This window comes from Pan paniscus, chromosome 1 (genome assembly GCF_029289425.2).
Source record: "Pan paniscus chromosome 1, NHGRI_mPanPan1-v2.0_pri, whole genome shotgun sequence".
In the NCBI taxonomy this organism is placed as follows: domain Eukaryota; kingdom Metazoa; phylum Chordata; class Mammalia; order Primates; family Hominidae; genus Pan; species Pan paniscus.
The window spans coordinates 125,840,416-126,417,131 of NC_073249.2; the positions used below are offsets into that span (position 1 = coordinate 125,840,416).

The following is a 576,716-nucleotide window of genomic DNA, read 5'->3' on the forward strand; positions in this document are numbered from 1 at the left end:
GGAGTTCAAGACCAGTCTGGGCAACAGGGTGAGACCTCATCTCTAGCAAAAATAAAAATAAATTAGCTGGGTGTGGTGGTGCACACCTGTGGTCCCAGCTACTTGGAAGGCTGAGGTAGGAGGATCACTTGAGCCCTGAAGTCGAGGCTGCAGTGAACTATGCTCAGTGTCACTGAACTCCAGCCTATCTCCAAAAAAAAAAAAACGTGGTTTGTTGTTGTGGAATGTACATTTAACTTAGAGCGAAAACACTGATAGACACAAGGCAATAGCAAGCTTCTCAGTGGTGCTGAGTATTTAAAGCCCATTAGAAATTTAAAAATTGTAACAGGTGTTGTTGTATTATAAATTTACATAACACTTAATGAAAGAAATTAATTTATATTTTATGCAATTCATAAAGGATCCAGTTTATGGATTGAGTTTCTAGATTAGGAATCTATATGAATATGAATGAGTATCAGTTTCTTATTAAAACGTAGCAGAAGATGACCCATTTTACCAGCCTGACCAATATGGTGAAACCTCATCTCTAATAAAAATACAAAAATTAGCCGGGAGTGGTGGTGGGCACCTGTAGTCCCTGCTACTCAGGAGGCTGAGACAAGAGAATTGCTAGAACCCAGGAGGTGGAGGTTGCAGTGAGCCAAGATTGTGCCACTGCACTCCAGCCTGGGGGACAGAGTGAGACTCCATCTCAAAAAAAAAAAAAAATAGATGAACCATTTTAGAGATTATGGCTATTAGAATAACATAGTCTCTATTGCATTTTTAAAAAAAAAACCCATATATCTGTGTTTTACCTAACTACCAGCATCTTTTCAAGTTGATCTGCTTTTCTAAGAACTAATAGGGAAGAACATTTTTTTAAAAATCATTCTTTAAAGGGCCCACAGGAAGCTGCCTGCTTAGTCACTCCTCAGAGTAAGCCTCACCCTTCCACATTTTGTTTACTCTTTCTGCTTTCCCTATTTATTGTTTTAAATTGAATTTCCATTCCTCTAGTGAGCACCATGTTCCAAGAAAAGCTGGGAAATTCAGTTTATATACACAGTACTGACTTAGCAGTAGAAATATAAAAATTTAATTTATTATTCAAATTAATAATATGGCATATGATACAATGAAAAAGAATTCAATGGGAGAACTAAAGAGCTAGGCATGTAGACTTAGGGGACAACCCTGAAAGGGTGCTGGTGCTCTTCTGTAGCGCATCTGTACGGTGTGGTGGAATGAAAAGAGCCAACAATTTGTCTTAGGACTTTTGCAGGGGGTGGTATGAAGAAAAGAGTCAGATAGAGCTGGGTGTGGTGGCTCATACATGTAATCCCAGCACTTTGTGAGGCCAAGGCAGGAGGATCACTTGAGGCCAGTAGTTGGAGATCAGCCTTGGCAATATAGTAAGATCCTATCTCTACAAAAAAAAAAAAATGCTGCATGCAGTGGCATGTGCCTGTAGTCCCAGCTACTCGGGGGGCTGAGATGGGAGGATCTCTTGAGCCCAGGAGTTTGAGGTTGCAGTGAGCTATGCTTGTACCACTGCATTTCCAGCCTGGGTACAGAGCAAGACCTTTTCCAAAAAGAAAGAGAAAGAGAGAGAGGAAGGAAGGAAAGAAGGGAGGAAGGAAGGAAGGAAGGAGAAAAAGAGGAGGGAGGGAGGGATGGGGAGAAAGAGAAAGAAGAAAGAAAGAAAAGATCAAAGAAAAGAAGAAAGAAAGAAAGAAAGAATGTATTAGTTCATTCTCACATTGCTGTAAAGAACTGCTTGATACTGAGAAGTTTATTAAGAAAAGAGGTGTAATTGACTTGCAGTTCCATGTGGCTGGGGGACACCTCGGGAAACTTACAGTCATGAAGGAAGGAGAAGCAGGCACATCTTACATGGTGGCAGGTGAGAGAGATGGTGTGTAAGCACAGGAAAAACTACCATATATGAAACCATCAGATCTTGTGAGAATTTACTCACTATCATGAGAACAGACCCCATATGGGGGAGAAACTACCCCCACAATCCAATCACTTCCCACCACGTCTCCCCCTCAACACCTGGGGATTAAAATTCAAGATGAGATTTGTGTGAGGACACAAAGCCAAATCATATTAGAAAGAAGAGAGAGAGAAAGGAGAGAAAGAAAGAATCAGACAGAATTCCTTTCTGAGATATATTTTGTTAAAACTGACATGACCTATGTCATTATCTTGGTTTAACTGACATTTAAAAATTATACTGTGCTATTACTATTTCTATTTCTTGCAGCTAAGCTCTATTGTTTCTTAGCTACAAACTATGAGGAAAACATACGAGGAAATCCCAGGAAGAATTAAGCTTTCAATTTTCTTTTAATTTCTTTGCTCACAAATAAAATCAGCGTTAAAGCCTCTAGAAGAAAATCAGTCCTGGTCATATCCTACTTAGGTAAGTCAAATGATATACATATTTATCTAGAAACCAAAAGTTCATTTTACTATTTTCCACACTAGAGTTTCAAAGGATCTTAGAATATTTTTCAAATAGATGCAAATTTAGGTAGGTGCATACACTCAGGGGTAAAACATCAATGAGGTTGTCTGGTTACTGAACTGAAGAATTACATTTTTAAAAAAATTCTTTGAAAAATTAACAGATCCAAGTTAAAATATACAAAAAGGATCTCTAAAAACACTGTCAGAAGTAAGAAAACTAGACAAAACATTTGGCAAGTAAAAAAAAACTTGAGCTATAACCCATACAAACCTCCCTGCTGCCATAATATTCCCAGCTAGCACAAGATAACAGGATTCCATTCTTGTGATGTATCGGAGTTAATACATATCAAAGAAAACAATGGTTTCTGGTTAGTGAAGGTGCAATGTAAAAATTTACAGATCATATCATTCCGAACTGGCAAATAATATACATCAGGTTTAATCCACTGTGAACTTACAAAGAATATGGTACTGGCCCTATGGGACCGTAAAAGGCATCCTTTCTTAGGCTGTGTCAGTTGATGTGCAAAATAGTAAGTCAGAAACTAAGAAATAGAAAATAGTCACCCATGCTTTCTCCAAAACAGTATAAAAAGGCCTAAGCTACATGAAATAGAATAAAAAGATTAAAATATAAAGGCACACACATTAAAAAACAAAAACATATTAATGAACTTTACAAAAATTTCAATCAGATAAAGAACACGCTCTCTTGAAGGAAGTTTTAACATTGGCTTCTCAGGTATACCAAAGTAAGGAGACATGGTATCAGAGAAAAAGCAGTCAAAGAGCAGAAAGCTTTGTTTCATTCATTTGACAAATATACACTGAGTGCCTCTTCTGTATATATCTTATGTATATATCTCAAATATACATATATTTGAGACGGAGTCTCGCTCTGTTGCCCAGGCTGGAATGCAGTGGCGTGATCTTGGCTCACTGCAACCTCCGCCTCCCAGGTTCAAGCGATTCTCCTGCCTCAGCCTCCTGAGTAGCTGGGATTACAGGTGCGTGCCACCATGCCCAGCTAATTTTTGTATTTTTAGTAGAGATGAGGTTTCACCATGTTGGTCAGGCTGGTCTCAAACTCCTGACCTTGTGATCTGCCCACCTCGGCCTCCCAAGGTGCTGGGATTATAGACATAAGCCACTGTGCCTGGCTGAAAAAATATTTTTAAAAAGTTAAAAGAGGTTATTTCATGACCTATTCTAAGTTTTGCATTTTACAGGTAGAATCAAATAGTGTCAAGGTTTGGATATAATGATACTTTTAAAACTATCTTTAATTTTTATCCTTTTTAGAGATATAACAAAATTAAAATGGTAATGTAAAACAATTGCTGAACTAAGCTGAGCTAAAAGCAATTTATGGAAGAAAAAAGTGTAGTATTGTTTATATATGCATATGTGTGAGTATTTGTGTGTGTGCATATGTGTATTTGTGTTGAGGGAGCAGCCTCCAGTTTAACTATCTTAAAGAAATACAGAAGATCACCCTGTGTCCTCTAATTTCCATATCTCATAACAGCTGCTCTTTAGCTTCCAATTTTCTAGGTTATTTGGCCACATTTTTCTGTGAAAGGAGAGTCTTTTATCAAATGTCTTATTAGTGTTCCCTCAAATATAGACTTCTCAGGGAACATCACAGATCACGTGTTTTGGTTTATAAGTTCGAAGAAAAATTGCTTTGATTACTAGATCAACATTTTCTATCTGAGGCACAATGAATAATTATACTTAAAAAGTTGAGCATCACTTCCATTGTTGGTATGTATAATGCGTACAATGTTGTGTAAATAAATCCAAAGTTTCTTATGTGTAACAAGTCTGATGACTTATATAGAATATAATTTAGTTAAACATTTTACATCTAATTTTCAGAGTAATTTTGCTCAATGGAAGAAGCCAGGCAAAAAAGAATAGATGTTGCATGATTACACTTACATGAAATTAAAGACAATGAAAGTAATTATAGTGAGAGAAAGTACATCAGTGGTTGCCAGGGGGAGAAGGAAAGGAAGAGAGAAAGAGAGAGAGAGAAAAGAAAAGAGAGAGATGAAAAAAAGATACAATGAAACTTTTGGGGTGCTGGAAATATTTGTTATCCTGATTGTTAATGATGGGTTCACAAATGTGTGTGTGTATGTTATATATTGTACACTTTATGTATATGTAGTTATAGTATGCCAATTGTATTGCAACAAAGCTTTAAAAAAAATCTAATCTTGACTGCCAAGTTATTCCTGTCCAAATGAACTGTGCTAATATAACTACTATATATCACACATATCTGTGAATTAAGGTGAAGAATAAAAATAAGAAAGCAAAACCAGAGGCAGGAGGACAGGTCTTTCTTTTGATGTTGTATCTGGAGGTCATGTCTCTAGTGACTTATCACCTTAAGCTTTTCCAGCAACACCGAACAGTCTGCTTTCATCACCATAGAAGAGATAGCTTGCCAAATCTGCACGTAACACTATTTCCTATGGTCTCTCAAGAAGCTAATGCTGGATGATACCCTACACGAATGTACTGCATAAACCATGGAGCAGATTTAGTATCTTTTACTGATAAAGTGAAAGGGAATGAAAAGCAATGATTCATGGACAGGAAAGACAGTTTGTTATTTTTATTTTACCATTAATATCTAGAAGAAGGAAAATGATTTCTGAAAGAACCCCATCACTACAGCCAAATTGATATTTCTTCTTTCTTCTTTTCTTTCCTTCCCTCTCCCTTCCCTCCCTTCTTTCCCCTTCCCATCCTCTTTCTTTCTTTCTTTCTTTCTCTTCTTTTCTTTTCCCTCCCTCCCTCATTTCTTTCTTTCTTTTTTTCTTTCTTTTTCTCTTTCCCTTCCTCCCTCCCTCCTTCCTTCCTTTCTTTCTCTTTCTTTCTCCCTCCCTCCCCTCCTTCCATCCCTCCCTCTCCCTCCCTCCCTCCCTTCTTTCTTTCTTTCTTTCACAAGGTCTTCCACAAGAAAGAAAGAAAGAATTAGTTCATTCTCACATTTCTATAAAGAACTGCTTGATACTGAGAAGTTTATAAAGAAAAGAGGTGTAATTGACTTGCAGTTGCATGTGGCTGGGGACACCTCTGGAACACTCTGTTGCCCAGGCTAAAGTGCAGTTGCACAAACATGGCTTACTGCAGCCTCAACCTTCCAGGGTTGACCTCCAGATACAACATCAAAAGAAAGACCTGTCCTCCTGCCAATCATACATCTCTGGTTTTGCTTTCTTATTTTTATTCTTCACCTTAATTCACAGATATGTGTGATATATAGTAGTTATTTTAGCACAGTTCATTTGGACAGGGTTCAGGTGATTCTCCCACCTCAACTTCCCAAGTAATTGGGACTACAGGCATGTGCCACCACCCAGCTAATTTTTAGATTTTTTTGTAGAGGGGTTTTGCCATGTTGCCCAGGCTGGTCTCGAACTCCTGGGCTTAAGCGATCTGCTTGCCTCAACCTCCCAAACTGCTGAGACTACATGTGTGAGCTACCGCACTGGCCCCAAAGTGATATTTCAAAACTGCAAATCTGATTATGTCATTCCTGCTTAAAATTCAACAATGGCTTCCTACTAGCCACTGTTTTTAGGGAAATCCTCAACATGGTTTACCAGATACTTCATGACTTGACCCACGTCTTCGTTTTTGGCCTGGGTTCATCTCACTATTTCCCACACAATCTACAGCCATTCTGAATGCTTCTTAGCATCTTACTCATCAAGGCTTTTCATGCCGTAATGCACATTGAGTTCTCCAGGAAGCACACTCTAAGGCAGAGTTTAGAGTTCAGGATGTTTATTAGAGAGTGCTCTTGAGTCAACACCCAGGGAAGGGAGGAGGCGGAAGCAGAATTGGGAAGAGGGAGAAATCAAGCTGAGACGCAAGTCTGACAGCCTTAGCCAACAGCACACAGTGCTCTGTAACTGAAGTGGCTCATCAGAAGTGGCACACAAATGGGTGGAAGGGTGTGATCTTGGATGAGGTGTCTCCCTGTAGCTGGGGCAATGCCTGAAAGGGCTGGCACTGCTAGCTCCAGGGGCATCAAGTCCTTCCTTAAAAGGGGATCTGAGCTTGGCCTTTGTATATTACCTCAGCTTGGTATTTACCATGCATGAAACTCTCCAGTTCACTTAGGTCATTTTAACTCATCCTTCAGATCTCAATACAATCCTCATTTCTTCAGAGAGGGCTTCCCAAATTCCCAAACTCCGTTGGCACTTCCTTGTAACAATAACTCCATGAGGTATGGATCACTTATGTAATATTCACTCTGTATCTTCAATGCCTACCACAGTGCGGACAGATATAGGTACTCTATTAATACTAACTGAATAAATGAACAAATCTGAGGATTAAGGAGCACTGCAAAGAGCAAAGACCCTTCCCAACACATCTAATTTGGCATATTCTAAGATTTTGTGGCAGTATGATGTTGAGGAAAGGACTTCAGGCCCCATCATCAGTCAGTGCCCAGTTAGTCAATCCCAGCTCAATCACACTTCAGCTGTGTGAGCATGGATACATTAATTAAACTCTCTAAGTTCTAATATTTAAAGTCAATAATGACAATGGCAATGTTAGTAGTAGTAAGAGTATCTTTCCTATAGGCTGTCCGGAGGGTTCAATGAAATAGTCTATATAAAGGATTTATCATAGAGCCTGGAATATAGTGAGGCATCAGTAAGTTACTAGATATAGATGCTATTAATATTTGACCTTTTGCTGGTATTTAAGTTCTTTAAATTTAAGGTAAATTTAAGTTCTAAAATTTAAGGTATTTAAGTTCTTAAAATACCTTTAAAAAGAGAAGAATGTTAGAAAAAGACTTTTTTATATTTGCTCTTAAAAATGCATCAAAATAGTAATCTTAGAAAAAATTAGAAACTTGTTGGATTTCCCTACACTTACTTTACAGTTTAGAATTGATTTTTATTTTGCATTATATATGGGAGATGGAGGACAGTGTTATCTTCTCTTTACTTATGATCTTCTAAATTTTTTATTTATTTGTTTGTGTAGATATGTATGTATGTATGTGTGTATTTATTTATTTATTTTGAGACAGAGTCATGCCCTGTCACCCAGGCTGGAGAGCAGTGGTGGGATCTCGGCTCACTGCAACCTCCACCTACAAGGTTTAAGTGATTCTTGCACCTCAGTCTCCTGAGTGGCGGGATTACAGGCACATACCACAAGGCCTGGCTAATTTTTTGTAGTTTTAGTAGAGACAGGGCTTCACCATATTGGCCAGGCTGGTTTCGAACTCCTTGCCTCAAGAGATTCACCCACCTCGGCCTCCCAAAGTGTTGGGATTACAGGCGTGAGCCACCGCACCCAGCCTGATCTTCTAATGATTTCTTTATATACTTATTTATTTTATTTGTTATATATTTTTTTTGAGACAGGGTCTCGCTCTGTCACTGAGGCTGGAGGGCAGTGGTGTGATCATGGCTCACTGCAGTCTCGACCTTCTGGGTTCAAGCGGTCCTCCTGCCATAGCCTCCCAAGTAGCAGGAGAACAGGTGTGAACCACTACGCCTGGCTAGTTTTTTAATTTTTTTGTAGAGGCAGGGTCTCACTTTGTTGCCCAGGCTAGTTTCAAACTCCTGGGCTCAAGTGATCCTCCCAAAGTGCTGGGATTACAGGTGTGAGCCACTGCACTTGGCTTTCTAATGTTTTAAATAAGGTCTGCTTCTGAACTCTCCACTCATACCACCGAGAAGTGTACAACTTGGCAATACTGATCTACGTGTAACTTACAAATAGTGTGGTGATGCTTTTGCCTATGTATGAAATGCCTTTTCCTACATTAGGAAATTTCTACTTCAGTATGAACTGGATAATTGGCTCAAAAGTCACCTCCTGAACAAAACCTTCTCTTACTTCTTCCATGCTACTCCTGAATTCCCATTTTTACTATGACACCATTTACATGCCCAGGCTGTTGTTCTAACCCCGTTGCATTATATTTCCCCATTAGACTGTGAGCTTCTTGAGCAGTTTTTCACCTTTTGTATCTTGCACATTTGGCCACTCGATAAATGTTTGTTGAGTTGATTTGAATTAGAAGAAAATCACCAGATCTCTTCAGAAAGACACAAATAATGACTGGTTTAGGTAATCTAATAGTCTCAAAGAACACAGTACAAAATTGAATAAGTTGGAAGCCAAATATTTATTATTTGCTACTCTTTCATTTTTAATTGAAATATAACTCTCACACAGAAAAGTGCCCCAAATTAGTGTATTACTCAATGAATCATCCCAAAATGCATAATTGATCATTAACAAAGTCAAGAAATAGAACATTGTCAGAAGCTCCTCCCATGTACATTTAAGCATCAATTTTTGTAGGTATTTTCCTTTACACCAGAGACCTTATCTGAGCCTTTCAAAGTTATTCATTTCAAAGTATTCATACTTGTCCACCCGGCTTTCATTATGGTCTATCGTGGTAGTTGATTGCCAGCCACTGTCACTGACGTGTATTTTCAAATCTTGTCATCTTTGTGAAGAAATATAGGCATTTGGCACTCCACTTCTATGTCTTTATGACTCTTGTTTCCACGGGGCCCTACTTCTTCCTTTGTCTCCTTTTATTGTGTGTTCTTTAACCCCACACTCTTCCTCAATGAAACACTTTACCCACTTCCTGTCAACCATCTGACCTCGCTTCTCCTTATAACTCCTCCACTATTGAAAGCTTTTGAAAAACTCCAAAAGGAATTGAATTTTTGATGAGGACTTAAAATAAGATACAAATGTGATTTCTTCATTTGTTCAGACTGCAAAAGTTAAGGGAAATTAAAATACGAAGACGGGTCTATAACAGAGTAGAAAAGATGACAAATTTAGAGAAAATGATTTACTTTTCTGGGTGACAGGCAGAAGAATATAAAGAAACTGAAACCACTGGCAACCTCAAAAGGGTTAATTTTAAGAGTTGTACTCAGGAGACTTATGTCACAGTGATGGAAACAATGCTGCTACAGAAAGCTTCAAAGGTGCAAGTAACTGAAAATGCTATTTATTAGTCAGTTTAGAAGGAAGAAAATTAATAATCACAAGAACTGACGACTTCTCTGGAAATGTCTCATTTCTTTCTATGTCACTGTAAGTTAGCTTTCTCTTTTTTATTATTCTTAACGGTTCTTTCCATTTCTTGTCAGTGTCATGTCATTTGAAGAACTGATATTTGCTGAGATTTGTGAGTATAAGCCATTGCATGCAGGGAGTAAAAGTCTTCTCTTAAATCTTAATGAGGGCTGGGCACAGTGATTCATACATATAATACCAGCACTTTGGAGGCCAAGTGCTCCCAAAGCACTTGGCAGGAGGATCACCAGAGTCCAGGAGTTTGAGGCCGGCCTGGGCAACATAGGGAGAGCCTGTCTGTACCAAAATAATAAAAAACATTAGCTGGGTGTGGTGATGCACCTGTGGTCCTAGCTACTCAGGAGGCTGAGGAGCTACTCAGGAGGCTGAGACAGGTGATGCACCTGTGGTCCTAGCTACTCAGGGAGGATCACTTGACCCCAAGAGGTCAAGGCTGCAGTGAGCCTTGAAAAGATTAGGATCTTTCCATGGCACTCCAGCCTAGGGGAAGAGAGTGAGGCCATCTAAAAAAAAAAAAAAATCCAAAAAAAAAATCTTAGGCCAGGAGTGGTGGCTCACGCCTGTAATCCCAGCACTTTGGGAGGCCGAGGCAGGAGGATCATGAGGTCAGGAGATCGAGGCCATCCTGGCCAACATGGTGAAACCCCATCTGTAATAAAACTACAAAAAATTAGCTGGGCATGGTGGCACATGCCTGTAGTCCCAGCCACTCAGGAGGCTGAAGCAGGAGAATCACTTGAACCCGAGAAGCGGAGGTTGCAGTGAGCTGAGATTGCACCACTGCATTCCAGCCTGGGGACAGAGGGAGCCTCTGTCACAAACAAACAAACAAATCTTAATGAGATGCCTCTAATTATATTTTGAACTTAAAAAAATGTCCTGGTATATACGCTTCAGCTATTATATATAATGGCAATGCCCAACCTTTTTGGCACCAGGGACTGGTTTTGTAGAAGACAATTTTTCCACAGAGTGGGTTGGGGGAATGGTTTCAGGATGAAACCGTTCCACCTCAGATGATCAGGCATTAGATTCTCATAAGGAGTGCACAAACTAGATCTCTCGCATGCGCAGTTCACAATAGGGTTCCTGCTGCTATGAAAATCTAATGTCGCCCCTGATCTGACAGGAGGCAGAGCTCAGGCAATAATGCTGTCTCTCCCACCACTCACCTCCCACTGTGCTGCACGGTTCCTAACAGGCACTGACTGGTACCCATCTGTGGCCTGGGGGTTGGAGACCCCTGCTCGAGACTGTATTAATAAAAAGCCATTAAAAACCAGATGACAAAAAGAGGAGATCTTTTCAGAAAGATTAAATTTCCCCATTTCTGTTTTAATATTTAGGGGAAAGATTTAAATCAGAAAGATCTTATGCACAAATAACCAGTAATGTTATTAAGACTAAGCTACATCATTAAAAAGTCCATAATACTATGCAGCCATAAAAAGGAACAAGATCATGTTGTTTGCAGGGACATGGATGGAGCTGGAAGCTGTTATTCTCAGCAAACTAATGCAGGAACAGAAAACCAAACATCGCATGTTCTCACTTATAAGTGGGAGCTGAAGGATGGGAACACATGAATATATGGTGCGGGGGAACAATACACGCAGGGGCCTGTGTTGGGGTAAAGGTTGGGGGAGAGCATCAGGGAAGAATAGCTAATGGGTGACAGACTTAATACCTAGGGGATGGGTTGATCTGTGCAGCCAACAAACATGACACACATTTACCTATGTAACAAACCTGCATATCCTGCATATGTACCCTGGGACATAAAATAAAAGTTGATGGAAAAAAAAATAAAAGAAAGTCTATAATGTTTCTATGGTGTATGGTTAAGGAAGGCAAGTAAGACTCAAATTACAAGAATTAAATGGAAAGAATACAACATAAACACCCTTTTATCAAGGGAGCATCTACATATTATTTGTCTAGAACTATGGTACGAGCTTTAAGGCTGGACGTGGTGGCTCACGCCTGTAATCCCAGCACTTTGGGAGGCCAAGGCAGGCAGATCACCTGAGGTCAGGAGTTCAGGACCAGCCTGGCCAACATGGTGAAAACCCATCTCTACCAAAATACAAAAATTAGCCGGGTGTGGTGTCACATGCCTGTCGTCCCTGCTACTCAGGAGGCAGAGGCAGGAGAATCACTTGAACCCAGGAGGTGGAGGCTGCAGTAAGCCGAGAACGTGCCACTGCACTCCAGCCTGGGTGACAGAGCAAGACTCTCTCCCAAAAAAAAAAAAAAAAAAAAAAGAACTATGGTACTTTAGGAATACAGAAGAACCGTAATAAATGTTTCCTGTCCTGAGAAACAAACACTGATGTAAAAGATGTGTCTTCCCAAGTAACTATAGATAATAAAATCTTTAATTACATAGTACAGGCAATAAATGCAAGTCTGGAACACTATATATGTTAAATAGTCAGGTTATTTATTTTTGAAAATAATTTTGAAAATTGAACTGGGAATTCTTTTTCTCAAATGCTTACAGAATTATCCTCCCAGCAAGAGAAGTTTTATAAAATAAAACTGCTATTACTATAAAATTCCATAGAAATTAAGCTAAAGAAACAACAAACAAAACTGAAATACAAAGTTCTACACTGAATTCTGATTAAAAAAAAAAAAACACAATAAATGAGCAAGCTCTGTTTCATGGTATGACTAAAATGGAATAGCATTAGGAAAACTGCCTCAGGAAGTCAGAACACAATATAAATCAGTAAGACTTTCCATACCTTTCTAGTTGCAGGAAATCTTAAAATATTACTCCATTCTGCCTGTGTGCAGCAAAGACAAGTTTCTAAAGCATTCAAAATATTTTATAAGGTAGACGTTCGTTATGTGCTTTATTAAAGTAATAACTTGTGTGTTAACCTTATTTTTAGATGTCATTTTCAAAGAAAGAAGTCTTATCAAAATTGAATGAAAGAAGAAAACTACAAGAAAATGACCTAAAGGAAAGGGAATAAAAGAAAACACGATCTTTTCTGGACGTTCAGTATTAAAAGTTTTCATGCTCGTTGAAATGAAAATTACAAAATCAGAACTACATAGTAGATTTTGCAAGCAAGCAGCCAGAAGTGTAAGGGCTGGTGGACTTTAGGGGCCTATGACTAGGAGACAGACTGGAAAACCAGAGACAGTATTGCGAACATAAGCTACCTTTGCCAAATATATTCTGGAACTTACTTCTTGAACTGAGAAGTTCAGAGATGTTTTGGGACAGGACGCCAGACAGTTTGGAATGACTTACTTGATCTTACTGAAAAAAAAAAAAAATGTCTTTGATTACTCCTCTCAGAGTTAGTCTTATTTCCTACTTTAATTTTTAAGGTTTTACCTTTGCATATTATTGTATACTTGAACATTCATAATAATTCTTAATTTTTTCATAACAATGTATTTATCTGCGTGTGTGTATGTGTGTACGTGTGTGCTGTTTGTGCATCTGTGTCTATGTTTTTATAAATATCCCCTAAATAGATTGTGGTAGCTTGTTTCTTGTTTTCAGGTTGGCTACTATCAATTTCTCTCCTCCCTGTATCTATCTATTGCTCTACTCCCTTGAATCTGGGCTCATTTGTGACAGATTTGCCGAACAGAATATAGTGGAAGTGACGCTTCATGACTTCCAACACTTCCCACACTTTGAAGCTTCTACCTGGGTCTCCTGGAATTCTTTGTCTTGAAATGCCACGCTGTTTGAAACCCAAGCCACACTATGGCTATGTGGAGAGACAAAAGAGGGAGAAATCCCTGACCAGCCCATAGGTATTCTAGCTATCCTAGCCTAGGAGCCAGGCATGTGAGTAAAGAAGCTTTCAGATAATTCCAGCCTCATCTGTCATATTTCTGCAACCATTTGAAGGACACAAAGGTGAGTAATGCTCAGCTTCGTCAACCCCCAGAAAAATGAAACATAACAATAAATGACGTTTTAAGCTACTAAGTTTTGGTGTGGTGTGTTACACACAGCAATAAATAACTGGAACATACAATAGACATCTGAAGAGAGATCTAACATTTCTTACTTACATCATAATACTATAAAATTCATCACCACTCTGTCATTCCAGAAATGTAACTAAATTCTTATATCTATCATATATTTAGCTGAACAATATCACTTTACTCCACTTATTTCATTGGTCACAAAAATACATTTTTACATTTTGTTGAAATTTTTAAGGGCTATAAAATGATACAATAAAAGCAATACATACATGTATGTAACACAGAAGTTTATATTAATAAAAATGGTTATACATTCTTTTAAAATTGACTTCATTTTATTTATTTATTTATTTAGAGATGAAGTCTCACTCTATTGCCAGGCTGGAGTGCAATGGCGTGATCTCGGCTCACTCAACCTCTGCTTCCCGGGTTCAAGTGATTCTCTGCCTCAGCCTCCCAAGTAGCTGGGATTACAGGCGCCTGCCACCATGCTGGGCTAATTTTTGTATTTTTAGTAGAGACAGGGTTTCACCATCTTGGCCAGGCTGCTCTTGAACTCCTGACCTCGTGATCCACCCTCCTCGGCCTCCCAAAATTCTGGGATTACAGGCGTGAGCCACCATGCCCGGCCAACATCTACTATTAACGTCTCCCACCAGAGTACATTTGTTCCAACCAATGAACTACACTGACACATCATAATCACTCAGTCCATAATGTACATTAGAGTTGACTTTTGGTGTACATTTTACAGGTTTTGACAAATGCATGATGACATGTACCCACCATTATAGTATAATACAGACTAGTTTCCCTGCCCTAAAAGTTTGATGTGCTCTGCCTGTTTATCCTTTCCTCCCTGCAATCCCTGGCAGCCGTTGATCTTTTCATTGTCTCCATGGCTTGCCCTTTCCAGAATGCCATGTAGCTCGAATCATACAGTCATGCAGCCTTTTCAAACTGGCTTCTTTTACTTAGTGGCATGCATTTGAGGTTCCTCCATGTTTCATTGCTTGATTATTCATTTTGAAAAAATACTGTCACATTTTCTTATACTTCACTCATTCCTTAATCCTTTCAAATTTCGTTTCTGTCCTCACCCTTCTATGGAACCCTGTGCTCTTAAAGGTCACGAGACTTCCTACTCATAAAATCTAGAGCCTTTTGTGCGGCACTGAATATTGCTGCCCACTACTTCTTTAAATCCATGTTTTTGTGAAATTGTTCTTTTGCTTCTCCTTAGCTCTCTCTGCTGATTCCTTCCTTTCTACACTCTTCAAGTATAAGTATTTCCCAACTTCAGGAAATACAAGTATTTCCTTGGCCTTCTCTCTACTACCTACTACCATCTTGGCATCTCTTTCTCTCATGCCCACATTATCCTCTATCTGAAATATCTAACAATTATGATAGTCTGTCTTGCTTCTTATATTCAACCAGTTATCCAAATGCGTCAATTCTCCCTTCATTACATTTTAAAACTGTCCCTTCTTTCCATTTCTTCTATTTCATTCCCAGTTAGGAAACTCATTAATTCTTGTTTAGATAATGGCAATGGAGTCCTAGCCAATATGTTTCTGCTTTAAGCCTACTTTCTTCAAGTCCATTTTATTCAGTCCTGCCAGATTAATTTTCCTGAACTGCTTTGCTGATTAATGCCTACTTTTCTGTCATTTGAAGTATAAATGTATATTTATCATATTAATAGTATAAGGATGGAACAATTGACATTATAATGATGATGAGACAGCTGTTGTTTTTATACATAAAGCAATTATTAATAATTTACAAATAGATAAAAATAGTGAAATACAGTTGACCCATGAATCCTTTGAATAACATGGGTGTTAGGTGTGCCGACTTCTACATGGTCAATTACCCATGTATAACTTTTAGATCCCCCCAAAATTAACTACTAGTAGCCTACTGTTGACCAGAAGCCTTACCAATGACATAAACAGTTAATTAACACATATTTTATATATTGCATGTATTATATACTGTATTCTTACAATAAAGTAAGCTAGAGAAAGTAAAATATTATGAAAATCATAAGAAAAAATATATTTACTATTCATTAAGTGGAAGTGGATAATAATAAAGTCTTAATCTCATTGTCTTCATGTTGAGTAGGCTGAAGAGGAAGAGGAAGAGAAGGGGTTGGTTTTGCCGACTCAATTATTTCATGGCAGTAAATGATAAAATAGACTAGTGGCTACACATATTTATGTATTTATGCACTCATGACATACCCAACTTCTTCTATTCCTATTTTCTTCTTTTCTTTTCTTTTCTTTCTTTTTTTTTTTTTTTTTTTGAGACAGGGTCTCATTCTGTCACCCAGGCTAGAGTACAGTGTTTGCGATCAAGGATCACTGCAGCCTCAACCTTCCAGGCTCAAGTGATCCTCCCACTCCTGAGGAGCTGGGACTTCAGGAGTGCCACCACAGCTTGCTAACTTTTTACTTTTTTTTTTTTTTTTTGTAGCAATGGGGTACCACTATGTTGCTCAGGTTGGTCTCAAACTCCTGGTCTCAAACTCCTGGGCTCAAACTCCTGGGCTCAAATGATCCTTCCGCTTCAGCCTCCCAAAGTGCTGGGATTGTAAGTGTGAAGCACCGTGCCTGGCCCTAACTTTAATATTTATTTATTTATTTATTTTTTGAGACGGAATCTGGCTGTGTCACCCAGGCTGGAGTGCAGTGGTGCTATCTCGGCTCACTGCAACCTCCACCTCCTGGGTTCAAGTGATTCTCGTGCCTCAGCCTCCCGAGTAGGTGGAACTACAGGCGCCCACCACCATGCCCGGTAAATTTTTGTATTTTTAGTAGAGACGGGATTTCACCATGTTGGCCAGGCTTGTCTCAAACTAACTCCCGAGCTCAGGTGATCTGCCCGCCTCGACCTCCCAAAGTGCTGGGATTACAGGCCTGAGCCACCGCGCTCGGCCAAAAAAAAATTTTCGAAAGTATTTCTATGCTATGCAGTTTGTCTGCAAGTTTTTTCAAGTTGTTGCAAATCTCCAAAAAATTTTTCAATATATTTACTAAAAAAAACTTCAAGTATAAATAGACCCATGCGGTTCAAATCCATGTTGTTTAAGGGTGAACTGTAAATGGACATCAGATGAAAATTCATCGGAGGAAATAGAATGGCATCCTATTCAATAAATTGGATATTAGAAGGAAGTAAGTTAGATGGCTCAAAGAGAAATTTATTCCTTTATGACCCAACAAATATTTACAAAATTTAGAATGATAATGCAAGGCAGAATAATAGATGTTATGGTATATCATAATTCTAATATTTGATAACAGTACTTGTGTCCTGACATTTGTAACTTCAATAAAACTTTTATGTTTTTCAATTTAGGTCATGAGTGTTTTATGAAAAAGATTCTACTTGGCAATTATTGATGTCATGAGTGGATGTTTCATAAAGCAGAAGTTTGCTTCCTCAAAATTTCCTCAAAATGTAGAAAAAAATACAAACTTGTATACAATATACATAATTTTTATATATGTGAACCCACATAAAAGCATGTATAAAGAAAAGGTGAAAGAATCTGGAGAAGCATCAAATATTCAAAATACATTTACAAGTTCTCCTACCTAAGTTCGTATGTAAGTTGCTATGTCATTCTTGATCTATCTGCCCTACCTTCTTATTTCTGATTTTTTAGTGGTATAATATATGTATAAGTAAATATATACATATGTAGATATTGATTCATATTTTTCCCCAATGGGGACCCCTTAAGTGTTTTCAGGCACAGGAGTAAAATAACATTATTTTCATCATTTTCACTCATAACATTTTAATAGATTTTAAAGAAAGTTGTTTTTCTTGGCCTTGGAATTATCTGGCATTCATAATACTAGTCTTATCTAGGTAAGAAAATACTAATCTAAAACACAGGAAACACTATATTATTCTTGGTTCCATCATTGATTTTTCAATCTGACCAAATGTTTATATTTTCAGTTTAAAAATAAATTGTTGAAAAGCACTTATTAGCCCTAACTCCTGTTTTCTCAAAGTTTTAACATTTAAAAAATAAGAACAGAGGCCAGGCGCAGTGGCTCATGTCTGTAATCCCAACACTTAGGGAGGCTGAGGTGGGTGGTTCCCTTGAGCCAAGTTCAAAACCAGCCTGGCCAACATGGCGAAACCCCATCTCTACAAAAAAACACAAAAATTAGCTGAGTGTGGTGGTGTGTGCCTGTAGTCTCAGCTACTCAAGAGGCTGAGGCAGGAGATTGTTGGAGCCTGGGAGTCTGAGGCTGCGGTGAGCTATGGTCATGCCATTGCACTTCAACCTGGGTGACAGAGTGAGATTCTGTCTCAAAAAACAAATAAGAACAACAGAGGAAGACTAATAAATTCAAATATATTAAATTGATAGAAAATATTCATTTGCTTATTCCAAATATTTGATATTTGTTGAGATTCACTAGATACCAGGCAGACAGGAGGAATCAAGACTGCCTCCATAAAGCTTACCATCTAGTGGGGCATATCAGCTAGCAAGCCTCATGTCTGTTCAAGCCAGGTTTTGCGCAAAATAAATTTTGGTACCAATCATAAAACAAACTTCTGGTTTTCAGAGCTTTATGGATTTGTGGTTGCAGATAAGAGACAGTTGACTTGTATTATGGTGTTATACATACATATTCTAGGATAGATGTAAGAAAAGAATACTATGTATGTGAATACATAGATATGGCCCCAACACAGACTGGTGAAGAGTAGGAGGGTTGGTTGAGAAACGATAGAAATTGGCTCTTAGGTGTCAATTGAATAAAAAGGTTATACTGTATTATTATTCCAGGGAGCTGTGAGTGATATTCAGGAAGAAATTATTCCCTGATGGGGAAATTTGAGAATACTTTTGAGCTTTCTTACTTTATTGTTGTGTTACAGTTTATCAGAAACTTATTGTTACAAAGTTAACAATGAAAACTTTATTTACCTATTCAATTCTCCCACTGATAGACTTTTAAAAATTGCAAACAGCACATTAAACAGCAGCATTTTCATTTATTTCTTGCGTATCTATGCTATAGTTCAAGACTTTTACACTTTCTTACACTGTTCTGTTGTCTCTCTGGCCACAGCCATACTCTACCCTATTCCGCCACACAGAGGGATAGGGTGGTTATCTTACTCCCATGCCTGAAAACCTTAAAGATCTACCCATGGGAAAATAAATTATATATCTATTTCTATCAATCAATCATCAGTCAATCTGTCTATCTACCTACTTACATACTAAAAGATAGGAAATAAAAACATAGGGAACATAGACCAGGAATGAGACAGCAACTCACACACAAACTCAGGGAGGGGCACATGCACAAGGAGACCTTATGAGGATTGAGGGGCAAACAGGACAAACTCCAAAGCTCAAGAAAGGATGCACGAAGCGTTAGCCAGGCCCGTCAGGAGCTATGCTGAAGATGTCCCTTGGAATTGAAGAATATGGAAAGCAGATCTAGAACTAGAATCCCTTTATCATGGGCCTTGAAAATCTTATATATTAACAGCCACTTCTAAAGTTTGTTTTGTTTAGTATTTTTATGATTTCTTTCTCCCTATCTGACCTGAATAAATTATTTGCACTATTTTTCAAGGTGGGCCTTACTAAGCAAATGCAAATTCAGTACCTGATCAAGTTATACATTAATCAATCAAAAGTGTTCACTGGGAATCATTTGATAAGTGACCAGCATATAAGAGAAATATCGAGGTATTCATCAGAAAATAAATCAGGGGAATTTGAACAAATATGACTTTAGTAGGTAGTCATCATTATATTGAACATAAAAAATATGTTCAGGCTGGACGCAGTGGCTCATGCCTGTAATCCCAGCCCTTTGGGAGGCTGAGGTGGACGGGTCACTTGAGGTCAGGAGTTCGAGACCAGACTGGCCAACATAGAGAAACCGTATCTCTACTAAAAATACAAAAAAAAATTAGTCAGGCATGGTGGCACAGGACTGTAGTCCCAGCTACTTGGGAGGCTGAGGCATGAGAATCGCTTGAACCTGGGCAGCAGAGGTTGCAGTGAGCTGAGATCACACCACTGCACTCTAGCCTGGGCAACAGAGCAAGACCCTGTCTCAATAAAAAATAAAAATAAAAAATATTTTCAAAAATCCCAGAAACTTATAAAAGAGTTCACTTGCTATACCTCTAAAATATTTAAAAAGCTTTATAGCATTACTCAGTTTTCATACGACAATTTGGAAAAACAAAGCATCAGATATTCATTTCTCCTAGCAGAGAAAAAGAGCACTAAAAATCAAAACTCCAAAAATGGTCATTTGAATTATATTATGACTATGCAAACCAGAGGAGCTTGGCTAAAGATGAAAAATGCAAAGTCTGTTTTGGTATTTATTTGGTTTAATTTGGTATTTATTTCAGTGGCAATTTAAAAAAAATCTGCTCATACAGAACTTAATTTTCCTGAGGCGAGGTTTACATAAACCATTGATTGTGGGTACATGGAAGGTATGTAGAAATTAACTTCTTTCATTGTGCAAGCATGAGACTGCACTCCATAAGATAATCTATATTTGAACACTGTACAGCTCTGGAGGGTAGATTTTAAATATTAGAAAAATGAGGCTCAGAGAGGTGAAATGACTTGTCTACATAACCTTGTACATAGGATGCTGAGTCAAAACTAGTTTCTAGATTCCTAATTCTCTGCATCATATGCTTTTATATTATAGTACCATATAAGGTAGTAAATGTCATTCACTCATTTATTAATTTACACAAACATTAACTGAGTGTCTACCCAAAGCCAGGCTCAGGCCCAGGGGATAGAGAAGTGAACAAATGAAACAACAATCCCTTCCCTTATGGACTACATTTGAGGGGGTAAAACAGAAAATCAACAAGAAAGGCAAGCAAATATAAGTCAGATGGTGGTAATTACTATGAAGAAAAGTAAAGCAGGAAGGAAGACAAGGCTTTAGACAAGGGGAGACTGTAAGTTTAAATAGGCTGGTTAGAAAACCCTCATTGAGAAAGTGGCATTTGAACTAAAATTTGAAGGAGATAAGGGGCTGGATATGTGCGTATCCACGAGGAGAGCATTCTGGGAAGGGAAACAAGTGCAAAAGCCCAAACGTGAGAGTGTGTCTAGCATGTTCATGGAAAAGCAAGAAGAGCAGTGTGGCTGGGCTGAATGAGCAAGGAGGAAAGCACTAGGAGGTGAAGCCAGATTGTGCAGGGCCCATTTGGTTTTACCCTAAGTGAGGTAGGAAGCCATTTGCAGGTTTTGAGCAGAAGTGCAGCACGATCTCATTGGTTGCCATTTGAGAATAGTCTGGATGTACAATGGCGAAAGCAATAAGACTGGTTAGGAGTTTCTAAGGATGGTCAAGATGAAATCTAGGAGGACAGACTGACAGAGGAGAAGGGGTTGATTAGTGGTTAAATCCTGGATAGATTTTGAAGGTTGAGGCAACAAGATTTCTTAATGGTTTGTATATGGGTGTGAGAAAAGAGGACAGGGTCAAGGATAACTCCAAAGTGTCTTTAAAAAAAAAAAAACTTCATATATATTTATTTATATGAGGTTTTTGTTCATGGAAGACATGAAAATAGTTGAATAGATGTGGATATGCTTTGGAGAATATGAATTAAAATACAGATTACATGTATGAAAAAGTCACTTTCAGGGAAGGAGGGCCTATCTTGGAAGATAGGCAACAGTTTAGTCAGGGTGAGATAAACTGCTATAACAGAACAAAATCTGTAATGTTCGAACATAATAGAAGTTGATTTCTTATTCATCTGTAGACTAGGCTGGGTATTCCATGTCAGTGGGCTTCTCTCTTCCTTGTGGTGACTCAGGTCTGAGGTATTTTGCATCTTGTGGCTACCTCAAAACCCAGGGCCTTATTTTCATCTGTATCCCACCAGAACAAGGGGAAAGAGAGCAAGGGAAGGCTGCCCTGCTTCTTCAAAGCCTCCAATTGAAGGTGGTGCACTTTGTTGCTATTTACACTTAATTGGTGAAAACTGGTCACATGGCCACACTTAGCTGTAGGTGCAAGACATGGGGCTGAGAAATTGTATTCCTGGTTGGTAACTGCATTGCAGCTACAAGTCAATTACTGTGGAAGATAGGAAGCACAGCATGAGGACAACTCCTACGTCTGCCACAGGCAGCCATTCTCCAGAGCAGGTAAACAGGTTCCACAATTTTAGAGAGATGCAGCATGCATATTAAGGTGCTTTGTGTGTTTCTGGGGTCTTGTGTCCCTTCTCCTCTGATTCTTCCCTTGGGGTGGGCTGTCCATATGTCTAACTCCAAAGTTTTTAGCTGAGCAGCTAAATGATAGAGAAACAGATTTTTAGGAAAATCAAGGTGTTCAGTTTTTCACATGCCAAGTTTGAGAAACTACCTAAGACATTCAAGTAGAAATTGAACAGGCATCTGGATAAACAAGTCTGGAACTCACAGGAGAGATATGAACTGGAAATATATATTTGAGAAGTCAGTAGCATCTACATGATAGTAAATCTCCAAGATTAGATTAGGTCACCAGGGGAGGGGTTATGGATAGAGAAGAGGCCAGAGGATGGAGCCCTGGAGCCCTCCAATGTTTAGAGATTAGGAAAACAAAAAAGGGCAGGCAGTGGAATGCAAGATTAACTTTTCCAAAGGCTGCTGAGTGCTCAACTCTGATGAAGACTGAGAACTGGCCACTGCATTTAGCAGTGTAAATGTCATTGGTGACCTTGTCAAGTGTAGTATCAGTGGAATGGCAGATTGCCTGACTGGAGTGGGCTTAGGAATGAATGGTGGGGAGTGGAGTGGGGGATAGCATAGTCAATAGTCAGTTTTTATGCATTTGCCATGACATTTTGTATGTAGTTATTATAATCATATACAAAAAGTTTTAGTAATTATATAAACCATATAAAACTATAGGCCCTCTACTATACACTTAATTCATTTTGAAAAAAAATCATTCCAACAAGATTTATCTTAGAAATGAGGAACTGATGGTTAAAGAAGTGAAGTAACTTGCCCATGTTCCCATGTGTGGTAAAGGGTGGAGCTGGAATTTGAATTCAAGTCTGTTTGACTCCTAGCCTTCACCCTTGACCACTGTGCTACTTTACCTTTAAATATTACAATGAATAGCCACCCACATGCGATTGATTCTTTCTTGGGGTTAAATACTAAATTGGAAGAAATAATGCAGAACGGCTAACAAAGATCCACCCTCCTTATTGGTCAAGTTATTCTTAGTCTCTGGCAGGCATGATGGGCAGAACTAAACAGTATTGTTCATCATTTCAGCTGTCAGCCAACTCACAGCAGGTCACTGTCCATGAAGCCCTTTTCAATATAAAACGGTTTGATGAGCCAATTTTATCAATGTTGCTAAACTCAGATAACAACTTCTATTGCAAAGAAATTCAGCTCCATAGCCATTAATACAATAGGAAAACTAGGTCTGCCTACAAGTCCAGTAAGCCAAGCAGAAGGAAAAGGAGTGGATTTTTTTCTGACCTGGTCTTCTATTTGCATGAAAAGCCATCCTACTTACCCTTCAGCAGAGAAGGGGTTGTATTAAACTGGGCAGGACAAATCTCATAATAACCTGTAGGCTCACTCCTGTTTCACACAGTCCATTTAATTTTGACTGGTATTTTAATTTACCCTCAGACTCAGCTATTGAATTCTCCAACACCCTGGCTTGAGTTCAGTGGATAAGACAAAGGTAACATCCAACAGAATCATGATGGAACTTCACATGGTCATATGGCCATCAGGATAAAAACACGAGTAACAGAAGGCTCTGTTCTGAAAGCATGAGTCATATAATTCCATTACAGCTTGGTCCAATACTTATGAAAGAAAAGTACTAAACTATTAAAAACTTACATTAAGAATTGCTGAAGAAAATTACAACTGCTGGTTTCCTGTTTTGTGTGTGTGACTTGATGGAAAAAAAAAAACACTGCAGTTTAATATGATAATCACGTATTAAGACAAGAAAACCAGAAAAGCTAATGTAATAGTTTTGTAATCTTACAAATTAGGTAATGTATGTAAAATCGTTTTGGGAGTTCCAAAGGATTTACAAACATGAGCTAGTGTTACCAGGTAAACAAATTCAAGGGATATCATAGCTATATAACAGGATCTATTGACCACACACTTAATTATAGTTTTATGGAAATAAAAACTTACAGTAAAAATAGTTGCACTTTTACAGCATTTCTCATTCTTTTTAAAAAAGTTATACATGTACAAGAAAAAATTCAAATACTGCAATAGTACAAGCTGCGCAAAGTATTCTTGAAACAGGTCCTCAACTCTTATCCTCAGAGGCAACCAGACTTCCTAGTTTTTAGTATATCCATATGTTTTATGAATTTTATGTCAATATATCTGTTCACATTTTTTTTTTGAGATAGAGTCTTGTCTGTTGCCCAGGCTGGAGTCCAATGGTGCAATCTTGGCTCACTGCAACTTCTGCCTCCTGGGTTCAAGTGATTCTCCTGCCTCAGCCTCCCAATCTGTTCACATTTTTACCTAGATCTTTGAAATAAAAATAATCGAGTCTCACCTGAGAGTTTTCCTTTATACTTTCACATTCTGTGGATTTTTGATATAGTAATTACACTTCATTCTGAAAAATAAATAACATTAATTTTTTTCTCTAAAGTTATTCAAACAATAAATGTAGAAGTAAGTTATGTTTTCATCTTTAACAATTGACCTGTACAATCTACCAAGGCAATACATCTGACATTACTAGAGATCAGAACTTTAAGTCGGTATTCTGTCAGACAAATCCTTAAATGTTTGGTGTTCAATGTTCTTCTAATCAAAACATGGTGAGAAACTGATACCGATTAACACTGGGCCTTTGATAGATCCTGATTTCCTAGTTTCATCTAACAGAAGTTGTGTTGGGTGAATCTTGCCTTCTATTCCAAAGTCTTTCTTCTTTATGTAGTCCCTAAGTATTTTATGAATCCAGAGAACATTTCAGTACAAAACTGAAATACACAACTGGGGAAGAAGAAGAAAAATGAAGTCCCTTTAGCCTTTGAATATGAAGTTTCAACATGAGGCACAGAAATACATTGCATTATAGTTTTACCTTTCGTTTCTTCACTGGGTGTCATTAATATGATGCTCCAACTTACGTAGATGCTTAGCACATGCAGATCTGGGCAAGATTTTTACCACACTTCTTTACTAGATGGAAAACCTTTGAATGATTCAGGCTCTTTCTTCTGGCTAATAGGCATTATCAGCAGCCTTCAAAAACAGTGTTTCTCCTTTCACAATAATCTGGTAGCTTTTGAAGTCTTTGGAAACAAAATTCAATCTGTTAGTGTTACAGAAGGGAGAGGCATCCTGAAAAATAAACTTTTACCCTATTTATAAGTTATCAATTTTATAATTTAATATGAGAAAAGGCAAAATGCAACCATTATGATTGGTTAAAATAACAGATTACATTTAAGCATAGCTGAGGTACTTCAGGAAAATGTGCACAGAGCCCTCTGACATAGGACTTCCTTTCACTCCAATGTCCACACCATCCCCCTCTTCCTAAAACAAGATGCTCACTGACCTCACTTGTTTCTGAAATGGCTATTAAAAATAGTTTCTCATTCAAAACTTTTCACCATAGAGCTATATAATGAAAATTCAACTATTAATGTACATGATAAATATACCCGATAATTCAATGAGAAAAAATTTTCCCAAAATATAGAAATAGGTTGTTCAAAGCCACAAAGATAAACAACAGACTAATTAATTTTTTTTTCCTTCTCACTTGACTTGTTTTTGGTCATGGAAAGACATAGGCAAAGCTTGGCTGAATACCAATCATTCATTTTTTATAGATGCACTTAACAATTCATTCTGCACAAAGTATGCTAGAATAAAAAGGTTTAAATTGGCATTAGAAATATTACTACTAGTGATAGCATTTTAACAGAAGAAAAGGATTTCCGGGATTCTGTAAAACTATATAGTAAAAAAGGACAACTTAAAAAATGGATGAAATGGAGTCTGTCAGATACAGAAGATATAGGATTAAAAACAGATCATGGATTCAAACAAATATAAAACAAGAATTAAAGTTACTCATTATAATGAAAGAGAAAAAGGACCTGAATTATGCCTGAATATCTAGTTCCTGATGCTCATATAAATCAAATATCACACTTAAATGTGCGAGTGAACTAAATAACTAATTGGCTTCTGCTAGTTCTGAACCAGAGGTGTACAGTGGTTGGGGAAAAGCTCGTCAGCACCATTTCCTTTCTTTCACAGAGTATAGCCTGTTGCTTTTCACTTCCAAAGGAGAAAAAAAGCACCAGGTTTGTAAGGGTTTTTTCCCTCCTCACTTCATCCCTAGACCCCGTTTAAGATTTAATCCTTATCCCTTCAATGAGTACAGCATTTCCATTCATTTCAAAGTATAATATTGGTGCTGATAAGAATAGGGCCAAATTTTAAAAAGAGATTAATTATGCTGAGAAATGTCCATTGTAAGTACTGCAAGAACACTGAACAAACAGCCAGTGTATACTGAAGTTGTTTGCTGCTGTTTATAGGAAATTACATAAAACACAATACTGGAACAGAAGGAAGTAAGTTATGTGGTCATAGCTTTGTGGAAAAAGGAAAATTTTTCTATGTAAAATAAATAAGGACCTTCCAAAAGAAGTAAAGGTTAAGACATAGAAATATATATGTTACATTTCACACACACAAATAAACCAAGCAAATAAAAAGAACTCCTAAAACCTAATTAGAAAATAATATAAAACCTGATTGCAGCAATTACAGTGCTCTATTCCTCTAAACGGGAGATGATAAGCCATATGCTATGCCTGTGACAGCAAAGACAATTGTTCTAAGGATCTACCACTTTAAAAAATAAAAATAATTCTTAAAATAATTACATCAGCATATGAACTCTGGAAAATTTCTTCTACCGTAATAAGGTCAGATGGACATTTCCTGTCTCACATTTGTAGTACACGTTGTCTTTTAGACAATAATAGTGAGAAACAATAGTTTGGCATGAGTTCAATGCATACTAAGAAATGCCTGGCTCTGCATATGGCTAGCCAGTTTTCCCAACACCATGTATTAAATAGGGAATCCTTTCCCCATTGCTTGTTTTTGTCAGATTAGTCAAAGATCAGATGGTTGTAGACATGTGGCGTTATTTCTGAGGCCTCTGTTCTGTTCCATTGGTCTGTCTCTCTGTTTTGGTACCAGTACCATGCTGTTTTGATTACTGTAGACTTGTAGTATAGTTTGAAGTCAGGTAGTGTGATGCCTCCAGATTTGGTCTTTTTGCTTAGGATTGTCTTGGCTATATAGGCTCTTTTTTGGTCTGGTCCCATATGAAATTTAAAGTAGTTTTTTCTAATTCTGTGAAGAAAGTCAATGGTAGCTTGTTGAGGATAGCATTGATCTATAAATTACTTTGGGCACTCTGGCCATTTTCACTATATTGATTCTTCCTATCCATGAGCATGGAATGTTTTTCCATTTATTTGTGTCCTTTCTTATTTCTTTGAGCAGTGGTTTGCAGTTCTCCTTAAAGAGGTTCTTCACATCCCTTGTAAGTTGTATTCCTAGATATTTTATTCTCTTTGTAGCAATTGTGAATGGGAGTTCATTCATGATTTGTCTCTCTGTTTGTCTGTTATTGGTGTATAGGAATGTTTGTGATGTTTGCATGTTGATTTTGTATCCTGAGACTTTGCTGAAGTTGCTTATCAGCTTAAGGAGATTTTGGGCTGAGACGATGGGGTTTTCTATATATACATGTCATCTGCAAACAGAGACAATTTAAATTCCTCTCTTCCTATTTGAATACCCTTTATTTCTTTCTCTTGTCTGATTGCCCTGGCCAGAACTTCCAATACTATGTTGAATAGGAATGGTGAGAGATGGCATCCTTGTCTTGTGCCAGTTTTCAAAGGGAATGCTTCCAGCTTTTGCCCATTTAGTATGATATTGGCTGTGGGTTTGTCATAAATAGCTCTTATTAGTTTGAGATACATTCCATCAAAACCTAGTTTATTGAGAGTTTTCAGCATGAAGTGGTGTTGAATTTTGTTGAAGGCCTTTTCTGCATGTATTGAGATAATCATGTGTCTTTTTTTCATTCATTCTGTTTATGTAATGGATTATGTTTATTGATTTGCACATGTTGAACCAGCCTTGCATCCCAGAGATGAAGCCGAGTTAATTATGGTGGATAAGCTTTTGGATGTGCTGCTGGATTCAGTTTGCCAGTATTTTATTGAGGATTTTCACATAGATGTTCATCAGGGATATTGGCTTGAAGTTTTCTTTTTTGTTGTTGTTGTGTCGCTGGCAGGTTTTGGTATAAGGATCATGTTGGCCTCATTAAACGAGTTAGGGAGGAGTCCCTCTTTCTCTATTGTTTGGAATAATTTCATAAGAAATTGTACCAGCTCCTCTTTGTACCTCTGGTAGAATTTGGCCGTGAATCCTTCTGGTCCTGGACTTTTTTTTTGGTTGGTAGGCTATTAATTACTGCCTTAATTTCAGAACTTGTTATTGGTCTATTCAGGGATTTGACTTCTTATTGGAAACTGGACCCCTTCCTTACAACTTATACAAAAATTAACTCAAGATGGATTAAAGACTTAAGTGTAAGACCTAAAATCATAAAAAACCCTTGAAGGAAACCTAGGCAATACCATTCAGGACAAATGCATGGGCAAAGGCTTCATGACTAAAACACCAAAAGCAGTGGCAACAAAAGCCAAAATTGACAAATGGGATCTAATTAAACTAAAGAGCTTCTGCGTAGCAAAAGAAACTATCATCAGAGTGAACAAGCAACCTATAGAATGGGAGAAAATTTTGGCAATCTATCTATCTGACAATCGCTATTATCCAGAATCTACAAGGAACTTAAACACATTTACGAGAAAAAAACCAAACAACCCTATCAAAAAGTGGGCAAAGGATACGAACAGACATTTCTCAAAAGCAGACATTTATGTTAGCAAACATAAGAAAAAAAGCTCATTATCACTGGTCATTAGAGAAATACAAATCAAAACCACAGTGAAATACGATCTCATGCCAGTGAGAATGGCGATCATTACAAAGTCAGGAAAGTATGTGGAGAAATAGGGATGCTTTTACACTGCTAGTGGGAGTGTAAATTAGTTAAACTATTGTGAAAGACAGTGTGGCAATTCCTCAAGGACCTAGAACCAGAAATACCATTTGGCCCAGCAATTCCATTACTTGGTCTATACCGAAAGGATTATAAACCATTCTACTATAAAGACACATGCACACGTATGTTTATTGCACCACTATGCACACATAGCAAAGACTTGGAACCAACCCAAATGCCCATCAATGATAGACTGGATAAAGAAAATGTGGCACATATACACCATCTAATACTATGCAGTCATAAAGACATGAGTTCATGTCCTTTGCAGGGACATGGATGAAGCTGGAAGCCATCATTCTCAGCAAACTAACACGAGAACAGAAAACCAAACACCGCATAGTCTCACTCATAAGTGGGAGTTGAACAATGAGAATACATGGACACAGGGAGGGGAACATCACACACCAGGGTCTGTTGGGGGTTGGGGGATAGGGGAGGGATAGCATTAGGAGAAATACCTAATGTAGATGACAGGTTGATGGGTGCAGCAAACCACCATGGCACGTGTATATCTATGTAACAAACCTGCACATTCTGTACATGTATCCCAGAACTTAAAGTATGGTAAGAAGAAGAAGAGGAAGAGGAAGAAGAAGAAGAAGGAGAAGAAGAAGAAGAAATGCATGGCTCTTGATCACTGGGATGAGTTAGCCTCGAATGGCAAAGATCTCAATGATGACAAAAATACAAAGATAGTGTCTGGGGACTGGTGGCCCTAAAAAGTAAGATTCAAGAAGTGGACATATCTCTGACATCAATCTTTAATGTCTCTTGATCATTGAAAAGCTTTTGTGTTTAGTATTTACACTTACACAGATGGCATTTATGCTTGTATACGAATAGGTTGGATTTTTGCTTGTTGGTTTGCAAAGCAAACTGTGATAAAGAAAAATAACGAGTTGGCAGTTCCTCTTAGATTGTTAACTAGGATTGGCCATTACTTTCACTATCGTGCCTCCTCTCCTGCCCTGAACAATCAGGTCAGACAAGTATGAGGGCTGCCTTGCTCCTTACCAGACTTTGCAATCTGTTGGCAATCTTTACCCCATCCCTGGACCTCCCAGCTACTTTGAACACCCTGAGACAGGTCCACTTGGTACTGTGTCCCTCATAAATTTGTTCATCTCCCATCTTCTCTGATGCTAGGTTGGAAGCCTCATTATAGGATGCTGCCATCAAAACAACCTGTACTGGTATAAGAATATTGTGTCAGTCATTTCCAGCACCATGTCTCATCTCTAATCCTCTGCCATTCAGTTAGGGAAAACATATGGAGAAAGCATTCTGAAATAAGGTAACGGATGCAGAGGGGCTGTTAGCATTGGAACAAGCATTTCAGAGAGTCTAGGGACAGTCTTAGGAGGAGACGAATCTGGATGAGAAGTTGCAAAGCAAAAAGAATGACAACAGGGTAAAGGGATAGGAGAGAGGATAACTGTCTTTCATTCAGTGCCAGTGAATTATTACAAGGAATGAGAGAATTGAAAGTCATCCTTGCCCAGTCCTTCTCATTTGCTCTCTATAATCAATCAATCACCAAGTCCTTGTTATTTTTTACACCCTTGGAGTAAAAAATACCTACTAGGTTTTGTTTTTCCCCCAAATAATAAGGCTTTGTTTACTTAAAAATTACATAAATAGTGCATGGTGTCTATTTTTAAATTCCAAAATGATGTGGAAAAATACAGAGAAAAAGGAAAAGCTATCTGCAATTCTACCATCCAGAAATAAGCGTGTTTTAATATTTTATTGAAAGTCTTCTAGGTATCCCTACATATGCAGATATATGTTTTGCACACACACACACACACACACAAAGAATTTTACATAAAGTTGGCATGTTATACTCGAAGTTTGATAACCAGTTTTTACTTAATAATAGGTCACAGGCATTGTGATGCACAAACAACTTTCTATTTCAATATTATAGATCTATGCAATAATTTTTAATTATTACCTAATATTCAAATAGGGGGATCTATAATAATTTATTAACAAACCTTTCGTTGAAAGAATTATTTTCTCGATTTTCATTGTTATTAACAGTTCCAAGATGAATACTTTGTACATATATCTGTGCTGTATTCTGTGACTATCTTCACTAATATGATAATGAAGATTGTATTTTTATTTCCAGTATTTTTTTATCTTTGGTCAGGTTTTAACATTTTGGAGGTCATGTTTATTCTTTGATAAATTGCTGAGTTCATTTTTATATTAGAATGCTTTTCTCTTATTGTTAAGAGCTCTTAATATATCCAGGATGCCAACCTTTCCCATCTTTCTTATCATTCATATCTCACAAGTGTTTTTTACAGTTTGTCCCTTACTTTTTAAACTTAATTTTATGATGTTTTGAAGAAGCAAAACCTTTAGTGTTTACACAGTCAAATTTATCAATAATTCTTTTTTGGTTTAGCTCTACTGATTTAATCTCCAAACATTCCTACTATCACCAACCTAGATCAGATCCTCTATCGTCTTTTATCCAGATACCTATAACAGTCTGGATTGGTCTCCCTGCTCCCAGTCTCTGTCTTTTGGAATCTGCACTCCATGCAGCTGTCAGAATGTCCTATTTAAAATGAAAATCTGGCCAGGTCATTCTTCTACCTGACTGTTTGCTCAGTGCTGTGTGTTCCAAGTTGGATATTCATACAGCCAATGCTATATGAGGTGGCTCTTCATAAAAATGAAATAAAACTAAAATAAAAACTAATTTCACTAATAAAACTAATAAAAACTATTTTTAAATTCCAAAATGATGTGGAAAAATGCAAAGAAAAAGGAAACGTCATCTCCAACTCTACCATCAGAAATAAACATATTTTAATATTTTATTGAAAGTCTGCTGGATATCTCTATATATGCAGATACCTGATTTGCACACACCTGCAAAGAATTTCTCCCACAAAGAATGGAAAATATTCCTGGAGCATTACTTATTTGTATAGATTTTTGAAGAAAGAAAGTACATTATTTTATTTTAAGAAAAACATACATATATGGAGCAGGATGCATGATCCCTATGAATTTGCAAAATATACTGGAAGACTTCGAAGAAATATTCGTATTTAGGTGAGCATGTTCAAAAGGCAATGGATATGGAGAATAAAGTTTTAAACCTCTTGACATGTGCAACAGAAAGTGCCTTGCATTCGACAATATCCATTGCCTTCCCTCTTGATCACATAGGATTTCCAGCATCCCTTGAAGTTAGGTGTGACCATGTGATTGAACTCTCACCCATAGAATATGGGAGAAATTAATGTGATCATGTAATTTATTGTCCAAACCGAGACACTGTTAAGAGTGAAAGAGGGCACTATTAATCATTGTGCTGAGAATTCAGGCATAAACTGGGTCATATGATCACCATGGGAAGAATTGATGTGTGCCACTCCAGGGTGGACTCAGGCCTAACTCCTCCCTCTCTTCTCCAGGATGTAGGCAGATGCAGGAGGTATAGCAGAAGACTCAATACTCTAGGTAGAGCCACATTCTGGAAGGCTTGTGCTAAACTGTCAGAGAGTATGAACTCCATTTCTGTTATTTCAAACCATTGTTCATTACAGCATCTTTGCTGGACTGATTTTCCACAGTGTGGCCTCTCCCTACATCTCCAGCCTCTCCTTTCATCAGTCTTGAGCTTGAATTTAAACTCTAGCAAACTGAATGCTCATACATTTTTAAATGCCTGTTTATATGTCAGTTTTTCTCATTAGTCAAGGAGCTCCTTGATGGTAAAAGCTTAATTATCTTCGCAGCACTTACTACCTGGCATAGAATAGACTTCATAAATATCTGTTGAATGAAGAAATGTCTAGCCAAATGAGGAGTAAATCTTTCAATAGAGGTTATTTCATGCCTGGAACTAAAAATACCAGAACTATACACCTAATGGAAGATATTATATCTGCAGACAAGTATTCAGATTCAAGATTTTATAAAAACGAGCTACACATTTTAGTAGTCCTAAAATACGAATGCAAAAATATTCTTCCTCTTTGCCTTCAGTGTTTCTTTATTTTCACCCCCTTCCCACCCCATGTACAAGAACCCACACATTCACTCATTTCCTAGGGGAATATTTGACTTAATTAACAATAGAAGAATAAGTTAGAAAGAAAATAAAGAATTAAGATTTTAAGTTCAGATCCTAATGCTGGCCAATAATCCTTACATGAGGTGCTTTGGCTCAGCAGCGGGATTTACCTCTCCTCCCTCCCAAAGTGATTAAGAGTGTATGTATAATTGACAATGATGCACACTAGTGCATGTTATCAACTCAAAAAGGGGCTTTGTCGCCTGATTTCCATTAACCTTAATAGTAGTTAAGCTGCACACACCAAGCATAATGTCCTCATGCTTTAAAAAAGGAGGGGCTTTCATCACCTAATTTATGAAATATTGATTAATTCATGTATGCTCAGACATCCATCTAAAAATCGAATCATTCAATCTGTCATCCTTCTCCCTCATCCACATATAAAAACAAAATGCAATTCTGAGAAGAACAAAAGGAGTGATGGGAGGGTGGGAATGAGGAAGAAGGATAAGAGCAGAGAAAGAAACAGGCTGCAAATAAAACATGTCAAACTATGCCTACAGACAGACACGCCACATCCACACACAATCACATACACACAACAACCACTCCACTAATTAATACAGCTTGCTTTCATGCCAGATATTAGGGGCACATTAATTAGAGAGAAATCTCATTCATCCATTTTTCAGTTCATTAATTATGCATCAATGCCAAATTCGTATTGGCCTGCTATAAGACAGTCTGTTCCAACAAAGATCTGATGCTGCACATGACACAGCAGTTATGGGGCTTTCCTGCCTCTTTGGATGGTATTTGGGATCTACTCAATTCCTATGTGATGTGTATTTGTGTCCCCTACTGAGTATTCTGTGATTATGGAATGTCCTTTAAGCTGACTACAGTTGTTTCTTAGCTAATACTTCATTCATCTCTGTCACAGGCACATTAAGAATCCCATTCAGCTAGACAAAAAGCAATGCAATATTGTGAATGTGCTTAATCCCACTGAATTATATACTTAAAAATGGTTAAAATGGTAAATTTTATATGATGTATATTTACCGCCATAAAGAAAGAAATAAAAAAAATTTAAACCAAATGAACATGTCTATAAACTTTTAGAAAAGTTAAATTATATGGGGACTATAAAAGTGAAAAAAGAATTTGAAAGTTCTCGAACAGTCTCAGACCTCCGAATGTATTTCATTTTATGCAGAGAATATTATAAGATGAACTTCAGAGCCCAGACAACCTCCAATGTGCTGCCTGCAAAGGGATTTGGGGAAAGAAAGGATGTATGCATATGAATGGCCTCATCAGTAAATATTAACTGAGCATTCAGAAGAGTCTTAGCACTGTACTAGTTAATTTGGAGCTACCTATATTTAATTACATCTGTTCTCCTACCATACCATTCCTTATGTCCCTGGCTTATTTCTTTATCACTGCCTTGATGTCACAGCTCCCTCTGACCCAAGTACAAATAAAGGTGAAAAAATTCACCAGAGTTTGAGTAGTAAGCATATAAAAGTTTCTTTTTCATTGAATAAGTCTCACTTTCGAGGAGTCCTTCAGATCCATGAAGTGCCTCATACTTAATACTTACTACATAATAATACTTACTACAGAGTCACACTCTCAGTGGGCACACAGCAAATGTCAACTGACTCAATGACCTTTTCCCAACCCTTTGTATCAAGAGAGTCAGTATTAAATGTCATCAAATCCTATTTCACAGTGAAAGTTGATTGAACATGCAGTTTAGAGGGGAATTTTTAACTTAACACGTAACTAAAATTACTTCAGCAGTTGCTGTGTAGCATTGATTTGAAGCAAACTTCTGATTAATAAATTGAAACCTTTCAAAATGAAATCTTAAGAAAGAAAAATAGAAAAAATACAATAAAGCTTTTGTTAAATATTTTGCTCTTTGTCTAATTTTTCACTATATAAATACTGCTAATAGATATTTTTATAAAAATAAAAATAAACCATTAATACCCCAAAGAAAGCTGCATACCTTGTTAAAATCTGTTTTGTCACTTTCCCTTAAGCTTTCTTATTGTAAGTATTTATTTTTATCTAGATTTATTTAGTGAACAGGCTGAGTTATTTAAATTCTCTTCATCATTGTATCTCCAGTTGTGTCCATATTTATCCAATTCCCCATCTCCAGTGAAGGCTTGTCTGGGTTTAGTTCAGCCTGAAAGAGGCCAAGAAAGAAGACAGGAGTGTCTCTTGCCCCATACTATATAATGTGTGGAAAAAGAGGGAAAGCATCAAAGGTTACCTGAAGAAAACACTGCTGAGGTAAGAACATCTCAGGGTCCAAATGCTCATCTAAACAAGGCGGACCTAGGTGGTTAATGAGATCCTTGCTCATTAACTGGGAAACCAAGTGGCTAGAGAATAAAATGCAGGTCCAAATGGCTGGGCCACATTTTTGCATGTGTCTTAGCATCATGTTCTATGAGCAGACCCGGTTTATATAATGAGGAGATCAACAAGATTGGGGCAGATCATGTTCAAACATCCTCAACTTGGGGCTACTAACATTTGTGTAACATTTTAAAGTTTTACGTATAGCAACTCAATGGAACATTGAGTTAACCCTAAGAGGTTGCTATTAATAGTAATACATATTTAACAGATGAGGATAGCGCAGAGGAATGTGATGCCATTGTAGGACAGCATCTGGGGCTTGGCTTCCACTCATCTAGTTACTGAGAAGCACCCATGGCTCTGTCTCAGGGCAGGATCCCCTCTCCAGTTAGAGGAGCCAGTCTGTGAATGTGTTGCTTGCTGACCACCTGCCGACTGGCGCTACTCAGAGAAGAAGCAGTGAAACGAACTGCATTCAGGCTGAGAGGAGCTTGGGGCCTGGGAGGTCTTGGTGAAACTTTTAAGATCTGTTTCTCACTTAAGAGGTTCTAGAAGAAAGGCAGTAGGAAGTAGTAGCCAAGTGTGAGACTTCATGAAGTTGTGCACTGATAGATCTCCAAATTGTTATTATTTTAAGACAGAGTCTCACTCTGTCATCCAGGCTGGAGTGTAGTGGCACGATCTCGGCTCACGGCAACCTCTGCCTCCCAGGTTCAAGGGATTCTCCTGCCTCAGCCTCCCAAGTAGCTGGGACTACAGGTGCCCGCCACCACACTCAGCTAATTTTTTGTATTTTTAGTAGAGTCGGGGTTTCATCCTGTTAGCCAGGATGGTCTTGATCTCCTGACCTCGTGATCCACCCGCCTCGGCCTCCCAAAGTGCTGGGATTACAGGTGTGAGCCACCATGCCTGGCCTCCAAATTATTTTTTAATATAAGATTGCTGAGTGACTTTGGATATATAGCTCAGAAGCAATTCAAAGAGTTTAAGTAAAATTTCATCTCCTAAATAAACACACAAAAAAAGCCTTTCTTCAGTGCCATCTACTTATGTATATGGTAAGACTTCTCAGGACATGCATGTATAAGAATAAAAAATACAGACTGTATCAATGCTGAAATTATCTCATTCCAGCAATAAGCAATAACTATTCATCAATAAATACACACAAACCGATTGCCAGGCAAAACAAGCCCTAAAATAACAGAAAATAAAAGAAGCAGAATTTTAAAAAATGAAAAAGCCCAATTCCCTGCACATTTATCTCATTAACAGATGTATTTCTAGTAAAATTACATTTACTTCTTAGTAAACATTTACTTACATTAACTCTTTTTGTCAATGTTTAAAATCATTTGGATCAATTATATACTGCTAATAATTGTAATGTGAGCCCTCTAGAAGTTTGGGTGTTATGATTACAGGGAAGTAAATTTACACAAATTTTTATTTATATAAATATTTTTGTTGAAGTGAAACATAGGGTCATCAATTTGTTCAAGCATAAACATGTATTGGAACAAAATTCCTTGGCAAAGTGGAATGGAAACATGAGTTTAAGGAAAAAAATGATGTAAATATCTATTAAAGAAAGCTTAATAATATGTATAATGTGTTTTTAAATGGATAGTAGGGGTATTGAATTGCCATAACATTTAGATTACATTAGTTATTACTTAAAAAGTGATGTAACAGTTATATTTTTAAGGAGAATATTTACAACACCAGGGAAATCACATCCTCTGTGACTATTTGAACGTATAAGAAAAGTTTTCAGCTGTTAACAATGTGCAAGGGGGACACACCATATTTTTCAAAATTCTATTAGGCTGTATGTGAGCAGGAAAAATTAAAGCCCACTATGCTACAGGAACACATCACTATCTCTAGTATTTTCACAAGAAATGCAGACATTTCTGAAAGTATCTCCAAAACCTACTGAAGAAAGCAGAAGACAATACCTTGAGAGCACAAAATCATGGCAATTCATCCCCAAAGCGAATATGACCAACCTAAAAATTCCTATCTCAGCTAAAATCTCCACAGTTTTCTGTTGGATTCTTCTGCTACTACATCTTAAAACCCACTGGTCAGCTCACCATACATATCATTCAAAAGATAAGAATGTGGGAAGTTGATGTAAAGTTATCACGCAGTGATAAGCCAGAGTATAACTTATATGACAAAGAAACACACATACATACGATCACATAATCTTTGATCCCAACGTAACTCACCTGGCTGATATGTGGGATTGCATCACAGTTTCCCAGGAGTTGCTCGTAATGACTAGTTAGAAAGTTATTTACCCTGATGGAATGGCATAGGCCTAAATAAAAAAGACTGACATTGTACACAGGAATGAGACTTCAAACAGGAAATGACAATCTCTCTGTGTGTCTTAATTTATCTTTGGGGAAAATTGACAAAGTTAAAATGGAATTAAATTTTAATGAAAATTCGTAGAGAAAAAGTATTAAAAACAACTTTGCTGGGGCTATTAGAACATGGAGTTCTGCTACAAAAATGCTCGGAAAAAGTTTTACAATTTAAACACATTGGAACTCCCCAGTGTAAAACACTCTAAGCTAAATTATGGGAAAAGTCAATGTTGTATCAGCACCAAACAATCACCCTGCATAAGAATGAAAAGAAGGAAATGTTGTTCTGAATAGCTTGCCAAGGCTAAAGAAAAGTAGAACAGTTGTCGCAGACGAAGTGGTTGTGAGTAATAGCCCAAAAGGATGTATCCTAATTTGTGTTTGCCACTTAAATTATGAAATAGGTCATTATCTTCAAACTTAAGGTAAATAGCACTGGATTAGAGAAAAATAGAGACAGGGGAAGAGAGGGAAACAGGAAAAAGGGCATAACAGGTAATTGTGATAAATGCATATTAATTTTTAGGCTTTTCTCAGTCAATATATCTTATAATCCATTGTGGGTACACAAATGCTATGTTTTTTCTTTCCAATATTTGATGTGAGATAAAAATTAGATTAAGTGTAAAAACTAGATCTGGGCACCCCTGTAGTAAGAATATTGAATTGTATCTCTTATGTAGCATTCAGTAACTCACTTTAATCTTTGCTTTAACAACTTGACTACTCTCATATTTGTCATCAATTGTGTACCCAGTGCAAGAATTTTTAAGCAAAATTACTTGATAGTTTAGTATAAAAGCAGTGGTCTCCAACCTTTCTAAGCACAATATTTTTAAGCTTATTATTTTGGAAAATTAAAAAAAAATCCTGTTAGAGACTGTTTAACAAACCTCCATGTAACCATCACCCAGCTTTAACAATTATCATCTCATGACCCACCTTATTTTATCTGTGCTTTACTTACTCATCCCACTTCAGATTATTCTGAAGCAAATCTAAGATATGAGATGATTTATTTTTGTTCTTAATAGAAAATATTTGAGGGCCCTTCCATATCACATTACGGTGGTTGCATTTTTAATAACACTCAGTTAAAACTCCACATGAACATGAGGATTATTGCCCCCTCCTCCCTTCTTTACTACGACTCTGTGCCGCCTTCCCCATCTCAAAGGTATGTAGCCCATGACTGGGGAATCCCTGGCACAATGAAAGTAGCTGCTAGCATCACTCACATTTGTGCTTGTTTAATAGCACATAAACATAAACTCACAACACAAACACTGCTTCTACTGCTTTATTTCTCAGGAATATATTTGTCATTACAGGTTTACAAGCAGAGTAGAAAATATAGCATTAGAATTCTCAACAGAACTTTTTCTCTTTATCCACCAGACTGATGTTTCTCTGCTAAAAATAAGTAACACAGGCTACTACTTTCTAAAAGTTGTTGCTCTCCAACATGTGTTTAGACAGCTTTATGACGTTGACATTTTTACCTGTGGAAAAAAAATCCAACTCCTGTGAGCTAGAAATCTTTGCACAATACAGCTTGAGAGCTGGCCTGCTTGTTGGCAGTCTCCCCGAGGAGCTAAGGAACAAATGAGCAAAGACTGTGTTCACACACTTGGAAATGACACAGGCCTGAGAAAGCTCCTTGTCTCACTACACCCTGTGCACTTCCTTTAGATGAAAAACGAATATTCAGTGTTATTAAACCAGGACTTCAGTTACATATAGAATTCACTTTTGTATGAGAAAAGCAACAAAAAAAGACCTGTTTTTTTTCCATATGAAACAGATAGTTTCTTTTGTTTTCTTGGTAAGGGGCACTAAACAAAATTCTTTCTCGATTTCTGTTCAGTGCACACATAGAGCACTGATTAATGCTAATGGGATTCAGACATTTTAAAAAGCGTGCACTCAATCTCAGGATTATAAATATCATCCAGAAAGTTTGTGATTGGAATTTATTGGCATGCATTTAATCTAGATCAATTTTAAGCCCTTAAACTTTTATGTTTAAATGAACAGAATTATCTCCATTAAATCATATTCGGTACTGCTTGTGGCTATATAAAGAGAAAAATTATAGTAGTGCTATGTTTGTACTTTATTAGAGAAAAAGCAATCATCTCTAAATGAAATTATTCTTTTTCTAGTTTCATGGAATATCTTATTTTTTAATTTTAAATTTCCGAAACAAGATGTCATCATTTGAAGATTCCAGTTTGGGCTTTATTTTTCTAAACATGTCCATTATGGGGCTGAGTAAACAGAATATATAAGATAATGAAATCTTTCTTACATAATACAATGTTTTTCTAAACCACATTTCAAACATGAAATTAGACAATCTAGTTTTCCACCAGGGAAATTATTATCTGCTTTATATGTACCGTATTAATTAGATTAGGCCCAAATCCTAGTAGTTTGCATAATTATATTTAATTTGCCAGAAGGGGTCAAATTGTAGCATTGGATCTTAACTAAGAGGTAATGCTGTTTAGTCAGAAAAAGTATATCACATTCTAGAAATCAAAAGTATTTGTAATTTTAGAACAATAAAATGTAGTGTTGTTCTCTTCAGAGGCCCAACTGTTTATATTTGAATAGTAAAAACCCCAGAAATGCACCTGGCTTAATATTTATAATCATGAAATATGGTTAAAAGTTAGTTAGAAGCTCATTTATTTCATCTCCTTCCAATTTAGTGTCATTTCCTTAAATCTATTTTCTGATCATTTAGCCAATCTGTCATTAAGATATAAAATTTCAGACACTAAACTTTTGCCATTACTTCTTTCTCAGTATAATTCCTTCTCCTGGAGTTGATATGCTTTCTCTCTATTAAGTTACTTTTTTGACTCCTTATCTCCACATCTCAGAAATAAGATACTCTATTAACTTGCCATATAAAAAATCAACTGAAGAAGAACTTTGGGAACTCATTTACAATGGAGCAAAAAGGATCACCAAAATTATGCAAAAAGGAAAAAGCTCGCTCAACAGGAATCTCAAGATGTTCCGGTAAAACAATATTCTTCCAGATTTTATTGGACACTGCTTTACTCCTGGGGAAAAAAAGTGCCCAAGCCAACTTTGTGATGTTTGGTATTCAGTGACTTTGGTATTCCACTAGCCACCCTGAAAATCCTGTCAGTTATAAAGAGCCATGTCCGCCCAGGAATTCTGGATTTCAACATGTTTGACCTAGTTCTGGGTTAGTTCTTGGCCAGCCCAACCCATTTCTGGAGCAGTAACAGCCAAACATGCATTATCACAAGAATGACTGGGGGCACCTTTGATAAAATACAAATTTCCAGAGAATCAGCCAGATTTATTGAATTGGAAACTCAGAGGTAGGAGTTGAGATGGAGGTGTGGGTGGGGTGAGGCAAAGTCAGGAATCAGCATTTTTTAAAAATCTCCAGATAATTTCTTAAAAACAATTGTGTTGAGATATAATTCATATCCCATGTAACTCATCCATTTAAAGCATACCATTCAATGGTGTTTAGTATATTCCCAGATATGTGTCACCATCAGCACTGTTAATTTTAGAATATTTTTATCACCTCAGAAAGAAATCCCATCCTCTTTAGCTATTAATGCATTGTCCCCCGCCCCACCCCCACCACCTCCATCTCTAAACAACCATCTTAGTCTCTATAGATTTCCCTGTTCTGGACCTCTATATGAATGGAACCATACATTACATGGTATTTTTTGATTGGCTTCTTTCACTTGGCGTAATGTTTTCAAGGTCCATTCAAGCTGTAGCATGTATTAGCGTAGTACTTTATTCCTTTTTATGGCCAAAAAATATCCCATTGTGTGGATATGCTACATTCTGTTTATTCTTTCATCTGTTGAAGGACATTTGGGCACCCAGAGAATTTAGATCATTAGCCATTTTTGGTAACTACTGATAGAACAGGACCAAGTGTTGATCTCAGGGCAGCTCCCGGCTCTCCTCAGAAAGCAGCTTGGGTCCCGCACTGCAGGTGGGAAAGCCAAACGTGACTGGCAAGGCGGGACTTGGGACAGAATTCTGGCTGTGCAATTCTTAGTCACATGACCTGGGCAGAATCTTTAATCCTCTTCGCCTCTATTTGCTCATTTGTAAAATGGGAATACGAATCTTTATTTCATAAAATTCTTGTGAAGATACATGAGATTATCTGAGTAAAGTGTCTAAAATTGCCTGACACACATGTATTGTAAACATGAGAGCTATTATCCTTATTTTTCTTGTTGAATTAAACCAAAACAGACATTTAAATATGGAGTTTTAGAAGCTGGATAGATTATTTCTATCTAGAAAATAAACTATAATAAAGAAAATAAGTCTTTCTAAGTTATAAGAGACCAAAAGGACAGATAAGAAGATGCAATTCCTTCACTTTTTTGACCTAAGGCTAAAGCAATAAGTAAAAGTCCACTTTTTTGAGTAAATAGTAGAGCAGGGGATACTAGAGTCTGGGAATGTAGGAGAAAGGGAAGAACAGGGAGAGATTAGTTAAAGGATACAAAATTACAGCTAGATAGGAGGAATAAGTCTTAGTGTTCTATATCACTGTGGGATGACTATAATTAACAAAAATGTAGTTTTGAATAGCTAGAAGGAGGATATTGAATGTTCCCAACACAAAGAAATGATAAATGTTTGAGGTGATGGATGTGCTAATTACCCTCATCTGATCACTATACATTATATGGATCCAAACATTGCTATGTATCCTCTGAATACGTACAATCATTATTTGTCCATTAAAAAAATAAATTAAACATTTTTTAAAAAAGAAAAGTCCAGTTTTTCATGTTGGAAGCAATTCCTTCTAGTTAAGATTACAAAGATACTTTTCTTGTTTTATTGCATTTTCGAAGTCTACATATTCTGTATACCCTGTGAATCTTTTGAAATTTCTACCCATGTAGATGTACATATGTATTATGTGCACACACACATAATTATAGTTAACACTTATTAAGCCCTTGGTATATACCAGGCAATGTACTTTACGTGCATTAACATACTTTTCCCAAAAACCTTATATAGTCAACTAGGGTAATTCAAGCATAGTGTAGTTAAGAACCTTGCTCTGAATCATAAAGCAAGGGAGGAGCAGAACCCAAGCTCTTACTCATGACACTTGTAATAGTTTTTCTTCTACCTTTGCAGATAAGATAGCAGAAAAGAAATTGCACATGATCTACAAAATGATGTTTCTATGGCTTGAAGGAGCTTTTATTGGTCCCTAGTGAAATCCTCAGAATTCATACATGAAAGAAGAACAAGGCACTGAAGTAACTAATCCAGTATGTCTAGTTCCAGTCCCCTGTCTTCCAGCTTAGTCTCTTATCACCACACTACACTGTCCAGGCACCAAGTTTCCATTTTTGTTTTTAAAGGCAATGAAATATGAGAATGCCAAATGTGGTCAGGGTATTTATGTTGCTGTGGCTGCCTTAAGAGTTCATACTTCATTCTCCTGTTGGAAAACCCCTACCCGTTCTTAAGACGCAGGTCAAATGTAACCTTCTCTGTGGAAATTACTTTTCTTTTATAAAATTTAGTTCTGGTTCCTCCTTTTTTTTTAGTTCCCAAAATGCATTGCACACGCTACACTATTTACACTATTGCACTTTGTACGTTATTAAAAGGCCAAACCAAAGAAAAGCAGCATTGTGAAGTGCGTGGTTTCCAAATTGAGCTCTGTGGTGTCCTGTCAGAGACCTGGGGATGGAGGTAGGTAGGGGTTCTGGGCTGGGTTTCACATCTGATTAATCAGAGTTCTGCTGTTATCTATTCGGCTTATTTCCACTTCAATAATAAGTTTCTTGACAGGAAAGAAAAATTTTAAAAACCTCTGGTGTTATGGAAAAACCATGAGCTTTGGAGATAGGCCAGAGTCTGAATCCCAGTTGTACCACTGCCATCCCAGCTGTAAGGGGTAAATACATGCAACAGCACAGTGCCTGACACATAAAGCCTCAATAAATGAATCCCCTTCTCTGTTTATGATCATTATTTCTTTGTTTCTCTGCTGTACTTTGTAGGGTCTTTATACCCTTTCTACCTAGATCAAAATACCCAATCCATGTTTACTAAATGGAAGCAAATGTGATGGGATACTAGAATGAAATCATTAAGGTCAGTTTTGAGGTTAGATATGGATAATAAAGAGTCTTGAATGCTATGCTAAAATCTTTAGGCCAGGCACGGTGGCTCATGCCTGTAATCCCAGCACTCTGGGAGGCTGAGGCAGGCAGATCACCTGTGGTCAGCTTGACCAACATGGTGAAACCCCATCTCTACTAAAAATACAAAAATTAGCCAGGCGTGGTGGTGCGTGCCTGTAATCCCAGCTACTCGGGAGGCTGAGTCAAGAGAATCACTTGAACCCTGAAGGCGGAGGTTGCAGTGAGTCAAGATTGCACCAATGCACTCCAGCCTGGGCGACAGAGTGAGACTAAGTCTCAAAATAAATAAAATAAGATAAAAATAAGTAAATAAAATCTTTAACAGAAAGTTTGGAAAAGTAGGGGTATGATAATATTTATGTTTTAGCAAATAAATAATCCTAGATTCTTAACAGAAGGTGCCGGGTTACAGTTTGGCTTAGTGGTTGAGAGTATAGAATCTGAGTTTATATCACAGGTCACTCACTTACTAATTTAATTATATGACTGTGGGCAAGTCACTTAACTTCATTTCCCTCATCTGTAACATTGGTTTAATAAGAGCACTTACACAGATTAAAGTAATTAACATATATAAAGCACCTAGAACAATATCTGGCACATGGTAAGAAGCACGTAAGTGTTATTGTAATGACAATAAAAAGGTTATTTTTGTTACTTTTTAAGAGACAGGGTCTTACTCTGTTGCATGATTATGACTCACTGCAGCCTCAGACTCCTGGGCTCAAGTGATCCTCCCACCTGTGCCTCCCAAGTCACTGGGATTACAGGCAAAAAGTTTTATTATGATGATGATCCCATGCACCTTTAAAGTATATAAAAAGGAGCTTGCAGAACTATTTGGGGATGAGTAATGGGGGCTCAGAATCATCTAGGATTCTTTTGTAAACCTAACAGACTTTGCGTTGAGAAGTACCACCATTATGAAGCACTGTTACTAATGGAAGTATAGTGGATTCCTCAGGGATGTTAAACACTAAAAAGTTGAGAATTCCCATTGTTCTGATAACATAAAGGATAAGATATCGTGGAGAGAGACTGGAAGCAGGGAGATGAATTAGAAGGCTACTGCAATAGTCTAGTAACTTAAATCGATGGTCCAGACCCACATAAAAAAATGACCACCAGAAAAGTCTGCTGGTCAGACTATTAGAAATAACTGGATTAAATCTGACCCTCATTGGAGTCCACCTAAAAGTAACTTTGATCCCCTAGAGAGACCCACAATTAGCATGTCCTATTGTTTGGAGTAGAGTCTCCTGAAAGGCTATATACTTCTGGAGAACTGCCATAGTTCACCTTGAACATTTAGAGCAGTTTGTAAGATCCAGATATCAGACCATGAGGTCAGAAAGCCAGGAGACTCTTGATGCTCGTTGGCATAATACCCTAAATAGGAGAGGCCAACAGACCTTCTAACAAAAGAAAACAATGCCAGTGTGTCATGCTTCATAATGGATGTCTTCTTCAACTGCACTGTAAACCATTAAGTTATGCACTGTAAACCAGTAAGCATGTCATTTCAAGAGTTAGAAACCACTTACAGGGACAATGTTTGGGAGACACGTTGCAGAAAAAAAAATGGTAAAACATAGTTCTTTCTTAGATAATTTTTCTTCCCTCCACCACCCATGTGCTTCTTCATGTGTGGTAGATAAAATAATGGCCCCCAAAGATGTCCATGTCCAAATCTCTGGAACTTGTGAATATGTCATCTTACATGGCAAAAGGGAATTTACAGATGCAATTAAGGTTATGGACCTTCAGGTTATCTGTCCTGAATATCCTGGACAACCCAGGTGAGTCCAATCAAACTACATGCATTTTTAAAAGCAGAGAACTTTTTCTTGCTGTGGTCAGAAAGAGATGCAATAAAGACTCAACCCAACATGGCTGGCTTTTAAGACAGAGGAAGGGGGCCATGAACCAGGGACTACAGTCGCCTCTAAATGGCCACTGTAATGGCCCTCAGTTCACTATCAGAAGGAAAATGAGGACCTCAGTCCTTCAGCCACATGGAACTGGATTCTGTTAACAACTGAATGAGCAAGGAAGTGATTTTCTTCTAGAGCCAACAGGAAGGAACCCATACTGGACTTCTGGCCTGTAGAACTGTGAGATAAGACAGTCGCATTATTTTAAGCCACTAAATTTGTGATAATTTTTATTTATTTATTTATTTTAGAGACAGGGTCTGGCTGTGTCACCCAGGCTGGAGTGCAGTAGCACAATGATAGCTTACTGCAGCTTCAAACTCCTGGGCTCAAGTGAAGTTTCTGCCTCAGCCTCCTGAGAAGCTAGGACTACAGATGTACACCTCCACATCTGGTTAATTTTTTAATTTTTTTGTAGAAACAGGGTCTTGCTATTGTTACTCAGGCTGCAACTCGAATTCCTGGCCTCAAGTGATCCTAGATTACAGGTGTGAGCCACTGAATCCGGCCTGTGAATTTTTTTTTTTTCCTTTTGAGATAGAGGCTCACTCCATCACCCAGGATGGAGTGCAGTGGTGCAATCTTGGCTCACTGCAACCTCTACTTCCCAGGTTCAAGCAATTCTCAAGCCTCAGCCTCTCGAGTAGCTGGGATTAAGGTGTGCACCACCATGCCCGGCTAATTTTTGTACTTTTAGTAGAGAAAGGGTTTTGCCATGTTGTGAACTCCTGATCTCAAGTGATTGACCCACCTCAGCCTCCCAAAGTGCTGGGATTACAGGCATGAGACCCTGCACCTGACCCAGTTCATGATAATTATTTTACAGCAGAAATAGAAAAGCTAACATTTTATGTCACTCAAATTTGATATAAAAAATGATTCTAATGAACTGTGGAAAACACACAAAAATGTAATTTAAAACTAGTTATTTTAAATTAAATATTAATTTTCTGTTGCTATTAAGCACGACTCTAATTTACTTTAATTAGCTTGTGGGACCATGGGGAGCTTTTAACCATCATGAAATAGATTTCTCTTGTCTCATGAAAGATAGTCATACAGTGCAGGCGTGTGCTCTTCCCCAGACTGTTTGGTTAACTAAAGTTAACTAAATTTAGCCAAACAAATATCCAAATGTTTGCAAAATAGGATGTAATTAAAAGGATTCGTTAGCATGGGGATCCTTACGGTATTGAACAACTACAAAATGCACAAGCTTAGGTAACAACACTAATAAGTTGCTGTTCTTGTTCAAAATGGTGATATGACTAGGAACATCAAACACACAGGGACACGAAGCAAAGTTGAGGAAAATTAAAAAAATAATAATATATATGATGCTATGGTCTGAATGTCTGTATCCCTTCAAAATTCATATGTTGAAACCTAACCATCTAGGGGATGGTATTAAGAGGCGGGGCCTTAGAGGAGACTCACCCTTGTGAATGGGATTAGTACCCCTATAAAGGGCTTGAGGCAGCCTGTTTACTCCCTCTGTCTCCTCTGCCACGTGAGGACACAACAAGGTGTCATCCGTAAAGCCCTCACCAGACACTGAATCTGCTGGTGCCTTGATTTTGAACTTCACAGTTTTCAGAACCATGAGCAATAAATTTCTTTTGTTTATAAATTACCCTGTTTAAGGCATTTTGTTATAGTAGTCTAAATAGACTAAGACACATGGGAAATGTTATTTTAAAAGCTATGCTTGGGCATTTCAAAGGACTGTAATTTTTTACTTCAAATATTGCCATTTCCTATTATCTTCCTCACTAGCATCTCACACACATATGGGGTATGCCTTATAAAATGAACTCTATAATCATTTCCATTATTGACTGATAAAATATAACAAATATGATTTTTAAAAAATTGACTATCATTCCGAGATTAAGCTTAGAAATGATGTCTTTCTATAGAGGAGTTTCTTGTAATAACATTTGTTGAAACTAAATTTGAACCATAACAGTCCTTAAGTTTCATAATACCCAGCATCTGATTACAATTCCCATGTTTAAAACAGTTGACATTCCAAAGAGAATTCTGTCCATTTTTTATAAATATCCTACCATGGATTAGATCTCTGCTTATGTTTATTATCTGATCATTGTTTCCATGATGATTTGTCAAAGCATGGCCCCACAAGACAGCTATGCCTAGCTCTTTCTTGCTTGTTCTCAGATGAAGATGAAACATGAAGAACCATGAATAAATTGTATAATTAGTAAGGCCATCTTTCCTGCCTCCAGATTGCTCTGTCCCCTTCCAGGGACCCAGGGCTTTCTTGCCTTCTAACTGTCCTCCTCCATCAAAACAGGAAAGAGTTTGATAACATCATTTTTAGCTAAAACGAAGTCTGATATTTGCTTTCAGAAGGTCCTTATCTCTAATTGTGGAATGAGAGGATTTATCTACAAAGTGTAAGGTTTTTTTCCTTTTAGGCAAACAGAGTTAGTGGGAGGGAAATGTGGGGTTACATGCTAACCCTGAAGACAAAACTGTTCAGTTATATTAGTGTGCTGCGTGTTGGAGAAGGGGAAAGTTGTGGTGAGAGATGTCTGTGTGAAGAGGAATGATCATAAAGAACACCAGGCTACATAAGGATCTCTTCTTATTCCATATCTTCTCTTATCTTAAGCCTAATGTCTCTCCTATCATTCTTTGGCTCAACAGTCTCAACTTTTGGAGCTCCAGAGTCCATTTGACTTGATCCTCTTCCCTCACTGCATTTTTTTTTTTTAACTTTTTAAATAGAGACTGGGTTTCACCATGTTTCCTAGGCTGGTCTTAAACTCCTAGACCCAAGGGATCGGTCCACTTCAGCCTCCTGAAGTGCTGGGATTATAGGCGTGAGCCACCAAGCCCGGCCCCTCACTGCATTTTGCATAACATTTTCAAAGATTAGCAATTAAGAGCATTGGCTTTATGGTAAAATTTGAATCCTAACTTCTACTAGTAGGCTGTATGACTTGGAGTAAGTTATTTAACTTTGCTATGCTTTGGTTTACTCATATGTAAAATGAGGAAAATCATAATACATGCGAAGCTCATTAGATAGCGACTGGCATTTAGCAAGTGGTAAATATTAACCATTCTTCGTATTAAAATCCAGCTAAATTAATCTTCTCTTCCTCCTCCAGGTTCCCAAAGTGCTTCTAGAAACCCTATTAGGGAGGTTATCAGAATGTGCCTAATAGTTCTACTCTTGTTTTTCTTAGCCTGAGTTCCCTAGGAAACAGACCCTGAGGCATGGATTAAATGATTAAACTTTGTATGGAAGGTGCAATTCCAGGGCAGTGAGAGTGAGGGAAAAGGAAGTGAGTTTGGGAAGGATGAGAAGGAATAGAAGGTTATCATGCTAGCCACTGCTTCAAAATAAGCCATAGAGAGACTGAATCACTTGCTATGCATATTGCTCAGCCACTCTGGAAAACTGTGGTTGGAAGGAAGAGAGGAGAGAGAATTATTATTTGCTTCCCTTCTTTGGCTCAAATTGATCCCACAGGGAGTTAATTTTCCTGTACTTCCAGATGTAATATCTGGCTGATCAGGAAGCCAAAAACCATGCCCTGTGGTGAAATGTTTCATCTGAACCCATAAATGGCGGAAGCAGCCAGAGACTCTGAGCATATGGCTGGCTACCTGGTTGCACAGTGGCAACCACCGCGGAGGGCTGATATTCTTGGAGAAGTAATTAGTTGGCTCCATTCAGCAGAACTACATGAGTAATAGAGTAAGTGTACCGCAGAGGCTTCCAAGGAGAAGCTAACGGCCTGAGAGGCAGGCCGGGCAAGGCCACTGGGATCCAAGGAGATGTATAAGTTATGTCTGATATGATATTTTCTATTTTTTAAAGATTATAAGTTGTTTTAGGACAGGACTATTTCTTTTCACCTTTGAATCCTCTGTAGCTATAATGATGCATGCCCTACCTTAGGTGAGATGTTAGGCAGAAGTGGGTGATGTGCAGCAACCCAGCCAGAGGCTGAGCAGCGGTTAGGGACAAGATCCAGTCCCCTGGAATAAAACAGAGGGCTAACAATCCAGACAATTGGACTGGGGATCAAAATAGGGTTTCAGACAGGGAACTGAAATTTAAAAAAAATAGTTATAAAAAATAAGCCAAGGTAAAATTCTTCATAGCTGGACAGTATGAACACGGCAGGGATTTTACCAATGGATGAAACTATTAATAGTATTTTTATTAATAGTGATGACAACTTATAGCTAATATTTATCAGGTATGCTAGCCATTTCTTTAAATTACATTATGTATTTTTCTCCAAACTTCTCTTAGATATTTTTATTATTTTCATTTTTACAAGTGAGGAAATCAAAAGTCCAGAAAGTTAAACAACTTGCCCATGGCCACACGGCTAACGAATAAAGAGGCTAGCACCTAACCCCAGAAAAGTCTATTTCCAGCGCATGCATCTCCAACTACTACTGAAAGTGTTACATGAAATAAGGCTTACAAAATCCTTAGCAATCACTTCTTGGGCTTTTGGCTAAGATCAAGTGCAAAATTCTTTTCAGAATTCCATCCATACAGTAAGTACTCAATGAATTTTATCAATTCTCATTGTTAGTAACAGTAACATTATAATAGAACTAGTGCTATTAACTGTAGCAATAGTAGTTGTAGTAGCAGCAACACAGGTATATGGAACTTAGGGTCAATGAGTAAGACCTGTTGAATGTCTTGGTTCATAGAAGAGGACTGAGGAAAGGGAAACTGTATAGGGGAAGACTGATCCAGGTGTTATGGGGGGAGTCCAGATAGAGGAACATATAATGCAGAACCTTGCCCTTTTAACAAATGTAATTGAGCGCTAACATAGAATAGAGGTTAAAAACATGGACTTTAGAATTACAAAGGCCTATGTTCTGTTATTTATTAGCAATGAGACCTTGGGGGAAATTACTCAACACTTGTGAGCTTTAAGTAACTCACAACTGTACCTAGCATAGTGTCCCACATACAGTAATCATTCCTTAAATGCTTGTAGAATTGACATACTGCTTCATTTCCATACTTTTCCACCCCTCTGCAAAACAAAACAAAACACTATCCTCAGTACCCAGTTGCTGAGTAAATGTAAATACCTAGGCAAATTCATCCCACTGAGTGTAGCTACTTTTTCAACCAATATAATTTGTCACCCATATCTACCTAACATTTCAGCAGCTTCCTGATCTGTACTAAAAAGCTGCGTTGCACAACTAAAGAAAAATGTATGATTTGCTATTTCTGGCATCCTGATTCTATGTGGCTACAGTGAGTATTCTTGTGGTCTTCACTGATCTGAAGCAATTTTAATTTGACCAGGAGGAGGCCATTTCTAAGGGAGTGCCTATTTTTTCCCCAAAGCAGGTCAATTTAAAAGGACAAAGTTCTCATTTTAACTATGGTGCAATATGCATGAAAATAAACAGATATTAAAAGGAACAGGTCATCTCTTTCATTGGCAAATTTCACTGTAATATTGAATTCTATTTGTGGGGGCACAAAGAAAATAATGGTTTAATTTACAATTGAGAGAGAGAGGGAGGGAGGGGGAGACAAAGAGAGAGAGAGAAAGACCATTACTGCCACCTCTCGCTCACTTCTTCAGAACTGAGAAAATGTTGAAGAAAGTTGGCATTTGCTTGCCAAAGTTTCACACAGAGAGTCTGACTTTTGTTTTTACTTCCATGACCTTTAATGGCTTTCAGTGCAGTCAGACCAACTCTGCATATATATTGACACTATGAAAACCACACAGATAAGCAGTTTTGGGTTTTCATGCTTTATTTACTTTGGAGCTTAACAATCATACACATATTTCCCTGTTAGAGCTCCCAAAAGCTTTGTTCTGATCTTGAGTTGCTTTTGTCTGTTATTCAGCGTTTGGATTGCTTTATAATTACTCTACAAATGTATGTATTTTAAATATATTTTTTTGCTAGGGATAGTTCTATTTTGTTATTGGGTGCACTATATTCATGTTTCCTTTAACAGAAGTACGAAGAGTCCAGTTCAAGCTGAGAAACTCACACTCCACTGCCATACATCTGGGGAGATGCAAACAGAAAAGGAAGGAAGGAATTTCTGCAATCACTAGAGGGACAGGTTTTGCAGCAGATCACCCTCACATCTACAGATGCTCTCTATTTCTTTTCACCCAGAGGTTTCAAATTGCGCATTGACATCTCTGATTTTGCCAAGAGATCACGTGCTTCAGTTAGTTCCCATTCCCTTGTATCATTTAGGACACAGTAAATTCTTCCAGAACGCTAAAGAAATGAAAGTTTTGAAAAATTCGATATATATTTTTTTAATGTTTTTAATTGTAGGAAAAGGTACATAACATAAAATTTACCATGTTAACCATTTTTATGTGTACAATTCAACAGCGTTACATACATTCATGTTGTTGTGCAAATATCACCAGTATTCATCTCCAAGACATTTGTTATCATCCCAAATAGAAACTTTGTATTCAGTAAAAAATAGCTCCTTGTTATCCCTTCCCCACACCTCCCGGAAGCCACTATTCTACTTTCTGTTTCTGTGAATTTGACTATTCCAGGTACCTCAGATAAGTGGAATCACATTTGTCCTTTGTGTCTGGCTTATTTCACTTAGCATAATGTCCTCAAGGTTCATCCATGTTGTAGTAGGTATCAGAATTTTAATTTTTTGAAAGCCAAAAATATTGCATTGTATGTATGTATATATGACATTTTGCTGATTCATTTATCCATTGATTGTTCTTTGGGTCATTTCCATTTTTGGCTATTATGAATGATACTCTTATAAACATTGGTGTACAAATATCTGTTCAGTCTTTACTTTTAATTTTTTTGTGTATAGACATACAAGTGGAATCGCTGAATCGTATGAGAATTCCATGTTAAATTTTTTGAGGAATCGCCATTTTGCATTCCACAATGGCGGCACCATTTTACATTTCCAATGGCAGTGCACAAGAGTTCCTATGTCTCCACATCCTTGTCAACACTTGTTATTTTCTTTGTTTTTTAGTAGCCTTCCTAATAGATGTGAAATGCTATTTCATTGCTATATTTTAATTATTAATAAATCAAATTTCTGGCCTAAATTTCCAGATGTTCTTAAAAAAGATTTGGAAGTTACTACAGACAGTTTTATAGTAAATAAAGAATATTTTATAAGATTCTTAACGTGGTGCCATCTTATTTGAGGAAGTGAATAGTTAAAGAACTATTAGCTAAATAGCTAAAGAGCCATGCAGGATACACAAATAAGGGAAATAGTCTTAAAGACATACTTTATTGAAATGCACGCAACACACAATCCTAATTGGATTAGGTATTTAGAAAAGGAAGACAATAGAATCTTTTCCATGTTTCTACATGGGCACTTGATAGCCAAGTACCAAGCTATGGAAAGCACGGGTTGGGGGGTAGCTCAGGGGAAAGGGAATTATACTGCACATCCAGGTGGCCATGTTCAGTTTGCAACTGAGTTTAGAAAATGGGAGAATGCTGAGGCTGAGGGAGACATTTTGGAGTTATTAGCCTATGGTGATGCCATTGGCCTGGAATTGTCCCTCTGTGCAGGCTGAGAAGGGACTCCAAAGGGCAAAATAGGATGCACAATAGTTGAGGGTAGACAGAGGAAATGGGAGAAGGAACAATTATAGAATTAAGAGAAGTGGTTCCTTGGAATCCAGGGAAAGAAAGATTTTAAAAACCAACTTGTCAAAACTGCAGACAGATTGGATAAATAAATAATGAAAACTGCCTACTGGATGTGGCACCTAAGCAGCCATGGGTAACATTCATAGAGCACTTTCAGTTGAGGGGTGGCAGGAGCCTGTAGGAGTGGGAAGAAAGTGGAGAAAGTGAACAGACCTCAATCTTTCAAGAGGTTTAAGAATGAGTAGAAGGAGAAATTCAGGATGGTGAGAAAAGCACTGTTTGTTTTGCAAACTGCAAAAGACTGGAGCTTGTTTATAGGCTAGAGGGAAGGAGCTGAAAGAGAGGAAGAAGCTAAAGACACAGGAAAGAAAAGAGACAGCTGATAGCTGTAGGTCTTGGAGAAGGTGGGAGGGAATGAAAGCTGGAGCACAGGTGGCTGGATTAGCCTTAGCTAGGAACTAGGAGTGTGAAACTCTCCTTCTGGAACAGGGAAAGCAGGCAAGGTCACAGCATGCAGAGATGTTTATAGAAGTATCTAGAAGTAGGGGAAGGGCAGGAAGTTAAGAGCACCCATGCTTGATATAACCTTTGTGAAATCGGAAATAAAGTCATCTATTAGGAAAAGGTTATGTTTCAGAAAATCAATATGGTTGAATAGTGCAGTATACATTGAATGAGCTAAGTGTTAAAAGTAGAACACTAATATAATTGTCCAGGCATGAAGTTATATGAGACTTAAGTGGAGTGATTAGAAATGAGGTTGGAGAAAGAGAGGTGGACATCATGCTTTTTTCTCATATTCTTCTGAAAGTCAGAAGCAGTACTTCCGATAAACAAATCCCAATAGACAATATCCATGCAATGGGAATTGCCACATGACATCAGTATTTAAAGCTGTCTAAAACTAGGCCAGCTGCAGTGGCTCACGCCTGTAATCCCAGCACTTAGGGAGGCCCAAACAGGCAAATCACCTGAGGCCAGGAGTTCGAGACCAGCCTGGGCAACATGGTGAAACCCTGTCTCTACTAAAAACACAAAAAGTAGCCAGATGTGGTGGTACATGCCTGTAATCGCAGCTACTCGGGAGGCTGAAGCATGAGAATCGCTTGAACCCAGTAGGCAGAGGCTGCAGTGAGCAGAGATAGAGCCACTGCACTCCAGCCTGGGCAACAGAACAAGACTCTGTCTCAAAAAACAAACAAAAAAAAGCAAAAAATAAATAAAAAAAAATAATGAACTAGAACGAAGCATATTTGGAGAAATAAGACTCTCTAAAGACCAAGTTGTGAAATTGCAAAGAGATTAATGTATACTTTTCCTACCTATTTCAGTCTCTGGATTATCTAAGTGCCTACACACACACACACACACACCATTTTTATGTGTGTACAAATATACAGGGGATATACAAATTAATTTGGGTGGAAGTAGGGTAAAGGCAAAAGGAGCCTGACCAAAAACCCCATATAAACCAGAAATGCAGATCACAATTATGAATAATTCACTTCTTTATTATGGCAAAATATACATTACATACAATTTACCATATTAACCATTTTATTTATTGTTTGTTTGTTTGTTTATTTTTGTCCTGTTTGCAGTTTCATACATGATCATCAAACTGCTGCTAGGATGCGCACACCTATTACTGCAAATTCACAACCTAGGAAAGACTTTTCCTGGGAATTTACTTTAGGTCAGGGTTGGGCTGCCTGGTACAAGGCTGCACCCACAACTGAGTAGGTTCAACAACACAGGAGCCTTTCCCAAGACCATCATTTTCACCACTTTTAAGTGTAAAATTCAGTAGGATTAAGTATATTCACATTTGTGTTCATGCATCACCACTATCCATCACTAGACAGTTCTCATCTTCCCAAACTGAAACTCTACCCATTAAACAACTCCCCGTTACCGACACTCCCACCCCCTGGTAATTGCCATTCTATTTTTTGTTTCTATAAATGTGGTTATTCTAGGTACTTTATGTAAGTGATATCATACAATATTTGTCCTTCTGTGTTTGATTTATTTCACTTAGCATAATGTCTTCACTATACCTGGTAAGGCCCTTTTGATTAGGGAAAATTTTCACAGAAAAAAAGACTGAACTCTTTTCCAAAAATTTCCATAAATATAGAACAATATATTTGTTCATTCATTCATTCATGCATTCAACAAGTATTTATTGAGCCCATATTGTGCCAGGCTCTTCTTCTAATAAGCCATTGGCAGGAGATAATAAAGGAATCATACTAATCTCCTTACTAGATCACAGTTATTCTTCAATCAACATAACTCAAATTATCTGTCTCAGATTACTAATGCCACCAGTGGCTCACTTCCTGGATCTTCTTACATTGGCATATCATCGGCTGAAGAGAACAGTGGCAGAGTATCAAAAGAATCAAGCTGGTTTCTATCATGATAACTCCTGTGCATGGAATTTTTGCTGTTGTCCCTTCTTTCCAGAAATACTGACACTCAGCTAGCACTAAAAATCACAGAGAGACAACTGGCCTATATGTTATACCCTTGTTAATATCTGACTTAACCACATGTTAATCTGCTTTATCCTGTACAGGTGCACTGGACGTGAACCATGCTTCTTCCAGCCAAAATATCAAAAAATTCACAGAAAAATCTGAGTGTTCAGTTTTTCTTGAAAAGGTAGAAAATCTGGTATTCCTGGGCCCATGTTCTCATGTGTCGAGAAATGACTAGGGCCAAGAAATACCTGTCTCCTATAAACAAGGTTTTCACCACAGTTCTCATTACTTCATATATATATATATATATATACACACACATATATATGTGTGTGTGTGTATATTTCATATATATAGTTCATATATATGCTTATATATATAAATACATATGTACGCTTATATAAAAATACATATATACTTCATATATATATATACACATATGTGTATATATATGAATATATATTTTTAAACATCCAGTTCTATATATACACAACTGGATGTTCATTTGTCCATTCACTCATGTTAAGTATCTACTATGATAAATCATTGTGTTAAGCATTATGGATTGTTAAACACTGTGACTGTACAATTAGCTCCAGGCACTTTGGGGGGGGAACAAAGCAGAAAACAGACATAGCTGACCTTGGTCAGAAAAACTACCCTGGCTGTAAGGTCATTCTTCCTTAACATAGTGATAAGCAGTTCAGTCTGCAATATTAGGCAATATCTGGTTGAGCACTGATTTCTAAGGTGGGGTAGAAATACTAAGAGCAGAAAGATAGAATGTAATGATTCCTGCAAAATCCTCTCATATGGAATAGGCCTCCCAGATAAGGGCTATACAGTTTCAGTTTCTAGAGAGAGAAGGCTGGCAGGTAAAGATACGAGAGCTCTAAAAAAATGAAGGAGTTGTTATTGGTGGTGGTGGTGGTGTTGAGGGGGGTATGGTAAGACACTCACTGGTGGGTCTGAAATCACTGCTGCAATTGCTTCCTTTGTCAGGATTAAGCCAAGGCACTGAGCAGGGCTGAGCCTGCAAACTGAAGTCCCTCAGTTCTACGCCTGAGCAAGGTAAGAAACTGGGTATAACTGATGCAGTAGACTTGTGTGTGAACCACTGTGTTATAGAGGAGAGAGTAGCCCCTGACCTGGGGGAGTCAAGAGATTTTTCAGAAGTGGCATTTTACCCAGATCTTCAAAGAAAGTCCAAGTTTCACATATGGAAGTGGAGATAGACGAACAACCATCTAACAAATGTATATTGTCAACTAAAAACAATATGCTAGGCATATAAAGATGAATAAATTAGAGATCTTACTTTCAAGCAGCATAAAGTCTAGTGGGGAGAAACATATTAAGTTCATTAGAATGAGTAGAAATTAGTGAAATTAATGTTGAATGAAGTGGCAACATGAAAACTAGAGCAATGAATTCTTCTGGGAGGAGTAAGAGGAGGTTTTATAGAGAAGCGGAGTTTAAGGTGGGTGCTGACCGATATGGAGGAGTTCACCAGGCAGATTGTAAGAGCATTCCAAGCTGATGATAGCATATGACAGGGCATTGACCCTTGAAAATGATTTCAGAGAACTGGCAACGATTCATCACTGCTGAAGCTTGAGGTAAGAAATAGGACGCTATGGAGATAACGCTGCAGAAGGATAAGGGCTGAAGAACCTCTGTAAGTTGAAAAGAATGCCAAGTAGTCTGCAGTGACTGGAATGTAAGATGCATGGGGAAAAAAATGGTTATTGCTGAGGTTGTGCAGATAGTATAGAACCGCTTAAAACCAACGTGTACTGTGGATCTGTTTTTAACTTTTTAACAGGTATAGTCCCCTCAAGAATAGATAATTTCTATGGATCCACTCCCCAGAAAGCTATGGAGTATCTCAAATATCTTAACGCCCATACATTGCTCTCCTGGGGGTTCTCAGGTCTCAGTTAAGAGCTGTTGCTTTACAGCAGTGCTTTTGGAGCTTTTATGTAGTGACCTAAATAAAAATAGTAATATTTGGATAATATGCTGGGTTACCGACAGAAGCTGCTTCAGGTCGGAGGCAATTAACTGGGGTTCTAGCTGCTTTCTGTCACCCAGGTGCCTCAGAGGCTAAAGTGATTAAATATCATGTCACTCTTGTAACCTATTTTGTTTTCACTCTTCTGAAGATTCTTAAGAAGAAGAGTGAAACTATCAGTGCCACTTTTAAAAGGACGATTCCATCATCAATGTAAAGAGTAGACAGGAGGCAATCAGATCAGTTAGAAGCTTTCCTAGAAGTGACTTCAAAGGCTTGTCATATGTCATTAGTGGTGAGGATAAAAAAGAGGGTATTCTAGAGCTTTTTAAGGCTAGAATCAAAAGATCTGATGACAGTGGTAGCTTCCAAATTTCTATATACTAGGAGTTTAAGGGCTTCAGTTGGGTTAGAAAAAGGACTTTGGTTTATAGCAGCAAAATTCACAATTGCAAATACATGAAATCAGTCTAAAAGCCCATCAAATGAGTGGATAAAGAAAATGTGACACACACACACAAACACACACACACACACACACACACACACACACACACCATGGAATGCTACTCAGCCATAAAAAGGAATGAAATAATGGCATTTGCAGCAATCTGGATGGAATTGGAGATCATCATTCTAAGTGAAGTAACTCAGGATTGGAAAACCAAACACCAAACATCATATGTTCTCAATTATAAGTGGGAGCTAAGCTATGAGGATACAAAGACGTAAGAATGATACAATGGACTTTGGGGACTGAGGGGGAAGGGTGGGAGGGGATGAGGGATAAAAGAATACACATTGGGTACAGTGTACACTGCTCAAGTGATAGGTGTACTAAAATCTCAGAAATCACCACTAAAGAACTTTTCCATGCAACCAAACACCACCCGTTCCCAAAAAACTATGGAAATAAAAAAGTTTTTTTTAAAGAAAAGAAAAAGGACTTTGGGAATTTGGAGGACCATCAAATATGTTAATGTAGATTGTTCACTGCACAAGTGAAGTTTTACTGGTGTATGCAAAATAACTGTCAAAGTAATTTACCTGAAGAGGTGGTGTTTTAAAAACTCAAATGTAAGCATGAATCAGTGAAGACTTCTTTCAGCTTAGATGCTGCAGGAGGTTTTAGCCCAATAAAAGGTGACTTGATAAGCAATATTATTGTTTAAAGTGTTGCCACAAACTTAATGAAAAGTCTAACAAATAGATTTTCATCTCAGATATCTGATGTCTTGTATATTTTTATAAGCACTGGCTAATGAACATAGGGCTTTTTCTCCCCTCATCATCACATTTTAGTTTTATCTGATGAAAAAGGTGTGGTTCATGATCCACAATAACCACTAAGCTGCCTGAGAAGGAGCAGCACAGTGTGTGAAATTCTTTTAAGTATGCAGTAATGAGTATAAATCAAGTAGACTATGTCCAATTCTCTTGTACCTGATCCTGTGAACATCAGTGATCTAATTAAAAATGTGTTCACCAAGTCCTTCTTCTGCATTATTTTTGTCAGCATGGAGGTGGCATAGACATAATTTTATTTTTTCTAAATAAAACTGTTGAGGGGATTTCCTTCCTGCTTCTTTCCCTCTTTAAACTCTCTGAAACAGACTTTTAAAGGTTTCTTTTTTTCATAAATGATTACATTAATACTCTGAATTTTAAACTGATTTTTTTCTCTCTCTCCTGGAATCAAACCATGATCAGATTTTCTTGAACTCTGGCAGTTGAGAATTCAGGCAATCCTCAAAGAAGCAGACTGCAGCTTAGGAAGGGGCGGCTGACCACACTGGTCTATGACCTGGGTGCTTTGCTGTTATCTGTTAAAGACAGCTGCTCTGTTTCATACAAAGTTCATTTGAAGACTATGAAAAACATTGAAGTCAGATGCATGAGAAGGCAAAGCTGAGCATGTCAACAAAGAGAATGAGCTTGATCTAGTGCATAGCTCACAGGGAGGTAAAAAACAAGGCAGGGAAATAGAGTGGTTTCAGAGAGATTCCCACCCCACTTTACAGCAGGAAGGAAGCCCAACCCTCAGAGACTCAGGGAGGAAAGCAACGCTAGATGGATTCTCCTGCATAAAGTGCCCCCACACAGAGTCATGTGAATTTGCATAGATGCACAATGCATGCAGCACTTCCTCCTCTTCTGAAACCTGTTGTGAAGATGTGTTTCTACACCAGGCTTACTGTGGCTATTCTTTATGTGATTCAAGAATCAGAGAAGGTTCCCCAAACAAAAAATAGTGTGACTTTGTGCTTCCCCAGCCAGATAGATATGCAAACAGTTGTAATCACAGTCTCCAGAAGCCCAAGTCTTGTCAAAAAGGGGTTCTGAAAAATCTATAATCTTTAATATTAACCTAATTGTTAACCCACCCCAGGATTTTTCAAATTTTTCAGTATTATGCCATGGTTGAAAACAACTTTGTATTAAATGTATCAAAACTTCTAGTACTAAAATAATCTCATCCATGTCTCAGGATGCGATTCATTTCCATCAGAAACCCTTGAGATTGCTAATAAATATAAATTTCCCATACGGATTCCTTTAGAAGCAGTGGGATATTAGACCTACATTCATAAACAGTGAGGATGTAACTAAACATGATACAAACTGGACTGGGCACAGTGGCTCACACCTGTAATCCCAGCACTTTGTGAGGCTGAGGCATGCGGATCACGAGGTCAGGAGTTCGAGACAAGCCTGGCCAGCATAGTGAAACCCCATCTCTACTAAAAATACAAAAATTAGCCAGGTGTGGTGGCATGCACCTGTAGTCCCAGCTACTCTGGAGGCTGAGGCAGGAGAATCGCTTGAACCTGGGAGGCGGTGGTTGCAGTGAGCTAAGACCATGCCATTGCACTCCAGCCTGGGTGAAAGAGGAAAAAAAAAAACAGATGACACAAATTGTCAGTGTATCATAACCAAATCATAATTTCATTGCAATGGAAACTCAAGCCTGATTTCCAGCCCCCCCCCCAACATTTTCTGGCCCTGTTTACAGCATGGCCCAAAAGCAGATCAGACATTATAACCAGTAATACAAATAATGATTTGATTTTTTTGAAGGAGAGGTAAGATTTAATTTCCTTCAGTTGTGCATCTTTAAATTCTTCATATTAGAGCTTTATTTATTAAAATATTGAAAACAATATTAGAAATGTAATTTTTATTATGAAAATAAAGACCTAGAAGTATAGGATGCGATCTATACAATTCCAGTGGTACCTTTTCCCTGAGTAAAAATGTACATTTCACTCCAAAAATGAGTATTCTACTTTTGTTTTGATATAACAAATATGATAATAAATTAAACTTGATTAAAATTATGATATGTTAGGTAACTCCACAGTATATTACTGTGAAGAGGGTTAAGAAAAAGATGACCCAGAGGGAATCTGAAATCTTTTTGTTATTGTTGTTAAGACAGAGTCTCGCTCTGTTACCTGGGCTGGAGTGCAGTGGTACAATCTCAGCTCACTGCAACCTCTGCCTCCTGGGTTCAAGCGATTCTCTTGCCTCAGCCTCCTGAGTAGCTGGGACTACAGGTGTGTGCCACTACACCCAGCTAAATTTTTGTATTTTTAGTAGAGACGGGGTTTCACCACGTTGGTTGGCCAGGATGGTCTCGATCTCCTGACCTCGTGATCCGCCTGCCTCGGCCTCCCAAAGTGCTGGGATTACAGATGTGAGCCACCGCGCTGGGCCGGGAATCTGAAATCTTAATGTAGACTGGGATAATTCTAATATTTATAATTTACAAATAAGCTCAAAACTTCCATTTCAACCAACTTTGTCGATCTTCTTTCTCAATGTGGCCAAATCTATAGTTAAATATAAATACAAGTATATGTTAAACTTCAATAGAAACTTTAAAAACTAGGCTAATATGCACATTTTACCAGTATATTTGGGAAATAAGTTGTTTTGATTGAATGAATTTTCTAGTTTAGCAAGGATAAGAACACTCTTCTTTTGTTGTTTTGACCTACATAGTGAAAAACCTAGCTAAAATATATTCATTTACTATCTTCCCTTCATAGGAAGAATATGACAACCATAAATAAGAAAATTATCCTGGATCTTAAATTGCTGAGGCTTTTGCTTTTCTCATTCCTTAATTTACTCATTTATTCACATATTTACTGAGCATCTACTATGTGCCAGGCACTATTCTGATACAAGCTCTATTTAATATTATTATACATGCCATAGAAGACAATATAAACCATGGAGCTCAATGTGTAAAAATTCAAAGTTATACCTTGGAAACATCTCTTAAAAATCCTTTGTGGGCTGGGTATGGTGGGTCATGCCTGTAATCCCAGCATTTTTGCGAGGCTGAGTCAGGAAGATGGCTTGAGGCTAGGAGTTTGAGACCAGCCTGGGCAACATGGTGAGACCCCATCTCTACAAAAAATTTAAAAATTAGCCAGGTGTGGTGGTACATGCCTGTAGTTCCAGCTACTCAGGAGACTGAGACAGGAGGTTTGCTTGAGCCTGGGAAGTCAAGGCTGCAGTGAGCTGTGTTTGTACCATTGTGCTCCAGCCTGGGCAACAGAGCGAGACCTTGTCTCAAAAAAAAAAAAAAATCCCATCAGCTTGTGTTTGGTGGTAATATGGCTATTTTGCCTTAAACTTTGCAATGTCTTTCCTCCGAATGCTCTTAAAACAAACTCTGCTTAATTGAAGATTCTGGTTAATTACAGTTTTGCTGCAGTGCAAGATAATTTTGTAAAGCAATCGCTACAACATTATTGGAATCAGAGATTATTTACTTCTGCATGACTGACAGAAATCCACTATGCAATCAGCAGTCTTTCTTCACCGTCTGCATGAAAAGGCCATCTTTGAATAGAAAAGACAGGCAGTGTGACATAGAAAGGGTACAGCTTCAGAAGTCAGACAAACCTGGTCATTTGACTGTGGGGTAAATTCTTAAAGCTCTTTTAGCCTTAGTGCCCTTACCTGAAAAATGGAATAATGTCCAACCTTAAAGTTATTCTGATGATTTGAAAAGATAAATGTTGATCATTCACTCTGCAAATATTCGCCAACTGCTTTATCCTGAGGGTAATAGGCCATCACTGTAGGTCTTACACAGGAGTAGTAACGTAATTGAACTTTGGAAATATCACCCTGGCTGCAGTATGGCGAATGAATGAGGGTGAGGTAAGATTGAAGGGAAACCAGTTAGGACCTGTTATTGTTAGGACCTGTTACAGTTAGGACCTGTTATTGCTCAGAGACAAGTGTAGCTTTCACGTAAAAGTAGAGGCAGTGAGGATGAAGAGAAGTAAATGGATTTGAGAAATTTTAAAAGTCACGTCAAGAGGAGAGGGTAAAATGTTGGATGCAGATGGTAAGATGGAAGGTATAATGAATATCTCGGTTTCTTGCTTGGTTGTTTGTGGATGGTGGCGCCATAACTAGGAGAGGGAAAATAGGAAAAGGTCTTGTGGCAAAGATGACAAATTCTGTTCTACACAGGTTGTTTTTGAGGTGCTTGTGGGACCCCCCCCCCCACCCAAGAAGTACTATGCAACATGCAACCCATGACTAGAAATACAGGTCTGGAGATAACGCAGGGGAACATGACAGAGTAGAAGCTAAGCATTGGGGGCTATTACTGTGCAGACTTCCTAGTTGGTTAAGAATACCTCTGCTCCTTCCACTGGTCTGGGAACATCCCCAGCTCAGTGAACATGAGCAAGTTATTATGGTGTAGTATAAGCAATCCATTATTTGGAATTGTTTTGCAACTATTAGCACTACCTGAAAAACCTGTCTACGTTCTGGCTCAGCCCCTTAGTTTTCTCAATGCTACCGAAAAAAGAGTCTCTCTATTGTCTCATTTCTAGTAGTCTGTTTATTAGTTCTCCACTACAGTTTCTTAGAAGTTCAAATTTTTTGCAAATCAAAACCACAATGAGATACCATCTCACACCAGTTAGAATGGTGATCATTAAAAAGTCAGGAAACAACAAGTGCTGGAGAGGATGTGGAGAAATAGGAACACTTTTACACTGTTGGTGGGACTGTAAACTAGTTCAACCATTGTGGAAGTCAGTGTGGCGATTCCTCAGGGATCTAGAACTAGAAGTACCATTTGACCCAGCAATCCCATTACTGGGTATATATCCAAAGGATTATAAAACATGCTACTATAAAGACACATGCACATGTATGTTTATTGTGGCACTATTCACAATAGCAAAGACTTGGAACCAACCCAAATGTCCATCAATGATAGACTGGATTAAGAAAATGTGGCACATATACACCATGGAATACTATGCAGCCATAAAAAAGGATGAGTTCATGTCCTTTGTAGGGACATGGATGAAGCTGGAAACCATCATTCTCAGCAAACTATTGCAAGGACAAAAAACCAAATACCAAACACCACATGTTCTCACTCATAGGTGGGAATTGAACAAAGAGAACACATGGACACTAGAAGGGGAACATCACACACCGGGGCCTGTTGTGGGGTGGGGGGAGGGGGGAGGGATAGGAGATATTCTTAATGTAAATGACGAGTTAATGGGTGCAGCACACCAACATGGCACATGTATACATATGTAACAAACCTGCACGTTGTGCACATGTACCCTTAAACTTAAAGTATAATAAAAAAAGTTGAAAAATTTTAATCTGTTTTCAGGATAGGATTAAAGTGTATGTTCTTCCTCATTTAGGTTTTTCCATACAGCTGTTGAGAGTAACATGTTGGAGTCAGCATGTTATATGTTATACTATATGTTATACAACGTGTTATACTATATGAAGTATAGCTATACTCCATAACTGGGGTTGGGGGGTGGGGCATTTGAGTCAGAGAAGATACAATTAGCCCCAAGACAGAACACATCTAATGCATTCAGGACCTATGTGGAGTGATGCTCCAGTGAGGAGATGCTGAGATGACGCTGGGGAGGCAAGAGGGAAATGTGCAAAAACTCAGAGGTAAGAACATCACTTATTCAAGGAATTGAAGTTTCAGTAAATAAGAGGGTAAACGAGTGAGTCTGGTGTGGTATTTGTTGAGGGAGGTTGAGATCTTGGAGGGCCTTATAAGCCACATAAGGAAGAATGGACTTCATGACAGCAGCTGCAAATTATTGAAGAGTTTTACATGAGGGAGATTTGCAGTTTAGAAAAATCACTTTGCCACAAGGAGAATGAACCGGATGAGGCCAGAGTGGCTGCGGTCAGGAGGCTATTACAAAATTTCAGGTGAGATGCAATGGTGGCCTAATTTATGTTAGAGAGGCAGGGAGAAAGAAAAGTGGATACACTCAAGAGATACTGAATAGGCATCATTTGCAGAGCGGTGAATATCTGGATGTGGGGAGTGAAGGAGAAGAGAAAGGTAAAGCATTACTGTTATCCATGTTTTCGGGTGTGGGTGACATATGGTGTCAGGGTTCTACTCTGTCGCCTCCTTGATAATAATGGTCCCTGTGTCGTCTTACTTTTAGGGAAATAACACCAAGAGACGCAAACCTTGTTCAATGTAAGTTCCCTATTGCTTCTGCCAAAGTATAAAGCATAGATTCATAATTTTGTTAAAGTTATCAGAAAGTACACTCCTTTTAACACAAACTGTAATATTCTATAAATTGAGTTAACATGTACAGAAAAATACCTGTGATCGCCAATTCTGAGATTTGATTCTTGAAACCCTAAGCATTTTGAATTTCTCACACACTGACCACTAGTATGAGCCACTCTTTCTGTTTAACAGGTATTTAAAAACGACTGTGGCTTACCACAGCCCTCAAAGGGTTTTTTTCTATTATTACACCAAAGACTTTCCTCTGGTATGTTCAGAGCTACCTTTTAAAATGTAATATATTTTTTAATCCAGTTACCCTGAAGTGCTTGCTTTTAGTGTGTTAGTAATTCTGCTTCAGACAGGATGTACTTCATTTGAAAAGAAAAAGATAGTAAAGGAACTTTCAAGAGTTTCTCTGAAACCATTTTAAGAAGCAATAAAGCTTCATTACTTTTTTCCTAAAAACACAGAATTGTTTTTAGTAAATACTATAAAGAAAATGTGCATAATTTTAAGAAAACAGTATTTTAGGATGTATTTGGTAATAACTGATTGTATTTGAAATTTTTTGTAGAGGAAGGAAAATAAGAGAATTGTATGTGAGTCTTTTGTTTGCCAATTTAGTTGTGGGAGACAGACAATGAAAATTCATTACAGTTAAATATGCTGCTTATTTATCGTAGGAGGAATGATGATAGTGATGTTGAAAACAGAAAAAGGAAGTTTTTCTACAGCTTTACCTATGTATGTCATGCTTTCCAGTTTTTATTCAATTGTTTTTATAATGAAAATAGTATATGTTCCGTGCTCTCATTTAACTGATAGAAGTGGTTGATAGATAATAGATTAGCTGGGCCATTATTAACGTTTCTGTTACTTTAAGCACTTTTTTTGTGATTACTTTAAATGTGGCTTTGTTTTGTTTTTTCACTTTGGGAATACAAAGCAAAAACTTCAGCACATTTTACTTACACTGATAGCAAATATTTTGCTTTCAGAATCTTACTACATTTTATATTTACTGAGTTACACTGGAGTAGAAAATGTTACATTTGTTAAACCTAACCCATAATTATCCCAAATTTTAAATATTAATACATCAAAGCTCTTTCTTTTTGTGGAAATGAAAGCCTTCTAAGTGTACAGTGGATAGAACCAGGTTTACATCTATTATGTTACTTATATTTTCCATATCACTTGGCATTGTCTCCAGACAGTCTTACATGAGATAATTCCATGCACCCTTAGAATATTTTTTATAAAGAAATACTGATACTCAAGATGATTTTCCTCATTTTAGCCCTTGCCTCTAGAGGATATGTTAAAGTGATTTATATTAATAACCATCCTTTTTTTAGATAGAAGACTTTATAACCTTTGATTTCTGTAATACACAAGGAGAGCCCTGCTATCTGTCTACTTGTTAGGGAGACAACAGATGGGATTCTTTGCACTGAAAAGAAGGCTTAACTAGGTGACCTTTCCTAGGATTCATCAATAACAAGGAGATCATAAGGTCTTCATGTATTATTTTATTTATTCTTTTAACATTCCTCAGCAGTAGAGGAGCAAGTACTTACTATTCACTTAATCTCATCTTATAGCTAAAGAAAAGAGCTATAACTTCTTCCAAATCACCTAACTATTCCCTATAGATCTGGATCCTAAATCTTAGTTTTCTGACTTTCTTTTCTTACAGAATAACCATAGTAGCTTATAATCAGCTTCCTGCACACTTTTTTTTTCTCAGTAATTTTACTAGTTCTATAATATTCTGACAGAGGTATGAAGATGAGCTAATCTGACTTTAGATGACTCATCAAAGCAAGCCAATGGAAAAATATAAAAAATAAATTTTAATCTTCAACTTCAAATCTGCTTGGTTAACCATGCAAGTAAAGGATTTAACACATTTATTTGGGATCACTGGTTTAAATCTTCATGACAGTTAACACCATATATTCTTTTGGTAAGACAACCTTACATTTTGAAGTTCCTTACCGCGATGTAAAATTGAAACATGTAAAAATAGGTTTCTAAGATCAAAAGAGTGATAGGGACATCAAAACACATTGCAAGATAATGGTTCAATGTCATTTTGGCATATTTTTATAAATACAAACTATTAGAAAAACTGTAAGTTCTCTGTTATCTAATGTTTTGTCTTTCAAAACTTACCATCATAATAACAAAGGACCAGTGCTATTTTAAGTAGAACTTTATTTGTTAGGAGTTAGTTGTTTTTCTCTTCCAAGAGATATATCTAGAACAGGGTCTAGTACACAGCCAGGGCCCAGTGAATATTTTTTGGAGGAATAATAAAAGAATACATGAGTCACAAGTTCTGGAGAGAAGTCTGGAATGCAAAATAGGTTTGAGGATCACAGCTTAAAAGAAGGATTCATAACAAATGGAAGAAGAGTGTGTAGAAAGAGAAGTACTCAAGAATGCATATAGATAAGAGATACGAACTTGGAAGGAGGATATATCATGTCATCTGTAAGTAGAGTTCAATAAGGCAATTAGTACAAAAGAAATATATAAAAATCAATGACTCTCAGACACAAAATTAGTTTGAAAATGTGAAATAAAATGTGTCATTGATAATAGCATGCATATATAAATAAGTAGAAATAAATTTCACAAAAATATTCAGGACTTACTGGAAAAAACTACAAATCTCCACTAAAAGACATAAAAGAAGATTTGGATAATGGACAGCTAATCTCAAATTAGATGATAACTTTTGAAATCAAGATTTCAATGGCCCATTACACATCTTATTAGAATAGCCAGAACCCAAAACACTGACACCACCAATGCTGGCAAGAATGTGGAGTAACAGGAACTCTCATTCATACAAAATGGCACAGCCACTTTGGAAGACAGTTTGGCAGTTTCTTACAAAATTAAACATACCCTTAACCATACAATCCAGCAATCATGGTCCTCAAATGAATGAATTGAAAACTTATATCCACACAAAAACCCACACACAGATATTTATAACAGCTTTATTAATAATTGCCAAGGCTTGCAAGCAACCGAGATGTCCTTCATTAGGTTAATAGATAAATAAATTGTGGTACATCCAGACCATGGAATATTTCAGTATTAAAAAGAAATGAGTGATCAAGAAAAGGAAATAGAGGAAACTTAAATGCATATTACCAAGTGAAAGAAGTCAGTCTGAAAAGATTCCTCAGTGTCTAATTCCAACTATGTGATATTCTAGAAAAGGCAAAACTGTGGAGACAGTAAAAAGATCAGTAGCTGCCAGGGATTCGAGGTCAGGGAGAAATGAATAGGCAGAGCACAGATAATTTTTAGGGCTGTTAAACTGTTTCATGTGATAAGACAATGCCGGATACATGTCATTCTACATTTGTCCAAATCCACAGAATGTACAGCACCAAAAGTGAGCCCTAACGTAACATAAACAATAAATACCTGGTGATAATGATGTGTCAATGTAGGTTCATTGATTGTAAGAAATGTGTCACTGTGGTGCTGGCTGTTGATAATGGAGGAAACCGTACATGTGCAGGGCAGGGGATATATGGGAAATCTCTGTACCTTCTGCTCAGTTTTGCTATGAACCTAAAACTACTCTAAAAAATAAAGTCTGTGTAAAAAAAAAACAGCCTTAACAAGGAACTTGAATAAGAGATTATAATATTTATCTTGTATAATAAACATAGAAGACTTTCCAGGAAAATTCTGGAGAGGTAGAGTTCTGGGAGTGAAGAATTGATCAGGGAAACTGGCCCTACAAAATGTCAAAGTATGATATAAACCTACCTTGCATAAAATGGTATGGTGTTGGAATATGATGTTGGAATAGGGAGAGGCAGATGGAACTCTGGGCTAGAAAAGAATGTCTAGAGAAAGATTCAAGTGTATATAAGAACATATAATATGATTAAAAGAGACATTTCAAATAAGTAGGTCAAAACAGGTTAATCATTTAGACACTGGGGTGATAGAATAGTCAGCTGGTAAAAAAAAAAACAGCTGAAAGCTCATTCCTACCTGATTCCTTCAACTAATTGTAAATGGACCAAGGATTCTTTATACAGTGTGATTAAGTAGACATAACATAATACTTAGCATTTTAAGGTATACAGTTTACTGTGTTGTATAATCATCACAACCAGAAACTTTTCATCATCCCAAAGAGAAACTCCATACCGAATAAGCAGTCACTCCCCTCCCAACAGACCCTGGCAATGACTTATCTGCTTTCTGTCTGTATGGATTTACCTATTCTGTATATGTCATATAAATGGAATCACATAATATGTGCCCTATATATATTTGTATACATATTATACAAATGTATAAATGTATGTGTGTATACATATGGGAAGAGGGAAAGCTAGCTAATGTTTTACAGAATAGTCACTGTATTCTTTGTATTGTTATAACAGAGACTCATTACTTGTGTGTTTCTTTTGCCTTTTTTCACTTAGCATAACGTTTTCAGTGTTCACCCATGTTACAGTACGTATCAGTACCTCATTCCTTTTTGTGGCTGAATAATATTCTTTTATACAAAGATACCGCATTTTGTTTATTGATCATCAGTTAATGAATCAAAGATCTTTCAAAATGCACTATTACAAGAACTAGAAAAAAATTTTGAATATTTTTATAATCTAGGAGTAGATAAGATCTTTGAGGCATGAAATTTACATCTGTGAAATAAAACATGTAAATGAGGCACATTCTATGAAAGGGTGGAGGGAAGTTATATTCTTCAAAAATATTAATGTTTTGAAAGACAAAACCGTAGAAAAGCTCTAGATTACAAGAGACTAAAGAAACATGACAATTAAATACAATTTTATGACCTTAGGCTGGAATCTGTGCTGGAGAGGAAAAAGTGCTATAAAGAACATTATTGGATCAATTGACAAAACTGGAATACAGACCGGGTGCAGTGGCTCATGCCTGTAATCCCAGCCCTTTGAGAGGCCAAGGCAGGAGGATCTCTTGAGTCCAGGAGTTCAAGACTAACTAGGCAACGTAGTGAGACCTAGTCTTTACAAAATAAAAAAATTGGAATACAAATGGTAGATTAAAGTATTACATGAAGATCAAATTTACCGAAGCATATAACTGCCATGTTCGTGTAAGAGAACATCCCAATTTCTAAGAATATATGCATTCAAGAATATAAGAGCTAGAGGCAACTTACTCTCAAATAAAATTTATATGTATATAACATATAGAAAGAGAAAAGGAGTGCTGCCAAGAATTGTGCTAGATGCTTTACATATTTTATCTGATTTAATCCTCACAAAAATCCTTTAAAGATTTATAAATGAAGAAGCTGAAGTAAAGTGAATATAAGTACCTTGCCCAAAGCCACATTTGATTATCTGACTCTAAAATCCATGCTCCTTTTCCTACAACAGCCAAATTGCGTCTCAATAAAATGTAGAAATAAAATATTTTAATAAAATATGTATCTTATAAGAAAATTTAATTCTAACACTAAGAAATATAGTGTATTCAGATAAATACTATTTAATTTTAACTGTAATATACATGGAAAACTAATCTCTATTATGCAGTTCTTCCGTGGATGCCCATGTTTCTGCTTGCATTTCACCACAGCTCTTTCCAGTAATCTGCCCTCCAGCCCAATGTATCAAATAAAGATCTAAAAGCAACATAAAATCACTTTTGCATCAGTAAAGGGCTCTCAACTGGGGAGAAAAAAAAATTATCCTACCTTGCATGCGTATGCAAAGATTACATATTTGGACTCCTCATTCTTCCATAAGAGCAAATTCAAGTTTCCTTACTTTATTGTCAAGCTTCTGAACATTGACATAAATGATAGGTTTGTTATCACTTATTACTGGATTCAGCAGATTATATGCAAAATGTGCAAAGACCTGATTAAAAAGTCTTTGATCTTTTAATCAAAAGGGTAAGCAGTATTAATTCATTTGGCGAGTATAATATATATACCAATTGTAACACTACTTTGCATTTGAGATTACCACAGTAAAATAATTACTCTTCATTAATGAAGGCTCGTTGCTATGTAATTCCACTGTGGCTCTAGGCAATAAAATCCTTTCTAAAGAATTAAGTTATATTTGGTGTGAAGTTATTTTGTAAAATAATCATATTCTTTATAAATAAAATAAATTTTACCATCATGGTGTTTGATTGTATAAAGCTCATAGACAGAAATGTCATTGAGAACTATATAATATAAAAATAGAATAACCTTTACATGGAATAACATATAAGCTTCAAATTCAAAGCCCCCTATATTTCTGTTAGTACTCATTTTGTGATGTCAAAAAAAAACTCTCTCAAATCCTTTTCTTGTCCCAATTTATAATGAAGATAGATACATACATAAATAATTATAACAAAAGCAGGATGCACATTAATGTTGTAACAAAAGAAGTGACATGCTTATTATTCCTAGAAGGATCCTGGAAGACTTCATGAAAAAGGTATTATCTTAATTAATCTTTGACAAATGGGCAAGAAATCAGGGAGTAGAAGAGGAAGGGAAAGCAGAGAAATAGGATATAAAAGGCATAGAGTCCTGACTGCCAGTCTAAGTGGTGAGTTTTTTCCTGCAATAAATAGGAAGCTATAGGATTTGGGGCAAAAAAAAAAAAAATCTGATCACATGAAGATTACTCTCTGAGGGAAGCTAGGCATAGAGGCACATGCCTGTAATCCCAGCTATTCAAAAGGCTGAGGCGGGAGGATCATGCAAGCCCAGGAGTTTAAGACCAGCTTGGGCAACATGCTAAGACCCTTGTCTAAGCGTGCTGTGAAGGAGACCTAAGATTAGGGGAAAACCATGGGATGGAAAATCAGTGAAGTTACTTGAATGATTGTTTATCTATCTGTCCCCTCAGTGAATCATCATGGGCTTCTCCAGGCCAGGTGACATGTTTCCCACAACTTTATATCCCCCAAATCACACATATTTGACAAATACCACTGGATGCATGAATAAAAGAGAATAAGCTCTTGTATTATGCTAACAGTGGTGGAGATGAAAAGAAATAAAAGAGAAATACTACTATTGAGGAGGTAGCATTGTAAAGAGATGTTAGCTGGTTGGATATAGCTGCTGAGGAAGACAAAGGAATAAAAATGCTATGCAATTTATCACAATAAAAATTTATGGAGCACTTACTTTGTGCCAGAAGTTTGGTAGGTGCTAAATATCAAAAGATGAATTAATATCTGACCCTATCAAACAGCTAGGGGTGACAGTTAAGTAAAGATATGTAATAACATATATATATATATATAATACGCAATAATACGGCATGCATAGGCAATAATGTGCATACAATGTTCACAAGAAGTAAAGAAATAAGTAATGTATTTTGTCTGGGAAGAGTGAGGGAAGACTTCATTGAAGAAGGGATGGTTCTGTAGGACTTTGAAAAATAAATAAGAATTTTCCAGATAAGGAGGTACAGGTGGCCGTCTCACACAGAGAAATTAATATTTGTAAGTATGTAGAGATTACCCCAAAAGTTGTTCGTGGGTGTGTGTATGTTCATGTGTGTATGTGTAGGCATTTTGATATTGCAAAAACATAAAATGCAAAAGGGAACTGGAAACTAATGGGAAATGAAATTGGAGAGCTGAGTAGGGGATAAAAAGTCCTTGTGTTGCAAGCTAAAGAGCATGAATTTTATTCTGTGGGTTAATGGGAGTCAGTGAAGGTTTTTAAACTGCCTGGCAGTTGGCAAATTTGCCCTTTAGGGCAGATGAGAAACTCATTGATGAAAGCTTGGTGAATGGATGGAGGGTGGGATTGAGAGGAGAACGGTAAAAAGACTGCTGCAACAGGTCAGATGAATAATAATGAAATCCCTATTTAAGACAGTAATAACAGAGTGGATAGAACAAAATCAAGAGATAGGTGGCAAAATTGGATACACTCAGGGACATGGAATGTGAAACAGCTGATTTCCAGATTTTTGGCTTGAACTACTAGGCTGAGAGTGGTGCCACCAAATGAAGGCCCAATTTGGGAAATGCAGAGCCTGAAGCGTCTGTGGCACACCCAAGGGAACATTTCTAATAGAGAAATTCATGCTCATGACTTAGGGAAAATTTTAGTGCTCATTTTCAAGTTACATACATCAAAGGATAGTGATACTATTAACTAAATATGTAACACAGTTTAGAGATATGCAACAGTTTAGAATGAAAATTATAACTTGGGGTTTTGTTTGTTGAGTTTGATTAGCTAGTGGAATAACCATGCAGAGATGTGCATAAAGAATTTAGAAGTATAGTACTACGCAGCCTTTTAAAGAATTAGGTGTCTTCATATGCATTGATTAGGAAAGATATTCATGATTTTCTCTAAAGGAAAAAATAAGTTGTAAAACAGTGTTTAGTATGACCCAACTTTTGTAACAAAATATACATGTATATACATATATGTAAATACAAATATACAAATGTGTGTGTGTATACATATAGGAAGAAGGAAAGATAGCTAATTTTGTACTGGATAGTTCACTGTACTCTTTATATTGTTACAACAGACATTCATTACTTTTGTGTGTTTTTTTTCTTAATAACAATGGTATTTATTTTTATTTTTATTTATTTTATTTTTTTTAATTATACTTTAAGTCCCAGGGCACATGTGCACAATGTGCTGGTTGGTTACATATGTATACATGTGCCATGTTGGTGTGCTACACCCATTAACTTGTCATTTACATTAGGTATTTCTCTTAATGCTGTCCCTCCTCCCTCCTCCTTCCCCCCACCCCACAACAGGCCCCGGTGTGTGATGTTCCCTGCCCTGTGTCCAGGTGTTCTCATTGTTCAATTCCCACCTATGAGTGAGAACATACGGTGTTTGGTTCTCTGTTCTTGTTATAGTTTGCTCAGAATGATGGTTTGCAGCTTCATCCATGTCCCTACAAAGGACATTAACTCATCCTTTTTAGGGCTGCATAGTATTCAATGGTGTATATGTGCCATATTTTCTTAATCCAGTCTATCATTGATGGACATTTGGGTTGGTTCCAAGTCTTTGCTATTGTGAATAGTGCCGCAATAAACATACATGTGCATGTGTCTTTATAGTAGCATGATTTATAATTCTTTGGGTATATACCCAGTAATGGTATCCCTAGGTCAAATGGTATTTCTAGTTCTAGATCCTTGAGGAATTGCTACACTGTCTTCCACAATGGTTGAACTAGTTTACACTCCCACCAACAGTGCAAAAGTGTTCCTGTTTCTCCACATCCTCTCCAGCACCTGTTGTTTCCTGACTTTTTAATGATCGCCATTCTAACTTGTGTGAGATGATATCTCATTGTGGTTGTGATTTGCATTTCTCTGATGACCAGTGATGATAAGCATTTGTTCATGTGTCTGGTGGCTGCATAAATGTCTTCTTTTGAGAAGTGTCTGTTCATATCCTTCGCCCACTTTTTGATGGGGTTATTTGATTTTTTTTTTCTTGTAAATTTGTTTAAGTTCTTTGTAGATTCTGGATATTAGCCCTTTGTCAGATGGGTAGATTGCAAAAATTTTGTCCCATTCTGTAGGTTGCCTATTCACTCTGATGGTAGTTTCTTTTGCTGTGCAGAAGGTCTTTAGTTTAATTAGATCCCATTTGTCTATTTTGGCTTTTGTTGCCATTGCTTTTGGTGTTTTAGTCATGAAGTCCTTGCCCATGCCTATGTCCTGAATGGTATTGCCTAGGTTTTCTTCTAGGGTTTTTATGGTTTTAGGTCTGACATTGAAGTCTTTAATCCATCTTGAATTAATTTTTGTTTAAGGTGTAAGGAAGGGATGCAATTTCAGCTTTCTACATATAGCTAGCCAGTTTTCCCAGCACCATTTATTAAATAGGGAATCCTTTCCCCATTTCTTGTTTTTGTCAGGTTTGTCAAAGATCAGATAGTTGTAGATGTGTGGTGTTATTTCTGAGGCCTCCACTCTGTTCCATTGGTCTATATCTCTGTTTTGGTACCAGTACCATGCTGTTTTGGTTACTGTAGCCTTGTAGTGTAGTTTGAAGTCAGGTAGCATGATGCCTCCAGCTTTGTTCTTTTTGCCTAGGATTGTCTTGGCAATGTGAGCTCTTTTTTGGTTCCATATGAACTTTAAAGTAGTTTTTTTCCAATTCTGTGAAGAATTCATTGATAAATATATATATGTATGAATATATGATACACATATATGTAAATACAAATATGTAAATGTATGTGTGTATACATATGGGAAGAAGGAAAGACAGCTAATTTGTTACTGGATAGTTCACTGTACTCTTTGTATTGTTACAACAGACATTCATTACTTTTGTGTTTTTAAGTTCATTTTAGCATTTAAAAAAAAAAAAGCTGTGGAAGAAAATAAGTGAGAGAGGAAAGAAAAGGGCCAAAGACATTCAGCACAAATCTAAGAGTTAGAGTGGAAAAGAGGACTGAAAGATATTTGCGAGTTAACAACAGTAAAGAGAAGAGTGCATAGATAGTTGGTGTTGAAGACTTTAAAAAAGACTGATAAAATGATTACCTGAAAGTGGCCAATGAGGTTGGGAGATGGGCAAGCTTTGATTAAGCAGTTTGTTGAGAGCAGGGCCAGATTGCATTTGCTGAAGCATGAAATCAAAATGAGGCCACAGGAGCAGCAGTGCAGTTAGTTACCAAGGAAAGAGTTTGAGGCAAAGGGAAACAGAGCACACTTGTAATCTAAATCTGGAGAGCTAGTGTTCTGATAAAGATTAAAAATGCAGAAGGAAAAGGGTGTAACTGTGCTGCTTCATCAGATATATTTAAATTTATTTTAAAAAGGAATCAATACTGTATGCACATTTATATTTGATTTCAAAAACAAATGTGCTTTTGCCAACAATTACATTTGATTACAAAGAATTACATTTGGGGGCTCTTACAACTAATTTTTAATTCCCAACTTTGCCATTTTCAGACAAAAACAGGAACCGGAAAGAAGTGGCTGGGCAGGCTGTCTGTGGTGTGACGCACGCTGCTGGCCCAGACAGCTGTAGTAGATGTTGTCTTGGTTCTCATGAAATGCAGTCTTCTAACGTTGGATCAAACACCCTTGATTGTTCAAAGTGACCGAAAGTGTTAGAATAAACCACAACAACTAAATCCGTTGGCAGTAGTGTAACTCCACCCAAAGGTGGGTTCTGACATACTACAAGTGAACACTATAGTTACATGTATTGTACACCTCTTCGGTACAGAAGTTAGACTATTTTTATGCAAGTTGTTTGCACACACACACACAAGAGAAAAATGTGTCATTTTAACATATATCTGATTATGCATTTAGGGATAATGCAAGACAATGTTTAGTCGTTAAACAGTTTCCTTCCTCATTATCCATCAGAAACATATCAACAGTGGCATGTGGTTAGAAAATGTTTGTTAACATTAAATTGTAATTGTTGACATTAGCCTAAAAAGGGCAAAACTATGGGATATCCTTCCTAGGAGAGATGGCAGAGCAGGAAGGCAGAAAATACATTGTAAATCTGCACGTGACTTTAGATTATCTGTGAAACTACATTTAGATTATTTGTCATTATACATAACGCTAGCAGAAGGTTGACTATATTTAGCACAAAGTTACCCTATCAAAATACCTTCCCAAAATAGATCAACCTTACTTTGCCATGTTGAATTACAAGACTATAGAAATTACAAGCTGTTGCCATAGCCCTTTTGGTATTCATGGAACTATAAGAAAATGTATCCCCAAAATAAACTGTCTAAATTTCATAATGGGCATCTTCTATGGTAGTCTTACATTTGGTTGGAATTTAGAGTATGTAACAGTATAAAGAAATAAGGTTGGAAAAGATAGGATAGGGCAGGTTACGGAGAGCCTCGGATGAAGTATTTAATATTCTTGGTTTGTCAGGCACTCGGTGTTACCTTTATGACTGCATTTCCCTTTGCTTTGTTACTATTGGGCCTGTGTTCAACTGACATATTTATTTTATTATCCTGTAATTATCACTCATGGAACTATCTCTCCTTCCCAGATTATAAGCAATCGGAAGAGCAGGGGAAACTTCTTTATTCTGAAATATTTTATTCTAGAGGCTAGCATAGTGATTGGTGATCAGAAAGAGCTCAATAAAGGCCAAAAGAAATAAATGAAAGGAAGAAGGCATGCATGTGTGGACTCATGTGGTATGTGTATACTAGGCTATGAAAAGCGGCATTAAAACAAAGAGATGTTTTCAGATAAAATTGTCAGGGTGGTACTCTGGACTCTCTCCCGTGACTCTTTTATTTCTCTCGTGAAATTAGGCTGATATTTATCATGGCACTGCCTTATACATCTCTCCCTACCTTTAGGCTTGACCCCTCAAAGCAGTGTGGGACATAAGAACCAACACTGAAGCATAGTCTGGGGGGTCAAAGGCTCGCTCAGAATGTAGTCACTTGAGATAAAATGGCAAGAAGAAGACGGAATAAACTGTGTGTAAGGAGGAACACTGAGGCTCACAGGTGAATGGACCAAATCCACGGTAAGGTGTTTCTGAGGCAAGTTCTAGGCTAGAAATGGGAGCAGAAGGCAGAGTTTGTAGTCTAGGTATGTAATGAGGAAATAATAATTGGGGAAAACAAGGGAGAAGAGGTTTTAGAATCTGGGATTGATAAGGGCTGCTTTCCTGAAGTTCCTCCATTTTGATTGCAGCTTGGGTAAAAGGCAGGACACAGTCAGGGTACAAAGGCACTCCCTCAGCTTGACTTCTGGAGTTTTCTACAGTCTCATCTTTGTCTACATGCTCTATTCAATGATGCATGCTTCATTCATTTATTAAACAATCATGTTTCATTGCCTATGGTGAACCAGGCACTAAATGCATGTGTTAAGGGGAGAAAACACAACTGTAAACGAGCAACAGTCCCAGCACTCAAGAAGCTTCCAGTCCAAAAGGAAAAACAGACATATAAACAAATAATGAGTATGGAAGCGATCTAGGGAAGTATGTACAGGTGCTATGGGAGCTCAGAGGAAACTTTTGCCTGAGTGTACTTGGGAAGGTGGTGGTTGATATAGGACGGTCTTCAGGGAAAATTCAGTAAAACTGAAACTGGAAGTTTGGAGTAGAAGTTTACCAAGCAAACAAGGACAGGAGTAATTGAAGCAGGTAGAAAGATTAACTAAACAACAGCATATTAAAATCTAAGTTACATGAAAATGGAGGATATATTCAGAATTTAGGTAGCCCAGGTAAAATGGGAATAAGTCATGAGATATATGGCTGACACTGTAATTAATGGCCTACACTTGATATCCTATGGTGAGGCAGGGTGAGGGTAGAAGGCCATACAGATTTGTCCCCTTTTGTGAAGCCTAGCAGGCACCTTTCGCCAGTGGGTCCTTTTCACCTGCACCTTTGTGCATCAGCACCTAACTCTTTTGCAAGATAGGTGATCCTACATTATATGAGCAGACCACCAGATGGTTACAAGTTTCTGATACCCCGGATGGCCCGGGAAAGAGAACAGAAGCCCCATATTCCTGATGTAGCTTCCCCCATCTCCAGCCAATCAGCACCAAAAGCCCAAGAAGCTATTAGCTACAAATTCCTGCCTGGAGGTTGGGGGGCAGGGACTTCTCCAGGATCCCACATATGCAGCAAGTGTCAAGTTTTAGCTTATATTAATAGTAACATTTTCCTCATTTTAATAGTAAAAAAGACAGCCCTAGGTGGATATTTTATTTGCTAATGTTACATGTGATACCTGTTAAAGCATGAAGATACTGAGTACATGTGCCAGCTGCAGGTCTACCTTTACATACTTGACCTCACCAGTATTTTATGAATATGTATGTACTACTCCCATAAAAGAAATTCCTCCTAAGGCACTAACTGCTGTCTCTCCCTCGGAGTAACCCATTCTGCCTCTCAAAGTGCACTTTTGCTTTGCAATAAACTTCTTTGCTTACTCTTACTTTGGACTCATTCTCAAATTATTTTGTGAAGCAAAAACAAGAACCTGAACTGGCTTACTGGCAACAATGGGACCTACTAAAATTAAGCTAAACTGGAAGACAAGTTGGGTGGTGAGAAATACAGATACCATGAATTTGAACCAAGATACTAGCAAAAGGGAAAGGAGGAAGGCACACATTCAAAAAGCAAGATGGAGGAAGAATTGACAGAATGTAGTGGTATGACAGCATGTGCAGGGTGAGATATGGAATGATCATCTATGAATCCTGAGTTTCTGGATTATGTGACTAGATTGGATAGTGGTGCATTTATCAATATTGGGAAAACAGGAGAAGTAGCAGGTGTGGAAGAGATGAGTTCAGTTTTATACATATTGAGCTTGAGCTCAAACTCAGAACGCCCCAAACTGAATGCATTGATGTGGGAAACCATGTGAAGAGGCTAGTTAGGTAATTGAAAATACGGCAGGGTCATGACCTGAATGCAACACTCTTCTCTAGTTCTGCAAAGAATGTGGAATGCACTCTTACCTTTTGATTCCGACAAGGCTGTTTCACACATGACTTATTCACAAAGGTTCATCATATATTAATATTTCACTCTTCAATGCCAATACTCACTTTTATTTCTTGTTTAATGCCTAATTCAACGTAAGAGTTTTGGCTAAAGGAAGAGTAAAGTCCCTTCTAATGTTGTGATCTGTATGCTTGGGTAAAACCTATGCCATTAACAAAATTCAAAATTATTTTTAAAAGAGAAAAACATATGTTTCTGCTTCTCGCTATGTAAAAGACACTTAGCCAGTTTCTTCTTGGGGAATTAACTGTGTAGTCTTAAAGTGAGAACTAAGACTTTGGCAGCCCAGCACATGAGTGAGGTGAGTCAGATGGTTGCTCATGGCACTTCGTAGGTATGAGTGATGCCAGGACTGGAGGACGGTGGCAGCAGTGGTGGTGGCACCCTGATCAGACCATCCAGCGAGGATGCAATAACTCCCGGTTGCTTCATGCTTTTTGGCTCTGGTGACCTTTTGGTTCCTGCCTATTTCCAAGCCTCCCATGCCCCAGTCTCCTCTAAGTTCTGTGACCCTGAAGCCTTCTCTAGAAACTCCCTTCACTTCAGTTAGCCAATTAGTTTCTGCCACTTTTGATAAGAAACCTGGCTGAACATCAGAATAAATTAAGTCATTCAATCAATAAGAAAATACTATTTATTTCCTAAGTAAATCTACAATTGAAATAAAGTAATGATTACTACTAAACCCATGGAACATAGCCATAATCAGAAAAGACCTTAACAGTGAGTTAGTTCTTTTTAAAAGATAATTTTATTCGCTTATCTTTAATTCACTGCAAGACACATTGCTTCTTGTCTGGTTTATACTCTCTACAGTGAGTCAGGAGTAGGTAGGATGTTTCTAGTAAAACCTGTTAAGCTGATTGAGGAGTAATTTCAATAGCATTTTTAATTTTGTTTTAAATTATAAAAGATTTATTTTTCTGCAGGTCAATATCTGAATAGGAAAGGGATATCACTCTTATAAATTTAGTGTGTGTTAGAACATGTGACCTATGAGTGAGAACAGCATGTTCTCACTCATAGGTGGGAACTGAGCAATGAGAACACACGGACACAGGAAGGGGAACATCACACACCAGGGCCGGTTGTGGGGTGGGGGGAGTGGGGAGGGATAGCATTAGGAAATATACCTAATGTTAAGTGACGAGTTAATGGGTGCAGCACACCAACATGTCACATATGTAACAAACCTGCACGTTGTGCACATGTACCTTAAAACTTAAAGTATAATAAAAAAAATTTTTTTACTGTATGTTTTTTTCACCCTACTGCACTTGCTCAGGCCTCTAGAACAAGGCTGAATATAAGTGGTGATAGTGATTATCCTTGCCTTCCTCCAGATATTAAAGATAAAGCTTTTGGCATATCTCCAGTAGGTATTATATTTGCTAATTGTTTCTTTGTAGAGACCCTTATCAGATTAATGAAGTTCCTTTATATTCCTAGTTACAATTTTTCAGTTTATCAAAAAAGGATGTTATATTTTATCAAATGTTTTTTCTGCATCACTGAGATAATAAAATGTTTCCCTCATAATTTTCTCTTCTCATAATGTCCTTGAATTTGGGTGACAAGGTTATGCTCGTCTTCTGAAACAGAAAGAAAGTTGCTTACTTTCTATTTTATGGAAGAGTTTGTGTTAGAACAGATCCTAATCTATCAGAATAGATTCTAACAGAAGAGATTCATCTTTTCCTTAAATTTTTGATGCAATTCACAAAGTTATCTGGACCCGGACTTTTCTTTGTGGAAAGGATTTTGAACATGAATTCATTTTCTGTAACAGTTATTAGAATGGTTACTATTCAGTTTTTTTGTCTTTTTTCTTTGCCTTTAGTATAGTATGTTTTCCTAGGAACTTGTCCATTTGAAATTTTCATCTAAATTTTCAAATTTATTGACAAAGTTGTTTATGATAATACAATAAAAATATTCTCTTATTATCTCTTTCAAGTCTGCATTTGTTATTTGTGTTTTTTCTCTTATTTTCTTGGTCAGTCTAGTCAGTGGCTTATCAATTTTGCCAATTATTCCAAAGAACCACCTTTGGGGAGTAACTGCTAATGGCATAGGGCTTGTTTTTGGATTGATAAAAATATTCCGAAATTAAATAGTGATGATGGTTGTATAACTCTGTAAATATACTAAAAACCACTGAATTGTACATGTTAAAAGGATGAATTTTATGTATGTGACTGAAACTGTTATTTAAATATGTATCTATCAACAATGTAACGCGATCTGTGTAACCTACATAGGTAGCAGTGAAGTTTATAATACTTGATTACATCAAGTCTTCCAGTAACATTGCTCGTCTTTATTTTTGTACATTATAATGTTCTTTACATCATATAGTTCAAACAAATTAACCACATCGATAATATTGCTGCATAGGCTAGAATAATTAATATGACTTCTTTAAAACCTTTAAATTTTGAATAATAACTGTTAATAGTCTCCAGAGAATACTGCTGCATGTTCTATCCATAGAGAGCAAACTGATCTAAGGAAAGTAGGTCACAGAACACAATCCCATTCAAACTTGGCACTAGATAACCCAATGTTTCTTTCTTCACATAATCATGATGTCCTAATCAGTCTGTGGTTCTGACCTTTGAGGCAGTGGGTAGTCTATTATTACTTAGTGGCTGCTAAATCCAGAGTCAACATTTTGGAAGCTAAAGAATGCCCGTCTTCTTTCAAAATTTTTTGGCTTACTAAAAGCTGAGCCCAGCTAAAAGCTCTTGCCAGCATTCAGTTACTTCATGCATATGAACTAAACAACAAGCGGGGTACAATTAGCAGAGAATGAAAAAATAGAATATATTTATTTGCTAACATACTAAAAACACATTAAATGTACTAAACATATTTAGAGAGAAATTTATGTCATGAAGATTGTTACAGTCTTTAGAAAGTATAGATCAGATGTTCCTGTTTCTCAAAATAGGTTATTCTTTCATTTTTTTCTATAGATACTAAACCCAAAAATTTTAAATCAAATTAGAAAACAGCAAATTTTAAAAATTCAAGTGACAGAATATCTATGCTATTTACAGGCTGTCAATAAGACACATTCCTTACTTCTCAGAGGTATATAACCCATTAAAAATTGGCTATGATTTTTAATTTAATAACTTTTGAAAAAGTGTGTTCTTTTTCTTGTACAAATAATGTTAAGCATAGTTTTCTCTATATAGAGAGCAATTATTCTTTTATATTAGCAATATATAAAGTATCCAAGCTATTATTTAATAGATTATCAGTTTTTCTAGGATTTTCTCACCTTTCTATCAATCACATTCAAAGTTTCTTTCATAACAAATTCTAGAAATAAAACAAATACTAGAAACAAAAAACTTCTAGAAATATGCCAAGAGACACACTAGAGGTACGTATAAGATTCTTTGTTAATGCCGGGCATGGTGGCTCACGCCTGTAACCCCAGCACTTTGGGAGGCCAAGGCAGGCAGGTCACCTGAGGTCGGGAGTTAAGACCAGCCTGGCCAACATGGTGAAACCCCATCTCTACTAAAAATACAAAAAAAAAAAAAAAAATTAGCCAGGTGTGGTGGCACTCTCCTGTAATCCTACCTACTCAGGAGGCTGAGGCACAAGAATCGCTTGAACCCAGAAGGTGGAGGTTGCAGCGAACCAAGATCGCGCCACTGCACTCCCGCCTGGGCGATAGAGTGAGACACTGTCTCAAAAACAAACAAACGAAAAAAAAAGTTTGTTAAGAAAGGTGATTTGAAGTCTTGAGAATTAATTTAACTCTAAACTAGTGTAATTGCACTTTTACTGAAGAATAGATAGCTTTTATATAACGATTCATTTGATATAGAAATAAATTGCCTCTTTGGAAAACTAGATACACACCTCTAAAATGGTCCTCTAAGACTACAGGGTTCTTAGCAATTTAACACCCTCTGTCCATGAGAATGAAAAAAATTAAGCACAAATTAGTTGATTTGTAGGTGCATATCCACGAATGGAAACCAAAATGGCAAATGCAATTTTACATTCAGTAATCCAACCACTTTAAATAACCTTTCTGTAAGAGGTTAAAATACTGTGAGGAAATATGTGTGAAAAAAATAGCTTATTAAATATTAATTCTTGAACCTTACAGTATCTGTACCTTCATGCATTCAGTGATACATAAAAAACTTTAAAATAATACCCGGAAGAAAATCCATGTGACATATAACAAAGGACTTATATATCTGTTTTATAAAGAATTACTACAAATTAGTAAGGAAGCATAAACAAATCCAATAGTATCAATGGGTTTCGTACATGAAAGGGCAATTCTCCAAAGAAATACAAGTACATAATAAATATAAAAAATTCTGCTAAACTTCACCAGCTAAGAAATAGAAATTAAAATAAATATAAATTTTTTCTAATCAGATTAGAAAAATTAAAAATATTGAAAACAACAACTGTTGGATATGTGCTGGGTCTGGGGAAATGAACTCTATTATACTGTTGGTAGAAGTACAAATTTACACAAACTTTTGGAGGATAATTTAGTTTTTTCTGTTCAAATATGAAAAGTATACATCCTATTACCTACGAATCTCACTTCTAAGAATTCATCATGTAGGCACAGCTACATGAGAATGTAAAAGTAAAATAGAGGATGTTCATTACAGCATTATTAGTAACTGCAAAATATTAGGGGCAACTTAAATATCTATTGATAAGTGAATGTGAAATGAATTAAGATATAGACATAAACTGGAACACTATTGTAGCTATTAGATAGAGTTTCTGATATACTGGCAATGTTCTTCTTAACCTGAGTAATGGATGTATGGATGTTCACTATATAGCTACATATAACATTGTACATATGTTTTTACATGCTTCTGAATTTTTAAAAGAAATTAGAAAAGAATAAGGTGATGTCTATATGTATTAATCAAGTAAGAAGTACGTGATATGAAAAAACACAGTAGAAGATCATTATGCATGGCAAATCCCAATTTTATGAGAAAAAGCATCCTGTGTATGCTTATATATAAACACATAGCTATGCTTACATGGCATATAAAAAACTAGGGGGAATATGAAGCAAACCTCTGGAAAATGGGATTATAAGGATACTTATCAGAGGAATAGAGTAGCATTGGAGAGATTTATAGTCTTTATAAAATATGTTTTTTGTCATATATAGAAGACTAAAGAAGATATATATATGTGTGTGTATTATATATATATATATAACTTCTGTGTGTATATTTCAATTATCCAAAAAAGCCTGCCACTTAAGCAAGCAAAATAAATTTAAAGAGACTAAATTTTAACACTTATCCAGCAATAGAAAGTCAGCTATGCAGTTAATTGACAACAAGCAGGTATTTATTGAGCACATAATAATGAATTGTCTGATGTACTTGGTGGAGCATAGCTTACAGGAAAGTTTAACACACTCTGGTTATACCTATGTTTCTTGCATCACAATTAGAGAAATAAAACTATTTTATCAACTCCAGTAGATCCATTTTTATATTATATTTTAGATAATAAATCTGAATACAACAAAAAATCATGATACATTGAAAATTTTCCCCAAATAATAATATAAGCAGAAACTTACCCAGTGCTAATTAAGTTCCAGGCCTGATTTTAAATGCATGATATGTATTAATATATTACAAGCAATTATTGTAATCATTCCTGTTTTACAGATGAAGAAAATGAGACACAAAGAGGTTAAGTAACTTGACAAAGTTCACACAGCTTGCAAGTGATGGGGTCAAGATTCAAACTTAGGCATTCTGATTCTAATATTTCCACCATGCCTTATTGTTTCTCAAATAACTCCAAGTAAAACCTAATATTCGTTATTAAACGATGTTATAACATTAAAATGTGTTTTGTTTTTACCTTCAAAAGGCACATAAAAACATTTTTGTAAAACATAGAACACAGTAAAATGTAAAATATGCTTATTGCAAAACTTTAGTTATTGCTTCCCTTTCCATAACACAAAGATTTTTGTTTTGATACTACAGTGGATTACAGTGAATGTTACACATGTCAAAACAAAGTTCTTTTCTTGAAGGAAATAGTATATAAGTTTGAGAAATTGATCATAATTAACTGTTTCTTGTTTACTTAAGTAGACTAATATGAATTGAGCCTACAGTAATGTTTATACATTCCAATGCAAAAGAACTGCAGACAAAGCTAAATCTTGAATAATTTCTTAAGACTTATTCTGCATTAGTAGATAAAACTTTGAGAGTAAATGAGACTATGCAATCATTTTTTTCGAGTAAATTAAAATTCAGTTTAGAAGATGGAGGACATTTCTTAAAATTCTAGAGAATAACAATAACATTGTGTAAAAGAAAGTATTAGAATAAATGTAATAAGTTATATGAAATATATAAAGAACAGTTCAGAGGTAGAAACTGTTGGGATATGAAATAATTACAGGAATTTTTATGCCTAATATGGAACTTGGAACAAGAGAAGGAATGAACTGAGGAGTCATAAAAGAGAGTACTTTACTTTTTAAAAAAAACAAAACATATAATATTATTTTACTTACACTCAGGACTGCTGAAAAATTACTATTATTATTGAGGTATATTTTGAAAAAATATCTTACACTATTCAGCAGGAAGGTCTTTTTAAGCTAATCATGTTATAATGTTTGAAAAAACTGTTTTTTCTTTAATTCAAGCCAATTAAATAACAAGAATCCCTTTCTTTGCAATTCTTTTATGCGCTATTTACCCAGCACTGTTTCTCTAACTTTACTCACACTTATTTATCAAAGCAAATGTATAGATCAGTTGATTTCTAGTTATTATACATGTGTTTCACCAATAAGAAGTAAAGAGGTTATTGACTAATAAAAGTCAATCTAGTAACATTCAGAACTTCTAACTTGCATTTCAAAGCTTCACCATACTCAGAATATTATGGCATGAGAATATGAAAGTGCAAACTCTAAGAATTAGGATCCTTAAATGAATAGTGGGATGTAGAAAAGAGAGAAGAGTCTACCGTGAGCTGCATCTTCCAACTCCTTAAAATACAAATGTTTATACTAGGAAAACTCATGTGAATAAAATGCTTCATGCTGTCAAAGGGAAAAAGGAAGTTGCATAAGAATTGACTATTAAGGAAAGTTTCAAGATAGAAGCAAATTTAATGATAGAATGGCTCAGAAGTGGTTTAAGAATATTTTATTAAAAAAAAGTAAAGCAACTAATTTTATTATCCTTAATCAACTCCCTAGGCCTTATCTATGTCTACCCAGAAATTTTCTATAAATACTTAAGTTTATAGAGATTATCAAAAGAACTCCCACTCTTCCCAGTACATAAGGGAGAAGGGTAGATGTATGTCAGTCATACTGTGGGGAGGAGAGGGCAGGACGGGGGTGGCAGGTAGGTATTTGTGCCAAGAGACTGAGAACTTGTCCCAAAATAAATGCCTGGAAAAGATCCAAACTTCCAGTCATCAACATTCAGTCCCTTTGCCACACAAGCAAAAAGGAATAAAATACACAAGAAAAGCAGACAAATTAAAAAGAGAATCCATCAGAGACCCACCAAAAATTGTTTATTTTTAAAGTTGGTTGAAGAAGATGTCAAGGTCAGCTCATTACATATACCGATTATCCTTTTGATGGTCTCAGGCTACAGCAAAAGCAATATAGAACAATAACCTTAAACGCTCATATAGGAAGTGGAGGAAAATATTGTTTATTAAGGTTGTTCATATTTGGGATCCTCAAGAAACTGAATAATACTGAAATTTGAGTGCACTGGTGCGTGAAAGCAAATGCAAACCACATATTAAAAATTTCAGCTTGAACTAACTAGAGCATGCAAAGCAGCCATTGGGATTTTTTGCGTGTGGATTTTTCAGTCAGGCTTTATTATTTTAGTCAATGAATAGACTGCTTGATTTTTTACAGGATCGAAATGATATATTATTTATCTATGTCCAACAGTATCAGTAACAATTAAAAGAATTGTTTCCTTGAACTCAGAGAGTGTTTTAAGTCATATATATTCCTTGTCTATTCTTCCTTTCAAAATCTCCTCCCTCCCAGATGTGGAAGTAAACATTACCTTATTGAATAAACAATAACATCTTCTTGATTCTCATGCTCTTCTCTCAGTTTTACAGATTTAAGTGTGAAAAGGACAGCCTGTAGTCTACAATGGGGGTGGAAAATATTATTGATCAAACTTGGTGAATAAAATGTTAAATAATATACTTTATGACAGATGAGGCTTTAAAAGATTGGTGAAGAATATGACACAAATCATAAAAAAACTGGAAACCAGGAAACTAGTTCACTGTCCGGTTGTGTTACCTGGTACAGATGACACTTTCTGGGCCTCAGTTTTGTCATTTAAGAACCTGCTTTAAGGGTGGTTGTGAGTAACTAGATGAGGTTAATATCTTGAAACAAATACAGAACTGTATACAAAAGGCTGACATTGACTCTGTATTCTAATTTATTATTCATTAGTTAGCATGCAAAACAGTTTCTTATGAAGAGCATTAGATTCAGAATCTGAATGGAAACTTCTCTGGCCCTTATTTTCTTTATCTATAAATAAGGGATAATGCCACATATGGTTTTTTTTTAGTAGAATGCTACTGGTAGAGGCCAGTTATTTGTGGCAAGCAACAGGTTTACAGGGATTTTCCTGGGAATTTCAGATTCAATGTCTGTATTAGTTAAGATTAGGTTTTGCAGCAAATAACAGAAAACCCTCCAAAATGATAAATTAAAGAACATGGAAGTGTATTTTTTCTCATAGGGATGTCTCGGAAGTGGTTCATGGCTGGCATGATGCTCCATGTTGTCAGGAACTCAGACTCCATTCATCTTGGTATTCTTTCCTGAAGGCTTCAACCTCACAGTCTCAACATGGCAGCATCACATTCCAGAGGAGCAGAACAGGGAAAGCGTCAGAAGACAAGAGAGGAGAGGAACACACCTCGCTCTCTCCTGCTATTTTCTGTGCCTGGCTGCAAGCTAGAAATGCCGTGTCCGTTGCAAATGGCCACACATCTGAGGCCCTACCACCATGGGAACAGCCACTGGGAGATAACTAGCAGGTTTTACCATTTGTCATTTAATTATTTTAAAGTTAGAAACTTTTTCTTTTTGAATGTCTGAAAGAGAATGGCCTGAGAAATATTTTGGAAAAGCTAAATAAAGCTGCTTTGTGACTGTTTATCACTGTGTTTTTAATTTTGAAAAAGTAAGCTCCAAGACTTCCAGTTTCCAATTTCACATGTAAGGAGCTGGGAATTTGCCACTCTGTTCTAACAAGTAAAAGCTGAGCTAACTGAGAAATCAACAACTCTTCTTGAGTCCATAAGAGAAGTGAGGTCACACGGCAAACCGTTGCCCCCAAAATTAGCAAGATGGACAGGCAGATATAGAGAATCACAATATACTGGAGCAGAAACCTCCATGGGAGCCACTGCTGGGGTAGGAAAACCTAAACTGTAATTGGTGAATTGCTGGAGGCTATGTGTACACAAGTCTGAGAGATAAAAACTCTGGAAGACCTAGTCACAAGGGGGCCACCATGCTTTTGTAAGTTTTACCATCAGCAGCATGACCAGATTATCAGACTAACTATTGAAGAAAACTACATTGTGCTTCTGGCAGTAGGAAGGAAAGAAAAATCATTTTGATATATGCCAGAGTGCTCTGTTCTTAACAAGGTCTGCTCTTAGGAGAAACTGTTTAACCAAAGCCTAACCTGCTGGGGTTTTATCAGAGCCTAACTCACCTAAGGGAATTGAAATAAACAACCCCAGCCTATTCTAGCTGTCCTATTCCACTTAGAAAGGGAAGGCCTAAGAAACAATTGTGATGTTCAGAGTCCAGAGGAATAGGCTTGCTAAAAGATGGAGACCTAATCATAGGACTATAGAAAGTTTCCCCTCTTCCAACACCTTATCACCATATTAGTAAAGGCCTATTTACAGCACTTCCTTTTACCCAGTACACCATGTTCAGCTATCAAGAAAAAATTACAAGGCATACTGTTTCAGCCCATTTTGTATTGCTATAACAGAATACCTGAGACTAGGTAATTTACAATGAATAGGTATTTATTCAGCTTGTGGTTTTAGGGGCTGGGCAGTCCAAGGTTGATGGGCAAATCTAACAAAGGACTTCTTGCTGTGTCAGCCCATGGAAGAATGGCAGAAATGCAAAAAAGCATGCAGGAGTGGGAAGGAGGCCAACCTGATCCTTTTATCAGAAACCCACTCCTGCGATAACAGCATTAAGTCATTCATGAGGGGAGAGCCCTCATGAACTAATCACTTCTTAAAAATCCGAAATCTCAACACTGTTGCAGTGGGGATTGCCTTTGTTTTGTGTTGCCATGAAGGAATACCTGAGACTGGGTGCTTTAAAAGGAAAAGACGTTGATTTAGCTCATGGTTCTGTAGGCTGAGAAGTTTAAGGGCTTGGCCCTGACTCTGGTGAGGACTTTCATGCTGTATCACAACATGGCAGAGAAGGTCAAAGGGGAAATGAACGTGTACAAAAAGAAGGAAACCTGAGGGGCGTCCTGGCTTTATAACAACCCACTCTCTCAGGAACTAAATCCATTCCCATGAGAACAGCACCATATCGTTTGTGAGGAATCCATCTCCATAACCCAACTACCTCCCGCTAAGCCCTACTTCCCAGTATTATCACACTCGGGGTCAAATTTCAACATAAGTTTTGGTGGGGACAAACAAACCATATCTAAGTCACAGCAATGATTAAGTTTCCAACACATGAACCTTGGGAAACATATTCAAACCATAGCATATACTAAAAGGCAAAAGCAAAGTTTGAAGAGAAAGCAAGCATCAGAGCTTGGATGCTGCCACTCTGTTCTAACAAGTAAAGAGCCAGACATGGCAGGGATGTTAGAATTATCAGACAAATAATTTAAAACAACTGTGATTCACACCGAGGCCTGTTTGGGGAGTTGGGGGCTAGGGGAAGGATAGCATTAGGAGAAATACGTAACGTAGATGACGGGTTGATGGGTGCAGCAAACCACCATGGCACGTGTATACCTATGTAACAAACCTGCACGTTCTGCACATGTATCCCAGAACTTAAAGTATAAAGAAAAGAAGAAAAAAAAACTGTGATTAAGATGCTAAGGGCTCTAAGGGATAAATGACACATGCAAGAGCAGATGGGCAATGTAAACAGAGAGATGGAAATTCAAAGAAATAGCCAAAAAGAAATGCTATAGATAAAAAATGCTTTAAGAGAAATTAAGAATACCTTTGATAAGTTTATTAGTAGATTGGACATGGCTGAGGCAAGAATCTCTGGACTTGAGGATATATATCAAGAGAAACTTCCAAAACTGGGAAGAGAAGAAAACAGACTGAAAAAAATTAAAGCAGAACAAAATATCTAAGAGCTGTGGAACAATTACAAAGATAGAAGATATGTATAATAAAAAATACAAGAAGAAGAAGAAAGAAGAGACAAAACTACTATATACTGAATGTTTATATCTCCCCCAAATTCATATGTTGAAAGTTAATTGCCAATGTGATGGTATATGGAGGTGGAGCTTTGGGGAGTTGTTTAGGTCATAAGGATAAAGCCCTCATTAATGGTATTAGTGTCCTTACAAAGGAGACCCCAGGTGGCTCTCTTGCCCCTTCCTTCATGTGAGGACGCAGCAAACAGAAGGTTGTTAATGAACCAGGAAGTGGTCCCTCCTTAGATACCAGATCTACCCATGCCTTCATTATGGATCTTTTAGACTCCAGAACTGTGAGAAACAAATGTCATTTAAAAGCCGCCCAGGCTGTGGAACTCTTTTCTAGCAACCTGAATGAACTAAGACATAAATTGGTACCTGGAAGTGGGGTGCTGCTGTAATTAATACCTAAAAACATGGAAGCAACTTTTGAACTGGGGAATGGGTTGAGGCTGGAAAAGCTTGGAATGCATGCTAGAAAAAGCCTACATTACTGAGAACAGAACTTTAAAGGTGATTCTGGTAAGGTCCTGGAAAAAAAAAAAAAGAGAGAGCGGTAGAGAAAGTCTCAATCTTCTTAGAGCATGCCTAAGAAATTCTGAACAGAATATTGGTAGGAATACAGACTGTGAAGGTCATTCTGATGAGGTGTCAGAAGGAAATGAGGAAGATGCTTTTGGAAACTGGAGGAGAGACTATCCTTGTTAGAAAGTGGTTAAAAAAAAAGTTAGCTGAATTGTGTTTGTGTTCTAGTGTTTTGTGGAAGGTAGAACTTGTGACCAATAAAATTGGATATATTCAGCTGAGAAAATTTCTAAGCAAAGTCTTAAAGGTGCGGCTTGGCTTCTCTTTAGTGCTCTTAGTAAAATTTAAGAAATAAAGAAATGACTGACTTAAAGACAGAATTATTAAGTGAAAAGGAAGCAGAACTCAAAGATTTGGAAAATTCTCAGCATATCCCTACCCTAAAAACAGAGAAATCATGGTCAGAAGAAAACACTAAGGGTGTAGCCAGGCAACTATTTGAAAAGGATGTTAGTATTGATTAGCCATCTCAATAGAAGCCAGAAGCTATTCCCTAAGATGATGGAATAATAACAGTTCAGATGTTATCAGGACTTTACCTCCCATCACAGACCCAGAGTGCAAGGGTCTGGGTCAGAATAGTTTCAAAAGGGCAGGGCCACGTTTCCAGTCCAGATGGGCCAGGATACCCCTGTCCAGTGGCTCAGGGGTGGGGCCCACACAGAGACCTGTGAAATGGGGTGCACCCAGCAAAGCCAGGGGGGCCTTGCTACCTCCACCTATATTTCAAAGGCAGGACTTCTCAGCAGAGCCATGGGCACAGGACTCCAACCAGGACAGCCAAGAGGCCCAGGAAGAGAGCAGCAGCATGGGTAGGGCCATGGCAAAAGGTTCCCACTAGGGCAATGCCCAGTGGAGACAAGGGGGTGAGGCTGCCTCCATGACATCAGACCAGCAGAGCCACCAGTGTATGATTCCAGCCTGGGGAAGGTGCAAGCCTGGAACCCCAGTGAGCCAGAATTGCTGCCTACAAGAGTCACAAACATACAACTCTCACCCATGAGAGATGTGGATTTGGGACCACAAAAATAGTAGGTCTGGAAGGCAAAGCATTGAGCCATAAAGGATTATTCTCAAGCTTTAATGTTTCATGTTGCCTGCCCCATTAGGTTTTACATTTACCTTAGACCTGTCACTTCTTTTTTCTTTTCTATTTGTCCCTTTTAGAATGACAATGTCCATCCTATGCCTGTCTCAACATTGTATATAATGCACAGGACATGTTTGATTTCACAGGTTCTTCATAGCTGGAGAGCAATTTACCTCAAGATAAATTATACCTCAAGTGTCACCAATACTTGACCTATTTAAATGACTTAAATTCCAGCATTGACTTAAAGTTAATGCTGGAATGAGTTAAAACTTTAGGGCTATTGGGATGGAATGGGGACATTTTGCATATGAGAAAAACGTAAACTTTAAGGGACCAGGGATAGAATGCTATAAATTGCATGTTTGTGTCCCCCCAAAATTTTTATGTTGAAACTGAATCCCTAGTGTGGTGGTATTTGGAGTTGGAGGTTTGGGGAGGTAATTACATCATGAGGGTGGAGCCCTCATGAATCAGATTAGTCCTTTATGAAAAAGACCCCAGAGAACTCCCTCACTCCTTTTGCCATGTGAGAGCACAGTCAAGAGACAGCCAAATACGAACCAAGAAGCAAGCCCTCACCAGACTCCAAATCTGCTAACTTCTTGATCTTAGGCTTCCCAGCCATCAGAACTACGGGAGAAAAATGTTTGTTTTATATATAGGCCAACTAGTCTATGGTGTTCTGTTAGACCAGCTTGAATGGACTAAAACTCAGACAGAACAAATATTCAAAATGGTAATGACCGAAAATGTCTCAAAATGAATGCCAGACACCAAAGTTCAGATCCAGAAAGCTCAGAGAACATCAAGCAGGATAAATGCTAGAATATCTACACATACACATATCATTTTCAAATTACAGAAAGTCAAAGATAAAGAAAAAATTACTGAAAGAAGCCGGTGGGGGGAGGGGGAGAAAATATGTTACATATAGAGCAGTAGAGATAAAAATTACATTTGACTTCTCCTCAGAAACCACGCAGCAAGAAGAGAGTGGAGTGAAATAGTTAAGGTGGTAGAGAAAAAACCACCAACCAAGAATTCTATGTCTTGCAAAATTTTCCTTCACATATGCATCATTATAAATTTGTCCAAACTCATAGCAGGTACGATGCGAAGTGTGAACATTAAACTACAGACTTTGGGTGACAACCATGGGTCAATGTCAATTCATCAGTTGTAGTAAATCTAACACTCTGATGAGGGATGTTGATAATGGGGAAAGCCATGTATTCGGAGAGGCAGAGGGTATATGGAAAATATCTATACCTTCTGCTCACTCTCGCTATAAATCTAAAACTGCTCCATAAGAATAAAGTCTTTAAAAAGGTTTTAAAATGTACCACTCTCTGGAAGAGAAAGATCGACTTCTACAAGATTTTAAAGTCACATTTGAAAATAAAAATATTTGGTATAAATTTTGCGCTGTGCTATAAAAAAAATTCATGAGATATTACTTTTTTCCTGCTATAAAATCAAGAAATTAAGCATTAGATTAAAAAATAAAATCCTTAGCCTGTGTCATGTAAACCTTGACAAAATTGATAAGATCTAACAACTTAAAAATTTTAAAACCTCTGTTATTTTTGTCATTACAGGCATACTTCATTTTATTGTGCTTCACAGATAGTGATTTTTATAAATTGAAGGTTTTTGGCAATCCTGTGTTAAGTTCATTGGCATCATTTTTCCAACAGCACATGCTTACTTCTTATCTGAATCATATTTTGGTACAGTTTGCAATATTTCTAATTTTTTATTATTATATCTGTTATGATGCTATGTGATCAGTGATCTTTCATGTTACTATTGTAATTAGTCTGGGGGCACCATGAATCGTGCCTATATACTACAGTGAACTTAACCCATAAATGTGTGTGCTCCGACTGACTGACCAAAACGACTGTTTCCCTGTCTCTCACCCTGTCTTTGGACCTCCCTATTCCCTGAGACACAGCAATTTTGAACCTAGGCCAACTAATAACCCTACAATGGCCTCTGGGTGTTCAAATGAAAGGAAGAGTCACATCTCTTGTCTCTTACTTTAAATTAAAAGCAAGAAATAATTAATCTAGTGAGATATTCATGTCAAAAGCCAAAATAGTCAAAAGCCAGGCCCCTTGAGCCAAACAGCTAAATTGTGAATGCAAAGAAAAAGTTATTAAAGGAAATTAAAAGTGCTACTCCAGTGAACACATGAATGATAAGAAAGCAAAATAGCCTTATTGCTGATATGAAGAAAGTTTCATTGGACTGGATAGAAGATCATACCAGCCAAAAGCTAATCCAGAGCAAGTTCATAACTCAATTCTATTCCATGAAGGCTGAGAGAGGTGAGGAAGCAGTAGAAGAGCTTGCAGCTAGCAGAGCTTGGTTCATGAGATCAAGAAGCCGTCTTCATAACATAAAAGCTCAAGGTGAAGCAGCAAGTACTGATGTAGAAGCTGCAGCAAGTTATCCAGAAGATCTAGGTAAGACTATAAATGAAGGTGGCTACATTAAACAACGAATTTTCAGCACAGATAAAATAATCTTATATTGGAAGAAGATGCTATCTAGGACTTTCATAGCTAGAGAGAAGAAGTCAATGGCTGGCTTCAAACCTTCAAAAGAGAGGCTGACTCTCGTGAGAGGCAAATGGAGCTGGTGACCTAAGTTGAAGGCAACGCTAATTTACCATTGTGAAAACCCTAGGGCCCTTAAGAATTATGCGAAGTCTATTCTGCCTGTGCTCTATAAATAAAACAACAAAGCCTGCATGACAGCACATCTGTCTATAGCATGGTTTACTGAATATTTTTAGCCCACTGTTGAGAACTGCTGGTCAGAAAAAAAGATTCCTTTTAAAATATGACTGCTCATTGATAATGCTCCTACTCACCCAGGAGCTCTGATGGAGATGTACAAGGAAGTTAGTGTTGTTTTCATGTCTGCTAACACAACATCCATTCTGCATCCTGTGGACCAAGAAGTAATTTTGACTTTTGAGTCTTATTATTTAAGAAATACATTTCATAAGGCTATAGCTGCCATAGATAGTGATTCATCTGATGGATCTGGGCAAAGTAAATTGAAAACCTTCTGGAAAGGACTCACCATTCTAGCTGCCATTAAGATCATTCGTGATTCATGGGAGGAGGTCAGAATATCCACATTGATATGTGTTTGGAAGAGGTTGATTCCAACCCTCATGAATGACTTTGAGGGGTTCAAGGCTTCAGTGGAGGAAGTAACTGTAGATATGGTAGAAATAGCAAGAGAATAAGAATATGAAGTGAAGCCTGAATATGGGACTGAATTGTTGCAATCTCATTATAAAACTTGGATGAGCAGTTGCTTCTTATGAATGGGCAAAGAAAGTCATTTCTTGAGATGAAATCTAATCCTGGTGAAGATGCTGTGAACATTGTTGAAATGACAAAGGATTTGGAATATTATATAAACTTAGTTCAAAAAGCAGTGACAAGATTTGAGAGAATTGACTCAAATTTTGAAAGAAGTTCTACTGTGGGTAAAATGGTATCAAAAAAAACACTGCATACTACAGAGAAATCTTTTGTGAAAGAAGTCAACTGATACGGTAAACTTCATTGTCTTATTTTAAGAAATTGCCGCAGCCACCCCAGTCTTGACCACTCTGATCAGTCAGCAACCATCAGTATGAAGCCAAGACCCCCCATCAGCAAAAAGATTCACTCACTGAAGGCTCAGATGACCGTTAGCAATTTTTAGCAATAAAGTATTTTTAATTAAGTTACGTGCTTTTTTAGACAATGCTATTGCACATGTAATAGGCTATAGTACAGTGTAAACATAACTTTCGTATGTACTGAGAAACCAAGAAATATGTGTGACTTGCTTTATGGCAATATTCACTTTATTGCACTTGTCTGGAACCAAATCCACAATATCTTCAAGGTATGTCTGTATATAATTATTATTCCTATATTTCTGAATTTCTAAATTGCTTAGTTCTGTCTTCACAATTGACCTAAACATATGTAATAAAACTCAAAATAATGTAACCATTAATAATGATATCATGAACATTCCCATAGTATATAAAGGAACCACTAAGAGGAGGAAGTGTGGCATTGTGGAAAGAGCACAGGCTTTGTAAAGAAAGTTCTGGGATGAATACCACCATTTACTAGTTCATTCATTCATAGCACCTATTGCCATTATATGTATCTGTTTCATGCAGCATGGGTTAGGCATGGAATTTATAATCTATTTAGGGATACAGATATGAAACCTACAATTATATAAATAATTTAATTACAAATTTAAATTTGTAAGTAACTTAAAGTAGGAGTATAGGGTACTGTAAACATCTAAAAGTAGGCTCCAGCAATTAAACAGAATAAGGTAGATTTATATTTGCTAGTCTTGAAAATCTTATGCACTTAAAAGTTTAAATACACTATTAAAAAACTGCAAAATAGTATGTGCAGTATGATTCAATTTCACTTAAATAATTACATCAAAATTTCCAACAATATTATTATATTAAATTCATAGAAAAAATTGTAGTAATACATTGAATTATTAACAGAAGTTATCTCTGGTATTCCTGTTAAATATATTTATAATGACCTAATTGTTTACACTGAGCATATATTACTTTCATGCTCAAAAAATAAATAAAAATGCAGTTTTGAAATAAAATCTAGGAACATACAACTGCAACATCAGTCTGGCCCCTGAACATCTAGAAATGCCCAGCAAAAGCTTTTATTAAAATGGTAAAAAAGAAATACATTAACAAAGAAATCTAATATTCTTCAAAAAAACAAAGAATGTTTTAAGATATTTTGTCAATAAATTATTTCTTGTATAGTACAAATTCAAGATTTGGTATCCATCATTAAGGATAATTATATTTTTCCATATAGAAAAGAGAGAGAATATATCCTACCTGTTAGTTTTCAGAAACATTGAAAGAATTAAAAATGATTTAGGCTCTCACAAAATAAAAATACATTCAGTATTTATTATGAACAAACTCTGTACTGTGCTATTGGGAAAATTTTGCTAAGAAAGAGTTTATTAACTCGACAAATATGAATTGGGTACCTACTATGTACCAGGTCTTGGGGGTTCAGATGCAATGCTCTGGGGATTCAAAAATGAAAAGGACATAGTCCCTGCCTTCAAAATACTTTTGATTTAGTAATACAGGCAGACACATAAATAATTTTCTAAATATATTACTGAAAAAACTCAAATAACCATAGAAAATTTTTAGATCTAGACAAATCTAAAGCGCTAGCACATACACATTCTTCTATGGAGTTGTCACAGAGCCATACACTTTACAATCACAGAAACCAAAGAGCTTGCATAGCTTCCCAAGAAAACAGAATGAGCTTGAATGGCAAAACCATCAAAACAGAGAAAAGCCTATTTAGGCTATGGAACAAGAAAAAGGAGAAAGATACATTTTGCTCAAATGACTGTCATACTTATAAAGTTTGGTAGCTCTTTTGAAAATAGTCACTTTCTCGGCTTTATGTAATAATCCTGAATACTGAAACAGTTTAGCTGCTGACAATATAAACCATTCTAAGAAAAGTTCATCTTATATCTCAGAATAGTTCTGCTTTTCTCTTTTTGTCAGTTTTTCTAGTGGTGACTGTGGTAACAAAAAAAGCCTTAGATCCATAGTGATAAGATAAAGTGGTTATTTTTCTTTCTTGGCAGTCAACATGAGCATTTACATTAAGAGTCCACTAATAAGCATTCTCATTAGCAGTGTAATGCAACTCCTTTGTAATGGTGTTTGGGAACAGAACTAGCTCTCACTGAGACATTCACCAATTCATCTGAACAACAGTTTTCTCTCACCTACAATATACCAAACAATTATTGGGCACTGGTGGTAAGAAATTAGGAAGGCATAGTCCAGGCCCTTGAATTTACACAGAAGCCTGTTGTATAGGCAACAAATTTCCTATAATCTGGCATTTTATGGTTGGTTAATGTTATTAATCATATTTCATTGATCATATAAACTTCATTTCTGAATCATTTAATAAATATGTATGTTCTTTTTTTTCTTTTTTGAGATGGAGTCTTGCTCTGTCACCCAGGCTGAAGTGCAGTGGCATGATCTCAGCTCACTGCAACCTCCGCCTCCCAGGTTCAAGCAATTCTCCTGCCTCAGCCTCCCAAGTAGTTGGGACTATAGGTGTGCACCATCACACCTGACTAATTTTTGTATTTTTTAGTAGAGATGATATTTTGCAATGTTGGTCAGGCTGGTCTTGAACTCCTGACCTCAAGGGATCTGCCCACCTCAGCCTCCCAAAGTGCTGGGATTACAGGCTTGAGCCACCGTACCAAGCCTCTATGTTCTTTGAAATACCCAGAACTATGCCACAGAAAAGTGTGTAAAAACAGACATAGCCTCTCTTCTTAAAGATCATGTAGTTTAGCTGGAATAGAAGGAGGCAGAAATAGTCAGTTTCCTAAATATTTTCCATTCTTCTTTCTTCCCCTCTAAAAAACTAATTCTTGTCTAGGGAGCAATATGTCCAGCCCAGAAAATAAACGATGATTAGTCTAAGCCCATGGTTCCCAAACTGTGTGCCCAGCCCTCAAGGGTGCTAAAGTAAAGTCACTGGGGGAGCTATAATATATTCAAATTTTCAAGGGAAATAGGGACTTAACCTCTGGCAGATAGCATGCCCACTATTAGCTTGGGGTGATTCACAGTTTCCACATTAGACCATGCTACATTTCTTTAGAATATTATGTCATTGATGTCATTGCAAAGCTGGGTTTTCAGTGGTTGCTGTAATGAAAAGCAAGCACTGTCTGGCAAGACATAGGGTGGCACCATCCAATCTGAGTCCAAGGTTTGAGAAGTTGTAGAGTGCCCAACAGGTATATATAGCCCAGTAGTAACTGTGGTTATCTAAGAATGAACAAGGTATTACTTCTCTTTCAATTTATGTGTCATAGTTCAAATGCTTATTAAATTGTATATGAAACTTTTATGTATTTCTTTTGGTACCACGAAAAAAATTAAGAACCCAAGGGAGCTGTGCACCAAGAAAGTCTGTGAAACTTTGGTCAAAGCCAATCATGTCAATCCTGTTTCCTGCTTCCCCAGCTTTTTTAAATCTAGGGGTAACTATATGCTCAATTATGGCCTAAGTAGAAATCTGCTGCATACAGATTTCATAAGGGTCTATCTGCCATAGATGGTGATTCATCTGATGGAATCACTCAGTGGGGCAGGGGAGGAGGGTCTGAAAGAACATTTGCTTTCCTGTTAAGAGAGCAATGGCAAAGACTATTACTTGTCTTTCAATAGTCCAATTCCTTTAGAATCCTCGAAGTTTCAGCTAAAGGCCACATATTCCAGCCTCCTTTCCTACTACCTGGGACAAACTGATTAAGCTCTGGCCAAAGGTACATGAGCAGAAATGATACACGGAAATTCTGGGTCATATTCTTAAAAGGAATGGGCATGCCTCTACTTCTTTTCCCTTTTTAAATAAAGCCTATTTAAATAATTAGCTTTAAATACACATAGCGAGTATCAGCAGAACTGAGATAAGCAACGTCAGATTGCCTTATTTCTAATCCACTGCTCTTTTTATATACCACACTCATTCAGGTCTTGAAACTAGCTGCACTGTAATTTTATATTCAATATGCTAATATGATAAGTTCTCTTTGATATGATGGCATATGTTGATTCAAAATGATAATGTGAGAAATTGACATTGTTATGATGATAGACCATAGTGTTTTTGTTAAGAATCAAGATTCAGTTAGTGGGTCATTTGAGTTTGTTAACCTGTATAGCTAAGAACTAACTCGTGATAGGTTTCTTCTTCAAGATGCAGGTCATGTGAGACTTGGACAGTTCTATGACTAGGAATTGCAGAAAGGTAGAGCATTAGCCATCACTCTGTGAATGAGAGTTTCTATTAGGGTAAGAATATGAAAAACATTGCTTTTTATGCTATAAGATGCAGGGAGTTCTTGTTTTACTTTACATTAAACAGCTCAAACATGACATACAGAGACATAAAAACAAATGAACACTTAAGGACAGACACAAATAATAAGATTATAAAATAGCAAAAGATTTTATAAATAGATTAGCAAGGACTGAAAAATCATATCTGAGATAGTTTACTTGGTAACTAAGTTGTTGGGAGTTTTGTAAGAAAAACAGTTAAAGGAATTTTAAAACATAATACATTTTTATTTCTTTAAAAACATATGACAAAATTTCTTCTGCCATCTGCCATGCTCAGATTTATACATTATAAAATGATTTAATTCCCTAAAGTACAAAAAAGAATGGCTGAATCTCCAAAGAGTTGATAAAGACTGAAGATGTTTATAAGGCATGCTTATGTATACTATTTCAAGCCATCTACAGGACTTGAGATAGGAATGTTTAGTGTTAGCAAAGCCATAGTCACTGAGCCAGACTTTGTGGTGATCCAGAGATCCTTTCATTTCACAGAACTGTCCTTGACAGCTTCTCCCAATAAAGATTTACAGCCTTATCTGTTGGCTGTGGCAGTATGAGAGGATCTTCTTTCAGTACATATACTAAAGCTTCATTGGAGTAGCCACGCTTAGGAAGTACCTAGGAGAAAAAATAAAGGAAGATGATGATCACTAACATTTTCTAGGAGTTACATTTTTAATATTATTTCCTATTAAAATTAGGTCTCTTATGTCATGTGGATGACTACTTCATGTAACTAATTTGTTTTTAAACACAAGGTTGAAAGCGAATGTATGGTGAATTTATCTAACAGCTAACTGAAAAAACAGGGACATCCTGCCTATATCTGTATAAGGTAACATACAAAGAAAATACAAATGAGATTCAATGAACTCGATGTAGCAGAAAAACAAATGTGTGTTTAAAACAGACACTTTAAGGGAAAAGTACCTAGTATCATTTGTTTACATCATAATATTAGTGATTCCCTTCTGAAAATGGCTTTGTATAAGTACATTAATTCTCATAAGTGTGAAGCAATCCCACTGGAATGAAAAGAAGTTCTGAGTGAAGAATTGAAGAGAAATTCAATAACTGGACTAAATATCAAAGGTACTAAGAAGCTGGAGATCTGATCTACTGAATCCTACCACTAATTTTCTGCTCTGTCTTCTATCCCCATTCTCCTTCCAAACCTGTGAATAGACCTAGACATACTAACACTTCCTACATTTTAATTTTTTTTAAGTCTCACTCTGTTGCCCAGGCTGGAGTGCAGTGGTGCTATCTCAGCTCACTGCAACCTCCGCCTCCCAGGCTCAAGTGATTTTCCTGCCTCAGCCTCCCAATTTGCTGGGATTACAGGCACGTGCCACCATGCCTGGCTAATTTTTGTATTTTTAGTGGACACAGGGTTTCCCCACGTTGGCCAGACTGGTCTCAAACTCTTGATCTCAGGTGATCTGCCCACTTCGGCCTCCCAAAGGGCTGGGATTACAGGCATGAGCCACCATGCCTGGCCATACTAACACTTCTTACATTTTAAAAGAGAGAGAGGACTCCAGAAAATTAGCCTCATTCATTAATTCCAAAAATTGTTGTTTTGTAGCATGTAGTTTGCTGCTTGGTTTTGGTGCCTTTCTTTATGCTGCTAAAGTGTCATGTACTCTGTGGCATTCAGCATTCAGTGTTTGTCAAGTGACATATAAGATGAATTCATAAATAAAAACCCCTGATCAAAGATTAAAGAAATAAAATAAGAATAGCAAAAAAGACTTCTTTCTTTGTAAACATTCACCCATATTATTAATAATAATATAATTGTTAACCCATAATAAGCACCCAGGGAAACTACAATTGGTATAAAGAATAAGATAATTATATAAACAACTATAAAATATGACAGAATATAGGAAGTGAGAAAGTGTTACAAGAATTAATGAGAAATGGGATGGAGGGCTCACTGACTAAAAAGTACTACTCTTCTAGCTGGCTAGGTCAACTCTATCACCATCCTTTTCCTCAAATTCATCAGGACTTCCAAGCACTCTGTTTCTCCAATTTCTCCCTCTTTTTATTTATCCTCGCCCCTTACTTTAGTTCCAGTACATCTTCAAGCCTATGGGTCATCAATCTCTCTTTTGCTAATATCTCAATTTCCTGTGTCCCATTATTCATGTCACACAGCATCTGGCTTTCCACAGTGGCCTTCTCTCAGTTCTTCTCTCAGTTCCTTGTTCACTCCCACCTCAGGGCCTTTGTATATGTTGTTCCCTCTGCCTAGGACACTCTTTCATGTCCTTGCATTCCCTTAATCCGCTCCCACTTAACTTAGCTGGACTCTTCATTCTTCAGATCTCTGTGTAAACCTCACATCAGGGAAGACATTCTTGACCCCCAGCCTAAGGTGTAGCCTTCTAAACGCCATGCACAGACCCTTGGAAAATGCGTGAAACTTGAAATTAGTTATCAATGCCACTTTTGTGTTGTATTATAACCTCCATTAGAGTGGGTAATAATTCTGTCCTAGTTATTGCTAAATCCCCATCATTAGTTTATCACTTGATATACATTAGGCATTTGATAAATATCTGTTCCATAAATGAAACAATGAAAGGAGAGGGAGACCCCACACATTCAGCTGGGATGATCAAGGAAGGATTTATGGAGGAGGAGGAGGCCTGTGAGACAGGCTTTGGGCAATGTACACAGTAGTGATAAGCAGTGGGGATAATTGGTGCTGAGGCCTGGAGACAAGTGAGTCAGTGGATGCTCAGGGAAGAGTGGAAGGTTAATTTTGGCTATAAAGGATGGACCATTAAGGCGAGTAACGGAAAAGATTGGGCTGGAAAAGAAGGTAAGCATAATATGGGGAAGGCAGGCCTGTTTTGGAAATCAATACTTAACTTTGTAGTTGATGCAGAGACAATAAAGGAATACGGTTCATAGGCTAAGCAAAAGAGGAAAGAGAATGTATATAGAAAACTTATTCTTGAACTCACAGTGATACTACAGACAAGAAAAAATGGCAAAAGCCTAAAATGGACTGCTGACTGCATGAAATAAACAGAAAAGAAGTGATAGAAAGAATTACATGTTTAAGATGGATTGTATAAAGAGTAAAATATTTAACTAAAATATCTGGGGGGAGGCAGGAAAAGAGATAAACCAGCATGCCTCTTGAGGTTCCTGTGAGAGTAAGTAGAAAGAATGGAATAATCTAGATGTATATATGGTGAGGGGAAGGAAATAATCAGTTTATTTTGTAACACTATTGAGCTAGATTTTTAACATTTTATCTAGAATATAGTAATATTGAGGTAAACACTGTAAATCGGTGGCTGAAGATCAATGCAGAATTTCTGCTCTAATGAGATATTATATTTACATTTCTGGTAATTTCCTTAGTCTGTTCACATGCTTGTATACTATAAAAGTATGTTTAAAAAAAAAGACTGCTTCAAGCCATGAATAAACAGTGTGTGTTTTCCTGGAGAAATAATTGTATAGAAAATTTGAGGCAATAATCACCAACCCACTTAACACCCTCCTCCAACTTAAAAGTATTTTTATATTAAAACAAACAGAAATGTATTATGGAAGAGAATACAAGATTCACATGGATTTTTAGATAACACTCTCAAATTCCAAGAGATTTTGTATTTGGCAAACTGCTTTAGGGTCTACCTTCCTTGCCTCAACCTCCTACCCTTCAGTTCAAGTTTATTTTGCTAAGTAAATTATCTAAATAGCCTGTCCACATCTATATTGCTAGCAAGTGGCAGAGCAAAACTTTTAAATCAGATCTCTCTAGAGCCTGTACTCTAAACCACTATAGTAGACACTATCCAATAATCTAATGGTCTTTTAATTTTAGTTAATATTATATTTAGCTTTACTTACCAAGTAAATGACAACATAAGGCCAAATGCAGGCAGCAGGTATTTTTCAATAATGAATTAGCAGGGGCTCCAAGAATACAACAAGAGAAAGTGATTTTTCACAGTGCTTGAGAGGCTGAAGATGGGATTATCGCAGAGAGAAAAAGGTTAGAGTGGTGTTTCCTTAGTCCACTACTCACAAATTAGATGGTTATGTTACATATTCTTTTAAGACACAAGCCATCCTCCAAACTTACAAAAAACAGAAAGTCTACATCATTTTCCTGTTCAAAACCTTGAAAGCACAGTTTAGAAAGTCCTTCACAATCTGGCTCTAAACTACCCTCCAGCAACTAATCCCCATAGAATCTCAGCTCCAAATACCTCAGACTATTAATTAATTAATTAGCTAATACAATTAAAAGTCTTCCTGAAAAGGCAACCTTAACATAAAGACTTCAGGATAAGAAAGAGTTGTACAGATTAAAGGAATGAAACAGGGTTGGGAGGAAGAGAATTCCATGCAAGAACATGCAGAAACAACATCTCATAGGTAGAAAGAGCGAGGCCACTGACAAAAGTTCATTCAGGGAAGATGGCAGAGATGAAGCTGAAAAGGCAGGCAGGCAGAAGCCAGAAAGAGGACTTTGCAAGGCCCATGCTCCAGTGGGCCTTCCTTTTAGGGAAATGGAAAATCAACAAAAGATTTTAAGAAAGGAGTGGCATGCTCAGATCAGATCTGTGATTAAGAAAGTTTACTCTAGATACCCCTTGGAAATCATATTAACACACATTGTGTGCCGCCACTACTACTTCCAGATGTATGCCCTCCACTGACTTTTACAGGTAAATGTGGAAACTGATTACGGGGTTTACCTAAGAAAACTAGTTTTGCACTCTCAGATTTCAAAATACAGTAATGAAAAACACAAAGCCTTTCCTCTTAAAATCTTGGAGTGCATGTTAGGGTATTCTTTAAACTTTGGTAACCATAAGAAGCAAATTACTTTGGAGTACTCCACTTCAAAAATGTTGTATAATACATGAAATGTGATATTACAGCATTACTGATCCACTTTATGATGTTTTAAAAAATGTACTTATTTAAATACAGAAATATGATCAATGAATACAGCATTATATAATCACCAAGAGAACTTACTAGAGTTTTCATAATGGTCTCTTGGCTCTTCTTCTGCTGATATTGGCACCAAAGAAATTAGGTTATAACTATTGTTTCTTTTTGTGGCTGAAGAGACATTTCCAAGTACAGAATGAATGGAGTTCATTCAGAAGCCTTGCAAATGGGCTGTGGCCCCTTTTTTTATGCATAATAGGCCCAGCAAGGATATTTAGGACAAAACCAAGTTTTACTTTTAACCAGTTGACAAGGTCTTCACATTTTAAAGGAGCTCCACACGCTAGATTTACTTAGGCTTATCTGTTCTTTCATCACAATTTCTATAGAAGAATATTAAGGATGCCAGAGAGTTGCCCACTTAGGGAAGGCAGATCGTTTTTTTAAAATAACAAGATAAATCATATGTTGCTTAAAACCTAAATTACAGAGGACATAGGAATTTCCAGTAGACTAAACTTGTCACAGTGACATGAAACAATAATATTTGAGGAAAAAAAAAAAAAGAAAAAAAGAGCTTAGTGGAGAAGCAAGTCACTGGGAAAGGGAAAAAGCTTAAAAGTCACGCATATTTAAAGAAAACTAATGTTTTGTCATTGTTTCAGCCACATCTGAGTACATTAGAATTTAACGTACTTAAAAAAATTTTTAAAGGCAAAACATACAACAGTTGGGAGACAAAGTGGTTGTAACCCACTTCCTCCACACCCTCTTGATACTTAACATTGATACTTCGTGTGGTCTTTGGCTTATGCAGTATCCTGTCTCATTATGACTGGACTATTAAGAATCAAGTAACTGTCCCTGGGCATGGTGGCGGGTGCCTGCAGTCCCAGCTACTCAGGAGGCTGGGGCTGGAGAATCCTTTGAGCTCAGGGGCTCGAATCTAGTCTGGACAACATAGTGAGACCCCCTGTCTCTAGAAAACAAACAAACAACAACCAAAAACACCCAAACACAAACACACAAAAGAATCCAGAATCAAATAATGGTCATCAACAATACAATATCCAACTGTAGTTCCTTTTTTTTTTTTTTTTTAACGCACAGAACAACCTTTTGAAGGTGCCAAATTTAAAGATGGTAAAGTAACAGAGAAGTAAACTGTAACCTAATTGCTATGGCTTCAGAATAACCCAGTCAAAAGACTTTCAACATGAAAGGAAAGGAATTTAAATTAGTTGCCCTTGAGTTCAATATTTAAAGGTTCTGTATTTTTTTTCCTACTTTAGCAAGGGAACAAATATAGTCCTAGATTGGTCCAGGGGTGTATCTCCCCTTCTCAAAGTAATTTGCAGGTTGGACTACAAAGGAGATACAGCAACCCAGTGAAAACAGTAGAAGCAAGACAGGTTCTTGGCATCTGCTTATGCTGCCGCCTGTATTTCTGCCCATGTTGGCTCAGGCCAAACAATGCAGCATCCAGTGGATGGCTGAGGGACCTGTGTCCTCCACACTTCGCTCACCAGCAGGGGAGTCATTATTACTCCTTCACATTGGGTACTTTTGAAGCACTTGATAGAAGCTCTTCTTAAAGGAAATACTGAGGATTAAAGAACAATTCTGAGACTCAATCATTCTGTAGGGAAAAAAACACAATTGTCTAAGTCAGGGGAAACCATCTCTGACAGATGTTCTGCTAAAAGAGAAGACAGCTCCTCTTTTCTACATGATTCTCGAGGGCTAAAGGCTGCAGAGAGATACTGCTAATTAATTCCTTCATGTTTTCATGAAGGAAATATTTATCAAACATATCTAGAGCCATATTTTATAAGTATTGTTTAGTTACTGTGTGTATATTCTAAGCATTTTATTATATAATAATATATACTGTGGAAGTAATAGTATTTACCTCACTGGGTTGTGGAGAGTATCTAACTCAGTGAGTTGTGAGATAATAAACATAAAGTGCTCATAAACCATAATCCTGGTGCACTGCAATTGCTCAGTAGATGGTCATTCATGTTATTGGTGTTATGGAGGCTGCTAATGTAAAGCTTTATTTCTGGGTCCAGAAAGAAGTTGCCTTTAATGGAGATATCAAAGGCTAAATAGTAACACTGACGTTTGAATAGGATCTGGAAAAACAGAGAAATTTTTGACTCAAAGGGATTTATAAGGTTTTGAACCACCCTAAAACTTAAGATTTCTGGTATGCTGTGGAATTCCTGAAGTTTGTGAGAGACTTGCACTTTCAGGAATTTAGGCTTTGATGTTGAATTAGGAAATTTGAATCCTGGCTCCATTACTTATTCTTTGTATACTTTAGCTCTCTTATGTGTAAAATGAGGCTAATAATTCTACCTACACGTCAGAGTTTTTGAGAGAACAATATATGTAAATACTTAAAACAGTGCTTGGTACTTAGCTAGACATATCTCAAATCACTACCATCATGATCACCAAATGGCAGAATTGACAAATGGGATTTGTGTCTTGCTGCCTCAGATTATCTTTGATTTTCCATACTCTTTGATGTCTAAAATAATTTTGATTCCTATTATTCTATAGCTAAATATTCTAACATGAGGCAATTACTATCCTTTCTGTTTCTAAATTGGAAGGATATCTTACAACACAATATTGCAAGGAAAATAACCACACATTGGTAGGTTCAAAGAAAAGAAGAGGAGAAACCATTAGGAAATGAAGCCACCTTGTCCATCTTAGGGGATGCTCACTCTTATCCTTCATTTTGCTTCTATCAGCTCTCAGTTTTCCCTCCTTCTCCATTGCGCCTCCAGTCTTAGTCTACATGACATTTAAGCCAAAAGTCATTCATAACATTTGTTTGTTTGTTTGTTTGTTCTTGAGAGACTCCTGGTGGCTTAGTTTGCCCTCTAATAGATTGCTATGGTAACACTTGTTTCCGTTTGTCTACCACTCTCCCTGCATCCTCTTAACTCCAATTTCTGATTAAAAAAAAAAAAAAAAAAAAGGAGCCACCTGTTTCCTGAGCACAGAATTAGATTATTGAATCAAGTTGGCTTACACAGATCCTTCGAATTTGAGTCTTAAGTGGAGGTGCCTTGGGGTGCTCTAGGTCAAAGAGTTCATGAGTTCTCAATGCTCAAGTCCTCAGAATTGTCCTGGTTTCTAACCTCCTGAAGCTTGCTTGTTCAGTGATACCTTTCTGTGAGCTACTCTAATAATTCTCGTGTTTAAGATGGTCTCTGTTGCATATGCACCTTTCTGCTTTTTGCAACCAAAAAAGAAAAAAAACCTATGTGGCTGTGTGGCTGAGTTCCCTTGGGGGAATTTAATCAGCCATCGGCTTTGGTCAACTAGGGGCTTACACAAGACAAATTAATCTGGAGGAGATGTTAAGGGTGGTAAGTAATTTGATATATCCATAACAGGGGAAAATGGTAGTTATAAGAAAAGAATCAGACTTGTGTCTACATATACTATAGTCTTAGCAGAATATAACAAACCCCATTTAATTAAATTCCATTTAAGTCAATAGGCATTACAATTAGGCATTCACTAGATAAGCACTTGGGGGATATTTAGACGGATAAGGCTAAAATTTTGCTCTCAAGTAATGGCTAGTCTGGGGGAAGACTACATGTACACATATAAGTATAATACAAGGCAAAATATGCTGACTACTGTGATAAGATCAAATAAAAACACTTTGGGAGGCCGAAGCAGGCGGATCACGAGGTTAGGAGATCGAGACCATCCTGGCTAACATGGTGAAACCCCGTCTCTACTAAAAATACAAAAAATTAGCCAGGCGTGGTGGCGGGTGCCTGTAGTCCCAGCTACTCGGGAGGCTGAGGCAGGAGAATGGCGTGAACCCGGGAGGCAGAGCTTGCAGTGAGCCGAGATCGTGCCACTGCACTCCAGCCTGGGCAACAGAGCGAGACTCTGTCTCAAAAAAATAAATAAATAAATAAAAACATAGAGGAAAGAACAATTAATTTGGGTTATAGCATTAGCCAAACAGGTCAGCCTGCTGAAAGATTCAAATAGCATGTTGCAAGCCACCAATACAAAGGAGAGAAGGAGCCCTTTTAAAGAGCTGTGGCATTTTGAGATCTTGAGTAACATACAAATGGAAAAAGACTCCTCAAGTTTGTAGGCACTTGAGAAATATTGCTTTCTCACTTCTTACCTCATTTAAGTACAGGTCTAAGTAAAGGTCTGTAGAGGCAAAAATCCTTTCTTACCAATAAGTGAGTCCTTCCCTAACCCTAGTCTTGGGCTGGTAGGAAGTATCCCTAGTCAGTGTCCCATTTCCTCACCAAGAGTGTTTTCCATTCCTGAGTTAGTTCAACAAGGGTAAAATCTGGATTAATGGCCCCCACGTCTTTGAAGTCAAGAAGTGTACATTATTTTTTCCCAGATCTTAAATCTGGTGACTCAGCACAAATTCTAGCCTTGCATGTATCCCTCAACCAGACTGAGTATCCATTGCATGAACAATGACCCACGGACACCAGTGTAACCCCTGCCTCCTCACCTCCTGCACTGGCCCTGCAGAACTGAGATTCTGCCTTTTACGTAGCCTTTTTGCCTGAGAACAAGTTAGCCTAATTCTTGGCAATCTTCTCTCTGGTTATGGCAGTGGAGTCTCTACCATGTGTTTTAAACCCTAGTTCAACAAGCAATTCTGTTAGAACCCGACTAATATCCTCCTTACAATGGAGCAGGTGTTGGCAAACTTCTTTAAAGAGCCAGATAGTGTATATTCTAGGCTTTGAGGGCCAGAAGGTTTCTGTCACAAGTATTCTGGCATTTTAAGTCCTAAAGCAGCCATAGACCACATTTAAATGAATGGGTGGAGCAGTATTCTAATAAAACTTCACTTATAAAAAGAGGCAATGATTTGGCCCTTGAGTATAGTTTGAAGACCCCCTGCTTTTCAGCATCACTGTTCATGCATTCAGAATTCCTTATTCCCATGACCCATCTGTTTGCAAGAAAGCTTACCTTAATCTTTCCCAATCCTCCTTTATTTGCAAAGGTGTAGGCTTGCCCATCTCAGTTACAATATTCAAGACGTCCATGTACCTTACTTCAGTTCCTGGTATACTCCAGAGCCCACATGAACATTTATGCATACCCTATCATTCCATCTAGAGCCAAAGTAAAAAAAGAGAAGCGAGAAGTAGTGGTATGTATATAGTTATTAGCAGTTTGAGGGAAAACAAAACAAAACAAAACAAAAACAGAAAATAGCCTAAAAGAAGTAACTGTTGCTTCTGGAACAAGAGAAAAGGAGAAAAGTTATAAGACAACAATCTGTTATATTCTGCAGGGAGCAGAGATACCTTGGCCAAAAGTAAAGAAAATTGGGTAACTCTCTAGACAATGGGAAGAAAACTGAGGCTCATAAAAGTTAAATGAGAGTTCCACATAGGCCTGTTAAGGAATTCCTGCTAATTATATTCATCTTGAAGCAAAGGTAGAAGATGTATCGCAATATCCCAAATTGGAAATCTAAATATATTTTCTGAATAAAGTTGTTAAATAGAGTGATTTTTTAAAATGTAGTAGTAGGTTTAATAGGAATTTGTAAGTGGCACAAAACACAATAATAACTGCTATTTAGTTAAGTGACAGTGTAGTGGACATTTTTTTCTGATTTTACCATCTAACATTCACTCCCCTTTCTTTTGGTAACACTATCAACAATTTTCTTTGGACAACCGTGCTTCCTGTGCCTTCGGTCCCCCTGCTTCGGATTGAGCTGAAACTATCCGATTTCAGGGACAGGCATGTGATCTAGGTTTGGATAATCAAAATATTGAACCCCCCTGGATCTACAGTTGTTTTAGGAATAGAAACATGCAAGTTTGTCTCATCAAAGTGAGGCCAAGACTTCTATAGGTATTTCAGGGAGAGTTGCTCTTTTTTATGTTATATTAGAAAATGGCAAGATGTTAAGTTTAGAGTTGCTAAAGGATGACATTAGGAAATAACTCCTTTGACAGTTAAAGCAAGTATTAAGAAAAATAGGCTGTAGAAATGCAGATACCAAGTCCTGAGAATACTGTTTGAACCCTTAATATTTTAGTAATGAGTTAATTTTTTTAGCCTATTTTCTTTTATACTTCCTTTCCTCCTTCCATTATTCTCTCCTTCCATCCCTCCCTTCTTTCCTTCCCTTTTATCCCTGCAACTGAGAGTTGTAAAAGAAAGTAAAATAATACAGCTTATTTTATGTGAGTATATATAGCTTTCCTTTAACTCACAAAACAATCCTATGGGTGGGAATTGCATAGTATGCCGCTGGTCATGCTATGCATAGTATGCAATTCCTCAGTTGACTTCAAAGCTACGATTCAACCTCAGGCCAGTATGACTCAAGGCAGGTGATCCTCACTATACCCCCTGCCCTCAGGTAAAACGTCTTCTAAGGGAACTAAGCTTTTAGGTCTCAACAATTCATATCTGCTTCTAATTTAGGGGCCATCTCTATACTAGGGGCCTAATGTGATGATAATAGATCAACTTTGGCCAGTGATGTGAAAATAAATGTACTTTTGAAAATGCAGTGACTCCTTGACAGGTGCCCTTTAGAATACTGGTGAATGGCTGTTGTAGAAAAGTCATTTCTGAAAGGTATTTTTATGAGGCAAACTGCATTTTCCACTTTTATCCCACACCTAATGTCAGGGATATGTTCTAAGAGAATACTTTTATTCTCATTCATTCTGCAACAAACATTTAGAGATATTTAGAGCTTACCAGGCATTGGAGAAATGTACTGGGCTGCCTAGAACAACAATTTGGACCAACGTTTGCACGTTCCCATCCCAGAAACACTTGTAGGTCCAGGGTGGTTCAATATTTCGATTGTCCAAACCTGGATCATCTACCTATCCCTGGAATCAGGGATGGTTTCAGTTCAATCCGAAGGACAGGAAGGCCATCTTAGATTGATAAGCCATCTTATGTTCCCAGCATCTGTCTGAAATAATTATATCCTGAGAGCTCTCGTAGTGTGAAGCTGTCTTCTACATGTAAAATTTTACAGGGAACCATGTTTTTCAAACAAAGGCATAAGAACCTGAAAGACAGTACAGAATAGTGATTAACAGGGCTGGCACTGGAGTTCAAGTCTCATCTCTTCTCAGCTGCATGACCTTGAGAGAGTTATTTAACGTCTCTGCGCTTCATTTTCCTTGTCTGTAAAAAAGGAATGATAATAATAGTACCATTATTGTTAGTTGCCCATCCTCCCCTAAGTTTCTCAACTAAATGAACTACTGACTTGCTATCTAGTTTTTAATTTGAATATTAATAGATTATATTCACTTATATTGTGAATAAGTGAACGTTTCACTTATTTCTCTTATCTCTGTCACAATCTTTTATGCACACACATGCAAATATGCTACATAAATTAGCTCTAAAAATGAGCAACTTGTAATACATGCCCAGCACCGTAATGTAAGTTAAGTGATATTTTATTAGGGAGCAACCAATGATTTTTATCATATAAAATAAACAAGGAAATTTATCAAGATAGTTTTCATCATAAAATATATTTTTAAATATCTTTCTTCCCAAATTTTCTATTAAATTTGACCTAGCCATATGACTTACATAAATTATATTAGCAAAACTGAAGCCAATTATCTGAAACCATTTAAAGTACGGCTATTTCAGAACAATAATATGAGTATCATTTAAACAATGTTATAGTGTGTACACACATATCTGTCTTTCTATGTACCTTAGGGGTGGGAGGACAGACTGAGGCAATAGGAAAATCTCTCAAGTTAGTTTAGAAGTCAGAGAAATTTCCCTTTACCTTTTTCATCAGAACAAATTAGAACAGATCATTGGAATCTATTTCAAACAAATAACAACTTTCCTAGTGTTTTTGGAATGCAAAGACTAAAATGTCTAGATTGTCACACAGAAAACCATACAACTCAGATTCCTAACACAGTTTTATGAATGAAGAGCTGAATCACTTTGTTATGCACAAAGGACTAGATAAATGCCACAGAAATGCTATAATCCTGGGGATTAATTCTTTTATTACTATTTAACTAAGTTGTCCTAGTGATTTACCAGTTCAAATGTGATATTAAATGCTATATTGTATGTTGCTCCATACTTGATTTTAAATGAATCAAATGCTTATAATTACAGTATTTGGAATTTTTTGTTATTTTTAAAGGCTTTTTAAAGTTTTTATATACTTGATAGTAAGCTGAACACTTAGGTTAGCTTCAGTTACACAATTGTAAGATTTTTTATTGTACAATTATTCTTTTAGAATTGAAATTTCTACCAACTTTTGCATGTTTCCTTCCCTTAAACAATTGTAGGTCCAGGGAAGGAGGGTTCAATATTTTTATTGTCCAAACCTAGATCACATACACACCCCTGAAATCAGAGTACAGACAGCTGATGTTCAGTGTAGACAGCTGTCTAAACAATAAGAACTCTATGTATCAGGACAGGTGCTGTTATTATCCTCCAAGTGTTGATTTATAAAAGATTTGGAGGGATAAGGCTTAAACATTAAAACAACAAGCAAATATCCCAGTAAAACAAAGCTGCAAATTTCAATCTATTCCTTACACAAGAGTCAACTATTCAATGAAAAATTTCAAGAAAAGTATAGGGGTTTTCCACTGCTTTGAAAGTGTTTTGATAACACATAATAATATCCAACTTTGGAAATTTATCACAGCTATCTAAGAAGCTCAAGGTACCACTTCAAAGAATTACCAAGAATCACCTAGCATATTTCCAAAACCTGAAAAATCAACTTAGTTTACAAATTGTTAGACTATGAGTTTCTTCAAGACATGGACCACCTTTCTCCTCATGGTTTGCTGCTACCTTGCACAAATTAGGCACTGAGTATATGAAGGAGCATGGCAGACTGAAGTCCTACACCTACCAGAAGAAAGGCCACACACCCTTGTAGTCACATAGCTCCATCCTATTTGCCAAAAATCAATGGCCAGATGATCAAAAGCAGTGGTTGCCAATTGGGGATGATTTTACCCCCCAGGGATATTTGGCAATGTCTAGAGTCATTTTTGGATGTCAGAGATGTGCAGGGATGCTGTCATCTAGTAGGTAGAGGCCAGGGATACTGCCAAACATCCTACAGCACACAGGACAGCCCGCACAACAAAGAATTATCTGGCTGGAAATGTCAGCAGAGCTGAGGTTCAGAAACGCTGATCTAAGAGTTAATTGAATATTTGGCTGGGCACAGTGGCTCACGCCCGTAATCCCAGCACTTTGGTAGGCCAAGGCAGGTGGATCACTTGAGGTTAGCAGTTTGAGACCAGACTGGCCAACATGGTAAAACCCCATCTCTATTAAAAATACAAAAATTAGCTAGGCATGGTGGTACATGCCTGTAGTCCCACCTACTCAGGATGCTGAGGCATGAGAATCACTTGAACACAGGAGGCAGAGGTTGCAGTGAGCCGAGATCATGCCACTGCACTCCAGCCTGGGCGACAGAGTGGGACTCCATCTCAAAAATAAATAAATAAATAAAATAAAATAAAAATAAAATAAAAGTTAATTGAATATTCATGACGGCATCAGACAGTCATCCATAGTGGAACACACTAAAATATACCTTGTTTAAGTTAAAAAAATTTCATTGCAAGATTCAGTACTCACCTTCCAAAACAGAAAAGCTGCTGGAATGAAAATGTGGAAGTAGAATGAAAAGCCTTCCATTTTCTCTCAACGAACACAATTTTTCATACATCTTCATGTTTATCACATGTGATATATTCAGGAACTGTGGAAGAACAGAAGTGATAATGATATGCTGATACATAAGGAGTCTCATGTCTCCTAGAAAGTAGACTGACTTTTGTTAATGAGACATTTAAAGAGGTCAAATATGGAAGGGCTAGATTTGTATTCAATATCTGGCATAAGAACAGTGAAACAGGAAAGGTAAAGGTAATAATGGTAAAGGAGGTAGTTAACATCTTTTATGTCCTCTCAATCTGCCAGATACAATGCTACAACACCTTATGTGTATACTCATTTAACTGGTAAGATCTATCAATCTCAGAAGTTAAGTGTTTCAGAAAGAATATGATTTGATCATTTCTATAACAATTGTACTATAACTTCCATTTTACAAGTCTCACTCCTCCACTAGACTGGGACCTTCTGGAACCTGCCCTCCAGAAGGTCCCAGTCTAGTGGAGTGGGACTCGTAAAACAGACTGAAAAAGTAGAAGTCCTAATGATGTCTTACTTATCATTAGGACTCATTCATCATTAGGACTCATACTATACCACCAAATAGGCCTTTCATTAGAGATTAAGAGAATAAGAGTAACACTGTGCAAAAAAACAAAAATCTAGGGGAAACCATCTAAAGTCCTCCAAATTCTAAGGAGAAGAGAGGTTATCATAAGTCTAGTCTGTGAGTTCTTCCATGAGCAAGATACTTCATTATCTCTGTATTCACAGTTACTAGTGAAGAGTCTAACACAGAGTAGACACTTAATAAGAATATTTTAAATTGAACTTGAGACTGTAAATATTTTCAAGTGTTTCCAAGAAAGGGAAATGTGATCCTCTCCTTTACATGGATCTTGACTCAGCAAATACAGTTACTTCTTTTTCTCACATGTACTTGTTTACAACTCTTGTGTGGTTCCTGCCATTTACTGTTCAGCTCTGATAACAATGAATGGCACTCAGACAAGGTCAAAGGGAGGCAACATTTTGCTTGAGCGATTTCTTCATTCAGCTATATATGTCAGTGTGGATGCAGAGTGGGTTACATAAGTAATGACAAATACTCCTTTCTGAATTCTAACACAGAGATCTACAGCTGCCCCATTAGATTGTTGCCTTATCTGGGGAGCTATCCTGTGGTGCTGCAGTGGATACTGTGGAAAAAGGAGGAAGCAAAGAAGTGGAAACAAGATAGATGTGCCAAGGCAGAAACTACATTCTAATTTTGAGTATATTATTTAGATACCACCATCAATCAATCCTCCTGATGTTTTATCAACGAAGACAAGACTTACATCTCTTCCCTTTGTTAGCCACTCAAAAAAGATCTCACTAAACTTCAAACTCAAGCATATTGGCATAATAACAGCAACTATTAAGAATTTGCTTGCTATTTTTTGACTTAGAAAAGATGTTTTCTTCATTATCTCCATGAACTAATATTTATGAAGTACTCTCATGTATTGTACATGCATATCTATCATATACTACTCTGAGAAAGTTAGAGAAGTTCCTGCCCTGTGGGGTTTTTTGTGTGTATTGTAGGGAATGAAGGAGAGTTAAAAAAAAAAAAAGGCCATATTCTCTCCCTCTCAAATGTCTTCATCAAAAATGTTATAACCGGGCACAGTGGCAAGCGCCTGTAGTCCCAGCTACTTGGGAGGCTGAGGCTGGAGGATCGTTTGAGCCCAGGAGTTCAAGGCCAGCCTGGGCAACAGAGTGAGACCCTGTCTCTAAAATATTATATATACATCATATAGTCATATATATATATATATATATATATATATATATAACTGTAACTTGACAATATCATAGATCTGACCAAACCAAATGATAAATATATACCTCAGAATATGGAGTGGGTGAGTAAACATAAAATATCACTTTCACAGTTCTTTTAACACAAATGATTTATAAATTTATTGATTCTAAGATGACAAAAAAAAAGTGTCCCTTAGATAAGCTCTGGTCACCTAGGGTCAGTTTCCAACAACAGATTCCTTCTCAGTATACTACCCAATGGTGAGAAGACCCCAAAGTGGACAGCCGGAGAGCTGCAACACATGCAAAACACTTGCAACCCTTCTTGTTTTCTTATTTTTCCTGTTTTCATTGGCAGAATTTTTTCCTTGCTCAAAGCAGAGCTGCAAATGAAAGCAGCTGCCCAAAGTGGAGGAAGTTCAAAGACCAGAGAAGAAAGAGAAAGGAGGTGGGGGTCAAATGAGGAAAACAACGGAAAACAACGGAAGACAACATGAAGACTATTGGCAACTCTGCCTTGTATGAAAGTCTAAAGCAGAAAACACTTGTGGACAGATGGACTGATGGCAGCTTTCGGCAAAGCGATGTACCAATATGCTTTCAAGTGACTTCACAACTGAGTGTTATATTTTTAAACAGACTTGAAAACTTATAACAATCCCAAAGCAAGAAATATTTCTAAATATTTTCCTCTGAACTTTTCTGATGGTCACTTTTTTTGGTTCCTGTCATATATTCATTCATGTTTCTGAATCATGCTACAGATGAAAATCTATTTAAAGTTATTGCATGAGTTTCCTTGGCTTTCACTACTTAAAGATTATCAGGAAAATACAAGTGTAGTTATTTTGGAATCTGGCTTCAATAGGTACATTTAGAAGAATTTGTATATATTTAGCATTTATTTTTTAACTACAAGGTTTAGTGCTTCATTAGATATTAAAATTTAATCTTGAAATTCTTATAAAAGGATTATAGTTAAAATATTCATTGCAATTAATTATTTTATTTTTATGCAGAAATTAAAGAAGTAAAATAAATACAACTTATGGGACATTTCAGAATACATTTTTAAAATGTTTTAAAAATATATAAATACCCTACTGTATTTTAGGATTTTTAGAAATATTTTATGCAAAATTAATTTACTTATATTTTAATGCTAACATATAAATTCTAGAATGTTGCAATTCCAAAACTGAAAAATTCACCGGAGTGCACAGATTCTGGAAGACAACTTGTTTGAATATATTTTTGCAAGTTCAAGTATCTAAACTTTTAGACAAAAACTTTTCTATTGCCCTAGCTTCTTTAAAAAATATATTTACAAGCGAGAATGACTGCAAAATGGGACCTAAAAATGTTTGCTCTATGTAGAAATTTCATAAACGTTTACTGTAGAGCGGTAAACACTTTTCACAGACTGACCGCTAACTCCAGAAGCCTTTTCTTTCAGTCAACACTTTCCCACCGTGAGAACCATTTCTCATTAACAACTAAATTGTTTTCCAATGCTGTGCTATAAGGGGTTTCCTTAGAAACCATTTGGTAAAAGACTGTGGCTTTCTTCCACAGAAATCTCAAGCAGTGAAAAGGCAGATTTTCTGGCATAAATCAAACCCAATTTCTAGGGTTCACTAAACCCTTTCTCCTCAAAATAATGTTTTGTGACTTGATCTTAGCAGTTAATAGTACACGCAGGAGAGCTGGTGTGAACCAGTTTTAAATGAATTTTATTCCATCCCTTTTGTCATTCAATTGAAATCACTTTGAGGGCTTGTTATACCTTGATAAAGGTTTAACTGCACAACTAATGGACAAGATAATACTCTTTACTATGTGGCAAAATGTATAATTTTTTTCCCATCAAATGTGCTCTGTGAATTAATCTTTGTATTATTAGGACAATGTTATCTGTTCTGATTTCAGAGTTGTTCTTGCTTATAAATATACTATTTAAAATAAGTTGTGGCAACACAAGTTTCTGTGCTAAAAACATAAATATTTCATCTGGCATACATATATATATATATATATATATATACACATCTACCAATAGCATCGTAGAAAATTTCTAGATGCAAGTAGATTCATACGAAATACACAAAAAGAAGCATGTGTACCAACAATTATGTCTCTAGTGTATACGTGACAGAGTACTTTAAATGAAAATCCAAAATTATTACTGGAATGGAATAATACATTTCCACATCTCTGTGCCTGCTGTATACATTGCTCCCTTTACAAGCAATGTGCACCTGCCTCCCAGATTTTATTCCTGCCTTAGACATTGTTCAATCATCCCCTCATTCACTCATCCATTTATTCATTCCATACATTTTTACTGGGCACTGATTATTTGCTGGATTCTATGCTAGATGCTGGAGTGAACAAGATAATGCCCTTTCCCCATTTTCCCACGGAGCTAATGGTCAAAAGTGATTCCTTCCCCCTTCTCTGACTTCCTCGGACAAAGATAATCATTTCATTTTTGGTCCTACCATAATTCATCCATTAAACAAGTATCTAATGAGCAACTACTATATAGTAGGCACTTGCCATATCATCTTGCAATTATTTACTTACGAATCTGTTTTGAGGAAAAAGCCTTTCTATATCTTTGTATTTTGAGGACCTAATACAATTCTGGAATATAATAAATGCAAAGTAAATGTTTATTGAATAAATAATTGAAGTAAATGAAACTATTCTAGCTAATAGACTAGATTTTCTGTTATTTGAAAATTATCAATAATATACCATAAGTTTACAAAAATATCAGCTCTGCTTCACTAAAAACTTGCACTGAACATTTTAGAGATGTGAAAGATGGAAAACCTGAGAAATAGTCAAGCTGTTCTAAGACTTTTTGACAACTAGAGCTTCTGCCATATTACCAGGCAAGTCTTTCCCAAGATTGAATTAATATGCTTATAGGATGATCCATCTAAGTTTGAAAAATAATTTAAAGTAGAAATTAGTCTTCATAACCCATTTATGCCTGAGGTTGCAATTTTTTGAATTTTTGCATAAAATTCATATATGTAACCTGCAAAAATTTAAGGAACAAGAATTTGAAGAGAAAAAGTTTTTATTGTGTTTCATTGTTATGTGGCAATCAAAAAATGGAACACCGGGCATAAATGGCTTGGTTAAGGCCAGTATTGTGACAATTTGGTTTGAGGACATTTTAGTTAAGAAATGCAATCCTCACCTACAGAATGGGAGAACATTTTTGCAATCTATCCATCTGACAAACATCTAATATCCAGAGTTTACAAGCATCTTAAACAAATTTACAAGAAAAAACAATCCCATTAAAAAGTGGGCAAAGGACATGAACAGACACTTCTCAAAAGAAGATATTCATGTGGCCAACGAACATATGAAAAACAGCTCAACATCACTGATCATTAGAGAAATGCAAATCAAAACCACAATGAGATACCATCTCATGCCAGTCAGAATGGCGATTATTAAAACGTCAAGAAACAACAGATGCTGGCGAGCATGTGGAGAAATAGGAATACTTTTACACTGTTGGTGGGAGTGTAAATTAGTTCAACCATTGTGGAAGACAGTGTGGCAACTCCTCAAAGATCTAGAAGCAGAAATACCATTAGACCCAGCAATCCCATTACTGGGTATACACCTAAAGGAATATAAATCATTCTATTATAAAGATACATGCACACATATGTTTATTGCAGCACCATTCACAATAGCAAAGACATGGAATCAACCCAAATGCCCATCAGTGACTGATAGACTAGATACAGAAAATGTAATATTCCATGTATCCACCATGGAATATTATGCAGCCATAAAAAGGAATGAGATCACATCCTTTGCAGGACATGGATGGAGGTGTAAGCCATTATACTCAGCAAACTAATGCAGGAGCAGAAAACCAAACACTGCATATTTTCACTTATAAGTGGGAGATGAACGATGAGAACACACAGAAACATTGAGGGGAACAGCACACACTGGAGCCTGTTCAGGGGGTGGAGGGAGGGAGAGCATCAGTAAAAATAGCTAATATATGCTGGGCTTAATACCTGGGCAATGGGATGATCTGTGCAGGAAACCACCATAGCACATATTTACCTATGTAACAAACCTGCACATCCTGTATATGTACCCCAGAACTCAAAATAAAAATTGAAGAAAAAAAATGCAACTTTCTACTTCTAAAGGCATCTCCCTGGGACTGAATGCCCAAAATATCTTCTGTAAACTGTAAACCTGACAAGATCTGCCATCCTACCCCCACCTCTCTAATCTCATTTCCTGCCACTCTCTCCCTTCTCATCCTGCTCCTACCAAACTAACCTCCTTGCTATTCCTTGAATATGCCCAGCAATTCTGCCTCAGGATATTGGCACTTGCTGTTACCTCATCTGCTCTTCCTCAGATACCTTCAAGGCTCACTCCCTCACTCCTTCAATTCCTTCAGGTCTCTGCTCAAATCACCTTTTCAGAGAGGCCTTCCTTGACACCATATCTCAAGCAGCATACCTGCCCCATCCACTCTGGATCACTCCCTAACCTTCTCAGGCTGCTTTAATTTTTCATAGCATGTATCACCATCTGACATACTATTTACTTTTGGGTTTTTTGTCTGTCTGCCCTATTAGAATTTAAATTCTACAAGGCTAGAGATTTTTGTAAATTCTACTAGCCATTTTGTAAACTCTACAGGGCTAATATTTTGACAATATTCCTAGTGATTAGAAATGTTTCTTAAACATAGAAAGTACCCCATAAATATTTATTGAGTGAATGAATTTGATCAATTTATCTGTAACTGTATACTCAGTATGAATTGTCTCTATTGTGGTATATTAACAGCTAAGGACTAATATGGTAATAGAAACCCCCTGAACTTATACATTCAGAATTTACTTTTTTGAATATCTGATATGCCCTTTGTTACTGACTTAGAAGCCCAAATTTACTTAGTAAAACTGTAGTTTTGTCTCCCCAAATCATCTTGCCTCAAAATCATTGCATTAGAAAAGGCAGTTCTGTGAACACCAACAGATTTAAACATTTAAAAGCCTATATGAAACATATAGCCTATATGTGAACATTTAAAAGCCTATATGAAAATGGGGATGGTAGAGGGGACATGATCCTTCCCATAGATAGTTTTATTCTAGTGGAGAGCCTCAAAGTGAAAGTACTGTTTCCTCTGTAGAGAAATTCTTGTGAGAAAGTCTTAAGCATAGCTAATTAGTTCTGAGTGGAAAAAAAGCGCTCTAAGTTAGGAAACTCATTTCATTGACTATTTAAGGGAACTTTTTATAAAATCAGTTATGGAAATAAATCTGTGGTTGTAATATGTTTATTTTATTTTATTTAAATAAATAAAATTTATTTAAACATTTTGTAATATGTTTATTTATTAATGTTTAGTTAAAGTCATCAAATGCAAGACCAATTATAAAGTTGTGAAGAAAAAGAATATCAAAAGTTTCTAAAACATTTTAATTTAAAAATATCAATTGCACAAATGTTCTAAATAAATGCTTCTACTATCCTTTTTTTTTTTTTTTAAACAAAGACAGGGTCTCACTATGTTGTACAAGTTGGTATTGAACTCCTGGGGTCAAGTGAGCCTCCCACCTCACCCTCCCAAAGTGCTGGGATTACAGGCATGAGCCACTGCACCCGGCCCACTCATCTTTCTTTCCCTATTTCTGACAATTATTTGATGCCTCTCAGACTTGCCTGTGAAATACTGATATATTAAGTTAGAAATAACCAATCACCTGCTTTGGATTTATATCAGGTATTCTCTTATACTAGATTATCATAGAAATGTAATAAAAGGAACCAAGGGCTTACTTAAATTTATGATAAAAATAAATTTGAGAATAATTTATTAATTAATCCATTTTCCTAGTTAAGTTGCTCTTCCCTGCTATATCCAGTTACTATCTTAGTTCTACAATCTGATTTTTCCAAAATTTGTTCATAGCATTTAACTTTCTCCCTCATATTCATGTACACACACGTGCATGCCCATCTGCACATGTGTACACACACAGAAAAGGGATCCTGGTCAAACCCACTTATCAGCTTTATCTATGACATCATATAAACCTTTCACCCCAGCCATCTGGCTGCCGTTCCAAGTCCTTAATTTTTTTTGAGCACCAAGAAGTTTTAATTTGCAACCTGCTATTGTTTTTAGTTTTAAACTGGCTTGGCATTCTCAGTACTAACTAATACATTTTGGGAATCAGCTGTCATATGAATGTCTTTTGACCTTCAAAATATTAAGAAGGTAGCTGGGTGCAGTGATGTGCGCCTGTAGTCCTAGCTACTCAGGTGGTTGAAGTGGGAGGATAACTTGAACTCAGGAGTTCAAGGCTGGCCTGGGCAACATAGTGAGACCCCATCCCACCTCCCCGTCCCCACCAAAAAATTGAGAAGACTGCCAAACTTGGATTAGGTTAAGCAGCAGATATGTCGACACTTCAGAAACAAGGGCTAGAGGCCCGAAGCAGGCTAGTGTTAGGATGACTAACTCATCCTGTTTCACCTGGGATTCTCCCAGTTTTAGCCCTGAAATTCCCAAGTTCCAGGAATCCCCTGAGTCCTGGGCAAAAGGAGACAGTTACCTCGTGAGTGAGAGGTGGAAGAAAACTGAAATGATAGCATCCTGATATTTTGGAGTAGTCCAATGAGCTACTTTGAAAAGAATGGTAAGTGTAGATGTGGTTTTGAGAAGAGTCAGGGCCAGTTAATTTAGCTGGTGAGGCAGGATGGCAATGACTATAGACAGACATCAGGAACTGGAGCCCAGGAATCTGGACTGGGTTAATGTAGCCTTGGTAAGGAGCAACGTGATACAAAGCCTATGGTGGGAAAGACAGCCCAGGTTCCATTTACTTGATAGTACAGCTGGCAGTGAAATTCTCTCTGACCTGGTGGGAATGAGTTTGCTGATGAAGAGCTTCAGGTTGCATCTGTGAAATACAGTGGAAGATAGACACAGATAAAAGTAAACTCAAAGGGGCTGAAGGTTACATAGCTAAGAAGAGGCAGTGCTAAATTTTAAGCCCAGATCTTTCTGACCCAAAGTGTGTTGCTCAGGCAACCTTTAAATAAAAGGTTATGATATAAATTCTATTCATAGAAATCCTCTGTCTAGTAGTAGTTTTGTCAATGTCATTTCCCATTTCCTAGATTATTAAATTCTTAGAGGGTAAAGACTATTCCATATTTATTTTTGTATCTTTAATTAGAAAAATACTTGGAAGACAATAAGCTTTTGATATATGTTGTTGAATTAAACAAAATTAAATGAGACCTGCACATTCCTACCTCTTTGCCTTTACTCTTATTAGGTGTCTCTGCTTGCACCATGGAATGTCCTTCTTCAAATTCTGTTCAACCTTAAAGCCCAGCTTGAGTTCTAGAATCTTTAGGTCATAGAGATCTCTCCCTTGTCTGAAATCGGCCTCAGCATTGTATCTTTTAATGTATTTAAATCTTATTATTCTGAAGGGTATTACTAGTGGCTTTATATCCATCACTATTATGCTTACAGCAGACAGTCAATCAACACTGATACTTGAAATCAAAAGCAGAAGGCTGTCAATAAATCTGTTCTCTTAATCAACAATTCAAAGCAGGAATGAACATTCAAAACAGGAAAAGGATTCTAAACCTCCTATCAGCAGCCAGACATGACTATAGTCTAGGTGCTGCTATTAAGTGTGCAAAAGAATTCCATTTGTCCTTATTTTATTTTATTTTAATTTTGTGAGATGGAGTCTTGCTCTGTCACCCAGGCTGGAGTGCAGTGGTGTGATCTCGGCTCACTGCAACCTCCACCTCCCAGGTTCAAGCGACTCTCCTGCTTCAGCCTCCTGAGTAGCTGGGATTACAGGCACACACCACTACGCCTGGCTAATTTTTGTATTTTTAGTAGAGATGGGATTTCATCATGTTGGTCAGGCTGGTCTCAAACTCCTGACCTTGTGACCTGCCCGCCTCAGCTTCCCAAAGTGCTGGGATTACAGGTGTGAGCCACCACGCCCGACCCCATTCGTTCTTTATAAGCACCACATCTGAAACTTAGAGACTGTTGCCATGTTGATAAAGTTATCTTTAAAAAAAACACTTGTTTATGAAAAGGGATTCTCAGCATTTTTATAAGAGAAAAAATTAAGATATAGTTGCTATCAAAGCTGTTAAAACTGGAATACTTGCAATAAAAACTAATAAAAGCCCAATTACTTTGGGGGGCTATATTGCAGCAAACCAAGTTGTGAAAATCAAGTTTACATATTCATTATTTATAAGTGACAGACTGAGGGAACAAATGAAACAACAAACAAGTGAGAACTATACCACTTATTAAGTACAAAAGTGAAATGAAATATACACTTTCTACTTTTGAATCAAAATTTTTGCTTAACTTATTTTTGTTTTGTAATCATTAACACCTCTACTTTTTCTTCTTCTTCTTTTTTTTTTTTTTTTTTTTTTTTTTTTTTTTTTTTTTTTGAGACGGAGCCTCACTCTGTCCCCCAGGCTGGAGTGCAGTAACGCGATCTCCACTCACTGCAAGCTCCGCCTCCCAGGTTCACCCCATTCTCCTGCCTCAGCCTCTCCAGTAACTGGGAGTACAGGCATGCGCCACCACACCTGGCTATTTTTTGTACTTTTAGTAGAGACAGGGTTTCACCGTGTTAGCGAGGATGGTCTCGATCTCCTGACCTTGTGATCTGCCTGCCTCGATTTCCCAAAGTGCTGGGATTACAGGCGTGACCCACCGTGCCCGGCCCCAATCATTAAGACCTCTAAACTGCAAAAGGGATTTCTTTTTCTTTAACCCAAATCTCTACTAAACTCAATTTTTTTTTTCCACTAGGCTGGGGAAACAGTATATAACTGAGTACTGACTTGGATTTTGTCAGAATCAGATAGCTGAAGTAAGAGACACATTAACAGCACGTTTCCTCATTCCTGTTTTCAGTGCTGAACAACAATTTCTATTACAGCCCAAGATTATACTAGTGTGTGACACAGAATGATCCTGCTTTTAAAACACCAATGGTAAAGTCAGAGCAGAATTAGTGTAAAGTGAATGAAACATAAGTGACAGGGTGTCTCTGCACAAGCCCCTCCCAAGGCCCAGAGAGAAACACCAGCATTATATTTAGTGATCATACACTTTTGTACAATTTGTAACAGTAAGATATATTAACTGCAATCAATTAATACCAGCGTCTCTTTTCATTATGTCTTCTCCATTACTTCTCCTCATGGTAGGTATGTTGGAGTGGCTACATGAATGTTAATATCCACCTGGCTTGGCATGGTGGCTCATGCCTGTAATCCCAGTGCTTTGGGAGGCCTAGGCAGGAGGACTGCTTGAGGCCAGGAGTTTGAGACCAGTCGAGGCAACATAGTGTTACCCCTTCTCTACAAGAAAATTTAAAAAATTAACCAGGTGTAGCGGCACACATCTGTAGTCCTAGCTACTTGAGAGACTGGGGCAGGATGATTGCTTGAACCGAGGGATTTGGGGTTACATTAAGCTATTATTGAGCTACTGCACTCTGGTCTGGATGACAGAGTGAGACCCCATTTCTAAGATAAAAAAAAAAAAAACTACAACAAAGATCCAGCTAAATGGAGATTGAGTTAGGTATATATTTAGCTTGGATTTAATGGGATAGGCTTATGTGGCCTGCAGAGTCTTGTATATGGTTATATTATAACTAGCCAAGCAAATTCAAGACTGGCTTCTAGCAATACTTCTATCACCCTGAGTACTGACTCATCTAGAATCATGACACAAAGATGCAGGGCCAGAGGTGGTCATGGTATATGAACAGGTCCTTTGGTGTTGGGCACTGAAAGTATGTGGTTAAGTCAAGAAAAAATGAGAGAAGTTTTCTCAAATTTGACAACAAAATCTGAAAATTTTGGAAGACATAGTTAATAACAAGTTTATGACTTATAAGTGAAAAAGCCATCTTCTACCAATAATAACAAAATAAGACTTCTGATTCCACACACGAAATATTACCTGCTGTTATCATCTGAATGTTCATGTTTCCCCCAAATTAATATGTTGAAACCTCATCATCCATGTTATGGTATTAGAAAGTGGGTCTTTGGTAGGTAGATTAAATCATGAAGGCTCTGCCCTCATGAATGGAACTAGTGTCCTTATAAAAGAAGTCCCGGAGAGTTGCCTCATGCCTTCCACTATGTAAGGACACAGTGAGAAGGCACCATCTATGAATTAGAAAGCAGATCTCACCAGACACCAAATCTGCTAGCACTTTGATTGTGAACTTCCCAGCCTTCAGAACTGTAGAAATACATTTGTGTCGTTTATAAACCAATCAGTTCATGGCATTTTGTTATAGCAGCCCAAACAGACTAAGACATCTGCCATGGGCATTGCACTTTCACTGTAAACAGCTAGTAAACCAGAAAAAAAATACGTAAATCAAGTTTTCAGATATATCCAAGAATCTCAATGACTCCAAGCAGAAGAAACAATGAAAACCACTCTAAGGCAAATCATAATCAAATTGCTGAAAATCAGTGATAAAGAGAACATCTTAAATGCCCAGAGGAAAAAAGACACATTATATTCAGGGGGACAAAGACAAAACCGACAGCCAATTTCTTATCAGAAGCCATGCAGACCAGAAGATAATGAAAAGACCTCTTTAAAGTGCTGAAAGGAAACAGAACAAAATAAAACTGTCAACCTACAATTCTGACCCAGTAAAAATATCTTTCAAATACATAGGGAAAACATTGACTTTTTCAGATGAATTCTTTCAAGAGAATTTATCACCAGCAGTCCAGCACACACGTTCACATGAACACACACACAAGTACACATGCACGGGTACACATGTGCGAGTGCACGCACACACACCCACCCAACTGTAAAAAGAAGTTCTGCAGCCAAAGAAGAATGATACCAGATAGAAATATGGACCTACAGCAAGCAATGACAAGCAACAGAAATGGTAAATATGTGAACATATATAAAAAATAATTTTTCTCATTTTTAATTTCTTAAAAAGATATTTATGTCTGTTTAAAGCAAATAATAATGTATTATGAGGTTGATACTACATATATAGCCTTAAAATGTGTGACATAATAAGAGCATAAAGGATAGGAGGAGTATTATAATTTAAATGTCGACTATGACAAGTTAAAGATATGTACTAAAAATAAATCAGCAACTAAAAAAAATCGTCAAATAGTAGAAATTAAATACCCAATTAATAAGTTTTTTAAAAGAGAAAAAAGGGAAAGACCAGATGAGATAAATATAAAACAAATAGATGGTAGACATAAAACAAATGGTATCAATAATTACATTAATTCTAAATGCTCTAGACACTATAATTTTAAAGTATGTCAGACTGGATTTCTGAAAAAGCAGGATCCAACTATATGCTGTTTACAAGGAATCCACCTTAAATATAGAGACAGAGATTGGTTAAAAAGAAAAGAATATAAAAAGATATACCTTGTAAATATTACTCAAAAGAAAGGCAGAGTAGCTATATTATTATCAGCTAAAATAGACTTCAGAACAAGGGATATAGTAGATATAGAGAGACATTTCGCAATGATAAAGAAGTCAATTAATCAAGAAAATATAACAATCTTAAAGTACATGCATCTAATAACAGAGCTGAAAAATACATAAAGCTAAAACTAACAGAACTTGAAAGAAAAATATATAAACCTACAGTTATAGTTCGATATTCTAACACTTCCCTCTAGTAAATGAAAAAAATCATTAAGCATGTAGATGACCTAAACAACACTATCAATCAACTTGGCCTAATTGATATATATAGAACACTCTAACTAATACAGAATATCCATTCTTTTCAAGTGCCAATGGAACATTCACCAAGAAAAAATAGATTTTGGGTCACAAAAGAAGTCTCAATGAATTTTTTAAAAGTAAATCAAATAGATTATTTCTCTTACCAAAATTGCATTAAACTAAAAATTAATAACAGAAAGATATCTGAAAAAATCTCTAAATATTTAGAAACTTAAAAAAACCCTTCTAAACAATCATGGGCTGTAGAAGAAATCATAAATAATTTAAAATATATTTCAAAAATAGCCAGGCATGGTGGCATGCACCTGTAGTCTCAGCTACTCAGGAGGCTGAGGGGGGAGGATCACCGGAGCCTTTGAAGGTTGATGCCACAGTGAGCCATAATTGCAACAGTGCACTCCAGCATGGGTATCAGAGTGAGACTCTGTCTCAAAAATTTTTTTTTGAATCAAATGAAAATGAAAACATCAAAACCTCATTAACCATAGCTAAAGCAGTTCTTAGGGGGAAATTTATAGCATTTAATAATTATATTAAAAAAGAAGAAAGTTCTAAAATTAATGACTTAAGCATATACCTGAAGAAATGAGAAAAAGAAGAACAAATGAAACCTAAAATAAGCAGAAGGAAGGATATGACAAAATTTATGGTATTGTTCAATGCATACAAAATGAACAAACAAGACAAGATATCTTCTTTCAGCCCAACTTTGAAAAGATTAATCAAATTAATAAATTTTGTGATAGACTGAACTGGTCATATAGTTGTTTTGATTTCTCTGTCACTCACAGCAATCACCAACTCCAATCTTTGCAATGTTTTTCTCATCTGTTCAATGTTTTCCCTTAACAAAATCACTTCACCACTTGACTTTTGTATTACCTCCCAAAGAGAGATCACTGTCCATCTGACTTGTTTCCTTACCTCTAGACTCACCTTCCTAAAAATCCTTCATATATAAATTGGCTCATTTATTTATCCAAAAGTATTATGCAGCACCTACTATGTACCAAGTAATGAACTCTTCACTGAGGTGAATACAACATGGTTCCTGCTATCGAAGATCTATCAAACATCTCAGTCCAGTGAAAGAGATTGGCATTTACATAAATAAATGTAATTCAATAAAATCAGTATATTACACTTAACATATGTGAGTGTGTGTAGTAGTAGTAGTAATAGTAGTAGTAGTCCGTTCTCATACTGCTATAAAGAAATACCTGAGACTGGGTAATTTATAATAGAAAGAGACTTGACTCACAGTTCCACATGGCTAGGAAGTCCTCAGCAAACTTAGAATCATGGCAGAATGCAAAGAGGAAGCAAGGACCTTCTTCACATAGTGGCAGGAGACAGAAGAGCATGAGCAGGGGAAATACCAGATGCTTTAAAACCATCAGATCTCATAAGAACTCACTCACTATCACAAGAAGAGCATAGGAGAAACCACTCCCATGATCCAATCACCTCCCACCAGGTCTCTCCCTAGATAAGTGGGGATTATGAGGATTACAATTCAAGATGAGATTTGGGTGGGGACACAAAGCCTAACCATATCAGAAGGTTAAATGGTTTCAGGGTCTCAACACTGCCCTTTGTAGAAACTGGGAGCATAGTTAAGTGCACTGACTGAAAGGAAGAATACCTGGGTTCAAATCCCAGGGCCATCACTTACTAGGTGAGGGTTCTTGGGTGACTTCACCTCTGAATGTTTATTTTTTCGTCTGTAAAATGGTGAATTTAAGAATTAATAAGTTAATACATAAAATGTATGTAAACTGTTTAGAACATAGCTTGGCATATAGAATCCACTATATAATTATTCTTGGCTCTGGGTAACCTACTGCTCTGAACTGTCATTTCTTGATCTGAAAAAGGACACAAATTGATAACCTCTATGGTCCCTCACAACTGTAAATGTCAATGTTTTGAATCCTAATATTATAAAATCAAGCCATATAGTATCTCAAGAAACATATTCTAGTATATTGAAGTTTTATTTAAATCTATTGTTATTTAACAAAGCCTAACCATGTGAGAACAGCCTATTTTCTCCAGCTGAGAAGGCAGAGTTTAATTACATTCTAGTGATTTAAAGTAAGTTGAACAAATCTGTAAAATAAAAAGTTGGAAAGAAAGGTTTTAAATATAAACGTATAATCTGAATATATTGTCTCCATGGATGTATATTTATTCATTGATTTGCATAAGCAAATAAAACTAAATCAAGACCCACAGAAACAAAGCCATTTCAATACCAGGAGACTTCACTTATTTAAGCTGTATTTACCCTCATGAAGACTCCCACAAAGGGTGATATCATGCTGAATTTAACCATGCTAAGGAAGAGCATCAAGTTGCATTTTAACATTCAAAGCTTTGAAATACACATGCCATCACAGAAATACACATTTTGTAATTGACTAGGATTTAATCACTTGCACACTTTTATTAAAAGAACTATTTTTTAGTAGGCTTACTCTGAAAGAGTGTGAAATTATAGGTTCTAACTACACTAGACTAAATTCCTTGGTGGGCCTAAAACATTTTCTGTAAGAAAATTATCAAATACACTTTGGATTCCAACATGTTGGCTACAGTCAATTTTAATTATAAGCTTTTCAGATTTGCTTTTGAAAAAAATGGATCTCTTGGATAAATATGTAGCTGACATCTACAACTTAAAATCAGACAAACACTCAAGTGGATACTATTTTAAATAATATATGATTAATAATAGTCATTTGTTTCTTGAACTGTTACTGGAACTGCAGAATGCAGTCTGTCCCCTTATTTCAGAGAAACAGGTATGCTGTCTCCTATCCAACTAACCCCCTCACAATTATACCTGATAACCTTCCCTCTGTCACCCACTTTTGCCTAAAAATATGCTTAGGTTATATAACTATATAATATCTGTGTCTACATATCTATTTCTGAATCTCTATGTATAATTTATCATGTGTCCAAAATGGAATGTTTTTTTCTCCCCACCTCACTCCTTTCTCTCCTTATTTCTAATCTGAGTTAATGGCATCTCTACTCCTAATCATCCTATGTATGAGCTGTTCTTCATTCCTTTCTCACTTTCATCTTGACTTAATCAGCCACTAAACTCGGATGGCATTTTCCTCCTTAGTAACCCTGGGATTTAATCCTTTCTCACCACTTCCACTGCCTTAGGTTAGAATCTCCATATTCATCTCTTGCATGGATTTTATTCTTACCTGATTATAGTAATTTTTTACCTGATCTCTGTGTTCAACACAGTACTTTTCTTTCACATTATTCTGCACAGTTCACAAAGATTATTGTTCTTGTCATAACTGTTGCATCATATTGTAATTTTTGGTTTACATGTTTTGTCTTCCCTTCTGGATTTGGAGTCATTCACTACATTTGTGTCAAATGAACGAGCATGATGTTCACTATTTTCTTTAAAATAAAGATCTACTAAATTTGCTAAAATAAATTACACTTTCCTGGAGAATCAAACTGATGAAGAAAATTAGACCATTGAATCTAGCTATATTTTTCTTATTACTATTATATTTATTGTGACTCAGTTCTTTCCAAAACAGATGTTTTTTGTTCAATTTCTGTTTCTCTCTAGAGACAAGGTCTTGCTCTGTTGCCCAGGCTGGAGTGCAGTGGTATACTCATAGCTCACTGCAGTCTTGAACTCCTGGGTTCAAGTGATCCTCCATCTCAGCCTCCTAAAACTACAGGCATGTGCTATCACACCCGGCTAATCCAGTAAAGGTGTTCTTAACCTGGGATCCATAAAGACTTCTAAGAGATGTATGAACTTTCTAATATTTTATAGGAAACTTTTTGTATTATTTTTGTGGTGAACGACCATAGTTTTCACCATATTCTCAAAGAGGTCTGGGTTGCCTATGTGCTTAAAGCGCACTATGGTGGGTTTGTATCCCAGCTCCGCTACTTACTGACTGTCGTACCTTTGGCAAGTTCTTTTACCACTCAGTGTCTTACACAACTTTCTCATCTTTCAATTGGGGGATAATAAGAGTAATGGCCTCATAAGGTTTTTGCGAATATTTAACATGTATGTAAAGTCTTTAGCATACGGGCTAAGTGGCTATGTGGCTCTTGCTAGAAAAATGCCTATAATATTTTTTAAAATACAGAATTTAAAATTACTGTTACTGAAAACATAGGATTTAAAGGTAAAAAGATAGGTCAAAGTTGGAAATTTAGGTTTAGAAGTTAACATAGAAGCAGGGATTAAAATCACTAGATTGGGAGTGGTCCCAATGGGAGAAAGAATGAAGAGAAGGGCAAAGGGTTTTGGATTAAGCCCACAGTAAAGTGAAAAAGGAGGGAAAAGAGCTCATGAAGATCTTAGTGGACTCTTAAAATTTAATGCAAGAATTTTATTACGAAAGATACGAGGCCTGTGTAGTTCCAACACTTTGGAAGACTGAGGCAGGAGGGTTGTTTGAGGCAAGGAGTTCAAGACAAGCTGGCCAACAAAGCGAGACCCTGTCTCTAAAATAAGTAAAAATAAATTTTAAAAGGTACAATTAAGTCTTCCTTAAAACAAGGAAAATGAGGAATATGAAGGGACTATGAATTTTGTACTAGTTTTCTAGTAACAAATTACCACAAACTGGGTGGCTTAAAACAACAGAAAATTATTCTCTCACAATTCCAGGGGACAGAAGCCTGAAATCAAAGTGTCTGCAGGGTCATGCTCCTTCCAAAGGCTCTGGGGAAGAATCCTTCCTTACCTCTTGTTTCCAGTGGCCTCAGGCAGTCCCTGGTATTCCATGGCTTAGAGCTGCGGCATCACTCCAGTCTCGTCTTCCTTCTTCACATAGCCATTTTCCCTCTGTGTGTCTCTATGTCCAAATTTCCCTCTTCTTTTTATGATACCAGTCATTGGATTTAGTGCCCACTCTAATCTAGCGTGACCTCATCTTAATTGGATTACATCTACGAAGACCCTGTTTCCAAGGAAGGTCACATTCATAGATTCCTGATGGACATGGATTTTGGGGGAACAGTTTTCAACCAAGTACAAAAAACTTCAGCTGCTTCAGAGTTCAGATAAAGTTATGAAGAATAGCTCAGAGATCTCTACATAGGATAATTAGGTGTAGAGTTGCCATTAATTGAGATTGGAAATAGGGAGAGAAGGGAGTTGAGGTGGGGATTTAAAAAACCATTTCATTTGGACATGCTGAATTTAAGATGGGATTGGGACATCAATATAGGGATGCATAGTAGTTGAAAATGTTGATTAGGAGTTCAGATAAAAGACTGGCCGGGCGCGGTGGCTCACGCCTGTAATCCCAGCACTTTGGGAGGCTGAGGCGGGCGGATCACGAGGTCAGGAGATCCAGACCATCCTGGCTAACACGGTGAAACCCCGTCTCTACTAAAAATACAAAAAATTAGACGGGCGTGGTGTTGGGCACCTGTAGTCCCAGCTACTCGGGAGGCTGAGGCAGGAGAATGGCGTGAACCCGGGAGGCAGAGCTTGCAGTGAGCCAAGATCGCACCACCGCACTCCAACCTGGGCGAAAGAGTGAGGCTCCATCTCAAAAAAAAAAAAAAAAAAAAAAGACTGAGGTAAATATTCTGAAGTAAAAGATATACTATGAACACAGTTGAAGAAGTGAAATGGATGAATTATATAGACAGTGCATGATGAATAAAATGATAAAAGGATTTGTAATCAGAGTTCTCCAGGAAAACAGAACAAATGTAGTTGGTCCTCCGTATTGGTGGGTTCCACATCTGCTGATTCAAAAAACTATGGATTGAAAATATTTGAAATATTGTATCTGTAGTGAACATGTACAAGCTTTTTTTCTCTTGTCATTATTGCCCAAATAATATGGTATATTTACATAGTATTTACATTGTCTTGGTTATTATAAGTAATCTAGAGATGATTTATACAGGAGGATGTGCATAGGTTATATGCAAATACTATGCCATTTATATCAGGGACTTGAGCTTCCTTGGCTTTTGGTATCGTAGGGAGGACATAAAACCAATCCCTCATAAATACTAGGGCATAATTGTATCTGTATCTGTATCTGTACATGTATACGTATATGAGAGTGTGTACTTTTTTAAAGAGATTTATTTAAAGGAATTGGCTTGTGTGGCTGTAGGGGCTGACAGTTTGAAACCTGTAGGGCAAGAAGTCTGAAATTTTTAAGGTGGGCTGATCAGCAGGCTGGAAACCCAGAAACTCAAGCAGGAGTTAATGCTGCAGTTTTGAGACAAAATTTCTTCTTCCCTAGGAATTCTCAGTTTTTGCTCTTAAACCCTTCCAACTGAGTGCATACAACCTACTGCATTATCTCCTTTAAAGTCAACTGATTGTAGACGTTAACCTTATCTACAAAATACTTTTCACAGCAGCATCTAGATTAGTGTTTGATTAAATAACCAAATACTACAGCCTAGACAAGTTGACACATAAAACTAACTTTCACAGGAGTAAAGAACAAATCTAACAATTAACAGGAAAACAAAGGTATAGAAATACAGATGCACCTCAATTTATGATGGGATTCTGTCCCAATAAACCCATCATAAATTGAAATTGTCTTGAGTTGAAAATGTATTTAATACACCTAACCTACTGAACATCATAGCTTAGCCTAACCTACCTTAAATGTGCTCAGAACACTTAAATGAGCTGTCAGTTGAGCAAAATCATCTAAGACAAAGTTTATTTTATGTGTTGAATAGCTCATGTAATTTACTGAATACTGTACTGAAAGTGAAAAGAAGGGATACTCAAAGCACACCTTTTCTAAACATGTATCACTCACCATCATAAAGTTAAAAATCATAAGCTGAACTGTTGTAAGTCAGGGACTGTCTGTACTGATAAGTAGTAGTCAGAAGGGCAGAGAACTTGAAGAAAGGGATCAGAGAAGCCAAAAGGCAGAGATCATCAAGATGATCAACCGTGTCAAGCCCTATTAAGAGGTCACATAAGTTAAGAGCCTAAATCTCTTCATGGAATTTGACACTTAGTTAATTGTGACCTAGCATGATCTGCTTCAGTATAGTTTAGAGAAGGAAGCAGGATAGCAATGAGCTGATAAATGAAAGGGAGTTGAGGGAGTAAGGACATTATTGCAATACATTTGTAGAAACAATAATTGAAATGTTCTAAAAACCATTTTCCCTTCCTTCTACCACCAAATTATTTGGGTCTTCCCCCAGGGCTAAAACCACTCCCTGAGGGGATAACCCAGCAACAGGTGCAGTCACGGCTGTTTAGATGCCAAGCATTATGGAAATTAGTTTCATGTCACAGATGACAAATTAGACATTATTAGTAATACTTTAAGATATATTAGAGAATCCCTAGAAATTTTTTTAATTATTTTGTATAAAGACATGGAAATATATTCATTATCAAATAATATTACTTTAAAAAGTTAGCTGTCATCTATATTCTTTTCTGGTATCAGGAAAGATTGCAACTATCTGTGACATGCCCAGTTTTGTTAAGTGGTCATACTTAAAGTCTGGCTGGTTAAAAAGAAACACACTTCATATAGAGTACACTTAGGACAAATGGGTGCATAGGATTATTTCATCATGATTAAATAGAACTTAAATTGGTTGTTTATCAAGGTAAATATTCATTTGTCTCTAATGCAGTCAAGAAGAACTATTACTTGGAATAAAAATGCCATCTAAAATACTTAACTTTCACAATTGGTAGAAAGTTTTTTGACACATAATCTTAATATCTATTCAGTAAGATAATAATCTTATGTATGTTTCTTCTTAACTAAAAATATATATACAAATTATTTTGGCCTCCCTAAGGCCAAAACTATTATCTGAGAGGCTTCTTCTAGCAATCATGAGAAAGTCCATCGGCTCTATAAATTAAAATTTACAAAATATTTCTTGTGTTAAGAGTGACCTTTCTGAGCCTCTCCTGGCTATGAAAGGTCACTCTTAACCTCAGACTTACAGCTATTGTTATCAGTCCTCCACATTAAACAGCTGTTGTGTTTGGATGAAAGCACTGAGTCTAATTTCTACCAAAAAGAACTGACCATTTCTGAGCCTTTTTCTATTTGTAATCAGTCAAAAATTGCTGAGTGTACATTACATGCAAAATACCATGCTAAACATGGTGGAAAGAGGACCGCATGAGTGGTGGCAACCAAAATGCAATGATAAAATACAATCCTCCTTACAAAGATTATGATTAATCTGTTTGGTTCCTTTCACTTGAATGCAGCCAGGCCTAAAATGTAGTTGGCATTGAAGATAAAGATAAAAGTAAGACAATAATCAAGTCCTCTGACTTTCAAGGATTTACATCTAACTTTAATCTATTTATTGATCTGATTCAAGGAAATAGAATCTTAGCATATTAAAGTTGAAGGACCCATAGATAGGCAAAATAACACAGTGGTTAAAAGCTTTGGAACCAGATAGAGTCAGGGTCAAATCCCAGAGTTAACACTCTGAATTTTAGTTTCCTCATTAATAAGATAGGCAATATCACACACACACACACACACACACACACACACACACACCAATTGTGAAAACTTAAAGCATCTAGTGTGGTTCCTAGTATATGGAAGATAATCAATAAAATATAGTGGTTATTATTATTAGAACATATATAGTCCAAACCTCTCATCTACTAGATGGTAACATTGAGTCTCCAAAAGCATGTCTAAGGCGAGTGGCAGACAAGTTAGGAATAAATTCAGAATGCTTTAACTGGGGCAGGCTTCACTCTGAGAACTAAGCATTTCCTCAAAGTGTGCTGGTGCGCATTTCATATATTCCACATTAGTCTAAACATTCAAAACATTTATTTAATTCTTAATACTTTACCTAAAATAACAATAAGCCACACTTTACTTCTTTTCAAGATCTGCACAAATACCAATATTTGGTCTCAGAGTCAGCAACTATTTAATATCATAATTCTTTCCACTGCTTTTCATTAGAACATGGTTTTCTTTAAAAAGCTAGACTTTATAGAAAAATACACCTGTTTCAGTATACTTTCAATTGTCTTTAAGTCTACCTTCCCATTTGTCCTTTGTTTTTCTGCTTTTCTCTTCCACTACTCTTTATCATAATATAGAAACACAGTATATTCCTCCGCTATTGAGGAATGTATTGCACTGATTTACCTTCACTATTCCCCTTGGCTCATCTCTATTTTCAGTACTGATGGATCACATCGGTACAAGTGTAGCTGAACTATTGATATATGGGCCAGCTTTTGACTTTCAGGGCACCCAAAGGAAAATGATGAGGTGCAGAGATTACCTGGAGGCCTGGGTCTGGCAGTGGAAGAGATATCTGAAGGGGCAGTCAAGTAGTCCAGGCCCTTAGGCCTTACTGGAATGATCTATCCTTCAGACCCTACTGTATTTCAGCCTGTAAATCCTAAACTGCTTTTCTATCCCCTTCTCACTGATCTCTGAAATATGGGGTACTCTGGACAGAGCTTAAATTTTGAAATCGGTTGAACTAGGTTCAAAAACTGAGTGTCAGACACTTACTAGCTTTGTGTCTGTGATCAAGCTGCTTAACCTTTCTAAACCTCAATAGACTCAACAGTAAAAGGGAGCTTAAACCTATTTACCAGAGTTATTATTATGGTTAACTGAGATAATGAACATAAAACATCTAATTGATAGTACGCTCCTCTCATGATCCTAATTTTGACTTGACAGTTTGATGCTGATCTCCTGTATCATTTTTATTACTCATTTAGTTATAGGCATTTAATTTATGATGAAGGTAAATTGAAGAGAACATGATTTATTGATTTTCTTTTTAGACAAGCAGCTTTCCATTTGGAAATTATTTTTTACCCTATCACATAACATGCCATTTTAAAAAATAATGCAATATGTATAATGGTATCCAGAGGTACTAGTTAACTAAAGTGCTAAGCAAGATCTTTGCTCTAGATTAGTCCTAGGAATATTTTGATTGTAAGTTATGTGAATACCAAGTTTTTGTTTTATTTTGCTAAATAAATTTACACAGTGAAATGCACAGATTTATTTTATTATTTTATTTTAGATTCAGGGGGTACATGTGCTTGTTTGTTACATGGTATATTGCATACTAGTGAAGATTGGGCTTCTAACATGCCCATTACTCAAATGGTGAACACTGTACCCGATAGGTAATTTTTCAACACTTGTCCCCCTCCAACCTCCCCCTTTTGGAGTCCCCAGTGTCTATTACTTCCATCTTTATGTCCATGTGTATCCATTGTTTAGCTCCCACTTATAAGTAAGAACATGCAGTATTTGTTTTTCTGTTTCTGAGTTAGTTTACTTAGGATTATGGCATCCAGCTCTATATTGCTGCAAAGGACATAATTTCATTCTTTTTTGTGGCTGCAGAAATGCAATCTTAAGTGCAAAACTGGATAGGTTTTGACAAGTGGATACACACATATAACCAATAACCAATCAAGATTATCACTCTGGGGCTTGGCACAGTCGCCAGCCTGTAATCCCAACACTTTGGCAGGCTGAGGCAGGAGGATCACTTGAGCCCAGGAGTTTGTGACCAGCCTGGGCAATATAGTGAGATCTCATCTCTACAAAAAAATTTTCATAAAAAGATTAGCCAGGTGTGGTGGCTTGTACCTGTAGTCCCAGGTACCCAGGAGGCTGAGATGAGAGGATTGCTTGAACCTGGGTCGAGGCTGTAGTGAGCCAGGATTGTACCACTACACTCCAGCCTGGGTGACAGAGTGAGATCCTGTCTTGGGAAAAAAAAGGGGGGGGTATCATCCTGGAAATTTCCCTAGAGCACCTTTCCAATCAAGCCTCACCCCTGTAGGCAACCGCTTACTCCATCAGCATAGGTTAGTTTTGCCTTTCACATTATAAAATTTCACATAAACAGGATCAAACAGTATTTATTCCCTTGCATCTGGCTTCTTTTGATCAATATAATCTTTCTGATATTCAGTCATCTTTCAGATTGTATCAGTTGATCATTTTTAAATAGCTTATAGTATTCTGTCACATGATTGTATCGCATATATATTTTTAATCCATTCTCCTTCTGATTGGTATTTCCATTGCTTTCAGTTTGAGGCTATTACGAATAAAACTGCTACAAACACTCTTGTGCAAGTCTTTTTGTGAGCACATGTATTCACTTCTCTGAATAAATACTAGGAGTCAAATGAGTTAGGCCACAGAGTATACGACAATTAACTGCTAAACAGGTTTCCAAAGTCCTTTCACCATTTTACACTATGCCAGTTATGTATGAGAATTAATTTTAGCCTTGTTATATTAATTTGCATTTTTCTAATAACTAATGATGCTGCACACCTTCTTCCTGTGATTACATACATGAATATATCTTCTCTGGTGAAGTGTCATTCAAGTCATTTTAAAAATTGGGTTGTCGTATTTTTAAGCAGTAGAATTTATTTATTTGGATGTAAGTCCTTTGTCAGATACACATAGTTTGAATATTTTATCTCAATCTCTGGCTTGACTTTTTTCTTGCAATATATTTTGGTAAGCATCTTTTAATTTTAATGAAGCCCTGTTTATCAATTTTTTTCTTTTAGGGTTAGTGCTTTTTGCCCTCTGTAATAAATTGTTTTTAAATTTGTTCTTTAGCTTAAAAAAGTAATAGTTAATGAATAAGAATGTATTTCTACTAAAAGAAAAATTCAGTAAGATATTTTGTGAATAAATTTTAGATCAAACATGTATTATACCTTAAAGTTTGCACTATTTCATTGTTTTAAAGTTTTAAACACAAAGATTCAAAGTGGTCACAAAGAATAGCAGAATTAAAGTAATTTAATTTCTATTTCTTTGCCTTTACAATAACTGTGCTATTGTTTATTTTGAATCTATTACTTAAACAAAGGATTATGTAGAATTATCACATGGGTTAGAGAGTCGAACTAAATCTGAAGAAAACTCAAACTATTTCTAACCATTATAAATCCTAAACCAGAGTTTGGTGAACTTTTTCTGTAAAAGGCCAGATAGCAAATATTTTAGGCTTTGCAAGCATTATGGTCTCTGTACAACTACTCAGCTCAGTTGCTATAGTGTGAAAGCAGCCACAGACAACACATAAATGAATGAGCATGACTGTGTTCTAACAAAACTCCATTTATGGACACTGATATTTGAATTTCATAACAATTTTTACATCACTAAGTACTGTCGTTTTTATTTTTTTAAATCATTAAAAAATATAAAAGGCCGCGCTTGGTGGCTAACGCCTGTAATCCCAGCACTTTGGGAGGCCGAGGCGGGCAGATCACGAGGTCAGGAGATCAAGACCATCCTGGCTAACACGGTGAAACCGTCTCTAATAAAAATACAAAAAACTTAGCCGGGCGTGGTGGCAGGCGCCTGTCGTACCAGCTACTGGGGAGGCTGAGGCAGAAGAATGGCGTGAACCCCGGAGGCGGAGCTTGCAGTGAGTGGAGATCGCGCCACTGCACTCCAGATATACATACCATTCTTAGCTCATGGGTTGTACAAAAACAGGCAGTAGGCAGATCTGGCCCAGGGGTTATAGTTTGCTGTCCCATGGCCTAGAGAAAGTTGTTTCTGTCAGTGTTCCTTGTTGTCCCCTTTTGTGAGAAAGGTTTATTTCTAGTTCACCCCAAACGTGCTGGTAAAGCCATTTGGGTACAGATCTCTTTACAACAGAGGTATCATTAGATTCTTCGGTAGGCTTTAGACTTTGTCACCTGCCTCAATGTGCAAATTGAGCTCAGGGTAAAGAAAGAGGATTTTGCACAAATCCCTGGAAAAGGCAGCTCGAGTCCTACCTTATCTCTCTGGGTTTCTGTATTCATTTTGCTTTTGACCTGTGAATTTCTTAAATTTCTTCTCAGCTCAGTTACATATTTCTTCCAGCATCTGTGGCCATTTTCAGTAGCAGAATTATTCAGGGTATTTTGCCATCCTGCTAGAAACAGTGACCCTCCAATCACAAGTGATTTTTACTCACATTACTTAAATCACTGTGTTTGTCCACCCTCTTTTCTTACCTTACATAATTTTTCAAAGTTTTGGAGGCTAATGTCTTAGAGAGACTTTTCAATTCCTTCCCAGGAATTATACTTTACACTCGGGCTTTCTTAATAAGAAAGTGTCACTATTGGTACAATGAGTTTAATTGGGCTACTTAGGATACCTATAATGCAAGCAGAAACTTTAATCAAGTTTTAATTAGTTTAATTGTAAATGAAACCTAGACATACTTGTCTATTATAAATAATAGATTTTAAATTTATTAAATCAGTAATATCAAATAATAGGAAATAACACTTAATGGATAAAGATTACTCTATTGAATCTGTTTGATGTAGGTAGAATTTCACAGACCATCAGCTTTATAAGGATCATTCAGTTTTATTTTCTTAACTGTCCACACTAACACAATTTCTGAAACATTCACCAAATAAAATATGTGTAATCTACTTTAGAGACAGTTGCAAATTCTGATAAATTCTTCCTGTATGAATAACCTCTAGCAGACTTTTCCAAATGGAAATTAATGCTGTCAACTCAATTTTATAGTGCCATTCAGACTTCTAATCTGTACATGAATTCCAAATTCTTTGGACTTTTCTTAATGATCATATGTTTAAAACAGATAAATGAACAAGAATTCTGGACTACCAATATAATTTAGGTTTTGCAATTTTAGTTTTGATGGTCAGATCTGTTTTTTATTTTAGGTGATCAAGGCTGTTATTGTAAAGAAGGTACTGTAATCCCAGCACTTTGGGAGGCTGAGGTGGGCGGATCACTTGAGGTCAAGAGTTTTGAGACCAGCCTGGCCAACATGGTGAAACTCCGTCTCTACTAAAAATACAAAAATTAGCCGGGTATGGTGGCATATTCCTGTAATCCCAGCTCCTCAGGAGGTTGAGGCAGGAGAATCGCTTCAACCCAGAAGGCAGAGGTTGCAGTGAGCAGAGATGGTGCCACTTCACTCTAGCCTGGGTGGCAGAGCTAGACTCCATCTCATAAAAAAAAAAAAAAAAAAGCATGTAGCTGGCCTTTGTCCCTGGTCCCTAGGAGAGAGACTGTAAGTTCTTGAAATTTCTCCATGATCAGAGTGTCTTCATTATTTATGGTGGGCTAATGATAGTTTAATCTAATGTGATGACTCAAGATGGGGGCTGGACATTCCAGAAAGGGCAACCATGTAATTAGAAGGTTGGTACTTTCAGCCATGTGATACCAGCCTGACCTGCAGGGAGGGAAGAAGTATGGAGGTTGAGTTCCACTGCATGGTTATGATTCAGTCAATCATACTTACATAATAAAAGCCCAATAAAAACTCCAAACACCAAGGTTCAGGTAAGCTCCCCTGGTTAGCAATTGTCGCACAACAATCTACCAGAAGATGATGAATTTTAACTCCATGGAGAGAGGACATGGAACCCTCATATTTGGGCCCTCCCAGACCTCATACGTGTTTCTTCTTTTGGCTGGTTCTGATATGTACTCTTTTTGATATAATAAAAGTTTTATCATAATTATAGTGCTTTCCTGTATTCTGTAAGTCTAATAATTCTTGTTAATGATTGAAACTGAAGGGTTTGTAGCTATCCTCATGTATTTGTAAACAGCTGATCAGAAGTGAGAGTACCCCTGGAAGCCCCCAGGCTTGTGGCTGGTGTCTGAAATGAGGGCAGTCTTGTGGAGAACTATGCCCTTCACCTATGAAGTTTAGCTTACCTCTGGGTAATTCAGGTCAGAATTGTATTGCAAAGGCTTTATCATATTATTATCACTTGTAGTTACATTTACCCTGAGGTACTTTCTCATATCTCTAAGTTCATATAGGAGTTGTGGCCATTTTAAAAGGGTGAACCTATTTTGCATTATACAATGAAAAAGAAACCACTGTAATTGCAGGTACTATTGATTATTTTTGAAGTAAATTAAATACAGACATTATTCATCGAACAAACTTTTATTAAATATGTTCCACAGTTACATTCTACTTGTCAGGATACAAAGATAAAGCACATAATTCCTGCTGTCAGAAAGCTTATAGTTTAGGAAACACTCAGAGAAACCATTATAGTTGAATGAGTCAGTGCTATAAAAGAAATACGAAATAGGAAGAATAGCAATGTCAGATGAGTGGATGGGGAAGAAAAGCAGAGGCTTGGAAGTAGTGACATCAGGTTTCAAGAATGAGAACTGCACAGGAGGAAAAGGTCAGAGGGGGGAAAGTGGGTAGCATGCAAGGTAGACAGTAGAGTGTTCCCTGAGACCTGATATAAAGTTGACTAGCACACAGGAGAGGCAAAAGTTGTGGTTTCACAGAAACACTGGGGCCAGATCATAAATTGACTTAAATACACTGTGTACATATACTTAAATACATTTTATCTTGAATGTAATGGGGAGCACTGAAATGTTTCAAGCAGAGGAATAAAATAAAGATGTGTTTCAGAAAAAGAAATAATTTTGGGAGCAGTGATGAAGATGAAGATTAAATGTCAGATGAGACTGGAATCAGTCTTAGGAAGTGATGAAGCAATTCTGGAGGAAAGAAATAAGGTCTTGGAATTACAATAGGAAGAGGAAAAGGGAAATCAGAAAGAAAAGCATATACAGTGGGAAAAGGGGAGTTCAGTTTTGCACACACAGTATTGAGGTGCTGTGGAAAATGCAGTTGAATATATGGGATGGCAGCTCAGGAAAGAAATCCCAAGCAAAAAAACATATGAAACTCATAACTTTAGCTGGGCATTACGTGGCTCACGCCTGTAATCCCAGCACATTGAGAGACTGAGGCAGGAAAATCACTTGAGGCCAGGAGTTTGAGACCAGCCTGGGTAACATAGTGAGAACCCATCTCTGCCAAAAAAATAAAAGGTAGCCTAGTATGGTGGCATGCACCTGCAGTCCCAGCTACTGGGGAGGCAGGAGAATCACTTTGGCTCATGAGTTTGAGGCTGCAGTGAGCTGATCGTACTACTGCATTCTGGCCCAGGTAACAAAGTGAGACTCTGTCTCAGAAAAAAAGGAAGGAAGGAAGGAAGGAAGGAAGGAAGGAAGGAAGGAAGGAAGGAAGGAAGGAAGGAAGGAAGGGAGGGAGGGAGGAAGGGAGGAAGGGAGAGAGGGAAAGGAATGAAAGGAAGGAGAAAGAAAGAGAGAGAGGGAGAGAGGGAGGGAAAGAAAGAAAGAGAACGGAAGGAAGAAAGGGAGGGAGGAAGGAAGGAAGGGAGGAAGGAAGGAGAGAAAGAGGGAGAGAAAGAGAGAGAAAGAAAAAAGTAATAATTTTAGAAGTGATTTTGGAGCCATGGGAGTAAATAAGATCACCAAGTAGAAATTTTGTAGAGTGAGGGAAGAATAAGATCTAGAATGGAATGCTGAGAATACCAGTAGTTGAGGAGTAGACTAACTTAGAACAGATAGAAAGAAATTCAAGAGAGAATGGTGTCAGATAAACCATGGAAGGATTAGTCAACAGAATCAAAACATGCAGAGAGATCCAGTAGCAGACTGTCCCTATTTTAATAATATGTAGATCATTAGAGTTCATGGCAAAAACAGTTTCACTGTAGTAGGGGTAGAAGTCAGATAAAATGAATTAAGAAAACAGCAGAGATGATGAAGAATTTGAGATGATCTCTGAACATTTCTTCAAAACACTTGTGATGAAAAGGAAAAGTATTAAGAAATAGTTAGAAATGGGCAATGATTAGAGGGCAGTTGTTTTGATTATTTTTAAGATGGAAGTATTCTAATATGCTGAAGGGTAAAAGTCAGTGGGGAAGGAGTAGCTGAAATTATGGAAGAGGATAACAGGTCTCTGTGAAAGTGGGAGAAGAAATTCAGAAAAGGGGTAGAGGGATCTGTGTTTGGCAAGATGAGGAATACTGTATTCTGAGTGAAAATAAAACAAAACAATGGTGGGAAGGGTGCTAGAAAGAGAACACTTAAATTAAAACTGGAAGATGGAATTCACTGACAATGGAAATACTATTGAGCCTGCTAATCTTTGAAAATGATACAAACCAAGTAACAATTTACATACATTCTCTACAGAGGAATATCATGCATAAATAAACCAAAGAGTAAGAAACAGTTCCATGCTGTGTTTCCTTTTAACTATTGAAATGAATATGTAGGTTATGAAAAGTTTCATAAAAAGTCCATGAAAATGGAATAAATTCATCCTGTAACTAAAATTTTACAATAGAACTGATATGGTTTGGCTCTCTGTCCCTACCCAAATCTCATGTTGAATTGTGATCCCCAGTATTGGAGGTGGGGCCTGGTAGGAGATAATTGGATCATGGGGGTGGTTTCTAATGGTTTAGCACCATTCCTCTAGTGCTGTCTTGTGATAGAGTTCTCACAAGATCTGGTGTTTTTTAAAAGTGTATAGCACATCCCCCTTCTACCCCCTCTCTCCTGCTCCGGCCATGTGAAGAACATGACGGCTTCCCCTTTGCCTTATGCCATGACTGTATGCTTCCTGAGGCCTCCCCAGAAGCAGAAGCCTGTGCAGTCTGCAGAACTGTGAGCTGATTAAAACTCTTTTCTTAATAAATTATGCAGGTTCTGGTATGTCTTCATAGCAATGTGAGAATGGACTAATATAGAGAATTAGTACCAGGAGTGGGGCACTGCTATAAAGATAGCTGAAAATGTGGAAGTAACTTTGAAGCTGTGTAACAGGCAGAGGCTGGAACAGTTTGGAGGGCTCAGAAGAAGATAGGAAGATGAGGGAAAGTTTGGAACTTCCTAGAGACTTGTTGAATGGTTCTGACCAAGATGCTTATAGTGATATGGACAGTGAAGTCCAGGCTGAGGTAGTCTCAGACAGAGATGAGGAACTTATTGAGGACTGGAGTAAAGGTCACTCTTGATATGCTTTAGCAAAGAGACTGGTGGTATTGTGCCCCTGCTCTAGGGATCTGTGGAACTTTGAACTTGAGAGATGATTTGAGTATCTTGTGGAAGAAATTCCTAAGCAGCAAAGCATTCAAGGTGTGGCCTGGCTTCTTCTAAAAGCTTATGCTCATTTGCATAAACAAAGAAATGACCTGAAACTGGAACTCATATTTAAAAGGGAAGCAGAGCATAAAAGTTCAGAAAATTTGCAGCCTGGCCATGTGGTAGAAAAAAAAATTCATTTTCTGGGGAGGAATTCAAGCCAGCTGCAGAAATTTGCATAAGGTAAGCTGAATGTTAATAACCAAGACAATGGGGAAAATGCCTCCAAGCCATTTCAGAGACCTTCTCAGCAGCCTCTTCCATCACAGGCCTGGAGGCCTAGGAGGGAAAAATGGTTTTGTGGGCCAGGCCTAGGGACCCACCGATCTGTGCAGCATCAGGACATGGCACCCTCTGTCTCAGTGGCTTCGGTTCCAGCTGTGGCTAAAAGGGCTCCAGATATGTCTAAGGCCACTGATCCAGAGGGTACAAGCCACAAGCCTTGGCAGCTTCCACATGGTGTTAAGCCGACAGGTGTGCAGAGGGCAAGAGTTGAGGCTTAGGAGCCTCCACCTAGATTTCAGAGGATGTACGTAAACATCCGAAAGTCCAGGTAGAAGTCGGCTGTAGGGGCAGAGCCCTATGGAGAACCTTTACTAGTGTACTGCAGAGGGGAAATGTGGGGTTGGAGCCCCCAAACAGAGTTCCCACTGGGGCACTGCCTAGTGGAGCTGTGAGAAGAGGGTCCTCCAGACCCCAGGATGGTAGATCCACTGACAGCTTGCACTGGGTGCCTGCAAAAGCCTCAGGCACTCAACACCAGCCTGTGAAAGCAGCTGTGAGGGCTGTAACCTGCAGGGCCACAGGGGCACAGCTGCCCAATCCCTTGGGAGCCCATCCCTTGCATCAGTGTGGCCTGGATTTGAGATATGGAATCAAATGCTATTTTGGAGCTTTAAGATTTAATGACTGCCCTGAAGCGTTTTGGACTTGCATGGGGCCTGTAGCCCCTCATTTTGGTCAATTTCTCTGTTTTGGAATGAGAGAATTGTACCCCCATTGTATCTTGCAAGTAACTAAGTTGTTTTTGATCTTACAGGCTCATAGATGGAAGGGACTTGCTTTGTCTCAGATGAGACTTTGAACTTGGACTTTTCAGTTAATGCTGGAATGAGTTAAGACTTTGGGGGACTATTGGGAAGCCAGATTGTTTTGAAATGTGAGAAGGACATGAGTTTTGTGAAGAGCCAGGGTAGAATGATACGACTTGGCTCTGTGCCCCTACTGAAATCTCATGTTGCATTGTGATCCCCATTATTGGAGGTGGGGCCTGGTGGGAGGTGACTGAATCATGGGGGGTGGTTTCTAATGGTTTAGCACCATTCCCCTAGTGCTGTTGCATAATAGAGTTCTCAAAAGATCTGGTTGTTTAAAAGTGTGTGGCACCTCCCCACTCCCCTCACCTGTTCTGGCCACATGAAGGCCATGCCTGCTTCCTTTTGCCTTCCACCACGATTTTAAGTTTCCTGAGGCCTCCCCAGAAGCAAAAGCCTGTACAGCCTGCAGAACCATGAGCCAATTAAACCTCTGTTCTTAATAAATTAGCCAGTCTCAGGTATGTTTTTATAGCAGTATGAAAACTAATAAAAGAACCTTGAAAATTTCCATAAAGAAAAAAGCAAAGCCACTCTGAAAGGGCGGCATCAAGCAGCTGGCTAGAATTCTCACAAGGTTAGCGACTCATTCCTACATACCAACCCCATAGGGCACTTGCGTCAAAGTTATGCCTCTGCAAATTATAATACAAATTAGTACAAGTGATGAATCTTCAAGGTTGCTTGCAAGCTAGGAAATTAAATCCAGAATGTCAAGTGCCTACTCCACTTCATTCAAAAGAAATATTATCACTATGTTCTAGTATTGTGACAGTCACGAAAAGGAAGAGAACATTGTCTCTATCTCTCAGAAGTACAAAGTCCATTGGTGAATCCACAAATAATTAATTACTCTAAGACAGCATGTGTTATTAGACATAGGAATGGAAACAAAAAAGACACCACATTATGTCTGGGAGCATAAGAAAGATTTCCTGGAGCAAGGAATGTCTAAGATGACTCTTGAAAATAAATAGAAATCTACCTGGAAGATGGTCATGGGAGTTCTCTAGAGAGTGAAACAGCATGTGCAAAATGGTGATGGCAAGAAAAACCCTACTTCTGGAAGTGAGTTCAGCATGGCAGGAGTAAAAGGTATACAATAGGAGAATGGAGAAAGGACTGGAAAGATAGGCAAAATCTAAATAGTAAGGGTCTGTATATTATTCTAAGGAATTTGAACTTTTATATAAGGTATCATAAAAGGATTAAAAAGTTTAAGATTATATGATGAATCTTTTTAGAGAAAACACAATTGCAGTGTAAAGATGGTCTAGGGCAATACTTGAGATAGGGAGACTAGTTAGCAGGCTACTCTATAGTGTAGGTGAAAAAGGACACAGGCCAGAATTAAAGCTTGAGCAGTGGGCATGGAGAATACTGGAATGATTCAAGAGATAAGCAAGAGACAAAATTGACAAGACAGAGCAATTACCTGGAGAGTATGAGAACACTCAGGGTGATTTTAGAATCTCTGATTTGAGTAACTAGATGCATCCTGTGTGATTAAAGCATTAGATCATAGATCTTGGAGCAAGTGTTATATTAGTGCCACTGTAGTTCCAGCCAACAAACTAACTTGAAACAAATTTTTTGAATGGGGCTCATGTAGTGGCTGAAATATTTTTATGTTATTGTTAGTAAAACTGTGGTTATTCAGGAGTACCAGAAAAGAATAAATGAGATCCTAATTATAAACATTAAAACTTAAAATACAGACTGTAATAAAGGGATGGGCCTAAGAGGACAGAGAGCTGGTCAAACACACCTACACTTAATGGGATGAGGCTGAATTCTTCCAGGCCCTCAGAAACAGCAACTAGACTGTAGCTTAAATGGTATTTTTAACGGAAAGAACGAATGTGAAAACGTTAGTCCAGAAAACAGAGTTCAGCAAGGGCACTTACAGGGCTCAAAAGAATTCCATTAACTAGGACACTATGTGGAAGAAAGATATTTTCTGCATCTTCCAAGCATCTAGGTAATTAGACCCACTTACCTGTTATGATTTTATGTTCATCAAGTAACCTGCAAACTGGCATCTGAAAGAAGGGATGTCCTAATTAGAAATACACATTACTGGCCCGGTGCGGTGGCTCATACCTGTAATCCTAGCACTTTGGGAAGCAGAGGCAAGCGGATCACAAGGTCAGGAGTTCAAGACCAGCCTGGCCAGCATGGTGAAACTCCGTCTCTACTAAAAATACAAAAAAATTAGCCAGGCATGGTGGTGTGCACCTGTAATCCCAGCTACTCAGGAGGCTGAGGCAGGAGAATTGCTTGAACCCGAGTAGCTGAGATTGCTTCACTGCACTCCAGCCTGGGTGAAAGAGCTAAACTCCATCCCAAAAAAAATAAATAAATAAGAAATACATATTACTCACCTCTTCCTAGACCCTAATAGAAGTGGATAAAATGGCAGCCAGACTTTTGTATACCAGAAACAGATAAACATAGCTAGTGTTAGTCCATTGCTAAGCAACTGGTATTGTGGGTATCCTAAGAAAAATCCAGTTAGCATGTTTGTAAGGATGAAGGCCAACTGCAATGCTGCAATGCTGTCCTATCGGCAACATGTCTGGGCTTCCTGGACAACATTACACCAATTTAGTCTCTCTAAACCATGACATAAACAAACTTTGGTTATCTTGTGATAAGTCATCTAAACCATCAAGAATCCAGAAATAGCTTCCATGTGTTACCTAGATATTATAAACAATAAGGTCAGATCAAGCTATTAGAACAGTATCCAGTTTAATTAATCTTTTTCCTCCTTTTCTGCCTTACTGCTTGCACTTCTATTATAGCATGTATCACTGTACATATTGTGATATAGGGCACAGGTGTGCTGTGTTCTTCATTTGAATATAATCCCTAGATGATACAAATAGTGATTTATGCTTCTTTTTATCCCTGAGAATAAAGAGCACATAGCCTTATGCATGAGACATAGTAAGCATTTGTTGGACTGAACAAGACACAATTAAGGTCAACTAGGTATCATAAGACTTCAAGTTAGTTGTGCAAGGAATTAAGCTAAATCTCTTCATGTGATGACCACTGAAGAATGTGCAAAAATCTGTCAAAATGTGATGCTCCAAAAATAAATAACTCTAGCTCTCAAAAGGCTTTTTGGGAAGGGAGTGTAAAAGTATTTCAAATGATTTTCAAAAGTGAGTAATAATCTTAACTCTCTCCACCTATTTATTTGTCTATCTGGTTACAAAAGAAAAATCCCATAGCTCATTCCAGTTTTGTTGAAATTTCACCATTAAATGGAATTTACATTTATAGTCATCAAATATTATGACAGCTCTAGAAAGACTAAATGAGAGGTTTTTAAGGATCCATTTCTACATAGTTTTAAACATTATTACACTGAATGTAGAATACTGTTAATTTAAATTTGAACTTACTTTTATTTTCTTGACATTTGATATAAACTTCTAAAAGTAAGAAGTAGGATCCAGTTTGCATCATCCTCTGGCTTTAATCAATCCCTTTCCTCCCCTCCCCCATTTAATTATGTTCATGGTCATCCCCACTGATTTATATAATTAACACATCTCAACTTCTTTTGTCACTGAGTATACGCAAGACTTACTATCACCTCATGTACAGATCACTGCAATAGTTTATCATGTCATTTTCCTTGTTTCTAGCCTCTCCTTTCTCAGTTCATTAGCATACCTTGACTTGCCTGCTTTTGTTAAGTAGCACTTTCATCAAGACATACTACGAATATTCATTTAACATCTATTATGAGCAGAACACCATACAGGAGTTACAGAGAATATAAAGATAAAACATTGGCCCTGCCCTTAAAATCTATAGTCTTAAGAAAAACATATAATAGCAATAGACTATTAAAGAAAATCAAAATAAGAAAAAAATTTGCAGTTATGTGAGGTGGGAAAACACTATAGATGAGAGGTTTCTGAACTAGAATTTTAAGGATAATTCCTATGAGATAAAGTAGGGAAGTATTCCAGGTAGAGGCAACACACTGAGCAATGGATGGCCATGAAATTTGAGATAAATTAACCAGAAGCAAGATAAAAGCAGGTGAGATCACATAATTAAAAAAACTGAAGACCACAAACACGGGCAAGAATCTCAGCCTGAGCTGTCTAATGAAGACCACCAAGCAGGAACACAGCAGGTGATCAACCATAGTTCGAGAAATAGGCAACTGGCCACTGAGCCACCATGTACAGCTGGGCAGCTGTATGTCATCTATGTGAACGGTACCTCTTGAAGTTGTGCCTACACCTGTTCAAAAGTGCTCAATGACCCTGGCAATTTCAGATAGGTGAGTGTCTTCCTTTGTGGGAGCCTAGCTTTGTAAAAGGGAACCCAATCATGGGCAGATGGGGCCAAGGCAAGAATTTAAGTCTCTCAGAGGAATGAAATCAGTAGCAAGTTCAACCTCTTGAAATAACAAGGCAGAGATGCAGGTCCTGATGACTAGGAAGAAGGCAAGGAACTCTATTACTGAGATGGCAGGGAGGCCAGGCAGGAGCACAGATAATAGGAAAGTAAATGACATCTAAGTGATGCAAATATCAAAGTTAGTGTGATACTAAGTAATTTCTACATAGGATTTCTTATAGCTTCTCTGTCTAAGAAAATGACTGGCCTCAGTCTCAGATTACCATGCCCTGAACACCTTCAACCTACTGATGGGTTTAATCGGTCACAGGACAAAATTATTAGGAACTAAACATCACACCTTATTCAAGAAAAAATTTATCTTTAAAATTACTAACACCACTTTCTGTTTCCTTTCATTTGCAAATAACACTGCAGCTACATTATAATTTTTAAAAGCTTTGAGCTTTAGCCTGGATGTCCATGTTTTCTTAGTACTAAATATTCTAATTACAAATTCACTTTTTGTTTGGTGTCAAGGAGGATGGATGATGGTCCTAAACTGCAATTTTACCTAGAACACACAGAAATTCTGTAAAACCAGCTAGCTAGAGAATATTTTTGGTAGTAATACTAGCTAATGTTAATTGTGCACTATATTGCAGGCCTTTAGATATACAGTTTACTTATCACATGTAATCTTCACAAAACCCTAAAGGTAATAATATTTATAATGATTGCTAACATTTATTGAACACTTACAAAGTGCAAAAACACTGTTCAAAGACACTGTTTATATGTAGTATTACTTCATTTAATCATCATGATGGTCCTATAAGTGCCTTTATTATATGTATTTTACAGGCAATATAACTAAGGGTTCAACTTTCCTAAGGTCACATTGCTAGTAAGAGAAGTCAAAATTCAAATCCTGTAGTCTGACTCTAAAGCCCATGACATTAAAGTCCAGGCTTTTAACCACGCTATTCACTGCTTCTGCAATTGGTATGCGTGGAGAAAACAATATTTTTGATACCACTAATACTACTACTAATATTTTGATATGATACGATTTCATCAGGTTTTATTTAATAAACACCAGAAGAGAGGCAATAGCCAGAAGCAAAGATAAGATTAAAATAGAATCTATATGAGTTTGAGTCTGAATCTCAATAAGCCTTTATCAGAAAATGTGATGAGCTCTGATAGTAAGGTGTAAAAATTGCTAAAGAAAAAAAACCAATGCTACTCAAAGTATACAATAGAAAATATTACTGCAAAACAAGCAAAAGACCGTAATAACATAAAGCAAAATGTAAGGAAATAAGATTAGGGTGAATCATATTCTATGACTGCCTAGGATTTAGAAATGCAAACAAAAATCACTCTGAGAAAATTAAATCTGTGAAAATTCTGCAACTTGATATAGATATCAGTTTAATTTTGGTTGAAAAAGTTTCTAGTTATGAAAAAAATCACTGTACTTACAGTGAAGTACAGTTATGTGAAGAATAACTCAAGGTCTACAGTTTATTAGTATAAAAAGTTTAGTAACTTACGTTTTTTAAAAAAAATTTATATTGGTTATGCTAATTTCCAGGTTTAAGGAATTACTGTATTGCTTGCAATTTTATATCGAAATCTATTAAAGGAGGAAGGGTAGAAAAGGAGGAGGAGGGGAAAGATAACTTCTTATTGGGTTCTGAGTCATGAAACAAAGCAAAGGTCCACAAGTGTAAATAACTTACATTGACTGATTACCGGTCTAGTGTTTTTTCCATTCTAACCAAAAAGGAAGCTACTGAATCCTACAATGTGACTTAGAAATCATCTAACTAAAAGCATTCATGTTACTGATAGCAAAAAATGGTCCAAACCCACATAGTTATTGGCAGCAGAGGCAGAATGAGAAGTGGGTGTCCTGACAACAGGTGTTCTCTCCAGGCAAAACATATATATATATATTTTTTTTTAAAGTATATTTTAATTATTTTAAAATAACTTTAGCACTTACTACATTTCAGGCACTAAGTGCTTTCGATACATTAAAACATATTTCACACATATTTATTAGTGAATCTATTAAGGCCCCTTTAAAGGAAGTATCTTATTCACAAATGGATTTACTCAACTACAAGTATAGATTCCACATTTAAATATTGCTGTGGTGGGAGAAAGAAATATTTTTGTCTTCAAAAATAAATAAATTGACTTTGAAGAGGTTTTAATTAATACTGACTTTAAAAGCACTTTCGTCCAATACAAAAAGTGATATTGATTTTATTCATATTGAAGAATAAACAAAATAACTGAAAAATTAAATAACTGAAAATTTAAAATAACTGAAAAAAATCACATATGAGGCAATTGACACTATTAACCACCACAGAGCTGCAAATTAAAACCACAACGATATCTCACTACACACCCACCAAAATTAAAAGGTATCACAATACCAAGTGTTGGCAAGGATACAGAGCAACTGTAACTTGCATCTATTGCTGGTGGGAATGTAAATTGTACAAACACTGTGGAAAACTGTTTAGCACAATCTGTTAAAGTGAAAACATATATCCTATAACCCAGCAATTCCATTTCCTAGGTAACATAACCCAACAGAAATGAATACTTAAATGTCTAACAAAAGACAGATACAATAATGTTCATAGCAGATTTATTCATATTGGCCCCAAACTGAAACATCCATCAAAAATAAAGAAGATAAATAGTAGTACATTCATATAACAGAATTCTATTCAGCAAAGAATGAACTACTACTACACAGAACATGGATGAGTAAAGCAGAGCCAAGGAAGCCAGACGCGAAAGGGTACATTTTACATGATTCCATGTATAAGAATAGCCAAAACTAACTTACAGTCAAATAGTGGTTCAGTTACCTTGGAGAGGTGGAGCGGGGGGGCACTTACTGGGAGAGGATAAAAGGGAACCCTCTGGGATGCCAGAAATGTTCCACATCTTTATCAGAATGATGAGTACATGGTTATACACATACGTAAAAATTGTATACTTAAAATGTGGTGGACTTTGCTTTATGTAAGCTATATCCCATTTCTGTGAGATTCATCCAGGTTGTTTCATGTAGCAGTAATTCATTCTTTTTGATTGCTGTATAGCATTGTATTATATGAATGTATCACACAACACAATGATTCTTTTTATTGTTGTTGGGCATCTAAAAAGCTTTTTTAAAAAAAGAATTCAGTTCCCAAATGAACATTTTCTCTGCTCACTAGCAGATTTTGTTTACTAAACTACTAAGAAGCAAAGTCCATTCGCTTTTTTTTTTTTTGAGACAGGGTTTCACTCTGTCACCCAGGTTAGAGTGCGGTGATGTGATCATAGCTCATTGCAGCCTCAAATTCCTGGGCTCAAGCAATCCTCCTGCCTCAGCCTCTTGAGCAGCTGGGACTACAGGTGCATGCCACCATGCCCAGCTAACTTTTTTATTTTTATTTTTAGTAGAGACGAAATCTTGGTATGTTGGCTAGGCTGGTCTCAAACTCCTGGGCTCAAGTGATTCTCCCTCCTCAGCCTCTGAAAGTGCTAGGATTATACAGCTGTAAACCACCACATTTTGCTCCATTTCCTTTAAGTTCTACTTTAAGTTTTAACAAATTGCCAGACAACATTTCTTTGGTGCCAACCAAGTCTATAGTGTTGAACTCAATGACAGAATAATTGAAATAAAGAGCTTCTCTCAGAAATACCTCAGAGAATAATATTAAAATAATAATGCTTGTTTAAGATGACTTTTGTCAATCAGTAAACTATTTAGTGGATTGGTCTATAATTACTGAATTACGTAAATGATTCACATAACTTTTGTGAATGGGGAAAAGAATAAGAACCAATCTAGGTGGACTTGACTTTCATATTATAATCTGACAGACACTGTAGATAATTCTAAAATTAATTTCAAACGCTATATCAATATTTGTCAATGTTTTCTGAGTCTTCACTAGTTGTCTGAAAGTATGCTAAGCCCTTTATATGTATTTTTTCATTTATCCTCACAATAATCCCATGAAAGATGTTACTATTATCTCTATTTTATAGAATAAGTAACGGAGGTTTAAAAAGGGAATGCAAGGAATACACTACTGAGTGAAAGGCCTAGACTAAACACGGTCTGAATGACATCAAAATGTGAGTTCTCAATCATTATAAAAAATCCCCTCTGCTCAGTTCTTCTCTTCAAGAAATTTATTTATAACTTATTATCATGTGTAGATGTACTCATTCATTCAATATATATTTACTGAGCATCAAACACTGTTCTAGCTGTTTGTTTCACATTAGAGCATAACACGGACAAAAAAATCCTGGCTTTGTGGTGCTTATACTCTAATAGGATGTGGACAAAAAACATCATAATAAATAAGTAAACTATACAGTTGTGTTAGAAAGTGAGCAATGCTACAGGGGCAAATAAGCGGATAAAGTGATTAGAAATGTTGGTTGTAGTTTACATAAGATAGCCCTCACTGAGGAAGTGAATTCTGAACAATGACTTCAAGGAAATGGAGCCAGAGCCACACAGCAATCTGTAGGGGCCAGGGGTACGGAGACGAGGAGGTGAGGCTGGAGAACTAGGGGAGTGGTGTAGACAGTGAGGGTATGTGTGTGTGGCTAATATACAGCCTGGTAGTTCGCTTTTATGAATTTTGGCTTTTGAATGAAAGGGAAACCACTCCCCTTCTCCCACCAAATCTTGGCTAGTTTAGCTATGTTTCCCTAAAAAAACTTAAAGGGACACTGTAAGTTTTTGTTTTTGTTTTTGTTTTTTATTTGAGACGGAGTCTCGCTTTGTTGCCCAGGCTGGAGTGCAGTGGCGCAATCTTGGCTCACTGCAAGCTCCGCCTCCCAGGTTCAGGCCATTCTCCTGCCTCAGCCTCCCAAGTAGCTGGGACTACAGGTGCCCGCCACCACGCCCGGCTAATTTTTTGTATTTTTAGTAGAGACGGGGTTTCACCGTGTTAGCCAGGATGGTCTGGATCTCCTGACCTTGTGATCCACCTGCCTCAGCCTCCCAAAGTGCTGGGATTACAGGGGTGAGCCACCGTGCCTGGCCTGTAGTTTTTTTAAGTGCAAAAAGAGTGAACTATGTATCCCTGATTCTACCTTTTTAGCAATAGACTTTGGAGGAAGGACCTGCCATATACAAAAATGGGTTAGAAACAAACAGAAAGTTTACACATACATGCACATACACACAGGCACTTAAGGGAACATTCTGGGAGCTCCTTTACACAAAAACGCAGGGCTCTAGGTGACTTCCTTATGACAGTCCCTATTGTTACTGATTCAATCTATTAAGCTAGGATGAATGACAATAAAAATTTTCACATTTTACACAAAAAATAGCTCTAGATTTGTTTTTTATGCATTTTTACATCATATGATTAACATATAATGTATGGATGAGTACTTAAAATCACTGGGTTTATAAAAAGTGACTTTTTCTCTAAGTAAACAAGTGTACAATAAAGTAACTTCAAATCTTTTAACCTTAGTAAATACAGGTCCTTATCCTAAAGCAATGTTATCTTTAATTATCACTTATTTGTGAATTGTTAGAAAATAATGACTCCAATCAATTAAGAGTCTGAGCTCTACAAATATTAACCAAGATTTCCTCTAACAAAGGCAATTTCTGGGAACATGTAGGTTAAAAGGCCAGCTTCAGAGTAAAATAATATTCTTCATTCACAGTAAGGTCAGATGGAGTTTAGTCAGTCACCCTGATGTCTTCTTTTCAATAGACAAACTGCTTAAACAGGACAATTGAAGGATGACTTCTCTTAAATGTAAGGTAATTATAATTTGTCCGTAAGGTAATGCAGTGACTCAACTATGTTATTACTTCAGAATAAAAGTAGCATATGATGTGTCTATGACAATGAAATGGAAAAGCCATCAGTATTAATTTCTTATGACTATCTGCATCTCTCTCACATTTTATGACTACTGACCGTAGGTCTCAAATATAAGGAAGAATTTGCCAGTAAAAATGAGTTACTGGCAAAGGTTATAAAAACATCTTAAAGATCCTTCATAAAAGCATAAATGTTCACCCTCAGGGATGACTTGGCATCATCTGACCTGAAAGCAAGAATACAAAGTAGGAAACTCTTCAGGTCTAATCCATCCATGTTATTCTTGAAGCCAAAAAAGGCTAAAAATCTTTCTTTTTTTCTTTTGTCCTATAATCACCTTTCTCTTTAACCATCACTCTCTCTTCTGCTAGACATGAGACTACAAATTTGCTGACATAAAAGAATTTGTCCTCTAACTGCTTTCATTATCATTATAAAACTACAATATTTGTTAAAAACTAATTTGAAATCGTTTTACAGCAAAATTTTCAAAATCCAGCCTAAATTAGGTGAAGCAATGATATCATTTAATCAGCTATATGCCTAGGTATGTTTTGTTAATCTATTACCTAGGTGAGGAGTTTATGTTTCAAGCAAAATGTAATATGTGTATTGATGGCCGCAACTTCCCTGGAAATGCATCAACAAATAAGATGGGTTGACATCTGGGTAAAAGGATAAATAAGTGATAAAGCAAAAACAGCAAAATGTTAAAACTTTAGAACCTTGGAGGTGGCTATATGGGTGTTGACTGTGACACTGTTTCAACTTTTCTATATGTTTGAAATTTTTCACAATAAATTGTTGGGGAAAATGTAATCACATTTGAAACCTGTTTTAAACGGCAAGGGAAAAATGTCCAAATCCCACAGAATTCTGCAAAATCCAATAGGCAAGATTTTTGCAGCTTATGTTTGTTGAGCTGAGGAGGAAAAACAAAAAAGATTACCATAATCCCTTTATCTGTCTACCTCCAGAAAAGTACAAAAAATTTACACTCTTATTGAGAAATAATGGCAGGTGAAAAGTTTGTTTGTTAAGAATTCTACGTGGTGAAACTAAGTTCCTCTGGCTACATTTTGAAGCTTAAAAACAAATTATTACTGTTATTTCAGGCAATGTTACACTTCCTTGATTACCCAGAATAACTTTATTTTCAATATAGATATATTTCTTGAAAGGAGATAAACCACACCTTCTTCAGATTACTTAATCATCCTTTTTGGCAGTGTCCTTGCACTGTGAATCTACCTGAAATTATTATTTTTTTAAATCTGAAAACAAAAAACATAAATGATCAACACATTGGAAAATGTGTTTACCTACTCAATAGCATGCATATGAACTATATGTTTTGTGTGTTGCAAGCCTTTCAATACAAATGACCTTCTAAAGTGGCATGAGACAGGCATATTTATATTTGATATTCCATTAATGATTTTTTGGTAGTTATTTAAAATATACCACCTTCTGTATTAATAAAGATGGAAAAATACGTAGCTCAGCTACTAGTGGATAATAATGATTTATTCAACAAACATTTATTTAATACCTACTATGTGCAAGGGATAGTGCTAAACCTTAAAGATGAGAATACAAATAAGATGCAGTCCCTGAATTAACTAAATCAATAGTTTGGTAAAGAAGAAATACAAATGAACAAATATAAAATCTCATAAATTGGTTAGTAAGTATATGTAGAGTAATACTGTAATGAAGAGAAGAAACCTAAATTAGCTTAGGGGGGTGAGGGTCTCTGGGAAGGCTTTCTGAACTTGGTCTTAAAGAATGGGTATTAGTGATCTAGGCAGGACAGAATGGGAGACAATATTCTATGATGAGGCAGCAGCGTAGAGGAACAAAGCAGCATGTTGTGGGCAGAGAACTACAAGCAATTCAGTATTGCTGGAGAGAAAGCTCATGGTATGGAGTGGAGAGAGATGATGCTAAAAAGGTAGGCAGTGGCCACAGCACGAATGATCTTGTGGGGTATGTTAACAAACCTGGACTTTCTCTTGGCCTCAGAAGGATCTAGAAGGGGTGTAATATTTTCAGATTGTTAACTATAACTCTCTGACCCCCTTGAGTGAAGGAGACATGATTATCAGCTACAAGAGTGACAAAATGAGGACCTGAGAATCAAGATGGTGACAGACGGTATGGTTTCTATTGAGATACACAGGCAGACATGACAGACGATGTGGGGGTGACTCCCAAGTGTCTGGCTGGGGTTAATCTGTTGATGACAATACTCTCCTCACCCACCCCCCGCCCCCACCCATCCAAGTAGATAATATGGAAAGAAAAGCAAAATTGAAAGGGAAGGTGATGGATTCAACCTTGGATGTGTTGAATATGCTTCCAGGTTATCTAGGTGAAGATTTCCAGCAGAACGTTAACATGAAGCCAAGAGGGAGGAAGTCTGGATAGGAGGCTGAAATTTGAATCTACAAAATATTAGCGATACTAGGAATTCTGAGTGAACAGCCAGTTTTTGTGAGGTTTTGTTTGTTTTACTTAAGCCATTCTAATAGGTGGGTTGTGGTAGCTCATTGTGATTTAAATGTTTATTTTCCTAATGTCTAATGATGTTTAGGATTTTTTTTGTTTGTTTAAGATCTTTTAAAATAATTATTTGTTATTTGTGTATCTTCTTTGGTGTCTATTCAAATCTTTTGCCCATTTTTAAACAACGAGCTGTTTTATTATTGCTTTTGAGTGCTCCTTATATATTCTCCATACAAGTCCTTCATCAGATACATGCTTTGTAAATATTTTCAGTATGTGGCTTCAAGTCTTTGGAAGAGCATAAATTTTTACTTTGTTGAAGTCCAATTTATCAATTTTTTTCATCACGCTTTTGGTTTAAGAAATATTTGCCTAAATAAGGTCACCAATATTTCCTCCTATGTTTTCTTCTGGTATAGGTTTAGGTTTTCCATTTACATCTACGATCCATTTTGAGTTTTTTGGGGTGTGTATGTGGTGTGAGGAATAGATCAACGTAATGAGAGGGGATAAAACCAGCCACGAAGAGTTTATAGATAGGAAGTGCAAAAAGGTGGATGGAACCTGGGAATGAAAAAAAGCTAAGGTTCAAGGAAGCGGAGTTGGGCATTGTCGGGGAGGCAACAGGAAAATTCTGAGTAACCAACACTGCCTGCTAAGAAAAGCAATGACAGCTGTCTTTTTTAACCTGGATGAGGTCACCTTGGGAAGAGCATTTTCAGTCAAAACAAATCTTCCCTATTCCTAATTACATGTAACCAACAGCTTTATAAGAATTCCCCCGGCAGAAACACTTGAGAGGTCTGAAATCCCTGAGCACTATTAAAGGTCACTTCTTTAGATACAGGAAGGTCTGGGATTCCTGACACTGAGGGTGACTGAAGCATCCTTGGGGCACTCCAGGCATAAGGTCTTGGGGACAAACCCAAGGAGTCATTGCCTTGTTGGGAAATCAGAAGCACACTCACTGCTGGGTTTGCCAATCTCACGCTTCACCAAGAAGACACCTAGTTGAACTACAGGAGGATGAGAAGACTGGAATTAAAATCTGTGCACTCGGCCAAATCCGGGGACAAATCAGGAAAATCCTTCCCAGCCCTCCCTGTTTCTGGAGAGGAGGAGTAGGGCGCAGGGCCCCTCCCGACGACTCTCTTCCACATGGCTCCTCTCGAGCGAAGAGCTACTGCACTTACCCAGGCTTAGGAAGCGGGTGTTTAAGCCATGGGTTAGAGGGCTCGTGAGCACGCCCGATCCTTTCCCTGAGGCTATGAAACGGTGGCTCCACGGACTCCTCTCGGCCGACTGACCTTTCGCCGCCCTGCCCCAGCAGCCGGCGGGTTTCCACCAGTGGAGCCGGGGTCTGGTCTCCGCAGCCCAGTAGCCCGCTAGCCCGGCCCCCTCCCGCTAGTCGTAAAGTGCAGTAAAGGCACCAGCATTTTGCGGCACCGTAGGTGAGGCCGGCGGCGTGGGCCTTTTCTCTGCACGGAGCCGGCGCTTTTGCAGTTGCTTCTGCGGAAAGGTGGTAGTTAAGAATTTGTAAAGGCCAGGGAACTAGCTACGATTCTCTCAGCGGGTAATTGGCTGCTCCTAGGTTTGTGTAACAAGCGGCAAAACTGGTAGGGTTGTTTAAAACCTCTTATCCCAGTCCTTAAGCGTGACATAAGGTTCCCAAACGCCTCCTTGTGAGTTGCCTCTTCTCTTGTGCTACTTTGGTTGTCATCGTGTTCATCACTAGATTTTAGATGTCCTCGGTGTAACTGACGGTTTTTCTGTCCACTTCGTCTTGCAGTCTCTCTTCTCCTGAAGTTTGAAATGCTTTATCTCATCGGCTTGGGCCTGGGAGATGCCAAGGACATCACAGTCAAGGGCCTGGAAGTTGTTAGACGCTGCAGTCGAGTGTATCTGGAAGCCTACACCTCAGTCCTGACTGTAGGGAAGGAAGCCTTGGTAGGTGCTGAGCGTTCCCCAGCCTCCTGGGAAGAAAGCTATCTAACATCTGATTTTCATACACTAAGCTGAACAGAATTTTCAGGTCTGCTTGTTTAAACCCTTTGAAACGCATTAATGAACCCTTGTTCATTAATGATCTGAGGAGCAGAAGAATGGAAATTATACACCAACCAAGTGACTTGGAAAATGAAAGGGTGCTTTGTCCTATTTTACAAGTCTAATTTTGTGGCTTTCTCCAGTAAATAGGAAAGCTATTTTATACTCTTGGGGGATAGTTATCAAAACCCCTTATTTCATGAGGTAGTCAAGAAATCCTTTCTGAGTTGAGTGCTAATGAGGTGCTGACACAGCCTTAATGAGTTGGTTATATATATTCAAAAACCAAGCTGAAAGCTTCCCCCTTTGAAGTATGTCCATAGGGAATGGCGATTGCCTTTTTGTATCCTGTCCAGAGAGATCTTATCTTAAATAGACTATCTCCCAATAAGGCTTATACTGATACACTTGTATATATTGAGTGAGCTTGGACTTAATATATACAAATGTATGAGTATACACTTATATGAGTATACACTAAGTAACCAAAGTATTTGTTAGTATATTATACATTTAGTTGGCCCTCATAAGGGCCCAGTAAATTTGGGGGAAGGGTCAACTTCAGGTTCATTGTCAAACTCTAAGTAGAATGTAAATCAAAAGATTAATACATATGTTACGGGAGGAAGGAGCAGATTTATTGTCATGTCTTCCAAACAAAAAATAGACTTAAAATTTTTAGGCCTCAGATTACTTTAAAATCTTATAGAAGGAATGAAGAACTGCTACTTGAATTGGCCATGCATTTAAATAAAAGTTGTGTGCAAAGACCAACTTTGATATATACATATATGTGGAGAGAGAGAGAAAATAAGTCTTGCTCTGTTGCCCAGGCTGGGGTGCAATGGTATGATCATGGCTCACTGCAGCCTCAACCTCCTGGGCTCAAGTATCCTCCCACCTCAACCTCTCGAGTAGCTGAGACTACAGGTGGGTGCCATCATGCCCAGCTAATTTTTTGTATTTTTTGTAGAGAGAGGGTTTTGCCACATTGCCCAGGCTGGTCACAGGTTCCTGGACTCTAGCGATCTGCCCGACTCAGCCTCCTAAAGTGCTGGGATTGTATAGGCACGAGCAACCACACCCAGCCTAAGGCCAGCTTTGATTTAAAAAACATTTTTTTTTCTCATTTTTTCACTCTTAGGATAGAACCAAAATATCTAAGCTCGAAATGATGGAAATGTGCATCTCTAATCAGTGATTAAGGAAAAGTAAAAGGAACTTAACACCTTCAAGAAAAGACAGACAAATATCAAAACAGCAGTTTGATAGAATGAGATATCAGGGGATGGCATAGAGGAAAGTTTGGATATAGTTTTATCTTTGCTTTGTTACATGTTAATGTGACCTTGGAGAAGTCCTTTAACTTTAGTGTCTTTTTTAAATGGGGTAAAAAACACCTACTTTAGGTGTTCAGCATAGTTCTTAGCATAGGTTCTTAACTATGGTATGTGGCACAAAACTGTGCAGAAATAGAAATTGTCAATGTTCACATTTCCAAACTTCTCTGAACCTCAGTTTCTTCATTTGTCAAGTGGCAATTACCAGTTGGAGGGTTATGTAGTGTTTTATTGAGATGATGTATATGAAAGTGCTTTGTAAATTTTCAGTGCTAGCTAAATGTTAATTTTGGCTGCTGTTATTTTGTAAAGTATTTTTTTCCAAAGACAAAACTTCTGGAGTTACTACTTACAGCGTCAAGACCTGAAGCTGGACCCAGCCTTACCTACAGTAAATTATGTGTACTTTGTTAAGGTGCTGGAATATCTGTTTTTCACAGTAATAAGTACTGCCATTTATAGAACAGTTACAGAACAGTTACTGTGCACTGTTTTAAATGCTTTACATGTAGATTAGGATTATTATTCTAATTACTGTTCATTTTGCAGGGATAGAGAAGTTAACAAACTTGCCTAAGTTCATGCAGATAGTGAATGATAGAGCCAGGAGATGAACCAAAGCAGTCCTGAGTTGAAGTCTGCCACTCTTTTTATTATTATTATTATTTATTATTTTTTTTTATTTTGAGACGGAGTCTCGCTGTGTTGCCCAGGCTGGAATGCAGTGGTGCGATCTCGGCCCCCTGCAACCTCTGCCTCTCGGGTTCAAGCAATTCTTCTGTCACAGCCTTCTGAGTAGCTGGGATTACAGGCGTGTGCCATTGCGCCCGGCTAATTTTTGTATTTTTAGTAGAGATGAGATTTCACCATGTTGGCCAGGCTGGTCTCGAACTCCTGACCTCAGGTGATCCACCTGCCTCGGCCTCCAAAGTGCTATGATTACAGGTGAGAGCCACTGCCCCCGGCCGAGGTCTACCACACTTGACTTCTACACTGTACTGTGTCTCTGTATTCTTAAGGATAGATAATAGCTACACAAAGTGTAACTTCACAGAACACCTACAGAGAAGGTAGGATTCAAGCAAAATGGTCAATGCTGGATCCTGCCCTGCTTAATAATTTGTTCATGTACTCATTTGTTTGACAGATATTATTGAGTACCAGATACCATTGCACTACAGCAATCCTTATAAATTTTAATAACTCACTCAAAGTTCTCAGTATGTAAGAAACCATATTATTTGTCTATGCATCCAGTTTTACTCCATTTGAAGTACTTATTACTTCTCAGGAAATCAGTTTTAAGATTCATGATCCTTCATTCTGTACTGGCTGACGAGATGAAAAAAAAGAAAAGGATTCATGATCTTGCATAATAGCCACTTGCATAGTAACCATGATCTTGCATAGTAACCACTATCAGATGACTACTAGCTTACTAGCTCACTCTCTACTGGATTTGTTCTCTAGAGTTGAGCTGCAGGGAATTAAATCACAAAGCAGTTTGTTTGCAAACTTCCTACATATTTAGAATTCAGTTACTGCTCCTGCAACTCTGCCTTTTTAGCAGAAACTAAGGAATATAGTTTTAAATTAGTATCTTCTGCATTTATGTAGGAATGTTCACTGGTTCTGTAAACAGCTAATTTTCTATTGTTTCTCATTGGTGCTGCCTTTTTTTTCTAGCTGAGTTGCCATATGTTTAACCATTGAAAATTTAATAAAAGCTAAACCACCATGTTTGTTTAAACTTATTGTTTAATATATTTATTCTGTATTACATCATGTTTCTGAAGTAGGGCTCATGTGTACATATTCCGTATTCATCCTACAGTGTTCTATTTGGCCTTTAGAACCAAATTTAGAAATAAATTTAAAATGCAAAAAGCCTCAGATGTTAAGAGTTGCGCCTCCTTTGGGATATTAAGACAGCCCCAAATACAGAGTTTAATTGCAACATGATATAAAGTACTGGCTTACTGATGAGTTGTATTGAATGATCTGCATTTGGGTGGTTGCCAACATATGCACCAGTCCCAAACAAAGAGTGTGTGTGTGTGTGTGTGTGTGTGTGTGTGTGTGTGTGTTAGAATGGTCACCTGCTGTCTCTTTATCTTGATATTGGACTTATATCTGTAGGAAGAGTTTTATGGAAGAAAATTGGTTGTTGCTGATAGAGAAGAAGTGGAACAAGAAGCAGATAATATTTTAAAGGATGCTGATATCAGTGATGTTGCATTCCTTGTGGTTGGTGATCCATTTGGGTAAGTCAAGGCAGATATTTTGAGTTTTTAACTCATTTACTTTTTTTTAATCAGTAAGAATTATTCTATTGCATTTAACACTTTTACCTGCCAGGTCCTGATAAGGAACTCTGGTTACTTAAGCGCTATCTAAAATGTCATAGTTTAAACTTTCATGATCTTTGAGATTAGTGAAGAAAAGCTAGTTGGTAAATATATCATCATATGTATCACTACATTATCAAGTGTCAACTCTAAAGTTTGTATCATTGCTTCTGCTGTTTTAGAAGGTCCTGTAGGGCAACAAATGCCTTAACTGCTATATCATTATTAAATAGTTCATTACATTATCAAAAGTCATGCCTGCCATTTTCTGCTGATAATTTCAGGCATCTTCGACTTCTTTTGTCCTAGGTTTTTTTTTCCTTTTGTAATCATCTACTATTTGGCAATACTGCCGTCACTTTGCTTGCCTTGAATTTATCATTTATCAAGTCTCTGATTTCAGTTTCTTATATCCATTGGGAACCCTGTTCTTTGTCATTACCACGAAGATGGGCATCTACTGCCTAGTCAAGCATCATCAATCTCTAATGTCAAGCCAAACAGAAGAGTTCTTTGTCTACAGCTGGTTACCTAAGATTTATATCACAGATTTAAGGAACATAAGGACCATGTAAGACCTTGGAGGGGACTAGGAATTTAATTTAAATACAGTGGTAAACTTTTGCAGGATTCAAAGCAGGAAAAAGTCAAAATCTGATTAGCATTAAAAGGTCACTTTAAGTGCTTAGGTAAATGGATTTTAGGGAGGCAAGAACGTTTTTGGTGGAAAAGAGAAAAAGATGGGAACATATTTAGAAGAATGCCAAGATGAATGTGGTGGATAAGGAAAAGGAAAGGAGTAAATCTGATTCCCAGGATTCTAGCTTTATAAATGAGTGGTTGGTAGTGTCACTTGAAAACTGGTAGAGAACAGGATTTGGAGAAACAAGAATTGGTTCTGGAAATATGTTTACTTTGAGATGTCAAGTAGGCAGTTAGCTGCTGCTAGAGCTTGGGATGGGAGGTCATCCTAGATAAATGGCTTTTGAAGTCATCAGTAGGTTTATGGTGTTTAAAGCTGGAGGAATGGATAGAATCAGCTTAGGAGAGAAGAGTGGGAAAAGAGGACCTAGGATGGCCCTAGGAAACCTTGGAATTTCATCGTGTACCTGGAGCCAGAGGAGGAGGGAGAAAAAGCAAGAGAGTATGTTGTCACAGAAGCCAGGAAAAGAGACTATTCAAAAAGGAAAGACTGAATAGCTTCAATATAATACTGAAAGTTTGACTGTAAGATGAGGACAGAAATATGTGTATGAATTTAAAGACATGATGTTTGGAGTTGATTAGTGGTGGTTTTATGGAGGAGCTGGAACTTGAGCTGGGTCTGGATAGGGTTCAACAGATGGAGATTATAGGGTGGGCCAGGAGAAAGGTAGAAGGAAGAATGCACATATAAATGAAAAAACTGAGGCACAGAGAAAGTACCTTGATGTAATTAATTGCTCCCATGCTCAAAAACCTTCAGTGACTTCTCATGGCCTTAAATCTTGAAGTCTTTCTTTTTTCTCTAGCTACTCTTTAACCGCTATGCTAGAACCAAATGGTACAACTTTCCATTTCATAAGTGTTGTGTAATATTCTTCCCCCATTTCTTTGCTCAAGCTTTTTCCTTAAAAGAGTTCTTCTCAGTTCCTAATTATACCTAATTGTACTATAAAATTAGTATACAGCTCAGATGCTACCTCTTTCATTCCTGTTTTATTCCGGAGTGCCTTTTTTTTTTTCCATTTTAGACTTCTTTAATTTGCCCTTTCTTAGTGATTCATCGTATATAGCCTTGTATTTAAATTCAGATTTAAGGAATATTTACTGTACTGCAGTTATTTTTTATTTACCGGCAGATTATAGTTAGGATATGATAGTTGGAAATGGCATGATGGGGAATGTGTAATTTTAATTGGAATCTGAGTGGATTAAATGGAGGAGAAATCAGGTAAGGAATATAGAATGCAACAAGGCACTGAAATTCTTAGATATGAGCAAAAAATATCCCTTATTTAATTTTAAGACCCCTTATTTAAATAAAATATATAAAAAGAAGATTGTTTAAGATGCTGAATCTTAAATTCTTTTTTTCAGTACTTTTAAAATGGTTAAAATGACACATTTTGTCATGTGTCATTTTACCATTTTAGTGTACAGTTCAGTGGCATACTAAGTACATTCACATTGTTGTGCAACTATCAGCACTGTCCATCTCCAACAATATGAAGTTCTTGAAGACAATTTAAAGTCATAGTTAAGTAAGTTCATGTAGTCTCATCTTTGTTCTTTTACCCAGGTTATTGAAAGGAATATGGAAATAGATCACACAAAGAAAGTAAATGAGTCTAAAAATATATACTAAATCAATAGAACTTAATCACTGTGAGAGTTGACAGTCTCAAACATTCTATCCCTAAATCTCTGCATAAGAAGTCTTTATTAAACACACTGTTTCTAATGATGGTTCTGTGTTATTATTCCATTCTGTATTTCAGTATGCTCTGTAACTATATTATTATAATGAATACAAAATTTTTATCCCTATGTTGTATGCCTTTTCCTTAGTGGCATCCATATACAGATAATATGTCCTGATGTAGGCTGACTGCTTCCATTCCATGTAATGAATGTGAACAGTGCTTGATACCTAATAACTATAAAATCAATGGCAGCATTATTATTAGTCTATTTTTCTTCAATATAAATAAAGCTGTCACATATAAATTTATGTATATGATACCTTCCTGCCTCCCACTTCTTTATCCCCATGTTTTAGGTTGTTTCCTTATGGTAGATCCTCCAAAATAGGTTTTTAGGAATAAAATATCAAAAGGTGTGGACATGGACATTTTGTAGAATAAAGCATGTTGTCAATTATTTTTCAAAAGGATAGTGCCAAGTGTTAGTGCTTCCATAGTTCATGAAAACGTCATTTGCACTATATCATTGCAAACATTACTAAATTTCTGGCCCACCAGCCACACTTATGTCAAAAACGGAGACACTATAAAATTTAAAACAAACATACCAGCCGGCGCGGTGGCTCATGCTTGTAATCCCAGCAACTTTGGGAGGCTGAGGCGGGTGGATTGCCCGAGCCCAGGAGTTTGAAACCAGCCTGGGCAACGTGGCAAAACCCCGTCTCTACTAAAAATACAGAAAAGTAGCCAGACGCGGTGGCAGGCACCTGTAATCCCAGCTACTCAGGAGGCTGAGGCAGGAGAATTGATTGAACCCGGGAGGCGGAGGTTGCATGAGCCAAGATCGTGCCACTGCACTCCAGCCTGGGCAATGGAGCAAGACTCTGTCTCAAAAAAAAAAAAAAAAAAAACAAATTTTGTATATTCAAATTGGTCACCTTTGTGTACTTTATTTTATTGATTCCATTAATCAAAACATTTTTGGATCTCCTTTTTTGAAATTGCCTTTAGAACAATTTCAAGTAACAAGCATGTTATTACAGACAGATTTATTACTATTTCTGAGCATACATACATATACACATATATGATTTTAGATAGAGCCATATACCTAGAAATAGTAAATTTGTTTGTGTGTATATGTATGTGTCTACTCATTTTAAATAAACTTGTGATAGAGATGTAATTTTGAACCAGTTTTTCATTTGCTTAAATAACTCACCGAGTAACTAATTTAGTTTTATTTACTCTTAATGTTAAGTAGTGAGATTCTGTTGAAGGTGATATTAAAAACAATTCTTTGTAATTGACATTCATGTTATTTTTTAAAAGCTTATTTGAAATCAAATTAATGATTATTTTTCATACCAGTTTTATTTTATGTATGTGATTAAAAACAGGCTTCCCTGGTGGGCATTTGTTAATTTGTTAATATATATCTGACTGCTCCATGGGGTGAAAGCCCTTTATCTTCCTACTTGGTATGCATTGACCAGTCCACAGGTTCTACTTGTTTGCATGTGGTTTCTCAGACATGCTAATGTTGCTTTACCCAGTAGGGCCTGGAATTTTTATCAGGAGGGAAAAAGGCCTTTAAAATGAAGTTCTAAATTGATAAGCGGTTACATTTCACTGTGTCCATGTTTATATTTATCTATAGTCTCTCTTTACTCCAATCTACCTACTTACAGTCTTGAGATTTTATCTTAAAAATGGAAAGGCAATAGGTCAAATATGCACACATACGTACATACACATACACACATCCTAATTACACACAGTAACCAAATAATAACAGTTATAAATAAAATGACTGCTGGACAGATATAAAATCCAATATTATAGGAGATAGGACTCTCATATAAAGACTGAGTGACAAGCTGTGAAAATTTATGTACAGGCATACCTCGTTTTATTGTGTTTTGCTTTATTTCATTTCACATACATTGCATTTTTTAAAAATTGAAGGTTTGTGGCAACTTTGCATTGAGCAGTCCTATTGGTGCCATTTTTTTCTGACAGCATGTTCTCACTTCCTGTCTCTGTGTTACATTTTGGTAATTATTGTGATATTTCAAGCTTTTTCATTATTACATCTGTTAATGATGATTTGTGATCAGTGATCTTTGATGTTACTGTTGTACTTTGGGTTGCCACAAACCAAGCGCATATAAAATGGCGAACTTAATTGATAAATGTTGTGTGTGTTCTGACTGCTCCCCACCAACCAGCCATTCCCCCAACTCTCTCTCTCCTTGGGCCTCCCTTTTACCAGAGACCCAACAATATTGAAGTTAGGTCAATTAATAACCCTACAATGGCCTCAAAGTGTTTAAGTGAAAGAGTCACATGTCTCTCACTTTGAATCAAAAGCTAGAAATGAGGAAGGCATATAGAAAGCCAAGAGGCTGGGTGTGGTGGCTCACACCTGTAATCCCAGCACTTTGGGAGGCTGAGGTGGGCAGATCACCTCCAGTCAGGAGTTCAAGACCAGTCTGGCCAACATGATGAAACCCCGTCTCTACCAAAAAATACAAAAATTAGCTGGGCGTGGTGGCGGGTGCCTGTAATCCCAGCTACCTGAGAGGCTGAGGGAGGGACAATTGCTTGAACCCAGGAGGTGGAGGTTGCAGTGAGCCAAGATCATGCTACTGCACTCCAGCCTGGGTGATATAGTGAGATTCCGTGTCAAAAAGAAAAAAGAAAGAAAGAAAAGGAAAGCCAAGATAAGCTGGAAACTAGGCCTTTTTCATCAGACAGCCAAGTTACGTATGCAAAGGAAAAGTTCTTTTTTTTGAGAAGGAGTCTCATTCTGTCGCCCAGGCTGGAGTGCAGTGGCACAATCTCAGCTCACTGCAAGCTCCGCCTCCCGGGTTCACGCCATTCTCCTGCCTCACCCTCCCGAGTAGCTGGGACTACAGGCGCCTGCCACCACGCCCAGCTAACTTTTTGTATTTTTAGTAGAGACGGGGTTTCACCGTGTTGGTCAGGATGGTCTCGATCTCCTGACCTCGTGATCTGTCTGCCTCAGCCTCCCAAAGTGCTGGGATTACAGATGTGAGCCACTGCACCTGGCTGGAAAAGTTCTTAAAGGAAATTAAAAGTGCTACTCTTATGAATGCTGTAATGATAAGGAAGTAAAACAGACTTATTGCTGATAGGGAGAACGTTTTAGTGTTCTGTATAGAAGATCAAACCTGCCACAATATTCCCTTAAGCTAAAGTCTAATCCAGGGCAAGGCTCGAACTCTCTTCAAGTCTATGAAGGCTGACAGGGGTGAGGAAGCTGCAGAAAAATAGTTCCAAGCTAGCCGAGGTTGGTTCATGAGGTTTAAGGAAAAAAGTTGTCTCTATAACATAAATGTATGAGCTGTGGAAACAAGTTATCCAGAAGGTCTAGCTAAGGTAACTGATGAATCACTACACAGTAGATTTTCAGTGTGGATGAAACAGCCTTCTATTGGAAGAGGATGCCTTGTAGGACTTTAATTGCTAGAGAGGAGGAGTGAATGCCGGACTTAAAAGGACTGGCTAACTCTTGGTAGGGCTAATGCAGCTGGTGACTCTAGATTGAAGCCAGTGCTCATATATATAGCCTTATGAAAATCCTAGGTCCTGTAAGAATTATGCTAAATCTATTCTCCCTGTGCGCTGTAAGTGGAACAAGAAAACCTGAATGACAGCACATCTGTTTACAGCATGGTTCACTGAATATTTTAAACCCACCCTTGAGACCTGCTGCTCAAAAAAATAGATTTCTTTCAAAACATTATTGCTCATTGACAATGCACTTGGTCACCCAAGAGCTCAGGCAGCGTACAAGAAGATTACTATTGTTTTTATGCCTGCTAACCCAACACCTATTCTACAGCTCATGGATCAAGGAGTAATTTTGACTTTCAAGTCTTTCTATCTAAGAAATATATTTTGTGAGGCTGTAGCTGCCCTAGATAGTGATTTCTCTGATGAGTCTGGGCAAAGTAAATTGAAAACCTTCTGGAAAGGATTCACCATTCTAGATGTCATTTAAAATATTCATGATTCATGAGAAGAGGTAAAAATACCCACATTAATGGGAGTTTGGGAGGGGTCGATTCCAACCCTCCTGAATGACTTTGAGGGCTTCAAGACTTCACTGCAGGAAGTAACTGTAGATATGGTAGAAATACCAAGAGAACTAGAATTAGAAGTGGAGCCTGAAGATATGAAGGAATTACTTCAATCTTAGGATAAAACTTGAACAGATGAAGAGTTGCTTCTTATGGACAGGCAAAGAAAGTGGTTTCATGAGATGAAATCTATTCTTGATGAAGATGCTGTGAACATTGTTGAGATGACAACAAAGGATTTAGAATATCATATAAACTTAGTTGATAGATTACTAGCAGGGTTTGAGAAGATTGGCTCCAGTTTTGAAAGAGGTTCCACTGTGGGTAAAATGGTATCACACAGTGTTGCATGCTACAGAGAAATCTTTCATGAAAGGAAAAGTCAATCAATGCAGCAAATTTCATTGTTTTATTTTAAGAAATTGCCACAGCCACCCCCATCTTTAGCAACCACCACCCTGATCAGTTAGCAGCCATCAACATGGAGGCAAGACCATCCACTAGCAAAAAGATTAAACTCACTGAAGGCTCAGATGATTGTTGGCATTTTGTAGCAATAAAGTGTTTTTAAACTAAGGTATGCACATTTTCTCGACATAATGCTATTACACACTTAACAGACTACAGTATAGTATAAACATAACTTTTATATGCACTAAGAAACCAAAAAAATTAATGTGGCTGGCTATATTTTGATATTCACATTATTGTGGTTATCTTGACCCAAACTTGCAATATCTTCATGGTATACGTGTATATTCTGCCTTATATTTTAAATACAAAGACAAAGTCTTCAAAATAGAGCAGTGATTCTAGTTATGCCCTAATTTAGAATTTTAGAGCAGTAATTTTAAGAATTTAAAAGGGCTCTGAGACCAAAGAGCTTAAGAATTGCTGCTCAAGAGTTAAGTTGCTGAGCTTATATTTCATAGATGTCTTTTTCAGGTATTTACAGGACAATGGGCAAGTAAAGGTCCCTTTCTTAAGTAGCTGCCAAGGCTGCTTTAGGAGTGTTATAGTAGCAACTCAGCATTTTGAAGGGCATGTTTAGTCTTGCATTTTCTCGCTGAAAAGCTCAGATGAAAGCCTTATGCAGGTGTGTGGAAGAATTTGAAGAAAGGCAGTGCTCCTGCCTCTTTAATTGACATGAACTCAGGAAATATAGCTTTACTGTCTTAAAAGTGTTGTTTGCTTTAATCCAATCTAATCTTTTCTCACTACAGGGCTACAACACACAGTGATCTTGTTCTAAGAGCAACAAAGCTGGGAATTCCTTATAGAGTTATTCACAATGCCTCCATAATGAATGCTGTAGGCTGCTGTGGTTTACAGGTAATGCAACAAAGGAGGTTTTTCAGTGGAATTAAACAAAAATGTTTTATTTTTCCACAAATTGAAAATACATTTAATTGTATTTTATGAATCATAAAACATACTACTATTTGATACTAGGCTACTTAGTATATACATAGCCTGAATTTTTTAACACTAATTTTTTTATGCTAGGTTTTCCCCCTTATTGGAATCGAATGTTTAGATTTAGCTAGAAAATGATTTTAACCTTAAATCCAACTTGTACTTACATAAAAAGGAAAATATAAACTAATCCAAATGACGTACTCAGCATTGTCGAGGCCCATGATTTTTCATATAGTATTGTTTTGTGTGCTGTCAAGAGCATTGTGATGCTGCATTTCTTAATAGAATCAGTATAAAAGCTAAAAGCCAGTGATATAGGCTTTTAAACCAGGTTTGCAGTTATTGATGTGTAAAGTTAGTTATTTTTGTGTCCAACAGTCTTGGTTCTGAGGGGTTAGAGTGCCCCACAATTGTTTCCAAGATTTACTTCTTAGCTACTATCATTTATATCTTTATCATTTATATCTTAGCTACTATCATTTTCCAAGCTTGGTGTTTGTATTCTGATGTTCACACATGGATAATCCATGACAACTATAACTGCTGCTTGGCTAACAGTGGTTTTAAGGCATCATCAATTGTTAAGACACATTCCTATTTTCAGATATATCATAATAGGAAAACAACATGCATCTTAGAAGCTGTGAAATAAGTATTTCCCAGTGTGTCTTCCTGAAACACATAATTTAAAAATAGATATTTTCAAGAAGATACGTTAGCATCAGGCACCAATGCTATGTCTGTAGCTTTAGAGGACTATATTTTCTGTATGACTTGGAGAGAATAGTTCAATTTAATTGACTAATACTGGCTTTTTATGTCAAAATGTTGCCTGTGTTTATGAAGTACTAGAGAAAAAGTATAAATGATTGACCTGACCTGACAGTATTCACCACTTGCTCTTAGTTGTTATGTTTAAATTAGCATGGAATTTTGCTATCTTTTTTGTCCAAAATGCATACTTTTTAAAAAACCTTGCCCATTCAAGTCTTTTTTTCCCATTTTGAAACCCTTCTGAACATTTCTGTGTTGGAGTAAGTCAAATGCTGTTCATAGAACTATAAAATGTTAGCACTACAAAGAATGCTATAGGGATGGAGAAAATGATGCCAAAATATGTTCCCAAGGTCATTCAGGTAGGTAGATGGAGCTAAAACTCTTGATCCCTAGTCCAGTATTCTTCCCTTCTGGGGGTGTCCAAGGGAGAGAGTACAGTCATGGGTTCTTAGTTTCTGTTGCTGGTTCGGCCAGTAAAGCCCCTTCCTCATCCCTCTTTTCTGCTTATCACTAGAGACAGAAACTAAAAACCATGGCTTCAGGCTGCTAAAAGCCTAAAACAAAACAAAACAGAAAAACAACAACAAAATAAGGCAGACTGGACAAGCTTGTGACAATGCTGCCTTTTAAGAACTGATGACGGATGGCTGGGTGTGGTAGCTCACGCCTGTAATCCCAGCACTTTGGGAGGCCGAGGCAGGTGGATCACCTGAAGTCAGAAATTCAAGAACAGCCTGGCCAACATGGTGAAACCTCGTCTCTACTAAAAATACAAGAATTAGCTGGGCGTGGTGGCAGGGACCTGTAATCCCAGCTACTGGGGAGGCTGAGGCAGGAGAATCACCCTAATCCACAAGGCGGAGGTTGCAGTGAGCTGAGATCGCGCCATTGCGCTCCAGCCTGGGTGACAAGAGTGAAAACTCCATCTCAAAAAAAAAAAAAAAAAAAAAAGAATTGATAACTGCTAGAAGAAAGAAAAAAAGGAGAGAAATTATCATTTGATAAATAAAGATATGTAAACCTTAAGCCAATAGGACATACATTTTTACCATATTTCATATAATTTTGTGTCTTGTAAAGGAAGTTAACTAGCCCTTTCTCCATCATATTTTGCTCTAAATTAAGCTATTTTTAATTAATTTTTTTGCTTCTTTATTAAGCATAAAAATAGAACACATCCCATATAAATCTGTTTTATAGACTGGTTAAAACTAAACCTGGGTGACCCTGTCCTTCTGATCCTCCACACTGATAGATAGGTGAAGTGTAATTGTTCTCGTGTCTAAATTGGGTGAAGGTATTTGAGTGGGAATTTACGGTGAGAATTAGCAGTCTTTATGTAAGCACCTACAGTCATATCCACATATATTATTTTTCAAAAAACTTTCTCACAATTGTGTATGGGATTTCTCTAAACAGCCACACACCATTTTCCCCCCAACTTAGTTTTATTATCTAATCTGGATATGAAATGACTATTTGTGTGAAAAACAGGAGGTGCCTTTTAAGGTTCTGTCTTATATAGTGATCACATTTCTATGAAGATATACTTCTTATACCACTGAAATTATTCATATCAGAAGAGGTAATTATTGATTCATTTTGTACAGTTTTTTAATATAAAAAGCATTAAAAATCATATGCATAACACCTTAAATTTTAAAATAAATGTATAGATATCCTGCATAATGCAAGTACTTTGACAAAGTCTTCTTCCTTATAATAGCTGGCCTTTTTCTCTTTACTATTTGGACTAGCGCTTATGGAAGAAAAAATAACCTAAATCTGTGGTTCTCAGACTTAGTATTTATTAGAATCACCTAGAGGGCTTGTAAGACAGGTTGCTGGGCTTCATATTCAGACTTTCTGATGTAGTAGATCTGGGATGGGGTCTGAGAATTTGTATTTGTAACAAAGTCTCAGGTGATACTGAAGCTATTGCTACAGGTACCATACTTTGAGAATTACCAACCTAGACAAATTAAAAACTTAGAAAGTGAAAGAACTGTGTTGTCTTTTGTTTGGCATGGCAGGATTGGAAGAGTAGGTTTTTAATTCCCAGTATACACTTGTTAAATGTAGGATGTTGAGAGGTTATCTTGCCATGCTCTCTTGCTCAGTTTTTTAAAAGGGAGATGAGAACCACTGTGAAAAGGCATTCTGTCATCTCCGTGAAAGAGCTTTCCATGAGTTCAAAAACAGCCATCAAGTTATTGAACAGAGTAGATTAAAGAGTAGCAGTATGAAATTTCTAACCTAGAAATAGACAGACTTTTCAGCTATCAATTTATCAACCCCCTTTGAACTATTCTGTTGTTTTTGTTATTTTCTAAAGAAACAACATGCAGAGTTCAGAATCAACCACTGAGTATTGTTCATTACCTTTGTAGTTTATTAGCCAACAGAAAATTTTTGTTTATCACTATGATGGTAAAAATCGTTGTATAACTATCTAACACTCCTTCATACACACAGACATTCACACACACAGCCAGTTGATACGCACTATCTTACAGGCTTGCCATAAAATAAAATTCTCTACCACAAACTCCATATTCCTGATGAAAATTTTCCTTGTAAAATAAAAAGTGTATTAGAGGCTTCCAAGTTAGACATCTTTAAAGAGAATAGTGATCCATTCATTCAACAAATACTGTTAACCTACTTATTTTTCTAAGTGCCTTTGGATACAGTGATAAACTTGACCAGTAGGGTCCTTGCTCTCAAAGAGATTCTATTTTAGTGGGCAGAAGAGACAACATCAATAAAATGATAAATATTAGATAATGGTAAGCATAAGAAATTCAAGTAGACTGGTATTTAGAGAGTGACTAAGTCACTACTGAGGTCGGGAAGGTATCTCTAAGAAGGTGACATTTGAGATTTGATATGAATCAAGAAGGAACTAGCATATTCCATACAGAGGAAACAGTGCAAAGGCCCTGAAGTGAGAATGAGCTTGGCTTGTTAAAGGAACCAAGGAAAGGCTTGTTGGACCATAGCAGGCAAGGGAAAGAGTGACCTGAGGTTGGATAGGTGGATAGGGCTGGATCACTAGGCTCTCATTCAACATTAGGAGTTTAGATGTTATCCTAAGTGACATAGATTGACATTGAAGGGTTTTAAGCAGTATAAATACTTGATCTGATAAATTTTTTAAAACATAAGCTTTGGCCAATATGTGGAGATTGAATTACTGCCAGGCAAGATTGGAATTGAGGAAATCCTCTAAATTACAGTCATTTAGAGGAAAAATGATGGTGGCTTGTACTGTATGGAGTAGGACGTAAGAGAAGATTTAGAAAGTGAACTTGTAAGAGCATTTTCTATTAAGAGAATTGAGATTTGGGGAGATGTAGAGAGCCATTTCTGCCTTACTGATAGTCCTAGGAAAGGAATTGGGGTCTTTATGCTAATGGGTCCTTTTCCACCATCTCCACTACCACAGTTATTATGGTTTGTACCCCCAAAGACTTGTCTATAGGCCTGGATTCTTCTATTACTACTGCTCGATTGGCTTCCTACTTTGATTGGTTCTGTTAAACTTGTTATTGCTAGAGCAGTTGCCTCCTGTCACTAAGAGCCCTGTGCCAGTCTTTCTGTGCTTTCAGGACCATAGATTAATCATAGAATTGATTATGTGGAAGAGTATGATTAGGTTTATCTTACTCCTAGACTCTTGAGGGTATGGATGTTGCCTTGAAGTCTCTACTAATGTCTTGGGAAGAGTTAAAGTCATGGGGTAGGTATTAAATACATGTATGTTAAATGAAAGAAGCCAGACATAGAAGATCATGTATTATTTGATTCTGTTTACATGAAGTGTCCCCAAAAGGCAAATCTGTAGAGACAGAAAGTAATTAATGGTTGTTTGGGGCTGGGCATTACAGGGATTGACTGTGAATGGACATAAGGGGTCTTAGTTGGGTGATGAAAAATGTTCTAAAACTAAGTATGGTTGCACAGCGTGGTAATTTACTAAAAAGCATTGAATCATACGCTTGGAAGAGTCATTGTTATGTGATGATAATGCAGTAAAGTGGTTAAAAAAATGAATTATATGAAGTTAGCTAGATAGGCAAGAGGGCAGAAGGCATTCCTAACAGAGAGAGAAGTGTAGTTAAAAGAGAGAGTCTTGGAAGCACTTTAGGGAATCTGTAAGGTATTGCAGTAACACACACACACATACAAATATGTGCATACATAAATACCAAAGAAACCTTGGCTGTCTAGGGAGTCAGTTAACACGAGGCTTAGAATATATCTATGTTGAATAAGAATAGACTACATATTGGGTAGAATTGGTAGAGGAAAAATATAATGGAAAAGATTTAGAATTGAACTTCAACTTAAAAGCCCTTGTTTTACTTCTTGCCTAGGCAGTAACTAAGGCGTCATCTTCTCTGGATCTCAGATTACTTTACTGTAAGGGTATGTGGTGAGGATTGGGAGGGAGACTGGATGAGAATGTTGGTTTTCAAACCACACCATGATGTATGAAGATGCTTTAGGGATTCTGCAGACAATGAAGTAATGACATAACACTAAATAACAGAGATTTAGATCCTCAGGGAGCCCAATCATTATCTTTAACTCTATTGATGTTTTACTTAAGAGTAGTTCATTTAGAAAAAAAGAACTAAATGTACACTAAGTGCCAGTAAGATGTATGAAAATTACTAAACTAGATAAGGTCTAATATAGATTTGGAAGCCAAAAAGCCAGCCTCTTTTCCAACATTTAGCAAAGATTATCTTGACTGAGATACTTTAGGTACTCAAATTTTCATTCAATAAATTTTAGGATTTTTCACATTAAAATAATAGTTATAAACACATATACTTTAAAATCATGTTTTAAAATTCCTAACATATTTCTAACACTTGTATTTGTTTAACATTTTGCAGATTTTTCTAATGAAAGAAAAGCCTATTTGTATGTCTAAAGCCAGGCATGTTGGTTGTATTTAGATGTCCTGGTAATGAAAATTTGCTTAATAAATTGAGGATCACTCTTAATAAATCCGAGATTTTTCTCAATACACAGAAGATAGGAGAATAAAGCACTTTTCTTTGTTTTTTGTTTTTGTTTTTGTTTCTGTTTTTTTGTTTTTTTGGGTGGGGACGGAGTCTTGCTCTGTCGCCCAGGCTGGAGTGCAATGGCGCGATCTCAGCTCACTGCAAGCTCCACCTCCTGGGTTCATGCCATTCTCCTGCCTCAGCCTCCCGAGTAGCTGGGACTACAGGCGCCCACCACCACACCCAGCAAATTTTTTTCATATTTTTAGTAGAGACGGGGTTTCACTGTGTTAGCCAGGATGGTCTCAATCTCCTGACCTCGTGATCTGCCTGCCTAGGCCTCCCAAAGTGCTGGGATTACAGGCGTGAGCCACCGCGCCCGGCCAAAGTCCTTTTCTTGAATTCATGAGTTTAACATTTCTGCAGAAGCAGTTAGCTTAGACATACAGAATCAGAATTGCTTCCATTTAGCATTGTTCCTGCTTTAGAAGAACCATTTTCCTTGATAATAAATGATTTCTAGGCTCACAGAAAATTAGGAAGATATATTGAGTATAAAAAGAAAATAAAAAAGCATCCATAGTACCACCACCTAGAGATATCCACAGTTACCAATTTTGGCACATTTCAGTCTTTTTATTCAACACTTAGTATGTGTATATTTACTTGATCTTATAGGCCAAACAAATATTAGAAAAAATTGCAAATTCTGAAATACTTCTTTGTATAGAATTTTATTATCTTTCTTAATCATTTGTGTGATAGAATATATTAGTTCTCTTGTAGAAATTTGGTGACTGAAATGGTTTTAAAACATTTTAAAAGGCAGATAAATGAGACAGTTCCATGAAACCAGGTAGCAGTGATTTCAGATAAAAACTGCATTATCAGTTGTGGCTGACTTCAGAGAAAAGGTTGTATAATTTCCTATCATTGTGAAATGTTTCCACTTTCTCTTGCTATTGCATGAGTGACCTTGAGTATTGCCATATGTTCATCTGTTTATATAATGCATTTCTAGTTTGGAAAAATGTATATTACTTTCAGAAAGTAACAACTCATTTCCTCTCTTTTTTTTTAATACCACAACATTCATTGTGATAGTCAGCATTGTCGACCTTGTAGTGATTCTTATCGTTACTTTTCAGAAGCATTAATTGGTTTCATTGTTGTCCAGGGACTAATGTAGTAATGAAAAACCCTAGCTTAATACAAAGAACACCTAGTTTTAGTGTTCTTTGTATTAAGCTAGATTTTATCATCTAGAGTTCTATATCCTTCTGTGGTCTTAGAAGAAAATAATCTAAGCTCTTTCTATTCTTTTAGTCACTTAGGAACAGTTTTTGACTACCTGCTAAGTCATGAGCATATTTAATTTTTTTTCTTCCTTTCTGTTTCCACTTATTACTGGTTCTAATCATTATTTTTTTAAATAGCCACCTTACCATCATTTTTTTCCTACTTCATAGTTTTCTTTTTAAATTGTAAATATAATTATGCCATTCTTCCATTAAAACAATTTTGGTAAATTAATCCCCATCCTATATAGAATGTTCAGTTACTTGTATGTTGTATTAGTCCATTCTCATGCTTCTAATAAAGACATACCCAAGACTGGGAAATTGACTTTGAGGTCAATTGTGACTCAATTTTGAGGTCAAATTGACTTTGAGGTCAATAAACTGTGGAGTTTAATTGAGTCACAGTTCAGCATGGCTGGGGAGGCCTCAGAACACTTACAATTATGGCTGTAGGGGAAGCAAACACATCCTTCTTCACATGACAGCAGCAAAGAGATGCGCAGAGTAAAGGGGGGAAAGCCCCTTATGAAACCATCAGATCTTGTGAGAACTCACTATCACGAGAACAGCATGGAGGTAACTGCTCCCCACCTCACCTCCCCCACTACCGGGTCCCTCCCACAACATGTGGGGATTATAGGAACTACAATTCAAGATGAGATTTGGTTGGGGACACAGCCAAGCCGTGTTATATATGTTTATGACTTTATCATATTATAAACTCTTTGATTTACTCATTTTCCTATCTGCCATTGCATTCTATCACAGTGCCATGCATATAATGAATATGTAACAAGTACTTGCTGAGTTGAATTTCTTATTTATTTTTTCCCCCAACCCCCTGCCTTCCACCCTGGAGTTCGATCTTGTCTTTGAAATTATATGCTGTAAATTGTCATTTTAAAATTTAATTTACAAGTGGCTCTCATTTATGTGTGAGAATAAATCTTGTAGCTCTTCTGTCTACGTAGTCATTCAACTTTATGTACCTAGTGTGTGGCCATGTGCATACTCTTCCTTAGTGTCATCAAAAATCAATGTTACATCAATGGCATGCAAATTGTATGTGGGGATAAAAACAACAACAAACAAAACCCATCCCCAAGAACAGTATTCTGTATAGAAGAGAAAACTAGTCACTCTTGATTATGTGGTTTTGTGGTACATTTTTTGACAGTTTTGCTGGCTTGGCTTTCTTTCACTTCACAGATTTAACTGATTTAATTTAGGATATAAATACATGATACTTGCAGGGCTTAATAGAGTTCTTAGCAAGTTTAATTTTTCTTAACAGATTTTTTTAGCTTTAATACCACAGAAAATATTTTTATTTGTTATATAAAATAACAAAAGCATTGAAATCTAAAATGGAGTTTTACAAAGCATCTATGCTTCTAAAAGGAAAGAAATATTGATGGCTATGAGATGAGTTAGGAGACTGTTAAGGTTATTCAGGCAAGTGATATTGAGAGCTCAAACCATGGTTGTAGGGAAAGAAATGAGTAGTCAGCTACATAAAATATACAGCAGAATTTACAGGAATTGGCACTAAATAAGATGTCAGGAATTAGATATATGTTTAGAGAGAAGTCAGGCACAGTTAGCTATTTCTGGGTAATGGCTTAATGCCATTTTAAATATTGCCCAAGACTTCCCGCCTCTGTTACTTTGTTCATAGTATCTCATTCTTTCCCCATGTTCGGCTTCTCCAGTCTTAAATCTTAACTGTCTTTCAAGGTCTAGCTTACACCTTGTATTTTCAGAAGATGCCTTCAGATGCCCTCTTAGTGGGGGAAATGCTGAATCCTTATAGTGCTTAGAGTCTATAGCATATTTAATAATAATTACTACTACCTACTATTGTCTTTCTTGAGCATCTTCTAACTAGATTGTGCCTTATGCCTAATGAGTGGATGTTTTGAGTTTTTTTGGTTTTTGTCCTAGATAAAACATAATCCAATGTAAGTTAGGTAAACTGCTTTCTCTATAGGTTACTCCAGGTTAAAATTTAAAAAGGCCTGTGTTTACCTACTGTTTCTTACAAAACAGCTGTTTTTTTAGTCTTTAAATTTAGATTTGCAGCAATAATGTTTTGGAGGAAAAATGATCACAGCACAAAGGCTTATATGAATATTATAGGATGGTTCAATACTTAGGCTTCTGCAATCTCAGTTCTCATCACTGTGTCACTTTGCTCTAGTATAGTTCACTGGTAAGCCCTTCGATTGTGAAACACAAAGAACTGGTTCTTTTGTTCTTTGAGGTATTGACATATGGTGAAATTGTTTGCATAATGTTCCAGGATTCACTGAAGAAGTTTGCACCACAGCTACAGGAGTGGTTACAGTTTATAAATCAGGGTCCTGGAGAGCAGTGCTTGTGTGAGGTTTTCTTTAATCTCTCAAATTAGACAATTCAAAGACACTGCTACACAAAATGCTTTAGTGTTTATATGTGACTTGCATCTCAATTCTTTCTTAAGTGGTCTGTCACTTTCTTTTTGAATGAAGAACTTATTTCCTTCCATGACTGTATTCCCATGACTCTTAAAGTATTTAAGACTCATTTAAAGTATGTATTATTGCATATATAATTTTTTTAACAGTTTTACCTTGAAGCTTTTTTACGGAATAATACTAATATTTCATAGTTTGATCTGAGATGTGAAAAATCCTTTTTAGAATGTAAACAGTTGAACTTGTCAGAATGAAATCATAAATGTAGTTTCAAGTATTTAGTAATATTTTTGAGCTTACTCCAATAAGGAAAGCAGTTGGATTAAAGCAGGACACAGCATTTTAGAACATCTTCATTATTAAAACATTATCATTATTATATCATCAAATTCCTAACACTAAGACTTTTCCATGTGCAAGGCACTACTAGGCACTCTGCATACTTTGTGTCATTTAACCCTTAAAAACCACATTTTTATGTTTACAGTTATTATACCCATTTTGTAGAAGGGTTCCTCCCAAGGATTGGGAATGTTACTTGACTTGTCCATGATTAATCATAGTAAGAACCAGTGCCATGACTGCAGAGCCTTTCTCTGCTGTATGAGACATGAGCAAGACTGCACAATCCATGAGAGCCAGAGCTGTGTTTTGCCTGTCATTTTAAACCTGTGACTAGCATAATACCTGGTACATAGTAGATGATCTGTAATAAGTATTTGTTGGCTAAGTTTGCCTCTCATCACCCAATAATAATAACAAAACCCCTCAGCAGGGCCAGGACCGATCCTGGTAGCTTGGCACAGAGTGAACATATTCCTGGCATTCCACATTGGAACTAGAAATACATTGTCACAGGGAAACCTGTCACATGTGGCAGGAAGTTTCATGACTCAATACTTGGAGTTACATGGGTCTTTGTACACTGACCTGTGAATTTGATTGCTACTGAATAGCATAACTTCTATGAGATAATATGTTTTTAGGCAGCTTTCAAATGGACTTTGGGAGTAAACCTTGTTAGTAGGTAAGATGTAGGCTGTGGCCTATGAAGAACATGATGAACCTTCCCTTTAGAACTCAAAGTCACCATTATGAGTATTGATTATAGTTTATAGGACCTCATTATGTAAAAACTGAGAAACGTTGAGCTGCTGCTCTAGGGAATTAGGGATGAAACACCTGAATGCCCCACCTTCTCTGTTTCCTTCCTGCTTGTCTTCCTCATATCTTGCTGAGCCTCTGAAACTGATTTGAAAAGCCTTAGGCTACTGGAAGCAGAGGATGACTAATCCTTGCTCCAGACCAGGTTCTGCATTTTTAATTGAAGAACCCAAGGCTGAGAAAAGTGACTTCCTGAAGTCACACGGCTATTTCAGGCACACAGTTAATTTGTGGCAGAGGACTAGATGTGAGTCTAGTGCTTACCAGTTCTATTATAAATTATTTCAAGTACTATTTAAATTGAATAATTAAATCTTTATACAACTTTAGTATTCTGTTTTATATTGTCTTTGAAAATAAATGTCCTTTGCTCAGTGCTGAGATAAGAACTAATATTAACCTATTGTTTCACAGTTTGAATAACTTTTTACATGTAATATGATCCTCACAACCCTAGGAGTAGGAAAAACAGAATTTTATCACTATTCCTATTTTAGAGATAAAATCTTACAGTAATATCACACAGCCAACAAGTTGCAGAGCCAGAATTCAAAAGTAGATTTTCTCACATAAGATTTGAAATTGGACTCGCTTAAGTGAGCTAGTTCAGCCAGTCTGGATCAGAGAAGCCAGCTTCTTGGTTGTAGTGATGGTGAACCCGGGTGGGCCACTTGTGGGTTAAAGAGAAGGTTTGGAAAAAGGCCCTCATCCCTGAACTCTATAGTGAGGGAACAAATAGAATCTTGCCAAATTAAGGGGCTATAGGTTTGGAATAATGGCAGGAGTGAGCATATGCTTTGTTTTCTTGAGATAGTGTGATGGAAGGGAGCATTCCCTCAGGCTAGATTTAAGTGTTTATTTTTATTTTAGTTAGCTATGTGACTAGCTAAGTCAGTTGCTCTTTCTACGCCTTGATGGTCTCATCTGTAAAATGAGAACAATATTAACCTTGTGAACCCCACTCTGATTGCTCAGAACTCTTTTTTTTTTTCTCCTGGGTTCTTTGCATTTCAGTATTTTTAGCAACTATATAGCTAAATTATGAAATTGTTACACATGTTCCTATACAGAATGCAGAAATACTAGAAACTTATTACTGAAACTTACTTACTACTGGCATCAGAAAGACACCAGCTACCATGAACCAAAGAGAAGTTTCTGTTACCTTTTTTGGTGACAGATTTGATCCCCAACCCATATCAAGTTGGATATTCACTTTTTATTTTGGTTGTAAAATGATTAAATTCTCTCCTTATCTATGAAATAGTAGTTAATTGTTCCATCATTAATTAATGTTTTTTTTTCTAGTTATATAAGTTTGGAGAGACAGTTTCTATTGTTTTTTGGACAGACACTTGGAGACCAGAAAGCTTCTTTGACAAAGTGAAGAAGAACAGACAAAATGGCATGCACACATTATGTTTACTAGGTAAGGGTTTTGGAATTTCCTTGAAGTAACAATATGGAACTATCATACTGTTCTCATTTTGATTTTGTGTTAAGGTCTGTGGATAATTAGCTAGAGGTAAGAAAAGACACAGTCTAGCCATTCTATGCAGACCACACTCTTTCCCATGCTCTTAGAGAGACACGCATCTTCTGCTTCAAGTACCACATGGCTATTTCTGCATACACACCATAGTTACGCTGCTCCCTCTTATGCCCTGCCCTAGTAGATCCTCTACAGTATTGCATATCTTACTCATTTGTCCATCAAGGATTTACTGCAATCCAATAGACATGCACTGAGCAAGTCTTACCAAGGACCATCCTGCATCTTCCTAGGGAGGTTCTTTGAATACTGCAGTATTGATGCTATCAGATTCACAATGATAGATCTGAAAGAGACTCTGGAGATCATCTTATTGAGGCCTGTTTTACAGATGAAGTTGAGGCCCAGAATATTGAATTATTTCCCCAATGTCACCTAGTCAATTGTTGGCAGAACTGGTAGAATCAGATAGCCTTTTAATAATAGCTCATTTCACTGTACCTTCTTCCCCAAATCCTATTTCCTTTTTAGTGTGGAAAGAGCTGGGATCACTGTCTTTGTTTTCCAAGATAATAGTACTGAGTTTCAGAAAGCCATGGTGTTTTCTTTCTAGCAGAGGCACTGAAATTTTACCGATTCACATTTGCTAATCAGCCCCTATTCTAGTAGCATATGTTGTAGAAAGAAATACTGGTATCAAAGACTTAATCTGTGACTAAACAGAACACAGCTAACTGACATTTTTGATGACTTTGCAATGATACTTCTACTTGGAATCAGAAGACAAAATCCCAGTGCTACTACTTACTAGCTAGAGAGTACTGTAAACATTCCTTAGCCTTCATATTTATCAAATAGGAATAATTCCTCCTACTTCATGGAGTTATATAGAGCAGTACTTCTCAAACTATTTGTGGTAAAGAACCATGGTTGGGTTGTTTAAAACATATGTTTGATTTTTAAATTTTCGGTCTTTTATGTCAGTGTCAAGTTACTATAAATTTTGTACATATTCTTACTCCTGTAGTTACTTCATCATTTACTGGCAACACAAAGCTCACATACTGGCATTGGTCCTGAGATCATACTTTGAATTGTACTGTGTTACTGAAACTGTGTGTGAAGCCACTCACCAAAATGTCTATCACATAGCACAAGATCAGGACAGAGAATAAGCCCATGATTTTGGCCTCTGTATATTAAATACAGATATTCAGAATATTAGACAAGATTTCTGTTTGCCACTTTTTTTTTTTCAAGACAGAGTCTCAATCTGTTGCCCAGGCTGGAGTGCAGTGGTGCAGTCTCGGCTCACTGCAACCTCCGCCTCCTGAATTCAGGCAATTCTCCTGCCTTGGCTCCCTGGGTAGTTAGGACTACAGGTGCATGCCACCACGCCCGGCTAATTTTTTGTATTTTTTTTAGTAGAGATGGGGTTTCACCATGTTAGCCAGGGTGGTCTCCATCTCCTGACCTCATGATCCACCCGCCTCGGCCTCCTAAAGTGCTGGGATTACAAGCGTGAGCCACTGCACTCGGCCTTTTATTTTATTTTTATTTTTTTGAGATGGAGCCTTGCTCTTGTTGCCCAGGCTGGATTGCAGTGGCGTGATCTTGGCTCACTGCAACCTCCACCTCCCGGGTTCAAGCGATTCTCCTGCCTCAGCCTTCCGAGTAACTGGGATTACAGGTGCCTGCCACCACACCCGGCTAATTTTTGTATTTTTAGTAAAGATGGGGTTTCGCCATATTGGCCAAACTGGTCTCGAACTCCTGACCTTAAGATCTGCCCGCCTCTGCCCCCCAAAGTGCTGGGATTACAGGTATGAGCTACTGCACCTGGCCAATTTGCCAAAAATTTTTAAGCTATTTGCATAATATAGCCAATCTCTATTATTTAACAATATTTAATTTTAAGCAACAAAATACATTTTTTGTTTGTTTGTTTGTTTAAGAGACAAGGTCTCGCTCTGTCTCCCAGGCTGGAGTGCAGTGTCACAATCTCAGCATACTGCAGTCTCAACCTCCCATGCCCAAGTGATCCTCCCACCTCAGCCTTCTAGGTAGCTGGAACCACAGGCATACGCCACCACACCTAGCTAATTTTTGTATGTTTTGTAAAGATGGAGTTTCGCCATGTTGCCCAGGCTGGTCTCGAATTTCTGGGCTCAAGCGATCCACCTACCTTGGCCCCCCAAAGTGCTGGGCTTAGATGAGTGAACCATGGTGCCTGGCTGTATGTCTTAATAGAAAAGATTATAATACATTTTTACTAATGATTGGCATTTCTTAGGATAGAAATTAATATCTACAGCAGGGATTAGCAAACAAGTACCCATGGATCACATCTGGCCTAATGTTTTGTAAATAAGGCTTTATTGGAACATGGCCATGCACCTTCATTTATATATTATCTATGGCTACTTTCATGCCACAACAGCAGTGATGAGTAGCTGTGACAGAGACCATATGGTCCTCAAAACCTAAAATATTTGCTGCCTGCCGCTTTTCAGAAGTTTGCTGGCTCCTGATCTTGAGTGAAATTTTATTTAATCTCATGTGCTACACCCTGAATCCCTTCAGTGATGTGTTATAACCTTACACTACTTTCTTCATAGTCTTACCAGCCATATGAATTACCTTATTAACTTGATTTCTTCACTGCTTCATAAGAGCAGAGACTTTATCTTGCTCATTATTCTCTTCCTAATGTCTAGAAGTCTAGCACAGTGTAGGCACTAAATAAATATTTATGGAAGTTAATGGAAGTTTTATTTAGTCTATATTCTCAGACTTGGTCTTATGACCCATTGGCACAGAAAATCTTTAACTCTTGCTAGTTCAATCAGTTGCAGCCAGAATACACTCCTTTTAATTCCATTTTTTTCTTTTCTTTTCTTTCTTTTTTTTTCTTTTTAAAGATAAGGTTTACCCTGTCATCCAGGCTGGAGTGCAGTAGTGCAGTCTCGGCTCACTGCAACCTCTGCCTACCAGGTTCAAGCGATTCTCCTGCCTCAGCCTCCTGAGGCTGGGATTACAGAAGTCTGCTACCATGCTTGTTTAATTTTTGTGTTTTTAGTAGAGATGGGGTTTTGCCATGTTAACCAGGCTGGTCTCAAACCCCTGGCCTCAAGTGATCTGCCCGTCTCAACCTCCCAAAGTGCTGGGATGACGGGCATGAGCCACTGCACCCGGCCCCCCTTTTATTCTTGGCATCTAATTAATTATAGATCTAGATTAGGCCATAAACGCTTCTCTAACACATTTTCTTTGGTCTTATGCCAATATTTGCAATCAGCTAGTATGATGTTTTCTTATTTTAGTTTATTGCCAGTGTGATTTAGTTCTTCATTCATCATTAATTATCTTTATAATTTTGTCTTTGAATTTTCCTTGTAAAAAGAGACTGGTCTTATTTTTTTATAGTCCTTACTAACAAGGACACTGTAAGACTTGTGAGTTGGTATGGACTATGCCATCAGATATATCCATCTTGTTATCCCAAAGTTAGATCCAGTTAAGGCCAGCTGTGGGTAGAAGGTCAAAGTAGATGACGGGCGAAGGATAATTTTTAAAAGGACTTTTGCTAAAGAAGTAGGTGTATCTGAGGGATGAAAAATGGGGATTCATTGGAGCTCAGATACTAGAATGTATGTTTTATAACAGTACTGAAAGGTTCTAAAACAGAACAGGGAAGGAAGAATCTGAGAGGCAGGCTACCTGATAACCTCCCCATATATCCATTAAAAATGACAGGAAAGGCCGGGTGCGGTGGCTCACGCCTGTAATCCCAGCACTTTGGGAGGCTGAGGCGGGCGGATCACGAGGTCAGAAGATCGAGACCATCCTGACTAACACGGTGAAACCCCATCTCTACTAAAAATACAAAAAATTAGCCGGGCGTGGTTGCAGGTGCCTGTAGTCTCAGCTACTCGGGAGGCTGAGACAAGAGAATGGTGTGAACCCAGGAGGCGGAGCTTGCATTGAGCTGAGATTGCACCACTGCACTCCAGCCTGGACCACAGAGCGAGACTCCTTCTCAAAAACAAAAAAAAAGATAGGAAGGAGAGGAAGCAGCACTTATCTTTTCAGAAGCTTTGGAAAGGCAGATAGAAGATCAGTGTACAGGTATTTATTGAGTGCTTACCCTATGCCCCATGTAGAGTTAGTTTCTTTTGGAATACTAAGGAAGTGTAGACGTGGGTCCTGCTCTCAAAGCTTTGAAATCTAGTTTGGAACTAATGTGTTGTGCATGTGAAAGTTTAAAGAACAATTAAGTTCTATTGTATGGAGAGGCAGGAAGGACAAACTAGAAATTTGGCTCTTGAGTTGTCTTTCTAAGAGCTGCCCCTTTTCTTAGCTTTCCTGGGAAAAGATAAACAAGGTTAAACAATGTATCTTCCTTGCTCCATTAACAAAAGCAGGAACAGAGTGTGAAGTATAGGATGTCATGATTTCAAATCCTCAAACCATAGTTCTCATCGTTTTATCATCTGGCATTCTCATTATTTAAATTAGTATGTATTTATTGAATGCCTGCTGTGGGTTAAATTCCATAGGGATTAGTGAGGATAAACCATGGCAGGAAAACACAGAGAATTTAAAATTTACTTAGAAAGACAAGACCAATATATATGATATAATTAGAGGTTAATAAAAGATAGCATTAATTGTGTAGATCTTTCCAAGAACAAAAAGCATTTGAGGAGAAGTCAACAAAGACTTTATGAAGGAGTTAGGACGTACGTTGCCCAGAGAGTGGATAGTTTAATATGGGCTGGTGACTGAGTGGTAGGAGAGTCGCTTGAGTAAATTTATTCAGTAGACATTTATGGAGTGTCTTCTGGGTGCTTCACATTATGCTAGGTCCTGGTACTAAGATGAATCAGAGAACCTTACATTCTAGCAAGTAGAAATAGAGAGGAATAATTATGGACTGTGTGAAGACAAGGGAAAAGTAATGCGGGGTCTGGCTTGAGACGAAGTCACGAATGCACTCCTTGATTAAAAAGGATTTGCCTCTAAAAATTCTCCTCAACCCTCTTCCTTTTAAAAATCAGATTCTATAGAGCATATTTGAAAAGTAAAGACAACTGAAAATATGAAAAATCTCATCACAACATTTCAGAAGCTCAGAGTGAATGAATTAATAAATGGGTTAAAATTTTTAAAATCTTAGAAACGTAATTTAAAGGAAATCTAAAAGTTGACTAACACCATTGATTATAGGGAGGCCACATTCTTAATAACAGGCATTCGTTTTTTTCTCCACAATGTGACAGACAAGTAGAAATATTAAATAAATAATGATATTTCAAACCTGAAAAAGGCTTTCAATGCTGGTTCCAAGAACATTTAAAAATATGTATTTAATATTAACTCTGCTATAATTTCCAAGCAAACTCTTTGATATCCTTTATAAGAAACACTTCTATAATCACTTAGGAAATCTGCATAAGTCTAGTAAAGACTCCTCAGTTGCACTATGTTTATTTTTGCAAAAACAAACTTTGGCTGAACCATTTGTTTTCAGCATGTAAAGCAGGAAGCAGCTGTTGCTGTTGCTGTTGTATACTGAGTTCCTTTGAGGATGTAGAGTGATTCTGCTTTTTTACCTTTTACCAAATAGTTCGGTTGAGCATGAGTGATTAAAAAGTATACCGAATCAAATATTTGTGATGCTTGGACTGTCAAGCTTCTAGAGAGCAGAGTTTATATCTGGTCAGGTCCCTGTGGTATCCCAGTCTCTGGCGCAGCGTCTGACACACAGTCCATGCTCAAATCCCTGTTAAAAGCATGAATACTTAGAATTAAAGTATTTATTCAAAATTATGGCATGTGTTAACATTCGTCAGAAAGCAAAAGACTTTTTTAAATGTGGAAAAGATTTTTTTCTACTTACATTACATCTATCAAAGGGCTTTCAGATGGGTCTGTGCAGTTACTAGCTGGTAGAAATGAAAACAAAGATTGTGATTAGCTGTTAGTAGTGTATATGCCAATGTTTATCTAATTCTTTCCCTTGTCTTCTTTTCCAAAAGGAAATTAGATGTTAGCAGGATGGTCTCAGGGCCAAGTTCATGTTTGTTTTCTAACTAGTGGCACAACCACAAGCTTCCATTCTTCTCTGTGTTACTGTAAGAAAGTGGCTAATTAAAATGTGAGGGAAGAGTGTTTCCCCAAAATTTAGGTGACTCTTAACTGAGGTTTACACATAGGGTTTTGGATAAAGTTTTTAATTAAATTAAAAGAACTATTTTTACTTCCTACAGACATCAAAGTAAAGGAGCAGTCTTTGGAAAATCTAATCAAGTAAGTTATTATTCTGAGAATGCATACATGTGTTTTATTTCCTTGAACAATTCAATACATTCTACTTAAATGACCTGAGTTCTAAAGATGGTTGAAAATGAGCTCTCATTAACAGTGTGAACATTAAGCATTTTTATTCTTACGAAATGATAAGCAGTATAATAGAGTAGAAATAGCAATATATTTTGTAGATTCAACACTGAGAACAGTGGTTGGCATCTAACAGACACTCAGTGTTTGTGGAATGAATTAATGCGTTGGGATTCTGAAAACATGGGTGTGAGGCTGGGTGCGGTTGTTCATGCCTGTAGTCCCAGCACTTTGGGAGGCTGAGGCAGGTGGATTGTTTGAGGCCAGGAGTTCGAAACCAGCCTGGCCAACATGGTGAAACCACGTCTCTACTAAAAATGGAAAAATTAGCTGGGTGTGGTGGCACGTGCCTTTAATCTCAGCTACTTGGGAGGTTGAGGCACGAGAATCACTTGAATCTGGGAGGCAGAGGTTGCAGTGAGCTGAGATCACGCCACTGCACTCCAGCCTGGGTAACAGAGTGAGAAAAAAAAAAAAAGACATGGGTTTGAGTCCTGAGTCTGCCTCTAGTTGAGTGCTCTTGGGCAAGTTACTTCCATCTCTGAGCCTTATTTTCTTCGGATGTATAATGATAGTACTAATCCTTTTTTACTTAGAGAGGCAGTGTCTAATACAGTACCCCCTACCCACTTGTGACTAAGGAGCATTTGAAATGTGGCTAATGTGACTGAGGAACTGAATTTTTCATTTAATTTTAATTAATTAAAAAATGATACTCTGTTATTGGAAAACTTTTAAGTATGTTTGGAACAGCTTTAGTATATAAATCAACTGTTAAAATCATAAATTTTATGAAAGTTAAATACAGATCAACTATTTCCAATGAAAATTTAATATCCAAATTAAGGTGTGCTGTAAGAACATATCAGATTTCAAAGACTTAATATAAAAACAATCTCTTTAATAATTTTTATATGAGTAGGTGTTAAATTACAACATTTTGGATTAAATAAAATATTAAAATTTTTGCCTTTTTTGGCTGGGCGTGGTGGCTCATGCCTGTAATCCCAGTACTTTGGGAGGCCGAGGCAGGTGGATCACGAGGTCAGCAGTTCGAGACCAGCCTGGCCAAGATGGTGAAACCCCGTCTGTACTAAAAATACAAAAAAAATTAGCCAGGCATGGTGGCAGGCACCTGTAATCCCAGCTACTCGGGAGGCTGAGGCAGAGAATTGCTTGAATCCAGGAGGCGGAGGTTGCAGTGAACCAATATCACACTGCAGCCTGGCAACAGAGTGAGACTGTCTTAAAAAAAAAATTGCCTTTTTACAAACTTTTTTGTTAATATGGCTACTAGAAAACTTGATTCTATATATGGCTTCATTTATATTTCTATTGGATAGCACTGACTTACAGAATTTTTTTGAGAGTCAGTAAAATAATCTATTTGAACTGTGTTGTAAGCCACAATAGCTATATATATATATATATATATATATATATATATATATATATATATATATATATATTTATATTTTCAACAGAGTCTTGCTCTGTCGCCCAGGCTGGAGTGCAGTGGTGTCATCTCAGCTCGCTGCAACCTCCGTCTCCCGGGTTCAATTGATTCTCCTGTCTCAGTCTTCTGAGTAGCTGGGATTACAGGCGTGCGCCACCAAGCCACGCTAATTTTTTTTATTTTTAGTAGAGACGGAGTTTCACCATGTTGGTCAGGCTGGTCTCAAACTCCTGACTTTGTGATCCACCCGCCTCGGCCTCCCAAAGTGCTGGGATTACAGGCATGAGCCACCACGCCTGGCCTGCAATGGCTATATTTTTGTTAATATGATAGTTCAGCAAGCCTGATAGGCTTTTGAGGCATACAGAAATAAACGTATGCCATCACCTGAGATTTTTAAGCATCCAAGATGCTTTAGTTTACTTTTCTTAGAGGAAACAGTGAAAAGAATATGTGGTTTAAAAATGGTCATAAAAAGGACACTAAATAACCTGATTAATCTAGAGTATAAACCAAATTGCCACTTACTTTGAATTGTTTTTACCAAAGGTATCACTTTGAATAAAGATAACTTTCATTTAGACATCTATCTTTATGTGTTCCTGCCATCATTTCAGTGAGATCAGAGGAAAGTTAAATTAGAACAATGAAAAAGCTTAAGAAATGAACAATCATCATGCTTTTGTGTATGCTTAAAGTGAGTACATGTAAAAAAACATCAAACAGAATGTAGACTGTGGTACTTGAGTATACCTGGGAGAGTAATTGCATTAATAACATATTATGTAGTTTCATGGCTAAGAACAGTGGCATCTAGTTTTCTGCCTATAGGGGAAGGAAGATCTATGAACCTCCACGGTATATGAGTGTAAACCAAGCAGCCCAGCAGCTTCTGGAGATTGTTCAAAATCAAAGAATACGAGGAGAAGAACCAGGTACTCAAGACACTAGAAGGACTCTCATATTATTCCTCTGTTACTGCATTTAGATGTGTATATGACTTAATATCTCATACCACTATGGAAGCAAGAGTCAGTATTTTTGTATTGTACTATTTCTTGTCATTTTTGTCCAACTTTAACTTAAATCCCATAGGCTTCAAGTTGTAGTGAAAGAAAAAAAAATTGGCATTCTTTTATAGTATAATTAACACCATTCCAGAAAGTGAGGATTTTTCACAAATTAAACATAAGTCACATTTGATATAAATATATTACTGTATAAATATTTTTGTTAAAATATATCTATTATGTTATCCCTAATCAATGGTGAGATCTATCCTGCAAAAATATACTTATCGTTCTTTTATTCTCCCTCCTTTCATTCTTAATATTGAGACTAGGAATAGTTTTCTTCAGAGTAAATATAAGAGAAAATTTGTTCTTATATTCCTAATATGTAGACACAGTGTGTGGTATATAATAGAAATGTTTATTGTCAATAAATCTTTATGGGAGGTTCTTTTTTTTTTTTTTTTGAGACAGGGTCTCACTTTGTCACGCAGGCTGGAGTGCAGAGGCACTATCTCAGCTCATTGCAGCCTCCACCTCCTGGGCTCAAGTGATCCTCCCACCTTAGCTGAACTACAAGTGCATGCCACCATGCCCAGCTAATTTCTTTGTGTGTTTTTGGTAGAGACAGGGTTTCACCATGTTGCCCAGGCTTTTCTCGAATTCCTTGGCTCAAGCAATCCTCCCACCTCGGCCTCCCAAAGCCTCCCAAAGTGTTGGGATTACAGGTGTGAACCACCACGCCTGGCCCACTGTGAGACTTTTTTTTTTTTTTTTGAGATGGGGTCTTGCTTTGTTGCCCAAGTTAGAGTGCAGTGGTGCAATCATGGCTCACTGCAACCTCTGCCTCCCGGGCTCAAGCCACCCTCCCACCTTAGCCACTTGAGTAGCTGGGACTACAGGTGCATGCCACCACACCCAGCTAATTTTTTTGTATTTTTGGTGGAGATGGGGTTTCACCATGTTGCCCAGCTGGTCTCGAACTCCTGAGCTCAAGCGATCCGCCTGCCTCAGCCTCCCAAAATGCTGGGATTACAGGTGCGAGTCACCGCACCCGGTCAAGAGATTCTTGAGTGATTGTTGCTTATTTTATTCTCATTAGTAGGCCATGTTAAAGTCGTGAAACAAATAGTCTGCAAGGATGTTCTATATCCATAACTTTGTACAGAAGTTTCTTGCATTCCTGTTTGTCCTTGGATAAACCATTTGCCCCCTTTTGATCATTGTTCAATCAAGACCCCTTTCCCAGCTAAACAATACAACCATTAAAGGGTCAGCTCTTTAGCTGTAGCACCAGAGTGAATAATACTAAAGCTAAGGCTGGCTGTTTTTAACTGAAAAACATAAATAGTGCCAAATGCTCATTATTTGTTAAGGAATCTATAGTCTACTAGTCTCATATCTACTATCTTAGCTCTCATTACCATGATTTAAAAGAGAGAGTATTACATTTTAAAAAATGAGAAAACTGAAGTTTATCACACAGCTAATTGGATGGTAAGGCAGAAACTCAAATCTGTAATTTATTTCATAATCTCATGGTTTCTTCAGTATATCTAGGTCAATATGAACATTATCTCAAGCAAGTTATTAAAAACCTGTGTGTAATAAACATTGTTTACTCAGAACTTATTTAAAAACGAATGCTGTGCAATTGTAGAGTGTAAGTATAGCTTGTCAAGTCCTAAAAGCTTAGTGTAAGCCTTTGTAATTCTGAAAGGGTAAAGTTTGGAAGTACTCTTTTATATTAGGTAATACAAATGATTTAGAAAATCCCTTGGATGAATTAATGGATAACTGGTCCATAAGTGGCAAAAGAGATTTAAGATATTTGGGGCTTCTTGAAATGTACTTGTGGTACTAATGTTTGTTTGACTGTTGGATGGATGATGCATTTGCTGAATTGAATAGCAGTATCTTTTTTTTTTAATAGCAGTTACCGAGGAGACACTTTGTGTTGGCTTAGCCAGAGTTGGAGCCGACGACCAGAAAATTGCAGCAGGCACTTTACGGCAAATGTGTACTGTGGACTTGGGAGAACCATTGCATTCCTTGATCATCACAGGAGGCAGCATACATCCAATGGAGATGGAGATGCTAAGTCTGTTTTCCATACCAGAAAATAGCTCAGAATCTCAAAGCATCAATGGACTTTGAACATAGATATTTACTATTGTCTGATGTAAATTTCAGCCATATATGGATTGATATGGTTTGGCTGTATCCCCACCCAAGTCTCATCTTGAATTTTAATCCTCATAATTCCCAGGTGTTGTGGTAGGTAATTGAATCATGGGGGCAGTTTGCCTCATGCTATTCTCATGATAGTGAGCTTTCATGAGATCTGATGGTTTTATAAGTGCCTGGCATTTCCCCTACTGGCTCTCATTCTCACTCTTGCCGCCCGGTGAAGAGGTGCCTTCCACCGTGATTGTTAAGTTTCCTGAGGCCTTCCCAGCCATGTGGAACTGTGAGTCGAAAATTAAACCTCTTTTATAATTACCCAGTCTCGGGTATTTCTTCATAGCAGTGTGAGAATGGATTAATACCTGGATGCATGCATGTTTGTGTAACAAACAGGTCTTTTGGCTTATCTAGTAAGTATAAAACAAGTGACCAAAAAGAAGTTGACTCAACAATGCTTGGTTTCTTGTGGCAGTGAGTTTTTTCCCTATGATATCATCAGTTGTTGCTGCTATTTTGGCAACTTTTCAGGATGTACACATAAAGCAGACCAGGCTGGAAAGCTTGTGGATAGACATCCACTGACAGAATCATTTAAGAGCAGTTTTTATTTATGAAACCAATTTATACAAGGTGGTTGTTAACAGAATATAACTTAGAGGTAACTGGAATTTGAATCACTTGAATCTGTTTTAAAGGGTAAAAAATGTTATGAGTGCCAAGAAAAGCAAATAAAAGATTAGTAAATGTTCACAAAATATGTTTATAATTTTCTTCTTTTTAAAAAAGTTAGCTGTCCCTACTGCATGAGGAGTTGTCCTGACAGCAGCTGGTATTAGTGTATATAAACAAAGGTAGAAAGATTACATTTCCATCCAGCAGTCTGACTTACAGCTCAGCTGAGCACACGCCACAAAATGACATTGTTCTGAATTCACTGTCTTGGTTAGCTGACATCCTAATTACGTGGCTCATACTCTGCTGTATTTTGGAGGTTATAAGGTTGTTTAATTATAAATGTTCAGCCAGCCTTGTACAGTTGCTGTTTGGTTTTAAATAGCATCTTTCACATCCAAGCAGACAAATGGAAAACTTGCTGACTACAAAATAAAATTTTTAAAAATGTAAGTTTTAAGGCAACAATGGATTAGTCAAGATATGCCATATCACTTAATTCAGTTAATATGCCATTGTATATGTGTGAGTAGTCACACTCTTCTTACTAGTATTAAATAACACTCCATTTATTATATTTCATGACCAAAGAGTTTCAGTTCTGAATAGAAATAGCTTTCTTATATCCTAGTTCAGTTGGTTCAACTCTAAGTATTTCCATGGCCTAACCAATTTTTCTGAGCTCTTTACTTAGTAAATTCATTGAAATTTGAACAGATTTCCCTACTCCCTGGGATCATCAATTAGCTAAAGATTATTTGACTTATTTTACTTCATTTGAGATAAAAGATATTTATATATATATGAAACATCTTTTTTCTTTATTATTATTTATTTATTTATTTATTTATTTATTTATTTTTGAGACACAGTCTCACTCTGTAGCCCAGGCTAGAGTGTAGCGGTGCAATCTTGGCTCACTGCAACCTCTGCCTCCCAGGTTCAAGCGATTATCCTGCCTCAGCCTCCCGAGTAGCTGGGATTGCAGTCATGTGGCGGCACCACACCTGGCTATTTTGTGTGTGTGTGTGTGTAGAGATGGGGTTTCACCATGTTGGCCAGGCTGGTCTTGAACTCCTGACCTCAAGTGATCCGCCCACCTTGGCCTCCCAAAGTGCTAGGATTACAGGCATGAGCCACTATGCCTGGCCTCATTTTCAATCTGTTAGACACAGAAGGGGAGAGAGCCAAGTACATTTAAATGCCAGTTGTATATTATTTTCTTCTCATATGTTAAACTAAACATTTAAGAACTATATAATGAAGGACTTCTGGTTTTGGTAATGGTGTAATAGCTTGTAATGTACAAACCCTCCCAATTATAAACTGGACAAAATATAATAAACAATGGTCTAAAAACTCTAGGGAGTCACTGAAACCAGCTGTGAACTATATATGGTTTTTCCCCTTCGGTCTTTCCCAGACTGTGTGGTAAGGCGTGGCTAGAACTCAGGAGAAAGTTGCAATCTTACTGGCTTGAGGTATTAGGATGGAATTAAAGGCCGCTAGAAGAACTGAAAATTAAAGCAGCAGATCCTAGAAATGAAGGTGTCAGAAATGGAGGAGGCTTCCTGTCTGCATATGATCTCTCCTTAAATCCTTAGCTAACTCTCGAACCGTGCATGCCCCGGGAAGACTCCAAGGACCTTGGTGGAAAGCCACAGTTGGAAGGCTCAAGAAGCTGAACAGAGACGGCTGTTTTCTATTGCAATAGAAGACACAGTTTCAAGTTTGAATTCTGACAAGTTAGAAGGGCTTGATAGAACCTTGAGCTTCCCAAACCCCAGAATGGCCATGTATTAGTAAAGGCTGTGCACAAGACTAAAGATTTATGCTAAAACTAAGGATGAAACCTTTAACATAATATAAAATCAAGGTGATTAGCCAATACTTTAAATGAGATCAAAGCTTAGCACTCTTCAGAGTATGATAAAATGAATCTGTATAACATATAAACAATGACCGGAATACAATAAAATGCTATAGGGTATCCAGAGAAATAAGGAAATACGGTTTATAGCTTATGGTTTAAAAAAAAAAAAAAGAGCAGACAACAGAAAAAAAAATCCGAACATAAACTAGATGATGGTGGAATTGGCAGACAAGGATTTTTAAAGCAGTTTTTAGAACTATGTTCATGGACAAAAAGGTAGGGTGGTTGTAATGAACGAATATAGATATATATTCTCACCCAAAATGTGGTAACATTAAAAGAAAATGGTTGGGTTTAACCGTAGCATACAGATGACACATGAAAGAAATTGTCCAATCTGAGGAAAAGAGAAGAAAAGATTAGAAGGAAGACAACAGAAAGCCTCAATGCCATTTGGGGAAATATCAAGCAATTTAACATAGGTAACTGGATTTCCAGAAGAATAGAAGGAAAATAGGGCAGAAGAAAATATAAGTAACTTACAGGCCAGAAATACCTCAAATTTGGTAAAGCTATCAACTCACAGATCCAATAACTGAGTGAACCCCAAGTGGAATAAATAAAGAAAATCATACCTAACGTAACAGGTAAAACTGATGAAAACCAAGGATAAAAAAGCTACCAAGGGTGGTAGTAGGGAACCTACCAAATTTTTATTTGAAATTAAACTTAACCAGGTTCCTCTGTCTGCTAAATCTGGCAATTCTGTTCTGTATGTAACTTAACCTCTATTTAAATGAAATTGTAAAATGAACACTGCACTACTCAGCAGGGAAAGGATGAACAATAGTGTTTTTGGTCTGTTCTCTGAAATCCCAATGTTAGTTAAAATAGAAATACCTGAAGGCTGCATACATTTGTTTGATTATTTAATAGTGTTTAGCTCTTTAATACTATAAAGTTCTTTAAAATTATCATGTAGTGAAACACTATTCCATAATCTAGATACAGAACGGTTTCATCACCCACAAGATCTCCCACTGTCCCTTTATATTCATCCCTCTAGTTCATTCCTCTTTATTGCTAAGTAGTGTTCTCTCATATGGATAGACTACAGTTTATCCATTCACTATTTGAGAGATAATTGGTTTGTTTCCACTTTTTAGTGATTGTGTATAAAGTTGTTAAAACATTAACATAACAGGTTTTTGCCTGATATTTTATCCAGAGGGATTGCTGGGTCACATGGTTAAGTGTGCACCTAATTTTATAAGAAACTGCCAAAATGATTTCCAAAGTGCCTGTACATTTTGCATTCTTGCCAGCATTGTATGGGTTCCCATTGCTCTGTATCTTTGCCACCACTTCATGTTGGCAGTATTTTGAACTATTCTGATAGGTGTGTAGTGGTGTCTTTTTTTTTTTTTTTTTAGACAGAGTTTTGCTTTTGTTGCCCAAGCAAGAGTGCAATGGCACAATCTCGGCTCACCACAACCTCTGCCTCCTGGGTTCAAGCTATTCTCATGTCTCAGCCTCCCGAGTAGCTGGGATTACAGGCATGCACCACCACGCCCAGCCAATTTTGTATTTTTAGAAGAGGCGGGGTTTCTCCGTGTTGGTCAGGCTGGTCCCGAACTCCCAACCTCAGGTGATCTGCCTGCCTTGGCCTCCCAAAGTGCTGGGATTACAGGCATGAGCCACTGTGCCTGGCCGCAGTGGTGTCTTTGTTGTGGTTTTAATTTGTATTTCCCAATACCTAATGATGTGGATCATCTTTTCATGTGCTTATTCACCATTCTTATATCCTATTTGATGAAGCATCTGTTCATGTCTTTTGCCTACTTTTAAATTGGATTGTTTCCATATGGTGAAATTTTGAGTGTTTATTACATATTCTGGATAAAACCTTTTGTAAGATATATGACCTGCAAATATTTTCTTCCCATTTGTAGCTTGTCCTTTCATTCCCTTAACCATTTTTGATAAAGCAAACGTTTTAAATTTTGATTAAATCCACTTTATGTTTTCTTACATAGATTATGCTTCTGTTGCCATGTCTAAGATCCCATCACAAATTCAACAGACTCAATATTTGTATGAAGTGAGTTTTAGATCCACACTCATTTTTTTTTTGCATGTAAATGTTTAGTTACAACATCTTGATAAGACTGTTCTTCCATTGAATTGTTTCTGCACCATTGTAAAAATCATTAAGCCCTATTTATGTAGGTCTCTTTCTGAACTCTTGCTGTTCTATTGATCTGTGCGTCTCTCCCTTCTATGATACTATGCTGTCTTAATTACTTTAGCTTTATGGTAAGTCTTAAAAACAGGTGGTGTGGTTCCTTTAACATTCTTTTTTCAAAGTTGTTTTAGCTATTCTAGTTCCTTTGCCTTTCCATATAAACGTTAGAATGAGCTTGTTGACATATACAAAAGAGGCTGTGAGATTTGGATTGGAATTGTTTGAGATGGTGTGGATATTTTGGGGTTTATTCTGTTTTGGGTTTGCCCAGCTTCTTGACTCTAGGTGTACATCACCAAACTTGGGAAGTTTACAGCCATTATTTCTTCAGATCTTCCTTCAGCACTATATACTTTATCCTCTCCTTGAGAAATTCTGATAAATACAAATGTTAGACATTTCTTACTGTCCAACAGGTTCCCGAGCTTTGTTCATTGTTGTTGTTATTTCAGTCTGTTTTCTCTGTTGCCTAGAGCTGATAATTTTTATCCATCTATGAATTCATTGACTCTTTTCGCTGTCTTCTCCGTTCTGCTGTTGAGTCCATCTGTATGTTTTTAAAATTTTGGTTACTGTTCTAAAATTTCCATTTGGTTCTTTTTATGTCTGCTGTTTTTTATTTTAACATTTGTTTCAAGATTATTTGTGATTTCTTTGTCATGTATTTTTCTGTAGGTGTTTGAGCATTTCATATAGCATTTTTGTATTGCTCGCTTGAGCATTTTAAATATCTGCTTTAAGGTCTTTGTTAGATAATTCTAACATTGATATCTCAGTTTTACCATCTATTGATTTTCTGTAAGTTGAAATTTTTTGCAGCACTTTATCAAGTAATTTTGGATTATAGCTTGGACATTTTGAATATTATGTTGTGAGTTGCTGGGTCTTGTTCAGATTTAATGGAGAATATCAATCTTTTTGTTTGAGCAGGCAACCAACCTGTTAGCTTCAGGATGCAATTATCAGATTGCTCTTTATGGGCTACAGTTCCAGTGTAAGTTTGGTTTTCAAAGACTGCAATTCTCTTTGGATCTATCTCAAGTTTGTGGCACACAATTTGGGACTTATGAAGTCGTCTGTTGGATAGTTTAGTTCTCAAGATTCTCAAGGCTAAATAGAATCAGATCCAAGCATTAGTGATTTGAGGATGATCCTTGGGGTTCATAAACAACTTTATGAGATTGCTTTCCTGGTTTCCTCCCACTCCATAATCTCTCCACTTCCTGGTTCCCTGGGCTCCCTTTCTTGGTTGATCCTCTGGCCAGAAACTTGGGCATCTAGTTACTCTACTCTGATACTATTTCATACTTTCATGGCTGGGCCTGCATTCTGCTCCATGTGGTGGGGGTACAGAGAGAAAAAAGCAACAGGGTTGCTGTACCCTTTTAAAACCGTAACTCTACCAAACAGAAATATTCCCCTCCCCCAAAGTTTTAGTTCCTATGGGCTTACATAGCTGTTGGCCACCACCACAGGATTGCCTGGCCAAAGCTTTTGGAAGCCAGTGGGAAGTCTTCCCTCCAACTAATGTAACTACAAATGTAGTAACTTTGCCTTCTTCTGAGGTCTGTAGAAACCAATATGACCTGTGTACAAATTATTGCTCATGGGGAAAGTAGTATGATGCACATACAGGACAATAAACCCTGTAAAGCTGAACATTATGATCTAACTTATTGTCTGTCTAGGGTGAAAGACAGTGACGGCTAATCAGATGGACCTTATTTTATTTGTAATTTTACAAGTCACAATGACATACTCAAAAGTCCAAGCCAAATGGCCAAGCCAAGCCTTAATTGCTATCTAAGTGCTCCTGCTTATATGTGAATCTGAAGATCTTGTTTACTTAAAAAATACCACATTTAAACAATGCCATTTGGTGGCTACATTCAGGAAATAATTTTTATAATGTCTTTGTATTATTTTGCTTTATTCTTTAGTTTTAGCAGTTGCTCTTTCACAAAAAGAGTACTATTCACTTTAACAATTCATACAGCATCACTTTTCAAAGAGGAGTTAAAGTTTACATTAAAAAGCAAAATTCATCCATTTTTTCAATAAACTGATTGCCTTGCCTACACTGTGCCAGACTATGCATTTCTTACTGTCAACATTAGCAGATAAATTTGAATTGTGAATTTAAATGTTGGTATCATGTGCTAAGCTTGAATTTCATGGTAGTTTTTTGTTTTTTTTTTTTTGCCTCAAAGTAGAACTGGATGAGCTGATAATGTTTTAATAACTAGAATCCCATTAAAATGCTGTTTCTTTTTTTTGGAAAGAATGAAAAAAAGTAGTAAATTGCTGTCATTCTGTCTACATCTATTGAACCTGTTTGCTCCTCCTTGTCTCTGCTGTTTTTTTGCTCTAGACTAATGAAAAGTTTGGTGCCATATCAAGGGTTTGATTTAATAAGGAGGGAATGAAATGCATTTAAGTTTCGAAAGTTGTTCAGAAGAGTTTACACTTGATAAGCATTAGGGAGCCACTCAAGATTCCTGAGCTAGAGGACTGCAAGTGGAAACTTGGAAAGCAAGACCAGTTTAACATGGGGTGGCTTCTGCGGTTAGGAAAGCCAAAACTCTACATAAGATTGGCCGGTGCAGTATTGTACCAAACAACTTCCTAACCCAGTGTGTAAACAGAAGAGGCTGCTCCGTAGGAGTGTTGACAGGCCACTGTAGAATTAGGCCAGAGGCTAATTACAGAGAAGACAGGATAGGTAGGGAGTCTCAATCTAGCAGGTATGCAGAGGGGCCAGCTCCCGGCATTCAGGAAGCCAGGACAGGACAAATGCTTCAAAAGCGCCTGGACAAAAGTTGGATTCAACAAAAATTCCTTGTACTCCCAGCCAAAGCCAAAATTGTTTGGGTGGGGGCTGAAATGGAGGTGGCTAGAGTTGGGCAAGGAAAGTGATTCTGCTTGCAGTCATCAGTGAAATCCTGGAATAGGGCAGTGGGAATGGAAAAGAAAGTAAAAGATTTCAAAGGAAGAAAGACGTTTTATGATAAGGGATTCAGGAAATGGAGGTGACAGGGCATTGCTTAGTTTTCTAAGAATTCTATGAAGAATTCTGACAAATTGGTAGTTGAGAATTGAATGGGAAAGAGTTGTTTTCTTCAATTTTGAATTTGATATGCTGGTAGTTCTGCCATGAATGTGACAAGAAGCCACTGATGGCCTTGAAGCAACTTCTACAAAATAGGGAGGAGTGAAGCTATACTACTAGGAGCTATGGAAATGGTTAGAAAGGAGGTAGAAGCAGCAAATGTAGACCACATACAAGGAATCTGACAGCAGACATGCTGAGGATAAAGCCTTGAAGTATGGCAGAGATTGATAGTAAAGAAGCTGCTTTGGTAAGAATACCTTTGAGAAGGAAGGTGACATGAGTGGTGCATGGGATACTGTGGAAGAAGTTATTTTAAAAAAGAATTGCATCTAATCAGAGGGAAAAATTTGGAAGGATAATGGAGGCTCACATCAGATGTTTTGGTCTTCACGTCATATAAGACAAAGTCATCCATAGAAACTGAGATGAGAGAACAACTTGGGAGTGATGGAAATATCTGGAAGTAAATACTTCGAGACATGTTTATGAGGTCAGATGCTGACTAAGAGCCACAATGAGGCTGTTCACAATGTAAAGATACTTCCAACCTCCTAGCATCTCTTCTCTCCTAGTAAGTTCTGCCGTTTCTTGGCTCTGAGAATCATTCTTTGCCTTTCATTCCTTAAGTCCTCTAGAATCTATTCCAATACCTGTAAGATTCACAGTGTTTGTTTCAGTTCGTCAAACTGATAGACACAATTCAGGTAGAGATTTTTAAACAGAAATTTTATTGAAAGAATTTTGATACAGTTCATGATTCTTTTTAAATACATATGAAGTTTAACAAAATATATACATGAATGTGTTCAAGTAGAAAATGTGAAATATACATTATAGATTTGTTGTATTGCACTTGGGCAAATCATAATTGCTCACTTCAGCATATTCAAACCGAATCACAACATAGTCTTTGAAAGTTGACATTATAACTTAGCCTTGTACTCAAACATTTTAAGAAATGTTTTGATGCCTTAATCTTCACCAAAGGAATCAAACCCAAATACTAACTTGGCCATATGTTTAAATACCACTAAAGGCAGGGAGGTAAAGTGTTGTAGGGGTGCTTAAAATATACTAAGAAGGGATTTGGCAATTTTCCATTCACAGTATTTCCAATATAAAAGACTCATCCTATTTATCAAACTCACAAAAGTTGGGGGAAAATATCACTTGGGAAAAAATTTCACTGAATTGCTATCAAAGGAAGCAATGAAGTTACTTGACAAACTATTGACAGGATGTCTAGTTCAAAATAGAATCTTCATTGAGGCTAACTGTAGCACAGTATGTGATACATAAACAAAATTCAAATATTAAAATTCTAAATAAAAAAAATTTTCCCCGCTAGTATAAAGTAGAAGTTCTATAGTGGAAATAACAATGAAAACAGATGAAAAATCAGTGAAGAAATAGAGGGAGGTACTACTAAAATTTTGTGTTTGAGAGGAAAAAGAGAAAGGTAAAAAATAATTCTGGGAATATTTAAATCAGTAATTGAATACATGTAGTGATGTCTTTAAAGCACCTTCAAGAAAGACCTCTTTCATTTTGGATGACAATACATTAGGATAAATGAAATATGTGAATATGGCAATTTTCCATAAAAACAAAGGAGACTATGGAGACTGTCTGGTTCCTGATTTGGCCATACAAAATATAGAAAATTCAAGTGACCCAGGTTCCACAGTCCCAATTCTGTCAAATTCCGATCCAACAATTTGTAAAATGGATAACATCTGTATACTTCCACTGTATATGAAAAAGAATGAGCAGCTCACAGGGCTACTTAAAAAAAAAAATGGCCAAGGTGAATATATAGTCATTTATTTGTGCAAAAATGCCAAAGAAATGCTGAGATGTCTTCTGTAAAAAACAGTAAATTACTGGTTTTACCTATCCCTAACCCTTACTTTTGACACAACTATCTAAAATGTTCACTAGTTAACCAAACATTTACTCAGCATGTGAATCCATGCTAAGTTTGAGGATAAAAGGATGCAGAAGAGAAAGATATTCTTTATTACAAGCTTTCCAACATCATGATCAAAATTACAAATAATTTTCAAGGCTGTTGTAAGAAGTCAACATTAAATGTTAAGTTTAAGCATAGATTACTACTATTTATGAAACAGATTTCTTCCTTTTGAAAGGTGTGTATAAAATGTAATGTAAATCAAATCTACTTATCCTTCTCCTGCAGTGCAAAATTACTTGTACTTTTGGGGAAGATAATTCCCTAATAAACTAAATTAAGGTCTCTTGGGTAGAAATTCAGTTTCTCTCTTCATACAGCCACAAAGGGTACTATCTTTTCATTCAGTCCCTTAAGCAGCTTACTCTTCAATGCCAACGAAACTTTATTTTTTAAATAGTCTTAAAAGTGCTAAGGGAGTTCTGGTTCCTCTTTTTAGCATGCACAATTTAAGATCAATGGTAAAAGTAGGAAATAAGCATAAGGGCACTGGAAGAAGGAATGAGTCTAAATAATGTATAATGACTGTTCCGCCATACCAATTTTGTCATGGTGATTATTCACTAATTTTATAGGAGAGTGTATTGAGATCTGCTACAACTTCTTGGATCTTTGAAGCACTGCTGAATTACATACACAAAGCAGAGCAGATGTCAGCACCTGATTAATCAGTACTCTACTACTGGCTAGATTCCCCAGGCAAGTCACTTAAATTATCTCCAAACAGCTTCCTCATCTGTAAAATAAGGATAAAAATTCCTTCCTCACAGAGATGTTATGAGAATTAGAGGAGATTTGAAAATGCTCCGTCAATCATAAAATCATGCAAAATTATTCCTTTGTAGAAATTTGAGGATTAAATGTAATAACATGAAGGCCACACTAACCGCCTGGCACATAAATACTTAATAAAAGTTATTCCCCATTCTCACTTTCTGTGTAATTTGCAGTTAGGAAATATAAATCAAAGACATCCTTGTCAGACTCACATCCATTTGGCTTTAACTAGAACTGTCCTTCCCTGCTCCTTTTCTTTTTTTTTTGGATACATAATCTTTCACTGTATTTGAGGCTATCTTGAGTCTCTGGTTGAGATCTGGGTCACTAAGGCTTCTGGGGGATCATGTCTTCAACAAGCCTTCCAATGAATGTCCAAAGAAAAACATATAATTTCCTTTTATTTTTTTTTTTTTACCAAAGTTCTTATGAATTGGAAAATAATTTGTTTCAAAGATGGTGATGAAAGGAAAAAAAAAGTTTAACTTTCCAAAGGTAATGCTTTCATGAAGAGTTAGAAATAGCAGTTTTAGTAATTAGTTGTAGGAATTCTGGTTAAGACTTCAACATTTTACCTTACTTAAAAGATTTGCTTTATGCAACATTTAATGCCCAGTTTTGCATGGCTCTAAAAATCTTTAAAATGCAAAAGCTTTTCCAGTGACTGGAAGCCAACACGACAAGACTGAAATGGTATGACCTGTGAATTAGCCTGGTTTATTAAAAAATACCAGTTCAGAGACCATAAACAAAATAAAGAAGCTAAGCAATCCTTAAATTGGATTTAGCCTTGGGCAATTAGCAGAAAAATTCACTCATAAAAGGATCCATTTTACAGATATCGTTTTTTAAAATGTCAGGAACTGGTTTTATAAGAGTAAAAAAGTTAAAATTAATTACATCTTCCATAAAGAATATGATGGAAATAATTATATACGAAAAATGAGACAATAAAAGTCCATTTATAAAGTGCCTTAATGTACCAAAAAAGGAGGTCAGATGTCCTTTATTTACAAATCATATTTAATCCCATTTACAGAAAGGCAAATATTACACTGGAGAGGCAGCATAATAGAGTATAAAGAACTCTCAACTTCGAGTCAGAAGATCTGAATCTTTTTGGCTTTGCCACTAATTTTCTCTGTGACTTTGAGCAAATGAGAGTTTTTCTGGGCTTCGGTTTTCTCATCTGTAAAATGAGAGGTAGAACTACACTGCTTCTAAAGTCAGTCCTTGCTTACATGTAAAATTCTGTGTTAAGCAATGTAAATATGGTTCTTAAGTTTTGGAATTACATAACAGGGTTCTACCATATTAATAATCTCTGTAAAAACTGATTATTCCATAATAGGTAGGTAAAAACATTATAGAACTGTGATCAAATACATTTTGAGTTCATGATTTGGCTGCTGTACAAAGGTGCAAAAAAGGCATAGCATTTTGGTTACTGATATACACGTGTAGGTTTTCAGGAATGCTGACAAATTCCAGATATAAAGGAAATGACAGCACAAGGAACACTGACCTACAGATAAACTAGATACTGTCCTTCACAAAGACGCATGGGGAGTTAGCAAACTGAGGAAGCTGTGGATATGTTAAGCCCTTCATCTTGAGGAATATAATCTATGTTTAAAAAACCAAAGCTAGTGGCTGAGCACGGTGGCTCACGCCTGTAATCTCAGCACTTTGGGAGGCCGAGGCAGGAGGATGACCTGAGGTCAGGAGTCCAAGACCACCCTGGCCAACGTGGTGAAACCCTGTCTCTGCTAAAAATACAAAAATTAGCCGGGCATGGTGGCGTGCACCTGTAATTCCAGTTACTCAGGGAGCTGAGACAGGAGAATCACTTGAACCCGGGAGGCGGAGGTTGCAGTGAGCTGAGACTGCGCCACTACACTCCAGCCTGGGCGACAAGAGTGAAATTCCATCTAATACAAACAAACAAAAAAAAACAAAAAAACAAAACCAAAGATAGTATAGCTATATTTCTGTTTGGGAAGGTTTACCAGGCAAGGTAAACTGTCCCTGAGCAATACAAATTTGTTGTCCAGAGAATATTTTGGCTTTTAAAATATTGGCAAAGTTACACTCAGATACGAGTTTTGTTTGTTTGTTTTTTGTAAGAGTTAGCCCAATTGATATTGGACATTGTAAATTAATTTTGTAACAATAATCAGGTAGTATTTCTCATTGGAATTATCTACTTTAGTAATACACATGTGCCAAGAACACTAATAAGACAAAATATTTCCTAAGAGTGACAAAAAGTTGCTTTTTCTCACTAATTTTTACTGCTGCATACATAGGTATACTGGCATTTAATTAAAGCATGAATGTTAATGCCAACTTGCTAAATGATATGCGCTGGCAATGTAATGTAACAAATGCAAATTCACATCAGTCTAACACTGTATAAACATACTCATGCATTTGTGTACTGATAGTACAGTCAAATAAAATGATTCATATTTTGACAAAAACTAAACTTGGAATGGAGGGCTCTGTGAAAGGCAGACTTGGGTCTTCAAATATCTCCATATGTGAAATATCAGTAGTTATACATAATCAGTTTTTAAAGGCACACATCCAAAATCTCCCTTCATCTAGATCTGTCATTTTCTCTATCTAATATGCCAAAACCCACAGAATATCCCAGAGTTCTCTCAGACTTGGTGGTGGATGCAAACTTCTAAATGACTACTTATATTTGTAGAAAAACCAGTACCATTATCAGGACACTTCCTTTTGAACTTTCCTGCTTAAAAGACCTCAACAGTTGTTTTAAGCACATACTACTGCAGTAAATCATAGATTTCAAACCACCTGGCAGTAAGCAAACATGTTTAGAAAATGCCACTTTGCCTGCGGAAAAGAGACTATTGATAGAGTTCACAGCAATCTGCAGCAGTTTAGAAAAGAATGAAGAAAGTGGTCTAGTTCTCCTAATAGAGAGTAGTTTATAGTTGTAGGTCAGATATAGGGGAAAAGACACTCTAAAACTTAGAATCAACAGGGATTTCTGCCACATCACTAAAAAGTACTTATTGATCTACATTCTTAATCATTGTTTCCATCCTGCAGGGTTTTTTCTCCCACATTTACAATTTTTTAAAGTTAAAAGGGAATATGTATTGTAAAATGAAGTATGAGGGAAAATCAGATCATTTTCTCTTCATAAAACACAGAGAATACTTAAGTAGAGTGCTCAAGCACTTATCTCGAATTGCAATTTTATTTTTCAAATACGTAAGAACCTAGAAAATCAACTTAGCACTTACTTCCTAGATACCTGTGTTAGGAAAAGTTCTACATCACCATATTTCCTCCGTACCTTTAATAATTCAAACTCAATAAAATGCTGCTTTAGGATTCCTGAAAGCAATTGTATTTGTGCAAAGCGTAAACAGGAAAACAAAGTGGATGACTTGGCATTTGAAGAATGAAAAAGCCAAACAGCACTGTCACAACCATTTCTGCCTTCAGTCTCCAATGCCTTTTTCTTTCATTATAAAATCCATAGAAATGGCAAGGAAAGATATAGGAAAGTTTATCACAGATACAGTAGCTATTACAGAAATTTGGAATTCAGCAGATGTTTTAAGTCAAAATTTTCTGTGTAACAGATGAATTTGCAAAGTTTTGAAAACACAGTCCACAAAGTAATTTAAAATGTGATAATTAAATTTGTTTTAAAAAGCAAATTAACACCTTTTATTTTCTGTGAAGATAAAACAATAAAAGAAAAATGTTCATATATCCAAACCTATGCTGGAAGTACACAAAAAGACAATTTGTATACATTACTGGCAATAGTCTTGTTTTGTACAGGATATTTTACAGAATATCCGTTGTTAAAAAAAAAAAAAAAAAAAACATAGCCGGGCATGGTGGCTCACATCTGTAATCCCAGCACTTTGGGAGGCTGAGGTGGGCGGATCACGAGGTCAAGAGATCAAGACCATCCTGGCCAATATGGTGAAACCCCGTCTCTACTAAAAATGCAAAAATTAGCTGGGCATGGTGGCACATGCCCATAGTCGCAGCTACTCAGGAGGCTGAGGCAGGAGAATAGCTTGAACCCGGGAGGCAGAGGTTGCAGTGAGCTGAGATTATGCCACTGCACTCCAGCCTGGCGACAGAGCGAGACTCCATCTCAAAAAATAAAAAATAAAAACAAAAATAAAACATACATGACTCTTGATGGTACATTTCTATGCTGGCAAATACATTTTTGGATACAAAGGCACTTTGAAAACCCAATATGGTTTGGTTCATAAGTTTGCAAGGTACAAACAATTTAACAAACATGATTATACTGAAGAACGTCAACAATTGTGACATTACGTATAGCACAGATTTCCAATTTCTTTCTTTTTTTTAAAAAAAGTAATACTGGTTTTGTGGGAATGAAAGCAGTGATTTCCAGCAGCTGCAGTGAAGACATTCCAGAAGACTGGAGGCCCACAATCTGAAATTCTTACTGGCTGGGATGAGAGGATGGTGGTGTGGGCATTCAACATGAAAACAAACAAACAGAAAACAAAAACAAAAAAAGAAAGACAAAAGGACAAATTAACATCCTAAGCTAAAATCCTCAGAAGTCAAAAAGATTTGGAGGAAAGAGCACAAAAGAAAAGACCAAAAGTCCAGGAGATATCCTCTTAAATCTGATCCCTTAGCTGTGAACTCCCCACAAAGCATGAACAGCTGACTCTACCCCGTCTACTTAGTGCTCGGGAGTTGTAGTGATAATTTCTCTCTTTTAAAAAGCTGGGTACAATGTTTTGGATCGTACAGTACCAGAAAAATTTGGTCCATAAAAGGTGCATAATTTCTTTCCATTCACTACATGGCTGCAAAGTCAATCTGTACGTAGAGCTGTCTCACTCCAGCCTGAAAAGTAAGAAAAAAAAAGTTAGAAAATCTAACAAGCTAATAACACCCTACACATTTCAGGAAAGTAATTTTTTTCTTTTACAAATCTCACTTTTTTAAAAAAAGAAAAGAATTATTTCAGAAACAAATATATTCATAAGCTACAAAAAATAATCTCCATTTACCACTACAAAAAAAAAAAAAAAGAGCCATGTTAACAGTCACACACCCTATCCAGATATCCAGGTGATACTTAGAAAAATGCAGTTCACCTTCTACAGTTACTCTGTTAGAGGACACCATGATGCTTGACTGGTTGGCTCTTAGTTGAAATTGATACATCAACCCTGTCTAAATCCTCCTGTGATAAATGATTAGTAAACAATTTAGCAAGTATAACCATCTATTGGAATTACTTTGCACTCCAAGTTCTCTCTTCTGTTTTGGATATGAACTTGCTACTCAAGGATACTGCTCTCTAAATTCTCCCCAATATCTTCTGTATTATCAATTTACTTCCTCTCAACTAGATCACTTCTATTAGCATACAAACACACTGTAGCTGTTTCTATCTTTGAAAAAACCTCATGAGAAATTATCTTTTGGGTACAATGTACACTATTCAGGCGACAGTTGCACTAAAAGCCCAAACTTCACTACTACGCAATATATCCTAGTAACAAAACTGCACTTGTACCCCCTAAAGCTATTTAAAACAACAAAAAAAAGCAACAAAAATCTTTACTTAGCCCTACATCCCCTTCTGGGCTCCCCATCTCCCCTCTTCTTTACAGCAAAAAGCCTCAAAAGAGTTATCCATATTTGCTGTCTAAAATCCTTTTTCTCACTTCTCTCTTGAACTCATTTCAACCAATCTTTTGCTTCCCAACACTTCCCCAAAACTGTGTCCAGGTCACTTCCACATTGCTTACATTAATATCCAATTCTCAGGCCTCTTCTTCCTACTTCAGCTATCAGCAATAATACAGATGGTCACTCCTGCCTATAGATATATATTTTTTCCCTTTTGGCTTCCAGAGAATATTCACTGGCTGCCCTTTTACCTCACTTATCAGTCTTTCTCAGTCTTCTCTGCTAGTTCTTCCTCCTCTCTGAAAACTGAAATCGCCAAAGGCTAAAGAAAAAAATAAAGCTTGGTACAAGAGCTGGTAAATACCTCAGCACTCCCAGTAAACTTATCACCTTGTGATGTATTATACAACTTATTCATGGTGTTTATTGTTTATTGTTGACCTCTCACTATAATATAATGTCTCCGAGATAAAGGATTTGGTCTTCTTCTTTACATTGCTGACTCCTAGAACCTCAAGTGGGAGCCAGCACACAGTAAGTGATCAATAAGTATTTGTTGAATTAACTAAAATTCTACTAATTTCCTTCTTTCAACCCAAAATGATCTATTTTTAATTAAAGGAACCCATTAGCCACAATAAGCCCTTTCTTCTCAGTACCATAGAATAAAAGGTAAATTGGAATATTTAATAGGAAAAAACCAGAGTGAGGAAAAAATCTATTAGCACTACCTTCTTACAGTAATTTCTGGACTCCTCAAAGCACTGTTTTCTAGCTTGGCTTTTTTTCTAGAATTCAGGTAGGAGGGCTCTGTACAATACTGAGTGCTTGAAAGGATTCAGGAACTACTCGAATGGATAAAAGGTTTGCAGGCTCTAGAAGCTTGTCAGCAAAAGAAACATATTTTAATTTTGCTGGTGCTTCTCCTTTTTTTTTCTTTTTTTTTTTTTTAAATAAAAGGCCTTCGTGGGGAAAGTTAAAGCCTCTGTTATTCAAATTTAAGAAAAATATATTTAATAGCATCCTCTCCTAAGATGATGTGGCAGAAAAAAAGACAGAATTTAGTATCTGTATGTTCTTGAGTTACAAATTAAAATCAAACTTAATTTTTTCTCATTTTAAAAGCATTGATAAACACCAACCCTACTAATCTCACACAATTGTTACATATTCATCCAATATTTGACAGATATTCAATAAATCCTTGCTATATACCAGGTACTTATAAAAGGCTATTACAAACAAATTATTATGATTGATTACAATTATATGATCTGACATTATCCAGATGACACCTGAAATGACTGTACTTAGGAACTCTTTAAAAATTCTTATATATCAAACCATAAGAGGAAACAAATATTATTCAAATAAATTGTCTTAATTTCTTTTATTTTTCAACAACATTGTTAGTGAAAGCAAAATGGGCAAAACTTGGGCTCTTTTTATTGTCTCTGTCATTTTCCTTACTCCTAGCCCTAAACAGAGAAGATGGTAATAAAAAATGAAGTAGCCCAAGGCAATAACAAAGAAAGGAAAAAAAAAAGAGGCTAGGTAAATTTTCTTTGCATAATCATGAGTTAATTACTCCAGCTGATATCCTTCCCCTGAGGGCTTACAGCTTTCCACAAAAGCTCAGTCTAACAGAAAAAAAAAAAGAAAAAAAAAAGTCATTTTGCTTTATCCATCTGGCCCGATGAGGACAGCCTCAAGTTTTACAGATTCTCATTTTCCTCTTCCAGTTTCCTTTAAAGTAAAGAGAAAAGTGGAAGAATCCTATGGTAAGTCACCTACTCTGAATGCAAACTAAGTTTTCTACAGTTTATTCACATCACAAAGACATGACAGACACTCCAACAGATGAAAACACTACTCAGATCCATCATAAATTCTACCCCTAGAATGGGACCAGGAGCCAGAGGCTGGCTGACAGGCCCTTAAAATGTGAAAACCATATAGTACTCATTGCATATCCTGAGAATAATGTACAAACCATACTCCAGTCAACATTTTTATAAATGGGAAAGGCACCTATTTTGAACACTTTTATGCTCCTAAGAAAATAAATGTTAACCTGGTGCTATAGGCTTAGAATATCTTCAATACATATTTATTGTTGTAGAAAGGATAACAAATCAGAAGTAAAAAATTTAGGGAAATAAACGGGAATATGACTATAGAAAATTATTTCGACTGAACATATATTCATCCTTATCCCTTTAAAATGAAGTCTTGAAAAACTGCCTTACTCTTCCTTGTGAAACCTAAATCATTTCAGAGTTAGCAAAATAATGAGTAACTGTGACTAAGTTACAAGTCAATAACAGTAACTTGAGTGTGGGTTTTTTTGGTCTGTAAATTGTCTTTTGAGGCTCATTTAATATGTCAGGTACTGATCACAGTACTTGGCACATGATGAGCTCTCAATAAATACCAGCTGCTGGTGCTGTTATTATTTCCACCACTATTCATCAACCAGTGAACACTTAAATCATATGGATTACTTAAAAACAATAAACCTAGGGATCTGTTGGCCTCACAACCTGTGGTTGTTCTCTCCAACCTCCAAAGGAGGTCAGATTCTGGCGGACTTCAAGTACAAATGATGAAGAAAGATAATGGGAAGATGGATAAGGAAAAACTGCAGAGCAGGGAACCAAAATCAATACTTAGGAAACATTAAAGCCCTTGACCAAAAGCTTAAGAGAAAAAAAAAAAGAAAAGGAAAGGTGGAAAAATAGTAATCCACTTTCTCCTGCTCTACCCCCTCCCTCAAGCAGACAGAGCAAAGTTAGATAAAGCCACAGGAAGGGATTATGATCCTAGGAGAGTTTACGGAGGCAGAAAGTTTCTGAAACTTGGGGCACTCTTACTTGGGCTTGTGAGGAGGCTTTTTGGTTCCTTCCTGAGTGTCAGTGTTAACTTCTATTTTGAGGACAGAGAATAGAGCACAAAAAGCTGAAGCAGGAAGTTGGGGGCTTAGGACTTATCAGGCACAAGTGAGAAAGGCAAAAGAGTAGAAAAGATGGAAGAAATAAAGGTAGAAGTTCTATCAAGGAGTAAATATGTATTAGGAGAGACCATCTTTTGTGTTTTGTGGAACTGATAATGGTAATAAACCCCAAGCATATTATAGACTTTTCTTCAAACATATTTCTACATGTTTCTTTAACATGTTTTCTTCAAACATTATTTCTAACAAAAAAGGTATATTAAAATTTTTAGGATTACAGTTATGATTGTGAAGTGTGCTATTTAAAAAAATTAACAAACACTATTGGCCAATTTAAAACATAAGATGTTAATTGCCTTCCTAATCTAGTATCCCATTTTTTTTTTGCTGTTTGTACACTAAACACAAAAGGTAAACTCTCCATTTTATCAATTCCCAAATGATAACTCATTAAAAAAAATTAGTGCAAGGGGAAAAAGAGGGAGAGGACTTTTTGTATGTCAACAGAAAACCTGGTACTTTAAAAACTGTATTGTCACTTAATCCCAAAGCAATCTGAGTACTGAAGTGGCTTTTAGCAATCCACTTGCATTAGTTTATATTCACGTACAGCAAGCCAACTTCTTTAGCAGTTAAAGATTAATTGGTAACTCTGGAAAATGAAATTAAAAAGGATATTGCCTAAGATATAGTCACAAAACTATAGTTTTATTAACCAAATAGAAAGTTATAATTCTCCAACTTTTAGATATTGGTCTTCTCAGTTTAAAGTTATCCTCATAAAAGTTTTAACAAAACAATTTTTAACCAAAAACTATCACTTACATTGTAATTTAAGACTGGCTATAAGAAAGATACCTAAAAATGTAATAAACCAAAAGCTATAACTTATTATTGAAAAAAATCCTTCTTTTGGTATTTTGGAACTAAGGCCACCAATATTTTGAATCTGTCTGTAAGAAATACACCTGAAGCATCTATGTGATCAAAAAGGGAGCAATTTGAGATTTCTTATTTTTGATAAGTAAAATTTATAAGATGTAATTTAAGATCAAAATTTTTTTTAAATTTAAATTTCGTAAAATAAAATAAAAATGCTCCTGCAAGCCTTGGCATATACTAATTGCATAAGGACCATGCATTACTAGGGTATATGCAGAAAAGGAAAATAAATTCATGAAAATTTCAATCTGCATAAGTCAGAACTAAAGCAGTGATCATAAAACAATTTTAAAATCTTTAAATGTAGGAATGAAAGTCATTAGTAGGGTGACTCCCCTCTCCCCTAGGAAAAATGTGTTGAGCCACCTTCACTGCAAGTCTCAAAGAATCCCTGGTCTCTGCAAGGAATGAAATAAAGTGGACTTGGCCTTAGGTGATAAAAAGGCTTAAAATATTCAAAGCTCAAATGCAGTTTCCAAAACCAAAGAAGCAGCTGAATAAACTTTCAATTTCAGCCATTTTAAAAGCCAAAATTTCTAAAGTTACCGGAAGAACCTCCTTCCACTTACTTGAATGACAACTTCAAGAGTTCCTAAGCCCGGACACAGCAGCTTGCACATTTCTAAAACTAGAAATTGCATTCCTTTTCAGAGGGCAAATTGTGAGTAAATGCCAAAGTCTTAGGAGAATATGGAGTGTCCTAGAATTCAACAGAAGCTCACACTACAAGGGTGAAAGGACATTGCATGTCTAGGAGAAAATTCAAGGTAAAGGAGGGAAAAATAATCTGGAAATGTCAGTGAAAAGAAACATTACTGCTAGCCTGGTTATCTTGTTGTCCCTGAAACATGTAGAAGGTGTAAGAAGGATTCAGACACATTGTGAAGGTCTTGCATGCTTCATTATGAATGTCATGATATAGACTTACAGTGTCTGTTAAGAAAGACACCTGGTTGTTAAAATTCTGAAATAAATAAGTGGTACCAGCATATTGTTTGTAGTAGTGTATGTCTTGATTACACATAAGATTAGCACTGGAGTAAATCCTAATTATACATAAGATTATTTCATTAATTTACTCCCAAAGGGACCTAATGACACATTTCTCTTTATCAGAAAGATAGATTTTAGATCTCATTAAGATCTTTTTGAGCTTGTGGTTAAAAAAGACCAATGGGAACCCAACGATATTTTTCCATACTTAGCATATATAAAGATGGCTTTAATCAAATACAGTTTTTTAAATCTGTTTATATAACAAATTCATTATACACATATACATCTTCTAAGCACTGGGAATACAAAATCATGACAGCTGGTAGGAACTTGCACACAAGTTGTACAATGTGATATGTATGACATAGGATAAAGTAATTCTGCTTTGTGGGACACTTAAGGCTTCAGAGAGAAAGTAACAATTGCATTGGATATTTTAGTTAGAGTAGGATTTTTCTCCCTCACAGAAAATTCTGGTGGGTTTGGAGTATAAAGTACGTGGCAATGAAAAGCAGGAGACAGACTTTAAAAGTCTGTTGGTTCATGCTAAAAAGTCTGGGCTTTACCTGGATGGCAATGAGGCGCCACCAAGGTTTTTATTTTTCAACTTTTTACTTTGGAAAAGAACATTTTTTTTTTTTTTTTGAGACAGAGTCTCACTCTGTCACCCAGGCTGGGGTGCAATGGCATGCTCTCAGCTCACTGCAACCTCTGCCTCCTGGGTTCAAGCAATTCTCCTGCCTCAACCTCCCGAGTGACTGGGATTACAGGCATGCACCACCATACCCAGCTAATTTTTGTATTTTTAGTAGAGATGGGGTTTCACCATGTTGGTGAGGCTGATCTTAAACTCCTGACCTCAGGTGATCTGCCTGCCTTGGCCTCCCAAAGCACTGGGATTACAGGTGTGAGCCACCATGCCTGGCCTATTTTGAAAAAATTTGAAGTCAAAATAATAGTACAATAAATACCTGTGAACCCTTCAGCTATATTTACCAATTGTTAATATTTTACCATGTTTGCTTCATCTCTCTACATATGTATTTATATGTAATTTTTTTATTTTTGCCAAAACATTTGAAAATTAAACATCTGGATACTTTGCCATTAAATCCTTCAATATGAATCTCCTAAGAATTAAGAACAGTCTTCTATACCACAATACCATTATCACATCCAAGAAATTTAACCACCCATACAATTAAATGAACTACTACAGTCTATAATCAAATTTCTTTGATTATCCAATACTTTCCTTTGTGGTTGCTTTTTTTCCCCAGTCCAAGATTCAATCAAGTACCACACATTGCATTTAATTGTGAAGTTTCCTCTAATCTAGAATTATCCCCTACCTTTTTCTCCTTTCATGACATTGACACTTTTTAAAAGAATCCAAGTTAACAGCCTTGGGGAGGCTCTCACAAGATGTATTTGTCTGGATGTTTGCTCATGGTTAGATTCAAGTGAAACGTTTTTTGGTAGGAGTACCACATAGGTCATGTTCTGTATTCCCCATGGTATCAAATCAGGAGGAATATAATGTCAGTTTCAACCACAGATTTTTAACACATGGAACCTGTTTCTTCATTAGATCTATGTGTTAGATCAGTGGTCCCTAACCCCTGGGCCACGGGCCAGTACTGGTCCATGGTCTGTTAGGAACAAGGCCGCTCACAGCGGTGAGTGGCGGGTGAACTGTGGCATTAGATCCTCATAGGAACTGCACATGCGAGGGATCTAGGCTGTGTGCTCTTTATGAGAATCTAATACCTAATGATCTGAGGTGGAACAGTTTCATCCCAAAACCATCCCTCCCACCACCACCTCCAACCCCTGTTCACGGAAAAACTGTCTTCCACAAAGCCGGTCCCTGGTGCCAAAATGGTTGGGGACTGCTGTGTTAGATGATTCTGACAGTGGTATCAATGTCTAGGGTTTTTTGCCAAATGTTTCCAACAAACTAGACTGAGAACAGAATTTATATTCTCTCTGCCTCTTTCTTAGATGTTACTGACATGACCTTCTTATTCTCCCAATATATACACAATACATACCATAGTAATCAGTCTTTAATTGTCAGTTACATAGCTATGTTAACTCATGATGGCATGAGCCTTAACTGAAATAACTTGGTTGTAGACCATGCACTGACTAATTCATGATTCCAAATGCACTATTAAGAAAAACTCAACAGCATATAAAGTTATTAAATCACTCAGTAGGTGACCATAGTTTTGCTGTCACACAAAAAAGTTAACAGTCTGCTTTTAGCTAAAGCCACTTATTCTTATTCCAAACACTGTTTTAGAATTCTTGGCTTCAAATAGTACCTATCTTATAAGAAATGTGCAGTAAAGGATAATATACTTTTTCTTGAAGGAACTCAAATAAGTACAATGATGAGCATATAGGAACTATCTTTCTATTCCTGAAGAATATTAACTAAAACAGGTATTTCCCAAACTTGACTCTGTGTTTGGAAAAAAAAAGGGGGGGTTTCTTTTTTCTTTGAGACCGAGTCTTGCTCTGTCGCCCAGGCTGGAGTGCAGTGGCCGTGATCTTGGCTCACTGCAAGCTCCGCCTCCTGGGTTCATGCCATTCTCCTGCCTCAGCCTCCCGAGTAGCTGGAACCACAGTCGCCTGTCACCATACCCGGCTAATTTTTTCTATTTTTAGTAGAGAGACGGGGTCTCACTGTGTTAGCCAGGATGGTCTCGATCTCCTGACCTCGTGATCCGCCTGCCTCAGCCTCCCAAAGTGCTGGGATTACAGGTGTGAGCCACTGCGCCCAGCCAAAAATGTGGTTTTATGCTTACCTTATAGTTTAGTAGTATATATATTTATTATGTTAAATGGCAATTTTTTTTTTTTTTTTTGAGACAGGGTCTTGCTCTGTGGCCCAGGCTGGAGTGCAACTGGATCATAATCCACTGCAGCCTCAAACTCTTGGGCTCCAGCAACCCTCCTGCCTCAGCCTCCCAAGCAGCTGGGACTATAGGCGCATGTCACCATGCCCAGCTGATTTTATGTTTTGTAGAGACGGGGTCTCACTATGTTGCCCACACTGATCTAGAAATCCTAGCCTCAAGCCATCCTCTCACATTGGCCTTGTAAATATTTTTAAAACTACTAGTTATAAAAAATGTTAAGACCCTTAAAAGAAGTTAGTAAAAAAGACATACCTGAGTAAAAATATTATGTGTTTGGCTTAAAATCCACCTAGCATCAGCATCAGGTGCTACTATTAATTTCAAGGTCCCAACATAAACGTCAGAACATAAAGTCCAGAAGTGCTGTTCCTGTAAACTGTAAACTCCTTGCAACTGCTGTACCTGAAATATAAAGGAGAGATATTAACATCATAATCAAGGTAAGCACTCCCTTTTACTTAAGTTATTATGCAACATATCAGTAAACACGGATTCTATCCTCCATTTTAAAAAAAGGAAAGGAGGATGTTTGAATAAATAAATAAATAAATACTCTTGAGTACTAATTATGTGCCAGGTACCATGACAAGTATTTGGGAAATATAAACAAACACGTATCAAAATTTGTAGGACACACCTGACAGTGTGCCCCACAGGGAAATTTACAGTAACAATCACTTTATAAAGTCCAACACTTATTTATGACTTGGAAAAAAAACTATTAGAAGGACACTTCCTTAACTTAATATAGGCTAACTACCAAAAATGTACAGAAAATACGGATGAAACATTAGATGTATTCCCTGAAGATCAGGAAAAAGACAGATACCCAAATCACTGCTATTGTTCTGCATCTCCATATTGATCTGGAGGAGCTGAAATAAGATCAACAACCAAAAGTTACAAGAAAAAAGCTCAATGTGAAAAGATCTTTATAACAATTACAGCAGTTTACAAAGAAAGAGGGAGCTTCTCTGTGAGTGTGTTAACTACCTATCTCCAGAAATGGTCAAGAAGCTGTAATACCAACTTGATGTCATAGAGGAGATTTTGCAACAGACAGAAGGCTGGGCCAAATGCACAATAAGATCTTTTTCAGTTCTGAGATTCTGATTTTTACATAATCTACCTGGGAAGTTAAGAAAATGTTGATCTTATATCTATCAAAAATATTTATTTTTTGTCAGAATTTGATGAATGTAGTCATTATTTTCTATAAACTCCAAGACAGTTGATAGGAAACTGAGATAGTATCTACCATGCCTTCTTTAAAAACTGCTTTTATTGGGGAAAAAGATCAAGGTGTACTTTTTCTTCCTCTTTTTGGACTCTGACAACTTAGCTGTTTTAGCCAGATATCCCTCCACATTTTTCTACATGGCATCCTCATGGATGAGGCCTTAAGCTGAGTTCCACTGTTAATGAAATAACCTGGTTGAAAAGATTTCTCCTACTTCCATATGTGGCAGTACAAGTACATGACTGCAGTTATCTTAAAACACAAAGTAAAGAATAATTCCTGTAGAAACTGGCTTAATTTTACAAATTAAAAAATGGGAGGAAAGTGTAGTTACAGATGAAAAGGGCAGTGTGGTACAGAAGAAAGAACATGATCTTTAGAGTCAGAGTGACGTGGATTAGAATCCTGATTCAGCCACTAGCATTTGGACCTAAGGTAAGCCTCAATTTTACCTAGGGAAAGGAAGACAATACTCACCCTGTAGTTTATTGTGAAGAAGAGAAACTCTCTCTCTCTATATATATACACACACATATATAGGTTATATAACATATATGTTATATATACATATACATATATGTATATGTATATATAATATATACATATACATATATGTATATATAATATATACATATATGTATATAACATATATAGGTTATATAACCTATATATGTTATATATACATATATGTATATAACATATATAGGTTATATAACCTATATATGTTATATATACATATATGTATATAACATATATAGGTTATATAACCTATATATGTTATATATACATATATATATACATATATATATAAAACAATTAGTAACAATTATGCTGATTGATGCTACCTTAAAATAATAACCACAAATCTTGAATGGGCAATATGTAATTTCCCTGTATCAAAAGATTATTTTATACCTTCTCCTTTTTCCTCTAGCCTTCTGATCTCTCTGCATGATTACACTGCCTGGTACATTATAGAGAAAACAGAAGTAAAAAGAAAATCCCTTATCCTTTACCATTAAATCTACCAGTGACCTCTCATCTATGTCAGCATTTCTGCATTCCCTCAGAGGATCTAGTACCCCTGCTACTATCAACAGTTAATCCTTCCATTGTGCTTTGGGTTCTATCCTTTCTCATCTTCTCATGATGTCATTCCTTTAATAATGTCCTTTAGTACTATAACAATTTCTTCCTCTCAGACTGTTACCATCAGTTAATGCACATGTTCTAGAACTATGCTGTGCAATTCAAAAGTCACTAGACATATGTGACTATTTAAATGAATGGAAATTAAGTTAAAAAGAATCAGTTACACTAGCCACATGTGGTTGGTGGCTTCCATATTGGACAGTGCAGATTATAGAACATTTCCATTATTGGGGAAAGTTCTGCGGGATAATGCTGTTCTAAACATCCTACTTTAAAAACAAAAAAATACCCTCTTTCCTGATAGTACATCCATATCCGCTATCAACTCATTTCTCTGCTCCCTTTAACAACACTTCTTAAAGGAGTTGTCACTTCCCCATTCATTTTCTCCTTAATCCACTCAAATCATGCTCCCCTCTCCAACACTCCAATGAAATTGCTCTTAACAAGGTCAGTAATGGCATCCAGAATGCCAGACAATGATCACTTCTTGTTTTTACCCTCCTTGACCCCACAGAAATATTCAACACAGTTAATTACTTCCTCCTTCTTCAACTCTGTGATCCTACACTCTTCTGGTTTTCCAGCACACCACTAACCACTACCTTTCCTGGCTTTCTCACCTATGCTCCAAATTTAGAGTTGAAAGCAGAGCTAAAAGAGTAGAACTAGAACTTCTCCGGAGGTAATCAATACAATCTTGATGTTTTAGATGTTATTCATATATTGATGACTTATAACTCTTTCTGGTCCTAATCTGTACCCAAAACTCAAGATTTTCATATCCAACTACTTAAGTAACATTTCTCCTAGAAGTATAGTAGCCATTTCCATTTTAACATATCCAGAATAGAACTCATCATTTGGGGAGATTTTCCATCCTCAAACCTGTACCAACAAGGCCTTAGTCTCAGTAAGTGGCATTACCATCTACCAAGTAATAAGCCAACACTTTCTCTCCCCTCTGCTAATATAATCCACTTCCAAAAACATATCCCAAATGTGAAGAAGAATATTTATCTTCACTGTTACAACTGTAATCTAAACCACCATTGTTTTTCACTTAGAGGACGATAACTTCATAACTGGTTTTCTTTGCTTTCATCCTCCCTAGAATATGTTCTCTTCATAGAAAACACAATAATCTCTTAAAAACATAGGATTTATGACACTTCTATTGCCTAAAAGCTTTCCAATGCTTCCCACTGAGTTAGAATTAAATTTAAATCTATGACCCAAAACCCTAAGTGATCTTGCTCCTGCCATTCTCTCCAGGCTTTCAAGCCATTCTTCCCTTTATTTAATATGCTCCAGCCACAATGGCCTTTTTTATTCTGTTCTTCAAACACAAATTAAATCCAGCCATAGCACTTTTACATTAGCAATTTCCCTTGCCTAGAACATTCTTCTCCAGTATTTTCATATGGCTAGCTCTTTCTTGTCTTCAAGGTTTCAATTTCCTTGAATATAACTTCCTTAGTGAATCTAAGGTAGCCATCCATGACTATCACATCACTTTGTTTTATTTCTACTATAGTAATTCTCATTGATATTTTCTTATTTATCTACTTACTGTTTAGTTACTGTATTTCCCCACTGGACTGTAAGTCCCATGAAACAGAGGCACTGTCTGTCTTGTTTACCATCACCTCCCCAGTACTTTAGAAGAGTATCTGGTAGAGTGGGAGCTCAAAAACTCTATGTTGAATGAATATCTCTGCTATAGATATTCTATATTTTTAAAAACTGCTCAATTTCTAGATCAGAACAATTTCTACCACATTTTCTTTAGTAAAGTTCAATATTTTCCAACAATTTTATTCTGGTTTGTATAAATGACATTTCATGGTCAGCATTCAATCTTGGAAGAAATAGTCAATTATACACACATGTTATCCATATTTGTGAAAGTTGAAAATCAAGAGATTGAAAACAGCATAAAATCCAATGGTTTGGAGTATTTGAAACTCACCCTCTGATAGCACTGAGGCAGAGTATTTTCTAATAGGGGAGGAGTTCTCTGCATTAATATTCCAACAGATTCTCTTAAAAGAGGAATAACACTAAGGAAAAGGAAGACAATAATTTATTAAAGTCACATTCTGCTAATCCCATCCAGCAAGAAAGTAATAATATGCCTCCCTATGGTAGAATATAATAGGACATACAGGAATAATATGAAAAAAAACAATCAACCAGTCATTGTTTTAGATTTTCCATGTGATCAGTAAATTATCCGAAGTAAAAGTAAAGGAGCTAGAGAAAATGTATTAATGTATGAAAGAGTAAAGCTATAAAACTGAAATAATATCATATCATCTAAACCCAGCACATTTTCAACTGTTAGTTAAAATATGACTCCACGTGGTCAGAACCTTCCAAAGTAATCATAGTAGCACTGATAAGGAAAATACAAAAAAATGAATACATCAGCCTATTTGTCCAATATCAGTCATATTTCATTACTTAAAAAATATAGAAGCCTGGCGATAACCACAGATGCAGTGAAATGAACTCAGCTCCTCTAGGGATGGTGCCCAAGAGTCTGCATGTGTTGATGTACTAGTCCTCAATTAGTATTTGAAACTACTGCTTTAGGCTATTTGGATGATTAAATGTACACAAAACAGGCCGGGCGCGGTGGCTCATGCCTGTAATCCCAGCACTTTGGGAAGCCAAGGTGGGTGGATCACAAGGTCAGGATATCGAGACCATCCTGGCTAACACGGTGAAACCCCGTCTCTACTAAAAATACAAAAAAAAAAAATTAGCCAGGCATGGTGGCGGGCGCCTGTAGTCCCAGCTACTGGGGAGGCTGAGGCAGGAGAATGGCATGAACCTGGGAGGCGGAGCTTGCAGTGAGCCGAGATCGCGCCACTGCACTCTAGCCTGGGTGACAGAGCGAGACTCTCCGTCTAAAAAAAAAAAAAAAAAAAAACACAAAACAATTAATAGTAGAATGGTGAGGGTGACTCTAATGCAATGCCTTTCTAATCTAGCACATATCCAATTCACCTTAGAGTTTTATTTTGTTTTCACTTCTGATATATTGAATCAGAGTCTTTGAGGGAATGTCCAAAAAGCTGTCCATGTGATTCCAATGACTCAGACTGGTAATGTACTGTTCTACTGCTTGAAGTAGATTGAGAGGGGAGGTCAGAAATAGCTTCACTACACTTAATAGCTTAAATCAGTGCTCACTTTTAAACTTACAGAATTTCAAAATTTTCAAAGTAAAACTTCTGATAATAGCTGTAGGTGGTGAAGATAAAAAGAACATCCATCTTTCAAGGAAGAGCTCATAAGAAGAGTAGAAGCAAGTGTACTTTTAGGACTGGTGTTATTTTGACAGATGGAAAGGAAAGAGAGGTACCAAGAAAGACCCAAAAGAATAGAGACAATGCTTATCTGGCTCACTATTATATTCTCAAGGTCTAGCAAAGTGCTGGTCATAAAGTGGGCCCAATTGTTGGTTAAACGAATGACAGAAATAGAGATAATCAAATGTTTCAGACTCTGCCCTGAAGAAGGGCATAGGGCACAGGAAAGAAATGAGGAGACTGTTTTCATACTTTAAGTGTATAGTGATAAGTATTTGGACAAGGAGGGTAACCATAGGAACAAAGACAAATAGGAAAATTAAGCAAATAGAAATAACTGGTGTCTAACTGGATCTAATGAAAGACACAGTGAGAGCAATGTTAAGGACAAACAGATTACTAAAAAATATGGAGAAGATGGCAGTGATGAGGATAGAAAGCTAAATGTGGACAGGAGTTTCAGTCACATTCAAGTAAAAATATTATTTAGCCAATAGTGATTTAAGAACCAAGAAAAATTAGATGTCACCCTTAATTCCTTTTTCTCCCTTAAATCACCAAGTTCTCGTGATTTAATATCCTAAATATTTCTTGACTCAGTTCCTTCCCCTTCATTGTACTACGCATGTCCACAATAATATCCATATCTTTTACGTGGATTATTATAATAGCTTCCTAAGTGGTCCCTTCAGCTCTAGTCTTATTTCCTCAAGTCCACGTAACAGGCAGCTTCAGTGATGCCTCCCAAGGACCCTGCCCTATGTAGTATTCATGCCCTATGTAAAGTTTCAGGACTTAGTGACTTGCTGCTAATGAACAGAGTATGACAAAGTGATGAGACATCACTGCCAAGATTAAGTAAAAAGACTCTGGCCTCTGTCTTGTATACCCTCCTCGTTTGCTTTCACTTGCTCTCTCATAGCTGCTGTGTTGTGAGCTGTGCTATAGTGAGGACCATGTGGCAAGAAACTGAAGGATACTTCTTGAGAAATACTAGACAGACCCTCAGTTCAACAGCCCCAAAGGAACATAATCCTGTCAGTAACCACTTGAGTGAGCTCAGAAGTAGATTCTCCCCCAAATGAACCTTGGAATAACTGCAGCCCCGGCTGCTACCTTGATTACTGCCTTGTGAGAGACCCTGAGCCAGGCAACATAGTTAGCTATGCCCAGGTTCCTGAACCACAGAAAGTATAAGATAGTAATGTGTATTATTTTAGCTACTAGGTTTTTGGGTACTTCATTATGTATCCACAGATAACTAATACAACCATATTTTATAGAGACGTTAGACTAATCTACATAAAATAGGTATGTGACCCTATCCCTTTACCACTAAGAAATGTGTCAAAAGCTCCCCACTACCTAGGGAATTAAGTGCTGGCTCTTTAACATAGTATATTTTTGGATCTGGCCCCTCTATCTTCACCTCCTATTAATCCTTGCTTCATATTTTAAGCTCTCCAAACATAACATACTTGTACTTTACCTTATGCTGTTTCTTACTTTCATGGTTTTGCTCAAACTATAACTTCTGCTTAGAATGTCCCTAAGCTGCCCTACAGTCTTACATTCCTTCTTTAAAATCTCAAGTGTCACCTCTTTTAGGGTATATTTCCTGATCCCAAACTGTCTTCTACACTGTATGAAGTGTCTTCTCTGTGTTCCTATGAAAAAAAATCTGTGCTACCTACACTATTACTACATTGCATGATAATTACCAGATTGTGTTTCCCCCTCCCTCTAACCAGAAAGCTGCTTTAAGGTAGGAATTATCTTATTTATGTTTGTAAACCCAGCATCTCAGATGGTGTTTGGCAAATAAATGTTTATGGAACAGAATTTGTAGCTGAATCTGTTAAACATAATTAATTCATAAATTTTAAAAGTATATCTAAGGCCAGGGATCAATACTAAATCTTAAACAATATATGGAATCATTAGCAGTTAAGAAAAGGCACTAGGTAAAGAAAGTAAAGTCATAGTAAGTAAAACATCTGGAAAAGGGGGAAACATATTTCCAGCAACAGTAAATGCCTCAATGAAGAAAAACAGAAACAGAAAGAGGCCATTAGATTAAACAATGCAAATACTGGCCGGGTGCGGTGGCTCACGCCTGTAATCCCAGCACTTTGGGAGGCCAAGGTGGGTGGATCACGAGGTCAGGGGATCGAGACCATCCTGGCTAACACGGTGAAATCCCGTCTCCACTAAAAATATAAGAAATTAGCTGGGCGTGGTGGCCGGTGCCTGTGGTCCCAGCTACTCAGGAGGCTGAGGCAGGAGAATAGCGTGAACCTGGGAGGTGGAGCTTGCAGTGAGCCGAGATAGGGCCACTGCACTCCAGCCTGGGCGACAGAGTGAGACTCCATCTCAAAAAAAAAAAAAAAAAAGAAAACAACAACAACAACGACGCAAATATTGTTTGAGGCCATCCACTGTAACATTTCAGGAACAGTAAAAGTCAGGTTGGAGAAAGAGAAAAAAAATGAGTAGAAAACAACTGCAAATGGACTTAAGGATTTTGACAGTGAAGAATATTGGTTATTCATTCATCTAAACTAAAGAGTGGGATCTGTTTCTACCTACTGTGTTGCTATTAAATAGCTGAAGACTTCCTGTGTTTACAAAAAAGGCAAAGAAAAAAATGATGGCATATTAATTAGGTACAATTCAACCATCATTTTTCTTTACTCTCTCCATCCTCATTTCTCAGGAAAAAAAAAGAATCCATCACAGAATGTTTTCATATATTAAACTTAAAATTTTTATCTTTTCCTAACTGTACTCAGAAAATGGGCACAAAAATAGTTCTCCTTGAATTATGTTTGAGAATTAGAAAAAAGGTTTTTTTCCTACCTACCTCGTAAGTTTAGTTATTTTAATAATTTCTTCTCCAATCTCAATCTAGGGAAGTACTAACAATGTTTAGATATCTGACGTGAAAATTACACTCATGGAAACCATGACACTTGGGTTCTGATTCTGCCATTAAATAGCTTTAAGCAAATCACATAGTCTTCCAGAGCATCAGTTTTCTCATCTATAAAATGAAGGAGTAGACTAAACATCCAGGCAATTTCTTTCATCTTTTATATATTTTCCATTCAATAAGAAAAAGTGGTTAAACTATAAAGAATACTAGAGAGAGAATATATTTGGAAATGAAAGAAAATATAAATTGTTTTTATATACTAAGGGGAAAAAAGCAGTGTCACCAAATGACACATAGATATACTTGGCAAAATGATTTATTCTATCATGATAGATAATCCAGCAAATGAATTTTATTAAGCAATCAATATTAAGCGATTATTAAGGATCTACTACTATATATCTGGCATCAGATTTTCTGGAACCAGGTGGGACCTTACTCTCAAGTTGTGGAAATGGTGGCCTAGAGCACCAAAGTAACTTGTTTAAGGACACAGCTATTAAGCAGGAGAACTAGAACAGATCAGGTCGTTAGTCTCCAAGTTCAGTTTTGAAAAGTTCAAGTCAAACATCTGTTATATGCCAACCATGTAGCAAGCATGTGCTAGACACTGGAAATACAAAAATAAATAATATAGAATATTTCATCTCAGAGAAATTCATAACTTTATTTTTAATAAGCCTGCAGAGAAGGCAATGGAAATCAGGCATCAAACTTATTTAGGGCCAACCATTTAGAAGAAGGCACATATGAATTTAAAGCAACTACATATTATGCTTGTATCCATTTTCATTTTCCATGAACTTTTGGTAAATGGTTTTCTTAACTGGTATGTTGATAACTTCTTTTTAAACATACCTTTAAAAGTAAAGGGGAAGAGAAAAAGGAATAGAAGAGGCATTGACTCAACTGCAACAGAAGGCATACAGTATGAGAAATAACATTACTTAAGCAATAGGTGTGAAATAACTTTTGTGAACAACTTTTAAAAATTTATTGTTTTAGAATATTCAGGTTTAGTCTAGTTGTTTCCCCCAAGGAGCTAAAACACAGTAACAGATGGTGAATCCCATCTATAATAATCCTTGAGGAGATCAGCCTTAAAACATTAAAGACATTCCCTTAGACAGTCCAACAGTCTCTTAATAAGTCACCTAGAAAAAACATCTACAGATTTATCCAAATCTTTGTTCAAATTTTTATGTGTGTATTCCATGTGTGTTGCCTTCCAAAGTCTGCTACTCCCTGCCACCACCTTTTTAAAAAATAACCTAGTACTTCCTTTTTTCCTCCTAAAATTCGCTTTCACATGAGGCCCTTAGTTTGAGGACTCTAGAATTAGTAAAGAAGTTACATGATCACAAATAATATCATATTAGAATTAAAAGGAAATTTAGAGATCACTCATTTTAACACCATTCAAGAACAATATGTAGATAAAACATTTTAATAAAATGTTAGAAATAAACATATATTTTAAAATTAACTAAATTATAAGACATCATCACTGATATAAGGAAATAAAATTATAGTGCATTTTTATCTCTTTTTTTCATTAGGATCAATTGTGGTTTTTATTGATTTGCTTATACTGAAATTTGGAATGGTTGCCTTTTTAGGTAGAATTTTAATAAAATCTTTACACTCAACAGCAGCAAGCATTTCACCAAAGCAAATGGATATGTCACACTAACTTTCTCCAATAGCAATTTAAAAATAATGCAAGAATTTCAGCTATAGGAGCAATAACTAGGTCATAAAACTATGGTAGAGAATAAAGGTACTTGCTAAATCACACGGTGATAACGCAATTTAGAATAAGGCCAATTTCTATAATAATTTAAAGAGTCATAAAAATGTAAAAGAAACCTTTAGAAACTCTAGTTTTTGCCTTTTAAAATTGTGTTTAGCTCAGGAGTTTGTGTCCATATTTTTCTGATTAACTATTGTAATAGAGAAGCATAAACCAGATTTTAGCTTGGATCTATCTAGCCATAATGAAGGGATATGTAGAAAAAGACAAGCTTAGCAAATTCCTGACTGAGCTAAGACTTAGAGCTACATCCAAACCCAAAAAGTAAGCATTTGGAAACAATTAGAGGTTCACTTCTGGTTGACTAACCCAATTCTAGCATTCACAATGAAGCACCATTTCCCTATCATAAATAAAAAGAGATGAGTCATTAGGTATGAGTTTACCAGTAAAACAGGGCAATGATTTTATTCTTCAAAAGCTGAAGGTAAATCAAATTTATAATCTTACAATCATAAACATAATATTAATTTGAAAGCTTTACCCTTAAATGCTAACAGATTAAATAAGCAGTAGTTACTTATTACTCTTTACTGCCAGTAATTTTACAAGTAAAAATATATTCAAATCTTACTTCAGAAGCAGCTTTTAGTGAAAGAGCCTCACTACTTCAACAGTAAATAAAATTATCTACCAGTAATCATAAACAAACCAAACAAAAAAGGGTATGCATTACGAAAACTTCTGAAGAACAGTCTACTGACAATCACAATGTTTAACAATAAAAAATTTCAGTTAAAATTATTACTTAGATCTGAGAATAAATGTCAAGTAATATTAATTAAAACATGATTACAGATTCATCTTGATGAATCGGCTTATGAGCTAAGTTTTCCTATATATTATAGGGGTTCTTACAATCTATAAACACAAAGAAAGAAAATTATACTTTTAAAAATAAATTTTAAAAATAAATTTGGCATATGTTGTATACCATATTTTCAGGGGACAAAAAAGCCAAAGAAAACTGGCCCATAATGGTAATGCAATTCACATTTAAATTAAATATTCAGTCACATTTGCATAAATATAATTAATTCATAGTGATGGATAATTACCTATTAATCCAGAATTTCATAAGCCTTCTATAGAATAGATAACCAAAAATCTTATCACCTGGGATTGTGCTTTACTTTATAATTATACTGTGTTTCTGAAACCTCTGGCTCAAATCAATGCATATTTATAGAGAACCTACTTTACCAATAATGGGGATATTAAGATGCCCTAAGGTACCCCTAGAACTTAGAGCCGAAGTCATGAAAAAGTCATCCTTTTCCATAAGCTTCTGGAACTTAGTTATAACACCTAATGCATCTGGTCTTTGGACCAAAAACACCAGTGTATAATGTTGAATTTGTAAATAATTAGTAATGTCATTGTTTAGATAGCACTTAATAGTTTTTAAAATGCTTTCATAAATTTTTTTAAATTTAATCCTCACAACAACCTTAAGTAACCTTTAAGAAAATGTTAAAATCACTCCCTCATTTTACCGATGAGAAAACTAACTTGGAGAGGTTAAAATAACTTGTTCTTTGTTATACATAGGTAAGAGTTAGTGGCAGAGTTGGGTGTGACACTGCCAAGACAAAAACTCTGCACACACTGCAGTATCTCATCACAGTTATGTTCTCTAGAGTGAAGAGAATAAGAATGAAATGCCATATTCATTTTATTCCTAATGCCCAGCACAATACTTAGAACATAATAACCACTTAACACGTCTGCTGAAGAATGTATTATATACTTAGAAATTCCAAATGGCAGATTACTGACATCTAAACTAGCCCTTGTTTGACGTGACTTTCAACCCTTCACAATAACAGCTAAATAGCGTAACAGTGAAGAGCCTCCCAATTCAGTCATATCTAAAAAAGAACCTCTAATAAACAGAAAGCAAAGTATCTTATCCTCCATTCAAACATACATTAGAAAGAATTATACTTAGGAACAATCAGCATTCTCAATTCTCAATGTGCAATTTATCTTAATAGAAGCTCTTCTCTTCATTTTTATGAATAAGAAACTAAAATCACACCAGCAATATAAGTAAAAATTAAATCTTAAAATGGGAAGAGACTAAAGTCAATACAGTATTGGGCAAAAAGCTCCAGAAAATATACACGGCTTTGAGAGAAGATCAGGCAGGAATAAATTCATATTATTCATATTAAATATGGTAACATTTGTATTGAAATGCTAATGAGACCTGGAGGAACCGCCCCACTCCATCTGAAAGCAGCGGTTAGGTAAGGATGGACACAGGCAGGAGAACAAGCTCTTTATGCAAATCTGCATTTTAAAAAGCATAGAAGTCAAGAAACAGGACCTTGTTTAGAAAAACCAGATGAGACAACAAGAAGTACTTGTTAAGACTATCAAAATCGAATGAATAACCATTCAGGTAGCTTCAGAAATGACAAGTATTAGCCCAGAACAAAAAGGTCAGCAAGAAAAATCCAAAAGGAATAGGACCAAAATGCTAATTAATCCCTGGTTTCAACTAGCTATCAGGAATCTGAGTTAAACTATGTCTACCTAGTTGTAGTTGTCTGCCTTCATACTGCTATAAAAAACTACCTGGGACTACGTAATTTATGAAAAGAAGAGGTTTAATTGACTCACAGTTCCACAGGCTTAACAGGAAGCATGAGTAGGAGGCCTCAGGAAATTTACAATCATGGCAGAAGGGGAAGGGGAAGACAGGACCTTCCTCACATGGTGACAGGAGAGAAAGAGACAGTGAAGGGGGAAGTGCCACACACTTTTAAATCATCAGATCTCATGAGAACTCAATATCACAAGAACAGCAAGGGGGAAATCTACCCCCATGATCCAATCACCTTCCACCAGGTCCTTCCTCCAATGCGACATGAGGTCTGAGTAGGGACACAAATCCAAACCATATCACTAGTACAAGTTAAAAATGGTATACTTATATTTGATCCAATCTACATAGTGTTCAAACCCTATCATTTCCTCACAATATGGTAATAGAGCTTTGATTCTTAATGGCCGAGTATGTTGCTGTGAAAAAATTCAGCATCCAGGAAGGACACTGCAGAAAAGGAGAAAAGGGCATCTTTGAAAGTACAGTTAATCTTTTGTCCTCTTAAATGATGCAGGTAGAACCTATCCAGGATTTGGTTTAGGAACTGGCCCATCAGGTAGCCAAGAACTAGTCATTCCAAAGTAACTAGGGAAGACATAGATGAACTATATCTGTTTTTTTTTCTTGCCTTTTTTCTCTCTGTCTTTCCCCATTTGGTGATGAATGAGTAAGAGTCAATTACATGAAACAACATGTCACGGTACTAAGAGAAGACTAACTTTAAGTGGATGGTGTCTGCTTCTCAATAGCCTTCCTTTAAGAAAGGCAGGCAAGAATTAACACTTTTACTGAAAGTGTGGCAGGCGCTGTTCAAGACTTTATATACACATCTTAACCCATTTAAGTCACACACAACAAATTATGAGGTAGGTATTATCATTGTCCCCATTTTAAAGATGAAAAATTGAGTCACAGAGAAGCTAAGTGACTTGTCCTAGCTCACACAGCTAAAAAGTTAAAACAGCATTTGAACCCAGGCACTCTGGCTATACAGTGAATTTGTGCGTGTGTGTGTGTATGTATGTTGTGTGACTTAAAATAGCACAAATTAATTATCTTGCAGTTCTGGATGTCAGAAGTCCAAAATACGTTCCATTGGGCTAAAATCAAGGTGTCACAGGCTCTAGAAAGAATCTGTTTCCTTGACTTTCCTGACATCTAGAGGTCACCTGCATTCCTTGGCCCCGGCCTCTTCCTCCATCTTCAAAGCCAGCAGCATAGCCTCTTCAGATTTGTCTTTGATTCTGACTCTTCTGCCTTCCACTTCCATCTTTTAAGATCCCTTTTTTATTATATTGGGCCCACTTGGATAATACAGAATAATCTCCCATCTCAAAATCTTTAACTTAATTACATCTGAAAAGTCCCTTTTGTGAAGTAAGGTAATATATTCACAGGTTTCAGGGATTAGGACTTGACCATCTTTGGGGCCATTCTTCTGCCCAGCCATTCTTCTTACCCTAGCCAGGTGGGTAAGGAGGGAGAAATCAGGAGGTTGTTGGCAGGACCTCACTGGCCAGAGGAGGGTCTGAGTTAGGTCTTCCAGGTGGGAAGACTTTTCACAACATGGAGAAGATTCCAGGCAGGCTGAGCAGCACGAACAAAGGCACAGCAGTTACCACAAGCCTGGCATGAGCACACTGGGCAGTAGGGAGACAGCTCTAACTGAAGAAAAGAGGTGCACCTTGGAGCATTATGGGAAGCAATGCTGCGGAAAAGTTGGGTTCCATTCTTCTTCAACTACGAGACTTGGAGGGTAGTGCCTCCTTTTTCACAAGCAACATTTTAGTATAATTTGTGGATCTTCTTTGCTGAAAATTAGGAATGGATTAACTAAGATTCTATAACAAAGCTTTTTTTTCTGATTAGCATTTTTCTGTCTTCCCTGATTCCTTTAACCTGATTCCCTTTTTCGTTGTTATTTGTTGTTATTGCTTTGCTTTTTCTGAATGAGTTCTAGCTTTGTAGTAGACAAAGGGGTACTTTGTGTCAGTACCCTGACATACCCCTCCCCTGCTTCGCACCCCTTTTCCTTCTAACTGCCAGCATTTCACCTAACATCTTTCTCTAACCCCAAAGGTTGCTTTGCATATCTGCCAAGTGGAAAAAATCTGATTCACACTCCCTCGCTTTTCAGCAGCTGTCTTCCAACGACTGAGGAGTTGGTCTATAAATCCCATTTCCCTTCTTCCCCTCCAGTGGGATAACTCTGAAACATGACTCCTACGCTGGCTCCCCGAGTTACTCAGCAACTTAAGCTCCTGTTGCCTATAGTGGTAACTTAATTGACACTGAACCCGATGCTGGCTCCTTCCCTTCCCTGTCTCACTTCTCCACTCCTCTACAGGTGTTTGTTAGGATCACCTCCCAGATAAACTACTTGCACTTGAATCCATGTGACAGGGGGACATGAATCATGTCTCTAGGGCAACCCAAACTAAAATAGGATTTCATCAACATAGTGAGTGCTTTTAACTAGTCAGGGTTAAAGTTATAAAAGTGACTTTGTGGGCTCTTTCAGAGAACTTTGCCTACAGTAAAGTCCTGATTTTAGGAGAAGCTGATTTTTAAAGTGTATAAAAGGACCAGCCCACAGAAAAAAATGCAAAAGCTCAGGAAAACATGAACAGTAAAAATAACCCCAGTGGACCTTGGCAAGAGGCAGTGATAGAAAACAATGTGAAAGTTTTCTGCCATCATAGAGCTGACTGGTACAGTCAAATGACATGACCAAAAACAAATCTCTGACACCCAATTTCCATTCTGGGCCCAAACTCCATGCTGACTTCCAAAGTTACATGTTTAAGTAAACCTAAATTGTGAAATAAAAACAAAGAAAAAGAACTCTTATTTAACTGATTACCTAAAATACAAAATTTTAAATATCACTGTGAGAATATATTTTTTATTGAATATCTCAAAGTAAGTTAATTGCTACTTACACTGGATGCTAACTATATTAAAATATTTAGTTGCTGAGGTATGACTGGAATTCATGTTTCCAAAGGATTAGTTAAGCAAAACAACAGATTAATTTAAGGGCAGGCTACACCCAGTGGTGGAGAGTTTGAAATTACACACAGATTAAGAGTGACCATTAAAACTAAAGAACCACTGCAGCTCCCAGCGTGATCGACACAGAAGACGGGTGATTTCTGCATTTCCAACTGAAGTACCTGGTTCATCTCACAGGGCCTGGTTGGACAGTGGGTGCACCCCGCGGAGAGCGAGCCGAAGCAGGGTGGGGCATCACCTCACCCAGGAAGCGCAAGGGGTCGGGGGATTTCCCTTTCCTAGTCAAGGGAAGCCGTGACAGACTGTACCTGGGAAAAGGGGACACTCCTACCTACATACTGCACTTTTCCCATGGTCTGAGCAACCGGCAGACCAGGAGATTCTCTCTCATGCCTGGCTTAGTGGGCACATACCCACAGAGCCTTGCTCACTGCTAGCGCAGCAGTCTGAGATCGACCTGCAATGCTGCAGCCTGGCTGGGGGAGGGGCATCTGTATTGCTGAGGCTTGAGTAGGTAAACAAAACAGCCAGGAAGCTCGAACTGGGAGGGGCCCACCGCAGCTCAGTAAGGCCTACTGTCTCTACAGACTCCACCTCTGTGGGCAAGGCATAGCTGAACAAAAGGCAGCAGAAACTTCTGCAGACTTAAACGTCCCTGTCTGATAGCTCTGAAGAGAGCAGTGGTTCTCCCAGCATGGTGTTTTGAGCTCTGAGAACGGACAGACTGCCTCCTCAAGTGGGTCCCTGACCCCCATGAAGCCTAACTGGGAGACACCTCCCAGTAGGGGCTGACAGACACCTCATACAGGCGGGTGCCCCTCTGGGATGAAGCTTCCAGAGGAAGGATCAGGCAGCAATATTTGCTGTTCTGCAGCCTCCGCTGGTGATACCCAGACAAACAGGGTCTGGAGTGGACCTACAGCAAACTCCAACAGAACTGAAGCTGAGGGACCTGACTGTTACAAGGAAAGCTAACAAACAGAAAGGAATAGCATCAACCTCAAAAAAAAAAGACATCTACACCAAAACCCCATCTGTAGGTCACTAACATCATAGACCAAAGGTAGATAAAACCACAAAGATGGGGAGAAACCAGAGCAGAAAAGCTGAAAATTCTAAAAACCAGAGCGCCTCTTCTCCTCCAAAGGATCGCAGCTCCTCACCAGCAACAGAACAAAGCTGGACTTAGACGAGTTGACAGAAGTAGGCTTCAGAAGATCAGTAATAACAAACTTCTCCAAGCTAAAGGAGCATGTTCTAACCCGTCACGAAGCTAAAAACCTTGAAAAAAGGTTAGATGAATGACTAACTAAACAGTGTAGAGAAGACCTTAAATGACCTAAGGGAGCTTAAAACCATGGCATGAGAACTTCATGACGCATGCACAACCTTCAATAGCCAATTCGATCAAGTGGAAGAAAGGGTATCAGTGATTAAAGATCAAATTAATGAAATAAAGCAAGAAGACAAGTTTAGAGAAAAAAGTAAAAAGTAACAAAGCCTCCAAGAAATACAGGACTACGTGAAAAGACTAAATCTACGTTTGACTAGTATACCTGAAAGTGACAGGAAGAATGGAACAAAGTTGGAAAACACTCTTCAGGATATTATCCAGGAGAACTTCCCCAACCTAGCAAGGCAGGCCAACACACAAATTCAGCACATATAAAGAACACCACAAAGACAGTCCTCAACAAGACCAACCCCAAGACACACAATTGTCAGATTCGCCAAGGTTGAAATGCAGGAAAAAAATGTTAAGGGCAGCCAGAGAGAAAGGTTGGGTTACCCACAAAGGGAAGCCCATCAGACAAACAGTGAATCTCTCAGCAGAAACCCTAAAAGCCAGAAGAGAGTGGGGGCCAATATTTAAATTTCTTAAAGAAAAGAATTTTCAACCCAGAATTTCATATCCAGCCAAACTAAGCTTCATAACCGAAGGAGAAATAAAATCCTTTACAGATGAGCAAATGCTGAGAGATTCTGTCACCACTAAGCCTGCCTTACAAGAGTTCCTGAAGAAAACACTAAATATGGAAAGGAACAACCGGCACCAGCCACTGCAAAAACATGCCAAATTGTAAAGACCATCGATGCTATGAAGAAACTGCATCAATTAATGGGCAAAATAACCAGCTAACATCATAATGACAGGATCAAATTCACACATAACAATATTAACCTTAAATGTAAATGGGTTAAATGCCCCAATTAAAAGACACAGACTGGCAAACTGGATAACGAGTCAAGACCCATCAGTGTGCTGTATTCAGGAGACCCATCTCACATGCAGAGACACATATCGGCTCAAAATAAAGGGATGGAGGAAGATCTACCAAGCAAACGGCAAGCAAAAAAAAAAGCAGGGATTGCCATCCTAGTCTCTGATAAAACAGACTTTAAAACAACAAAGATCAAAAGAGACAAAAGAAGGCCATTACATAATGGTATAGGGATCAATTAAACAAGAAGAGCTAACTATCCTAAACATATATGGACCCAACACAGGAGCACCCAGATTCATAAAGCAAGTCCTTAGAGACCTACAAAGAGACTTAGACTCCAACACAATAATAATGGGAGACTTTAACACCCCACTCTCATATCAGAACAAGACAGAGGGTTAACAAGGATGTCCAGGACTTGAACTCAACTCTGCACTAAGCGAAATTAACAGACATCTACAGAACTCTCCACTCCAAATCAACAGAATATACATTCTTCTCAGCCCCACATCACACTTATTCTAAAATTGACCACATAATTGGAAGTAAAGCACTCCTCAGCAAATGTAAAAGAATAGAAAACACAACAAACTCTCAGATCACAGTGCAATCAAATTAGAACTCAGGATTAAGAATCTCACTCAAAACTGCACAAGTACATGGAAACTGAACAACCTGCCCTGAATGACTACTGGGTAAATAATGAAATGAAGGCAGAAATAAAGATGTTCTTAGAAACCAATGAAAACAAAGACACAATGTACCAGAATCTCTGGGACACACTTAAAGCAGTGTGTAGTGGGAAATTTATAGCACTAAATGCTCACAAGAGAAATCTGGAAAGATCTAAAATCAATACCCTAATATCACAATTAAAATAACGAGAGAACCAAGAGCAAACAAATACAAAAGCTAGCAGAAGGCAAGAAATTCCTCTATGCAAATAAACTAGAAAATCTAGAAGAAATGGATAAATTCCTTGACGCATACAGCCTCCCAAGACTAAACGAGGAAGAAGTTGAATCTCTGAATAGACCAGTTAACAAGCTCTGAAATTGAGACAATAATTAACAGCCTACCAACCAAAAAAAGTCCAGGAACAGACAGATTCACAGCTGAATTCTACCAGAGGTACAAAGAAGAGATGGTACCATTCCTTCTGAAACTATTCCAATCAATAGAAAAAGAGGGAATCCTCCCTAACTCATTTTATGAGGCCAGCATCATGCAGACACCAAAGCCCGGCAGAGACACAACAAAAAAAGAAAATTTTGGAACAATATCCTTAATTAACATCGATGCAAAAATCCTCAATAAAATACTGGCGAACCAAATCCAGCAGCACATCAAAAAGCTTATCCACCATGATCAAGTGGGCTTCATCCCTGAGACGCAAGGCTGGTTCAACATATGCAAATCAATAAACGTAATCCATCACATAAACTGAACCAACTACAAAAACCACATGATTATCTCAAAAAATGCAGAAGAGGCCTTTGACAAAATTCAACAGGACTTAATGCTTAAAAACTCTCAAACTAGGGATTGATGGAATCTATCTCAAAATAATAAAAGCTATTTATCACAAACCCACAGCCAATATCATACTAAATGGGCAAAAACTGGAAGCATTTCCTTTGAAAACCGGCACAAGACAAGGATACCCCCTCTCACCACTCCTGTTCAACATAGTGCTGGAAGTTCTGGCCAGGGCAATCAGGCAAGAGAAAGAAAGAAACGGTATTCAATTAGGAAAAGAGGAAATCAAATTGTCCCTGTTTGCAGATGACATGAATGTATACTTAGAAAACTCCATCATCTCAGCCCAAAATCTCCTTAAGCTGATAGGCAACTTCAGCAAAGTCTCAGGATACAAAATCAATGTGCAAAAATCACAAGCATTCCTATACACCAATAACAGACAAACAGAGAGCCAAATCATGAGTGAACTCCCATTCACAATTGCTTCAAAGAGAATAAAATACCTAGGAATCCAACTTACAAGGGATGTGAAGGACCTCTTCAAGGAGAACTACAAACCACTGCTCAATGAAATAAAAGAGGACACAAACGAATAGAAGAACATTTCATGCTTGTGGATAGGAAGAATCAATATCATGAAAATGGCCATACTGCCCAAGGTAATTTATAGATTCAATACCATGCCCATCAAGCTACCAATGACTGTCTTCACAGAATTGGAAAAAACTACTTGAAAGTCCATATGGAACCAAAAAAGAGCCCGCATTGCCAAGTCAATCCTAAGCCAAAAGAACAAAGCTGGAGGCATCACGTTATGACTTCAAACTATACTACGAGGCTACAGTAACCAAAACAGCATGGTACTGGTACCAAAACAGAGATATAGACCAATGGAACAGAACAGAGGCCTCAGAAATAATACCACACATCTACAACCATCTGATCTTTGACAAACCTGACAAAAACAAGAAATGGGGAAAGGATTCCCTATTTAATAAATGGTGCTGGGAAAACTGGCTAGCCATATGTAGAAAGCTGAAACTGGATCCTTTCCTTACACCTTATACAAAAATTAATTCAAGATGGATTAAAGACTTAAATGTTAGACCTAAAACCATAAACCCCCTAGAAGAAAACCTAGGCAATACCATTCAGGACATAAGCATGGGCAAGGACTTCATGACTAAAACACCAAAAGCAATGGCAACAAAAGCCAAAACAGACAAATGAGATCTAATTAAACTAAAGAGCTTCTGCACAGCAAAAGAAACTACCATCAGAGTGAACAGGCAACCTACAGAATGGGAGAAAATTTTTGCAATCTACCCATCTGACAAAGGGCTAATATCCAGAATCTACAAAGAACTTAAAACAAATTTACAAGAAAAAAACAACCCCATCAAAAAGTGGGAGAAGGATATGAACAGACATTTCTCAAAAGAAGACATTTATGCAGCCAACGAACACATGAAAAAATGCTCATCATCACTGGCCATCAGAGAAATGCAAATCACAACCACAATGAGATACTATCTCATGCCAGTTAGAATGGCGATCATTAAAAAGTCAGGAAACAACAGATGTTGGAGAGGTTGTGGAGAAATAGGAACGCTTTCACACTGTTGGTGGGAGTGTAAATTAGTTCAACCATTGTGGAAGACAATGTGGCGATTCCTCAAGGATCTAGAACTAGAAATACCACTTGACCCAGTGATCCCACAAAGGATTATAAATCATGCTACTATAAAGACACATGCACACGTATGTTTATTGTGGCACTATTCACAATAGCAGACTTGGAACCAACCCAAATGTCCATCAATGATAGACTGTATTAAGAAATTGTGGCACATATACACCGGGGAGTAGGGGGTGGGGGGAGGGATAGCATTAGGAGAAATACCTAATGTAAATGAGGAGTTGATGGGTGCAGCAAACCAACATGGCACATGCATACCTATTTAACAAACCTGCAAATTGTGCACATGTACCCTAGAACTTAAAAGTATAACAAAATAAAAAATAAATTAAAAAACTAAAGAACCAAAAGGAGCCAATTTTTTTTTCTTTTTGCAGCTATTAAGTTAAGTTAAAAAATCTCAATATGCTTTTCACTTTTTTGACTTACTTTTCTTTGAAGGGCTAAATATGTGGATGATTCCAAAGTCAAAAATATTTTAAAAACATATTTTGTCTGGGTATGGTGTCTCACACCTATAATCCCAGCACTTTGGGAGACTGAGGAGGGTGTATTTCTTGAGTCCAGGAGTTTGAGACCAGCCTGGACAACATGGCAAAACCCCATCTCTACAAAAATTAGCCAGGCGTGGTGGTGTGCACCTGTAGTCCTAGCTATTTGGGAGGCTGAAGTAGGAGGATGGCTTGAGGCCAGGAGGCAGATGCTGCAGAGACTGTGCCACTGCCCTCACTCTAGCCTGGGCGACAGAGCCAGACCCTGTCTCGAGAAAATATATAAATAAAATAAAATGAAAATTCAAAGTCTCACTTCTAATCCCTTTCCTCTGCCTAAAAGGTAACTGTATTTACTTTTGATTTATTCTTCCAGTGTTTCTTTTCAAAATTATATGAAAACATTTAGATTATATGCATGTCTCTTCTTCTTATATAAAAGGTAGCAGTGCTTTTATATAGCTTATGCTATAAACCTATATATCATGTGCTACACATTAAGTGCTATCTTGTTTTCTTAATATTCTTGAAAATCATACCACATTATCACATAAAGATCATCTTTATTCTCCTTTTTAAGGTTGTACAGAACTGCTTTACTGATGATGTAATATTACAAAATACATATTTGGTCTTTGACCCCATTTCCTGACATACAGCTCTTAAAATCCTTGGACTCTCTAAAGTGATGTCTTTCTAATGAGTTGACTGATGGCTGGCAGCCTGTAGGTAGCTTCAGGATGTGGGCTGGTCATGCAGAAAGATCAAGGCATGATTAGAAAGATCCAGATAGGGAGAGCGGCTGAAGGTTAAGTTGATCACCAATGGCCAATTAATCAATCATGCCTATGTAATGAAGCCTCCATAAAAACCCAAAAGGACAGGGTTTGAGAAGCTTCCAGATAGCTGAAGACATGAAGTTTCCTGGAGTGTGGCTCACCTAGAAATGACATGGAAGCTCTGTCCTTCCCCCATACCTCACCCCATGCATCTCTTCATCTGTATCCTTTGTTATATCCTTTATAATAAGCTAGTAAACATGCTTCCCTGAGTTCTGTGAGCTGCTTTAGCAAATTAATCGAATCCAAGGAGGGGGTAGTGGGATCCCCAGTTTATAGCCGGTCAGTCAGAAGCACAGGCAAACTAACCTGGGGTTTGCAAATGGCATCAGAACCTGTGAGATCTCACACTGTCTCCAGGCAGTGTCAGAATTGAACTGAATTAGAGGATACTCAGCTACTGTCTGCTGGAGAACCGATTGTGTGAAAATAAGTAATTCAAAATCTAAGCTGTTGGAACTTCAAAATATTTTGAGCCTTAAAGGAATGCGATTATAGGACCTCAGTCACATAACAGGGAACTGTAACCACTGTTTCTCTGATTAGATTTGCCTTCTCTCTTACCCACATAGTTTTATAAAATGTTGTAAATGATTAAAGGGCACCTAGGCAGCCCATTCTCTCTTCACTGTAGATTATCTGCCCTTTTACTTTTTTCATACACAGACTATCATGTCTAAGATGAAATGTTAAAAACACTCTTTTAAATTGAAAAGGAAATGAAAGCAAGCTGTAACTCATTAGATTGTTATAACTCATAAACCAGCCTTGCATAGAAAATGCTATAACCCTAATACATTTGTTTTCTGCCTATATAAGCAAGAACTTAACTTTTAATTTGGGAGCACAGACTCCATTTCTCTGGAGTTTGTGTTTCCCAGATGGCCATTCTCAGCTTTTCACTTGAATAAAGCTAGGCTCTGATTCTTTCGATTATTTCAGATTAACACTTGCTTGGTGTCTGGGGAAAAAACCCCACACATTTCACAGAAGTCTACTGTGTTGATTGTTGCTGGGTGAGAGAACAGAAAAAGCACTTTGAGTGTTTTTTCCACAGAGATGGCCATTTGTGTTCTTTCCAATCTTTTGCTATTATAAATAAAGGCACAAAGAATGACTTTACAGATATGTTCTTTTATATTTTTTGCAAATTTGCCTTTGGGATATATTCCCAAAAGTGTGATTGCTTAATTAAAGGTATATGCATATTTAATTTTGCTAGACATTGCCCAATTCCTCTGAGTTAATACTATTCTCATTCCTATCAGCAAAGTATGAGAGTACCTATTTTACCCACAGCCTTGCCAAAAGATTACGCAAACCTTTGGACATTTATCTACTGATGGGTAAGAAGTGGTGTCTCAATGCAGTTTTAATTTCTATTTCTTCCTTATACGTTGAGCTAAACTACTCTTCTAAAAGTTGTTTGTGCTTCCTGCCAGAGGATGCCGTCAAGGAGGCATTGTTAAAATCTCTCTTCCCACTGCCGTCATGTCGCAGTCAGTTTTCTAAAGAGCCCGAACAGCTGTGGAAGCTCTTCATTGTCATTGGAGGGTTGAGCTTTGAAACAAAGCTGAGGAAGATCTGAGGAGCCATTCCGAGCAATGGGGAACACTCACAGAGTGTGTGGTAATGTGAGATCCAAACACCAAGCACTCCAGGGGCCTAGGGTTTGTCACGTATGCCACTCCAGGGGCTTTGGGTTTGTCACGTATGCCACTGTGGAGGAGGTAGATGCAGTCATGAATGCAAAGCTACACAAGGTGGATGGAAGAGTTGCGGAACCAAAGAGAGCTGTCTCAAGAGAAGACTCTCAAAGACCAGTGCCCACTTAACTGTGAAAAAGATATTTGTTGCTGGCATTAAAGAGTATACTGAAGAACATCACCTAAGAGATTATTTTGAACAGTATGGAAAAACTGAAGTGATTGAAATCATGACTGACCAAGGCAATGGCAAGAAAAAAGGCTTTGCCTTTGTAAGCGTGACTGTGGATAAGATTGTCATTCTGAAATACCATACTGTGAATGGCCACAATTGTGAAATTAGGGCAGCTGTGTCAAATCAAGAGATGCCTAGTGCTTCATCTAGCCGAAAAGGGTGAAGTGCTTCTGGAAACTTTGGTGGTGGTTGTGGAGGTGGTTTTGGTGGGAATGGCAATTTTGGTTGTGGTGGAAACTTTAGTGGTCATGGTGGCTTTGGTGGTAGCTCTGGTGGTGGTGGATATGGTGGCAGTGGGATGGTTAAAATGGATTTTGTAATAATGGAAGCAAATTTGGAGGTGCTGAAAGCTACAATGATCTTGGCAATTACAACAGTCTTCAAATTCTGGACCCATGAAGGAAGGAAACTTTGGTGGCAGAAGATCTGGCCCCTATGGTGGTGGAGGCAAATTCTTTGCTAAACTATGAAACCAAGGTGGCTGTGGCAGTTCCAATAGCTGCAGAAGCTATGGCAGTAGCAGAAGATTTTAATTACTGCTAGGAAATAAAGTTTAGCAGGAGAGAAGAGCCAGAGAAGTGACAGGGAAACTACAGGTTACAACGGATTTGTGAATTCAGCCAAGCACAGTGGTGGCAGGGCCTAGCTGCTACAAAGAAGACATGTTTTAGACAGTATTTGTGTATATGGGCAAAAAACATGAAAATTATATTTGTGATTAATTATGTAACAATTAATAACAGGTTATCTTAGTTTATGTTCTATGGAAAGTGTAAAACAGTCTACTGAAGGGTTTTAATATAAGATTTTATTTTTTGCACCCATGCTGTTGATTGCTAAATGTTATAGTCCGATCATGACACTGAATGTGTCTTTAAAAATAAATAAATTAATCACATTAAATTTGTATTTCTTTTCCTGTAACTTAAATGAACTTATACTTTTACCCAGTTTTCTATCAGGAAGTTGGTCTCTTAATTAAATTACATTTTTATTTTTAGAAGCTCTCTTTATATTAGAAATGTTAGCCCTTCATGATCTAAGTGGCCAATACTTACTCTAATTTATTGTGTCTTGTGACTTTCCTTATGATGCTTTTTTCTTATGCCAAAATTCTTCTTTTTAAAAATGTAGCTTAATTCATTAATCTTTTCTCTTACTGATTTTCTAGTTTTGAGCCACAGCTACCCCTTAATATTCTCATGCTACCATAAATAATTCAGCCATGCCTTCTTTTAATACTAGCATGGTTTCATGTTTTACTTTTAAAACACTAACCCATTTGAAATATTTCCGGGTATATAGTATAACATAGGGCTCTAAATTTATCTTTTTCCAAATGGCTATCCAGTTTTTAGGGAAGCCATCTTTTTTCCAATGATTTGAGGTGCTGTCTTTATCATTAGTAAGCCACTATATATATATAAACCCATCTCTGGACATCCTAATCTGCTCCATTAGTCTTCTTGCTCTTTCAGGTATCTAATTATGTTCATTATAAAGGCTTTATATTTTACATCTTCTTTTCCAGGATTTACTTGGCTATTCCTCCTGTTTGTTTTTTCCTTATAAACTTTAAAATCAATTTTTACTATTTCCTCCTCAGAATAAAAGGACCTACTGGTATTTTTATTAGAATATTTTAAAACTTTTATAAACAAACACAAAAAGCATTGACATGTTGCTGTTTTTTTTTTTTTTTTTTAGACGGAGTCTCGCTCTGTTGCCCAGGCTGGAGTGCAGTGGCACGATCTCAGCTCACTGCAAGCTCCACCTCCTGGGTTCATGCCATTCTCCTGCCTCAGCCTCTCAAGTAGCTGGGACTACAGGTGCCCACCACCATGCCCAGCTAATTTTTTGTACTTTTTTTTTTTTTTTTTTTTTTAGTAGAGACAGGGTTTCACTGTGTTAGCCAGGTTGGTCTCGATCTCCTGACCTTGTGATCTGCCCACCCTGGCCTCCCAAAGTGCTGGGATTACAGGCGAGAGCCACCGCGCCCAGTCAGCTGATTCTTTAAAAATGTCATAGTTGACAAAAAAGGCTCTGTTCGAGTCTACTTCTGTGTTTTTTAAAGGGTTTAAATTCCTTGTGTAAATTTTACTCATTTAACCTCTACGTTATCTTTGTTGTTGCTACTGAAGAGGTGTCTTCTCTTTAATTACATCATTCAGTTGGAATTTGTTTATATATATATAAAGAACATTGATTTTTGCATATCAATCTTATATCTGTAACTTTGCTAAATTGTCTGTCATAGTTTTCCCATCAACTTTCACGGGCTTTACAGACATATAATTATATACTTGGCATTAAAAAAACCATTGCTCCAATTTCTAAGTCTCAAATACTTTCTCTTGTCTAATGTTACTGGCTAATGATCACTAATACTATGTTAAATAGCAGAGGCAACAGAGACAATCCTTGTCTAGTTCCCTATTTTGGTAGTAATGCCTCTAGTGTTACACCTTAAGAAAGGGATTTAGACTTTAGGGCTGTGATGCATGTAATTTATCATGTTAAGGAATTATCTATTGATTTACACATGGCCACAAACATGGGAACAACAGACTCTGCAGACTACTAGAGAGAGGAGGGAGTGGGGGATGGGTTGAAAAACTACCTATTGGGTACTATACTCTCTACCCGGGTGCAATATACCCATGTAACAATCCTGCACATGTACCCCTTCTATCTAAAATAAAAGCTGAAATTGAGAGACAGAGACATTATTCCAGGTAAGCCTGATTTAATCAGATGCAAAGCCCTTAACAGATGGACTGGAGCTCTCCCTGAGATCAGATGCTCTCTTGCTGACCTTGGAAAGGTAAGCTGCTGTGTGTTACACAGCTGTAATGAAACAAATTCTGCCAACAGCCATATAAGCTTGCAAGATGACCCTGAGCCTCAGATGAAACTATGGCCCCAACCAACACTTCAGTTGCAGTCCTGTGAGACCCTGAACAGAGGAGCCAACTAAGCTGTGCCCAGACTCTTGATCACAGAAACTGTGAGACAATAAATGAGCACTGTTTTAAGCTGGAAAAATTGTGGCAATGTGTTATGCAGCAACAGAAAACTAATACATATGGCAATTCTTCAGTCTAGTAAAAAGAAACAAGTAAGTTTAACGAAGTGTGATAGGTGTTAGAAATGCTTAGGACACAAAATAAAAAAACAGTTAATTCTATATAGTAGTTTACAACAGGCTTCACAAAGGAGATGCCCCTTGAGATGAATTTTATAAGAGGTATTCAAAAGGTAGACATTAGCTACCTATCAAAATCCCAGTGACATTTTTTTCTAGAAATAGAAAAATCTATCTTAAAATTCCTATGGGATCTCAAGAAACCCATAATAGTCAAAACAATCTTGAAAAAGAACAAGGTTGCAGGTCTCACACTTCCTAATTTCAAGTTACTACAAAGCAATAGTAACAAAAACAGTGTGGCACTGACATAAAAACAGACATATAGACCACTGGGACAGAACAGACAGCCCAGAAATAAACTCTGACATACATGGTTAAATGGTTTTCAACACAGATGCCAAGGCAATTCAATGGGGAAAGGACAGACTTCTCAATAACTGGTGATGGGAAAACTGGATTTTTACATGCAAAAGAAGGAAGCTGGACCCTTACCTCACACCATATATAAAAATTAACTCAGAATAAAATGTAAGACCTAAAACTATAAAACTCTTAGAAGAAAACATAGGAGAAAGCTTCATGACATTGGTTTGGTTGATTTCTCAGATATGACACCAAAAGCTTAGGAAACAAAAGAAAAAACATGAAAATTAAGGCAAATCATGGAAAAAGAGAAAATATCTGCATATTATACATCTGATAAAGTTAATATCCAGAATATATAAAGAACACCCACAATTCAACAACAACAAACAATTTAAAAATGGACAAAGTACTTGAATAGACATTTTCCCAAAGATATACAAAATGGCCAATAAGTACAAGAAAAAATGTTCAACATCAGTAATCATTAGGGAAATGCAAATCAAAACAATAAGACCACTTGATACGCGTTACGTTAATGGGTTTTCTGGTAGATAAAAACAGAAACAAAAAACAAAAATAAAAACAAAAACAAAACAAAACAGAAAATAACAAGTTTTGGAAAGCATGTGGAGAAATTACAACCCTTCTGCATTGTAGGTGAAAATGTAAAATGGTGTGGCAGCTATGGAAAAGAGCATGGCAGTTTCTCAAAAAATTAAAAACAGAATTACCATATGATCCAGCAATTCCACTTCCAAGTAAATACTCAGATGTTTAAATAAATAATTCAAAACCTCCCACAGATGTTTTGAATTATTGACACAAATTTGCAATTGAGCAGTTTCTTACATGGGTACATAGTATGTCTGTAGGTAGTAATAGCAGATTTTTATTTACTTTTAACATTGATTTATTTCTTAGGAATACTGAGAAGGTAAATAAATAATAAGAACATGTAAAATGCTAAGCAAAAATGAAGAGCTACACAGGCATTCCTACATACATAGATATAGATATAGATACAGATAATCTATGTGTATGAGTATGAGTAAATATACTAAATCTATGTGTATAAGTAAATACTCAGAAGTGGAATTATTCAGTCTTAAAAAGAAAGGGTATTCTGACATATACTACAAAGTGAATGAAACTTGAGGACATTATTGTAAGTGAAATAAACTAGTCACAAAAGGCCAAATATTGTATGACTCTACTTTTATAAGGTACCACTTATATATGTCACAACTTCATAGAGACAGAAAAAATAGTGGTTGCTAGGGGCTGAGGTGCAGGGTGAATTGGGAGTTATTGCTTAATGGTTACAGAATTTCAGTTCTGCAACATGAAAAGAGTTCTGTGGATGGACGGCAGTGATGGCAGCACAACAATGTGACTGTACTTAATGCCACTGAACTGTATACTTAACAGTGATTAAGATGGTAAATTTTATGTTATGCTTATCACAATTATTTTGAAAAGGTAGACATTAGTAGGCAAGATTTTCTAAGGAAAAGATACTTGATGAGCAGAGATACAGAGGTATAAGCTAACTTAACATGCTCTAAAAAGTGCAAACAATTTGGTACCACTGAGACTTAGGGCAGGAGTCTTCAAACTAGAGTACATATAGGAGTGTGTACTACATTTCACAATTCTGGTGACACTAATCACAAAAAAATACCCTTGGGGATACCCATATACTTTCTGAAAGATGTTTAGAATAGTTATAAGAGAATAAAATATCAGATCCTCCACTTCCATAGGTACTCATTCCAAAACTGACCAGACACCAGACTGAGACAATTGGTCTAGTAAATTAGTAAGTTCTCTATTGCTCCCCTCCCATTTCACAATTACCACTTCAGCCACTTGACAAAAGAAAAGCATGTAATTCACCCACAGAAAATACTACTATGGTAAACTGTGCCAGAGTTTGAAAATCACTGGAGTAGAAAAAAAAAAAAGAAAAACGAAAAGAAGACAATTTGAAACATTGGTATCTGGTAAGCCTTTAATAAAAGCCTTTGTCTCTGCTCATAAACCTGAGGTATAGTTTTATGGCTTCTCTGTTTTATGTAATTCCTATTAAGGGCAAAGAGTGGTATTAGGAACAAGGTATTCTGGCCCATATATTAGGAATGTTCTGAGTTCAGACATATTGTAAAGTGGGATGACTAAAGTAATGATAGGTTTAGTAATAATCCCTCTTCTATTGTCCCCCAGATACTGACAAAGAATATGTCACTCCTGAGAGAAGTCCCAAGACACCTTTGTCAAACAATAGTAAAAACCTGTATCTCTTTAATGTCATTTATTTACACAATATACAGACCTTAAAATAAAGCTATTAATTTTTTTTGGAGGAAAGCTGGGAGTATTGGTTAAAAAACAATAAACAGCTTGAACAATTCCAAGCCATCATCAAAGTTGGCTTTAAAAACCTCATATAAAGTACTGTCACTCACTATGATAGTTAAGAAATCACACTTGATAGTGATTATTCCAGTGTATAGGTGATAGCCAAAAATAAGTTAGTCACCAAGTCTATCACTATAGCTCCATTCCCTATTCCAACACCACTCTGCTTCATAAAATGCATAAAATGGCAGAAGACACACTTCACCAGATTGTAGCAAAAATTGTAAAAAGAACTAGTTTTGGTTTCTGAAAAGTTTAAACTGACTTGCATAAAGCACTGGATGTAACTATTAGAAACATACTAGAATTCATGCCTATAAAAAGTACTATGTGAGGAACCCAGGTTTTGATGCAGTCAAAAGACGGTTGTCGCTGTGTAACTGAAAAATGAAGCAAGACTTTCTCTGAAAGAAAGAACTTTTTCTGAAAGTATGATTTGACTGATTGGGTTGACAATGAAGGCTAGTTCTGACAATTAGGTTATATAGAGGGTATTTCTAAAAATAAATGAGCTAAATTTGTAGTGGGAAGGCTTTGATTAGCATATAGTAAACACAAATACTTTGAAGCTTCAAATATGAGCTAAAAATAGAAAATCATGGCACTGAATTTTTTTTTCTTTTTGTGGGACAGAGTCTTGGTCTGTCACCCAGGCTGGAGTGCAGTGGCAGTGGCGTGATCACGACTCACTGCAGCCTCGACTTCCCAAGCTCAAGCGATCCTCCCACAGATGTTCTGAATTATTGACAAAAACTTGCAATTGAGCAGTTTCTTACATGGGTACATAGTATGTCTGTAGGTAGTAATAGCAGATTTTTATTTGCTTTTAACATTGATTTATTTCTCAGAAATACTGAGAAGGTAAATAAATTACAAGAACATGTAAAATGCTAAGCAAAAATGAAGAGCTACACAAGCATTCCTACATACATTTATATATATATATATATAGGTATTGATATAGATACAGATAATCTATGTGTATCCTCACTAGATGTGTTCTGCTTCTTCCATTTGCACAAAGAGATAGTTTAAATAGTTTCTTAGGAAAATATTATATTTCCACACCTTAAGAAGATGTAACCTCTGACTTCCTTATTCTTTTTACCACAATATGAAAATATCTAAGCAGTTTATCTGGATAATAGAGCAAAGAAAAGATGAGAGTCCTATATTCTTATAGTTCATAACCTAAATGGCCCCTTATTGCCTTCTCTAAGTGTGCAATATTTAATTTCTACTTTCTAGTAATCTCTGTTCTCAGGTCCTGATAACTTCCTGTCTCTATATCCTTGAAGTGGGCCATATTCTGAGAATTCTTATTTTCCATTATTAGCCTTGGCTTTTAACATGCTAAAGGTATCATGTGTAAACACTCCATGAAGTGGTACTTAGTTGTACAACCATGAAAATTAGAATAAAGTCAAAAATCCACACTTGAGAAAACAGAGGGGTCCAGAAACTTGAGTGTCACAAAGCCAGAACTGTAAGTCAAGCCTGCTGAATCTCAATCTAGGTCACCAAAATTCCACAAATATTACTGTGCACCAAACACAATGATACAAAGCTGAACAAGACTCAGTCCTATGCTCATGTACTGGCATGTACACGTATGTATATAGAGATACACTATGCCACCATTTATGAAAACAATAATTTGATAAATTTAAAGGTAAAAACACACAGTTTAGAAATGGAAGAAAAGGCTTCATGGAAGAAACAGTATTAGAACTGAACCTTAAAGAATTGTTAGGACATGCCTCCAGCAAAGACTTGGAACCAACCCAAAGGTCCAACAATGATAGACTGGATTAAGAAAATGTGGTACATATACACCATGGAATACTATGCAGCCACAAAAAAGGATGAGTTCATGTCCTTTGTAGGGACATGGATGAAGCTGGAAACCATCATTCTCAGCAAACTATCACAAGGACAAAAAACCAAACACCGCATGTTCTCACTCATAGGTGGGGATTGAACAATGAGAACACTTGGACACAGGAAGGGGAACATCACACACCGGGGCCTGTAGTAGGGTGGGGGGAGTGGGGAGGGATAGCATTAGGAGATATACCTAATGTAAATGACGAGTTAATGGGTGCAGCACACCAACATGGCACATGTACACATATGTAACAAACCTGCATGTTGTGCACATGTACCCTAGAACTTAAAGTATAATAAAAAAAATTTAAAAAAAAATTGTTAGGACAATGATGGGAATCATGAGGAAGAAAGGCATCAAGATAAGAATACTATGAGCAAAGGTACAGGGGAAGCAAAGTATAGAGAGTATCTTCCATAAATAACAAGTGATAAAGCTAAAAAAAATTGTGGTGGCCAGGCACAGTGGCTCACACCTGTAATCCCAGCACTTTGGGAGGCCAAGGCAGGCAGATCACGAGGTCAGGAGATCAAGACCATCCTGGCCAACATGGTGAAACCCCATCTCTACTAAAAATACAAAAATTAGCTGGGTGTGGTGGTGCATGCCTGTAATCCCAGCTACTCGGGAGGCTGAGGCAGGAGAATCCCCTGAACCAGGGAGGCAGAGCTTGCAGTGAGCCGAGATTGCGCCACAGCACTCTAGCCTGGCGACAGAGCGAGACTCCGTCTCAAAAAAAAAAAAAAGAAAAAAGAAAAAGAAAAAGAGTGGAATAATATATACAAACTGCTATGGAAAATAACTGGCTGGAAGGGAGGTTGGGGCAGATGACAGAGCTCTTTAACCATAAGACTTATTCTGTAAACAGAGATAAGACATCAACAATTTTACAAGAGGGGGCCCTTGATTAAATTACCATCTATACCATACCTTGTTCATTTTTATAGTCTAGCTCTGTATTGTTTTTATTTGTGTATAGGTTTCTCTCTCTCATATTACTTGGTGAGATCTTTGTATTCCACTTCTCTAGAACACTCTAACACACTCCCAGTAAGTTTCCTTAAATAAACCTACACAAACCAAGCAATCCCATATCAAACAATGATAAGGCATAAATAAAAAGGAAAAAGTGTTGACTTGATTTTTAATCACAGACCTACACATATATACCATCATTAGATTTTAAATTACTAACGTATATATCTAGTTATATTACACCACTCACATTTCTATTTTTCATGCTTTGTAATAGAAATATCAGTTGCAAACCACAAAAAGGCCATATTAAGCAGTTTCTTATTTATTTATTTATTTATTTATTTTTGAGACAGAGTCTTGCTCTGTTGCCCAGGCTGAAGTGCAGTGGCACAATCTCGACTCACTGCAACCTCCACCTCCCAGGTTCAAGCGATTCTCCTGCCTCAGCCTCCCAAGTAGCTGGGATTACAGATGTGTGCCACCACACCTGGCTAATTTTTGTATTTTTAGTAGAGATGGGGTTTCACCATGTTGGCCAGGTTGGTCTCAAACTCGTGACCTCAGGTGATCTACCCGCCTCGGCCTCCCAAAGTGCTGGGATTACAGGCATGAGCAACCGCGCCCGGCCATTAAGCAGTTTCTTATGGGACTAACCGTTCTAAAACTTTTGTGGAAAAGGAACAACACTCTGATTTTTAAATTTCTTCCTTCATTTTAGCTTTTATACTCCAATAAAGTCAGTGATGAAACATACAACATTTCTTAGAAAAACTACAGTTCAAATATAGCAACAACAAAAATGGTAGGGTTAGATTAAAAGCAGAAATAGCACACTCTGGTGTTTGTACACAGCTCTTCTTATTTGACTTTTTGAGGAGTTTTTGGCTTTAGGGTAAAGGAAAAAATAATACAGTATGCTTGATGTTTAAAAGAAACCAAATACATTTCAACAATGAATTCCTGAATAACTCTGATTGGAAGATGGTATCTCAGAACACTTTAACTCCAATTTACAAATCCAGTTTACAAATAGACTCCTAATTTACAAATTGGTAGTATTTTAAGGTATTTTTAAGTTGGCTGTTTAAAAATCATCAATTTCCCACAAGAAACAATGCAAAAAGCAGTTAGGTTTTACAGTGAATATTTTAATAAGAGCACAGTACTAAACTCTGGTACTAAACTCTGGTAACTGAACAGTAAAAATTAAAAAAAAAATACTCAGTGAGTTTCAAATAAGAGCATGGAAAATAAAATCCAGTATGCAATCCTAGTAACCAAAAACCCTGCTCCCTCTTCATTGGCCAGGAGATAACCTTATCTCTAATACTAGCAGTTACAACCTTTTGGAGGCATTGACAGTTAAGGCATATTTACGAATTGTGCATGTGTGTGTTTATGTGTGTAGTAATGTAATGGCAGAGAGAGGAAATGAGTGGAGATTTTGCTTAAGTCAGGAATTTTTTAAATATACTTAATGGCGGTTTATTGGTAGTTGTACTGAATTAATACCTGATACTGTATCCTCAGATCCTAAGAAAGTGTTGAGGACAAAGCAGATGTTTCAATAAAAACTACTGAATTTTTGCTGAATGATATTCTTACATAATTAGGTTCTTAAGTTCAAAATTCTGTTTACCATTACTATGCTCATTGTGTTCTTTCCAGTATTATAAAACCCTCTGCCAGCCTTTAACTAGGGTTCCTCATCTGAACCAATGAACACAGAAAATGATTTTAGCGACTATTTCTCAATTCCCCCAAGGATAATACGTAACTGTACTTATCTAGATACATAGGTAAGAAGTTAATAATTCCATACAAATTGAGGCTTTATAGTATTAGGGTGTTCTTTCTCAATTGAGAAAGGCTGTTAGACTAATCAGTTTTATAAATGTTCTTACTATGATGGTTTTATGTATGATTAAAGAATACAATAACTATGCAATAATGTTCCCATATGTTCAATTTTACAATATGGGCACATATACAAGCAGCAAGTTAAAATCTTGGCAAACTGTTTATCTTAGTCCCCAAAAGTAATAGTTCACAAATTATAACCACTTGAAAGGCAAACCACAAAGGAAATTGTTAGGGAACACCCAAAAACAATTTTGAAAAAAGTAAAATCTCCAGAATTTGTCATATGGTAACTTTCTACATATTAAAAAAAAAAAAATGCTTACTTTTTACTTAATACAGACCACAAATTTATTCCATTCAACTCTTTCTATTTAAATATGAAATCAACAAAATTTATCAAAATCAGTACAGGGTCTAAATCCTATATTCATGAACAATGACGATTTCTTATAATTTAGAATTTCAAGTTTATAATTTTGTTTCCATTAGTATATATTCTATTTCATACAGACCATTATTTATCATTTCTAAAGTCTGTACCTCAGTTTGCCTCTAAAAATTTGTTTCCTCTAAAATTAAGCTGCTATTTTAAAACTTTTTAGACCTAACAAAAAGACTTGTTTTTGGTTAAAAAGCTTTTCTTTGTACTTACAAATGATTTTGTGATACACAGAAAATTGATTTTTTTTAAAAATCTAGCAAGGCTTCAGAAATATCACACCAGTAACAAAGTATATTTCTATATCCCGCTTAGTATTATAATTATCCATCATGCATAGGTAACCCTTTCATTTAAGTGAATAAAAAAAAATCAAGCTACAGATCTATGTAAATTGCCTCGTCTCTAAACTGCAGAGAGATTCAAAGCTACAACTAATTGTCCAGATTTCTGCATTCTAAGTTATGAATTCATCTTCTATCCCAACTCACCTTAGGGAAAAAAGGAGCAGAACTACTCTGAAAGCTCTTATAGGAATCATATTTTCAGAAAATAAAAAAATCACACTCTTACATTATATTCATTCTCCTGTTTTTCATTGCAAAACAAAATTCATCACAATACAACTCAGTTTTACCCCAAAATTTATTATCACCCTTTGTCTGTGTAGAAAATGTTGAAAAAAAAAAAAACCTGTCTTTTTCTAAGAAATCACTTTCACTGTGGAAGTGAAAATGGAACGCTGGGCAAGCTAGAAGGGATAGACATATATTTCCATGGCACGTTTTCAACTGAGCAGCAGTAGACCCAGAGAATTTAAAAGAAGTGCCACTATTTCTCTTGCTATTGATGAACTGCAAATACTGAATATATAAAAATTAATGGTAGAGAAAAATACTTCTTTATACTCTATTTAGTTGATTTTTTAAGAGTTTTCACTATTTCCTAAAATCAGGCAAATTTTTACCAATTTGAAAAACATCTCAGAGTGATCTCCTTGCAAATAGTTCTTTATCAGGTGTACATTTAAATAAATTCAGTTTGTTTTCTTTTTTAAATGAAAAAAATGCTGAACTAGAATTTCTTTATTTTGTACTTTGGAGCTACTTTTTAACTGACTTTCATTAAAAAACTTATGCTTTTTTAAAGTCTAAGTCAAAAATGTTACCATAGAGAAATTAGGCAAGAGATGTAATTTTAAAATTACACTACCCAGAGAGAGCCAATTAACAATCTGGGAAATATATTCTCTATATATATGAATGCTAATTGGGATCTGGTGTGTACAGGCATGCACACACACACACACACTATATATAGTTTCTCCCTTATACATGTAAAGATAAATGCATAGTTTAGACACAGACCTTTTACAAGAATTTTTCTTATGTGTTGCTCTGTACCTTGTTGTCATTTATTACCATTGAATCTAAGCCTTTGCTGACAACCTAGTCATCCAAAACTTAATATTGACTTAAAATAATGACTATACTATTACCTTTCATCTGAAACCTGTGAATGCTCTCTGATGCTGACCAAGCTTAACAATCTACATATAGTAGAAGTTCAATAATTTTTTTTAAAATGTGCCTAAAAATGATTGTAAAGAAATACTGCTAACAGTGGTTATGTGACCTCTGCATGTTGTGATCCTAGTTTTTCTTTACTTCATATGCTTTCCACTATTTTCAAAATTTTCTACCATGATCATATTTTATAATCAGAAAACTGTTAAAAATTTTCTTACAAAGAATATGTCATATGCATAATACAAACAAAAATATTATGAAAAATAAAATAAAAGAATCTCAGAATAAAAGAAAAAATCCAAAAGAAAACCCACAAAAATATTAACATGGGTCTCTTATGGTAATTTTTCCTTATCTTTTTCTATATTTTACCAAGTTTCTTTGTCAACATAATTATTCCCATAATTAAAAAAACTACTTTTAAATATGCAATTTCATTAAATCCTCAGCCTCTTCTCTAAATAGCCACATAGCATGTTCATGCTCTACCTGAAAACTGACCAATGGAGGGCACTGTCTTCCCTAGAGCACTATTAAGAAGCGCCGTTTTCTCTCCTGCACTCCAGTACTGTTGGGGCTTGTGGTGAGGCAGATGTCCTTCTTGCTTGTCACTACCACTATTTATCACAGTTCCTACTACTTCTTCCCTACAGCACAGTTTCCTTAAGGCCCTTGCCATTAGATCATTACACCCTCTACCCATCTTGATTACCAGGGTTACAATTCCTGATTGCCCCCCTTCAGTCACTGAAAAATTTGGTAATGGGCTTATTATCTTTCCACCTCTACTCTTTTCATTATTCTTGATTTAAATTATCCATGTGGGCAATCCACCCATCATCAGGTCTCTATATGCTAAGCTTATCTTCTGCCCCTATAATCACACCTTAAGCCTTAAGATCTCAATTCCAAGCATCTCATAATCTGAACAACCCTTTCTATTTCTGGATCAATTCCCCTAATACCTCCATTCTTAATACTTCTTCCCAAACAGGGAAGATAGGCTCAGTGGATTAGACTGACCCTATCTTAGGCCACTAAGTGGATTAGACCACTGAACCTAACACTTTTTTTTAAAGCATGCATCAATTACCTTTATATCTTAATTTCTCACCACTCTAATCCCTGCCTTGCCCCTTTCTCACTGTCAGTACTCACCTGACAAAACCCCAAACCTGTTAAATCTAACTCTCTGTCTATTCCATACCTCTTACCAAGTAGCTGAACAAGACTGAAGAAAAACACAACTATTCTGGTTGTTTGCACTTTAAATTCATGACCACAAACCTCAAAGTGGGCCCTCTGTGCTGCCAGGCAATCACACTGCTCCCCTTTACAGCAAAAGGCTTTGAAAAGGAGTTGACTTAGTTGCTATCTCCATTTCCTCCCCTCCCATTCTCTCTCGAAGCTACTCTGTCTGATCAGGCTTTCATTCTCATCACTCTTCTTAGTCCCAGCAGCATTTAGCGGAGTTGATTAGTCCTTCCTGTTTAACAGGTTTCTTTACAAGGCTTCTAAAACAACATATGGTTGTATCTTTCTTCCCACCTCGCTGGTCATTCCACTTTACTCTTCTTGGTTGCACCTGCCTCCTGACCACCCCCAGGGCTCAGTTCTCAGGCCTCCCGCCTCTATCAATACTCGGTCTCAGAACAAACTGTCTATTAAATATGGCTTTAAACAACATATATAATCTGATGACACCCAAATTTCTATCTTCCACCCCAACCTGCTCCCTGAACTCTAGAGATGCAGATATATAAACATGTATCTACCACTCTCTGCCCTGCTCATTGCGCTCCAGTTACACTGCCCTTCTTGTCATCCTTGTATCTGGCATGCTCCTGCCTCAGTGTGTTTATACTTGAAGTTCCCTCACCAGGGATATTCTTCCTCTGAACAGTCCCATATCCCTCTCCTCCACCATTTAGTCTCTGCTCCAATATTACCCTATGCAGAAGACTTTCCAAGCCCTTCTAAAATAGCATCTTAGCCTACTCTATGGCATTTGTCACCAACTGACAGTCCATTATCTATTTGCATGTTCGTTTGCTTTATTGACTGTCTCCCTATTAAAATGTAAGCTCCATGAGGGTAGGCTATTTGCCCATGTTGTTCACTGCCTAGCACAGAGTGGGTACTAAAACATTTGTTGAATTTTAAGATACATGAAACTTTTCTGTTACCTTCAAAGGGTGGGCTTATGAGAACCTTTTAATAGGTAAGTTATACATTTCAGTAATGTTTAAAATTTTCACAATAAGAATGTTAATATAGTTTAGATATGTGTGCCTGCCCAAAACTCATGCTGAATTGTAATCCCCAATGCTGGAGGTGGGGCCTGGTGGGAGGTGTTTGGATCATGGGGACAGATCCCTCATGGCTTGGTGCTGTCTTCACAATAGTGAGTTATTTCCAGATTTAGTCATTGTTTTTTCTCTCTCTCTCTCTTTCACCACGCTACATGCCTGCTCTGCCTTCACCTTCCACCATGACTGTAAGATTCCTGAGGCCTCCCCAGGAGCTAAGCAGATGCCAGCACTATGCTTTCTGTAAAGCCTACGGAACTGTGAGCCAATAAAACCTCTCTTCTTTATAGACTACCCAGTCTCAGGTATATCTTTATAGCAATGCAAAGTATTACTTTGGTTATCAGAAAAACAAGAGCAAATAATAAAAATATCAAAGCTTAACAATAACAAAAAGAAATCCAATCATATGACCTGAAACTATGTATCTATGTAAGTTACAGAGAAGTTTATAAGTAGGTCAGTAGGACCTAGACAAGGATGACAAATAAGTTTTACCTTGGAAGCCAACTGTAGTTGACTGGTTGTGGTTGCTTGAAGCACTATATTGAAAGGGCCCCTGATGCTAAATCAGTTTTAGCAGGCAGGAGTACCATACTGAGGGATATCTTCCAGGAAAACAGAAGGGGTGGGAATTGTGGCATTCATGCTAGATGAATTCCAATGCCAGATGAATACCAACCATTCCATGACTTTAAATCCAGGTGTGGACTATTTTCAACCCTTTCTGTTCAGTTGGTTGCTCCCAAGAATGCCTATTTGTACACTCTTTGTCTATTTGAACTCTCCATATCAATGTCTGAGAGATCTCAAACTTATATCCAAAACAGAATTTTTGATCTACAGTCCTCTTTAAAAATAAAAACATTACCTTTCTCCCAGTCCCCTCTCTTTTAGTAATGACACCTCATTCACTCAGTTGCCCAGATTAAAAACTCTAGAAACTATCCTTAATTCCCCTCTTTCACTCAACCCTGACCCACACATTTATATTCTCAAGCAAATCTTGTTAGCTGTACCCCAAAGCATTTTCTAACTTTTCTGTGTCTCTCCATTTCTAAGGTTAGTACCTAAGACCAAGCCACCAGGGCCTCTCACCTGGTCCACTTTAAATAATAGCCTTCTAGCTGGTCTGCCTGTTCTCACTTGTGCCCCCTTATAATCTATTATCCACACAGCAGCCAAAATCATTTTTTAAAACAAATATCCTTATTGTGTCCCATTGCACTTGGAATAAAATCCAAACTCCTAACCCTAGGTAGTCTTCCCCAGCCTATTTCTCCAACTTTATCTCAAACCACTCTCCTCTTACTCCCTATGCTTCAGCCATGCTGGCCTCCTTTCAGTATCAAAGCTGCTTTTACCACAAGGCTTTTCTACCAACTGATACCTAGACTAGAATGTTCTTCCTCTGACAAGCTTTTCTTACGACAATAAGATCTCAGGTTAAAGGCCTCTTGTTCAGAAGTCTTCCAGATCTACTCAATTTAAAGTGGCAACACAGTCACTATCATATAATCCTATCTTAAATCCACACAATACAAATAACTATTTGGCATTTGAGCCGTCTAATTTATTAATTTGTTTCTTGTCTCACTCTCCTATTATAGGATCAAGACAGTGAAGATCTTGTCTACGATTAAGTAGGTGAGAGGGCCTGCTTAATAAATATTTGGTGAAGATGATTTGTGCAGTTTTCTTAATGTGTGTTATATTCAGTAAAACAAGTTTTCTTTGTGTGTCTGTGTATGTTTACTTATTTATACTAGAGGAATAAATGAATGAGAACAGAACTAAGTAAGAATTCCCAATTTGGAATTAAAGTAATTCTCTGAGGTTGAAATAAAAAACCCACAAATTTATTTTGATTCAAATTCAAAGTGTACCAATTTTTTTTCTTTTTTTTTTTTTTGGCCAGGGAGAATTAGGTGCTGGCTTTAAAACAATGAAAAAACAATTTGCCCTAATGGAGCTTGAGGGCAATAACAAATAGGCTATGGTAAGTAAATGCCATGAAAAGGGTACTACAGTAGAAGGTGCTATACGTGCAATCAACCCAGCCTGGGAGGTAGAGAATCAGGAAATGCTTCCCAAAGAAATGCCATTTAAACTGAATCTGATCTGAAGGATGAGTAATTGTGATACATACACATATGCTGGTGGGAAGGGGTGGGGGGGTGTGGCAAGAAAGACATGAAGTATAAGAGTATTTTGAATAGAGGAAATATGAGCAAAGCCCAGAATCCAGAGAGCTGATAACATACTCAGGGAACTAAAACTAACTTACTGTGGCTGAAGAGCAAAGTATGAATTGAGAAGTACTGAGAGAGACCAAAGAGGTCAACAAGGTTAATATATCATGAAGCCTGCTAAGGAGTTCAGACCCTATCCTAAGGGTAAGAGTCATTAAAATATTTAAATACTTTTATATGTAATATAATCCTTATTAACAAAAGATAATTTTAGCCAATGTGATGTGTTTAGAGGAAGACAGAAAGGTCAACCTGGAGATTGTTACAGTTTTCCAGGTAAGACATAATTATAGCCAGAATTAGAATAGTAAGAGTGGAGACAAAAGTGAATATTAAGATCCTAGTCTAAGAAGAATTAGAAGCAGTTAAGTGAACACTAAAAGCACAAATAAAGAGGTATAGTTGTAACAGTGAATAAATTACCAAAAGTCAGATTTCACAGAATATGGGACATCTAAGCTGAAATTTCAACAAGGTACAGTAAGATTTCTAAAGAAGAAAAGGCATTTCAAACTTTACGAAATCCTTTTGTTTTCCTTTTTATATAGAGACAGGATCTCACTCTGTCACCCAGGCTGGAATGCAGTGGCACCATCATAGCTATCTGCAGCCTCAAACTCCTGGGTTCAAGAGATCCTCCGGCCTCAGCATCCCAAGTAGCTGCAACTATAGGTACACAACCACCATGCCCAGCTAATTTTTAAATTTTTTGTAGAAACATGGTTTCACCATGTTGCCCAGGCTGGTCTTATACTCCTGGCCTCAAACAATCCTCCTGTCTCAGCCTCCCAAAATGCTGGAATTATAGTTGTAAAGCACTGTGCTGAGCTTATAACAGACTTTTATATAGCCGAGTTATTTCCCTGTTCAAATAATTTGAAAAAATTAAAAAATAATCTGTATGTTTAAAATGTATATCCTATTTTTTTAGGCAGAAACTTTAAAAAAAATCTCCATTTATGACTCATCTTACATTATGATTTCATCATACTTTATTAAATCTATTCTAACAAACTACAAGCTATAAAAATCTTGAGTCTGGCCTCTAGCAGATCTTAGTTATCATTACAAAAAAGTTCCTGACAGTAAAATCACAATGAAAAAATAAAAACAGTCCAGTCAAGACATATACAGTGTATATGTAAATTTTTAAATAACTTTAAAATGGAACATAATGTCTTATCATTATGATAAAAATTAGACCAATAATAAAATGTATCTCAGGATGAGTTAAACTCAAAAGATAACAACTGTACAATCTAATTCAGCAAATATTTATTGAGAATTTATACACCTACACACATTTATCTTTCCATATACATTGTCCCTATAGTAGGAAATAGAAAGATAAAGAGCTAGGAGGCAGATGCTTCCTCAAGAATTTTGTATGCCAGATGGGAAGACGGACATAATTCATTTCAGGTAGCATTTTTACAAGACTTCTACAATGATAATGTGACTTTATGAATAAAAATGGTTCTAGCAGAGGAGTCTTTGATATTCCTTTGCATTTAATAATGTAAGATGCAGATGTCAAAGGATTAATACACTAACTATAGTGAATATATTTTATATTTCCATTATTTTACTCTATAGATGTAATGTTGGATTCAAGAAAATTACTATTGATTTGAATTATGACCAAAAATTTAACTGCCAAATATCAAAAAGAAACATCAAACTCTAGGTAAGAAATACATGGCAAACACAGAAAACATATGAAGATGAAAAGGGTATCTGGCCGGGTGCGGTGGCTCATGCCTGTAATCCCAGCGCTTTGGGAGGCTGAGGCAGGTGGATCACCTCAGGTCAAGAGTTTGAGACCAGCCTGGCCAACATGGTGAAACCCCATCTCTATTAAAAATACAAAAATTAGCTGGGCACTAACGTACAGCTGGTTGCAGTTGTCTGTAATCCCAGCTACTTGGGAGGCTGACGCAGGAGAATTGCTTGAACCCAGGAGGCAGAGATGGCTATGAGCCGAGACAGTGCCACTGCACTCCAGCCTGGGTGACAGAGCGAGACTCTGTCTCAAAAAAAAAAAAAAAAAAAAAAAAGCAAGCAAAGGAAAACCAACATAATTATTTGTATTTTAGACCTATAATTTAAGTAACATATTTCTCTCTCAGTCTCACTTTAATACTTGAAAGTAACAATAACACTTACCTTACAACTATAAGAACAGCTATAAGAATTGAACAGATAGGATCTGCTATCATCAGACCAAAATTTTGCATCATGATGGCAGAAGCAATTACACCAATACTTCCAAGTGTATCTGCTAGGATATGTAAAAATACACCTAGAAATAAACCATAATAAAAATCAAAACAGTCTTTTGGTTAATTTAAAATACGAATATATCCTAGAGCTATACTCTTAATTTTATATATAAAAAACTAGATATCAACTTCAAAAATAAGTAAGCATGTATATTCAGCATTTACTAACCATGTAATAGTACCTTTATGAATTAAAATCACTTTCTGTTTCAAATCAACAGGGGTTGAAATATCTGACTGGTAATTTATACCTTTTCTTAATGATATAAATGAAGTAGAGAAGCAAGTTGATTTTAAAAATTGTTTGTGAACATTCACCTCTGGCTAAAAGGAGTCCAAAAGTCAGTAATTTGTTATGGGATGGAAATTGCATTAGGCTAAAAGAACTGGTCAAGAAAACATTTTTAACTATAGATATACGTACATACAGAGCCCTCTGCTGGTGATTACAATTATTACCATTTGGGACTACAATTTCCCATAAACCATAATTTCACTTATCCTGTTACACTTATTAATTATCCTAAAAGCTCTATCTAAACTCAGAGGTGATGTGAAAGCAGGCACTGATTTGAATATTTTTAAATAAATATAAAATACATGTTGAACTTTTAATAATTAAATATTAAATTGGTAGGATACTGATGTTATACTGATATTCTAAAAACTTAGACATAATAACATTTAGTAAGTCAAAGTTGCCCAGAAAACCATTTAAAATGTCAAGAAGTAAGATTTATGTACAATACTTTCTGAAAAAACTCAACTGAGACAAATTATTCAACGTTTAGATCTTTAATACAAAATTTCTATATCACAAAACATTCTTTTAAACTTCAATCATGTCTTGCTAAAAATAGAACATTATTCAATACCATCATCTGCCCTATCTGAAAAGAAATAGTTAATGCATAAAAAGCATGTATGTAGTTGAGAAATACTTGATTTTTCTTTTTTAGTATTCACTGCACAATAAAGGGTAAACTGTAATTATTTTTAGGTATAGAAATACAAACAAACTCAAGAAATGTTCTAATAACTTAAAAATTGACTGCTAATGAGTCAAATCAAATCTTGTGTTCTGGGAAATTATACTTCACTTTATCTGCCACTGATGGAAATTTATATCAAATATTATATTAAATATAAATCATCCCTCACTACCTACATATAACTTTTCATTTACATACAGTTTAACTCTATTATTATAACTGTTCTTCAAAAAGAACAGTCCTTTAAGAACAACTTTCTTAAAAATTTTTCCAAAAGAAATAAATTTTGTCAGACATACTTATAGAATAAATATTCGGTTCCTATCACGTATTTCAAATAGCAGTGAATTAAATAGGTTAATAATGTTGGGGCCACTTTAACTTTTAAAACTACAACTGGAAAAAAAATACACATCAAAGCAGATTGAAGGTCCCTAACTACAAACTCTTATATATGATACATGCTTTTAAGCCTTTATATTCTTTAATCAGTGTTTTGGTAGAATAAAAAATGAAAATAACTCTTAACATGAAAAGAAAAAGAAAATAATGATTTGTAAGAAAATAATGATTTGTTCTTGATTTTCCTTAGACTGGAAAGTCCCTGGCTACCATTTATTTGCTAACCTGAAAACTGGTTTTATTAGTAAGTGTCATTAAAACTACCTAAAGCCTTCTTACTACATAAACTGTTTAAGAAAAAAATCACTAAGAAAGAAACATAAACTAGGATGTTTAACTTATACAAAGTTAAAAGCCTTAGAAGATGTGGTAGGATACTGATAACCTAACCCCCCAAAACCTTAGTAAGCCAGGAGTCAAGATGTAGCAAATAATTGAAAAACATAATTAATTCAAGTTTTTCATGTATGAGTATCTATCTACCTGGTCATTTTACAAGAAGTTTTTAATGCCAGGTAGTTATCTCTGTTCTTCAGCTATTTACTGGGCTCTTCAGCCACCATAAATTGATAAATATTCAGAAAATATGAATTTATTTTCACAATAACTTATATAAAAGAGAATTAGAAAGGCAAATCTAACTTCCTTTCCTCCAACTTGTGATGACTTTCAAAATTAAATTCTTATTATCAAGGCTAATTTATAGTACTTGATATAGATGCATCATATATGCATGATTATAAGTTATTTCAGCAAATGTTATTCTAAAACAATTCCATATCTTTTGTAAATGGAAAACCTGTGATTGGAAGACACATTTAAGCCTTCCGAAAATAAATTTCTCAGTATGAAGGAATATATTCACAGTGAAAAAATAAAAAACGAGAGTTATATAAAGAAATAGTGAAGACAAATAGGTGCAGTTGAGATTGGATCAGAAGCCATTCAGAAAGTCAGACTGAAGTCAAAAGTTAATAAAGGCAAGTAGATAGCTGGGAATTAGGAAACCCTGACAATAAAGTCTAAATGGAAACTCAGAGCCAGAGATTGATTAATAACCTACCCCCCCACCCACAAAAACAAAACAAAACAAAAAAATTACTATAATTCATAGACAGGATTGATTTTCTCTGGCTTGTAAAACTTTGTAATATACAATTTTACACATGTATTAGCTATTGATGGCCTACAAATATTATGGAGTTCTCACTTTGCATTAAATCTTTAGCTCTAAATTTTCCCACAACATAAAAACATATTAAATATTATTCTTGGAAAAACTACGTAATAATCCTGTAAAAGCAAACATACTCCTACAGACAGTCCTCGACTTAAAATGATCAATTTATGACTTTGGCTTCATGATGGTGTGAAAGCAGTATGCATTCAGTAGAAACTATACTTCAAATTTTGAATTTTGATCTTTTCCTGGGCTGGCAATAATGTGCTATGATCATCTCTCATGATGCTGGGCAGCAACAGCAGGCGGCAGCTCCCAGTCAGCCAAGCAATCACAAGGGTAAACAACTGATACTGTACTCTACAGTGGACTGTATTAAATAAATTACATGAGATATTCAACACTTTATTATAAAATAGGCTTTGTGTTAGATGATTTTGCCCAACTGTAGGCTAATGCAAGTGTTCTGAGCACATTTAAGGTAGGCAAGGCAAAACTATGATGTTCGGTAGGTTAGGTGTATTAAATGCATTTTCAACCTACAGTATCTTCAATTTACCACGGGTTTATTAGGACACAACCCCACAGTAAATCAAGAAGCATCTATACAATGTTTATAGTCACAGGCGTGGGTATTACTTATATTCAAGCAGAATAGTTTCCGAATCTTTTTGAGATACGAGTCTCATATGTTCCCCAAGGTGGTCTCAAACTCTTGGGCGCAAGCAAGCAATTCTCCTGAGTAGCTGGGATTGTGGGGACATGCCAAGTGCACCCAGCTCTATATTTTGCTTTTATTATCAAATCAGAGAAAACAGTCAAGTGACAATTAAAAGAATGTCTGCTAATATATCTAATAGTATATAAAAAACAATCACTAGAAAGGCTAACACTAAACACAAACACTATGTTTTATATTTTTCTTAAAGGAAAACTTCAGACAACTAAAACTTCAAAACTATAAAAGCAGTTTCAAAAAACTAAGAAACATAAAAATTGCTTGTCATACCTTGTAAAATCTGTCTGCTGGGTCCTGTTGTTTCTTTTAAGGAGGGGCCATCTGTAGAGAATTAAGTTATTTTAAAACATGTTTTCAATTCCTCATTCAAGTTTTTACAATTCAGAGTCCTTTTCATTCAAATGCATCATCAAGAATGCATGGCTATATAGCCATATCAAACTTACAAATTTATTTTTTAAATTTAATAAAATAATTGAGTGGAGGTAAATTTAGTGGCAGTGGTTTTAAAATTCATCAAAAGTATGGAGTATTTCAGAAATTATTGTATTAAAAAGATTAAAAGCACAGGAAATTAAAGACATTGTGAAAATCTTCCAGTATTCATAAAATATCTTTTAATACTCTTAAAATTGGAAAATTCAGAGAAACCCAAATGTATTGCTTGAAGTTATGAGGTCCAAGAAATGAAGCCAAGATAGAAAGATAACTTGACTATGGTAAACAGTAGTTTTTCAACAGCTTCTAGATTAATGTGGCAAACTCTTGATACAGAAGAGATAAAAATAATTTTTTTCATTTTGCTTTTATGATGACAAAATGCTATAATTTCTATCTCTAAACATCTTGAAAATTACTATTCAGCTTTAACATTAAAACAGAAAATATAGGCAAACAAGGCAAAAGATGAGCAATATTTGTTTAAACAGATCATCAGGAAGACTGACAAGCTTTCTGATCACAACTAACAATGTACCTACTATCGTCATTTGTTCATGGCCCACAGCACCAAAAAGGTCAAGGTACCCTTATCAGTACAGCTTTGATAGAGCATTATAACAATGTTCTGCAATAATGTAACAAAGAAATATAAAAGCATAACACCATATAATATTTCCTATCTAGATATTGTACTGCTGTATGGGAATGAAGAAGTAGCTACCCTGAAAAATCCAGCTGATAGCCAAAAGTGTAAGAGATATGCAGTTTTTCAACATTATTTTGGGATGCATGTGAGCAAAAAAGTTGGAAAAGCAAGGTTTTAAAGCATACCAGTGTAACTGTTATAAAAATACAGGATATTTTAGAGACTGACACAGGCAACAGGCAAAAATAGACAGGAAGGATTACATCAAATTAAAAAGCTTCTGCAAGGCAAAGGAACCAAATAACAAAATGAAAAGGCAACTTACAGAATGACAGAAAATATTTGCAAACTATGTATCTGATAAAATATATACAGAACTCACAATCAACAGCAAAGGTAAATAAATAACCTGATTTTAAAATGGTCAAAGAGTTACAGAACGACAAACATTGCATGTTCTCACTTATTTGTGGAGTACAAAAATTCAAAACAATTAAACTCATGGAAGCAGAGAGTAGAAGGATGGTTACCAGAGGCTGGGAAGGGTAGTGTGGTGCTGCGGGAGGAGTGAGGATGGTTAATGGGTACAAAAAAAAAAAAAAAAAAGAAAGAATGAATAAGATTTACTATTTGATAGCACAACAGGGTGACTACAGTCAATATTAATTGTACCTTTCAAAATAACTAAAAGAGTGTAACTGGATTGTTTGTAACACAAAGGATAAATGCCTGAGGAGAAGGATACCTCATCTCCATGATGTGATTATTTCACACTGCATGCCTGTATCAAAACATCTCATGTACCCCATAACAATATACACCTACTGGTTGGGCACAGTGGCTCACACCTGTAATCCCAGCAGTTCGGGAGGCCGAGGCAGGTGGATCACGATGTCAGGAGATTGAGACCATCCTGGCTAACACGGTGAAACCCCGTCTCTGCTAAAAATACAAAAAGTTAGCTGGGTGTGGTGGCACACGCCTGTAATCCAGCTACTCGGGAGGCTGAGGCAGGAGATTCACTTGAACCCGGGAGGCAGAGGTTGCAGTGAGCCGATATCGCACCACTGAACTCCAGCCTGGGTGACAGAGCGAGACTCCATCTCAAAAATAAATAAATAAATAAATAAATAATAAGAATATACAGCTACTATGTACCCACAAAAATTAAAAATAAAAAAATTTATTAAAAAAATAAAAAAGTAATAAATGGCCGAAGGAATAAAATAGACATTTCTCCAAAGAAGACATACAAATAGCCAACAGGTACATTAAAAGATGCTCAACATCACTAATCATCAGGGAAATGCAAATCAGAATCACAATAAGATATCATATCATACCTGTTAGGATGTCTATTACCAAAAAAGCAAAAGACAGTAAGTGTTGGGAAAGCTGTAGAGAAAAGGAAACCCTTGTATACTACTGGTGGCAATGTAAACTGGTGCAGACACTATGGAAAACAGTATGCAGGGTCCTCAAAAAAACAATAATGGAACTACCGTATGATCAGCAAACTGGGTATATATCCATGAGAATTGAAATCAAGAGCTCAAAGAGATATCTGCACTTCTGTATTCACTACAGCATTATTCACAATAGCCAAGACATGGAAGCAAGCTAAATGTCCATCAACAGATGAATGGATAAAGCAATGTGGTATATACATACAATGGAATATCATTCAGCCTTAAAGAAAGAAAGAAATCCTTCTAATTTTGACACATGAATGATCCTGAAAGACATTATGCTAAGTGAAATAAGCTAGACACAGAAGGACAAATACTACATTTATATCACTTATATAAGGAATCTAAAATAGTCAAACTCATTGCAACAGAGAATAGAATAGTGGTTGCCAGTGGTTGGAGGAAGTTGGAAAAGGGGAAATATTAGTCAAAGGGTACAAAGTTTCAGTTGTGCCAAATAAATAGGTCCTAGGGATTTGTATGGCATAGTGCCCATAGCTAATACTGTATTGTATACTTAAAAATCTGCCAAGAGTGTAGATCTTATGTTAAGTGCTCTTACTGCAAAAGAAGAAAGAAAGAAAGAAAGAAAAAAGAAAGAAAGAAAGAAAGAAAAGAAAAGAGAAAAGAAAAGAAGGGAGGAAGGGAGGGAGGGAAAGAAAGAAGAAAAGAAAAGAAGGGAGGAAGGGAGGGAAAGAAAGAAGAAAAGAAAAGAAAAAAGAAAAGAAAGAATTGAGAGTAGGAGGAAACTTTCAGTGGGAACGGATATGTTTATTGGAGAAATCATGGTGATGGTTTCATGGGTGCATACTTACCTCAAACTCATCAAGTTGTATACATTAAATATTTATCTGTTTTCATATGTCAATCATATCTCAATAGAGTAGTTAGAAATTTTTTTTTTTTTAGACAGAGTCTAGCTCTGTTGTCCAGGCTGGAGTGCAGTAGCGTGATCTCAGCTAACTGCAACCTCCGCCTCCTGGGTTCAAGCTATTTTCTTGCCTCATGGAAAAATTTCAAAGACTGAAAAATGAAGGGCTTAGAAGGCTCACTCTTCAAGGTCCCTTTCATATTTTCAATTCTAAAGCTTTAGGATTCTGTCTATGTTGCAAATACAAGATAATACTTAAGCATACACTCTATTGAGAGTAATCAAATTGTATCACCCAAGCAGCTTCCATTAAGCTATACTTTATAAACTATGTAAAATATAATTCAAAATAAAATATTAAGTTGATAAACACCTCATAACTTAGTACCCAATGCTATATAAGTTAGCATCCAAAGATTTCTAAAAAAAACATAGAGGTAAACATCAGGTGACAGACATCAAAAATTATAATACAAATGTGAAAAATTGAAAACCTCTACCATATTTTTATAAGCCAATATAGCACAAAAGGCCTCGTGATGCTTAAAAAATTATGATTTTCATTTCCTAAAATGCAATTGTTCCTCATTCACTAGTACTCATTTAAAATAGTGGCATTTGGGGGGAGGGAAAGGGGGATGGTTAATGAGTACAAAAAAATAGTTGAACGAATAAGACCTAGTATTTGCTAGCACAACAGAGTGACTATTGTCAATTTGTAATTTCATTGTACATTTTAAAATAACCAAGAGTATAATTGGATTGTTTATAACACAGGATAAATGCTTGAGGGAATGGAAACCCCATTTACCCTTACGTGATTACTATGTATTACATGCCTATACCAAAATGTCTCATGTAACCCATAAATATATACACCTACTATGTACCCACAAAAATTAAAAATAAATACATAAAAAAGTGGCATTTTATTATGATATACCCCCTGGAAAAAAGCGAACATCCACTGCCTTAAAACTGAGTTAATTTCATGCTATACAAAAAATAAACTAGCCCTGGGAACCATTTAGACTGATTCATTAGAAAAGAAGTTGATTGGGTATCTTTTTTTTTTTTTTTTTTTTTGAAACGGAGTCTCGCTGTGTCTCCCAGGTTGGAGTGCAGTGGCGCGATCTCGGCTCACTGCAAGCTCCGCCTCCCAGGTTCATGCCATTCTCCTGCCTCAGCCTCCCAAGTAGCTGGGACTACAGGCGCCCGCCAACACGCCCGGCTAATTTTTTGTATTTTTAGTAGAAACGGGGTTTCACCGTGTTAGCCAAGATGGTCTCGATCTCCTGACCTCGTGATCCGCCCGTCTCGGCCTCCCAAAGTGCTAGGATTACAGGCGTGAGCCACCGCGCCCGGCCGATTGGGTATCTTTTTAATAAACTATTTCAACTAGGAAAAGTAATCCACGAAACTCTTGTTTATTTGGAGGCTGTCCATTTGTCTCTAGGCTGTACTCACCATGAGAATGAAAGTGTCCATGTCCATGAGCATGATCATGGCTATGTGCAGCACCATGTTTCACTTCATGGCTATGGCAATGATCAACATGGCCATGTGCCTGATCTAGAGCACCATTAAAGAGGGAATGACTGTGTCCATGGCCTAGAAAACAAAGTGTTAGGACAGAAGGTATGTAAAAATATATTATATAAATGGTTACAATTATACTGACACTAGCGCAAAGAATCAGCTCTAAACTCAGATCAATTCAATAAACATTTACTTGTAAAAAGTGTTACACGTTTGTTAAAACAATCCTGAGTTTCTGCTATGGAGTACCAGAAGGTAATGAAAGCATAGAGGAAAGTGATAGACCTTACTGGAAATGAAAATAAGTACTGACTGGAAGTATACAGATATCTCCAAAGAGGTCAGATAATGATATTCCTTCATTTGAGAAATATTTATTGGTAACATTTTCTATTATAGGAATCGTTCTAGGCACAGGAGATGAGGCAGTAAACAACAAAGACAAAATTCATGCCCAAAATTTTTCAAAGTACTATTACACACACTAACAAAGATTAACAAGACATATGCAAATGCTCACATTAAGGCAGACACAAGAAAGCTGCTGCATTTGGTAACAGAATCAGTAAAATTACATTAAAGCAGGTAGAAAAAGCTAAATGCAAAAGAATGCAGAATCCTTTCTCCACAGCATACCTAAAAACGACTAAACCACCGAGAAACATCTTATACAGGCTATTCTAAAGGACAGAAAAAGAGTGGATGCTATCCAAGTCAAAAATATCACTTTTACAAAAATTCTAAATACCAGGAAATTAAATCCAGCACTGCACTATATGAAAAAATCATGACTATGAGGATCTCCAAGACATATTTACATAGTACATTTCATAAACACACACACTTTTTTTTTTTTTTTAGACAGAGTCTTGCTCTGTCACCCAGGTTGGAGTGCAGTGGCATGATCTCGGCTCGCTGCAACCTCCACCTCCCGGGCTCAAGCGACTCTCCCATCTCAACCTCCTGAGTGGCTAAGACTACAGGCATGCGCCATCATGCCTGTTTTTTTGTTTTTTTTTTTTTTTTGAGATGGAGTCTCACTCTGTCACCCAGCATACCTGGCTAATTTTGTATTTTTTTGTAGAGATGGGGTTTCGCCATATCGCCCAGGCTGGTGTCAACCTCCTGGATTCAAGTGATCCATCTGCCTTGGCCTCCCAAAGTGCTGGAATTATAGGTGTAAGCCACTGTGCCCAGCCCACACAAAACTTTCTGATAAGTAGATTTGTTTTGTGGTTTTCTGATATTTGTCTATTTTATATAAATGATATCACACTAAACAGATAAGCTACTGAGGTCTGGTGGGATCCATGATAACAAGCACAGCTCTGAGAAGGCAATGAGATGGAGGGGCATAAAGAAGTGAAAGGGATAGTTCAGGAAGATATTCACATAGTCTGTTGACATCAGAAATCAGTATAGTTTAACTTAATTCTCTCAAGTAAATAATTATGACAGAAACCTAGTAGAAAATGAAGAAACAAAGTGTCCTAACCATCATACCAGAGCCATGAGAATGTCCATGACCTCCATGTTTGAAAACAAATATTCCTATTAGGTTTACCACAAACCCAAGAATGGAAACAAGAAGCAGTCTCTCATGGTGGACATCTGGAGGGGCTAATGCTCTCTAGAAAACACATAATACAAACAAATAGCATTGATATTATTTCTGATTGATCAACTAACAAAATCATAAGACAACATTAAACACTTTCAGTTATTTTTGGAATTAAAAGCACTAAAAAAAATCTCCCAAAACAGTTGATAGAAATAAAACCAGTGCTCACATACTGTAGAAAAAGTAACAATTACTATTTTAAAATAAATACAAATATTTAAAAGCATAAATATTTGGTCCAAAATTTGTTCTTATGTGGTATCTTAAAATACTGCCTTTCATGGCTCACACTTGTAATCTCAGCACTTCGGGAGGCTGAGGCAGGCGGATCACTTGAGGTCAGGAATTCAAGACCAGCCTGACCAACATGGTGAAACCCCGTTTCTACTAAAAATAAAAAAAAATTAGCTGGGCATGGTGGTGGGCTCCTGTAATCCAAGCTACTCAGGAGGCTGAGGAAGGAGAATCGCTTACACCAGGAGGCGCAAGTTGCAGTAAGCCGAGATCGCGCCACTGCACTCCAGCTTGGGCAACAGAGTGAGACTCTGTCTCAAAAACTAAATAAATAAAAAATAAAAAAAAAAATACTGCATTTCATTTTAAGTTCACTAATCTTTAAGTTTTCTTCCTTTTTAAAAAATACGCCAAATGTTAAAGATTGACTGGTTCTAATTTCTTTAGAAATACTTCCCTATTGACCTCACTATCCAGATTGTGCCTCTACATTTCACAGTATTAACACTTCATCTATAACTTGTAAAGCACTATCATTTAATTGTTTTCAATTCCAAGAAGATTCATATATATTTAATTTTTCAACTATTTTATAAGCTCCTCTTGTACACACATATCTAATCTAAGATTGTCCACAATATTTAATAATAGTTGAAAAAAGCTGTTACATATATCTTTAATAAACATTTTCATTACAGAAATGTAATTTACTGACTTTAATAATTATCTACTATACCTCAACTCCTTCTGAGAAAATAAAAAAAGCAGTGAAGATCAAAAATAGGCCATTGACAAAGCCAGCCAGAACTTCCGCTCTAACATACCTAAAGAGGAACAAAGTAAATAACTGAATTATTATGTTATTTCTTAAAAATTAAATCGTAAAATTACATACATTCAGAGATTCCAAACCATATTACATGGTTATAAGTGGCCAGCGAAGCCCTAGTGTTTATAGTACAGTGCATTTTATTTTATATATAGTAGAAATCAGGAAACGAATTAGTATGAATTGTTCAAAAGCAGAATGCCACAAAACAGATTTTTACAAGCCAATCCAAAGATCTTCTTAGAGTAAGTAGTTTTAGAAAGACCTTTCACAGAAATTTAAATCTCAAGTTGCTAGTGGAGAAGGAAAAACAGAACCAGACAAGTGGACAAAGAAAGAAGGATTAACGGCTAAAAAGTAGAAGAAAGGGTTTGGAAAAGGGGGTTTTTTAAACTTATTAATTTCTCTTTTTCTAAGAACTCCTTATGCTTTCTGCTTTGTACCTTTTAGCTTTCAAACCTTTGGAAAGCAGACCTTCGATCTGAAGGAAAATAAAATTATTTCTGACTTATGCCAGAGACAACTTGAGATTTATATTTCTAACACTTTTTCTAAGATTAATAAATTTAGCATAAACTTTCAATTACCTATTTTTAGAATCAATTTTAGCTTCACATAATTCTAATTAAACTATTTTTAAAATACCTGTCTTTTGTTCCATGGAGTTCTGAAGCTTTCTGCTTCCTACCTGTGTGAAGCATTGGGGAAAGATTTTATTTTTCTATATCGTATATTTGGCTTAGTTAAAGTCATCAGAAACAACTTTAACTTAGCATTTTTACATGTTCAAACATCATTCAAGGGGTGCTAACAGTAATTAACCACCCTGGTCCTTAAACAATATAATGAGAGCATCAAAACTCGTGCTTTTCCTAGGTTTCTATGTTAACTTCTAGGTAATAACGATTTTTACTGTAAAAATATTTTTAAAGAGAATTCTTGAAAATGTACTCTATCAAGTTATGTTGGAGTTTGTCCTGTCAAGTGCATTCCAACATAGTATGTATTTCTATGCCAGAAATAATGCATATTTCTATCTTCTAACACATCCAAATAACATATTACTTGTCAAAACTATTTTTTTTTCCTGGAGAAAAGTTCATTAAATTCAAATAATTTGCAACCAGCATTCCACAGCCTACACTTAGGAATTTATCTAATAAATCAGCAGGGTTACTATCCAAAAGTAAAAAGTATTTTCTTTTAATCTACCCTTGTAGTCCCATAACTAATGCTTGACTGAAAACCTTTTGTGCTTGACTTCTACCAGATTTCAAGATCAAAGGCAAGAATGTTTTTCAGGCATCTTTTTGTTTCTAATTCCTGGCTTAGTAGGTGTGCTATCTAAGTTCAGATAAAATGTTGGAGTGATTTAATTAGCTTGAGTTTAAGATATATTTGTTAAACTTGGTTGTGGGTTCAAAACAAAACCACGCGAAAACTAAACACATTTGCCTTTACAAATATCTGTGCTTACTTAACAGATTGAGTAGGTCTTAGAATTAGAACATGTAATTCATGAATGTGCTGTTGCCTAATTAAGTATGGCTAGTGTTTAGATTCTTGAGCCAGGAAGAAAAATAGAAAAGATTTAAGTATAGGTACATATGTATATACGCATGTATGTAAGTATCTGTCTACCTACTGGATATATATTACTTTTAAACTGGCTTCGCTCTTTAAAAAATAAGAGTGTGGCAAGACACAAAGATGACTTTTATATAAAGAAATACTTAAAAGTCCTTGCTTGCTCTCATATTCCCCAACTCTTTCTTCTATTGCAGAGTCAGTCAGCTACTGCAGTCATCCTGAATTAGGGTGGGAGGTTATGAGAATTCAACCCTATGCTTAACGTGAATTAATCAGTGTCATTTTGATTCACTGACACCAGTAGTTTACAAATGATGCTACTTATTACTATACCAATTATTCATAGTGTTAAATATTGTACCAGCTTTTATTCTTTAATCTTTCCCAAAAGAAAACACACACACACACATAAAGAGAGAAAAGGATTAAATTAAAGGTGGAAAGAATATTATTCTCTTACATCAACTAGCTAAAGCTGAACATTAAAATCTGCTATGGTACTGAAGGTATTCAAAGCTATTTCTAAAAACCATTTTAGAGCAGGAGACAATACATTCTAAATTGGAAACAATAGAAAATCTAAGCGTTAAAGAACTGAGAATTTTTAATAGTCAGCTACTGTTTATTCAGAAAGATTGTTGAATAAGCTATTCTAATTAGATTTCTGATATATAATATAAATAAATTACTAATTTTCCAACAAAAATTATAACTTTGGATATAATCTTTCTTTAATAATCTAAAATATACTTAAGAATCTTTTAGTAACTACTGTTTAAATTATTTGCATATCACCAATATCATGCCATAAAAAGCATTCTTATCTGAGCTGTCAAGCTGTTTGAATTTATAGATATATAGGATCTACTGCTCTATACTATAAAATGTACAATTAGTATTTTTTGGCTCACTTTTTATAATTTCAAAAATAACCATATCCCTTGCTTATAACTAAAATCAGCAAGTTCTGCCACAGAACTCCACATCTCCTTTTTGGCAACTGTCACAATATATAGCTATACTGTATTTTTACAGAACTGTTTGCCCAAGAGACAAGTTCCGGCAAGGCAGGAGGCATGTTTTTACATCATTAGATCATTTTTACATCATTAGAACTAGAAAAGTATTTGACTCATGTGGACCCTCAATAAATATCTAAACAGAACAAGAGCATGTGAAAGAAAGAGTGTGTGCCTGCTAAAGGAAAGAAGCCAAGCCAGGGAGAAAGAGGGAGCAGTGAAGGACCGAGAGTAAAAGACATAACAAGAGGCCTAAGAGACAGTACATGAAAGAAGATGGCTGTAAAAAGGACAGGGAGAGAGAGAGAGAAACTGCACCGGAAAGGGAGAGCTCAGGGAAGGAGAATCAGTGAAGGAAGGAAAGAGAGACTTGGAAAGGGAGACAAAAAAGAAATAGAGCTAAAGAAGTTAAGAGAAGAGGAGGAGGAGAGATTGAGCCTGACAGATAAAGGGTTAAAAGGTAAAGGAAAAGACCAGGAGAAAACAAAGAATAAGACAGGAAAGGTATAGGGGGACAGAAGAAGGAAGAGAGAGGAAAAAAGAGCATGAGCACAAGCCCAAGCGACAAGAAGCAAAGACAAGAGAAGGAAAAGGGAGTTCAGGAGAAGATAAGAGAGAGTAAGAGGCTGAGGAAGGGAACAAGAGTGAGAGACAGAAAATATGAGAGACAGATGAAGAAGGAAGAGAATGTAAAAGAGCACTCACAGGGGAAAGGAAGAGAAGAGGAGGAAAAGGACAGAGGGGAAGAATTAGTAAGAAAGCAGAAGAGAGAGGGAATAGGAGAGACAAAGGGGTGGGGAAGAGAAAGAAACAGAGTATGCATCCTGAGCTCTGCTTACACATATATATAGCTATACTGCAAAATATTCTATGAACTCAAAAAAGGAAACACTCAGGCAATGTAATCAAATAATGAAAAATCCACTGCTTCCTCCAATCAGAGGTGGCAGAAATCAAATTATGCCTCTAAGATGATCCAATGTAGTCCCTTCAGCATAGAGATACTCTAGAAATATTTGATTAATTGTCCGACTCAGCAAGCATATAAGAACTGTTACATAAAAGCAGAGCTAAAGAACATAATATAAAACCATATTAGAAAATGATTTTAAATAAATCAACAGCAAAGTATCCATTCAAAAAGAAAAAAGCAAAAGCAAAAAAAAAATCCTATTTTCATATACTAAAACTTTCTTTTTCAAAAAAAAAGTTGAGAAATTCCTCTATATGGTAACAATCTCAACAAATTACTGTAGATTCCAATTATATACTATTCAAAAACTCATCCATGAAGTCATGAAAGTGGTTACCCTTGGGGAGGTAGGAACTCGAAGAGGCCTGAGTGGGGGCTTCAAAGATTCAAAAGTTACACCTGTGTTCAATTTGTAACAAGTCACTGAGCTTAAGATTAGTGTTTTTTTGTGTATATCTTATACTTCAATAAAAAGATTTTTTTTCTTAAAGTCTTACCCATAGGAGAAAGCATCATTATCTCTCCATTTTGAAATAACAGAAGCTGCCAGTCCAGCCAAAATGGCAGTGCTATCGAAAAACATGTGAAAAGAGTCGGAAATCAAGCCTAAGCTGGAAAAGAACAAACACATTGACAAATTATAATAAAAACCAAACAGTAGGCATCTTTCTCTGAAAGTCTAAGATTCAGCCTTTGTTCATCAGGAATTAACCATCTAAAACAACAATTTAAATATGCTATATAGATAGCTTTGAGGATAAGTTTTAAATATCTAAAAAGTAAACCCTCGTACCTCCTGCACAAGGAAAAGCCCAGCTGCTGCGAGAGAGGTAGAAACAAAAACCATCTGCTGCTGGGTGAGGGGTAGGAATGTGACCACTCCTTGGTCACTTGCAAAGGTCAGCTGCCACTGAAAGAGAGGTAGGAAAAAAAAAACCATCTACTACTGGGACGAGGCTGATACCTGCTTGCACCCAGGATCTTACAAAGCAAAGGTCTGCTATTGTTGAGTATCCTGCTCCACCCTTTTGATACCAGGCTGAGGACAGTGGGGACAGGCTGGGAGAGAGGGAGAGCTGCAAGATCATTAATACTCACCCTGACACTGAGGTGCACAGGCTTGCCTGACTAGGGATACAACAAGAGAACCTAGTCCCACCCTCCCCACCAAGTCTTGAATAAAGTATAAGGAACAGCAAACTACCAGTGAGAGCACAAAGAGATATGTGCAGAACTTGCTAAAAGCTGAGAGTGGAGCAAGAACCCTGAAAAAATCCTGCAGTACTCCAAATCCAATACTAATCACAAAGTAGTAGGAACCACCGAAAAATTCAAAGACTGTGATTTGTTGAAATCAGCAATAACAAAACACAAAACCCAGCTCAACCCCAGTTCGACTACTGAGCAGATAGTTTCAAAAGTCCCATACTAACGGCCAGACAGAAAAATAGGTGTGCCCATTTCTGGACATATACAGTCTCTATTATTCTTTTAAACAGAATGTCCAGCACTCAATGACAAAATCAAGAAAGAAAAAAAGAGAGACTCATTGTTAAGAGCTACAACAGTCAACAGAACTAGAAATGGCCCCGATGTTGGAACAATTAGATAGGACTTTAAAAACAAATACAATTAATATGTCAAAGGATGTGGTATAAAGTCAGAGAAAATTCATTAACAAATGAAGAATTTCTGCAGATAAAAACTATAAAAGAATATAATGGAAATGATAATTTTTTAAAAATTACAATATGGAGGAATAACAGTCATGGGCTTCTGAGCAGACTGGACACAAGAGAGAAAGAATCAGTTAGGTCAAAAGAAGTTAAACAAAGTGCAACACAAAGAGAAAAGGGAGTGGAAACAAACAGACAAACAAAAAAAGCAGAGCATCCCAAACCTGTCTGGAAGTATCAAACATACTAAAATACATGTATTTAGAGTCTCAGGAACCGAAAAGAAAAAAAGAAAGGGATAGGAAAAGTATTTAAAGAGAAAATGTTTCAGAGTTTTCTGAAATTCATAAAAGAAAATAAATCACAGATCCAAGAAGCTTAATGAACCCAAGTGAGGAAAAAACCCTGCACACTTCACAAACCACTAAACATCAAAGAGAAATAAAAAAATCTTTGAAAACCAGAGGGGAAAAAAGAGAAAAATTAAATTTAAAAAAAAAGATAAAATTTATAGCATGTTTTTCTTCAGAAACTATTCAAGCCAGAATGCAATGGAGCAACACCTTTAAAGTATTGAAAGAGAAAAAAAATACCGTCAACAACCTAAGGTATGACAATAATAGCACACAGAATGGAATAAAAAAATCAAAGTGTATTATTGTAAGGTTCTTATCAGATACATGAAATGACATATTATTTGTGATAATTTAAAGATTAATATTATACATACTAAAGCACCCACTAAGAAAAGCCACCAAAAGAAGGGCAGGAAATCCTCTACCAACACAAAGCAGACGTTCTGCTACCACTGAGAATGGAGCAGGAAAGTTGTCTCCATCCAGGACCATAAACATACACACAGTAGAGTTTGGCTATTACAGGAGAAGGAGTAAAAATGTTGACAAAATCATACCCCTGAGGTTGAGGCTTACAGAATCTACCAAAGACAGAGGCTTTGGGTTAAAGTTAACAAATACCCCTCTGCCTTCACCATAAACTGGGTACTGAGTAACAAGCAACAGCAGTCTATAGCTTGGGCAGGAGTAAGAGCATGAAGAAAAGAGCTTCTGTGGCACAGGCACCATACAGAGATTACTAAAAGCACAAAGTCCAACCAACTAGTGGTCTGACAGACAAGGCATACCTATTTCCGATCATAAATACTATTACCTCAGTATCTACTGTTTTTTACTCATAATGTCCAATATTTGATTTAAAAAATTTCAAAATACACAAAGAGCCAAAAAAAAAAGAAGTCACTGTGGAGAAAGCAGTTAACAGAACCAGACCAAGATATTGACCCAGATACTGGAGCTATCATAAACTCTAATTAATATGCTAAAGGATCTACGGAAAAAGTGGACAAAAAATATGAACCAGTGGGGAATTTGGTAGAGAAGTGGGAAATATAAAAAACAATCAAATGGAAATACTAGAAACAAAAAACAAGTTATCAGCGATAAAGAATTCTTCCAATTGGCTTATCACAGACTGGACACAGCTGAGGAAAGAAATCCATGAACTTGAAGAGGAGTCAATAAAAATCTTCTGAAAGCAATCATCAGTTCAGTCTTTAAAAACAAGCTTCTGAAGTCAGAGTATCTGGGTTCAAATCCCAGCTCCAAATTTACTAGTTCCGTGACCAGTAAGTTACTTAACTTCTTTGTGCCTCAATTTAGCCATCACTTCAATAGAGTAATAGTATAAAAGTGTCATAATTGTTATAATTAATATATATGAAACATTTACCACAATGCTTGTCACATTAAAACCACATTAATATTCCTATTGCTAATTATTAATAAATTACATTATTATTAACTATTATTAATGCTTATAATACCTGGTGTTCCCAAGCACAACCCATACCTCTTAATATTTGGCTAGATGCTAGAGTTTTCATCAGTTGGAAGTGCTACAAACTAAAAGTCAAAAACATTCTTCACACATACGGAAAAAGCATGCTTTTAAATTTTTCTCATAATTTGGAATAATTATATAATTAGAAACTAAGTCAAAGCACATCATTTACCAACAAGAAAAAGCACAATAATTTATAAACCTCTGCCAAATCATTACAAAAGATTTTAGAAAATGTCTTAAACTTTTATCATGAACCTTATTTATTCCACTGAAATATAGATATATTAGAAAGTTTAAGTGCAGATAGTACTTTAACCATCTCATCTGACATCTAACTCAAAGCAGAATGAGAATTGGTGAATAAATGATAAAGCAGAATAATAAAACTGATATATGAGGACAAGGTAAGGGGCATATTATTCATGCAATTCTCTTAGATTTAATATTTTAAGATTTGTCCTTGTATAGTTAATTACCGAAAATTACACACTTGAACCATAACATCTATGTAACATGGAAAATAATGATTTAACTTTATTTTGAAGTATGAAAGACTCACGTGAAGAATTTCTCTATACTGTGATAAAACCATTAATAAAGACCTTGTCTATGATTTTGTTTTCGATCCCCCAAGAAAAGATTAATATGGCAAAATACTGTTAAAATTTGATTTCAGAAAACTATCTTTCTACTCTGATAAAATGATAGAGTTGTGTTCACTTTATGGAATTTTATAACTAAATTTAAAAGTCAATTTTGGGAGCTAAATTAAACTATATATTTAATAGATTTATTTTTTCCTCCCTAGGTATGGTTTCTAAATGTTTTTATTTCTTAATGTGTTTTATTAGTATATATAGCTTTTATTTTAAATTACTGTAATCAGTTTTAGAAGGCAGGGCATTCATTGTAAATAAATATAAACAAATATTTACTGATTTATTGATCTATATTTTACTATCTATTTCACTATATATTTAGTAAAACACTGTCATGGGTTGAATTGTGTTCCTGCCCCCAAATTCATATGTTGAAGTCCTAACCTCTAGTACCTGAGAACGTGACTTTATTAGAAATGGGCTCATTGCAGATATAATTAGTTAATATTAGGTCATTAAGGTGAGCCCTTATCCAGTGTCCTTATAAAAAAGAGAAATTTGGAAGAAGACACATAGATCACCATGCAAAGATAAGGCAGAGATCAGGTGATGCTCCTACAAGCCAAAGACTGTCCAAGATTACTAGAAAACCAACTGAAGCTACAGAAAGATCATGGAACAGATTCTTCCTCAGAGCTCTCAGAAGAAATCAATCCTGATGACACTTTGATCTCAGACTTCTAATCTCCAGAACTGTGAGACAATAAATTTCTGTGGTTTAAGCCACCTAGTTTGTGGTGTTTTATTACACCAGACTAGCAAACTAACACACGCTCCTTTTTTTCAACAAATTTACTTTATATGCATCCAACATAGACCAAATATTGCCGTAATGCAAAAAATAAAAATAAAAATAAAAATTCTTTTTGCACAGAATAGCAGTCAGGTTCCTTCTAAAGAGGTGTGGATATAGCACGGCAATTTTAATACTTATCAAAATGAAATTTTATTTAAATTTTAAGTAAATTTAATTAGCATTAAAATGTTATTTTTAGTACTTAATAAAATGTGACTACCTGAAAAACTACTCCCTCTTCTGAGATGGAAGAACATTATGTTTTCTTAAAACACTGCAATATGAGATCTTTTCCCTTAAACTTGATATCATGATTTAAAAATTACCTAGCTGCAAATACACAAACTCATGGGAAAAACAGTCTACTTTTAGCTCTCTGCTCACCTATCACATGTAAAAATACTGCTTATGAGGAAGGTCAATTTTACTGCTCATATTCAATCTTAGCAAATGTTTCTGATTATGAATTATATTTAAACTATATGGCATAAATTTCCTTAAAAAATAAAGGTAGCATAGAGAATACCTAAGGTTATATGACTGAAACACCAAAGGTAACTTCAGTAAACCATGATAAAGTGAAGCTGGTTGTGAAAATCCACTTACTTGTCGTAGACTCCTCTTTAAGCACTGCTAGTTTCTCTAAAATGTATTTGTAAACTTTTTTAAATGACTACCTTCTAAAGACATTTTAACATGGAAAACCAGCCGGGCGCAGTGGCTCGTGCCTATAATCCCAGCACTTCCGGAGGCTGAGGTGGGTGGATCACCTGAGGTCAGAAGTTCGAGACCAGCCTGGTCAACATAGAGAAACTCCCATCTACTAAAAATACAAAAATTAGCCAGGCGTGGCTGTACTCCCAGCTACTTGGGAGGCTGAGGCAGGAGGATTGCTTGAACTCAGGGGGCAGAGGTTGCAGTGAGCCAAGATCGCGCCACTGCACTCCAGCTTGGGCAACACAGTAAGACTCCGTCTTAAAAAAAAGAAAAAGAAAACTTCTAAGTGTATAAAGGAGAAACCTGAATATATAAATACAGAAGCAAAAACAGCACAAATGTCAATAGAATATATGGCAAAAGAAACTTTTGAAAAGAATTTTATTTAGGGTCTATTGGAGGCAAAAACAAAGGAAGGGAGAAAGAGAACCTATCAATTAAGAGCAACTTAAGAGACATATAAGCTAAATACTATGTATGGATCTTGTTTGATTTCTAATCTGTAAAACCAAAAGTAAAAAGAATTTATGAGACAATGAGGGACTCCTGAATACTCGCTAGCTGGATATTAATGAGTCATTAATTTTCATGGGTGATAATGGTTTTGGGTTATGTTAAGAGGGGGTGGATTTTATCTTTTAGAGAAGCATAATGAAATAGTTATGGAAGAAATTACATCTTGTGTCTGCTTTAAAACAATCCAATGGTGGGACAGGGACAACAGATGAAATAAGATAGACCATGTATTGATAAATGTTAAGGCTCAGTGATGGGTACATGAGGTCCATTAAATGCTCTACTTTTACATATGTTTAAAATACCCAATGATAAAAAATTGTTTTAAAGGTCTATTGGTAACTAAGCTAACGGTATATTTATATTGTTTGTTAAACGTGTTCAAAATTGAAAATAAGGAATCATCATAATTCAGAAATGCCTTACCAGGTACTTTCCATGATGTGGAAAGTCGGGGAAAAACACTATCAATTTATTATCAGGAAATTAGAAAACTCTTAGAATCCTGACATTAGCAAAGTCAATAAACTAAATGAGTTACAGTGAAATAACCCAGAACTCCACTACATTCCATTATATAGTCCCTTACTTTAAAAAAAATTCTAAGCAAAATGGAATATTTATCTATGTTTTTAAGGTGGGAAATAAAATTATAGGAAAGCAAAAGCCATCACCATAAGCTGGTAAGTAATGCTGCCTTTTGAGAAGGAAAAAGTTGATTTTAAAAGACTAAGATATATGAAAATTTTAATAGAAAAACATGTGATTGATAGAAGTATTTTTCTTCACTAAGAAATTACTTTACAAACATCTGCTGTGAAATATTACACTGAAGTAGAACCAAATAAATGTCTGGTATTGTCTTAAACATTTCTTCAACAAATATTTACTTTGTTAACACAAAGACATTAACCTTTAGAGTTACCTGATTCTATGTCTAAGGGAAAAATGGTTGCAACAGCTTTGGTAAGAAATACTACTGAAATTAAATCTGTTAATAATGAAGTACAAATGTAAGAACATAAAAACACAGAAACTATATTGAGATACTAGAAAAAACCAGTGTGATGTTTTTTTGACATCAAACTTGGACAATAGGTGCTGTAGGCTCTGCTGCTCACTTGGGAAGTAAAAAACTCTAGGCCTCAATTTTCCAACTATAGAAGATGACACGTTAGTTTGTCTCTCTCTCTCTCTCTCTCAAGTCCCACTTCCAAAACCTACACTATCCACATATTCTCTTTCTTCCTTAGTAAAAAATCCTTGACTTTCCGCAGAATACATGGTTGAGTGGAATAAAGACTACATTTGCAACTAGGCATGACCATGTGATAAAGTTTTAGTGAAAGCATTGTGTGTTAGCATCCAGGTAAATCTTAAAAAAAAAAAAAAAAAAAAAGTGCACACCTTTTACCTCTTTTTATCTGCATTCCAGACATTATGCTGCCAGGGATGACTGAAACACTAGCACCCATCTTGGAAATGAAGTTTTATCTTGTGTAAGCAACCATTATTTTAGGTTTTTGTTTTGTTTTGAAACAGAGTATTACTCTGTTGCCCAGGCTGTGGGGCGGTGGCTCAATCTCGGCTCACTGCAACCTCTGCCTCCCAGGTTCAAGGAATGCTGGTGTCTCAGCCTCCATGTAGCTGAGATTACAGGTGTGCAGAGTTTTTCTGTAACTTGAAAACAAACTTAACCGTAGATGATACAAAACCACATTGTTACACTATGTTACCTTGAGATTAGTCAGTTACTCAACAATAAATTAGTAAATGAAAAATAAAATACTAGAAGGAAGGGAAAAATCACATAGAATTTCTACCATTTTCCTCCCAATTTCTAAGAGTGAGAGAATGGAATTTAATGTTTTGTCATTGCTGTTTTTCCTTAACGGGGTAGTTACCATTTTTAGTATAGGTAGTATAATTCCATATATTAATTATTCCCTCATTCTTTCATTTAGCAAATATGTATTAAGCATCCACTATGTGCTATGTACTGAAGTGCCTGCATAAGATAGAAAAGATCCCTACATTAATACAGTTTACGTTCTAGTGGGAAGGTGAAAGGTAGCAGATATTTATTGAGGGGAAAAACACACAACAACTACCTATTGTTCCACTGAAGAGACCTACTCATCATCTAAAATATAAATCAACTATAATTAAGTTCTTCCTTTAAAATGAAGGCTCTGAAAAAGAACCAGAACAATTTAACATTTGTTAAAATTAGATCAACTGCTTCTATGAACCTTTATTTGTGAAGTGAGTGTTTTATTCACGTTTCAGTCCTCTATAGGAAAAAAATTCTTGGTTATTTCATGTTCTCAACAAGTTGAAATTTATTTTTACAGAATGAAATTCAACACGGAATTGACTTTAATACACAAAATGAGTTTTGGAAGAAATTTAATCAAGGAACTGAAAAGCTAATATAACCTACAGGAACACAGATAATCTTCTGGTCATATAAAGAAATTATTGATCAGTCAACAAAAGGAACTAAAAATTTTGGTGTCTAAATAAAACACAGAAAGCCAGATTATTAAAAGGCCAGAGAAATGCCTAAATCTGCCCAAATATCAATGAGAAGAGATCTGTATTAAAAATTAATATTTAAGAATAATTGGTTGTAGATCTGGAGATTAACATAAATAGGCATGAGATGACGGATACGTGCTAAATGAACTAAGTACAACACGCACTGGAGCTAGATTTCAAATCTAGCTAGAAGACATAACACAATGAAAAACAGTATATAAGCTGCACCAGTAAAGAAAAGCAAGTCCCCTAAGGGTAAAAGAACAAGTCACCTACAACTGATGTTTTTGTTATGCACTGATGCATACTGACTTAAAAAATAATGGTTCTGGTAATCTCCCCAACAGATCTCTACAGATCAAAAGAGTTACTATATACTTAACTTTCCATGAAAGGTGGTTTAGGAACTTCAAGTGTGAATCTCTTGAATGAGATATTTCACAGAGTGACTTATGCAATGGAAAGCCATAGTGAAACACTGCAATAGAAACTATCTGTAGCAAAATATGCATATATAAGCTATGATACACTCTTGATACAAAATATGCATATACAAGCTATGATACACTCCTGATACAATCAGCACATATCCCAAAATTAATTTGGCATAATTTAGGAAGAGAAAAATGTAAAATATACTGTAAATATTATATATTTATGATAAAGTATGATTATTCAAGTACAAGTGCTTTCAACATCTACAGTATATTAAAGTGTGTTAATACTATGGGATTAAAAAATTAATCTATGATGGGGTATCCTTCAAATTAACACATCTGATTCCCAAAGGATTCAAAATGGTTATTACATATATTAAGATTTCATTGTGCCAATATGCCTTTATACCCAACTGCTGACTAAACCAATAACCTTCATAATCTGCTGGTTATTGAGTATTTTTTATAGAACTGAATTGACGGTTGAATTGAAAGAAGCCCAAGCATTATATAAAAGTATACATGTCACAAAACCTGGTGATATTACCTGTCAATGTTTGATCTCAACAGAAGATCAAGGACAGCAATTTTCTCTGAAAATGGGTCTTAAACAACAGAGACTAAGTCTATTTAATAAATAGAAAACAGGTTCTTAATCTAGAGTCCAAGATTTAGTACAGGGAACCCAACAACATCCTGAAGCTTTATGTACAATTCTGAGTATTGGCTTTCATCAGATTTTTGAAGGAGTATGGGATCTAAAGACAGAATTAGTACACCTAGGAGTGTGACAGTCTTGTTAGCAGAACAACTTCATAAGACCTTAAGTTACTCAACAGCAAATACCTGAATAATAGTAACTTCACTGCCACAGAGTTACACACTAGATTTTCCTCCTCCTAAGGATGTTTCAAAAAAAACAAAAACCCTCAAAGGTGCCACCAAAACCCAAGAAATGTTGTTTCTAGAAACTATATGGGATTTTTACATCGCAGTTAAGACTACAGGAAAATCATGAGACAGTTTCGGCATTAAAGAGAGAAGAGAATGACACATATTCCTCCCGATATCACTTTATAAAACCTCCCATTCCAAGCCCCAATAACAAACTAAGTAGAACATCTCAGATATACTCTCTCAGAATCTTAAGGGTGAAATCCAAATGCCACTCCCCCCCGAGAGAGGCAGCAAACAAGTTTCTCCCAATTCCAACAAAGTGGGTAAACCTAAGGCCTACAATTAGAAATGAAGGATTCTGCCCATCTGCTAAAATAAGGAGGGGCTTGTCAGTCTTGTCTGATGGAACTGGAGGGGAGCGTGACAAGAGAGGTTGCACAGGATAGGCCCAGATCTTACTCAAGAACTGTAGCCCTACCAGATTGGTGTGGGTATGAGAAAGCAACTCAGCAGCAGAGGTAGGTAACAAAGGTAGGACCTGAACCTCCTGGTGAGGAGCTACGTGGCATTAAGCAAACAGTGCTTCGTCTCCCTCACACCCAGCTTCCGCCCAAACCATTTTCCCCTTTGGTTACCAGTTGCTCCAGATGCCGTAGAGTAGTTCCACAAAAGCGAAAGAGAGGTTCAGGCACAGGAAGAAAAACAGGTTCCGGGAAGTCTTGTCGGACAGTATAGACCTGGGAATGATACACGTGGAAAAGAGCCGGGAGAGTTAAGGAGGTGCCGGGACCCCGAGGCTGGGTACCCCCTTCAAGACCCTCCCAGTTCACATGCTCCTTTCCTCACAGCTAGGGGTTGACGGGGAGTTTCTGACTCTCCCTCACTGGACCTCGGGCCATCCTGAGGTCTGGGCCTTCTCCCTTTCTGCCGGACACCCCCTCCCCGCAAACACAGCACCCCGCACCTAAACCAGCCCGAGATCTTGCCGAACAAATTGAACTTGGGTGGTTTGTATTCATCGTCCTTGATGGACAGGGGCAACATCTTCTCTGCCCGGCGAAGGGCCGGGTCTACTCCCCTCTAGAAGTGGCTCCGTGGGGTGATGGCAGTGACAGTAGTGACGCCTCAAACGGGAATCCCCAGCGCTTGTCCGGGGCCGCGCGCCGCTGCGAGACACAGACAGACACAGACACACACCCGGGAATTCGCTTACTTCCGGCCCGGGCCGCGCAACGCGTCCTGGGACAGGAAAGGAGGGAGGCCGGTCGCGGGCGGGGCCTGCGCGGCGGAGGGCGTGGCTTGCGGCGGGGGCGGGATGAGAAAGGTGCTGGAGCTGTTGGAGGGACGCCAGGAGGTGGCAACTACCAGGGGGTGTGAGGGGCTGACCTGGGATGGAATCTTGCCACCCGGACTCAGGAAGAAAATCCTGAGGTGGCGACCTGCAGACTGGGCTGGGAGATGGAGAGCCCGCTCACGCCCACCCGACCGCCTACCACCAGTGTTCCCGGATGCATGGGCTCCAGCGCCTGCCCTTTCGCCATTTCCTCCCAACTGGCATTAAATCCTGGTGTGGTAGATATCAGTGATTAAGAGTCTAGGCAGCCACGTGTTCTATTGCCGCCAGTCCGCAGGAAACGCAAGTGATCGTTTTGCTGCGTTAACTCTATGGGCGCCCAAATCTTAGGAATCCATTCCACGCCACCCCGAAAACAGCGCTTGACCCTTCTGGACTGCCACGCAGGAGGCGATCAATGTTTTTCTTTCTTTATTTTTTTAAGAGACAAGGTCTCGCCCTGTCACCTAGGCTGGAGCACAATGAGGCTCACTACAGCCTGGAACTCCCGGACGCAAGTGATCCTCCTCAGCCTCCGGAGTAGCTGAGACCCCAGGCGTGCGCCACCATGCGTGGCATCAATCAATGTCTTTCAAAATAAAGGCTGTTAAACGTAGTATAGGAAAGAAGCTTTTTAATGGTAGGTTCTACCAGACGTGTTTGTTTGATTTTTAGGTTTGGTTAATGCATTGTTTCCCGTACAATCTCAACCCGCGGAAACCCCGAAACTCTAGAATTCGTGCAGGTCTCTTTCGCTTCCAGGTCATCCCCGGGGCAACGGCCGCCGCTCTAATTCTTGTCAGAACCTCCAGGCCAGTTTCAGCAACGTGCAGGCAGAAGCTGGCGCCTCGGTGGGATGCGAGGGCGTGTGGAGCGCGGGGAGGAGAGCCCCACAGGCCTTTCCTGGGCACCCGCGGTGGATGGGAAGGCTCCTTCCGGCGCCTTTCAGGGAAGTTGTTTGGCTGAGGGAAGGTGGTCCGTCACGTGAATGTTTAAAAGTTGTTACCTTGGAGAAGAAATGGAGGAAAGGATTGGCTTTCGGAGGTGGGCTGGAAACTACAAAACCGAGCTTTCTGGGAATGCCTTTTAGGCCGACAGGAAGTGGAGCGTCACCGAAAGGGAGGGGCGGCCACTCGGGGACTGTCCCTTGCTCCAGGCGCTCACTTTGCGGGCGGCACTTTTTCCAGGTTGTTAATCCAGCTAATGGAGAAGGATAGATGCACGCTACTTGGTTTAGAAAAAAAACAAAAATGAGCAAACGAGACGCCCCTTCCGTTTTATGATAACTAAGCTGCAGGGAAATAAATCGGCTGGCCCTACTGCAATCTACTGCACTCGAGGTAAGGAGACACAGCAAAATGCTCCAGTGTTAGTATTTTTCTTTTTGTAGTGAGGATATATGCATGTTTTGCTCTCGTTCTGAGAACTTTGTGTGCGTGTATGGAGTATTCGGTGGTTTTATTTTTGAAAATATGTACTTATTCTACAATTTTGAAAAATGTTAATTAAAACTGCTGTGTAAAAACAGCTAGGTTTCAGAAGTAAGTTCTGGGAAAAGTATTTTGTATTTGCCTTTGTTAGCGTATATTTCATTCTTTTAATTTAAATGTAGAAATATTTAAAATTAGTAGCATTTACTCTTTTTTTGGAAGGAAGTTTTTGTATTAGCAGTAGACCTTGAATTTTACTCTACTGCACTGCTGAGGAAAAATTAATTGGGTGCAAACTAGATAGTTTAAAGATAAATAATTCTATGGTAATTGGATTTTTCTCCAAAACGCCGTTATTCAATATGATTTAACTTGGGAGAAGGCGGGAGAAGTAATAGGAATAATTAAATTTCAGCAACTGATTTCCAGCATAATCCTAACTCATCAAGGTCAGCTGCATTTTGAACTTTTTTGTATTCTGCCTTTGAAAATAAGTCCTATATTTTATACTGTATTGCTACAAATCAGAAATCGCTTAAGTGGTTTATGGAGAAACCTACATTACCCCTTTTCAAATAGTTTTGAAATGGGTACGAGAAATTGAAGTTTAATTTCAGTTACATCAGTTTCCAGAGACTCCCAAATTCCCCCACTCCCCATCCCCAAAGATATATGATAGGTATTCCCATGAGGACCTTCTCCTTTCAAAAAGTGACGTGATGTCTTCACATCTTTCAGTCTTAAAGAGCATAATGACCAAATTTAAAACTAAAGGCATTTTATTTGCAATATAAAAGTGTAGGTGGACACTATTTAAATCAGGAAAAGTTCTATGAGTGAAAAACGTCAGGCTGTGCCTCACTTCTTTTGTCATTGTCAAATAATGTTTGTCCCATATATGTTAACCTATCTTTGTTGTCATATCAAATTTGTTTCTTTCATTCATTCAACAGTCATTTAATGAATGTCTTCTATGTGCCAGGCTCTGTGCTGGGTGCTGGGGATACAAAGCCAGATAAATAAAAAGTTCCTTCCCTGGAGGAATTTTATGGAAAGGAGTAGTTATGAAGAAAGCGGGGGGTTGTGACAGGCAAATCAGTCTCGTCTTTTAGAACTCTGTGATGTTTAAAATTTACACAAGGGATGCCCTTGGAGCAGTGTGGAGGGACAGCTGTCACTCAGTAAGTCTTTCTATAAATACTAAGCCATTCCTTTTGCCCTTTCAATATGTCGTATTGGAAAATCAAAAATGATTCTTCAACTCTGTTCAAATGGTATCTTGCAAGTCACCAATCAGAATTCTTAATTCCTTTGTATGTTACAAGATTAAATAGGTTTATAAGATCATAAAATACATATACTATTGAACATTTTTAAACTAAAAAATGGATTTCTACCCTGAACTTTTAAATATGTTTTTATATCTCTCCTACCAACTAATTGCATTAGGTTAGCTATGCAGACTCTATGGGTGGAAAAACCCCAGCTGCTCAGACATGTGATTGAGGATTCTGAGAAATGAAAGCAGAGAGAATTAAGGGGCAGAAGCTCATTTCAGTCATGGTTTCAGCTCCTTTTGGGCAATGGTCAGCAAGGAATAGGAAAGATGCTATCTGTCCTTCCTCAGTAATCAACCCTGGCATTTATCTGCAACCCTGTTTGACCCTTTTAGATGCTTCAAATTGAGTGCCCTGGGAACTGCTGGTTAAAAAAGGAGTTGTAAAGGTACATAAGAATACAAATTCATATAAATCTAGAAACTGGATACAAGTGCAAATTGCTGACATGTTCAAATGTTTTGCTCCATGGCATACATCCTCTGGTTTCAAATGTGTAACATTAGATAGTTGGGATCGTGTGCATTTATTTTGCTTCTGGATCCTTGTATTAGGGTTCTCTGGAGGGACAGAACTAGGATAGTTCTAGTAGGATAGATGCGTATATGAAAATGAGTTTATTAAAAAGAACTGACTCAAACAATCACAATGTGAAGTCCTACAATAGGCCATCTGCAAGTTGAGGAGCAAGAAAGCCAGTAGTGGCTCAATCAGAGTCCCAAAACCTCAAAGGTAGGGAAGCCGACACTGCCGCCTTCAGTCTGTGGCCAAAGACCTGAGAGCCCCTGACAAACCACTGGTGTAAGTCTAAGAGTCTAACAGTCAAAGAACTTGGAGCCTGATGTTCGAGGGCAAGAAGCATCCGGTACAGGAGAAAGATGAAGCCCAAATACTCAGCAAGTCAGCTTCTCCCACCTTCTGCCTGCTTTTCGTAGCCATGCTGGCAGCCAATTGGATGGTGCCCACCCACATTGTGAGTGGGTCTTCCTGAGAGTGGGTCTTCCTGTCCTAGTCCACTGACTCAAATGTTAATCTCTGCTGGCAACACCCAGAAACACCCAAATACACCTAGAAACAATACTTTGCATCTTTTAATTCAATCAAGTTGACAATATTAACCTTCACAAGTCCATCCCTTGTCAACTTGAACCCATACACATTTCTTGAAATCATACCTAATCTCCAAATAAATGAAACTGCCTTTGCAAAAATTATAATTGAGGAAATTATGACAGTGAAAGATATCAGACCTAACCAACTCCGTCTTGCTTCTAACCTCTAAACTGTCCTTGTCCATTCCTGAATGTAAGCCAAACTAGCCTTGGGAAGGAATTTAGTTTATAGTTTAAATAATAGCCCTTCCCAAAAGCTAAACTGTTGTTGTAAAATGATTGAAAGGCCACCAGGCACCAAGTTAGGATGAGAGGGGCTGGAATTCTAAATATTACCAGCCATTATTCCAGAGGTCATAAGATTTGCAACTTTTCCAGTTACTCTTGAAGATAACATCACTATTGTGAAACTAAGATTGGCCTTTTGAGATGTCTTTTCAGGTTTTTGCATTTCTGATAACTGGATGGCCCCATTTGGACCTGCCAACCAGTTCTGTGGCCCCCACCCTGGAGCTGAGTCAGCATAAAAGGACAGTTTTGACTCCCTAAGATTTCATCCACAAGCCAACCAATCAGCACTCCCAACTCACTGGCCCCTTACCCAACAGATTATCCTTAAAAACTCTGATCCCTGAGTTTTCCAGGAGGCTGATTTGAGTAACACTAAAACTCTGGTCTCCCGCACAACCAGCTCTGCATAGATTACTCTTTCTCTTTTGCAATTCCCCTGTCTTGATAAATTCGTTCGGTCTAGGTAGCAGGCAAGGTGAACCCATTGCGTGCTTACATAAAAACAATAATACGGTCATAATTACGCCTAACAATACAGCTATCCTTTATACAACCAGAAGCATACTAATCCTTAACCTAAATGCCATTACATAAAGTTAACAACACTTAAATGCTGATATGATGTCAATAAATGTCACAGGATACAGGAAAAAGAGGGGAAATATAGATATATTCTTTATTCTTAGTACAAGTGTATACATGCATAAACATATTCTTAACAAAATAAGGAGGAAAACTCATGACAATTACAGTCCTAGTTTCTGCAACTGCTTATGTGGTCATAGCTGGTATTGATCACTACCTTCTTCTACTACCCATTCTGTATTCCCTTTGCTTTCAGCAAGCACCTCAGCAGGTCATAGTTTTTTACCTGGTGAAGTAAATTGGTACTGCAGAGAGTAGGGCATTGGTATAAAAATATCCAAAAATATGGAAGAGACTTTGGAACTGGGTAATGGGTAGAGGATGGAAAAGTTTGGAGAGCTCAGAAGACAGGAAGATGTAGGAAAGTTTGGAACTTCCTAGAGACTTGTTGAATGGTTTCGACCAAAATGCTGATAGTGATATGGACAATGAAGTCCAGGCTGATGTGGTCTCAGATGGAGATGAGGAACTTATTGGGAACTGCAGCAAAGGTCACTCTTGCTATACTTTAGCAAACAGGCTGGTGGCATTTTGCTCCTGCCCTAGAGATCTGTGGAACTTTGAACCTGAGAGAGATGATCTGAATTTGGAACTTGTGTTTAAAAGGGAAGCAGAGTATAAAAGTCAGGAAAATTTGCAGCCTGACTATATGGTAGAAAAGAAAAACCCATTTTCTGGGGTGGAATTCAAACCAGCTGCAGGAATTTGCATAAGTAACAAGGAGCCTAATGTTAATCACTAAGACAAAGGGGAAAATATCTCCAGGGCATGTCAGAGACCTTCACAGCAGCTTCTCCCATCACAGGCCCAGAGGTGTAGGAGGGAAAAATGGTTTCATGGGCTGGGCCCAGGACCCTACTCCTACTCTGTGCAGCCTTGGGACTTGGTGCCCTGCATCTCAGCCATGGCTAAAAGGGGCCAACATACAGCTCAGGACATTGTTTCAGAGGATGCAAGCCCCAAGCCTTGGCAGCTTATACATGGTGTTGAGCCTATGGGTACACAGAAGTCAAGAATTAAGGTTTAGGAACCTCTGTCTACATTTCAGAGGATGTATGGCAATGCCTGGATGTCCAGGCAGAAGTTTGCTGCAGGGGTGGAGCCCTCATGGAGAACCTCTGCTAGGGCAGTGTGGAAGGGAGAAGTGGGGTTGGAGTCCCCACACAAAGTCGCCACTGGAGCATTGCCTAGTGGAGCTGTAAGAACAGGGCCACCATCTTCCAGACCCCAGAATGGTAGATCCACAGACAGCTTGTACTGTGCGCCTGGAAAAGCCACAGACACTCAAACACCAGCCTATGAAAGCAGCCAGGAGGGGGACTGTACCCTGAAAAGCCACAGGAGTACAGCTTCCCAAGACTCTGAGAGCCCACCTCTTGCATCAACATGTTCTAGATGTGAGACACAGAGTCAAAGGAGATTATTTAAGAACCTTAAGATTTAATGACCGCCCCACTGGATTTCGGACTTGCATGGGGCCTGTGGCCCCTTTTTTTTGCCCTATTTCTCCCATTTGGAATGGGAGCATTTTTCCAATGCCTATATCCCCACTGTATCTTTGAAGGAACTAACTTGCTTTTGATTTTACAGGCTCCTAAGCAGAAGGGACTTGCCTTGCCTTAGAAGAGACTTTGGACTTGGGCTTTTGGGTTAATGCTGGAATGAGTTAAGACTTTGGGGGACTGTTGGGAAGGCATGATTGTGTTTTGAAATGAAATTTAGGAGGGGCCGGGGTAGAATGATATGGTTTGGCTGTGTCCCCACCCAAATCTCATTTTGAATTGTAATCCCCATAATCCCCACTTGTTGTGGGATGGACCCAGTGGGAGGTGATTAGATCATGGGGGCAGTTTCTCCCATGCTGTTCTTGTGATAGTGAGTGAGTTCTCACAAGATCTGACGGTTATAAAAGTGGCAGTTTTTCCTGTGCTTACTCACTCTCTCCTGCCCCCTTGTAAAGAAGGTGCCTGCTTCATCTTCCATGATGGTCATAAGAGGCCTCCCTAGCCATGTGGAACTATGAGTCAATTAAACCTCTTTCCTTTATAAATTGCCTAGTCTGGGGTATTTCTTTATAGCAGTGTGAAAACAGACTAATACAACCCTCAATAGAAAGATGAAAACCAAAATATAGCACCAACCTCACTGGAAGTCATTAATCATCTACCTCATTGCCTAAATATAATTTTTAGAAGACAGAATAACAAATTTTTATTTCTAAAGTAACTCAAGGCTTATGGACAATGGCATTGAAAGCACCATTTTTTGTTTTGTTTTTAAATTTCCTGCTGACTGACAGAAACATCACAGAAAATTCTTTGATTTATCTTAATAGTGACAAGTGAGCCTGCTTCTATCAATTACTGAAGCTATAAGGAAATTTTTTAAAAATTAAACTTCAACACAATGAGGTAAGTACCAATATTTTTTGGCTTTTGTTTAACTGTTGTAAAATACGTATAACACAAAATTTATCACCTTAACGGGTTTTAAGTATATAGTTCAGTAGTGTTAACTGTTTTCACATTGTTGTGCGGCCGATCTCTGGAACTTTTTCATCTTGCAAAACTGAAACTTTATACCCACTGAACAACAACTGTCCATTTCTTCCTACTCCCAGCCCCTGGCAACTGCCATTCTTTCTGTTTCTATAAATTTGACTTTCCTAGGTACCTCATAATAAATGGAATCATACAGTATTTGTCTTTTTGTGACTGCTTATTTCAATTAACATAATGTCTTCAAGATTCATCTATGTTGTGGCATGTATCAGAATTCCCTAATTTGTAAAAACAGAATAATAATACTCTTTTGTACCTGTGTATCATATTTTCTAAATGTATTATCCATTCATCTGTCAATTGACCTTTAGGTTGCTTCTGCCTTTTGGCTCTTGCAAATAAGGCCACAATGAACATGGGTGAAGTACCAGTACTTTTGTCTGAGAAAAATTATCTCCTATAGAGTTGGTTTTATTTCCTTGGAAACACTAGTTCTTACTTAAGCCAAAATCTTAGAAAATACTGAGAGACCTCTCTTAGGTCCATTGAAATAGTATTCCAGGTTACAGAATGACGTCAGTATGTATAGAGTTGAATATTCTTGTAGACCAGAACAAAGCTGGATATAGAGACTATTCAGAAGACATAGAAAATACAATGTGGCGGGCGGGGCGCGGTGGCTCACGCCTGTAATTCCAACACTTTGGGAGGCCAAGGCGGGCGGATCACAAGGTCAGGAGATCGAGACCATCCTGGCTAATACGGTGAAACCCCGTCTCTACTAAAAATACAAAAAAATTTGCTGGGTGTGATGGCGGACGCCTGTAGTCCCAGCTACTCTGGAGGCTGAGGCAGGAGAATGACCCGGGGAGGCGGAGCTTGCAGTGAGCCGGATCGCGCCACTTATCTCCAGCCTGGGCGACAGAGTGAGACTCTGTCTCAAAAAAAGAAAGAAAAAAAGAAAATACAATGTAGCTCAAGTGAGAGAGTCGAGAGTTTGATTTAGACTTGCCACTCTTTCTGTGGCTCAGGAAAAATCTTTTAATACTATATTCTCAATCTCAAATGTCTTCTCTGCAAAATGGGATGGATACACTTTATTTCCTTTCTTTCTAAAGATTTGAAACATTGTCAATTTGAGGTTCTATAACATGAAGCAGGGAGAGCTCTGACAACTTTCATTAGTAATGCTCAGCTCTGTGAGGGCAGAAATTGGTTCTTCTTGCTCACTACCATCCCTTAGTACTTAGTGCTGGGCACGTGGTAAATACCTATAAATATTTGCTGGATATTTTGACCTTCCCCTAATAAAGTAAGAAAGCTCACATGAAGTGGGATTGCTTCCATCTTAGGTTCAATACTTAAAAATATTTTTAAGCCATAATTCATCTGTATGAAATCCATTTCTCTTACAGAAGTGATTTTGGAAAGTGAGTTAATGGCTGAAAACCAATATTGGATAAAAGAGAAAGGGTTCTATAGAACAGAACAGGGATCTGTTGCCTGACAAAACAGATTCAAATGAAAATCTCCGGTATCCTGGAATGGTAAATGTACAATATTTGCAGAGGTACTTGGTTTCTTTTTGACCCATTTCTAGAACTAATTTTGCATGGCACTGTACTGAGCTAAAAATGCTTTTCTATTTCTAGGCTTTCCTCTTAGGATGCGTTGACTCCTTGGATCCTATGAGTCATGGATATGTTCCTCTTAGGAATAAGGCCTCTCTCACTCCTGCCCTAATATATGTCCATGGAATTGGTCATCTCCAAACATCATCATCATTATCATTATCATCATCAATAGCTACAATTAATTCACTATTCCAAGAGATAGGTGCAAAGCTAGAAAGAACTTTTATCTAGCATAATTCAGACCTGCGCAGTTTGAAAGTAGAAAGGACCTCATTGTCTACCTCAGTAGCAGATAGCTGGATTGAAGGAAGCAAGTGGTGCTTGAAAACGACTTTATGCATAATATTTATGTTATTTCCCTGTAAATAAGTGATAACAAAGCAAACTCTAGTTAATTGATAATAGCTGCCTGAAGCATTGTTGAGAAGGAATAAGATCCTTTGTATAGGAAAGGGGAAGAGGAAAACTAGAAAATGCTAGAACTGATGAGCACTTTTGCAATGCATAAGAGCTTAGGATTGAGGAGGGAAATAGAAACACAGGTACTTAATGCCTGATATCCCATTTTCAGTGCTGCCCTTGTTCATTCTAGCCTGATTTACCTGTTAAGAAATGGCTCATTCAACCTGTCCGCCAGAAGGAAGACGTGATGTTTAATGTAATCAGCACAGAGATGCTTTCCTCACAGCTTGCAGTGCTAAATGACCTATTGCAGCAACATCATTCTACTTAAATGTGATACTGAAGTTTGTGTAGCTACTTCTCAATATTTTAGCAATTGTTTCAGAACTGTAGTCTAAAAAGGGCAGGACTAGGCCTTCTAAATAACAAGGTTTAAATTGGCTATCAATGATCATATATATGCGTAGCCATTCTATTGTCAATAGAAAAGATGGATCACTTCCACCCTAATAACTAGTCCGTAACACAGTTGATCCAGATTGTAGTCATCTAAATGATCCATTCATATCACTGTAATTGGCCATAAACACAAGATCACAAGATGAATCTCTGACACTACATGGACTCTTTTATTATTATAAGTCTATTCCTATTCCTGCCTTTACTGCTATATTTATTATTAACACAAACTAATTTAAATTATTTTGTTTTAGATTTGTGAAAAAAGTAACAGGAATTAAGAAGAACCTCGTAAGAATAGAAGAGCTACTTAGGAAAAAGGGAGGGGAAATCATTTTGGAAGGAGAGCATAGAATTGGTAGAAAATGAGAAAAGCTGTATGGCATTTCTAAAACAACAATGAAAAGAATGACTTTCCTGAATGTGGGTAAAAACCTTACATCAAAAACTCTTCCCAGAATCTTGTATAGCACCTGGAAAAGACTTGTGAAGAAAAATGACCTTTCATGTACCATTTCTGGCATTTTGTATTTTGCAATGCAATAAATTCTAGTTTATGCTGCTTATAATTTTAATGGAAGAAGCTTACCATGGGCAATACTGAATTGAGTTGTGTAGTGTTCTGACTTAGTTTTCTCTTTCTGCCAATTGTCATGAAGTCTGTAGTTTTTGTCACTTTCTGAACCCAAACTAAATTTTCTTTTCTCAACCAAGTAAGAGGTTTTTTGTCTGTTTAAATCATGTATGCTGCGTGCCGGATTAAATAATATAGCTTCCGGTTATCATGACCTGCTAAACTTCCTTGGGGAAATTCACAAGGATGATATTATCCATCAAATGATGCTTTCCCCCCAAGGCAAATCAGCTCATTCACCAAGAGCTTTCATAGAAACAGGGATGTTCAAATATATTTTAATGCAGAATATCTTTGAAAAGATGTGAAAAAAAATCAGAGATCTGAGACATCTTTTGTTTATCAAGTGGCTTGGCCACAGAACTGCATGTAGAAAGGGGGCTTGTGTGGTCTGTGTTTGAGGTCACATTTCATGACATGCTCTTCTAGTCACCAGATGGGTGATGACCCAGCTCTTCTATGTAGGGAACAGTTGCTTTGGTACTGTCTAGTCTTAATTGGGCCTTAATTTACATTTAATCTGCATTTATTCTGTTAATGTTTCAGGCATTCATTGACATTTAGGACAATTTAGACATAAATTCCCTCATTTAATTCAACTATAGTGATGTGAGCACTGAGTCAAAAAATGGGCCAGACACTGTTCTGGATTATAAAGAAGGACAGAAACTTCCCTCAAGATACGTTAAGACTGAAAAAAACAGCAAAAGAACAGTCGATAGTTGAAATACCTGAAAACAAGGACTAGAAACACAGTAATCAGAGTTCACTGGAATACTCAGGGTGGAGAGTGGTGAGGGAAACATTTATAGGAGATGTGATATTTGAAAGAGATTTGAGGGGCAGGGAGTAAGAGTTTGTCAGATAGAAGGGTTTTGGAAGTAGAGAAAATAGCATGTACCAATACATGGAGTCATGGATCGGCTCACTGTATGTAGGTACCATTGAGGGGAAATGTCTTTTTGGAATTTGGCACCACATGCGCCTTTGCCTTAGTTTAAACAGTGTTGGTTATCTGCATGCCATAAACCTGGTCAGAAACTGGTCATTGGTTTCAGAGCCGTCTCTTCCAATTTTCTTTTTGCATCTTCTTACGTGCATCAGCTCAGGTTCTGCATTGGCCTCTGTATTCAACCTTGGAATGATTTTATCTCTTGGCAGCTGAGGCCCCTTTTCTGAGCATCTATATTCTATATTCATCAGTTTATAGGCAAGTAAATATTCTAGAAGATGAGCCAGAGGAGAAACAATCTGGACAGTATGAGGCAAATCTCGTAGTGAAATGGCAGAATAGTTACCGCTCTGCTGCCATCTGTGGCAGCAAAATAAAAATGACAGCTTCTCATTGTACAACACCACGTTGCTCATTGCTTTTCTACCTTATGAGTCAGAGAACATAATCTTTGTTCATGCTGTGCACTGGCATGTTTGTTTTCAGCTTCTCTCTGGATAATTATTGCTTTCCAGTCTGAAGGAACTAGCCTTGAGGAAAGAATCCTTCAACGGTGTTTCTTCTAGGGAACTTTGATAGATTATGTAGTAAGTAACTCTATAGCAGATCTTTGGAAATTCAAATTGCCTGGTCCATTTAAAGACATCCATGACAGAATTTGTACTGTTATTTAATATACTATATATTATTTACTTTCTTATTCTATGTCCACATTTAAGAAAATTACTTGTAATTTCAAATAATGCTCTTTGAAAAGCTACTTCGGTTCTCAGATATTTAAATATTACTGACATAATGACCCAGCAATTCTACTCTTAGGTAAGCACCTAAGAGGACTGAAACCATAGATTCACATAAAAACTTGTACATGAATGTTCATAGCAGCATTATTCATAATGGCCAATATGTGGAAACAATTCAAACGTCCATTAACTGATGAATGAAGAAAATGTGGTCTATCCATAGAATGGAATGTTACTTGGCAACAAAAAAAATGAGGTAGTGATATGTACCTCATGATATATACAGCATGGATGAACCTCAAAAACATTATGCTAAGTGAAAAAAGCCAGATACAATGGTCATATATTGTATGATTCCATTCATATGAAATATCCAGAATAGGCAAATCCACTGAGACAGAAAATAAATTAGTGGTTTCCTGGAGCTGGGATGGAGGTCAGGGGTTAAGGGAAGTGAAAACAGGGATTGGCTGCTAATGGGTCTGGGGTTTCTTTCTGAGGTGTTGAAAATGTTTTAAAATTAAATTGTGGTGATGGTTGCAAAACTCTGTGATTATATTAAAAGCTACTGAACTGTATACTTTAAATGGGTAAATTTTATGGTGTGTGATCTCTCCTTAAAGATACTAAAAAACTCCAACATAACAAGTATAATTTTTTATATTATCTTGCAGGTTAGTGACAGTCTTCCTTATTAATTTTTTGACACATCCTTGCAGAATTTACCCTAGCATAGTGGAAAGAGTTGTGGACTGTGCCATCAGAAGGTTTAGAGTCTTCTCTTGGTTCTGCTGCTGATTAGCCACATGCAGCTGCATGACCTTAGGCAAGCTCCTTATCCCCGGACCTTGAGTTGTTTATCTGTGAAACAAGGAAACTGGCTAAGGAGGACCCTGAAGTCTCTTTCAGCTCTCTGAGTTTCTGTGTTTGTGCAATAAGTCATATAATTATGTAATTATTGGGGCAGTATTTTTTAGTTGGTTTGTTGTGTTTTTTGTTTTTTGTTTTTTTATGAGATGAGAGTCTCACTCTGTTCCCCAGGCAGGAGTGCAGTGATGCAATCACAGCTCACTGCAGCAGCCTCAACGTCTTGGCTCCAGCTATCCTCCTGCCTCAGCGTCCTAAGTAGCTGGGACTATAGGCATGCACCACTACAGATGGCTGATTTTTTAATTTATTTATAGGAATGGGGTCTCATGACATTGCCCAGGCTGGTCTCAAGTTCTGGGGCTCAGGCAGAATCCTGCTTTTGCCCCCGTAAGTGCTGGGATTACAGATTTGAGCCATCATGCTTGGCCTACCGGGGCAGTTTTAGAGACAGGGCTTTGCCTTTTATTGTTTGAGTATAACTAATGGCAGTAGGATTTTCAGAAGCCACCTCTCTAGTAGTCCTCATCATGATGTTTAAGTGTGTTTTATTAGGCAACCTATATGTAGATCAGGGTTTCTCAACCTTGGCATTATTGCCGTGTTAGGTCAGATAATTCTTTGCCATGGGGGGCTGTCCTATGCATCGCAGGATATTTAGCAGCATCCCTAACATCTACCCACTAGATAGCAATAGTATCTCCCCTCTAGTGGTGACAATCAGAGATATCTCCAGACTTTGCCAACTGTCCCTTGGAAGACAAAATCATCTCTAGTTGAAAACCCTTTGTGTCCCCAACAGTGGTCCCCAAGCTTTCTGGCACTAGGGACCTGTTTTGTGGAAGACAATTTTTCCATGGATGGGTGGTGGGGGATGGTTTTGGGATAAAACTGTTCCACCTCAGATCATCAAGCATTAAATTCTCATAAGGAGCATGCAGCCTAGATCCCTCACATGCACAGTTCACAATAGGGTTTGCACGCTTGTGAGAATCTAATGCCGCAGCTGATCTGACAGGAGGTGGAGCTCAGGTGGTAATGCTTGCTTACCCATTGCTCACCTCCTGCTGTGCAGCCCAGTTCCTAACAGGCTGCAGACCAGTACTGATGTGTAGCCTGGGGATTGGGGACCTCTGGTGTAGAAGACGCTAAGTAACAATGTATCAAAATAACTAAAAGGATGTGTTCTCTACCTATAAAGAACTAATGAATTAATGTGCAGAAAATATCATTGGGGGAAATCTTGGATTTTTTTAGTTCATGAGGAGAAGAGGAAGGATTTTTGTTTTGTTGGCATTTACTGTATTTATCAAAGTTATATTTACTGCAGTCATGGGGATGGGTGAAGGACAGAAGGGGAATAGACTAAGAGCTGTCAGATCCTTTTTGGAATGAGGCAGGGTGTCAGCAAATATATAAAGACATAACTTAAAAAATGAAAAACCAAAACCTAAAGGGAAAGTTTAGGAATTGAGGGCAAGAGAACTGAGGTGCTTATGTTTACTTCTTAGTTCTTCCCAAGTACGACATAGGTCATCCAGATGTGTTTTTTCTCATATCTCTCATTCAAAGCTCAAAGCTGCAAATTAGATGATAGGTTCTTTCTCTAAAAGAAGAACAGAAGAACGCCAAAAACTGTGAAATCCTTCTAGCCACAAAGTCATCATTATTCTCCAAATTGTACTGAAGCTGTTTCTAATGGGCCTACAATGGAGTTCTAGACCTCAGCTATTGTCAAAGTACAGTGTGCCACTTGCACTACAGTCTATAAAGTCCTTGCTCTTCGTACTTTACTATGCAAACTAAAATTTACATAATTTTATTGGGTTGCATTATTTAATAAATACCACATGAAATATTTACACTATGTTTCTAAAGACATAAATTATTCATATCTCCTGAAACCTTTCTGATACAGGTAAAATTGGGGGATTAGGAGCTATCTGAAAGGAAATGTCTGTGATGGATACAGGGGATAAACTCCTACTTAAAAGAATACATGAGAAGGAAGCAGTCACTCATGAGTGTCTTCAACAGTGTATATTTATAGTAAGCTATAGTAATTAATCTTATTACTTTTTCTAGATTAAAACTGCTAGATAGCAAGTTATTAGTGTCTAGAGATCAGAAACACTTCTATGTAAGTTTTAGAATGTGCTATTCCTACTCAGCTGCAGAAAATGAATATAAAGATCTTAATCATGGTATACTATAATGCAGTTAGTCGAAGTGATTCTTTATTCTCAGTACTTATAACCGGTCATTTTTATGTAGAACTGAAAATATGTGTTATGGGACCTACTTTTCGTTCAATATTAAAAGGATTTTCAAGGACTTTGAACCAAGATTGTTAATTCATAATGATTTGTCTTTGACCACATTAACATTACATGTTGTTTTAGTAAGAGGGTAGATAAAATGAAAACATGGTAGACTAAAGCTTTAAGTTATTATCCTTGTAAAATAATCATGGAAAAGCTGAGGTTACCTTGAAAATAATTTATTTTATTTATACCTTAAGAGTGAGGCCGTGATAGAAGCAGAAACACAAAATTGCTCTTTTTAATAGAACAAGCTGCAGAGAAAGTCCAGGAGAGATACCCTTGAAATCACTCTCAAAAGCTTACTCTAAAGGTGACATTACTTTTCAAATCTGGACTGTTGAAAAGTGAGAGCTGCTGAATGACAATGATCTTCTCCTTGTCTTTGTGAACAAACTCTTCCTTTGCTTGCACATGCCTGAGCATACTGTCCTGTCATGGAGAGTATGCCCTTGTCCTTCTTTGCAATTCTCTAAACTTAAACTTCAAAAGAAAATGTTAAAGATGTGGTATATATGATCTCTCTATGTCCTTGAACTATAGAGAGGAAACTTTCTACCATTACAAAACGCACACCACAACGTGAAACAAGCTTACAGGAATATGATGGTTACTAACCCAACCACTGCCAAGTCTCCTCAGTGAAAAACAAAATGTTGAGTAGATATCATTAGGAAAGTAAAATGAGATTTAGTTTGGAACAGAATATTCCAAAACTATTCTATTCTATTCCAAACTAAATTTAGACTACAGTCTTAGGATTGCCTATGGAATGATGGCCTAGCTTCAATTGCCTGACTTTAGCCACAAGACATGAAATCGAGAGCTTAAATATTACTATGTAAGTATGCATACAGTTCACTTTTCCAAGAAGAGGGGGAGTACCAAAAATAAAATGTACAGAGGCAGTGTTATACCAAGAAGAAGAGTGACAGTAGCTCTTTGCAGTTAGTATACTTCAGCTGTGGTTAGCAGTGAAAAGTCTTATCCAGCTGTATTACATCTGTCAGTATTAAGCAATAGATGAGAGTAACTGTTTATCATATAGCCAAGAAGAGAAATTGTACCAGAAGTGGGGATGAGAAGGGATAGACTATGGGTTAATTAAGGTCACCAAGAATAACATCTCATCTATTCTTTCTCAGAGATCTATTTTTTTCCTAAAGGTCTTTTAAATATGTTGTTTAGAAACTCCTGATTGGTTTTTGTTTCCAGTCTTTCTTTTCGTAAGTAAATTTCTTTGAATAGTTCATTTTCCTCACTTCTGGCTTTGCACTTGAATAGAGTAGTAAAATAGATCCATGATGTGCTGAAATGGCTATGAAGACTCAGTTGCCAAAGTACAAAACAAGGACCATACCTAAAATGCTTCTGGTGGCCTGTGGAAGAGTAAGTAGCCTGGAATCAGAAGCAGAAATAGCAGAAGATTGAAAAACAGAAATAATTGAACGCCAACAGTACTACAGCAGGAGTCAGCAAGCATGGAAATGAAATATTATTGGAATCCAGGGAATAAGAGTTTTAGGCATCTATAAAACTGTCTGAGATTTAACCTTTTCTCATATAAGCAAGGGATTTGATTACACAAAATTTTTTGACAGTGGATGGCTAGACTGTACTTATCAATTTGTTCACTACTGTTCTATGGCTATCTCTGGAAGACCTTTTAGGTACAATAAGGAAGATGGGAGAGTACATAGCTGATAATAATACCTTGTGATTTGTACTGTGAGAGATCGAGTTGTGGAAGCTCTAGGGCTGTGCCTCAGTTCAACCTGGATGTAAAGCCAGGCAATACACCCCCAAGCCCATGAACAACCTAGGCTCTGGGGGCAGATTTTCCTGTTGGAAATCCTAGCACTATTACTGAAATTACTTGGTAATCTTGGGAAGGGCATGTAATCTCTGTAAGCATCTAAACTATTAAATGGGAATAATAATAATAAATAATAAATTAGATCCAAGAACACTCCAATGGCTTCTCATCTGGCGTATAGTAAAATCCAGACTCTTTAATGAGGGTCAGAGGTCCCACATAATCTGGCCCTTGCTTATTCTGATTTATTCTCTTTATAAACAGATTCTCTTCATACCCACTACCCCAGATTATCTTTTGAATTTGTTTATTGTGTTATCTCTTTCTCCCTATCATCTCCTCTGCTACTAACAGCAGACACCTTTTCTATCTCATTAATTGCTGTATCCACAGAACCTGGAACAGTGGTGGCACAAAGTAAGTGCTCAGTAACTATCTGTTGAATGAGTAAGTACATACTGTGGTATATGAAGCACATAGTATAGGGCTGGTAAGTAATACACCTACCATAATTGTTTGCTGCCTCATGTATTATGGCTCTGTATGATTTTGTTTGGGAAAAAGTCTGCTACTGCAGAAGTGTAGATTTGAAATTAATATATTACTAAGGGAAATAAAATCCCAGTTGAAAAATAATCTCAGTTCTGGAGATATAGTGATAAAATGATGGCAAATTTTTAAATGCTTAATTTTTCCAATTTTGTATGTATAACATCTTTTGTCTGCAACTGCGTAACAAGCAGGGCAAGAAGGAAGGGAATATTAAACTGGTTTTTTAAAATCTCTTAGGCCAAATTACCTTATTGAGGAGGAAGGGAGAACTGAATTTGAATCAACTAAAATAAGATTGATATCTTTCCTCATTGGAAAAAAACATGAAAACACAGGGACTCGTAAGAATGCTAACATTTGTATGTTGTTTCCATTTCTACTCTAGGTGTTGCCACATCTGCAAACTTCCTGGGAGAGTAATGGGGATTCGAGTGCTTCGATTATCTTTGGTGGTCATCCTCGTATTATTACTGGTAGCTGGTGCTTTGACTGCCTTACTTCCCAGTGTTAAAGAAGACAAGATGCTCATGTTGCGTAGGGAAATAAAATCCCAGGGCAAGTCCACCATGGACTCCTTTACTCTCATAATGCAGACGTACAACAGAACAGATCTCTTATTGAAACTTTTAAATCATTATCAGGCTGTACCAAATCTGCACAAAGTGATTGTGGTATGGAACAATATTGGAGAGAAGGCACCAGATGAATTATGGAATTCTCTAGGGCCCCACCCTATCCCTGTGATCTTCAAACAACAGACAGCAAACAGGATGAGAAATCGACTCCAGGTCTTTCCTGAACTGGAAACCATTGGTGAGTTGCAGTGTAGTTCTTAGCCTGGAAAGGCTGCCGCTATCCAGAGCTGGGACAGACGTGAATTTCTGGCCTTCTGCTTAACTGTCTGAAGAAAAATGAAGGAAGTTAGTCCTAAGAAAGCACTTTGGAAAGCTTGAGGGACAATTTCCAAGATGTCAAGAAGTGGTTTCCTGGCAAAGAGGTTAATATTGTAATAAAGGATATGCTATAATTACATATTATTGCATTACAGTTGACAGTAAGATGCCATTTAGCTTATGCTTAATATATTTTTTTGCCACTCCTCTTTTCCTCCCATTCCTGACAGTTTCATGAGGTTGCAATTTGCTTAAAAGAATCTTGGCTTTATTCATTTATAGGCCCAATAGTTTCTAGGATGATGGATAATAACTGCTTGATTATTTTCCCTTCAGGCAGTTATACAATCAGTTATGATACCAAAAAAATTATTTTCTACTGGACAAATCTCCCCAAGAATACATTGCTTATTTATTATTGGGTCAGAAAATACTTCATTTGAATGATCTATATAGACACTATTGTATTTTACTACTTTTGTTTTCATTTCCAAACTATTCAACTTAAATTTTTGTCCTTTCATTTTAGCAGTGTTGATGGTAGATGATGACACACTCATCAGCACCCCAGACCTTGTTTTTGCTTTCTCAGTTTGGCAGGTAATGTTGCTGTCTCTTTTATGAAACCGTCTTTATAAGATCTTGACTAGTACTTAACCAGGGCAACATGGTTAATATAGAAGTTACCTAAAATATTTTAGATAATATTTATCTAAAAGATGGATGAATTTGTTATAGGCTAATCAAGATTTTCTGAGCTTAGTTCAGCCATCCTGAAAGTTATAGTATCTTTTACCTAGATTTAACTTATATTTTGGTGTATTGGGGAAAAGAGCTAGAACTGCCTTCCAGAGAACAATGGGGAAAAGATGTGGTCCAGCAAAAACTAGAATGAGGAGGTGTTTTGCCTAGACCACAGACATGTGTCTCAAATGATAAGCGTATTTCTATGTTAATAATGTGTATAACTTTTTGTAAAAGGAAGTATTTATTACCTCCACAAAATTTAATCCTGGTTCTGAGAGCATTGTTTAGAAATTTTGCAGTAATAATTTTACATGTACCATTGTGGTAGGAGGGTTTTGTTTTATTTTGTTTTGTTTTTTCTTAAATCATAGCTTGAATAAGCAGGCATAAATTGGTCAGTATCCTATAAAAGCAGCTCTCTCCTATTGAATATGTGTTAGTAATAGCTAACTTTTACAAGTTGCACTGCCATTACCTGAAACCGGAACTGCACGGAAGTACTTGGAAGCCGTGTCAAATAATTAAACGCTGTGCTACCCAGTAAATGATCGAATTTATGCCATGGTAACTTTTAAAATTAGCTTCTTGGGATATAACAGCATTCGATATTAATAGTAAGTGATCACAATACTCAGCAGATATCAGCATTTTTAAAACTTCAGTTTTTAATTTCATGCCTAGTGTGCTGATCAACGAAATTTTTCCATATCAACAATTTTTTTTTCCAGCCCTTGGAATGAAATGAAATAAATGAAAGCTTCTTGGACAAAAAGTTCTAATGTGATAATTCAACTGTGAGATTTCTATTGATGCTTAAAAATCCATTTGCCCAAAATGTAAAAATGGAGGCAGAATATGGGGACTGTGGTTAATTGGAACCATCTGAGTAAACTATAAGTTAAAGATATATAGATACGATTTCAGGTTTTATTTATAAAAATATCAAAAACAATTTCAGTCCATTGACCAATTTAAATTCAGTCCAACCCAAACCCTGCATAGCATAATGATCTGAGGTTTGTGTATAAGCAAGCAAGATTCGAGTAGACATTCATCTGTGTCTTTGTATTTGCCCATTACCTCCACTTTTAGTGTTTTCCCTTTTCCCTCTCTAGCCAACTGTGAAATTTCTTTCATTCTCCTAGATTGTGTAAATAGCGCATCTTCTCTGAAGGCTCCCAGCCTTTATCCCCCATCCCCTGACCTTCCACTTTGCCTCCCAGCAACACAGTTGTCATTCTACCCTCAATGTGCCCATCGGATTTACCCAGCTGCACTTAAAACGACTTTCTCACAGTATTGTACTTCCTTGTTTGCATATCCATATCATACCCCTCTGCCCTCTCTAGACTATAAGTGCTTTGAAATAGCATTTAACTCAGCCTCGTGTGTGGGTGTGTGTGTGTGTGTGTGTGTGTCCCTAGTTCTGCATCTGTTCAATAAATGAATGAAACTCAAATTATTTATGAGTGAATGAAACTTTCAACCCTATAAATTCTTACCTCTTTCCCATGCTTCAGTGTTTTTCTTTTGTTTGCTGATTGTTGTTTTATTTTTAGTCACGCTCATCTACCATCTATCCTTTCATCAGATTCTGATGCATCTCTCTCACATATATATAATATAAACATTTATTTTATATAGATAAGTATAAACATTTATTTATATTATCTCATTTTTTAAAAAAAGAAACACCCAAGCTGAAATGGGATAAATATAACATTGTTTAAAATCAACAGTAATTTTTATGAACATCGAAATCAACATGAAAAAGAGATAATCACACATGTAGGTCCATAATTTTATATACTCCTAAGAGATTAGAACAAATTTTCAAAACAATCCCATTATCTCTTATTTCCTACAATAAATAGCATTCAGGCAGTCAACTTTTCTCGCAGCAGATTTTGAAGGATTGGACTCTTTGGTGACTGGAATTTGTTAATGTCAGATAATGTTTGAATTAGGAGAACATTTGTAAGGGTAGAATATTTGTTTTCAGAGATGTTTGGGTTGTGATGCAATTTGACCTGTAAACATATCAGAACACACATTTATGAAGTTACCTGGAGCTAGATAAAACTGAAATGTAGAAACCAGGAATAAGGAAGAGTTGACAAATCAGTTTCATTCTCTCTGTAATAAATCATTGCCTTTTTCACTATGTCTTCTCTAAAAATATGTGACATTTAATTGTTCTTTTTCCCTCTTTTCAGCAATTTCCTGATCAAATTGTAGGATTTGTTCCTAGAAAGCACGTCTCTACTTCATCAGGTATCTACAGTTATGGAAGTTTTGAAATGCAAGCACCAGGGTCTGGAAATGGTGACCAGTACTCTATGGTGCTGATTGGAGCCTCATTCTTCAATAGCAAATATCTTGAATTATTTCAGAGGCAACCTGCAGCTGTCCATGCTTTGATAGATGATACTCAAAACTGTGATGATATTGCCATGAATTTTATCATTGCCAAGCATATTGGCAAGACTTCAGGGATATTTGTGAAGCCTGTAAACATGGACAATTTGGAAAAAGAAACCAACAGTGGCTATTCTGGAATGTGGCATCGAGCTGAGCACGCTCTGCAGAGGTCTTATTGTATAAATAAGCTTGTTAATATCTATGATAGCATGCCCTTAAAATACTCCAACATTATGATTTCCCAGTTTGGTTTTCCATATGCCAACTACAAAAGAAAAATATAAAAATAAAACAAACAAAAACAAACCTGAAAACTGCTTGGCATTTGAGTAGCTTCTCCATGCTATGTATTTTTTTAAGCAACATCATGAATTTTATCTACTCCAGAAGTCTCTACAATAGAAAAAAAAAGTGCAGTGCTTCTAGGATATAAAATTCACATTACTTTTGAAAGCCAAGAAGTTGGTCTCATCCAGTTAGGTCTTCTTATGAAGAGTTTTCATCCAGGGATATAACTCCTTGGTCAGTGATTTTACTGTTTACATCCTGAGACTGTTCTACAGTTCTTTGACTCCTGGCATTTGCCTTAAGGACCTATAGCAAGCTGTTTCTAGGATCAGAAACTCAAGAGAGGCATTTCTCTGCTTTTTCACTAAAGGTCAATTGTTTTAATTTGAAACCTGAAATGCCTCTTTAGCAAAAGCCTGTGGTATGGGGTAAAGCCATGTAAGAAGAGAATAGTCTCAGTCTCATATGAAGAGGAAAATTTGCAGCTGCCAGTGCTTTCCTTGTGGCCAACCAGCTCTTCCAGGACGAACTCAGTCCAGCATGGTTTTGATGTAACCATCCATGCTTTTATTTTTGTTAAGTCTTTTGTGACTGGGACAGTTAATTTTAGTAGCTGAAGAACGTCTAGTTGTTTGCTTGATTTTTGTGAACATTTACTGCATGGATCACAAAACAATATACCCTGTATTTCTTATACACCACTTATATGCAGCAAGGAGTAAATGTGTTACTAGATTCGGGTAGTGCATTTTGTCACTGAATCTGACCTTGAGAATGTACATTAATTCTTATATTTTACATAATGTATGTGTTGTTTAAGAAATGTATAAAAAACCTGAAAAAAATGAGTAAGAACTGGCAGAAGTTAAAACCCTTTGTATCAAAAGATCTTTATTGGTAGAGCACTGGTTATCTTCTGGACACTAAAAAGTTGTATTACAAAGCCAAACACTTGCATTCACAACTTTAAAAAAAGAAGATCCAAGGTACTATTCATAATGATGAAATTTCAACTACATACAAGGAGGAGAAAATAAGAACCCAGTCATAACAGAGGAATTCTATAGGAGTCTGCATCAATTCATTGTTAAGGTTGCCTACTCTCTGTTATGTGAATTAGCGTCTGTGTTTCACCCATTGTCTGTGTTTAGTCCTTGTTCACCACTAGGGCAAGGAATTCTTAACTAGGCCTCTGTTTACCACCTTCTCTTTCTCCTCCTTTCCCTCTTATTCCTCCTTCTCCTCTTCCTTCTTATATAATGCTAGTATAGTCTCAAAATTGCAAAGCTGTGAGAATATTAAAATAATCATGGCTAATGTTCCAATAATGAGGTCTTCGTGCATTTAGTTCCACATATGATGGTTTTTTTTTTACATTAAAGAGTATACGTGTCAATGCAGTCAGATTGTAAAAAACAAAAACAAAGAAACTAAGAATCTTACTAAAAATCGATAATGTCAGTTATCTGTTTGGTCCAATATTGGTAGTACTTCTTTGCCTCTTATGATTCCTCTAGCAGATAAATAAAAGAAACTTTTGCCATCCATGTGTTCTGTGTTAACTTAAGCAGACTCATGTTTTTGTGATTGGTGTTCTTACACATTTCTAGATATGATACTCTAATATGTTGCTGAGAATAAGGTAGAGACATTAGCCACATTACCCATGAAAAAATATTCCCAAATTTTATTTCCCATCTTGTGTCTTTAAACTTGTCTTAAGCATCACATAAGTTAATCATATCATGTTTTCAGATATTATAGAGCAAATAATATGAAACCAAAATGCAGTTCAGTCTACATTACAAAGACTCTTGCATTGTAGGTAGACTCCTATTAAAGCTGTCTTTCCCTGAACGCCTCTTATTCTTGCCTCAAATGATCTGGAGAAGAGATGCTCAGGCTTAAAACTTTGTAAGAGAAGCAATGCAGCGTAGCGGGTCAATTGTGCACACTTTGCCATTAGAATACTTGGGCTCAAATCCTTGCTAGACCTCATTTTCTCTTTACTCAGTTTCCTTATCTGCAAAATAAGGATAATAACTGCCTGGAGTTTGTTTTAAGGAATAAAAGAGATAACTTGCATAAATATAGCACAGTGCCTTGCCCATTTTAGATGTTCAATAAATGAAAGCTGTTGGGATGACAGTGTTATTGATAATAAGGATAGAATTAATCCTTCCACTCACCACCTAGGTGTTAGGAAGCCCCTGCATCCACCAGGTGAGACATTCAGGAAATTATTTACATTTAACTATGGGCAAGGAACCATGGCAGTTTCATCTCCTATTCATTATTTATTTCAAATACTGTTTTTCCTTTCTTTTTTTTTTGAGACAGAGTCTCGCTCTGTCAAATAGTATTTTTCTTATGATTAAAGCAGTATATATTCATTCTGGCAATTTTGGCATATTCAGAAAAGTATAAAGAAGTAATTAAAAGCCCACTACCCCAATTAACAATGGCATTTTTGTATGTGTTCCTGCAGACTTTTCTAGGCATATATTTTACTAGCATGATTTATCTGGTATTTTATTATATGAATAAACCATAATTTATGCACTCAATCATACTACCATTTTATTTTATACTTTTTTACCATTATAAAAACATTTGGATAAGTATCTTTGCCTTGAAAAGATATCTTTGAGCATATCTATAATTATTTCTTTAAAATCAAGTCCAACAAAGTTCAATACCTGGGTCTATCTAGTAGTGTGTGTGCTTTTAGGGTTTTGCTACATACTGCTAAATGCTTCCAGAGGTGTTGACATGGCTAGCCTATTCATACCACGTCTGAGAGCACCTGTTTCCTGTCAGTTTCCCAAAATTGAGTATTATTTAACAGGTTCTTTCATATATTTTCTATATATAAAATAAATAGTGCTGGATTTGAAAGGCTGCTCATTCATAGAACTCTGTGTTGAGAAGGCTGAAAAGGCAGGCAATCAACTATCAAAAAAACTGGAGGGCAATATAAGCTTCAGGAAGCATTTGACAGCTTCTAAAAACTTTACTCCAAGGTTTAGAGTATAAACAATGAAAATTTCCTGGTACCAGCAATAAACCGTTTGGAAGCAACAGAAATGGCCACATTTGTTTCCTCTGGGAAGACCTAAGGCTTTGAACCTGAGGCCAGGAAGGGATATCTGTGTGTGCTAGAATACATGCACTTGAGGGGGTAGGAGGGACAGGGAGTGGAATGTGGGAGAGGGAGTGGAGGATATTGCTGTGATGGAGGATGAGTATGAAGGTACTGAATCTCAAAGGTTGCCACAATGACTTAAATGGTGAGATTATATCATCCTCTATCCCATGCCAGCTTTTATCGTTTATTGTTCCACTAAGGTGCTTTCAACTTTGTTCACTTTCTGCCTTCCCTCCTTCTTCCCCTCCCTCATTCTTCTTTCCTCCACTCCTTGAAAGCCTTCTTAATATACAACTCAAATATATAGCTACCATAGATGAAAAAAAGACCATTTGGTACCCCAGAAACATGCACTGAGTCCTGGCTTGACTTAATTTCATCTGAAGAATAGGGATGAAAATACCTGCCCTAAGATTCACGGGCCGTAACGTGTAAAGAGAACTTTGCAATAGCAGGAAAATTAAAGAATATTGTAAAAGCCATCACTGATAAACAGCAGCTTGGCCAACAGTTAAAAAGAAAGCTTGGTTGTGAAGTAATAACTGTGTCAAAATTATACCTTAGAGTATAAAAAGAAGCGAGAGTAAATATGCAAGTACTGAAAGCAATTTAAGGGGCCCACTTTAGCTCTAGCTCAGAAGGAATATGTAAATGAAGTATTTATTTAATCTAGAGAGGCCTCAAGTCTCTTTTCTTTTTCATATGTCAATATTTCTTTTATCTAAAAGGAAAAAGAATCAAATTCTTGATTGGAATATTTTCAGTAGTTTAAAAAAATATATATCTGAAGCAATCAGTCTTACTTTATAGCCGTAGGTCCTAACCTGGACTGATTTTGCCCCCGAGGGGACATCTGGCAATGTCTGGAGACATTTTTGGTTGTTACAATGGAGGGCTTGCTACTGGCGTCTAGTGAGTCGAGGCCAGGGATGCTGCTAAGCATCCCACAATGCACAAGACAGGCCCTCACCACAAAGAACTAAGTGTCCCAAAATGTCAGTAGTGCTAAAGTTGAGAAAAAATATATTTGGCATTATATTATGGAATATTTCATCAGTCTTGTATCATATCACACTACTTATCACAATGAAAGTTGCATTTTTAAAGTTTTATCCTGTATAACAATGCCTATTGGAACAGAACATTAAGGGAAAATGTGCTTGTATTTCTGATAAAACATCTGATGCATGATGCTATGACCCTCAACCTCATCAAAGAGCCAGAAATTTCCCTGGTTAAGGTTTATTTTTGATTCATTTTCTTTTTCTGATCCACATACCTCTTTCTATTTTCACATATTGAAGAAATAGAGAATGGAGCTTGATTTTCTGGGAGGGAACATATGAATGAAAATATATATTTCTGAAGCACCACAGAGAAATATTATATAATATGCTGTGTATTTTAATAATGTCTCAGAGAAAGTTGGCATGGTTGAGTTAAAATAAGCTAAATATAAATTCTCAAGTAAGCATACTTATGTGTGAGTATGTGTGTCCAAATATTTTTGGTTTAAACAATAAATAATATACAGCTAGTGAAGACAATTTATATAGAAAAGAATCTTGGAATGGGAGAATCAGGGAACTTTCTTTCTAGTATCAGCTAGGTGACTAAGTTAATTAAATTTATCTGGGTCTCAATTTCCACATCTACAAAGGAGAATGACGAACTAAATGGTCAGGAAATTTATTTCCCGTTTCAAAATTCCATAACCCTAAACATGAGTATTGAATTAGTAGGTTTTAAAGTAGCTATATTATACTTCCCAGCAAGAAAAAATTATCCCGTAGAGTTTAGCTCTGTTGGAACCTCCCCTACATCCTAATCCTATCTCCCCAGGAACACTGTCTCCAAGTGAATTCTAACTTAATAAACATCACTAGTTGTTTGCTGCGTTTTAGGGCCAAAATACGTGATGATGATGTCATCACGCAGTGGTAAACACCGACTGGAAGAGGTTGTGATTTCACAGATATTTTACTTCTTAACAAAGCTATTTAATGGATACCACTGGCCATTATGAAGAACTCGAAGACAGTTACAGCAGGCTAACAAACCACTTGACTCAAATTGAGCTATGAATCAGAAATGATCATATACAGCAGCTAATTTGTTAAACCCAGAATGCAAATACGAATTGTAAAAACAATTAAATTATTTGATTTCATTTACACTGGTGAAACACGATTTTTATGGAATTTACTGTCTGACCAGCAGATGTCAGTGCAACCTAATTAACTAACATTTTTAGTAGTTTAAATACCTGCCAGTAAACTAAGTGAAGTAGTCTTAAAATAGCAAAGTTAAAAACCTACTGTCAATGTTTTTGATTAAGAATATCTAAGTAGAGCTATAGAAAATATCAATCCTTCAAAAGTTAAGTTAAATGGGTCCTTGCCTAGGTAAATCATATTACATAAGTTATGACACCTTGTTATCATAATTTATGTGACAATAGCATTTCTCAGTGACATATAGAAGACATGACCTTAATTAAATACAAAATGCTAATCTGTGGCGAAGTGTTAGACTAGCACGTTATTTTAAAAACTCACATATCATAGACACTTGAGCCAAATGTAACTTAATTGTCTCTGGGTGATGTATACAAAGCCTTGGAAGAACCCATTAATTCCCAATGAACACTAAACATTAGTAATGTGATACCATTTGTTTTCTACAATGCAGCCTTTTGCATTCAGCAAAAATTGTAACTGTAATGACAATAACAGCAGCACCTATTATGTGCTGAACATTCAGCTTATATTATCCCATATAATCTTTGTAACAACCCTGCCATGTAGAGGCCTGTGTCACCCACACCTTGAGGATAAAGTAACTAACATTCAAAGAGGTTAGGTAATTTTTCTAATAAAAGTTACACAGCAGCCAAAATGACAAACTTCAGATAGTTCCAAGGCTGTACTCTTCCCTTTATGCAATACTCCATTCCTTTAAAAATGCTATTTTATGACCTTTTATTGAAAAGGCCTCTCATCATTTATCACACTTAATGCTAAAACTATATTTTATACAAAATATTTCTACAACAATGATATGGCACACAACGAGAAGTAGACTAAGAATAAATGAAGGAGTATGTGTACAATTACTTTTGAAAAGCAAAAGCCATAATTTCTTATAAAGTAAAACATGCCCTCACCATATAGTAGCAATCCCATGCCTAGGTATTTACCTAAGACGTATTAAATATATGTCCACACAAAGACCTATACTCAAATATTTATCAAAACTTTGTTCATAATCATCAAAATTTGAAAACAACCCAAATTTCCATCAGCTAGTTAGAGGATAAACATATTGTGGTTTATCCATACAGTAGCATGCTGCTCAGCAATAAAAAGAAACAAACTACCTTTACATGCAACAGCATAGCTGAACCTCCAAAGCATTAAGCAAAGTGAAGGCAGACAGACACAGAAAGCCATATACCATATGCTTCCATGTATATGACATTCTGGAAAAGGCGATACTCTAGGGACAGAAAACAGATCAGTGATTGCCAGGGCCTGGAGGTAGAAGTGGGGGGTTGGGTATGAAAGGGTATGAGGAAATCTCCAGGGATGATAGATATATTCTAGATCTGATTGTGGTGAATGGTGATAAGACTATATACATTTATCAAAACTCATAGAATTGTACACTTAAAATTGGTGAATTTTACTTTATGTAAATCTTACTTCAACAAATCAGACTTTTTTAAAAAGTGAAAGACATTAGACATATAGAAAGTATTAGTGACGTCACCATTAATAAAATTTCTGAAGAGTTGAGCCAAACAATAAGAGATAGAAGAAAAGTTAACAAACAACCCGAATCTTTGCCTAGTCTGGGAATGTAGGAGAACAGAAACCAGGGCTCTGGTATTAGCTTGTGTGATCTTGAGTGAGGCATTACTTCTCTCCAAGTCTCAGTTAACTTACTATTAAATAAATTGCAGTAAACATTTAAATTCTTTAAACTTCTTGAACTCTTCAAGCTAGAAAAACAAACCCCAAAAAGCATGAGGTTCACTGTTCCAAAAATTCTCCCCCTTGCTGATCATTAAAGAAAAGCCCAAGTATCACATGTAATTGATTTGGTAGAGAAACGGGGTTCACAGTATTCACTATTAGCACTCACCATTCCTTCAGAGAGGGTAATTATTCTATGTGGCCAGCAGGTGTCATTCACTCATTTATGAAAAACTGATAATTCTCATATCCAAATGCTTTTTTAAATGAATGTTGGCTTAATATTTTCATTTGTAGCAATTATGAACATTGTTTCTCTCGGTAAATGCTTACAGGAAGGAAGATATCCTAAAAATTCAACCCGGTCCTCCATTTTTTTCTTAGTCTTCATCAGGTATGCTAATTAAATCTATATATCAAGATGAAAAAAACATCTTTTACTCCGTGATGTTTAATGTTTCAAAGATTTTTAGGAAACAAAGCAATGGCTTTATGAACATTACTTACCCAGTCTTGGCACACTCAGTCCTTTAACAACATTCTCGTCATTCTGTGTCACTCCCTGCCTGAAGCCTTCCCCTGGCATCTCCGATACGACAAAACTTTGTTATCCTAAGTAAAGCAACTTCCACACTGTCTTATAACTATTTATGTATAAATCTACTTCTCATCTCTTTTGACTACTCTTCAAACCATAAATTCCTAGGTTATACCAGTGCTGTGTACCCAAGCACGCAGCATAGCATCTTGTGCTCAATAAATGTTGGTTGATGGTGAACAAAAAAGTAAATGAATATTTGAAACAATTTTACCATCTCAAAACAGATGGTGTTTCTATGACCAGGTGAAAAGTAAAAGGACTAAGGGGTGGTGAGATCAATTGAAAAACACATAGAGACACATGCCTATTTTCCCTGGAAAAGCATATGGGATAATTGTGACTTATAGATAGAAGAGTAAGGGCAGCAGCATATAGAATCCAAAAATTTGAGATAATAGGGCAGATACATAGCTTACGGAATGAACTAGCAGGAAGTCTTAACCTTTTTGTGCCAAAGACATTTGAGGATGCCTATCAACCCTTTCTCCAAATAATGTTTTTAAAAACATAAAACACATAAGATTACAAAGAAAACTAATTGAATTTAAATGTAGTTATCAAAATATTTAAAACTATTTATAAGATCTAGCAGCAGACTTAAAATAACTATTATAATTTCATAAAAGTGAAGAGTGTAAATGATATTTTGAGAAATCTGAGACAACTGTAACATGATATGAAAAAATATTTTTGACAGTCACAGGTACTGCTGATCTTCTGTAGTTTTTGCCTAAATTCACAATTGGTGAAAATGCTAGATTTCAGTCGAGTGAAATTGAAGTTGTAATTTTTTTCTGAAATTACATAGATCCCTTAAATTCTGTTTGTGAACCACTTGAGGTGGATCTATGAACCCAAGGTTAAGGGTTAAGAACCCCTGGGCTGAATACAGGTTAGGATGGTGGGAAGCAAGGAGTTATGAAGGGTGAGGGAACAAAAGGATTTTTCTTCTACAGACAGAGTTTATCTCTCTCTCTCTCTCTCTCTCTCTCTTTCTCTCTCTGTCTCTCATTCTCAAACTCCCAATATTGGCCAGGTGTGGTGGCTCATGCCTACAATCCCAGCACTTTGGGAGGCTGAGGCAGGAGGATCACTTGAGCCCAGGAGTTCAAGACCAGCCTGGGCAACATAGTAAGACCTTATCTCTAAAATAATAAAATAAAATAAAAATTGAACAATAAAGCTCACAATATTCACTTCCCCACCTCTCATTTTTTCTTTACCTCATTACAATAGGGATTATATCCCTATCACTCCCTAAAATCATCCTTTTCCAAGTCTTGCCTGATATCTAGGCATTACACAGTCTGGTGGGTATGGCTTGGTTCTTACCTTATTTGATTTCTCTTTGGCTTTTTCACTGTTAACTACTCTCTTTTCAAATGTCTTTCCTCCCTTTGACTTCACTTTTTCTTTTTCTCCTTTCTCTTTGTAGGCTCCTTTTTAGCCTCCTATCCTGTCTTCTCTTCTTCTGATGGTGGATATGTCCCTGGAGTTCTACCTCTATTTTGCTTCTCTTCTCACTCTGCACACTTTCAGTGAAATGCTTTATCAATCTAGTCTACGTCTCTAGCCCAAGCCTCTTTCCTGAATCTAGATCTCTATATTCAACTCTCTATGAGATACTCTTCTGATATGTACCAAGGATCCCTCAAACTTAACGTATCCAAAATTAAACTCATCCTCTTCCCCTCCCTGGTTCTTTGTTTTCATTTCCTACTTTGGTGAATGACATTACAATCCAAAACCTGCCCGACTCAAAAGTCTAGATGTTATTTTTTACTTCATCTTCTCTCACACCACCAAACATAAAATCAATGGCCAAGTTTTAAAGATTATTCATCTTTAAGATAGCTCAAGCTTGTCCCTTTTTCGCAGCTCTACTATTACTGCCTTGGATATTCTAATAGCTACCAGCAATCATTGTTTCTAATTTGTCAAGTATTATGCCAAGTATTTTACACATGCTGTCTTATTTAATTCTTATATTATCCCCTGAGGTAAGAATCATACCTATAATTACAAATGAGGAAACAGAAGCCAAAGAGGGGTAAGAACTTGTCCAAAGTCATAGGGATTCTAAATGGCAGAGCCTGGATGGGAACCTCAGTCTGTTGGACTGCAAAGCTACATGCTTCCTTGTTGCTCTCAGGATCTCTGGTGTTCCTCGCGTACACTCTACTCATCACGCTACCACTAAAATTCTTCTCGGAGGCAAGTCTGATCACCTTACTGTGCTGCTTGTGATTTTTCAGTGTTCTTGAGAATCTTCACCATAGTGCTCACACTCCTATCCTGGCCTTTATTTGGTCAGGCCAAATGAGCTCAGCCCTGCCAACCTCTCCAGCTTCCCCTCTAACAACCATACAGCTTGTGCTCCACACCCAGGTCCTTCCCACCCCACCCACACACCTCAGTTTCCCACCCCGCTGTATTCATTTGCTGGGGCTACCCTAAAAAGGACCACAGACTGGGTGGCTTAAACAACAGACATTTATTTTCTCACAGTTCTGGAGGCTGGAAGTCTAAGATCAAGGCGTCAGCAGGGGCAGTTTCTTCTGAGAGCTATGAGGGAAGATCCATTCCAGTCCTCTCCCCTTGGCTTATAGATGGCTGCCTTCTTGTTGTGCCTTACATGGTCTTCCCTTTGTGTGTACAACCCTGATGTCTCTCTGAGTATCCACGTTTCTTCTTATAATAAAGACATCAGTCAGATTAGATTAGAGCTCAACCTAACAGCCTCATTTTAAGTTAATTACCTCTTTAAAGGCCCCATCTCCAAATACAGTAATATTCTGAGGTACTGGGAGTTAGAGCTTCAACATATGAACTTGGGAGGGGACACAATTCAGACTCTAGCACCCACTAACCCAGCTAACTCTCACTCACCCCTCTGGATGCATTTGCTCATGTCACCCTCCCTAGGAAGTCTCTGAAGCCCTAGATCTGAGTTAAGCTTCCCTGTATTGTAGCACTTCGTATTCTATATTGTAATTTCCTTTTTACTTCTCCAAAACCTCCATTGGATCTAACTCCTTGAGGGCAGGAACCATGTCTCATTATTTATTTTTTTAGCCACAGCCCCCAAACCCTAAACCTGAATCACATAGGTGTTTAATCAGCTAATTAATCAGACAAAAATATATTGGTTCATATTTTCCAGATCCTTGTTTTGGTCAGGCACTTTTCAGGAAATTAATGTTAAAGTGGCAAAAGGCAAACAAGACCAAATAAAGCCCCTCCTCTCATGGAGTAAATATTTTCACAGGAGGACAATAAGTTGGTGAAAATACGTGATATAATCTCTGGCCCCGATAAAGAAAATAGAGTAATGTGATGGAGAGTAGCTATAGGAGACTTCTTTCACTGGTGGTTCGGGAAAAGCTGGAGGAGGATGTGAGGTGTGGTTTGAATGATGAGTTGTTAAGGCATGCTCTGTGGGAAGAGAATTTCAGGCAGAGAGAACATCAGGGGCAAAGGCCCCAATATGGGAATAAACTTGGCAAGTCTGGGGGATGACAAGAATGCCAGAGGACTGCAGAGCAGTAACTGAAGGTGAGAGTAGAAGGAAATAATGTCAGAATCTTGAGCTGTGGACTAAGTACAAAGGAAGCCTCTGAAATGTTTTCACCGGGGGTGGGATATGACGATTCATATGCTTAATAAGATCACTCTGGATGCTGTATAGGATGTAGATTTTAGAAGGGCAAGAGTGGGACAGGGGGACAAATTAAGAGATTGCTGGCACTAATTCAGAGAAGTGGTTCTCAACTGGGAGTGATTTTGACCCCCCCAAGCCCCATAAGGGACATTTGGCCATGTCTGGAGAGATTTTTGGTGTTCATAACTGTGTAGTGGGAATGTGACTAGCATCTGGTGGGTAGAGAGAAGGGCTGCTGCTAAACAGCCTGCAGTGCACAGGACAGCCCTCAGAACAAAGAATTACTTGGTCAAAATGTCAATAATGCCAAGATTGAGAAACCCTGATCTAGAGAGAAATAATGGTAGTTGGGACCATGGTGGTAGTAATGAAGTTTGTCAGAAGTAGTTAGACTTAAGGTATGTTTCGAGTTAGCCAGTAAGACATACGAGACTTGTTGAACAGATTAGATGTGGGCTCCTGGGTTTTTCGCTGAAGACATGAGGTAGATGTTGGTAATATTTACTGAAATGAGGAAGACTGGAGGTCAATCATTAAAGCATAGATGATATTAAGAGCCCTCAGAGTTGGTCGAATCATTTAGGGGTATAGCATAAATAGAGAAGGAGAGAGGGCTGGGCAGAGCCTGGGACACTCCAGAATTGAAATTTCTAGTGAACAGAAGAAGCCCGTACATGAGTACAGAAGTGAGGTGCCTGGGAAGGCCCGAGAGGATATGTTCCAGGTGCAGGGGAGGGTGGCCAAAGGGGCAGGAACTCTGTTTTCCTGAAAAAGGAGGGAAGACAAAGTTCATAAACAAGGATGTAGGAAGGCAAGTGGATTTTGTGATGAAAAAGAGGGCATTTTGCATGTTGACATTTATTGTCTATGACGAAAGTCTGAGTATGAGTATCAGTTGAGTGTGAGTGTGTGTGTATGTGGGAGGTATGGGGATTTGAGAGAAGAGAACATTGTAAAATAGCTCTCTTGGAAAGGAGGAAAATGAAGTTACCAGGGCAATGAGATAGAATAATCTGGGACTATTTTGAGTCATTTGAGATTTGTAGTTACAAATTTAAAGTGAGTCCAGTCAGCACAATTTCTGGATTCACAATTTATCAACAACCTTTACTGAATGAATAAAATATCATAATAATAGTAATATTAACATCTACCATGTTGAGTATTTACAATGTAGCATGCATCATGCTTTATACAATGTTCTTATTTAATATTCTCAAACAAATCTTATGAAATAGGTATTATTACCTTATTTAACTGATTTAAAAAACTAAGAATTAGAGAGGTTAAATAATTTGTTCAAGGCCACAAAGTAAAAAGGTCAGGATTCAAACCTGGGTCAGTAAGTTATAAAGCTTATATTCTTAACTATTAATAATATATCCTACTCAGGCTACCATTAATAAAAACCACTGCCCTGACTGGGGCTTTGCAATTACCCTAGTCTTCAGAAAGCCAAAGATACTAGTAACTCTAGGAGTAAATGAAGATAGTGCTAAAAAAAAAAAAAAAAACCTAAGTTTCATTAAAAATGCATGTAATTAATTGCTACAATTTACTGCTTTATGATTCTTCTCTTGCAAGATTCTCCTTGAGGCTTACTTAAATCCAGTTTTATCTGTTTACTGAAATGGGCTAGGGAAGGGCAAGTGGAGTTGGAACAAGGTACTGGAGAAGGAACAAGGTACAGAGTGTGATTTGCCCTTAGCCTCCAACCCCCGGTGGGACAGTCTTGAGTTCTGATAAAGGATTAAAATTACTTGTACAGAGAAAACATTCTGCTTCTCCTTCAATCCCCTTTAGTTGAAATGGAGATGTGAGGGCTGAGAAGAGGTTATCTAAGACCTCAAGAGAGTATCTGAAGACAATGGAGATTTTCCTTTGTAATTTGACTCCTGCAATGCATTTAGCTCCCTACACATTCTTAGCAGCAATGTGATTCATGACATGATGCAGAGTTACAGACTAAATGCAAAACATAATAGGTCCTTTTAGTCAGAACATCTGATATGGTTTGGATTTGTTTCCCCACCCAAATCTCATGTCGAATTGGAGGATGGGCCTGGTGGAAGGTGATTGGCTCTTGGGGGCAGATTTCCCCCTTACTACTCTCATGATAGTAAGTGAGTTCTCATAAGATCTGATGGTTTAAAAGTGTGTGACACTTCCCTCTTCTCTCTCCCCCTACACCATCATGGGAAGAAGGTACTTGCTTCTTTGCTTTCTGCCATGATTGCAAGTTTCTTGAGAACCTCCCGGTCATGCTTCCTGTTAAGCCTGTGGAACTGTGAGTCAATTAAACCTCTTTTCTTCATAAAATACCTAGTCTCCAGTAGTTCTTCATAGCAGTGAAACTAATACAATGTCTAAAACAAAGTTCTCTGTGCTCCATTGAGTTTCCCTCATTTTAAATAGTTGTCAGCCATAGTCTTTACTTCCCTCTTCACAACAATTTTAAAAGTTTAGAAACTTCTTGGGTCTTTTTTTTTCCTTTTTTTTTTTTTTGCAGGGATGGTGGATGAGGAAGGGATGAGGACAGAACCAGAACCAGAAAATTTCTAGTTTTGATGAATTTGCATATAGCATTATTGATATAGTTGTATATCACATCAAAAGTCAGACTTAGTTTGTATCTCTTTGTTTCAGTAATATTTACCTATCACTTGCCATTAATCACTGTGTTATTAAAAAGCTGTTTTTTAAAAAAACAACATTTAACTTTCTTGATATATTTATTTCAATACTTATCAAAAATCAATTAAAGCTCACCAGTTTAGATCTATGTATTTTGTTTTGAGCAATGTATATAATTTAACCATGTATTTTCTCACCTTATTTGTCATGATGAAAAATATATTGACTAGGATGGGGTACCCTACTTGACACTGGATGTGTTGAGATCTCTCTTTTTCATGCATTAGGTTAAGCTCCTATGAATCTGGGTCTTCGTTTCTAGGAAAGAGGTTAAATAATCTTTCAGCATTCCACAAGCACTTATTAAGCACCTACTTCCTAGCACTGTGTTAGGTGCTCAAGATACAGAGAAGGACAAGAAGTGGCCAGTGTTCTCAAGGAATGGAAGGAAACAAGCACTCAAGTGTTACACAGAGTAAAATAGTTCTATCTGAAAGGTAGAATGGAGCAAAAGGAGAAAATACATGGCCTACAGAATAATTTGGCCATTCTCTTCTAAGATGATGTTGCCTACCCTCTCTGACTCTGAACTTTCATGTCCAACAGGATTTTCCGAGAGGCTATCAGCTGGTAGCATCTGCCACGAGGGAATCAGGATCAGGAGTCAGATGAACTTGGGTTCAAAATCCATAGCTATCACTTACTAGGATGTGACCTTGGCAAGTTCTGTAACTTCACTAAGCCCAACATTCTTCATCCTCAAAGTACAGCTTACTACAAGGGAGGCAGTATTGTATATTGGTTAAGAGGTAAAGCTCTGCAGCCAGACTGCCTGAGTTTAGCCAGGTGACCTTGGACAAGTGATTTAGTCTCTCTATTCCTCAGTTTCCTCATTTATAAAATGGGGACAATAGTTTTATCTATTTCATTGGTTTGGGCGTGGATTAAGTGATGAAAGTGCATAAAATAGTGCCTGGCACGTTGTAACTAGTCACTAAATGCCAACTATTCCTATTGCTGTTATTATTGTTTGTTATTGTTATAGCTTTCTCATTGAGCTGTTGAAAATTAAAATAAAATGTTTGAAAAGTAGCTAGCACAGTGTCTAACACCTAGTAATCGCTTACTAAAGGCAGCAAATGAAACTAAATGAATCTAGCATTCTTGAGTTTCTCTCACCAAACTCCTGACCCTGGCCTTAATAGAGGGCACTTCTAAGAAGATAAGATGGACATATTACAATTCTTCTCATGGCTCTCCAATGGCTTTTTGGTTCACTCAAAAGCCAAAGTTCTTAGGGTGACCTACATGTCCCTAAGTGATCTGGTCTCATCTTCCCTCCTGACCCCATGACCTGCCACTGTGTGCCTCACTTATCTTCCTCTGCCACATCAGCTCTGCACTGTTCTTTAAATATTTCAGGCATACACCTTTCTCCAGTCTTGGCTGTTCTCTCTGCCTGGAATGCGTATCTTCCCTCAGATTACATATCAAAGAATAAAGGACTTAGCAAAAGCAGTTTTTAGAGAAAAATAGCCTTAAATGTTTGTGTTAAGAAAGAATGAGTAAGTTGTGCATGCAACTTAAAAAGTCTGCAAAAGGGCCGGGTGCGGTGGCTTACGCCTGTAATCCCAGCACTTTGGGAGGCTGAGGTGGGTGGACCACAAGGTCAGGAGATCAAGACCATCCTGGCTAACACAGTGAAACCCCATCTGTACTAAAAGTACAAAAAATTAGCCGGGTGTGGTGGGTGCCTGTAGTCCCAGTGACTCAGGAGGCTGAGGCAGGAGAATGATATGAACCTGGGAGGTGGAGCTTGCAGTGAGCCAAGATCACACCACTGCACTCCAACCTAGGCAACAGAGCGAGACTTCATATCAAAAAAAAAAAAAATAAAGGAACAAGACAAAATAAATTGTAAGGAAGAATATGATAAAGTTAAGAGCAAAATTCATGGTCTCAAAAACAGAAGTACAATAAATAGAATCTATAATGTTAAAAGTTGGTTCTTTGAAAAGACTTAAAATAGAACAGGTTGGGTTCAGTGGCTCACACCTATAATCCAGCCCTTTGGGAGTCCAAGTCAGGAGGATTGATTGAGCCCAGGAGTTCAAGACCAGCCTGGGCAACATAGTGAGACCCCGTCTTTACCAAAAATAAAAAAAATTAGCCAGACATGGTGGGGTGTGCCTGTAGTCCCAGCTACTAAGGAGGCTGAGGTGGAAGGATGACTTGAGCCCAGGAAGTCAAGGCTACAGTAGGCCTTGATTCTGCCACTGCACTCCAGCTTGGGTGACAGAGTGAGACCCTATCTCAATAGTAATAATAATAATAATAAGATAGTCACAACTAACTCAGTTGAAACTATTCCAAAAAAGTGAGGAAGGACTCCTCTATAATTCTTTCTACAAACCAGCATCAATCTGATACCAAAACCTGGCAAAGAAACAACAAAAAAAGAAAACTACAAGCCAATATCCCTGATGAACATAGATGCAAACATCCTCAGCAAAATACTAGCAAACCAATCCAACAGCTCGTTAAACAGTTAATTCACCATGATCAAGTAGGCTTCATTCCTGAGATACAAGGTTGGTTCAACAAGTGCAAATCAATCAATGTGATTCACCACATAAACAGAATTAAACCCAACCATATGATCATCTCAATAGACATGGAAAAAACTTTTGATAAAATCCAACATTTCTTCATGATGAAAACCTTCAACAAACTAGGCATTGAAGGAATATTACTCAAAATAATAAGAGCCATTTATGACAACCCACAGCCAACATCATACCAAATGGGCAAAAACTGAAAGGATTTCCTTTTAAGAAATGGAATAAGACAAGGATGACCACTCTCACCCCTCCTGTTCAACAGAGTATTGGAATGGACAGCCAGAACAATCAGGCAAAAGAAAGAAACAAAAGGCATATAAGTATAAAAAGAAAAAGTCAAACTATATCTCTTCAAGGACTATATGATTCTATACCTAGAAAACCCTAAAGACTCCACCAAAAGACTCCTGGAAATAATAAACATTTTCAGTAAAGTTTCAGGATATAAAATCAATGTACAAAACCCAGTAGCATTTCTATACACCAAAAACATTCAAGCTAAGAACCAAATGGAGGATGCAATCCCCAGTTACAATAGTGACAGAAAAAAAATAAAATACCTAGGAATACATTCAACCAAGGAGATAGAAGATCTCTACATCAGAATTACAAAACACTGCTAGAAGAAATCATACATGACACAAATGGAAAAACATTTCATGCTTATGGATTGGAAGAATCAATATCATTAAAATGCCCAAAGCAATTTACAGATTCAATGCTATTCCTATCAAACTACAAACATTATTTTTCACAGAACTAGAAAAAACTATTCTAAAATTCCTGTGGAACCAAAAAAGAGCCTAAATAGCCAAAGCAATCCTAAGCAAAAAGAACAAAGTGGAAGGCATCACATTACCTGACTTCAAACTATACCATAAGGCTACAGTAACCAAAACAGCATGGTACTGGTACAAAAATAGACACATAGACCAAGGAAACAGAGCAGAGAACCCAGAAATAAAGCTGCACACCTACAGCCATTTGATCTTTGACAAAGTTGGCAGAAATAAGCAATGGGGAAAGGACTCCTTATTCAGTAAATGGTGCTGGGGTAGCTAGCTAGCCATATCCTGAAGAACGAAACTAGACCCCTACCTGTCACCATATACAAAAATGAATTTGAGATGGATGAAAGATGTAAATGTAAGACCTCAAGCCATAATACTCTTTGACGAGGCTGATTGTGGTGGGTCATGCTTGCAATCCCAGAACTTTGGGAGGCCAAGGAAGGCAGATCACTTGAGTCCAGGAGTTCGAGACCAGCCTGAGCAACATGGTGAAACCCATCTCTACAAAAAACACAAAAATTAACCAGACATGGTGTTGCACGCCTGTAGTCCCAGCTACTAGAGAGACTAAGGTGGGAGGATTGCTTGAGTCCAGGAAGTTGAGGCTGCAGTGAGCCATGATCACGCCATGTACTCCAGTCTGAGCAACAGAGTGAGACCCTATCTCAAAAAAAAAAAAAAAAAAGAAAGGAAAAGAAAAAAAATCCTAGAAGAAAACCTAAGAAACACCATTCTAGACATCAGCTTTGGGAAATAATTTATGACTAAATCCTCAAAAGCAATTGCAAGACAAAAATTGACAAGTGGGACCTAATTAAACTAAAGAGCTTCTGCATAGCAAAATAAACCATCAACAAGAGTAAACAACCAAACTACAGAATGGGAGAAAATATTTACAGCCTGTACATCTAAAAAAGGGCTAATATCCAGAATCTATAAGGAACTTAACAAGCAAAAAACAAATAATCCCATTTAAAAATGCGCAAAAGACACAAACAGACATTTCTTAAAAGAAGACATACACATGGCCAACAAACATATGAAAAAACGTTCCACATTACTAATAGTCAGAGAAATGCAAATCAAAACCACAATGAGATACCATCTCACACCAGTTAGAATGGCTATTTTAGCAACTCGAAAAATAACAGATTCTGGTGAGGCTGTGGAGAAAAGGGAATGCTTATATACTGTTAGTGGGAATGTAAATTAGCTCAGCCACTGTGGAAAGCAGTTTGGAGATTTCTCAAAGAACTTAAGACAGAACTACCTTTCAATCCAGCAATCCCATTACTGGGTATATACTCAAAGGAAAATGAAGCTACCAAAAAGACACATGTACGTGTGTGTTCATCACAGCACTATTCACCATAGCAAAGACATGGAATCAGCCTAGGTGCCCGTCAGTGGTGGATTGGATAAAGAAAATGTGGTACGTATACACCATGGAATACTACACAGCCATAAGAAATAATGAAATCATGTCCTCTGCAGCAACATGGATGCAGCTGGAGGCCATTATCCTTAGCAAATTAATGCAAGAACAGAAACCAAATACCACGTGCTATCACTTATAAGTGGGAGCTAAACATGGGATACTCAGGGACATAAAGATGGCAACAATAGAAACTGGGGACTATTAGAGAGTGGGGAGAGGTGGAGAACGGAAAGAGTTGAAAAGCTAACTATTGAGTACTATGCTCAGTTGCTGGGTGATGGGGTCATTCATACCCACACTACAGCATCACACAATTTATCCAGGTAACAAATCTGCATGTGTATCCCCTGAATCTAAAATAAAAGTTGAAAAATAAAATAAAATAGAAAAACCACTAGCAATATTAAAAAAGAAAATGAGATATGGCACAAATAAATAATTTTAGCAATGAAAAAGGAAAATAACTTCATATCCAGCAAGATTTTAAAAATTTAAAATAATACTTTGGTTAATTTTATGCCAATAAATTTGAAAGTTTAAAAAAATATATAGGCTAGGCACAATGGCTCATGCCTGTAATCCCAACACTTTCAGAGCCCGAGGAGGGAGAATCGCTTGAGCCTAGGAGTCTGACACTGGCCTGGGCAACACAGGGAGACCTTGTCTCTACCAAAATTTTTTTTAAAATTAGCCGAGCATGATGGCATGTGCCTGTGACCCCAGCTAATTGAGAGACTAAGGTGGGAGGATCATGACACTGAACTTAAGCTTGGGCAACAGAGCAGGACCCTGTCCCCCCCAAAAAAGTGTGTGTGTGTGTGTGTGTGTGTGTGTGTAAACCTTCAGAAATGTTTAGTCACAATTACAGACACTGATAAAGTAATTGAACATCTTCTCATAAAAAAAAGTCCCAGATGGTTTTGTTGACCTGTCTACCAAATTTTTAAGCAAAAGTTTATTCTAATCTTTTGCAAACTCCCAAAGAAAATAGAAAAAGAGGGAACATTTTCTACCACATTCTGTGAGTTCAGTATAACCTTGATAACAATCAGACAAAGAATGTAGGAGAAAGAAAAATAACAGGCCAATTTTACTAATGAGTGTAGATGTAAGAATCCTTAAAAAAATTAGCAAATTGAAACTGTTAATGTACGATGTACAAAATAGTTATGAAACATCATGATCAAGTTATCTCAAAAATGTAAGATTTATATAACTTTAAAAAATTCTAGAATGCCATTCATCAGAAGCATAGATTAAACGAGGTATACTCTATAAAATTTTTTCTTTGATATTGGATGTCACCCGAAGGAATATTTCGGATGGTGTAAAAATAATGAATTGTTTGAATTTAAACACAAAGTTCTTAAGTTTACCTGGATTTGTGTATGAAAATAGTTTTTTTAATCACTTGAAAGAAGGAGAAAATAAAACTGAGTTAAAAGTTAAAGAAAATGTATCTCTCATATCTGAGTTTTATCCTCAAAACATATTTACTAGGCCTGCCACTGGATATATACTTATTTTATTTTTTTGTGAGATTTCCCATCCAGATTCACACAAACTTTGCAAGATGATTTTTGAGAGGCACTATTTTATTACTAAAGTTTGGTGATCAACACACACTTCATTCTTTTACCTATTAATTTGAAAATTTGAAAAGAAATTGTTAATTGTGCAGTATGACCTGTCCTGTAAAAGATATACTTTGCTTATGTTGTTCATATTTCCATCACCAGTTTGTTGCATATATATATGACATTGCATTTGAGATACGTCATTCAAATATGTATACACATACATATTCGAATATGTATATATATATTTGAATGACGTATCTCAAATGCAATGTCATCCATAGAAGGATAGCAATTACCAAGGATATTCTCTTTCTTAAGAAGCTATAGTATTGTTTCTAGTCATCTGGATTATCTCCAGTTGTCAGTGATTCCTCAAAACTCATTTTAAATGGATTAGTGAATATGTATGCAAAGTCCTTGAATATATTATAATTAAAGCTAGACTAGTGAATTTGGCTATGTATATATATATTTGAATGACGTATCTCAAATGCAATGTCATCCATAGAAGGATAGCAATTACCAAGGCTATTCTCTTTCTTAAGAAGCTATAGTATTGTTTCTAGTCATCTGGATTATCTCCAGTTGTCAGTGATTCCTCAAAACTCATTTTAAGTGGATTAGTGAATATGTATGCAAAGTCCTTGAATATATTATAATTAAAGCTAGACTAGTGAATTTGGCTATGTTCCAATTGTTATTGTTTTATTTACTGTTATTTTATAACATTTGAAAAACATTTTTCAAGTATTTTTTTCCTAATATGTTTGCTTATATGTATAAGGAAATATATTTAACTATTTATTATAATTAACATAATTCTCATTATAAGATCATATCGAATCGGTTCAAAATAAATTACTCAGTGAATGCCAATTGCTAGAACTGATCTATTCAGTCTTGTGTTGGGACCTACAATACTCTTGTCTCATGAACAGCATAAAATAGCCTTAGGTAATCACAACAGTCAGTTTTCAGGCATTGGAATGATCACGCACACACACGCACATTTTAAAGGTACACCGAATCAATATAGTTTATTTTATTATTTTATAAGCTGGGGCAGAAAACATATCTTGTGCTTTTCTGTATGCCTCAGAGAGCCTAATGCAGGTCTATGAAGATAGTTGATGCTCCATGCTTGGATAACTGACTGAAAGTGAGTGAGGGCATCAGTAATACACCTAGAAACTGCAGCCTGGTGCTTGGGTTCACATCCTGGCTCCATTATTCTTGAGCTGTGTGACTCTGAGCAAATGACATAAACTCTCTGTGCCCCAGTTTGTCAGGTGTTCACTGTGTAATAATAATTATACTTACTTCATAGGATTTTTTGTGAGCATTAAATGAATTGATACATATAAGTATTTAAAATATTACCTAACATATAATAAATATTTGATTTGTATCAGCTATTATCATTTGGAATAGATGGGCTAAGATGGAGCACTTTACTTTAATACGTTGAATACACATCTTTTCAAAGCTATTGCTCCAAAGTGATCCGCACAGAATGGCTGCGGAGTGAAATTTCTTGCTGCTGTGAACATTAATGAACATTCAAGTTTTGGTTCAGTTCTAGACATCAATAAATGCCAGTTTTCCTTGTCTTTTCTTCCGTGCCCTACCATGTTCTTTACCCCATGTCTCTGTCTGATAGTTGTTATTCTTATTACTGTGTTATGACTAAGTTTTTGGCATTGCTAATCCCACATCTTTGATCTCAAAACATTTATTATTCTTTGGATCTTTCATCTTCATTTACAGAAAACCCAAAAACTTGACTCTTTGTAACTACATAAGCCTGAATTTAAACCTTGGCTCTACCACATAACCTCTTCAGTCTTTATTTACTCGTCTACAAAGCAGAAGAATTAAATCTATTTACAAAGTTGTTGACAGCATTAGGGCAAGTTTCTGTTATTGTGGGTGCCCATCACAATGCCAGGCACATAGTGGATAATCAAAACATAGCAATTCCTTCTCTCCATGAACTGATTTTTCTCATTTTTTACTTTCTGCATTATTTCATTAAAAAACTGAGATAAAATTTTAATTTAATTTAATTGACTTTTAATCCATCTTTTCCACAACATTTCAAATTTTTATTTTCCAAAAGAGGTTAAAATCGTTTTGAATCCTCCGGCCTCTTTAAAGTACTGTCCTAGGGCTTACATGGAATACGAGACTCTATAAAACATCACTTTCTCCTCTCAAAATAAACCTGTAATTTACTGGTAGTTTTAATTTTCATGTAAATTACTATTTGGGAGCATTAACCATCAAATTTCTTATGTATATTCTATAGTGAGTATGAAGTTCTTGGGTCATAAGTATGAGCATTTAAGAACATAATTTTATTTTTATGTAACAACTTGGTTTTGATTTTAAGATCTTTTTTTCCCCAGTAGCAGATAAAATAATTTGATCAGTTCTGGGTAAACTCAGTTGTTAGGGTCTTCTCTCCTCTCTGATGTGAAATTTAATTTCCAGGAGCTTATGGCATTGTGGTTTCTGATGGGGGTGGTGGAAGGATAACTGGCTCATGCTTGTCATCTGTCCTTCATATTGGCTCCCATGAAGATGTTCTAGCCCATGCCCATAGAGACTTGCACAAACCTTCTTGATGGCATCTGCAGAGGTGTCCCTGTTCCCACCTGCACCATAGTGGTGTGGTCCCTACTGCTTCCCCCTCATCAGGGAGTCGCTCATTATGACCATGAGCCCCTTGCCAATTCTCTGGCTAGTTTCTGCACCCCTTTTGAAAAGCAAGAAAATTAATTCCTCTCATACACCACTATTGGCTCTTAGGAAGCTCAGTAAGGTGACCTTGGGCTCTAAGTGCCCACACCCACATACACAACCACATCTGCTACTAAGCCTGTTCCATGACGGTAGACGGAATTTCTGGAGACAAGGTTGTCTTCAAAAATTCCCCACGATCTTACTATTCAAAGAGTGGACCGTGGATTATCTGCATTAGGATCAACTGGGAATGTGCAGACTCCTGGGCCACATTTCAGAACTACTCAAATAAAAGTGTATTTTAATAAAATCCTCAGGTAATTTTTATGCACATTGAAATTTGCAAAGCACTGATCGGAGATACAGCATAGAGTTGCAATTTATCCTCAGAACCTTGACTTCATCTGAGGATTCTATTGCTCTCATCTCCCCGAGGGGCTAATTACTGAGGGAGAGGTATGGGGAAGTAGGGTCTGGTGATCTTTTCTAAGAGAGTTTCATCAATGTCTTAACAATCTTGTTTCCCATTTCCACTATATCCCTTTTCTTCTCTTAGTCCAGATAAAGGTTTAAGTTATTTTCTTCTGAGAGAGGAAACTGCTCCAGCAAATATTTGATTTAATCTTTGTATCACATAGGTGGGCATTTTAAACTGAAAAGCCAAGAATGTGTTGTATTTATTTTCTGATTGTGCTGTAATTCCCTCTCCTTCCCTTCTTCCTCACATCTCTGCTTGGGCCAATGGAACAATTCAGTTTAGTTGCCTTGATAGGGGAGGTTCAGGGTCAAGGTAATATAGGAGAAAGCAATTGATACTTGTCAATATGATCTCATGGGGATAAGGATTTTATTTAGGTTTTAAAATATTTTAGACTCAAGTGGATTTATGTTTTCTAGAAAGCCAAACTACATTTCTGAAACTGTAGTTCATTCTGTCATATTGAAAGTCCTTCTGTAAGGCTGTGTTTTCTGAAAATGGTCTTTGATAATAGAATTTTTGTGTGCAGATAGTGAATATTGGGCAAGTAGACTGATAGAAAGGACTTAAGCCTCTTCTGTCTTCAACAGTCCAGTTTGGTGCAATAGTTGATGTTTCAGATAGGTCTTCTTTGACTCCTTAAGAGTGAGCTATGCTCACTTTGAGTTCCAGGTATTTACTTCTATGTTAGCATTTAACACTTTGGTCACTGTATCCCTTATTAGACTACAAGATTACTGAGGACAAGGATCAGAGTCTCTTTCACTGTTTCATCCCCAATGCCTAGCCCAGTTCCTGGCTCATAGGAAAAACAAACCTGCTTGGATGAATAAATGAGCAAATTTATTGGTATTATTCAAAATTTTCCTCACTGAGCCTCAATACATGAGAGGGAGAAAATAAATATATAAAGTGTCATGGAAGTCTTTTAGTCCAATCACTGACTCAAAGTAAGAATCCTATATATAGCATCTCTACAGAGTCAAGCTTTTGCTAAAATATTTCCAGAAGAGGGAATATACTTAGGTTTTTTCCATTTATGGATCATTCACATTTTTAGAAAGTTCTTTCTTTATTGAATCAAAATCTGCCTCCTTAATTCTGTCTGCCCTTTGGAGTTTTATAGATTTCCATTTCTATAGTATAATTCTCTAAGTTTGCTAAAAAGACACAAGTTCAAAAAGATTTAAAATGTAGTAAGGATGGCTCATCTTGCACAGAAATCACCAACAGCTGGAACATCTGCTTTCTCCCCGATAAAATAAATAGGCTTTGCTTTGAATTTAGGTATTTATGGAACTGTCAGAAATGGAAAGGGAGAGGAATATGTGGGTTTGGCTACCACATTCAAGGAGGGAGAATTACCTTGATTTTTAGCCTTTGATGTGAGAGCAGCATCGTTTAGGTGCTTTATGATATCTGTCATATAACACAATATGGGGATTCATTTCTGGTTGTGGTATTTTACATTTGAAAATGCTCATCAAAATTTCTCTATGTGCCCTTGTTCTATGCCCATATAGCTACTCCCTACTGTCATTATCACTCCAAATTCTACATTTGAAAGACCAGAATTACCTCCTCCTCTTAACCAACTGTTTCTACCAACTACTCTATCACTGGCACTATTATTCTCCCAAGAGCAAAAAATACGTGGTTCATTTATCCTGCTCATCCCCACATCCTCTCAGCTACATAGTCGTGAGCATTTCTCACCTGTAGTGTTTCTTACATTTACTTCTTCCTCTCCAGTAATGATGAGGAGGCTCTCATTGCTACATGATTCATTTGCTGCTTCCCTTTCTCACTCCTGCTCCTATCCTGTTTTCCTGAAGAAGACATAGCACAGCTACATTATTTTTTTCTTTAATTCCATTGTCATCAATCTTTCACCTAATTTAAAATCCCAAACATATGGATGACCTGGTACATCAGTCTAAGCTTCTCTACTTCCATCTCAAGGTCCTCCTTCAACCCCAAAACCCTTAACTCTCAAATTGTCCAGGCTCATGTTAGCTACTGCACCACCCCATACAACCCACCCCAAACTCCAAGCCCACTCCAGTTGGTACCCTCTTTCCTTGCAACCCATCTGCACCCCAACTCATCCACAGCTATGCTACATTTGCATTTGTATTGATCTGCTCTCTCTTCTGTGCCAATTCTTAAGTTATATTTTCCCCACAAGTTTTTATTCCAGTTATTCCAGGCCTTATTCATCTCCTTCTCTTTCTATCACTTAACATTTTTATTGTGAATTATGATTTTAAAACAGGTAAATAAAACATGTGTACAGTTTTAAAACAGGTTGTGAAAATAATACCAATGTAACTACCACTCAGATAGGAAGTAGAGTATTCTGGGAACCCAGCACATTTTACAGTACTAATAGTCTGTACCTCATAATTTAGTACTTATGGTAATTAAGTATCATCTTGCCTTGTCTTATGGCTTAAATGTGCCATTGTATTCCTCCTACTCAATTGTAGGCTATTGAAAGGCAAGGGCTCTACAGATTATTCTTTAGAATATCCCACAGTGTCTCAAACTGTGCTAAGTAAATACTACATATTCAAGAGATGCTTGTTCATTGATTACAGACTAGGAAAAAGCAACACTTAGTACAAACAATATGTATGTTTATGTCCAAAAACTAACATTGTTATATCTTTCAAACACATGTTAATCTTTAGGAAATAGCACAGTTCTAACGTCTTAGCTTGTTTTTTTCCCACATATTGTCCTCTTTGGTTTCGGTTTTCTTTTCTTTATATGGCATTCAGCTTTCCTGGAGATTTCTCAGGGAATTTCCAGTTTTACAAAGCAGAATATAAAGGAATGCCTTGATAATAAATAGAAGTCCCTGGCAACATAGTAGAAACACCAATGATTGCCTGTCTTAATTCAGTTAAAGGACTGCTATAATCACAAAGCAGTCTTCTCTCTTCCACTGCACAATTCTCTCATGAAAAGAAACTCCGCATTGCATCCAAAGGTCTTTAGCAAATGTTAATAACATTCCACATATTGGAGGTTTTATCACACAGGACCTCTAGCAAAGATTCCATAACAGCAATAGGAAGAAAAATATATATATATATATACACACACACTCACACTCTAAATATATATACTAAGGAAATAGTAAACCTAAGAAATGCACATTTGAAAAAAAAAAAAAAACTAATCCCTGAAGGAGTTCTCAGTGCAGGACATTTGACTTAAGGAATTGTGCATTGTAAATTACATTAAAAATGTATAAAATATGCTGATAGTGATATACAGCAAAACAGCATACATATTACAAGACAACAAAGAACTCTAATGTTTGGTCAGACCTATGAATCCCTGAGATGTTGGGTTAAGTAAGTATTCCTTACATAGGAGAATTTGTGATTCAGCAGCAGAAAGAAGGAAATCTATTCTTTTGTCCTATCTTAACAGTTTCTATGACTGAGGCAAAATTCATTGTATTAAAGAAGCATTTCTTGTTCCGGCTAATTATAATCAGACAGTGGAGAAAAGCAGAAAGAAAACTTACATTATCAAAATGGATATATTTACAAGAGCTTAGTTCATGCATAGAGCATTAACTAAGGCCACAAGTGAAATAGCTGTATTAGGTAAGGTAGTAAACCACCAAAAATGGTATCTGACAATCATGGTGTTCAATCAGTTAAGCAACTAAGCCTAACTGTCAAGCTTCAGATACGAGGAAATGGACAAAACTATTTGTAAGGCTTATATTTTTATTAATTTAGTTAACAAATATTTATTGAGTGCCTACCATGTGCCAGATCGTTTTATAGTTACTTGGGATATATCAGTGAACAAAATAGACAAAATCCTTTGCTCTAATGTAGCTGACATTCTAGTGAGGATATGCTGATGGCCCTTCATGTTGTGTGATATGCCGTTTTTATGAATTTCAAAACCAAAAAAATACATTGCTGATTTTGTGGTGAAACCATAGAAAGACTAAAAGTAAACATAAGCCTCAAGATAGTGGTTAACGCCTGGGAGAAAGAGGGTAATAGGATCAGAGAGGAGCAAACAGGTAGCTTCAACGATATTGGTGATAGTAAATTTCTGAGGTTGGGTAATGGATTAACAGGTGTTTATTTTATTATTTTACTTTTTAAGCTAGCACAAGTTATATAATTTCTTTTGCACATATAAAATATTACATCATGAAGTATTTTCATATTAAAATAGGAATGTTTTTAAAAAGAGCAAGTGGACAGGGCATGGAACAAGGGAGATAGCCCATGTAATTTAAAATGGCTAAGAAAGTGGCTGGCAAGATGGCCGAATAGGAAAAGCTCTGGTCTGCAGCTCACAGTGCGATCAACGCAGAAGGTGGGTGATTTCTGCATTTCCAACTGAGGTACCTGGCTCATCTCACTGGGACTGGTTAGACAGTGGGTGCAGCACAAGGAGGGCCAGCCAAATCAGGGTGGGGTGCCTCACCCAGGAAGTGCAAGGGGTTGGGAAACTCCCTCCCCTAGCCAAGGGAAGCCATGAAGGACTGTGCTGTAAGGGATGGTGCTATCCAGCCCAGATACTATGCTTTTCCCATGGTCTTTGCAACCCACAGACCAGGAGATTCTCTTGGGTGCCTATGCCACCAGGGCCCTGGGTTTCAAGCACAAAACTGGGCGGCCATTTGGGCACACACTGAGCTAGCTGCAGGAGTTTTTTTCATACCCCAGTGGCACCTGGAATGCCACCGAGACAGAACCGTTCACTCCCCTGGAAAGAGGGCTAAAGCCAGGGAGCCAAGTGGTCTAGCTCAGTGGATCCCACCCCCATGGAGCCCAGCAAGCTAAGATCCACTGGCTTGAAATTCTCGCTGCCAACACAGCAGTCTGAAGTCGACCTGGGATGTTGGAGGTTGGTGGGGGGAGGCGCGTCAGCCATTACTGAGGCTTGAGTAGACGGTTTTCCCCTCGCAGTGTAAATAAAGCCACAGGGAAGTTTGGACTGGGTGACGCCCACCACAGCTCTGCAAAGCTGCTGTAGCCAGACTGCCTCTCTAGATTCTTCCTCTCTGGGCAGGGCATCTCTGAAAGAAAGGCAACAGGCCCAGTCAGGGGCTTATAGATAAAACTCCCATCTCCCTGGGCCAGAGCACCTGGGGGGAAGGGGTGGCTGTGGGTGCAGCTTCAGTAGACTTAAATGTTCCTGCTTGCTGACTCTGAGGAGAGCAGCGGATCTGCCAGCACAGTACTCAAGCTCTGCTAAGGGACAGACTGCCTCCTCAAGTGGGTCCCTGATTTGCATGCCTCCTGACTGGGAGACACCTCCCAGCAGGGGTTGACCAATACCTCATACAGGAGAGCTCTGGTTGTCACCTGGCGGGTGCCCCTCTGGAATGAAGCTTCCAGAAGAAGGAACAGGCAGCAATCATTGCTGATCTGCAGCCTCTGCTGGTGATACCCAAGCAAACAGGGTCTGGAGTGAACCTCCAGCAAACCAGAGCAAACGTGCAGCAGAAGGGCCTGACTATTAGAAGGACAACTAACAGAAAGGAATAGCATCAACATGAACAAAAAGGACATCCACACAGAAACCCCATCCAAAGGCACCAACATCAAAGACCAAAGGTAGATAAATCCACGAAGATGAGGAAAAACCAGTGCAAAAAGGCTTAAAAAGCCAAAAACCAAAACTCCTCTTCTCCTCCAAGGTATCACAACTCCTCGCCAGCAGGGGAACAAAACTGTATTGAGAATGAGTTTGACAAATTGACAGAAGTAGGCTTCAGAAGGTGGGTAATAAAAAACTCCTCTGAGCTAAAGCAGCATGTTCTAACCCAACGCAAGGAAGCTAAGAAGCTTGAAAAAAGGTTAAAAGAATTGCTAACTAGAGTTACAAGTTCAGAGAAGAACATAAGTTACCTGATGGAGCTGAAAAACACAGCACGAGAACTTTGTGAAGCATACACAACTATCAATAGCCGAATTGATCAAGTGGAAGAAAGGATATCAGAGATTGAAGATCAACTTAATGAAATAATGCATGAAGACAAGATTAGAGAAGAAAGAATGAAAAGATATGAACAAAGCCTCCAGAAAATATGGGACTATGTGAAAAGATCAAGCCCACATTTGATTGGTGTACCTAAAAGTGACAGGGAGAATGGAACCAAGTTGGAAAACATTCTTCAGGATATTATCCAGGAGAACTTCCCCAACCTAGCAAGATAGGCCAGCATTCAAATTCAGAAAATACAGAGAACACCACAAATATACTCCTTGAGAAGAGCAAACTGAAGACACATAATCATCAGATTTACCAAGGTTGAAATGAAGGAAAAAATGTTAAAGGCAGCCAAACAGAAAGGTTGGAATACCCACAAAGGGAAGCCCATTAGACTAACAGCGGATCTCTCTGCAGAAACCCTACAAGCCAGAGGTGAGTGGGGGCCGATATTCAACATTCTTAAAGAAAAGAATTTTCAACCCAGAATTTCATATCCAGCCAAATTAAGCTTCATAAGCGAAGGAGAAATAAAATCCTTTATAGATAAGCAAATGCTGAGAGATTTTGTCACCACCAGGCCTGCCTTACAAGAGTTACTGGAGGAAGCACTACATATGGAAAGGAACAACCAGTACCAGCCATGGCAAAAACATACCAAATTGTAAAGACCATCAACACTACGAAGAAACAGCTTCAACTAATGCGCAAAATAACCAGCTAGCATAATAAAGACTAGATAAAATTCACACATAACAATATTAACCTTAAATGTAAATGGGCTAAATGCCCCAATTAAAAGAAACAGACTGGCAAATTGGATAAACAGTCAAGACCCATCGGTGTGCTGTATTCAGGAGACTCATCTCATGTGCAAAGACACACATAGGCTCAAAATAAAGGGATGGAGGAACATTTACCAAGCAAAGGGAAAGCAAAGAAAAAAAAAAAAAAGCAGGGGTTGCAATCCTAGTCTCTGATAAAACAGACTTTAAACCAAAAAGATCAAAAAAGACAAGGAAGGGTATTGCATAATGGTAAAGGGATCGATGCAATCTGAAGAGCTAACTATCCCAAATATATATGCACCCAATACAGGGGCACCCAGCTTCATAAAGCAAGTTTTTAGAGACCTACAAAGAGACTTAGACTCCCACACAATAATATTGGGAGACTTCAACACCCCACTGTCAATATTAGACAGATCAATGAGACAGAAAATGAACAAGGATATTCAGGACTTTGAACTCAGCTCTGGACCAAGCAGACCTAATAGACATCTACAGAACTCTCCACCCCAAATCAACAGAATATGCATGCTTCTCAGCACCACATAGCACTTATTCTAAAATTGACCACATAATTGAAAGTAAAACACTCCTCAGCATATGCAAAAGAACGGAAATGATAAGAAACAGTCTCTCAGACCACAGTGCAATCAAATTAGAATTCAGGAATAACAAACTCACTCAAAACTGCACAACTACATGGAAACTGAACAACCTGCTCCTGAATGTCTACTGGGTAAATAACAAAATTAAGGCAGAAATAAATAAGTTATTTGAAACCAATGAGAACAAAGACACAATGTACCAGAATCTCTGGGACACAGCTAAAACAGTGTTTAGAGGGAAATTTATAGCACTAAATGTCCACAGGAGAAAGCAGGAAAGATCTAAAATCAACACCATAACATCACAATTAAAAGAACTAGAGAAGCAAGAGCAAACAAATTCAAAAGCTAGCAGAAGACAAGAAATAACTAAGATCAGAGGAGAGCTGAAGGAGATAGAAACAGAAAAAAACCCTTTAAAAAAATCAATGAATCCAGGATCTGGTTTTTTGAAAAGATCAACAAAAGAGATAGTTTGATGGCCAGACTACTAAAGAAGAAAAGACAGAAGAATCAAATAGACACAGTAAAAAATGATAAAGTGGATATCACCACTGATCCCACAGAAAAACAAACTACCATCAGAGAATACTATAAACACCTCTTCACATATAAACTAGAAAATCTAGAAGAAATTGATAAATTCCTGGACACATACACCTTCTCAAGACTAAACAAGGGAGATGTCGAATCCCCAAACAGACCAAGTTATAAAATTGAGGCAGTAATTAAAAGCCTACCAACCAAGAAAAGCCTAGTACCAGACAGATTCACAGCCGAATTCCACCAGAGGTACAAAGAGGAGCTGGTACCATTCCTTCTGAAACTATTCCAAACAATAGAAAAAGAGAGACTCCACCCTAACTCATTTTATGAGGCCAGCATCATCCTGATACCAAATTCTTTCAGAGACACAACAAAAAAAGAAAAATTCAGGCCAATATCCCTGATGAATATTGATGCGAAAATCCTCAATAAAATACTGGCAAACCATATCCAGCAGCACATTAAAAAGTTTATCCACCACGATCAAGTTGGCTTCCTCCCTGGGATGCAAGGTTGGTTCAACATATGCAAATCAATAAACATAATCCATCACATAAAGAGAACCAATGACAAAAAGCACACGATTATCTCAATAGATGCAGGAAACACCTTCAATAATATTCAACACCCATTCATGCTAAAAACTCTCAATAAACTAGGAATTGACAGAATGTATCTCAAAATAATAAGTGCTATTTATGACAAACCCACAGCCAATATCATACTGAATGGGCAAAAACTGGAAGCATTCCCTTTGAAAACCGCCACAAGATAAGGATGCCCTCTCTCACCACTCCTATTCAACATAGTATTGGAAGTTCTGGCTAGGGTAATCAGGCAACAGAAAGAAATCAAGGGTATTCAAATAGGAAGAGAGGAAGTTAAATTGTCTCTGTTTGCAGATGACATGATTGTATATTTAGAAAACCCCATTGTCTCAGACCAAAATCTCCTTAAGCTGATAAGCAACTTCAGCAAAGTCTCAGGATACAAAATCAATGTGCAAAAATCACAAGCATTCCTATACACCAATAATAGACAGAGAGCCAAATCATGAGTGAACTCCCATTCACAACTGCTACAAAGAGAATAAAATACCTAGGAATACAACTTGCAAGGGATGCGAAGGACCTCTTCAAGTAGAACTACAAACCTCTGCTCAAGGAAATGAGAGAGGACACAAACAAATGGAACAACATTCCATGCTCATGGATAGTAAGAATCAATATCATGAAAATGGCCATACTACCCAAAGTAATTTACAGATTCAATGCTATTCCCATCAAGCTACCACTGACTTTCTTCACAGAATTAGAAAAAACTACTTTAAATTTCATATGGAACCAAAAAAGAGCTCATATAGCCAAGACAATCCTAAGTAAAAAGAACAAAGCTGGAAGCATTACATTACCTGACTTCAAACTATACCTCAAGGCTACAGTAACCAAAACAGCATGGTACTGGTACCAAAACAGATATGTAGACCAATGGAACAAAACAGAGGCCTCAGAAATAACACCACATATCCACAACCATCTGATCATTGACAAACCTGATGAAAACAAGCAATGGGGAAAGGAAAGGATTCCTTATTAATAAATGGTGTGGAGAAAACTGGCTAGCCATATGCAGAAAACGGAAACTGGACCCCTTCCTTACACCTTATACAAAAATTAACTCAAGATGGATTAAAGACTTAAACATAAGACCTAAAACCATAAAAACCCTAGAAGAAAACCTAGGCAATACCATTCAGGACATAGGCATGGGCAAAGACTTTAAGACTAAAACACCAAAAGCAATTGCAACAAAACCCAAAATTGACAAATGGGATCTAATTAAACTAAAGAGCTTCTGCACGGCAAAAGAAACTATCATCAGAGTAAACAGGCAACCTACAGAATCGGAAAAAATTTTGCAATCTATCCTGACAAAGGGCTAATATCCAGAATCTACAAGGAACTTAAACAAATTTACAAGAAAAAACCAAACAAACCCATCAAAAAGTGGGCAAAGGATGTGAACAGACACTTCTCAAAAGAAGACATTTATGTGGTGAACAAACATATAAAAAACACTCATCATCATGGGTCATTAGAGAAATGCAAATCAAAACCACAATAAGATACCATCTCACAGCGGTTAGAATGGCAATCATTAAAAGGTCAGGAAACAACAGATGCTGGAGAAGATGTAGAGAAATAAGAACACTTTTACACTGTTGGTGGGAGTGTATGTTAGTTCAACCATTGTGGAAGAGAGTGTGGCAATTCCTCAAGGATCTAGAATCAGAAATACCATTTGACCCAGGAATCCCATTGCTGGGTGTATACCCAAAGGATTATAAATCATTCTACTATAAAGACACATGCACACATATGTTTATTGCAGCACTATTCACAATAGCAAGGACTTGGAACCAACTCAAATGCCCATCAATAATAAACTGGATAAAGAAAATGTGGCACATATACACTATGGAATACTATGCAGCCATAAAAAATAATGAGTTCATGTCCTTTGCAGGGACATGGATGAAGCTGGAAACCATCATTCTCAGTAAACTAACACAGGAACTGAAACCAAAGACTACATGTTCTCACTCATAAGTGGGAGGTGAACAATGAGAACACATGGACACAAGGAGGAGAACATCACACAATGGGGCCTGTCAGGGGGAAGGGAGCAAGGGGAGGGATAACATTAGGAGAAATACCTAATGTAGATAACGGGTTAATGAGTGCAACAAACCACCAGCCATAAAAAAAGAATGAACTCGTGTCCTTTGCAGGTACAAAGGACATTGAACTTTCCATTGAAAATAAAACATGATTATTTACAGTAAAAAAAAAAAGACAATATTAAAACAATACTGTGGCTTTACACTGATAGTCTAACCAGCATCAATTATTTAAGGTGAAATCCCAGTAACAAATATAAATATAAATTGAGCCTCTAATGGTTCTGCTTCTCTTATTGATCTCAGACTGATACAAGTTTTGGGCAAGTTTTTGTAGGTGTCCCATGCCTCAAGGCATCAGAAAAGCCCCAGGCAAGGTAGAAAGTGAGAGGCACATAGGGAGAGACTGTCAGTTTGCTCCTGGATGAAACTGACCAAAGCAGGTATTAGTTAGGTAGCCGCAGCAGTGGCTGGAATAAGAAGTGAGGCTGAAAGGATTTTAAGTAGTGTGCAAGAGATATCCAATAAGCATTCTATAATAAAAGTATGTATAGGGTACTAGGGAAATGCCTATTTCAATTAAGGTAGGGATTTCACAGAAAAGATTCACAGTTCTGTGACCCAGCAGAATAGTGTCCTCAAATAAATGTCATCACACTTGTTAATGTAATTGTAAACTTCTCTTTATATTACTAAAGGTCATCACCTTAATTTTTTAATTATTTCAGATTTCAATTGAATATCCATATTTGGTAAGGAGGCTGATGCTTTTGTTGCTGTAAAATCATGCAGTGTATTGACATGAAGTTGGAATTTCAATGTACCTATTTTGGTAGTGTGAAACACCAAGTTCATAAAATTATAGTCTTCTACTCCCCCAAAGGGTTAATCTTGCCTGCTTCCTAGAAAAACCAGTGCACTGAGAACAGCAGGTTTTTGCAATAGAGAAAAAATTTAATAATCGCAGTATCAGCCAAGTGAAAGGACAGGAGTTTATTATTACTCAAATCAGCCTCCATGAAAATTTGGAAGCTAGGATTTTTTAAGGATAGTTTGGGGGACAGAGGCTAGGGAATGGGGAATGCTGATTGGTTGGGTTGGGGAGAAATCATAGGGAGTCAAAACTTGTCTTCTTGTTCTGAGTCTGTTCCTGGGTGGGGGCCACAAGACCAGATGAGCCAGTTTACTGGTATGGATGGTGCTAGCTGGTCCATCTGATTGCAGGGTCTAAAAATTACCTCAAACACAAGTCTTAGGTTTTACAACAGTGATGTTATTTACAGGAGCAATTGGAGAGGTTAGGAATCTTGTGGCCTCTGGCTACATCACTCCTGAGCCATAATTTCTAATCTTATGACTAATTTGTTAGTTTTACAAAGGTGGTCTTGTCCCCAAACAAGGAAGAAGTTTGTTTTGGGAAGGGGCTCTTATCCTTTTCTCAAAGTTAAACAATAAAGTAAATTCCTCCCATAGTTAGCATGGCCTTCAGCCAGGGATGAAGGGCAGCTTGGAGATTAGAAGCAAGATGGAGTCAGTGGAGTCAGCTTGGTCAGATTTCTTTCCCTGTCATAATTTTCCTATGTCAAATTTTTCTCATTGTTATAATTTTTGCAAAGGAGATTTCATCATGAGACCTTCTGAAGTATTTAAAACTAAGATTTTTTTCTTTAGGGAGATGGGAGATTACTAGCATTTCTCTTATAAACATAGGTTTCAACACTTCATTTTATAGAACTTCCCTTTCTTTCTTAACTTACATTTAGCAACAGAAGGAGATTTTTGTAGCTATAACAAAATGATGAGGAAAAAAGTAGACTGAGCTTAGTATATATTAATGGTATGTGCACAATGTTAGCAAAATTCTTGCTTACATTTTGCCTAAATATAAATATTTTTGACATAAAGCCTATTATAAGGAGCTATTTTTATACTAATAAATAGAAACTACCATTTAATCAGATCTTTCATTAACTAGCTTTGTGCCTGCCATAGAGATGGGATGTTTGTGTCCTCCCCAAATTCATATGTTGAAATCCTAATCCACAAGGTGATGGTATTGGAAGGTGGGGCCTTTGGAAGGTAATGAGGTCCTGAGAATGGAGCCACATGAATAGAATTACTACCCATATAAAAGAGACCTCAGGGAGCTCCCTTGCTCTTTTTTCCATGTGAAGACACATCAAGAAGACAGTAGTCTGTGGATCAGGAAGTAAACCCTTAGATATTGAATCTGCAGGTGCCTTGATATTGGACTCCCCAACTTTCAGAATTGTAAGAAATAAATGTTTGTCATTTAGGTCGCTCTGTCTGTGGTATTTTTATAGTACTATGAACGGACTAAGGCAGTATCATTGGGTACATAATGTAAACTCTTTGGGCCTCAGCATATGTGTGTGTGTGTGTGTGTGTGTGTGTGTGTGTGTGTGTGTGTGTGTATAGAAAGAGAGAGAGACATAAATATAAATGTTTTAGTTAAATAGGTTTTCTCCCAGTTCAAAAATTCAATCATTGGCCAGGCGCGGTGGCTCACGTCTATAATCCCAGCACTTTGGGAGGCCGAGGCAGGTGGATCACTTGAGGTTAGGCATTCGAGACCAGCCTGGCCAACATGGTGAAACCCCATCTCTACTAAAAATACAGAAATTAGCTGGGCTTGGTGGTGCACACCTGTAATCCCAGGTACTTGGGTGGCTGAGGCATAAGAATCATGTGAACCCAGAAGGCGGAGGTTGCAGTGAGCTGAGATCATCCCACTGCACTCCAGTGTGGGTGACAGAGTGAGATTCTGTCTCAAAAAAATATATATTATTATTATTATTTAGGCTTTCATTTTGCAATAAAATTTCCAATTAGTAAAGAAGCCCAGGAAAATCAGAAAAAGTAACATTATATCAATTATTTTTGTTACTGAGTTTCAAGTCCCACTGGGATTAATAATTTGATTTAATAACAGTTTATAAATGGGGTTGTTTTTTCTCTTAACAGAGGAAAAAGTAACACCCAAATGCTTATTATACTAAGACCTATTGTGTTTAGATTTTTATCGCTTAAAAGCGGCAGAAAGCGTTCCCTTTAGTATTGTCTAAAGGAAATGAAACAATTCACTTTTAATAGCAATACATCAGCTAAGTGAAATTTTGACACACATACTCCCCATGAGGAGTACCTTGAAAGAAAGATCAAAACCTTTTAAAAACTTCGTAGCACCAAAATTCCCATTTTCCTTGGGAACTTCCCATGATTCATGAGATTCCAAAAGTGTAAAGATTCAGATCTGTTGAAAACTGAAGGAAAATTCATTAACAATTGTGTTTATCAATATTTTAAAAGAACAAAGCTTAACATTTTAGTGAGTGAGGGAGGCCGGATGTGAGACATTCTGAAAGCATCTTCTGTGACCTGATTCCCATTAGATATAAAAATAAATCCAACCCAGTGGCCAGGAAGACTGCACTGCTCTGCATAAAACTGAAAGCTAATCAAACTCTCTGATAATAATGAATCAAAGGATGAAAAATAGAGAAGTCTGGAAGAAGAGAGAAAGGAACTTCTTTTAAATCTTAGAAACAAGAAAAAAGAACTTACCATATAAGCTTCGGTGACTACCTTTCCCACCAGCAGCACCACTTGTTGTGGGACCTGTTTCCCAGTGCTCCGCTGGGTGCTGTACACAGACATGAGAGTATAGCTCAGTTTGAGGCTAAGTGCATCCACATAAGCAATTCAGTCATGTCTGAACAGATTTGGGCAAATCCATTCTTATGAAGGTGCTGAGGAGATCCTCCTGGAAAATAACTCACCTTAAGGGCAGAAAAAGTAAGACATCAATGTGCCTAACCCAATATGAAAGCCTTAGTCATCAGAAGAGAGGGCAACTTCTGAGTCTACTCAGTCTTCAATAATACTGGGTCACTTGGAATTGTCTCCTGCTCATGGGCCCTGTCTCAGTCAGGGAGAGAGAGCAAGCAATAAAAGGGCATTTCCACTAAAACTCAGTAAGGTATTGGCACCAGCAACACTACTTTGGTAGTCTTTGAATTCAGTGTAACATAAAAAAGGGAAAAGAGGCATGCTCCCTTTTTATCACAACCCAACAAATAGTTTTGGCACGTATTCATCCGCTCTCACATTGCTACAGAGAACTATCTGAGCCTGGGTAATTTATAAAGGGAAGAGGTTTAATTGGCTCACGGTTCCACAGGCTGTACAGGAAGCATGGCTGGGGTAGGGGGTAGCTCAGGAAACTTACAATCATGGCAGAAGGCAGAGGGGAAGCTGGCAAGTCCTACATGGCTGGAGCAAGAGGAAGAGACAGAGCAAAGGGGGAAGTGCCACACACTGCCAAACAACTAGATCTTGTGAGAACCCACTATCACAAGAACAGCAAGGGGGAAATCTGCGCCCATGGTTTAATCACCTCCCACTAGATCAACACTGGGGATTACAATTCAACACGAGATTTGGGTGGAGACACAAAGCCAAACCATATCAGGAGACACAAAGCCAAACCATATCAGGCATCTTGAGGGAGACAGTGAAAATGAAAGTGCCCAGTAGGTGATGATAGCCCCCTGGTGGTTAGGTAGCAGATACTTCAGAAGCAGCAGTGGGATCTCCTGGATTTCCCCCGTTAACTGACGATATATTCATTGGCATTTACAGAAATTCACTATTACTTCTAGAAAGCCTTTAGGCGGTGAGATGAATGTATTAGTCAAGAGAAGTTAGGTTGTCATAAAAAACACGTTGCTTCTGCTTACAACTCAATAATCACAAGCCTCATGGCCCTGCCGAACTGCAACTTGGCAAGTGGATGTGGAGGAGCAGATGGCACTCTTGCTAAGCATTGCTGTCTCAGCCCCAAGAAGTATGGAGGCTGTAAGCAAGGGATAGGAGGAGGAGCTGATAAAATGTATTCTTAATTTTACTGCATTCATTCTCACATACTGATGATACCAGGGAAGATAGTCAATTACATACATAAGTCTTTTATTTAATCCTCATGGCAGTCAGAGAAAACAGAGAAGTTAAGTAACTTGCCAGAAGTTACACAGCTGTTCAGGTCTCCTGGACTCCAAAGCTATTTGCTTTTTATTATTCCATGTTTGCAAAAAAAAATTATATGCCTTAAAATAGCCTCAAACATTCACTGAGTTCCTACTCTGTTATTATCTCAGTTTTCTTCACAGCAACCCAGTAAGATGAGATTGCTATTATCCTCAACAGGATCACAGAGGGTTGAGTAACTTGATCAAAGTTACTGCAAGCAGAAAAGATATAATGTGAGCCCAGATCTTCTCCCTTCAGTTGACTGGAATTTGAAATCCAATCAATTCCCAGTCTATTCCCAGTCTGATGCTTTTTCCACCTCCTTAATTGGTGATGAAGATACTTCAATTATTCCTATTATCAATGTCATAAATCATAGGCCATAAACTATGGTTAGTTCAGTAACTGCTACTCTGGAGGAAAATAGCTTCTTTCTAACATAAACCTTTATTTTTCATTTGAGTAAGTCATTGAACATTTCCAAAGCATAGACTTCTTTGGCCTTCACAAATAAAACAAAGATAATGGGTACATTAATTCTACTAAATACACATCAGGTACTTAAGAGAGATGCTTAACTCTAACTCCTAGGATGTTTTTGAAACAGAATCTGTAAAGAAGAAGACAATGTCAATTGACATAGTTGAGAAGAGAGGCAGGTGAAATGCTGTCAGGAAAGTTTAAAGGAAATTAATGAAGACTAAGAACAATTTTTATTTAATGTAAAGGGGAATGCATGTCATAAAAATGATAGGAAAACAAGCCATATAGTAAGACTTTATTAGGGCATAGGTACACAGAACCAAACCAGGGAAGATAAGAGTGTATTGTGCTAAAGAAAGACAACAGAGTTGTTGGGATATTCACTAAGTTACAAGTTATCTGCCATATGCAAAATCTAGCCCATTTGCAGATAAGGTTTGGGACTTGTCTCATACAGATTAAACATTGTTTATCTGCAAATAGATTGATTTCTTTATATGGGCCTTAAACTATATAAATTTGTTAAAAATAACCTTTATAACAGGACATATTTGCAAGATGGCTCAGAATAATTACTCTGTCTTCAAATTATTGTGAAAACAAGGGGGGTTAGATTTAGTTTTCACCAGTTTCCTTAAAAGGCAAATCACTGGCTCAAGTCAGAGAAAGCATCAAAATGGCTACATTTAAATTGAAAGTTGATACAGAAGGGTCTACAACAGGGTCTCAACTCTGACTGCTCATTAGAATTGCCTGAGGAACTGTCAATAAACATTGCTGCCTGGGCCTGTGGACAAAAATTCTAATTAAAGATGGGGAGTTGAGGGCGCAGTACAAGGGCTGGTGACAAGCAATTATATTTTTAAAATTCTTCCCGGATAGTCTGATGTCTGATCTGTAGCCTTCCACCATCAGTATTGTATGAAAGTACATCTCTTTGACTAATCAGTCAACCCATTAAAAAAAAGACCACAAAGCAAAAACCCTAATTCTTGAAAGATTAGCCATGTCATGCTATGACCAATGTTAGTTATTAGTGTTACATTTTACTTTGGTATAGTTTAATTATTAGTGTATTCTTAACAAATGCATATCATCAGTGACAACAAGTCATATTTTTAATGAGTTATCATTGCAAGTTAGTGTTAAACTTCTCACCTTGATGAACATAATAAAAATTTTGTGCACATTTTATTGTGAAATCTAAAGCTTTATCTTTAGCAATTCTCTCTGTTCAAACTTCTGAGCCCCATTCTTGTGTGTGGTGTGATGGTGCTCGGCATGTCTACTGTCTTTGTTCTTATATTCATCTATTCCTTTGTAATATGGTAATTAGTTTTAAGATGAAAGCTAATCCCGACTGTGAGAGTGCTGAGCTATTGTTACTGCTGGCTAATGTATCACTAGAAGACCATGCACAGCAAAACAGAAAAAAAGGTTTTTCTTGTGTTCTCCATTGGTTTATTATTAGGAGTAGGGGAACAATGTGCAAAATTTATCTCTAAGGCATAAATGAGAGTAGCGATGGAAAAAAAAGCAAAACATATTGAGATGAGAAACAGTGAGTTTTCAGAGGGCTATCAATAAGTTTAAGTCATTTCCTGTACTGGAAGAGCAGAAGTTCAGCATCCAAACCCAGATCCACTGGTGGAAGGGGAGTCTTTGGGGTTTTATATCTCTGCTAAAAGGGCAAGCAAAATAATGTGCGTGTGTATGTGCAGTTTTCAGGAGAGCAATACCTGTTACCTTTGCCAAAGGCTTATGAGTGAGGTATCTACAAATTGATATGAAGGAAAGCTATCTCTTCATATCTTCTCTTTCTTAGCAGTAACCAATACTGAGTCTTTTTCAACTAATCTTTTAGGGGTTCTTTGCTGGAATAATCTATAATACTTGGTGTATTTCTTCATTATGTCCTTACAATAATTCCTAATCAATATACAAGTATTGGAATCAGGCTTGCTTCTTCTGTATAGAAGGCTGCTAGCATCAGGGTCTTAATTTCATGAATGGCAGTTGCTGTGGCTTCTCTTCCTTTTCTGCTAATACTACCTCTCATAACATTGTTTTAATCTTCTTATTCTGAACTTTTGCTTGACTGGTAGGTGGACCAGCTAGCTGGGTGTTACTGAGGTTTAACACCTACTCAGACCCATGCTTATCTCTCTTGCTGTACAGATGAACAGGTTAGCATCCTCTGAAAGGACAGTATCTCAGCTCTCCTGAGAGAGTGGGAGAGGTAAAAGAGAGGGTCCCCATAACATTTTTTCTTAACTTTGAGTCAGGTTTATGCATTCATCCATGGCTCTACTCTCATGATCATTCCAGTGCTATTAGAATGCATTGCATTTAAAAAAATCTGATAAATCTAGCAGTAGAAATGGGCCTATCTTGCTCTTTACTAATAATGAGTGCTCAAGGCCAGACTGGTTACACAGAGAACCTTGACATCTAAAGCATGCTGTAGGCTTCAGCCCCACTCCATTAGGAGCCTGATGCCATCATCCATGCTTATAATAATTGCTCATAGTTATTGAAACATACTGCATATCAGGCATGTAACTTGTATTATCTTATTTACTCTCCACAACAATTCTCCTAGGTAGGTCCTATGATTATTTACATATCATAAAACAAAGGTTTATTGTAATCACATAAATCGTACAAGATCATACAGCTAGTAGGTGATTGAGCTGGGATTTACACAGTTTAAATCTGTTTCTGACTCTAAGGCCTCTATGTTAAACTATATTAACTCCAACGGTTTCTGGAAAAATCCAGAGTATCCAAAGTACGTAGAGTCGGAGTTGGGGAAATGATAGTCACTATGAGTTTGCCTCCTTGAAATATAGTTATATATTACTCATAGGTATTTAAAATTACTTACTTATAGCAAGAACAATGAAAGTACTAGGTTTTGATGTGAGCTTAGACAACATCAAAAACAACAAACAAAATCTTTATTACTACAGACCTTGAAAATACCTAGATATTTTCTACAGAATATCCACAATTCTTTATTTGCTCATCAAAATTTACAGTGACTTTTCCTCAAGTAATAGCTTGATAAATTTTTAAAGTTTAATTATTCTTCATTTAATTATTAATATCAGTGAATGTTTAGAAAATATTACATGTCTACATTTGAGTAACTCTATTTTAACACTGATGATTAACATTTATGGCATGTTGCATGTGTATGTTCACTGCAGCACTATTCACAATAGCAAAGACATGGAATCAAGCCAAATGCCCATCAGTGATAGACTGGATAAAGGAAATGTGGTTCATATACACATGGAATACTATGTGGCCATAAAAAGGAATGAGATCATGTCCTTTGCAGAAACATGGATGGAGCAAGAGGCCATTATCCTCAGCAAACTAGCACAGGAACAGAAAACCAAATACCACATGTTCTCACTTATAAATGGGATCTGAACAATGAGAACACATGGATACAGGGAGGGTAACAACACACACTAGGGCCTGTCAGCAGCAGGTAGGGGTGCGTAGTGGGGAAAGCATCAGATTAAATAGCTAATGATTGCTAGGCTTAATATCTAGGTGATGGGTTGATAGGTGAAGCAAACCACTATGGCACACGGTTTACCTGTGTAACAAACCTGCACATCCCGCACATGTATCCTGGAACTTAAAAACTTTTATGGCATGTTTTAGAAACATGAAATAGTCTGATGGAGATCATTTTAGAATATGTAAAAGGGAATAGCTGGAGACACATTGGGAAGTTTGGCTGGAATTATATTGTAAAGGGCTTATATGCCATTTATTTTTTAAGTTAAGAAGTATCACAAAAAATGTTAGCCAGAGGAGCAACATTGTTCTATAATAAGAAACTATATATAAACTTGAAAATTCAATGTACGAATGTTAGAAATAAGCTATTTTTCTATTGTATTCATGTGTATCTCTAACATTTTTTCCTTGTTACTTATTTTAGAGAACAAGCACATTTAGTATAGAGACCATATGAGTGGTTGTAAGTAGTTAAATCAAAAGGAGAGGGTCATCTTATCACACTGCTAAAGACGACAGGAATATCCAGCCGAGGACCCTTTCTCTCTAACTCTGGGCTCTGCTTCTCTGTAAAGATCAGGCTTTATTCTCTCAAACCAGGGGACTCTATGGGCTGGAATTATGGCCTCTGGCATAATACAATGTGACAGCAAACACCAAAGCAATAGACCTTGGTAGTTTTTTCTAAAAAATGATAAAATGGGAGAGACTAGTTTTCAATCTGGCATGTAAGGAGCTTGTAACTGATCACTACATGCTCACAGGTTAAAAGCTGAACAGACTAAAAAATCTTCAACTCTTCTTGGGTTTGTCACAGAAGTGAGGTCGTGGGGAAAATTGCTGCCCCCAAAACAAGAAAGTCAGACAAACACAGAGAATCCCAAACACCAGAGCAGAAACCCATGAGCAAAAATCTCTGTGGGAATCACTGCAGGGGTTGGAAAACGATAACTATAATTGATGAATTGCTGGAGGCTCAGTGTGGACAAGTCTGGGAGTTACAAATGCCAGAGGGCCCTGTCCCGGGGTGAAGGTTGTCCCCACACTTTTGTAAGTTTTGTCTCCAGGAGCTCAAGCAGGTTCTTACAGCCAATAATGGAGGAAAGTCCCCTCATGCTTCTGACAAAGGGAGAGGAAAGGTAACCGTGTAAAATATGCCAGAGCTTTCTGTTCTTAACAAGGCCAGCCCTTCAGATAAAATATTTTACCAGTGCCTAAACTACTGGATTTTTTCAAAGTCTCACTGACATGAGGAAAGAAAATGCTCAACCCCAGCCTCTGCTATCTTTCAATGTGGAGAAAGAAAATACCCAATTCCAGTCCACTTTATCCATCCTGTCACACCTAAGTGTGTGCATGTGGGTGGGGGAGACAGAGAAATACTTGTGAACTGCACAGTCCAGAGGCATTTGGTCACTAAAAGGCTGAGACCTAATCATAGGACTGTAACACATTTCCCTTCCCTCACATCACACACCACGTTACTAAAGACCTATATCCAGCAGCTCCTTTTACCCGGTACTCAAGAAAAAATTACAAGGCATACTAAAAAGCAAAAACAAACCAACAAAAAAACAACAACATGGTCAGAAGAGACAAAGCAAGCATCAGAATCACACTTAGATATGGTTGGGATGTTGGAATTATTAGATCTACAATTTAAAACAACCTTAAGATACTAAGGGCTCTAAAAGATAAAGTAGACAGTATGCAAAAATAGATGAGCAATGTAAGCAAAGAGATGAAAATTCTAAAAAAGCAAAACAAAGAAAAGAGATGCTAGGAATAAAAAACACTCTAGCAGAAATAAAGAATGCCTTTGATGGGCTCATTAGTAGCCTGGAAACTGCTGAGGAAAGAATATCTGAGATTGAGGATGTCAATAGAAACTTGCAAAATGGAAAGGCAAAGAGAAAAAAATGGCTGAAAAAAATGGAACAGAATACACAAAAACTGTGGGACAACAAAAAGTGTTACATGTGCATAACAGGAATATTACTAGGAGAAAAAAGAAAGGAAGAGGAGAAATATTTGAAGCCATAATGACCGTGAATCATAATGACTGTGAATCATAATGACTGTGAAATTTGGACAAATCACAGATCCAGGAAACTCAGAGAACACCAAACAGGATAAATACCAGAAAACAGCACTTAGGCATATCAAACTACAGTTTGAATATTTTCTAATATTCAAAGGTATTTCTAATATTCAAGGAAATCAAAGAAAAGATTTTGAAAGGAGCCAGAGAGAAAAAAAAAAATCTTACCTATAGAGAAACAAAGATAAGAATTACCTCTGACTTCTCAGAAATCATGCAAGGAAGAAGAGAATGAAGTGAAATATTTAAAGTGTTGAGAGAAAAAAAAAACCCACCAACCTAGAATTTTGTACCCTATGGAATTATCCTTCAGAAGTAAAGAAGAAATACTTTCTCAGATAAAAATTGAAGAAATTTGTTTCCAGTAGATCTGCCTTGCATGAAATGTTAAAAGAAATTCTTCAGAGAGAAAGGAAATTATGCAAGTCAAAAACTTGGCTTTACATAAAGGAAGAGCATTAGAAAAAGAGTAAGTAAGGGTAAAAAACACCTTTTATTTTCTTATTTTTAAGTAATTTAACAGATAACTGTTTGATCCAATAATAGCAACAAAGTTTTTAATTATGTTTCCTTATATATCACATGTATTATACATGCATATATATTATATACACTTATGCAATGTTTAAAATTAATGACAGCAATGATACAAGGGACAGGATTGAGATATTAGTATTATTTTGTTATTCCAAGTTATTTGCATTACCTATGAAGAGATACACTGTTATTTGAAAATGGACTTGAATTAGTTGTAAGTGTATATTACAAACTCTAGGGCAACTACTAAAAAAAAATAAGAGAAGAAGTATAATTGATATGCTACAAAAGGAGAGAAAATGGAATCCCATAAAATGCTCAGTTAATACCACAACAGGCAGAAATAAAAGAGTGGAAGAAAAAGTAAGAACAAAGCATAAAGGCAACAAGTAAAAAACAATAAATATGGCAGATAAATCCAACAATATCAATAATTACTTTAAATATCAATGGTTTAAATATACCAATTAAAAGAGAAATTGTTAGAATGAATCAACAATTTTAAAGACCCTACTTTGTGTTGTTTACAAGAAATCCATTTTAATGTAAAGATGCATATATATTAAAGGAAGTTATTTAGGGAGTAGAAGTATGATACCCAATGGAAATTTGGATCTATATAAAGGTATAAAAAGTATCAGAAATAATAAATATATGAGCAAATATTAAAAATGTATTTTTCTAATTTTTAATTTTTTTGTAAGATAACTGCTTAAAGAAGCACAAATAGCTTCTTGTGAGACTTGCACACATGAAGAAGTAAAATATATGATAACAATAGCACAAAATATGGGAGAAGGAAATAGACTACTGTAAGTTTCTTATGCTACATATGAGGGTAGAATGTGGCAAATTAAAGATATATATTGTAAACCATTGAGCAATCATTGAAAAAGAGGGAGTAGGGCTAATAAGCTAATGTGTAGATAAAAAGGAATCATTAAAGATAATCCAAAATAAGGCAGTAACAGAGAGAGAAAGAACAACAAGAAGACGGGACTAATAGAAAATGAATAGCAAAATGATAAACCTAAAAGCAATTATAGAGATAATTACATTAAATAAAAATAGCTTAAATTCCTCAAATTAAAAGGTAGAAGTTATTAGACTGGGTGAAAAAGCAACAGCCAACTATATGTTGTGTAAAAGTAGTCGCCTAAATACAAAGCAATTCATAAATTAAAATTAAAATAATTGAAAAAAGATCATGCAAACTTAAGAAACCTGCAGTGGTTTTATTTGTATCAAAATGGACTTTAAGATGAAAAGTAATAGCAAGGATAAGGAAAACTATCTCATAATAACATAGAGTCAAATCTTAAGGAAATTATAGCAATCTTACATGGTATGCACCCAAAACCAGGTTGTACTTATAGAGCTAAAGGAATAAATAGATAAATCCACAATGACAGTTGTAGATTTCAACACTTCTTCCTCAGTAGTTAATAAACAAGTAAATAAGATATCAGCAAGGATATAAAAGGCTTAAACAAAACTATCAAACAACTTGACTTAATAATACATATTTTTCCCCTAGTCCCACATCCCCCAACAGGCCCCGGTGTGTGATGTTCTAGGGGAGGGATAGCATTAGGAGAAATACCTAGTGTAGATGACGGGTTGATGGGTGAAGCAAACCACCATGGCACGTCTGTACCTATGTAACAAACCTGCACGTTCTGCATATGTATCCCAGAACTTAAAGTATAAAAAAAAGAAAAATAAAAATAATAATACATATTTTTTGAATGCTGCACCAAACAACAGAATACATGTATATTTTCTCAAGTTAATATGGGACGTTTAACAAAGATAGACTATATTCAAGGCAACAAACAAGTCTTTTTTTAAACTCTATAATTTATTTATTTATTTTACTTTTTTATTATACTTTAAGTTCTGGGTTACATGTGCAGAGCGTGCAGTTTTGTTACACAGGTATACACGTGCCATGGTGGTGTGCTGCACCCATCAACCCGTCACCTACATTAGGTATTTCTCCTAATGTTATCCCTCTTCTATCCTCCAACCCCCAACAGGCCCCAGTGTGTGATGTTCCCCTCCCTGTGTCCAGGTGTTCTCATTGTTCAACTCCCACTTATGAGTGAGAACATGTGGTGTTTGGTTTTCTGTTCCTGTGTTAGTTTGCTGAGAATGATGGTTTCCAGCTTCATCCACATCTCTGCAAAGGACATGAACTCATCCTTTTTGATGGCTGCATAGTATTCTATGGTGTATATGTGCCACATTTTCTTTATTCAGTCTGTCATTGATGGACATTTGGGTTCGTTCCAAATCTTTGCTATTGTGAATAGTGCTGCAATAAACATACATGTGTGTGCCTGTGTCTTTATAGTAGAATGATTTTTAATCCTTTGGGTATATACCCAGTAATGGGATTGCTGGGCAAATGGTATTTCTGGTTCTAGATCCTTGAGAAATTGCCACACTGTCTTCCACAATGGTAGAACTAATTTACACTCTGACCAACAGTGTAAAAGTGTTCCTATTTTTCCACAACCTCTCCAGCATCTGTGGTTTCCCGACTTTTTAATGATCGCCATTCTAACTGGCATGAGATGACATCTTATTGTGGTTTTGATTTGCATTTCTCTAATGACCAGTGATAATGAGCATTTTTTCATATGCCTGTTGGCTGCATAAATATCTTCTTTTGAGAGTTGTCTGTTGATATCCTTTGCCCATTTTTTAATGGGGTTGTTTGCGTTTTTCTTGTAAATTTGTTTAAGTTCTTTGTAGATTCTGGATATTCGCCCTTTGTCAGAAGGATTGCAAAAATTTTCTCCCACTCTGTAGGTTGCCTGTTTGCTCTGATGATAGTTTCTTTTGCTGTGCAGAAGCTCTTTTGTTTAATTAGATCCCATTCGTCAATGTTGGCTTTTGTTGCCATTGTTTTTGGTGTTTTAGACATGAAGTCTTTGCCCATGCCTATGTCCTGAATGGTATTGCCTAGGTTTTCTTCTAGGATTTTTATGATCCTAGGTCTTATGTTTAAGTATTTGATCCATCTTGATTTGATTTTTGTGTAAGGTGTAAGGAAGGGGTCCAGTTTGTTTTCCGCATATGGCTAGCCAGTTTTCCCAACACCATTTGTTAAATAGGGAATCATTTCCCCATTGTTTGTGTGTGTCAGGTTTGTCAAAGATCAGATGGTGGTAGATGTATGGTGTTATTTCAGAGGTCTCCATTCTGTTCCATTGGTCTATATCTCTGTTTTGGTACCAGTACCATGCTGTTTTGGTTACTGTAGGCTTGTAGTATAGTTTGAAGTCAGGTAACATGATGCCTCCAGCTTTGTTCTTCTTGTCCAGGATTGTCTTGGCTATGTGGGCTCTTTTTTGTTTCCACATGAAGTTTAAAGTAGTTTTTTTTCCAATTCAGTGAAGAAAGTCAGTGGTGGCTGGATGGGGATAGCATTGAACCTATAAATTATTTTGGGCAGTAAGGCCATTTCCATGATATTGATTCTTACTATCCATGAGCATGGAATGTTTTTCCATTTGTTTGTGTCCTCTCTTATTTCCTTGAGCAGAAGTTAGTAGTTCTCCATGAAGACGTCCTTCACATCCCTTGTAAGTTGGATTCCTAGATATTTTATTCTCTCTGTAGCAATTGTGAATGGGAGTTCACTCATGATTCGGCTTTCTATTATTGGTGTATAGGAATGCTTGTGATTTTTGCACACTGATTTTCTATCCTGAGACTTCGCTGAAGTTGCTTATCAGCTTAAGGAGATTTTGGGCTGAGACAATGGGTTTTCTAAATATACAATCATGTCATCTGCAAACAGAGACAATTTAACTTCCTCTCTTCCTATTTGAATACCATTGATTTCTTTCTCTTGCCTGATTGCCCTGGCCAGAACTTCCAATACTGTGTTGAATAGGAGTGGTGAGAGAGGGCATCCTTATCTTGTGCCAGTTTTCAAAGGGAATGCTTCCAGTTTTTGCCCATTCAATATGACATTGGCTGTGGGTTTGTCATAAATAGCTCTTATTATGTTGAGATATGTTCCATTGATACCTAGTTTATTGAGAGTTTTTAGCATGAAACGCTGTTGAATTTTGTCGAAGGCCTTTTCTGCATCTATTGAGATAATCGTGTGCTTTTTGTCATTGGTTCTGTTTATGTGATGGATTACATTTATTGATTTGCATATGTTGAACCAGCCTTGCATCCAGGGATGATGCCAACTTGATCGTGGTGGATAAGCTTTTTGATGTGCTGCTGGATTTGGTTTGCCAGTATTTTATTGAGGATTTTCGTGTCGATGTTCATCAGGGATATTGACCTAAAATTCTCTTTTTTTGTTGTGTCTCTGCCAGGCTTTTGTATCAGAATGATGCTGGCTTCACAAAATGAGTTAGGGAGGATTCCTTCTTCTTCTATTGATTGAAATAGTTTCAGAAGGAATGGTACCAGCTCCTCTTTGTACCTCTGGTAGAATTCAGCTGTGAATCTGCCTGGTCCTGGGCTTTTTTTGATTGGGAGGCTATTAATTATTGAAATAGTTTCAGAAGGAATGGTACCAGCTCCTCTTTGTACCTCTGGTAGAATTCAGCTGTGAATCCGCCTGGTCCTGGGCTTGTTTTGATTGGGAGGCTTTTAATTATTGCTTCAATTTCAGAATCTGTTATTGGTCTATTCAGAGATTCAACTTCTTCCTGGTTTAGTGTTGGGAGGGTGTATGTGTCCAGAAATATATCCATTTCTTCTAGATTGTCTCATTTATTTGCATAGAGGTGTTTACAGTACTCTCTGATGGTAGTTTGTACTTCTGTGGGATCAGTGGTGATATCCACTTTATCATTTTTTATTGTATCTATTTGATTCTTCTCTCTTTTCTTCTTTATTAGTCTTGCTAGCAGTCTATTTATTTTGTTGATCTTTTCAAAAAACCAGCTCCTGGATTCATTGATTTTTTGAAGTTTTTTTGGTGTCTCTATCTCCTTCAGTTCTGCTCTCATCTTAGTTATTTCTTGTCTTCTGCTGGCTTTTGAATTTGTTTGCTCTTGCTTCTCTAGTTCTTTTAATTGTGATGTTAGGGTGTCGATTTTAGATCTTTCCTGCTTTCTTTTGTGGGCATTTAGTGCTATAAATTTCCATCTACACATCGCTTTAAATGTGTCCCAGAGATTCTGGTATGTTGTGTCTTTGTTATCATTGGTTTCAAAGAACCTGTTTATTTCTACCTTCATTTCGTTATTTACCCAGTAGTCATTTAGGAGCAGGTTGTTCAGTTTCCATGGAGTTGTGTGGTTTTGAGTGAGTTTCTTATTCCTGAATTCTACTTCAATTGCACTGTGGTATGAGAGACAGTTTGTTGTGATTTCTGTTTTTTACATTTGCTGAGGAGTGTTTTACTTCCAATTATGTGGTCAATTTTAGAATAAGTGCAGTATGGTGCTGAGAAGAATGTATATTCTGTTGATATGGAGTGGAGAGTTCTGTAGATGTCTATTAGGTCTGCTTGGTCCATAGCTGAGTTCAAAGTCCTGAATATCCTTGTTAACTTTCTGACTCCTTGATCTGTCTAATGTTGACAGTGGGGTGTTAAAGTCTCCCATTATTATTGTGTGGGAGTCTATGTCTCTTTGTAGGTGTCTGAGAACTTGCTTTATGAATTGGTTTCTCCTGTATTAGGTGCATATATATTTAGGATAGTTAGCTCTTCTAGTTACATTGATCCGTTTACCATTATGTATGGGCCTTCTTTGTCTTTTTTGATCTTTGTTGGTTTAAAGTCTGTTTTACCAGAGACCAGGATTGGAACCCCTGCTTTTTTTTTTTGCTTTCCATTTGCTTCGTAGATCTTCCTCCATCCCTTTATTTTAAGCCTATGTATGTCTTTGCATACGAAATGGGTCTCCTGAATACAGCACATTGATGGGTCTTGACTCTTTATCCAATTTGCCAGTCTGTGTCTTTTAATTGGGGCATTTAGCCCATTTACATTTAAGGTTAATATTGTTATGTGTGAATTTGATCCTGTCATTATGATGCTAGCTGGTTATTTTGCCCATTAATTGATGCAGTTTCTTCATAGCGTCAATGGTCTTTACAATTTGGCATGTTTTTGCAGTGGCTGGTAGTGGTTGTTCCTATCCATGTTTAGTGCTTCCTTCAGGAGCTCTTGTAAGGCAGGCCTGGTGGTAACAAAATCTCTCAGCATTTGCTTGTCTGTAAAGGATTTTATTTCTCCTTCACTTATGAAGGAAGGAGTTAGTTTGGCTGGATATGAAATTCTGGGTTGAAAATTCTTTTCTTTAAGAATGTTGAATATTGGCCCCCACTCTCTTCTGGCGTGTAGGGTTTCTGCAGAGATATCCACTGTTAGTCTGATGCGCTTCCCTTTCTGGGTAACCTGACCTTTCTCTCTGGATGCCCTTAACATTTTTTCCTTCATTTCAACCTTGGTGAATCTGACAATTATGTCTTGGGGTTGCTCTTCTTGAAGAGTATCTTTGTGGTATTCTCTGTATTTCCTGAATTTGAATGTTGGCCTGCCTTGCTAGGTTAGGGAAGTTCTCCTGGATAATATCCTGAAGTGTGTTTTCCAACTTGCTTCCATTCTCCCTGTCACTTTCAGGTACACCAATCAAACATAGATTTGGTCTTTTCACATAGTCCCATATTTCTTGGAGGCTTTGTTAGTTTCTTTTCACTCTTGTTTCTCTGATCTTGTCTTCTCACTTTATTTCATTAATTTGATCTTCAATCACTGATATCCTTTCTACCACTTGATCGAATCAGTTATTGAAGCTTGTGTATGCTTCACGAAGTTCTTGTACTGTGGTTTTCAGCTTCATCAGGTCATTGAAGCTCTTCTCTAAACTATTTTTTCTAGTTAGCCATTCATCTAACCTTTTTTCAAGGTTTTTAGCTTCCTTGCAATGGGTTAGAACATGGTCCTTTAGCTCGAAGAAGTTTGTTATTACCGACCTTCTGAAGCCTACTTCTGTCAACTCCTCAAACTCTTTCTCTATCCAGTTTTGTTCCCCTGCTGGCGAGGAGTTGTGTTCCTTTGGAGGAGGAGAGGCATTCTGGATTTTGGAATTTTCAGCCTTTCTGCCCTGGTTTCTCCCCATCTTTGTGGTTTTATCTACCTTTGGTCTTTGATGTTGGTGACCTACTGATGGGGATTTTGTGTGGATGTTCTTTTTGTTGATGTGGATGCTATTACTTTTTGTTTGTTACTTTTTCTTCTAACAGACAGGCCCCTCAGCTGCAGATCCACTCCAGACCCTGTTTGCCTGGGTATCACCAGTGGAGGCTGCAGAACAGCAAATATTGCTGCCTGATCCTTCCTCTGTAAGCTTCAGCCCAGAGGAGCACCTGCCTGTATGAGGTGTCTGTCAGCCCCTACTGGGAGATGTCTCCCAGTCAGGCTACACAGGGGTCAGGGACCCACTTAAGGAGGCAGTCTGTCCGTTATTGGAGCTTGAATGCCGTGCTTGGAGAACCACTGCTCTCTTCAGAGCTGTCAGGCAGGGACATTTAAGTCTGCAGAAGCTGTCTGCTGCCTTTTGTTCAGATATGTCCTGCCCCAGAGGTGGAATCGAGAGAGGCGGTAGGCCTTGCTGAGCTGCAGGGGGCGCCACCCAATTCAAGCTTCCCTGCAGCTTTGTTTACACTGCGAACATAGAACTGCCTATCAAGCCTCAGCAATGGCAGACACCCCTTCCCCTGCCAAGCTCCCGCTTTGCAGGTTGATCTCACACTGCTGCTGTAGCAGTGGGCAAGGCTCCGTGGGTGTGGGACTCACCGAGCCAGGTACAGGAGGGGATCTCCTGGTCTGCCAGTTGTGAAGACTGTGGGAAAAGAGCAGTATTTTGGCAGGAGTGTACTGCTCCTCCAAGTACAGTCACTCTTGGCTTCCCTTGGCTAGGAAAGGGAAATCCCCTGACCCCTTGCACTTCCTGGGTGAGGTGATGCCCCCGCCCTGCTTTGGCTCACCCTGCTTTGGCTCACCCTCCATGGGCTGCAACCCATGCCCAACTAGTCCCAATGAGATGAACCAGGTACCTCAGTTGGAAATGCAGAAATCACCCATCTTCTGCATTGATATCACTGGGAGCTGTAGATTGGAAATGTTCCTATCTGGCCATCTTGGAAGCGTCTTCCCAATAAATAAGTCTTGAGCTTAAGAGGATTTAAATAACGAGAGTATATTCTGACCACAACAGAATTAAACCATAAATTAATAATATATCTAAAAAGTGTCCTAAATATTTAGCTATTAAACCATATACTTTACATGTACTTTAAATAACTCATGGATCAAAGAAGAAATCATAAGGGAATTTAGAAAATATTTTCAAGTGAATGAAAACAAAAACAAAATCTAGAGAATTCTTCTAAATCAGTGCTTGTAGCAGAAATTTTATATCATTAAATGCTTATATTAGAAAAGAAGATTTAAAAATCAATGATCAAAGTTTCCACCTTTCTTGCTCCTACAAGAAAAGTACATTAAATGCAAATAAAGAAAAAAAGAATCCATAAAGGTAAGAGCAGAAATCACTGAAATAAAAAACAGAGTAACAACAGGGAAAAGTAATGAAACCCAAAGCTAGACCTTTGTAAAGAACAATAGAATTGTTAACTTTCTAGGTCAGTCGTTCTTAACCAGAGGTAATTTTGCCTCCCAGAGGACACTTAATGATGTCTAGAGACATATTTGTTGCCACAGTTGGGAGGTGGTACTGGCATGTAGAGGTCAGGAAAGCTGCCAAACATCCTACAATGCACAGGGCAGTCTCCCATAACCAAGAATGTCACTAGTACCCTAGTTGTCCCCCCACCCTAATGTCATTAGTATTGATTGTTATTGAGAAACTTCCCTAGTCAGACTCCTGACAACACAATTACTGATACAATGGACAAAGATTACAACAGATCCTACAGATATTAATGGTAAATAAGGGAATATTATGAACAAATTTATGCCATAAAATCCAACAACATAAGTAAAATAAATGAACAAAACTTCCCAAGCTCATTCAAATATAAATAGATAACCTGGATATACCTATATTCTGCTAAAGAAATTCAATTTGTAGTTTAAAGCCTCCCAACAAAATAAAACTTTAGTCTCAGATGGCATCATAAGTGAATTCTACCAAAACTTTAGGCAAGAGATAATACTAATTCTATGTAAACTGTTCCAGAAAATAGAAGAGAAGAAGCATTTTCCAACTTATTTTATGAGGCTAGCGGTATCCTGATTCTAAAGCCAGACAAATATTACAAGAAGAGAAAACTTTGGGAAAATACCTATACATGAAAATAGATGCAAAGGTCCTTAAGAATATGTTGCCAAATGAAAATCAGCAATATATTTAAAAGATAATACTGTGTGACCAAGTGGGATATATCCTGAGAATGCAAAGTTGTATTTGTATTTAAATAAATCAATGCAATTTTTCGTAGTAGCACATAAAAACATCATCTCAATAGATGAATAAAATGCATGTGACACCCGCTGTAATTTTTTAAAAATTTGTATTCAAGTAGGAATAAAGGGAAACTTTCTTCACCTGAAAATATTTATCTAGGAAAAAGCTACAGCTAACATTATAGTTAATAGTGAAAGGAAATTGCTTTCCCTCTAAGTTCAGGAAAAAGGCAAGGATGTTTGCCCTCACCACTTTTATTTAACGTTGTACTGCATGTCTTAGCCAATACAATAAGGACAAACAGGGATAAAAACCATATATATTAGTAGGAAAGAAGTAAAACTATTCTCACATAATATGATCACCTATCTAGAAAATTCTAAGGGCTTTCCAAAAAGCTACTAAATCTAATAAGTGAATTTAGCAAGATTACAAGAGAAATACAAAAAGCAATTGTATTTCTATAATAACAATGAATTGTTGAAAATTACTCTTTTACCTCCACAAAAAATATTTGCCAAACCCTGCTGTAGACATTATTCTATGTCTTGCTTCTTTTCACATCAGACTTCTTAAAAAAGTAGCACATAATTTCCTTACCTCCCTTTCACTCCTCAAACCAAATGCCATTTGATTTCTGGCCTCAGCCCTCCACCTGAATATGCTTGAATCAAGATTACTAGTGAACACTTAGTTGCCAATCCAAACGATGTTTTTCAGCTTTTTTTTCCTATGTAAGTTATTGTCATCATTTGATACTATGGACTATGTCTTCCTTTTTAAAAAATTTTTATTTATGTATTTAATTATTTATTTTATTTTATTTTTATTTCCATAGATTATTGGGGAAAGGTAGTGTTTGGTTACATGAGTACGTTCTTTAGTGGTGATTTGTGAGATTTTGGTGCACCCTTATCCCGAGCAGTACTCACTGCACCTTATTTGTAGTCTTTTATCCTTCACCCCCTTCCCACCCTTCCCCCCTGAGTTCCCAAAGTCCACTGTGTCATTCTTATGCCTTTGTATTCTCATAGCTTAGTTCCTACTTATGAGTGAGACTATATGATGTTTGGTTTTCCATTCCTGAGTTACTTCACTAAGAATAATAGTCTCCAATTTCATCCAGGAGGCTGTGAATGCCATTAATTCATTTTTTATGGCTGAGTAGTATTCCATCATATATACATATATGTGTGTATATATATACACATATATGTACATGTGATATATGTATATATACATATAAGTACATGTGATATATATGTATATATGTATATGTGATATATACATATATGTATATGTGATATATATATATATATCACAGTTTCTTTATCCACTCATTGATTGATAGGCATTTGGGTTGGTTCCACCTTTTTGCAATTGCGAATTGTGCTGCTATAAACATGTGTGTGCAAGTATCTTTTTCATATAATGACTTCTTTTCCTGTGGGTAGATAACCAGTACTGAGATTTTTCCTCTGTGTAGATAACCAGTACTGAGATTGCTGGATCAAATGGTAGTTCTACTTTTAGTTCTTTAAGGAATCTCCACATTGTTTTTCATAGTAGTTGTATCAGTTTACAATCCAATCAGCAGTGTGGAAGTGTTCCCTCCTAACTATATCCATGCCAACATGTACTATTTTTTGATTATGGCAATTCTTGCAGGAGTAAGGTTATCACACTGTGGTTTTGATTTGCATTTCTGTGATCATTAGTGATGTTGAGCATTTTTTCATGTGTTTTTTGGCCATTTGTATATCTTCTTTTGAGAATTGTCTATTTATGTCCTTATCCCTTTTTGTGGGATTGTTTGTTTTTTTCTTGCTGATTTGTTTGAGTTCCTTGTAGATTCTGGATATTAGTCCTTTGTCGGATGTATAGATTGTGAAGATTTTCTCCCACTCTGTGGGTTGTCTGTTTACTCTGCTGACTGTTCCTTTTGCCATGCAAAAGCTCTTTAGCTTAATTAAGTCCCAACTATCTATCTTTGTTTCTATTGCATTTGCTTTTGGGTTATTGGTCATGAAATCCTTGCCTAAGCCAATGTCTAGAAGGGTTTTTCCAATGTTATCTTCTAGAATTTGTAGAGTTTCAGGTCTTAGATTTAAGTCCTTGATTTTTGTATAAGGTGAGAGATGAGGATCCAGTTTCATTCTTCTATGTGTGGCTAGCCAATTATCCCAGCACCATTTGTTGAAAAGGGTGTCTTTTCCTCACTTTATGTTTGCTTTGTCAAAGATCAGTTGGCTGTAAGTATTTGGGTTTATTTCTGGGTTCTCTATTCTGTTCCATTGGTCTATGTGTCTATTTTTATACCAATACCATGCAGTTTTGGTGACTATGACCTAATAGCATAGTTTGAAATCAGGTAATGTGCTGCCTCCAGATTTGTTCTTTTTTCTTAGTCTTGCTTTGGCTATGCAGGCTTTGTTTTGGTTCCATATGAATTTTAAAATTGTTTTTATTCTAATTCTGTGAAGGATGATGGTGGTATTTTGATGGGAATTGCATTGAATTTGTATAGTGCTTTTGGCAATATGGTCATTTTCACAATACTGATTCCACCCATTCATGAACATGAGATGTGTTTCCCTTTGTGTCATCTGTGATTTCTTTCAGCAGTGTTTTGTAGTTTTCCTTGTAGAGATCTTTCACCTCCTTGATTAGGTATATTCCTAAGTATTTACTTATTTATTTATTTATTTTTGCAGCTATTGTAAAAGGGGTTGAGTTCTTGATTTGATTTTCAGCTTGGTCACTGTTAGTATATAGAACAGCTACAAATTTGTGTACGTTAATTTTGTATCTGGAAACTTTGCTGAATTCTTTTGTCAGTTCTAGTAGCTTTCTGGAGGAGTCTTAGGGTTTTCAAGGTAAACAATCATATCTTCAGCAAACAGTTACAGTTTGACTTCCTCTTTACTGATTTGGATGCCGTTTCTTTCTTTCTGTTGTCTGATTGGTCTGGCTAGGACTTCCAGTACTGTGTTGAAGAGGAGTGCTGAGAGCGGGTATCTCTGTCTTGTTCCAATTCTCAGAGGGAATACTTTCAGCTTTTCCCTAATCAGTATTATGTTGGCAGCGGGTTTGTCATAGATGGCTTTTATTACATTGAGGTATGTCCTTTGTAAGCCGATTTTGCAGAGTTTTAATCATAAAGCGATGCTGGATTTTGTCGAATGCTTTTTCTGCATCTATTGAGATGATCATGTCATTTTTGTTTTTTAATTCTGTTTGTGTGGTGTATCACATTTATTGACTTGTGTATGTTAAGCCATACCTGTATCCCTTGTATGAAACCCACTTGATCATGGTGGATTTTCTTTTTGATATATTGCTGAATTTGGTTAGCTAATACTTTGTTAAGGATTTTAGCATCTGTGTTCATCATGGATATTGGTGTGTAGTTTTCTTTTTTGGTTATGTCCTTTCCTGGTTTTGGTATTATGGTGATACTGGCTTCATAGAATGATTTAGGGAGGGTTCCCTCTTTCTCTCTCTTGTGGAATAGTGTCAATAGGATTGGCACTGATTCTTCTTTGAATGTCTGGTAGAATTCTGCTGTGAATCCATCTGGTCCTGGACTTTTTTTGTTGGTAATTTTTAAATTACCATTTCAATCTTGCTGCTTGTTATTGGCCTGTTCAGAGTATCTAATTCTTCCTGATTTCAGCTAGGAGGGTTGTGTCTTTCCAGGAATTTATCCATCTCTTCTAGGCTTTCTCGTTTATGTGCACAAAGTTGTTCATAGTAGCCTCGAATGATCTTTTGTATTTCTGTGGTGTCAGTTGGAATATCTTCCACTTCACTTCTTATTGAGCTTATTCGAATTTTCTCTCTTCTTTTCTTGGTTAATCTTGCTAATGGTCTACCAATTTTGTTTATCTTTTCAAAGAACAAAATTTTTGTTTCATTTATCTTTTGTATTTTTTGTTTGTTTGTTTGTTTGTTTCACTTTCATTTAGTTCTGCTCTGATCTTGGTTATTTCCTTTCTTCAGCTGAGTTTGGGTTTGGTTTGTTCCTGTTTCTCTAGTTCCTTGAGGTACGATCTTAGATTGTCTCTTTGTGCTCTTTCAGACTTTTTGATGTAGACATTTAGGGCTATGAACTTTAGCACCACTTTTGCTGTATCCTAGAGGTTTTGATAGGTTGTGTCACTATCGTCATTCAGTTCAAACAATTTTTTAATTTCCATCTTGATTTTATTTTTAACCCAATGATCATTCAGGGGCAGGCTGTTTAATTTCTATGTATTTGCATGATTTTGAAGGTTCCTTTTGGAGTTGATTTCCAGTTTTATTCCACTGTGCTCTGAAAGAGTGCTTTATAATTTCAATTTTCTTAAATGTATTGAGGGTCATTTTGTGGCCTATCATATGGTCTATCTTGGAGAAAGTTCCAGGCACCGTTGGATAGACTGTATATTCTGAGGTTGTGGGATGGAATTTTCTGTATATATCTATTACGTCCATTTGTTCCAGGGTATAGTTTAAATTTATTGTTTCTTTGTTGACTTTCTGTCTTGATGACCTGTCCAGAGCTGTCAGTGCAGTACTGAAGTCCACTACTCTTATTGTTCTGCTGTCTGTCTCATTTCTTAGTCTAGTAGTAATTGTTTCATAAATTTGGGAGATTCAGTGTTAGGTGCATATATGTTTAGGATTGTGATATTTTCCTGTTGGACAAGGCCTTTTATCATTACATAATGCCCCTCTTTGTCTTTTATCACTGCTATATATTTAGCTGCTTTAAGGTTTGTTTTGTCTGTTATAAGAATAGCTACCCCTACTCACTTTTGGTGTTCATTTGCACAAAATGTCTTTTCCACTCCTTTACCTTAAGTTTATGTGAGTCCTTATGTGTTAGGTGAGTCTCTTGAAGGCAGCGGATAGTTGCTTGGTGAATTCTTCTCCATTCTGCAATTCTGTATCTTTTAATTGGAACATTTAGGCCGTTTACATTCATTGTTAGTATTGAGATATGAGGCACTATTCCATTCATTGTGCTATTTGTTGCCTGTATACCTTGGCTTTTTGTTTTTGCTTTTTAAATTGTATTTTTGTTTTATAGGTCCTGTAAGATTTATGCTTTAAAGAGTTTCTGTTTTGATGTGTTTCCAGGATTTGTTTCAAAATTTAGTGCTCCTTTTAGCAGTTCTTGTGGTGGTAGCTTTGTAGTGGCGAATTCTGTCAGCATTTGTCTGAAAAAGACTGTATCTATCTTTCCTTCATATATGAAGCTTAGTTTCACTGGATACAGAATTCTTGGCTGATAATTGTTTTGTTTGAGGAGGCTGAAGATACGGCCCCAATCCCTTTTAGTTTGTGAGGTTTCTGCTGAGAAATCTGCTCTTAATCTGATAGGTTTTCCTTTATAGGTTACCTGGTGCATTTGTCTCACAGCTCTTAAGATTCTTTGCTTCGTCTTAACTTTAGATAACCTGATGATAATGTGCATAGGCAATGATTTTTTTGCAATGAATTTCCCAGGTGTTCTTCATGGTTCTTGTATTTGGGTGTCTAGGTCTCTAGCAAGGACACCATGGACCTTCTGATATTCTCTCTTGCTTCAGCTTCCACAGCACCATCTTCTTCTGATTTTGCTCTTAACTCTCTCTTCACACATTTTCAGACCTTTTTTTTTAAAAAAATAAACTCTTCATCTTCTATATGTCTTTAAAATGTTAGTCTTCCCTATTCTTGGGCCTTATCTCTTACAACTCCACATACCTTTATTCCACTGCTCCTTTATTCACCATATTCCTGGTTTTGATACCTTCTGAGCACTAGACCTGCATTCTTCAGCTATTTTTTGGATTTTCTATTTTAATATGTCAAAAATGCCTCATATTGTATTTCCTAAAACATCTTGCTTTGTTTTCTCCACCTTGATCAATGATACCTTTCTCCACATTTGTGCCTAAGCTAGATATCTGGGACTCATTGCTGATTTCATTTTCTAGCAGTTTCCATGAACACTTTGTCTTTCTACCCATCCTCTACCCCTTATTTTCTCCATGTCCTTTTGCTCCTCTGCAGTATTACTGCCACACTTTAGTTTAGAGCTTCTTTCATCTTGACTAGGCTCTTATCTGGTTGCTTTGCCTCTGGCCTTCCCTTCTTCCAATACCAATAATTGTCTGCCTTCTCTTTACAAATATATATCTGATTATGCCATTCCCCTGCTTAAAACTCCATTGTTATCTAAATGTGTAGCATTCCCTTCCTGAATAGGCATTTGGAGATTCTAAAGAAGTAAATTCTGCTTTTTCCATTACTCAAAGTTCTACAAAAAATGTTGGAGCTGAAAAATTTTGAAACGTTAATTATTTGATAAATTACTTTATCAATCAATTTACTGAAAGCTATTGAGCATTTGTTATGTGCCCAGCTATATATTAGATATTATATCCATTTTATCTCAGAATATGATACAAATTTTAAAATTTTTTTCTTATCTTGTTATTTATAAGTTTTATAAATATCTCTTATCCACTACTGGACTGCAAGATTGATCTTCTATTGCCAGTCATGAGCAGCTGAGAAGTAATAAAATAAATAACTTTAAAGATTTAGCAAATCCACCTCTATTGTCAGTAATTGAAGAGAAAAAAAGTAATGGCTGTGATCTCTAAGTTACATGAAAAGGACATAAAGTAATCTCCAGAAATCAAGTGGTCTGCTTTATAAATGAGTGATCATGTTTATATTTTAGTGCCAAATGTCTACTTATTCCCTTGAATAAATTGTGTTTTCTTCAAATACATAAATACTACATATATTTTCATGTTCTAAACTATGAATGGGAAAATCAGCACAGAACACAGTTTCAGAGTCATCACAGAACAAGAAACTGCTTTGATGCTGTAAATATAAACTCTTCTGTATTTCTACCGTACTAGAAGAATCATCTCTTTTTGAAGCCTATTTAGCAATAAAATCCCTCTTCTCATTTCATCCTGTTAGAAGCCTCCAAAGAGCACTTAGGGAAATTCTTACTCCCATACATGAACGGAGATCCATCTATACTGAATCACTGAAATTCCATCAAACTGTACAAAATATCTCTGACATTACAAGGCTAGAATAGAGCTATGAGTGTTCAACCCTTAGTGACAGACTGATTACTGCCTGCACATTTCTGGAATAGAGTCATAGCCTATATTCCTACAAATACCCAATAATTTAAGTAGTTAAATCTATGAGCTCTTTTCTGAAGGTTTGTCCTGAAAGTCCCTTTTGTGTCAGAAATCTGTTTAAAAGCCATGCTTTCTACTCCTTGTTCTGTTGTTATAGCAACCATCATACTTTAGGTATAAGGAAAGAAAGGAACATCACCTAACCAATAACATTCAATTGTCATGACACTTGCTATGTTAAATACAAAATGGCAAACCAATTTCTCACTGCAGAAGCATAAATTCAGGATTGAACTATGCATTCAGATCCCATTTGACATATATGTATAATGGTGATAGTTGTAGTGGTAGTGAGGGGTAATAGAATCAGAGAAGGGGGATTAGAAAAGAAAAAAGAAAATAATGTTAGACACTTATGTAAAATAAGCTTTAAAAAGTGTGAAAAAGTTCAAATGCAATGTTTATTATACTATCCACGCATTGAAATACTAACGCTAAAGTGGCCAGCTCCTGTGAAAGTATAAAATATGAGGTCTGTGATTTACCTATCCAGTAAAAAAGCTTACCACCTATGTGCATTTTTTGGATTGAAAGACGTATCTATAAAATATCCTTAATATTATTATATCCTTAAAATCCTATTTTGGTGGGTTGTTCCACTAAAGCTAGGAGAATCATCATGTAGAACCCTAGGGTTCTAGAAAAAGTTCATGCCATCAGCCAAGAAGAATTATAAACAATTCAGAAAACAGCTCCAGGCATGCTACCAGGCACACTGGTAGAGACAGAGGGCCTGACTGGGAGGCAACAAGTAACCATGTGTCCAGAGCTGCTTATCATAAGTTGAGTTTTGTCAGATTCACAAAGTCATAAGATTTGGTGGGTCTAGCACCAGTATTCATTTAAGATGGAAATGCTGTATCTGGAAGCAGCCATGAGTAGGCCAGAGGACAAAAATAGCTGCATGAACAAGTGCCACAGATTCACATATCACTGAACACCGCTGCCTGGGCTCTCATCCTTAGCTTGTATGTATAGCCACAAGAGTGGAGATTCCTTTATGACACCTGGTGGAAGAGGAAAAAAGCCACCCTTAGTTGATGGATAGAGTAGCTCAGTGTGTGGGTGCAAGCCAAAGAAGACTGCTGCTGCATTGCAGTCCCACTGAGGTATGGCCCTAAAATTCAGCAGTAAGGAGATATCCTCACAATGGACAGAGGTTTGTGGAGTGTGTTCTTTTCTTTGTGTAGAAGAAGTGCCTCAAAATAAGGATATACTGACGTTCATGGGTAATGGTGAATGGCTTAGCTGAATATTTAGAAGCTGGAAAGAGAAATACTTAAAGATCAGGGATAAGAAATTCTGGAAAAGAAACATATGAATAACCTCCAACTTGACAGAATGACTCAGCCGTTAACATTATCCAGCCTCTGTCATCAGCCACTCCTGTGCTAGCACAATGGGTTCATGAATGGAGTAGGCATGTTGACAGCGCCAAAGGATATGAAGGGATTATGTGGGATCCCATTCACTAAAGCTAATTTTGCTACTGCTGCTGTCAGATATCAGATCTGGGAGCTGGGTCCACATACAGCTTAATTCCTTGATGAGACCAGCCAGGCCCTTGGAATCAACTTGGAAGTAATGGGATCAATTGGAAGGTGATGACAGTCTCTTTTAGGAGCTCATTCCAGACCAAGTTATTATGCTGGGTTTATACTTAGAAGTTTTAATTTCCATTTTGATAGACAGATGTTAGATAAATTTATTTTAATATTCCCTATTAAAAATTAATTTTTGGCTTGACAGTCTATACCAAATAAAATGTTGCTGAATCTTGCTCACTAAAATGGAAATGGTTCCAGAATGAAATCAGTCATCAATCATTCCTCAGCACGAATAACTCATTTTGGTTAGATCTGGGTATTAATAAAACAAAAGTTAAAGTACCCAGTCTTTTTAAAAAATTTTATTTTAAGAAGGCATATTTTATTTTTAGAATATTTCTGTAGCAGAAAGTATCTGGTACAGGCCATTCAACTGCTTGTTGCTGTTTAAATTTCTAGTCAAATTGGTAAAGTGGGTAGAAATTGCTTTTGTATTTCCTCCTTCTTCCAGTCCCAAGTTATGGAACTCCTTGATATTATTCCTTGGGGACCCATATATCTGATGTTGAACTCAAACTTGGTCAGTGACGCTGTTGTTTTTAACTTTAGCCAACTAATAGCAGTGTGGAATGATAGAACCAGATTTTAGATATATTGGACATGGAAAAGGTGTTTGTTGAATGAATATAAATATAAATGAATAATTTTATAAAACAGAAGTTTTTTTATAGGAACTTCAGAAAATATTTAAGAATCATGTATGTCCCATAGCCTCGATGCCCTATTAATTATCAGTTATCCTTTTACCTCCTGAAGATGTTCAATCCGTCCACTTCTCTCTGGCTCCACAGCCACCAACCTTGTCTACATCACTATCATCTACTGCTTGCAACACTGCTAATGGGTCTTATGCTCCTGCAGTGTATTCTCTACAGGGCAGCTTACATGATATTAAGGTAAAAACCCAATTACTTCATATCACTGCTTAAAACATTTTAATGGCTGCTCATTGCTGTAAGAATAAAAACTGAAATACTCAGAGCCTTGACAGCCTCTAGTTTTGCCCATCTCTCTGTCAGGACTGTTTCTAGAGTTCTATTAGGGATAGTAATCTAGAAAGTGAGGCCAGGAGACTTCTCTGAAGGCTATGTTTAAGCAGCAAAAACAGTCTACCTTTACTAAGCATTTATGTTTATGTGTAGCTTGGGAGCTAATGGCACCCCTTGGAACACCCCTGCTTTCCAGCCTCACGTCTTCCCACTGCTCTGCATCCCCACTGTGCTTCCTCATTGCTGGCTTTTTTTTGGTCCGGTCTTAGAATGTCCCAAGCTCCTACCATCTCAGGGCCTTTTTATTCGCTGCTCTTTTTTCATTGAGATGGAGTCACGCTCCCTCACCCAGGCTGGAGTGCAGTGGTGCGATCTCTGCTTACTGCAACTTCCATCTCCCGGGTTCAAGTGATTCTCCTGCTTCAGCCTCCCAAGTAGCTGAGGTTACACACATGACACCACACCTGGCTAATTTTTATATTTTTAGTAGAGATGCGGTTTCACCATGTTGGCCAGGTTGGTCTCGAACTCCTGACCTCAGGTGATCCACTCACCTCGGCTTCCCAAAGTGCTGGGATTACAGGTGTGAGCCGTGACCACACCTGGCCTATTTGCTGCTCTTTCTATCTGGAGTCATTTTATTGTTCTAAATACTACTCATCCTTCAATTCTCAGCTTACATGTCATTTCCTCAGGGAAGATTTTCTTGACCTTGGACTAGGGTGGCTCCTCCATCATAGGCTCTGTTTTTCAAATGCGAAGCATGGTCTCTCCCATTAGACCAAGTTTGTCCAAAGCGTGGCCCGTGGGCTGCATGTGGCCCAGACAGCTTTGAATGCAGTGAAACACAAGTCTGTAAACTTTCTTAAAACCATTATGAGATTTTTTTGTGTGATTTTTTTAAAGCTCATCAGCTATTGTTAGTGTTAACATATTTTATGTGTGGCCCAAGACAATTCTTCTTCTTCCAACATGGCCAAGGGAAGCCAAAAGATCGGACACCCCTGCATTAAACCATAGCTTTGGGGAGGCAGGGGCAATGTTTATCATCACTGCGGTATTCCTAGTGCCCAGTCCAGTGACTGTTTCACTCCATGTACGGTTTGTTGAATGAACAAATTGCATTGCATTTAAAAGAGATCTTAATGATAATGAAACTGGGTCATAGGACAGTTTCTTGTGTTGCTTATGGTCTTGTAGTTAATTAACAGTGATATTAAAACTGGAATGCTACAAAGAACTCTGATTCTGTCTGAACAAACTGAAGGTATTTGCCAGGTTCCCTCTTATCAATGAGTAAGGCTGAAGTCTCAAGTAATTCCTCAAAGTTTTATCCAAGCTCTTCCTTTTTGCTTGTCTTTATATTGTTTTTCCTTTCTCTGAGGTTAATTCTCTCTCCCTCCACCAGACACTTTCAGAATGACTCTTTACTTGGATTTTTTTGTTTAGTTTCAAATACTTTGATTTGCCCCACGCTATCTTTCAGGGTTCTTTGTCACACATTCTGTAACTCTTGGAGTAGCCTGTCTCACCTCTCACACCTAAGCCCAGCTCCAGAACCAAGTCCTTGCACAGTACCCCAGGCTCTGCTTTTTCTATACAGTAGTCCCCCCTTATCTGCGCTTTCCCTTCCTGTGATTTCAGTTACCCACAGTCAACTGAAATCCAAAAACAAGTGAGTATATTACAATAAGGTATTTTGAGAGAGAGAGAGATCACTTGCACATAACTGTTATTACAGTATATTGTTATAATTGATCTATTTGATTATTAATTATTGTTGTTACTCTCTTACTGTGCCCAATTTATAAGTTAAACTTTATCATAGGTATGTATGTATTGGAAAAAACATAGTATATATAGGATTCGGTACTACTCATGGTTTCAGGCATCCAATGGGGGTTTTGGAAAATATTCTCCACTGATAAGCGGGGACAAGTGTATTGTGTTTTGGAGTCTGAGACTTGTCCATCGAATCCAGATTAAACAGAGTTACATTTGAACAATACTTTCCTAGGGCATAGGCTTATTCAGTCCTTAAGTTCTGAATATGAACAGAGGACTTGTTTACTGTGTGCCAAACATTGTTTTCAAAACTTTACAGCTTTAAACATGTTAACTCACTGAATCCCCAACAGCCATAACTTGCCTGAGGTCACACAGTAATGAGTGATAGAACTAGGACTTGAACGCAGGTGCTTCAGCTCCAGAACCTATACTATCAACTACTATATTATACTACCTCTAAGTGGAACTGGCTAATCCAAATGCACTAGTAAAATCGAGAAAACAGACAGAAAACACCCTCATAATAGGCAGAGAAAAAGTAAGCAGGTAAAATGAAAAGGCAAGGACAGTGGTAAGAATTCATGGGCAGGCAATGCTGAGCAGAATATTCTTTTAAGCTGAATATACATCTTGTGAAGTTGCACGTGTTCAAATGTGTCTTGATAATTTGGCAAGTACCATCTGGACTTCAAAAGTAAGGATGGCACATATGTTATGGCTGAGGGGGTTGAGAATTAGCACTTCAGAATTGACTAAGACAAGCTCTGTGAAAGATGCTGATGTCTGCACCCACCCACCATGCCAAGAAAGCCCCCAACCCCAGGAGTGCACCATGAGACTGTGACTTGAGTGGGACTAACAGACAGCTGCTACATGTTGCCACTTACAAAGACACTGTGCAACAGTCTCAAAAGCAAATGGGGAAAAACTCTTGCATTTCAGAGAAAGGGGAAAAAGAAAGAGGAGAATAGGACAAGGTGTGAAAGAGTACAGAGGAAAGGAAGTGAGAGCTGAGGAGGGATAAGGAAATACAAAGGAATGAAGAACACAGATATGACATAAAGCTGCATTTGTCATACAGAGTTTACTGATAGGTCAAAATCACTTTCTCATAGATTTCAGTAATTTAAAATGTGGATGATAGGATTAGGGAGCTTTTTGCCTTTATTAATATTTCTACTGCCATTTCTAAAACATACTACTGTCTCAATATAGTAATGACACATTTATGATCATTGTTGTCACTCTCAGTGTCTCCTGTTGCTTAAAGCACAGTGTTCATGAAGCTGTGCTTGTGGTTTAGCTCCTCAGTTCTCTTAAAGCCCCTGCAGACTCCCCTCTGCTCTGTATTTATGCTGCATCCCAGATCTCAGGCAGCTACCTTGGATACTGAGACTGTTGAACTCAGTGAATTAGGTAAACACGTGGCACTGGGTCCATATGACCTTATCACCACTTCTAGAAGAACCAAGACCTATCCCACTATAGACTCCATTTTTGCACACTACAGCAACAAGTGATTATAAAAATGAACTTTATCCACAGTTTTGAGCATAAACAATGACATCGTTGATCTTTTATGTAAGTCTTAATTTGAACACTATGACACCAGAGAAAAGTGGGGTTCTGATTCTAAGAGGGAGAATATACTGTGGCATCCAATCAGAAGTGAGAGAAGTAAACACTCTCATTTTGGAGAGTTGGTCTGTGTGTCATGTATAAGTTGGGAGTTGTGGCATCTTGTCCCAAATCCCCTTTGATAATATAGATGTCATGCACAGTATGGTTGGTATATTTCACAGGTGAATATTATAATCCTATAAATGCATTTTGAGACTGCAGGATGTGAGTCATGACAAAAATCTCAACAATTATTGCCTTTTTATTTCTACCCATGAGAGCTCAATTTTTGCATCTCATCCACAGAAGTGTGTGTCATGAAGAGCTAGTAAAATGAAATAAGATGAAAACAATATTAAAATATAAAGCCTAGCATAAATAAAAAATATACGGATTTCTTCATTTAAAATTATATTGGCTGAGTGCAGTGGCTCATGCCTGTAATCCCAGCACTTTGGGAGGCCAAGGTGGGTGGATCATCTGAGGAGTTCGAGACCAGCCTGGCCAATATGGGGAAACCTGTCTCTACCAAAAACACAAAAATCAGCTGTGCGTGGTGGCACACGCCTGCAGTCCCAGCTACTTAGGAGGCTCAGACAGGGTAATCATTTGAACCTGGGAGGCAGAGGTTGCAGTGAGCCAGGATCGCGCCACTGCACTCCAGCCTGGGAGACAGAGTGAGACTATGTCTCAAATAAATAAATAAATGAATAAATAAAATTATATTGTTCACTTGTAATCAAATGGCTAGAAGATATCAAATCTGAAATTTTATTTATTTGAAATCAACCTGGTGGCCTAAAATGTTGTCTCAATATTTTCTCCTTGTATTCTAAATTTCCTTCATAATGGACTGCATATTTGTATTCTATTTGGTCTATTTCTCAGTTTACTTTGTATTGATCTAATTTAATATATCACCTTTTTTTTGCTTATTTAACTAGTTTTTAACATGTTACAAAACAGAATATCATCTAAACAAATCAGTAACCATATTGCTTTTCACTTCTGTCTTATACAGAAGCTAGGTTATTAACAAATATATTCCCATCCATTCATTAAAAAATTGATTCAGTAAATCAGTTATCGACTTATTCCAAACCTATTAATAGAAGCAGAAGTAGCCTAACTTTATTTTCTATACATATTTGTAAGCTCCTTAGAGTTGTTTTCCTTATGACAATTACATATTACTTCAATCTTACATATAATGGGTCAGATTTTCTTATTTTTTTATTCAGTGGCCATCACTATAACAATGGTAATTACTTTCTTGAGCACATTTCCTTCCTTCTTTCACTTTATCTTTCTGTATGTTCTATTTTTATTTGCTTTCTCTTGTTGATGTTAAATTTACAGACCTTGAACTTGACTATATTTACCCTTCCTATATGTACTTTCAATTCACAAAGAACACTAGTGTCTCAAGACTGCATATGTTGGTATCTTTGTATTCAGGCCTGCGACAAGTATAAAATTATTTTAAACAGGAATTAGCTCATTATCACAAGTAATATACAGGACTAATTTGGTCTTTATAATACCCAGGGACTAAAGTGCCTGCTTGGAAATAATAAATATATAAATGAAATCTGTAACTATAAATTACTTAGATAAAAATATGGTCATACAAATCAACCCACAAACAGTATATTGTATCAATACCTCCATAATGCTTTGTGGCACACAATTGTAGTTTCAGATATCAACAGATACCGAAATTCCTTAACAATCCTGGCTTTCCATAGTTTCTCTCATATCTCTAGCAATTCAGCGATCATTCACATCTTCATTAGTTAAAAGGTGGGAGATTGTGGAACATCTTGTTGAGGTGCTCCCTCAGGAGTAGAGTCCAAGATCTGTGGGACAGGTCTTCTCACTTGTCCTGTTTGTGCTCCTGCTGTGGCAGTCAGGTACATAAGCATGGCCTAGCTTCAGCATCGGGTTAATTTCGTACTGTTGTTGGCTTGACTAACATGTCTTCCTGAATTTCAGAGCTTTTACCTAGCCACACTCCTAATTCCTGCCTATTCTCAACCTGGGTTCTTTGTGTGTTTCTATGTATATGTGTTTTGTATGGGGTGTTATCAGGGGAACCCGCCCCCAATATTTCAATGTAAATTCTTTCTATTTTCCATAAGTGTCGGCTGGCTGAGAAATAAAAAGAAAGAGTACAAACAGAGGAATTTTACAGCTGGACCTCTGGGGTTGACATCACATATCGATAGGACCATGATGCCCACCTGAGCCACAAAACCAGCAGGTTTTTATTAAGGACTTCAAAAGGGGAGGGGGTGTATGAACAGGGAGTAGGTCATAAAGATCACATGCGTCAAAGGGCAAAAAGGAGAACAAAGATCACATGCTTCTGAGGCCAGTAAAGATCACAAGGCAAAGGGCAAAATCAAAAGCTCCTGATAAGGGTCTATGTTCAGCTGTGCACGTATTGTCTTGATAAACATCTTAAACAACAGAAAACAGGGTTCGGCTGCATAAATGTCTTCTTTTGAGAAGTGTCTGTTCATATACTTTGCCCACTTGTTGATGGGGTTGTTTGTTTTTTCTTGTAAATTTGTTTGAGTTCATTGTAGATTCTGGATATTAGCCCTTTGTCAGATGAGTAGATTGCAAAAGTTTTCTCCCATTCTGTAGGTTGCCTGTTCACTCTGATGGTAGTTTCTTTTGCTGTGCAGAAGCTCTTTAGTTTAATTAATCCCGTTTGTCAATTTTGGCTTTTTTTGCCACTGCTTTTGGTGTTTTAGACATGAAGTCCTTGCCCATGCCTATGTCCTGAATGGTATTGCCTAGGTTTTCTTCTAGGGTTTTTATGGTTTTAGGTCTAACATTTAAGTCTTTAATCCAACTTGAATTAATTTTTGTATAAGGTGTAAGGAAGGGATCCAGTTTCAGCTTTCTACATATGGCTAGCCAGTTTTCCCAGCACCATTTATTAAATAGGGAATCCTTTCCCCATTGCTTGCTTTTGTCAGGTTTGTCAAAGATCAGATAGTTGTAGATATATGGCATTATTTCTGAGGGCTCTGTTCTGTTCCATTGGTCTGTATCTCTGTTTTGGTACTAGTACCATGCTGTCATGGTTACTGTAGCCTTGTAGTGTAGTTTGAAGTCAGTTAGCATGATGCCTCCAGCTTTGTTCTTTTGGCTTAGGATTGACTTGGCAATGCGGGCTCTTTTTTGGTTCCATATGAACTTTAAAGTAGTTATTTCCAATTCTGTGAAGAAAGTCATTGGTAGCTTGATGGGGATGGCATTGAATCTATAAATTACCTTGGGCAGTATGGCCATTTTCACGATATTGATTCTTCCTACCCATGAGCATGGAATGTTCTTCCATTTGTTTGTATCCTCTTTTATTTCATTGAGCAGTGGTTTGTAGTTCTCCTTGAAGAGGTCCTTCACATCCCTTATAAGTTGTATTCCTAGGTATTTTATTCTCTTGAAGCAATTGTGAATGGGAGTTCACTCATTGTTTGGCAAAAGACACATGAAAAAATGCTCATCATCACTGGCCATCAGAGAAATGCAAATCAAAACCACAATGAGATACCATCTCACACCAGTTAGAATGGCAATCATTAAAAAGTCAGGAAACAACAGGTGCTGGAGAGGATGTGGAGAAATAGGACACTTTTACACTGTTGGGGGGACTGTAAACTAGTTCAACCATCATGGAATTCAGTGTGGTGATTCCTCAGGGATCTAGAACTAGAAATACCATTTGACCAAGCCATCCCATTACTGGGTATATACCCAAAGGATTATAAATCATGCTGCTATAAAGACACATGCACACATATGTTTCTTGCGGCACTATTCACAATAGCAAAGACTTGGAACCAACCCAAATGTCCAACAATGATAGACTGGATTAAGAAAATGTGGCACATATACACCATGGAATACTATGCAGCCATAAAAAAGGGTGAGTTCATGTCCTTTGTAGGGACATGGATGAAGCTGGAAACCATCATTCTCAGCAAACTATCGCAAGGACAAAAAACCAAACACTGCATGTTATCACTCATAGGTGGGAATTGAACAATGAGAGCACATGGACACTGGAAGGGAAACATCACACACCGGGGCCTGTTGTGGGGTGGGGGGAGAGGGGAGGGATAGGATTAGGCGATATACCTAATGTTAATTGACGAGTTAATGGGTGCAGCACACTAACATGGCACATGTATACATATGTAACAAACCTCCATGTTGTGCACATGTACCCTAAAACTTAAAGTATAATAAAAAAAAACCTAAAAATAAAAAAAAAAGAAAACAGGGTTCAAGAGCAGAGAACCAGTCTGACCTCAAATTTACTAGGGAGCATTTTTTTCCCCACCCTAATAAGCCTGAGGGTACTGCAGGAAACCAGGGCATATTTCAGTCCTTATCTCAACCACATAAGACAGACACTCCTAGAGCAGCCATTTATAGACCTCCTCGCAAGAATGCAATTCTTTTCCTAGGGTCTTAATATTCCTTGTTAGGAAAAGAATTTAGCAATATCTCTCCTACTTGCATTTCCATTTATAGGCTCTCTGCAAGAAGAAAAATATGGCTCTTTTTGCCTGACCCCGCAGGCAGTCAGACCTTATGATTGTCTTCCCTTGTTCCCTAAAAATCGCTGTTATTATGTTCTTTTTCAAGGTGCACTGATTTCATATTGTTCAAACACAAACATTTTACAATCAATTTGTACAGTTAACACAGTGATCCTGAGGTGACATACATCCTCAGCTTACGAAGATAACAGGATTAAGAGATTAAAGTAAGACAGGTGTAAGAAATTATAAGAGTATTATTAGGGAAGTGATAAATGTCCATGAAATCTTCACAATCTATGTTCCTCTGCTGGGGCTCCAGCCAGTCCCTCCGTTTGGGGTCACTGACCTCCCATAACTCTGTGTGTGTGTGTGTGTGTGTGTGTGTAACTTGGATTATCCTGCCAGTTCTGCCTTTCTGAACCTCCTCCTTTTCATAGATCATTTCTTTGGGTAGTTGATCTTCTGAATACGCTGGTAGCTGCAAAACTTCAATTTGTTATCTGATTCTCCATACCTGTTTCTAAAAACACATGGACCCAGCTTTATTCCTTATTTTTAATGAATCACACAGATGGTATAAGTCATTTGGGAAAGGGAGGTAACAATGTGCATTCTGTTAGACATTTCCCTTCCTTCTGGGGTAATCCTTGTCCACACTACCTCATCCTATCAGGACTTGCTTTGGGTCTTATCACTCCTTCCATCTTTCAGGGGCTGGAACTAATGTGGTCACATTGAGGCAAAACAGCTAAGCATTCATATTCCTGCACTTGGCTATTGGCTTCTGGGCAGTTTCTGGTCTCAGGGCAGCTGGACAGAGGGATCCTATCAGCCCACAGGCAGTTCTCTGAGGAAGACTGCTTGTGCCAGCCTTTAGGAGTAAAGCATGCAGAAGCTGGGAGATAGATACCCAGAACCCATAAAGGGAACCACAGGCATCTGGGTGAAATGACACAGTGACTTTTATACTACCTGGCATGCTAGTCCAGAGACCCTTTCTCCTCCTTAGTACTAAACTGAGAATCTAGGAAATTGGTCTGAGGTGGTTATTGTGAATCACTGTGTTCCTAGGGCCATCAAGCCTCTTTACAAATTGCTGTTTCACAGCATTTGACAAATCTCTCAAGTGACTGTAGCTAATAGTCATTTCAATAGCAAATATCCTGTTTCTAGCCTGGAATGTCAAAGGAATGGAGAAATATAAACCAGCTTATCTGTCTTTACATAACTGAGCTGCAAACACCAAAGTCCTTACCTCAGCATTCCCCCCCTTTTCCGGAGTGGTTACAGACATAGCCTTCCTCTTCCTCATGAAATACCAAATTGCCTCTATGGTACTGCTTGTGCTCTTATTTTCTGGTACCAGGAGGTGTTTTTTTTTGTTTGTTTGTCTGTTTTACTGTGGCTAGCTGGCAGTTCGCTGAGTCTCTTAGAACAGTCTTAATATTCATAGGTTTAATATTTAGAAATATGGAAAGCTATGGAAATTACTGATAAGCAGATGTTGTTGACAATGGAAATATTTAGTGTAAGCAGAGATTTTTGAAATGAATCATATTCAGTGAATGCACAGCAGACAGTATTTTATTCCCAGACTTGTTTTCTTTCTCCCTGGAAAACAATAGCAGAATTGTTTTCCAGGGAGATGTTGTCAGCTCCCTGCAACATGTCACTACTAATGGCACATTGAAAGAACATGACTAAATAATTACTGGTCTGCTCATCTCAGGTGGGCCTTGTTTCTCTCTGTCTTACATTCTAGTCTTTCAGAAGTCTGGTTACTTATCAATGTAAGAAACGTATAGATGCATGCAAACTACCTAAAGAGACAGAATGTCATAAATGGCCAAACTTAGTTGTTCATCATTCCAAGACAATTAATCCTATTTCAGACTCAATGTTAGTGGTAGTCATTGGTGCTCTTTGCCAGATATTTCTGTTTCTGTCTCTTTCTGGGCACATTATGGGCTTACACTTCCATGGCCCCTTATTGTTAGGAAGGGGATCATGTGACAAGTTCTGTCCAATAAGCTATGAGTAAGATAACATGTGCACTTCTGGGTTAAAACACTTAATTTTTCATGATGAGACCCCCAGATCTTTCTCTTTTCCTTTGCATAGTGACTGATAAGTTTAAGATAATGGTTGTTCCATCAGCCTTGGTCCCTGATTGACTAGGATGAATTGAGTCCCCCTATTCTGACCCCACTGCCTCAAAATGGATATAAAGCATGAAAAAGAAGTAAGTCTTTGGTGCTTTAAGCCACTGAGTTTCCAGGTCATTCTAACTCATCTTTGACTGATATTTGTGTTCATGGAGAAGTAAAGTTGTAAATTACTAGTTGGATGTAACTGGAGAAGTAAAATACCTAAGAATGGTGCATATCTTGCCACAGAGATTGTTGGACATCTTACCTCCAATTTTACAATCTTAACTTGGCTTAAACTCCCATTAAGATTCCTTTAATAGTGGTATATGTCAGCACTAATTGTGCCACTAACAACATGCTTCTCAGATAGCTTCCCAGTGGGGCTTTGGGCATAAGATAACATAGAAAAGACTAAAAATAATGGGGGTAAAGTCTGTGGATGCCTTGGAATAAACTTTCTGCAATTTCCAAATTCAATTCAACGTGTCACATTTAGCACAGTGGTAAAGACAATATCATGTAAGAGACATCTTTATACTCAGGAGCTCAAACTTGTGGGTAAAAAAATTCCATTTATTTTTCTAATATATTATTCTATGGACATATACATTTCCCTAGTGAATCTTTGAAATTTTGTGAGACAAGCACTATGATCTGCCTGAATTGGTGATGTTGGCAATTTATGGTTTTTATGTGTAAGGCATTTTGTTAGGTGCTTAACATACATTGACTTATTCATTTACTACAGCAAGTCCATGAAGAGGAAGCTGAGACTCAGAGAGTTTAAGTAATTTTCTAAAGATACACACTACTGACAGATCTAGGATTCATACTCAGGTCTAATTTCAAAGTCTACAATTGCTAATCATTGTGGTGGGTGCTATGAAATGATTGCTCATTAGGAATTCAGTATCTGTCATAGTCCATTTTCTGTTACTGTAATAGAATAACTGAGACTGGGTAATCTATGAAGAATAGAAGTTTATTTAGCTCACAGTTCCAGAGGCTGGGATGTTCAGGAGCATGGCACTGGCATCTGGTGAGGGCCTTCCTTGCTGGTCATAACATGGTTGAGGGCATCACATGGCAAATGGGCAAAGGCATGCATGTCAGCTTAGGTCTCTCTCCCTCTTCTTATAAAGCCACCAGTCTCATCATAGGGGCCCCACCCTGATAACCTTATTTAATCCTAATTACCTCTGAAAGGCCTCACCTCCAATCAACATAGGAAAATGGAAACTATCTTCCCAACACATGAAATTTGGGAGACACATTCAAAACGCAGCAGCATCTATTGGGAAGATGACTAAATAATGTAGACGTTTCCTAATACGAAAGTGAGAAAACTTCTGGCAAAGCTAAGTAAACATAGCCAGTAAGTTCCTTTTGTAAAAAACTATTCCTCTGAGAGTTACCATTTTCCATCTGTTCCAATCACAGCATCGGTTTTTTTGTTTGTTTGTGTTTGTTTGTTTTTTGAGACAGAGTTTTGCTCTTGTCGCCCCGGCTGGAGTGCAATGGCGTAATCTCAGCTCACTGCAACCTCTGCCTCCCTGGTCCAGGTGATTCTCCTACCTCAGCCTCCTGAGTAGCTGGGACTACAGGCACACGCCACCATGCCCAGCTAATTTTTGTATTTTTAGTAGAGACCGGGTTTCACCATGTTGGCCAGGATGGTCTCGAACTCCTGACTTTGGGTGATCCACCTGCCTTGGCCTCGCAAAGTGCTGAAATTACAGGCATGAGCCACTGAGCCAGGCCCCATCCATAGCATCTTGTCAGTGGTATGGGTAGCCATTACTTTATTTAACAAGCAATTATTACACATCAACTAAGGGAAGGGCCAGTTACCTTCATCTCTCCTCCTGTGCACTGGATCTCAGTTGTTCTTGCATCTATTCTTGATTCTCTCTTAATCCAGCATCTTTAGTACTTTTCGTCTCATTTACTTAACTTGTACCTGAGACTGAGAAAGTAGTAACCTGAGAGTATTTTTTGATCGTACAGGAAGTGTATCACATCTTTGCTTGCAGGTGATTATTTTTCCTAATTTAATTAGGCCCATAAAATGTAAACAAGCAACTGGGGCTCAGTCATTATTAATTTAGAATATAGACTCAAGAGATGCTGGAACTATAAAGGCAGAAGAATGCATTCTTGACATAGGTAAAATGTTTTCCTTTTTTTTTTTTTGTTCTCAGCATTTCTGAGTTTTCAATAGTGTGTTTCTCAAATGTATCTCTTCCTACAAGTATACTGTTCTGCAACTACCTGTACCAACTATTGAAGTTTAGTGGTTTCTCTATTCTTATCACCATTTGCTTAATTTCAGCCCTCACAGTTTCTATCAGTATTTCCCCCCTTTCTATCACATCCATCAGCATCTCCCCACTTGCTTCATTTTTGCATAGCAGTCTGAATTTGCATCTTCAAACATAAATCTAACCATGTTTCTTTCATCCTTATAAATGTTTGTTGGCTCCCTGCTACCCAAATAGGGAAAATAATCAAGTATTATAGCCTGACATACAAGACACCTTGCGATTCAATCCCAGCTTTCTTCTTGATCCTCCTTTCCCAACACTTCATTCCAAAACCCTTTCATTCCCCCACTTCGCCTTTGGCTGGTTAATCACGAATGCCTCTCTCTTTGAAGAGTATTTCCTGAGTTTTCAGGTCTATGTGATTTGAAACATGGCCAGAATGCCTTCCCTTTGACTTTTTTTTTTAAAAACCACTTTATTGAGGAATGATTGACTTACAAAAATCTGTATGTATTTAGTGTATACAACTTGATGAGTTTAAAGATAAGTATACACTGTAAAACTATCACCACAATCAGTGCCATAAAGATATCCATCATCTACAATTCCCTTGACTACTCCATCTAGAAAACTCTTACTTATTCTTCAAACCTAATTCAAATGTCAGCTCTTCCACAAAGCCTTTCCCAGCTGCCCCAGGCAAAATTCATCAGTCTTTTTATGGGATCAGCAAAGCACTTGTTCCCATTTATAGCATGAACTTAATTGTGTTATAACTGATCTGTTCTTATGTCTCTTTTCTACTAAATTAGGAGCAGGACCTATAATATCTTATGCATCTTTGTAATTCCTGTGACTTGTATAGTTCTCGGCACATAGAAAATTCTCAAAAGTGTTTGCTGGATAAAAGGAGAAAGGTTTTTTCCCCCGACCTTTAGTGGGTAAGTATACAAATTGCCAGTCTAAAATGATAGCTCAATCATAAGAGACAGACACAGTGGTCCCATCACAATAACTTGTGCTTCTGATAACAACGTTCGCAAGAGTTCCATTGAAACAAAGCAGGTGGTTCTCCAGCAGGATTTTGAGACAAATACTTAGGTAAGCAGGCTTGCTATTTTGGGCATCCTGTCATCTCCCACTTGTCTCCAGAACAATTGTAGAATGAGCTCTGTGCTGGCGCTGATGACTTAGGAATTTAAGTTCTGAGCTGCCACTGCTGTTTGTCTTCCTGTCACCCACAGCCCACTGAGAAGGCCCTCCGCATTGTGTAAGGCATCCTGATTCAGAGCAAATCAAGACAGATGGCACAGTCATCATGTAGGATTTTGATGGATAAGTTTTATAGCTCCAGGTTAACAGAATACTTTCCTTCCCTGGTGCATGAATATTCATCAACATCAACACTCACACACACAATCTCCACTTGTACCAGAAATATACAGCCAGACTAAGACAACCACACATATCAACAGTCATTTACTTTGGACATATTCCTAGAAAATTTTGCTTCCATTTATCATCCTTTTCCCATCCATAAAGGCACAATTTAAAATCTATCCAGTCCAGGCTTTCGGTGCTGTTCAACCACAGTTGGAGTGTGAGATAGACTCAGAGTCGCTGTTTCCAAGAGTTCAAAATTCACCATTGTCAATATTTTCCCCAGTTATTGCCAATTATGATCATAAGCCACTGCCAAAATTCATTTATCAGTCATCTGTGAGTTTTCTCCCTTGTAGACAAGTCTGTTTATAAGCTCATATTCCAGTGACAAAGAACATATGGGTTGACTCATTCTGCTGTAGCCAGTTCAGAATCAACAGTTTGCCTCATTAAACCTTAAAATTAGATAGCTTATTATATTCTCTGCACACATAGCCAGAATATTTAGGAACAAGGCATTATCACAATCCTAACAGCTATTATGGTTTATTTTATGTTAATGGTTCTTGATTCCTGCACTCACAGTTTTACATAGCAAGCATGATTTGGAGGTCATTTAATCAGTTCAGCATATAAAAACATGCCCCCATACTGGGCTGACTCATCAGCGTTTTAATGTGACAACACATATACGCACATAATAACAGCTTGAGCTCCTTGTTAAGCAAAATTGGAAGATGAGATTGTGCTTTTTTTCTTTTTCTTTTTTTTTCAGATGGAGTCTCTCTCTGTCACCCAGGCTGGAGTGCAGTGGCACGATTTCTGCTCACTGCAACCTCCGCCTCCCTGGTTAAAGCAATTCTCCTGCCTCAGCATCTCCAGTCGCTGGGATTACAGGCATATGCCAATACGCCTGGCTAATTTTTATATTTTTTTAGTAGAGACGGGGTTTCATCATGTTGGCCAGGATGGTCTTGAACTCCTGACCTCAAGTGATCTGCCTGCCTCCGCCTCCCAGAGTGCTGGGATTACAGGCGTGAGCCACTGTGCCCAGCCAGATTGTGCATTTTTAAGAGTTCTATTTTATATAGTGAAAAAGATGAAAGACATGGTTAGTTTCTTTTTTTGTCTAATAAAAATTCATATCAGACCTTACTATGTAATATGGATTACCAAAGCTACCATTGTTGAAAACAAATTTTATACTAAAAGTAAAATAGTAGAGGACTGGGGAGTCAGAATGCCTACATTACAGGTCCCGGGAAGCTAGATTGTGAGATTTTGTAATCCTTCGCTTTCTAAAATTCTATAGCTTTCCAGTCAGAGGATTGAACCCCCAATGGTGTTTAATTTATTATTATTATTTTCCATTGAACCCTTTGAGAGCTAGAGAAATTATGCTTATACGCAATAAAGTGGAAGAACAGAATTTTTCTCCTTAAGCTGCACCTGGGGGTGCTGAATGTACAGGGCTCACTCATGCACATTCTCTCCCTTCAACTCACAGAAAAGGATATGAATATGCTCTGTCTAGAAATGTTACTTGGCCTAAAGTGCTCGAAACTGGTAAACTTCAGAGTTTCTGTAAGGTCTTTAATAGATGGATTTAATGCAAATGGATTTGAAATGAACACCACTTCTTTTTCAGATTTTTCCTGGGGCACTACCTAGAAACCAGAGGGTAAACAAAATGAGGTGCAGGTGGATATGACTCACACATTTGCTTTGCTGTAAGAGGCTGTTTGTTTCACAGGCAGGGGTCTTAATGGATTCTGTTGCATGTAGGAAAATTGTTTCGTCTTTAATACATGGAACTAGGTTACATGATTTCTAGGAATACATGTGTTTTGGAGGTGTTTGTGCCTGCATGTGTGTTTGGTTCATTGACTTAGACTGGACAACCAGGAAGAACTGTTTCTTTCTGAATTTCCCACTATGGGGAGATTTCAAAGGGAATTACACTCGGAGAACCAGAGCCCCTTTGGACAATCTTGTTAAAGATCCACCAATGGGTTAAGCCAAACTAAATAAATCTCTGGAAATTGCATTGTGGGGGATTTTATATCCCACAAATTGTCTTATGGTGGAAGGAGATGAAACCTGAAGCAATAAAACTTTTGTCTCTGAATCTCCATACAGTTGAGGTGGCAGGCAATTTAGCCTTAATCTTTTCTGTGTCCCTTCTCTCCAAATCCCATAATCTCAAATCCATAATCTCAGGTTTGTTGGGTGCTATCGTGTCTATAGAGTGTGTGAGAAAAGGTGCCTGGTCATTTGTCCACTACAGTGATTGCTGAGGACATTATTCACCATCCTTTACAGCATGGTCCCTTCCGGTCTCTCTTAATTCCATGCCTCATTTCTAGAAAATAAAATATTGTGTTAAGCGAAATATGCACCCATTTTCCTTCATGGAGGCTTGCCACCTTCCCTGTAGCACTGCTAGCAATCAGGATTTAGGCCATCCTGCCTCTAGGACACATAAAGTTCTCGAGCTGTCTCCTTCTCTTCTTTCCCTCTCTCCTGCTTCTCTCTCTTTCTCTTCTGTCATCCCCTTTCTCTCTGGTCCAAGGGAATCTTCTGGTGTAGTTGTACTCATTTGATAGCTTCACTCAAACTTGACACATACAAAACAAGGATCCTGAGTTTGGTTCCCCAACTGCTACTTCTTCAATGTTCCCCATCGCAGAAGTGGCACTTCCTCACATTCACAAGCCAAAAATGTGGGAGTCATCCTTGATTTCTTTCTTTTTTTATCCTCTTTATGCCAAGTCTCTATGTCTTCACCTTCAAATTCAGTTCTTACTTTTCCCCTGCTTTGTTTTGTACCACATTGAGGCTGATTGATGCAGGCTGTACTTTCCAGGGGCCCCTGGCAGGCAGATTCCAGCCCAGAGGCATTGGCACAGATTGGAGGGCAGGAAAAAGAGAGAATCCAGGGCATTTTCCCCTTCCTTCTTTGCTCCAAAAAGCTTCTTGAGTGAGCCTCAGTAGTGGCTCCCTCTCCAGCCTCCCAGTGGACCAGGCCTCCATGTTCCAGTTTCTGCCAGTTGGCCTTGACTTCCAGGCTCTGATGATGTCACTCCCTCACTTCATTCCTCCACCATAAGAACAGTAGGGGCTTTCTGCTTTACGAATCCCTAGGATATCTCTCCATCCTCTATGGCTCTTGACTCTTCTATGAATTCCTTCTTAAATTTCCTCCTTTGCATCTTACTGGTCAGTGATATCAAATGTTTATGCTTAAACATATCACTGGTTAAGGGAAAGGAATTGACACAATTGGCTTACATCTGTTCACACTCATCCTCTGGGACTAGGGAATTCCTCATGAAGCTGTTAGTTGCTGCTATGGTCTGAATGTTTGTATCCCCTCAAAATTCATATGTTAAAATCTTAACCCCCAGGGTGATAGTATTAGCAGATGAGCCCTTAGGGAGGTGAGTAAATCCTAAGGGCTGAGCCCTTATGAATGGGATTAGTTGACTTTATAAAGAGAACCCAGAGAGACCCTTGATTCTTCTACCACGTGAGAATACAGGGAGAAGGCACCGTCTATGAACCTGAAAGTGAGCCCTCACCAGACAATCTGCTAGTTCCTTGATCTTGGACTTACCAACCTTCAAAACTGTGAGGAATAAATTTCTGTTGTTTCTAACCTACCCAGCTTATGGTATTTTGTTATAGCAACCTGAACAAGTTAAGACAGTTTCCTAGTGTTCATTTCCCCATTTCACTTATTTATCCCCAGCAGATAGTTTCACTATTTCTCAATCCAAAAAGGAAAAAGATAAAGATACCCACTCAGTTTATGTCTCTACATATTTGGATGTGTTAGTAAGTATTCCGAGAACTTTTTCTACTCACTGAAAGGTTTCTGGGGGTGGAAGTGAGGTTAGAAACTGCTGTGCTTTTGTATTTTGCTCTAGAATTTTCTTTCTTTCTCTTGGTTGTCATTTTTTTGAAATGTATTTCAGTAGGGTATACTCTTATTTGATTGTTGTAAGCAGAAAATATGCTAAATTTAAAATGCTTTTTCTCATTTTTTATTGGGAAAGATAAATTCTATGAGGAAGTTTCTATTGACCGTCTTAATGCAGACATCAAATGATATTTACACAAAATTTAATAAGAGACAACAGTAAACTATATTGTGTGGGGATGCATTGTTAAGCAGTACTATTAAAAAATCAGGTAATTGAATACTCTCAATGTTAGGATGGTGGTTACTCTTGTGGGAAGAAGCTGTCGTGCCCCAGAAGGAACACAAACTAGGAGTGCTTCTGGGAGTTGACAGTGTTCTATTTCTTGATTAGATGGGAAAGGCATGATCTTTGCTTTATGGTTATTTGATAAACTCTTCATATGTGTTTTATACATTTTTTCCTGTGTGTGCTATATTTCACAATTGAAAAAAGATTTAAAAATTAATAATAGCTGCACACTGTAGGAAATTATTCCTTAAAAGAAATCAGATTGGCCGGGGATGGGAGTGGTGGCTCACACCTGTAATCCCAGCACTTTGGGAGGCTGAGGTGGGCGGATCACATGGTCAAGAGATCAAGAACACCTTGGTCAACGTTGTGAAACCCCATCTCTACTAAAAATACAAAAATTAGTTGGGCGTGGTGGCACGTACCTGTAATCCCAGCTACTGGGGAGGCTAAGGCAGGAGAATCACTTGAACCCGGGAGGCAGAGGTTGCCGTGAGCCGACATCATGCCACTGCACTCCAGCATGGGTGACAGAGCGAGACTCCATCTCAAAACAAACAAACAAACAAAAAGTCAGATTATGCTGCTCACATGCTCACATGCTTAACAGTTTCTAATAATCTTCCAACCCAGTTAGAATCAGATCCAACCTGCTCACTGTGGACCCCAAAACTTTATAAGATCTGGAGCCCACCCAACTCCCCAACTTCTCTCCTATATCTCACCCCATGTTCTCTAAGCCCCTCTCACACTCGCCTTAAATTCCTTGAAGACATCAAACTCAGGCCTACTTCAAGGTTGTATAATACTTGCTGTCTCCTCTGCTTAGTATATATTTCTTCTAAGCTCTTCACAAGCTTGTGCCACCTCAAATGTCATATTTGGCTCCCAGTTTATCATCACTCAGATGCCTCCCCTTAATATATGATTTATGCTAATATTCCCCATCCCACCATCCACTCCTCTCTCTACCATAGTGGTAAGTATATGCCATCCTATGTAGAATATTCTACATCCTATTGTACATAGGATATCATATAGCATCTTGCAATTATCTTTTTCATGGGTTCACTTGTTTTATTGACACCTCTATTAGAATATAAGCTTCATAAGAGTAGGAAATGTTTCAGTCTTGTGTATTGTTTTTATCTCCAGCACCAAAAAGTGTACTGGGCACATAGTAAGTGCTTGTTTGTTGAATATTTGCTGAATACATGATGTTTCTTCAAAACAGTCTCTGCCTGTGAATGTAAACTATCTTTTCTTAAGGTGTCTCCCTCTGAGGCACTTAGTGTATCTCCTCAGTGGGTTTAAATCAAGGGTCAAGCGGTGCCCACGGGGCCAAGGCAAGTAACATAAGTGAGTGAAGGAAAGGATGGTGGTGGAAACTAAGAGAACTGGAGAATGTGAAACCCCTCTAAGGCTGCAGCCTCTACTCAGCTCTGGCTTCTTGTGCCCAGGTGAAAACAGCAGCCTAGTGTGGCTACATCTTCTAATTTTTAAGATAAGTCAGAAATCCAGATATCTATGTGAAATGTGCCAAATTATTAAATGTTGGTTCAAGTTTTTAAAAAATCAACATGAACCCAATAAAACATATCTGTGGACCTAATTTAGCTCTGAGGTGTCTGGTTTGAGATCTGGTTTAAGAAGTTGGAAAGAAATGGCCAGTCATAAACCTCCACTGGGGCAAAGAATTCTGGAGTCTTATCTGACTGAATAGAGGGAAGGGAAAGAGGAAAATAAGGGTAAAATAAAACTTAGATTGGCATCTCAATATTATACTGCCAAGAGGTTTTTCAGAGTGATAGTCTTTGGGACTTTTTGGTTACATCAAGGTCATAAGATAGGTTTTAAAACAAGTAGCAAGGAGATAGAATTTTATTTGGCTTTTATGAATAAAATAAGACCAAAATTGTATTAAGGAAGAGAGTATTGATGATGAGAATAGAGGGACTCCTTCTTTATAAAGCCTGTCACTAATACTTCAGGCTAAAAGGAGCTCATGCGACCAGGAGCAGAAATCCATTACAGACAACCTATGGAAGCACTTAAAGTAGACAAAGCAAAGAGCGTAGGAATTGGGTTGACTTTGATTTAGAGATATATGCACACATCAACTCCAGTTGATGTAGCTTGCAAGGGAAAACTGGTCAAATAATGATGTTATTCAAGAAAAGACTTTACTCTTTTTGAGCAATTACTATTTTGATTAATCAGTAAAGTTTTGATCTGTACATTTAGGTACAAACTGTATCTATTCTATGAATATCAAATATGATTCTACTTGGTATATTATCAAGCAGAATAAAACTAATTATCTACTAGGGCTATCAGTTCCCATGGGAAAGAGAAATAGAACTATTTATCAAAAACCTGAAGTTTTAATAGAAGTTCTAAATAAACATCAAATCTTTCCGATAATGAATGCAAGAAATTACAGCCCTACTTATAGTAGTGGGTCCTGAGATTGCTTTCTCGTTGACAGATGACTAGAAATACTTTCATTTGATGGCAAAAAGTGCCTGACACAGCCAAACCTGCAGTCCAAAAATAACCAGGAAGATTTGGTTTTAGTGATGGCTCAACAATAAAAACACTGACAATAAAATTTGAACATTAGAGGAGGAAATTTACATTGAAACTCAATGGGTAAGAACCAGAATAAAAACAGGAAAAGAGGGAGTATCAGAAAGGGAGGAACACTGCTAGTTATGGTGTAGAAATAGATTGTGGGAGGGGAAAGGAAAAGGAATAGCAACATAAAAAACAGTAACAGCAAAAATGAAAACAAAAAGAAACAAAAATAGAAAGGAAGCCATAAGAAAGGAAAATAAAAGGCAAGAAGAACAAGGTAGGAAGAGTTATAAGGTAGCAGGAAAATGTTTGACCTCAGATCTGGGAAGTCTCATAAATTTTGCAATGACGCATATGGTTGGAGAAACAGGAGGTCCCTCTGCAGAATGTATAGTTGGAGCAAAGTTTTTCTTCTAAAATGTTGTTTTTCTCCTAAAATGTTGTTTTTCTCATAATCTAAGCTAACTTCTGAGTTCTGCTGCCTCTTTTACTTTGATTTCTATTCCCAATAACAAACCTTTTGAGTTGGTAGGCAACTAAGAAGCAGTTGATAATAGATTTGGGTGCCCAGAGTTTCAATTTTCTAAGTTCAGCTTCTCAAGTCAGAGGACTTTTCTTAAGGGGCAGCCCAATTTGTGTGACAAAGAACTTTCTAAGATTGCCCTTAAAATATCTTCCATTGGGTAGCGCTGGCCCCTCGCTGCACTTTGGGGCCACAGGGTCACTGGAGTACAACAAAAACCCATTAATTATAGTCACAAATGTCTACTTCTTAAAATCTTTCTTATTTTATCCTGCATTGCTAATACGACTTTTAAATGCATCATTTGACAGATCCCAGATGGTACTTCACTGCATGTTTTACTCTCCATAGGGCACCGAGCAGGCCACATAACCATAAATATGAACTAAAATCTTGATCAGTGCATACGAAAAACTTAAATGTAATACAAGAAATCACAAAAAAAAATAAAAATACCATATAGAAGACTATTGTAGTTACAAAGCAAGTTTCAAAAGAGGACAACAAGCTAGAAGAAATATATGATTTACTTTACAATATACTTCTATGTATCTTATTTTAATTTAATTTAATTTTTTTGTTTGGAATCAGAGTCTTGCTCTGTCACCCAGGCTGGAGTGCAGTGGCACTATCTTGGATCAACCTCTGCCTCCTGGGTTCAAGCGATTCTCGTGCCTCAGCCTCCCGAGTCGCTGGGATTACAGGCATGTACCACCATGTGTGGCAAATTTTTGTATTTTTAGTAGACATGGGGTTTTGCTGTGTTGGCCAGGGTGATCTCAAACTCCTGACCTCACATGGTCTGTCTGCCTTGGTCTCCCAAAGTGCTGGGATTACAGGAATAATATACTTCTAAATTGCCAAATTAATAAATGTTTATTGTAAAAAACAAATCTGAGTGATACAGAGGATATACCCTACCAGAACTGTCAACAGTTCTATGCAGGTATAAACATGCATATCTCAAGTCTCTCTACTAGCCCCACACCCCTCTCCCATCTCTAAAGGCTGACCTCTCACCAGCATAAGCAGAGGAAGAAGAGATTTTCCTTAATGAAGGTTTTTTTAGAGAAACATCTAGTCAGCAGAGTATCTTAATGTCTTATGCTCCTCCTTGGAGCACATTCATGTGACTGCTGATCACGCTCTGGAGCCCTTAGATAACCTTCAACAGGATGCTCGTTACCCTCCATACACGAGCCACACAAGGACTCATGTGGTGTAGGCTACATGTCCCTCTTACCCTGTCTCCTTGTCCTCCATGGTACTACCACAAAGGTTGTAGATGGTATTGAAGTGGTGATACTATATGCTAAATACAACTTTTTCTAAGGTTTAGGGAAAACAGCAACCAGGTAGTCAAAACCTTCAGAGGAACTCTGTTCACCTGCAAGACTCAATTCCTAATCTGCTCCCCTTAACTTTATATTTTAACTCCCTTGAAAATACTTTCTTCTATCCTCCACCATGGAATTCTCATTTTTTTTAAATGAGGGAAATGTCATAGTCGTACAATTTAGTTATTCATCTTAGGGTAATTCTTTCTGGGAGGCCACAGCAGGACATTCAGGGATAGTTGTTAACACCAAAGTCCCACACAACAAGCCAGGTGGAGGGAAAGTAGCTGGGCACTCCAAATTTAGCCCTTTCAAGATTTTTCTTACCAATATGTAAATCAAGGATGTCTGTTTATTTTTATGAATTCCCATTAATAAAGGGTCATATCATGTTTCAGGTCTAGATAAGTTGATTACAGACTAATAGGGAAAGTTTCACATTAAGCATTTAGCCAAACAGACACACACACACACACACACACACACAGAGGCATACACATGCATTCCAAGTAAAATATGAATTCACAGAGACTGTACGGTGTGCACCATCCAGGAGAAATAGAAGGATAGTCTTAACTGTCTCAAAATTTGCAAAGTGTATTTTTCACTTTGGAGTTAGTAATTTACATTATTTTACAGTACAAAGTTCATTGCTTTCCTTCATTCTCAAATCCCCTTAATGCTCAAACTCTTTCAAAATTGGGCTCCTTCAACTGGGAAATAAAAATAAAACTCTAAGCCCCAAACTGAATGGACTCCTTCTTGGCTAAGGGGCCCTAGAGAAACCTTAAAAACTGAGTTCCCAGCAGGTCAGACAAGTCTCCCTTGTTACACCCTCTCCCTCTTTAACCACTATTAGACTTTCTTTCCTCAGCATTAAACAGAAACCAACCCTTTCAAAAGACTTTCCTTACTGCTGATTCCAACCAACTGCCTGATGCTGCAGCCATATTCTCCTCCCTTTTTGTGATTTTAACACAACTGACTAGCATTCCTTCCTGATAAGAGACCGCCAACCACAGAATGGTTCTGGCCAATCCATGGAGCTGTGCATAGGAAACCTATGTCTTTCTTTTCATCTTTGACATAGCCTAATTTTAACACATTTAAATGTTAAGTCTCCACTCCAAAGTGAATATGAGATATATATAACATGCATGCTTGCTTACTGTCACGCAGGAGCCCCCTTCATGAATATTCATAGCTTCTCCCTTAACCTGTTGAATATATATGCTTAGACAACCCATTCAGCATAAATTGTTGTCTCACCCTTTCTGCCTGGAAGTGCCTGCTTTCATTTTCTACTAGAGGCTACACTGTAGGCTCCAATCCTTTGTTAGAAAAAAAGCTATCCTTTCCAAATTTGTAGATCTCATGATTTTAAGCCGGCAATACCTATGGGGAAAAGAAAGGGACCTAGTGAAGAGCAAATCTCACTTAAAGGCTGTGCCTTTCTATGCAATTAAAAATTAATTTGGTGTGTAATAATTCAGTTAAATTCTTAGTTAAGAATTTTCTATTTGAGGAAGGTAAAAAGACTAACTTTATTCTTCCAGTTACAGCTACACTCATTGATAAGTAATTGTTCTGTTTTGCTAAGTGATTAACACAGTACACATTCTACAAATTGTTGATATATGTATTTGAGGAAAAAATGAAACAGGGTTAATATTCTTGACAAAAAGAACTCTTATAAAATTATAAGAAAAAGGGTTTCTAATAGCTAAATGGTCAAAAGACCAATATTATATTAAACGGAAAACTAAATAAAATAGAAATATCTTTATTTTATAAATATATATCAGAATAAAGTAACATGACATCGCTGCTATCCAGCACATTTGCACAACTTTTTTTGTGATAGTCCTAATGACAATGTGTTGAGATGAGCCCTCTCATCCAATCTTGTTAGAAGTATAATTTAGTAGGACTGGTTTGAAATGTAGTTTAGCAGTATGTAACAAGATGCTTTCTTTCAGTATTTTAATTTATTAATATCTTCTAAATAAATAATCAAAACTGTTGATAAAATCTATTCATAAAAATACTTACTTCAATATAATTTAGACTATCTAAAATTTAGAGCCAAACTGTCAAATATTAGGGGATAATGCAGTTATATTATGGCATATATATGCCATGAAGAATTATGTAGTCCTAAAAATGTTTATGGAACTTCTTATTACCAACATAGGTCAGGAAATATGATATAATGCATAATGAAAATTTAAGATATTAGCATATTTTAACAACATAAGAATGTATGGATTGATAAATAAGCAGTAGCTGTGGCTAATTCTAGTTACTTGGGGGTTTTAGACTCAATACAATTTTCGCCCTTTGTTGTTTTTTCCAAATTTTTCTATAATGGCCACGTATTACTGTATTAGGGTTCTTTAGAGGGACAGAACTAATGGAATATATACACACACACACACACACACACACATATATATATTCCATTAGTTATGGATATATATGTGGGAGTTTATTAAGCATTATTAAGTAAAGTATCATTAAGTATTAGCTCACATGATCACAAGGTCCCACAGTAGGCCCTCTGCAGGTTGAGGATCAAGAAGAGCCAGTCCAAGTTCCAAAACCGAAGAACATGGAGTCTGATGTTCAAGGGCAGGAAGCATCCAGCATGGGAGAAAGATGTAGGCTGGGAGGCTAGGCCAGTCTCTCTTTTCACATTTTTCTGCCTGCTTATATTCTAGCTGAGCTGCCAGCTGAGTGGATTGTGCCAACCCAGATTAAGGGTGGGTCTGCCTTTCCCAGCCCCCAGACTCAAATGTTAATCTCCTTTGGCAACACCCTCACAGACACATCCAGGATCAATACTTTGTATCTTTCAATCCAATCAAGTTGACACACAGTGTTAACCATCACAATTACTTTTATCATCAGAAAAACAAACGTTTATATTTTAAAACTGTGAACAGAGTTAATATGTTAGATATAGACAATATATCAATGACACAGAGAAAAAGGTGAAATTAGAATCTCATCTAAGAGCTTTCTAACTCTAAAGCCAGTGTGTTTTCAACACATAGAAACTATGATTTGAAATCTTATTCTCTCTTGGAATAAACCACATAAGTTTCACCTGTATGCCCATTGAGACATCTTGGAGTAAGAGTTTCTAAGTTCAATTACCTGCATGGAGAAAGAGTATCCATCCATATTTTGTTATCATTTACTCAGAAAAATATATTAATACCATCAAAGTTACAATGAATTAGGAACTTATATTTAGAAAAGTATCTCACTATGATACAATAGTGTGCTTGTCTTTCTAATGTTAGCTATAATCTAGTGCTTCCCTTTCTAATGTTAATTAACACTGATATGTATATTATCAAGTACATCAATAAAAAAGCAATTCACATCCTCAGATCATTTTTAAATGATAAGCTAAATCCAAAACTATGTACATGAAGTTAAATATAAGAAGGGGCCATATAATAATTCAGATTTAGATAAGTTGATTACAGATTCTTAAGTGAAGCTTTCACATTGAGTAGACTGGATAAGTCCTATTTAATTAAACCTGTAAGTCTTGTGGCAAATCCACTGATTAGGCAGTTAACATATTAATGCTTCATGGGCAGATTGCAGAATGAATTCAGCATTTATGAAAACAAGAAGTACAACGTGAACCGAAAAAGTAGAAAATTCCCTATATCCTTTCATTTGAAGGGCAAAGAGCCAAACAAGAAGTTCATGGAAGTTGTACTTGACATTAGCGTTCCTTACAGGAAACAAAAATAATTCATATGTTTATTTCTTAGGCTAAATAGGTTTGCTCTTCAAGATGTTTTCTAATACCATTTAGCAGTTGAGAATATAAAACACAACAAAACTTTGCTGAATAAAATTTATAGGAGGTCATTGTTTTGGACTCAGTTCCTCCACTAGACCCCAACAGACTGAACCAAAATGCAATCACTCAGGCTAAGTGATACATAATCAAAGTGAAGCAGGAAAATCCCTAAACCGACCAGTTTCTCCTAAAACAGGAGATTTCCAGTAGCTGGTCAAAAAGGGCCCAGTCAACCTGAGCCAGCATGGTAAGGAAGTCCCCTCTGCTTTAACCCTTATTAGGAAAGAAACCTAACTAACTCGATGTTAACCAATTTACTTTTTTTGTATTATGCTCTTTCCTTGTTCCTGTTCAAGCTACCGTATAAAAACTGATTGTTCTGTTATGCCCAGCAGAGCATCTGTCTATTTTTATAGATGGAATGCTGGCCAATTCATGAAATCACTAATAAAAGCCAATTAGATCTTTAAACTCAATTTTTTGAAATTTTGTCTTTTGACAACTCTATTTTGCAAAAGTAGAGATATTTTCTCATTTTAGTTAATTAGTAGGTAATTAGACCAAACAATGAGAAAACTATATCTAAATATCATCTCACAATGAACAAATCTTTACTGAGCTTTTATCCTAGGGCCTGGAGATGCAGCAATAACATAAGACAGCACTCCTGTTCTCAAGGCACTGATGTTCTAGTGGGGGAGCACATAATAAGTAAATAAGAAATACATAGTGTAAATTCAGGAAGTAATATGTGCTATGAAGATAAACAAGGCAGGATAAAGGATGAGGGTAACAATATATGGTTGTGTGAGAACCTGCTTAGGATGGAGTGCATCAGAAAGGCCTCACACAAGGAGGTTCAATTTAAGCAGAATTTAGAAGGCTGGGAGGAAACAAACCACGATATGACCCAAAGGAAGGATGTTCCAAGGAGAGGGAAGAGTAAGTGCAAAGATCCAAGGTGGAAACAAGCTTGGCACATTTGAAACAGAGCAAGAATGGCTGAAGTAGAGTAATCAGGGAAAGAATGAAAGAGGTGGGAGAGTCAGGCAGGAGCTAGATCGTTTGGGACCTTAAATGTACAATTTGGATTTTACTCAAAATGCATTGGGAAATAACTGGAAGACTTTGAAAGGGAGAATGATGTGATCTGACTGATATGGTTTGGCTGTATCCCAACCCAAATCTCATCTTGAATTCCCACATGTTGTGGGAGGGACTCAGTGGGAGGTCATTGAATCATGAGGGCAGGTCTTTCCTGTGCTGTTCTGGTGATAGTGAATGGGTCTCATGAGATCTGATGGTTTTAAAAATGAGAGTTTCCCCGCACAAGCTCTCTTCTCTTGCCTGCCACCATGTGAGATGTGCTTTTCACTTTCTGCCATGACTGTGAGGCCTCCCCAGCTACCCAGCTGACATAAAGCTCAGGTATGTCTTTATCAGCAGCATGAAAAGGGACTAATACAGTAAATTGGTACCAGGAGAGAGGAGTGCTGCTGTAGATACCCAAAAATGTGGAAGTGACTGGAACTGGGAAAGAGGCAGGTGTTAGAACAGTTTGGAGGGCTCAGCAGAAGACAGGAAAATGTGAAAAAGTTTGGAACTTCCTACAGACTTGAATGGCTTTGCCCAAAATTCTGATAGTGATATGGACAGTAAAGTCCAGACTGAAGTGGTCTCAGATGGAGATGAGGAACTTGTTGGGAACTGGAACAAGGGTGACTCTTGTTATGTTTTAGCAAAGAGACTGGCAGCATTTTGCCCCTGCCCTAGAGATTTGTGGAACTTTGAACTTGACAGAGATGATTTAAGGTATCTGGTAGAAGAAATTTCTAAGCAGCAAAGCATTCAAGAGGTGACTTGTGTACTGTTAAAGGTATTCAGTTTTAAAAGGGAAACACCATAAAAGTTCAGAAAATTTGCAGCCTGGCAATGCAATAGAAAGGAAAATCCCATTTTCTGAGGAGAAATTCAAGCCAGCTGCAGACATTTGCATAAGTAACCAGGAGCCTCACCATGACAATGGGGAAAATGTCTCCAGGGCATGTCATAAGACTTCATGGAAGCCCCTCCCATCACAGGCTGGGAGTCCTAGGAGGAAAATATGGTTTCATAGGCCAGGCCCAGAGTCCTCATTCTGTGTTTAGACTAGGGACTTTGTGCTCTGCATCCCAGCCACTCCAGCCATGGCTGAAAGGAGCCAACATAGAGCTCAGGCTGTGGCTTCAAAGGGTGCCAGCCCCAAGCCTTGGCAGCTTCTGTGTGGTGTTGAGCCTGCAGGTGCACAGACATCAAAAATTTAGATTTGGGAACCTCCACCTAGATTTCAGAGGATGTAGGGAAAAACCTGGATGCCCAGGCAGAAGTTTGCTGCAGGGACAGGGCCCTCATAGGAGAACTTCTGCTAGGGCAGTGCAGAAGGGAAATGTAGGGTTGGAGCCCCCATACAGAGTCCCTATTGGGGCATCACCTAGTGGAGCTGTGAGAGGAGGGCCACCATCCTCCAGACCCCGGAATGGTAGATCTACCAACAGCTTACACCATGTGCCTGGAAAAGCTACAGACACTTAATGCCAGCCTCTGAAAGCAGCCAGGATGGGGGTATGCCCTGGAAAGCCACAGGGGCAGAGCTGTCCAAGGCCATGGGAGCCCACCTCATGCATCAGCATGACCTGGATGTAAGACATGGAGTCAAAGGAGATAATTTTGGAGCTTTAAGATTTGACTGCCCCACTGGATTTCGGACTTGCATGGGGCCTGTAGCCCCATTGTTTTGGCCAATTTCTCCTATTTGGAACATCTGTATTTACCCAATGCCTGTACCTTCATTTGTATCTAGGAAGTAACTAACATGCTTTTGATTTTATGGGCTCATAGGCAGAAGGGATTTGCCTTGTCTCAGATGAGACTTTGGAGTGTGGACTTTTGAGTTAATGCTGAAATGAGTTAGGACATTGGGGGACTGTTGGGAAGGATGATTGGTTTTGAAATGTGAGAACATGAGATTTGAGAGGGGCCAGGGATGGAATGATATGGTTTGGCTGTGTCCCAACCCAAATCTCATCTTGAATTCCCACGTGTTGTGGAAGGGACCCAGTGGGAGGTAATTGAATCATGGGGGCAGGTTTTCCCAGCTGTTCTCGTGATAGTGAATAAGTCTCACGAGATCTGATGGTTTTAAAAATGGGAGTCTCCCTACACAAGCTCTCTTCTCTTGTCTGCCACCACGTGAGACATGCCTTTCACCTTCGGCAAAGATTGTGAGGCCTCCACAGCCACATGTAATTGTAAGTCCATTAAATCTCTTTCTTTTGTAAATTTCCCAGTCTCAGGTGTGTCTTTATCAGCAGTGTGAAAATGGATGATTACACTGATTTACACTTATTTACGGACGCTATGAAAAGAAAAGTTTTTTATGGGAACAAGAATGGAAACAGAGACATTAAAGTGATTATTTCAGTTGTTCAGATGTGAAATAATGGTGGCTTGAAAAAGAGTGATAGAGATGGAGGTGGTGATGAAGACTTGGGATATAAATTGAGAATAGAGCCAACAGGATGTGCTAATGAAATGAATTTATCATATGAGATATGAAGAAAAGTCAATAATGATTTCCAGCATTCATAGTGCTATTTACCTAGATGTGGATTACTAAGAGAGGAGAGGCTTGGGGGCAAAGGGAAAAGAGGTGGTCAGAAAAGTTGGGGGTCATCAGAGTATATATGGGATATAAATCCGTGGATCTAATTGAGATTGCTTAGGAAGTAAGTGTATCTAGAGAAGCTGGCTGAGGACTGAGTGCTGGACCACTTCAGTAATTAGAAGTTAGATAGGTGATACAGAGCCATCAGGAGTGGGTCTCCAGTGAAGCAAGAGGAAAGCAGGTAGATAGTAGTATTTGGAAATCTAAGTGAAGAGAGTATTTCCAGGAGAAAGGGGTGGTGAATGGTCAGTAAAAGGAGAATTGACCATTGTTTTTGGCAACCTTCAGGTCACTGTTGTCCCCAAGGACAGCAGTAAGCAGAAGGTGAGGGAAAAAGCATGACTAGAGTAGGTTAAAAGATGATGGGAATTGAGGAAGTGAAGATAGCAAAAGTAGACAAAATAGACAATTCTCTCTGTGGCAGCTCACTGTGAAGGAAAGTAGAGAAATGGAGTTGTAATTGTTTGGGGAAGTGCCACTAGGGTGATTTTATACATATATACTTTAATACTGAAAGATATTAGAGCATGTGTGCATGCTGGTGGTAGGGATGATAACAATAGACAGTAAAGATTCTCCATATGTAAAAACAAGCAATACTAAAGTTAAAGTTTTTAAAAATTAAAAATCTGTAAATATATTAATATTTATTCGGAGAAAAGTTATTTGTTCCATATTTTATGGGGCAGAAATATGGAAATTTGAGAACTTGAATTCTTTTTTTATTTTATTATTATTATACTTTAAGTTCTAGGGTACATGTGCACAACATGCAGGTTTGTTACATATGTATACATGTGCCATGTTGGTGTGCTGCACCCACTAACTCATCATTTACATTAGGTATATCTCCTAATGCTATCCGTCCCCCCTCCCCCACCCCATGACAGGCCCCAGTGTGTCACGTTCACCTTCCTGTGTCCATGTGTTTTCATTGTTCAATTCCCACCTATGAGTGAGAACACGTGGTGTTTGGTTTTTTGTCCTTGCGATAGTTGCTGAGAATGATAGTTTCCAGCTTCATCCATGTCCCTACAAAGGACATGAACTCATCATTTTTTGTGGCTGCATAGTATTCCATGGTGTATATGTGCCACATTTTCTTAATCCAGTCTATCATTGATGGACATTTGGGTTGGTTCCAAGTCTTTGCTATTGTGAATAGTGCCACAATAAATGTACGTGGAGCACTTGAATTCTTGATGAAAAGGATTGATGATACATTGGTTAAATGATTTACAAAAACTGCCTCAACTACTTCTTGAAGAAGTAATGTTATCATTTTCATTATAATAAGACAACTAAGCTGGAACATGTTAAGAAATTTGTCCAAAGTTAGTAAGAGGGAAAAAAAAATCAAAGATTTCAATCTAGGCTTGTTTTATTCTAAAATCTCAATTTTTAACTAACAAAGGAGGTAGATGCTTTAAAAACAAACATCTTGGTTTAATATATTCATCAGTGACCTCCACCTCTTTGAGAAGAAGGCTCTTCATTAATATCAAAAACAGTAATAAAAGCACAAACTCTTCTGATGGAGTTCTGGTTACAGTAATGTTGGAGTAGCCTGTGTAAGATCAACCCTTGTGCGGACAACACTTCTACACTCTGGACAAAATTTGAAGAAAAACAAAACTGAATGAAGATATTGCAGAGCAAGCAAAAGCAGGCAAAAGTTGATTTGACCCTTAAAAGAAGGCAACCATGCTGGGTAATATGCACATTTCTGTAGCTTTCTTCTTTGGGTCATCCCCTAGGCCTTAAAATGTGGAGTAGCCAGAATGCAAGCAGAGAGCTGTAGTCTTATTAGCCTGAGGAGTCACAGCAGGAGTTTGAGACTGCCAGAAAAAATAGATTTGAGGGGAGAAGCTCCAAAGAAGGGGACTCATAGAGGGGACAGCCTCAAAATTTGCTTATAAAATCAACTCAAGCAATTGGTTAAATTCTGACTGCACATGCATAGGCAATACTCCGATAATAGCTTGAAGGCTGAAACAGCTGAACAAAAGGTTTTAATTGTTGTCCTCCAAACAGCATTTGAAGTTTAAGTCCCACAAATTAGAAGACCTTGGTAATAATTTTGAGCTCTCAACTGAAACTCCAGAAAAACCACGCCTTAGGAATAAGACTACATGCCGGGATAAAGGAACTCAGTCTAAGATCAAAGGCAAAACCAAAATAAATTTGCCCCCCAAAATCAATCTTCCATGAGTTGAGGTAATTAACTATCCACCAGAACAAAACCAAGCACCCTTCAGAGGAACATAAAAGAATTTTGGCCCTTTACATTGTATTATTCACAATGTCCAATAAATGATCAAAATAAATAGGGATACAAAAAACATCAGAAAAAAAGAAATATCAATCAATAGAAATGACCAGATGTTGGATTAGTAGAAAAGTTGTTTAAAATAACTAAAATAAATCTATTACTCTATAAGAAAAGGTGGATATAGTGGATGAAGGGATGGAGAATTTTAGAAGAGATTTAGACTCTGCAAAAAGAGCACAATAGAAATCCTAAGAATAAAAAACACAACATTTAAAATAATAAACTGTGGATGGTATTAACAACATATTGGATACAACAGAAGAAAGAATCAATGAATTTGAAGACAGGATAAAATAAATTATATAAGCAGAAGTACACAGAGGAGAAAAATATTAAAATTAAAAGTAACAAATACAAAATGATTTTTGGAAGTAATAAGCAGTGAAATACTATGTGTAATGGGAGACCCAGAGGACTGAAGAGAAGGTATACTGCCAGCAAAACACAGAAAGAATATTAGCTAAGAATTTTCCAGATTTGCTCAAACAGAGGAACCCACATATCCAAGAATCTCTGCAAACCGCAAGCAGAATAAAAACAAAGAAAACCTCACCTAAATGTGTCATAGTCAAACTGCTGAAAACTAGCGATTAAAAAACAAAAACAAGCTTAAAAGTAGTGAAAAGAACAAAATGTACATTTAATGAAGAAGATCAACAATAAGAAAATTGTTTGAGACATTGGAGGCTACAAGACAATGGAATTATATTTTTGAAATACTAAAGGAAAAAACTGTCAACTTAGATTTCTGTATTCAGGAAATTATCTTGAATATTGAAAATGAAACAAACAACAGATTCAACACAATCCCTATTAAAATTCCAACAGTTTTTTTATTTCAGAAATGAAAGAGCTCATTTTCAAATTCCCATGGAATTTCAAGGGTTTTTGAATAGGTAAAACAATCTTGAAAACTAAGTACAAAGTCATATGACTCATTTTTAATTTTAAAACTTAATACAAATTTACAGCAATCAAACACAGAGTGGTACTGGCATAAAGGTAGATTTAGGTGAATGGAATATTACTGAGAGTCCAGAAATACACAAATATATCTATGGCCAATTGATTTTTTTAAATTTAATTGACACGTAATAATTGCGTATATTTGTATTAGGGTTCTCCAGACCGACAGAACTAATAGGATACATGTATACATGAAAGGGAGTTTATTAAGGAGAATTGGCTCGCGTGATCACAAGGTGAAGTCCCACAGTAGGCTGTCGGCAAGCTCAGGAAAAAAGAAGCCAGTAGTGGCTCAGTCCAAGTCCAAAAGCCTCAAAAGTAGGAAAGCCTAGAGTGCAGCCTTCAGTCTGTGGCCAAAGCCACTGGCAAACCACTGGTGAGTCCAAAGGTCAAAGAACCTGGAGTCTGATGTTTGAGGGGAGGAGGAACAGACAGAAGCATCCAGCACAGGAGTAAGATGAGAACCAGAAGACTCAGCAAGCCAGTTTATCCCACCTTTTGCCGCCTTCTTTTTCTAGCCACCCTGGCAGCCGATTGGATGGTGCCCACCCACATTGAAGGTGGGTCTTCCTCTCCCAGTCCCCTGACTCAAATGTTAACTCCTCTGGCAACATCCTCACATACACACCCAGAGCCAATACTTTATCAGCTATCTAGGCATCCTTCAATCCAATCAAGTCAACACCTAATATTAACCATCACAATATTTAGGCAGTACAGTGTGATATGTGATATTTTATTACCTGTATCCATTGCCACTAACATTTATTATTTCTTTGTGTTGGGAGCATTCAAAATTATCTCTTCAAACTATTTTAAAGTATACAATAAATTACTATTAACTATAGTCACCATGTGGTGCTATAGAACACTATCTAACTGCAATTTTGTATCTTCTAGCCAGGCTCTTCCAGTTCTCCCCCCTCTACCCTTCTCAGGCTCTAGTTCCCACCATTCTCTCTACTTCCACAATGTCAACTTATTTAGCTTCCACATAGGATTGAGAACATATGGTTATTTATTTTCTTGTGCTGGCTTATTTCACTTAACATAATGTCCTCTAGACTGATCCATGTTGTCACAAATGACAGGATTTCATTCTTTTTTATGGCTAAATATTATCTCCTTGCATATATATACCATATTTTCTTTATCCATTTATCCATTGGTGGACACAGGTCGATTTCATATCTTGGCTATTGTGACTAATGATGCAATAAACATGGGAGTACAGATATCTGTTTGACACACCGCTTTCCATTTGGATACATATAAGCAGTAGTGGAATTGCTGGATCATAAGGTGGTTCTATTTTTAATATTTTGAGAAGTCTCTATACTGTTTTCCATAATGGCTACCAGTAATTTACAGTCCCACAAACAGTGTATGTATAAGTCCCCTTTCCTCTGCATCCTTGCCAGCATTTATTTTCTGTCTTCTTGATCATAGTCATTCTGAGGTGAGATGATATCTCATTGTGGTTTTGGTTTGCATTTTCCTGATGATTATTGATATTGAGCATTTTCTGTACACTTGTTGGTATGCGCAATTTATTTTCGACAAGGCTAGCAACTTTGTTCAATAGAGAAACAGTAACATTTTCCATAAATGGTGCTGGGAAAATGGGACTTGCAAAATAATGAAGCTGGACCCCTGTCTCACACCACATCTAAAAATTAACTGAAAATGGATCAGTAACCCAAACATAAGAGCTAAAACTATGAAACTCTTAAAAGAAAACATAGAAGTAAATCTTCATAAACTGGATTTGGCAATGGGTTCTTAGCTATGACACCAAAAGACAAAAGCAACAAAATAAAAAATAAATAAATTTCACTTCACCAAAATTGAAAACTTTTGTGCATTAAAGAACGTTATCAAGAAAGTAAAAAGACAACCTATAGAATTGGAGTAAATGTTTTCGAATCAAATATCTGATAGGGTTTACTATCCGGAATTTTTAAAACATTCCTACATTGCAACAACAAGAAGACAAACAACCCAACTTTAAAATGGGTGAAGAGGCCAGGCACAGAAGCTCACGCCTGTAATCCCAGCACTTTGGAAGGCCAAGGCAGGCGGATCACTTGAGGTCAGGAGTTTGAGACCAGCCTGGCCAACACGGTGAAACACTGTCTCTACCAAAAATAAAAAAATTAGCCAGGTGTGGTGGTGCATGCCTGTAATCCCAGCTCCTCAGGAGGCTAAGGCAAGAGAATTGCTTGAACCCATTGGGTAGATGTTGCAGTGAGCAGAGATCATGCCACTGCAATCCAGGCTGGGCAACAGAGCAAGACTCCATCTCAAAAAAAACAAAGAAAAAAGAAAATGGGCAAAGAACTTGAAAAGACGTTTTCCCAAATAATTACAAATGGCCAGTAAGCACATGAAAAGTTGTGCAACATTATTAGTCATTAGGGAAATATAATCAAAACCACAATGGGATAGCACTTTACATCTATTTAGGATTGCTAGAATTTTAAAAAATTAAAAATCAAAACAAAGGAAAATAGCAAGTGTTGGCAAGGTTGTGGAGAAACTGCAACCCTTCTACATTGCTGGTGGGAATGTAAAATGGTGCAGCTGCTGTGGAAAACAGCTTGGCCTTTCCTTGAAGAGCTAAACGTAGAATTATCATATGATCTAACAATTCTATTCTTAGGCATATACTCCCCAAAACTAAAAATGGGGACTCAAATAGATATTTGTAGACCAATATTAATTTTAGCATTATTCATAATAACCAAAATGTAGAAACAACCCAAGTGTTTATCAACAGATAAGTGGATGAGCAAAATGTGGCATATATATACGTACAAAAAATATTATTTAGCCATCAAAAGGAATAAAATTCTAAAACATGTTACAAAATGGATGAACCATGAAAACATTATGTTAAGCAAAATAAGCCATACAAAACGGGCAAACATTACATTGTTTCACTTATAGAAAATTTTTAGAATAGAGACAGAAGCAGATTAGGCATTACCAGGGGCTGAGGGAAGAAGGGAATGGGAACTTATGGCTTAATGGTTGGTTGTAGAGTTTTTGGTGGGGGTTGATAAAAAACTTTTAGAAATAGATAATGCCGGTGGTTGTACAACATTATGAGTGTGGCTAATACCACTGAATGTACACTTAAAAATGGTTAAAATGCCAAATTTTATGACATGTATATTTATCACAATAAAACGTTTCAAAGAGAAGTGTAAAAAAGTGAAAGCAAACAAAAGACATTTTTAGATAAAAACAAAGTGAATATGTTGCCAGTATCTCTGCACTACAAAAACTGCCAAAGAAAGTTTTATAGGCTGAAGGGAAATGATAAAAAAATGGAATTCTGAATTGAAAGGGAGAAGAAATTATAAATATGTGGGTAAATATAAACATTTGGTTTTCTTAATTTCTTTAAAAGTTAATTGACTAAAGCAAAAATAGTAAAAAATGTATTTGGGGATCAAAATAAATGTCGAAGTAAAATGTATGACAAGAGTAGCACAAATGACAGGAAGGGATATAATTGAAAATTACATACCTAAGGTTGTTATATATAAAATAATGTAATATTAATTCTAGACTGTGACAAACTAAGAATGCATATTATATATAATCTCTAGAGAAACCACAAAATGTAATAATACAACGAGGTAGTTCAAAAAACAAATAGAGGAAAAAGGAAATTCTAAAAAATACTCAAGGCAGAGAAGAAAGAAGAAAAAGATATCCACAAAACGAAGCAAGTAGAAAACAAAAGCAAGATGATAGTTTAGAACCCCATCATATCAATAATTAAACCAATGCAAATGAACTATAGTTAAAAGGCAAATATTCCAGACTGAATTAAACAACAAAAAAAGCAAGGTATAACTATACACAGATTAAAAGGGATGCACTTGAAATATGAAGACACGGGCAGGTTGAAAGTAAAGGATGAAAAAATATGCAAGAAAGACACTGACTGATATGGTGACACCAGTTTGCTATTAGTATCAAAGAAATGAATCTTCAAGACAAAGAATATCATCAGAGATAAAATTATTTCATAATGATAAAAGGATCAATTCATCAAGAAGGTTTAATGACACTAAATATGTATGCTCCTAATAATACTGTTTCAAAATACATTAAACAAATATTGGCAGAACTAAAAGGAGAAATAGATTTATTTTTGTATATTGCTAGATTCTATTTGCTAAGAATTTTTGTGTCTACGAACACATGGATTGGAAAACTAAATATTGTTAAGACATCAGTCTTCCCTAAATTGATGTATAGACCTGAGGCAATATCATTTAAATTCCAAGCAAGCTATTTTGTGTGTGTGTGTGTGTGTGTGTGTGTGTGTGTGTGTGTGTGAGACAGAGTCTCGCTCTGTCACCCAGGCTGGAGTGCAATCTCAGCTCACTGCAACCTCCATCTCCTGGGTTCCGGTTATTCTCCTGCCTCAGCCTCCTGAGTAGCTGGGATTACAGGCATGTGCCACCACGCCCAGCTAATTTATGCATTTTTAGTAGAGATGGGGTTTCACTATGTTGGCCAGGCTGTCTTAAACTCCTGACCTCAGGTGATCTGCCTGCCTCGGCCTCCCAAAGTGCTGGGATTACAGGCAAGAGCCACCATGCCCAGCCTTTTTTTTTTTTTTTTTTTTAATGTGGTAGAAACTGATAGCTAAACCTAAACTTTATATGAAAATGCAAAGGACCTGGAATATAACCTTAAAAAAAAGAATAAAATTGTAGTAGTTACACTGACTCCATAACTTATTAACTCATTAAAAAGCTATATAATCATAATAGTAAGATGTTAATATAGTATAGATCAGTAGGTCAATAAAACTGGATAGACAGACCAAAAATAAACATATTCACTTTTAAAAGTCAATTACTTTTGACAAGGTACCGAGACAATTCAATAGAGAAGGGGAAGCCTTTAAACAAATGTTGCTATAACAACAGGATTTTTGTAAGGAAAAAATATGAATCTTAACTGCTATGTTATATAATACATAAATATTAATGTGAAATGAATGACAGGACTAAACTACAAAACTTAAACTGTAAAGCTTCTAGGAAAAATAACAGGAAAACATATTTAAGATTTTCTGATATGCAGAGATTTCTTAGAATTCTAAAAGCATTAAGCATAAAGAAAAATTGATACAGTGTAATTTATAAATATTAAGAACTTCTCTCAATGAAACACTGATAATAAAACAATGATGTGAGCTAAAGACTGTGGAAACATTTGCTACATGTATATCTGATGAAGGACTTGTTTCTAAGTTATATAGACAATTATGGTATTAAGTAATAATAATTTTAAAAATCAACAACCCAGTTTTTAAAATTTGGGCAGAAAATTTTGAGACAATTAAAAACAGAATATATGAATGGTCAATAAACACAGAAAAAGCTCCCAACATCACTCGTCTTCAGGGAAATGTAAATTAAAATCACCATGATATGCCACTCTTTATCTACTAGAATGGTTAAAGTTAATACCAAGCATTGACAAGAATGTGGCCCAAGAGGGACTCTCATACTTTGGTGGTGGCAGTGTGCAATGGCATGACTACTTGGAAAAGTTTATAGTTTCTTGTAAAGCTAAATATACACAACCCCATGACGCAGCAATTTCACATCTAGTTTTTTTTTATCCAAGGGAAATGAAAACACACTTGTTGGCATTGGTTCTGACTTCTTTAAATGACATTTTCATAAGCAAACTTTCTAAAGGGTTAATCCATAATTGCTGTCACCATTTCTTTACCTCTCATTTGCTCCTCAAATCACTGTTATCACATATCATTCTTTTGACTCCTCTGAAATTGCTTTGGCAACACTTACCGGCAGCCTCAGTAAGTGCCAAATGCAATGTTCACTCTGAAATAATTGTTTTATTCTATTTCACTGCAGTCATTGTTTTACTCAATTTCACTACAGCAAACGTCATCATTGACCACGTTCCCTGCTTGAAATTTTCCTTCCCTGGTTTACTAAGTACACTTTTACCGCTTTCGTTTCCTGACTATTTCCTTTTATTGTTCTTTGTTGAATTCATTTACTCTACTATCTTTTCTCATTAAATATTGGTGTCCTTAGGATTTTAGTTTTTTTTCCCTTACTTTATACAGCCATCTGCCACATAATGACGTTTCAGTAAACAATGGACTGCATATATGACAGCAGTTCCATAAGATTATAATACCATATTTTTACGGTAGCTTTTCTATGTTTAGATATGTTTAGGTACACAAATACTGACCACTGTGTTACAACTGCTTACAGTATTCAGCACAGTAGCATGCTGTACAGGTTCATAGCCTAGGAGCAGTAGACTATACCATCTAGGCCAGGTGTGTAGTAGGCTACACCATCTATGTTTGTGTTAAGTGCGCTCTATGATGTTCATCCAAGTACAAAATCACCTAACGATGCATTTCTCAGAATGTATCCTATCCTTAAGTGATACATAACTGTATATGTTATCTTGGTGATCTCATGCATCTCTCTGACTTCTCCCACCATCTTTGTCTGATGACTCCCAGTCTGTATCTCCAGCTCTGGTTTCTTTCTTGACTCTGATCTGTGTATTCATCTCTGTAAAGGTCACTTTGTATAATCCTAATCTCTGTCATTAAATCCTATTTAATTACTATTTCGGTGACTATTATACCTATCTTCTCTTTCCCAAATCTGGGATTCTTGTATTTTTCCTTTATTTTGACTTCTCCCTTGTTTTTCTCAGAAATCTATCACCAAGTTCTATCAATTCTACTTTTCAAATTTTCTCATCTCCATGCCTTTCTGTGGGAACTACCATTGCCTTAGTTCAAGCCTTCACCATTTTCTACTTGTATTCAAATAACTTCTTAACTAGAATATCTGCTTTTAGCCTTCCCTCAGATTCAGTAACATCAAATCACATTTATAATTCCCTAGGTATGCCATTGGATTAGACATAAACAGAGATGCCTGCTCACAATTCCCTCAGGGACAAGGTACATTTCCCATCATGGTTATGCATCAGATGAGCTGACCCTGTCTCCCTGATTTAAGATACTAATAAGGGCAGGAATCCTGCCCTTATTAATTGGAATCTGATTAATTATGGAAGGAATCTGATTAATTATAATTATATTGTTAATTAATTAATTATACTTAATTGTATAATTGATTATAATTATATTATTATAATCAGATTCCTTCTATAGACATTTTCAAACTGAAGGTAAAGAAAGAGAATATCTTTCCTCTCAGGTCAGAAAAGCTTCCTTCAGCAATGCCTGTCCTTCCAACTTATGGATGATCTTATCTGAAGAGTAGAAATTTGGCCCATAGAGAGGAGAAGAGATGAGAAAAGGAAAAATTAAGAGTCCTGAGTTTGTGCTTCCAATGATCTATCCTACCTTTCCCAAGGTTTAGCTAGGTAGGTTCATAGAATTCCTCTTTTACCAGATTGAATTGGGTTTTTATCTTCAACAAAAAAAGGCCTAAGTATAACAGCCATACTTTTAACCATCCATTTCTTTTTTATTTTTGACATGTAATAGCTGTACATAATTATGGGGTTCGTAGTGATGTTTCAATACATATAATGTATCATGATCAGATCAGGATAATTAGCATATCCATCATCTCAAACATTTGTCATTTCTTTTGCTGAGGACATTCAATAACCTCCTTCTAGTTACCTGAAACTCTATATTAGTGTTAACCATAGTCATCCTTTGGTGCTACTGAACACTAGAACTTATTTCTCCTATCTAGCTGTAATTTTGTATCCTTTAACTAATCTGTCCCTATCCCCCCATCCCTCCACCCTTCCCAGTCTCTAGGATCCTCTGTTCTACTTTTTACTTCAATGAGATCAACTTTTTTTTTAGTTTCCACATGTGAGTGAGAACATGTGGTGTTCAACTTTCTGTTTGTGGCTTATTTCATTTAATATGTCTTCCAGTTCCATCCATGTTGTTACAAATGCCAGAATTTCATTCTTTTTATGACTGAATAGTATTCCATTTTGTACATATACTACATTTTCTTTATCCATTCATCTACTTTTGGACACCTAGGTTGATTCCATATCTTGGCTATTGTGAATAGTGCTGCAATAAACATAGATGTGCAGATGTCTCTTTGATATAATGATTTCCTTTCCTTTGGATAAATGCCCAGTAGTAGAATGGCTGGATCATATGGTAGTTCTTTATATATTTATATATTTTTTGAGGAAACTCCATACTGTTCTACATAGTGGCTGTACTAATTTACATTCCCACCAACAGTATGTCAGAGTTCCTTTTTCTCTGCATACTCACAGTTTTATTTTTTTGTCTTTTTGATAATAGCCATCTTAACTGGGGTGAGATGATACCTCATTGTGGTTTTGATTTGCATTTCTCTGATGATTAATGATGTTGAGCATAGTCTCATATATTTGTTAGTCATTTTTATGTCTTCTCTTGAGGAACATCTGTTTAGATCATTTGCACATTTTTTAATCAGATTTTTTTTTTGCTGTTGAGATAGTTCAGTTCCTCATATATTCTAGATATTCATATACTGTTGCATGAATAGCAAACAAATATTTTCTCCAATCTTTTAGGTTGTCTTTTCACTCTGTTGATTATTTTTTACCATGCAGAAGCTTTTTAGTTTGACATAATCCCATTTGTTTACTTTTGCATGTGTTACCTATGCTTTTGAGGAAATGATTCATAAAATCATTTCCCAGACCAATGTTCCTGAAGTATTTCCCCTATGTTTTCTTCCAGTAGTTTTATAGTTTTGGGTCTTACATTTAGGTATTTGATCCATTTTGAGTTGACTTTTGTATAGAGGGAGAGGTGGCGGTCTAGTTTCATTCTTCTGCATATAGATATCCAGTTTTCCTAGCATCATTTATTGAAGAACTTGTCCTTTTACTAGTGAGTGTTCTTGACATCCATCCTTTTTTCTTAAGTTAGAACTCCTGATTAGAGGAAGTTGGAATAACAGTCAGCCATCTTTCGGGAATCAACCCAGATGTCACCACCTCTGCAACACTTTGTCTAAAATCCCTGGTGGTTCCTTAACATCAGATACAATTTGCTGAATATATCAAGAGGTAATGAATGAATTGGTCTCATACCAGCTCCTTATATCATTAAGAATGTGTCAGGAGCTAACATTGCATTCATTAAATTAGTTACAACTTTGTACTCATCCAAATATTCTCCATAATCTCTTCTGTCTTTAGGTCCATAGATATCTACTCAGCCATATATCTTCTTGGCAAGTTTCCCCTCTTCTTCCCTATTAATGAAGTTTTGCTTCCCTATTAAGTAGTCTCTTACAATGTTTAAAAATATCCTTCCTTTATTATATTCTAATTTTGAATTCTCTCTCTCCAAATCTCAGTAATGATTACAAGACTTTATTTACCACCATATATTAAAAAGTTTACATCATTTCCTATAATCTTGGTATTAATATATGAATCTGTAGGATGTGCCTTGAATCTAAATACGTGGCCACTTTTCGATTCTTGCATTACTACTCTGTAGCACCTGAAACAGTAGAACACTCCATCCTTGACACTCCCTCTTCCTTTAGCTTCTGTGAGAAAATGTTTTTCTCCCCCACTGCTTCTAGGCCTTCTTGTTTGTTAACTAACCTGATCAGCTCAGATTCAAGTAGAAGTTTAAATTTAACTTTCTTCTATCATCAACTTGAATGAAGAAAGAAACCATGAAAAGAACCAAAGCCTTACATTTCAAGTGCTTGAAATTTTATATTTATTAAGGAGTTTCTCTTGGTTTCAGATCAGCTGGGGTGAGTTTAATGGGGTTAGTTGTTCTCAGCCTGTTCTGTCATATCCTAAATAAGGATAACTACCTGATGTTCCATCTTTTATTTCCCATTTTGGCTCTATACACAGCCAGCTCCATGATTCGATTAGGTAATACGTCCTTAAGTTCCCACTTTGGGTTCTTACTCAGATCCCCTACTCCTAACCTACCACCACTCCCATTAAGGCCAACATTAATCCCTTTTTTATTTTTTCAAGAAGCCTTAACTAATGGCTTTCTTCCTCTCCTGTAATACCTATCTACTCTTCACAATGCTGAATGAATAATGCTTCTAAAGCATATCCCAACTGAAATAACTTCGTATGCTTCTTTTTACCTGTAGAATGACATCCATAATCCTTAGGGTGGCATTCAAGGCCCTTCATCATCTGGTCCTGACTGAGGTTGCCCCAGTCATTTTAAATACCTGATTTTAACTCAGCTGATCAGGGCAAAAGTTACAAATAATAATAGCTTATGTTTCTTGAGTGATTACTCTGTGCCAAGCACAAATCATCCTTAATGTGGTGGCCACCAGATTTGACCTAAACTGACTCTTGCTGTGTCACTCTGTCATCCCATCCCAACAACCAGCTTTATTATTTTATTTCCCTTCTGCTCCAGTCCCTCTGGTTGTGACAGCCTGATTTTTTTGCTTCTCCAGTTGCCTGTGCCACATTCTTTTTTGGAGTTCTGTCTTCCCATCATCGTGGCATTTCTCCAACCTTCCTGTTTGTTAACTAACCCTTTGGCTTGTCCCCTGGATGCCCTCCTTAGAATTACTACTGAAGGAAGTCCTGCTGGCAATGGACCCATTTGGGCTCTACTCTGTTCTTTGGCTTTGATACCCGAGGCCCTGGGTATCAAACATAGCCTTCCTGATTTATCATAAAATCATACTCTAGGTTTCCCAGAATCTCAAGTTTAAAAGGAATCCTGAAGTCCTTAACAGCACAACCCCTATCTCAGTAAAAAGTTCCATATTCTTCCTATTATTTTGCCATTTTTAATAATAGCAGTTCATATATTTGAAGGCAGATTTCATATCCCCAAGTCTTCTCTTTCTAATCTAAACATCCGAGTTCCTTAATCACTGTCTCCAGCCTGATTGATTTCCTCTTGATTAGCTTCATTTAATTACTACCCCTTTTACAATGGTTGATGAACAGGATTTTAAAACAATGTTCCAATTATGCTCTGACCAGTTTGGACTAGAATCGGATTTTATATTATCTGCAATTAACTTTTTCCTATTCTTTTTCATGATGCTGGTTGGGATCTTTAAAAATCCTTGTTCAACTATTTCCAATTTCTGCCTCATCTCAGATCCAGATCATGACACTGGGATCACAGAAAGCCATGCTTCTAACCATGAAGCCAGCAGCTTTCTCTGTAGCAATGCACAGACACACAACACATTGCCGTGGGTACCCCCAGATGCTTTAAGGGTATTTGAGGGTTGTCTTCATTTTATCCTGCTGATTGCAACTCCCATACCTTGTATCTTATTCACCTAAACCATCTGAATGTCAATGAGTGAGACATTTATTAGAGGGAAAACTTTTAATATATGTTAATTTACTTTTCAACATTAGTAACAGATTCCTTATTACAGACAACTGATTAACACACATCTGTGCGCCTGTCTACTCTAGCTGAGATTCCCCCACATAAGAAACTTAAGCAACTGACCCGTTCACCCAGGGCACATTGTGCAGACATTTACTCAGTCATTGTAACTGTTCCACATCTGCCCCAAAGATTCTGATTTCATCATGTCTACCACATTCCCCTTATTTAGAGACTTTATGAGAAATTAAAATTATTTAGTTTGCTAGAACTCTTTCACCTTTCAAAGCCTGGTTAGTACACATCGATTTTTATTTTAAAAGTGTTAGGATCTTAACAAAGGTCCATGCTAAGCTCTCTATTCTATGCTGTTTGGCAATCTGTCTTCACTCACTAGGACTGCTCAAGAATTAGCAATTATTTTTTTCTTAATATGCGGGATGTGATTCTCTTCTCTGGTGGGATCACTCACCATCCCCAGAACACACCATATCTTTTCTGTCCCCTTTGCCTTTGCTTACAGGTCCTCTGTCTGAAATATCCTGCTTGGTACTGTTGCGTGTGTATGCCTTGACTTCTCAGCTATAACCAGGGTTCTCTAAGGTGGGAGCCCATTATTATACTTCATAGTATCTACTGCGGAACAAAACACCTCATGGAAGTTCAGTAAAGACATACTTCTTTTTTTGAGGCAGAGTCTCCCTCTGTCGCCCAGGCTGGATTGTAGTGGCGTGATCTCAGCTCACTGCAACCTCTGCCTCCCGGGTTCAAGCAATTCTCCTGCCTCAGCCTCCCCAGTAGTTGGGATTATGGGCATGCACCACCATGACTGGCTAATTTTTTTTATTTTTAGTAGAGATGGGGTTTTACCATGTTGGCTAGGCTGGTCTTGAACTCCTGGCCTCAAGTGATCCACCTGCCTCAGCCTCCCAAAGTGCTGGGATTACAGACGTGAGCCACTGCCACTGGCCAAGACATACTTTCTTAATGAATGGATGAGAACACATTAAATTTATTTTAGTTTTTTCTGTCGTGAATACTACCAAACGAATATCTTAGCATATATGCCCTATATACTGGTGCCTTCAGTTCTATGGTAGAGAGTCCCTAGAATGAAATTAATTGTATTTTAAATAATAGATGTTGCTAGATTCCTTTCCCAAAAGGCTATAATACACATTTCTCCCAATCAAATATGAGAATACTGCTTATCTCACATCTCCTCTTGCAGTAGGCATTTTGTGTCTCATTGTAATCTTTGACAGTCTATATATTTAAAGTAATACCACACTATTTCATAATTCATTATCCTTACTTTCATATATTTTAAAATCTTTTTAGTTTTCACTTCTGTGAATTTGCTCATGTGAATTTTCACACATCTTGCTCATTTTTCTGTTCAGTTGCTTATCTTTTCCTATCAGTTTATAAGATTTTTGTATATTATTTATGTTTATTATCTGACATTAGCATTGCAAATACTCTTGCCAAATGTAGTTTGTCCATTGACTTTGTTTATTGCATACTCTCTAATTTTACATATAAAATAAAATTATCATTAAAATTTAAATTACATTTACATACAAAATAAAATTTTTTGTCTTTCGATGAGATTTTATAATTTTCCTTTTAAATCTTATTGGCGAATTTATCTCTAATTATTTTGTAGTGTTTCTCATTATTGGGAAAAAGATACTTTTCTCATTTCCATTTCCTGGCCCTTATTACCATCATAAAGAAAAGCTATTGATGTTTCAAGGTTTTACTTGTATCGAACTATTTTACTATTACTGCTTTTTGTTGTTGTCACTCAAATTTGTTGGTTTTACAGGTTTTCAGTCATACCATGAAAGCAAAAGGAGATAACTTGATTCACCTTTTTTCAAAAGTTTTTTCCTGTTCTATGTTCTCATTGTTTTGCATTCTCTAGAACTTCTAAGACAATATTTACTAATAATGATGACAATGCATATGCTTGCCTAATCACTTAATGTTACTTACGGATGTTATAAAGTGCCTTTTCCACAACTATTTGATCATAATTTTTTCTCATTCAAAATGTTTGTGTAATAGATTATATTGATAGATTTCCTGATTTGAGCCACCCATCAATTCTCAAATTTTTGGGATACATCATATTTTGTTATGAAGTATTCTTTTCATTTTTTGCTGAATTCTACATGCCATTTTACTTAGACATTTTACATTTTAATAAATGAGATTAGCTTATAATTTTCTTTTTTGTAGTAATTATTAAGTTTTGTTATGAAACCACCTTTATTAGCTTTATAAAATGAATTAGAGGAGCCTTCTATATGTTTTTTTATAACCTGAAACAATTTAAATCGTGGTTCATGAACTCGGCCTTATATTAGAAAGACAGGAGAGATTTAACAACATACGCATATTTGAATTTCTATTATAGTTTAGCCTCGGTTAGAGCTTGGGAACTGAGTCACTTAAAAATTTCACAGGTGGCCGGGCGCGGTAGCTCACGCCTGTAATCCCAGAACTTTGGGAGGCCGAGGCGGGCGGATCACAAGGTCAGGAGATCGAGACCATCCTGGCTAACACGGTGAAACCCCGCCTCTACTAAAAATACAAAAAATTAGCTGGGCGTAGTGGTGGGCGCCTGTAGTCCCAGCTACTCGGGAGGCTGAGGCAGGAGAATGGCGTGAACCCGGGAGGCGGAGCTTGCAGTGAGCCGAGATCGCGCCACTGCACTCCAGCCTGGTCCACAGAGCGAGACTCCACCTCAAAAAAAAAAAAAAAATTTCACAGGTGATTCTCACTTGCAGCCAACTTGAGAACAACTGATTTAAATAACATCAGAATTAACTGTTTTTTACAAGTCCTTTGAACTCAGCCAAGAAGTGGCTGATGCTAGTGACTTTCAGTTTTAGATCTGGAATCACATTTTCAATCTTGTCTTCTTGAGTCAAATTTATAATTTATATTTTGATACAAAATCATGTATTTCCTTCAGGTTTTAAGATTTGTTGCCTGTAATATTCTTTTCATATGACTTTAACCTTTTCTATTATTATGCTGAAATCTTCATTCTTAATCTTTTATACTTTTGCAATATCTCTTTTCTCCTTAATCAGGCTCACAGGGGGCTTCTCTATTTTAATTGTTCTTTATAAATAAATAGCTTTCTACATTTTTGTTTGCTCTTGCATCAATTTAAGCTTTTAAAAATTAATTTCATCTTCTTAATTTTTTCCTTTAAATTCTTAACATGTATATTAAATTCTTCATTTTCTCTCTGGTCTCTGTAATAATAAAGACATTTAAGACATTTTCCCCTGACAACAGTGTTTACTATGCCCTATGGGTTTTGGTAGAATGTCTCTCTAGGTAGGTATTCTTTTCATTTGTGATTTCCATTTGATCCAAGAATTAGCTAAGAGCAGCATCCTTAATTTGTGCATAATTCCAAATTTTTGTTCATGTTTTAATATTTATTTCTAATTTATTGGATTATGTTCAGCGATTGTGCCCTATAAATCTGAAATTAAGATTTTCTTTGTGGCAAAATATACAGTCAATTTAGTAAATATTCTACTAAATATGTCCTCTCTATTTGAGGTATTCTAAGTTTATTTCTATCTTTTTCAACAAAATTATTCAATTTCTCTATTATGTTACAGATAACCGATTCTGAGAGTGGTATATTAATGTTTTCCACTGTAATTGTATTTTTATAGGGCTCATTTTGCATTTCTAGTTTAGCAGAGTTTGTAATAGTAGCACAGGCCTGGAGGCAGGACAGAATGGAGTGAATTGAAGGGTTATAGTTGTGTCATGGTTGAAGATGATAAGAAACTGGAAGGATAGAGGGTTTGGTATGTTATTGTGAAGAGCTGGGACTTTTTATCTTTAAGTAACATATATCCAACAAAGGTTTTGGTAGAAACACTTATAAATGTGAAGCCAGGCAATAGGTGTGGGACACACTCCAATTAGCATGGAAGGAATGGGGACAATAACCAGGAGACAGCTGTCTGAAGTCACTCAAGTGTGAAGGATGAGGACCAGCAGAGACCCAGTGGGAAAGAAAGATGCTCAGGAAGGCAGGAAGAGTAGGTGGTTCTGGGGGATAGACTAGATATTAGCGTGAGGAATAAAATGACTAGAGGAGGTATTTTTTTGCATTGTGGATCCTTAGAATTCTCTGAACTGTATGTATTACATTAGTTTCCTATTTTTGCTTTAGCAAATTATCACAAACTAAGTGGCTTGAAAAATATCTATTATCTTTCAGTTCTGGAGGTAAGAAGTATAAAATGAGTTTTATGAGGCTTAAGTCAAGGTGTCTGCATGGCTGCATTGCTTCTGGGGGTTCCAAAGGAGATTTCATTTCCCTGCTATTTTCAGCTTCTAGAGGCCACTTGCATTCCTTGACTCGCCTCCTGTCTCCATCTTTAAAATGTGTCACTTTGCTTCTGCTGTCACATCTCCTTTTCTCCTTGTCCTTCCCAACTTCCTCTAATAAGTACCCTTTTGATTACGTTGGACCCACTTTAGTAATGCAATAGAATCTCCTCATCTCAAGATTCTTAACTTGATCACATTTGCAAAGTCAGTTTTACCACATAAATTAACGTAGCCCCAGGTTCCGGGGATAATTCTTTGAGGGGCCATTATTCAGCCTACCATGCATAAAATTTGAATGATCCTTCTCTTTTCTAAAGTGATTAATTTCAGCTAAGTTTTCTTTACTATCCTATGGCCTTCTCTCTTTGTTTGCTGTTAATACCGCTGATTTGGTGTCAGGCTGTGTCTATTTGGGCAGCTTTATTTTTTCTCTTTCTCTCACGAGTACAAAATACCACAAAACACTTGTTTTGCCTTTTAAGACAATCCCCCTTTTTTCTTTTTTTTCATTTTCTTTCTCACTCCCCTTTTTACCTCTTTCTTTCAAAGTTTCCAAATTGAAAAAGTACAAATATACACAAAGATCGAACATATGTTGTACTTTAGGTCCCAAACAATTTCCTCAAGAATTCGCTCATGATGGCAGATGGCTGTTTAAACATTGTAACTCATACGTTTCTTTTAATTCAACAGATATAAGATAAGTGTCCAGTGCACAGTCCTGGATGTTTAGCATAAGTACTCTGGGATTCGTATGCTCTTCAGGCAAATACGAAGCAAAAACTTATCTGAGCAATATTATCAGCCCTTCTTCCTTCCCATAACAAACTGAGGACTTAAGATAAATTTCTTTTTTAGGACTACTTACCATCTGTCCTTCAAAGATGTCTAAGCCTGTGGAAGTCTATTTCATGTATATGAATTAAAGATAGCACAGCATAGAGAATAATAGTGCAGGCTTTGAAATCAGACAAACTGTGGTCAGCCATAGCTCTATCATGTCCCAACCTTGGAAAAATTACTTAAGAGCTAGAGTTTAGTTTTCCTATCAGTCAGATAAAGAAAATAATTCATGCAAAGCACTTAATCCAGGATAACTATGTAGCAGATTCTTAATAAATACCAGCTAACAGTTCTTTGTATCAAAACCATTAAAAATGTTCCAGATACATCAAACAGAGATTTTTGTTCCTCAGCTTTGGTCAGCCCGAAGAACTATTGCAACAGGGTCAACCCCAGAGCAATGGGATCACTGAATGAAAGAAAACTTTCAAGGCCCTTATTCTCCCCACCTCTTTCATTATGTTGGTCACAACCTCATCTATTGATTGAAAAGAAACAAGTTGGCTTATGTTTTCATTATCCTAAGATGCTGACGATATCTTTCTTCAAGAGGAAATAGGAAAAAGAAAGATCTAGTTCTCTAGAATTCCCTTGTTACTGTTAGTCACATTTCTCCTTTCTTTTTCTGGGAAAGCTCTAAAAATACCTGTAAAAGCCTTCTAAAGTTTCTTGACTTGGTTTGGAGAATTTGAAAAACTAGGACTCCAGCTATTCAGCTAAGCCATCGAAGAGCCCGTGTTCCCTTGGGATGGCAGAAAGAGGGGTCAAAAAGCAGACCTCAGTTAGGAAGAGTAAATCTGGGAGAGACAGATAGGAGGACAATTTTCTCATGTCAAAGACATAGACAAAATTTCAGAGCTACTTGGTTGAAATTTCTGAGCAAATCAATGAATTAATAAATCTTGTTGTTCACATATGATGATTTAGAATAACTATATGACACTTTTTCTCCTTTCCCTGGATTTCCATAAGTCCTCCTTAATCTGCTTCTGTCTAAGCAGATTCGCATAGTATAATAATATACTATTCAAGACTGGAAAAGAGGGAACAAAAGATGCTTGAGGGATAAAAATCAAAATTTGCATAAGGTACCATTTCGAGGCTGGATAGCTGGTGAAATGATTGTGCCTGGCAGTTTCAACCTCCATATTTCCCTTCAGTGTAACATTTTTACCAAATGGTTATGGCTGGGTCACCCAACTGCAAGCCTTATGAGAGTGTGGAGTGATGGTGTGCAGGCTCCTCATGTTATCTTCCCTCCACTCAAGGCTTTATTTAGAAATTCAGAGGCAGCTTGGTGGTGAAAGATTATTCAAGTACTTTCCTATCCTTTCTATTCTCTTTGGAGCAAACATTCAAATACTCCATCAAAGCAGCTGTCTCACCCCATATCTGGATCTCAAAGCCCTGAATATTTATGGGTCTTTGAGGATTCCAATTCCCAAGTTCAGGTATGATGCTATTTTTACTTGGTTTCTGTTTGAAGACTTACTTGCTGTGATTAATGCAAAAAAAAAAACCTTTTCTGACTATAACTGTAAATATATTCTAATACCCTTAATGCCACTATCAATTTTAACACTTAGATTTCTTCTTCTCTGTATATATGTACATGAAGTTTCTCAGCTTCAGATTTTTATGATGCATTCAAATTATATATATAATTTTAATCTGCTTTTTTTTCTTTTTTTTCCTGAGACTGAGTTTTGCTCTTGTTGCCCAGGCTGGAGTGCAATGGCGTGATCTCGGCTCACTGGCAACCTCTGCCTCTCAGGTTCAAGCGATTCACCTGCCTCAGCCTCCTGAGGAGCTGGGATTACAGGCATGCACCACCACGCCCATCTAATTTTTTGTATTTTTAGTAGAGACAGGGTCTCTCCATGTTGGTCAGGCTGGTCTCAAACTCCCAACCTCAGGTGATCTGCCTGCCTCAGTCTCCCAAAGTGCTTGGATTACAGGCATAAGCCACCACACCAGGACTTTTCTGCTTTTATTAATTTATTAACATGAGCATTTCCTGAGGTCCATAAATAATTTTGGAGAATGTCATTTAATAGTTATATAATATCCTGTTGCATACATGTATAACATAAGAAAACTGGTTCTCCTGTTTCTCAGTAATGTGGCAGCCCTGGCATTAAATAACAAAAAGATAATTACCAGTAGAGGGAGGAATCTGGGAGGAGAGTCTGTGGGAATAGTCAGGGAGTAGAGGTATGGATAGAAAATACAAGCCCAACATGAGGCGCCAGCCTCCTTAAGACTTGTTCTGATCTTGTTAGTCCCATTCAATGGCTTTCACTGCTGAACAAGGCCCAACCCTGAAGTCTGACATTCAAGGCCTTCAATTCATTACCACTCAGTTTTCCAACCTTGGTTCTCACTGTACTCTTTTACGCACCCTCATGTTTCTGCCAAATAGACCAATATACTCTTCTCTACATAGACATCCAAGACTTTGCTACCTTCACACCTTTGCTGAATCTTTCCCCTTTACTTTGAATGTCTCTGCCATTCCTCATATTAACTTGTCTAAATCTTATCCCTTGATTCATGACACAGATCAAATAACACCTCCTCCATGGACCTATGCTTGATTACTTCAGTCCCTCCTGGCCAGAGCTAGTGTTTGCCCCCCTTTCAGTTTTTATCTCTACCTATTAATCAGTCTTTACTCGAATTATGGCAATCTTATCACTCCACTTAGATTATGAATCAGTGTTTTTGGACATTTTCATGTCACAGTACCCTTTTGAGTATAATTTTTATTAGCACACCCTAAGGAATAAATAGCATCCACAATGATACTACTCACTTGTCACATTGTGTCTTTGTTTGAATAGAACTACCCTGACTCATCTCTCTGATATTCATCAAAGAAATGTTTTTGTGGTACCTGGCCAACAAACCTGGTTCCCAATAATTCCTTTCCAATCTGTAGATGCATGCTCCCACACACATCAAGATGTGGAGCTACCTTCAGCCCCCAAAACTCAGAATCATTAGACATGGTAAACCATCTGTTGTTTAAGCCACTGAATTTTGGGGTGGTTTGTTGCACAGCAGGTGACCCTAACACTAACATACAAGTCAAATCATGTGAATTACTGATATTGGACAGTTTCTGACTGGCAATTTCATGTAGTTCCACCTAACACAAACAATGCCTTGATATTACTGTATCCTTCTAAGCTCTTTTTCCAAGCAAGTTATAACCTTCTTGTCTTAGAACCCACTCAGCAAAGAGTAGTTGAAAGTCATCACTGTAACAGTAAGTAATAATAACAAATAAAAATAAAGAAATGTTATGTGTTGATCAAAATTTAGCAGTCCAACAAAGAAGGAGAACCACTCTCAAGTTCAGCTTTTCCAAACTTTACTTCTTTACATACACCCTCATGACTTGGGGCACATCTTCACACACACTGCATTAGTATCTACATTGTTTTTATTCAAACAAGTTCATTCTAATGAAACACTTTATCTCTCTCCTAAATGGAAAGCCAGTGTACCTACCAAAAATATAAGGTAAAATAAAATATCTAACTATCGACATTAAAATTTTTTTCCTGTGTCCACATTTGGAATGACAGTTTGGAGATTTTGACCTGTGTTTTTAATTTCCTGAGTCTAGATCAGTCGAGATTCTATCGCATTTGTCATTCTTCACTGCATATACAAAGGTGCCTTAAATATAGAAGAATTGCATAATTACAGATTATTAACGCTAGAAGAGAAGTCAACAGTCATCAGCAAGAACTTGAATCCAGGACTCTGACTCTTAGCCTGGTGTATTTTCAACTACTCTGTGCCACGTCATTTTCTAGCTATGTGATCTTGTGCAGGCTACTTGGCTTCTCTGTACTTTAATTCCTTATCTGTGAAATGGAAACAATAATGGTATGCACATAATAATGTTAGGAGAATTAAATTGGAAAATGCTTAGAACAGTCCTCAATAAATGTTGGTTATTCTCAGAAGATATTGATTCATTATATTTACAGAATGACTGTTTATGAGAAGCCTGATGTCAGTCTGATGTCTATATGATTTTTCTTTCCCCATATAGAAAATTTTGGGTTTGTCTTTGGTAACAGTGGATTCCTCTCTATTAAGATATTCAAAATTTTGCTGCAATATATCTAGATTTGGGATTTTATAAATGTTTATCCTTATTGGTTCTGGTATTTCCTTCCATCTTCTGCAGCATCATTATAAGCATTATAGATTACGGAGTCTGTGTGTTTTTCATCTTTCATAAGCCTCCCAGAATTCTTATCCTGTTAATTATTAACCTTTATGTTTTTTATTGAAGCTATGCATATATTTGCAAACTTAATGTTTTTAACATTTCTGGGGATTTGTAGCATGAGTGAAGATACAGTACTAAACAACTAAAAATGGATGTTTACTCTATTTTCTTTGACCTATCCCTTATTAACATTTCAGAGAAAGAACCTATTTAAATTTTTAATACTGTTCTGTTCAAAGTAAAAGAATGTTCCTGGCTGTCTTTGGAGCTTATGTATTAAGCTAGACACATTTATATATGCTCATATTCTAGTTAGACTGTCAGACATAGAGGCATCATAGCATGTATGATCCCACACAAAAGATCAGTGTTTTTTCTTGGCAACATTGTGAACTAGACAAAGCTTGCCTTCAGCTCCAATTGCTCTTTTTTAGTATACTCAGCTCCCTCCAAACCCCGATCTGAAGTGCCCAGACCCTTCCACTGACACACATGTTTTTGGTCTACACTATGACATTTTATCTAGGCCTCTATTCATTGGACAGCACTTAGGCTCTAGAGATTTCTTGTTGTTCTTTTCAACCACATTTATCTTATTCACCAACTCTGTGGGCCTTCTCTAAGATACAGCAGTGAGCTAATAGAAAAACTTCATCTATACTATTTTATTCATGCTTATGCTTCCAAGGTACCATGTAAGTACAACTATTTTATTTGTTGGTTTACTTCTCTATATTCTGGCCTTTTCATAAAATGTTTGAAGTAACTACTAAAAATGATTTTAATAAAATGTACACATAAAGAAAAAAACACATTGAGACAAAAAATGCAAATTCAAACTTGTATACAAATGTAAACAAGGGAGAAATAGTAAACAAACAAAATAGGCCATAAAATAGTACACGGATGCTACAGTTAAGTTCTAAATTTGGCTAACAATATTTCGGTGATCAATGTAATTCAGAAAACAGTGGAACGTTTTCATAGGACTGAAAGGAAAAAAAACTGTCAACTTAGAATATATTTTGATACCAATAAAAGTACCGTTCAAAATGAAACACACACACAAAAGGCTTTCTCATACATAAAACACTGAAAGAATTAGTGATAAGCAAACATATACTGTGAGAAATGATAATGGAAGGTCTTCAGAAGGAAAGAGATATCAGAGGAAAATTTAAATGTACAGAAAAGAATAATGAGTACTGAAAACGGTAAATATGTGTTTAACTATAAAGTTTTTCTTAATTTTCAGATACCTTTAAGAGACGATTGCCTATAGTAAACATGAAAACAATATATTGTTGGGTTGAATACATCTCTAGAATTAAAATGTCCTACAGCACAAAGGCTGAAAGGGAACAGGAAGTGTAAAGAAGTTCTGTTGTAAAGTTCTTCTATGTGAAGTGGCATAATATCATTTGAAGGTAAACTGTGATAAATTAAAAGCAAGCACGATAATCCCTAAAGCAATTACTAAAAACCAAAACATAAAATAATAACAATTAAGCTAACAAAGAAGATAAAATAGAATTGTAAAAAATATACACTATCTATCCAAAAGAAGGCAGAGAAAAGAGGAAATATGGAGTAAAGAACAGATGGGATTCATCCTACACCATAAACAAAAATCAACTCAAAATGGATTAAAGACTTAAATGTAAGCCTTGAAAGTATAAAACTCCTAGAAGAAAAGATTGGGGAAAAAATTCATGGCATTGGTCCTGGCAATGAATTTATAATTATAACACCAAAAACACAAGCAGAAATTGAAAATAGACAAGTGGGACTATATCACATTAAAAGGTTTCCACACAGTAAAGAACACAAACAACAAAATGAAAAGGCACCTATGGAATTGGAGAAAATATTTGCAAACCAAATATCTGATAATGGGTTAATTTCCAAAAGATATTAGAAACTCTTACAACTCAATAGCAAAGGAAACTATCAACCCGGTTTAAAAACTAAGCTCTGGACTTGAACAGACATTTTTTCCAAAGAAGATATAGAAATGGACAACGCATACGTAAAAAGATGCTCAATGGCGCTAATCATCAAGGAAATGAAAATCAAAACCACAATGAGATATTGCCTCACTCCCGTTAGAATATATATGACAGTAAGTGTTGGCAAGGGTGCGGAGAAACTGGAATCTTTGCATACTGCTGATAAGAATGCAAAATGGTACAGTCATTACGGAAAACAGTACAGAGGTTCCTCAAAAAATTAAAAATAGAATTCCCACATGATCCAGCAATTCTACTTCTGGGTATTTATTCAGAAGAATTGAAATCAGAATCTCAAGGAAAATTAGCACTCTCATGTTCATTGCAGCACTATTCAAAATAGCCAAGATGTAGGAACAACCTAAACGCCCACTGATGGATGAATGAATAAAGAAAATGTGACACATACATGTAACGGAATATTAGCCTTATAAAAGAAGGAAATCCTGCAATATGTGACAGCATGGAGGACATTATGCTAAGTGAAAGAAATCAGTCCGATACAAATACCACATGACTCCACTATATAAGTATCTAAAATAGTCTGATAGAAGCAGAATAGAATGGTGGTTTTCAGGGGCTGGAGTAAAGGAGAAATGGGGAGTTGCTAATCAGTAGTATGATGCTTCAATAATGCAAAATAAATAAGCTCTAGAGATCTCCTTTACAAAATTGTACCTATGGTTAACAATGTTGTATTGTACACTTAAATATCTATTAAGAAGGTAGATTCGTATTAAGTGTTCTTGCCACAATAAAGTAAGAATAAAACAACAAAAGGACACATATAAAACAAATAACATAATGATAGATTTAAACTCAACTAACCATATCAATAACAATAAATACAAATGTCTAAAGATTTCAATTAAAAGGGAAAGATTGTCATGTTAGCAAGAAAAGCAATTTCCAATTATATTATGTCGGCAATAAATCCACTCTAAATATAAATGCACAAATAGGTTGACATTCAATGGATAGAAAATTGTAACATGCTAATACTAACTAAAAGACAGCTTGAGTGACTATACTCATATGACACAAATTAGGTTTCAGAGCAAAAATTCTTACAAGGAAATAGGTTTTTACATAATTATGAAAATTAATCGATTTTCATAATTCATCAAGAGGATATAAAAATCATAAACAACTATTTACCTAATAAGAGAACTTAGAAGTACATGAAGCAAAATTGATAGAACAGAGAGGAGAAACAAATAAATCTAAAAATATAGTTGGAGATTTCAAGATCCCTCTCTAATTAATTGATATAAAAATTGGACAGAACTGTAAAGACTTGAACAATACTATCAACCAATTTAATACACATTTATGGGACAATCCACCCACAGCAGCAAACTACACATTCTTTTCATGCACATAGAACATTTATTAAGATATGTCATATTCTGGCCATAGAACAAGTCTCAATAAATGTAAAATGATTAAATTCATACATTATATGTTCTCTGACAAAAATTGAATTAAACTGGATATCATTAATAAAAAGATATATAGAAAACCACAAAATGTACAATTACCAAGTAATACTTCTAAATAACCCATGAATAAAAAAGCAATTCAAATGGAAATTAGAAAGTACATTGAATTGAATGAAATATCATATCAAAATGTCTGGAATACAACTAAAGCAGTCTTCAGGGAGAACTATTTAGTACTAACAGCCTACATAAGAAAAGAAAGGTCTGAAACAAATGGCCTCCACATTAAATTTAAGAAACTTAAAAAAAAAAAGCAAATCCAAAGAAAACAGAAAGGTAATAAAGGTAATAAAAATTAGAGCAGAAATCAATAAATATGTCAACATATAAATAAAAGAGAAAATCAATGAAATCAAAGCTGATTCTTTGGGAGCTCTAATAATATTTGTAACTCTCTAGCCAATCTGGTCAGGCAAAAAGAAGAAACATCACTATAGACATTACAAACATTAAAATAGTAATAAGGGAATATCAGGAACAACTTAATGCCAATAAATGTTAAAACTTAGATGGGATAGACAATTGTCTTAAAAGTCACAACTACCAAAGCTCACTTAAAAAGAAATTGATAGCCTAAATAGCCCTGTATATGTTTTTAAAATTAAATTTTTGGTTAATGGTCTTCCACCAAAAAACTTTAGATCAAGCTTGTTTACTGATAAATTCTACAAAGCATTTAAGGAAGAAATATTACTAATTCTCCAGAAAATGTTACAGAAAATTGAACAGGAAAGAACACTTTCCAGCTCATTCTGTGAACAACTAGGGGAACAGTTTGAGGCCGATGGAAATTGAGATGCTTATGAGATATCTATGGAAATGACCAATAGATCTCAGGAAGCAGAGAGGCTGAGTCTTGGAATGTGTATTTGAAATTATGACCATTGAAACCGTAAGAAAGATGAGGTCATCACGGGAGAGTATCTAAAATGAGAGGAGAACTGAGTATGGAATCCATGGTACAACATTCAAAGAATACATGAAAGAAGGTTGTGAGGGAAGTAAGAGCCAGAGAAACAAGAGAAAAACTAGTATAATGTGATGTAATAAAAATAGATTTAAGGATTACAGAGTGGTCAACTACCAATGCTGAAAACAGGACGAATAAGAACAGAAAATTGTCTATTGCATTTGGTGCTATGACAGGCTGAAATTTTCACACTACAATTCAGATGTACAAAAAAACCTTTATTACCTAGCATTGATTTGCTCTTGCCATGACTCATCATTTCTGTTGATACCAGAAAAAGTACTTCAATTAATTGAAAGCATTTCTTTCACTTTAAAAGCATTTTTTCATATTTACCGATCCTTTCAATATTCCTTCCCTGCCCTCCTTTCCTCCTCCCGGGTGCCATGGGGCATATGGAGGCAGTGGGAGTCTTGTGCTCCCCAAGCTGTTGCTGGCGCATTCTGACCTCTGCTGGATAACCATTGTCCTGCGCAGTGTTGCCAGTGTAGCTGGTCCCGCCTAATCTTGACATCACATTATTAACTACTGAGAACTGTAGACCTTGCCATTTTGTCTGGTCATAATGTTCCCAAACTTTGTGGTTTTCTAATTCCAGTTCCAGGTCACTTCTTGTCCGCTAACCTCCTCAGGCCTCTTTTCCAATGCTTCTCTATTGCTCCCACGCTGCATTAGAAAATGCAAGTCTTCTTTGAGAAGCTTCCACTTGTGGGGAAGGGGAGTACTAATTCCAATGCTTCTTTAGTTCCCTCAAAAATATTTAAATGATTCTACTCCATTGCCCCTCCCATATTTGATCCCAAAGCAGAGAGCAGCAAGGACATTTGTGTTTAATATCTTGTCACTTTTTTCTTTCTTGGCTTCTCTTCCCAGTAGTAGAAGAGCTTTCTCCCCATCTGTGTATCAGGGGCCTACTGTACATTTTTCATCTTCTCTCTATTCTGGTTTATTACACTATATCTTGAAGCTCTTACTATATTAGAAGAATTTCTGGAACGTAGAAAAGTGTTTTACTTTCTATATAGTCTTCCTTATAAAGCCATTGTATTCCTGTGGATTTAAAAAAATCTGGTTGAAATCTCAAATTGAGCAATGATTCTTTCTCACCTGGCTTCTCTCTGCCTCCATGAAACAATGAATGGCTGAGTGGAGAAACTGTGGGACAAGCAGAAATTAGAGATTATCAGAAATGAAAATAGCTTTACATTTCAAAATTATCCCCATTTTATTAGTTAAGAAAATATTACTAGTGAACTAGTCTTATAAGGGCTGGTAGAGATAGGGGTTGAAGACAGGAAAAAGTGTTTGAATGAGAGACTGTTTCCAGAAAATGTAAGAAGACGCAGTTGTAAATTTGAAAGAAAGTTTAGAGGCCGAGTGTGGTGGCTCAAGCCTGTAATTCCAGCACTTTGGGAGGCTGAGGTGGGCGGATCACCTGAGGTCAGGAGTTTGAGACCAGCCTGGCCAACACAGTGAAACCCCGTCTCTACAAAAGATACAAAAAATACAAAAAATAACTGGGTGTAGTGGTGGGCACCTGTAGTCCAGGCTACTCGGGAGGCTGAGGCAGGAGAATTGCTTGAACCCAGGAGTTGGAGGTTGCAGTGAGCCAAGATCACACCACTGTACTCCAGCCTGGGCAACAGAGTGAGGTTCTCTCTCAAAAAAAAAAAAAAAAAACCTTAGCCTTAGACAGGAAAGGTCTTTTCAAAACTCAAGGTTCAATTAATACCTTCTAGGGTAAACACTTACTTTTATTAGAACAGTGTTTCCCAAATATACGCATAAAAATCACTGCGGATATTTTTAAAAATTTAATTTCCAGGCCCCACCTAACGGAGTCTATAACAGTAGGTTTGGAATAGTGCACAAGACTCTGTATTTTTAATGAGTACCCCATGAAATTCTCATGATGAGGAGAGTTTGGGAAATACTGCCAGGACACTAGTAAATGGCAAGTGTGTAACATTAAGCGTTAACTCAAAAATGACTAGACCATTTAAATAAGAGGAACTCAAACAAATAAGAAGCAAGGCTTTGTAAGATTGTCACAAGGCAAAATAAACTGGCTTTTTCAGTTTTCTGCCTGGGAGCATGAAATTATTTTCACAAAAATGTCGAGTGTCCATAAAACTTGGCAAGACAACAACAGAAATCCCAGTGAAAAGCAACTCCTTGAGTCTGCTGCTTTTTAAGTAGGATTCATGTGAATATTTCTAAATTTCTAAGTACCAAATATGACCCCAAGCCAAAGTAATAATGTTCATTTTTATCATGCATTCAAGGTTCTATATTTAATAGTCCTTCTTGTTAGATTTAGCATAATAATATTCAATGCCCTGGTAATTGAATGAATTGTAATTGCATGCAGGCTGGATTAAAGAAAAGAAGAAAAGTAGTCATAACAGTCTTAATTACAAATTCTGATTTTAAAAATCTTTTTACATAGACTAAAACTTTCATTTGAGAAAGTTAGTTAAAATTCATCACAATACAATTCAATTTAGTGGTGATTCACCATGCCCGCCTTACCCACAAAATCAATGTCATCTCCTCATTCTTCTTCTTTTCAAGACTGAAACACTGCCTTTGCAATGTTTTACTGCTCCATAATGCCCCCAAAGTCCCTTTCAATGAGAAAAGAACTAAAAACAATAAAATGCTCTCTCCCGATAGCATTGTTCTTCACTAAAAAACCCAGACATTCGGTTCCATTCAATTTGTTATACTCTTCTCAAGCAAGCCTTGCAGATTAGCCCCTTTTGAGAGAAACCATGCTCTTCAATAGCAGCAAAGCCTGAAAAGCCAGGGCACACTTTTTTTTTTTTTTTTTTTTCAGAAGTGAAATTTTCACTATCATTGTGACTAAAACAAAAGCTTTTCCCAAGAGCATTACAAATGTTCCTTTTCTCTCTGCAGGGAAGCCTGGCCATTATGCATCCATAGCAGAAATTACTTGTTAGTGTTAGGATTAGTTTAAATATTTTATTTTTCTCCTCAAGATTCCATTGAAGTTGATTAAGCAAAGGATACAAAAAAGATTCCCTAGGCCTCTGTTTGGCTAAATGTAAGAAAACTTTATCTAAAATAAAGTGAGGGGAAAAAGTTACCCATTGGAAGGGATCTTAAAGTTTATCTGGCCAAAACTCTTAATTTTACACAAAAGAAAACTGAAGCTCCTTAATATATAAGATGGTTGACCCCAGTTATTGCCTTCCCCAGTAATTTTAGTGGTTACTTTGATTGGTACTAGCATATTCCCCAAATCTGCAATTAGCAGAGCAGAAGAGACATTTCTGAGGATTCGATATGGGAATCAGACTTTTAAAAATTTCTTTGTTAGATCATTATTTGAACATGCATTTCCTCAAGAAATGTTTGTGAGCCTGTATAGACTTTTCTTTATTTGTAAGCAATCTTGATTTCTGTCTGATAATTTTCCTACATTATTCATCCAGAGCAGAAAAGGTGATGGTGATGGTTACATGATGTAGACTGCCATGAATTTTTTCAACCTGTTATTTAGTCATGGTTTGACTACCACAAAATCAGAATAAGAGATTGCAAGTTTCCCATAAATTCAGAAAATATTCTAGCAGCTGAGAACCAATACTATCAAAAGTCTATAGTGAGATTTGAATCCATTTCTAAGAAAACCAGACAATGAAACCTATGAGGTTACTAAAAGTTTACTGATATAATATTATAATATTATGAAAGTGCTAGTCTATCTCCACTGAAATCAACCATTTACTTCCTTCCCAGTAGAATATTGGACAAATAAATGAGATAGTTTCATATTCAGATTTATAAACAATATCAAGGATATCTGCTGCAGAGGGAAAGCCCTGGCAAGTATCTTCTATGCTTCACTTTAATGGCAGTCAGCCAGAGAAGGTGATTGCATCCGACAGCAATCACTCCCACTTCAGAGACCAGGAGAGTCAGGGAAAAAAGTTTTCTTCTTCCCCAAAGTTGTCAGCTACCATCCAGGTCTAAGACTTGCCTGCCTTCCTTTACCCATCTCATTTCTGTTACGTCCCTTTAAAGGCTCGCTTTCTTTCTTTCCCTCCCTTCCTTCCTTCCTTCCTCCCTCTTTCTTTCTCTTTCTTTCTTTCCTTCTTTCTTTCTTTCTTTCTTTCTTTCTCTCTCTTTCTTTCCTTCTTTTCTTTCCTTTTTCTTTCTTTCTAGACAGGGTCTCACTCTGTCACCCAGGCTGAAGTGCAGTGGTGTGATCACAGCTTACCACAGCCTCGACTTCCTGGGCTCATGTGGTTCTCCCACCTCAGCCTCTTGGGTAGCTGCGAGTACAGGTATGAGCCATCACTCCTTGCAAATTTTTTGGTACTTTTTGGTAGAGATGGGGTTTCGTCATGTTGCCCAGGCTGGTCTCAAACGCCTGGGCTCAAGTGATCTGCCTGCCTTGGCCTCCTAAAGTGCTGAGATTACAGGCGTGAGCCACCGCGCCCAGCCTAAAGCCCCTCCTAACCAAAATCAGCAAGAATAAAGAATCTAACCCTGTCCTTAAGGGGACTTTATAGTGCCCTGGGTTATTGACAAGGGCTAGGACTCAGCAAAACTTCAGGTCATGTACAGCATCTTACTCGAAAATGAAAAGGGTTTATAGGCAGCTGTTTACTAGACATCCATCTCTCGGCAGTGATGAGCACAGCTGACTTGGCTTCCCTGCAAAGATGTGATGGTTTCTAGTGTAAAGCACGTATGGTCTCTCTGAATGCCTTGGCTCAGCTTGCAGGAGTCTTCCTCGTGTTTGCCATTCTCTCTGTGTTGAAATCTCTCCTTTATCTGAGGCCCCTCTATGCCACGTTATCCCTTTGAACACAAGTTATACTGTCTCCTATAAAGTCTTATCACATAACTCTCCTTCTCATTACCCAGGATAGATGAAAAGTGGGAGGGAGGTGGGCAAGGTAATTTGCTTCTCTCTTTGCTCTCTTTCCAATGCATACACTCTAATCCTCCCATCCGTCTAGGCTCTTGATTTTCAAGAATTTGCCTATGAAATGTAAATTTTTATTAAAAATTCCACCACCCAGATCAAGCAACAGAACAAAAACAGAACCCAAAAGGAGCTCTTCTACTCCTTCTAGTCACTGTAACCAAAGGAGTAACTAATATCCAGACTTTTAACACCATGTGTTAGTTTTGCCTGCTTTTGAGCTACATATAAATGAAATTATATAGTATGTTCTCTTTTACCAATTGTTTCTTTTACTTCTTTTTGTGAGTCACCCATGTTGTTGTATGTGGTCACAGTTCAAGAAACTACCTTTGAAGTCTAAAAAGAGTTCATTAACTGTTCTATTTGCATTTTTGGTACCGATCTGAAATCTTCCATAGCAATGTGGATATTTGTGGTAAAGAGGGGACAGATTGGAAAAGTCAAAGAAATAAAAGAACAAAACTTAACATTTCCAGATCTTATTGTCAAAAAAGGTACAATTTTTAAAATACTAGTTTAATGTATTTGGGGATATATCCACAGTATACCTAATTCTATTTTATGTATTAAATGTGTATATATGATATCATAGATTCTTTTTTTTTTTTTTTGAGATGGAGTCTCGTTCTGTCACCCAGGCTGGATTGCAGTGACACGATCTCAGCTCACTGCAAGCTCTGCCTCCCGGGTTCACGCCATTCTTCCGCCTCAGCCTCCTGAGTAGCTGGGACTACAAGCGCCCGCCACCACGCCCAGATAATTTTGTTTTTGTATTTTTAGTACAGACGGGGTTTCACTGTGTTAGCCAGGATGGTCTCGATCTTCTGACCTCGTGATCTGCCCGCCTTGGCTTCCCAAAGTGCGGGGATTACAGGTGTGAGCCACCGCACCTGGCGATTCTTTTTAAATATTTTATTTTTTACAGTTTTATAGAGGTATGATTGATATATAATAAACAGCACATATTAAACTATACGATTTTATGTCTGACATATGTGAAATCCATGAAACTATCACCACAATTAGTATTATAAAATATCCATCATTCAAAAATTTTCTTTGTGCTCCTTTGCAATTTATCCCTCGCTACTTCCCATCCTGCCCCAAAGCAACCACTGATCTGTTGCCTTTTGTTACTCCGGATTAGTTTGTAGATGGGCTTCATTTAATCAGTTGAAGTCCTGATATTAAAAAAAGGCCCCCGTTTTCCATTTTCAGGAAGAATTTATGTAAGATTGGTAATATTTCTTCTTTAAATGTTTGGTAGAATTCACCAATGAAGTCATCTGGGCCTGGAGTTTTCTTTTGAGACCACACATTTAACTTCTTTATTAGATATAGAGCTATTCACATTGTCTATTCCATTTCAATGGCTTTGATAATTTGTTTCTTTCAAGGAATCTGTCCATTGTTGTCAAATTTATTGGCATAAACTTGTTTATAATTTTCTTATTTTCCTGCAAATGTCTATATGATCTGGAGTGATGTGTTCTCTCTCATTCCCAATATCAGTCTGGCTAGAGGTTTACGAATTTTGCTACTTTTCTCAAATAACCAGTTTTGGGTTTTATTGAATCACTACTGTTTGCCTGTTTATTATTTTTAATGTTATCTTTAAATTTTCCTTTTCCCTGATTACTTTGAGTTTTATTTTATCTCTTTTCTCTAGTTTCCTATGTAGAACTATAGATCATTGATTGTAGACCTTGTTTACAATGTAGACATTTAGTGCTATACATTACACTCTAAGCATTGCTTTAGCTGTATATCACAGATTTTTAATGGGATGTGTTCCCCCTTTCCTTTAGATCAAAATGCTTTGTAAAGATTTTTCAGTTATTAAAGGCATAATAATGTTTTATATTATAAACAACTTAATGGCAGTAAACCCAACTGAAATGAAATGGATAAATTTCCTGAAAGACACCAACTACCACAACTTGCTCAACAAGAATAGGAAACTGAAATAGTCAGTGGTCAAGCGAAAAAAATTTTGAATTTTTTTTTTTTTTTTTTGAGACAGTCTTGCTCTGTTGCCCAGGCTGGAGTGCAGTGGCGCAATCTTGGCTCACTGCAAGCTCCACCTCCTGGATTCACACCATGCTCCTGCCTCAGCCTCCCGAGTAGCTGGGACTACAGGCACCTGCCACCACGCCTGGCTAATTTTTTTAGTAGAAACGAGGTTTCACCACATTAGCCAGGATGGTCTCAGTCTCTTGACCTCGTGATCCGCCCACCTCAGCCTCCCAAAGTGCTGGGGTTACAGGCGTGAGCCACCGTGCCCAGCCAAAAAATTGAATTTATAGCTAATATCTTTCCCAGGAAGAATACTCCAGGCCCAGATGGCTTCACTAGTGAATCCTATTAAATGTTTAAGGAAGCAATAAGGCCAATTTTACAGAAACTGTCCCTAAAAATGAAATAGGAGGAAATATTTTCCAACTCATTCTATGAGGCTAGCATTACTTATACCAAAACTAGACAAAAGATATTACAAGAAAAAAAAAAACTGCAGATCAACTTTCTTCATTAACACAGGCGCAACCAAATGAGCTAACCTCAGTAATGAAAAAAAGTTCATTCAATATTTAACAGTTAATGCCGTTTTCTATATTAACAGACACAAAAAGAAACAAGAAAAACCACATGATCATCTCAATAGATGTATACCAAGTATTTGACAAAATTCAATATCTATTTATTATAAAAATCTCTCAACAACAAAGAATAGAAGGGAATTTTCAACCTGATATAGCATCTAAGATAATTCACAGTTAACATCACAGTTAAAATACATTTTACATCATAACATTTACATCATACATGTAAATGACCTAATGCCTTTTTTCCTAAGATTAGGACTAAAGCACAAATATCTATTTTATCTACCTTTATTCCACATATTACTGGAAGTTCTAGCCAGTGAAATAAATAAAGGTAACAGAATATAAGTTGAAAAGAAAGAAGTAAAACTGTCTATATTCTCAGAAGATATGATCATCTATGTAGAAAATCTTAAAGAATCTACGAAAAACTACTAGAACTGAAGTAGGGAGTTTAGCAAGGTTGAAGAATAGCCAATCAGTATACAAAATTGATTGTATATTCATATGTTAGGAACAAACAACTGGAAATTGAAATTTAAAAACCAATATTATTTATGACCACATCAAAAACCATGATATACTTAAAGATAAATTTAGCCAAGAATGTATAAGACTTGCACATTGAAAACAATAAAACATTGGTGAAAAAAACTAAAGAAGACCTAAGAAGATGAAATTATACATATATGTGTTGGAAGACTCAATATTTTTAAGATGATAATTCTTCCCAAATTAACGTATAGATTCAGTGAATCCTAATCAAAATACTTGCAGGGTTTTTTACAGAAGTTGACAAGCAGATTCTAAAATTCATATGGAAAGGCAAAGGATCTAATCTAGCCAAAATCTTTTGAAGAAGTTTAAAATTGGAGATCTCACACTATCTGATTTCAAGGCTTATAATATAATGCTACGGTAGTCATGATAGTGTCATATTGTGTATGAAGAGATATATCAATCTATGGAACACAAAACAAAGTTCAGAAATAGCCCCACACACATTGCCTGTAGTTCCAGCTACTCAGGAGACTGAGGCAGGAGAATTGCTTGAACCTGGGAGGCAGAGGTTGCAGTGAGCCAAGATCATGCCACTGCACTCCAGATCATGCCACTGCACTCCAACCTGGTGACAGAGCAAGACTCCGTCTCAAAAAAAAAAAAAAAAAAAAAAAGCCCCACATAAATATGGCCAATCGATTCTTTGCAAAAATGTCAAGGTAATTCATGAGAGAAAAAGTCCTTTCAACAAATTGTGCTATAATGGTTGAATACACATATGCAAAAATGACTTTCACCATGGCCTCACATCATACACAAAATTAATTTGGATTGGGTCATAGACATAAATGTAAAACTAAAAGTATGATGCCTCTAGAAAAAAATGAATGAGAAAATCTTTGTTGCCTTGGGATAGGCAAAGCCACTGTTAAAAAAAATGAAAATGCAAGCCACTGCAATTACTGAAAGAAAACATTTGCTAAATGTATATTCCATAAAGAATTTCTATTCAGAATATATAAGAGAACTCTTAGAATTCAATAAGAAGACAAACAACCTGATAAAAATTTGGGTGATGGTTTTTAATAGATGCTTCCCCAAATAAGATATAAAAAAATGATAAATATATGAAAAGATGCTCAATCTAATTAGTTATTGGGAAATTAAAACTACAGTAAGATACCATGACCCAACACTAGAATGGCAAAAATTTAAAATACAAATGCCAAGTGTTTATGTAGATGTAGAGTAACTGGGACCAAAATCCTAGGTCTCTCTCTTTCTTTCTCTCCCTCTCTCCATATATATATATATTCACATAGCCACATAAATATCTGCATTTAAATATTTATACCAGACTTATTAACAATAGCCAAAAATCATAAACAACCCAATTGTCTACTGATGACTAGATAAATAAGCTTTACCATAAGCATTCAGTGGTATGCTCTAACAATAAAAAATAACAAACCGTTGATATATATAATGACATAAATAAACCTCAGGAGAGTCAAGCTAAGTGAAGGAAGGCAGACATAAAAGACTATATACTGTACAATCTCATTTACATAAAATTCTAGAATAGGCAAGAGTATAGTGACAGAAAACAGATTGATTTTTGCCAAGGGCCAGAGGAGGTGGTGGGTGGGGAGATTCACTGCAGTGGAGCCTGATGGAAATCTTAAAGTGATAAAAAAAAGTTGCATTTCTTGATTGTGGTGGTAGTTAATGAATTTTATTGTATGAAAGTTATATCTCAAATAAATATGATTTTAAAGATACTGTGAATAATAGTATAAAAATCCAAACTCCATAGAAATAAATTTTTAAAAGGAATAAGGCGTTTATGAAATTAAAAAAACATTTCTGTAAGACATCAAAGATAATCTAAAAATAATAACTATACTTTGTTCATGGATTAGAAGACTCAATGCTTTAAAAATATCAATTCTATTCAAAGTGATCTATATATTCAATATAATTTGAGTTAAAAATCGTAATTTTTTGTTCTATGTCTTAACAAAATGACTTTAAAATTTATATGGAAGTTCAAAAACTAGAATAATCAAGAGACATTTATAAAAAGAAATATATATTAATTTATGAATATAAATATATATTCATATATATAATGAGCTTTTCAATAAATGGTATGGGGACAATTGTTTCATATCCACCCTGCATTGTATAAAAAAATCCATTCCAACTATACAGCCATAAAAAAGAATGAGATCATGTCCTTTGCAGAGATATGGATGAAGCTGGAGGCCATTATCCTTAGCAAACTAACACAGAAAACCAAATGCCACATGTTCTCACTCATGAGTGGGAGCTGAATGATGAGAACACATGGACACATACAGGGGAACACACACACTGGAGCCTTCTGGAGGAAGGAGGGTGGGAAGAGGGAGAGGATCAAGAAAATCAGCTAATGGGTACTAGGGTTAATACTTGGGTAATAAAATAATCTGTACAACACAGACCCCCATGACACAAGTTTACCCACGTAACAAACTTAAACTTGTACCCCTTAACTTAAAAGTTAAAAAAAAATCCATTCCAAGTGGAGAAAAATGAATGACCTATAACTACACAAATGTATTATGAAAAACATAACTTTGAGTGAAAGAATAGTTACAAGGCAAATGTATAATTGGATTGTATTTATATAAAATGCAAAATCTGGCAAAACTAAGTAATGTACTACTTAGGGATACATAGACAGGTATAAAACCTCCAAAGGGCCGAGGCGCGGTGGCTCACACCTGTAATCCCAGCACTTTGGGAGGCCAAGGCGGGCGGATCACGAGGTCAGGAGATCGAGGCCATCCTGGCTAACACAGTGAAACCCCATCTCTACTAAAAATACAAAAAAATTAGCCGGGCGTGGTGGCGGGCGCCTGTAGTCCCAGCTACTAGGGAGACTGAGGCAGGAGAATGGCGTGAACTCAGGAGGCGGAGCTTGCAGCGAGCCGAGATGCGAGGTGGCGCCACTGCACTCCAGCCTGGGCGACAGAGCGAGACTCCGTCTCAAAAAAAAAAAAAACTCCAAAGGAAGCATGGAAATGATCAATGTATGATTCACGATATTTATGTTACTGCTCAGTGAGGGAAGAGTGTTGCCATCACTATGTGGTATATAAAAGGCTCTGAAGAATAGTTATACTATCTCTTGCTCTTAATGTTCTGTACACAGGTGTTCATTTGTTGCCCATTAACATGTGCATGTTCATCTGCATTAAATCTTTTTATGTATATTTTTCTAAATTAAAAAATTGCAGATTCCAAGGACCAAAAACCAGACACTTCTATTCAATATCTTAGTCTGGCACCAAGAAATCTACATTTTTATCAAGTTCCTACAGTAATTTTAATAATAGTAGTCTGAGGGTCACATTTTGAGTATCCGTATTATTTCCATAGTTTGAATATTTTACTCTTATAACTTAGCACTTCAGAAAGAGTTACAATGTGACTAAAGGAGGCAGTTTATAATAAATAAACATACAACCATTCTAATTCCAGAAATTATCACTTTACTATACAAAAGAACCTAAACATTTACAAAAGAAAATAAAAAGAAGTTGCATTTTTAGGCCACATTGGGAAAGTTGCACAGGAGTCTGACGAACAAACTTCGTGAAACATCTCCGTACCATGCCAGTACTATACAGAGAAACCCAGTCAACCATTATACCATAGGTTGAGGTATTTAGTACCTGAAAGCCAACCCAGTGCTCTCTTTGCTTATTATTTGTCTATAAAAATATAAAACCTGGCATCTTTACAAAACCTGAAATTATTGTCAATAAACTATATAGGAATAAAATTTTGTTAAAGGGAATAAAATAGAAGAAAGATGACAAAGGTTAGCTGTCAGCAAATATTAATGTGAAATTTTCCTAACATGCATTAAATTATAATAGTCCAAGCAACACTAGTTATTTTAACAATCTAAATATACAGTGTTGCTATTTTAAGCAATCTTGCTATGGCATAATTTTATTTTACATATGTACAAATTATGTTATTGTATATACAGATCAAGGAACTCCTCCAGTTCTCTCATCTTGATGGCAGTTACTGTTTTTCAGGCAGCAAGTTTTACTTTGACTTCTTGCTCACAGCAAGGGACATAGATGGGCATTTCTTTCCAAGTTCAATACATTCAGGGAAGTCTGCCTCTCAGCTCATTGTTTTTCTCATGGAATGATGAGCAGTATCAAGGATTTGCACAGATAAATAGTGTCTCCAGTTGAACATATCAAGCATTAGCTACACTTTTGATTTCTGTGCTTCTACAAGACTATATGACCCCTTCATGTTGGCTTTTCTTGCAAAGTAAATTATCATTCCAATGGCAGGTATTACTAAGGAGGATGCAAAATAGAGCACGAGAAGCTCAGGAGAAAAATAGTCTTTGCTGTTTTCTCTTCCTGGAAAATAACGAAATGGATGCAATTAATATCTAGTACAAAAAGATAGCATTTAATAACAACAGTTACATGTTTATTATAACAGTACAACTAGTTCTCCAAAGAGAAGGGAATCAAAGCAGTGATAAGGACCATCAGGACCCAAGATGCATGTTTGTCTGAATTATCCAAATAATCAGTTGGTGATTGCTATGGTCATGATGGATCTAAAGATGATAGTTGTTGGCTTCCACAAACTTGGATTCAAATAGATTCAGGTTCAGTTGTAAAATGGAAGGGAGGGTACAAGTTTTTAACAAGAACAAGAATTGGAGAGAGGCAAGAACAGGAATTGGAGAGAGGCACTTGCTTGGGGAAATAAAAATATCTACTAAAGAACTGGGACTCTGATGACCATGAATTGAAATGACTAACCAGTTCTCTAAGAAAATCCTTATAATATTCAGAGTGTGACCATTATAGCTAAATGCCACAAATAAGATCGTAAGAGAAAAAAAAATCTTGCCAATGGCTTTCTCAGAGATATATAGAAGTTTCTATGTTTTTTATGTCAGAAATAGGGCACATTAATACGTTTTTCCTCTTCAGCATTTATATCATCTTTTGATAAACTGGAGTTCTTTGGACAGTGTTATGTTACAGCTTAAATGTTTCTTAGAGGCATTCTCTGATCTATATCTCCCTCATTCTAAATTAAGAACCTCAATATATTCTCAAAACCCACTCGTTTTCCCTTCAAAACCCTTATTACAGCTTTTAATTAAACATTTATCCATGTAATTACTTATTAAGTTTAGTTTCCTCCCCTAAGCTAAAAATTACATCAAGACATGTATATCTATTTTCTTTTTAGTCCATCACTGAACAGCCAGGACCTGACTCACTGCTTGGCCTAGATGGCACCAAAAAAATATTTTTTAAACACTAATAACATTTTTTTCTTTCTACATTTTGCTTTTGCCACTTAGTTGTAAATGGAGTACAGTAGGTAACAGCATACAAAAACTTTAAAATTAATATTCTTTCTAATCTGCTAAAAAATAATCTGACAGCTGCTATACTGCTTAACATCTTAACTTTATAAGAGCAGCTGAAGAAGATAGTGTGTCATTTACTGAAGACTCACTTCTGTTTATACTTTGCACAGCATCATGTGACCACACAAGTATTAAGTTTCACTAAGTGGCATATACATTGTCTCAGTCCTGGCAGAAGCTAGAGATCTGACTTTGGTGATTACTACATTCTTTCCAGAGCTTTCTAATCACTGGAGGTCAACCAAGTAAAAAGAATCACGAGCATCAGATGATGTGAAGTCACTTTTTCAAATTATTGAAGAAAAACAGTACACCCTAAGCATAATGATAATTGTCTCACTTTTTGACTTTCCCTTGCTAGAGCTGAGCTAGTCAAAGTATAAGGGTAATATTTGAATGGGATGTCCATCAGCATGATTATGGATAGGCATCAATATTGATGACATGCTGAGAAACAGAAATACTATTTCTATTTCTTTTCTTTCTTTCTTTTCAATGTAATATACATTATCTTTGGCCTTTCAGTCTTCCCCACAGGCATTGGCAGAAAAATACAAATTTGCTGCCAAGGTAGTTGCCAGGACAACCTTCAAATACAATTTTCTATTTGTCGTATAAACACTGAATATCTTTTTAAAATCCTGATGATTTCTATTAATGGAATACGTTCAAGCTAAGATGAAATGAAACAAATAAAAAATCCAGCCAAATGCAAAAGAAATATAGTTCAAAATACCCAGAAAAATATCCATTTTTTGGTCTTTATTAAAATTTAGCTAGTTTAAATTATATTCAGTTTGGGGGCATGAGTTTCTAGCTAAGTGCTTAATATTCTTTGATTGTTCATTTAAATGAGTAAAAAGTAGCAACTGTGTAAGTGGCTAATTTGATAAAGCAATTAGAAAATAAAGCAATGTGTGTGAGACAGAGTCAAAAAGTAGAGAAGCAGGTTTGATGTGTCTTTAAAAGGTCACAATTAATTAACAAAAGAATTACAGAACTGTTAGGGGACCAATTTCCCAGGGCTAGGCTTAATTAAAGGTGGCCCAGAGGCATTAAGGATTAAAGAAAATAGGGATGAATAAATTCAACCTACTCATAACTGAGATTGCAATCTGTCCAGAATCATCCCCAACCTCATTGGAAGCACTGATTACATATACCCCTGAGTCATTTTGAGTGACATGATACAAAGTAAATGTTCCCTTCTTTGAACACATAGTAACTTCATTGGCTAGATCAATTCTTTTCAGGATAATCACTGCAGGTGGATGACTAGAAGTTTCATATATAATCATGATGTTTTCCCCTTCTTTAACATTTCTAGATGGATGTATAGCTATATAGCTATTCTCATGTTTTGAGGAGGTACTGTGAAGATGGAAAACATACATACGGTAAGGCTTGCCATTTTGAGAAATTTGGGTAGGCGAACAAAAATTTTACCTGTTTCTGATGTAGATTCAAATTTTCTCTCATTGACAAGTGCTCACTCCAATAGCCAAGTGCCAGACCTCTTAAGACTTGGCATTTGTTTGCAGTCCTGTTTGCACTCCATCGCCAAGTATGGCCTCCATTACACAATAGCAGCTAATTGGTGTGCAAGGGGTGTGATACTGATCAGCCAAGGCTGATGTATTTTGCTTACACCAATAAGATCAGCAGATCCTACCTACTGTGCATTCACAAGAGGGCTTAGGAGATTAAGGGGCCCCTGAAGTTTCTCCAATGAGGATACTGCTCCTCTCTTTCTCTGTCTACCAGAATAGAGTAGGATGGCAAGTGGGTTGGAATTTTAATGAGGCTTTTCGATAGTCGAGAGATTTTTTTATGTTGTTCAGGATCAAGTTTACTATTCCCAATTATTATCCTGAAAAGAGTCAATCCAGAAAATTGCAGTTACTCCATGTTCAGAAAATAGTGTTTCCTTCTGGTAGAAAGGAAGAGGGTCTGGATAGAACCCTTCTTTTTCAATGTGCCAATCCTACTTCTTTAGTTTCCTTATAACCTCCAGGGAAAAGGTTTGAAAATATGGTTAAACATTTAGCAACTGCAAGACCTCAGAGACAAATGATAAATTGTAAACTGAAAAAAGCAAGCAGGAATTCCTCAGTCACGAATGATTAATGTCAACTTCCTGGCTAAACTTTATAGGATAAAGCAGCTGTGCTCGATTTTTCCAAGAATCCTTAAGAAAGAAACCACAGCTCCATTTTGCCAACTCATTCATCAAATATTGGAAACTCTTAGTAATCCTTGGAACCTCTGAACTATTACCAAGAAAACAAAAACAAAAACTCAAAACAAACTCACCTTGAACATCAAGTGTTAAACTTCTTAATTGTGAGCCAACTTTGTTTTTAGATTCACATTCATATACTCCCGCATCCTTCAACTGGGCCTTTCGGATGGTATAGGCGCCATCTATAGATTTTAGTACTGTGTCTCCTGTCTCCGCTTTTTTCTTCAGGATTATCCATGTTTCTGGAACATTTCCACATGTACAAGAGATGATGACAGTGTCTCCTTCTTTGACACTCTCAGAAGGAAAAGCTGTAAGTTTTATGTCTTTTGGAGTAACTGTAAAGAGAATTTAAAAGGCATCTCTGATTGAGTGAAATATAAACCAATTCCATATTAATTTAGCGACATCAACAACAGCTTCCGTGGAGCTATTTGTGCTTAGTGTTTGCATTAAATGTTAAGAAGGGCAAGTAAAGAAGTCAAGCATTGCTGGATTGTTGGAAATGATCATGTTTTAACTAAGAGAGTACATGGCTTATGCTTCTTTCATGTTCCTTAATATAATTGTTTACCCAGGCTAGCACAAAGAATAGGTGTTTGATATGGTTTGGCTCTGTGTCCCCATCCAGGTCTCAACTTGAATTGTAATCCTCACGTTTTGAGGGAGGAACCTGGTGAGAGGTAACTGGATCATGGGGGCTGTTTCCCCCATGCTGTTCTCATGATAGTGAATGAGTTTTTACGAGAACTTTTGGTTTTAAAGTGTGGCACTTCCTCACTCTCTCTTGCCTGCCGCCATGTTAAGGTGTGCCTTGCTTCCCTTTCTCCTCTGCCATGATTGCACATTTTGTGAGGTCTTCCCAGCCATGTGGAACTGTATTAAACCTCTTTTATAAATTACCAATCTCAAGTAGTATCTTTATAGCAGTGTGAAAATTGACAAATACAGTGTTTAATAAAGAGCTATAGAATTCAGATGTGAAATAGAAACTTAATTTTTTGTAATACTGTTTTGCAAAAATTTCCTTGAAGTACAAAGTCCTTTACAGGTTTCTGAGTTTTGAGTTGGATCCTTCAATCAAGAAGTTAAGCTGTACAGATGTGGCTTTTTCACTATCCTTAACAATACTACTGCCATTTATTAAGTTCCAAGCACTGAGCTAAGTACTTGACATATAACATCTCTATTAATGCAACAACCGCTGGAGGCAGGTACCATATCACCAATTTTTAATCCCTATTAAGGTCTTCTATTTTGTAAGTTGATTTGAAATTCTTTCCCCATCCAAGGTCATGACAACCATCCAAAAGGTTTTTTTGTTTGTTTGTTTGTCTGTTTTTTAAGTATGTGTATTGTCTTTCCAATATTCTTCTAAAATACAAATCTTATTGAGTTGAGATAACAAGAAAGTCACTAATATCTTAGTGGGAATAATGCCAAGGGGTAATAGAGGAAATGACAACCCTGGCAAAGAAAAGAACCCTGATGCCCAAAAGGGATGGGATAGAGGAAATTCACATTGATCACCTGATGATTTTGCTCATAACTCCGTATGGCTTCAACCTGCAAACTAAGAATTGTCTTGTTCTCAATCTTGGGTCTCCATCCTAAAGAGAAGGGGCCTAGATCTGTTGACTTAATCTACTTTAGTGGTTCCATACTCTCAGGCTGATGAACCAAAGGACAGAGTCATGGCTACTCATAATCTCAGAATTTGCAAAAGACTTAAGTGCCAGCTTAGGCTTCTAAGCAAATACTACTGGCCATCTTGTGAGATTGACACTCAGAGTTCAATTCAGCCAGATATGGTAGCTTTAATCCTACATAATCCCAAATGCAGATATTCCTCTTCCTATTCTTATTTCAACACCATAACCATTGCCTCATAAGTGTAACTGGAACTTCTGACACAGGTCCTGAAGGCTTGCATTTCACCTGAGTTTAAAAGAATCTCAGGATAAGAAACTTGTAACAATTCATGAGAAAGGACAATTTCAGGAGATTTCTCCATACATTGGAAACATCATAAACTCTTCAAAACCCTCATCACACTTTTGTAGTAAAAATTTTGTTTTCAAAGACTTTACTCATAATCAGTAACATAACCAAAAACATTACTAGCAAGGATAACTCATTACTCACACTCTGCTCACCTTGGATAATTAATTCCACTTCCTTTCTGCTTCTTCCAGCCTGGTTAATTCCTTCACATAAATAAACCCCAGAATCTTCCATTTTTGTAGAAATTAAGGTGAGAGTTGCATTCTCAGAAAGAGGCTGTAGCTCCCCATTAGGGAGCTGCCTGCTCCACAGGATTTTCGGAGCAGGAAAGCCTTGGCTCAAGCATGTCATATTCACAGAACTGCCTTCCTCCAGGATGGAGGAAGGGCTGACCAAGACGATTGTATCTCTGGGGGCAACTGAAAAGGCAGAGACGCTTGTTAGCTTGACCTATTATGCCCTGAGTTCCAAAGAGTTTTAATAATGTTGCAAAACTGGGCTATGGATTCAGCAGACTCAAAGAGTTTGTAAACCTTGATAATTTACCACAAGAGGTTTTGGTCCTCATTTACTTTAGCTGATACCAAATGATAGAGTAGAACATGGACACGTCATGGTGTTTTCTAATGGAAGTAAGTTCAGTATACACTTCCTTGCAACCAAAGAATGACGAGGGTCAATGATAGTGTGTACTGCCATTTATGGTAGAGTCAACATGACTGTGAATTATTTGAATCTCCTTCTGTGAAAAGATGTGGTCTATTTTTCCACCCCTTGAATCTCTAGGCTGGCCTCATGACTCACTTTGACCAACTGAATGTGGAAGAAGAAGTAACACTGTAGGACTTCCAAACCCAGGCCTTGAAGAGGCTGCTTTCATTTACACCTTCTTGAAACACTGAGCTCTGGAGAGTAAATCTAGGCTACTGTTCCTCAGGGTGACACCACATAAAGAAAGCGAGGCCAAGTCATCCCAGATATGGCTCCAGACATGTGGGTGAAGTCATCTGAGACCAGCCAGCCCTGCTAACCTTACTGAAAATGCACGAGTGAGCTCAGCTAATACCATATTGAACAGAATAACTGCCTAGCTGGTCCCTTCCTAAATTGCCTACTCAAAGCATCATAAGCCAGTAAATAGTTACTATTTTAAGTTTAGGGAGGGTGATTTGTTACAATCATCATTATTTTGAAATTTCTTTTCAGTAATGTTTTTTCTCCACAGAGGTTTTAACGATTAACCTTATGTTAACTATTGCCTGGGAAACACAATAAAGAGACAGGCATTAAACTGTAGATACCTCACATATGTACTTACCATTGACATAAAGTGTTTGCGTACTCTGCCTTTGTTTGGGTTCGAATTCCATGTCATCAATATGTAACTTGGCCTGACAAACAAGAGCTTTTCCAGTATCTTCAATGGTAGGGATGAAGGTCATTTCCAAACTTTTGTTCTCTAGAGATTTCATATCCGTATCCTCCAAAAACTCTATATTCTTCAGAATAGTCTCCCCCTTAAGTAATTCAATCTCCAACCGGTCAAGGGGGTACACGCTAGGAACCTTGCAGCTTACAGTGACGGAGCTCCCATTCACGAGGTCACCACTCATCTCGATTTCTGGATCTCTAGGGAATGCTGCAAATCGCAAGCAAAAACGATTTTTATTCTTGATATTCAAGGAAAAATTGAGCTAAGTTTTATTAAATGTAAAGCCCTAAAAATGACAGCTTTAAGTCACCTGGGATAGAATGACTGTCAATATATAAGTAATGACAGTATTTATAAATGACATATTTATGATATTATATATGAATAATGTTAGAAACAAAAACTACTTAGTATATCCAGTCATTGAGTAATAAATTTTCACTTAATTTTTTTTCTTCTTAATATGCAATCTTGCTGTGTGCCATGGCTTGACCTTTTCTAAGTATACATCAGTTTCCACCATCTTATTTAGTAAGTATATATTTCATGTTTTAAAATTTGCCATGTTATGTTGAATACTTATTGTAAACTAGTCTCCTAATATTCATTATCTCAGTCTTCAAAGCAGCTGTGTAAAATGAGTATTACTTATTTTACAGCCAGGAATACTGAAATATATAGAGGCTAAGAGACTTTCTTCACACATTATACCTAGTAAGTCACTGAGATGGGCTGCGAATCCATATTTCTCTGACCTCAGAGCCCAGCTTTGGTTTTACAGAGCTGTGCAGTCTCTCAGTATCAAATAAGACAAACAAGGAAGTTCTCAACTTAGTTTAAATGTTAATGACCAAATTTAGGCAGCAAGTTTTAAATATTTCTCAGATAATACTTGTAATCAAGAACTGCCTTAACTGTATTCTTTATAATACAGTACAAATCAGTAAAATGAGACTAAGATAGCTATCAAGGGCAAGAATAATGCTTAAACATTTTTTTCCTTAACCAAAATGTTGTTAAAGTGATACATGCTCAAATATTTCTATGTTGCAATAAGACTCCACTGCTGGTTCTCATTTCTGCTGGGAATGTGCCTATCTCAGCAGATCATGGACTCTGGGTAATATGATAATGCAAATAAAATTTATCTTTCTTTGGAGAGACCCAAATCCCTTTACAGGCATACTCTAACTCATTCTGAACAAAATCCTGAAGGGTAACACAAGTTTGGGCAGGGTTTCTGGTAGAAAATCTCTACAATATGTTCTCTTGAGTTCTACTGAATAAAACAAGGCAGAGTGACCCCCTCAAAAAAAAAAAAAAACTTTATGGTCACTTTGCATATTTTGTTCTTCATTCAATATGGACTGAGGAACTCCAGCAATGTCAAGTTCATAGAGATTTGAGGTTGCAAAGAATGTTTATTAAGACAAAAGAAGAGTGAGAGAAAGTGTAGTATATGTAGGTGGCATAAATCAACATTAAGATCTAGCGCTGCTTCCTGATTCTGCTTTTCACCTGAGCCACTGCCACTGACCATCCCCATCCCCAATCTAACTTCTTATCTTTAATTTTGGCTTCCTTCTGCTTCCTATTCCCTTATTTTTTTCCCATCCTGCAGACAGCTCCTCAAATGTGCCTTTAAAACAGTGCCTTAAAACAGTTTAAAACTACTCATTCCCAACTGGAGTAGCTGAAGAGTAGTCACCTCCACCCAGTCCTCTGAATGGGCACTGACCCCACTGCACTCACCTCCAGCATGGAGTGTGTTCAAGTGCATGATGAGAGAGTATTGACAAGGCATAAACCAAGGATTGTGGGTGCTGTGTACATATGTAATATATACTGAAGATTTAAGCTAATTATATTGCATCAAACCATTCTGATTCAGATTTAGGAACAAAATTCACAAGGCTAAATTCCTTTTCTAAACATAAGGATTTCATTGCACTTCACAGACTTGCATTCTTTTTCTTCCAATAGAACTGAAAAAAAAAAAAAACAGTAAACAATTCTGAAAACCACTTACAGTAGAGCTCCACCTGGATTCCCTTTTCCAGTTTCTTATGTCCACAAGTCACTGTGCACAGATAAGAGTGTTCGTTCTCAAAACTCACAGGGCTCAGGGTCAGCGTGGAATTGGTCCCCTCACTCCTCACCTTCCCGCTCAGAGGGCTGTCTATCTGGGTTCTCCAGGAGAAAGATGGGGATTCACAGCCCATGACACTACATGTCAACATGACTGAGTCTCCAATCTGAGCAGCAATCCGGGGTCCAGGGGAGATCTCAACAGTAAATGGTTTCTCTGGGACACAGGTGGAAAACAAGATGAAAAGAACATAAGATTCTTTTCTTCTTTCATCACATTCTGACATATGATCTTTATTTTTCCTGATCTCCTTTCAGCTAATATCCATGCCAAGAAGAAATTACTCTTTTCCACCTTGGGACCATCAGAAATGAGACCACATCTTTTAAGAATGAAACCACGATAGTTTGTTGATTCATTCATTTAACAAATTGAATAGATAAAAATTTGTCAAGAGAGGTTTCTATCTCTTCACAGCAATAATAGAGTATCTGCTCAAATGTAGTTTATCAAATCACTGTAAGAGTGGACAATCACTCAAATAATTTAAGTGGTTCTTGTGTGTCAAGCACTATCTAAATTACTATATATATAGATTCTCATTTAATCCTCACAACCATTTTGTACACTAGTACTATTCTTTCTTCTTTGCCTTCTCTTTCTGCTTCTACTCTTTCTCTTCCTCCTTTTCCCCCTCCTTTTTCTTCTTGAGGAAATTTAGGCTCAGAAATGCTAAATAACTTTGCCCAGTTTGCAAGTAGCAAAATTAGGACTTGATGCCAGGTAGGTCTGATTCAAGATCCCAGCTTTTCAGTTGCTACAACAACTAAATCAAGTCATCCTCATATGGCGATAAAATGGTCTGAAAGAGGTACTGGAAAAAGCTACAAAAAATGTCTTCTAATTAGACATAATGCCCACAGTGGACAAGCATTTAGAGCTTCTGTTCCAATAATACAGTTATACCACTGAAAGTCACATAGCATCATCCTGAAATCAAAGTCAAAATCTAAGCATTAAAATGATACATAAGTCACCTCCAAAATTTGCCTGATGCAATATAAAAATACTTTACAATTAATTCAGGGTCTGAAAGCTGAGATGTGAGGGCAAACTCCTAAGACTCAAATATCCAGGAATGCTCTTTGGCCATCAGCGCTATCCCGGCTGGGTGCATGGGCTTCTTTTGGATGACTGCTATTTAGGGAGAAAGGGAACACCACATCTTGGCTCTGTTTCCCTGAAGAAACTGGGAGTGTTTGGGCAACTTTTAAAGCAACAGATGAGACCCCCCATAAAAAATCACTGAAATCTTTCTTGTAAATTACAGGCTTAAGGTAAAAGAAAGAAATCTCAATATATAAATAATCCAAATATATTATATTTTGCATGGTTCTCATCTGTGCCATAAGTTATTTTTCTCAATAGGTGTGTCTAATTGTGACATCTTAGTATTTTCTGAAGAAGATTCTCCTCAATAAACTGATATGCTATTAGATTTTGAAAGAGAGCTCATTCACAAAAACGACCAGAGCTTCTGAATTTCTTATATGCTAGTGTGAGAATGAGGAACTTTAAAAAACAGATCCACTGCCTGTCTGTGAACACTTCTCAAGTCATTCTTTACAGTGGCCACATGTATTGCCATGTGAACTTGGAACCACTGGAGGAGTAACTCTTTTAGGTAGCTGAAGGTTTCTCTGAAAGTACTTTCAGTACTTTAGGCCAGTAGTATCCCATGTGATGCAAAATGCAAAACAACTCTCCCCAGCCCCAAAATACATGTCCTTTGTACGTTTAAATAGGATACAGTTTATTATGGAGTGGCATTATTCCAGGGTGAATGATTAGCTTTACACACTTTTATTAGTATAACATCTTTCCTGGTCACTTGAGAATGCTAACCTAACATCCAACCGAGATAATCTACTTATGGTGAGTTTGATTTTTATTTTAATCATCCAAGTTTAAATACCATGTTTTCACATTTTAAAAATTTGTGTTGAGCTGGGTGTAGTGGCACGTGCCTATAATCCCAGCTACTCAGGCAGCTAGGGTGGGAGGATCACTTGAACCTAGGAGTTTGACTTCAGTGTGGGCAACATAGCAAGATCTCATTTCCTAAAACAAACAAACAAAAGACTATGCTGCCCATGTTTATAATCTATTCATTAATTCAGCAAACATTTACTGAACACTTATTATGTATTAGGTACTGTGCTAAGAATCCAAACATTCACACACACACACACACACACACACACACACACACACACAGAATTCCTGATTTTAAGGAGTTCACAGATTTTTAAAAAATTAAATAGAAACAGGAGGTCTCACTATATTGCCGAGACTGGTCTTGTACTCCTGGCCTCAAGCAATCCTTCCACGTAAGCCTCCCAAAGTGCTGGGATTATAGGCTTGAGCCATTGTGCCCGGAGCAGGAATTTACAGTTTAGTGGAAAGACACATTTAAAAAGATATATTATTTTGGCTCTTACTAAGGAATATTTGAGTTACCTATTTATATGCCTGTCCTTCCTTCCTAGTTTGTATGCTCCCCTAGGGCAGTTGTCATATCTTTTTCATATCTGTACCCCCAGTACCAAGTACAATTCTTGGATTCTTGGACAAGGGCTCTTAATATTTGTTGAACTGAACAGAATAGCATACATGACTATAAGGAGTGTTGAGTGTACACGAAGGAAAGAATATGTAGTTTGGTCTGACACAGTCTGGAACTGGGAGGCTGACATGAGCTTCGTATTGGAGAATAGCTAAGATTTTGCCAGATGAAGGAAGGAGAAAGGCCGTTTCAGGCAGAAGGAACAGCATAAGCACAGGCACTGAGTCATCAACAGATCTGCAAAGGTAGTTTCTGACCAGATCATAAAGAGTTCTGTGTGACAGTTTTAAGAAATGTGATGGAAGTTATAGAAAATGAGCACCTTTTTGTTTAAGGTAATAAACCCTGGGAGCAGTGCATAAGATTGATTATATTAGGGACAGAATGTTAGCAGGGAGACTATTTAAAGATAATTAGCCATAAAATATGTGAAATATTATTCAGCCTTAAAAAACAAAAGAGGAAATTCTGTCATTTGCAACAAAAGGGATGAACCCAGAGGACACTATGCTAAGTGAAACAAGCCAGGCACAGAGAAGCCAGTACCTCCTGATCTCACTTATATGTGGGATCTACTTCTAAAGTCATAGAAGTAGAGAGTAGAATGGTGGTTACCAGAGGCTGGGGCGAGGAGTGGAAGGGAACAAGGAGATGTCGGTCAATGGGTACAAAGGTTCAGTTAGACAGGAGAGTAAGTTGTTTAGATCTATTGTACATCATGATGACTATAGTTAATGATAATATATTGTATATTTAAAGATAGCTAAGAAAGTGAATTTCAAATGTATCACCACAAAAGAGCAAGACTCCCACAAATCCCCTGGCAGTATCAGGGAGATTGGAGGCAATCAAACCCCGTCATTTTTCCCCTGTCCAGTGCACATATGTATGTATGTGCATATGCATACACACACACACACATACACACACAGAGAGAATAAGTGATCACCTTGTCAAGTTTCTGTACCTGTGCAACTAATAGTTCAAGGCATACTATAAGAGTTTACAAAACAATATTAAAATGTTTTATCATTTGAGCCTATTTCCCACTACCCAATCAGGTGGTATTACTATTCCCCTTTTATACACTGGGAAATACAGAAATTAAGTAACCCAAACTCACACAGTTAATAGAGCCAGAAATTAAGCTCAAGCCTTCTCAGTCCAAATCCAGTGTTCTTTTCACTGAATTATACTATTGGCAAACATTATGTTCTGAATGAATACAAATGGAATACAAACTATATACAAGTTTTTTTTTTTTTTTACTTTTCTGCTAAGTTTATTGCTATACACAACCAAGGTGGGATTCCCACAAAGACTGGAACACATCGCACAAGTACTTACTGTAGACTTGCAATTCTTTTACAGCCTGCCTTTCTGTGGGCACAGAATCCATTTCATCAATGTGTAATTTAGCTCGGCAAACAAGAACTTTTCCAATATCCTCAATGACAGGAGTAAAGGTTACTTCCAAACTCTTGGTTTCCAGGGACTTCCTGTCTGCATCCTCCAGAAATTCCTGACTCTTCATGAGATGATCTCCTTTCAGTAAGTCTATCTCCAGCCTGTCAAATGGGTATACATCAGCAACCGAACACTTGACTGTGATGGGCTTCCCAGCCTCCAGAGGGCCACTCAAATGAATCTCTGGATCCTTAGGAAAAGCTGAAAAGGCCAAACAAATACATGGATGGGCTTTTTGCTAATGTGATATAAGGTCTCTTACCGCTTTAACACAATACAAATCAAGTCTAGCGTTTTTGTTAATACAGTCTTAATACGACAGAATTGTTTAAATAGCCTTTCATGATTTGGGGTGAGTTCAAGGCACAAGAATTGGAAGCAAACATTTTTTACAACATTATTCAATTCTGATCCTGTATATATTAAGAGTTGCATGTTATTACAGTAAAAGAAAGAAGAAAAAATAATGTTTATATTGAACCTTACATGTGGCTGTCACTGTGCTATAGATTTAACATGAATGATTTCATTTTATCCTCACAATAACTCTAGGAGATAGAGATCACATTTCACAGAAAAGAAGACTTGGACTTAGTACATTTACATAACTTGTCTAAGGTCACACACCTAGTAAATGGTAAAGCTGGGATTTAAACTCAGGATTTCCATTACTCTGTTTTGCTACTACAGATTTACATTATGTTACATCACATTTTCTTATTATAGTCAGGGCAGATATATTTCCATTTTACAGATAATGACTGTGAGGCTTGGAATGTCATTGCAAAGAATAGTTATTGTCAAGATATTCTAAGAAATGAAAAGACCAACTTTAAGTAATTAGCTTCTGAAAATGGTGCCTCTGACAGGAATTCATCCACCAGCAAGATACATTTGTGCAATCTTTATGTTCTGGAACACATATTTGCCTCCTGAAATGCCTAACTCACTATCCCAACAAGTGTTCCATTGAAGCTTCTAGTACAAGGAAATACACTACTTCACGTGGCCATTGCCTCCTTTGCAAGAGTTACCTTTTTCATTATGCATTATCATGAAGTAACATATTGGTGGATTCAAAACTGTGTAGCAAAAAGAATACAAAGGTCTCAACTCCAACCACTATTACAATCAAATGTGGAAAGGAGACAGAACTGTTATACATAATGAGAAACAGACACTCTTGGAGAAAAACCTCAGGCAAGGTAATTAAAACCAGAAGCGTCTTCATTTCTCTTTCTTAAATCTTCAACTATTTGGTACTAGTGGGCAAAAGACAAAGGAGCTGGAAATTCTTTGCTATGTGAAGAAACATGGTATTTTTCATTTTTCCAGCAATAATTTCTGTCCCTCACATTCTGTAAGAAATGTTCCTCTAATCCACACAGTTCGATGTCAGTAACATAAGAACTTGCTACTTTTCCCTGTATTTACATAAGGGAAGCTTTCAAGGAGCTCAGGAGGCTGCACAGACATAAACTATGCACATACAACCAGCATAATTGAAAGCAGCCGGCCAAGCACAGTTTCTTGGGAAGCTTGAGCAACACATGCGGCTTGTTGCAGAATCAATTAAGGTTACTGGGAAAAGTTGAGCTCCGGTACAATAAAACGGAACCAAAGTAATTATAATCAAATGAGGTCTTCATGAAGACATGACCATAAATGGGTTCAGTTTTTTAGAAAGAGAGGCCATCAGTAACAAAAGGCAAATGATTTATGTCTGGTTAGTTTTTTACTCCTCTTGCTAACTTTGTTTGCTGAATGGAGAATGGAGTGGGATGCATTTCGGCAGGCTGGTAAACTAGGGACATCCACTCACTTTCATGAGGCAAATCTAGTTCATTATATAAATATTTTTGAGGTTGAGCGGTTGAGCACCAAGGCTTCATGGCACCAAAAAAACCAAAAAATATCCTAAATGTGTCAACACCAAAGTCAAATAATTGAAACATTTGCAGATATTAACAATTATGTCTAAGAAGAACACTTTTATACTAATACATATTACCAATTATAGATCTACTTAATGTTTAAACTAATTTTAAGCATCAAATTGCATAAGAATAAATGAATAGAAAATCCCTGAAGGATGGAATTCATAAATCAATCAGACACATAAGCAAGTAAACATGTAAGGATGTAATCAAATGGAAATATTTTTTAATAAAACAAAAAGAACCTTAGAAATGATCATTTTACAGCTAAGGAAACCAGAGCCCAGAGAGGTTGAGTCTTATACATGGTCACTGTGTTTGTGGCAGAGGTAGAAATAGAAGCCAAGATTTGGATTCCTGCTCTCTCTCATGTTGGCCTTAGCTGTCCCTAGCTTTCCTGATGTTGTATGTTCTTTAGCCAAGAATCTGTACATGAATATCCATTTTAAAACTTTTTTTAAAATATCATTTTTAAAAAGTGATTTTAAAGTAAAATTGAGAGAAAAAGATTTTCTAAAGCACTCACAGTAGATCTCCACCTGGATTCCTTTTTCCAATTTCCTAGATTCACAAGTTGCTGTGCACAGGTAAGAGTGTTCGTTCCCAAAACTAACAGGATTCATTGTCAGCGTAGATGTGGTCCCCTCATTCGTCACCTTCCCATTCAGTGGACTATCTATCTGGGTTCTCCAAGAGAAAAATGGGGACTCACAGCCTGTGGTGCTGCAAGTCAATGAGACGGAGTCACCAATCTGAGCAAGATATCTAGATTCTGGGGTGGTCTCGATTTTAAAAGCTTGAGCTGCAAAAGCAAAAAAAGACAGAAGCAAATTTACCACTAGTTTGTCTAGTATTCTCCTCCTTCTTCTCTGTATAATGTCTAAAATATGATCAGACTGATCTCTTTCCTAAGCTGCTTCAAACTAACTGCAAGGTAGCCAAAAAGCACCGAAGTCACTGCCAAAAAAGTTTATGGAATCATCTTCAGTAAAGAGAATTCTCAGTTCCAACCTTGATGCCCATTTATCAAAGCTGTTTTGTTATTTGCTAAGTTTGACCTCATTGTCAAGTATAGGAAACTAAAGAGACAGACCGACTAGAGACAGAATCCAAATTACTCAATTGCCTTTGGAAAAAAAGATACCAAAAACATCAATTTTCAGCTCTAACTATGGCACTACAATGGTATATAGCAAAACTCAATTGCATATTAAAAGTTAGGCTAAATTAACTTTTCCTACTGTTTAAAATCCTAGTGTCTTTACTTCACTACTATCGCAAAACTGACTGAAGCCAAAACCAGGGCTAAAATTGAATGCTAACATTTGAAACAGATGAAGGGAAATAACTTACAAGCTGCAAACATTATCCAAAGTATATTTGAGGCTCCAAGGATCACGACCATCTTCCCAGGCATTTTAAGTTGCTGTTGTGATGAGAAAATAGTGGTTCCAAAACCCTTATTTGTGTCCCACCTGTGTGTGCCTGGGAGGGTATTCAGCTCCTGAAGCCAGTGAGGCCCGATGCCGATGCAGCGGAGTGAAATAGAAAGTCTGTGCTTTATAAAGGGTCTTGTTGCAGAGGCGGAGGGAAATCCCTTCAAGGGGAAACCCAGGGCAGAGCCAGGGAAAAAAGTTTAACAGACACCCAGCCAAGTTCCACTATTAACCCCTTCAGTTGCTCTCACTGCTGAAGCTCCTCTCTCTGTCCTGGCAAAAGAAGACACTTCCAAGACTATAAAATACAGGCTTTTCCTCATCTTGGACTCCAAAAGGCTATCTTTACTGGAAAGATAAAGGACAATGCTGATTGCAGAATGAAGCTTTCTGAATCCAATGTGGGTTAAGGGGGTGGGGAGAGAAAAAATGGAGACAGAGTAGTAAATTCTACTCTGGTTTTTGAACTGGATAAATAACGACTATGCCATGTGAATTGATTTTCTCCATCAAGGAAATATGTTTGCAATTCTAAAAGAGATTAATTTTTTTCTCTTACAAGAGAAAGGAAAAAGTTATTTCTTTTGATGAGTCATTTTTTAAAAAAGAGACACCATAACTTCTTAGTTTTATATTTATTCATAAAAATAGTTCTTTTAGCAACAAACATCAACTTTTTGAAACTATTTTCTTGAGTAGAAAGTAAAGGACTGTAACTGAAATTGCTGCCAAAACAGGGGAAATAATTTTTTTTTGTTTTAGAAAAGTTACCAATAATTTGGTTAAATTGCTGGATAATTGGAATTTTTTTGCATACTTAAATGCAAGTGTATGGAATCCATCTGAAGTGGCAAATCTCTTGGGCTGTGAGATTTAACCGCAAACCCAGTTAAAAAATTAAAAATAATAGGTTTTTATTATAGGGAAGGGGACAATAACCAACTTTATGTTCCTTTTCCCCCCAGTGAAGTGCCTTTTTAAAAAAATCCCAATTAACTAACTGGCTTAGCCTTGCACACACATAGCCCAAGGCCTTGCAAAATGCTTGCCCATCAAAAAGAAACCGGAATAGCCACTTCCTTTTATTAAACATGTGCAGGTCTATCTCCCCCATTGGATCATCAGTTCCTCTCATGGTCAGGACCAGTTCTTGTTCATTGTTGTATCTACTTCTACAATATCTAATGCATGATTTTCCACTTAGTGGATACAAAAAATGCAATAATAAATGTTGTACATTTGGAGAAGAAAATTCTAAATACTAGCAATAATATGTAAATACGGCATGAAAAAACTGTTAAATTCTACAAGAAAATTCTAAAGCTCAGAGGCTCAATGGGATGTGTACAATAAACTTGTACTATATAACATTTGTACTCTGTAACAAAGGCCATAGCAGAGGTCTGGAATCTATAACTGTCCCTACCTGGTTGGAGAGGCTTCTGGATCTCCTCTTGGATACTGATGTGGCTCCCACTAAAAGACAAGGAGGGAAAAATAAGTTGGAGATGCTGTTCTAGGGTGTGGGGATATATAGGTATGACTTCACCTACCAAACATCTAGGGATCAGAAAAATTGATTCAGGAAATACTAGCTTATAAACAAGTAACCCAGAGGTCCTTTACAGTGTTTGTGTCATCATCATGTAAATTCACTACTTAACTTCAGAATAGATCAAAAGGGTATTATGGAGTTTTAATATGTTCCTTTGAGGCTCAAAGACAATGGCCAATAGGATCCTTGGGATCATTATGACCAAGCTATGTTGTTCTGAGTTTGGATATGATTCGAAGCTTGCAACATTGGAGAAATGCCTAATCTATTCATTTAACTCATAGTGGTCTTGGCAAATGTTTGATCAAGTCCCTCACTATATCTTTGAGTTGGATGACATCTGAAGTCCTACCTGCTCCTCCCAGGTTGAGTGGATTGCACCCTCCTCGGTGGCCTCACTACAACAAGTGCATATTGATGGAGCATTTATCATTCTGCATTTACTGGTTAATATGCCTATATTTTCTACTTTGCTAACTCATATGGTTTCATTTTTTCATCTCAGCATTTAGCTTAAAATAAAGCATTTATTAAAATTTGCAGAATTAATGAATGATCAGAGTTGCAAGTGTAAGGTTAACAGATTTAGACTAACTTGTCTGAATAAAGTACTACTGAGTTTTGTCTTTGAACTTGTTCGGTTTAACCTTTTTATTAGTAGCATAAAGCACATAATATGGTTTGGCCATGTCCCCACTGAAATATCATTTTGAATTCCCATGTGTTGTGGGAGGGACCCTGTGGGAGGTAACTGAATCGTGGAGGCAAATCTTTCCCGTGCTGTTCTCATGATAGTGAGTAAGTCTCACAAGAGCTGACGGTTTTAAAAAGAGCAGTTCCCCATGCAGAAGCTCTCTTTCTTTGCCTGCCACCATCCATGTAAGACGTGACTTGCTCCTCCTTGCCTTCCACTATGACTGTGAGGCTTCCCCAGCCAGGTGGAACTATAAGTCCATTAAACCTCTTTTTCTTCCTGGTTTTGGGTATGTCTTTATCAGCGTGTGAAAACAAACTAATACAGCACATGATTATCTAACCTATTAATAATGCAAAACTGGGAAAGACAACCTTAGAGATGAGAGAAGCAAGATAAAGAAGATCTCAAGGTATGTAATAATATTCCAGATGACGAAGTAAAATTTAATAGGAATGCATTAAAGGTCAGCATTTAAATGTTTCCAATGTTTGAGTACAGTATGGGAGAGATCTGACTTGGTCACAATTCACAGAAAGAAGGTCTTGTGATTTTACGAACCATAAAAATGAACACTGCCATGAGAAATCAAAATAGCTGTGATGAGTCCAGGTTGCACTCCTAGTAATTCAACCTTCAAGTCTTCTGAGGCCACAGTCTCTGAGCACTACACACTCACCAGATCATACTGGGAGCCTGGGTGTCTAATTCAGAATGCCACTCCTTAAGAAAGATGCTGACGAAATTGAGGGTGTCCAGAGAAAAGTAATAGCTCCTATGTTGAAGAAAAAGGACATATTTTGTCTGGAGAAGAGGCACCTATGAAGCAATGTGATAACTGAATGATTAATGCACAGGGGAAGGAATTTACTTATTACTCTGTGCTATACCAAAAGCTAAAAGTACGACTCATATGTAGGCAGTTACCAGATTATTAGCTCTAGAGGAACCAAGAATGTCTATGTCTTGTTCACCATTAGTGCTTCAGCACTTTTAACATAGTAACCAGTAGATACTAGGAGCTCAGTAAATCCCTACTGATTGAATATATAACAATTTAAAGGAGATCTGGACTCAGAGTCTAATAGTCTTGTCTTCAAGTCCAGGTATTCTACCTAGGAATTGTGAAACCTTGTACAACTATATGTAGCCTCTCAGAGCAGATTTACAAATGCTCAGATAGTATTATTTCAAGTGATTCATATCATTTTATGACTATCAATCAACACTGATCATATGAAATCTCTTAAAATAAATATAGTAAAATGCTATATAAATGGTATATGGTAATAATTAGAGTAGGGGGCTGGGGGAGGGATAGCATTAGGAGAAATACCTAATGTAAATGACAAGTTGATGGGTGTAGCAAACCAACATGGCACATGTATACCTATGTAACAAACCTGCACATTGTGCACATGTACCCTAGAACTTAAAGTATAATAATTAAAAAAAGATACAATCATATTAAGTTGATTGTAAAAAGGACTTTCCAGTTAAATCTTTTCAATAATGCAATAGATCACCTTTTGAATTCACTAGCTATTAATCACTGGAGTATTCAAGCAAAGGTTGGATGACATCTGTGAACAATATGGTAGAAGTCAAGTTTTGCCTTGAGACATAGAACTGGATGGCCATTAAGGTGCCCTCCAATGCTAAGATTCTGTTATCAGGGTCAGCACTCTCCATTGTTTCTAGTCTAGCTTCACCAACCCCTTCACTGTCCACATCAAAATTATAATCATCTTCTGATGCTGCTGTATCAGTTGGTATCTCAGTCGGGCTCTGAGATACTTCAGGCATACTTCTTTCCACTTATTTAATAACTACTGAATGCATTGCAACTCCAACACTTTCAGGACTTCCAATTAGTCAATTTATTATGAGCCTCCCTGAAGCAGAGATGATTCTGAACCTTTTTTCTTGGGTGGCCTAACACATCTTAGGGAAGTGACATTCTTAGCAGTAACTGTGGCTCACTGTGGAAGCAATTCTTTTTTTTATTTTTTTATTTTTTATTTTTATCCTTGCAAGAATATGGCAGCAATTCTTACCCAGATGAGAGGAGTATTTTTTTTTTTTTTGCAGGGCATTATCAGAATGGGGTAGAAAAGTGAAAAACCATCTCAGTAGATTCTATAATGTCAACTACTTCCCCACTAAGCTAGACAGAGTCAAAGGATCTATGTCTATGACTCCATTTGCCTTTATGTAACAGAAACCTTTCACAGTGGCTTAATTAAATAGAGGTCTAAGGGTACACAGTTCAAGGCTGGACCAACTACCAGAGAGAAACATCAAGGACCAAGATTGATTTCAGATCCAGTTTTATCATCTTTTACGTGTAACAAACCCTCATAATTCTAAGATGGCTTTGTCATCAAACAGTACATCTGCATTTCAGTCAGCAAAGCAAGGAAAAAAGTGAAGGGCAAGAAGTCAAAGCCAGTGGAGTTTGTCTCCTTTTAAATAACTTTCTAAGAAGTTACAGGCAGTGATTTCCACTCGTGTCTCACTGAAAAAGTAGGAAATTCAATATTTTAGCTGAATACATAGTGGCCTCCAAATAAATTAGGATTCTGTTTATAAGAAAAAAGGAAGAGTGGATGATGAGTAGGCAGGCAATTAGCAGCATCTGTCACAATTTCCTAATTCAGTTCAATTCATAGAATGTTTATTGAGAGACTGCTATGCTGACACCTTTCTAGCACTGAAATATAAAGATGAGGACAAGGACACAGTTCCTATATCAGAATGGAAAAGATCTGTGTGGTATTAGTAAAGAACTTTCACATAGTTCAACTCAGAAGAGTTGAACTTTGTGACTCAGAAGTGTCACTTTATTTCCTGATTGCAGATAAATAAATGGCACCTATTCCGAGTCACCAGAATAGGTGCCATTTATTTATCTGCAATCAGGAAATAAAATATATTTGAGTAAGCTGATAGAAGTGTGAGATTTTTCTGGAAAGTAAACTACAGGAAAGATCATTATCTGGTAAGAATCTTGCTTAACCATGAATTTATTGTGACCTTTTGTAATTTTGAAAAAAAAGATTATTTCTTATTAAGAGTAAAACTTCTATTTAATAAAACGTACACACAAGATGTGAGAGATTTACTGAATTTTAATATCACACTAAATGATTACATAAAATAACAATAGGAAGAAGACTGCCAATATGAAAATTATTACTCCCTTCCCTCTTCTAAATTTACTTAATGGAATTCAGAATTTGATTATTTATGCTTTTACTATCCCATGTGTTTAAATTTGGCATTTCAGGTGGACAGAGTTCAGGTGTATATTCCAGTTCTCCTGTTTGGAATGAACTTCCCTCTTTGCAAATCTGTCTCTGGCCTTCTTAAAAAGCATTTTGCCTTGTATTTGTTTTATTACTTACTATGTCCAGATGGGGCTTTATTTTCTCGACATATTTAACCTCTTTAAGTAGAGAAGACTTACTCATTTTTACATATTACCTGATCTGATGCTCTGTCCGCCCCAAGTGCCTATGAATTTATATGAAATAAATAAACATGTTTTTGAGGCAATAATTCAGTACACTTCTTTCAGTTACTAATAACACTTCACATTTGTGAAACTCTCTGTTGTTTTTTGTTTGCTTGCCTTTTGTTTTGAGACAAAGTCTTGCCCTTTCACCCAGGCTGGAATGTGGTGGCACGATCATGACTCACTGCAGCTTTAGGACTACAGGCACAGGCCACCATGCCCAGCTAATTTTTATATATGCGTGTAAAGACAGAGTCTTACCATGTTACCCAGACTGGTCTCAAACTCCCACCCCAAGAGATCCTCCCACATCAGCCTCTCAAAGCACTGGGATTACAGGCATGAGACACTGTGCCCAGCCTCACATTTGTGTAACTCTTTATCTAAAGCAAGCTTGTCCAATCTGTGGCCCAGAACAGCTTGGAATGTGGCCCAACATAAATTTGTAAACTTTCTTAAAACATTTTGACATGTTTTGGCAATTTTTTAAGCTCATCAGCTATCATTAGTGTTAGTGTCTTCTATGTGTGGCTCAAGACAATTCTTCTTCTTCCAATGTGGCCCAGGGAAGCCAAAAGATTGGACACCCTTGATCTAAAGAGTTGTCCAAATGTGTCCGGAAGTGGTTCCTTCTGGTGGGTTCTTGGTCTCACTGACTTCAAGAATGAAGCCACAGACCCTCGTGGCGAGTGTTACAGTTCTTAAAGATGGTGTGTCTGGAGTTTCTTTTTTCTGGTGGGTTCGTGGTCTTGCTGACTTCAGAAGTGAAGCTGCAGACCTTCGCAGTGAGTGTTACAGCTCTCAAAGGTGGTGCGTCCAGAGTTGTTCGTTCTGCGCAGTGGGTTTGTGGTCTCGCTGACGTCATCTCGCTGACTTCAGGGGTGAAGCCACAGACCTTTGCAGTGAGTGTTAACAGCTCTTAAAGGTGGCGCGTCCGGAGTTGTGTGTTCCTCCTCGTGGGTTCGTGGTCATTCTGGCTTCAGGAGTGAAGCTGCAGACCTTCGCAGTGAGTGTTAAAGGTAGTGCAGACCCAAAGAGTGAGCAGCAAGATTTATTGCAAAGAGTGAAACAACAAAGCTTCCACAGGTGGAAGCAGACCCAAGCAGGTTGCTGCTGCTGGCTCTGGTGGTCAGCTTTTATTACCTTATTTGGCCCCACCGACATCCTGCTGATTGATCCATTTTACAGAGTGCTGATTGGTCCGTTTTTACAAAGTGCTGATTGGTGCTTTTACAAACCTTTAGCTAGACAGAGTGCTGATTGGTACGTTTTTGCAGAGTGCTGATTGGTGTGTTTACAAACCTTTAGCTAGACACAGAGCACTGATTGGTGTGTTTACAATCCTTTAGCTAGACAGAAAAGTTCTCCAAGTCCCCACCCAACCCAGAAGCCCAGCCTCTTCACCTCTTACAAAATGCCTCAGGATTATGGCCTGTGAGCCTCACAGCAACCCTATGTGAGAGGTAATGTGGATGCTCTTATCTTCACAGTGTTGATCAGGAAACAGAGGCCCAAAGAAATTTGGTTGCTTGAGCAAGCTCACGCAGATAGTGGCAAGAATTGGATCTTTACCCCAGCTCATCTCATTCTCACTTCTCTACTTGGTGCACTATGCCAAATCACCTCTGTTTGTGGGAGAGATGCACCTTCCCTTCAAGTATTAATGCTGTCACTTAGAGAACCCAGATGCCCATAAGGTCTCATTCCAATCTGACACTTTGAATATGACAATGACCCAGGAGACTGCATATCCACTTCTCCTCAACTTGATGACTATAAGCTTCTTATCACAACTTTCAGGGCGATTTTTGAATATTAAATACCGGGACATCTTATGATGAGCATTCAGAATCTGCTTTAGGAGTCCAAGAAGGAAAGGGATGAGTAGACAATATGGAAACACCTTGTCCAAACTCACTCTAGGGGCCTAAGACTGTAACTCCAAAAAGGGAATTCCCTGTGCCACTCACTGGTGCTTAGAAGGAACATTAATGGAGCCTGATATGGTCTGGCTTTGTGTCCCCACTCAAATCTCATCTTAAATTGTAATCGTAATTGTAATCCCCACATGTTGGGGGAGGGACCTTGTGAGAGGTGATTAGATCATGGGGGTGGTCCTCCCATGCTGTTCTCATGACACTGAGTTCTTACAAGATCTGACGGTTTTATAAGGAAATTTTACCCCCTTCACTCTGCACTTCTCCTTCCTGCCACCATGCGAAGAAGCACATGTTTGCTTCCCCTTCTGCCATGATTGTAAATTTCCTGAGGCCTCCCCAGCCTTGTAAAACTGAGTCAATTAAACCTCTTTTCTTTATAAATTACCCAGTTTCAGGTATTTCTTCATAGCAGTGTGAAAATGGACTAATACAGAGCCCTGAGTACCAAAACATTCCTCCTCTTCATGTTCTTATGGCTGCCTTCATTCAGTCCAAGTGCAATATCCTTGGAAAACAGCCCTATATGCCCATCCCACCATACTTTCTGGCCCCACATGGATTCAACTCTATAACTCATTTGCAACACAAAAGAGCTGAGGAGGTAAAAAGTATTCAGGCCCCTCCCATTCTAAAATGATTGCAAAACATCTGTTTACATTTTTGAGAGGAGACTTGGACATTTCATGAGCTTTTGGTAGATAGGGAACAAGTAAATACATGAGGAAGAAAAGGAGCAAATAACATGATAGAAAATTACTCTAAACAAATGTATTATATTTATTTATAAATGACTCGTAATTTGGGAATTATCTCATAATGTACAAAGCTCAGAGTTTGGTATGTCAAACAAGTAAAATAAATACTTTTCCCATTTGACTATAACATAAACGTGATGATTTTTTAGTTATATGTTAAATTAAAATTACAATTTTCATAAGCAACACATAAGATTTCCTTTTGGAACCTAGAAGCCTTTCAAGAATTGTAGGTCAGCATTGTACTGTTAAACTGTTTAAGACATTTTGACACATGCAGGGTACCATTAAGAAAGCAGAAGTAGGCCAGACATGGTGGCTCATGACTGTAATCCTAGTACTTTGGGAGGCTGAAGCAGGCAGATCACTTGAGGTCAGGAATTCAAGACCAGCCTGGTGAAACCCTGTCTCTTGTATACACACAGACACACACACACAGACACACACACACACAAAATTAGCTGGGCATGGTGGTGTGCACCTGTAGTACCAGCTACTCAGGTGGCTGAGTCATGAGAATCACTTGAACCCAAGAAGCGGAGGTTGCAGTGAGCTGAAATCATGTCACTACACTCCAGCCTGAGTGACAGAGTAAGGCTCTGTCTCAAAAAAAATGAAAAGAAAAAGAAAACAGAAGTAGTCAGAAGTAAAGGAACCTAGGTTCTTATCTCTATTCTGTAAATAAAAGGGTAATCTGAGGTAAAACTCTTTACTTTTAGGGTTTAAGTTTTCTCACCTGCAAAGCGGAAGAAGGCAGGCTAGATGGTCACTAAAGTCCTTCCCTTGCATCAGTATGATTTCTGAGCTAATAATGAGTAATTGAAGAACCATAGACAAATTGGCCAAATATCTGTGAAGCCAGGTATTATGACTACAAGAAAACGAACACAGGTCTTCTAACAAAGCACCTGTTCTTAGTAGGAGCTTCATAGAAATCTTATGTCATGTCTTCAGGTCATTGCTATTTGCTTTTTTATGCTTTAGACAGACTTTCTGCTGTTGGCTGCAGGATCTAGCCTCTTGAATTTACTTTGTATGTTCCAGTGTTTCTATCTGAGTCCCTAGACATGGACATGTCTATTTCCCTCTATGTTAAGGTTGGTGACAAAATGAATATTTTTTTAGTACCTCCTGTGTGCCAACCACTGCTAGGTGCTCAGGAATACAATGATGACAAAGCAAACAATATTCCAGCTTTCATGGAGTTCACATTCTAGTGAAACTGAACAGAGAAACACTGGGAGCAAAGGAACTAGCAGAGGGAGGGTAAATTGGAAAGGACAGGGAAACAAACCCCAGGTGGAAGTACAAAATGGTTGAACAAGAAGACGACAAGCCTCTTTCAGAACCTCCCCCTCGTCAGTCTATTAAAAGAAAGAGGCAGGGCGTAGTTAGTAGCCTACAATAAACAATATGGATGGTGCGAAATAAATAGTCATTAAAGAATGATGTAGTGTCACCAGAAGATACCAGGAGGCTAACGGAGATAAGATTTGGACAGCAGTGGAGCGGGAAAATGTTTTGGAAGTGGCCACAAGAAGAAGGATTCCTAATCTGACTTCCAGGCTCTGTGGCATGTAGGGTCACCATCTGACAAGTCTCAGATATAGTGTTATTTACCAACCCAGTCTTCCATTAGGATAAAAAGATAAAGGCTTAATGAAGGTAGACAATATCAGGGATTTTGCAGACGATTCTAGAGGGCACAATGAAAGTCTTGAGAGACCCAGAATTGGTTCAGAAGAAGGAACGTATGGAGATATATTGATAATGAATCCAGAAGTTCGGACTTATTGAGAGAGATGTGAAGAAAGATGGGATTAGTCCTGATCATCTGTTAGAGAATGATCTGAGAGCAGATCACCATCTTCTGGGTATGGCTTCATAGGCAAATTCATAGGCAATTTGCAGTGGTAAGACCAGCAGTGGAGGGGTGATCTTTCCAGGAGCTCACTGAGCTTTGGAAGAAGAGCAGAAGACAGGAGGGTAGTCTTAACAGAAATAACAGGAACTCAGTAAGCTCCTCTTACATCCTATAGCAGAACCTACTCCAAAAAGCTAGTAAGATAGACTTATTAGAGTATAAATAAATTGTTATGATATAAACACCACCACTTCCTGACAAAGAAAAGTGTCCCAGTTAATCTTGCCATTATATCCAATTTAAACATTGGGTGTTCAAAGATTAACTGAATTATAGAAAGATGTTATAAAGATATCTCACATCAGTAATGTGCTTCATAACTTTAAAAATTATTTAATATAGTTTATCGTATGTGAGCCTTTTAACAATCCTAGGAAATATGCCAGGTGAGTATTTTTTTTTAATTGTCATTAAAAGGATGAGGAAACTGAGGGTCAGAAAGGTTAATTGACCTACTCGAAGCCACACAGCTAGGTAATAAGAAAACTAGGACTAGAGGTTAAGTTTCCTGATTCTACATTGAGTGCTCTTTCCATTCTAGCACACTGACTACTTTCAAAACAGTCTCAACTCAGCTCAACTCCAGACCTTTTTGAGTCTTCCTGTACTGGTGGTTGTCCAGGAAAGCTTTGTACTTAACTTAGGCATCGTCATTTCCTTTGATATGGTATCATCAATGCAAACTATTTTTACCATTTTTTCCTCTGAATTTATAAAAACCAACTTTCCATTCCCAAATCATACTTAAAATTCATTGCCCTGTTAAGCAAATATATCTGCAAAAAAAGTAATGTTGTGAAGTAAGCCAACTAGATTCAAAAATTCCCTGCTTTCTATCTCTGTATATTTTTGTTGGCTCAGAACATAAGCTGTGGAAATTCCAAGACTTCCATATAAAAAATTCTAAAAGCTTGCTTGCGATTTGCCACATTACAGTTAAAATGGGACTTAAGGAAAATATCCTGTTTTTGAAGCCTTTGAGCCAGGATAAATAGGATAAATACTAAGTGATTAAAATGCTCAAAAAGGAAATTGTAACACAAATATTGCATTGTACTTATGGACATTCCAAATATTTTCTAAAATTTCCCCAGGCAGGCTTTTTAAAATCCGAAAGGAAAAAAATAAATAAGGAGAAGTGCTGGATGTTAACATGTAAGTAAACAGTTTAACTTAAAAGATTTCCCCATTTGACGGATTCAGGCATCTACCATTCAGGGGGTTCTATTGTCTTCTCCATCCCAGGGCTGAGGTCATCTTTGTTTGAGATGACAATGATCTTCACAAGCCAGCAGGTACCACACAGCCTGACATTTTCCATGTCTCTTGAGATTCTGCAGGAGAAATGACGGAGTCTAGTCATTTTGTTTTCTTCTCATTGTTGCTCTCAAGTGTTTTCAAATAATAACCACTGCACCTTGTTTTCAGATTAGCACACTGGACAAAAACTGAGAAATAATTGCACCATGTAACTCATCTTCCAAGCAGTGAATCCGGAAAGACTATCATGAGGTCTGCTGGGTAAAAGTCCAAGGCTGTAAATGAGATGTTTGTGTAGGAAGGGATCTGAAAAATCACTGTCTTGTAATTCCAACCACAGAGTGGTAATCAGGTGTGAGTACTATCATCAATAACTTTTTGTTAATAATAGTGTGCTGCCTTTTGGAAATGTTCTTGATCCAAAGAATTAGAAAATGAGGGCAATCAGGGGCGTCATATTGTAGGGTCTCATTGTAGTTTGTTTATTTCCTCTAGGTTTAATAGGCTAATAGTTTTTGAACTGGGCAATATCTTGGCCTTTGTCTATCCATCTAAAGCCCAGAGTAGTTATCATGTTCCCAAATATGTATGGTTATTTGCAGCAGAGAGGGCAGCTTGAGCCCAGGCCTCTGGCCTACAATTAGCTCACTGTTTTTCCAGTAAACTGATATACTCTCCTACTTTTTGAAAAATAAAAATATCATGGCAATTGAGGGAACCTACAAGAATTTTTTTTTCTAAAATCCTAATCTGTCCTCTCAGTTAAGTCAGTTTCCTAATACTTGTTTTACAAAGTCTGTAAAGACATTTGCTCAAGTAGCTGGTGACATTGCCATTGTCTGTAAGGCTGATTGTCCTAAAAGTCACAGGATGAGGTGGAGGGCAGATGTAACAAAAATCACTGGGGGAGGGGATCAGTATCTTTTAGGTAAAAGCTTACAGTATGAAAATCTCCCACTTCCCAAACACACATACTTTAAGAAGAGTTTTCTTTCCCTTTTCCTAAGTTAAGATCAATCATTGCTCTTTACGAAACTAGTTTCCATCCTGATTAACAGGATGCATTCTCCCTTGTAAGCAGATTCTTTGATTCAGCATCAAAGTTCAAGGCCCTTGTAAAAGACAGAAATGTCTGTATGAGAATGTCTGGAATGACTGTATCAGGTTTTCTCAAGGACTGAGAACCTTGTGTTGATAAGAGAGATATCACAATGTGGCCCTGAGGCTGCTATGTGACAGTATCAGAAGAATATAGGGGCTTTATCTGGAATAATATTAAAAACAAACAAAACAAAGCTTATATGATGATTATGTGAACTACAAAATATGATTGTTTTAGTTCTCATATTGGTTATCACTGAGTGTTTATCGAATATTTTTGAGGAATCATTATAAGGTGTCTTTACCTCATTTTCTTTTCCCAGCAGATTGAAACCTACTCTCCCCTTTCACAAGCCCATAGTCATTTTTTCAGGCCTCCATATGTCAGACATACAAGAGATATGAATTAAAAAGCTGTATTGCCCTTGCTTTAATGGACCTGCAGGAACCAGTCATCTTGGAAATATACCTCTATGTCCTGTGCCAATAGGTTGCAGGCATTTGCTTGCCCTTGATTTCAATGCAGAGGTACTATTTCTGGTTCACCAGAAAACAGTTAAATGAGGCCACCAGAGTTGCTGTCAGCCAACAGGGAACTTGTATCTCCCATATCATTAGCTTAGCTCTGTGAGTAGCTACTTATACCATATTCCCAAAGGCGAATGTTAGCCCCCAGGAAAACAATGCAATTAATCTAATCTCAATATTTCTCAATTTCAGGGTAAGACAAGTTTGTGGAGACAACGTGATGTGGTATAAACAGTGAAGAATGCTGTAGTCAGAAAAGTAAAGTATATACCTAGGGTCCACTCTGTATTCACTGAGTGACTGTAGTATCTCACTTAATGTGTGACCCTTCCGTTTATTCACTTGCAAAATGTGATGATAATAATAATAATGCCAGCCTCACATATATTTCATCTATAAGAAAAAGTGGAACAAAAACTAGAATAGTTTAAGTGTATTTTAACTTTATTAACAGCAATTTTGCTCTTGCACATAGAGTTCAAAGTAATTCTCACACAGTTCCATAAGGGTCATGTACATGTATATTGGTTTCAGCATCATTTGGGGTGCGATAACTGGAGGTAATATTGGTCAACATCACTGGGAGAGTATGTAGGGAAAATGTGCACATTGTGTAGTGGTTAGAGGCAAGGGATTATATGTACACACAGCAACATGCATGGCTCTTAAAATATGGTCCAAGGAAAATAAAATCTAAAATGGATTGAATTTTATGATGTGATATTATTTATGTAAATTTGATGTACACAAAAATATGCATTTTGCAAGAACACATGCAAACAGAAAGGTACACATTTAATATATTAGAAGAGCTACCTGTGGGGAGGTGGAATGGGAATGAGGAATGGAAATAAAATGGAAAAAAATTTTTATAAATAAAGCCTTGCTGCGGCCAGTGATGATAATGACCCACGAATTGAATCATGAACTCAATTATCTGCATCTGATGTCCAGAAGGGAAAAAGAATTATAATATAAAAATGTTTGTTAAGATAATTGTTTTCTCTCACTACAAATTCTTCAGCTTTCTTTCAATGTTTCATTGAAGGATTTTCCTTCCTCTGATCCTTAATCAACTATTGCATTTCCTCTAGTAGAGAAACTGATATGAATAATTAATTTGTGTTACGTTATTTCAAATCCCACTATCTTATTTCCTCTATCTTTTATTATTAGATAAAAAGAAATGCTTGAAATAAAAGACTCCCCCTTCATGGTGGAATTTAAGGCCAAGGCAAATGGGGGGACTATTTGGAAGAATGGAAGGTACTCCACTAGAGCCAGGTCAAAGGCATCAAAGGTCCTCAGAGGTCAGTGACAGTGGATTGAAAATTGGGATAGGATCTCATATAATTAAGGAAAGAAGATCACAAGTGGCTGATTATTTTCGTATCTTCTTGAAAATTGGCTCCTGATAGAGGGTTTCAGGCCAAGGTGATCCCCCTATCACTCTTCCTCAGTACATATGAGGAATATGTCTGCCCTAATCAGTAAATATGTCTAATCTATTTACTCCTATGAGATTTTATGAGTGGGACAATAAAAGGAGAGATGAGGTGGAGTTGGAAGACTTCAATAACCAGGATTTAGGGGGTACAAATAAAAGACTGATGAAGGTTAAATACAGCTTGCTGGATGTGTTGCCCAGTTAAGTCTTTCACACCAGGCACCACCACACTTTCTAGCCATCTGATTTCCCTCCACCAAGGAAGTTAAGGAGTTACAGTGAGAGGCTCTCTTTTATCTATTAACAAAAGGGCAGGTGTTTGTAGGTGTACTGCGGAGGAGGCTTCTGACGTTTCTTATTCCGTGGATTATGTTTAACTTGTCACCCTGTCATCTTTCTTTTATGTTTCTTGTATTCCTCCTTTAACATTTTCACCTTGCTCTACTGACTTCTTTGTTCTATGAGATGTTAAGGGTCATCAAGACTTCATAGCCATTGTCAAGACACTGTCATTTTGTCAGGAAAATCAGTCACTGCAATTGTCCCCTTCTGCCTGGTAACTTCTTTGTGAAGTTAAAAGTGTTGCAGACACTCTTCTTGCTCTTTGCTCCGTCTTGATTACTCAGTCTCTTGGATCATCTAAGGCAATGAAGGAGCATAGTACCTGGCCTTCCCACAAGAGGTTTATCTTCCAAAAAGTAGTTTACAATAAGAGCATTAACAAACAACAGCATTATCAGCTCCTGTTCTTTTCCTTGTTTACTTGATTTAGGAGCATTTTTGCAGTAACTCTTTGGCCAGCATGCTCTGTTACTTCCAAGAAGGATCCACATATTGAATTGTCAGGTGCTGAAAAAATAAATAATTTTAAAACATCATTATTTCTTGTATACTGAATTAGTGATTGAATTTCTTTGCAGTTATTTGTAGGAGTTTAAGTTCTATTGTGATGTCCAAATAAGAATAAAATTTAGTCTATATCATTTGCCTGGATTTCCTGTGTCTTAGTATCGCAGGGCCCTGGAAAATTTATCTCCGAGACACACAGAAAAGTGTTGGCCAGGCTGGATGCTGCCAGTTGTTCTAACCAGCCACAAGTCAGCATTACAAGAAGGATGTTTTTTCCTTTGAGTTTCTAAGGAAATATTGCTGCAATTTATAGAGTCAAAGGGAAGAATTGGGCAGACAAATTACATTCCAAAATAATAAGAGCAGCTGTTAGTCATGGTATAGCCTTCCCTTGTCACTTTTAGGAACAATTGAGACAACCAGGTTTCCTTAAATGCATTCCGATTCTGGTATATGGGCCAAAAATACACAATTCTTCAGAATCCTGTGTTTCAAAGTATAATCTTGCTTGACCCTTACCCCTCAGGCAGATTTGTCAGAAAAGAACTGTGCCAAACAAATCTCCAGAAAAGCTAAGCGACATAATCGAAAATGTCATTCATTTCTTTCATTATTTTCTTTATATCACTTTAATAATTTCTTACAATGAAATACAAAATCTACGTTTACAATGTTATTACAACTGACATGACAGCAAGTATGTGGGCTGCTAGCTTTTTCCCACCAACTTTAATGTCACCGCACATGTGATGGGGAAGAAGATGGAGCCAAAACATCAGCATAAGAATTAGAGGCCCCAGTTGAAAGGCAGTTGTGTAGCAGCTAATGGAGATGACTGGGTTTGGGTAAGATTGGGAAAGCACCAATAAAGAGTTGAAGAAAGCTGGATAATATGGCCGAGAAATAAGCAGAGGAAGAAATTTGCAGTTATTTTCTTTTCCTCTTTATTGCATTAGAAGAGCTTTCCCTATTTGCCGTGTTACCACTGCAGGACAGAAAAACCAGGCCAAGGCAGTGCTAGCCAGAAACAACAGGATAACAGTGTGCTAGTGCCAGAACCCAGCTGGGGGAGAAGCAGGTAATAACAGATGCAGGCAGAACAGCAGCCCCCTAAGAGTTCCTTCTTCCCCTTCCCTCTCCTCTCCTTTTATATGCTGAGGTTGTGGTGGCTTTGTAATATGTCAACTTGGCTAGGCTGAGCTAAATTTCCAAGGATTCCTTTCCTTGTATTTCTAGTTAGGGTTAAAGACTTTTTTTGTGCAATATTGGAGAGTGAAAGTGAAGCAGCACTCAGGCTGGTTTTGTTTGTTTGTTTGTTTGTTTGCTTGCTTTTTGAGACAGAGTCTCTCTCCGTCACCCAGGCTGGAGTGCAGTGGCATGACCTCGGCTCACTGCAACCTCTGCCTCCTGGGTTCATGCAATTCTCCTGCCTCAGCCTCCTGAGTAGCTGGGATTACAGGCGTGCGCCACCACACCCAGCTAATTTTTGTGTTTTTAGTAGAGACAGGGTTTCACCATGTTGGCCAGGCTGATCTCAAACTCCTGACCTCCTCGTGATCTGCCTGCCTCAGCCTCCCAAAGTGCTGGGATTAAAGGTGTGAGCCACAGTGCCCAGTTTCTTTTTGTTCTGTGTGTGTTTGTATTTAATCCCCAGTAACACAGGGCATGATAACCAGGAACTTCTGAAACTCATGCACATTGTCATTTTGCTGGCTTATTTCATGGAGATGCAAAAGGTCCAACTTGACCTGCACCCTCCTTCACCTTCTCTGACTCATGGTCCAAATGCGTTTAGCTCCATGATGAAGGGTTTCAGCTTCTTCCTACTTCAAGGTTGAAGGCAGTGAGAACTGGTGTGAGTTCCAGTCCATCACTGCGGGTTACCACTCATGCTCATGTGTTCTAGTTATTCCTCGCTCTCCCTAACTTTACATCCATTTTTCCTTTCTGATTGCCTTCCCTGCAAACTTCAAACTCAGGCATCAGACAGGAAGACAGCTGCCCTACAGAGACTGTTTAACCAGCTCATTCAATGTGTAGGTTTGAATCCCCTAACAAATCTCTTAATATAAAAAAAAGATGGATTTTTCTTCTAGTGATTCTTCTTAAACTGATACAGAGATCTAACATTTCACTAAGCAAAAGAAAAAGCTTTTAGAGAGCACAGTTCCCTAGAGGAAGACAGGACAACATTTGCTGGAGAACAAGATAAACTGTTTTGGGGGAAAGAGGGATAGCAAAGAAGTAATAGAAGCATCTCAATTCCCCTCTTGTGCTGACTTCCTGACCCTACCCCTATTCCTTAAACTTACCAAAAAGTTCAGAGTTACAGCCTGGAATTTAACCCCTTCTTAAAAGTTAACTGATACATGCAGGTGAATATGAGCTCATAGGCAAACTAATAAGACATCTGACTTCCATACCAGCATTAAAAAACAAACTGGAAAAGCTATACCTGGAAAATCTGGCCTAATTAACCAGAGAGAAAGTGATTTAAAATGATTAACACTGGGCAAAATATAATGAACAATGGTTTTCAAGACTTTGGAATCAGATAATGAGTGGCAGTGACTACTGAGATACAGAATGCAAACATAGTAAACCCTGAGATTTATAACCATCAAAAAGATGAGGGAGATATTGGTGACATAAAGGGAGAACAAGCAATTCCATAGCATAACCAAGTAGAAATAATGTAGCGGAAACATAAAATTTGAAATAAAGAACCCAGTACATTCTATGACAGAAGAATAGATATGGCTAAAGAACAATTAGTGAGCTGGAAGATGAGAGTAAAATCTCTCTGTGAAGGCACCAGAAAGATAAAGTTGTGGAAAATGTAAAATGTAAGAGATGTGAAGGATAAAATCAGAAGAAAAACATTCATATGGGAGTCACAATAAAAAATAAAAGTAAAGAAAATTTTGGAGGAATAAAAGACCAAGAAGTTCCAAGAATTAGAGAAAGATGTAAGACCTTGGAATTAAAGGCTCATAAAGTACAAAAATAGTACAAATAAGAAAAATCCTTTACTTATATACCCTATGATAAAATACTTTTAAAACTAAAATGCAAAAAAAATCATTTAATGTTATCGGGATAAACAACAGATCACCTCTAAAGAAACAGGTATTAAACCAATATCAAATTTTACAATAGCAACTTGGACACAAGAAAACAATAGATATTGATTTGAAGGAAAAGATATTTTACTGCCAACTAAGCTATAATTTAAATGTGATAGAAAAATAAATGCATTTTAGGTGTAAAATATCTCAGAAGTTGGCTTCACAAGAATCTCTTTAAAAAACTCTTGGAGAAAGTGCTCTACCAAGAAAAGCAAGAAATCCAGAGGATGCTATTAAATACATGGTGTTTCAGGTATCTAGGACTGTATAATAAATCACCCCAAAATGTAGTGGCTTAAAATAACCACAGCATTTATTTTGCCCACTAATCTGCAAATGAGGCAGGGTTAAGAGGACGCCTCATCTCTGCTCCCCTTCGCAGTGTGGCTCAAAGGCTTGTATTTAGAATGAACTGAAAGCCCATTTCCTCATGGGCTGAGAAGACTCCATCAGCTGGTGATTGGAAGAGCCAGGGTTCCCTAAGTATCCCAAATATACTCTCCATAGGATCTCTACAACCCAGCAACTTTAAGCTAGCCGAACGTGTAACATATTGACTTAGTACTGCCAAGGCACATGCTTCAAGGCAGAAAGCCAGGCATACGTTGTACTGCTTTTTAATCTATCTTACTCTGTCTTGACTGTTAAGAACTATGAAGGATATGAGATTTTACCCTACTTGCAAGCTAACATGTTAGCCTGTCACAGGTCCATGGATGTTAGCAGAAAACTCAAGGTTCCTGGGTCAGAGACAAAGGATAGTTTATGATTCACAGAAACAGCCACAGATGAGAAATAATTATTTTATTCCATCAATTCCTTGAGCCCAAATTCTGACAGAGTGATGCAAACAGGACCAAGTGATACTTCCTACACACTGGGTTGCATTATAGGAGAGGCGCATTGAGCTTAGGAAGCCCAAATATATGATACTGGAAAGTAAGCATGCTTGTCCTTTGCTCTGGAGAGAGACACTATATTATCCAATCTTTAAGCAAGCCTGCCCTTTGTTACAGAGGGAAACACTATTGTATCTTTTAAGTCATTGGTTATACAAATATTCTTCAAAAGATAGTCCAAAACAAAGGTGTTCAGTTTCTCTGCTTGAAAGACATACTGAAATGCAATGAAACCCATGGATATTTAACTCTCAAGAGCCTCATTTCTACTGCATTCTGTCACAAGTATAAATATTTATTCTTTTAGAAAGGTTGAGTCATTGGGACTTCTATTTCTAACCAAGATGAAGTAACAAGGGCCAGATTTAACTTCCTGTCTTGAGACCAAAATCTGGAAAAAAAAAGTGTATGAAACAATGGTTTTCAGGACATTGGAATCAGATAATGAGTGACAGTGATCCCTAAGATATGGGAAACAAACCTGGTAAACCCTGAGATTGCCCCAGCTGCTGAGTTGAAAGAGTTTTCAGGCCTTGGCACAGGGAAAGGGAACCCAAGCAGAGCTCAGAAAATTTCCTAGACAGAGGTGAGAGTCCTGGGAGAGCAAGGTGTTTAGAGTTCCTATAGCAGAGTACCAGAGGAGAGAGCTCTGTCCAAAGAAAGAACCTAGATGTCTGAAGAGGGACCCTATTGAGTATTCATCACAGTACTGATCAGTACATGTGTGTGAGTAAGTTACCTGAGGTGAGAAAGGAAGCACCTGAAAAAATTAAAGAGACCAATAACCAGAGATTAAACAAATATGGGATGAGTGCTGCCATGCTGAAAAGTTTTTTACTTAATGGGATATTAGGAAGAGTATTCAGACATGTCTTGCCTTAGTAGTGATGAGTAATTACTCTAGAAAAGATGCTCTGGTCCTGCCTAGCAAATATTTAAAAAAGTTGTTATAATCATATTCTGTATGTTTAAAAGTTAGGAAAAATAATGGACCTGTTAAATAAAGACCTGGAAGGGATAAAAATGAACCAAAAGAAACTTCTAGAGAGAAAAATTATAATGTGTGGGATGCAAAATGCACTGGATGGAATTAATGACAGATTAGACAATGCAGAAGAAAAGGTTAGTAGATTTGAAGACAAATAAGTAGGAGTTTTCCAAAGAGAAACAGGGGGCAGAGAGGACTAAAAAATGAGAATGAAGAACTAGTAGGTAGTAAGGATAACTTCAAGCAGCCTAGTATACATGTTAATGGAATACCTGTCCTTTGGAAAAGGAGACAGAAGGATGCAACATAAAAAATATTTGAAAAAAATGGCTAATTTATTCCAAATTTGATTAAAACTGTAAAAATCACAGATCCAAAGTTAATTTCTTAATTTTAATAAATGATGTACAGTTATATAATATGTTAACATATAGGAAACTGAAGGGTATATTAAAACTCTGTATTATTTTTGCAAGTCTTTTGTAGAATTGCTATAGAAAAAAAAGAAAAATTGCTGTAGAATATAGAAAAAAGACCAAAACATATGCCACCATTGAGGAATCTATTTTAAATATAAACCCAAAAATAAGTGAAGAGTAAAATAATACAAAAAAGGCAATTGCAACAAAAATAAAAATTGACGAGTGGGACCTAATTAAACTAAAGATCTTTTTTGTTTGTTTTTTGTTTTTTAAGATGGGCTTTCACCATGTTGTCCAGGCTGGTCTCGAACTCCTGGGATCAAATGATCCCCCTGCCTCTGCCTCCACCTCCCAAAGGGCTGGAATTACAGGCATGAGCCACCATACCCAGCATAATTAAATTAAAGATCTTTTGTGCAGTGAAATAAACTATCAATAGACTAAACAAACAGCCTATAGGATGGGAGAAAATATTCACAAACTATATATCCAACAAAGGTCTAATATCCAGAATCTACAAGAAACTTAATTCAACAGGCAAAAAACAAAAAATTCCATTAAAAGTGGGCAAAGGACATGAACAGACACCTCAAAAGAAGACATACAAATGACCAAAAAAACATGAAAAAATGCCCATCATCACTGATCATCAGAGAAATGCATATCAAAAGCACAATGAAATATCATCTTACACCAGTCAGAATGGCTATTATTAAAAAGTCAAAAAATAACTGATGCTGATGAAGCTGTGGAGAAAAAAGAATGTTTGTACACTGTTGATGGAAAGGCAAATTAGTTCAGCCATTGTGGAAAGCAGTTTGGAGATTTCTCAAGGAACTGAAAAAAGAACTACCATTTGACCCAGCAATCCCATTACTGGGTATATATCCAAAAGAAAATCATTCTACCATAAAGACACATGCTCTCGTATGTTCATCCTTACACCATAACAAAGACATGGAACCAACCTAGGTACCCGTCAATGGTGGATTGATTTTTTTAAAATGTGATACATAGACACTAAGGAATATTACACAGCCATAAAAAAGAATGAAATCATGTCCTTTGCAACAACATGGATACTACTGGAGGCCATTATCCTAAATTAATGAAGGAACAGAAAACCAAATAGCACATGTTCTCGCATGTAAGCATAAGTACCCAATGAGTACTTGTGAACATAAAGATGGCAACAGTAGACACTGAGGACTACTAGAGTGAAGAGGGAAGGAGGGTGGCAACGGTTGAAAAACTAACTGTTGGGTACTATGCTTACTGTCTGGTTGATGGAATCATTTGTATCTCAAACCTCTACATCATGGAATTTGCTGCACATGTAACCCCTGAATCTAAAATAAAAGTTGAAATTATTTTATAAAAGGATACAGAAACAATACTATGTTAACATAAATAGAAATTAAGAGTAGTTATACTAAATTAGTCAAAGTAGGTTTCAGAGAAAAGAATATTACAATGAGTAAAGAAATTCATTCCATAATGATAAAAGAGCAATTCATGAAGAGAACATAACATTCCTAAATGTCTATGCACATAATAACAGAGCTTCAAAATTACATGTAGCAAAATCTGTTAGAACTGCAAGGGAGAAACTATATCCAAGCATTTGATAATATTCAATATCCCTTCATGATTTAAAAAAAAAGTCAAAAAACTTAGTATACAAGGAACACACCTCAACACAATAAATGCCATATACATCAGACCCACAGCTAGTATCATACTGAATGGGGAACAACTGATAGCCTTCCCTCTGAGATCCGGAACATGACAGGAATACCCACTTTCACCACTGTTATTCAACATAGTACTGGAAGTCCTAGCTAAAGCAATTAGAGAAGAGAAAAAAAATAAAGGGCATCCAAATTGGAAAGAAAAAAAGTTATCCTTGTTTGAAGATGATACGATCTTATATTTGGAAAAACCTAAACCTAAAGACTCCACCAAAAAAACTACAAGACTTGATGAATTCGGTAAAGTTGCAGCATACAAAATCAACATATAAAAATCAGTAGCATGTCTATATGCCAAAAGCAAACAATCTGAAAAAGAAATTAAGAAACTAATCTCATTTACAATAGTTAGAACTATAATAAAATACCTAGGAATCAACTTAACCAAAGTAGTGAAATATCTCTACAGTGAAAACTATAATACACTGCTGCAAGAAATTGAAGAGGACACAAAAAAATGGAAAGATATTCCATGTTCAGTAATTGGAAGAATAAATATTGCTAAAATGTTCATACTACCTAAAGCAATCTACAGATTCAATTCAATCCCTATCAAAATACCAAAGACATTCTTCACAGAAGTAGAAAAAAAATCCTAAAATTTATATGGAAGCAAAAAAGGCTCACAATAGCCAAATCTGTCCTAACCACAAATAACAAAACTGGAGGCATCACATTACCTGACTTCAAATTATACTACAAAGCTATAGCAACCAAAGTAGCATGGTAGTGGCATAAAAACAGACAAATACACCAATGGAACAGAATAGACAACCCAGAAAAAAATCCACACATCCACAGTGAACTCATTTTTGACAAAGGTGCCAAAAAACATATTTTGGGGAAAGGACAGTGTCTTCAATAAATGGTGCTGGGAAAACTGTATGTATATCCATAAGCAGAAGAATGAAATTACACCCTTATCTTTCACCATATATAAAAATCAAATAAAAATAGATGAAGTCTTAAATCTAAGACCTCAAACTATGAAACTGCTAAAAGAAAACACTAGGGAAACTCTTTAGGACATTGGATGGGCAAAGATTTCTTGAGTAATACCCCACAAGCACGGACAATGAAAGGAAAAATGGACAAATGGAATCACATCAAGTTAAAAAGCTTCTGTATAGGAAAGGAAACGATTAACAAAGTGAAGAGACAACCCACAGAATAGGAGAAAACATTTGCAAACTACCCATCTGACAAGGGACTAATAACCACAATATATAAGGAGCTCAAACAACTCTATAGGGAAAGAAATCTAATAATCTGATTTAAAAATAGATAAAAGATCTGAATAGACGTTTCTCAAAAGAAGACATACAAATGGCAAAGAAGCATATTAAAAGGTGCTCAATGTCATTGATAATCAGATAAATGCAAATCAAAACTACAGTGAGATATCAATTCACCTCCATTAAAATGGCTTTTATCCAAAAGACAGGCAATAACAAATGCTGAAGAGGATGTGAAGAAAGGAGAACCCTGTTACAATGTTGGTGTGGTGAAGGTCTTAGATATTAAATTTGGCAATAAAAAAGAAGAAGAAGGATTCCCTTCCAAGATGGCAGGTAGGAGACATGGCTACCATGCATCTTCCACTTAGACAGACTGAACAGCATGAGGAGATTCACACTGTGAAATTTTGCTCCAAGAATCACTGCAGAAATGTACCAGGAAAACAAAAGAATTCACAGATCCTTTGAAAGAAGTGGCATGCCACTGCAAACTCCATGAGACAGATAAAAAACTGTGAGTTCAGAGTGTGAAGTGGGGGAGAACCTGCCTCAGAACACACATCCCCACTAGGGAATGTGAAAATCCAGTTCACGGGAGAAGGCTTTAGCCTTACCTAGAGCTTGAATGGATTTAGGGGGTGGTGTGAAATATAAAAGTAAAACCAGCAGCAGGAAGAGTCTCTGTCATTGAGAGCTCCCCCAGCCACCCTCATCAAGGCTAGGATCTCGGCCCACCATTGGATATTACATCTACCCACCTGCCTTAGCCACAACCAATGCCTACCCAGAGATACCTCCCCTATTGGCCTGAAGCCTGAATCATCAACTTTGTAAATAAAATACTGGGAGAGAATTACACAAATAAAGTGTACACCACAAGAGAATGAGATAAGCTTCAAGAGATCTCTGCCATTCCAACTCCATAGGAGACAATGAACTCACCCACATATCAAGAATATAACTACTACAACCAGCATCAGGGAAAGCCAGTGCACAAAGACTGTCTATAACTAAGAAACTCATACAAAGTCTTAACCCCTATAAGCACCAAGAATCAAATTAGGCTAAAATAAACATTAAAGTCCAGTCCTTAAGGGGAGGGGGCAAAGAAACTTAAATTTAAAAAAGCACAGTCAAATCAAAAGTAAATTCAAGAACAATCTGAAGAAATAGTCTACCCAAATGACAAGGAACCAGAAAAGTAATTCTGTTAATATGACAAAACAGGATTCTATAATGCCTGTAAAATGCCACACTAACTCCCCAGCAATGGATCCAACCAAAGGAGAAATCTCTGAATTGCCAGATAAAGAATTCAGAAGGTTGATCATTAAGCTACTCAAGAAGATACCAGAAAAAGATGAAAACCAACTTAAAGAAATTACAAAAACAATACAGGATATGGATGAAAAATTTCCAGAGAAATAGATATTATAAAAAAAAAACTTCTGGAAATGAAAGACACACTAAGGAAATAAAAATGCAGTGAAAAATGTCAACAATAGACTAGAACAAGTAGAAGAAAGAACCTCAGAGCTCAAAGACAAGGCTTTTGAATTAACCCAAACAGAGAAAGACAAAGAACAAAGAATTTTAAAAAATGAACAAAGTATCCAAAAAATTAGGGATTATGTTAAATGGCCAAACCTAGTGTTCCTGAGGAAGAAGAGAAATCTAAAAGTTTGGAAAATTTATTTCAGAGAATGATTGAGATGAACTTTCCTGGCCTTGCTAGAGATCTAGACATCCAAATACAAGAAGCTCAAAAAACTCCTGATAAATCCATCATAAAAATGGTTATTACCTAGGCACATAGTTATCAGGTTAACTAAAGTCAAGATGAAGAAAATAATCTTAAGAGCTGTGAGACAAAAGCATCAAGTAACCCATAAAAGAAAATCTATCAGATTAACAGATTTCTCAGCAGAAACTTTACCAACCAGAGGAATCAGAGTCCTATCTTTAGCCTCCTTAAACAAAATAATTGTCAGCTAAGAATTTTATATTCAGCAAAACTAAGCTTCATAAATGAAGGAGGGATAAAGACTTTGTTAGATAAACACATGCTGAGAAAATTTGCCACTACCAAACCAACGCTACAAGAAATACTACAATAAGTTCTAAATCTTGGAGCAAAACTTCAAAATACACCAAAATAGAACCTCCTGAAGCACAAATCTCACAGGCTTATAAAACAATAATACAATGAAAAAAATAAGGTATTTAGTCAACAACTAACATGATGAATAGAACAATACCTCAAATCTCAATACTAACCTAAATGCTCCACTTAAAAGATACAGAATGGCAGAATGAATAAAAATCCACCAACCAAGTATTTGATGTCTTCAAAAAACTCACCTAATACATGGCTTACATAAACTTAAGGTAAAGGGGTGGACAAATACTCTATGCGAATGGAAACCAAAAGCAAGTAGGAGTAGCTATTCTATTATATCAAACAAAACAGACTTCAAAACAACAGCAGCAAAAAAAAAAAAAAAAAAAAGACAAAGAAGGACATTATACAATGATAAAAGGAGTAGTCCCACAGGAAGATATCACAATCCTAAATATATATGCATCTAACACTGGAGCTCCCAAATTTATAAAACTAGACCTAAGAAATTAGTAGACAGCAATACAATAATAGTGGGAGACTTCAATACTCCACAGACAGAACTAGATAGGTCTTCAAGACAGAAAGTCAACAAAGAAACAATGGACTTAAACTATACCCTAGAACAAATGGACTCCACAGATATTTACAGAACATTCCAGCCAACAACTCCAGAATATACATTCTTCTCATCAGCACATGGAATATTCTTCTCCAAGACAGACAATATAATAGGTCACAAGACAAGTCTCAATACCTTTAAGAAAATCAAAATTATATCAGTTATCTTCTCAAACCACAGTGGAATAAAACTAGAAATGAACTCCAAAGGGAACCCTCAAAACTATACAAATACATGGAAATTCAATAATCTGCTCTTGAATGATCTTTTGGATTAACACTGAAATCAAGATGGAAATTTTAAAATTCTTTGAATGGAACAATGATAATGACACCAACTAATCAAAGCCTCTGGGATATAGCAAAAGCAGTGCTAAGAGGAAAGTTCATAGCATTAAATGCATACATCAAAAATTCTGAAAGAACACAAATGGAAAACCTAACGTCACACCTCAAGGAACTACAGAAACAAGAACAAACCAAACCAAAATCCAGCAGAAGAAAAGACATAACAAAGATCAGACCAGTAAAGAGAATTGGGATTATGGAGGATAGGAGACAGAACCAGCTTGCAGCTCTGACTTGGATGGACAGAGCAGCATGTGAAGGTTTGCATCATGAATTTTAGCTCCAGATCAACTGCAAGAACAAACCAGGAACCCCGAGAGGACCCACAGACCCTCTTAAGGAAGTGGACTGCTCGTGCAGGAACTGGGAGATACCCCAAATACTATGAGTGCCCCACCTGCGGAAGTGGAAAAGGAAGATCCTCCTCTCCTAAGCACACAACCTCACTGGGGAAACTGAAAATCTGTTCGCAGGACAAGTTTCCAACCTTACCTGGAACTGAGTCAATTTAGAGAGCTGAGTGAAATACAGGGATAGAGGAAGCAGCAGGAAAGGCCCTGGGAGCTCACTGGGTCCCCAAGCTGGCCATTCCTGCCTGGCACCACACGGATCCATTGGGAGGGTGGTCAGAGGAGCAGGGGAAAATGTCACAGAGAGAAGGAAGTCTCCAGCTGAACTTTGTAACAGTTTGAACCGGGCAAGAAGCCTCTTGGCCAGAACTCAGGGAAGAGCATGAATCCAGTGGGCAGACTCCACAAGTAGGGGAAGAACCAAGCCCTTTTCTTTAGCAGCTGGGAGGCGGGTAGCCTGGGGCAAGTTCTCAAGCCCTGTTCACCCACAGCCTGGAAACAAACTTGATACTGTTATAGGGGACATGGTGGGAGTAAGACCAGCTCTTCGGTTCGTGTGGGAGCTGGGTGAGGCTAGTGACTGTTGGCTTTCCCCCACTTCCCTGACAACCTGCATGACTCAGCAGATGCATCCATAATTCTCCTAGGTACACAACTCCATTGACCTGGGAACCTCACCTCTATCCCTCAAAGCAGCTGCAGCAAGCCCTGCCCAAGGAGAGTCTGAGCTCAGACATGCCTAGCCCTGCTCCCACCTGATGGGCCTTTCCTAACCACCCTGGTAGTTGAAGACAAAGGGCATATAATCTTGGGAGTTCTATAGCTCCACCCACCACTGGTTCCTCTCCATACTACCACAGCTGATGCTCTCTGTTAAGCATCACCTACTGGCAAGAGGCCAACCAGCACAAAAATAGAGCATTAAACGGCCAAAGCTAAGAACCCTCAGAGAGTCTCCATTTCACCCCACTGCCACCTCCACTGGAACAGGTGCTGGTATCCATGGCTAAGAGACCCATAGACAGTTCACATCACAGGACTCTGTGCAGACAACCCCCAGTACCAGCCTGGAGCCAGGTAGACTTGCTAGGTGGCTAGATCCAGGAGAGACAACAATCACTGCAGCTCGGCTCACAGGAAGCCACAACCATAGGACAAGGAGGAGAGTACTACATCAAGGGAACATCCCATGAGACAAAGGAATCTGAACGACAGCCTTCAGCCCTAGACCTTCCCTCTGACAGATGCTACCCAAATGAGAAGAAACTGGAAAACCAACTCTGGTAATATGACAAAACAAGGCTCTTTAACACCCCAAAAAATCACACTAGTTCACCAGCAATGGATTCTAACCAAGAAGAAATCCCTGGTTTACCAGAAAGAAAGTTCAGGGGGTTATTAAGCTAATCTGGGAGGCACCAAAGAAAGGCAAAGCCCAATGCAAAGAAATCCAAAAAACAATATAAGAAGTGAAGGAGAAATATTCAAGGAAATAGCATAAAGAAAAACAATCAAAACTTCAGGAAATATTGGACATACTTATAGAATTGCAAAATTATCTGGAAAGTCTCAGCAATAGAATTGAACAAGTAGAAGAAAGAAATTCAGAGCTCAAAGACAAGGTCTTCGAAGTAGCCCAAACCAACAAAGACAAAGAAAAAAGAATAAGAAAATATGAACGAAGCCTCCAAGAAGTCTGGGATTATGTTAAATGACCAAACCTAAGAATAACCAGTGTTCCTGAGGAAGAAGAGAAATCTAAAAGTTTGGAGAACATATTTGGGGGAATAATCAAAGAAAACTTCCCTGGCCTTGCTAGACACCTAGACATCCAAATACAAGAAGCACAAAGAACACCTGGGAAATGCATCACAAAAAGGTTGCAATAGGCACATTGTCATCAGGTTATCTAAAGTTAAGATGAAGGAAAGAATCTTAAGAGCTGTGAGACAAAAACATCAGGTAACCTACAAAGGAAAACCTCAGGTTAATGGCAGCTTTCTCAGCAGAAACCATGTAAGATAGAAGGGATTGGGCCCTATCTTCAACCTCCTGAAACAAAATAATTATCAGCTGAAAATTTTGTATCCAGCAAAATTGAGCATCATATATGAAGGAAAGATACAGTCATTTTCAGACAAACAAATGCTGAGAGAATTCACCACTACCAATCCACCACTACAAGATCTGCTAAAAGGAGCTCTAAATCTTGAAATAAATCCTGGAAACACATCAGACCAGAACCTCTTCAAAGCATAAATCACACATGACCTATAAAACAAAAATACAATTTAAAAAGCAAAAACTAAAATAAAAAAACAAGGTACACAGGCAACAAATAACATGATGAATGCAATGGTAGTTCACATCTCAATACTAACATTGAATGTAAATGGCCTAAATGCTCCACTTAAAAGATACAGAACTGCAGAATGGATAAGAACTCACCAACTATCTGCTGCCTTCAGGAGACCCACCTAATGTATAAGGACTCACATAAACTTAAAGTAAAAAGGTGGAAAAAGGCATTTCATGCAAATGGACACCAAAAGTGAGCAGGGGTAGCTATTCTTATATCAGACAAAACAAACTCTAAAGCAACAGTGGTTAAAAGAGACAAGGACATTATATAATGGTAAAAGGCCTTGTCCAACGGGAAAATATCACAATCCTAAACATGTATGTACCTAACACTGGAGCTCCCAAATTTATAAAACAATTACTAATAGATCTAAGAAATGAGGTAGACAACAACACGATAATAGTGGGGGCTTCAATACTCCACTGACAACACTAGACAAGTCATCAAGACAGAAAGGCAACAAAGAAGCAATGGATTTAAACTATACCTTGGAACAATTGGACTTAACAGATATAGAATTCTACCAGACATTCAAAGAAGAATTGGTACCAATCGTTTTGACACTATTTCACAAGATAGAGAAAGAGGAAACCCTCCCTAATTTATTCTATGAAGCCAGCATCACCCTAATACCAAAACCAGGAAAGGACATAACCAAAAAAGAAAACTACAGACCAATATCCATGATGAACACAGATGCTAAAATCCTTAAATAAATACTAGCTAACTGAATCCAACAACATATCAAAAAGATAATCCACCATGATCAAGTGGGTTTCATACCAGGGATGCAGGGATGTTTTAACACATGCAAGTCAATAAATGTGATACACCGCATAAGCAGAATTAAAAACAAAAATCACATGATCATCTCAATAGATGCAGAGAAAGCATTTGACAAAATCCAGCAACATTTTATGATTACAACTCTCAGAAAAATCAGCATACAAGGGACATACCTCAATATAATAAAAGCCACCTATGACAAACCCACAGCCAACATAATACTGAATGGGGAAAAGTTGAAAGCATTCCCTCTGAGAACCAGAACAAGGCAAGGATACCTACTCTCACCACTCCTTTTTGACATAGTGCTGGAAGTCCTAGCTAAAGCAATCAGACAAGAGAAAGAAATAAAGTGCATCCACATGGGTAAAGAGGAAGTCAAACTGTCACTGTTGGCTGATGATATGATTGTTTACCTAGAAAACCCTAAAGACTACTCCAGAAAGCTCCTAGAACTGGTAAAAGAATTCAGCAAAGTTTCTGGATACAAGATTAATGTACACAAATTAGTAGCCCTTCTATACACCAACAGAGACCAAGTGGAGAATCAAATCAAGAACTCAACCACTTTTACAAAGCTGCAAAAAAAAAAAAAAAGAAAGAAAGAAAAGTAGTAATACACCTAACCAAGGAGGTGAAAAAGTTCTACAAGGAAAACTACAAAACACTGCCAAAAGAAATCATAGATGACACAAAGAAATGGAAACACATCCCATACATCCCATGCTGACAGATGGATAGAATAAATATTGTGAACATACTGCCAAAAGCAATCTACGAATTCAATGCAATCACCATCAAAATATCATCATCATTCTTTACAGAATTAGAAAAAACAATTCTAAAATTTATATGGAACCAAAAAGGAGCCTGCATAGCCAAAGCAAGACTAAGCAAAAAGAACAAATCTGGAGGCTTCACACTACCTGATTTCAAACTATACTATAAGGCCATAGTCACAAAGACAGCATGGTACTCATATAAAAATAGACACATAGACCAATGGAACAGAATAGAGAACCCAGAAATAAACCCAAATACTTAAAGCCAACTGATCTTTGACAAAGCAAACAAAAACATAAAGTGGGAAAATGATGCCCTTTTCAACAAATGGTGCTGAAATATTTGGCTAGCCACATGTAGGACAATGAAACTGGATTCTCATCTTTCACCTTATACAAAAATCAACTCAAGATGAATTAAGGATTTAAATTGAAGACCTGAGACTATAAACATTCTTGAAGATAACATTAGAAAAACCCTTCTAGACATTGGCTTAGGCAAGGATTTCATGATCAAGAACCCAAAAGCAAATGCAGTAAAAACAAAGATAAATAGTTGGGACTTAATTAAACTAAAGAACTTTTGCACAGCAGAAGGAACAGTCTGCATAGTAAAAAGACAATCCACAGAGTGGGAGAAAATCTTCTCAATCTATACATTTGACAAAGCACTACTATCCAGAATCTACAACTAACCCAAACAAGCCAATAAGAAAAAAACAAATAATCCCATCAAAAAGTGGTCTAAGGACATGAATAGGCAATTCTCCAAAGAAGATTTACAAATGGCCAACAAACATATGAAAAAATGCTCAACATCACTAATAGTCAGGAAAATGAAAATCAAAACCACGTTGCAATACCACCTTAGTCCTGCAAGAATAGCCATAATCAAAAAATCAAAAAACAGTAGATGTTTGTGTGAGTGTGGTGATCAGGGAACACTTCTACAGTGCTGGTGGGAATGCAAACTAATACAGCCACTATGGAGAACAGTGTGAAGATTCCTTAAAGAACTAAAAGTAGAACTACCATTTGATCCAGCTATCCCACTACCCAGAGGAAAATAAATCCTTAAATGAAAAAGATACTTGCACATGCATGTTTATAGCAGCACCATTCACAATTGCAAAATCGTGGAACCAGCCCAAATGCCCATCAGTCAATGAGTGGATAAAAAAACTGTGGTGTGTGCATATATCTATGTATGTATATACACACATATACATAAAGTATATATATGCATATGCATGTGCATATAGTATATATGCACATGCATATGCATATGGTATATATGCACATGCATATACATATGGTATATATGCACATGCATATGCATAAGGTGTATATGCATATCCATAAGGTGTATATGCATATGGTGTATATGCATATGCATATGGTGTATATACGCATATGCATATGGTGTATATACGCATATGCATATGGTGTATATACGCATATGGTGTATATACGCATATGCATATGGTGTATATACGCATATGCATATGGTGTATATACGCATATGGTGTATATACGCATATGCATATGGTGTATATACGCATATGCATATGGTGTATATACGCATATGCATATGGTGTATATACGCATATGGTGTATATACGCATATGCATATGGTGTATATACGCATATGCATATGGTGTATATACGCATATGCATATGGTGTATATACGCATATGCATATGGTGTATATACACATATGCATATGCATATAGTATATATGCATATGCATATACATGTATATATACATATATACATCATATATGTGTATATGTACACATACACGCATATATGATGTATATATGTGTGTATATATATGTATATATACAAATACATATGTGGGATATTTGGCTAGCCACATGTAGGAGAATGAAACTGGATTCTCATCTTTCACCTTATACAAAAATCAACTCAAGATGAATTAAGGATTTAAATCGAAGACCTGAAACTACAAATATATGTGTGTGTGTATGTATATATGTGTGTGTGTGTATACATATACACACACATATATACATACATATGTATATGTATGCACATATATATGTGTATACATACATATATATGTATACACACATATATATGATGAAATACTATTCAGCCATAAAAAGGAATGAATTAACAGCATTCGCAGTGACCTGGAAGAGATTGGAGACTACTATTCTAAGTGAAGTAACTTAGGAATGGAAAACCAAACATCGTATGTTCTCACTGATATGTGAGAGCTAAGCTATGAGGATTCAAAGGCATAAGAATGATACAATGGACTTTGGGGACTTGGCGGGAAGGGTGGGAGGGGGGTGAGGGATAAAAGACCACAAATAAGGTGCCGTATATACTGCTCTGTGATGGGTGCACCAAAATCTCACAAATCACCACTAAATAACTTACTCATGTAACCAAATACCACCTGTACCCCAATATCCTATGGAAAATTTTTTAAAAAATATTTGAAAAAGATCAGAGCAGAACTAAATGAAATTGAAACAAAAAAATACAAAAGATAAATGAAACAAAAAGCTGGTTCTTTGAAAAGATAAACAAAATTGATAGACCATTAGTGAGATTAATAAATTTGTTCTCTGATTCTCATTTCCCAATTTTTGAAGTAAATATTTAAAAATACCTGCTGTGTCAATTTCACCAGACTGGTAACTCTCAAATAAGAAAATGTATGTAAAAGTGTTTGATAAAATGTGTTTAAAGTATTATTGTTGTTCTTATCATTATATCAGCAATTTGCTCACTGTTTAGCTGTACTTCTCTAAAAATTGCAACACAAAGATGTCCTTTAGTAGGTGAATGGATAACTGTGGTATATCTAGACAATGAAATATTATTCAACACTAAAAATAAATGAGTTATCAAGCCATGAAAAGACCTGGAAGCAACTTAAATGCATATTACTAAGTGAAAGAAGCCAGTCTGAAAGGGCTATGTACTGTCTGATTCTAAATGTATGACACGCTGGAAATGGCACAACTATGGAGACAAGAAAAAGATCAGCAGTTACCAGGGGTTAGTGGGCAGGGATAATGAACAAGCAGAACACAGAGAACTTTCAGGGCAGTGAAAGAGTGAATCTTAATGTAAACTATGAATTTGGGGTAATAATGAAGTATCAATGTAGGTTCATCAATTGTAACAAAGGGGCCACTTTGATAGCGGATATTGATAATGGGAAATATTATGCATATGTGGGGTATATAGGATATCTCTATACCTTCCTCTCAATTTTGCTGTGAACCTAACACTGCTCTAAAAAGGGTTTTTTTAGAAAAGAACATTTTCATGATTTGCTCAGTAATCATTCAGGAGCAGGTTGTTCAGTTTCCATGTAGTTGTGCAGCACTATTCACAACAGCAAAGACTTGGAACCAACCCAAATGTCCATCAATGATAGACTAGATAAAGAAAATGTGGCACATATACACCATGGAATACTATGCAGCCATAAAAAAGGATGAGTTCATGTCCTTTGCAGCGACATGGATGAAGCTGGAAACCATCATTCTCAGCAAACTAACACAGGAACAGAAAAACAATCACCACACGTTCTCACTCATAAGTGGGAGTTGAACAACGAGAACACATGGACACAAGGAGGGGAACATCACACACTGGGGCCTGTTGGGGACTAGGGGGCTAGGGGAGGGATAGCATTAGGAGAAATACCTAATGTAGATTACTGGTTGATGGATGCAGCAAACCACCATGGCAAATGTATACCTATGTAACAAACCTGCACGTTCTGCACATGTATTCCAGAACTTAAAGTATAATGACAAATAAAGAACACTTTAATATAATAAAACTATCATATACATATATTGAATACGTATATTTTCCCATTATTTTTCACCACGTGAAAAGTTAGGTATTAATATTTCCAGTTTAAAGATAATGATGCTGTGGTTCATAGAGACCACAGAACTTCACCAGGAGTGCCCAGTTTGAAAATTAGATCTAGTGTTGAACTCATATATTCCTGACACTGATACTAAAATACACTATATTCACTAAGTGAAATATATGTAATATACTATATTCACTAAGTGAAATATATATAATAAATATTCTAACCAAATAATGAGTAAACACACTGAAAAGAGTTAAAACTAGCAAAGGAAATGGCCCCTTAGTCCTTAAGGAGGAGTGTAGGGTGTAAGGAAGTAATTAGAGAAGCAGTCAGCTTTCATTGCACCTCAGAGCCTGAGAGAAACTGCAGAGTCTTAAACAGTAATGAGGCATCTGGTTCCAAGTCCTTAGCCAGTGGTCACTAAGCATGGCACAGAAAGCCCATGTACCGTCAGCCATCCCATACAATATCTATTTCAGAAGAAATGTATGCAGATAACTTTTTCTTCCTCACATGGAGATTTCTAAGAAAGCACAAAATGAAGCCAGATGCTGAAATGAAGGAACAGCCTTTCTCAGCAAGATTGGAACCAGCTGAATCTTCTAGGCCCTGGGCTCTGTTCACTGAGTTTATCAAGAGCATCCAGGAACCTGTGCCTTTCTCAGCAGGGAAGAGCAATCGATCCATGTGCAATGGAGACAAGATGATCAGAAGAGTCTCAGTGGTCCCCTTGCTTTAAAGATAACCCAAGACATCAGTCAAGTACTTTCACTCAGTGTCAGCGAAAGGCAAGACTTAGTTAAAATTGTGAGGAAGCCACTGTAGATCCTCCGTGTGCCCCTCATCCCATGTTTCAGATTCTTCTTGCTGGGAAAGTCCCATTTCCCCTTCCCCTTGCTGGCCAGCTTTCTCCAGCTGCCTCTTTGCTCCAGCTGCATATATTTTTTTAATCATTTACACCTCAGGGTAAAAACAAAAGGCTTTGTTCCGGGGTATACTTGCTTTTGAATCTTCATCTCTAATTGGTGACTGAGAGACACAGTCACCTCCTCAAGGCAACTGTGGGAAGACAGAGGAGGAGATTTGTGCAGAAGAAGCTAAAGGTCCTTCCCAGGCCTATGAAGTCTCAGGGCTGAGGCCACTTACTCCTAAGCTGCAGGACAAAGTGGGCAATTCCCCTTTCACTCATCAGCTGTCAGCTCCAAATTACACCATTTACTAGCTGAGGATTTTGAGGAAGGAAATTTTGTGGCTACCTGGTCAGCGGGGGAAAAAAAGTCCCATTGAAGTAGGTGGGTTGTTTACTAGCCACAAGAGGAAATTAAAATCTGTTGCTACTGAAACATGAAGCTGTGCTATTTTTAGGCCAGAAGTAATGAAAGCAGAAGTAGAAGAAAAACCAACACAAATTATTAGATTTTATAATTAAATAAAATATTTCAACCTTAGACCTTTCTGCAGAAGCTAAGACCTGAGAATAAAAGCAGTCTGAGCCCTTTTTTTTTAAACTTTTAACCATAAAAGTAGAGATTATTTGGTTAATGGATTCCTCAAGAACAGAAAGTGCAGTAGGGGTAAGGAGGGAGATGAGGGACTCTTTCTTTTACCTACTAGCATGCAGTGGCCTTGAATGCAAAGATTGTGCATTATTCACCTTCGTATAATCAGTGTTTGGCATATAGGGGCTCATGGATATTGCAAAGGTTTTAACTTGGTTGTCAACTACAGTCTATTCATAGTTACTACGGGGTGTTATGTGTTGAGGATTCCAAGGCTCAGAGGAAAACAATGCTGCAATCTATTAGTGCTGTCTTCCATGGAACGGGGGGCAGAGGGTGGAGGATGGGGCTGCAGAATTTACCATCCCTTTAGTGAAGAGTGAATAAATTTGCTTTTGTTGGGAAGGATGTGAAGAAAATTTTAGCAATGTAAGAATTTATGTTTAGGGGACTTCTCTGCAGAAATAAATAATCATCTGGCAATGCTATCTCAGCGTCTGACCAATTCTTGTCCCCACCTCCAAAAAAGAAAAACCTCAGGCAGGGGAGTCAACATTTCTGTTTATTAGTGAGCCACAGGACCAAAGCTAAGTGTCATCTGCACAGGTGTTTATTTGATAACCAGGGAGTACGGCTAGAAGACCAGAGCTAGTAGTGGGACCTAAAGTGAATAAAGACCGCAGAAAGGTTTTATTCATAGCTATCTTCTTTTGGTTATAAATCCTCAATAAGACCATAGTGTTATAATGAAAGTTTAGTGGAATTAAACTTCGGCATCTCAAAATTATGTTATAGAGCCAAGATGGCCAAATAGGAACAGCTCTGGTCTACAGCTCCCAGCGTGAGCGACGCAGAAGACGGGTGACTTCTGCATTTCCATCTGAGCTTTGAAGAGAGCAGTGGTTCTCCCAGCACACAGCTGGAGATCTGAGAACGGGCAGACTGCCTCCTGAAGTGGGTCCCTGACCCCTGACCCCAGAGAAGCCTAACTGGGAGGCACCCCCAGTAAGGGCAGACTGACACCTCACATGGCCAGGTACTCCTCTGAGACAAAACTTCCAGAGGAACGATCAGACAGCAGCATTTGCTGTTCACGAAAATACGCGGTTCTGCAGCCACCACTGCTGTTACCCATGCAAACAGGGTCTGGAGTGGTCCTCTAGCAAACTCCAACAGACCTGCAGCTGAGGGTGCTGTCTGTTAGAATTTCTAACAAACAGAAAGGACATCCACACCAAAAACCCATCTGTTCATCACCATCATCAAAGATCAAAAGTAGATAAAATCACAAAGACAGGGAAAAAACAGAGCAGAAAAACTGGAAACTCTAAAAAGCAGAGTGGCTGTCCTCCTCCAAAGGAACGCAGTTCCTCACCAGCAACAGAACAAAGCTGGATGGAGAATGACTTTGATGAGTTGAGAGAAGAAGGCTTCAGACGATCAAACTACTCCGAGCTACAGGAGGAAATTCAAACCAAAGGCAAAGAAGTTGAAAACTTTGAAAAAAATTTAGACGAATGTATAACTAGAATAACCAATACAGAGAAGCGCTAAAAGGAGCTGATGGAGCTGAAAGCCAAGGCTCAAGAACTACGTGAAGAATGCAGAAGCCTCAGGAGCCGATGCGATCAACTGGAAGAAAGGGTATCAGTGATGGAAGATGAAATGAATGAAATGAAGCGAGAAGGGAAGTTTAGAGAAAAAAGAATAAAAAGAAATGAACAAAGCCTCCAAGAAATATGGGACTATGTGAAAAGACCAAATCTACATCTGATTGGTGTATCTGAAAGTGATGGGGAGAATGGAACCAAGTTGGAAAACACTCTGCAGGATATTATCCAGGAGAACTTCCCCAGTCTAGCAAGGCAGGCCAACATTCAGATTCAGGAAATACAGAGAACTCCACAAAGATACTCCTCGAGAAAAGCAACTCCAAGACACATAATTGTCAGATTCACCAAAGTTGAAATGAAGGAAAAAATGTTAAGGGCAGCCAGAGAGAAAGGTCGGGTTACCCACAAAGGGAAGCCCATCAGACTAACAGCAGATCTCTCGGCAAAAACTCTACAAGCCAGAAGAGAGTGGGGGCCAATATTCAACATTCTTAAAGAAAATAATTTTCAACCAAGAATTTCATATCCAGCCAAACTAAGCTTCATAAGTGAAGGAGAAATAAAATCCTTTACAGACAAGCAAATGCTGAGCGATTTTGTCACCACCAGGCCTGCCCTAAAAGAGCTTCTGAAGGAAGCGCTAAACATGGAAAGGAACAACGGGTACCAGCCACTGCAAAATCATGCCAAATTGTAAAGACCATCAAGGCTAGGAAGAAAATGCATCACCTAATGAGCAAAATAACCAGCTAACATCAAAATGACAGGATAAAATTCACACATAACAATATTAACTTTAAATGTAAATGGACTAAATGCTCCAATTAAAAGACACAGACTGGCAAATTGGATAAAGAGTCAAGACCCATCAGTGTGCTGTATTCAGGAAACCCATCTCACTTGCAGAGACACACATAGGCTCAAAATAAAGGGATGGAGGAAGATCTACCAAGTAAATGGAAAACAAAAAAAGGCAGGGGTTGCAATCCTAGTCTCTGATTAAACAGACTTTAAACCAACAAAGATCAAAAGAGACAAAGAAGGCCATTACATAATGGTACACGGATCAATTCAACAAGAAGAGCTAACTATCCTAAATATATATGCACACAATACAGGAGCACCCAGTTTCATAAAGCAAGTCCTGAGTGACCTACAAAGAGACTTAGACTCCCACACAATAATAATGGGAGACTTTAACACCCCACTGTCAACAATAAACAGATCAACGAGACAGAAAGTTACTAAGGATACCCAGGAATTGAACTCAGCTCTGTACCAAGTGGACCTAATAGACATCTACAGAACTCTCCACCCCAAATCAACAGAATATACATTTTTTTCAGCACCGCACCACACCTATTCCAAAACTGACCACATACTTGGAAGTAAAGCTCTCCTCAGCAAATGTAAAAGAACAGAAATTATAACAAACTGTCTCTCAGACCACAATGCAATCAAACTAGAACTCAGGATTAAGAAACTCACTCAAAATCGCTCAGTTACATGGAAACTGAACAACCTGCTCCTGAATGACTACTGGGTACGTAACGAAATGAAGCAGAAATAAAGATGTTCTTTGAAACCACGAGAACTAAGACACAGCATACCAGAATCTCTGGGACACATTCAAAGCAGTGTGTAGAGGGAAATTGATAGCACTAAATACCCACAAGAGAAAGCAGGAAAGATCTAAAATTGACACCCTAACATCACAATTAAAAGAACCAGAAAAGCAAGAGCAAACACATTCAAAAGCTAGCAGAAGGCAAGAACTAATTAAAATCAGAGCAGAACTGAAGGAAATAGAGACACAAAAAACCCTTCAAAAAATTAATGAATCCAGGAGCTGGTTTTTTGAAAAGATCAACAAAATTGATAGACCGCTAGCAAGACTAATAAAGAAGAAAAGAGAGAAGAATCAAATAGACGCAAGAAAAAATGATAAAGGGGATATCACCACTGATCCCACAGAAATACAAACTACCATCAGAGAATATTACAAACACCTCTATGCAAATAAACTAGAAAATCTAGAAGAAATGGATAAATTCCTCGACACATACACTCTCCCAAGACTACACCAGGAAGAAGTTGAATCTCTGAATAGACCAATAACAGGCTCTGAAATTGTGGCAATAATCAATAGCTTACCAACCAAAAAGAGTCCAGGACCAGATGGATTTACAGCCAAATTCTACCAGAGGTACAAGAAGGAATTGGTACCATTCCTTCTGAAACTATTCCAATCAATAGAAAAAGAGGGAATCCTCCCTAACTCATTTTATGAGGCCAGCATCATCCTGATACCAAAGCTGGGCAGAGACACAACCAAAAAAGAGAATTTTAGACCAATATCCTTGATGAACACTAATGCAAAAATCCTCAATAAAATACTGGCAAACCAAATCCAGCAGCACATCAAAAAGCTTATCCACCATGATCAAGTGGACTTCATCCCAGGGATGCAAGGCAGGTTCAATATATGCAAATCAATAAATATAATCCAGCATATAAACAGAACCAAAGACAAAAATCACATGATTATCTCAATACATGCAGAAAAGGCCTTTGACAAAATTCAACAACTCTTCATGCTAAAAACTCTCAATAAATTAGGTATTGATGGGACATATCTCAAAATAATAGGAGCTATCTATGACAAACCCACAGCCAATATCATACTGAATGGGCAAAAACTGGAAGCATTCCCTTTGAAAACTGGCACAAGACAGGGATGCCCTCTCTCACCACTCCTATTCAACATAGTGTTGGAAGTTCTGGCCAGGACCATTAGGCAGGAGAAGGAAATAAAGGGTATTCAATTAGGAAAAGAGGAAGTCAAACTGTCCCTGTTTGTAGATGACATGATTGTATTATCTAGAAAACCCCATTGTCTCAGCCCAAAATCTCCTTAAGCTGATAAGCAACTTCAGCAAAGGCTCAGGATACAAAATCGATGTGCAAAAATCACAAGCATTCTTATACACCAATAGCAGACAAACAGAGAGCCAAATCATGAGGGAACTCCCATTCACAATTGCTTCAAAGAGAATAAAATACCTAGAAATCCAACTTACAAGGGATGTGAAGGACCTCTTCAAGGAGAACTACAAAACACTGCTCAATGAAATAAAAAAGGATACAAACAAATGGAAGAACATTCCATGCTCATGGGTAGGAAGAATCAATATTGTGAAAATGGCCATACTGCCCAAGGTAATTTATAGAATCAATGCCATCCCCATCAAGCTACCAATGACTTTCTTCCCTGAATTGGAAAAAACTACTTTAAAGTTCATATGGAACCAAAAAAGAGCCTATATCGCCAAGTCAATCCTAAACCAAAAGAACAAAGCTGGAGGCATCAGGCTACCTGACTTCAAACTATACTACAAGGCTACAGTAACCAAAACAGCATGGAACTGGTACCAAAACAGAGATATAGATCAATGGAACAGAACAGAGCCCTCAGAAATAACGTCACATATCTACAACTATCTGATCTTTGACAAACCTGACAAAAACAAGAAATGGGGAAAGGATTCTCTATTTAATAAATGGTGCTGGGAAAACTGACTAGCCATATGTAGAAAGCTGAAACTGGATCCCTTCCTTACACCTTATACAAAAATTAATTCAAGATGAATTAAAGACTTAAACGTTAGACCTAAAACCATAAAAACCCTAGAAGAAAACCTAGGCAATACCATTCAGGACATAGGCATGGACAAGGACTTCATGTCTAAAACACCAAAAGCAATGGCAACAAAAGCCAAAATTGACAAATGGGATCTAATTAAACTAAAGAGCTTCTGCACAGCAAAAGAAATTACCATCAGAGTGAACAGGCAACCTACAAAATGGGAGAAAATTTTCGCAACCTACTCATCTGACAAAGGGCTAATATCCAGAATCTACAATGAACTCCAACAAATTCACAAGAAAAAAACAAACAACCCCATCAAAAAGTGGGCAAAGGACATGAACAGTCACTTCTCAAAAGAAAACATTTATGCAGCCAAAAAACACATGAAAAAATGATCACCATCACTGGCCGTCAGAGAAATGCAAATCAAAACCACAATGAGATACCATCTCACACCAGTTAGAATGGCAATCATTTAAAAATCAGGAAACAACAGGTGCTGGAGAGCATGTGGAGAAATAGGAACACTTTTACACTGTTGGTGGGACTGTAAACTAGTTCAACCATTGTGGAAGTCAGTGTGGCGATTTCTCAGGGATCTAGAACTAGAAATACCATTTGACCCAGCCATCCCATTACTGGGTATATACCCAAAGGACTATAAATCATGCTGCTATAAAGACACATGCACACGTATGTTTATTGCGGCATTATTCACAATAGCAAAGACTTGGAACCAACCCAAATGTCCAACAATGATAGACTGGATTAAGAAAATGTGGCACATATACACCATGGAATACTATGCAGCCATAAAAAATGATGAGTTCATGTCCTTTGTAGGGACATGGATGAAATTGGAAATCATCATTCTCAGTAAACTATCGCAAGAACAAAAAACCAAACACTGCATATTCTCACTCAAAGGTGGGAATTGAACAATAAGAACACATGGACACAGGAAGGGGAACATCACACTCTGGGGACTGTTGTGGGGTGGGGGGAGGGGGGAGGGATAGCATTAGGAGATATACCTAATGCTAAATGATGAGTCAATGGGTGCAGCACACCAGCATGGCACATGTATACATATGTAACTAACCTGCACATTGTGCACATGTACCCTAAAACTTAAAGTATAATAATAATAAAATAAAATAAAAATTTTTTAAAAAGAAATTAACAAAAAAAATTATGTTATAAATTGCATTCACCTTCAATCAAAAGGGCCTGACACCTGAAGGCTGTCAATTAAACAATAGCAGTGGCAGCAGATAATGGTGCACGTCGAGTGTACGGACCAAAAATTTTGAATGGCAAAGAGATTTCCGAGACAAGAACAACTTGGTTTATTCTTCCTCTAAGATCACTCCAGTTACAAAGTAAACTCACTGTAAGAAATTTAATTTCTTTTTCCTAACAAAAGGATGATTGGTAGCACCCAAATGAACAAGGGAATTCAGGAAGAGGAAACGATAAATGAGCCTTCCTCTGCTCAAAGGAGATATTTAAACTCTTGAGTTTAGCCCACAGGATGGGCCTGTTTCCCATCTCTATACACACACTGCAGTCTTGGAGTCCAGTAGGGTGCAATTGCCAATGATTTCCATATGCATTAGACATGAAGCACTGTGAAGCTGCCAAACACTTTCAGTGTAACAGGCATATACACCTTCCTTCAAAATGATAGTGCTATAAAAACCATTCTCACACGGTCATGAAGCCTTTGTTAAATGCTAGAAAACCGTAAACTTTTCTGCCTCTCAACCACTTTCTAGATTTGGAGAGGAAGAAAAAAACAAAAAGAAACAGATAATGAGGAGTAGGAAACTTGTCAGGAAAGATTTCATAGAAGGGATAACCCTTGAGCTGAGACTTGCAAGGTGAGTAAATATTCTCCTGGAATTTTGGAAGAAAGGACAATCTGAGCAAAGATTTGGAGGTGAGAAACAGCCAGACATATAAGATTCACATCTTCCACATTATTTTCATTCTCTGGAATAAGCTTATAATTTGGGATGAAAGCATTAGAGCCTGCTCTATTTAAATGGTTTTTCTCACCTACTTGCTTCCCAGTGGCTGGTCAGACAGATCCATTCTAAGAATATCCACCCTCAGCAAAGAGAAGCCTCAGAGTTTTAATGGAAGAGATAACATGATCAGAGTTGTGCTTTAGAAAGATCACTCGGGCAGCAGTGAGGAGGATGAAGGGGAGAAAGACAATTTGGAGTGAAATGAAATAGCCCAAAACATAGCAAGAAAAGTTGGTAGCCTGAACTAAGATTATGTGGGGAACTTGAGTAGGCTGATTATTCCTCTTTCCTGCAAACTGATGTTTTTAAAATATTTGCTCAACATTTGTTCATAGAAGGAGCTGGTTGCTAGTCCCCACTCACAAAATCAGAGCCCTACATTATCCAGAACCCATTTGCTTCCTAATGCAGTTTAGTAACTATTGGCTGCAACTGAAGCAGGCCCCATGAAGGTTTCAGCCCTCACCCAAAGGCTTTTCAGTGTACTTCTTTCAATCAATGCAGTATCCTCCTTTGAAGGCTGTTGGTATATACAAGAGGTACAATGGTCTGTAAGCACCACTTATAGATTAGCATCCCAAGCTCCTAGCTGGCACGACCTTACCCCTTGGTCTGCCTTTGCTTGAATTAAAGCATAAAGAACATTTGGCCAGGTGCGGTGGCTCACGCCTGTAATCCCAGCACTTTGGGAGGCCAAGGCGAGCGGATCACAAGGTCAGGAGATTGAGGCCATCTTGGCCAACATGGTGAAACCCCATCTCTACTAAAAATACAAAAATTAGCTGGGCGTGGTGGTGCATGCCTATAGTCCCAGCTACTTGGGAGGCTGAGGCAGGAGAATCGCTTGAACCCAGGAGGTGGAGGTTGCAGCGAGACGAGATCACGCCAGTGCACTCCAGCCTGGGGACAGAATGAGACTCTGTCTCAAAAAAAAAAAGAAAAAAAGAAAAAAAAAGAACATTTAGGTAGGAGAAAATTGATACAGGCACTATTTTTAAAAGTATGATCTATATGGCCCAGTGACTATAAAGCAGGAGATAAGGCAGAGGAAAGCAAAGTCAGCAATGGACACTGAGAAAGAAGAATTGGAAAATAGAAGAAACTTGAAACAGATGGACTTAAAAGTTGCATTAGACAGGGTTGATTAATCGCTCCCAAATCTCAATGGCTTAACATATAAAATTCTCACTTATACAAAATCCAATGTAATTCCTAGTAGGAAGGGCTTCTTGAGAGGCTCCCCTCAAAGTGATGACTCATAGACCCAGACTCCTTCCACCTTGTGGCTCTGCCATCTCATGGTTTCAAAGTTGTCCAGGTACCACCCTGTCAGCAGATGTTTAGAGTATCATGCATACTCAGATACAATGCACACACTTCCTCTCACATTCCATGGGCAGCTGCTTGTCATGAAACCCACCTAGACATGCAAGGGAGTCAGAAAGTTAGTCCCTGTCTGGGCACTGCTGTCCAACAACTCTACACCAGGGAGGGGATCACAAATTTGGTCATCACCCAGCCGACTCTGTCACAGAGTCGAGAGAAGAGAAAGTTTCAACACATGAGTGACTATTACATTTAAAATTTTATTATTCAACAAATGAATGGATAAACAAAATGCAGTCTACACACAATATGCAATATTATTCAGCCTTAAAAAGGAAGGAAATTCTGACACATACTAAAACATGGATGAATCTTGAAGAATTGTGCTAAATGAAACAAGCTAGTCACAAAAAGACAAATATTGTATGATTTCACTTATATAAGGTACCTAGAGTAGTCAAATTTAGGGAGACAGAAAGTAGAATGGTGGTCAACAGGGGAAAGGGGGTGAGGGAATAGGGAGTTATTGTTTAATAAGTACAGAGTTTCAGTTGAGGAATATGAAAAAGTTCTGGAGATGGATGGTGGGGATGGTTGCACAACCAAGTGAACGCACTTAATGTCACAGAACTGTACATTAAGATGGTAAAAATGCTAAACTTCACATGTATATTTATCATAATGAATTTTTAAAAACTTTTTATGAATATGTTTAACCCTCTGTTACAATATCTACTATCTAATATTTATTGGCCATAAATCCTTCCAGGATAAGGTCATACCTAAATAGATAACACCTAACTTTTTAATTTTTTCATATGTTATCTGCTTTAACTAAATGAATAGTCGCAGAATAATTTGTCTCCAACTTGATTTCCAACTCTTGTGGAGACTAAATACCACAGGTTTTCAGGTCTAGATGTAAAAGACAACTGGATTTCTTTAAAGCTTTGCCTTGTTCCATCATGCCTGGATTAAATACCCCAAATTCTTGACAAGTTGGTCCAGCACAAAAAAAGTAGATCAGAATGTCAGTGGAAGAAAAGCATGGGAGCAGATCATATATACACAATATCAAACTTCTTTTTCTCATATATATGATATATATTTACTTATTAATACATGTATCACTTAAAAAGTTAACTGTAATCTACTGTAAGCATTGTGATTACAAGAGCTGGTTGCTTTATTCTGTATATTTGCCTTCTATTTCCAAAATGTAGTTCATATGTGTATATTACCTTTCCAATCCACTTGTCTAAAAAGCTGTTAGGTTGCTGCAAAAGTAATTATGGGTTTTGCCATTAAAAGTAATAGCAAAAACCGCAATTACTTTTGTACCAACCTAATATATAGTGCTCAGGCTTTGAGACTGTTGGTATTGTTAATGCTGGGGAAAAACTTTTAGCATATACATAAGGGTTAATCTCTGAGATACATCTTTCCTCCAGAGATTTTCTATCTAAAAAAAATTTTAAGTATATTTGACGCCTTCTAACCTGAGCCTGCTTAATCCTTCTATAGGCTTAGTTGACCTCGTAATTTAACATTTTTCAGAGGAATAGAAGACCTCTTGCTAAGAAACATGCCACATAAACAACTTTTTTAGTGATTTTAACCTTCCTAACAAATATTTCTGTTATAGAGGGGACAGAGGAAGTGACAGGATGTCCAAGTAAAATATGCAACGATGGCAAGAAATACATTTATGAAACTGTCCCCAAAGTCCTGACAAACACAATATTTGTGTTCTTCAACATTTTCGCCCTTCATTCCTCTGACTCTTTTGTTTTGATTTCCTTGTTTGTCTGTTCTTCTTTAGCCATCTCTGCAGCATCTTTTCAGACAGTCATTGGGCAAAAGGGAACATGAACTCATTGCTCCTCTCCTAAAAACAAAAGTGCCTGGTATTAAGTAAGCACTTAATAACTCAAAAAAACACAAAAAACAAAAACAAAAACAGAGCCAAGACTGAAGACTACAAAGGCAGCCATTACAGTAGCAATGTAGAGATTAGCTGTTCAGTAGACTCCTCTTTCAGAGAGACTTCAATGGGACCAAATTTGTAGAACCTTAAGGAGGAGCTGAAACAGAGTAATTCATTTTTATTATCATCTTTGAGTAAGGGGAAAAAATTATAAATTTAATAAGACTCTTTGTTTTATACATTTTTTAAACACTAAAGTTCATATAATTGGAATACAAAACTTCTTTGGGTTCTTGTCGGATTTGATCACACCTTTTTCTTTAATTGTTTCTTACATAAGCATTGTAGCTTATATACTCCAAAGTGACTTATAATCCTAGAGTAGCAGAATCATGTTTTATCACTTTTCTTATATCATGGTCAGAGTTAAGCACTTTTCCAGGTACTGGTAGTTGCTTTATACATACATATCAATTCATTTTTTAATCAAAGAAATAAATGTGCTTGTAAAAGAAAAACAAAAATATTTTTAAAGCCTAAAAGACTTTTGTAGAAAAATAACACAGTTCTGTTTGAACATCCCCTATTCCCTACCCACCCTTGACTGAGGCAACTACTTTGAGTTCTTACAGCCATTTCTTCTAGTATTTCTTTCTATATTACTTTCCAATATGTGTGTTATTTCTTGATTTATTAAATATACATCTTCTCTATTGATTTTTTTTGCATTTAATGCCCTTACACCATCATTGCTCACACACTCAGTTCCCCTGTCCCCTTATCCCAATAAAGTCATATCATGATTTATGGTAAAGTAGATAATCAATAGTTGTACTACAATAATGATGTAAGTGTTATTCACTGCTGAGCCAAACAGTATGTAAGAATTATACTTTCCTTTATCAACAATCTGTTTCATTTTTTTTTTCATTTTCAAAGTTTTCTCCATGACTAATTATTCCATCACATCTGTGATGTGTTTGTCTATATTATTTTTCAAGAGCCTTTTTCTTTCTTTCCCCTAGAGCTCTCCCTTCTGGGCTTTTGCATGCTGTAGCACAGTTTTCATTCTGATACTTCCTTCCCTTGGCTACTGTTCCTTAGCTAGCCATTTCCCAAGCCTTGTCTTTCTCTTCCTTGTTTTACATATTCCCCAAAAGCTTTCTGTGACAGGAAGCATGAGAGTTACATTTTTTTGAGCTCTTGTATGTGCAAAAATGGATTGTTTTTCCACACTCGATACCTGAGTGTGAATGAACCAATGAATGGATATGGACATAGCATGTGTAAAGGCCCAGAGGAAAGAAAGCATTGCACATTTGTGGAATGGTGAAAGAGAAGAATAACAGGCTTGTATCAACTGAACAAACAATAAGAAAGTGGACTGCACCATTATTTTCATAAGAAGGCTATTTAAAAATGACAGCAAAAGAAATAACTTTGCTTGAATATTATTTCAATAAATTACAAAAGCTAAGGATCCTCTAGAAGAGCACAGGGTTGTCTTATCTACATAGCTGCACTGAGTTACAGACAATATCATCAATGATTTTATAATCTATATTTTAAAATTCTAACAGCAGCAAGATGCTGCGAGGAAAAATTATTCACAGATACATTTTCTTTCTGCCTTCTAGCAATTTCTCCTATAATATCTATGTGAGGTCATTGAGGCTATTAGGTCATATGGTAGTTTCCAAACTTGACTGAGCATCAGAATTACCAGGGGGAGCTTTAAAAAAAAAAAAAGAAAGAAAAAATATCAAGTTCCAGTTCTTATTCCAGATCTACAGACTGAGAAGCTCATTTGGCTAGAGTTTGGGAGTAGGAATAGGGGATAAGTGGGAAAGGATCTGAGATGTTTGTGGGATTGCCAGTGAATGGAAGCTCACCTCTCTTGCACAGTCTCAGAGTCCAGCAACCCTGAATATGTTATTCAGGGGCAGAGGCTATGCCTTGTACAGCACTGTATCCAATGCCCAGAACTCTCTCTGGCCAAAGGCACACACTCAATAAACTTATGCTAAATTAAAGAAGGGTTGACACTCTTCACCTTAAACTGTAAATGCTGATTATATACCTGCTCCCACATCCTGCCATCCTTAACGAGCCTGCAAGATGCTTAAGTTCCTGAACAATATCCTTTATATTAGCACACCAAAGTAAAATACAAAAAGTGTAAATACATGCAAGCAATAAATATAATAAGGAAGTTATTGAAATATATAAGAAATATAGTATATAAACTTACTATCAATTTTAACTAGCTTTCTTTCTGATATCAAAGCCATAAGCCAAGGCCTGTTGTGTTTTTGTTTGCTTGTTTGTTTTAAGAAAATGTAAGAGAAAATAAAATGTCAAGACTGGAGATAAGATTGAGAGGTCGGGAGAAAGAATCAGTCAAAGACCTCCAGAAAACTGCTCCATGCTGAAGCACTATTGCATCGGACAGAGGAAGAGTCCTGTTAAAAGGAGATTTTGCAATGTTTTTATTATAAAACTGTTCCTTAGAAGCATATAGTCTCCGTTGGATTTTTGAATAAATAAATGTTTATATGATGTGAACTGTATCCAACTATTATTTGCAAGAGATAATAAAGAGCTGACTAATACCATCTTTAGCAAGGACATTGAAAACATCCTCATCCAGGAAGACAATGCTTAAGAGGGCAAATTTAACCAATGAGGTGCCGTGTTTTTTAAAAAAAAGAGTCAAATGATAATAATTAATAACAAGCTTCAAAGCAATTTTCCCCAAAATATAAAATTCAAGAACTAAAATTCAAGAATGTTAAGTTTCCTACGTCTAACAAAATGAAATATTTTATCTTGTGCATCATGCTATGCAAATATATAAAAGCTCCCACGCACATAATTTTTAGTGTGTAAGTCTCATATGAAGGCAGATTTTTGTGGTAAGTAATTTTTCATCTATTTCTTTGGAAAGGAAATGGAAATTGTCAAAATAGCCTATGGTCATTTTTTTCCTTTCAATTTCTAAATTTTTTTCTGATTATTAAAATAATATGTTTATTCATAAAGTACATACAAGTGTAAAAGAACAGGAAAAAAATTAGCCATTAATATCTTGCCATATTTTATCTTTTTAAATTCTTTACATAACTGAAATCTAGTATATAAATTTAGTATCTTGACTTTTTTCCACTTACCATCTTTGTGAATATATTTAGACCTGTTTCTGATTGCTTTCCTATTATACATCCCTAGAAGAATAAATAGGGTGTAAACATTTGAAAGACTTTAAAGTATACTGCCAAATTGCTTTCCAGAAATTTTGTACCCATTTGATAAGGATGCTCATTCTGTCTCACTCTGCTTAGCACTTGATTTAAAGAAAACTGTTCTTTGCTAATGTAAAAGACAAAAATGTAGTTTTCTTTTTGTTTTAATTTGTACTTCTTTGAGTCCTAGTGAGATCATTTACATTTACTGGATTGTTACATTTTTATTATGTGAATGGAAGATTCACGTCCTTTGCCCATTTACCTCCCAAGGTCTTGCTGCTTTAAAAAAATCATTTTGTATGAGTTATTAATAGATTAAAATCATACATCCGTCTATCATACTTCTTGCAAAAACCACTTTCTTCATTCTAAGTTACACTGATGGGAAGTTGAACTGATGAGAAAACATTACTTTTATAACAGCTTTTAAAAAAATAAAGAAGGGAGCCAAGATGGCCAAATAGGAACAGCTGCAGTCTACAGCTGCAAGCATGAGCAATGCAGAAGATGGGTGATTTCTGCATTTCCAACAGAGGTACCTGGTTCATCTCACTGGGGAGTGTCATACAGTGGGTGCAGGACAGTGGGTACAGTGCACCACGCATGAGCCGAAGCAGGGCAAGGCATCACCTCACCCAGGAAGCACAAGGGGTCAGGGAATTCCCTTTCCTAGTCAAAGAAAGGGATGACAGACGGCACCTGGAAAATCAGGTCACTCCCAACCTAATACTGCGCTTTTCCAATGGTCTTAGCAAAGGGCACACCAGGAGATTATATCATGCGCCTGGCTCAGAGGGTCCTACGCCCACAGAGCCTCACTCATTGCTAGCACAGCAAGGCGGCAGCAAGCCTGGGGGAGGGGTGCCTGCCATTGCTGAGGCTTGAGTAGGTAAACAAAGAGGCCAGGAAGCTCGAACTGGGTGGAGCCCATGGCAGCTCAAGGAGGCCTACCGGCCTGTGTAGACTTTTTTCCGGAGGCAGGGCATAGCCAAACAAAAGGAGGCAGAAACCACTGCAGACTTAAATGTCCCTGTCTGACAGCTTTGAAGAGAGTAGTGGTTCTGCCAGCACACAGCTGGAGATCTGAGAACAGACAGACTGCCTCCTCAAGTGGGTCCCTGACCCCCAAGTAGCCTAACTGGGAGGCACCCCCCAGTAGGGGCAGACTGACACCTCACACTGCTGGGTACTCCTCTGAGACAAAACTTCCAGAGGAACGATCAGGCAGCAACATTTGCTGTTCACCAATATCCACTGTTCTGCAGCCTCTGCTGGTGATACCCAGGCAAACAGGGTCTGGAGTGGACCTCCAGCAAGCTCCAACAGACCTGCAGCTGAGGGTTCTGACTGTTAGAAGGAAAACTAACAAACAGAAAGGACATCCACACCAAAACCCCATCTGTACGTCACCATCATCAAAGACCAAAGGTAGATAAAACCACAAAGATGGGGAAAAAACAGAGCAGAAAAACTGGAAACTCTAAAAATCAGAGCACCTCTCCTCCTCCAAAGGAACGCAGCTCCTCACCAGCAACAGAACAAAGCTGGACGGAAAATGATTTTGACGAGTTGAGAGAAGAAGGCTTCAGATGATCAAGCTACTCCGAGCTAAAGGAGGAAGTTCAAACCCAAGGCAAAGAAGTTAAAAACCTTGCAAAAAAATTAGATGGATGGCTAACTAGAATAACAAATGCAGAGAAGTCCTTAAAGGACCTGATGGAGCTGAAAACCATGGCATGAGAACTACGTGACAAATGCACAAGCCTCAGTAGACGATTCGATCAACTGGAATAAAGGGTATCAGTGATGGAAGATCAAATGAATGAAATGAAGCGAGAACAGAAGTTTAGAGAAAAAAGAATGAAAAGAAACAAACAAAGCCTCCAAGAAATATAGGACTATGTGAAAAGACCAAATCTACGTCTGATTGGTGTACCTGAAAGTGACGGGGAGAATGGAACCAAGTTGGAAAACACTCTGCAGGATATTATCAAGGAGAACTTCCCCAGTCTAGCAAGGCAGGCCAACATTCAAATTCAGGAAATACAGAGAATGCCACAAAGATACTCCTCGAGAAGAGCAACTCCAAGACACATAATTGTCAGATTCACCAAAGTTGAAATGAAGGAAAAAATGTTAAGGGCAGCCAGAGAGAAAGGTCGGGTTACCCACAAAGGGAAGCTCATCAGACTAACAGCGTATCTCTCGGCAGAAACTCTGCAAGCCAGAAGAGAGTGGGGGCCAATATTCAACATTCTTAAAGAAAAGAATTTTCAACCCAGAATTTCATTTCCAGCCAAACTAAGCTTCATAAGTGAAGGAGAAATAAAATCCTTTACAGACAAGCAAATGCTGAGAGATTTTGTCACCACCAGGCCTGCCCGAAAAGAGCTCCTGAAGGAAGCACTAAATATGGAAAGGAAAAACCGCTACCAGCCACTGCAAAAACATGCCCAATTGTAAAGGCCTATTGAGGCTAGGAAGAAACTGCATCAACTAACGAGCAAAATAACCAGCTAACATCATAATGACAGGATAAAATTCACACATAACAATATTAACCTTAAATGTAAATGGACTAAGTGCCCCAATTAAAAGACACAGACTGGCAAATTGGATAAAGAGTCAAGACCCATCAGTGTGCTGTATTCAGGAAACCCATCTCACGTGCAGAGACACACAAAGGCTCAAAATAAAGGGATGGAGGAAGATCTACCAAGCAAATGGAAAACAAAAAAAGGCAGGGGTTGCAATCCTAGTCTCTGATAAAACAGACTTTAAACCAACAAAGATCAAAAGAGACAAAGAAGGCCATCACATAATGGCAAAGGGATAAATTCAACAAGAAGAGCTAACTATCCTAAATATACATGCACCCAATACAGGAGCACCCAGATTCATAAAGCAAGTCCTGAGTAACCTACAAAGAGACTTAGACTCCCACACAATAATAATGGGAGACTTTAACACCCCACTGTCAACATTAAACAGATCCATGAGACAGAAAGTTAACAAGGAATTGAACTCAGCTCTGCACCAAGAAGACCTAATAGACATCTACAGAACTCTCTCCACCCCAAATCAACAGAATATACATTCTTTTCAGCACCACACCGCACCTATTCCAAAATTGATCACATACTTGGAAGTAAAGCACCCCTCAGCAAATGTAAAGGAATGGAAATAATAAAAAACTGTCTCTCAGACCACAGTGCAATCAAACTAGGACTCAGGATTAAGAAACTCACTCAAAACCGCTCAACTACATGGAAATTGAGCAACCTGCTCCTGAATGACTACTGGGTACATAATGAAATGAAGGCAGAAATAAAGATGTTCTTTGAAACCAATGAGAACAAAGACAGAACATAACAGAATCTCTGGGACATATTCAAAGCATTGTGTAGAGGGAAATTTATAGCACTAAATGCCCACAAGAGAAAGCAGGAAAGATCTAAAATTGACACCCTAACATCACAATTAAAAGAACCAGAGAAGCAAGAGCAAACACATTCAAAACCAAGCAAAGGCAAGAAATAACTAAGATCAGAGCAGAACTGAAGGAAATAGAGACACAAAAAACCCTTCAAAAAGTCAATGAATCCAGGAGCTGGTTTTTTGAAAAGATCAACGAAACTGATAGACTGCTAGCAAGACTAACAAAGAAGAAAAGAGAGAAGAATCAAATAAACACAATAAAAAATGATAAAGGGGATATCACCACCAATCCCACAGAAATACAAACTACCATCAGAGAATACTACAACCATCTCTACGCAAATAAACTAGAAAATCTAGAAGAAATGGATAAATTCCTCGACACATACACATTTCCAAGACTAAACCAGGAAGAAGTTGAATCTCTGAACAGACCAATAACAGGCTCTGTAATTGAGGCAATGATTAATAGCTTACCAACCAAAAAAAGTCCAGGACCAGATGGATTTACAGCCGAATTCTAACAGAGGTACAAGGAGGAACTGGTACCATTCCTTCTGAAACTATTCCAATCAATAGAAAAAGAGGGAATCCTCCCTAACTCATTTTATGAGGCCAGCATCATCCTGATACCAAAGCCTGGCAGAGACACAACAAAAAAAGAGAATTTTAGACCAATATCCCTGATGAACATTGATGCAAAAATCCTCAATAAAATACTGGCAAACCAAATCCAGCAGCACATCAAAAAGCTTATCTACCATGATCAAGTGGGCTTCATCCCTGGGATGCAAGGCTGTTTCAACATACGCAAATCAATAAATTCAATCCAGCACATAAACAGAACCAAAGACAAAAACCACATGATTATCTCAATAGACGCAGAAAAAGCCTTTGACAAAATTCAACAACTCTTCATGCTGAAAACTCTCAATAAATTAGGTATTGATGGGATGTATCTCAAAATAATAAAAGCTATCTATGACAAACCCACAGCCAATATCATACTGAATGGGCAAAAACTGGAAGCATTCCCTTTGATAACTGGCACAAGACAGGGATGCCCTCTCTCACCACTCCTATTCAACATAGTGTTGGAAGTTCTGGGCAGGACAATCAGGCAGGAGAAGGAAATAAATGGTATTCAATTAGGAAAAGAGAAAGTCAAATTGTTCCTGTTTGCAGATGACATGATTGTATTATCTAGAAAACCCCATTGTCTCAGCCCAAAATCTCCTTAAGCTGATAGGCAACTTCAGCAAAGGCTCAGGATACAAAATCAATGTGCAAAAATCACAAGCATTCTTATACACCAATAGCAGACAAACAGAGAGCCAAATCATGAGGGAACTCCCATTCACAATTGCTTCAAAGAGAATAAAATACCTAGGAATTCAACTTACAAGGGACGTGAAGGACCTCTTCAAGGAGAACTACAAACCACTGCTCAAGGAAATAAAAGAGGATACAAACAAATGGAAGAACATTTCATGCTCATGGGTAGGAAGAATCAATATCATGAAAATGGCCATACTGCCCAAGGTAATTTATAGATTCAATGCCATCCCCATCAAGCTACCAATGACTTTTTTCACAGAATTGGAAAAAACTACTTTAAAGTTCATATGGAACCAAAAAAGAGCCCGCATTGCCAAGTCAATCCTAAGCCAAAAGAACACAGCTGAAGACATCACACTACCTGACTTCAAACTATACTACAAGGCTACAGTAACCAAAACAGCATGGTACTGGTACCAAAACAGAGATACAGACCAATGGAACAGAACAGAGCCCTCAGAAATAATGCTGCACATTTACAGCTATCTGATCTTTGATAAACCTGACAAAAACAAGAAATGGGGAAAGGATTCCCTATTTAATAAATGGTGCTGGGAAAACTGACTAGCCATATGGAGAAAGCTGAAACTGGATCCCTTCCTTACACCTTATACAAAAATTAATTCAAGATGGATTAAAGACTTACATGTTAGACCTAAAACCATAAAAACCCTAGAAGAAAACCTAGGCATTACCATTCAGGACACAGGCATGGGAAAGGACTTCATGTCTAAAACACCAAAAGCAATGGCAACGAAAGCCAAAATTGACAAATGGGATCTCATTAAACTAAAGATCTTCTGCACAACAAAAGAAACTACCATCAGAGTGAACAGGCAACCTACAGAATGGGAGAAAATTTTTGCAATCTACTCATCTGACAAAGGGCTAATATCCAGAATCTACAATGAACTCAAACAAGTCTACAAGAAAAAAACAACCCCATCAACAAGTGAGTGAAGGATATGAACAGACATTTCTCAAAAGAAGACATTTATGCAGCCAAAAGACACATGAAAAAATGCTCATCACTGGCCATCAGAGAAATGCAAATCAAAACCACAATGAGATACCATCTCACACCAGTTAGAATGACGATCATTAAAAAGTCAGGAAACAACAGGTGCTGGAGAGGATGTGGAGAAATAGGAACACTTTTACACTGTTGGTGGGACTGTAAACTAGTTCAACCATTGTGGAAGTCAGTGTGGCGATTCCTCAGGGATCTAGAACTAGAAATACCATTTGACCCAGCCATCCCATTACTGGGTATATACTCAAAGGATTATAAAACATGCTGCTATAAAGACACATGCACACGTATGTTTATTGTGGCACTATTTGCAATAGCAAAGACTTGGAGCCAACCCAAATGTCCAACAATGATAGACTGGATTAAGAAAATGTGGCACATATGCACCATGGAATACTATGCAGCCATAAAAAAGGATGAGTTCATATCCTTTGTAAGGACATGGATGAAGCTGGAAACCATCATTCTCAGCAAACTATTGCAAGGACAAAAAACCAGACACCGCATGTTCTCACTCATAGGTGGGAATTGAACAATGAGAGCACATGGACACAGGAAGGGGAACATCACACACCGGGGCCTGTTGTGGGGTGGGGGAAGGGGGGAGGGATAGCATTAGGAGATATACTTAATGTTAAATGACGAGTCAATGGGTGCAGCACACCAACATGGCACATGTATACATATGTAACAAACCTGCACGTTGTGAACATGTACCCTAAAACTTAAAGTATAACTAACTAAATAAATAAATAAATAAAAATAAAATAAAATAAAAAAATTTTAAAAAAGAAATATTCATACGATGTTGATTATAAGACATCGATACTAGCGATGTTAAAATGCATATAATGCTACAATATTAAAATATGGAGAATGTTAAAATGTAGAGTTGGCTCTGAATAGGTACAGCATGATTTTATTGTGGATTCTTGTAATTGATTATATCATGTGATGAGTATTGTTACTAGAGAGAGTAATATGACCCAATATCTCAAAGTATACCCAGTTTGATAAAATGCACGAATTTTAATATAGCTCATAAAATGTTGAATCAGTGGCAGTTACTTGACCTTGGATCATAAATTACTCTAAGCCTTTAGTTGATAAGTGCTGCTTGATGATGTAGTAACTTATGGGCAAGAATTCTGTTGTGAATGTTAATGCCATCTGTTGAGTTATGATGTGCTAGTTCATTCTAGTTATTGTCAGGAAACTTACACAGATCTATCTGTCTATACCTATACCATATATCTATACATGTATATGTCTATCACTCTATCTATCCTGTGTGTGTTTTTGTGTATGAAATGAGTTATTAACGTTGAATGTTTACCATCTACAAAAGCTGCCACCACAGGGCCACTTTTCCAGAACCCTTTTCATGTCCATTGTCTATCAAGAATCATAGAAAGGCCTAGAAAATGTGGTCACTTTGAAACATGAGGTTTATTGACCTGGAGTTATATATATGTAACTTATTACAGTGGAATAATCTAAATTGGGTTTCCCTTATTGGATAAAAAAGTATTTCTTGTATCTAAAGCCTGAACATGGTACTGTAATTATTCCTCCTTACTACTCACTGGTCCAGGGATATTTTGTAACCCCTCACAATAACAATAAACACAGCTATCAACTGAGGGTATTAATGTGCTAATCACTTCAGAAATTTTGTGAAGAAAGAATAGTCCACATGGAACCAATAAATTGACTTCAACTTATTTATGTATTCATTCCAACATTTTTTGAGCACCTTCTGTGTGCCAGGCACTGTTCTGTGTACTGGGGCAAACAAGAAAGACAAGGTCTCTGATTTCATGGTATTTACGATGCAATGGTTTTGGGGTGAGGAACAGACAATAAACAAGTGAACAAATAAGAAAATGTCAGAATGTGAATACGTGCCATGAAGAAAATAAAAATATAAAAAAATAAAAATATGTGGTAGTGACTGGTGGGTGTTACTTTAGTCGATATTGCCAGGCAAGACCTGTCTAAGTAAATGTGTACTGATAGGGTGCCCAGGACGATTCTCTCTTGAGGCCAGAGCTCATCTGCACCTGCCACTATATAATAAAGTTTTATCTCTATGACCACAAGACAATGGTTTAAATTAATTGAAGTCTGTTGGTCTTGTATTAAAAGTAGCTTGATGCAACTCATCTGTAACGTGAGAGTTTATAATTAGGTATAAATATGATTTGAAATGTAAGATAACAGTTGGTTTTGGGCAATATAATTTAAAATAGTTACAAGATACCTCATACACAAGCAGTCTGGCTGACTTCCATGAGAACAACTATCTCAGGTAGCCCCTTAAACAAAAGACTGTTTGTGGTTATTTTTCCAGGGCAGCTGCTGACCTAAGACTGCTGATGGAATAACTGTTTCTCTGTGTCTGAATGAGCAAACCCAGTTCCTTTAGGATCCCATGGTTGCCAAAGCAAAGCTAATTCAGTCCCTACATCCTTGTGCTCCATCTCTTGGAATGATGGGAAAATGTAACATTTGCTCCCCTGCTGGTCTAGGAACCCTCCTTTTCTTCCCCTTTACCATGCGTCCAGGCATGGTGGGAGAGGACAATAATCCATGCTTTTGTTTTACACATTTTCTGAGTACAGGTCATTCTACTTTTAGTTAGATTTTTTAAATTAGTCTGTAATTAGCCAACACAACTCAGTCTCACCTCCCTGTTAATCCAGCCCTGCTGGATCTTGTCTTTATTTAAAATTTAGACACCTTGTTCAGTATGGATTTTTTGCATTAACTTTGAGTCTCAAAATATTGTATTAAAATATTATTTGTCTTGATCACTAAGATCTTTGGCGCCCCCTAAAATTTTGCCTGACTTATGTCACACTAGTCCCAACCCTGTCTTGAATGATGTTAGAGCAGAGCCCACCAACTGACCACAATGAACTGTAAGAAATACATGTTTGTTGTGCTAAGCCACTGAGATATGAGTGCACTTGTTATAGCAGCTGATGTCACTTACCCTAACGAATACAACTCATTAATCGCTCCTGAAATCTTACTCAGTGGATATTTCTTAAGCTTTTCCTTTATTTCGTAAAGAGTTAGATTGCTGTATTATCCAAAACTTCTTTTGTGGATAACTCAGGAGGAAAGCCAACAATTAGCTTCTATTACCATTTTGGAATCCATTAAAGACCTTATATATCTCCCATTCTAATAGCATACATATACAATTCTTGAGAAGCAGGATTGCAGAGGGATTCTATGTGTAGACTGTGGAGTCAGATATTCCACATCTGAATTTCAGTTTGGTAGAATGTGAAATCTTAGACTAGATACTAACTTCCGTAAACCTCAATTACTTCTTCTATAAAATGGGGCACATAATAATACCTCCTGTTACATGAGGAATAAATGAGATAAAACTTAGCATAGAGTAAGCACATGATAATTATTAGCAGTTACTATTCTAATTTTCTTTTGGTTGGAGCCACTTCTTACCTCTCTGCCTTTGTTATTTGATGGAAATTTGAATTGGGAGGATAATTATCAATCAAAATTACTTGATTTCTTTTTGCAGAATCATTGATGTTAAATGGAAATTTGAACTGCATATTAAACAAGCTGTACTATGGAGAAGTCCTGTGGCAGTCCTGTAGCTGGAGAAGGAAATAATACCGACAGGAAAGGTGACAGGAGCCTTTTGGATTGCCACATCCAGAGACTCAGGTGCCAAGGCTGGCTCCAGAGAGCCTGGTCTCCCACCCATATGGGAGCCATCAGCAGGGGAATTGTAAATAAGGATGGAGTCTCCTCACCCATTGGATTAAATTCAAAATTTGCAATGGCAGTGAGAATTAAGATATCTTTGCCAAAAAGATATCAAGAGAAACAATGGATGTTGGAATTTTCTTTTGAAGTCAATTTCCCAATGGGAACTTTTTTTCCTTGCTTGTTACCTGTAAGCGTCTCAATTCACAGAAAGGATTACTAACACAAAGAAAAATGTTACAACATTCCCCAATGTTTTAATGACTATTTATAGGAAAGATTCTCCTTTGGCTGATGAGAGAAGATGAGACGGGATAAGAGAATTAATTTCGTTTCAATTTACAGAAAATATTTGCTTCCTGGATTATAGACTCATAGAAGCTTAAAGCCAAGAGGGACCTTAGAAATCACAAAATCACTCAAACATTAATTTATTCCTTTTTTGTTGTTGCAAAAATGAAGGCCTCAAAAGGAAGTAGAAGCCAGGTCCCCTGGTTCTTGTCTAATGTTTATTCATTATGATATGATTTTTTGCCCGGTATGTTAGTCAGCTGTTTTTAAAGTTCTGCAGTTACACAAAAGCCTTCCAATGACCTTCATGCCACCCAGACTTTGCAGCAGGATATTGATATCATCTTCATAGTTGTAAGTTCTAATTCTTCTTATACTTAAAATATTTGAAGTGGAAGGGATCAAGCAAGGGTTTAAAAATTAATACCAATATCTATTCAAAAGGACGAGCAATAAATTTTAGCTGCTTAGCGCTGGGACTGAGACATTCATCTGCTCTTGTTATTTACAGCCTGAAATAAAATGATCCATGCTTTTGTAGAATACAGAAAGAAGGAGGAGCAGCTGTGGAAGGGCTAATGGCCAAAGAGATTATCTTTGGAGGCACTTACGAGAGTCTAAGTGGCACAAAATCGAGAGAAATTATGCTGTTACACTACTTTACACATTAACTCAACAAATATAAATATGTGCCACATGCTGCATGGGAAATGGTGAACCAAAGGCTGGGCTTTAAAGGGAGGCAAGCATGTCAGAGTAAGTAATGCAATCTGCTAAGCACAGTAACTAACTTGGATCTGAAGGGTCAGGCAGGGCTATAGGGATGAAGACTGGCTTTGCAGAGTGAGTAATCACAGGTGGACAAGACAGAAGAGGTGTTCCTAAGCAGAGGAAACAGTAAATTGTAAACGTCTTTCATAGGAGATGGTGCCTCATGAGCTAAATTCTGAAGGATGAGTAAGACTAGGTGGACAAGATAGGAAAGAACAATTCTGGCAGAGGAAGAAAAGCAAAGCAAACTACTAAGCTTCATTACAGATTTCATAAGCTCCAGAAGGTCAGGGGCCGTGTGCTGCTCAACTTGGTAATCCTGACTCTAGCACAAAGCCTGGCCAAGGGTACGATATTGGAATGAATGATGGGTGAGTAAATCAATGAATGCATCTGGGAGGCAGGTATTCTCATTTTCAGTCCTCAGACTTTGGCACTGTGCCCCCAAATAGTGCCTGGGAATTTCCATATTTTTCCAGACTCCCCTGAACTTCTAGCATGAGGCATCCGTCATGCCTCTGTGACCAAGGGTAACATTTGGCAACAACTGCAGCTGCCCAAGACTCATCAGTTTGAAGCGGAGGAAGGCACTGTTTTCTTAGCTTTGGGCTCTGCTGGGAAATGGAGTAAACCTTAATACAGAGATAAAAACATTCCTGCAGGATAAATCAAGTTGTCCCTTTATAAAAACATGGACTAGGGGGTGTGGGTGTGAGTGGTAAGCATATTAAACTCTCCCTTACAGAGTGGGCAATCTTCCTTTGAAGTTACTCTTTAAATAAAGTATCGTTGATTGTAGCTGGATAAGGTTCGCTGTCCCTCTGGCTACAGAGGTGACATGAGTTCAAGAACAAAGTGGCTAACACTCTCCAGACCCCTCATCCCCGAAGCTTTCTTGCGTGCACTAAAGGTTAAGCTAGCAAACCGCGGTTGCAAGGGCACGGGGAAATGTTACTTTCATTATGTCGGGTTTTTTTAAGTATAAAAACAAGACATGTAAGTGGTAAATGTTTTTTCAAACAGAACAAAAGGATAGCATAATCAAGTAATATGAGTTACTGTTGAACTTAAGTGATAAGTAAATGGGAGAAAGGTCAATATATCAATGTTTCCACCTTGTGTATGCTTGTAATTTTCCATTATAAAACATTATAAAAGAGTTACCATTCCTCCTCATGGTCTGTATTCCCTTAGACTCCCTATCCCACTCTCCAGTTAGATATGATAATGATTTCTTCTATATTCTTCCCCAAATTTTCTGACCATTTACAAGCTCATTTATGCATATACAGAGCCTATACTTTTTGTAAATAGTATTTTACAAAGTATATTATTCTGTACCTTGAGTTTTTTCTTCTTTACAATATAATGAGATTTTCCACGGCAGAATATGTAGTTCTACTTCATACTTTTAATGGCTGTTTAGCATTCCATCAGAAGTAGATAACAGTCTGTAGTATTAACTTTATTTACATCTTTGCAAATATAATAGGTGAAGAAGTATTTCATTAATTCTAAGTGAGGTTCAGTCTTTTTTTCATATGTTTATTGGTCATTGACATTTCTTTTTCTGTTAATTGCCCATTTGGGTCTTTTGCTCATTTCTCTTTAGGGATGGATTTTGGGGGGATTTTTTTCCTTTTTTGTAATATCCCTCTAATAACAAGGCAATTTTTCTTTTTTCTGATGTGTGCTGCAGATATGTGGGGCGCAGTATAGTGGTGTGGTTGAGAGTGACCCTCTGGAGCCAGATGACCAGCTGCCTGAACACTTGTAACTTTGTCTTGGTCTCAATTGTGACAATATGGCCATCCTACTCCATTGAAATATAGTATTGGTAGATAATGTTATAAGACTTGTCACAATTGAGACCAAGAATGCCAGAGGGGAAAAACTTTTCTCAGCACACAAAGAATTATAAACCTTCCTACAAGCCTTTCCCAAGAGCTTTCACAGATGGATCCAGAACACAGTGACTGCTGTCAGAGGCTGAAAGCTTCCCATTTTGCAGACTGATGGCTCATTTGGAAGTGCAACCCCTCCAGGAGTCCCTGACTACTGAACCATCTCTGCCTCCCACGACTTCCTTCTCTTCTCTTCTCACCCACTTAGTTACCTACTCCCCCAACCAGGAGATCAACTTCTTGGTGTACTCTCAGCTAGGGAAACTCACCAAACACAGTAGAAAAAACCTTGTTATCCTTGATCCCCACCCAAGACCTAAGCCCAACTGGTATCCCGTTCTCTTCCTTCTCAACCCAATCCCCATTCCTCTCCTCCCTTCCAGATCTTCACTCTGAGCCCTCTGTAACTCTCATCCCATGATCCAGCCCCCTACAGCCTGGACCTCTTCATTGAGCCTTCCCTCCTTGACTTGATTGAAACCTGGCTCCCCCAGAAACACTCAGCAGCCCTGTCTCAAGTGAAAGCTGCTCTTTTCCCCACATTCCATATAAAACCTTTGGATCAAAAGGTTAGGTCATGATCTTCTTTACTCCCTACTTCTGCTTCCAGGCCATTTCTCCCTTACCACTTGTGAAATTTTTTCTATTTCTTGCCACTAAACTTACACATTTACCTTTTCTTTCAATCCTCTTTTCCTCCCATTTCAATATTCCTCCCTGTCTAGGGTTAACCTCTCCACTTGTTCTCTTGATCTTATTCCCCTCCCACCACTTATCCTACTGTTTTTTCTCCCCCTCTTGTACCTTCATCCTCTTCTCCATGGATGACCCCTTCCCATCAGCATAGTTGGCAGAACAACGAGTGGACCCAGTGGGTAATGGTTAACAGCACAGACTCTGGAGCCAGGTAGCCTAGAGACAGATGCTGACACCACTCTTTCCTAGCTGCATGGCTATATGGTACTTTTTTTATCTGTAAAATGGAGACAATAAGAATATCTCTCTTTATGAGGATTAAATCAGTGAACATGTGTAAAGCATTTAGAACAGTGCCAGCCCATTCCCAGGTATTATGTAAGCATTTGTTAAGTAATTCAGCATTTTAAGACATCTCTCCCTTTCCACATGAATCTAACACACAAACAATATGCTCTTCCTAGCTCCCAGTGTCTTCTGCACTCAACACCCTATTGTCTTTCCTTCCCTGGACCAGCCAGCTGTACTTTTTGAGTCTCCTACATTTATTTCACCACTTTGTCACTTTATGTTTATAGCCCAACTTCCAATTGACCTCCTGCAATTGGAATTCAATAAATCTAGTCTTACCAAGGGCATGACTTGCAACCTCCTACTTGAATCCATAGTCACTTTTTAGTCCTCATTCACTTGTCATAGGTGTTTAGTGTCACCAATTATTCCCTCCTTAAAAGGCTCACTAGAGCTAGAAGACTAGCTCCATGCCACCATCTCTTCTGTTTCTCAACCCAACAATGCAGCCACTCCTCTTCCTCCTTTTTATGCTCCTTTTGTTGGCAAAATCCCTTAAACAGGGGTGTACTTAGGTTTCTCTTCTAGGTTCTTCCTGTGATCTCAGGCTTACCATCCATATGCAGTTGATTTTCAAATCTCTGTATCTATCCAGCCAGCTGCCTCTTGGAGATCAGCATTTGGATGAGGCACTAAACTCAGTAAGTTCAAATGTGTAAATTAGTGTGCCTCCTTCCAAACATTTCCTACTATCTGAGTTCCTGCTCTTAGAGAATGGTGCCAGCATTCACCCTGTTGCCCAAGTTTGAAATCCAGACTCACTTCCTGGATGTGCCCCCTAAGTCTCCACATCTTACAAATCATCTATTGGCTCTAATATCTTCTAAGTCGAATTTCTTCTCCAAAAATTGCCACTACCTTCACTAAGTTTATTTTAATTTCTGGCCTAGATTACTGTCTCCAGACTTGCCCTGTCTCCTCCTCACTAAAGCCCAAGTGATCCTTCCAAAACTGATTGGATTCCCTGTCTCCCTGGCTAAAAGCATGTTAATGACTATCCATTGCCCTAGAGTCAATCCAAATTCTTAACCCAGTAACTAGGGTATCTTGGAGGTCACTTGCACCTGCCACAGAGGTGATTTTTAAGAGGAGGAATTTTGTGACCCGATTGTTAAATTGTTGGTAGCTGAAATTCATGCCATGGAAATCAGCACATGTCCCCAGTGCTAGTTAATTAGCATACTTCATCTACCCAGCCTCATCTCTTAACACTCCCCTGCTGGAATTCTGCTGTTCAGCCAGACTGAACTACTGTCAATTGTCTCTCACTTCTGCACCCTTATACCACCACTTTCTCTGGAGGGAATCTTCTCCACTCGCTCCTGGCTGTTTCCCAGTCATCATTTAGGTCTTACATTAGCAGCCACCTTCTCAAAGAGGACTTTTCAGAGGCTCTGCCCTCAGGTTGACCAATGCAACCCTTCTATGTACTCTCACAACATCCTGTGCTACATTAGCCATTGTCTACATCTGTGACTACTTACACATTGAGGGCTTGCTACTTTCTACACAATGTAAAAAGGGTTGAAATTCATAACCTTATTTAATCCTCACAGCAATCATATGAGATGGTTACTATCTTAGATGAAGACACGGCCTAAGATCAGTTGTCATTTGTACACAGTAACACATCATTTATCAAACGCCTGGTACTTATCTGAGTACATAATACTTACCCATTCATTTGTCTGAATCACTTACTAGCCTGTAAGCTCCATGAGGTTAGGGTCTGCCTTTTATACCCAATACTGGCACTTGGTAGATGTTCAACATATGTAGATATTAAATAAATTAACTGTAAAATACCAAAATAACTGCTTGCTATATTCTTATTTTTATTTCCAACTTTTATTTTAAGGTTAGGAGTACACGTGCAGGATGTGCAGGTTTGTAACATAGGTAAACATGTGCCATGATGGTTTGCTGCACAGATCATCCCATCACCCAATTATTAAGCCCAGCATCCATTAACTATTCTTCCTGATCCTCTCCCCTGTCGCCCCCGCAATGCCCTCCAGTAGGCTCCAGTGTGTGTTGTTCTCTGCCATGTGTCCATGCGTTCTCATCATTTAGCTCCCACTTATATGTAAGAACATGTCATATTTGGTTTTCTCTTCCTGTGTTAGTTTGCTAAGGATAATGGCCTCCAGCTCCATCCATGTCCCTGCAAAGGACATGATCTTGTTCCTTTTTATGGCTGCATAGTATTCCATGGTGTATATGTACCACATTTTCTGTGTCTAGCCTATCATTGATGGACATTCAGGTTGATTCCATGTCTTTGCTGTTGCGAATAATGCTGCAATGAACATACCTGTGTATGCATCTTTATAATAGAATGATTTATATTCCTTTGGGTGTATATACCCAGTAATGGGATTGCTTGGTCAAATGGTATTTCTGCCTATAGGTCTTTGAGGAATTGCCACGCTGTCTTCCACAATGGCTGAACTAATTTGCACCCTCATCAGCAGTGTAAAAACATTCCTTTTTCTCCCAACTTCACCAGCACCTGTTGTTTTTTGACTTTTTAACAGTAGTCATCCTGACTGGTGTAAAATGGTATCTCATTGTGGTTTTGATTTGCATTTATTTAATGATCAGTGATGTTGAGCTTTTTCTCATATGTTTTTTGGCCACATGTATGTCTTCTTTGGAGAAATATCTGTTCATGTCCTTTGCCCACTTTCTAATGGGATTGTTTGTTTTTTTCTTGTAAATTTAAGTTCCTTATAGATGCTAGATATTAGACATTTGTCAGATGGATAGATTGCAAAAATTTTCTCCCATTCTGTAGGTTGTCTGTTTACTCTGTTGATAGTTTATTTTGCTGTGCAGAAGCTCTTTAGTTTGTTTATTTATTTATTCATTTATTTATTTATTTATTTATTTAGATGAAGTCTTGCTCTGTCACCCAGGCTGGAGTGTAGTGGCACGATCTTGGCTCACTGCAACCTCTTCCCCCTCTGTTCAAGTGATTCTTGTGCCTGAGCCTCCCAAGTATCTGGGACTATAGGCGCATGCCAACATCCCTGTCTAATTTTTATATTTTTCATAGAGATGGGGTTTCACCATGTTGGCCGGGCTGATCTTGAACTCACATGATCTTGAACTCAGACCTCAGATGATCTGCCTGCCTTGGTCTCCCAAAGTGCTGGGATTACAGGTGTGAGCCACCACACCTGGCCTCTTTAGTTTAATTAAATCCCATTTGTCAATGTTTACTTTTGTTGCAATTGCTTTTGGCATCTTTGTCATGGAATCTTTGCCCATGCCTAAGTCCTGAATGGTATTGCCTAGGTTTTCTTCTAGGGTTGTTATAGTTTGAGGTTTTACATGTAAGTCTTTAATTCCTCTTGACTTGATTTCTGTCAAGGATGGTGTAAGGAAGGGGTCCAGCTCAAATTTTCTGCATATGGCTAGCCATTTCTTCCAGCAGCATTTATTAAATAGGGAATCATTTCCCCATTGCTTGTTTTGTCAGGTTTGTCAAAGATCAGATGGTTATAAGTGTGTAGTCCTATATTTAAGTTCTCTATTCTGTTCCATTGGTCTATGTGTCTGTTCTTGTACCAGTATTCTGCTGTTTTGGTTACTGTAGCCCAGTAGTATAGGTTTTTTTTTTCTTTTTAACATAAACTCAAGATTTTATTGTCTTCATAAAAAAACAAAAGATGATACTTAGAACTGGATCACTTGATCCTTTTTCTTTTTATCTCCTCATAGTTCAAAATGTTTGCATCTTTTAGTAGCCAGTATTCACTTAGATCTGCAGTTGGGCTGAACACACTCAAGCCTTAGCACAATCTTCTTTGTAGTTTTAGCCTTTTTCTGGAAAATCAGCTTAGTCTGCCCACCATAGCCACTCCGCTTCCTGTCATAATACCACTTTTCCTGGGCATACAGAAAATCCTTGCCCTTCTTGCACTGCATTACTTTGTGAGATTGGTGCTTGCCACACTTTTTACAGGAAGTCCGGTGGGTCTTAGAAATGTTCACCATGTTTGCACTAGCACTATCACCACAGAAAGAAAGAGGATGGGCCAGAAATGGAAGTATATAGGTGTAGTATAGTTTGAAGTCGGGTAGTGTAATGCCTTCAGCCTTGGTCTTTTTACTTAGGATTGCCTTGGCTATTCAGGCTCTTTTTTGGTTCCATATGAATTTTGAAACAGTTTTTTTTTTTAATTCTGTGAAGAATGTCAATGGTAGTTTCATGGGGATAGCATTGAATCTATAAATTGCTTTGGGCAATATGGCCATTTTCACAATACTGATTCTTCCTATCCACGAGCATGGACTCTTTTCTATTTTTTTGTGTGTGTGTCCTCTGATTTCTTTGAGCACTGGTTTGTAGTTATCCTTATAGAGGTCCATCACTTCCCTTGTTAGCTGTATTTCTGGGTATTTTATTCTTTTTTGTGGCAATTGTGAATGGGAGTTCATTCATGATTTGGCTCTTGGCTTGCCTGTTGTTGGTGTATAGGAATGCTAACAATTTTTGCACGTTGATTTTATATCTAGAGACTGCTGAAGTTGCTTATCAGCTTAAGAAGCTTTTAGGCTGAGATGATGGGGTTTTCTAGATACAGGATCTCATCTGCAAACAAAGATAGTTTGACTTCCTCTCTTTCTATTTTAATAATCTTTATTTATTTCTCTTGCCTGATTTCCCTGACCAGAACTTCCAATACTATGTTGAATTGGTGAGAGAGGGCAAACTTATCTTCTGCCAGTTTTCAAGGGGAATGCCTCCAGCTGTTGCCCATTTGGTATGATATTTGCTGTGGGTTTGTCATAGATGGCTCTTATTAATTTGGGGTATGTTCCTTAAATACCTACTTTATTGAGAGTTTTTAAGATGAAGGATGTTGAATTTTATTGAAAGCCTTTGCTGCATCTATTGAGATAATCATGTGGTTTTTGTCTTTAGCACTGTTTATGTGAGGAACCACATTGATTGACTTGCACATATTAAACCTGTCTTGCATCCTGGGGATAAAGCCTGCTTGATTCTGATAGATAAGCTTTTTGATATGCTGCTGAATTCAGTTTGCCAATATTTTGTTCAGGATTTTTGCATTGATGTTAATCAAGGATATTGGCCTGAAATTTTGTTGTTGTTGTATCTCTGTCAGGTTTTTGTATCAGGGTGATGCTGGCCTCATAGAATGAGTTTGGGAGGAGTCCCTCCTTTTCAATCTTTTGGAATAGGTTTAGTAGAAAGGTGCCAGGTCTCCTTTTTACCTCTGGTAGAATTCAGTTGTGAATCTATCTGGTCCTTGGTTTTTTTGGTTGATAGGCTATTTATTACTGCCTCAGTTTCAAAACTTATTATTGGTCCATTCAGGGATTCAATTTCTTCCTAGTTCAGTCTTGGAACGTTGTATGTGTCCAGGAATTCATTCATTTTTTTCTAGATTTTCTAGTTTATGTGCATAAAGGTGTTTACAGTATTCTCTGATGGTTGTTTGTATGTCTGCAGAGTCAGTGGTAATATCCCCTTGATCATTTCTGATTGTGTTTACTTGAATTTTCTCTCTTTTCTTCTTTATTTTTCTATCTAGCGGTCTATTTATTTTATTAGTTTTTTTCAAAAAACCACCTCCTGTATTCATTGATCTTTGGACAGATTTTTCATGTCTGTATCTCCTTCAGTTTACTTCTGATCTTGGTTATTTCTTGCTTTCTGCTAGCTTTGGGGTTTGTTTGCTCTTGATTCTCCAGTTCTCTTAATTGTGATATTAGGTTGCTAACTTGACATCTTTCTAGCTTTATGCTTTGGGTATTTAGTGCTATAAATTTCCCTCTTAACACTGCTTTATCTGCATCCCAGAGATTCTGGTATGCTGTGTCTTTGTTCTCATTCATTTCAAAGAACTTCTTGATTTCTGCCTTAATTTCATTATTTTCCCAAAAGTCATTCAGGAGCAGGTTGTTCAATTTCCATGTACTTGTGTGGTTTTGAGTGAATTTCTTAATATTGAGTTCTAATTTGATTGTGCTGTAGTCCAAGAGACTGTTTATTATGATTTCAGTTATTTTGCATTTGCTAAGAAGTATTTTACCTCTGATTATGTGATCAATTCTAGAGTAAGGGTCACATGGCAATGAGAATGTATATTCTGTTGCTATTGGGTGGAGAGTTCTGTAGATATCTATCAGGTCCCCTTGATCCAGAGCGGAGTTCAGGTCCTAAATATTTTGTTAACTTTCTGTCTTTATGATCTGTCTACTATTGTCAGTGGGGTGTTAAAGTCTTCCAGTATTATTGTGTGGGAGTCTCTCTCTTTGAAGATCTCTAAGAACTTGCTTTATGAATCTGGTTGCCTCTGTATTAAGTGCTTATATTTAGGTATATCTAGGATAGTTAGCTCTTCTTATTGAACTGAACCCTTTACCATTATGTAATGCCCTTTTTTGTCTTTTTCTATTTTTCTTTTTGGTTTAAAGTCTGTTTTGTCAGAAACTAAGATTGCAACCCCTGCTTTTTTCTGTTTTCCATTTGCTGGGTAAATTTTCCTCCATCCCTTTATTTTGAGCCTATGTGTGTCTTTGCATATGAGATGGCTCTCTTAAAGACAGCATATCAGTGGGTCTTGGTTCTTAATCCAGCTTCCCATTTTGTGTCTTTTAATTGGTGCATTTAGCCCATTATATTTAAGGTTAGTATTTTTATGTGTCAATTTGATTCTGTCATCATGATATTAGCTGGTTATTTTACAGACTTACTTATGTGGTTGCTTCATATTGTCACTGGTCCGTGTACTTTTTGTACAGACCAGGGTGCATATTGTCACTGGTCTGTGTGTTTTTGTTGTGGCTGCTAATGGTTTTTCCTTTCCATATTTAGTGCTTCCTTCAGGAGCTCTTGTAAGGCAGGTCTGGTGGTAACAAATTCCCACAGCATTTGCTTGTCTGAAAAGGGTCTTATTTCTCCATGGCTTATGAATTAGTTCGGCCAGATATGAAGTTCTGGGTTGGAAATTCTTTTTCTTTAAGAATTTTGAATATTGGTCCCCAACCTCTTCAGGCTTGTAGGGTTTCCACTATTAGTCTGATGGGCTTCCCTTTGTAGGTGACCTTGCCTTTCTCTCTGGCTGCCTTTAACATTTTTTTTTTCATTTTGATCTTGGAGAGTCTAAAGATTAAGTGTCTTGGGGATGATCCTGTGGAGTATCTTACTGGGGTTCTCTGCATTTCCTGAGTTTGAATGTTGGCCTGTCTAGCTAAGTTGGGGAAGTTCTCCCGGATGATATCCTGAAATGTGTTTCCAAATTGGTTCCATTCTCCCTATCTCTTTCACGTAGCCCAATCAGGCATAGATTTGGTCTCTTTACATAATCCCATATTTCTTGGAGGTTTCATTCATTCCTTTTTATTCTTTTCTCTCTATGCTTATCTGTCTGTCTTATTTCAGAAAGACAGTCTTCAAGCTCTGAGATTCTTTCCTCTGCTTGGTCTGTTCTGCTATTAATACTCGTGATTGCATTGTGAAGTTCTTGCAGTGTGTTTTTCAGCTCTATCATGTCAGTTATGTTCCTTACTATACTAGCTATTTTGGCTGTCAACTGCTGCATTGTTTTATCATGTTTCTTAGCTTCTTTGCATTGGGTTACAACATGCTCCTTTAGCTCAACAAAGTTTGTTTTTATCCACATTCTGAAGCCTAACTCTGTCATTTCAGCCAGGTCAGCCTCAGCCCAGTTCTGAGCCCCTGCTGGAGAAGTGTTGTGGTCATTTGGAGGAAAGGAGAAACTCTGGTTTTTTGAGTTTTCAGTGGTTTTGTGCTGACTTTTTCTCATCTTTGTGGATTTCTCTACCTTCAATCTTTGAGGTTGCTGACTTTGGATGGGGTTTTTGTGGGGTTTGTTGTTGTTTTGGCTTTTTTCTTTTAACAGTCTGGCCACTCTTCTGTAGGACTGCTGCGATTTTGCTAAGGGTCTGCTTCAGACCCTAATTGTCTCAGTTTTTCCAGTACCTGGAGGTATCTCCAGTGAAGGCTGTGAAACAGTAAATATGGTAGCCTGCCCCTTCCTCTGAATGCTCCATCCCAGGAGGGTACTGACTTGTTGCCTGCCTGAATGTGCCTGTAGGAGGTGGCTGGAGACCCCAGTTGGAAGATCTCACCCCATCAGGAGGAACAGGACCAGGAACCTACTTAAAAGAGCAGTCTCAGTCTGGTAGTCTCAGTTTGGGTAGAGCAGCTATGCTGTGTTGAGGATCTCTTCAGCCCCTGACTGGTTTGGGCTCTCCAAGGCCTGCAGGCTGGACTGGCTGAGATGCCCAAACAGCCAAGGTGTTGGCCTGCCCCACCCCCCAGGACCTCCATCCCAGGGGGAAATTAGAACTCTGTCAGTGGTAGAACATGGGTGGGGTTGCTGGGGGTCCCCTAACTGGGAGGACCCACCCAGTGAGAAGGAGTGAATCCAGATCCTGTTTATAGATGCAGTTTGGCCATGCCTCGGCAACATAGCCATGTTGTGCTGGGGAACTGCCTCTGCCCCATTATTGGCTTGAACTAAACCCATAGGCTGGAACGACTGAGTCATCCAAACAAACAAGGTTGCAACTCCCCACCCTGGCACTCCATCCCAGGGAGAGAGCAGAGCTCTGTCCATAGAATAAGGGCAGGCCGGGGTAGCTGAAGGTCCCAACTGGGAGGTCCTGCCCAGTGAGGAGGAACAAATCAGGGTTCTGATCAAAGAAGCAATCTTGTCACATTCTGTGCTGTGCTGGGACCCTTCCTCATCAGGACCATTCGGACTAAAGCCTTCAGGCTGGAATGGCTGAGTCTACCAAACAGCAGAGATGGTGGCCCACCTCTACCCACCAGGCCTCCATTCTGTCTCAGGCAGGCTCCACCCTGTTGCCGGTGGCTAGCTGGAATTCCAAGCCAGTAGGTCTTATCTTGTGAGGTACCATGGAAATGGGGCCCACAGACCAATGCTTCTCAGCCCCCTGGATTCAGCCCCCTTCCTAGGGGTATGTACGGACCTCCCGTCTTGCTGAAGATCCTGAGCCAAAGTATGTAAAGCTCCTGGGTTTCTGTGTGCGCCTGAGCAGCTACTCTGCTAAAATTTCACACAGTTCTGTGTGTTGGACCCAAGGCCCTGGTGGTGTGGACTCACGAAGGGATTGTGATTGGAGGGTTGCAAAGATCTGTGGGAGGAGCGTGGTTCCCCAGGGTCACACATTTACTCACTGCTTCTCTCAGCTAGGAGTAGGGATTCCTTCGACTCTATGTCACTCCCAGGTGGGCCATCATCCCACCCTGCTTTTCTTTCTTCTCAGTAAGTTGAGTTGTTTTCCTCATCAGTACCAATGCAAGAACCTGGATATTTCAATAGAAGGTGCTGTATTCACTTGGCCCTTTCATTCCTCTCCTTGAGAGCCACACGCCACAGCTGCTTCTACTCAGCCATCCTGGAACCCTCCCCACCCCAATTTTACATTATAACATTCACAGCTTTTTTCCCAACGTCATATTAATGTTCATAAATTCTCCAGAAGCTTATAAATAATGCTGACTAGAAAATTTACCCACTAATTTCCGCAAGTAGCTGGTACAAGACTCCTTTTTCAGGAAACAGCAATCAAGAGTACACTCTAAATAGCTGTTAGACAGATTTCCCTTGATGACTTCCATCCACCCCCATCAAGCCTTAGGGGCTGGGATTTCTAAAAGCTTTGGCTTCTTGAGGCTTCATAAGATACTGAAGCTCTTTCTCAGTGTTTTGGGTTAAGTTGTGATTTCTCCATGACTACTGCTGAGACTCAATTGACGTTTTCTCATAGTTCCAAACAACAGAAATGGTTTTGAAACCAAATCAGGGACAAGGGTTATGAACCAGAGGCCTTTCACTTTGCTTTTCCAGTCTTTGGGTTGCACTGTGGATTAATAGGGTACAGCTTTAAAGAAGTCGAGTTTTATCCCATGAAGAATGTCCCCCAATGAAATTATATTCATTTGAAAATGAAATTGCCCCCAACAGACTTTACCTCTTGAATTTCTTCAGCATTCATGATTAATGTCTACAACACCCCAGTGACACATCGTCTATCAATAGCCTCCTCAGTGCTATTGTTTCACTATCTTAGTTCCCTAAACAGATCTGAAACTCCCTAGATGGCAAGAGAGTTTATCCTTTTGGGAATGGGTCTGTTTACTTTCTGTAAGCATAGAAATTGTTTATTTAATTCATTAAGAAAAATCATCCAGTATAAGATAAAAGATTGTTTTCAAGTTAGTCCATTAAAAATTGCTTCTTTTTAAATGACATCTCGAACTAATTATCAAACTAATTACTCCTGAAGACTGGTTACCAGAAGCAAAGAAGCAATAATGGGAAAGCACTCTATTTTTTAAAAATTGAAGTAAAACCATTATAGTAGAAAGGCTTATTCCCCCTTTTCTTTAATCTCCCTTGGTAATGCACTTGGAACATCCAGACTGAAATAAATTTTGTTATGACAATCTCATAATGGGCTGTTTGCTTTGTTCAGGTTACTGTACTTGAAGAAGATTCTTTAACTCAGGACTATAAGAAAAGATAAAAATATTTGTTGAAAGTAAATGAAACCATATTGTATACTGTATATCATATGTATAATGAACAGTAGCTTATATTGTTACTATTGATACCAATAAGTATTGAAAAGTTATTTTGATTACAATTTCCTGTTATGCTCATTTTTCTAAAATTGTGTGCCAAAAACTATATTTGCAGGGAATTATTGGCTACAGCATCATCAAATCACTAATGTATTACCAATGAAGAGCTGGCATCTTGGGCGTAAGCTTAAATTTTGAATCTCCAAATATAAACTTCTGAACAGGATTTTTTCTTCTTGTTTTGAAAATTGGAGATATAATATACATTCAGTAAAGTGCTCAAATCTTAAGTGCACAGCTTAATCACTCTTTACATGTATATACACCCATAGAACTACCATACAGATAAAACAGTGAGTATTTCTAGCCTCCCAGAAGGCTTCCTGTTGACCACCCTGAGTTAGTATCCTCCGAAGATAGCCACTATTCTTCTATCACCATAGATTACTTTTAATTATCCTTGAACTTCATATAAATGGATTCATAGTGGTATTCTTTTGTGTCTAGCTTCTTTTCACTCAACATTATGTCTGTGAGATTTATCTTCTTGTTGCACATAGCAATAACTTGCTCTTTTTCACTGTTTTGAAATATTCTACTGTTTTTGATGAATATTCAGATGGATTTTAGTCTTTGGTTATTATGAATAAAGCAACTGTGAACATTCCTATACATGTTTGAGGATGACATATTTCTCCTGGGTATATACCCAAAAGTGGAATTTATGGATTATAGAGGAGGTGATGTTCGGACTCTTTATCTATAGCTAATTATTTTTAAAGTAGTGGTGGGAGGAAGGAAAATTATTTTCTACTGGTGTCTATTGTATACTTGATATTCTGAGAGAGTAGTTATAGCTGAAGTTGGTCAAGTTGAACAGAAATGTTTCTAGGTAAAATCTCAAGGAGTGAGTGAATAAGGTCAGAGGGCACTTGAACTACATCAATGCTAAAGTTCCAAAGATTATGGTCATTAAGAATTCTTGGAAAGATGGGAGGGCTTTAATTAGAGTCAACTTCAAGACCCGTGCTACAACACAAAGCTGCCTATGGATCCCGTGTAATTACTGAGGGATACTTTTTCACAAAGGAGTAAATGATGCTCTCATCTAACTTTACCTTTTCCATTGGCCACTGTAGGATTTGCAACTTCCGCATGGAAATAATCAGTGAGAACAAACAGATTTCCACTTACATTTCATCTACAGCACACATGTTCAAATAAAATGTCTCCTCTTCTCTCTTAGAGTTATTTCTAGGTTTGATTTAAAGTTTTTCTATGGGGAATAAATCTGGTGCCAAGAACAAGTTAATAATTAAATTTTGCTTATCCTCTGGGGAAGCTGAAGTCTGACCAACTTCCTCCACATTGTAGAACTGTTTCTTCATTCCCTTGAATGCTCCCCTGCCCTCCCCAACTCTCCTCCAATCACCACACACAAATGATATGTGTTTACCTTTTCTACCTTAGTTTCGTTTTGCAAATCACTTTACTTTTTGTAAAACCCCTTTGATAATGCAAACCTATAACTACCTTCTCACATCCCATTGATGTTAGATCAATTTTACAAGGGTTATCTTGAGGTTTTTTTTTTTCTAGATCTAAAAAAAAAATCCCGGGAATAGTTCCAGACTTTTTGATTAACTGGGCAGTTCTGGAAAGTAAGGCTGTTCCTCACTTGAATTACAGTATTTGTTATCGGCCCTTCATACTAGGGTGTGCTGCTGAAAGTTTCTGCTAATACCGGATGTAACAGCTTGGATTCTCATGACATTGTTCATTCTGAGGTCATTCTACCTTCTTTTATATATCTTTATTTAGAATTCTTATAAATGAGTCAATCGTTAAACTTTTTCTGCAAAACTCTATCAAGTCCTTATCATAGTGACTAGTGTAGCCCTCTAATCTTTTCCTTTCTGATGAACTTAACTTCTGTTGCACCAATTTAACTTTGTTTCAAAGGAACTTGGATCAGAGCAGACTATTTTATACACTATGTAGGCAACTACTCTTCAGTGACTATCAACTTTGTTCCTAAGTTGGAATTTACATACACAATTTAGAAAACAGTGATGACTATTAATTTTCTTCAAATTAATTAGTAGCATGTGGCTACACGAGGGACCCAAATGAGTAGAGAGTCATCAACATGTTGATGACAAAGCCAGGTCAGCTCCACCTTCACGAGATGGGGTCAGGAGTTGCTTCTTGCTAAATGGCCTTTTGCATACCTTGAAACTAGAAGGGAAGGAACTAATGTTCACTGAGAATGCCACATGCCAAACACTCTGCAGGCACATTACATGGGTTAACTGAATATTTATGACCACAGGAGAGTAGTGATATAACTTTTCCTACCAAGAATGGGGAATTCCTTAACCCATGGGTGTTATGAATTTGACAGATCCTTGTCCAAGTTGGAGCTTTCTTTAGGGATGACTAGAAGGAGCTGAGCAGTTAAGTTTAAAGACTTTCCTGTCTTGAATAATTATTGGCTCATCTCATTAATGTATTTTCTCAATTGCTACTTTCTGCACACTTTGGCCTTGCATAGCTCTGGCTCATTAAGTATTTAAAGATTTTTTTTTTTTTTTTTTTTTTTGAGATGGAGTCTCGCTCTGTCGCCCAGGCTGGAGTGCAGTGGCGCGATCTTGGCTCACTGCAAGCTCCGCCTCCCCAGTTCACGCCATTCTCCTGCTCAGTCTCCCAAGTAGCTGGGACTACAGGCTCCCACCACCACACCCGGCTAATTTTTTTTGTATTTTTAGTAGAGACGAGGTTTCACCGTGTTAGCCAGGCTGGTCTCGATCTCCTGACCTCGTGATCTGCCCGCCTCGGCCTCCCAAAGTGCTGGGATTACAGGCGTGAGCCACTGCACCCGGCCTAAAGCCACTTATTAATAATGTGTTTATCTGCTTTCATACTGCTGTTTATTTGCTGTTCTCTGGATAGGGTTTCTCCTGGGTTACTGATCAGTTCTTATGTCCTGCTTGGGCTGCCTGACCTTCCCACTTTTCAAGAAACTCCTAGCAATAGGCTTGGATAGCTCCTGATTTTATACCTGCCAACTTTTTTGCTGATCCCTCCCACATATCACCTCGACTCCCAGTCAGTTCTGGACTTGTACCACCTTATTTGGCTTCCACTCTTGTGTAACCTCACTCTGTGTCCGATACATAGGACATGATCGATTAGGGCTCATAGGATTGTCCATACCTACCTACTACACTTCTGTGCAGTTAAATGAAATGGGTCTCGTTGACCAAAAGTTATCAGCAGAATGATGTTGCAATTATTCTTTCCATTAGCATATAGATTTAGGCTTAAAAATAAAATCAAATAGTATTCAAATAGCTCATCCTGAAAACCAACAAAAAGTTACAGGAGAATCCAGATCTGCTTATCTATTTTTGGAAGAACAGCATCTAATGATTTGCTAACATCTATGAAGTAAGGATCTATATGTCAACATCTTTTTCTGATGTTGGATACGTTTTGTAAGATGCAAAACAATTATAAGCCTCTGATTTTATAATATAGAATGGACTTAATATAGTGCCAGTTATCAGATATTTAGTTTATATTTATTTACTGATTTACTCAAAAGATGAAATAAGACACACATAGCACAAAATTCACCATCTTAACCATATTTAAGTGTCCAGTTCAGTTGTTAAATACATTCATAGTGTGTACAACCATCACCAAGATCCATATTCATAACTCTTTTCATCTTCCCCAAGTAAAACTCTATACCTGCTAAACAATAACTCCCCATTCATCCACCAAACCCCTGGCAATTACCATTCTACTTTCTGTCTCTATGAATTTGGCTACTCTAAGTAGTCGTATAAGTGAAATCATACAGTATGAGTCTTTTTGTGCCTTGCTTATTTCACTTAGCATAATATCTTCACGGCTCATCCATGTTATAACATTTGTTAGATTCTTCTTCCTTTTTAGGGCTGAATAATATTCCATATTTATATACCACATTTTGCATATTATTCATCCATCAATGGACACTTGAGTTGCTTTCACGTTTTAACAATTATGCATAATTGAGTAAGGCTGCTATGAACACGGGTATACAAATATCTCTTTGAAACTCTGCATTCAATTCTTTTGGGCATATACTCAGTAGTAGAATTGTTGAATCATATGGCAATTTTTAATTTTTTTGAGAGCCACTGTAGTGTTTCCCACAGTGACTGTCTGTTGAACGTTCCCACCAACCATGCACAACAAAGGTTCCAATTACTCCACGTCCTCGTGAACAGTTGTTATTTTCTGTTGTTTCTTTCTTTCTTTTTGACAATAACCATCCTAAAAGGTGATCAGAGGATTCATGTTTAAAAAATAGATTTTCGTAAAAGGCATGGTAATTTCTGTGCGAGATGAGAATGGTTACTTGCTTATTAAATGTAGCTCATCTTTCAAATGACTGTGATTACTTCCTTCTCTCCTTCTATATGCATGCCACAACCCCATCTGGAGATGGATTTTATTCCTCCACCAACTGTGAATCTAGGCTGACCTCTGACCACTTCAACCAATAGAATATGGTGAATGTTGCATTGTGTCAGTTCCAGGCCTTGCGTTTGTGAGTATAGGAAGTTCCTGCTGCAATGTCAGAAGTCCAGGCTACTTTTCTTGGAAGAAAGACCATGTGAAGAAGCATGTTGTCAGATGTGATGAAGAAGCCATTGCGGATACTCAGCCCTGTTGAGACTTCACATGGCTCCAGCCTCAGCAGCTATATGACCACAACAGCATGAGAGACCCCAAATGAGGACTGCCCAGATGAGTTCATTTACCCTGCAAAACTAAGAGGGATAATACTAATGAAGCGTTGCCTCAAGCCACTAAGGTATGGTCAGTTACACAGCAGCAGATAACTCAGACAAATGAGTCCCAAGGTTCAGAATAAGGCAAGAATCCAGACCAAGTACTTCCCATTAGTAAATATTGTCTCCAGATTTCCCTGTCCATATTCAACTTACTTGGCTTTTCTCCAGTTGTTTTATCTGTAACTTTAGTAATGAATGTGAAATATTACTGCTAAGCCTGAGTCTTATATATGTGTGTGTGTGTTTATATATAAATCTTAAAGTTTGTTTGTAAGTTTACTATACAAATACACACAATTCAGAAAAGCAATTGGCACATAACATCAGGCTTATGGAATTAATGGTGGGGAATCCCAATGGAGATCACCAAATTTTACATATCAATGATTTATTGGGCAAGAAGGATCACCATCTGGTATATACTCTTATTCTTCTTCCATAAGAGGACACTAACAGAGATCATTCTATGGTCCTCTAAAAATATTCAACGTGATAATCTGTTCTCTGGCTTCCTAGAGAAAATATCTTGCAAGATAATTTGCTATATGGCTTACAGGAGAAATTTATCTTTGGCCATAACTGAGAGAGAGTCAGCACCAAGGAAGAAGAAATAGAAAGCTTCCTCGATCCATAGCATGGTTTCTGAACATCAAATCAAATCCAAACATTAACCTCTCTGACTCTATATCCTGATTTCAATAACTGTACCTTTGACTTACTCATTGTGTTTAAAAATAGAGAGGAAGTGTAATGTAGGGAAAAGAATAGCCAAAAATATATTTTACATTTACAACACACTAGACATCTTCCTGTGTGCTTACAGGTCATCTCCTAGTCAAGTGATACAGGTGCTTTTCTTCTCCCCAGTGCTCTATGGCTCAGCAAATGCCACTCAGTTTCTTAATCCATAATTCAAGTGACATCCTTGATGCCTCTCTCTTCCTCTCACACTTTGTGTCTACCTTATCATGGAGTCCTGTCGTATTCCTAAAGCCACTTAATTGTGTACTTTTAAAGAATGCAATTAAATAAAATGTTATTCTATGTAAATTATATCTCAGTAAAACTGTTATTAAAAACTTTTAAATATATCTAGAATCTTTCCACCTCTCCTCATCACCATTGCTGCATCCTCATTCAAACTTCTGTTCTTCTCTTGCCTGGATTACTGCACCAGCTTCCTAACTGGTCTCCCTGCCTCAGGTCCTGTCCAATTATATTCTATTTCCATGTAGTAGTCAGAGTGATCTTCTAAAAACATAATCCCTAGCATGTTCTTCTCTTGCTCAAAACCCACCCAAGGAGTTTCCACCACAGTGAAAATAAAAGCCTTCAAGGTCTCAGATGATCTGGCCTCTCTTTCTGAGTTCATATCTACCTCCATATCTCTCCATTTGCTCCTTTTATTCCACCACACTGACCTTCTTGCACTTCATAAAATGTGTCAAGTTCATTCCTTCCTTGGTAATGAATAGACTTAGCATTGTCTGTGCTCTCTGCCTGGGCCATGCTTCCTCCAGATCATTCAGACCTCTGTTTAGTGTTTTTTTCATCAGAGACCTTTCAAGGCCATTCTATATGAAACAGAAGTCTGCCCCACCCCCCATTTGGTCTTGATTCCTTTAACCTGCTTTCTTTTTTCTTTATAGCACTCATCACTATATGACCTTCCATTCTTACTTGTTCATTTCAATGTGATCTCCATGAGTGGAGAGGCTCATCTTCTCCAGTGCTTAGAATAGTAGCTGGCATGTGCTCAGTGAATATGCAGAATGTTGAATGAATGTGAATGATTAGTAAAGAAATAAATGAATAAATATCAGTAAACATCACCTTTTTGCTAAGTTCACCAGTTCTTCCTGCCCAAGGACACTCTCCTCATATCACAGACAGCAACCTAACATAACATAATTATGCTATGGTTGGGTCTTACTTCCCCACAGAGTTCTGTGGGTTGCACATATCCTAGTCACTTTGAAGAGACTCCAGCAACCTCAATCTGATGGAAAGAAAAGGTCTTGAATACACCCCAAAAAAGGCCTAAACTGCCCTCCTTTCACTAAAGTGACACTTTGATTAACAACCTCCAGGTCACAGAAACATTTTTCTGATAATCTGGAGGGAGGAGCCAAGATGGCCAAATAGGAACAGCTCCGGTCTACAGCTCCCAGCATGAGCGATGCAGAAGATGGGTGATTTCTGCATTTCCATCTGAGGTACCAGGTTCATCTCACTAGGGAGTGCCAGACAGTGGGTGCAGGACAGTGGGTGCAGCACACTGTGCGGGAGCTGAAGCAGGGTGAGGCATTGCCTCACTCGGGAAGTGCAAGGGGTCAGGGAGTTCCCTTTCCTGGTCAAGGAAAGGGGTGACAGACGGCACCTGGAAAATCGGGTCACTCCCACCCGAATACTGCGCTTTTCCGACGGGCTTAAAAAACGGCGCACCAGGAGATTATATCCTGCACATGCCTCAGAGGGTCCTATGCCCACAGAGTCTCGCTGATTGCTAGCACAGCAGTCTGAGATCAAACTGCAAGGCTGCAGGGAGGATGGGGGTGGGGCACCCGCCTTTGCCCAGGCTCGCTTAGGTAAACAAAGCAGCCAGGAAGCTCGAACTAGGTGGAGCCCACCATGGCTAAAGGAGGCCTGCCTGCCACTGTGGGCTCTACCTCTGGGGGCAGGGCACAGACAAACAAAAAGACAGCAGTAACCTCTGCAGACTTAAATGTCCCTGTCTGACAGCTTTGAAGAGAGCAGTGGTAATCCCAGCACCCAGCTGGAGATCTGAGAACAGGCAGACTGCCTCCTCAAGTGGGTCCCTGACCTCTGACCCCCAAGAAGCCTAACTGGGAGGCACCCCCCAGTAGGGGCAGACTGACACCTCACACGGCCGGGTACTCCTCTGAGACAAAACTTCCAGAGGAACGATCAGGCAGCAGCATTCCCAGTTCACGAAAATCCGCGGTTCTGCAGACACCGCTGCTGTTACACAGGCAAACAGGCTCTGGAGTGGACCTCTAGCAAACTCCAACAGACCTGCAGCTGAGGGTCTTGTCTGTTAGAAGGAAAACTAACAAACAGAAAGGACATCCACACCAAAAACCCATCAGTACATCACCATCATCAAAGACCAAAAGTAGATAAAACCACAAAGATGGGGAAAAAACAGAGCAGAAAAACTGGAAACTCTAAAAAGCAAAGTGCCTCTCCTCCTCCAAAGGAACACAGTTCCTCACCAGCAACGGAACAAAGCTGGACGGAGAATGACTTTGACGAGTTGAGAGAAGAAGGCTTCAGATGATCAAACTACTCTGAGCTACAGGAGGAAATTCAAACCAAAGGCAAAGAAGTTGAAAACTTTGAAAAAAATTTAGACGAATGTATAACTAGAATAACCAATACAGAGAAGTGCTTAAAGGAGCTGATGGAGCTGAAAGCCAAGGCTCAAGAACTACGTGAAGAATGCAGAAGCCTTCAGAGCTGATGCGATCAACTGGAAGAAAGGGTATCAGTGATGGAAGATGAAATGAATGAAATGAAGCGAGAAGGGAAGTTTAGAGAAAAAAGAATAAAAAGAAACCAACAAACCTCCAAGAAATATGGGACTATGTGAAAAGACCAAATCTACGTCTGATTGGTGTACCTGAAAGTGACAGGGAAAATGGAACCAAGTTGGAAAACACTCTGCAGGATATTATCCAGGAGAACTTCCCCAGTCTAGCAAGGCAGGCCAACATTCAGATTCAGGAAATACAGAGAACGCCACAAAGATACTCCTTGAGAAGAGCAACTCCAAGACACATAATTGTCAGATTCACCAAAGTTGAAATGAAGGAAAAAATATTAAGGGCAGCCAGAGAGAAAGGTCGGGTTACCCACAAAGGGAAGCCCATCAGACTAACAGCAGATCTCTCGGCAAAAACTCTACAAGCCAGAAGAGAGTGGGGGCCAATATTCAACATTCTTAAAGAAAGAATTTTCAACCCAGAATTTCATATGCAGCCAAACTAAGCTTCATAAGTGAAGGAGAAATAAAATCCTTTACAGAGAAGCAAATGCTGAGAGATTTTGTCACCACCAGGCCTGCCCTAAAAGAGCTCCTGAAGGAAGCACTAAACATGGAAAGGAACAACCGTTACCAGCCACTACAAAATCATGCCAAAATGTAATGACCATCGAGACTAGGAAGAAACTGCATCAACTAACGAGCAAAATAACCAGCTATCATCATAATAACAGAATCAAATTCACACATAACAATATTAACTTTAAATGTAAATGGACTAAATGCTCCAATTAAAAGACACAGACTGGCAAATTGGATAGTCAAGACTCATCAGTGTGCTGTATTCAGGAAACCCATCTCATGCAGAGACACACGTAGGCTCAAAATAAAAGGATGGAGGAAGATCAACCAAGCAAATGGAAAACAAAAAAAGGCAGGGGTTGCAATCCTAGTATCTGATTAAACAGACTTTAAACCAACAAAGATCAAAAGAGACAAAGAAGGCCATTACATAATGGTACACGGATCAATTCAACAAGAAGAGCTAACTATCCTAAATATATATGCACCCAATACAGGAGCACCCAGATTCATAAAGCAAGTCCTGAGTGACCTACAAAGAGACTTAGACTCCCACACAATAATAATGGGAGACTTTAACACCCCACTGTCAACATTAAACAGATCAACGAGACAGAAAGTTAATAAGGATACCCAGGAATTGAACTCCCCTCTGCACCAAGTGGACCTAATAGACATCTACAGAACTCTCCACCCCAAATCAACAGAATATACTTTTTTTTCAGCACCGCACCACACCTATTCCAAAATTGACCACATAGTTGGAAGTATAGCTCTCCTCAGCAAATGTAAAAGAACATAAATTATAACAAACTGTCTCTCAGACCACACTGCAATCAAACTAGAACTCAGGATTAAGAAACTCACTCAAAACCGCTCAACTACATGGAAACTGAACAACCTGCTCCTGAATGACTACTGGGTACATAACAAAATGAAGGCAGAAATAAAGATGTTCTTTGAAACCAACGACAACAAAAACACAACATACCAGAATCTCTGGGACACATTCAAAGCAGTGTGTAGAGGGAAATTTATAGCACTAAATGCCCACAAGAGAAAGCAGGAAAGTTCCAAAATTGACACCCTAACAGCACAATTAAAAGAACCAGAAAAGCAAGAGCAAACACATTCAAAAGCTAGCAGAAGGCAAGAAATAACTAAAATCGAGCAGAACTGAAGGAAATAGAGACACAAAAAAACCCTCAAAAAATTAATGAATCCAGGAGCTGCTTTTTTGAAAGGATCAACAAAATTGATAGACTGCTAGCAAGACTAATAAAGAAAAAAAAGAGAGAAGAATCAAATAGACACAATAAAAAATGATAAAGGGGATATCACCACCAATCCCACAGAAATACAAACTACCATCAAGAGAATACTACAAACACCTCTACGCAAATAAACTAGAAAATCTAGAAGAAATGGATAAATTCCTCGACACATACACTCTCCCAAGACTAAACCAGGAAGAAGTTGAATCTCTGAATAGACCAATAACAGGATCTGAAATTCTGGCAATAATCAATAGCTTACCTACCAAAAAGAGTCCAGGACCAGATGGATTCACAGCCGAATTCTACCAGAGGTACAAGGAGGAACTGGTACCATTCCTTCTGAAACTATTCCAATCAATAGAAAAAGAGGGAATCCTCCCTAACTCATTTTATGAGGCCAGCATCATCCTGACACCAAAGCCTGGCAGAGACACAACCAAAAAAGAGAATTTTAGACCAATATCCTTGATGAACATTAATGCAAAAATCCTCAATAAAATACGGGCAAACCGAATCCAGCAGCACATCAAAAAGCTTATCCACCATGATCAAGTGGGCTTCAGCCCTGGGATGCAAGGCTGGTTCAATATATGCAAATCAATAAATGTAATCCAGCATATAAACAGAACCAAAGACAAAAATCACATGATTATCTCAATACATGCAGAAAAGGCCTTTGACAAAATTCAACAACTCTTCATGCTAAAAACTCTCAATAAATTAGGTATTGATGGGACGTATCTCAAAATAATAAGAGCTATCTATGACAAACCCACAGCCAATATCATACTGAATTTTCAAAAACTGTAAGCATTCCCTTTGAAAACTGGCACAAGACAGGGATGCCCTCTCTCACCACTCCTATTCAACATAGTGTTGGAAGTTCTGGCCAGGGCAATTAGTCAGGAGAAGGAAATAAGGGTATTCAATTAGGAAAAGAGGAAGTCAAATTGTCCCTGTTTGCAGACGACATGATTGTATATCTAGAAAACCCCATTGTCTCAGCCCAAAATCTCCTTAAGCTGATAAGCAACTTCAGCAAAGTCTCAGGATACAAAATCAATGTACAAAAATCACAAGCATTCTTATACACCAATAACAAACAAACAGAGAGCCAAATGATGAGCGAACTCCCCTTCACAATTGCTTCAAAGAGAATAAAATACCTAGGAATCCAACTTACAAGGGACGTGAAGGACCTCTTCAAGGAGAACTACAAACCACTGCTCAAGGAAATAAAAGAGGATACAAACAGATGGAAGAACATTTCATGCTCATGGGTAGGAAGAATCAATATCATGAAAATGGCCATACTGCCCAAGGTAATTTATAGATTCAATGCCATCCCCATCAAGCTACCAATGACTTTCTTCACAGAATTGGAAAAAACTACTTTAAAGTTGATATGGACCCAAAAAAGAGCCCACATCGCCAAGTCAATCCTAAGCCAAAAGAACAAAGCTGGAGGGATCACACTACCTGACTTCAAACTATACTACAAGGCTACAGTAACCAAAACAGCATGGTACTGGTACCAAAACAGAGATATAGATCAATGGAACAGAACAGAGCCCTCAGAAATAACATCGCATATCTACAACTATCTGATCTTTGACAAACCTGACAAAAACAAGAAATGGGGAAAGGATTCCCTATTTAATAAATGGTGCTGGGAAAACTGACTAGCCATATGGAGAAAGCTGAAACTGGATCCCTTCCTTACACCTTATACAAAAATCAATTCAAGATGGTTAAAGACTTAAATGTTAGACCTAAAACCATAAAAACCCTAGAAGAAAACCTAGGCATTACCATTCAGGACATAGGCATGGACAAGGACTTCATGACTAAAACACCAAAAGCAATGGCAACAAAAGCCAAAATTGACAAATGGGATCTAATTAAACTAAAGAGCTTCTGCACAGCAAAAGAAACTACCATCAGAGTGAACAGGCAACCTACAAAATGGGAGAAAATTTTTACAACCTACTCATCTGACAAAGGGCTAATATCCAGAATCTACAATGAACTCAAACAAATTTACAAGAAACAAACAAAGAACCCCATCAAAAAGTGGGCAAAGGATATAAATAGACACTTCTCAAAAGAAGACATTTATGCAGCCAAAAGACACATGAAAAAATGCTCACCATCACTGGCCATCAGAGAAATGCAAATCAGAACCACAATGAGATACCATCTCACACCAGTTAGAATGGCAATCATTAAAAAGTCAGGAAACAACAGGTGCTGGAGAGGATGTGGAGAAATAGGAACACTTTTACACTGTTGGTGGGACTGTAAACTAGTTCAACCATTGTGGAAGTCAGTGTGGCGATTTCTCAGGGATCTAGAACTAGAAATACCATTTGACCCAGCCATCCCATTACTGGGTATATACCCAAAGGACTATAAATCATACTGCTATAAAGACACATGCACACGTATGTTTATTGCGACACTATTCACAATAGCAAAGACTTGGAACCAACCCAAATGTCCAACAATGATAGACTGGATTAAGAAAATGTGGCACATATACACCATGGAATACTATGCAGCCATAAAAAATGATGAGTTCATGTCCTTTGTAGGGACATGGATGAAATTGGAAATCATCATTCTCAGTAAACTATCACAAGAACAAAAAACCAAACACTGCATATTCTCACTCATAGGTGGGAATTGAACAATGAGAGCACATGGACACAGGAAGGGGAACATCACACTCTGGGGACTGTTGTGGGGTGGGGGGAGGGGGAGTGATAGCATTAGGAGATATACCTAATGCTAGATGACGAGTTAATAGGTGCAGCGCACCAGCATGGCACATGTATACATATGTAACTAACCTGCACATTATGCACATGTACCCTAAAACTTAAAGTATAATAATAATTTTTTTTTTAATTTTTTTCTTTTTCTTTTTCTTTTTCTTTTTTTTTTTTTTTGAGACAGAGTCTCCCACTGTTGCCAGTCTAAAGTGCAGTGGCACGATCTCGGCTCACTGCAACCTCCAACTCCCGGGTTCAAGAGATTCTCCTGCCTCAGCCTCCCTCGTAGCTGAGACTACAGGCACGCACCACCACGCCTGGCTAATTTTTGTATTTTTAGTAGAGACGGGGTTCACCATGTTGGCCAGGATGCTGTCGATCTCCTGACCTTCTGATCCACTCTCCTTGGCCTCCCAAAGTGCTGGGATTACAGGAGTGAGCCACCACGCCCAGCCACAAAAACATTTTTCTAAAATTATGAGTCCTAATGCCCAATAATACATTCTTTAATATCTATTTATTACCTGTGAATATTTGACTGCCCAGTGCCAGATGTGGAATATATGCAAGTGAATACAGTACAGTCTGGAAGGTCTCCTCAGCTTCCCCTGACTTGTTATACATGCATGGTTTTTTTTTCTTTTTTTGTCTTATTTTTCTCTTTTTTTTTTAATAGCTAACCTGGGTTTTCAATAATAAGCAATTCCTTTTTAATTTCAAAGAGTGAATACATTCCCTAAACTCTACTTTGTTAAGAAGCACCTTAAAAATCACTCCTTCTCATGGACAAGTTCTCTCTTAGTGCATAGTTTTCTCCTGCCTTCCTCAAATGGAATAGGTTCCTCTTCTTTTCAAAGGTTATCGCACTAAGCGTACTCTCAGTTCCACCAGTTCCAACTAATCCTCCATTATGCAATCTCTGTAATTTTTGTTATCAAATATCTCACAAGAACATCTCCAGTCCTCACTGAAGTTGTTTCCTTACTCATCGCCAATGATCTCCTACTCTAACCTCAATACCACTTCCTACATTCTCATCTTCTTAGCACTTTCTAAAGCATTTGACACCGCTGACCTCTCCCTGCTCCTCAGCCTCTCTCCTGCCTCAGCTCACTTGATCCCACACTATAGTGTTCTCCTCTCTGCCTTGTCAAGTTTCTTCAGCCTCCCTCCCTGATTTGTCTTCATCTTCCCACATCCTACATGTTGGCAGCCCTCCAAGACTCTGCCTTTTGGCCACTAGTTTCCTTTGGGATTCTCATCTGCACTCATGGCTTCAACTGTCACCTCTTCAGGGGTCCCTCAGGACTACACCTTCAATCGCAACCACAATCCCACAAACTCTATTCCCAGAGTTCCATATGCCTACTAAACATTTCTATCTGAAATTCCTCGAAATCAGAATACCTCAAACAAAACTTATTTTCTCTTCCTATGAGTCAGTCCTCTTCTTATTTTTTGAATTCCATTAATGGCACCACCATTAATGGAATAATCATCTGCAACTTCTTTCACTGCCTCTCTCCTTTGCTTTCCAAACCAATCAGTTTTCAACCTTTGTACATTTCCTTTGCATCTTGCCTCTGTATGTTCTGTCCTGTTCATACTTTTCACTGTTCTGATTCTGTCTTTAGTCCCTGTTTCCTGAACTCTTTGCATAGCCTCAAAAATATTTTCAGCTTCTCTCCAATCCATCCTTTAGTTAGCTTTCCAAATCTCTAGTGGTTTATAATTTCCTGCTTAATAGACTCTAAATTCCAACTTTGAAATGTGGACCTAATTATCCACCAAAAGTGGACTTTTCACTCTTTTTTTTAGTACATCTTTTGTTTGAGTACCTTCATATCTTTTTAAATACTCTTCTATTCACCTTTTGTCCAGTTCCACTTGGCGAAATCTTACTTTTTATGTCCAATTTAAAGAACACATCTTTTATTAAGCCTTCTGTGACTAATCTTAGTCCAAAGAAATCTCTCCTCCTTCACCTCTATAACATGTTGCTTGCACCTTTTTTTTATTGTATTTCTTTGTGTATAGCTTACTTCCTCAACCAAATTTTAAGTTCTTTAAAAAATAAGGATGACTTCTCTGGTAAATTATATTATTATTCCCAAAGATTCATGGCCTTCCTCATGGGAGAATTATCCTTGTCTGCCCTCCACGGCAGGCGTGGCTACATGACTAGTTTGGGACAACGAAATTTGAGCAGAAGTGATGTTGTTTGTTTGTTTGTTTGTTTGTTTGTTTGTTTGTTTGTTTGTTTTTTGACAGAGTCTCACTCTGTCGCTCAGGTGGAGGGTGGTAGCGCAATCTTAGCTCACTGCAACCTCTACCTCCCGGGTTCAAGCAATTCTCTTGCCTCAGCCTTCCAAGTAGCTGAGATACAGGCGCCTGCCACCGTGCTTGGCTAATTTTTGTATTTTTAGTAGAGATGGGGTTTCACCATTGTTGGCCAGGCTGATCTTGGGCTCCTGAGCTCAGGTGATCCACCTGCCTATGCCTCCCAAAGTGCTGGGATTACAGGCGTGAGCCACCGTGCCCAGCCAACGAATGCCACTTCTGATCTATCATGTGTTTCTGCCATCTCTCTTGTCCCCCAACACAAGAAAATCCCAACTAATGGCTATTTCTACCCAGATCCCCAAATCCAGAAGATGGGGAGCAGAGCTGCACCTAACTCACTATGGGCATTAACATAGATGAGAAATAAATCATTGTGTTCTGAGCTACTGAAATTTGGGAGTTGTTTGTTACAGCAGCATAACAGCCAAAGCTGAAGCAACTTCTTACCTAATTCAACAAATATTCATTTAGTCATTTATTCCACAACACTGACAACATACTCTGTGCCAGCACTACTTTAAATATCATGGTACAGACAAATACTTGTAAAGCAATTATCTTAGTTCTAAATAGTAAGACATGTTCTCAAGCTGCTACAATACAAGGCAACATGGCATAAATCTATTGGAGAACTATAAACAAAGAACTACTAAGTTTCAGGAAAGGGAGAGAGAATTTACACTAGAGGGATTAGAAAAACTGTCACGGAGGAAGTATTACTTGTTTCTTCCTCCACATCTAGCACACAGTAGGCTTTAAAGATTTGTTGAATAGGTAAATAAATTATTAATAAAACAGAAATAATATGAACACCTAATTGTCATCAATAAAGGCTGACATTTCTGTATTAATTCAATCACTTAATTTGCCACATCAGGGCAGGTGAAATGTCCCAGGACAAAAAGAAAATGGGAATTAAGAACTAGTGAGTGGGCGAGTTTGCCTTACCTAGATCCCATGGTGAAAGAAATCTTACTCATAGACCCTAGCATCTTTTAAGCTCCAATTATTTCTGGTTGGTCATGTGGCTTTTCATATGACCCACTGCTTTTGGCACACTACTTAAACAAATTTATCTTACAATCAGCAACCAATGGCTTCCTATTTTCAGTTTTACCCTGATGGGAACCATCAAGCAGAACCTTCTGGACCTGTACTTCCGAGTTCACTAGGGCTGGGAGAACTCAGCCCAGGGATCAGCAACGCATGTACAAGTCTCTCCAGAACAGGCAAGTAGAGTGACCTTAAATAGCCTAGAACAGAATTTTTAGAAAAAAAAAAAAATTCCCTCCTTAACTCTGACACAGGCTGCTGGGATGATTCAAGTGATAAATGCCCTTTTCCTGGCTTCATAAATTACAAATTCAGAAACTGGTTAAATAGCTTAATCATGGACCCAATGTTACAGACAGGAAAATACTGAATACAGGAAGAAGGGAGGGCCATAAGTGAATTCTTGCCCTAGCTTCCCGTTAACCTAGACTGAGCAGTGGGGCAAAATGTCTATCTGAAGGTCTATCTGAAAAATATCTATCTGTAGGTCTCTTCAACTCTGAAGTTCTGTGAGTCTGTGAAACTATGTAGATTCAGAAAGATTTGCCTCTAGGAAGTGGACAGCCTACTCTCATCTGGACATTTTTCCAAATGACAGTGGGATTGGGGACCCTCACTCCCACTCCCCCACCTCTAGGGTTTTCCTAACTAAACAGGGTAAGTAGGTTTTGTGAAATGCTGACCCCAGTAGTTACCACAGGGTGACTACAGAAACATATACCTTGGCCTAAGTTCAAGTGCCTTTGCTTTGGTAACATCATCTGACAATTCTAACAGTCCCAAATGTATGGAAGCAGGTTCTCTCCTTTGCAAATAGAGACTGTTCTTTAAAGATAAAGTGAGTTTGCCCAGCATGTTGAGTCTGTGATGGAGTTTCTAAGAGGAAATAACTTCATACCCTCCACAGCTCAAACCTGAGCTCAACAACATAGTCATTCCCAGAAGCTGCTTACTGTCTCTGGGCCTTAGTTTTCAGATCCGTATGAGAACAGCTTTTCAAGACAATAATAAGGTTATTTCATGGATATGACAGTGCCGGGGGCCCAGAAACGATTCACACGAACTCAATGAATGTGAGTTCTCTTTCTCTCAGGACTCCCCTAAAGCCCATTTCTGTCCTGTCTTGGATACTATTTGATTAACTTTCTGATGCTTCATCTTTTAGTTAAATATTCCTTTTATCTATGTTTAATATATCTCACAGTCCACTAAGAAACCATACACACACACACACACACACACACACACACACGCACGCACAATATGAACATTCTAGGGTGAAGAAAAGTGGCAAATCTTTCAGTGTAGAACCATCACCTACTTGTAGGCTCATCCACAAAGTTTGATATCTCTCATCATCCCCAAAAAATGCCTTTGGCCCATGACAAAATTAGCTTTAAAATTTCCTATTTACACAGAACTATTTCCTGACTCATTCCCCGTAACTACCGCAGAAGCTCCCAGTCTGGAAGCTGGCAGTCTTAGCTTGCCCCAACTCTCTTCTCTACTTCCCGGCCCACACAAATTCCATATCCACCCAATGCTCAGCGTGGCATCCTCAAACAAACCACTCTCTCCACTGCCCACTCTCATAACTCCCAAAAGTAACAATCATCATCCCTCTTACAGTTTAATGGAAAGGGGTTTCATACCCTTCTTTTTCACTTTGTCTCTGTATTTCAATATTTTCAGACATAACACTGACTGTATGCTCTACAACTAACTAATCTTCAGTTTACAGAAGAGGAAACTAAAGGACAGGAAGTTGGCTGATTCCTACAATGTGCAGAAGTTACAGCAAAGGTCAATGCCAGGACTGAGTTCCCTGTTTTTCTCACTCCCATTCTTTAAGTTGGTACCTGGGCCCCTGGTGCAGGATGGGTTCTTCATAAACCTTTATTAAATAAGTGTTCAATAAATCAATACTCAGTTTTCTCCACTGTAAAGCAAGGGTGACGCTACTCATTTCTGAAATAGGTCCAACCTTAGAGAATATCTTTTCTTCTCTAACAATGTTGTCTTCAGGATTAAGTGGTGGATTTTTAGGAGTCCAGATATCTGTGTTTAGTTCTGCTGCTTTGGCTTGATTAGACTTGATAATGTGCACACAATACACACACACACACACACACAATGATATAACTTGCAGATATTTCATAAGCTGAGACAGAAAATAAAACAGTTTATGAGAGTCTCAGTCTATGAGGAGGCAGAGGAAGGAAAATGATCACGCCAAGGAATAGCACTGAAGTGCTGTAATTTATTATGTGTTTTCATAACCCTTAGCTCATTTGAACCTCACAGCAACCTTATGGGAATGGTAGGGCAAATATCGTCATCTCCATTTCCTTTGAAAAACTGAAAGTTCAAAGGATTGAAGTGAATTTCCCTAGGTTACAAACTTGACAAGTGGTGGAACCAAAACTAGAGCCCAGGCCTTCTCTTTCTAGATGAGAATTAGTCACTCTTCTGCTATCAATCATCAGTTAGTTATAAGGCATTTAACCTTCCATGCCAAGGATTACTTTTTTTTTAATGGCATATTCTATCTTCCCACTTAAAACCCCTGAGGGTAGAACTACGTCACATTCATATTTGATTCCCTATAGCTAAGTACAGTTTCTGTCACAGGATTGAACCTCAATGATACTTAATAACAGTAATATTATTTTGATAGATAAAAATAACATTTTTAAGAAATAGTACCTGCATATAGCAATTTGGCTTTCCTGGGATATTTACTCGTTCCCTGGTTGCATTACCCAAGCAAGGATGAAAAGTTTATTTCTTAATGAATGTCCCATCAACTTAGTCTAAGCAAAAATTCTATGAGGGAGATTTGTTTGCTCTAAGGAAATCATTTTAACTCTTTCAGAAAGTGCCTTCTTCTGGTGTCCCTAAAAGATCTCTAATTTACCAAGTGAATTAAAAAATGTATTTTCTCTTAAACTCTAAGATTAGAAACATTACTTTATCCCCCAGCTTTTTTCTCAACCCTGTTGAAACAGCTTTCTCTGTTGCCATTCAGGGGTTGGTTTCAGCCAGAAAGTTACTTCTCATTTTTAGAATGCAGGGCACGTTTAAATAAGGATCGTTATCATTAATATTTATGAAGTGCTCAAAATGTGCCATGATTTTTATCCATTATCTCATTTAACTCTTAAATAATTTAACTCAATTAACATGTTATTATCTCACAGGATCCCTTTGGCATAGGGAATATTATTATTCTTATAATATAGTTAAGGAGACTGAGTCTTAAAGGCACAATGTGGCTTTCCCAAGGTCACATAGCTAGAAAGTAGCAGAGTGAGATTTGATCCTAAGTCTCTCTGAATTTGGGACTTAACAACTACACCATAAAGTTTCACTCACTATAGATGGTGGCAGATGAACCTCATCATCAGTGAGGTCATCAGTGGAAGACAGTCCCCGTTTCCTTTTGAATACCTGAAGGATCAAGCTATGGACTGAGATGACAAAAGGCCTAACTCATCCACTTGCTCATCCATACACCCAATCTGTGATTATGGAAATGCTTTTAACGTCAACATTTTCTGTTTATAGTATGTACAATTAGATTAAAGTTGAGTGTTTGGCAATTTATGCTCAGTGTGAACAACAAATCCAAATGCACTAGGCTAAGAAGCAGAATCACATTCGCACAATAAAATGTAAACAAGAAACACAAGAGAGTGAGAGAGTCATATTCAGAGAGGGTGGGCTTGTTATTGTTTTTTGTTTTTTATTTAGAACCTGCTGATTAAAAAAAAGACCCAGATGCACAGGATCTCTGACTAAACAATTGCTGTGTGGTAGCGGGAGGTCTGGGTGGCTCATTCATCACAGCACGGAAGGCACCCTCTCAAGAACATGTAAACGGGATGAAGAGCTCTCCCGGAATGTTACAGCAAACATGTGCCAGCCCTCTTTGTTCTCTGCCTAGGGTCATTTCACTTATAATGATTCATCTTAATCTTTCAGGTTCTGGAAAGCATAGGATACATCAGGCAGGAGGTACCCCATTTCTAAGCCTCGAGCGGAGAAGAAATCCTTTCTGGATGACCACACCATGGGGTTGAAAAAGCAGAGCAGAGTCCACAGTTCTGCGTAGATTATTTATTCAAAAAATCCCCAATAACTAACAGAGCAGAAACTGGATTTAGCAATCTAAATTAAAACTTATTTTGATGACCTTTGAGAAAGATACTTCAAAACAAAGATTTATTGCAAGTGTTAGCTTCTTTGCTCCTTGAAATAACATTCATTACTTCAGATTAAACACTGCTTGCTATTTAGTCTTCAGTTCTACAGCCATATTTCCGGAATACATTTTCTGTTTTTGCCACAGATTTTGGTCTGATTTTCAATGAAAAAGGAATTTAATGGGTCATGTGTCCTTAGAATTCTTCTTGTAGCTTATTCTAAGTTTCTCATATCCCGTCTCCTATCTGTCTGAACTATTTGCCCACCATAGTGAGTGATACATAGTTTCAAAACATCTAATCTAGATACTGCTCAATTTAAGGCAGAGATTTCCAGCTAAGAAGCCATTTGGCCTCGATATAGGGATCAAGACTATGGCTTTCCTATCAGTAACATTATACCCTTCTGCAACAAGCACTAAATTTAACAAGTGACTGAGGCATTTAAAAAGAATATAATATTGCAACAAATTTATACTATATATAACCCCACAGAAAGAAGATCCATAAAATACCTAGGAAGTTATAGCGCAAAGTAAACAATACACGAAAATTTTACTCAAATGTTGGTTCTGCCATTCAGCCGTTCATTCATGCATTCAGCAAGTATTTATTGAATGGCTGCTACATGCTAGCCAATATAATGGTGAACAAAACAGATACATCCCTGCTGTCACAGAAGTTACAATGTAGCAGGCAGGAGGGATACAGAGAAGTTAAACAGAAATCATAATACCTTGTAATAAATGCTATCATAATGGAGAAATTATAGTGTGCTGTTGGTACCTCAATGGAAGGACAACGCAGTGTGTGTGTGTGTGTGTGTGTGTCTGTGTGTCTGTGTGTCTGTGTGTAGGCTGGTGGTCAAAAAGGGCTTCTCATTCATGTTTATGAGTTTTAATTAGATAAATGATATAGGGGTAGTGGTGGGAAGACAAGGAACCAGCATGTACAAAGACCCAAAGATGAAAAGGAACATAACATTAACTCCATAGTGTTTCAACAGTCTTCTAACATTTCACTCTTATTCTCTGTGACAGAAGCAGTGCCACAGTCAAGGCCTTGGGTGAGACTGTGCCTGGAGTTGCCGAAAGCCTTTGCCCATAAAAGCTGTTTTTCTCTGTTAATAATTGTTCAGCGGTTTGAATCTGTCATTTATTGCACCCCCACTTAAAATGTGACCGACTTGCAGACAGGGAGCATAGCTCATTGTATTTCCCACAACCCAGCATAGCATTCTATATACATTGGAAGCTTAAGAAATGTTAGTGCTAAACAAATAGATAAATGGTAAAAAATGGTCAGCAACCAAACTGGAACTCCCGGAATTTTCAAGGGAGTAGCAATGTTTATCCAACAAGTTTTTCAGCTAATGTTACTTAAGTTTCAACTTTAGAGCTTAGTCACAAAGATTCTCATTAGGTAATACCTTGGCAATTCAAATAATCACTGCCCCTCTAACTTGAGCTAGTTGACTTGGTTAAGGCCAAAATCTGAAGCTTCAAGTCCCATGGAAGGTTAGTTACCTTCAAGGAGAGAAAGAAGATCTGTTCATAGTCCTGCCCATCAGTCTGACCCTGAACTCTGGTGGGGCTAAGGGAAATAGCATTGCATAGTCTGTAGCCCATACGATGGGCTAGGCACTTACCTAGGGATGTTGATATGAAGATAAATAAGCAGTTCCTGCCCCCTAAGGAGGCTCTGGCACACAGTAGCTTCTCAAGAAATGCTTCTTGAGAAACTGAGTAAATACAGCCTCACATATTTAGGCAAATCACTTATAAAATATATTACAGTTTTGTTTTTATATGTGGGACTCCTTCCTGGACTATAGAAATGTTTGTATCCTATGGATTCTTTGTAGTCTCTGCAAAAAGCTAATTCCTCCTCTGAGGTTAAAGGAATCCTTACCATTGTTTTTGAAGACAGTAAGAGCTGCAGTAGCTGAAGCCGTAGCACTGAAGTGGGGATTTTCAGCTACTGAAGGGGCCTCAGTCCCACTCAATGGATACTGCAGCATAAGCCTCTGTTCCAATATTACCCTACCCTGGGAACAGCTGTTGGAACAAAAGAATTGCTCTGAGAGTCAGCATGAGCAGTATCCCTAAATAAGTGTAGTCATCCTTTATAAGTAGCAGGTCTCCACTCCTGCCCTTAAATTGTCCAACTCCAATGCTAATAGTCACTAAGGAGAGTGCAGCACAGGCCCTGAAAGGAGCCACCAGGGACATTATTTCATGATGCAGAGGACAAATGTATGCTTTCTCCAAAACCTGGAAAATCAAGTTTATGTATGTCATGTTTATTCAAACACACTTGAAATAAGGTCTCCCTCTCCTCTGGCAAGGACACTTTCAGATCTGAGGGAGTGAAGTTCTTTCACCCACCCCAACGATACTGGTCAGAACTCTGACTTTTGAGTTCCTTGAGTCATGAGCAGGCTGTTCACTTCCAGGGCACTTTCCTCAGGCTTCTTTGGCATGAATTGAGGTCAGGTTACAGCTGTCTCCTGGGTGATAAAAGCTGCTTGGCTTCTCACACTTTTGGATGAATCATTGGAGTTTCCCAGAGAAATGCAGAGGGTACTGCCACCCCTCAGTGAGTGTTAACCTCCCACAGTGATGGAGCAGTGAAACATCAGCCAAATGGTGATGCAATAACAGGCTCAAGATGAAGCTTTTATTATGGTCTGTACAACTCATGTTGATTTGAGAAGGAAAGAAAACAATATAAACAGCAAATCCCACGACTGAGTTTCACTGTCACAAATATGTTCTTCATCAAATCCCAACCTCCTTCATTCTTTTCTTCTCTAATTCTCAACTCCCCAAGATACCTGGAAATATTTTCTGCCTGATTTCTTTAATTTGCTCACTTGACCTTCCATCATTCACTCAGCAAGTATATAATGAGCCCCTGCCATGTAACAGGCACTGGGAATCAATTCCAGTTTTTCTGCCTATTACTAGTTACATTTTTTTTTACCAATTATATTTTTTAAGTATGGAGTCGTAAGTACAATAATAAAGTATCAACAAAGCAAAAGGTCAGGGAGTGAAGAGCACACATCAAGAACTGTGTTAGAGCAGTCACTGATAATTTCCTAAAAGTAAAATATGAGAGTTGAGTTTTTCAGGACATAAAGGGATTTCTGGGCAAATAAGGGCAGTGAGAAGAGTGAAAGGTAAGAGATAGAATTCTGGGGAAAGTAAAAATAGCAGTAGCTCCCAACACTTGTTGATGGTTTAGCCACTAATGGGTTAATATTGTGCTCAGCACTGATCTAAGCTTTTTAACTGTGTTAATTTTTTTTTTTTTTTTTTGAGACAGAGTTTCCCTCTTGTTGCCCAGGCTGGGGTGCAATGATGTGATCTCGGCCCACTGCAACCTCTGCCTTCTGGTTCAAGTGATCTCCTGCCTCAACCTCCCAAGTAGCTGGAATTACAGGTGCCCACTATCATGCCCGGCTAATTTTTCATATTTTTAGCAGAAACGGGGTTTCACCATGTTGGCCAGGCTGGTCTCAAACTCCTGACCTCAGGTGATCCACCCGCTTTGGCCCCCCAAAGTGCTGGGATTACAGGCTTGATCCACTGCACCCTGCCTGTGTTAATTTTTTAAATCCATACAAGATCAACATGAGGTAGTCTCTACTATTATTTCCACTGTGGCAACTGATACACAGAGAGACTAAGTAAGTTGGCCAAAGTCATATAGCTAGAAAGTGGCAAAACCACAATAAGATCCAGAGCTCTTAACCACTATAGGATACAAGTACAGAAAGATATATGCAAAGGTCCTGGGATGAAAAGCGAACAGAGCTTTCTGGGGGAAAAAATGGGAATGGATATGAACGAGACCAAATAGTCATGGGAGAGCAGCAGACGTAAATGATAATGAAGAGCTAATAGGCCAGATTATGAAGAACCCGTGTACCCTACTAAAGTTTGCACTTAATTCTGAGGGCAGCTGGGAACTATGAGCAGCTTTATAACCAAGATCAGGCCCATGTTTTAGGAAGATAACTCACAGAAGTGTAGAGAATGGTTTTGAGAGGGCCAATGGTCAGGAGATCAGTTAAGACAGTAATGTTAACTATATACATGAGAAATGATAAAGGGTCTCTCTCAGTCTATTTTGTGCTGCTATGAGAGAATACCTGAGACTGGATAATTTATAAAGTATAAAAATTTACTTCTTACAGTTTTGGAGACTGAGAAGTCCAAGATCAAGGGGTCAGCATCTGGTGAGTGCCTTCTTGCTACATCATCCCATGGCAGAAGGGCAAATAGGGATGAGAGAGAGGGAGCAGGAGGGGGCTGAACTCATCCTTTTATAAGGAATCCATTCCTGTAATAATGGTATTAATCCACTGATAAGGACAGAGCCCTCATGGCCTAATTACCTCTTAAAGGTCCCACCTCTTAATACTGTTACAATGGTGGTTATGTTTGTAACATATACTTTTGAGGGGGGTCACACTCAAGCCATAGCAAAGCACAACTAATGGAGCAGGACCAGGGCTGAGAGAAAGGGAGACTACAGGATCTGTTTAGATAGTAGAATTTATAGAACTGAAAGGGAAGCTGACTGGAGGTGAAAGTTGATTCAATAAGAGTAGAAGAATCACTTGAGCTCAGGAGTTTGGGACCAGCCTGGGCAAAATAGCAAGGTTGAGGCAGGCGGATCACTTGAGCTCAGGAGTTTGAGATGAGCATGGGCAACATGGCAAAACCCTGTCTCTACTAAAAGTACCAAAAATTAGCCAGGCTTGGTGGCACGCATCTGTAGTCCCAGCTACTTGGGGGACTGAGGCAGGAGAATCCCTTGAGCCCACAGGGTGACTGCAGTGAGCTCTGATTGCACTACTGCACTCCAGCCTTGGCGACAGAGTGAAACCCTGTCTCAAAATAAATAAAAGAAGAATGACTTCCAGGTTTAGGATCAGGTATTTAGCCATGCCATTAACCAGAATGACGAAGGTTAGAGAAGGACCTGGGATAAGAGAAAGACAGTTTGTTCAGCTTGAAAATATTGCATTTGAGATGCCTGTTCCAGTTATCCATTGTTGCATAATATACTACCCCAAAATTTAGTAGCTTGGAAGAATAATTCATGATTATTTTTCATGGTTCTGTGAGTGGACCAAGGTCAGCTGGACATTCTTACTTGGGGTCTCTCATGTAGTTTCTGTCAGGCGTCAGCTAGGCTACAGTCATCTGAAGGCTCAAGTGGGCTGGTTATCTAGGACAGTTCACTCACATAGGTGGCAGTTGATGATGGCTATTGGATAAAAGCTCTGCTGGGCTTGTCCACCTACACGTGGCCTCTCCAAGTGGCTTGAGCTTCTCGCAGCAGGATAGCTGGATTGCAAGAGACAGTATCCCAACAACTCACATTTCAAGAGACCTGGGCAGAGGCTATAAGGCTTCTAGTGACCTAGCCTTGGGACTCACTCTCACTTTTGCAGCATTTTACTGGTAAAGAGAGAGTCACAGGGTCAGACCGGATTCAAGGGCAGGGGACTCCAGAGAGCATAAAGACTGGGAGACATGGCTCCTTGGGGCCCATCTTTGGAGACTAAAGGCATGCCCATGCCTTTGGGACATGCAATTAAAGTGGTTCAATATGGATTTAGATTGGGGATTTAGCTGAAGAGACAATCAATATGTAGGTCATGATTGATGCCATAGACATAGATGAGATCTCCCAGGGAGAATGTGTGAAGTACTACAAGAATAAGATGAGGGGAAGACTTCTGAAGCACCAGTATCTGAAGAGAAAGCAATGGAACACTGAGGAGAGATATGAAGAAAGTGGGACCATAGAGGCAGAGAAAACCATGAATGACTATGCTTATACAAGCCAAATGCAACATTTCAAGAAAAGGAAATAGTCAATAGAGTCAAATGCTGAAGAGAGGCAAAGTCATGTAGGGTCCACAAAGTATTTTCACCAAATTTAACAATTAGTTGATCATGGATAACCTTAGAAGGAACAATTCCAAGGAATTGGAAAAAGCAAAGGAAAAAAATGAGACAAAAAAAGGGCAGTGAATGGTAGCTAAGAGAGAGAAGGAAATCACAAGACATAGTGTTGAAGGGAGGTTTTTGTTTTAAGATGCTTGGGGAAGGGCTTTGGGCACAGATTGTCTGTTTGCATGGATTTACTTGTTGGCTCTACCAGCTGTGCGACATTGCTTAAGTGATTTAACCTCTCTTAACCTAGATGTTCTCTGAAGAGGTAACATTTAAGCCGATGCCTGAATAATGAATCGGCCATGCAATGGATTGGAAGAATAATGGTCTTGGCTGGGGTAACAAGGGTATGGGCAAGTTGGGGACAAATTTGGCTTGTTAAGGAATAGACTGGAAATGGTGACAAGTTGGCAGGTAGGATGGAGTGGAAGATATGGTCATGGGAGCAATATGAGATTGAGCTGGAAGGGAGACAGAAGCCTGATCTTTCTGAGCTTTTACTATGGTGAGATGTCATCCTAATTACAATGGAAGTCATTGGAGAATTGAAAATAGAGGAGGGATATTATTTAACATATTTCTAAAAGGCCACTCTGTTTTAAAAATAAGCACACCTCCCCAGCAATTCTACTGCTAGGCATTTACTCAAAATAAATGGAAATATATGTTCATAAAAAGACTCATGCAAGAATTTCATAGCGGATTTATTCATTATAGCCCCAAACAGGAAACATCCCCAAAATCTACTAATAAAAGAATAGTAAACATACTGTGGAATATTCATAAATGGACTATTACTCAGCAATAAAAAAGAATTAATTTGCTGCTACAGGAAGGAAAATTTTATGATTCCATTTATATGATATTCTAGAACAGGAGAAATGAATACACAGTGGGAAAAACTTAGAACACTGATGTCCTCTGGGAAATTTTTGGAGTGATAGTAATCTATCCTTGATAAGAGTTAAGGTTAATGGCCTGGTGCAGTGGCCCACACCTGTAATTCCAGCACTTTGAGAGGCCGAGGCAGGTGGATCACCTGAAGTCAGGAGTTTGAGACCAGCCTGACCAACATAGTGAAACCCCATCTCTACTAAATATAAAAAATTAGCTGGACGTGGTGGCACATGCCTGTAATCCCAGCTACTTGGGAGGCTGAGGCAGGAAAATTGCTTGAACCCGGGAGATGGAGGTTGCAGTGAGCTGAGATTGAGCCATTGCACTCCAGCCTGGGCAACAAGAACAAAACTACATCTCAAAAAAAAAAAAAAAGAAGAGTTAGGGTTACACAGTAGTGGAAACTCAAAAAATGTGTAAATTTGGTATTCAAATTTTACATTTAAAAAACACATAAATATTGAACTTTAATTAGTTATATGCATGCCAGAGTGTTTATGGGGAATACTACTGATATGTTCAATTCCTTTCAAATACACCAAAATTAAGATGGACTAGTGAATGAATCAAGGATGGACAGATATGGATGGACAGAAATGTGAGAAAGCAAGTGTAAGTAAAATGCTAATGGCAGAACCTAGCTGGTAGGTACATGAATGTTTATAGTAAAATTATTACAATTTTGCTTTATATTTGAAGATTTTCTTAGTGAAATGTTGGTGGAAAAGATTACTCTGACGTCTCTGAGCATAATGGATTTAGGGGGCAACTAAGAACGTTGGAAGGTGAGAGGAGGCTATTGCATTGGCCAGAGTGAAAGGTAAAGTCAGTACAAAGAATGACATTAGTGATTATGATGTTGAGAATGGATTTAAAAAGAAATGATCTGATTCTATATTTATGTTGGAGATGCTGTGAGAAACAATTAATACAAAGCCTTTGAACTAGAGCCTTCCCTGAATAATTTCGGGCTTAGAGGGAGCTCAGTAAATCCTGTTATCTCATCCTTCCCTCAGGCAACGTCACTTCCAAATCACCTCAGAGAAATGAGAATTTCTTCTCTATTAAATAACTCATTCTAATGTTTAATGACTATTGCAGTCTCTTGTTTTCTTCAATCTGAAATTGTCTAAATATAGTGAGAGCTCAGATTACTGGCCCAGAATGGAGTTTCTTAAAGTCCTAATATATGGTATGATCATGTTTATGTTTATCTGATATAGTAGAGCCCATGAGGGATCTGCAATACAGTATTCCCAGATAAAAAATTTGGTACACTTTAGACATCTTTATTAGAATTTTGTGTTTCCCATCAGGTGTAGCACACAGATAGAACCCCTAGATTAACCATGTAGGCAGGAAAATTGGGGGGAAAATGAAAACCTGTCATCTATGTCATTATTTCAGCACTAAGCCTTCAGGGAGTAGGAGAAGTGTCACTCAGAACATCTCTGCAATTGCCTGAGCTGCACGAGTGTCACCAGCTGCATGATACGCTCACTTAGAGCTTGCTGAAACTCTCACCCTTTTTCCCCCATCTATGCACCCCTATCCTTTCAGTGGAAGCGGGGCCGGTGTTTGTTCAAACTCAGTGGAAAATAGTAGCAAGCACACTCTCTGTTTGGCTTCTCTTTTTACAGTTAATAGTTAATAGCTTACTTGGCTGCTTGGCAAAGTGCTAGGTGCCAGGCTGAGCACCATGCAGCATCATTTTGATCAACCTTCATAGCAACGGTTCTGTGAGGTGGCATCTATTATTATCTACATTTTACAGCTGAAGTGTCTGAGGTTCCAAGGTTAAGTAATCTGCCCAACTAGCAAGTTAGGGAACCGGAGTTCAAAATGAAGTCAGATGGTTAGCAGAGGAAAATCTCCCAACCACCGTGTCCTCAGCACCACTAATGGAACATCAGGAGCCCTGATGGTGAAGAGGGTTGGCTGATTCTCCTGAGCCTTCAGCAATAGCCATGAAGCTACATATGGCTTCTGTTCTGCCTCTCAGTGCACAGCTGAATTAGCAGCTCCTGCTTTGTATGAATTCAGAGGCTTCCCTTGCAAGGCCTCCTACACAGTCCCTCAAAACCTCCCAGCTCCCAGTTTAATGCCTTAGTGCTTTTACCGGGCACAAACCTTTGCATCTCTCAATGAAGATGAAACTGATCACAAGTACTCCTTTTAAAAAGTGAAAGTGGGCCAGGCGCGGTGGCTCAAGCCTGTAATCCCAGCACTTTGGGAGGTCGAAGTGGGTGCATCACGAGGTCAGGAGATCGAGACCATCCTGGCTAACATGGTGAAACCCTGTCTCTACTAAAAATACAAAAAAGAATTAGCCGGGTGTGGTGGCGGGCACCTGTGGTCCCAGCTACTCGGGAGGCTGAGGCAGGAGAATGGCGTGAACCCAGGAGGTGAAGCTTGCAGTGAGCAGAGACCAGGCCACTGCACTCCAGCCTGGGCGACAGAGCGAGACTCAGTCTAAAGAAAAAAAAAAAGTGAAAGTGGCTTAAAGCTTAAATTCACACTAAGCTATACATAACATTTATTGTGATCCATCTAGATTAGATTTAGTTAGCAGCAGAGATTGGAGAGAAAAGGAGAAAGAGCAGCTAGTTACATAGGGGTGTGGGGGGAATCAGGAAGATATTCAGAAATAAGTATGTAAGCCATGAAATCAAACTTAACCTAACAATTTTTTTTTTTTTTTTTTGGAGACGGAGTTTCACTCTTGTTACCCAGGCTGGAGTGCAATGGCTCAATCTCGGATCACTGCAACCTCTGCCCCCGGGTTCAAGCAATTCTCCTGTCTGAGCCTCCTGAGTAGCTGGGATTACAGGTGCCCACCACTACGCCAGGCTAATTTTTGGTATTTTTTAGTAGTGACAGGGTTTCATCATGTTGGCCAGGTTGGTCTTGAACTCCTGACCTCAGGTAATCCACCTGCCTCGGCCTCCCAAAGTTCTGGGATTACAGGCGTAAGCCACTGCGCCCAGCCAACCTAACAAATTTTTGATTGCCACTCAGCCCATTCCAAAAAGTGTTAAAGGTGTTATACACTGGTCCCCAATCTATTCTTTCCAGTTTGGAGCTTTGCACTTCTAGTGTAGCACCAAAACCAAAACCAAAACTAAGCTTCCACTTCGCCCCTTGTCCTTCTTGCTGCCCTGCTGTGCACCTAGGAAACAACAATCTCCCCCACGACGTAAAGAACAGAAAGTGCAGATGGGCTGCTTTGCCCCACTTGTCTCACTCAGACCTTCTCCAACGAGCTCCACAGGGCTGTGAGCTATTTATTCCTAGGAGAGGTTTCAAGAATAAACAGGGAAACAAAAACGAAGAGATTTGCCTAGCGGGGGGATGGGAGAATTCTATCATTTATTTAGAGTCACAAAATCAAATTAACTCCAATGAAATATTTATAAAGATTTATTTAATGTCTATCTTCCACATTAAACTAGGGCTGGATTAAGGGGCAACCCAGCCAGACAGCTACTCCAAACATCAGTCTAAAAGGGAGCCAAAAATCACCTACTGCTTAAAACTTCACCAGGATGTGATAAGATGAAAGGAACGTAACCACTTTTAGAATACTGACTGAATGGAAGGAACATGGTCACCCAATAAAGAATGAAACACCTCCTATATTAACTGATCCAAAGGGATCAGTTAAATTGCCTTCTTACCTTTGCTGTGTGAAATTTGCAGATTTAGGGCCAGAGATATTGGTCTGTACTGGAGAGTAGGGACAGAGAACTCCCACAAAACAAGACTCAGATTCCACTCTCAGTTTGAAGGAATGCCAAATTATTCCTCTGCACAAGGTAGTCACCAGTCTTGGTGTGGCCCTGAGTGGAGAAAGAGCTCCATGCGGACAAGGGCTGCACCTGTTCTGTTCATGACTGCTCATTCAGCATCTAGCTCAGTGCCCAGCCAAAATGCACACCCTAGAGGCACGCCATTGCTCAGCTCCAGAGAGTACCATTTGCAGCTGCTTTATAAGCTTCATAGGTGGTGTGCTTCATGCAGGGTTGTACACACAGCCCCCCCAGATTTGTTGACTGACCTACTGAATGGGTAAACAACATATAGATAGAGGGAGATTAACTCTTTCCCAACAATCTTTTCTCCCTAATGCACTTCATTGCTTTAATGTAGTCTCTGGCCTTCTTAATTCAACTTGAGGAGCCAGATGTGTTCTTTCTGTCTCCAGTCTCCTTACCCAGTAAGAGTCATCTCTCTGTGGCAGGACCAGACCGTGCCACTTCCTTTCTTGAAAGCCTCTGATGCTTCTCACTGATCATGGAAAGGACAAAATTTTTAACATAGAAAATGAGACCCTCTGTGAGTGGCCCCAGGTTGCCCTGTCCAGCATCATCTCTAACCGCTCCCTCCTTTCTGCTCTGTGCACAGCCATGTCCAGGGGTCATATTCACTATGTGCTTTCTCACTTGGTGCCTCTGCACATTCTATGCCTTCCACCACAGATAATGGTCAGGGTTGTGTGGGATGCTCCTTGTCTTAGTCCATTTATGTTGCTATAAATTACCTGAGGCTGGGTGATTTATAAAGAAAAGAAGTTTATTCAGCTCACTGTTCCACAGGCTATACAAGAAGCATGGTGCCAACATCTGCTTGGCTTCTGGTGAGAGCCTCATCCTGCTTCCACTTGTGGCAGAAGGGAAGGGGAGAGGGTATGCAGAGAACATGTGGCAAGAGCAGAAGCAAGAGAGCACAAGGGTTGGAGTGGGGAGATGCTAGGCTCTTTTTAATAACCAGCTCTCCCGGGAACTAATAGAGCAGAACTCATCCCCATGGGGAGGGCACCAAGCCATTCATGTAGGATCCGTCCCCATGACCCAAACACCTCCCACCCACCAGACCCCACCTCCAATACTGGGGATCAAATTTCAACATGAGATTTGGAGGGGATAAATAACTAAACTATATCGCCCTGCTATTGGAATTCATCTGGTATTTTTATAATGATTACACGGGGTTATGGGTTTAGGGGAAGAAGACCTTAGAGGTAAAGTGCCATTCCTTTTGCCTAATATCAAGGATAAATGATATCAACCTGTCTTATCACTGTTCATATTAACCTTCATCACCTGGCTGAGATTGCATGTGCTAGTTTTCTCCACAGTAAAGTTATTCTCCTCCCCCAAGCTTCCACACTGTACTCTTTAGAAGGGGAACACTATTCCAACTCATACCTAAGGAATGAAAAATACGTTCCAGCTCCGTAAAGAGGGAGCATCCGTATAGATTATCAAATGAGATTTTTTAAACATTTGGTTCTCTTAAATACCTATTTTTACTCACTTATTCTTAATATCACATTTGTCTTATTATCAGTGGATTGTTTTGACTTTGGGTAGTCATAATTAGGGTAAAAGGTAGATATATCATTCAGTTTTTTAATTTCTTTTCTAGAGCTTATCCTATAAACCAGAATTACTTGCTACATTTTAAATATATAACTTATAATTTTTATTTATTTCTTCCTAATATTTCTTTATAAACTTTACAGATAATATAAAATAGTATCTATTCTTTAGAAATAAGAGAAACAAAAGTCTTGAAATGTTAATGATTCGGTTTAGCAGAAAATGAAAACTGACAAGCCATACTACTTTTGCTTTACGTATATCCGTCTAAAAAGAAGAGGTAGAGGAATTCTGATCTGTTAGAAAAAAGAACTTATTCTTAAAGTTGTACAAATGCTTTCTGACCATTAGACCACAATTCAGTGCACTTTCGAGAATTTGTTCTTGTGTTCCTCAAGTTGCTTTCCAGTATGTTATTACCAGAGAATCATGATCTGAGCAGAAAGAGGTGGCTTTCTACTGTGAGTGCCTGCAATGCATGTTCTGCAGTTACTATGCTTTACCAAATAAAGAATTTGTCATTGCCTGTTGTCGGATTCAGGCAAATTATTCTATTCTTGAATTGGCAAGTCTTTAGATTAAACATATCTTGGCAAAGCATACTGTGTTAGTAAGACCTTTCTGTTTGAAAGGCAGAAAAACCCACCACAAAGAAAAGTGTCTTGTTTTAGTCCCCAACAGAAATCAGCTTTAAAAAATGCAGCAAATCACACTCAGTTGGTAACTAGTTCATCACTAGTTGTTCCACTGAATTCAACTGTCTTTTTTCCCAAGCTGATTTATGTGTAGATACAGCCTAAATTTATATCCTTTTAAATTTATGGTAAACTTTTTATCTCTAAGTTCTCCTAATAATTAAACAGCTAGGACATAGCTCAAATGACCTGAATTTGATCCCTGGAATCTCCCTAAAAGTGCTTTCCCTGGGGTAGAATTTCCCTAAGGGAAAAAAAAGAACAAAAGAAATGAACTCAGACTTTATTTTGGAATGTGTGTGTTGGTAAGGAAAAGGAACTATTAATCAATGAAAATGTGCCTTAAAGTTGAACTTTCTAAAGCAGAATTGCATAGTACTTAGTAAATTAAAAATATAAAAGTCATGGGAAGTAGATTGAGTGAGCTTCACATTTGTCATTTTATTTGGTTTTGAAGTGACCATCTGTGAGAGGTAGATCATGTCTGCCTGATTATTTCCCCACATGTACACAGGTGACACTGGGAGATTACTCAGGTAGGCACATGTCTGACATGTTGAGCCAACAACACCAAAGTACATGAGTGACTACTTATCCATTCTTTCTGCAAGAAGAGTCACTCTTGAAAGCTATACACGTCTATGCATGTTGATATGAAGTGAGAACCACAACCATTACATTTGGAAAAACGGCATGCAAAGTAGGATTTAGTTTTTGGCAAAATAGAAATCTAAAGTATAAATGTCTCTGTATGCCAGCAAAAAAGTCTAAAAATATTTATACACTAAATGTTACTGGTTAGTGCTGAATAGTGGGAGTGTGAATTATTTTTAGTTTCTTCTTGTACTTTATTATACTTCATGAATTTCTATAATAACAATTTTTTAAAACATTTTTTAAATATATAAATCAACATATTTTTTCTCTTTCCTGCTGGGTTTTTCTTTCCATTTTGTATTCATACTTCTTAACATTCTACAAATGTGACACTATCACACCCTTCCCTAAGTGTAACCTAGTGGAAGA

General features: G+C 37.4%; 4 protein-coding genes, 1 long non-coding RNA gene, 1 other non-coding gene and 2 pseudogenes across 25 annotated transcripts; 3 read left to right on the top strand and 5 right to left on the bottom strand.

The window, feature by feature from the left end:
• Positions 1-55,022: 55,022 nt before the first annotated feature.
• On the bottom strand, positions 55,023-55,209 carry LOC112438478 (small Cajal body-specific RNA 16). Its single transcript, XR_003026893.3, has one exon. It is a non-coding gene; the product is annotated as a small Cajal body-specific RNA 16 (non-coding RNA).
• Positions 55,210-101,346: 46,137 nt separating this feature from the next.
• Positions 101,347-162,823, bottom strand: LOC100992704 (uncharacterized). Of its 4 annotated transcripts, none has more exons than XR_610057.6 (7): positions 162,685-162,823; positions 115,873-115,996; positions 112,954-113,275; positions 111,193-111,338; positions 107,721-107,833; positions 105,139-105,252; positions 101,347-101,874 (listed from the first exon to the last, which is right to left on the bottom strand). It is a non-coding gene; the product is annotated as an uncharacterized LOC100992704 (long non-coding RNA). The 4 variants fall into 4 exon arrangements; XR_010110799.1 differs by adding an exon at positions 134,338-135,149 and having other exon boundaries at positions 105,139-107,833; positions 162,685-162,821; XR_010110800.1 differs by adding an exon at positions 134,338-135,149 and having other exon boundaries at positions 105,139-107,833; positions 112,954-113,394; positions 162,685-162,821.
• Positions 162,824-162,908: 85 nt separating this feature from the next.
• DPH5 (diphthamide biosynthesis 5) lies at positions 162,909-198,736 on the top strand. 10 transcript variants are annotated; one of them, XM_008960572.4, is made up of 8 exons: positions 162,909-163,010; positions 163,281-163,438; positions 167,017-167,141; positions 174,963-175,071; positions 187,183-187,303; positions 193,639-193,678; positions 196,056-196,159; positions 198,168-198,736. In XM_008960572.4, exons 2-8 carry the CDS (start codon positions 163,304-163,306, stop codon positions 198,389-198,391), a joined length of 858 nt encoding a protein of 285 aa, XP_008958820.3. In that variant the 5' UTR covers positions 162,909-163,010; positions 163,281-163,303; the 3' UTR covers positions 198,392-198,736. The 10 variants fall into 10 exon arrangements, with proteins under 10 accessions (XP_008958820.3, XP_063455770.1, XP_003808531.3 ...); XM_063599700.1 differs by having other exon boundaries at positions 198,171-198,736; XM_003808483.5 differs by having other exon boundaries at positions 162,937-163,064.
• On the bottom strand, positions 187,316-292,875 carry SLC30A7 (solute carrier family 30 member 7). 4 transcript variants are annotated; one of them, XR_010110792.1, is made up of 13 exons: positions 292,434-292,700; positions 292,105-292,206; positions 281,865-281,978; positions 277,693-277,780; positions 276,605-276,731; positions 275,030-275,173; positions 270,406-270,456; positions 266,707-266,842; positions 226,949-227,039; positions 222,837-222,986; positions 213,876-213,968; positions 193,269-193,314; positions 187,316-193,151 (listed from the first exon to the last, which is right to left on the bottom strand). XR_010110792.1 is itself a non-coding variant. In XM_055115495.2 (12 exons), the coding sequence occupies exons 3-11, from the start codon at positions 281,948-281,950 to the stop codon at positions 213,921-213,923; spliced, it is 921 nt and encodes a 306-aa protein (XP_054971470.1). In that variant the 5' UTR covers positions 281,951-281,978; positions 292,105-292,206; positions 292,683-292,875; the 3' UTR covers positions 207,029-213,559; positions 213,876-213,920. The 4 variants fall into 4 exon arrangements, 3 of the variants coding, with proteins under 3 accessions (XP_054971470.1, XP_008958817.1, XP_054971476.1); XM_055115495.2 differs by lacking the exons at positions 187,316-193,151; positions 193,269-193,314 and adding an exon at positions 207,029-213,559 and having other exon boundaries at positions 292,683-292,875; XM_008960569.5 differs by lacking the exons at positions 187,316-193,151; positions 193,269-193,314 and adding an exon at positions 207,029-213,559.
• On the top strand, positions 246,291-247,550 carry LOC134729580 (heterogeneous nuclear ribonucleoprotein A1-like 3; annotated as a pseudogene).
• EXTL2 (exostosin like glycosyltransferase 2) lies at positions 292,764-316,390 on the top strand. Of its 4 annotated transcripts, none has more exons than XM_003808485.5 (5): positions 292,764-294,142; positions 299,953-300,028; positions 310,884-311,311; positions 311,921-311,991; positions 314,355-316,390. In XM_003808485.5, the coding sequence occupies exons 2-5, from the start codon at positions 300,024-300,026 to the stop codon at positions 314,841-314,843; spliced, it is 993 nt and encodes a 330-aa protein (XP_003808533.1). In that variant the 5' UTR covers positions 292,764-294,142; positions 299,953-300,023; the 3' UTR covers positions 314,844-316,390. The 4 variants fall into 4 exon arrangements, with proteins under 4 accessions (XP_003808533.1, XP_003808534.1, XP_008958816.1 ...); XM_003808486.6 differs by having other exon boundaries at positions 293,565-294,142; positions 299,917-300,028; XM_008960568.5 differs by having other exon boundaries at positions 294,003-294,142; positions 311,924-311,991.
• A 133,847-nt stretch (positions 316,391-450,237) lies between these two features.
• Positions 450,238-467,938, bottom strand: VCAM1 (vascular cell adhesion molecule 1). Of its 2 annotated transcripts, XM_008960564.4 has the most exons (8): positions 467,348-467,938; positions 466,521-466,796; positions 463,938-464,258; positions 459,905-460,180; positions 457,762-458,082; positions 456,596-456,862; positions 454,511-454,777; positions 450,238-451,160 (listed from the first exon to the last, which is right to left on the bottom strand). In XM_008960564.4, exons 1-8 carry the CDS (start codon positions 467,409-467,411, stop codon positions 451,000-451,002), a joined length of 1,953 nt encoding a protein of 650 aa, XP_008958812.1. In that variant the 5' UTR covers positions 467,412-467,938; the 3' UTR covers positions 450,238-450,999. The 2 variants fall into 2 exon arrangements, with proteins under 2 accessions (XP_008958812.1, XP_063455790.1); XM_063599720.1 differs by lacking the exon at positions 459,905-460,180 and having other exon boundaries at positions 467,348-467,766.
• Positions 467,939-535,216: 67,278 nt separating this feature from the next.
• Positions 535,217-540,950, bottom strand: LOC106635055 (large ribosomal subunit protein eL42-like; annotated as a pseudogene).
• Between the last annotated feature and the right edge of the window lie 35,766 nt (positions 540,951-576,716).

Excerpts from the sequence above, each read along its gene's own strand:
- SLC30A7 (XM_008960569.5), bottom strand. The coding sequence starts at position 292,513 with ATGTTGCCCCTGTCCATCAAGGACGATGAATACAAACCACCCAAGTTC. Across the intron at positions 266,843-270,405 it reads CAGCAGACAGATTTTACAAG|GTGTATTTTTACATATCCTA; the intron begins GTATGACAAGCA and ends GTTTATTTCTAG. Across the intron at positions 213,969-222,836 it reads CACATAATATTTTTACTCAG|GCTGGAGTGAGACAGCTCTA; the intron begins GTATGTCTTTTT and ends CTTACTTTTCAG.
- VCAM1 (XM_008960564.4), bottom strand. The coding sequence starts at position 467,411 with ATGCCTGGGAAGATGGTCGTGATCCTTGGAGCCTCAAATATACTTTGG. Across the intron at positions 460,181-463,937 it reads AAAAGAATTGCAAGTCTACA|AGAAACCATTTACTGTTGAG; the intron begins GTAAGTACTTGT and ends CCTGTGTCCCAG. Across the intron at positions 456,863-457,761 it reads GCAAACACTTTATGTCAATG|TTGCCCCCAGAGATACAATC; the intron begins GTAAGTACATAT and ends CTGCCTTTTCAG.
- EXTL2 (XM_003808485.5), top strand. Across the intron at positions 311,312-311,920 it reads TCCTGAACTGGAAACCATTG|CAGTGTTGATGGTAGATGAT; the intron begins GTGAGTTGCAGT and ends CTTTCATTTTAG. Across the intron at positions 311,992-314,354 it reads TTGCTTTCTCAGTTTGGCAG|CAATTTCCTGATCAAATTGT; the intron begins GTAATGTTGCTG and ends CCCTCTTTTCAG.
- DPH5 (XM_008960572.4), top strand. The coding sequence starts at position 163,304 with ATGCTTTATCTCATCGGCTTGGGCCTGGGAGATGCCAAGGACATCACA. Across the intron at positions 167,142-174,962 it reads GTGGTTGGTGATCCATTTGG|GGCTACAACACACAGTGATC; the intron begins GTAAGTCAAGGC and ends TTCTCACTACAG. Across the intron at positions 193,679-196,055 it reads TCTTTGGAAAATCTAATCAA|GGGAAGGAAGATCTATGAAC; the intron begins GTAAGTTATTAT and ends TTCTGCCTATAG.